The 481,495-nt window shown below is 41.7% G+C and overlaps 1 protein-coding gene across 3 annotated transcripts; it reads right to left on the reverse strand.

The window, feature by feature from the left end:
- Positions 1 to 188,133: 188,133 nt before the first annotated feature.
- Positions 188,134 to 464,083, reverse strand: plcl1 (phospholipase C like 1). 3 transcript variants are annotated; one of them, XM_048535295.2, is made up of 6 exons: positions 463,485 to 464,083; positions 247,119 to 249,587; positions 243,177 to 243,380; positions 208,733 to 208,808; positions 199,542 to 199,651; positions 188,134 to 190,964 (listed from the first exon to the last, which is right to left on the reverse strand). In XM_048535295.2, exons 1-6 carry the CDS (start codon positions 463,773 to 463,775, stop codon positions 190,836 to 190,838), a joined length of 3,279 nt encoding a protein of 1,092 aa, XP_048391252.1. In that variant the 5' UTR covers positions 463,776 to 464,083; the 3' UTR covers positions 188,134 to 190,835. The 3 variants fall into 3 exon arrangements, with proteins under 3 accessions (XP_048391252.1, XP_048391254.1, XP_048391253.1); XM_048535297.2 differs by lacking the exon at positions 463,485 to 464,083 and adding an exon at positions 266,718 to 266,748; XM_048535296.1 differs by lacking the exons at positions 188,134 to 190,964; positions 199,542 to 199,651; positions 208,733 to 208,808 and adding an exon at positions 226,167 to 226,235.
- Between the last annotated feature and the right edge of the window lie 17,412 nt (positions 464,084 to 481,495).

A 481,495-nucleotide genomic window follows, 5' to 3' on the forward strand; every position in this document is an offset into this window, starting at 1 on the left:
GCTGATAGGAACAAGCAAATTAAGAACTAAAATGAAAAAGCTACACCAAAACAGCACAAGCACTAGTTTCAAGTTATACATTCAGTTTCCTTAGGTGACATCTTGATATTCTCAATCCAAATGAATAAGTTTTCTACTCATTTTGTAGCACAGCAGCCTTTACAACATCATACTAGAGTTACTTTGCACATTGTTCACATAGTCCAGATCTACATTCACCCAGTTTGAAATGAATTAGTGTTTATATTAGAAACTCTGTTTAATAAATTAGGCCTGTTCTCTACACTGTCAGTGTTCTGATGAGTTGTGAGTCACATATAACAGATGCCTTTCCCATGTTTGCTTGCCAGAAGAAGACTGATGTGATTACTTCCTCTTTGCTACGACAAAGTTCTTTAGTTTTAGCTTTCTACTGTCTACTGAGAATTAAAAACAATTTAGCAGGCATCTGGTGTAAAGAACTGTTTGGACTACAAACTTTCAATTAACAATAACTTTCTGTTTGGATCAGAAAGTTAGACAATAATTGACTCTTGTTTGAAACGACATCATTCAAGAATATTTCTGCTGTCAAGAATACACTTGAGAAACAAAGACATATCTGAAGCAGCAATGCACATATCTTTAACTTACTTGTGTATCTAGACTTTGAAGTATTCTTTCTTCGTAAGCTTGGAAAGAGTTATAGCTACAATCTTTTGCTTCTTTACCAACTCAGTCATGCAACTTTCAGTCAGAATTGAAAGATTCTTGAAGAGTGGTTAAAATTTTCCTTTATAAACCAGCCATTTCATTGCGTTCATGTTGACAGGATGCAAACTTATTCACGTGCCTGCACCACAAGCCAAGCACCTCAGGTTCAACAGTTTGATAAATGTATTTTTCCAAGTAAATCCAGGGGAAGCAATTTAACTGGATGGGGATTATTATCAGGAGAATGTTCAATTTTGACAAATATAAAATGTGTAATAAGAAAAGAAACAAATTTGACCTGCAATTCTATAGGGTTTTTACACAACCTCAGTTCCAAACTACTCAACAGCTAGTGAAGTGTTTTAAGTGTCATCACTGTTGTGGGGTAGAAAACAAAGGATCCCATATATGGAAAGAAATGATTTGTTGAAAATTCACCCACTTAATGGGGCAAAATGCATATGTGGGTTCTGAAGAAATTTCATTGCAAGAATGACAAAGGGACATGAGAGACAGCAAAATGATAAATGCATAGGAACATTAGAATCAGAGAAGGCCATTCAACTCCTGGACATTTAGTGAGGTTTTGGCTAATGTTGTGACAGAGGGATGGAAGGCCAATCCAAAATCAGCCTCACTGTTACTGGGTTCGCAATATAGTGAAATTAAAACAATGGCTGTCAAATTGCTCGATTTATCCTTAGCAGACTTTACAAATAACAGAGCTGGAACTCCAAATTTATAACAGATTAACAACGTATTAAGAATGTAACTCTCGCAGAACACAATTAAACTTCAAGGCACTCTAATTAATATCTATGATCAAAGCCCAATCTTCTTTGATCATAAACCCCAACTCTCACACCATCAGACAGGGTTAAAGGATTTTTTTTTTGCAAATTGCTTGTCCAATAACCATTTTAACAATAAATACCAGCCCCTGGTGGGTGGTATTGCGTGGACATAAAACTGAATATCTTATTTGAATTCTGAAGTCACTGCTTAATGCAAACCACTAAAGCAGTGCTCTGAAGACTTCCTTTTGTTTTATTTATGGACTGAGATTGTTTTCTGTGAAAATTCAACTGAAACTGAGCGAGAATTTAGAGAGAGCAAAACCAAAAAACAACATTCTGGAAACTTCTAGAACAAAACTGCCTCCAGCCAAAATCTCAGTCAACATCAGTTCAATCTGTTTTCTTTCTGTGTCAACATCCTGAGGTTGGTTGGCCAGTGCCAGTGCTCCTTTGATTGGCCAATTCAACATCCAATTAACTACCAGTCCTGAGCATAACTTCATCTTGGCTAGTGTCCTCACAGCAGTAATTTACCTGCAGTATCTTTCCAGGCCAGTTTCCAACAACAACCATCTATATTTTGCTCTCCTCTTTTGAAAACAAACTGTGGTTTGATTCTCAACTTCAACTCACAATGCCAAATCAAAAATGAGAAAATTAAAATAAAAATATTGATGGTCTCAAAACTAAGCCATAACCTGACCCCACATCACCACAAAAATAACAGGAAAGTACTGAAGATGCCAAAGAATTGAAATTTTAAAAATGGAAAATGCTAGACAAATTCAGCTGATATGGTAGCATCTGTGGAGAAAGAAACAGAGTTAATGTTTTGAGTCAAGTATAATTCTTCATTTGGCAGGAAACTGCCAGACCCACTGAGTTTCTCCCAAACTTGCTGTTTTCATCCCACAACATTACCTTTGATTTCTGTCATCCAATCAATCTTGGGTTTAAAACCTACCAGTCAAGCACCATTTGCTATTTCTGATAATCTGATATTTGGTCATAATATTCCACCACTGACCTTGAATGACATGTCATCCAATCCCATCACATCCACCTGAATAGCATGAGGCCCGATGTTTGAAAATGTTGTTGCATTTACCTCGTTTCAGAGATAGTAGGAACTGCAGATGCTGGAGAATCTGAGATAACAAGGTGTACAGCTGGATGAACACAGCAGGCCAAACAGCGTCAGAGGAGCAAGAAGGCTGCCATTTCGGACCTAGACCCTTTCTCTGATGAAGGGTCTAGGCCCGAAATATCAGCCTTCCTGCTCCTCTGATGCTGCTTGGCCTGCTGTGTTCATCCAGCTGTACACCTTGTTATCTTGCATGTACTTTAGCTGCTGTTCACAACACCCTAGTAGTTTTAAGGAAGTTATAGATCAATACACAGGGATATTCATTAGGATTTGATGGCTAAATTCAAAAGTTAGAAAACAATTACAATTTTATTGTGTAGACGTGTGGGGTGGGGTTCCCTCCTCCCTACAATGTTGAGAACAACACAAAGGTTGATGGTTTCAGCAGTCATGAATCCAAACATCAGATTCTCACCATCCAGTTAAACATTCACAGTTAAGTTCTCCTTCCTTAGGTGGTCATTTGAAGCTTTTGCCGTCAGGCATTGAGAAGCCCAGATGTATGCCCTTGTGTCTCATTAACTATCCTACTTCCCTTTCCCAATCAAACTGCAGCCACCTGAGATACACAGTACTGCAAAAATCTGACTGCGTAGACCAAGCAGGTACCTGTCAGATTGGCTCCTCTGCCTCCAGTCTGGGTGAGGATAGCTATTCTTTGATGACTCCACTACAAATGCAATAGGCAGCTCCATGTTGGCTTGGAGGTGGTGGCTCTCTGGACTGTTGCTCCCCCAACTAGGCAATGGGAACACATTAGCATCAAGCTCCTCGGGGTCAGGCAGCAGCTTTTCTCTCCCAGCTCAGACATTTGGAGCTGTAGAAAAGGCAGGACCATGTGGCTTCAGCATACAGTGACGAGAGGTGGGTAGGCTGTGGGGGTTGACCACGTTAAGGGGGACAGGGGCTGGTGCCAATTCAACATCAGATGTGGTGTGTAGGTCCTTTGGAATCACACTACACTCCAGTCTATCAGTCAAATCCAGGGACTGGAACATGTCTAGTCTCAGGGGTTGGCCTCAGTCAGTCAGGTCATTGCCCATTTCAAGTTTGGGAATTTAACCACAGTGAGCCCTGGAAACCATGGAAAAGCAGTGCAAGCCTTGCTGGTCGGTCAGTCAGAGGTCATCTTGCAAGTTCATTCTGGAAGGTGACCCCTCCATGCCTTGATGATGACAATTCTCAGAAATCCTCAGACTGACGCCAAGAGAACAATTCTGCCCATGCTTCAACTAGAAAATAGGGCTCCTGAAAATGGGATTCCAAAGCCTGGACAGTGCGATATGGTATATCCCAGACAGGGTGCCCCACATTACAATGGCACACTGGACTCTTCATAATCTTTATCAGTGAAGTGGCTTTGTTAGCCAAGGAGGATTTGCAGCAGTGAGGAATGAGAGGATAAAGATGAGGGTCAGGATCCTGAGGAAAGCAAGCAGACCATCAAAGACAGGCAATGGTCTGTCAAACCTAAGAGAACAGAGAGGACCCTCCCACCTCCAGGATGACTGAACTGGCTGGACTTGATGGACAAGTTATTATTTCATTTGCACAGTTGGCTATCAGTCTGTTGATGTCACATTCCTTAACAGTTGACTCCTTTTTCATTTTGGTTGATCCATACAATAAGATGAATTTTACTTTCAACCATGACTCTGATATCATCATCTCTGAAAAAATTTCAGTCCATGTGCAAATCAGCCCTGGGCCAATGTTAACACTAAAGCCACTGTGAAACAGTAAGCACTTTCAACACCTCAAAGTTTTGGATGTTTGCACCAAATCGGTCCTCGAGTCAATACATAGGTCACACCAGAGAGTTCACTCCCTGGTGGGACCCCCCTGGCATGTTCCAAGAGAAACCCACCTGCCTGTCACTCCTCCTCCTTCCCACAGCGGCTACCTGTTGGCACCATGCTGCCTCCTTGGTAAGATGGGGGACCTGGAGTGAGGTCATGGTCCTTTTCACCTCGTGGTTGATGGAGAGGACACATGCCAACAGAGTACAGGTCTGAGCATATGTTCTGTGGCTACTGGCCCTTCTGCTGGAACCAAATTTCAAAAGGAGGCCACCCATCTTTTCCATGGAGGCTGCAGGTACTCTCAGAATGGAGTCACCATAGTGAAAATATGGACAGATTCCTCCATCTTTTGCTTCAGCCCACCAAAGGTGCCTGTATGACAGTGCCATGCCTCTCCCTAAAGGTTGAGGATGTCCCTAACAGCTGACTAACTTCTGTTCAGGGCTGAGCAGGGGCCTGATTTCTAGCAGCCCCGAAGCATCAGAGATCTCTGGTCTTTTCTCCTCCTATCAACAATGGATATAGGCCAGTAATGTGCTCACCAGATGGTGTCCCTTAGTCTCCTCACAGTAATGCTCCCAACAAGTCTCTGGAGGATGTAGGGAAACACCTTGACAGTGCATCCTTAGGGGTTTTACAGACTTCCTGCTTAGGTGGTGGTGCTGGTGCAGAGATGGGCACAGGCTATGGCCTGCTTCACTGTGTGGAGTCCTGGGTGGGCTATAAGCCTGCAGCTGGGAAAACTGATAGAAGTCTGAGTTTGTGCTCTGCAAACCTGAGGAGGGCACAGCACAATGTTCTCAGGTGTGCAGAGCACAATGTTATTAATTGTTATTTATTGATGCTTCCCTGTCCCCACAGGAATGGCCCTGGTATTCCCAGCAAGGTGTATCCCCCTTTCTTCAAGGACAATGAACAGCTTGATAGCTGATGAATCTTGGCCCTTTCGGTGGAAGTGGATGCATGAGAAAATGTTGGGAGGTAAGCTGAGCGAGGGAGTGAGCAAGAAGTGCAGTGTCTAGAAAGGTTCATGCATTGAGAGGATGGAGTAGGAGGTGAGCATGACAGAACACATTATATATGTTATGCTGCGGCTTGCAGTGCCAACTTGTGTCCAATGCATGTACATGGACTGAGTGACAGCCTTGTGAACATGAGGTGGCAGAGAGAAGTTGGTGCCACCTTTCCGGCAGAGCACAGGACATCATTGGCTCCTTTTTGCCCCTGCACTGCTTGCCATCTATATTGTAGGGCCCACTGCCACTGGCAGGCACTTCGATCCCAGCCCAAGCTGGATGGGGTCTGATGAGATGGTAGTGCAATGCTTCCTGCTGATCACCTCACGACGCACCAGTGGGAGCTTCTTAGCCAGCATTTCTGGGTTCCTGAGGGTGACCACCACAGGCTGAGGGGAAGTTCTGGTTTGCAGCACCTAAAGTGGCGCCACCCCCCGCCCCGGTCTTACAGTGCCATAGTCATCAACCCCAGGAGGACTCCACAAGTCAGGGCTGGGAAGGTTGAGGTCAGATTTTTTTCATCAAGATTCTACAGCCTGGTGAAAAAAAGTTAAGAAATCATTGTCAAATTTATGTTGAATTTATGATAGGGCAATTTGAAAGAAATATAGACAGAATGTCAACATTGCTGGCAAAGTTGACTTTACTGCCCATCCCTAATTGCCCTACGCAATGAGAAGACTACTTGTTGAACCACTACAATCCTTCTGTTTTGTAACAGTTTTAACAACTGAGTGATGTGCCAAGCCACTCCTGAGTCAACAATTTGGTGTGGGCTTGGAGTCATATATTAATATGATGCTTTAATTGTGTTACAACCAGCTCCTGTCAGCATACCTCCGTTTATTCTGGTGCCAGGCTGGATGTTCCAACCATCAAGTCCCAAATATCCACTATCCTGCCTTGCTGTTTACCGAATAACTCATGCTCGCATCGATAATGAGCTAAAAAGCACCTTACTCACAGAAGGTGACTCACCCAGAACAGCAGCGGATATGACAGCATCCAAAACCATACTTTAACAGCAACATGGTTAATTAGTTATGGTTATTAGTAATGGTGCAGCCAAGGATTGAATCCTTGGTAAGTAACTAATATACATGTACACATTTGCATGGAATATAGTTAGCTCCGTTGTTGCAAGTGACTGGCTTGCAATCATGTTCATGTACTGAATATAAACAGTTTCAGAATACGAAAAATGGAAGAGGAAGGATAAATTTCAATTTAATTGAAATATTATGTTTTCCTCTCCTTGCTTGCATTAGTTAAAGTTGAACCTTGTTCTGAAGTTGGTTGACTTAATTCATTTTCTGGTGAATTTCTCCTGTGGTTTCGTATTATCCACTCTCTGCAACAGCACTCATGCTTCTGCTGCTGGCTGGAAAGATGTCAAGAGCAACTGCACATCTGCTGAGGGCAGTATTGGTGCTTATCCACAATCATTCCTGAGGTCATTTCAATCAGCTGCAGGAGAGCTACCGTGGATCATTAAAATGAGCAGCACAGAGTCTGAACAAGAAAGTGTGAGTTGGAATATGTAATGCACTAACAGAACAAACCCTAACTGTTTCTGGACTGCTTAATGTACATATGCCAGGTAGTTATGGTAACTTCACATGTTCTATATTTGCTTGTTTCACTGCCTTTATATGAATGCGAGAATCTGATGTCAGATTTCTGACTTTAATCAGCGAGGGCTGTAGCACGCCATTTCTTTTGCAGAATCTTACCAATATTTTAATGATGTTCAGAAAGCCTGCCATTTATGTTGAACATTCCGAGAAAATATAACAGTATTTTTGCAACATTGTTAAGCCTTGAGTAAAACAGTTGAGTCGGCAAGTTACACATTTTTATCAAAAACTCGTCTCAATTTCCTGTAGTCTAAGATAATACACAAATATTTTTCAAGTCGCCAGTACAAGATAGGTTTACATGTAAACCGCTCTGAAAAGCTTCCCAGCGAATTAAGCATTCAAAAGGTCAAAATCATGTCAGCCTATCTGCTTATCTAATGAAAATACTTACATTCACAATTCATGTCTGATACTCTCTGTAACCCGTGGATTATGCATGTGATCAGGAAACAACAAATAAACTTTAATTTTAATTCAGTCAAAGCAAGTGCAGATCACAAACAAATCTATAATGCATGAACTTCAAGCAACAAAATATAACAAACTTTCTCAATATTAGACAGGAAGCAGTTGACTGAAGCCACAATGACTTTTTACAACAGCTGCAATACAATAAATTCACCGTCACCATTTAGGAATAAATCTAGTAACAGAGAAATTACTGATCAACAAAAGGTGCAAACAGTGGTGCATAAATGAAAAAAAAGTTAAAGGAACAAAAGATATTAAGGATGTGCTTCCAAGAGAATCAATTTACACTTTCTATATCAAGCTTTAAAGTAAAAACAATGCAGGAATTCTGAGACAACAAGGTGTAGAGCTGGATGAACACAGCAGGCCAAGCAGCATCAGAGGAGCAGGAAGGCTGGTGTTTCAGGTCTACACTCTTCTTCAGAAATGGGGGAGGAGAAAGTGGTTCTGAAATAAATAGGGAGAGAGGGGGAGGCGGATAGAATATGGATAAAGGAGAAGATAGGTGGAGAGGAGACAGACATGTCAAGGAGGTTGAGTTGGAGCCAGTAAAGGAGTATGTAGGTGGGGAGTTAGGGAGCGGATAGGTCGGCCCAGGGAGGATGAACAAGTCAAAGGGGTGGGATGAGCTTAGTGGGTAGGGGATCGGGGTGGGGCTTGAGTTGGAAAGAGTGGATGGGTGGGTCGGAAAACAGGTTAGGGAGGTGGGTAGAAGCTGGGCTGGTTTTGGGACCTGGTTGAGTTGCTGTTTTGCAACCTTCAGGTGGCATCGTTGTGGCACTGCAAGAGGCCCAGGATGGACATGTCATCTGAGGAACGGGAAGAAACATTGAAATGGTTCACGACTGGGAGGTGCAGTTGTTTAGTGCGAACCAAGCATAGGTGTTCTGCAAAGTGGTCCCCAAGCCTTTGCTTGGTTTTCCTGATGTAGAGGAGGCCACAATGGGAACAGTGGATACAGTATACCACATTAACAGATGTGCAGGTGAACAACTTTTTGTTGTGGAAGGTCTTCTTGGGGCCTGGGATGGGGGTGAGGGAGGAGGTGTGAGGCTGGGTGTAGCACTTCCTGCGGTTGCAGGGAAAAGTGCCAGGTGTGGTGGGGCTGGAGGGCAGTGTGGAGTGGACAAGGGAGTCACGGAGAGAGTGGTCCCTCTGGAAAATGAGCAAATTCAATGTGAGCAAATGTGAGGTTTTGCACTTTGGAGAAAAGACTACAGGCATGGACTATTTTCTAAATGGTGAGAAAATTCATAAAGCAGAAATACAAAGGAATCTGGGAGTGTTGGTCCAGGATTCTCTAAAGGTTAACTTACAGGTAGAGTCAGTGATTAAGAAAGCGAGTGTAATGTTGTCGTTTATCTCAAGAGGGTTGGAATATAAAAGCAGCGATGTGCTTCTGAGGCTTTATAAAGCTCTAGTTAGGCCCCATTTAGAATACTGTGTCCAATTTTGGGCCCCACACCTCAGGAAGGACGTACTAGCCCTGGAGCGTGTCCAGCGGAGATTCACACGGATGATCCCTGGAATGGTAGGTTTAACGTATGATGAACGGCTAAGGATCCTGGGATTGTACTCATTAGGGTTTAGAAGGTTGAGGGGAGATCTATTAGAAATTTACAAGATAATGTATGGTTTAGAAGGGGTGGACACTGGGAAATTGTTTCCGTTAGGCTGGGAGACTGGGCACAGCCTTAGAATTAGAGAGGGTAAATTTAAAATGGAAATGAGGAGACATTTCTTCAGCCAGAGAGTGGTGGGCCTGTGAAATTCATTGCCAGGGAATGCAGTGGAGGCCGGGACGTTAAATGCCTTCAAGGCAGAGATCGATGAACTCTTGATCTCACAAGGAATCAAGGGCTACGGGGAGAATGCTGGGAAGTGGAGTTGAAATGCCCATCAGCCATGATTTAAATGGCGGAGTAGACTCGATGGGCTGAATGACCTTACTTCCACTCCCATGTCTTAAGGTCTTATGGTCCAAAGCAGATAAGGGTGGGGAGAGAAAAATGTCTTTAGTATTGGGGTAAGATTGCAGATGACGGAAGTGTTGGAGGATGATGCATTGGATCCGGTGGTTGGTGGGGTGGTACATGAGGACAAGGAGTATTCTGTCTTGGTTGTTATTGCAGGAGGGGGTGTGAAGGATGAGTTGCGGGAAATGCGGAAAACACGGTTGAGGGTGTTCTCAAACACTGAGTGGGGGAAGTTGCTGTCCTTGAAAAATGAGGACATCTGAGATGTTCAGGAGTGGAATGCCTCAACCAGGAACAGCAGCTCATATTCTGCTTGGGAACCCAGCAACCCACTGGTATCAACGTGGACTTCACAAGCTTCAAAATCTCCCCTCCCACTACCGCATCCCAAAACCAGCCCAGCTCGTCCCCACCTCCCTAACCTGTCCTTCCTCCCACCTATCCCCTCCTCCCAACTCAAGGCCCACCCCCATCCCCTACCTTGACCTGTCAGTCCTCTCTGGATTGACCTATCCCCTCCCTAACTCCCCACCTACACTCACCTTCACTGGCTCCATCCCCGCTTCTTTGGCCAGTCTGTCTCCTCTCCACCTATCTTCTCCTGTATCCATCGTCTATCGGCTTCCCCGTCTCTCCCTATTTATTTCAGAGACCCCTTCCCCTCCCCCATTTCTGAAGAAGGTTCTAGGCCCGAAACATCAGCCTTCCTGCTCCTCTGATGCTGCTTGGCCTGCTGTGTTCATCTAGCTCTACACCTTGTTATCTCAGATTCTCCAGCATCTGCAGTTCCTACTATCTCATTACTTCAATTGCTGTTTCTTAGGGGTAGAATGCTTTAATTCTGACCCTTACATTCAGAACTGATTCTTCAACAGTCAGTGATAATGAAATGTGAGGCTGGATGAACACAGCAGGCCCAGCAGCAACTCAGGAGGCAGGAATAGCTGGGGCCCATGCAGGTGCCCATGGCCACCCCCTTAGGCTGTAGTCCAACCTGTCTCTGCCTCCCTAACCGGTTCTTCCTCTCACCCATCCCTTCCTCCCACCTCAAGCCGCACCTCCATTTCCTACCTACTAACCTCATCCCACCTCCTTGACCTGTCCATCTTCCCTGGACTGACCTATCCCCTCCCTACCTCCCCACCTATACTCTCCTCTCCACCTATCTTCTTTTCTCTCCATCTTCGGTCCGCCTCCCCCTCTCTCCCTATTTATTCCAGAACCCTCACCCCATCCCCCTCTCTGATGAAGGGTCAAGGCCCGAAACGTCAGCTTTTGTGCTCCTGAGTTGCTGCTGGGCCTGCTGTGTCCATCCAGCCTCACATTTCATTATCTTGGATTCTCCAGCATCTGCAGTTCCCATTATCACTTCAACAGTCAGTTGCAGGTTTTGATTATACCATTTGCTTCAACTGCTTGGGAAACCCAAAGGCTGGAGGCTTATGCCATGTATGGGTTGTGTTTCATATTTTAAACTAAATAAGGGTGACTATGTGAGTATGAAAGCTGAGCTGGTTGGAGTGAACAAGAGTATTAGGCTTAGACATAGATCAGGAGAGATCCAGTGGCAAAGAACTTTTAGATTACTCAGAATAAGTGCATTTTCACTTTAACAAAAAACTCCAGTAGGAGAACTTGCCATCTGTGATTAATGAAAGAATCTAAGAAAAACTCACACTTAGAAGAAAAAGCATGTATTTGTATAAAAACAAAAAAAGTGGCGGGTCAGATGATTGGCTGAAAAACAAAGACTAGTAGAGAACGAGTGAAAAGTTAATCAGCACCAAAAATTAGAGTATGAGAGGAAGCTAGCTAGAAGTATTAAAAAAATCAAGAGTCTGTATCTAAATTGGAATAAAGGAAGTGTCAGTCTTCTGGAGGGTGAGAACGTAAATTTAATAGATTAAAAAAATGGCGGATGCAATGAGCTTTTTTTTGGTACTGTCTTCACTTGAGAGGATACAAAGAAATATCTCAGTAATACGTGTAAACCAGGTGGAAAGAAATGGGTAACACGGTGAAATTATTGGTCACTTGAGCATGAGTACTGAATAAACTAATGGACCTGCATGTGAATAAGGGTCTGAACAGAGGATGCTCATGAGGTAGTAGATGTGTTGGTGTTGATTTTCCAAAATGTGTTACTTTCTGGAAAGTTTCCATCAGACTGGAAAATAACAAATACAAACCCTCTGTTCAAGACAGGAGAGAGGCAGGAAACAGGGAATGACAGGCCAGTTAACCTAATGACTGTCGCATGCAAGGTGTTAGAATTAGTCATTAAAGGATGTTATAACTCGGAATTTGGGAACTGTTAAGGTGAAATAGGAAGATTACAATTCTGTGAAGGTGCAATATGCATTTTGGGAAAAGGAGTATCTGTTAATACATTTTACTTGGAAGGCGTTTAACTAAATTTCCATGTGAAAAGGCAACTGCACAAAGTAGGATTTCATGATACAAGGGGTAATATACTAGCATGGATGGAACATTGACTGGCTAGCAGAAACTAGGCTGCATAAACGGTTTTTCCTCTGGATTGGCAAGATATGATGAAAGTAGTTCCACAGAGCTCTGTGCTGAGGGATCAAATGCATGATGGTCAAATTTGCAGATGATGCAAACACAGGTAGGAAAACATGTTGTGAAGATGACTTAATAACGCTGTAAACAGATGTAGATAAACAAGTGATCGGCAAAAAAACTGACAGATGAAGTGTAAACGTGGAAAATAAATGAAGTGGTTGGCTTTGACAAGAGAAATAAAAAACAGAGATTCTTTAAATAGAGAACAAAATATAAATTCCGAGATGCAGAATCATCTAGGTGCTCTAGATCATGAGTCACAAAAAGTTATCATGCATCGACAGCAAGTCATTCAGAAGGCCAATGGAATGTTATCCCTTATTAGAAGATTGTAAAGGGTAGTAAGGATGTTATGCCTCTGTTGCACAGGCCACTGGAAAACCCACATCACAAATATTACGTGCAGTTTTGGTCACCTTATTTAAGGAAGGCTGTAAGTACATTGGAGGCAATTCAGAGGAGGTTTACAAGATACATAGTGGGATGAGCAAATGGTTTTATGAGGAGAGATTGTATTCACTGGAACTTAGAAGAACAAGGGGCAATTTAATTAAAGTAGAAAAGACCCTAAATGGTCTTGACAAGGTGGACATAGAAAGGATATTTCTGTTTTGGGTGAAACCAGACTGGGACTACAGTTATAAGATTAGAAATCCTTTTAGGACAGAGGTGAGGTAAAATATTTCCTCTCAGAGGGCTGTGAAACTTCAGAACACTCTGCCTCAAAAGGTAATAAAAGCAGCATTATTGAACATTTTCAGGGTAGAGGTGGATATGTTCTTGTTAGCCAAGATGATCAAAGGTTCAGGGGAAAATGGAAATCTGAAATTTAGAACATAAACAGATCAGCCATGATCATATTGAATAGTAGAGATGACTTAAAGAGTTGAATGTCCTCCTGTCGTCCTAATTCAGATATTTGTATGTACATATCCATACAATCAAGGTGTACACCTAGGAGAGATACAAATAAGAACCACAAATGCTGAAACCCTGACGTAATGACAGTGGCACAGAGGAGAATGCAGCAGAAAAAGATGCGAACATGACAAAAGGATAACACCGTGTATAAAAAGTTCTAAGAGGAAATGATAAAACAAATAAGGAAAACAAAGGAGATAGTAAGAACTACCGATGCTGGAGTCTGAGATAACAAGATGTAGAGCTGGATGAACACAACAAGCCAGACAGCATCAGAGGAGCAAGAAAGCTGACGTTTTGGGTCTGGCTGTTCTTCAGAATTTTTTTAAGGCAAATATTAGTATGAAGGAAAACAAAGGATGTCATATTTGAAGAGACTGGCAGCTAACATAGAACATTTATTATTAGTGTGTACACATAAATAGTAAATGGCTGGCAAAAGGAAGAGCAAAATGAATTAGGGACTAAATAGGAGATTAATACATGGAGGTGGGGACAGTGCTGAGATACTAAATTAATAATTGTATGTGTCTATACCAATGAAGATGTTATCCAATTCATAGTGAAGGGGATATAATCGACATACCAAGTAGAGATTTTTCAAGAAAGGGCATTGGAAAGGATGTCTGGAATTAAAATGCACAAGTCACCAAACCTGGGATGAGATAGTTCCCTGGATGCAAGGGAAATAAGAATGAAAACAGTGAAGGCATTGACCATAATCTTCCAAACTATCTTTTATACCAGTGTGGCTCCAGAGGACTGAAGAATTTCCTGAAATTTCATGTCAGCTTGACTTAGAATCGTAGAATCCCCACAATGTGAAAGCAGGCCATTAAGTCCAAACCACCCTTTCAAACAGCATCCCACCCATGTCCCCCACCCCCCATTCCTGTAATGCTGCATTCCCTATGGCTAGTTCACTTAGCCTGCACATCCCTTGACACTACAGGTGATTTAGCATGGCCAATACACCTGACCTGCACATCTTTGGACTGTGGGAGGAAACTGGAACACCCAGAGGAAATCCACGCAGACACAAGGAGAATTGGCAAACTCCACACAGAGAGTTGTCTGTGCTTGGAAAGGAACCAGGGTCCTGGCACTGTGAGGGAGCAGTGCTCACCAGAGGCACCTTGCCACCCTTAACTTGGTGATCTGAAAGCTTTTAGAAATGACCAGTCAGAGCAAAATGAAGGAAGGTCAACATGGATTTTTTGAGGGCAAATCATGTTTAACTGATTTGTTTTGGCTTTTTGTTAAAGGTAACAAAAAGGGTTGCTGAGGTACGTTCGGGTGTATGAGGTGAACATGGAATTCCAACATGTACCTGATAAAAGTGCCACATAACAGAAATGTTGATGCCCATGGAATTAAAAGAGAGAGATGGTGACAACATGGATATTAAGCTGATTTTCAGGAAGTACAAAAAACTGTTGAGCAGACTGGAAGAAGGTATATCAGAAATAATAGGAACTGCAGATGCTGGAGAATCCAAGATAGATGCTGCTTGGCCTGCTGTGTTCATCCAGCTTCACACTGTTATCTTGGAAGAAGATATATAGTGGGTTTTGAGGAGTCGGTGTTAGTACAACTGCCTTTCTTAATCTACAGCAACAACCTAGAATGTTGTTTCAAAAATTTGCAGCTCTCTTAAAATATGGAAGTATTATGAACTGTGAAGAAGATAGCAAATTTAAAGTGAATTTAGATTGGCTGGTGGAATGCATACATAAAAGTGGCAGGTGAAATTTAATGCAGAAAAATGGTCAGTAGCAAGAATGAGGAGTGGCAATATAAAATGTAATTCTAAAGGAGCAGAGGGAGCCAGAGATATATCTGTGTTAAAATTGTTGAAGATCAGGTTGACCATGAAGTATTTGGATCCTGAATATTATAATTAGAGTCATAAGGTATAAAAGAGAGCAAGTTATGCTGGACATAAATAAAACACTGGTTCAGCATCAAGTGGTTGAATCAGTTTCAATAAGTTCTGGGAACCGTATTTTGAAACAATGTGAAGGTATTTGAGAATGTGAAGGATAGATTCATAAGAATAGTTGCAGGGATGAGAACTTTCAGCTGGGTGGATACAATGGAAAAGCTAAGACTCTCCAATTTGAAGGAGAGGGGAATAAGTGGAGGGTTGATGGACATCTTTGAAGCCATGAATGGTTTGGACAGATTAGACACTGAAGATAGGAAGGTCAAAACAAAAAAAGGATGCTAATTGAAGCTGAATGATGTTATGAAACAAAAGTTCGCCCCCATCTGAATAACTAAAACTGAAACACCTAGACAAGCTCACATCTCCTCATAATCTGTTAAAGGAAGTGTGAAAAGTGGTATAACCAACCTGTCACCTTGGAATCAGTTATAAAGGGGAGGGTGAATGAAATGTACCCCTGACAGTCATTCTACAACCAACAAATTACAATTTATTTACCTAATTCTAATTGAACAAATTAACAGAACTACTAACAAACTGAACAATTTCTCCCCTAACTACTAACAATCCCGAAATAAGACAAAATTCTAATGCTATGCCATTCCATTCCAATAAATATAAACCCCAATTATATAAATCAAATGAATAAAAAATACTTAAAGTTCAGTCTCTCAAAATTACAGCCTGAATCCGTCTTCCGGAATGTTTGGTGCCTTCTCCACTTTTCATCAGTTAGGAATATCTTTCTTCATCAAATTCTTGTGACAGGAATATTAGCTGAGAGCACCACTGTGCCATTTTACAAGATGAATTTTTTTGGAGATCTTAGAGAATTCTGTGAAAGCGAGTGTTTTTCTCTTTTGAGCTGCTAGTTGTTAACTCTCAGAGATTGCATTGCTCTCACACCAATTTTCGAATGCCCTCTTCATTTATATCTTTGATGGCCTATCAATTTCTTCCAATAGAATTGGTCTTAGGTTATCAAAGCCAAAAGATTTAAATGTAACTTTTTTTTAAGTTTCTAAATGTCTGGTTGATTGGCTGATTTTGAATAAGGGTGCCTTAATAACAAAATAAACTACTGCCTAGGTTATTAACCATACCAGCTTTTTGATACAGTATTTCATTTTCAGGAGCTGCCTGTGCACCTGCTCATTTTTTTTTAAACCTTCAATCCAGAAAAAACTCACCATCGTTTAAAAGGGACTACGCCATCTTCCATCCTCTCATTTTACAAACATCAACTACTCTATCTAACTTCGCAACAATGATCAATGCAAAATCAGGACCAAAGTGTGTTTTGTTTTTAAAACAACAACCTGAACAGGATTTTAGCAGCTCAGTGGTTGATCTAAATCACATGCAGAAAATCATTAATTGAGGGAAACAAATCAGGAGAGACAAAATCCAAAAACTAAACTGAAGGGATGTAAGAAAGAATTTCACCATACTCCACAATGATAGTGGCAGCTTGCATGACTGCATAATGGAAACTTGCAACAACATTTTGCTGTATTGATTCTTTATGTACACCAATGATTTTATTTCATAAAGGGTTATGATGATGGATTAGAATTCCAAAGTGCTTATAGCCACTTTTTACTTTTAATTCCAATCTGTGTTGTGCCTAAAAGGAGAACTGCGACAAAAAAAAACAACAGATTTAAATTCAATCTCTCTCTGGTAAGGGTGTATGTGAAGTTAATAAAATTTTGCACGTACAAATTGCTCGGGAGAGACTTAACAAGAAGAGATAACGAAGGCTTGCATTTCTCTGGCCCTTGGCACAATGTCACCTCTTCCAGATATAACTATTTTGCCTTTAAGGAATACACAAGGTCAGGAGTTTTAAAAAAAGCCCTGTTTCAACTCCACTGAAGTGAACTAGTGGGACAAAAACTTGCTTATGTACTACTATGCATTTCTACGTTAGTGTGCTACACAGGTCACAGTCAAACAATTGTTCTCTAGATACCCCTCTGTAGCAGGACAAAAACAGAGAGCTTCTGTCATTCTAAGTGTTGCTAACAAGTTCAAAAAAGGAAATAGGGCAACAAAAGGATCATGAAGCTGACTGTTAACTTACCAATGCAAGGTTCATCCATATCATCTTCAAAAAACAGTTCAGAGACTGTTTTAAATTTTTAGCTTTTTCCTCAATCATTTGCAAATATTCTGCTTTCTTCGTTAACATTCATTTCCCTACATGTCTCTAAAGACCTGAGAGCAGTCGAATATAGAATCCATGTTTCATGATTTTTGAGCCATTAAATATTTGTTACATTTACAACGAGGAAGTGGAAAAGAAAGGTGTGAAGTTTGTTCAGCTACCCAATCACCTATCACACAGCAAAGAAATATTGATTGCAAAATAAAAATTAAACTTAAAAAGTTTCACTCTGATCATATTTGTTGAAAACCAGTCTGAGGAATGCTTGAGTTAACAATTTATATGATTATAAAGCAATAGTGGTTGCCACCAAAGCACAATTTATTATTTCTAGAAGGCAAAAAAAATAAGGCTATAACACAGGTTGTGTAAAATATTGTTTTATCCATGATACTGCTGAAACCAAAGACCACTTTTTATTCCAAATAACTGAAGACAAAACAGCATGGGAATTTTTCTGTTTTTCAAAATTTGCCCACCAAGGCAACTTTGCTGTAAAGTTTAAAGCATTCATTTGCACTGATTGCAGCATTTAGTGCTTTAATAACAGCTTAACAGCTCTTTTGGGTAATTGTGCTGGAAGTTGTACTTGGAAGGTGGCAATGTCAGCATTATTCATACTGTTAAACAGCCAAGCCAACAAAGCTGAATTATTGATCGAGTCCAATCAGATTTTATATAAACATTAATTCTCAATAAACAGAGGCACTTAATCCAATGGTTCTGTTATTAAGTATGTACCATACAGATGGTTTCGCTACACATGAAGTGCGACAAATGATATTACTGAGGAATGATCAGCTGTGATATAGCTCTGCTAAATTAATAAGATGATAATGATGGAACTGATGCTTTTAAGATAGGTTTTCCTAAATGATTTTTTTGCATAAATAAACTGATAAATTTGACTGTCAATTAGATTGTTGTTAAAAATTCAAGTAAAACTGGCTCCGTGTGTATTTAGAAGACTGTTTACATTCAAATTTTGTAACACAATTCTGTTACATGCAATTACCATTCTCAACAAGCAACAAGCAAGATTAAATCTTTGGGTGAATAAATTGCTTCTGGCTAATCAAATATAAATGTCCCACATGCTCAGTCATAAATTAACTTTATTCTTTCCATTCTATTAAAAGATTATTGCTTGAAGGATGAGGTAGTATTTTTCCCCTACGAAAATTCTCTTAACTAACATGGTATATGCTATTACAGGAATTGTCAGCATCCTTGCACTTTAAGTGCAGTTGCAAAAGTTTCTGCATTTTGATTTTAAGCGAGAATTTCAAAGTTTGTCACTGAACCAGTAGGGTCTTATTATCCAACATTGAAAGTAAACTTGGATTGAAGGTGGTCACAAACAGGCAAGTGCATATTTACTCAAAGGCATTCTCACAGTCTTGCTTAAGCTACTTGCTCATTGAATAACATGGTTTTCAAACTGGTCTTTCTTTAATATGTCACTCATAACAAGACAGAAATTATCAACCAGATTACTACAATAATACCGGACTTCTGATAATATAGAATGCTCCAAGTCAGTACACGCGAGTGCTTACCACGTGCAAAAGACTCAAGGCGAGAGTTCATTAAGTTTCTAAGATATCCTATCTACCACCTTGAACACTGATTGAAGCCAATCTCATGTTGAATTGAAGTTCTATTTGCACTCAATGAGAGAAATACAAAACATAGTGTACAAGAAAGTCTCCAGCATTGTGATCTCCAATTCCTGGAGAGAATTTAATTTTGGGTGATAATATAAAATGGGTGACGTTTAAATGACTGCCCATTGTATGTAATACCATTAGAAACATAATGCATTGTTGTAAAACCCCAAGGATGCTAGACTTTGTTCAGGGGTCCTGGCACAGTAAATCAAGGGGAGGCTCCAACACCAGTCCAGGGGCTTGGAGCTGGTCAGCCAGAGAGCCAGAGTGATGGACAGAAATGGAAACAGACCCTTTGATCCAACTCAACCGTGCCAATCAGATATCCCAAATGAATCTAGTTACCATTTGCCACCATTTGACACATATCCCTCTAAACCCTTCCTATTCATATACCCATACAGATGCCTTTTAAAATGCTGTAATTGTACCAGCCTCCGCCACTTTCTGGCAGCTCATTCCAAACGTACACCATTCTGCTTGAAAAGATTTGCCCTATAGATCCCTTTAAAGCCTTTCCCCTCACATTAAACCTATGCCTTCAAGTTTTAGTCTCACCCACCCTGGGGCAAAGACCTTGTCTATTTACCCTACACATGCCCCTCATGATTTTATAAACCTCTGAGGTCAGCCCTCAGCCTCTAACATTCCAGGGAAAATAGTCCCAGCCTACTCAGCCTCTCCAAACCCTCAGGCCCTGACAACATCCTTGTAAATCTTTTCTGAACACTTTCAAGTTTTACGATATCCTTCCTATAGCAGGGAGACCAGAATTGCACTCAGTATTACAAAGGTAGCCTAACCAATGCTCTGTATAGCCTCAACATGACCTCCCAATTCCTAAGCTCCATGCACTGACTAATAAAGGCAGGCATACCAAATACCTTCTTCATTATCCTATCTACCTGTGACTCCACTATCAAGGACCTATGACCCTTCATTCCAAGGTCTCCTTGTTCAGCAACACTCCCCAGGTCCTTACCATTAAGTGCATAAGTCCTGCCCCGATTTGCGCTTTTTCAAAATGCAGCACCTCATATTTAACTAAATTAAATTCCATCTGCTACTTCTGGGGCCATTGGCCCATCTGATCAAGATCCTGTTGCACTCTGAGGTAACCTTCTTCGCTGTACACTACACATCCAAGTTTGGTGTCATCTGCAAAGTGACTAACCATACCTCCTATGTTCACATCCAAATCATTTACATAAATGAGCAAAAGCAGTGTACATAGAACAAATCCTTGTGACACATCACTGGTCACAGGCCTCCAGTCTGAAAAACAACCCTCTACCACAGTTCTGTGTCCAAATGGCTAGCTCTCCCTGTATTCCATGTGACCTAACCTTGCTAACCAGTGTCCCATGAAGAGCCTTGGTCGAACACCTTACTGAAGTCCATATAGATCATGTTCACCATTCTGCCCTCATCAAACCTCTTCATTACTTCTTGCAAAAGCACAATCAAGTTAATGAGACACAATTCCCCATTCACAAAGCCATGTTGTCTATCCCTAATTAGTCCTTGCCATTCAAAATGCATGTATATCCTGTCCCTCAGGATTCACTCCAACAACTTGCTCACCTCGCTCACCAGTAAATAGTGGTACACATTAGCCAACCTCTAATCTTCAAGCATCTCAGCCATGGCTATCAATAATACAAATATCTCAGCAAGGGGCCCAGCAATCACTTCCCTAGCTTCTCACAGAGTTTGAGGGTAACACTTGATCAGGTTCTGGGGATTTATCCATCTTTATGCGTTTTAAGACATCCTGCACTTCCTCCTCTGTAATATGGACATTTCTCTAGATGTCAATAATTATTTCCGCACATTCTCTTTCTTCCATATCCTTCTCCACAGTAAACACTGATGCAAAATATTCATTTAGCATCTCCCTATCTCCTGCAGTTCCACACGTAGGTGGCCTTGCTGATCTTTAAGGGGCCCTATTCTCTCCCTAGTTCCTGTTTTGTCCTTAATGCATTTGTAGAAACCCTTTGGATTCTCCTTAATCCTATTTGCCAAAGCTATTTCATGTCCCCATATGCTCTCCTGATTTCCCTCTTAAGTATATTCCTACTGCTTTTATACTCTTCTAGGGATTCACTTTGATGTTTCGTGCAAACACAGTCGGGGTGCACTTCCTTTAAGGTGTGAGGAGCTCAATGTCAAGCAGCACACCTCAGAGTTTGACTTTTCCCGTCCTTGTCGGGACCAGTTTCCTCCTAGAATGACAGAGAGAGGTAGATACTAAGAGAGATGAAACTGGGTGGCACAGCAAGTGAGTTTGCAGCAGAGAGGGCACAGAATTGGTTGTGTTTGGGTTCAGGGTGGGTGACAGTGAGTGACAGAAGAGGTTACACGTAATACTGAGAGTGGTAGACCATAGGGCTTGCTGGAACGTGGGTACAGTAGCAGACAGAGTGAGTGTGAGCAATCAGAGAGAAGATAGCAGCACCTATGCTGGCAGAATAGAGAAGGTGCATTGACCTTCTTATACTTCATTGTCCATTCCACCTGGTGTCTGAGACTGCTTAACACAGGTCACACCCTCAAACCAAGCTGGTGTGATCTCCTTTTGTGGCCTCCAATGCTGATGCTGGGGGTGGGGCGATGGGACGGGTGGGACGTGGAGGGAGGGGATTGTGTGGGTGGATTGGAAGAGCAAGTTCCCACCTCTGCACTGCTCCACCCAGCAGGAGCTCCAGGTCCCTGCACAGAAAGTAGGGTGATGATTTCTCCCTGTCTGCCAAGTCTTGGACAAATCCCAGCAACTGTACAGGGTAGATCTGAACTGATCGTATAGGTCCACATGCACAAAGGACTGCAAAAAGATCCACAGTAAAGATACATCAGGCACTGCTTGTAATCAGCAGCTGCGAGACTTTCCACCTCATGTCTTCTAGGTGCATCCAGGGTCGGAAGTACAATCAGCAGAGAGCAGCCAGCTTTTCCCAGAGGACAGATCCTCAGCCAATGGACAATGGTGCTCAGGCCCTGGAGGAAGCTACAAGGCTCTATACAGCAGCCTACCACCAATTCTGCTACTGACACCTCAGTGGAGTCGCTAGGCAAATAGCGTGTGGGATTGGAGGCATCTCACATTTACTGTTGCCCGGGAGGATGAGAGAGAAATGTCCAAGCCACTGCACTCAGTGGGCTGCTGGAGACCAGAAGCCTGCTCAGGTCCAGGCAGGAGAGGGCACTAATTTGAGTAATAAGCGAGGAGCTGTGCTGGAAAACAGCCGTACAGGACTCACTGGTCCTCATCACAGAGAAACTGGAACAATGCAGCTTACAGATGCAGTCTTACAAATGCATGTCTGCCTCAATGGATACATTGAAGGTCACTATGGAGCGACGAGCCCAGCCCACCATGGTGGCACTGTGGTTAGCACTGCTGTCTCTCAGCGCCAGGAACCTAGGCTCAGATTCCACCCTCAGGTGACTGTCTGTATGGAGTTTGCACATTCGCCGTGTGTCTGCGTGGGTTTCCTCTGGGTGCTCTGGTTTCCTCCTACAGTCCAAAGATGTGGAGGTTGGGTGGATTGGTCATGCTAAATTGCCCGTAGGGTTCAGGGATGCAGAGCTTAGGTGGGCTATAGGGGAATGAGTCAGTGTTGACTTGTTGTGCTAAAGGGCCTGTTTCCACACAGTAGGGATTTTACAATGATGCTTAGGGGATGCTGTAGATTTGCATAAACCTGCTCTCCATTGGTTCCAGAACTGAAGGCAGGGTAAGAGTAGGGTGGGGAGCATTGGCCCCTGTCCTGTTGCCCTGTCCTCAAAAGGAGGTAGTATGGTGCTAGAAGGCACCTAGCCAGAGGAGGAATCACATACAAATTCAGTCTCATTTGGACATTCAAACTGCAGGTAATGTTTGTAGCGGTCAACGCATCATCATCCAACATTCCCGTCATCTGCAATCTGAGCCCACTACCTTTTTCCCTCCCCACCCTTACATGCTTTCCGGAGGGACCACTCTCTCCGTGACTCCCTTGCCCGCTCCATACTCCCCTCCAGCCCCACCACCCCCGGCACTTTTCCCTGCAACCACAGCAAGTGCTATACCTGCCCCTATACCTCCCCCCTCACCCCCATCCCAGGCCCCAAGAAGGCTTTTCACTGTTCACCTGCACATCTGTTAATGTGATATACTGCATCCATTGTAATAAAATGTGAGGCTGGATGAACACAGCAGGCCAAGCAGCATCTCAGGAGCACAAAAGCTGACGTTTCGGGCCTAGACCGATGAAGGGTCTAGGCCCGAAACGTCAGCTTTTGTGCTCCTGAGATGCTGCTTGGCCTGCTGTGTTCATCCAGCCTCATTTTATTATCTTGGATTCTCCAGCATCTGCAGTTCCCATTATCTCAGATACTATTTTAACCTCTCTACTGCATCCGTTGTTCCTGTTGTGGCCTCCTTTATATTGGGGAAACCAAATGGAGGCTTGGGGACCGCTTTGCGGAACACCTACTCTCAGTTCGCAACAAACAACTACACCTCCAAGTCATGAACCATTTCAACTCACCCCTCCCATTCCTCAGACGGCATGTCCATACTGGGCCTCCTGCAGTGCCACAATGACGCTACCCGAAAGATGCAGGAACAGCATCTCATATTTCACTTCGGAACCCTGCAGCCCAAGGATATCAGTGTGGATTTCACAAGCTTCAAAATCTCCCCTCCCCCCACCGCATCCCAAAACCAGCCCAGATAGTCCCCACCTCCCTAACCATTTCTCCCACGTCAAGCCCCACTCCCATCTCCTACCCACTAACCTCATCCCACTCTGACCTGTCAGTCCTCCCTGGACTGACCTATCCCCTCCCTAACTCCCCACCTACATTCACCTTCACTGGCTCTAACCCCGCCTCTTTGACCTGTCTGTCTTCTCTCACCCTATCTTCTCCTTTATCCATCTTCTATCCACCTCCTACGACTCCCTATTTATTTCAGAATCCCCTTCTTCTCCCCGATTTCTGAAGAAGGGTCCTGACCCGAAACGTCAAATTTTCCTGCTCCTCTGATGGTGCTTAGCCTGGTGTTCTCATCCAGCTTCACACCGTGTTATCCGCAGGTAATGTTTAACTTGCAACCTAAGATAAACAGCTTTACACAGTTGGATCTGGACAATCCAGTTGACCACCGATCCTCATTATACTTCATACCTTGTGCTGACACTGATGTTGGTTTGTGAATGTACCTTAGAACCACACTTTGTGTCAATAGACTTGAGATGATGCAATCTCAGAAAAGAACAAATCAAAAATTTTAAGTCAGTGTCAATTAAATATGAGGCAAAAAGCTAAAAAATAATAGTTTCCAGGAGCAAAAGATCCTATTGGTTTCCTACTCGACAAGAAGATAGCAGGGATAAATGAGCTTTTGTTGAAACTTGCTCAAAGCCAAAGAGAGGGAAATAAATGAGAAAGGAAAAATTTGGAAGGGGAGAGAATCTGATTGAGGTCATTTTGTAAAGAGATTTGTACTTTGAAAGCAGCATCTTTTAAAGAAAATCAGTCCCCAGGGAGTCTCAAGGAATTACTCCTTACAATTCAGACTGTAGGAGTTGGAATATTTAATTATCTAACATAATTACCTTAACATTGATTTATTTAATCTGATCATAGTGATGTATTTCCTCAACTATTCACCACAGAATTATATAGTCAGAATTGACTATTCATTTAATCATGGTAACAGGACCATTTTGAAAATCAAAGACAGGTGATCATTTATTTTTTGTAGGAACTTTAAATAATGTATTTATAAGACCATAAGACCACAAGACATTGGACCAGAAATTAGGCCATTCAGCCCATCGGGTCTGATCCGCCATTCAATCAATTCCTCAACCCCATTCTCCCTCAATATGAAAGCAACCCTCAATAATCAAGAACCTAGTTCATTCTTAAATGTACTCAAAGACCTGGTCTCCTCAGCCTTCTGTGGCAGTGAATTTCACAGATTCACCACTCTCTGGCTCAAGAAGTTTCTCCTTATCTCCGTTCAAAAAGGTCTTCTCTTTATTCTAAGGCTGTGCCTTCGGGTCCTACTCTCTCCTACCAATGGAAGCATCTTCCCAACATCCACTCTTACAGGCTATTCGGTATTCTGTAAGTTTCAATTAGATCCCCCTTCATCCTACTAAACTCCATCACGTATAGACTCAGTGTCCTCAAACGTTCCTCATATGTTAAGCTTTTCATTCCTGGGGCCATTCTCATGAACCTCCTCTGAACCAGCTACAGGGCGAGTGCATCTCTCCTGAGATATGGGACCCAAAACTGCGCACATTTCTCCCAGTGTGGTCTGATCAGAGCCTTATAGACTCTCAGAAGTACGTCCTTGCTTTCATATTCAAGTCCTCTCAAAATAAATGCCAAAATTGCATTTGCCTTCATAACAACTGACTCAACCTGCAAGTTTAACTCGAGAGAATCCTGGACTAGAACTCCCAAGTCTCTTTGCACTTCAGGTTTCTGAATTTTCTCCCCATAGGCATTACTGGCTGGGCCATCATTTATCGCCTGACCCCAGCTGCCCCTGAGAAGATGGTGGTGAGCTGCCTTCTTGAATTACTATGATTTGAGGCTGTGATCAGATCAGAGATGCTATTATATATAGGACGGAAGTCAAGGGATCAGATGCCAGATTAAGAGAACATTTGTATAGAAGCTGTCCCAACATTTAAGAATGGAAGTCCTGAGAATGATATGACTACTAACATATGAAGGAAACATCCCACCAGCATAAATTCAAGTGGGAAGCAATTAAGTGTCTCAGGAATTGGAAGTGGAATCAAATGTCTCATTGAATGCAGTGTCCTGGTCCTGTTCTTCAGCAATGCACATCCTTTGTTTCAAAGCCCAAAGCCCAATCATTGAGAAAGTTACATCACACTCCAAAAGCAGCCAATGAGATTAATCTATGTCCCATCAATTTCTTCCCATAAACCCTAGAGTAATTTTCTCTTTTAAGTTGACATCTACTTATTTCAGCTGCTCCTCCAGCAGATGTAAACTATAGGAGAAGGCTGAATAGGCTGAGGTTTTTTCTCCCCTGCAGCGTCGGACGACGAGGGGGTGACCTTACACAGGTTTATAAAGGCACAAGGGGCATGGATTGGGTGAATAGCCAAGGTCTTTTTCATAGGGCAGGGTGTCCAAAATTAGAGGCCATAGGTTTAAGGTGAGAGGGGAAAGATTTAAAAGGGACCTGAGGGGCAACTTTTTCACATAGAGGGTGGTGCATGTATGGAATGAGTTGCCAGAGGAAGTGGGGGAGGCTGGCATTATACAACATTTAAAAGGCATCTAGATGGTTATATGAATAAGAAGGGTTAAGGGATGTGGGCCAAATGCTGGCAAAGAGTAACTAGATTAATTTAAGACATCAATCAGCACGGACAAGTTGGACCGAAGGGTCTATTTGCATGCTATATAACTCTATGACTATGTTTTTTTTATCTGCTCTACTTCTGTAATATAGGAAATATATTATCAGGATCATGAAGGAAACAACACACTGAATAATGCAAGAGCAAAACCACATTCATTCCAGATTGCAGATGCCGATATTTCCACAAATAACGTACAGCACAAAAATAAAACAAACCTGGATCCAAAGGAAACTAAAATTCCAGATTTGTCCAGCAAAATTACGTCTTGAATTGCTTTCATCACCTCAGCAATACCAACAGCTCATATCTCAACAGAATTCAAGGTGCACTTATTGCTTAAACCCGAGATTCAAACTTCACCTAGACAAACAGTCCAGCAGTATGGTTCATTTCAACAAATTATTGCAGATGGAAAAACACATTTGGTCCCTCCTAATTCGTCCATCCATGAGGTTGTGGGATGAACTTAACTTTTACTGGCCTGTCAGGAAATGGGTGCCAATGGAGTCACAACTCATTTTATAGCCCAGGCCTTTTATATTTTGAATTGAAGAATAGGAATTAAAGAGTGGGGGTGGGGAGGTGCGAATGCATTAGGCACACAGCCAGCCCAAGGCAATTTACCCTCCTGGCAGGAACTGTGAGAATCATACCCCTCAAACTCTCTTCAGTTATTTGTGACATTATTCTAATCTTTGTTACTGTACTTGACAACCAGTCAGGGTGATGCATCAGCAATGGCCGAATGAATGAATGAATTGTATCTGATAGTTTATTCTGTTCTTTGACTTTCTCTCTATGTTGCAGAATTTCCTGATGTCTGCTCTAGAATTCCCTTTCTCCTGTTTGAATCCACATTCCCGAGTGCCACTTCTACAGTTGAAACTAATTTCTGAATTTAAAACGTTGCTGTAGTCTTAACAATTTTCTACATGATTATCTCTCAGCACTTCCAGTTTTGGGATGTAGAAGTTACATTTCTTTGATTTCAAATTCAAATCACGAAAGAAAGAGTCCGTCTCATGGCTGTTTATATCAACTTGAAAATCTTCACTTGTTTTGAGTAACCAGAATTCGATTCAATATTCAAGTTAAACTAAAACAGTAAAAACTTTAATCACTACTTCCTTGGGCTTATTATTTAAGTTATTGATTGTTGCTAACATTATTTGGACTTTTCTTGCAGATACGTTTTATTTATAATTTTGTGAACAATGGAAAAAACTCTGTCTAGCTTACGGAACAGAAAGGGTCAGAAGCAACATGGATACAAGTTTGTTTCCTATCGCTCAGCCAGAGTAATGGTCAATCGATAGCTTTTGGCTAAAGGCTTGTCGTGAAGCTCCTCCAGAGTTGGAACTAGGACCCTCAGTGTGCAAGGGGTAATTTCAAAATGTACAGACAACACAAAACTTGGGAGAATTGTAACCAGTGAGGAGTACAGTGTAGAACTTCAGAAAGACCGGGAGAAGTTGGTGGAGTGAGTATTTGTGGCAGATAAGTTCAATACAAAGAAAATAATATCTAAGAAAGTGCAAGAGTAGACTTCCATGTATATATCACTGACCATTGTAGGTTATGGACAGGTGGGAGAGAGCAGTTAATAAAGCATACAGTAATCTTGGCTTTATAAACGGGAGCGTAGAATACAAAAATAAGGAGGTTGCGCTGAACGTATACAAGACTTCTCTTAGACCTCATCCAGGGCACTGTGTACAGTTCTGAATGCCACACAACAGAAAGAACATGAATTAATTGGAGAGAATTCGGAAGAGATTTACAGTAATTTGAGGAATGAGAATCTTCAGTAATGAGGATAATTTGGAGTTGTTGGGACTCTTCTTCTTGGAGGGAAAAAGCCTAAAGGGAGATAGAGGCTTTCAAGATGTGAGGGGGCGGGATGGTACAGTTTGGGAGAAACTACTCCTACTCATGAAAGGATCAAGAATGAGTGGGCAAAAATTCAAGTGATTTGCAAAGGTAATGTGAGAAAAACAAACTTTCACACAAGGAGTGGGTCAGAGCTAGAATGTACTGCCAAGAATTGTGGTGGAAGCAAGTTCAAGAGGGCATTCAATAATTACTTGAATAGGAATAATAACAAAGTGCAGAGGGAAAAGGCAGGGAATGGCAGAAATTCACAATGGTCATATGGAAAACCACGCAGACATGGTGGGTTGAATCATCACCTTCTGCATCACAAGACTTTGTGTTTCTGTGAATCAGATAAGAAGCTTTTAGAAATTCATTTGAAATTGCTGATCTCCTCTCTAACTAATTCATCCGTCCAAACGCTGATATCTAGATTCTGTCAATGGTCAGATATCATCAGCCCACTCTACATCTTCCTCCAGAAAATACATTCACTTATGAACAAGGACCTTGCAATTAATGACCTTATTGTGAATGACTGCATCATCATGGCCTTGATGGAAATCTAGCTAAGGAACAATGACACTAGCCCTAATTAAAGGCTTCGCCTCAACTATGCATTTCACGACTGACCTCAGGTATACTATCAGAGAAGTGTTGCGGTTTTAGAACCTTGGTCTTTATAAACTTTTGACTTGATAGAGGTGTACAGAATGATCAGAGGTATAGATAGAGTCGAGAGCCAGTGACTTTTTCCTCAGGTGGAGGTAGCTATTATGTGGGGACATAGTTTTAAAGTGAGTGGAGGTAGATATAGGGAAGACATCAGAGATAGGTTCTTTACTCAGGGAGCGGTCAGGGCGTGGAATGCATTACCAGAGAGGGTAGTGGGTCAGCCTCATTAGGAGCATTTACTCAGCTATTAGATGGGCATATGGATGATAGCATAAGGTAGGGATGGAGGTTAGGTAGACCTTAGGATTAGGGTAAGAATTTGGCACAACATCGTGGGCCAAAGGGCATATACTGTGCTGTACTGTTCTACGTTCTATGTTCTATATGGTCAGTTTCTTTATTGTTATGTATTTTTCTCTTACAATGAGCTTTGCAGCTTGTTCCACACCTAAACTTCTGTCTGCTACCACGCAACTATGCTAATTTTGTCACCGTGGTAACTTCACTGCTTTCCTCTATCTTGGCTGTGAGCATCCTCTAATTCATATGATATTAGCATTCATCTTAATTAATCACATTTTCTGTCCTCTAAATGCAGTGTATCCTGTCCTCTCACAATCTCATGCTTCATTGCAATTTCTCAATCCAAATCTACATTCACGCCCTTAACTTTCTTCATTTCATATGACCTCACTTCCAAAATTGCTTCAATCACAGCTGAAGTCCGATCTCTAACCGCATCCTCACTTTGCTCTCCCTGAAAGCCCCACTTTGCTTCAAACCATGCATCTTCCTTTATTCACCCCGGAAAAGAAAACCCTTTCTCCACTCCCAACTCACATCGTACAATACACTATGGGTTCACAGCAAGATGATTTGTGTATAGGAGGAGGAATGTCCTGCTGCAGTTATACAAGGCCTCAATGAGGCCACAACTTGAGTATTGTTTGCAGTTTTGGTCTCCTAGTGTGAAGAAGGATATTCTTGCTATTGAGGGAGTACGGAAAAAGTTCACCAATCTGATTCCCAGGATAGCAAGACTGACATAAGAAGAAAGACTGGATCGACTGGGCTTGTATTCACTGGAATTTAGAAGAATGATGGGGGATCCCATAGAAACATAAAACCCTGATGGGACTGGACAGGCTAGATGCAGGAAGAATGTCCTGATGTTGGGACAGTCCAGAACAAGGGGTCACGGACTAAGAATAAGGGGTAAACCATTCAGGACTGAGATGAGGAAGAATTTCTTCACTCAGAGTTGTAAAGCTGTGGAATTCCCTACCACAGAAAGCTGTTAGGGCCAGATGGTTAGACATATTCAAGAGGGAACTACACATAGCCCTTGGGATCAAAGGGCATGGAGAGAAAGTGGGAGTGGTGTACAGAGATTGTATGATCAGCCATGATCATATTGAATGGTGGTGTAGGCTTGAAGGACTGAATGGCCTATTCCTGCACCTAATTTCTATGTTTATTTACCCTCAAAATCCAAACTTTCAAGCCTTTGGCCCATTAACCATGACATCCTGACCATTCCCCTTTCGTACAGCTGTCATCTCCACTGTCAAGTTCAGGAACACAGACTTAAGAACATAAGGACTCAGGGCAGGAGTAAGCAATTCAGGTCCTTCAGCAGTAAGAGCAGGCAAGTTTAACTATCTATTTCTAGAACTGATTTTAAAAACATCTTATCCAATCCTATCCTTGTCTGCAAAACATTCCTCGGAGACTAGGATTGTTTTTGAAAGTAAAGATTAGTTTTGTAAGGCTCTTTCAGCCCAGAATTCCACTTGCATCACTGAACAATTTGATTGAAAAATATTTACACTTAGCTTCTTTTCTCTGCTGTAACCATTCTTCTTAACACCTTTCCCTGATCGCTCCACACACATCTCCAAAGGTGAGGAGCTCATGGCCTTCCTTGTCACCAAATTTGAGGTCATCTAGATTAGTTGATCTCCCTCTTCCATGAGCTCACTAGGCCTGCACCACAGCTCTGAATCTGTTTCCACCCCTAGTTTCGCTCCTATCTCCCTGATACTCAGGAGGTCATTCTGCCCACAAAATTCACTCCTTCCTTGATTCCATTTCCAATAAACTACTAATCACCAACTGCCATTCCTGGTCCGACAATCTAACATAGTTGATAATAGTTTTATTTCTTTCTTCATAGTAGTTTTTTTTCTGAGGGAGGTGAAGAAGACATCTCTTAATCCCTCTGTCCTTGCAAACTACTAACTCCTCTCCCAGCTCCCTTTCCACTCCAAAGTCCTTGAACAGGAAGTGAACTCACAAGGTCAGTCCCACCTTTCCTGGAACTCCTTGTCCAAATCCCTCTAATCACCATAGTAACAAAACAGCCCCTACCAAAGTTAGTAATGCCATTTTATGGAACAGTGACAAAGGTAAACTTTCACTCCTTGTCTTTCATAACCAGTTCCTAAACTTTAACACAGACAACCGCATCATCCTCATCCAACACCCCTCCATTGTTATAGAGATGGTTTCGCAGCGGGGTTAAAATTGTTACAGAGATGATTTTGCAGCGGGGTTAAAAACGTTTTCCTGCTCCTCTGATGCTGCTTGGCCTGCTGTGTTCGTCCAGCTTCACACCGTGTTAACCCCTCCATTGTTGTCTGGTTGAATGGAATTGAACTTGTCGGGTTCTATTCATGTCTTAGTGAACACAGCCACAGAATCACCAACGTGGCTTTTCTTCCCAATCCCACACTTCTGGTGTTCCCATAAGGAGCTATACTTGGAACCCTGCTATTTTTCATCTGAAGTAGAGCTGCATTTATCCAAAAGCAAAATGTCAATTTCTATTCATACAGTGGCAACATCCTACCCAATCTTTTTATCATCTCTCTCAACTCCTTGGCTATTTCTAAATGATCAGATTCCTTATCTAACATCCAGCCATAGAAAAGCAGAAACCTCCTCCAATTAAATACTTTGTTGACAGAAGCAACTGTCCTCACACCACCAACTCCATCCCTCTCTTTGGCAACAGTCTGAATCTTAACCAGATTTTTCGCAATCTTGGTGTCATATTTCAACCAGAGACAGGATTGCAAGCATAGATCCTGCTGTCATTTAGACCACCTTGTAACATCACTCATCTCTGTCTCTGGCTCTGATCTTCTGCTGCTGATATTCCATTTTTACCTTTGTTAGATCTGGATTTTACCATTCTAATGCAGACCTAGCCAGCCTCTTCCATTCTACCCTCCCTAAATTGAATGTCATCCAAATCTCCCATGGCTATGATCTTGCACCAAATCCTGTTCAACATCATCCCATGTGCTCACAGACCCGCCCTGGTTCCAAATTAAACATTTCTTCAATTTTGAAATTCTCATATCTGTTTTCAAAATCTTCCGTCAATCTCCTTCACCTCTATTTCTCTTCTGCAGAAATTTAATTGATCCAACACTTGTGGTCATACTTTCAGTTACCAAATGATCCAAAGCTCTTGAATTCTCTTGCTCAAGCTCTCTGCCTCTCTTCTTCATTTCTTCCTTGAAGAGCTACTTAAAACTTAGTTCTTAGACTAGGCTTTAGTTTCTGCCCTAACGCACATCTTTACATGGCTCAATATCATTATTTATTTTATAACAACTCTGCAAACCACCTTACGACCTCTTTTTTTCATTAGAAGTATGAATTCAATTAAAGTTGTTGCAGTTGATTTGCAGTAGTAACATGTAACATCAAACAAAGGCCTCTAATTCTGAAGCATAGAACAGTGAACTTAATCTAAAATATCTTTTCAATCTCACTTCAAAAACACTGGAAAAGCATTTTGGACATCCCAAAATCATGAAAGATATTACATTGATTAACCAATTTAATTATCACTTATTTATTTATTAATTGTTCTTCTTGTACAACGAGCTACGACATCAGGTTCTTGTTGAAAGATAAAGTGGTTTTATGCAATTTATAATTTCCAGTAAGTAGATATATTAAAACAAATTTTGTGTAATACATTTTACACTATTCCACATGGCAACTTAAAATTTATTAGTCATCGTTTTTGACCAGAGGAAGTACAGATTGTCAAAGAGTTGACAATTTCAGCCACAATGAATCCACAGTTTAAGAAGTTCCCTTCAGTCACTGCAGAAATTTTTCAAAATGAAAGGGAAATGAATAGAAGACATGTGCAAAGCCCACCTGGGGTGCATTTACTATGGAAATTAAGTGGCTTTAATTCTGTGTGAGCAGGAGGCAATTTTGTACTGCACCATTAAAAACTAATGACACCCTTGATAAGAGGAAGAAGTCAGGTTGCCAGTGTATGAATAATATTTCATTTCTGAAGTAGCATGGTAAATTCAAACTATGTGTACATTTTTAATGCATTAGTCTAAAGAAAGATACAGTGATCCTCCTTTTGCAGGGAAATTGAATGTAAGTAAATAAATTAACACAAAGAAAATAATTCACTAAATCCTAATATATTGGACTATATCCTACAAATAGTCAATCATTCACAGACTTGTCGGCCAATAATTTCACCATGTGATTGGTAAGGATTCCAAGAGTTGTGACATTTAGTACAATTATGTGGCAAACCATGTTCAAAATCTGCATTTTTTTTGGAATAGAAGCAAAAATAGAAGTTTAAGTACCTTGAGAAAAGTAAAGTAATTTAGTGTATCTTGTGATTTAATTGCACAGCATTTTTTAAAGTTCCATTCTAATTAGCTAAATGTTCATGAAGGTTGCACTCTCTGCATCAGATTTATACCATCGTATTAGGTATGTTCTCTAGCAATGTTAATGCAGTGATTGAGGTTCTAGTGGGTCTCACAAGAGGGAATAATTATGACTGAAAAATTTGGGTAATTAGCAGCATGCATCTAGCAAAATAGAAAAGTTATTTTGTTTTTCAGGTACTTAACTCTGCTGTAAAATGCTGGAATGCCTTGAAAAAGTGAAAAAGTTTCCTCTAATCGGGACAATGCATGAACCCTAGCAAGACACAGAGCAGCTGGTGACTCCAGTCTTCTTTCGGCCACAGTGCACTAACTTTCATTTGATTTCCATTTAGTTAAGATTCAGTATGTGAAAGCAATGGATGCTAATCAGATCAAAGAAAGAATTTCTGATATATTCCACCAAAATACCCAATAATAGTGAAATCCCTTCAACAAAATCATAAAAATAAATGACACAACACAAATAAAATATAAATCTTGCCCAGTTAAAACAATAAAATAGGTCATTAAAATCTCATAAATCTCAAAGAGTAATGCCATATTCTGTTACAATTCACTGAGCTGGGAACTTGACCAACTTTCACCGTCAAATAACAGCACCAAACTAGGCTCAACTGGGAACAATCTATTTTAAAAATTAAAATGTCTTACCATGAAAGAGATGTGAGATGTAACAATGGACCATAGGACCAAGAGTTTAAATTGAGTTACCCAATTTCAGACATCCCAGCAGATGTGAGTATTTCAAGCACCCTCATTTTGTGCTCCTAAAATGCTGCTTGGTCTGCTGTGTTCATCCAGCTCCATACTTTGTTATCTTGGATTCTCCAGCATCTGCAGTTCCTATTATCTCTGATACAATTTTAACCTCACTGCGAACCCTCTTCCAGGGATGCCTAACCTGAAGAAGTTACCCTCCTCCCTCCAGACAAACCTCAGGGGATCTCTCTCCCACTGCAACTCTCCTCTCCACCTAGATTCTCCTCTATCTATCTTTGATCCGCCTACCCCTCTCTCCTATTTATTTCAGAACCCTCTCCACATCCCCCTTTTCTGATGAAGGGTCTTGACCAGAAACGTCAGCTTTTGTGCTCCTAAGAAGCTGCTTTGCCTGCTGTGTTCATTCAGCTTCACACTTTGTTATCTCCTGCCCTCAGTATCTAGACTAGGGGGAGGGAAGGATCACAAGACCATACGACATATGAAAGAGTAATGAGGCCATTCACCCCATCGGGTCAACTCCACCATTCAATCATGGCTGAGAAGTTTCTCAACCCCATTCTCCCGCTTTCTCCCCTTAACACTGGATCTCCTTGACAATCAAGAACCTATCTATCTCCATCTCAATTGTACTCCATGAACCAGCCTCCACAGCCTTCTGTGGCAACAAATTCCATAGATTCATCACTCTCTGAAGAAGTTTCTCCTTACCTCCATTCTAGAAAGGTCTTCCTTTTACTCTCAGGCTGTGTCCTCAGATCCTGCTCCTGCTCATCTCTCCTGCTAATGGACACGTCTTCCCAACATCCACTCTGTCCTGGCCAATAAGTAAGTTTCAATATAACCCCAGACATCCTTCCAAACTCCATCGCGTATCGACCCAGAGTTCTCAAACGTTCCTCATATGTTAAGCTTTTCATTCATGGGACCATTATCGTGAACCTCCTCTAAACCCACTGCAGGGTCGGTACATCTTTCCTGAGATATGGGGTCCAAAACTGAGCGTAATACTCCAAATGTAGTCTGACCAGAGCCTTATAGAACCTCAGAAGTGCATCCCTGCCTTTATATTCAAGTCCTCTCAAAATAAATGCTAACATTGCATTTGCCTTCGTAACTACCGACTCTACCTGCAAGCTTACATTGCAAGAATCCTGAATTAGAACTCCCAAGTCTCTTTGCACCTCAGACTTCTGGAGGAACAGACAGAGAAAAATTGCCAGGTTTTCTATTTCTGATCACTGACAGCCCTACGCTGGAAAGAGCAAATAAGAATGGGTAGATTTGATAACAACCCTGGTAGCATTATTCAATAAGGATTGTAGAAACAAACCAGGAAATTACAGGCCAGTGAGTCTAACGTCATTCAACATCAACAGTCATAGAGGAACTATTGTAAAAGTTCTGAAGAACAGAATTAATCTCCCCTGGGAAAGGCATACATCAATCAAGGATAGAGAGTATGGCTTTGTCAGGGGTGATCATATCTAATAAATTTGATGAATTGGAGGTGGTGATTGGGTGTGTAATGAAGGTAGTGCAGTTAATGTAGCCTCAATGGATTTCTGTGTGGCTTTTAACAAGGTATCACACGATGGATTGCTAAGATGATCCAGGGCAATTTGACAAATTAGACCTAAAATTGGCTTAGTGGCAGGAAGCAGGGGATGATGGTCAAAGGGTGTTTTGATGACTGGAAGCCTACTGTCCAGCGGCACACTGCAGGGTTTGATGCTGGGTCCATTGCTGTTTGTTGTATATATTAATCATCCAGACATGAATGTAGGAAGCATGATCAATAAATTCACAGACAACATGAAAATTGGTGGTGTGGTCAATCTGAGGGGTAAAGCCTACAGGTTGATTTGAACAGGTTGGTCAAATGAGCTAAACAGCAACAAGTGGAATTTATTCCTCAAAAAGTGAGAGATGATGCATTATGGGAAGAATAACAAGGCAACAGTATACGATGAATGGTAGAACTCTGGAAAGTACAGATACTCGAAGGGACCTTGGTGTGCATCTTCATGAAGGCAACAGGACAGGTAGATAAAAAGTGGTTAAGACAGCATATGGAATACTTGCATTTATTAGTCAAGGCATTGAATACAAGATCAAGAAGGTAATGTTGGAGTTGTATATATTGATAGTTACACAACTAGAGTACCGAGTGCAGCAGTGGTCACCCAACTATTGTAAAGGTATGATTGCGCTAGAGAGGCTGCAGGGGACATTCACCAGGATGTTGCCTGGCCTGGGATGATTTAGCTACCGAAGAAAGATTCAACTGGCTGGAGTTGTTTTCCTGAAAGTAGAAAATGCTTGGAGGGATGGGCATCTGACTGAGGTGTATAAAAGTTATTGGGGACTTTGATAGGGTGGATACGAATAAACTTTTCCCCTTAGTAAAGGGGTCAGTAAAGAGAGGGTTTAAGGGAGATTTAACGATAACATTTTTTTCAGCCAGATGGTGGTAATTGTCTGGAATTCACTGCCTAATGGGTTAGTAGAGGCAAAAAGATGAGCACTTTAAAATGCCATAGTGTACAAGGCTTGAGGCCAAGTGCTGGGAAATTGGAGTTTAACAGACAAGTGTTTGATGACCAGTGCATACCAACGGGGAAAAAAAGAGTGGGATTAGGAAAGGAATCAATTCACACTTCCAAACTCGGTCATTCCTCTTCAATATGCAGGTAAGGCAGTTTAGAAAAACTACCCCTATTAAAGATTTTCCCGAAATAATCTGGAGTTGTGTTATAGAGAGAGAGCGAGAGCGAGAGCTCCTGTCAAATACAGGAAAGGTTGCACGGCCTCAGAGGGAGGGTTGAGAATTAGGTGATCTGAGCACACAAAGACTGCAAAAAGTGGGGTTAATTGCAATGCCAGTGCCTCTGGGTCAGCACAGGACAGGGAGATGGAGCAAAGGCTGGGAAAAAGGCAAGCGCTGCCATGTTAGAGCTGGATACCCCTTTTTGGAGAAATGCATTTGTACATTATACAATTAAGACCTAACATAGTAATGTGATTTCTGTTATAACTTCCTTTCACTTTAAAACAGGAGCCATTAAAACATGTTACATGAAACAAAAATTCAGCTTCAGATTTCTGACGTCATATGCATTTTCAAAACTGATGGAACTATAGCAGAAGTTATTCTAGCACATTAACTGCACATCTTGCGACTACTTACACAGAAACATTAGAACAGCTTGCAATCTTGAATGACTGGCCAAGTCAGGACGGTTATGACTTTTCCAATCCCTCAGGCTGTAGAAATTACAGCTCAGCAGAGAGGGAGAATATTGATTATAATGTGATGACACTGATAAATCTTGTTGGTACCTGTGATTTTAACAACTAAAAGATAATCTCAGAGATAGGACATCCCACTGGGATGTCAGTTGATGGAGTAGAAATTTATTCAAGTGAACTACAGAGATATGGAATCGATCAGGGGTTATCAACCATCAGCTACAAAATACTAAAGGAAGAACAGACAAGCCTTTACTACAACTACAACTACAACATGCAATAAGCAGAGAGATTCAAGGATAAACAAGAACAACATTTCAGGAAAAAGAATTGCAGAAAGGCCTGCACAAGGATCAAGGACAGAGTACAGGATGTAAATACCGTGGGGGGCATTGCACGAAAGAAAAGGAAGCATGTCAACATGTGGGAAATGTATATTTCAACTGCAAAATGCTAAGTCACTTTCAGCATAATTGTTCAGCTGGAAAATTGCAATAAAATCCGATAAAGGTGGCTGCCAGAGAGAGATCGACAATGATGAGTCATTCTACATCATGCAACAGGTTGACATTGACAATCTAAAAAATCAACAATATGAAGATTAATAGAACATAGAACATTACAGCACAGTACAGGCCCTTCGGCCCTCGATTTTGTGCCGACCTGTCAGACCGATCTGAAGCCCATCTAACCTACACTATTCCATGTACGTCCATATGCTTGTCCAATGATGACTTAAATGTACTTAAAGTTGATGAATCTACTACCGTTGAGGCAAAACGATCCATTCCCTTACTACTCTCTGAGTAAAGAAACTACCTCTGACATCTGTCCTGTATCTTTCACCCCTCAATAAGCTATGCCCCCTCGTGCTCACTGTCATCATCCTAGGAAAAAGGCTCTCACTATCCACCCTATCTAACCATCTGATTATTTTATATGTCTCAATTAAGTCACCTCTCAACCGTGTTCTCTCTAACGAAAACAGCCTCAAGTCCCTCAGCCTTTCCTTGTAAGACCTTCCCTCCATACCAGGCAACATCCTAGTAAATCTCCTCTGCACCCTTTCCAAAGCTTCCACATCCTTCTTATAATGCGGTGACCAGAACTGTACACAATACTCCAAGTGCGGCCGCACCAGAGTTTTGTACAGCTTCACCATAACCTCTTGGTTCCGGAACTCGACCCCTCTATCAATAAAAGCTAAAACACTATATGCCTTCTTAACATCCCTGTCAACCTGGGTGGCAACTTTCAAGGATCTGTGCCCATGGACACCGAGATCTCTCTGCTCATCTACACTACCAAGAATCTTACCATTAACCTGGTACTTTGCATTCTGGTTACTCCTACCAAAGTGCATCACCTCACACTTGTCTGCATTAAACTCCATTTGCCACCTCTCAGCCCAGCTCTGCAGCTTATCTATGTCTCTCTTGCAACCTACAGCATCCTTCATCATTATCCACAACTCCACCGACCTTCGTGTCGTCTGCAAATTTACTAACCCATCCTTCTACGCCCTCATCCAGGTCATTTATAAAAATGACAAACAGTGGACCCAACACTGACCCTTGCGGTACACCACTAGTAACTGGTCTCCAGGATGAACATTTCCCATCAACTATCACCCTCTGTCTTCTTTCAGCGAGCCAATTTCTGATCCAAACTGCTATATCTCCCACAATCCCATTCCTCCGCACTTTGCACAATAGCCTACTGTGGGGAACCCTATTGACTGCCTCTCTGAAATCCATATACACCACATCAACCGGTTTACTCTCATCTACCTGTATGGTCACCTTCTCAAAGAACTCAATAAGGTTTGTGAGGCACGACCTACCCTTCACAAAACCTTGCTGACTGTCCCTAATCAATTTATTCTTTCTTATAACCCTTTCCAACACTTTACCAACAACTGAGGTAAGGCTCACTGATCTATAATTACCAGGGTTGTCTCTACTCCCCTTCTTGAACAGGGGAACTACATTTGCTATCCTCCAGTCATCTGGCACTATTCCTGTAGACAATGATGAGTTAAAGATCAATGCCAAAGGCTCGGCAATCTCCTCCCTGGCTTCCCAGAGGATCCTAGGATAAATCCCATCCAGCCCAGGGGACTTATCTATCTTCACACTCTGTAGGATTTCTAATACCTCTTCCTTGTCAACCTCAATCCCACCTAGTCTAGTAGCCTGTATCTCAGTATTCTCCTCGAGAACATTGTCATTTTCTAGAGTGAATACTGTCGAAAAATATTCATTTAGTGCTTCCCCTATGTCCTCTGACTCCACACACAACTTCCCACTACTATCCTTGATTGGCCCTAATCTTACTTTCGTCATTCTTTTATTCCTTAAATACCCATAGAAAGCCTTAGGGTTTACCCTGATCCTATCTGCCAACAACTTCTCATGTCTCCTCCTGGCTCTTCTGAGCTCTCTCTTTAGGTCTTTCCTGGCTATCTTGTAGCTCTCAAACGCCCTAACTGAGCCTTCACATCTCATCCTAACATTAACCTTCTTCTTCCTCTTGACCAGAGATTCCACTTCCTTCGTAAACCACGGCTCCCGCGCCCTGCCTGACAGGTACCTACTTATCTCGGACACACAGGAGGTTTTCCGTGAATAGGCCCCACATTTCTAACGTGCCCATCCCCTGCAGTTTCCTTCCCCATCCTATGCTGCCTAAATCTTGCCTAATCTCATTGTAATTGCCTTTCCCCCAGCTATAACTCTTGCCCAGTGGTATACACCTATCCCTTTCCATCACTAAAGTAAACATAACAGAATTGTGATCGCTATCACCAAAGTGCTCACCTACTTCCAAATCTAACACCTGGCCAGGCTCATTACCCAGTACCAAATCTAATGTGGCTTCACCCCTTGTTGGCCTATCTACATACTATGTCAGGATGCCCTCCTGCACACACTGACAAAAACTGACCCATCTATAGTACTCAAACTATAGTGTTCCCAGTCAATATTTGGAAAGTTGAAGTCCCCCATGACAACTACCCTGTCTCTCTCACTCCTGTCGAGCATCATCTTTGCTATCCTTTCCTCTACATATCTGGAACTATTCGGAGGCCTATAGAAAACTCCCAACAGGGTGACCTCTCCTTTCCAGTTTCTAACCTCAGCCCATACTACCTACATCCTTTCTGCAACTGTAATACTGTCCTTGACCAACAATGCCACACCTCCTCCCCTTTTACCATCTTCTCTGTTCTTACTGAAACATCTAAATCCCAGAACTTGCAACAATCATTCCTGTCCCTGCTCTATCCATTAATGTTAGAATAGTGACTGCAGAAGAAAAGTAATAAGTGAATGTGAAGAGTCAGAGAGATTTTGTTGCTTCACATGGCATCGTGAGTTTTGCAGGCCTGTGTAAAATTAGCTCAAGGTAGTGACCCAAAAATAAATCTCTCAAAAAAAACAAGTTGAGGCTATATGATGAAATGATACTCAACTCAAGAGGATAAATGAAGCAGAAAGCCCAACGTAATAGAAAGAACAAAGGCCTTTAATTCCAGACAAATTTTAGATAAAGCAGGCCGAAATCCCAGACTAATATACACCATACATGCGATAGGAGGTTTAAGGCTTCACAGGCCGTTAAGTCATTGATCATAAGACCATACAACTCAAGAACAGAAGTAGATATTCAGCCCATCGAGTCCTCTCTGCCATTCAACAAGATGTATTTGATAATCTTCAACTCCACTTGCCTGCCTTTTCTCCCTAACCCTCGATTCCCTTACGGATTAAAAATCTGTCCATCCCAGCTTCAAATATATTTAACAATCCAGTCTTTACACCCATCTGTGATAGGAAATTCCACAGATGCACTCTCCTCAGGCGAAATTCGTCTCTGTCTTAATAGGGTGGCTCTTTATTCTGAGATTATGCCCTTAAGTCCTCAACTCTCCTGCAGTGGGAGACGTTCTTTCCAAGCAAGCCCCCTCTTACGTTTCAATAAGGTGGCCTCTCATTCTTCTATGATGCAGTGAGTACAAGCCCAACCTACTCAACCTCTCCTCATAAAACAATTTCTCCACACCCAGGATCAACCTATTGAACCTTCTCTAGACTACCTCTGATGCCAGTTTATCTTCCTTTAGATTAGGGGGCCAAAACTGTTCACAGTATTACAGCGGTGTTCCTACAAATGTCCAGTATTGTTTCAGCAAGACCTCCTTACTTTAATACTCCATTCTCTTTGAAATAAAGGCCAACATTCCATTTGCCTTCCCTATTATGCACTGAACGTGGATGCTAGTTTTTGCGATCTATGCATAAGGACTCCCATATTCCTCTGTGCTGTAGCTTTCTGCAGTCTTTTTCTATTTAAATTGATCCTCTACTCTTCCTGCCAGAACATGTAACCTCAGTTTCCCACAATGCATTCCATCCGCCCCGTTTTTGTCTGTTTGCATAACCTGTATACATTCCATCCACTGAATGTGTCATCCTCACCATTTATCTTCCCATCTTCCATGAACTTGGCAACTGGACAATCACATTCCTCCTCCAAGTCATTAATACAATTCCAGAAGATTACAAAGGTGTCTTTGTAATCACTTGAATGTCTTCCAGGTGAATAGCTTCTCAAAAGTAGATGAGCATTTGAGACGGAGCATCTGCTGAAGACAATTCCAGCTTTCTCAAGTCCGGCCTGAAAGGCAAAATAGGAGATTTAGAAATGACGGCAGTAACCAAGTGATGACTCCTACTGATTGGATTAGCAGCATTGCAGAAGTGAAGAAAACCTGGAAAACAGATCATGTATGGATTCATACGATCTTAGTAAAGAGTTTGAGGAGACTGCACTACCCCATGCAGATGATCAAAGACAATTTTCTGCAGCTTGCCAAGGCAAAAAAGGTTTTTACTACTCTCAACGCAAAGGATGGTAAGTGAAACTGGATGAAAGCAAAACTGGATGAAAGCAGCAGTGCTGTAAAGTATATTCAGGAGACTGGGAGACACAGACAGTTGTGCACACTGTTTGACTCTTCCACTGCTCCAGAACAGTGTCAATGCAGATAGCATGAGCTTGTCAGGCAGTGATCATTCCAGATTGGAAGCAAGTGTGGATTATCCACTTGTTTATGATATGAAGGCATAATTGAAGAAGCCAACACACATTATTGAATCTAGTGTGACTGCTAGAGAGACAAATTTGTCAGATGAACATGAAAATGACACAATTGAAGATGTCTGAAGTGAAGTACATAAGTTATCTAGAGATGGTAGGAAACGCAGATGCTGGAGTCTGAGATAACAAGGTGTGGAGCTGGATGAACACAGCAGGCCAGGCAGCATCAGAGGAGCAGGAAAGCTGACATTTCAGATCTGGATCCTTCTTCAGAAATGAAGAAATTATCTACTTGCTTCAAATCATGCCAAGGTGAGGGATGTAGCAGAGATGCCTTGACCAACAGTCGTGAAAGAGTTGCAACCATTTGTTGCTGTCCTTAACTATCCAAAGACTTGCCTCATTTGCATGAGTGAGGATTTCTACATGAGCTTAGAGCAAACACGCAGGGACTCAGAACAAGAAGTAGATTACACTAGAATCAAACAACTAGTGATGGTGACAGTAGTGTGGGGGCTCTCCAATGACAATGAAACCTCCTTGTAGTTGATGCCAGGGAAACAGCCTTCAACATGTCTCAAGCAGCAAGGACAAGCAGCTGCATTAGTGTAAACAGTGTGTCATTGTGCAGATTGAGAAAGAGTACCTGATTATTGTTTTTGCTGTGAGCATTTTATTTAAAAACTGTTAGGAACAAACAAAGTGACGTGGCAGTCCCACAACAAAATACTTCAAAACATTCTTCCCAAGCCACCATTTTGCTCCAAAGCCTCTACAAAGAATGTTAAGATAACAAAGTGCGGAGCTGGATGAACACAGCAGGCCAAGCAGCATCTCGGGAGCACAAAAGCTGACGTTTCGGGCCCAGACCCTTCATCAGAGAGGGGGATGGGGAGAGGGTTCTGGAATAAATAGGGAGAGAGGGGGAGGCGGACCGAAGATGGAGAGGAAAGAAGATAGGTGGAGAGGAGAGTATAGGTGGGGAGGTAGGGAGGGGATAGGTCAGTCCAGGGAAGACGGACAGGTCAAGGAGGTGGGATGAGGTTAGTAGGTAGGAGATGGAGGTGCGGCTTGGGGTGGGAGGAAGGGATGGGTGAGAGGAGTAGGTGCAGAAGAGGGACTGTTCCACGTGACCTACAAAGAGGCAGGCATAGCTGGGGCCCATGTGGGTGCCCATGGCCACGCCCTTTGTCTGTAGGAAGTGGGAGGAATCGAAAGAGAAGTTGTTGAGGGTGACACCTCCTCCCTCACCCCCATTCCAGGCCCAAGATGACTTTCCATATTAAGCAGAGGTTCATCTGCACATCTGCCAATGTGGTATACTGTATCCATTGTACCCAGTGTGGCTTCTTCTACACTGGGGAAACCAAGCGGAGGCTTGGGGACCGCTTTGCAGAACACCTCCGCTCAGTTCGCAATAAACAACTGCACCTCCCAGTCGCGAACCATTTCAACTCCCCCTCCCATTCTTTAGATGACATGTCCATCATGGGCCTCCTGCAGTGCCACAATGATGCCACCCGAAGGTTGCAGGAACAGCAACTCATATTCCGCCTGGGAACCCTGCAGCCCAATGGTATCAACGTGGACTTCACCAGTTTCAAAATCTCCCCTTCCCCCACTGCATCCCAAAACCAGCCCAGTTCGTCCCCTCTCCCCACTGCAACACACAACCAGCCCAGCTCATCCCCTCCCCCGAGTGCATCCCAAAATTAGCCCAGCCTGTCTATGCCTCCCTAACCTGTTCTTCGTCTCACCCATCCCTTCCTCCCACCCCAAGCCGCACCTCCATTTCCTACCTACTAACCTCATCCCACCTCCTTGACCTGTCCGTCTTCCCTGGACTGACCTATCCCCTCCCTACCTCCCCACCTATACTCTCCTCTCCACCTATCTTCTTTTCTCTCCATCTTCGGTTCGCCTCCCCCTCTCTCCCTATTTATTCCAGAACCCTCACCCCATCTCCCTCTCTGATGAAGGGTCTAGGCCCAAAACATCAGCTTTTGTGCTCCTGAGATGCTGCTTGGCCTGCTGTGTTCATCCAGCTTCACCCTTTATTATCTTGGATTCTCCAGCATCTGCAGTTCCCATTATCTCTGATACAAAGAATGTTAATTTGTTTTCCAAAATATAATGTGGAATTGACACATAAGCATGCTGTTGAGTGGAGCACACACTCATCAAAACACAAATCTCACATTGAGAGAACTGACAAATCATTCCCAGAGCTAAGGATTGGGAGAGCTTCGACAGCGAGCAAACTTTCATCTCAATCAACTCAAGTCAGCCACATGGCAGCTTAGGCTCTAAACAGAGCAGTTATCTCTTTAAGTTGTACAAAGTAAATAAGAATGACCAGTGATAATCATTATAACTGCAGAGATATACTGACAAAAGAAGCCATTCCTTTATAGTAGACCATTGATGAGGAAGATAGGATATAGTCAACTACACGGAGTATGCAATAACCATCCTTCCTGGATGTCCACTATTCCCCAATGGCAATGGGTCAGCAACAGTTGCCACAGGAACAACACTTCCCAGAGATAGAACATCATTCGAAGGACAGCCAACAATAACACACATATATCTACTAACAGGCGACATGCAAGACTTAAAGACTAAATATGCAATTCATGTGCAGAGACTGATGATAAAGTGGACCAGGCCAGAATTACAAACAGTTTTTGTTCAGGAATGATAATTTCCCTCATGAATAAATTGGGTAAAGAGAGTTTTGTAGAAATGCATTTTAAATTTGGCTTGCCATAGCCACGTAACTTTGCTTCAATTTTAGTAGTAGCCATTAAAACATATTATCTGAATCAACATTCAGGCTCTTTCACTCTTACAGGAAGCTATCTGGCAGAACAGCTAATGCACCAGAGAACTTGGTGTGCATGTCCACCAACAGTCTCCTGTATGTTGCAGTATCAAGATACTCATTAGAGTCCCCCACAACAGAATTCATCTGCAACATTGTACTCCTATGACCATGCACTACTCTGGACTTTCAACCTTGCTCCAGCCTGCTTATGCTTGCTCACTGACTACCCGCAACCAAAGAATAAGCAACGTCAATACTTGAGCCAGTGCATGAGGTTTGATCTTTTCTATTGTGTGCTGCCTGGTGTCACAAGGAAGAGGGCAGAATGTCAATGATTCTGCTGCACTGTGTTTGGGCAATGCGCCTGCCATAGAAGAATAGCTGGCAGAATGTGAAAGCAAAGAGAGTTGTTTAAGAGGTCGATGATATTGGAATGTGTGGGAAAGTAAAGTGGAGTATTTGGATGTTAGGAGCTGATGTCATTAGACATACTGTGGTACGCTGATTGGTCCTTGAACACAGATTCTGCAAATTGACCCCTCATCCAAGATGGCCTTTAGGGACCTTCCCTCTGCCCTAGGGTTTTGTTCAGCATTGCAGTAATGGCTTGCAACAGGAGTCTCAATGAAATGGAACTCCTTTATTAAAAGGCACAGACTGCATTTAAAAGGCATTTCCTCAGGCAAAGAGTTGTAGAAGTTTAGAATTCCCTTCCACAAATGATGTTTAATAACGATCAAATGTTAAGAAAAACCCATTCATCCCAATTTTAAAAGATAACTAAACCATATGATGTAATTATGATGAATGACAGTGATATTGAGTTAAATCATAAATCAGCCGCAATCACATTAAATGATGGAATGAACTTGAGGGGCTAAGTGATGTTCTCCAGTTTCTATCAGTTTGACTCTGGAAATCAGGGATCTTTGGTACTTCTTCCCAAGGAGTGGGCCTCATCCCATTAAATGTCAGGGTTTGGGGAAGGTGGGATGCACGGTGGCAAGTGTGGGAGCTATTGAATTGGTTTTGATTTGATTTTGTTTCTTTTAATTATAACTTGCTGTGTATTGTGGACAAATGTCATTTGATGAAGCATCAACTGAGTTATTTGCATTTTTGAGTGGCATGTGGTCAAATCTCCAGAGCTAACAAACATACCCCAAGTATATGCAGAGATAGTGGGAACAGCCGATGCTGGAGAATCTGAGATAACAAGGTGTAGAGCTGGGTGAACACAGCAAGCCAAGCAGCATCAGAGGAGCAGGAAAGCTGACGTTTCGGGTCTGGACCCTTCTTCAGAAGCTGATGCTGCTCAGCCTGCTGTGTTCATCCAGCTCTATACCTTGTTATCCCAAGTATATGTATCCTGTTTATCTCAATATATACCAAATGTTGGTGAGGGTCCACATTCTAATTATTGCCTGAATACAGAGGTTTTTATTAAAACTTCTGTATGGGGCATATTCAGTACAATGTTTTTTAAAAATATATATTCTCTAGGTTTGGTCTCCACCTTAAGTGCAAACACCTTCCCCAGGTATACTCTGGTCAAACTTTGCATCATCTTAAAAACCTTTATCAGGTTAGCCCCTCGGCCTTCTCGAAACAGCGTGGGGCTCTCCTCTGGCAGATTTTCCTAATAGATGTAATTTCTCTTTCTGACGTCACCATACGTTACGATCCCCAAAGAGACTGTTAATTTTTTTTAATTCAAATTTCACAGCGCTCATCAGAAAGAATCACACCAGATTTTACATTGAGACTTTACCATAAACCCAAATTAATACCAATGATTGAAAAGTGGAATATGAGTTACTTACTAAGTAAACAACTTAGTCAAGATGTACTGCTTCAGTAACTAACTAAATCAATCAAACATAACTTTACCACAAGTTTGTACATTGTGTTACACTCTCAATCATCAAGGATCTGCTAAGTCCCAATCCAACGGTCCTCTTCCTATTTTCAGCAGTCTCCCAACACCCCCCACCCATCCTTCAGTTTGTGTCCTTCTGGGGATCCTGGAGTTGACTTCCAGCAGCATGCTCCAGTCTGGCACTTGCATGCTCCCGCAGTGCTGAAGTCTGGAGGTGGGGACACATGTCATTGGGCAGCAGGGGAGACAGAGTGCCTGGATGCAGTGGCACCATCTTTCTGCCTCTGCATGATTAAGTCCATGAAAAATGGTTTGTGGGCCGTCTTCCCACCCAGGCACTAATCAAGTCCCTCAAGTGGGCAATTAATGCCCACTCAAAAGATTCATATGCTTCTGGGTTTGCTCCCAGAGGAGGGGAAGATTCTTCCTTCATAGAAAGGGGCTCTGATTAAATCACTCAGTGGGAAATGGAAACCGCCAAAAAAAATTGCACCTTCCTTGCCTCCTACTCCGTTGACCCTCCCCATCCTGCCCCCTCACCTTCAATGCTAAACCTATATGGCTGCATGCCATTAGCTGCAACCTACCGTCTGCAATAGAGACTTCTGAGTGGCTAGAAAAATCTGAGAGAACGGGATTTACAACCACTTTACACTTAATCTCAGAGAAGGACCAAACTGTGACAAACTCAAGTGCTTAATAGACATTAAATACTGTGGGCTTTCTCCAGTTGAAGTGGTATGAGCACAAACTCCATACACCCAGATTAAATTCCTTTGTTTCTTTAATCTTCAAAAATCCTGCCTGCTCAGCCTTCTAAAAAGAAGGGCAAACTCTTACAAGTATCCTGCTTTTATACCAGGGACTTCTCCGCTAAATCTGCCAGCATCATTTCTGCCAGGGTCTCAGAGTATCGGTGTTTATGTCTAAAATGTTATACTCTGTTTTGTGTTAAAGTGTGAAACTGGCATGTTATTTTCAACATAATTGCAGCTTTGCCCCCTTTACCATGGCATCCAAATCACATGGACCTGCAAAGATTATGGGCAAATGTCAGGATTTTCTTCTTTACTTATGCTTTAATCAGCCTCCTGTTAAACATCATTTCATAAAGTCTCACAGTTGTAACATTGTCACTTTTAAATTTAGAACAAGTTTGCCAGTGGTTTTTCTATGACACTACCAAAATATAAACATTCTAACATCGAACTCAAGAAGCACAATATAGGTTAGATTCTTTCTGCTCGTCATATCTCAGTACTAAATACCTTAGAGTGGCACATTACAAAGTTTAATTCATAAATTTTAATTGTCACATTGAAGTCTAGCTTGCACAAAATTTTAGCATCACATTCTCTTACAAATGAGATTTTTTAATTATATATAATTTCAATCTGCACAAAAGATCTCCACTTTCATTTTGCATAGACCCTGCAAGATGTTTGTAGGCCCCAGTTAAAAGACTGTGCAGTGGTTGGCATCCCTCACTTTGCAACTTAAAATTTATATCAGATTTTGCACAGTGTGTATTTTAAGATGATAAAACTTTTATTCCAGTTGCAAATACAATTTGTTTGGCAGGAACAACTTTGTTGATTGCTGACAAATCCACACAGCTTCTGCGTTCCAGCAACTCTGAATTGTCATCTGAGAAACCCCAATCATTGCACTTTTTAATCCCAGATGCAGCAATTTCTGTTGATTTCCTTTAAAGTCAGTCATTAAAATGTCACCAGAGTTTCTGCTTTATAAAAACAGATTGTGCAGGTTTTCAGCTCCATTTTTAACACCTTTCACCAGCTTCATGCTGTTTAATGTCCAAATTAGTGAAGGTCTCAACAAGCCACGCATTTGAATTTTCATGCATAACAATGCAATTCACTTCACCTTTTTATATTCAGGATCACCTGTAAGTCAATGTCTTACAGTGTCCTATTTCAGGAATACAATTCCAGGAATATTGCCTCCTCTGATGCAAACAGTTCATTTTTCTCTCGAGTAATATAATCCACTTATCTGCTTTAAAGAACTTTATTACGGTTATGGCGATAATGTTACTTTGCCAAAATAAAACTAAAGCTTCTTTCTAACAAATTCACAAATATTTCCATTAAGTTCGAAATTTGTTTAGATCTTTTCAGCAAAAGAAACTGCTTCCTAATTTCTGACTTTTAAATTTTCATTCAAGAACACAAATTCTTCCTTTCAGCTGCATAATATCAGCATTGGTTATAGCTGGACAATTCTGCTTCAAAGCAGTTCTTTCTTTTGCTTTGTCATTAGCTTGGAGTAGTTTTATTATCTGCTCCGTCATACTTTGTTCATGTTTGGCTTGCACATTTAATTCAGACGGTTTTACTTCATTTCCAACTGCTGTCAACTCCAGTTGAAACAGTAACTTTTGTAAGTGTTACAAAATCTATTGATTCTGTCACTCAATCTTTCCTGTATATTTGCACTTTCAACGTCAATCATTTCTCTGGAATTGCTGGAGACAGCAATACTTCTATCATCAGCCAAGTTGTTTTCTACGCCAGCAATGGATAAATCAGAGACAATCCCCACAATTATTAGATTATTAATGAAACCACATTTTAAATTCACTCTATACCAAGTGTAACAACCTGATGAGAGGTGCCTCCCTGTCTTTTCCTCATTATTTGATTGTTACAGGCAGATTTAAAATTGAAAATATGGATTTACCAATTCAGTATATTTTCTTTGCTGTTGATGTACAAGCTGTGGAGGATTACAAAAGTAGAGACGCAGGTAGTTAGGATAACGAAGAAAGTGTGTCATTTGCTTGCCTTTATTGGTCAGTGCATTGAGTATAGGAGTTGGGAAGTCATAGCCAACTGTACAGGGCATTGATTAGTCTGCTATTGGAATACTGCCAGCAATTTTGGTCTCCCTGCTATGGGAAGGATGATGTGAAACTTGAAAGGGTTCAGAAAAGATTTACAAGGATGTTACCAGCATTGGAGTGTTTGAGTTATAGAAAGGGGCTGAATAGGCTGGTGCTTTTTTCCCTAGGGCTCAGAGATTGAGGGGAGACCTTATTAACATTTATAAAATCATGGGGAGCATGGATAGGATAAATAGACATGGTGTTTTCCCCGGGCTAGGGGAGTCCAAAACTAGAGACCATAGGTTTAAAGGTGAGCGGGGAAAGATGTAAACGGGATCTAAGGGGCAACTTTCTCATGCAGAAGGTGTTGTGTGTGTGTGTGTGTGTGTGTGTGTGTGTGTGTGTGTGTGTGTGTGTGTGTGTGTGTGTGTGTGTGTGTGTGTGTGTATGGAATAAGGTGCCAGGAAGTAGAGAAGACTGGTACAATTACAAAATTTAAAAGACATCGAGGTGGGTATATGCGTACAAAAGGCTTAGAGGGATATGGGCCAAATTCTGGCAAATGAGACTAGATTTAGTTGAGATAACTAGGCAGCAAGGACAATTTGGACCGAAGGGTCTGTTTCGGACTGTACTTCTCTATGACTCGAACAAGACCAGTTTCCTTGAGCTTTTAAACAAAGTAAGAAGAAAAGTCAATTATTCTGAAATCAATTTGGGTTTAAGCATTAAAAGATTAATATAAATCCTCTAAACACATTACATCCACTTGAAATTGATGCACAATTACATATCCAAAAGTAGAAGTAGTTTATTTTCATGGTTTACTATTTGGCCAAATTGAGAGTTGGCTCACAGCACATGGTTGGTAGTTCTATCTGATTTTAGATTTTTCAGGCTTCTGGTTCACAACTTAAAATGTGGGTGAAGATTGAGCTGGCATGTCTGTTCTTCCCTTTGGAAACATTGCTGCAGAAGTTTAGAAACCTTTCCTGCAGAATTCCCTGCCTGCTTGTAAGGGTGTGAAGACCGCTCTGTACTCAGTAAACAGTCGAGTTGTATTGTTCCAAACAGATTCAGATCTGACGATGATCACAAGAAGTTGCATCACATGACCTCTCAATCATGTCAATTGTGAATTCTCACAGACAATGGATTCGATTATATGCACAAAGTGTTGCCGCCTCTCGTTTCTCCAGCATTTTCAGCTCTTATTTCAGATTTCCAGCACCTGCAGCATTTTGCTTTATTTAGGTGGATTAGGTTCTGTCTGATTTCTCTTAAGCATAATGAAAATAACAGAAGTTGCTGGAAAAAGCTCAGCACGTCTGGCAGCATCTGTGGAGAGAGAGCAGAGTTAATGTTTCGGATCCAGCGACCCTTCCTCAGAACTAGTTAACTTTGCCTTCACTCCACACATGCTGCCATACCCACTGAGTTTCTCCAGCGATTTCTGTTTTTGGGTCTGTTTGACTGCCAGCATCTGCAGTTCTCCCCATTTTCTCTTTAGGCATTATTGTGCGTCTAAGGTGATGAATTTTTAAAGGCAACTAATTCTTCCGTATTACCTGTAAGCAATGTTGACAATGGTGAGAAATTTGGGAAAATACAGTGAAAGCTAGAATGAGATTCTCAATGTTGAGAAAGAAAAGTTCAATTTTCCCCTCAGGATTTCAACAGTTAGATGAGATTCTCACTATCGCTCGCATCTCGTGATTAGCTAACTTTGTTTCATTTATTTGCAGTCTTCCAGGTACAGGCAAGTCAGTAGATGATGCCAATTCCCTACTTGAAAGTCTGAGCAGCTACCTGGCAGATGAAGCTCCCAGGTTTTTTCTCTGGCTTTTCATTTCCCAGGATCTCATACTAAAATCTACTGACAGCGGCTGCCTCCATTCTCCATGGATGTCATCAGCTTCGCCACAGCATCATGGCCAATGTCAAGTGAACGCAGAAGCCGCTTTAGTACTTCACTGCTGCACTTTAGAAATCAGGGATACCTTACATTGCAAGCAGGAACACGCAGCCATATCATGCATCTGCACAGGATGCAGGTCATAGTTTTAGGGTTACAAACTCAATGCCCGCTTGAATGCTTATAGCATCTGTGCTTTATCTTTTAGTGCAGGCAGAAAGCCAGGTGGATTGGAATGCTTGTCAGTGAACAGGATAGACACATCAGTATCACACCTAAGACATGTGCCAGCAGTTTTAGTAGTAAACACACTGAACTCTGAGGAAGGGTCACCAGACACGAAACGTTAACTCTGTTTTCTCCTCCACAGATGCTGCCAAACCTGCTGAGCTTTTCCAGCAACTTTGTTTTTGTAAAAGAACCTATAGTTGGTTAGGGGATCCAGCCACATTCAGATAGTGGCATCATTCAATCGCAGTCCAGGGTGTTCAGCATTCAGTAATCTCTGTGTGCTTCCAGTCCTCAGGAATTGGGCATCGGTCAATCCTGCCGCTCAAGTCCACCTAGTGCAGGTATTACAGGTAAAGCATCAGGAAGATGAGCCATCCTCAGCAAGGGCTATCGTCACAAATCAGTCTGGAGATGGGCAACGATCAGTCCTGGGAGTCTAGGCAGTAGATTCAAAAAGGAGCAGGCCATGCTCTGCTGGAGAAAGTGGAAAAGCCAAGTGCATGCTTTGGACCCAGTATGCTAGGACACAGAGGGGTGGGGAATGAATGTGAAGAGGGTAACTTCAAACAGAGCGCTGGAAGCCGATAGGGCATGTAGGTCATTTGGTCCTGTGGCTAGAGAGGGAGGGTGGGTGTTTAAAAGTCACAACCACTAATGCTACAGTGGGATGGAGGCGGTGTGGGAATGGAAATAGTGGATAGCAATAATAGGCATGACAACATGGAGTCAAAGTAGGAATTGATACTTAAAGACAACTTTGCTAATACAGTCAGAAAGTCCCATTTACCTGTGTTTGGCCCATATCCCAGAATGTCAAACAGGAACAGGGAAATTTTAAAAATTTCAAAGTTATCAGTCAGAGAAATTAATCTAAAATTTAAAACAATCAGAGCAGCAAATGCAAGATACACTTCCAGTTCCATAGCCAAAGATGTATGTGCCAGGAAAGAGGTTTCTTTCAAAAGAAGGCTGAAAAAACAGGTGCACAATTGACCTGTAGACATTATTTTCAACTCAAGCAGCATGTAAAATATATCCAATCAGCACCATTTAAGTAATTTTAGCATATACTGCAGTGCCAAAGCACTAAGGATTGGCCTGATCAGGGAACCCAAGTTAATACAAGACCAACACCAGCCTGCAGCTTTTAAATAGGTGGGGAGTCAGGGTGGGGAGCAGTCGACCTTACAAGAACCAAGTCACTTTGGTGAAGGTACTTGCAGACTTGCATGGGCAATGGTAAATTAGGAGCGAAAAAGGAAAAATGAGAATCAGTTTGTTACCGAAAAGTGGATAAGGATATAGTATTGATTGCCAGCAAATAGGTCACAGATACAGTGCAGCAAGAAACTCACTCAATGACCTCACACGTTAAATCAACATTAAATCTTCAAGTATCATATCATTACAACTAGAGCACAAACCTCACACTGCACATACCCCTCTACCCCATTACTCACTTCAATCTCCACCTCTTATGACTAACATCTAATGTTCAAAACTTCACCTTTTTTTGTGCATTAAACATTAACATTAGGAAAGGAGAGTTACTCCCTGAGTGTACTGGGTGCTTAATGCCTTCTAAGATCAACTTACTTCCTTCTCCTATAACAATTCTTTTATCAAGTTCTGCCCACAAATAATTCTACTGGTGAATATATGTTACTTAAAAATGTATCAATCTGTGACTCAATGGAGATAAATCCCAAGTCATGTTTGAATATTAGTGACTTCACAGTTTTACTCAACTTCACCATAGACTTGTGGTTGAAGTAGAGAATGTGAAATTGACTCTGGCTTCTCTCTCTTCAATTTTCATTCATGAATATTAGATCATTGTTTATTTCAGACAATCTCATCTGGAAGTCCATCAAGATTTAATTCCCTGCAACGCTTCAGTTATTAATTCAATGGTGACTGTACGAAGTTTAGAAACTTCTACCTATCTTGATTAATAAAGGTACCAATATCAAGTTTGCTTTCTCTTGAAAATCGAATAAATCCAATCACAAACTTTGCTCAAACTTATCTGAGAACCATATAGATATTAAGTTTCTTTTGGGGTCTGAGCATTGATTGTTCATCTATGCCAAAACAGTATGAAATTCTCAAATTCTTTCAATTATCTGTCCACTAAATAGACAACACTCCACACGTTCTACACTTAGGAATTCAAAAATGCCATTGTCAAATTCTTGTTAAAATTTCTTCTCATGGGTTTGTATTACTATCTTGTGATCAAATATTAGCAGATCAACAACAATGGTCAAGTGCTGCTCCTGGTGATTATTTTCCGAGAAAGCGAATCTGTTATCTCTACTTTAGTCAACTGTCAGGTTTTGGTGCATTATTCATCTACTTCGAGTTTCTTGAGTTAAGTATGAAGTCAGTTCGACACCAGGCATGAAGATTTGCACCCCTGGACCTTGCAGTCTGATGTTCACATGTTGGAGATCAGTTGATGTAAGCCTGACCAGTGCAGCGCTTCCAGCGTAAACTCTGTCTTGAGGCCTTTCACTTGAAGTGCGACTGCCTAGAACCTCTCCTGGCTTTCTATGATTTCACTGAAAATTCCTTACTGACCTCTATTGTCAAACTCCTAGATTTTCTCTTTGTCAAGCAATCTTTCACATTTTAAAAGAACTGTCTCCTTATTGGTATCTTGAGATAATGTTATATTTTTAAGCCTGCATTAGCATTTGAAGCATCCATTCTTTCACGTTATTAGCACTCATCCTCTTCCACTCCCTGAGAACTTCTGGCACATGTGGTTTTGCCTTACTCTATGACATGAACGCTGTAATACAGGTGCAGCCCTTGTTTCTCACAAGCTTTTGGGAGGCTATCTTGGGGCCTACCAAATGGACTCATTCAGATGAAGTCTTGACGTTTCCTCAGATAATTGGCCAGCTCTAAGCCCTGGCCTGGGCCCGTGTTACATAGGAAATTGCTTCCTACAAAGACAAGCCATCTTTTCATTGCAATTAAATCAATAAATTTCATTAAGGTGGCCTACAATGGCCCATTTTGCAGTTAATTTGTCTTTCAGTGCTCAGTAAAAGATTGGTAGGAGATAAACAATTTTCTTATTCATTCACAGGATGTGGGGGTCGTTGGCCTGGCCAACACCTATAGCCCACCACTAATTGTCCTGGAGAAGATGATAATAAGCTGCCTTCTTGCACCAGTCTACACCTGGTGGTGTGTAAACACCATAGTGCTGTTGGGATATTGACCCAATGACAATTAAGGAATGATGAGAAGGATCCAAATGAAAATGGCACATGGCTAGAGGGAGAGTTGTAGGTGGTGTTCCCATGTGTCTGCTGCCCTTGTCATTCTGGTTGGCAGAGGTTATGGGTTTGGAAAATGCTTTCAGAGGAGCCTTGGTAAGTTACTGCAGTGCATTTTGTCGATGACACACACTGCAAAGTATGTGTCAATGGTGAGGAAAATGGTACCACACCAACCATCTTCAACATTCAATGAAGTAGGTTATTTTGTCCTGGATAGTGTCAAACTGAACAAAAAACCCTGCTTGACTGGCAACCCATCTCATTTAACAGATTCCCCTTGGAGCTATTAATTAAATCTCACTTGCTCTATTTTAAGATTCTGGAGCAAAAACCTCAGGAAGTGACTCCAAATAGGTCGTAGTTTCTTCTGCATCCCACCAATGACATTGTAAGTTCAACTGCAAACAGTAGTGTACGAAGATTGTGCTTCCACTCTTTAGCAAATAAAGCTGCTGCAGTTAATATTACTGGAACTGTCATTTCCACAGTTCCCATCCTTGATCTCTGTGGGCCTTTTCCCTTCTCAAACAGCTGCAGTAGTATCAGAACCTGTACTGATACTGCCATCCCTTCATGTTCCTGTCCACCCAATCGCTTAAGCAAATCTTTTGATTATTTTTCCACCAGGTCTGTAGTCTTCTAATTGCTTCCTTCTCTGTGAGACTCTTCTGTTTTTTTTCTAAAAAAAGCTCTCTCCTCAATCTTTAACTTTAATTCACGGCAGTTTTGAAGTCTCTCTAGCTGCCTCCATAGTTTCAGATGCCTCCATGGATTCAATCCGATGCTGTTCTAACCTCGTGGATTCTGCTGACCGTGAAATCTGGTGTTTCTGCTGCATTCCTGAGGCCCTTCTACCCTGCTAGAATTTCCTACCAAGTCTGTTGTATCATTCTGCCTTAACTTTTAGCTAAAGCTGATTATCGTCGAACACTCTCGGGTGTCCCCACAGAGGAGAAGGCTGGTCACTAGCCTGTTAGTTATTTCCAGTGAATCTTACTTTGTACACATTCCCTGGTCCAGCTCATCTGCAACTATACCTTCTCCAACTGCATGAACAAGCAAACAGCAGTGTAAACAACACCTACGGTATGTAACAGTAACCTGCTTTTTACATAACGCAGCAGTCGCTTCCACAAACCTTGCTTTTTTTTTAAAATACTGCCCTTTGCCCAGTCTACAATGAAAAGTACAAAAAAATTCTTAACATATTTATAATCAGGCATCAAGTACAATAACTACAATTCTCCTTACTTTTGAAGAGAGAAACTTGTACGAAAATCTGTCCATGTGTCTTTTACAGCCACAGCACTAAAACACTCGTTGAATTGACATGGAGGCTTCTCTTAAAATCGGTGTGAAGTGTGGAAAGACAGGGGAAATCATTCTACCCCTTTCCACCTGGGATGTAACACAATGAAAAAGCACCTGAAATGGAAGAGTTGTGACTCTGTTCGCTCACTGTCTTGAGACTTACAATCAAAAATAGATATTGTATGTCATTTCAAACTCCTTACTACAACCCACCTCCTCTTATAAGCTGGAAAGGAGCAGGTTTGCAAATTGCAATCTCCCACAACTAGTAATAAAATAAATTGGATCATTTGTTTTCAATAGCAACAGACAGACAAATTAACCATCCCCTAGACCTCCCCCTGACTGAGGATGAATGGTCAGTCCTCAGCAAGGGGCTCACCTTTGTTCCCCTCCACTCACACATCAATGAATACCAGTCACGGCTGGACATCGAGCAGTTTTTCCGCCACCTCCACCTCCACGCTCACCTCTCTAACCGTGTGCCTAACCCTCCCCCCACTGACACCTTCACCCACCTCCAACACAAGTCCTCCTCCTGGACACCACCCCCAGGCCTCCTACCCGTCCTTGACCTCTTCATCTCCAACTGCCGTCAAGACATCAATCGCCTCAACCTCTCCTTCCCTCTCACCCACTCCAACCTCTCCCCTGCAGAACATGCAGCCCTCTGCTCCAATCCCATCCTCACCATCAAATCCACAGACAAGGGAGACACAGTTGTAGTATGGCGCACTGACCTCTACATCGCCGAGGCCAGACACCAACTCTCCAACTCCTCCTCCTACCTCCCCAAACCCCTCCAACCCCTCCCCAGTAGTCAAGAACGCCCTCAACTGAGTCTCCTGCGTTTCGCGCACCTCATCCCTCATATACCATCCCCGCAATAACCGCCAAAGAGAATCCCCCAGTCCTCAACCCCACCAACCTCCGCATACAACGCATCATCCTCCAAAACTTCCGCCATCTACAATCCGACCCAACCACTAAAGACATTTTTCCATCCCCACCCTTGTCTGCCTTTTGTGCTCCTAAGATGCTGCTTGGTCTGCTGTGTTCATCCAGCTCCACACTTTGTTATCCCAGTTAGGACACTGCTTTTCTTCAAAACAAAATCCTTTAAATCCACTTGAGACAGCAAACTATTGTCTTATTTGAAAGATTTTACCCCAGTAGCACAGCAGTCCCTCAGTACTGCAGAGATTTGTGACCCAATAACTTCAATTCTAGAAGGGTTGGTACAGGCCAGGAGGTCTCTGAAGAAATTCCCTGGCAAGTATTGCAGAATGCACAGATTGTAAAACATTGGTCCACTGGGGGGCACCAACTGTGAACATTACTTACAGCAGAGGCTTTCCTGCCAGTGTGATACAAATTCTACAATCAGGATCTGGCAACATGCCAGCGGACATAAGGCTAATATCTGAGTTAAGCCACAATAATCTTCCATAGAACAGAATCAAGATGACAAGTTAAAAACTCTAAAACAGTACTGTTCTATTACACAGAGCAACAGGAGAAACACAAATTCAATCCGCCCCAGTAACAGAGAGTGAAAAAAATTAACTTGGCTGGGAAGGTTTTAGAGGATAACAACTACTGGACAGCCCAAAAAGGTGCAAGTTACTTCATACTGCTGACAGTGAAATCTTATCCTCATTTTTTTTATGGGATCCTGAAGAATAATTTAATATAAATACATTAGAATTAATTGCTGCTGATATCAAGCAGTTTGAATACATTTAGTGTGTTTTGAAAAATAAAACTGTATTTTAGATTAATAATATTTTTAAAAAAGGATCTTATTGGATTTTGGCTAAGCAAACCAGACCTTCTGAAGTTCAAATGAAGGATTTAAGTTGTCGACAAATTGATGAAGTTCTATGCAGATCCCCCTTTTGCAGATATATTATTCATATTCATGATTCTACAAATGTGAAAAATCAACACTATTTTATCTTTTCTTCTGTACAATTATACACACCAATACTACCTTACAGAACAGAAGCAGTTAGAAGTAATTCACTTTTAACCAGTATAAAATATGTATGGTCCTTTTCCCAAATTACACGTGGAACTTAAATGGACTAATTCTCCTTCACTGCTCACACAATAAAGTCCTCTCTGTGATGACCCTGAACTACTGTACTACTGCTTCCTGCTAGATAATTGTTTGCAACACTATTGTTTTTCCCATGCTCTTTCTTTTATTGCACATTCAGGGAGATGGATCCTGGTTTTTAGCCAGATAGTTCTTCATTTACTTAAGCATTTACAGATGAAGATTGCTGTAATTACCAGAATACCTGCTTATTTTCTAAGTATTATCTTGGCAACCAGCTGGCATTTACAACCAATTAACAAGCTTTACCATTAGTTGCATAAGGAGTATCTTGTAGTCTGCCCATTGTGTGCTAATTTTCCCTTGCAGATAATCAGCATAAGCCTCTAAAAAGGAATAAAAGTGAAAAGAAAGGTCTAAAAACACAACAGCAGATGTGGAAATTACCATGTGTCTTTTGCAGACAAAGCTATCTTGTGACTCACTGATTGCATTAGATGTCGTCACTGCTGGTTCTTAAGTATTCCCTTTGTCTCATCTTTTAAAAATGTGGCTTTGATAAAGTACCATGTTTTTACCATAAGCTACAACCAGCACTTGCTTGTCTGCAATTTAGTGAAATTGAGCAATTGTGGGGCTGAACACTTGGAACAATCTGACCAAAACAGCTTGAGGAAAAAAAAATGAAAATGTGCATGCTCCAATTAATGAAGATAACCACTAAATGATTCCCTAATTATTTCCCAATTGCACTTAGTGGAAGTGATCCATATAAAAATTAGCTTCAGAAAATTATGGACTAACTTTTACTATATTGCTTTTAATCAGCAGGGATCTGCCAGAGAATTAAATAGGCTGCTTCGTACAAAATACCCTATTTTGAAAATACTTTTTCAAAAGAAGTTTGTGGAAAGTCACTATTTGCAAATATTTCAGCCATTTGCATTAATTAATTCCTCTTACTTTTTCACATAGAGCTCTAGGAAAACAATTTTAAAATTGGACATGTAATATTTTTATGCATGGTGTTTAATTTGTTATCTCATCATTTGTTTGTACATAAACAAATATATCAAAATCAACTTCATTTTTGCTCCCAGGAAAAATATTGATCAACCCCTTAGAAGATGCAGACACTACAAACATCTGCAGCTTACCTCCAAATGTAAATGCTAAATTCAGAATATCAAGATTAAAGCAATATTTGATGCAGTGTCTCAATGAACCTATTCCCTGACCAAGAAAACAAAAAGTCATACAACATACCTTCAAGCCTTTGCAATAACACAGGGACCAGACATTAGATGCCTCAAAGTACAACCAATTAACACACACCACAAGCTTTTCTCCCTTCACCCAATTTAGCACTTCCTAAAACCACAGCTGAGATCAAGAGAGCATAGCAATTCTTTCTACAATAGTACGACTACCCCGTTGCACTGGGTCAATGAACCATCGAAGGTTCGAAGCTTCAAACACGATTGACATGAGACAAAAAATTGCCCAGATTCTGTACTTTCCCATTCTCACATCACACAAAAAAATTACCTTGTTAATCAGGATATGAGCACTGACCTGCAACAAGACTTCTCAGTGAATGTTGATGAACTGCCATGCTGTAAAGAAAAGAGAATTAATTTTTGTTTTCTATCAGTGTATACAAGCTGGTGTGAGGGCTTTTATTGATACTAAGTCAATGTCCTTGCCTCTTGATCAAAAATTCTGGGTTTGAGTTCCACCCATGTACCCTAGAAAGTGTTATAATGTCCCTGAACCTTAGTCAAAATACTTATCTGTTACAAGATGGTGCAATTATTTACAGAGATCTTGAAAGCAGTTAAAGTTCAAATATGTTGATAGTCTTTGCTCTCAATTAGCTTCTCTCAACTGGTCTTCATCTCTGAAATTAACCTGGTTAGTGGGTAGTGGATAGTAGTTTTAAAAATGCCAAACAAAAATTGTCACAGGGATTTTTGTAGTGAATAGGTTGCTCAGTTTTGTGTAATAGCACTTCAGAATACAAAAAGAAAAAAGCCTATCTGGGTGGGAGCTTCTGAGGCACAAGGGCAATGTCTAAATCTCTGAGCCTCCTGGGTTCAAGTCCCACCTGCTCCAGAGGTGTGTAATAACATTCCTGAAAATGTCACTTAGGAATAGTAAGAACATAATTGGGAACCTACGGGCTTTATCTAATTCTTTAATCCAGACTGTCCAGTGGTTACATGGCCCAGTGGATAAGGTATCTGACTTTGACGTGAATCAAGATGTTAGTACTTGACTTCAGGCTCAAGTCTTGCTGTCATCAGTTTCGATAGAAGGAGTGTTGTGAACCATGGTAACATCTCTATCTCTGAGCCAGGAGACCTGGATTCAACAGTCCTACCTGCTCCAAATATGTGTAGTAACATCTGTCAACCGGTTGATTAGAAAGTGCCTGCCCCATCAGTTCCACTTAATCTCTTGGGAAAGATATTATCAGGAAAAGCACTTCTGGTGCACTGGTAGTGTCCCTACCTCTGAGTCAGGAAGCCTGGGTTCCAATTCAACCCACTCCAGCCATGTGTCTTAACCAGTCTGAATAGGTTGAACAAAAATATCTAATCCAGGCGCGGGTTAGACTTTAGAGAAATTAGTTCAGTCATTTAAAATGACATCAAACATATTTTCTGTCAATGCAGGGAGGTGTCTTTATTTTCCAGTTAAAAGATAGAAGACAGGCTTGCATTTATTTCACATGTTTTTGACCTCAGGACATTAGTAAGGTACCTCAAACACTTAAAAGTCAGGGCTTTAAGAAGGTAATTGGTTATTGTAATGTAGGAACAACAGCGGTCAATGTGCGCACAGAATGATCCTACAACAAAACCAGGCAGTAGTGACCAAACAACCTGCTGTCATCAGGATTTTGAAGAGTAAGTGTTTTCAGGGTGAGTTCCCTTTCACTTCTACAAAGTAGTACAATGAGATCTTGCACATCCACTGGAGAGAACAGAAGGGGCCTCAGTTTAACAGTTCATTTAACAGTTCAGGCTGGGAACACTGTGTTGAGTATCAGAGATAATGGGATGACATTCCACATTCAGCAGAGGTTCACCTGCACATCTGCCAATGTGGTATACTGCATCCACTGTACCCGGTGCGGCTTCCTCTACATTGGGGAAACCAAGCGGAGGCTTGGGGACCGCTTTGCAGAACACCTCCGCTCAGTTCGCAACAAACAACTGCACCTCCCAGTCGCAAACCATTTCCACTCCCCCTCCCATTCTCTTGATGACATGTCCATCATGGGCCTCCTGCACTGCCACAATGATGCCACCCGAAGGTTGCAGGAACAGCAACTCATATTCCGCCTGGGAACCCTGCAGCCATATGGTATCAATGTGGACTTCACCAGTTTCAAAATCTCCCCTTCCCCTACTGCATCCCTAAACCAGCCCAGTTCATCCCCTCCCCCCACTGCACCACACAACCAGCCCAGCTCTTCCCCCCCCACCCACTGCATCCCAAAACCAGTCCAACCTGTCTCTGCCTCCCTAACCGGTTCTTCCTCTCACCCATCCCTTCCTCCCACCCCAAGCCGCAACCCCAGCTACCTACTAACCTCATCCCTCCTCCTTGACCTGTCCGTCTTCCCCGGACTGACCTATCCCCTCCCTACCTCCCCACCTACACCCTCTCCACCTATCTTCTTTACTCTCCATCTTCGGTCCGCCTCCCCCTCTCTCCCTATTTATTCCAGTTCCCTCCCCCCATCCCCCTCTCTGATGAAGGGTCTAGGCCCGAAACGTCAGCTTTTGTGCTCCTGAGATGCTGCTTGGCCTGCTGTGTTCATCCAGCCTCACATTTTATTACACTGTGTTGAGTAACTCACTCCCTGGCACAAGTCAGGAGTGGGATGTAATACTTCCCACATGCCTGGTGAGTGCAGCTCCAACAACACTCAAGAAGCCTGACACCATTCAGGGCAAAGCAGCCCGCTTGATTGGCACTACATCCACAAATATTCAGTCGCTCCACTATCGACACTGAGTAGCAATAGTACATACCATCTTTTAGATGCACTGCAGGAATTCATCAAGGCTCCTTAGGCAGCACCTTCTGAAGCCAGGACCACTTCCATCTAGAAGGACAAGGGCAGCACATTGCATGGGAACAGCACCAGCAGCAAGTTCCCCCCCAAGTCATTCAGCATTCTGATTTGTAAACATATTGCCACTCTTTCAGTGTCACTGGATCAAAACCCTGAAATTCCCTTCCTGATGACACTGTGCATGTACCTACACCAAATGCACTCTAGCAGTTCAAGAATACAGCTCATTACAACTTTCTCCAGAGCAACTACGGATGGGTATTAAAAGCTGGACCAGCCAGTTATGCTGACTTCAAAAGAGGGAGGCAATGGTCCAGTGGTATTATCACTGAACTGTTAATCCAGAGGCCCAGACAATGTTCTGGGGACCTGGGTTCAAATCCTGCCATGGCAGATGGTGGAATTTGAACTCAATAAATATCTGGAATTAAGAGTCTAATGATGACCATGAATCGAGTGTCAATTGTCAGGGAAAATCCAACCTGGTTCACAAATGTCCTTTAAGGGAGGAAACTGCTATCCTTACTTGGTCTGGCTTCCATGTAACGCCAGACTCACAGCAATGTGGTTGACACTCAATTGCCCTCTGGGCAATTAGGGATGGGCAATAAATGCAGCCTGGCCAGCGACACCCTCATCCCGTGAGCAAATTAAGAAAAAAAGAGAGAGTGAACAAAAAGTCATTTCTAGGAGCTTCAGAACACCCTACTTAGTGTCGTGAATGATGCAAATGACAAAAGGAATTTTTGTCGCCCTTTAACATAATTAAATAATGCAAGGTGCAAGAGAATGTGTTCTCTGTAAATACGTCAGTGTTCAGGCCATATATGTTACGGCCCTCCTTTTCACTGAGCCGCAGTCAGGCTGGTCAACTGAATCAAACATTGCCCTGAGTAGATTGGGAACCCCATTCTGGCATGGCAGGCATTACACATTTGCTGCAGAGGAGTGACAAGGTGCATGATTAACTGGTCTCTGATGCCTTGAGGCTTTCTGCTAAGACAGCTTTTTGCTTCCACTTGCCTCTTCCAATGCCCATCCAAGGAGTCAGCCTCCAGAAGTCGACATTTTCAGCAACTATCTCCCAGCTGTCATGCCAATATCCACGCATTTCAAATTTCACTTGTGAGTGTCCTTGCAGTAACAATATAGGCACCCAGGAGATTGTGACCCATTGGCCAGTACATCTTACAGAATGCAATGTTAGTGCAGGACCATAAGCACAGAGCAAAACACTGATGAAGGTTTGGCACAACTTTGATCTCGGGCAAGCAAAGCTGAAATGTTCTCTGTCAATTTGGGAATGTAAGCGAGTAGTCTTAGTAGATGCTGTGAAGAGATATGACAGCAGCAAAGAGAGATTATACCAAAGGATGTCAAAACCAGAACACAACCCTGTTTGAGCTTTCTGCAGATCTCAAGGGTTCAATATTGCCCAATCAGAGCTGACCTTAGTCATCCTATTGTCAGGGAAACAGGAGTTCATCTTAAGCAGCTTTGGCTGGCAGTAGTACAAAGAACAAAGAAAATTACAGCACAGGAACAGTCCCTTTGGCCCTCCAAGCCTGCGCCGATCAAGATCCTCTGTCTAACCTGTCATCTATTTTCTAACAGTCTGTGCCCATTTGTTCCTCGCCCATCCATGTACCTGTCCAAATATATCTTAAAAGACGCTAACGTGTCTGTGTCTACCATCCACCATCACAGGCAACGCGTTCCAGGCGCCCACCACCCTCTGTATAAAGAACTTTCCACGCATATCTCCCTCAAATTTTCCCCCTCTCACTTTGAACTCATGACCCCGAGTAATTGAGTCCCCCACTCTGGGAAAAACCTTCTTGCTATCCACCCTGTCCATACCCCTCATGATTTTGTAGACCTCAATCAGGTCCCTCCTCAATCTCCGTCTTTCTAATGAAAATAATCCTAATCTACTCAACCTTTCTTCATAGCTAGCACCCTCCATACCAGGCAACATCCTGGTGAACCTCCTCTGCACCCTCTCCAAAGCATCCACATCCTTTTGGTAATATGGTGATGTTGAATGCTTTGTATCTGTAAGTTAGTGAAGTCTGTCCTCTCCTTGTCTCTGACAGACAGGTATGAAATTCCGCAGATCTCAATGCCTCCTTCTCTATACGTGTTAGCTGCGAGCTGTCTGAAGGGTCAGATCCCAGTTCTATGTCTCTCCTTTGGGCTTACTGTTCTCTTTTTCCTGCAATGGGAGGAAGAGACTGCAATTGAGAGTAATGGATGGAGAACATTTGCTCAGGATGGTGAATAGGGACAGGCACAGCATTTCATAAAGATGAAAATAAAGGTTAAGAAGTAGATTGTCAAATATGAGTACATTTACAGGACAAGGGTGAACCTGCTGAGTAAATTGGTTTGAGGAGTGATATATTGGAGTAAAAACTGAATGAGGGGTATGGGTGATATGTATGTTGATGTAGAGCTATGAGCCATTTCCTGGATAATATGCCTTTGTGTCATCAGCAGGTGCAGCCTTTTTCCATCTCAACTCAGTTAATACAGGGCTTTGTATGTCTAAGGCAACTCCACCTTCTTCAGTCACGCATGCTGGGAATGTCTTAAAATTACAGAGCTTCTGAGGTGACTGAGTTAAATGGCAGTAGCGAGCTTTGAGAAGATTTGTAGCTGAGGTTGAGGTTCTGGATGTGAGTTTGCTCGCTGAGCTGGAAGGTTAGTTTTCAGACGTTTCGTCACCATTCTAGGTAACATCATCAGTGAGCCTCCGACGAAGCGCTGGTGTTATGTCCCGCTTTCTATTTATCTGGTTAGGTTTCCTTGGGTTGGTGATGTCATTTCCTGCGTTAAATGGCAGTATTAGATATACTACTCTTAACTCTTACGTTTTTCCTGATCTAGGCATGTCTGTGAATTAGAATCCTATGCTAGTGATGTTGGTTTGGGATAGACATTAATCAAGGTGTCACAGTGGTTAGCACTGCTGCCTTACAGCACCAGGGACCTGGGTTGGGTTCCAGCCTTGGGCAACTATCTGCGTGCAGCTTGTAAGTGCAGAAGGTGGGTTTCCTCTGTATGCTCAGCTTTCCTCCTGGAGCCAAAGATGTGCAGGTTAGGTGGATTGGCCACACTAAATTGCTCCATCATTCCAGGGGTGTGCAGCTTTAGTGGATTAGTCATGGTAAATGCAGAGTTCCAGCAATGGCATGGATCTAGCTGGGATGCTCTTAGAAGGGACAGTGCGGACTTGATGGGCTGAATGGCCTTTATCTGCACTGTAGGGATTGTATTCTATGATTCTAAGATACAGGGCAGAACTCACTTGTTCTTCAAATAGTGCAGTAGGGTCCTTCCTATTCCCCTAAGAGGGAAGACAGAGTCCTGATTTAGGACCTCAACCCCCACCTCCAGTATTCATCTCAATAATGTACTAAATGTAAGTCTGAATTATGCATTCAGTGGGGTAGAATAACCTGCTTTTCAGTCTCTCCACCACCGGCAACTCGCCAAGCATCCTTTGAAAGCACCTTCCAAACTCATGACCTCTACCACCTAGAAAGAAAAGGGCATCAGGCACCAGGGGAATGCCACTATCAACAAATTCCCCTTTAGTTCTAGTGCTATTCAAAATTGGAAATATATCACCCATTCTTCACCATTTCTGGGTCCCAGAAAATGTGGAACTTCCTCCTTTCTCCTTCTACTTCCATACACGAAGTGAAGGGATTTCACAGTGTGCCTCACCAGCATCACCTCAGGTACAATTAGAAATGGGCTAATCATGACCTTGCTATGACGCCTACATTCCAAGAATTAATTTAAAAAAATCAAAGGGAGAAACGCTACCACTCAACAAAGGCTGACACTGAAGTTAGAAGGCAGTGGGAAAATAAAGGGAATAGATAATAAAGCAAAAGTAACATCCTGCATTAATGTTTGTGGCAGTCATAGAATCCCTACAGCCTAAGTGGTGCTCCAGCTGGAGTCTTCAGATTATGCTGCATGAAGACATAAATTGAAGAATACGCTTCACCAGATGAGCCCCCTGTGGTTGAGGTAAACCATCAGTGTCTACTTTCTTGACTCACCTCGAATGTTGATTAAAATGAAGAGCTAAACACAGCACTGAGCTGCAAGAGGTGCATTTTCTCCTGGCTTTATTCAGGCAAGTTGCACACTGGGCTATGGTTATAAAATTAACGTTGAAATCCCAGAAGAATGGTGTCGTCAATGATACAACAATTAAGGCTGAATGAAAGACATCCTTATGTAAGGTTCATCCGGTAAAAATATCATACTATCTCTGCTGATAAGTCAAAGGTTAATAGAAATTAAGTTACTACATAATGAGCAAAGTATCAGCTTTCACAGTATGAAAACTATAAAGTCAAGTACATGAAAGAACAGAATGGTAAATCCTTCCCTCTGCTCCTGTTCAAGACTCCTGCATAACCCAGGTAAAACAGCACAAGATTTTATCCATATGTGGAATATTACTCACTCCTGAACTGTGGGAAAGAGACCTTTAAAGTACAACAGGAATCTGTGAAATTACAGCCTGGAATCATTTCTTTCTTCCACATTGCTCCTGCTATAATTGCATTACCGTACAAATTCTTTTGATTCCTCAAAGGTCCCCTTCTCGAAGTGTAGAAGTGAGTAGCTTTCCTTTTATAACTATGGTTAAATCTCTTCAACCACCACCAACTTGGTCATAAAACATCTCTAGAGAAAAGCATCAGTCTGAAGGGAAGTCCATTGGTAATACAGGTAATAAGAGAAATGAATAAAGAACCTGAGGGATCTATAAGACTCAAGATGCAAAGGGATTTGTACATTCTTGTAATCAGCAAATTTAAAGGCAGCCCTGTAGAACTGTTGACTTAATGACATCAAAGAATTACATGTAATAATGTGCCTAACTTATAAATTTGTTTGACTTCGAAAGGTTTCAGGTAATTTTAAAATCTTGACTGCAGTTGAAACCACCAAATGTCCTACTTGCTTTGAGTAACTGAGTCTATTGCTGCAAAGGCTCAATTTTTTTGAATATTCTCAGTGTATTATTCCCCTACTTAGAGCAATCTTACAGCACAAAAACAGACAATCCACGCCGACTCACTCTTTGCTCATCTTCATGGGCCATGCAAGTTAGATTTGCTTCTCGGTTTAATAGACCAGTGGAGAGTGGTAAATAAGGCTGGAGACATGCAAGCACATAGGAGACTATGGTATAATGGTAACGTAGATGTGGCTCAAAGAACAGCAGTAAATCATAATAAATATTCCTGGGTTCAAGGTGTTCAGAAAAGGTAGGGAAGGAAGGAAAAGTGTAACAGTATTGATTTAAGAACATTACAATCCTAGAAAGAGAGGATGTCAGAGTGGTCTAGCCAAACAATTCAGAACTGAAGTTCTGAAGAAGAGTCACTGGACTCGAAATGCTAACACTGCTTTCTCCCCCAAATCCTGCTGGATCTGCTGAGTTTTTTCCAACAATTTGTGTTTGTATTTCAGATTTCCAGCATCTGCAGTTCTTTGTATTACTTTAATGTTTTCTTTGACTAACTGTTGGTTCTCTGTCACTGCTCCTCATGTAAGCTTTGTGTTATGATTATCTTGGCTATTAAGACTTAATAGCTGTTTGCTTTCACCATCCCCAACATCTCCATCCCACCCAGGGGCTAAGTGAGCAGTAGGCGATGAGGAAGCTGAGAAAAATGAACAACTACATCTTTGATAAGACGCAAGGTCTGAACAAGAAGCCGCGTTCCACAGGAAAATAGTAACTAATGTACTAATCTGTGTTCTCTATTTGTATCATGACTTAAATTCTTGTTTTACAATTGTGTTTACCAATGAATGTTTGAAGTTCAGCTTTATGTATCCTTCAGTTTCTCCTGAGTTGTTCAAGCATGAGGGCAATAATTCTAGGCATGAATATTCCCCTTGCTGCAAATTGACCAGACCCAATATATGAAGCTTAAAATCATAATTTGGTAGCAATTAAATTAAGTCTCTTAGGGGCACCAGCCTGGTGACCTAGCGCTATCTCCTCATAAGCTCAATGGGAGCAATAGCCAATAAGCAGGGATAACCATTTCCAACTGATAATAGTGAACCACAAAGTTACCAGTCCCTATTGCTCCCAACCAGCACAGATGTCTCTTTATATATTTTTTCTTATTTCTGTTTCTTTTACATGGGCTCAGCCAGCTCAGAGCCAGTCCCTAGAATGAGGAGATTATCTGAATCTCCTGTTGGATAGATGTCTCTTCATATTAACCACTGTCACATGGTCTCAATAATTAGTTGGCAACTTTTGTCGATCATTCCAGTTTGAGATGTTTTTCACTTCTGGGAGAATAGAATCCCTTTGAATGGAGCCAAGAAACAATAAAGATACCTTTTCTGATTCAATCAAGAAGGATTTGGTAATAGGAAATGAAGTGGGTCAAGTCTATATGGGAATATTTACGAAACAGTGATCGTTGTTACATGCGTTTTGAGGTAGAAATGGTACGGTACGACAATCGCTGAAGGGACCAAAAGCTTTTCAAACACAAATTTGAACTTTCAGTGATAAAAGAGTTCATATTTTAAGAATTTTGCTGTAACAAGCAAACTGAAATTAACCTCTTTTTACAACCCTTTCATGGAACATGGGCATCACTGGCAGAGCCATCATTTGTTGCCTGACCCTAACTGCCCTTGATAACAAAGTGTGAAGCTGGATGAACACAGCAGGCCAAGCAGCATCTCAGGAGCATAAAAGCTTTTGTGCTCCTGAGATGCTGCTTGGCCTGCTGTGTTCATCCAGCTTCACACTTTGTTATCTTGGATTCTCCAGCATCTGCAGTTCCCATTATCTCTGATCACAATTCTAACTGCCCTTGAATTGAATGGCTTGCTCAGCCATTTCAGAAGGTTGGATAAGAGTCAACCACATTTTTGTGGGTCTGGATTCACATGTGAGTTCGACCCAATAAGATAGCAAATTTCTTTCTTTTTAAGGTACTAACAGATCGGATGGGCATTTGCAACAAATACTAATAGTTTTATGGTCACCACTGCTGAGACTAGCTTTCAATTCCAGATTTATGAAATAAATTTAAATTTCACCAGCTGCAGTGATGGGATTTGAGCTCCTACTTCCCATACTGTCAGCCTGGATCTCTGGATTACTGCTATGCTATCAGTTCACACATTCACACTGACTAATCACTAACTCAATTAGCAACGTTTACTTTAAAGTACATAACAGAGCTATCTCCTTTCACGCTAATAGAACCAAAAATCCCACTTCACAGATATAGAGATATACAGTCCCGTCCATTAACATTCAATGTTCCTAGAAACAATCCAAAGCAATTCTTAGCTCCCAAGGGCATACTTCCATTCTTTTCCTTTCCCAGCTGGGTAACTTCTAACACCAGAATAGTTTTTCACAGTGAGAGATTCTCCTGGCAGCATCTCCTCTAGTTCGAGCGAGATGTCATTCTAAATCCTGACAAAGTTCGTACTTTCAGTCTGAATGCACACTCCCGCCTGCCTTCCTGAGCTGAGAACCATGGAAACTGGCTGCCTCAAACAACTGTCTCGCTCAGATCCTGGTAGGGTGATCTATCTGTGAGATTCAGGGATATCTTTTGGAAAGCCTGTAATCCAATCCTGCTCATGCCTTTCTGCACACCTTTGTATTTATAGCAATGGAAAAGGACAAACAGCAATTTGGAGTAAAAATTGATAACTGAGGGAAGATCAATTTTGATGGTGTAAGTATATATCTAGTCAAGAGAAATTGGAATCAAAGATTGTCAAGCAAAAGAGCTAAATTTAACAAAGAGCAAATTACTGCAGTTGCTGGAATCCGTACTGACAACTAAAAATGCTAGAGCTCACAGTGGGCAGCATCCACGAAGACAGAGCGAGCTAGTGTTTTGAGTCTAGATGACTCTTCATCAGACTCTTCTGAGGAAGGATCACCAGACCTGAAATGTTAACTCTGATTTCTCTCCACAGATGTTGCCAGACTTGCTGAGCTTTTCCAGCAATTTCGGTTTCTATTTCTGATTTACAGCATATGCAGCTCTTTCAGTTTTTAGAAAGAAGAGATAGTTTGGTGATTATTAAAGGACATGTCAATGAGGGATCATAATGAAAGAGGCAGCAATTGATTTTTTTCTGGGTGGGCTACGTATTGATAAAGAAAAGGTACCGATAGGCTGGCTGCATTTAAACTTAATAGAACAGCAGGACTTGAGTAGATGCTTCCAAGGAAATTGACAGATATAAGAGTAGATACTATGCAGGCACTAATATAATTTTCTAATTCTTCTGAAATAGAGGAGTTGGCCAGAGGATTGAAAGGATATTAGATCCTTGCTCAAAAGAGGGTGTAAGGATAAACCCACCAAAAGCAGGCCCTTCTGTTTAACTTCAGTGATGGGGATTTATAATATGTAGCGCAAATGGTTAACAAGGCATGCAGGATCCTAGACATTAGCAACAGAGGAGTAGCATATACTGTAAAGGACTTATGTTGAGCCTGTGCTAAACATTAGTTTGTCTTCAATTGGAGTATTTTATCCATTTCTGTGCAGTGCACTTTCAGAAGGGTGTGAAGGTTTTGGGAGAAGGTGCAGAGAAAGTTTATGAGTACACCTCCTGGAGTGAGGGCGACGTGGAGAGATTGTAGAAGTTAATGTTGTTCTTCTTGGAAAAAAGAACGTTGAGAGACAATTTGATAGAAGTGTTCAAAACCATGAGTCAAAAACAATATGATAAACAGACTAGATAGGAAGGAACTTTCTAATGGCAGGTAGTTCGATAACCATAGGACAGCAGCTTAAGGTATTTGACAAAAAAAACATTTGAGGCATAATGAGATGTATTTAAACATTATGTGTGGTTATGATCTGGAATGTGTGGCCTGACTGTGTGATGAAGGCTGATTCATCAGGGAATGATTCACTATATGAATACAGAAAAGTGAGGCCATGAGGAAAAGATGGGGGAATGGGATTAGCTGTGTTGTTCTTTCAAAGAGTTGGCACATAGGTTAAATAGCTTATGGGTTAAAAAGAGGTTAAATAGCCTCCTTCTGTTCAATAATCATTTAATGATTCATAGTTCATGATTTTGTTTGTGATTATCTGGTATGTATGTCCCTGGTTTTGGTCTTCCAGCTAAGTGGAAATATTTTCTCTATGTCGAACCGTTCAACACTGTCACAATTTTAAAGGCCTCTATTAGGTCATCTTTAGCCTTCTCTTGTCATGACCAGTTTTGACAGATTATTCCAAATGTTAAAACTCTAAGTAAAGCTGTTCTCTCTGAAGATTTGATTTCCATTAACAAAATATTTTTGCTATCCATGTCCAAGGTCAATGGGAGACAACTTATGCAGCCATCCACCTGTAAAAAATAGAAGCGTCAGATGCCCCATTCCATATATTTAAGAAAGCAGGAATTGGTAGACCAAATCTGCCAACCCTTTACAATATCATGGGCAAACAGGAGTGTATTCTATTAATAGTGAATGGGATAAGATTCACAGAGACATATTGTCCACCGTACCATAGAGGTGTGTTTACAATAGTAACATTGATTCCTAAAAAGCGGAACATTATGACTGCCAGAGAAGGGACAATTACCTCCAATTTTCCCAAATAGAATGTTCTTGTTATTTTGAAATAATCAGTTGAATAGGTCTCCTGCATTCTGTTCCAAAGCCAAAACCTGTTGGACACGCATAATATGGATATGGCTAATGACCATGGTCAACAAATGGCACTGGCTAATTCTGTTGGAAAACCAGTGAGTGTGTAACTGAGAGGCGGGGGGGCGGTCATCAAAAAGCAAAAATACAGTTAATTAAGTATGATGACAGGGATATGGTGGATCCATTGGGATGGTGGCCAGTTTATATTTTCTGTTTGTATTTTCTGTTTGGTTGGTTGGTGCTTTCACATATGAGGCAGTCTCGTCTCATGGAAACCGTTATTATTTGAGATCAGCAGTGCCTTAGTAATAAAGAAAAGTTATAAATTGAACAAAATTTGATTGGAAAGCAAATTATCAAAAAGCAAGTGTCAACAATGGGACTATCTTCTTGCTCTTCGTGATGCAGTTTTATGCTTTTATGTTGTGATTAAAGTGGGTAAAATTTACTTATACATCCACCATATATTATCTATTTAATGAAGGAAATTCCTTGCAGATTTGCTTAACTTTCCATATTACAATATGATTTGGATGAGTAAATATCAAACCCGCTAGCCTGATGGCTGAATGAAGCAAAAGACAGTAAAAGTTCTGTTACATGTAGATTTACCGTCTGCTGTTTCCAAATTAAACCTCTCCAAACAGCTAGACGCCACTAGCAAGCTTAATTTCCACTCACAATTGGACGCTGTTATTGACATTCGCTTATTAAACCATAATAATACAAATTTGCTTTTCGGCTGTACTGTTAGAATGGGTTTTGTATACAGCACGCACGTCTCTGGAAGGAAACAATATACAAAAGGTTATTAGAGTTGCACTTTAATTATGTGGTAACTACAATATTTTGGTTGAAAATAAGTTAAGCCATTTTAAGCCTTCCCTCGGCAACAGAGTTCAAAGATGAGCTGGCATCAAACGCTAACATTCCTCACTCAACAGCTTCAAAAAAAAAGTGAACAATCCCTTTAAACTCAATGCAGCAGATTTCAGAATACCATTATTTTCCTGAATCTTGTTTAGGTGCTATGGACCAATGAAACAAATCTTTGCAGGGAAAAATAAAAACTCACATTAGATTAACCCGCAGTTTTAAATATAGTACTTTATTTGGGACTTCAATGCTGGTATAGCAGGAGTCACCACAAAGAAGGAAGGGTCACTGAAATGAATGGCAATGAACTGGCATCATGGGCTTCATTGAAGTCTAACCCTTGAAAAGGCTAAGAACTTGCATTTTTACTACTAGCTGGGGGAAATAGGCTGCACCATCGCTGTTATTTAGCCAAGGACTATGGGTGGCCTTGACCAGCAGTGGCAATTCCTGTGCTTTCACCAAAGCTGGTGTACACCAGTTTAGTTGACTGCAGTTTTGGGCTGGGGTTGAGTTAGGGGCAGCGAGATTGGAGTGAAGGTGGGAGAAGGATACTCTAAGCCTCAATCATAGAGATTGCAAGCACCCCATGCCATATGCAAGACCCTGCCCCAAATTGTCAGCAGCAGTGTGATCAAAACAAGAAAGTGACAAGGCTTCATTGTTTAATGCAGATACATGAAAGGTTTGCATAGTAGGTACAAGTTGAAAAATAGCCACAATTTAAATGTCCCAGTGATTCAGTGTGGATATGTCATGTCCTATTTGATATGGTTGTCAACCAGAACACTGCGTTTTAATTTATTTATGATCTAGGAGATAACTTAGTCAAAATTCCAATCTGTAATCTGTAATTTCTGAGGAGAGCCCATTGTTCAGGTACCAGGATTGAGGGAAGAACAGCTACAATGAACGTCAAACATAAAATCTGGGAACACCCATCACCCAGGTTTTTACAGGGAAGAGCAGTGACTTGACTGAAATACTGAAGATAGTGAGCACTCCCCATGAAATCCTGCTTCAACACAAGCCGTCGTGTTCAGGAGACGAGAGGATTGAGAAATCACACCATGGCAGGAAAATAGGGGCAGTATTCAAGTCAAAACAAAACAATGTTAAACTCGAGAGACAATGCTGAGCTGCTTCTTCTGTTGCAAGGAGAATCAAAGCAATGTTCAGCTGCGATCATCTTAGAATGATCACTGAAAAATGGAGGTTTGCTTGCTTGCTTCATGGTTCTAAGCTCAGTGATTTTATGGCCACTCACTTTAATGATTGAGATATTGGGAGATGCAAAACTCAAGCCAGCTGACAACAAAGCCTGACAAGCCAATCCCAATATCCAGGCCATGAAATGAGTGTCAGAAGATTAACCCCACCATATTTCCTTTGAATTCCATCTTAATCACACTTTCAATCACTGCAACAGATCTGGTTTTCCTCCCTCCAATCCTCTATTGGATTTCTTTAACTGCTACACCAACAGCAACACAGTTTTGTTTAGATACTTCAACATCATTGAAACATAGGGTCAGTAAAAGCATAATTTTCTATTAAGAAAATATGAACTCTGCTTATTGGTATAAGTCAGGTTGCTTCACCTCCATTTGCTAAAGTGGTGATTTTAAGTCAGTTTAGTTCACTTGCCACTCGACTGGTTCACTCTCCATCAGCAGGTAAATAAACACAGCGGTAGTTATAAAAGCGTGTGTTTCCAGTTCACTGCTAATGGAGCAGGGCTATTGCCCAAGTACCTCAATGCTTTCAATAAGAAGAAAATATCCACTGGGGATTTTCCATTTTCAATCTCACCGACAGGGTAGTTACATAGCTGAGATCATGTGCCATACCACAGGAAAGCAGTAATGGGTTATCCATGGCTGAACACTCAGCAGTTCACTAGTGAGTGACATTAGCAGTTGCCAAAAAGAAAATTGCCAGTCCACTCACCTTGGTCAGGCACAGGGACTATGATACAGGTTAACCTTCATGAAGCAAAGTGAGGGTGAATTGAATAAATCGAAATAAAGACATCCATCACTGAGTTAGCACATAGTTTTCATCATTGACCAACAGAATAAGTGAGGAATAAGTCTGAATATCCAGAGAAGGAGCTAAAAGTTATTAAAAAGTACCAGCAGCCCAGTTAAGTTTTATTTATGGTGCTTTCTTTTCAGAGTTTCTTTTTATACACATTACAGTGCATCATTTGAAAGATTTTCTTTCCAATTTGACATTCCAATTTATTTTCATATAATGGCTCCGTGCAATTTGCTATTGTCTGCTTTGCAAAGGAACCATTTCCAGGACTGCTCAAAGATTGAGCTATGTCAATTACGGAAAAATGATTGCAGTAGGAAGGCTGTAATTAAATGGCATCACTTGTTATTACGTGCAACAAAATCTGTCTTCTTCTTCAAAATTCCTGAAGCCATACTGTTTTCAGCAGTCAGACAAGTAACCTTTGCCTCATCTTCTGCAACACCTATTTGCTATTTTTTTTACAATGTGATTAGTAAGATTAAAGCCGAGGTGGGCTCAGAATGGTATAAGGAGAGTTGAGATGAAGTGGTCTCAACTACTGTACTGTTGTCATTTTACATTTGTTCAGAATTTACAGCTGTTCCAAATCAAAAGGCACCATCTAACTGCCGGAATTAACTTAATTTTCAAGAGAAGTTCCTGTCTTCCATACTGCATGACTCCAGTGCTCCCAATCCTTGTCATGCAGCTGTGAAGAGAAGCCAAGAATATCAGCAGAACAAGAAAATCTTTCATTCCTATTTCTGTCAGAAAAGCAGCCATCACACGGCTTAAGAGACAACTTGAGTGAAACTTGAGGCAGAGGAGAAAGATCAAAATCACAAGCATAAAAACTGTCTCAAGAATAAAGCCTATGAACGCCATTGAAATAAATGATATGATACACTCTGAGGCCTAGATAAAACCTGATGACATTCATCATAATAAGCCTATATTCTGATTTCAGTTAAAAAATAATGCTACCTATACAAGCTTCTTTATAAATTCATCAGAAGAGACTTGGGAATATTTCTGTTAGGCATTTTAAAACAATTTTGTAATCTAACAATTTCCAAAGAACAAGTAATTTTCCATCGTGCCACTGTGCCAAAAAAATAGCCTTGATTAATAATGTTAATTTGGCCAATATAAGAGACAGTTCGGTGAATAAAGATATTTCACACAATTTAGTAAAACTGTTAAATAGAGGATTTGTGAGCCTGTTTCAGACTCCAGAGCTCTGGGAGCATGTCCTGTAGGAATTTGACAGCAAAGAAAAGTGTGTTCATGATGCAGTTAAACAGGTTGGGTGTCCACTTGTAAATCTTCCAAACAACATTAATGGTAAGAAGTAAGATCAGGAGAGATTCCTGATCAGCAATGTGCGGAAAAAGAATTGGAGTTTCTACTTTTAATGTCCGCTGAACTAAAACATGCATGAAGTAGTAATGTTGCCACAATAACATGTCTCTATACAGGCTAGTTGGGGCAGTTGGCTGAATGGTAGTCTAGGTTAAGTCAAAAGCACAAAGTTCAAATCCCCTCTTAGCCAGGATGGGTTGGGAAGTGCCTTCTTGTCTTACTTGTAGTGGGTTAGACCTGCCGTTCAGCAGACAATGAAGAATAAGTTAATTTAATCAAAGCATGGAGTTTCAATAGTCCCTCAGACAGTCACCTTGACATCCATTTGTTGCTTAGAGCCAAATGGTTATTCTTGGCATTTATTCTACTTTTGCACAATTAGAGTGAGCTAATATTTTCTACAGTTACTTAATCATGATTGTAATGCATTATCATCCAAGCAATAAATCACAATCATCCTTTTTTCGATGATTAACATATGTGGTGTAAAATATACTTGAAATAGAATTAAATACCTTCCTCGGCAGAGAAATGTTTAATCACAAGTAGGCCATATATCAAGTGTGGTGGGAGAGCTGTGATTTATAGAACTCTTAGAGTTCATTATCACTGAAACAATCACTGAAGACTGAGAATTAATGTGTGGTTTATTTAAACAAACAACAATGACTATATTGTGTAGTTCATTTATGAGAGTGGTTGCAAATATGGGTGGAAACTGCACTCTATTCAAAAGAAAAGACACAACACTGAATATGGTGCTTTAGAATTTGAAAGTGCAATACTCAGGATTTCTGGCATTGTCTCCATGTTAGTAAACTGAAAGATGTCAACTTCTTGACATGAAAGAATAATGGGTCAAATGAGGTATGATTAACAATATTTAGTAAGAATGTATAGAAATATTTACACTGAAGACAACTTTAGTAAATTCAAGATTGAGCATATTGATTTATGTTAGGTAAAATATCGTGGGATATAGAGCAAATAAGAGTAAATAATGTTAATATATAGATCAGTCATGATCAATGGAATAATGGAACAGTTGATAGGTTGAGTGGCGAAGTTCTAGTCATAGAATCACAGGGTCATACAACGCGGGAACAGAGTCTTAGGTTCCACTCATCCACACTGACCAGGCACCCCAAACTGACCTAGTCCTGTTTCTCAGCATTTGGCCCATATTCCTCTAAACCCTTCCTATTCGTATACCCATCCAGGTGCCTTAATGTTTTAATTATACTCGCCTCCACAATTTCCTCTGGCAGCTCGTTCCATGTACATACCACCTTCTGCATGAAAAAGGTTACCCCACAGGTCCTTTTTAAATCTTTCCCTCTCACCTTAAATCTATGTTCTCTATTTTTAGACTCCTCTACTCTAGGAAAAAGTCCTTAGCTATTCACCTATCCAATCCCTTCATGATTTTACAAACTTCTACAAGGTCACCCCTCAGACTTCGATGCTCCAAGGAAAATGGCCCCACCTTATTCAGCCTCTTCTTATTGATCTCAAGCCTTCCAGTCCCAGCAACATCCTTGTAGATATTTTCTGCACCCTCTCCAATTTAACAACATTCTTTCTGTAGAAGGGTCACCAGAATTGTATGCAGTATTCCAAAAGTGCCCTCATCAATGTCCTGTACAGCCACAATTGACATCCCAACTCCTATATTGAGTGTAATGACCAATAAGAGCAAGAATGCCAAATGACTCCTCCATCACCCTGTCTACCTATAACACTTTCAAGGAACTATGCACCTGTACACCTAGGTCTTTGTTCGGCAACATTATCAGGGCTATATCATTAACTGTATAAGTCCTCAGAGATAATGGGAACTGCAGATGCTGGAGAATCCGAGATAACAAAGTGTGGAGTTGGATGAACACAGCAGGCCGAGCAGCATCTTAGGAGCACAAAAGCTGATGTTTCGGGCCTAGACCCTTCATCAGAAAAGGGGGAGTGGGAGAGGGTTCTGAAATAAATAGGGAGTGGGAGGGGGCGGATCAAGATGAATAGAGGAGAAGATAGGTGGAGAGTTCTGGAGGGAGGAGGATAACTTCTTCAGGTTAGGCATCCCTGGAAGAGGCTTCGCAGTAAATCCTGCCCTGATCCACCCTACCAAAATGCAATGTTTAACTAAATTAAACTCCATCTGCCACTCCTTGGCCCATTGGTCCATCTGATCAAGGTCCCATTGTATTCTGAAATAACCTTCTTCACTGTCTACTACACCACCTATTTTGGTGTCATCTGCAAACTTACTAACCACACCTCCTACATTCACATTTAAATCATTTATATAAATGACAATAAGCAGTGGATCCAGCACCAATCCTTGTGGCACTCTGCTGGTCACAGGCCTCCAGTCTGAGAAACAAACCTCCACCACCATCCTCTGTTTCCAGCATCAAGCCAATTTAATGTCTAATTGACTAGCTCCCCACATTCCATGTGATCTAACCTCACTAACCAGTCTAATATGTGGAAACTTATCAAACTCTTTGCTGAAGTCCATAGAGGCTATGTCTACCATTCTGCCTTCATCAATTTTCTTTGTCACCTCTACAAAGAACCTTAATCAAGTTAGTGAGACACAATTTTCCATGCACAAAGCAATGTTGACTATTGCTAATCAGTCCTACATTTCCAAATGCATTGAAATCCTGTCCCTCAGAATTCTCTGCAACAACTTACCCACCAATGATATAAGGTTTTCCAGGTTAAAGTTCCCTGGCTTTTCCTTACACCTTTCTTATATAATGGCACCACATTAGCCAACCTCCAGTCTTCTGGCACCACCCCATCGCTATTAATGATATGAATATCTCAGCAAGGAGCCCAGCATTCTCTTCCCAAACTTCCCACAAGCTTCCTAGGGAATTTAGCTAACTACTTATTTTAAGACATCCAGCACCTCCTCTTCAGTAATACAAACTCTTTTCAAGACATCATTCTTTATTTCCCCAAGTTCCCTAGGTTCCCAATCCTCCTTCACAGTACTGACACAAAATATTTGATAAGTATCTCACCCATCTCCTGTGGTTCCACACATAAATAGACACACTGATCTTTAAGGGGCCCTATTCTCTCAATAATTATTCTTTTGCCCTTAATGTATTTATAGAATCTCTATGCATTCTCCTTAACCCTATTTGCCAAAGTTATCCCAGTCTCTTTTTTGCCCTCCTGATTTCCCTTGAGGATACTCCTACTGCCCTTGTACTCTTCTAGGGATTCACTCAATCCTGGTTGTCTATACCTGAAGAAATGCCTCCTTTTTCTTGACCAGAGCCTCAATTTCTCTCACCTTCCAGCATTCCCTACACCCACCGGCCTTGCCTTCACACTAACAGGAACATACTCTCTCTGAATGCTCATTATCTCATTCTTAAGGCCTCCTACTTCCCAAGCATCCCGTTACCTGCAAATAGCCTCCCCCAATCAACTTTAGAAAGTTCCTGGCTGATGACAGCAAAATTGGCCTTCTTCCACTTTAGAACTTTAACTTTTAAATCAGTTCTATCCTTTTCCATAGCTATTTTAAAGCTAATAGAATTACGATCTCTTGCCCCAAAGTGACTCCCCACTGACACTTCAGTCACTTGTCCTGCCTTATTTCCCAACAGAAGGTCAAGTATTGTTCCTTCTCTAATAGGTATATTGACATATTAATTAAAATGTTTCTTTTGTACTTAATAAATTCCTCCCCATCCAAGCCCTTAACCCTATGACAGTCCCTGTCTAGATTTGGAAAGTTAAAGTCCCTGACCATTACAGATAACTGAGATGTCCTTACATAATTGCCTCTCAATTTCCCATTGACTATTGGGGGCCTATCATAGAATCCCAACAAAGTTGTCATCCCTTTCTTATTTTTAAGTTCCACCCATATAAATTCAATGGACCGTCTCCCAGGAATATCCTCCTTAAATATAGCCATAATGTTCTCCCTAACCAAAAACGCCACTGCCCCTCCTCTCTTGCCTCCTTTTCTGTCCTTCCTATGGCATCTATATCCTAGAATATTAAGCTACCAGTCCTGTCCATCTCTGAGCCATATTTCTGTAACTGCTATGATATCCCAGTCCCACATTCCCAACTATACCCTAAGTTCATCTGCCTTATACATCAGACCTCTTGCATTGAAGTAAATGCAGCTTAATTTATCCATCCTATCTCATTTTCTGCTGAGTTTTTATCTGCTTTGACTATTAGACTTTTTCTCCTCATTTACTGTTCCACTCCCCCCCTTGCTAGTTTAAAACTCCCAAGCAGCACGAGCAAATTTCCCCATAAAGGTAATCTTTGAACCCAAAACTTTTAAATGCACATCAACTACTAGTATTTCTTAGTCTCTAAGTATACCTGAATTTATGTGGAAATAAAAACTGGAAACAATTGTAGAATGGAAGCTTCATGTGGCAAATGAGGTATAATGGGGAAAATGTGAGGTTGTTCATTTTGGAAGGGAGAACAAAAGAATAGCATATTATTTAGTTGAAAAAAAACTGCAGAAAGCTGCAACACAGTGGAATTTGGGGATACTTGTGCATGAAACATAGAAAGTTAGCATACAGATGCAGCAAGTAATTGGGAAGGCTAACGGAACATTTTTTGAAAGGGGTTAGAATATAAACGTAGGGAAGTCTTACTGCAACTGTAAAGGTTCTGGTGAGATGACATCTGGAGTACTGTGGGCAGTTTTGGTCCCCCTATTTCAGGAACAATATCATTTCATTGGAGGCAGTTCAAGAAGCTTCACCGGGATAAGGAGCATTGTCTTAGGAGCAAAAACTAAACAGGTAGGGACTCTACGCACTGGGAGTTCAGAGAATGAGAGGTGATCTCATTGAGACATACAGGTTTCTTAAGGAGCTTGACAGGGTAAAAAGGATGTTCCCTTCATACCAGAGTCTAGGAACAGAGGGCTTAGACTTAGAATTAACGAGTACCAATTTAAAAATGAGATAAGGAGGAATTTCCTCTCTCATTAGGGTTGTGAGTCTTTCGAACTCCTTGCTATAGAGAGGTGTGAGGGTAAAGTACTAGTGTAAATTTAAGGCTGGGGTACATAAATTCTCCATCAGTAGGTACGTCAAGAATTATGGGAAAATCACAGGAAAGTCAATACAGGGAATGCCGAGTCAGTCATGATCGTATTGAATAGTGGAGCAGGCTCAAAGGGCCAAATGATCCTTTCCTGCTCCTATTTCTTATAATCTTATGATGGTCTTTACCTACAAATGCACTTATTTGGCCAATCGCCCAGACACCTTTAAAACATCTCCAGTGTTTCAACACGACCTGGATGTCCTTCCCCAATCTGGTCCTCTTACTGTCTCTTAATCGGATAGGACACTTAAATGCTCATTGTACTCCCTGAAACTTAAATGTTGGAATGAGAGAACACTTTTGTCTCTGACTACATATATAAAAAAAGTGTCACAGACTAAGGGAGACTTTAAATTATTATTGTTTTTCCTCTCTTAAACCTGAGACAGCAAGATATCATTTCCTTTATTCCATTCCTTTTTCACAACATCCCTTTTAAAGGCAGGCTGAAAGATATTCCCAAACCCTCATTCTTAGACTCCAATTTTAGAGAAAGTTCCAGGGAAAAAGTCCTTTAAGATGAAACCATAGTGAAGGTTCATTCGCAAAACCTTCAGAATGTGGGGGAGTTTCTTCATTACTCCATACAAGTGCAATCACTCAAAAGTTTAATGAAGACAGGATAATGAGAGGAGATAGGTTATAGTTGACAAGCTTTGGTAAATCCAGAGATGTTAAAATAAATCAATTGGCATAAATTACAACTTCTCAGAGATCAGTGCGTTCCAACTGAGCTGGGCCCAATGATCTTCCTTCTTGCTGGGAAGGGTAAGCTTGGAGCCTGGAGACAGAATGGACAGCCCAAAGCAGCATGCCAGCTCAGCCTGGAATCCTGGGCTCCCCCTCTAGAAATTAAGCAATAACTAGTTTAGAATTTCAAAACTGTATATTTAAGTGATTCAACCAATCACGTTTCAGTTCTGTGACAAGAAATGGAATTTCACTTTGATGGCCCTTTTCAGTGGGTTAATTGAGAGGTCAGTAAACTAACAGTTTAGCTTCAACTCTCACTTTGAAATTTCTACTGTGAGGTAACAAGGTAACTGTAATAGCGCAAACTCTGATTAGTTCCTGGACCACCTCTGAAGCAGCAGTGTTGGCTGGAAGGAGACAGGTCATCTCTAGGTCCTTTGTGTCAGGTTTAGCTGGAAAGTCAGTTCATTGCAGGGAGTTCAAAAACGTCTGTGAATACAATTACACAATCCTTAGCTACTTTATGAGTCCAGCAGGGCTGTCCATTTTATGAAAGAAATCGAATTTACACTGAAAAATATTCCAGTTTTTGGGGGATTTCTCTACATGTCCGCTGGTCATGACAATAGCAATTGCTGGATTTCTTTTAAGTTTGGTTCTGACAGCAAAATATAATTTTTTTAAAAAAAGCTCCAAGCCATTTCTGAATAGTGATCATCATTAGAAGCAGCTGGTTGGTACTGGCACAGAGGTTTGGAGCAGCTGCACATCTGGTCTTGCCCATATTCATCCAACAGGCATACAAGAGCAAATCACATACAAAATACAAATAGTTTGATAGAGTATGTGACTGGAGCCTCATGAATAAAAATCAGTCTAAGCTGCTTAAGTCATATTTTAAAAGAAAGAAAGGTCAACACGGCTTAAGTCAATATTTCAAAAATACAAAATCGCTGAAGCAGTTCAGGCATGATTATTTCTATTCTCTGAACTATACTTCTGTAATCACAAGGCATGCTTTCTGTATCTGGTTGACATATTCACTGAGAATTCGAAGAAATGCCATAATATCATTTCCTTTGAGGGGTGATGTAACATAAAAATCGGAAAGCCTAATTTGGCATCAATTCACTACAACAGTTCTAGTATCATTTAACTCGTCATTTAACACAGCATAGTCAGCAGGAATTGGCAGACTGATGGACTGCTGGAACCAGGTTGTGCAAGTATGAGTTTCTAATGGAAATTCCATATATTGGCAATTTACCTAAGATAGTGGTTGAAGTTGTGGAATTCTCGCATTAGTTCCTTGAAACATTGTTAACATACTACAGCTTTAATTGCTAAGACTTTCCTGTTAACATAACAATAAGAGTAATGACAGTCACTGTTCTATATGTGCAAATGTACAGCAAAATTAGTTATAGAACCATAAAGTCATACAGCATGGGTACAGATCCTTCGGTCCAACTCATCCATGCCAACCAGACATCTCAACTGACCTAGTCCCATTTGCCAGCATTTGGCCCATTTCCCTCTAAACCCTTCCTATTCATATACCTATCCAGATGCCTTTTAAATGTTGAAATTGTACCAGCCTCCACCACTTTCTCTGGCAGCTCATTTTCAAACAAGCACCACCTTTTGCGTGAAGAAGTTACCCCTCAGGTACTTTTTATATCTTTCCCCTCCCACCTTAAACCTATGCCCTCTAGTTTTGGATTCCCCTACCATAGGAAAAAGATCTTGGCTATTTTGCTCAATCCATGCCCCTCATGATTTTATAAGCCTCTATTAGGTCACCCCTCAGCTTCCGATGCTACAGTAGACGCATGGTTGACTTATTTATATTTTAGCCGCAGATTTGAAAACTTTTGATTAAGTACATGGGACTCTCAGAGTGAAAGGACAGACTACTGTTTCTTTAATTTCTTCATGGAATGTGGATGTGCTGATTGAGCTAATCCATCCACAATGGCCATCAAGACGCTGGTGGTGAGATACAGCCTGTTAGGTGTCAGTGCACCCACAATGCTGTTAGGAAGGAAGTTCCAATATTTTTAACCAGCAACACTGAAGGAACAATGACATGATTCCAAATCAGGACTGTCTGTGACTAAGAGAAGAACCAGATTTCCCACGCACCTGGTGCCTTTATTCTTCAGTGTGGTAGATGTTATGAGTTTGGAAGTCACTGTCAAAGAAGTCTCTTCTGACTAGGCCTCTCCACAGGCTTTATCAATGTTTGTAAAGCATGAAGAAAACAAGTAAGTCCTTCGAACATAAGAAATAGCAGGAACTGCCGATGCTGGAGTCTGGATAACACAATGTGGAGTTGGACGAACATAGCAGGCCAAGCAGCATCAGAGAAATAGGAAATCTGTTCAATATGGCACAGTGAACAATGAATTAAAGTGGTGATTCCTCTGGCACGTTTTTTGTGTTAACCAACCAGCCAGAGACTTGTAGTATCTTACACATATTAACAAATCTGGACCTCACCCTCCAGCACAAATTGTCAACAAAAGCAAGAATTCAAACTCAGTTTTTGCAGTTTACAGAACAATGCATTAAACATTGCAATTCCTTGCTGCCTCTCCAGGATGTGTCTTATTTTAAATAACTCCTTTGACAAGAACTGATAAAATATTTTACATAAGAATGCCGCTTGTCATTAAAAGAATTTTGTAAGATTGTTCATCAACGAACTGGGGAGTCTCTCTCGGTACTGAAGTGGTTTCTTGAAAGGCAGAAATGCATTCTCATCTTCAATAGGAAGAAACAAATCAGAAAATAACATAGCAAATTAATAAGATACCAAGCTAAAATCTGAAATTCATGCTTAACAAACTAATACAACTTCACACTGCGAATTTAAGAACTCTGACTATTTGCATTTAAATATCCTTATGCTATAAATCACTCTATCTCTTCAAAAGATTGTTGAAATACTTGTATTTTGCAGGTCTGCAACAATCAGCACATATCTCTGAGGGAGGCCTCTTGCAGTGCAGTGATAATTTCCCTATTTCTGGGCCCGAAGGCTTGGATTTAAGTTCCTCATGCTCCACAGTTGTGTTATAAGCCATCTGAGCAGGTGGATTTAAAGGCATCTGTAAGCGTGAGGAAACTATTAGAATGACAGCTTAATTACAGTGCTTTATTGCTGCACTTTGCTAGAATTAGGAAATCATACAACACAGATCATTTGGCTTATCATGTCAATGGCATCTTTTTGGTAATGTTGTTCAAACATTATAAATCATGGCTTATGAGACAATCCAAAATATAAGATGACCCCAAGTGGATCCTGTAATGGTCAACCATGACACGATTCATAATAGTCAGCATCAAGTTTTCACCCTAGAAATGCATGAGTTTTAATTATCAGTACCTTATAAATCAGCACAAAGGATAAAGCATGTGATATGAGCTGTGTAGTGAAATTGCACAGGAGTTCAAGACAAACCCACACTTTGTAGAAGACAGAAGCAGAGTTTTAATTTATTACGGCAAACACGCTCTCCATTTCCACAGGATCTCCTTTCATTGCCCAGTTGGAGCCATGCCTACCATTTAAATGTTTATAAAAGGCTTTCAGGTTCCCTTTTATGTTAGCAACTAATTGATCCCCAATGTCTTCTGTGGACCACTTTATCTCTTTTTCCTTGGATCTCTCTATTTTCTATATTCAGTTTTGTTCTCTAGGGTAAAAGCATGTTACAATTGTCACACCCTGAATTCCTTCTGTCTCATTTTAACCTGTATATCTTTAGCCATCCAAGGAGCTCCAGCTTTGATGTCCTTCCATTACTCCTCATTGGAATGTGCCTACTCTGAACTCAAACCATCACCTGCTTGAAGTGCACAGGTTGTTCAGTCACTGTTTTGTCTGCTAATGTGCTTATTAATACATTATTTTACTGTATCTTATTACTATATCTTATGACCCCATTTATCACTTTATCTTAGTGCTGTATCTTACATTCTTATATGCACAATGTACTACATTCAAGATATATTCAATATATACAAGAAGCTTTGGCATAGCAAGTAGGAGGGCAAAGGAAATGGTTCTAGGACATCCTCAGTGCCTTCCTAAAAAGAAATGCAACCACTCCACCAACTCATGAGAAAGAAGTGCATAGATTGGTGAAGAAACATCTGCAAAGAAGCCAAGCATCTGGAACATCTCCAGATGGAGGGCAGACGCAAACATCAAGAAGACTGTGTGAAAGCCCAAGCCTCCCAATCACCTACCTCAGCAAACATCTCTGTGCCCATCCTGTGGGAGGGATTGCAGGCCCAGTATTGGGCTATAGAGTTATCTCAGAGATAATAAACCCGAAGTGGAGAAATACTTAGTGAATTTTTTCTATTCATTTGTGGGATGTGGGCGTCGCTCGCTGGCCAGTATTTCTTGCCCATCCCTAGTTGCCCTTAAGAAGATGATGGTGCCCTGCCTTCTTGAACAGCTTCAGTCCACCTGCTTAACTCACAATGCAATTAGGGAGGGAATTCCAAGATTATGACCCAGAGACAGTGAAGGAACGACACTATATTTCCAAGTCAGGATGGTGAGTGACTTGGAGGGGAACTTGAAGATGTGGTGTTTCCATGCATCTGCTGCCCTTGTCCTTCTAGATGGAAGTGGTCGTGGGTTTGGAAGGTGCTGTCTGAGGATCTTTAGTGAATTTCTGCAGTGCATCTTGTAGATAGTACACCCTGCAGCTACTGAACGTCGGTGGTGGAGGGAATGGATACTTGTGGATGTAGTGCCAATCAAGTGGGCTGCTTTGTCCTGGATGGTGTCAAGCTTCTTGACTTTTGTGGGGCTGCACTCATCCAGGCGAGTGGGGAGGATTCTATCACACTCCTAACTTGTGTCTTGTAGATGACTGACAGGCTTTGAGGAGTCAGGAGGGCAGTTACTCGTGCAGTATTGCCAGCTACTGGCCTGTTCTTGTAGCCATTGTGTTAATGTGGTGTGTCTAGTTGAACTTCTGGTCAATGATAACCCCCAGGATGTTGATGGTGGGGGATTCAGTAATGGTAAAACCACTGAATGCCAAGGAACAGTGGTTAGATTGTCTCTTATTAGTGATGGCCATAGCCTGGCATTTGTGTGATGCAAATGTCGCTTTCACTTGTCAACCCAAGCCTGGATATTGTCCAGATCTTGTTGCATGTTGGACTCTTGGACTTGGACTGCTTCAGTATCTGAGGAGTCAGGAATGGTGCTGAACATTGTGCAATGATCGGAAAACATCCCCATTTCTGACCTTATGATGGAGGGAAGGTCGTTGATGAAACAGCTGAAGATGGTTGGGCCTCGAACACGACCCTGAGGAACTCCTGTAGAGATGTTCTGGAACTGAGATGATTGACCACCAGCAACCACGGGGCATCTTCCGATGTATGAAGTCTGACTCCAACCACAGGACAGTTTGCCCCCGATACCCATTGATTCTAGTTTTCCTAGGTCTCCTTGATGCCACACTCAGTCGAATGTAGCCTTGATATAAAGGGCTGTCTCTGTCACCTCACTCCTGAAACTCAGCTCTTTTGTTCATGTTTGAACCAAGGCTGTAATGAGGTGAGGAGCTGAGCCACCCTGGCGGAACCCAAATTGCGCATCACTGAGCAGGTTATTGCTGAGCAAGTGCTGCTTGATAGCGCTGTAGATGACACCTTCCGCCACTTTGCTGATGATCGAGAGTAAACTGATGGGGCAGTAATTGGTCGTGTTAGATTTGTCCTGCATTTTATGCACAGGATATACTTGTGCAATTTTCCACATAGTCAGGTAGATGCCAGTGTTGTAACTCTGCTGGAACAGCTCGGCTAGGGATCGGCAAGTTCTGGAGCATAAGTCTTCAGTGCTATTGCCGGAATGTTGTCATGGCCCGTAAGCTTTGCAGTATCCAGTGTCTCCAACTGGTTCTTGACATCATGTGGAGTGAATCGAATTGGCTGAAGACTGGTCTCTGTAGTACTAGGGGCCACTGGAGGAGGACATGATGGGTCATCCACCCGGCACTTCTGGTTGAAGATTGCTGCGAATGCTTCAGCCTTATCTTTTGCACCGATGTTTTGGGTTCTTCCGTCATTGAAGATGGAGATATTTGTGGAGACTCCTCCTCCAATGAGTTGTTTAATTGCCCACTACTATTCATGACTGGATGTGGCACGACTGCAGAACTTATACCTCATCCATTGGTTGTGGTATAGCTCTGTCTATCGCTTACTGCTTTCGCGGTTTGGTGTGGCAGCAGTCCTGTTTGGTGGCTTCACCAGGTTGAGACCTCATATTCAGGTATGCCCACTGCTGCTGCTGGCCTGCCCTCCTGCACTCTTCATTGAACCAGGGTTGATCCTCTTCCTTGACGGTAATGGTTGAGTGGGAGATATGCCAGGTCATGAGTTTACCGGTTGTGCTGGAGAACAGTCCTGCTGCTGTTGGTGGCCCACAGCGCCTCATGGATGCCCAGTCTTGAGTTGCTAGATCTGTGAGAAGTCTGTCCCATTTCGCACAGTGATAGTGCCACACAACACGATGGAGGTTGTTCTCAATGTGAAGGCAGGACTTTGTCTCCACAAGGATTGCATGATGGTGACTCTTACTGATACTGTCATGGATAGATGCTCCTGCAGCTGGCAGATTAGTAAGGAAGAGGTCAAGTATGTTTTTCCCTCTTGTTGGTTCACTCACCACCTGCCGCATACCCAGTCTAGCAGTTATGTCCTTTAGGACCTGACCAGCTCGATCAGTAGTACTGCTGCTGAGCCATTCTTGGTGTTGGACATTGAAACCCCCCACCCAGAGTATAGTTTGTGCCCTTGCCATCTTCAGTGCTTCCTCCAAGAGTTGCTCAACATGGAGGAATACCGATTCATCAGCGGAGGGAGCACAGTATGTGGTAATCAGCAGCAAGTTTCCTTGCCGTGTTTGACCTGAAACTTCATGGGGTCCAGAGTCAGTGTTGAGGACTCCCAGAGCAACTCGATCTGTCCGTATACCACTGTGCCAGCCTCTCAGCTGCGTCTGTTCTGTCGGTGAGACAGGGCATTTCCTGTCTATCCTGAGGGACTTCGTAGGAAAACATATGATCGATAGATAAATGTCTGCCAAAGCTATATTTTAACATGTAATTGTGGGTTTCCTGCTTCTATAGATATTTTAGCTTTGAACAGAGGTAAACAGCAACATTGAAGGAAGTGCTAAAGAAATACCAAAGGCAATCAAAGTTACCTTTGCATCTGCTGCCATGATGTGTTACTTTTATACTTCACCCATAAAGGCAATGAGACAAGGTGGAAGGAAGAAGAATGTCAACCAGTGAACCTGCCACCACACCAAATACACAGAAAATTCATCCCAAGCCTCTATGGCTGCCATATTTTGTAACAGATGGGGAAAATACCTAAAAAGTGAGGGTATGGAGTTTTCAGAAAAAGAACAAAGGCTTGTGGGTCTGGTAACTTGGATTTCCAGAAGGCATTTGACAAGTTGTCACATCAACATTCACTACACAAAACCAGATGTAAGGGGTAATCTATGAGTATGGACAGAAGGCAGATGAACTAACACAAAACAGGGGTTATGTAGAAATGGATCACTTTGGGTTGGCAAGTTGGAACAAGTGGAGTGAGACAGGGATCAGCGCTGGGGCTGTGACTATTTATAATCTACGTCAGTGAATTCAAAAAAGGGGCCAAGCATACGTTTGCTAAATTTACTGATGACACAAAGGTTAGGAGGAAAGTATGTTTTGGAGGAGTCTGTAAAGTCCATGGATGGCTTAAGGCAGTGAACAAGACAAACTAAGATGAAGAGTTATCATGAGAAAATGCAAACTTGTTGACTTTAGCAGGAAAAATAGAAGAGGAACAAGTTACTTAAAAGAAGACAGATTGCAGAACATTGAGGTCATAGAGTTGTACAGCATGGAAATAGACCCTTCAGTCCAACTCATCCATGCTCGTGCTGGAGGATCTGGGTGCTTTGGCACACAAATTACAAAAAGCTGGGATGAAGAATTAGCTAGCGATCAGGAAGGCAAATGGAATGTTGTTGCTCATTTTAAGGGGCAATGTAGCAAAGAGGGTGGAGAAGGTTTGCTACCGTTGAGCATGGCAGTGGTGAGATCACACCTATCGATGTAGAGTTTTGGTATGCATATATAAGAAAGGGCATAACTGCATTAGAGGCAATTCAGAAGTTATCCTTTAACTCATTTCTGAGGAGAAGGGGTTATCTTATGAGGAAAGGTTGAATAGGTTGCGTCTGTACCCACTGGGGTTTAGAAGAATGACAGGTCTTTGTTTGCATTATATAAAATCCTGAGGGAACGCAACAGAGTTGATGCAGAGAGGATTTTTCCCCTTTAGCAAGAGACTAGAACAGGGGGACACTGTTTAAAAAGGCATAATTTCTCATCTATGATGAAGGTTGGAAGGCTTTGTTTCCTCTGTGAAGTGGCACGGTGGCTCAGTGGTTAGCACTGATGCCTCACAGCACCAGGGACCTGGGGTTGATTCCATGCTTGGGTGCCTGCCTGTGTGGAGTTTGCATATTCTCCTGTATCTGTGTCAGTTTCCTCTGGGTGCTCCAGTTTCCACCCAGATCTCAAAGATGTGCAGGTTAGGTGGATTAACCACAGAAAATGCAGGGATAGGGTAGGAAGGTGGGTTTGAGTGGGTGCTCTTCAGGGGGTCAGTGTGGACTTGATGGGCTATATGGCCTGCTTCCACACTATAGAGATTCAATAGTTCAGTGGGTCATGGGTCTGTGGAAATCTCTTCCTCAGACAGCAGGGAAGAAAGGATCACAAGAGAGAGGAAGATAGTCTTGACCAACAAGGGAGCCAAAGGGTGACAGAAAAAATTGGAATAGCGGCCTCAATCAGATCAGCATGATGTTTGAAAAAAACCAACAGGCTCGAGGGACTGAATGGCTGTTATTTATATTTTCATACATATGCTGATAAATATTGAATTCCCTGTGTTATTAGCCAAGGAAAGATTTAACTTTTTTTTTATCAGGCAGTGGACACCAACCAATACCAAAATGGGTCCTGCAAAGTACTAATGTTCAATAGTTAATTAAAAATGACCGTCTAGATTCATATAGTCATAAATCTTTAAATTAAGCTTTTCCAAGGCCTATTGGTTCATATCACTAGACAAATCCGATTCCATTTTTATTACTAGAGACTCTGTCATCGGTCCTTGATCATTGGGCATCGTATCATGCATATTTCCAGAAAGATAGCAAAGTAATGACCTTGATCATTACTGGCGATGCAGTTTGTTCCTGTATAAAGAGGGCTGCCTGCACAGTCTAGACAAGGTACATGCTATTTCCTTCATATGATCACTGTCATTGGGAAAAGATCACACACAGGACGCTGCATGAAAATATCCAAGACGACTGGCATCTTCAGTGTTGGCTTTTACTTTAATTATTCACTCATGGGACATGGGCATGATTGGCTCAGCCAGTATTTATTGCCCATCCCAGTTGTCCTCGAGAAGGTGGTGTGGAGCTGCCTTCCTGAACTGCTCCAGTCCGTGTCCTGTAGGTAGTCCCACAAGGCATTTAGGGAGGGAATTCCTGGATTTTAACCCAGTGACTGCGAAGGAACAGTGATATATTTCCAAATCAGAATGGTGAGTGGCTTGGAGGAGAACTTGTGGGTAGTGGTGTTCCTATGTATCTTCTGCCCTTTTCTTTCGATTTGGAAGTAGTGGGGGTCCGGAAGAGCTACTTAAAGGATCTTTGGTGAATTTCTGCGGTGCATTTTGTAGATAGCACACACTGTTGCTACTGAGCATTGGAGGTGGAGGGAGTGGCTATTTGGAGATGTGTACCAGGCTTGGCATATTCCAACAATCATTAATATGACATCAAAGGCTTGACTTATTGATTGATTGATTTATTGTCACGTGTACCAAAGTACAGTGAAAAGCTTTGTTTACGAACAGTATAGACAGATCATAGTAAGCAAGGATGCACTAGTCAAAAAGACTTAGACAGAGGTTACATTGCACAGGGTGTGCACTAGGTGAGATCAACGTCAGCAAGATCAGCATAATGTGAGGCTAAATAGTCCATTCACTCTAATAACAGCCAGGAGGAAGCTGCACCTGAACCTGCTCATGCGTGTGTTCAGGTTTCTGTATTTTCTGCCTGACAGGAGAGGCTGCAGGAGATCATTACCGGCGTGTGATGGGTGTTTGATGATGTTGGCAGCAGCGAGCCGTGTAAATAGAGTGCATGGATGGAAGATTGGCTTCCGTGATGGTCTGAGCTGTATACACCACCTTCTGTAGTTTCCTACAGTCCTGGGCTGAGCAGTTGCCATTTCAGGCCGTTATGTGCCCGGAGAGAATGCTTTTGATGGTGCATCTGTTGAAGTTGGTGAGGGACCTTATGGGCATGCCACATTTCCTAAGCCACCTAAGAAAGAAGAGAAGCTGTTGTTCCTTCCTGATCGCCTCATCTACATGGGAAGTCCAGGGCAGGTTGATCGTTATTGTCACTCTGAGGAACCTCTCAACCTCAGTTCTGCTGATGTGGATGGGGCCGTGTTCTCCTCATTTCTTTCTGAAGTTAGTGATCTGTCCTTTAGTTTTGCCAAAGTTGAGAGGGAGGTTGTTCTCATTGCACCATATCACCAAGCCCTCTACCTCTTTGGCTCGTCACTGTTAGATATCTGTCCCACTACACAGTGGTGTCGTCAGCAAACTTATAGATGGCAGATTTGTATAGAATTTGGTAACACAGTCATAGGTGCACAGGGAGTACAGCAGGGGAATAAGAACATATCTTTGGGAGGCTCCAGTGTTGAGAGTTATTGCGGAGGAGGTGCAGTAATTGTGCTTCACCGATTGCGGTCTGTGGGTCAGAAAGTGGAGGATCCAGCTGCAGAGGGCAGAGCCAAGAGCAAGATCACAAAGTTTGAGATCAGTCTGGAGGGGATAATGGTGTTGAAGGCAGAGCTGTAGTCAATGAGCAGGAGTCTGACATAGGTGTCCTTGTTGTCCAGATGTTCCAGGGATGAGTGCTAAGTTAGGGAAATGGCATCCTCTGTGGAGTAGGGAAATATTAGGGGATCGAGGCAGATTGGAACACTAGAGTTGATGTGGGCCATGACCAGCCTCACCAAGAACTTCATGATTACGGAGGTCAGAGCCACTGGGCGGTAGTCATTCAGACACATTGTATGTGCTTTCTTGGATGTGGGGATGATGGTGGTCTTCTTGAAGCAGGTGGGGACTTTGTCTTGTAGGAGGGAAAGGCTGAAGATGTTGATGAATACCTCCACCAGTTGGTCCACGCAGGCTCAAGAGGGAAAACTGTCCAGGCCCGTCACTTTCCTCGGGTTGACTCCCAGGAAGAACAATCTGACATCTGCAGCAGTGACAGAGGGAGCAGGTGTGTCTGGGGCTATCGGGACCGGTGACATCGTGTCACTGGCATTCTGCTCAAACCAAGCATAGAGAGCATTGAGTATATCAGGGAGGGATAGGTCTTTGTCCTCTATCTAGCTCTGCTTCATTTTGTATCCCATAATATTGTTTAGGCTTTGTCATAGGTGGCAGGAGTCTGTTCGGTAGGTTTGGAGCTCTAACATGGTCAGTACTGCCTCGTGGCATCCCTGATGGCTTTGCGAAGATCATATCTAGATTTTCTGTATAGGTCTGGGTCATCCAACTTGAATGTTGCACGTCTGGTCTTCAGTAGGGAGTGAATTTCTTGGTTCATCGGTACGCAGTCCTCCACACCATTGGCTAATGAAGTCCATGACGATGGTGATGTACTCAGAATCACTACAGTGTGGAAACAGGTCCTTCGGCCCAACAAGTCCACATCAACCCTGACAGCATCCCACATCCCCCTATAACCCACCTAATCTACACATCCCTGGACACTATGGGCAATTTAGCATGGCCAATCCACCTAGCCGGCACATCTTTGGACTGTGGGAGGAAACCAGAGCACCCGGACGAAACCCACGCAGACACGGGGAGAATGTACAAATGCCACACAGACAGCCATCTGAGGGCAGAATCGAACCCGGTGCCCTGGCACTGTGAAGCAGCAGTGCTAATCACTGAGCCACCGTGCACCCACTCATCTAGGTTTTCCACTAAGTACTTGAATATGGCCCAGTCCACTGATTCCACGCAGTCCTAGAGACGGTCTTCCACAGCCTCACACCAACATTGTACTTCCCTTTGTGAAGAGTCCTTCCATTTCATCTTCTGCTTGGAAACTGGAAGGAGGAACACAGCACTGTGATTCGATTTACCGAAGTGTGGGCAAGGGAAGGAGCAGTAAGCTTCTGTGATAGTTGTGGAGGAGTGGTCCAGAATGTTTGGGCCTCTGGCGGGGAAGGAGACGTGGTCGTACTTTGGCAGCACCCTCTTGAGGTTGGCTGGATCCCTGAATGATGTCATCCATACCACTTTATATAGGTTTTGTTGCCCAAGTGTTAGCCATCTCTGGCCAATGGATTTTATTACAACCACCCCCATCTCCAGCCATATTTTCTTGGTAGCCCACTGGCTTTGCTACCAGCAGACCATTCCCCTTTTTCCACGCCTAACATTTACAACTATTCTACATTTCTAATCTCTCCCTTGCCAACATTAGCTCTCACTTTGTCTTTTGCTCTGGGCATCCTGAACATCTGTTCAATTCACTTCTCATCCCAGTCTGTCAATATCTTTAAATAAAAACAACCATTTTCCAGTTTCTTTCAGTTCTAGAGAAGAATTGTATCAGGCTCAAACAGTTTACCCTGTTTCTCTCTCCACAGATACTGTCAGATACGCTGGGTTTTTCTCGCATTTCCTCCATTCATTTCCGATTTCCAGCATCCACGGAATTTTGCTTTTATTTCATTATCAGTGGAGTTGTAAATGCTGCTGAACTGCAGCAACCGATGCTGCAACTATCACTGAACATCTCCACTTCTGACCTTATGATGGAGAGTAGGTCATTGGTTAAACAGATGAAGACGGTTGGGCCTAGGACACTAACCTGAGGAACTCCTGCAGCGATGCCCTGGAACTGATATGACTGGCTTCCAACAACTACAACCATTTTGCTTTGCACCAGGTTTGACTTCAGTGTTGATCCTGCCTTCCACTGACTCTTATTTCACTAGGGCACCAGATTTGATCACATGTGGCCTTCATGTCACACTCACTTCACTTTAGAATTCAGCTCTTTTGCCCATGTTTGTACAGAAGCTGCATTGAGGCCAGGAGCTGGGTGGAACCCAAACTGACCTTCAGTCAGCAGGTAATTACCAAACAACTGCTGCTTGCTAGCACTTTTGATGTCACCTTCCATCACTTTACCAATGATCGAGAATAAACTGATGGAGCAGTAATTGACCAGGATTGATTGATCCTGCTGCTTGTGTGCAGACAATGTCCAACAATGTTCCACTTTGGCAATGTTGCTGTACTTGAACAGTTCGAGTAAGTATGCAGCAAGTTCTGGAGCACATGTTTTTCAGTGCTATTGCTGGAATGTTGTCAGGACCCAGAGCCTTTGCAATATCTGGTGCCTACAGCTGTTTCTTGATATCACATGCAGTGAATTGAATTGGCTGGAGACTGGAATCTGCGAAGCTATGAACCACTAAAGGAGGCCGAGATGGATCATCCACTCAGCACTCTGGCTGAAGATTGTTGCGAAAGCTTAAGCCTTATCTTTTGCACTGATGCCATGAAGCTTCCTCCCCCAGTCAGGTATGCAATTGTCCACTACCATCTACAACTGGATGTGGGAACACTGCAGAGCTTAGATCTCATCCACTGGTTATGGGATCACTTAACTCTCTCCATCACTTGCTGCTTATGCTGGTTAGAATGCAAGCAGTTCTTTGCTGTAGCTTCACTGGACTGATACCTAATTTTTAGATATGGCTGGTATTGCTCCTGGCATGCCCTCCTGCTTTCGTCATTGAGCCAGTGTTGATCATTGGCTTGACAGTAATGGTACTATGATTTTGTGGATTGTGTTGGAATACAATTCTGCTGCTAGTGATGGCCCATGATTGACTCATGGATGTTCAGGTTTGAGTTACTAGAGTTGTTCAAAGTCTATCCCATTTAGCAGTGACTGTGCCAAACACCTTGTTGGAAGTTATCATCAATGTGAAGATAGGACTTCATCCCCACAAGGATTGCATGCAGGTCACTCCTATCATCGTTGTCATGGACGGATGCATCTGTGGTATGCACATTGGTACGGATAAGGCCAAGTATGTTTTTCCCTCTTGTTGGTTCCCTCACCACCTGCCGCAGACCCAGTTCCAGCAGTTAGGAATCAACCAGCTCGATCAGTACTGCTGCTGCCAGAACACCTTGGTAATGAACATTGAAGTCTCTCAACCCAGACTACATCAGTGCCCTTGCCACCCTCAGTGCTTCCTCCAAATGTTGCTCAACATGGACTCGACACTGAGCGGGTCAGTGCCTGTCAAACCGCAGGAGGTTTCTCTGCCCTTGTTTGACCTGATGTCATGAGACCTCACATAAACCTACATCAATGTTGAGGACTCCCTTGGCAACTTCGTCCAGACTTTACTCCAGTGTGCTGCCACCTCTGCTGGATTTGTCCTGCTGGTGGGACAAGACATATCCAAGGATGGTGATGGTGGTGTCTGGAGCATAGTCATGTTCATGGAATCATGCCTTGCAGACAATGTCAGGCTGTTGTGTAACTAATTCATGAGACAGGCCTCCCAATTTTGGCCCTAGACCCCAAAGGTTGGTAGGGAGAACTTTACAGAGGCAATAGGGGTGAGTTTGGCATTACGATTTCTAATGCCTAGGTCAATGCCAGGTGGCCTGTCTAGTTGCAGTAAATGTTTCCATTTGGTGACAATTCCTCAATGAAAAGCTGCATCAGTATTTTTGCTTCATCAGGGAAGTACATACAGTGTACGTCAATATGCATTGAGGAGAAAACATTTGAAGAATTTTAGGAGAAGAGTGGGACCTGAGACAAATTAGACAGATCTCTTGAGCAGGAACCAAAAGAACTGTGGATGCTGTAAATTTCAGGGACTAAAACAAAGTTGCTGGAAAAGCTCAGCAGATCTGGCAGCATCTGTGGAGGAGAAAACAGAGTTGACGTTTCGGGTCCAGTGATCCTTCCACAGAACTGGACCCGAAACGTCAACTCTGTTTTCTCCTCCACAGATGCTGCCAGACCTGCTGAGCTTTTCCAGCAACTTTGTTTTTGTTCCTGAGGTCTCTTGAACACCCTGGCCTCAACACAATGGACTGACTGGCCTCCTCCTACAGTTCTACATGATGTCACAATTGATTTGAAGAGGATGGAAATTAGGTGACACGTGATGATTGCTAATTCAGAAACTGCTTTCACTCATTTACAATGTCTATAAAATTTTAAAAGGGGAACAATACAGTCAAATATGAAATATCATTGGAAAATAGATTCTCAAGTATGATGACTATTATCAACAGAATGGGAAAAGCTGGAAAACGTAACTGTGGTCCAGGCAGGATGAGGCTCTTAAGTGGTCTTTAGTTGACAGCAATATGTTTAATTGGCAGAGGTGGACAGATTGAGAATGGATCTCCATTGATGGATGAAAGGCAGCAGATATCTCATTGATATCAGCCCGGCCAATTATTTTCCCTACCACTTCTCAGAAGAAGCAGATCCCACCCAATAATAAAACTGTTCATGAGAATCATGCACAGTTTTCAATTCTCCGCAGAAAGCATAGCCATAGAGGGCACCACCATATATTTACACAGGTGATATGCGAAATGGAACACAATACTTTTGTGCCCTGAGATACTTGGGCTGTTTCTACTGGAGAAAATAAGTCTGAGAAGAAGCTAAAAAGAAACACACAAGAAGTTTTTGATATCATGGTTGTGAAAAGATGTGATGTATTCAGAGCAAGACCAGGGAGCCAACACACACCAGAGCCTAAAGTAAACTTTTAAAGATAATCTCATTCTTTCCACGAAGGTATGCATTATTAACACCAACACCTGGTAACAGACGCCCAATCATGATCAGATTGGGGACCTATTAATCAAAGCAGCCACTGTGTGTGATGCGAGAGCGAGAGCGAGAGCGAGAGCGAGAGCGAGAGAGAGAGAGAGAGAGAGAGAGAGAGAGAGAGAGAGAGAGAGAGAGAGAGAGAGAGAGAGCGAGAGAGAGAGAGAGAGAGAGAGAGAGAGAGAGAGAGCGAGAGAGAGAGAGAGAGAGAGAGAGAGAGAGAGAGCGAGCAAGCAAGCAAGCAAGCAGCTGGAGTTAGAAGTGGTCTCAAGGACTTTATTTCCACCACCTTTACAACACAAGTGTTCCAAAGACTCAAGCCATCTGCAGACAGAGAGACAACCTCTCACTTCCCTACAGCTACCCACAAGGAAGACTCATCTTGATACGATGGATTACTCACGATTGTGATGTAGAAAATTTTGGCTAGAGTCATTGATTTAAAATTCTCACTTGGAAACTGAGGAGAGAAGTTAGAAGTAATATATTCATTCAGCCATACAGTACAAATAGTTTTGCTGCTGGAAACAGCCTGGGTATCTTTATGGGAAAAGATGGCACAAACTTTGAGTGAATGGAAAGCTCAAGGCTCTGAAGACAACATTGAGATTACTTAAGATCATCTCTGGCAAAATGTCAGTAGAGACATAATGGGCTGAATGACCTCCTTCTGTGCTGCAAATCTTTGTGGTTTATGGTTGCCAAGCTTCTTACAGTGCTGGCTGGAAAAGATCGCATAACTTTAAGTCAAACCACTTCAGAGAGCCGAGCATGAGCATATTTTCCTCAACACTTAGCCATCCACCCACAGAACATGGAGTTTAATCAATGAAGAATTAATCAACAGATTTGATTTATTTCTTGTGGCTGGCCTATTACCTTTGCTAACACATGATATTGTGAATAGAGTAATTCATGTTTTCAAGACTAGCACATCTAATTATTTTTGCACTTCAAAAAATGATAAAACAGGAATTCTTCCTCTTAGCAGCACACAGATCTACAACAGTGAGATGTTTCCATTAAAATTGATCGTGCACCCTATGTGGATAAAAGAGCAACAGCAAAAGCTCCTCGTTCAGCGTGGAATATACAGTCTGAGCCTTCAGCTCTAATGAGAGATTAGCCTCTGCTAGAATCAACTGGAAGCAATGTTGAGACCAGGAGCTTTCAAAGTATATCAGTGTGCAAAGATCTAAAAAATGTGATTTCATTTAACATTTTTCCCTTTTCTCACCTGCACATCAATACCGAGAAGAAGGAAAGCTGTCTTAGAAAGCTGAAGCAATTTTGACATTTCTTGCAAAGTGGACCATGGATCCAAAGATTCTGGAGTCAGCATGCAGTGTGTTAACAGTGACCAAGTTGCTAGCTGGACAATTATAGCGACCACTGTAATTTTTCATTAATTCAGTGCAAAGTAACAACTGGTAGCACGTTCTTCATGCATTATTTTCACTCCCCCCGAAGAATAAGTATTTAAATTTCACAAAATGCTTTTTGTAAAAGCTGTTCTGAAACGAAAAACACGTTGGCATGCTGCGAGCATGACAATAACTTCAGCAGTAGGCTGTTCTACAGTTAACCCATGATTATATCCCAAAAACTGTTCTTAAAGTTACAACCACATAATCTTGCCTAAGCTGAGAACATTTCTCGAAATTGGTTTACTGCTGGCATCAGCTTAGGCAGGGTAAAGCTATAATCATCCTGAACATTTATAACTTTCCCTTTTCATAAATAATATGCCATTTTTCCAGTGATGTTGTAAATGTTATAATCCTATTGAAGACGATCTTGTTGGTCTATATTTTGTAAGATTTTGTATTAACTCCTGGTGCTGATCCAATTGCAAATTTTACCAAGTATTAATTGGTGCTTTTGTTGCTGTATTGATCAAACAAAATTATATTAAATGGTCATTTTTAAAACCAAACCCAAATACCTTGAAGGCATTTAATACCATGTTATGTGACACTACCATCCTTGCACCATGGAGAATGACAGGTACTATCATTAAAGTAATCCCACAGAACGTGGACAGTTATTACCAGCATTTTTCTTGCAAAAGAAAAACACACATGAAATCATTTGAAAATAGCAATGTATATTTTATAGTACCACGAATTGAAGTGTTTTAGCTTTTGAAGCTTGCATGTGCTTATGAACAGGATAATTTCAGTAATTCCAGTTTCAAAAGCAGCAAGAGTTATAATGAAACCCCCTCAGAAAATTTATGAGATGGTCAGACATGCCGATAGCATCATAATTTTTAGATCAGTAACAGCCTTTAAACCCAAGTCCAAGATCATCCCATTTTAATAACACTCCAGCCTGCTTGTCCAATTTTTAATTATGTATCAGAATTGTTTCTTTCCAGAGTACATCCAGGATCTGCTTTTGCAAATTTGCTTTTGACAAATTTATTAAGTCCACTAACTGCAATTGCTTAAACAAGTCGTTTTATTTTCCTACATGTTCTTCCTAAATGGTGTTGCATATTACAACATCATCCAAATAAACTACATATTTATGTATTTTGGCTGTGACTCAATTCATAAGACTTTGGGAAGTGGCTGAGCATCTTTTCATCCAAATGCCATGACTTGACATTAATATAACCTATTTGCATGACAAGAGCAGAAGTTCTTCAGCCCTAAGAGTATAGTCTTGCTGTCAACCCTAACACTTGTCAGTATCCATTCAACATACCAGTCTGAGAAAGAAACAAAACACTGCCAATGCTCTCAGTAACATCTGTTTTTGTGACATGTACTTTTCTGCAGTCCGTGCAGAATCTAGTTGATACACCTGGTTTAGGAGTTCAGTCAAGTACTTTTCCGACATGTAACAAATCTCTTCCTCCCCCTTGGGCTTTCTACATCCACATCATGTTGGTATATCCAGGTGTATCTCTGCAGATGTTTTTGTGCTTCCTAAGTAATTTTACTTGGCACTCCCATTCTCCTTACTCTAAATATGAAAACACAGTGAAAATACAGAAAGTTGTTTGCACAGTCAGACCGTCATGGAATCAAACCACTCATCCATGGACTGCATTTACATGTCTCATTGCTACAGAAAGGCTGCCATCATCAACAACCTATCCCAACCCAATATTTCTCTCCTACAACCTCTTCTGTCAGGCAGAAAATACAGAAACTTGAACACACGCACAAGCAGGCTCAAGAACAGTTTCTTCCCAGCCGTTATTAGACTGATGAACGGAACTCTTTAATTTCAAATTACACTGATCTTGTTGATGTTGATCTTGCCTAGTGCAGTCTAACCTGTATGCCTTACTCTGTCGAAGCGTTTTATCACCCTAAGTTCTGCATGCCCTTACTCACCATGATCTGCTGTATTGCTCACAAACAAAGCTTTTCACTGTACTGAGGTACACATGACAATAAATCAAATCAAATCGAATGTCCTAGTATTCCTGTGTTGGCTGGCCAATTCATGAGAGGTTTGCCTTAGGAACTGTCTACTCTCCTTTTGCCTTACTCATTTTGTCTCTGTCATCCTCCATTGCTCTTACCACCTAAAACACTTGCTCCTCCTTATCCTCATCCCAGCAATGATACTATTTCAATGCATAATCATTTTTTCCCCTATGATCAGGTTATTATGCAAGTCCATTTACTAACTTTCCTAACTCTATGGACCACTGAATTTCACTTTTAATCCTTCACCTTGGCAAAGGTAATAATGTAAATATATTGTCTCCTGCTTGAAACATTCTGGTTGTATCCATCTTTCATTTTTGCCTGTGAAATTTTTAAACGCTCTTACACTCCTCTAAGTCTTTTCAGAAACACGGACACATCATCCAGTGGGCCTTGTGACGTTTTCCTTTTAATGGAGCTGTTACTGAATTCAAATTGACTAAATCCAATAGATTCATTTGAAGAATTTCTGCTAGCCAATAGTAAGAAGTCTAACATAAATCAGGAACAGACGCTGCCAGGCCTGCTGAGCTTCCAGCAACTTCTGTTTTTGTTTCTGATTTACAGCATCTGCATTTCTTTCAGTTTTTAGTAAGAAATCTAAGCCTTTCTCCCAAGTCCACAGGTATTCACAACAACATGCCTTAATCATGATTTTGCAATTCTCCAAAACTCCCTGTTTTTGTGGTTGATTCTTCAGCCACTGACTGAAGGCAGCAGCTTATAGACAAACGGCGAATGAGAATAGCTAGCTACCTTTCAATTTCTTGTTACTACTCTGTGAGGAGACAGAAGATGCCATTTTGTTTTGAAGGCTAAAGGCTTCCAGCCACAATATTTTTTACATTACTTTGTTGTCAGACTGAATACTCCTGGTCCACACAACAGATCTGATTGGAAAACTAATCAGCAGCCTGTCTCTGAAAAAAATTGCCCTGAATTCACACTCACAGTCCTGATGAGTCTCCAGCATATTCCCCCATTGCTTGCACAAGGCAACAGTGTCAATACAACTCACAAAAAGTTTGAGTATTTTGTTAAGAATCCTCTCCTTCCACAGTTTCCTTGCTAGAAATAAATAACATTTTCCCATTTTGGTTCGCAGTCCAAAAACAACAGGAAATGATTAACTAGAATCTATTGTTGTTAATGGAGTTAAACCCCACTGTTTTCTTTCACATGCTCCAATGGGAAACAGCCATACTTGACAATGCTGTTTGTGGCCTATGATCCTGCAGCAAAATTTCATGTTCCAACAAAATTTTAAAAAGGGAAATTTGGAGCATTCATTCAACTGCAGAAATTTTAGTTTGTAATAGAAAATAAAGGCAAATCTCATTTCATGAAATGCAAAAGGTGTAACTACTCACATTGACAAAATATTCAAAAATTGGTCTCATAAATTGAACGTTAAATACCAGTAAGAGTGAGGCTCATTCTACCCATGGGTAGGGGAATAACCCAAGTTTGCAACAGACCTAGGCAAAGGTTGAATAACCATAATTACAGTCTCTGAGGAACAGGCAATTAAGGAGGTGAGTAGATCTGGTTTCGTTAGCATGAATAGAGGAATTAAGAGCTAATGTTCATATGAGCCAATGCTAAGCATTATAAACAAGTTTGGAATGCAAAATTTCCCAATATCAATGTAAAAGTAAATATCCACCTGTCAAAATGGCAGGTTCACTTAAGTTTGCACAGCACCGATTTCCTACCACTCATTCAATGCCATTAACAGACTTAGGAAATTCCATGAAATAGGATATTAGCCACCAGTGAAACTAACAGTATTAGAAGGAACCATAAAATCATATTTTGAAAAGCACAATGAATATGTGGATTTTCATGTCCATGCAATCAGTGTTAATCAGTTCCAAGAGTAATATTTCAATGGAGGTTTGTGTCAAGCAGCAATTAAAAAGCCGCTGTGGTATTGGGGGAATGCCAGGGAATGAGACCACTGAAATACTCTGCACTGAAATAATGAAGTGAAATTCAGCAGCAAAAAAATTACATGTGAAAACTTAGTATGGACAGGTTGGCGGTAGATTCAGAATCTCAGCACATCACTTCTTTTCGATTTTCATCAGGCTATCTGGAACATGGGATAAAAGAAGCAAAGTGGTTAGCACTGCTGTTTCAAAGTGCCAGGAACCTGAGTTTGACTCCAGCCCTGGGTGGCTGTCAGTGCGTAGTTTGCATGTTCTCCCCATGTCTGTGTGGGTTTCCTGTGGGTGGTCCAGTTTCCTCTCACAGTCTAAAGATGTGCAGGTTAGGTGGGTTGGCCATGTTAAATTGCCCCATGATGTCTTGTAATGTGCAGGTTAGGTACATTAGCCACAGGAAATGCTGAATTACGGGGATAGGTTGGGGGGGGGTTGAGTCTGGGATGATGTTCAAAGGGTCAGAATGGACAGAACAGCCTGCTTCCACACGGTGGGGATTCTACCATAATGATAAATTCAACCAAAATTGAATAAATAGCATTGTAATCCGGACTGCTGGTATGCATATTTGTGTTGGTTTGTCGGCATGTTAGCTACATGTTCTTTCTGAGAGAATGGCCTGTAGTTTGAAAGGCTGGTGTAATTGTCCAAAAAAAACGGAATTCGAAATTTGTTTTCAAAGTTAAGCTCTTTTGTGCAAAGTAGTTCATTTCCATTTCTTAGTCCAAGATTCAACCTGTTTTGGGGCTCAAATGCCAGCACTATACCAACAGCATTCACCCAATCAGAGCAGCCACATGTTCTGAGAAAGATGCCAACATCTCTCGAGACTCTATGGGTTAGTGACCCAGCATGAAAGATGTATTTCAGACCATTGGCAAGACACTTCAGCAGGCCAACCAGCAGCTGTGGAGAGAAAGCAAAGTTAACGTTTTGGGTCCGACAAACCTTCTTCAGGCCACTCAAGAACTGAATAAAGATCACTGGACTCCAGCCATGAATTCTGGTTTCTCTCCACAGATGCTGCTAGACCTGCTGAGTTTCTCCAGCAATTCCCGTTTTGGTTCAGGAAATGTTTTATTTCATCCCAATCAATGTTTGTAAACAGCGGGTTAAACATAAAGTAAAACAGTAGCACAGAGAATAAAGTAATAATAGTAATAACTTGTGAAGTATGTTGGAGAAAAGATGGCCAGTCTACAGGCAAAGTTGCTTCCTGCCAACTATTTGGTACAACCTACTGGGTGGCATTGAAATGATACTTGTTTAAAGTATTTGTATAAAGCTTGGGGTGGCACAGTGGCTCAGTGGTTAACACTGCTGCCTCACAGCACCAGGAACCCAGGTTTGCTTCTACCCTCAAGTGACTGTCTGTGTGGAGTTTGCACATTCTCCCCATGTCTGCAAGGGTTTTCGCCGGGTGCTCCAATTTCCTCCCACAGTCCAACAATGTGCAGACTACATGGATTGGCTGTGCTAAATTGCCGATAGTGTTCAGGGATGTGTAGATTAGGTGGGTTTAGGGGGATGGGTCTGGGTGGGATGCTCTGAGGGTCAGTGTGGACTTGTTGGATGAAGGGCCCGTTTCCACATTGTAGGGATTCTATGATCTATGAAGAAGAGCAATGAGAATTCAGAACGGTCTGATGAATAATGACCCTTAGCTGCCTAAATTTGTATGAATGTCTTGGAAGATGAAAAGATTAAAAACAAAAGGACAAATGTTCACATTTTTCTGTTTCTTTATTGTGCTTCAAAGAACCCTGTCACTTTCTTTAATCAATGGAGATAGCAGTTATCAAGCTTCACGTTCTGCTAGGACGACTCTTTTCTTTAAAGACCTCCACAAACTCATATTTTAGAAACTCCATGTTTCTGTGCAATCAGCACTTGAATCCTCGATCCCTCCACACCATAAATAATACCAAGTCATTTGTGCAGCAACAAACCACAAAGCTTTTCCTCTTGTCAAGTTACATTGGAAGAAGGCTTATATTTGTGTAGCATCTTTCATGATCCCAAGTTATCCCAAAATGCTTCACAGACAATGAATGACTTATTGAACTGGAGTTATTTCTGTAAATAAGTTTGTCTGACAGCAGGTTCCCACAAATGTCAATGTATTAATAGCCAAATCAAAGTAATACTATTTCCACATGACATGAACAGCAATTATGGATAACAAGGATACCACCTCCTATTGGCTTGCAGTTGCTTTGACCTACAAAGCTGAGCAGGTTGAAAAATGAAAGCATCCAATTTCAAGATAAGCGAAAAGCCGTGCTAAAGGCAGATTATTGCACACTGCACTCACAAAGATACAGAATTTGCAACGAATGAAATGGCGATAAAAGGAACTTTGAACAATAGGACGTGTCGATGGAAAAGTGGGGTGACAGAAGTGGTCGCGTTCAAACAGAATTTGCAAGTTAGTAAGTTGCAAATCAACAGACATGACGGTGTTTTTGTTCAGAGCAGCCTTCCTTTACAGAGAAGAAAATATGAAAGATCACCATGCATTTCTGTGATTTTTTTTGACAAAATGGAATTTTCTTTAGGTCATGGCAACCCAAGGCCAAGGGCTCAGAGGCCATTTTAAAGGTCCTCATTCAAGTGGACAATCAAAGCAGCTCTAGGATCTGATATTACCAGATGAGACAAGGTTGCTGAAGGAACTCCACAGTGGGGAGAAATTCCACTTCTTTTAAATAAAGGAAAGTATGTAATAGGTCTTAGTTTTCCCATAATTGAAATGTCCTCCATTAGATATTGTACAGGAGAGGCATTGCTTCTTGAATAAATTTCAGGCAAAGGCATGATTTGTGTGGGGCATTTTTTTGTGTTTAAATCTTATTAGCAAAAAACTGTAGTTTAAATCATGAATTACTGCTCGGAGATATCAACTTTTATTGAGGTTGCCTACCATCGTAGTCATGCCATTTACAGCGGAGTAATTACAAATAGATTAGAAAGAGTGATAATTCACATTCCATAGACCTAACAAAAGCATTGTAAAATGTAACACTCTCCAGTCCACAAGCACCTCGTTGAACTCTGAATAAACAATCTCTTCTTAGGAAATTTTTGATGTTTTAATGAAAAGCCTGGAAAGACTGCCATCTGCTGTAGGAAACTATGTACTCACTCTATCTGAAAAAGGAACCAGGCAAAAAGGGAGGGAAGCCAACTCGCCACCTGGAAGCCTGCCCTGTGTGAGTAACATGGACTTGCTGCCAATTAAAGCATTTGGTGTCTTTCTTAATTCTTAATTCCAACCCCTTTTCAAAATGTTTAGCTGGAATCCAATTGATTATTTATTCCCTCAGCCCAATTAAAGTGAGGGAGAATAGCAGATAGAGTACAGTTTTATTGTTTCTGCCATCTAATGTCAGAAAGGCAAACAAACCTTGAACCCTTTTCCACTGAGGATCTAAACCAAACCACACTGAAAGCTTATTTCTCCAAAAGGAGAAGGACATTGTACATCCCAAAAAAAAGGTGATGGAAGGATGATCTCTATGAAACAGAACACATTCCAAGCAGAAGCAGAGAATGATGGCAAGCAAGAACCTGCTACTGGTTGGATTTCTATTCTCAAGGAGAGGAATTTAAGTTCAGGGAAATCCACCCAGACATAACAGTAACATTAACTTAGGTCCAGCCTGAAACTAAGGTGAAGTACTGTTATAATCATCTGGCATGTCTGGCATGTCACAAATGTGTGTCATTCAACACCATTTGTAGCTGCACTATGGACACCGTACACTACCTTTTCAGCATGGACTACAGCACCGCCTCTTGCTGTGTGGCCTGTGCAGCATTAGTATTGAATCAGGATATAATCAGGTACATACCCGAGATGAACTGGAACACTGAGAATCTACGCTAGCCTGACTCCACACAGCCTAATTGTCCAATGCAACACCAGGATTGTAATCTTGCCTGCAGTATTTAACTCTTCAGTGCTCGAGAATATGCTGACACATCACTGTGCAGCATTTTGTTAGTAAATTAGGTGTGGTTATAGAAAAACAGAAGCAAAAAAAAAATGCAGAATGATGAGACAGCAGCCATATTGGAAGCAGTTGTGAGTAAAGTGCCTGTACGCATCGAAAGTGGTGGCCATTTTTGCATATCTACAAGGCATTAAACACAACAACAGCGATGAGAATGATGGATAAAGTTCAGACTTACCAACTCTAGGTCCTGTGTTTCAGTGGGTGACATTCCTGTCTCTTAGGTAAGAAAACACAGGTTAAAGTCCACTCCAGGACTTGTGGCTGCTGTAGGGGCACTTATGATGCAGCAAAACAAGTAAATAACCAGCTCATAAAATGTGAGGCTGGATGAACACAGCAGGTCAAGCAGCATCTCAGGAGCACAAAAGCTGACGTTTCGGGCCTAGACCCTTCATCAGAGAAGGGGATGGGGTGAGGGTTCTGGAATAAATAGGGAGAGAGGGGGAGGCGGACCGAAGATGGAGAGTAAAGAAGATAGGTGGAGAGAGTATAGGTGGGGAGGTAGGGAGGGGATAGGTCAGTCCAGGGAAGACGGACAGGTCAAGGAGGTGGGATGAGGTTAGTAGGTAGCTGGGGGTGCGGCTTGGGGTGGGAGGAAGGGATGGGTGAGAGGAAGAACCGGTTAGGGAGGCAGAGACAGGTTGGACTGGTTTTGGGATGCAGTGGGTGGGGGGGAAGAGCTGGGCTGGTTGTGTGGTGCAGTGGGGGGAGGGGATGAACTGGGCTGGTTTAGGGATGCAGTAGGGGAAGGGGAGATTTTGAAACTGGTGAAGTCCACATTGATACCATTAGGCTGCAGGGTTCCCAGGCGGAATGTGAGTTGCTGTTCCTGCAACCTTCGGGTGGCATCATTGTGGCAGTGCAGGAGGCCCATGATGGACATGTCATCTAGAGAATGGGAGGGGGAGTGGAAATGGTTTGTGACTGGGAGGTGCAGTTGTTTGTTGCGAACTGAGCGGAGGTGTTCTGCAAAGCGGTCCCCAAGCCTCCGCTTGGTTTCCCCAATGTAGAGGAAGCCGCACCGGGTACAGTGGATGCAGTATACCACATTGGCAGATGTGCAGGTGAACCTCTGCTTAATGTGGAATGTCATCTTGGGGCCTGGGATAGGGGTGAGGGAGGAGGTGTGGGGACAAGTGTAGCATTTCCTGCGGTTGCAGGGGAAGGTGCCGGGTGTGGTGGGGTTGGAGGGCAGTGTGGAGCGAACAAGGGAGTCACGGAGAGAGTGGTCTCTCCGGAAAGCAGACAGGGGAGGGGATGGAAAAATGTCTTGGGTGGTGGGGTCGGATTGTAAATGGCGGAAGTGTCGGAGGATGATGCGTTGTATCCGGAGGTTGGTAGGGTGGTGTGTGAGAACGAGGGGGATCCTCTTGGGGCGGTTGTGGCGGGGGCGGGGTGTGAGGGATGTGTTGCGGGAAATACGGGAGACGCGGTCAAGGGCGTTCTCGATCACTGTGGGGGGAAAGTTGCGGTCCTCAAAGAACTTGGACATCTGGGATGTGCGGGAGTGGAATGTCTTATCGTGGGAGCAGATGCGGCGGAGGCGGAGGAATTGGGAATAGGGGATGGAATTTTTGCAGGAGGGTGGGTGGGAGGAGGTGTATTCTAGGTAGCCGTGGGAGTCGGTGGGCTTGAAATGGACATCAGTTACAAGCTGGTTGCCTGAGATGGAGACTGAGAGGTCCAGGAAGGTGAGGGATGTGCTGGAGATGGCCCAGGTGAACTGAAGGTTGGGGTGGAAGGTGTTGGTGAAGTGGATGAACTGTTCGAGCTCCTCTGGGGAGCAAGAGGCGGCGCCGATACAGCCATCAATGTACCGGAGGAAGAGGTGGGGTTTGCGGCCTGTGTAGGTGCGGAAGAGGGACTGTTCCACGTAACCTACAAAGAGGCAGGCATAGCTGGGGCCCATGCGGGTGCCCATGGCCACCCCCTTAGTCTGTAGGAAGTGGGAGGAGTCAAAAGAGAAGTTGTTGAGTGTGAGGACGAGTTCAGCTAGGCGGATGAGAGTGTCGGTGGAGGGGGACTGGTCGGGCCTGCGGGACAGGAAGAAGCGGAGGGCCTTGAGGCCATCTCCATGCGGAATGCAGGTGTACAGGGACTGGACGTCCATGGTGAATATGAGGTGTTGGGGGCCAGGGAATTGGAAGTCCTGGAGGAGGTGGAGGGCGTGGGTGGTGTCACGGACGTAGGTGGGGAGTTCCTGGACCAAAGGGGAGAAAATGGAGTCCAGATAGGTGGAGATGAGTTCGGTGGGGCAGGAGCAGGCTGAGACGATGGGTCGACCAGGGCAGGCAGGTTTGTGGATTTTGGGAAGGAGATAGAAACGGGCCGTGCGGGGTTGGGGAACAATGTGGTTGGCCGCAGGCCCGACCATTCCCCCTCCACCGACACTCTCATCCGCCTAGCTGAACTCGTCCTCACACTCAACAACTTCTCTTTTGACTCCTCCCACTTCCTACAGACTAAGGGGGTGGCCACAGGCACCCGCATGGGCCCCAGCTATGCCTGCCTCTTTGTAGGTTACGTGGAACAGTCCCTCTTCCGCACCTACAAACCCCACCTCTTCCTCCGGTACATTGATGGCTGTATCGGCGCCGCCTCTTGCTCCCCAGAGGAGCTCGAACAGTTCATCCACTTCACCAACACCTTCCACCCCAACCTTCAGTTCACCTGGGCCATCTCCAGCACATCCCTCACCTTCCTGGACCTCTCAGTCTCCATCTCAGGCAACCAGCTTGCAACTGATGTTCATTTCAAGCCCACCGACTCCCACAGCTACCTAGAATACACCTCCTCCCACCCACCCTCCTGCAAAAATTCCATCCCCTATTCCCAATTCCTCCGCCTCCGCCGCATCTGCTCCCACGATAAGACATTCCACTCCTGCACATCCCAGATGTCCAAGGTCTTTAAGGACCGCAACTTTCCCCCCACAGTGATCGAGAACGCCCTTGACCGCGTCTCCCGTATTTCCCGCAACACATCCCTCACACCCCGCCCCCGCCACAACCGCCCCAAGAGGATCCCCCTCGTTCTCACACACCACCCTACCAACCTCCGGATACAACGCATCATCCTCCGACACTTCCGCCATTTACAATCCGACCCCACCACCCAAGACATTTTTCCATCCCCTCCCCTGACTGCTTTCCAGAGAGACCACTCTCTCCGTGACTCTCTTGTTCGCTCCACACTGCCCTCCAACCCCACCACACCCGGCACCTTCCCCTGCAACCGCAGGAAATGCTACACTTGTCCCCACACCTCCTCCCTCACCCCTATCCCAGGCCCCAAGATGACATTCCACATTAAGCAGAGGTTCACCTGCACATCTGCCAATGTGGTATACTGCATCCACTGTACCCGGTGCGGCTTCCTCTACATTGGGGAAACCAAGCGGAGGCTTGGGGACCGCTTTGCAGAACACCTCCGCTCAGTTCGCAACAAACAACTGCACCTCCCAGTCGCAAACCATTTCCACTCCCCCTCCCATTCTCTAGATGACATGTCCATCATGGGCCTCCTGCACTGCCACAATGATGCCACCCGAAGGTTGCAGGAACAGCAACTCATATTCCGCCTGGGAACCCTGCAGCCATATGGTATCAATGTGGACTTCACCAGTTTCAAAATCTCCCCTTCCCCTACTGCATCCCTAAACCAGCCTAGTTCGTCCCCTCCCCCCACTGCACCACACAACCAGCCCAGCTCTTCCCCCCCACCCACTGCATCCCAAAACCAGTCCAACCTGTCTCTGCCTCCCTAACCGGTTCTTCCTCTCACCCATCCCTTTCTCCCACCCCAAGCCGCACCCCCAGCTACCTACTAACCTCATCCCACCTCCTTGACCTGTCCGTCTTCCCTGGACTGACCTATCCCCTCCCTACCTCCCCACCTATACTCTCTCCACCTATCTTCTTTACTCTCCATCTTCGGTCCGCCTCCCCCTCTCTCCCTATTTATTCCAGTTCCCTCTCCCCATCCCCCTCTCTGATGAAGGGTCTAGGCCCGAAACGTCAGCTTTTGTGCTCCTGAGATGCTGCTTGACCTGCTGTGTTCATCCAGCCTCACATTTTATTATCTTGGAATTCTCCAGCATCTGCAGTTCCCAAATTCTCTAAATAACCAGCTCACTCATTCTCCCAACATGCCCGTGGTAGGCCACAAGAGTAGAAGACATTCTTATCAGCCATCATTGATGCAGAGTTTTTTTTTCTATTCATTTGTGGGATGTGGGCGTTACTGGCTAGCCAGCAATTCTTGCCCTGTAGCTGTGGGTTTGGAAAGTGCTGTCTGAGAATCTTTGGTGAATTTCTGCAGTGCATTGTGTCAATAGTACACACTGCTGTTACTGAACATTGGTGGTGGAGGGACAGAATGCCTGTAGATGCAGTGCCAATCAAGCAGGCTGCTTTCTCCTGGATAGTGTCAATTTTCTTGAATGTTGTTGCGGCTGCACTCATCCAGGCGAGTGGGGAGTATTCCATCACACTCCTGGCTTGTGCCTTGTAGATGGTGGACAGGAGGAGGAGGCCTTGAGGACTGAGGAGGTGAGTTATTCGTGCAGTACTCCTAGCTTCTGGCCTGCTCTTGTAGCCACTGTGATAATGTGGTGAGTCCAGTTGAGTTTCTGGTCAATGGTAACACCCAGGATGTTGATAGTGGGGTTTCAGTGATGATGACACTGTCAAGGGACAGTGGTTAGATTGTCTCTTATTGGTGATCATCAAAGCCTGGCATTTGTGTGGTGTGAATGTCACTTGCCACTTGTTAGCTCATTCCTGGATATTGCCCAGATCTTGTTGCATATCAACACAGTCTGCTTCAGTATCTGAGGAGTCATGAATGATGTGGAACATTGTGCAATCATCAGTGAACATCCCCATTTCTGACCTTATAATGGAGGGAAGGTCATTGATGAACCAGCTGAAGATGGTTTTAGCCTAGGACACGACCCTGAGGAACTCCTGTAGAGATGTCCTGGAACTGAGATGATTGACCTCCATCAACCGCAACCATCTTCCTACATATGAGGTCTGACTCCAACCACAGGAGAGTTTGCCCCCGATACCCATTGATTCCAGTTTAGCTAGGGCTCCTTGATGCCACACTCAGTCAAATGCAGCCTTGATATAAAGGGCTATCTCTGTCACCTCACATCTGGAATTCAGCTCTTTTGTCCATGTTTGAACCAAGGCTGTAATGAGGTCAGGAGCTGAATGGCCATGGTGGAACCCAAACTGGGCATCACTGAACAGGTTATTGCTGAGCAGGTGCTGCTTGATAGCACTGTTGATAACACCTTTCATCACTTTGCTGATGATTGAGAGTACACTGATGGTGGAGGGGAGGGGTGGCAGGGGTAATTGGATACAGAGTTGTAACTCTGCTGGAACAGCTTGGCTATGGAGCAGCAAATTCTAGAGCAGCCAAGTCTTCAGTAATATTACTGGAATATTGTCAGGGACCGTAGACTTTGCAGTATCCAGTGCCTCCAACCACTTCTTGGTATCATGTGGAGTGAATCGAATTGGCCGAAGACTGGTATCTGTAATACTGGGGACCACTGCAGGAGGCCGAGATGGATCATCTGCTTGGCACTTCTGGCTGAAGACTGCTGCGAATGCTTCAGCCTTATCTCTTGCACCGATGTTCTGGGCTCTTCCATCATTGAAGATGGAGATATTTATGGAGTCTCCTCCTCCAATGAGTTGTTTAATTGCCCACTACTATTCATGACTGGATGTGGCACGACTGCAGAACTTATATCTCATCCATTGGTTGTGGTATAGCTCTGTCTATCGCTTACTGCTTTCGCGGTTTGGTGTGGCAGCAGTCCTGTTTGGTGGCTTCACCAGGTTGATACCTCATATTCAAGTATGCCCACTGCTGCTGCTGGCCTGCCCTCGTGCACTCTCCATTGAACCAGGGTTGATCCTCTGCCTTGATAGTAATGGTTGAGTGGGAGATATGCCGGGTCATGAGGATACATATTGTGCTGGAGTACAATCCTGCTGCTGTTGGTGGCCCACAGCGCCTCATGGATGCCCAGTCTTGAGTTGCTAGATCTGTGTGAAGTCTGTCCCGTTTCGCATGGTGATAGTGCCACACAACACGATGGAGGTTGTTCTCAATGTGAAGGCAGGACTTTGTCTCCACAAGGATTGCATGATGGTGACTCTTACTGATACTGTCATGGATAGATGCTCCTGCAGCTGGCAGACTAGTAAGGAAGAGGTCAAGTATGTTTTTCCCTCTAGTTGGTTGACTCACCACCTGCCGCATACCCAGTCTAGCAGTTATGTCCTTTAGGACCTGACCAGCTCGATCGGTAGAACTGCTGCTGAGCCATTCTTCGTGCTGGGCATTGAAACCCCCCACCCAGAGTACAGTTTGTGCCCTTGCCATCCTGAGTGCTCCCTCCAAGTGTTGTTCAACACGGAGGAATGCCGATTCATCAGCGGAGGGAGGACAGTATGTGGTAATCAGCAGGAGTTTTGCTTGCCCATGTTTAACCTGAAGCCATGAGAACTTCATGGGGTCTGGAGTCAATGTTGAGGACTCTGAGAGCAACTCCCTCCCCACTGTATCCCACTGTGCCACCACCTCTGCTGGGTCTGTCCTGCTGGCGAGACAGGAAATATCCGGGGATGGTGATGGTGGTGTCGGGGACAGTGTCTGTTAGGTCTGATTCTGTGAGTCAGACTATGTCAGGCTGATACTTCACCAGTCTGTGAGACAGCTCTCCCAGTTTTGGCACTAGCCCCCAGATGTTAGTGAGGAGGACTCTGCATGGTCAACAGGGCTGTTTCTGCCGCTATATTTTCTGGTGCCTAGGTTGATGCCAGGTGATCCATCCAGTTTCATTTCTTTGAGACTTTGTAATGATTGGCACAACAGAGTGGCTTGCCAGGCAATTTCAGACAGCAGTTGAGAGTCAGCCACATTGCTGTGGGTCTGGGGTCACGTGTAAGCCAGACCAGGTGAGGGTAGCAGACTTCCTCCTCTGAAGGGTATTAGTCAACCTGATGGGCTTTTCCAACAATCGGCAATGATTTCATGGTGATCAGTAGATTCTTAATTCCAGACTTTTTGCTTTGAATTCAAATTCCACTATCTGCCGTGATGGGATTCAAGCACAGGTCCCCAGAACATCGGCTGGGTTTCTGAATTAATAGTCTAGCGATAATACCACCAGGCCGTTGCCTACCCTCTCAAGTGACCTCTCTCAAGCAATATCTACTTGTCATTGTCTGAAAGAAGGGAATATCAATGGTCACTAGGGACTAATACAGATGGGATAACAAGGTGTGGAGCTGGATGAACTCAGCAGGCCAAGCAGCATCAGAGAAGCAGAAAAGCTGACATTTTGGGCCTGGACCATCCTTTAGAAGAAGGGTCTAGGCCCAAACATCAGCCTTCCTGCTCCTCTGCTGCTTGGCCTGCTGTGTTCATCCAGCTCCACACCTTGATATCTCAGATTCTCCAGCATCTGCAGTTCCTAATAAAGATGGAACAGGCTTGGGAAGCCACATAAAGTCCTCCATCTTGTGTCACAACAAATTTGAACAGAAACTAATGCAATGTTGGAAAAATGGTGATATTGATGATATTGGTCTATTATTCAGAGACCTAGGTCAATGACCCAGAGAAAAGCGAGGTAAAATCTTATGCCCTTCCCAACGGCAGGCTGGTGAAAAGGCAACATTTAATTAAGCAGGACTCTGGCGTGTGGAGGTCATGCCAATTTTCTACGACTGCCTGGTTAAGGCCAAATCAAATCATAACAAGGAATAGTGAGAATAAAATCAGACATACTGTCCAGTGTCAAACTAGGCTCTAAACAGGACAAAGGCATTGGCTACCCAATCAGCCCTGCAAAGTCTTCCTTAAGACTTCCTTCCAAAAGTAATGCCAAAAGCTGGAGAACGGATCTGCAGTTTGTCAAGCAATCCTGAAACATTTGCACTTGCATAATCATCCTTTTCATCCATGATCCCTGACTCATCCATCAACATCACTGATGAATAATGTCCAGGTTGATCCACTAGATGTGGCAGCACAGCTGGGAGAAAGTGACCCTGAAAGTTCTCAACATTGGCTCCTGACACCAGGCTATGAACAGAGAAATCTCCTGCCCATTTCCATCTGCCACGACCCTGCAGTCCCTATTTGATTAACATTTGGTAACAAATCCAAAGATTCAAAGGTATGGCGAAAGGAGAAACAGTCTTATAATCACCTAAGAAATCTGCCAGAAAAACGTTCATTCATGTCTACTTAGGCTAGATTTTTAAAATCCAGCCTCTTTCGCTATTTAGCTTAAATACCAATTTTATAGCTAATACTAGGTTTGAACTGTTCTGAAAATTATTATTTATCTGTCAAAGAAACATAACAGGACATGTTTTCGAGCTGTTCTGTAATAGCTAGATTATTATTAGGAATTAATAAAACTTTAATATTATTGTTAATAATCATTGTAATTTCTGGAAGCGCTGGGTTCTTTTTTTCCCATTGCCAATAACCTATTGTTGCAATATTATCGCAATAAACCTGGTTAGTTAACAAACAGTAATAACACATCGTTTGTATTTATATCACTTAAACCTCACTCTTTGGAATGAAAGCCAAGAAGTACTTTCGTGGATTATTCCCTTTGAGCGAATTCTCAGACACAAGGTTTGAACAATCCAAACAAAAGTGCTGCAAACGCCATAAGTCAAATATTTGCTTTGTCCAAAAAATAAATAAACTATGAAGTAAAAAGCCCAAAGGAAAACAAATTTAGAAATAGGGTGGAACTGCTGCACAGCGAGGATTACATCCAAACAGCAAAATGAATGGAAATACACTGAAACAGTTAAGGCCCATTCACAGATTCAAAATTATTGTTATTGACAACATTATGAAATACCAACATCTTTCCTATTTAGTCCCATCTGTGTTTCATTAGTTTTATGATATTAGTCGAGGAATTAATAACATCCAGGAATTAGATTAGATAAGACAGCAGCCTTTGAAGAATGGCAAAGTCAACATTTCAAAAATCAATATGGCCTTTTGCTGCTAGATATTGGTTTCTCGCGAGGTGTAGGTACCGGCAAAGTCAGAGGAAAATGTTGTTAATATTCTTCTCACATTCTCTGTTACCTATTAATTGTAGTCGTACGGTCTGAAGTTAAATTACCTGGTACCTCTCACTCACTCTCTCTGCTTCCACTTCCCACCAAAGCTCATGCTCCACCACTCTCATTATTGTATGCAACATCCCCCTTGACTCACTCTAACCCATGCACTCCCTCAGGACTACTAACCCTGCACAGTTTCTGCACCTCCTTCTCAACACAGAGAACACCTTGCCACATTTCACCCCACATGCACCAGCTGTGCCAGTCACTTTCATCTGACTCATTCCCTCCCTGTGTCTCATTCCAGGAGATAAAGGCCCACAATGGATAGAAAGAGTGACGACAGAGAGTGGGGTGTCTGCCTTTCAGCTCTTCACTCCCTAGAAGGAGAGCATCCAGTTCCTGAGCGGCAGGCTGATCGCGCCCAAGCCCCTAGATTAATACCTGAACATAGAAACTTACAAATAAAGAACCAGATTAGGCCACTTATGTCTTTGAGCCTGCTCCACTGTTCAAGAAGATCATGACTGCTCTGATTTTAACCTCATGCCTACATTCCTACATATGCCCAATAATCTTTCATCCTCCTGTTGTTTCACTCAGATCATTAATCAAAAATGCAAATAGTTGTGGTGCCAACACAGACCCCTGAGGAACTCCACTAGTCACCAGCTGTTATTTTGAAAAAGACCCCTTTATGCTCACTCTGTGTCTCCTGCCAGTTAGCCAATCCTTTATCCAAAGATGTGCACGTTAGGTGGATGGGCCATGCTAAATTGCCTGCAGTGTGCAGGGACGTGTACTTTTGGTGGAATAATAGGGGGATGGGTCTGGGTGGGATGCTCTGAGGTTCGGTGTGGACTTGTCGGGCTAAAGGGCTTGTTTCCATACTGTAGGGAAGAATTCTATCGATGAACTATGGAATTCTGGGGCAGGACCTGCAGCCTGCAGGAGTGTGTGGAAATCCTAGCGGCCATTAAGGTGATAGGTGCAGTAAACTGTTATGCAACCAGCTACATCCAAGGATCCACTGTGGATCTGTCTGGGTTCTTACAGCCCTCAACCTGCACATCTTTGAAAGCTGTTACTACTGCAGCTGAGCCCGTCGACATGAGAGCAACTCCCTCCCTCACAACATTGTGAGTGCACCTACATCAAATGGACTGCTGCAGTTCAAGGAAATAGCTCACCATCACTTTCTCAAAGAAGCGTCAGCTGTGCCGCCTCTGTGACCTCAGAAAGTTTTCTTTTCTTATCCCGTATATGCATGATCAAGGACAGCTCTGGCTGGCAGTGAGTGCACAACTGGACATTAAAAATGGCACCAGTGGTGGGAATGCTGGAAGGCATAGCTAATGAGACAAAGTTGCAGAGAATAGAGTGAAAAATACACTCGTGCTGACAGAGGGAAACCCTCCCTGAAACTCCCCAAAATTGACACAACCAATTTCTGCTAAAATCCAGACCCACGTCTCTGGCAGTGCAGCATTCCCTCGGTAATGCATTTGGGTTTTGGCCTTAATCTTCACAATGAGTTCTTGAAATGCTACTTAAACCTCCAGTATTTTGCATCAGGGAGACAAGCATTCCCAAATGATAGTTCACACTCAAAAACTTGCTTTCACATAGCACATCATCACTCAGATTCTCACCATATTCAAATTTTCTGTTCTCCTTTCCTTTATTCATACACAGAACAGTATTGTTTTAGTTGTCAGCTGGAGGTTTTTTCACATTGTTATAGATTTTAAATATTTTGATTAAAAGCTGATGATAATAAATAAGGCGTCTGTCTTAATTTACTTCGGAGGTCGACAAAATTTCAGAACCAGTACCGAAAATGTATTTCCAATGTGTACGTGTCTACCTTTTCAACAGAGCTTTCTAAAAAGCTGATTAAAGCGTTTTAAGCTACTCATGTTGCATACTGTTTACCCAGTTGGGGGTCAGTTAGCTCAGTTGGTTGGATAGTTAATTTGTAATGCAGAGTTACATTAACAGCACGGGTTCACTTCCCATACTTGCAGAGGTTAACCCTACCTCTCACTTGAGCAGCCGTGACCCTCAGGATAAACTCACCACCAGATGTCTCCCTCTCTCTGTGATGGGGAAGTGGGACTATGGTTACTCGACTCTCCAATTACATTGGAGTTGCAACGCATCCTGTGTGCAATAAAGGAGATAATCGCTAGGTGGCGATCTTACACCAGCTGTTTCGAAGAATAATTTTCATGCAATTGAAGCAAAAGTACAGGAGACAGAAAGGACTGTAGGTGCTGGAAGTCAGGGTCAATAAAATGTGGAGCTGTAGGAATACGGCAGGTCAGACAGCATCTGAGCAGCAGGAAAGTCGACGATTCCACTCAGAAATAAATAGAGGGGTGTTGGGTCTGGGGTAAGTAAGTAAGTAGGGAGGGAGGGAGGTAGATGGGTGGGATGGTGTTAGGTGGATGTGGGTAGGGGGTTGTAGAGAATGGTCAGTGGGAGGGGTGGGGTGGATAGGTGGGGAAGAAGATGGACAGGTTGATAAGTCAAGGAGGTGGGGACAAGAGGGAAGTTAGGACTTGGGGTGAGGCCGGGGCTGGGGAGATTTTGAAACTGGTGAATTCTGCATTTGGGGCTGTGGGTTCCCAAGGCAGAATATGAGGTGTTGTTCCTCCAGTTTGCATGCAGCTTCATTTTGACAGTGGAGGACGCCCAAGAGGGACGTGTCACTAAGCGAGGGGGAGTTGAAATGGCTGGCAACCAGAAGGTGTTGCTGATTGGTGAGTACAGAGTGCAGACGCTCCGCTAAATGGTCACCAAGTCTGCACTTGGTGTCTCTGATGCAGAGGAGACCACATCGGGAGCAACAGATGTGCAAGGTGTTAGAAGTTGTACCGAAGTTGAATCGCTGCCGGATTTGGAATGATTGTTTGGAGCAATGGACAGAGGTGAGGGGGGAGGTGTAAGGGCAGGTGCAGCACTTCCTGCAGTTGTAGGGAATGGTGATAGCGGTGGTGGGGCTAGTGGGGACGTGGAGCTGACGAAAGAGTCGCAGAGAGAGCGGTCCCTACAGAAAGCAGGTAGGAGTGATGGAGGAAATATCTCTTTTGTGGTGAGGTCTGATTGCCAGCAGCAAAGATGGCGGAGGATGATGGGTTGGACTTGGAGGTTGGTGGGGCGTTATTGTCAGGATTGCTGTTAGGAGGAATGGGTTTGAGGGCAGAAGTGCTGGAAATGCAGGAGACGCGGTTGAGGGCATTAAGAACAACTGGAGAGGGCAAACTACAGTCCTTGAAGTAAGAGGACATCTGGGATGTTCGGGGCGTGGAATGCTCCATCCCGGGAGCAGATGCGGTGGAGGTGGAGGAATTGCGAGTAGGGGATCACATTTTTGCAAAAGGGCTGGTGAGAGGAGGTGTAGTCGAGGCAGCTGTGGGAGTCGGTGGGTTGTCGGTTCTAACTCAGTTGCCAGAGATGGAGACAGAGAGGTCCCGGAAGGGGAGGGAGGTGTTGGGGATGATCCAAGTGAATTTTAGGTTGGGGTGAAAGGCGTTGGTGAAGTGGATGAACTGTCGGAGCTCCTGGTGGAAGCACATGGCAGCACCAAAACAGTCATCAATATTGCAGAGAAAGAGCTGGGGGATGGTGCCAGTGTAGTTGCGGAAGAGGGACTGTCCCACATATCCCCGGGAGAGGCAGGTATAGCTCAGACCCATGCAGGTGCCCATGGCCACCCCTTTGGTTTGCAAGAAGTGGGAGGAGTTAAAGGAAAAATTGTTGAAGGTGTGGACTGCTTCCAGCAAGCGAATGAGAGTGCCAGTTGAGGGGAGCTAGTTGGGCCTAGTATGGGGGATACAGGTTAGAGAGACTGAATGTCCACGGTGTCAATGAGGCTTTGGGGACCAGGAAATTGAAAGTCCTGGAGAAGGTGGAGGGCGTGCGTTGTGTCCGAAATGTAGGTGGGCAGTTCCTGGACCAGAGGGGAAAGAACAGATTCAAGGCAGGAGGAGATGAGTTCAGTGGGACTGGGGCAGGTAGAGACAATGAGTCGACCGGGAAAGTCAGGTTTATGGATTTTTGGGCAGGAGATAGCAACAGGCAATGTGGGGTCGGGGAGCTATTGAGTTGTACAGCAAAATACAGGACAAGATTGGAATTTCCTGGGGAAATGCATCTCTTAGTTTTATTTACAGTTTAACTCAGGAGTAAATAGGTCCCAAACAAGAGTTGCGATACTCCCCAAGTGTGCACTGTGAGGTACCTAAGCAGCAGCCAATTACTGAACAGCTACCAACTTATTTTTATAAATAGTCTCTCCTTCCCTTCAGGACTGGAAGTGATGTCTTTAGTTAGGAAAGCTCCTAGACATAAATTGAAGAAATTAAAACTTTTGTTGGAATGTTTAGCAAAACCTAAATGTATATACAGTTTGTGAAACGTGAAGAAAAATAATAAAGAGGATAAGGTAGTAATCAGGAGGCTGTGGGGATGGGTTAATGCAGGGTGACAATTTCTGCTTAGGTTCCCTTCTTCAGTTTGAACTGCTAAAGTCAATTTGCTGTAGGTAGGCCCAGAATGCTGTTATAGGGAGAGAGTTATTTGGAGGAAGCAATGGCCTAGTGATATTATTGCTGGACTATTAATCCAGAGACCCAGATAATGTTCTGGGGACCTGGGTTCAAATCCTGCCATGGCAGAAGGTGGAATTTGAATTCAATGAAACAACTGGTATTAAGAATCTAACGATGATTATGAATCCATCATTGTTTGCCAGGAAAACAACATCTGGTTCACTGATATCCTTTAGGGAAGGAAACTGCCATCCTTACCTGGTCTAGTGTACATGTGACTCCAGTCCCACAGCAATGTGATTGATGCTCAACTACACTCTGTGCAATTAGGGATGAGCAATAAATGCTGCCTGGCCAGTGATGCCTTCATCCCATGAACGAATTTTTAAAAAGTTCCAGAATTTTGACCCAGCAACACTGAAGAAACAACAATATTTTACGAGTCGGGCTTGGGAAGAAACTTGCTCCCGGTGATGTTCCCATGTTCTAGATGGTGGCAGTCTTGGGCTCCTGTCTAGGGAACCTTAGTGAAATTCTACAGTGAATCTTGTAGAAAGTATACAATGCTTCTACTGAGTACTGGTGGCAGAGGCTGTGAATGTTTGTGGGTGTGGTGCCTGTCAGATGGGCTGCTTTGTTCTGGATGGTGTCAAGCTACTTGAGTATTGTTGGGGCTGCACTCATCCAGGCAAGTGGGGACTGTTCCATTACACTGCTGACTTGTGCCTTCTAGATGGTGAACAGGTTTTGGGGAGTCCAGAGGTGAGTTAGTGCAGTTTTCCTAGCCCCTGACCTGCTATTGCAACCGTTGTATTTATATTGGTGAGTCAAGTCAGTTTCTGGTCAGTTGTCACTCCCAGGAAACTGCCTTTAAGATACACCACTCACTCAGTTCTACCTGTGATGTCAAGGGGCTAAGTCACCAACTGGCAATGTATCTGCTATAACGTGTGTTTCATTAATATGAATTAGCAGTAATGCAGTTGATGAATAGTGGGGATAGGAAGAACTGCAGATGCTGGAGTCAGAGACTCTGATGAATGACTCTGATCATATCTGATGAATAGCGGACGCTGTTTGGATAACATGAAAATTCTGCTGTACATGTATAGCCATTTCCCTATAACGCAATTTTCCGTAGTGATTTTCTCACACAAAAACGCAACTATTGTGTTTTTGGAGAACTACCTGTATTCTAATACTGTTCAACAAAATCATGCTATAATGATCAGTCACTGGCAGCATTGCCTAACCAAACAGGAATAATGGAGTCCAAAACTAAGGGGCATAGAGTTAGGGTGAGAGGGGGAAGATTTAAAAGAGACCTAAGGGGCAACTTTTTCATACAGGGGGTGATGTGATTGTGGAATGAGCTGCCAGAGGAGGTGGTGGAGGTTGGGACAATTACAACTTTTAAAACGCATCTGGATGGGTATATGAAGAGGAAGTGTTTAGAGGGATATGGGCCGAATGCTAGCAAATGGGACTAGATTAATTTAGGATACTTGGTCGGCATGGATGAGCTGGACCGAAGGGCCTGTTTCCATGCGGTACAGCTCTATGACCCTACAACTAAATAGAATTACAAAAGGACCAGTAAGGCATGGTAAATAGCCAAAGTTCACAAAGGGGACAATAAGCATCTCACTCATTAGAAAGAGAATCAAGTGGTTGCATAGTTTGAGAAGTCTCATTCTACATCAAGCGCAGGGTAAGTTGAAGGGGAAAGTGTCCACGAACTGGGTGCTTTTAGATGTTGTGATGTTGGTATTGGCCAAGCCATCCAGCCAACTGAGCTAATCAACTCTTGTACCATCAGACTTAACCTGGTCACACAATATTAAATTTCTAAACACACAGATGTCCTATATTGCTGGCTCCCAATATTTGATTCCTACTTGTTCAGAGAATTGTGTGACAAATTATACTCCAAGCTGACTCAATGTCGACTACAGTACTAACAGGGGGTCATTAACAGCCATAAATGAAAAAAATGACTGGTGAATGTAAAGTTGATATAAATAACTAAATGGAAAGGCAATAAATTAGACCATAAAAAAGCTTCAGTCTTATGTCTGATAGAGTTAAACCAGCCCACATGGCTATGTTAACAAGGATGTAGTCTGCACTGGAGCAACAAACACAGAGATAGCAGGACTTTAGAGAAACACCCGAGGTTTTCCTTTATAAATATATAGATTATGATCAATGTTGTTCAGCCTATCTCAAAGAATATAAACTAAATGATAAAAGACAGGAACCTTCTGGTAGTATTAGATAACGTTCTTCAAATTGGCTAAGATTTCTCATAAATATCTTGGTTATCAAAAAGAGCCAATGAATGTTGAGTTTGGGTCGCTAAAATGCTTAAATGTCATTTCATATGTAAACCTATCAAGTTTGATCTTAACCAAATCCTGACAACAGCTTTTTACCAAGTCAACTTGTTTACATAAAGTTCCAGCATATTAACTTTTATATAAAATCACATGATAAAAGCATAAAATAGATTTTCTCTTTAGACCATAATTTAATTAGGAAATGTAGTCATCCTGAAAGCAATGCTCCCTGGACTTAGAAAACAACATCCCAAGAGCATCAAAACAGCAAAGCAATTTTCAATTTTAAACAAAAATAGGAATCTAGCTACATTTTAAATTTTGAATGATCTTGGTAGCGGTTAGAGACTAGAGTAAGATATATAAACGTGGTTTTTACATTATTTACTTGATAGTAAACTTAAACTTCTGATCTCTTTATTAAAAGATAAAAAAAAATTGCTTTATAGAGCTTTCCACGATAACCAGACATCCCAAAACTCTTTGCAGCCAATGAATTACTTTTCAAAGTTAAATTAACTTATGATATTTAAGAGAGGCAAAGGTGATGGTTAGTCAAACATGAAACTGGAGTTGAGGATTACAACATCAGGGATAATCTCTTGAATGTTAGAGTGGGATGGATGGACTGAGTGGCCTACCTTAGGTCCTATGTCTTACGATCTTATGGTATTGTGTTAATTAAATCTTTTAAAACCAAATGAAATGAAATCAGAGACCCTCCTGTGTTCTTGTACAGTAATTTGCAATGCATAATAAATAATGGACATCCCAAATCTTACATCAATGTATCACAATTATAAGCATTTAAAAAGCAAAACAAAAGTATTCTTAAAATTCCAAAGGTTAATTTCTTTTCTTCCAAAGGACCTGAATTTTGTCCAGGAATTTTGTTGCACTGGATCACTGCTTCCAATTATTTTGGTTCTTAAGAAGGAAAGCAGTTTTTTTTCCACTGATTTCAATTTCATCAAAGTAGGAATACATCTCCTCCCATGAGACTATATTTGTGACATATAATCCAAGGTATTTTAAGTAGGACTATAGAAACCTGTGCACCAGCTGTGTTATAGTTAAATAAGTAACAATTACACACAGAGAGGAGGATCCTTTACAAAAATCACAATATGCCACAAACATATTGAATATTTCTCTTTAGAGAATTTGAAAGTCAAAAGCATACAATGCAGAACTTTATAAGAACAAATTTATACTTGACAACATTTAAAAGAATACCTATCTCCCTCCAGTCAGTCTTTGAATTGGCTGAACGCTATTGGTTTCTGAACTACAGCAAACAGATGGCAGACACAAGCCCTCCCACCCAATGAAATGCAATGCTGATGTTCAGATCCCAATCTAAGTGTCAATTAAAGAGATCTGATTGAAAGGTGGATCAGGCATGAGGAGTTGATTAGCATGTCCCTGGTTCCTAAAATATTGTGCGGTTATTTATCAAAAGTAGTTTTCTACATATGTTACAAAGTTCCTTGGACCTTACATGAAGTGATCTGCTTTGTGAACTGCATAAAATATTTGATGTACTTAGCACTCATCCAAATAATTATTTTAAAAGAATGTGAAGACTTAGTAAGTGTGCGTGAAAGTTGAACTGGTATGAAAGCTCAAACGAAATGCAATTTACACACTCAAAAACATTTGAATCTTACTGGTAATTCTAAACTCAAATGTCAGTGGGTTACAAGCAGATGGGGGGAGACTTTTAAATGCTGGCACAAAACTACAACTCAGACCCAACTTCTGGTTTGGACAGAGGTTGTTTGAATGCCAACCAAAAACCTACTGATCAAATTTGAAGATTTCCTAATTGGATTTGTGAATGTATCATTAGCACAAATGTGGCCTTCGGGCAACCCTTAATGAGGAGTTATAAAATTGTTTTTGGGTACAGACATAAACTCATCCTCAGCATTAGTTTCTCAGGTTTGGAAAATTGAGCAAGGCAGCTGAGTGGAGTTTGAGCAGTGAGTAAGATCAGTGTAACCTCAAAGATGGCAAATGCAACTCAATTTCATGCGGCTAAAGATTGGCAGGCAGTGCCTGTGCCAACGTGCTGTTGGGAAAGCATCCTCGTCTGGAAGGTTGAGAAAATAAGTCAGTATGCACGCAGGCTTGGAAATTACAAAGATCAGAAAATGCTGGTGACAGTCATCTGTAGGATCCCCAAAATAGTTATACCTTTGGACACAGAGTTAAGCAAGGAATAATTGGAGCTTGTAACAAAGGCAATGTAAACATTGTAGAGGAATTAATCTCATGGACATTGAAGAAATCAGATTGATGAAGGTGATCAGGAAGATGTTTGTAGAATGCTTTCAAGCCAGTTTCCTGTACATACACATTCCTGTACATTGTGGAGCCGACTGGGGATAAAGTTAGGTCAGACCTACTGTCATGCAATATGGTAAAAGTCAGACAGAAAAGAAAGAGTTGCCTAGAGCAGGCTGGGAAAATAGACCAAAGGCAAGTTCAGCAGATGAGCAGCAGCAGATATTTCAGTAGATATTTCTAAGCTCAAAAATTTATTCAGGTAAAACAAAAGGACACATTATGAAGGATAACGAGGTGAGGAGCTGGATGAACACAGCAGGCCAAGCAGCATCAGAGGAGCAGGAAGGCTGACGTTTCGGGCCTAGAAAAGGGTCTGGGCCCGAAACGTCAGCCTTCCTGCTCCTCTGATGTTGCTTGGCCTGCTGTGTTCATCCAGCTCTACACCCTGTTATCTCAGATTCTCCAGCATCTGCAGTGCCTACTATCTCTGAAACAATATGAAGGATGAAGCATCCATGATTAACAAAGATGGTGAAGGAGATTACATAATTGAAAACACAGGCACACAAAGCAGTGAAAGCTAATGATAGAACAAAGGATTGTGAACCATCAACAAATAACTGAAAAGCTAATAAAAAGGGAGAAAATTGATCATGAGAATAAATGAACAAGAAGTATAAAAACAAACAGTAAGAGAGTCTTCGGTTAAATAAAAAGAAAATGAGCTTGGGACCCCTGAATGATCTGACTGGAGAATTTATAAAGGTGAACAAGGAGATGGCAGATAATTTAAACCTACACTTTGCATCATTCTTCATTCTTCATCGTGAGGGACATTATAAACATCCAAAGATAGCAGATGGAGAACAAAAGATGTTGTTAGAAGTCTTTATTACAAGGAACAAAGTATTTATCAAAATAATGGAACTAAAGGCAGAAAAGCCACCAGATGGTGTGGATTCAAGTGATTTAAAGAAGTGGCTGCAGACAGAGTGGAGGCACTGGTTGAAAGATTTCAGAATACTCACTGGATTCCAGGACAGCTTCAGTGGATTGGAGAAGTGCTAATGTTCAAGAAGGGAGGGAGACACAAAGCAGGAATCTAGCAGGCCAGGTGGGCTAGCATGTCATTGTGTAAAAATTACAGTACATTGTTAAGGAGGAAATAACAGGACACTTAGAAAAGATTAATGCAATCAAACAGAGTCAGCATGGCTTTGTGAAAGGTAAATCATGTTTGAAATTTTTTCTAGATTTCTTCAGGGATATAGCAAGCGGTGTTGCTAAAGCAGTTGATGGAATGTATTTTGGATTTCCAGAAGGCACATGAAAAGTTGTCTTATAAAAGGTTATTGTACATGATAGGAGCTTATAATGGTTAGGCCTGATGTCACATAGAAGACAGCGTCGGATTAATAAGTCTTCTTCCAGTTGGAAGGATGTAACCAGTGGAATGCCACAGTGATCAGTCCCAGACCCTCAATTACTTACTCTGCACATTAATGATTTGGAGGAGGATGCAGAGTGTAATGTATTCAAATTTGGTGATGATACACAAGTAGGCAAGAGGGCATGTTGAGATGAGCACATAAGGAATCTACAGGGGAGTATAGATTGATTGAAGAGGCAAAAACTTGGCAATTGGAGTTTAGTATATGAACATGTGACATCATGTGCTTTGGTAGGAAGAATCAAAAAGCAGACTATTGCATAAATGGAAATAGATTCCACAAAAAGTGCATCACAGAGGCATCATACAAGCGCAGCATTTAATTAAGAAGACAAGTGAAATCTTGGCCTAGATTACTAGAGGTTTTGAGTTGCAAAAATGACATAGGCACAAGGTGCTGGAAAGGCCACAGCTGAAGTAATTTGTACAATTCTGGTCCCTGTATTTAAGAAAGGATGTACTGGCATTGGAGGCAGTTTGAAAGAGATTCACGAGGCTGATTCCTGGGATGAAGTAGTTGTCTTATCAAGAATGGTGAAACAGATTGGGCCTTTCATCTTTACAGTCCAAAAGAAATGAGGTGCAATGTTCTTGAAACACGCAAAATCCTAAGCAGGTTTGACAAGGTAGATATTGAGAAGATATTTCCACTAATGGGGGAGTCTTGATCCAGGAGACAGACTTACAGAAGTAATGGAAATAATTTCAAACTGAGATGCAAAGGAATTTCTTCTCTTGGATGACAGTGAATGTCTGGAATTCTTTAACGAGAAAGTCATGGTTAAATCAGTGAGAATATTTAAAGAGGCCGATAGATTATTGAAATGTCAAGTTGAGGGATATGGGAAGCTGGCAGAGTTGAGGCCTACTTACGATTACATAATCATATAGAATGATGGCTCAGGCTTGATGGGTTGAATGGCCTACTCCTGCTCCTACTTCTTATATTCTTAAGAATGGAAACAAACGATGTATTCAGAGCCTTTGCAATCACAACCAATAACTTCTTCTCATTGCAGAAGACTTCACCGAATATAACCAACTCCTCAAAACACTAAACACCTTGACAAAGTCATTCAGGGCCGACAGGAAGTAATTAGCACCGAACCTTGCAATGGTGTTGGCAATATTGCGGCAATATTCACACTGCTGGATGCATATTCTCCTGTGCATGTTCTGGAGACGGTGTGAGCTAGAGAGACTAGAAGCTGCAAGACTAAAAATTCTAACAATGAAAAGTAGTCAGTTATATACTTCCATGGTTTCTTCTTTGAATACTTCCTGCACATGCACAGAATGCCACAGCATCATTACCAAGATGGCATTTGTCATGGTCAGTACCGAAAAGGAGCCCAAGGTGCACGGATATGATTTTGGTATCAAACAGACAATTACCATTTCAAAACTATGTGTGGCAGGTTTGGTAATTCCCTGAAGACAACTCCATGTATGCTGGTATTTGCTACCATTAAAAGAGGGATCAGACCAGGGTCTTTTGATATAATTCATGACTGTCAATCATATCCTTTGGCTTTAGTGCTTACTGATAAGGAATACCATACCAGCGAGTATCTACAGAAGTGGTACGGCTCGTAAATAACAGTAAGGTTTATTGCCTGATAGCAATATTATAACCACACTTGGTGAGGCATTATTATTAGGCCTTCATGCAATGGTATAATTGCATCTGCTCTTCCTGAAAGCTGGAGTAGAATTACTTGTTTCCAGTCGTAGCCTGGCTGTGACATCAAGAAAGTAGGTGGGAACAACATGTAACATGAACACTGACTCCTGCAGCACTTTAAGGGCAACTTAGCGGCTGAGTGGTTAGCAGTGTTACGTCACAGACCCAGGGACCTGGGTTCGATTCCAGGCTTGGGTAGCTGACTGTGTGGATTTTGCACATTCTTCTGTGTCTGTGAGTTTCCACTGGGTGCTCCAGTTTCCTCTCACAGTCCAAAGATGCGCAGGTTCAGAGGATTGCCACGCTAAACGCCCCATAGTGTGCAAGCTAGATGGATTAGCCATGGGAAATGCAGAAATGGTGGCTGGCTGGGGGTTGGGAGGGTATCTGCTTGATCTTGGAGGGATGCTCTTCAAGGGGTCAGTGCAGACTCAATGGGTCAAATCACCTATTTCTGCACTGTAGGGATTCTATAATTCTATAACTGTCGTGTAAGGATTCTAAGCCGCTGGATCAAACTCGTGATGATGTAATAGAACTATGCATCCTTTGAATCTCAATAGCACAGTATGGGTGGGGTTAGAGACACTACTAAACCAGACCACAACATAAGGATGAATACACAACGATGATAGATCAGTTCTTAACAATGTGACCATAAGACACAAACTGGTATCTCCACAACTACTGTGTGCAGTGGTATTAATGTATAATAATAGTGTTTCTTCGAAATCCTAAATTTGGTGATAGTTCTTGAAGTTGTCTTCTCCTTGACCAGTCTGTCTTGAACACAAACTCATGGTGTGCCATCAAATCAAGTGATAGAAGAACTCTTAGATTATACATTACTAAGGAGTAAAATTTTGGGGCCATTAATTCTGCTGTGTAAATTATTAGATACTACCAGCCAAGGTCTGGACAGGCTGTTATGCGAAACTGAGTCCAATCACTCTGTCACAGAGCATAATTGTAAGCTTATTTCTAATCTCCTTTCCCATTACACAACCAGCTGGGTCCCCAGGAAAATAAATCACCACACAAGCAATCCAGTCTCTGAAATGACCGAAGCTAAGGACTACATGTTCACAGAATGCGTCACTCAGACATTTACGGGCAGCTTCTAGTTTTCTGTGAATTGATGTTGCAATATCATTGAAACCTGAAGCAATCACCTTGGCAACTTCTCTTGTAGCAGTTAGAAAGGATACTTCTGCACCTTATTTTTGAGAGGTATTAATGCAGCCGACAGACAAACATATGCCTTCAGAGAAATTTCAGGTGTATTTACTCCCTTAAGCAAAAAGGTAAATACTCCAACTTTTTTGAAAACAATTTATGATACAATTGCTTTGCCGTTACTTTCTTTAACAGAAAAACCCATTTGGATTCATTTGTGATCATCAGCTAAACATATTAGAAATGCAACAGTGGCTTCATGTCCAATAATGGATTTCTGTAATGGCAAACTACACATAACCTTACAGTTATTAGATGTTACTGTGATAGTCGAGCAACTGATGATCACCTTCCAGTGATACTGGCTTTTCATCAACAGCTGCTACCTATCGTCGATTTGTTGTTGTCCTGGAAAAGAAGAGATTACAATTGACACCCCTCTCTGTTACTGAATTAAGCTTCCCCATATGTCATGTTTCCCTGCAGTGATCTAGCTCCAGTCACAAAATTGGACAGTAAGAGTTCACACATTTTCATACAGTTTCATACATAGAATGAATACACTGAAAAACCAATTAAAGCCATAGAGATATACAACACGGAAACAGACCCTTCAGACCAACTCATCCATGCCAACCAAATATCCCAAATTAATCTAGTCCCATTTGCCGATATCCTTCTAAACCATTCCTGCTCATGTACCCATCCAGGGGTACTTTTAAATGTTGTAATTGTACCAGCCTCCACCACTTCTTTTCCATGCAAGCACCACCTCATTCCATACAAGCAGGACCCTCTGCATGAAAATGTCGCCCCTTAGGTCCCTTTTATGTCTTTCCCCCTTACCTTAAATCTATGCCCTCTAGTTTGGGCACCCCATTCTGGGGAAAAGACCTTGCCTATTTACCCTATCCATGTCCCTCATGATTTTATTAACCTCTATGAGGTCAGCCCTCAGTCTCTGCCACTCCAGGGCAAAATAGCCCCAGCCTATTCAGCCTCTCCCTATAGCTCAAACCCTCCAACCTGGCAACATCCTCATAAATCTTTTCTGATCTCTTTCTAGTTCCTCAACCTCCTTCCTATAGCAGGGAGACCAAAGTTGCACAGATTACTCCAGAAGTGGCCAAACCAATGCTCTGTACAGCTGCAACATGACTTCCCAACTCTTATACTCAATGTAGGGGCCAAAAAAGGCAAGCGTACCAAATGCCTTCTTCACTATCCTTTCTACCTGCGACTCCACTTTCAAGGAACAAGAACCTGCACTCCAAGGTCTCTTTGTTCGGCATCAGTCCCCAGGACCTTATGATTAAGTGTATAAGTCCTGCCCTGGTATGCCTTTCCAAAATGCAGCACCTCATATTTATCTAAATTAAACTCCATCTGCCACTCCTCAGCCCATTGGCCCATCTGATCAAGATCCTGTTATACTTTGAAGTAACCCTCTTTGCTGCTCACTACACCTCCAAGTTCGGTGCTACCTGCAGACTTACTAACCGTACCCTCTTTGTTCACATCCAAATCATTTATGTAAATGATGAAAAGCAGTGGACCCAGTACCGATCCTAATGGCACACCACTGGTCACAGGTCTCCAGTCTGAAAAGCAACACTGCACTACCACCCTCTGTCTTCTACCTTTGAACCAGTTATTATCCATTGAAAGGCCCCGTTAAATCAACGAGAGGCCATTTCGCAGATTATCCTTGTTTTAGATATTGAGCAAAGTATTGGTTGCATATATGTGATATCTATCACCTTTGGACACATAGCTTGTAAATGAATGCTGAGGTAAAACTGTATTGAGCTCAGTTGTGGTCAATGAAATTTTTAATATAATATTCATTTTGCCTAGCTGTTAGCAACTTATTTTGCATTATAACATTTCAAAGTTTAAACTGACAGTCTATTTTCATTCATTTTTGTGATTATTAGTTACCTGTAATAATTCAGGCCCAGATTTTAACTTTGATCCTTTGCTGTCAATTTCCAATTTACAAATCTTTTGAGACTTTAACAGGCTGAAGGTGAAATTTCAATGAATCCCTTAGATATTTGTCTTTTCCCCAAATAAAAATGATTAATACATGTTCTTGATGATTCTTTCATGTGATTTTATTGATTTTTATAAGTCTTTCCCATTTTCTAATGTCACATTATGTCTGTACATTCATCTAGTCTTTACATTGATGATTTTTTTGTTCCTGCTTACACTGCAGAATTTTGCCCATCAATGTGAAACATTTATTTGCAGCAATCTAGAATACTCTGTGGAGCAATTTATTGCAACTGTGCTACTTATATTGAAGGCACAACATGGAGCAGAGACCATCAGAGTCTGCTTTGATAGACTGCCTACAGAATGGAAGCAGGCCATTCAACCCATCCAGACCACACCGACCCTCTGACGAGCATCCTACCCAGACCCACCTCCTTACCTTATCCCTGTAACCCTGCATTTACCATGGCTAACACACCTAGCCTGCACATCCCTGGACACGATGGGCAATTTAGCACGGCCAGTCCACCTAACCTGCAAATCTTTGGACTGTGGGTGGAAACCAGAGCACGCAGAGGAAACCCACGTAGACACGGGGAGAATGTGTCTGGTATAGTGACTGGATGGATATCCATTATCAGCCAGTAGCCGCAGACAGTCACCCGAGGGTAGAATCAAACCTGAGTTCCTGGTGCCGTGAAGCAGCAGTTCCAACCACTGAGTTGCCACCTCCCCCCTGCCACCCTAGCCCCCACCCAATCACAGCCCCTCCACCCAGCTTTCTGAGCAACAAAATCAGTCATCCACATCAGAGAGAGTGTCTCGGCAGAAGATGGCCTGTGAAATTATGTTGGTGACATGGTCTGTCAGGAGACCCGTCAGAGAGACAGCAGTGGGACACGTCTGTGAAATCTTGATCTATGGCCTGAATTCAACCCCAGAATTCTCCACAGCCAATAATAGTGATCACAGCCCTGAATTTCTCTGCTCATGGGTCATTTCAGTCTGAACTGGTGACATGTGTAACACTACCTAAAGTACTGTGTGGGCTCATTAAACCTAAAATGATCCCTATGAGGATGAAAGCGACGTTCCTCATATTGGGTGCAAGAAAGAAATCGGGGCTGTTGATGGAATAGACAAATAGATTGACCTGTTTTCTTCATCCATGTCAAGAAATCTATTTGTCAAACATGATGATGATATGAGATGCCTAAATGAAGTTACTGAATGTAAATGTGGTGGGACAAGAGGAGGTGCACATGACTCGTTCATCATGGCAAAACCAAGGTTGCACCAACCAAAAGTACATCCAGAGGAATCTCGGAATGGCTACTGGCTGATAAGGAATACCCATTCAGATATGGCCCCTGACAGTATAGCAGAGCAGCAGCAATGAAGACTGGGACTATTGCGACCGTGAAAACATGTAGCAACACATCAGCTTACTTGAAGAGACATATTAAAGGTGAAAGGGTATTAAAGTAATATTTCCACTGTTCAGATAGGTCAGGGGACACTTTGCAATCCTCACCTGTGAGATTTTCCATGATAGTTGTAGCATTGTGTGCGTTGCAAAACTTTGCACTCCAGGAAGTTATCGGGCCTTTATACTGAGGGTGATTTATAAGGGCTGAAAGAGCCATCATCAGGGCAGCTCGAAATCACCTGATTGCTACTCCTTTTGAACATTGAGGTTTACAACTTTCCTGTCTGTCTCACATTCCCTCCTCCCTGAAATATGACAAGAGAACTGTTGTTTCAAAGGTAAACTAAAGACTTGATTTGTGTTTAACATTCGAAGTAGTTAGCGCTGAAGATTTTTCAAGTTCAGCTGTTCAAATAAAAAGATGATTGTGTTCTCAAATGTTTAGTATTTTGCATCTCTTTTGCATTATTTGAGTGCTAAAGTGTTAATGAAACTTTACACGACTAGCACCTTATGCTGTACAAACAATAGAAATAGTTATTTTGAATAATTTAAGACTACTATCTTATCGAATGACAAACTCATACAACAAATCTGAAGTGTAACAATATACATTAAAACAAAGGCATAAACCTGAGTATAAACAACACGAACAAAGACGTAAATATCAAGTCAAATGTAACAGTGCAGTGCATAGTGAAGTAATAGGATTAATATAACAATAAATAGCGAACACAATGAAATGTAATGATAAGATGGGAACATATCCCTCACAGTAAGAAGTGGAAGTGAATAATGAGATAGAGGAGGCATGGTGGAGGGAGAGATCCCAATTCCTTATATCGCACATGTTCCCATGACATGATTTCTTGTGTGCTAAAGGTATGCCAGCAGCAGATGTCTGTATTGGATTGTGGCTGGCGAGAGGTGTAAACTCAACAATTTTCACCAGAATCTGACAAAAAGTCTCATTGACTCTGTGCAGATGCTGATCTAAAACTTCATTCCGTTGCTAAAGATTCTACAGTTACTGCCTACAAATATCATTTTGTGGGTTGAGAACATTGCTGTGCCTTGTAGGTTCTGACTAACACTCATCTTTTAACTCAACCACAGTTTGCTGAGTCAAACTGGAATCAACCTGCTAACTCTCAACACCTTGTAAATGTTCCAGAAATAAATGCTTAAGGAGCATCAGATTGTCGCCATCACCACCAGCACAGACCCTACATTGCCTGTGTGCTTGTGGAAGTGGCACACTCTCTAACCCCCAAACCTCCCAAAGGTTCTGCACGCTCATCTTTCATCTCAGCGATCAGAGCATCATAGACCTTCCTCTCCTCAAGAATCAATACCTTTAAAATTAGCACTGAATTGTCAGCAACACCACACATCAAACTGGATATCCCCCTCTTCTTTTCTCTCTCTTCTCCACTGCTGTTCCCAGGCCACGTTGGTGCAATACACCCTCCTCTGTCTCTTTCTTGCCGCTCTTTCAGGTATCTCAGAAGCAGGAGCTAACTCACCTCCATTGCCATGTGACATGTCCGATAACGCACTGGAATCTGTAAGATGGAAACAATCACATTTACTTTTGGAACAAATTAATTCTCCTCTGGTGGTGTAGGCCCTCAACATTTTTCAACTACCAGCATTATCTGTCCCGAGATCCTACCTGCTGCTTTTAACCATGGAGTTGGAAATGCAAAGGAGCAGCCTGCCGAATTTTTCCTGTGTTTAAGCCCCTAATGCACGGCCCTCATGTTGCATTAAACATGTGTCTGCAGGCATTTGGTGCCAGCTACGCTTAAAGGAAGTAACTAAAAGTTTTAAAGATCTCACTGTCTTGCTTTGCAACACATTTTACAACAACTGGAGACAGCTAAATACCTATACCATGGGGAACCATCTACAAAGCTATACAAACCTGAGTTATACAATTCAGACAATGGTGCAGACATTTCAATTAATTTACCTTTTTCTTTAAATGCCAGTGCTTGCTGCCTTGAGGGACCTTCCCATGTGTGTGTCATACCACCGTTTTTGCCCCATGTCGAGCATACCCAGTTTTCCCTGATAGAAATTACAGAGAGAAGCTGGCCTTGGAGGTCTAGCATTGGAAATCACTGGCAGATAAATGGACAGGTTTTGCTGTGACTTGCAGCTAATGGGAAGATTTAGAAATTTCTTTTGTAAAACTTCCATGTTTTACCTGAGAAAGTGTCTTGAATTATTCATCCATTTAGCTGCTCAGTTCAATTGCCCCGATCTCTCCAAGCCTGGTTTCAGCATCTCTTTGTAGAGTGTGTGACTAACGAGGACAACTCGAGTGGGAAAATCGAACCCACTCTATGCGAAGGCACCCAATTTCTATTGCAGTATTTTAAAAATAAATAAATGATTCCTGTCTCAGAAAGTTAGATTCTGCAGTCTAAAAAAGTTATTACCTTCACCCTCGTCACTAAAGGCTTTCTTCTGCTCATTTTATCAGTCAAGAACTTTTCAGTAAATGGTTAGCCATTCAAGAACTTGGCACTGTCGAGATGCACAAACAGTGCTACATTGATTTGTACTCAACAATTAGCAATGAAAATAAATGATAAAGCAAGGTGCTAACTCGTTTGACACAAGACTGCTATTCTAGAGGTCCCAGCAAAAGTGAAGCAGATATTCAGTTAGGACGGTCTTCCTTGAGAGTAGACATCCAATGTCAAGACCCCAAGAATCAATAAATAAGTAGTGTTTGGCATTTAATAGTCAATGAAGTGGAATTGAATACAATGATGCATGATATTAAGCACTACCTAGACATTGAAAAGACACTGCAGCAGTTCTGCTCATCTGCTCTTTTGCGTCTTCAAGAGTCAACAGAAGGCCACCTAGTTTTGAATTACAGCCGGCTGGAATTATAAACAAGGTTGCTACCAAATTGCAAACTATTTTCAAACACTACTGGGACGATGATATACCCCTGTCTCCCATATGCACTCTCACATATTTCTCAAAAAACAAAGGTCTGCAGATGTTGGAAATCGAAAACAAAAACAGAAATTGCTGGAGAAACCCAGCAAGTTTGGCAGCACCTGTGGAGAGAAAGCAGAGTCAGCATCTTGGATCCAATGACTCTTCTTCAGAACTTCAGTTCTTAAATATTTCTCCTGCTCCTGCACGTGTTTTACTGATAGTTTACAGCCATCCTCCATGATGTAGATGAGCGCAGGACTGGCTTATACCCTCTGATCTACTTTTCATCCTTTGGAAGAAACAACAGACGCCTGTGAACCCAATAATTCACTGGGATGAGCAGGAGGAACTTGTATTCCACTCAATCTCTTGATGGTCACTGATGCAGAAAATACTCTTTCTACCAGTAACATTTCTGGTAGGACCCCCTTTAATGACCAGAGGTGTTGGTTCACTCTGCTTATACCATCACTGGTAATTTCTATGTTTTTTGAAAACTAGACTCTCATGGTGCTTGCTACCTAATTAGATAACCTTGCTGTCATTCCACTTGGTTTTAAATGAATACAATTTGTATAAAAAGAACGTGTTGCTAATCATCTAGTATTTCCCTTGGCTCATATGAACCATTAACAATAAGTAACCTGTTAAAACAAAAGCAAAATTAGCAGATGTTCGAGGTCTAAAATAAAACCAGAATTTTCTGGAAAGAGCAGGTCAGACAACTTCTGGGGAGCGAATAACTGAAGTTCACGTTTCGTGCTGGTGACTTTTCACCAAAGCTGGAAGATGTCAGAAGTGACATTGCTCCTAGTGATGACAGCTTTATAAGCTGCGAAAGGGCCGGGAGTTATACCTTAAAGTGTCAATTTGCTGTGGACCAGCCACGAGGATCATGACTAGGACCCTTCACCCCAACTCTGCCACCCTCCAATGTATCAACTGAGGTGCGAAGCTATCCACAGCCTGTTAAACAGAGCCTACAAATTGGCTTCATTGGAAGCCAAAGTGTAAAATCCGATGGGTGAACAGATGCTGTTAATGAAAAGTTTCTTAAAGACCGATTATAGGTGATTTTGGGGGGGCATCGAATGGAAAAACATTTGGGAGTGTTTATTGCTAGGTATGAGGAGGTGGCACAATGGGAAAATTGGCCAGCCAATGGGATCATGGCTCCATGTAGCAGCGAAGCCCCCTGGTGAGGGTGGCAGCGTTTCTATCTTATTTGACTTTGACTTATTTACTGTTTGCCACCTGCCCTAGGAAACAAAGAGAAACCTCAAACCTTCCGGCTCCTCTGATGCTGCTTGGCCAGCTGTGTACATCCAGCTTCACACTGTGTTATCTCAGATTCTCTAGCATCGGCAGTTCCTAGTATCTCAGAAATTAGGAAGGTATGGGGCATTGAAGTTGAGGGTCATGATTGATTCCCTATTCATGACATAATCCCTCTCCTGCCACATTGAGATGAATCATGATTTTATTAAATGGTGAAGCAGCGCCAGGAGCCAAATGACCTGCTCTGCTCCAATTTCTTTAAAGCATTTGGTTCCTATGTCCTGCCATATGCTGTGGATTTTTGGATACTCTGCCACATGATTTCATTCTAACCCAGAGGGAAAGCAGTTAGCACTGGACCAGTGAATGACCAATGTGCTATGTGAATTTAGGCCAGTAGATAATACTGGTCTTGTCAACTGTAATACTGGCCACTGCACCAGTATGATTGGTCTTAGAGTCCGTCATACTGGTCACTGTGCCTATTGTGATGCAGCACACAGGAAATGTGCAACATGGCACATACGCGATAAGTCTGTAACTGCCCGCGGTGCTATATGCTAGTGGAGCCATGACAGATTCTCTGTGATTTCTCGGGTCTAATAAATGTATGTATAGGTGGATGGGTGGGAGCTTGTGCTGCTGAAGGTGTAAATGGCAACGTCAATTGTGGCACTCATTTGAGAAATTGCAAGATATTTTCTTGAGAATGTAAATGAAAGTGCACAGCCAATACCAAGGTAAAACAATTCCCAATATGAAAAATACCTAAAGGAACTAAATCCCCTGGACCAAAAATAAACATGGCTTGCTTGTTTGCCTTCTCAGGCTCTGTTCCACTCTTCAGCCAGAGAGTGGTGGGCCTGTGGAATTCATTGCCACGGAGCGCAGTGGAGGCTGCGACGTTAAATGTCTTCAAGGTAGAGATCGATAAATTCTTGATCTCACAAGGAATCAAGGGCTACGGGGAGAGTATGGCTAAGTGGAGCTGAAATGCCCATCAGGCATGATTTAAATGGTGGAGTGGATTCAATGGGTCGAATGGCCTTACTTCCACTCCTACATCTTATGGTCTTATGGCCTTATGGTCTTATGGTCTATTATCTGAGATATAACTGCGGACATGGGCTTGTTCCTGGCAAATCTCTTCACTTATCATCCTCTTGGAGTAGAGGTGACAGCCAAAAAAAGCCTCAGATGGGAAAAGTGAGAGAAATAATTAATGACTACAAACATGAAAAGTCAAGATTGGGAGATTAAGAGCTGAGACATTGTTGAATTGATATTGGTCAACCTATCTAATAATAGACAAAGACTCACTCACAATGGTTTCTTTACTCGCAACAACAACATGACCAAGGATTGATCCGTGGTTGCTGTTAGGTCCTCTGGTTCCCAGCCACACAAAATAATTACAAATTTAGCCACAAATTCCTGGAACTGCCTTCAAAACAAATTCCCAGATTGCACCAAATGCTGCTGACTGACACAGAAGCCTGGATTTTCAAACCTGCCCTTTCCAATTCTGATCAGACACCAAAATAAACAGTCATCTTGAAATGGGCTCTCTGTGAGAATTACCTGGGCAGGAGCCTTCTCTTCCGTACTATCCTAGAGGAATCCACAGATATCCACAAAGGCAGGAGTGAAGAAGGTTCAGTCAGAACGGCAGGACAGCACATCAATAACACAAAAAGCAGAACTAATCATCGGTGGTCTTCCTTCAGATCTAATCTGTTGTTTAATGCATGCTCCTCTGCAGTGCTTCCTCAGTGGCCACAGAAAGGCTGGTGTAAGGTTGTTATCTTTCTGTGCAGTAGTCTTGCACAGGGGTGGGGAGCCTGTGGCCTTTTGGGGTACTAGTTACAGCCTTCTGCCTATTTGGCTGCATGTACTAATTCCACCTTTTTACATCTATGTACCACTTCTAACATTTTTTTAACTAGTGTTAGAGAATTTCTTCAAATATGCGAATAACCGGACTGCAGCTGGCAGACTTTGAGGTAAAGAGAACTTTTTATTTGTTGTATCACGGAGAGTCCACGCTAACAAAGGTTAGATACTGAAGACCCTGCAGCAATGCAGAGTTACAGGATATTTATAGAGAGAGACAAACAAGTCAACTCAACAGATAACAGTGGGGGATCTCATAATCCAAATCGCAACATTCTCCACAAATCTCATCATCTTCTGGAGCTGCAGGCTCTGTTCTTCTGTTAACATTTTGCTAACATGCACTTATTTCACTGACTAAGACAAAGATGTGATTAGGATTTACTAAGACAGCAGTTACTAAGAACTGGATGGCTTGAACACTTTGAGTGGCGCTTCCTTTTAATGTTCTTTCTGTCACATGGTTTATTTGCCTTTTCGATACTGACTTTTCTCGAACCTTCTACAACGTGCTAATTTCTTCCACAACTAGTCACCCAGTCATGTCAAAAATAAGAGAAGAACATTAAAGGAAGAGAACAAGAACATTAAAGGAAGAGAACATAGTATTCAATGAAGAATGAGAATTGCAGTATTACATTGTGGCAGTGAAAGATAAGATGATGCATTTGCTCTGTGATGCCATAATTGCAACAGTGAAGAACTACAATGCATATCAACATTTTGCAACTCATATGGACCACAAATATGCTAAACTGGAAGGAGAACCCCGAAAGTCTGCACTTAAGAAAGTGAAAGATCAAAAGTTGCTGCAGCAGCCCAAGCATTTAAATTGACGTCAGGACAAGGGACTGACATCACTGAAGCAACTTACTTGGAAGAAGGAGTAAGCCATTTAGTGATGTGGAGATCATAAAAGAATGCATTATTGAAGTTGTAGGATGTTTAGATTCAGATAAAAGATAATAAGTACAGACAACCTCCTCTTTCAAGAAGGACCATAACTGATTGGCAACATGAATTAGCCCTCAATGTAACAGAACAACTTCATACAATATGCCAAAGCAAAGACATTTATTATGCAATTACCTTGGATGAATCCACTGACATTGTAGACCCAGCAAAGGTGTTATGTTGCATTCATGTTATAACTGCAGATTTTCATTGCTATGAGGAGTAACTGGCTTCGTGTACCCTGGCAACAGGGAAATGTTGAATTAACATTTTCATTATCTTCAAAGAAAAATGCCATGAAGCAAAACTGAATTTATGTAATGTGGATAGCACAAGCACAAACAGTACACCTTCCATGAGAGGAAAATTTGAAGGATTTGGTGCGTTACTACAAAAAGAATTGCCAGATCCAGATACGTTGATTTCCTTTCATTGTCTTTTGCATTAACAGAATCTTTGCACCAAATCTACTGTGTGATACATTAAATAAAGTTATAAGTATTGTTAACAACTTTCATACAAATGCATCACAGCATCGCCAATTTCGCAACATGCTTCAGCTCGATGATGGAACATTCAGTGTGGATCTACCATACTATTCGAAAGTGCATTGGTTGCCACAAGGACAAACACTTGTAAAACTTTTATCTTTGCAAAACAAATCACAAAATTTTTTGAGGAACTGAATGAAGGCTGTGAATTGCCAAAAGATGATTTCTGCACAAATGCTGCATTTTGGTGCGATGTAATGTCAAAGCAAAATTATTCGAATATGTTTTTGCAAGGCATGACGTGTGGCTAAAAATCCAGGCATTTCAGAAGAAGCTGACTCTTTTTCAAAACCCCCCTTACCCAATTGAAACTCTCAGCTGAGCATTTCTTGAACTGACAAAGGTAACAACTGAATAGGATACAAGCAAATCATTAAGAAAATATGACATGAAAAGACACAGTTGTTCTAGACTTCCTGTGTGAAGAATACAATGAAAGGTTTGCAGATTTTGAGAAACATGATCCCACTCTGAAACTAGTTTTGCAACCACACCTACTTGATGTCTCCAAAGCACCTGATGACTTACGGATGGAATTGACGGAGCTCTCAGAAGATAACATTCTGAAGTCTCTATTTGACACTAAGAAGGATCCCTCTGAAATATGGAAAAATGCTGTTGAATATCCACATCAACGTCGACATGCTCATCAAATGTAGTCTTATTTTGGCATGGTCTACTGTCGTGAATCAACATACTCATATGTGACACAAATTAAAACGGGCTTGAGATTTCAGGAGACAGATATTCACCTGGAGGACCAATTAGAGCTATGGTCAACGATGTCAGAACCAAATATCCAATTCCTGTCTCACAGCAAGCGATTGTAAAAAAGCCATTAAGTGGTCTGTTGTCTAAGTTTTTCATTTATTATTAGTTCTACTGTCAACTTTGCCAAACAAATAAGTGTTTCTTTGCTGAATTTTTATTTTGTTTAAAGTCCTCATTCAATAGCAGGCTTTAATTAAAATTAGTAAATACATCAACAAAAATATGACATTTTGTTGTACATGTAAAATTCTCAGCTTGCGGCCTAATGGAATCACGGTTAATAAGATGTGACCTTACAATGCGAAAAGGTTCCCCACCACTGGCCTTGTACATAATCCCCAAACAGCCCTGGCCCTTGAGGGCCCAATTGCAGGGAGCAGCACCTTGGCATGAGCTGCAGCAGTCTGAGCTGGTTGAAAGGGAACAGAAAGGGTGCTGGGGGTGCACAAAGCTGTCATTCAGAGAGTGGACAGCCTGCTGTTGGAAGCTGAATATCAATGTTGGGTGAGTGATGGGGGTGTGCCACATTGGGTAGTGGAATGGATTGAGGGTATGATGCAAAAATGCATTCATTCACCGTGACTAACCAAATGGGGTCATGAAATTCCTACCGTCTCTTCTGCCACATTCTGACCACACTCTGGATCTTGAACACCTTCACCATTTGCTCCCATTGCCTACAGGGGCTCAGTGCCATGGTTTTGCAGGAGATCAAGAGGATTGCAAGGACCAGACGCAAAAAGCGTTGCCCACAGGAAGCCTTATGTCTGGACATGGTTGTTCAAGTGACACCTCATTTCCTGACAATACCATATTTACACTGTTCAACATACCCACCACTCACTCAGCTGTACTCCCAGACACTTCAGACTCAGATACAACTTTTCAGATACTCCTTCACCACATTGTCACCTAATTACTATTGCTGCCAACCTCCCATTCACTTCCCTTTCCTTTCACATACCTCCGGCTATACAGGTAGGGCAAGCACATCACCCATATGCAGTTCAAACTATCACTGCCCTCTTCCTTAAGGACAGTGTGGAACACATAGACAGGGGCAGAGCAGAGCCAGCTCTACTGTACTGTATGGAGGAGATTGTGCTCCACATCACAGGATCCAGTGCAACAGAGTCTGTGGAATCCACTATCAGTGGGACACTTGAGGATAACAGTGTGTTCGTGCCCAAAGCCCTTCCTCAACAGTCAGCTCCCCAGCGATGCTGCTACATAGCTGATGCACCTTTTGTTTCCCATTACTCGCCATTTCCTTACCCTAAACCTTCCCCTTCATGTTTTCTGCTTTCAGAAACCCAAGAACTGCAAATCAAAGGAAATGAGGAATAACTTAATGAGGAGACCCCATTACTTAACCTGACACACACAAACACTAGGTAAAATATTCAGCAGGAGAATGTTGATGAGGATACATACTGAGATGACCATTACAGTCAAAGAGTCTCATGGAGTCTGGCACAACAATGACAGCAGGAATGGCACAGAACATACTCTCTCTGCTGCTCCTGTTTTACCTACCTGCCATGCTGCTGTAGAGCAGCAGAGTGCTACTTCAATCTCAAACTTGCTTCGAGATCTTACAGCAGACACCAGTAAGTACATCGAGGAAGCAGCCAGGTACCCAACCTTAAAGGGAGTAGCCTTCACTAAAGTCCAAAGAGGAAGAAGGGAGTTGTCAAGGGAGTAGGTCTGCAGTGGAACATCTGGGAGTTTGGGGGGTGTGGACTGAGGGTCGTGGTGGGACTTATACAGGGCTATATACAACATCAGGAAGCCAACACAGACAATGACCAAGGAAATGGCCGCGGTCACACTCGGAGAGGGTGTGGTAGGTGGGTCCCTCTGTGAGGCAGGGGGCTGTCACATTCACTGAGAAACAACATTGGCCCCAGGCGATATATAGTAATGGGTAAGCAGGCTGCTTCCTCCCTGGCCATCGCACAGCATCGAGCCTCTCTGAATTTCACCTCCGTCACAGCCACCACAGGACAACACATTGACACCTACATCTTTGTGCACAGAGGGAACAGAACAACAGGATGGTAAATAAGGAGGGTGAAAAATGTCAGCGTGAGCCGGTGCCGTGTAAACACCTCATACCTTTTGCTTCCAGATGGTGCTGTGGGTTTTCAGTGTGTCCTCCGTACACTGACCCTGGTCTGTGGCCATAAAGAGCTGCTGGACGATGTGAAAATGTGTTTAGCACCAGCACAGAGAGGCTCACGAACACGTGCAAGTTAAAATCAGCAACATTGATGCATAAACCAGTTTTACCTCTTCCACAAAAGTGTCTTCAATAGGTTTTCTTCTGCCTCTCCCTCCCACTATGTCTTAGTGGACGTCCTGGGTTGGAGGGAGCCTGTTTAGGTATGGAGATAGTGGGAAATGCAGATGCTGGAGAATCCAGGATAACAAAGTGTGAAGCTGGATGAACACAGCAGGCCAACAGCATGTTAGGAGCACAAAAGCTGACGTGATGAAGGGTCTAGGCCCGAAACATCAGCTTTTGTGCTCCTGAGATGCTGCTTGGCCTGCTGTGTTCATCCAGCTCCACACTTTGTTATCTTGTTCGGATATGGAGTCTGTTGGCCCTGGAGAATTGGTGGGGAGAGTGGCAGTGGGACGAAGAAAGGTACTGATTCGTTTGGCAGGACACAGATGTTTCAGCATTCCCTGCAGGACACATCCCACGTTTTCCCCGCAAGAGTTGGGATTCTGTCACTGCAGGAGGAGAGGACCTGGAGGTCGAGAACCCTTCCAATGTTATGAGTTCCCTCTGGCCTTTGGATGAAGTGTTGGGAACCTCTGAGCATGATTGTAATCAGAGGAAGGGCTCAATGACCTCCTGTGCTCGAACAAAGTGAATTCGATATCCAGATACAATGCAAAATCTCTCGCTTGTTCCATCCTGAAGGATTTGTGAAAGTATATTGAACATCCAGGATAGCCAAGCTGAGAATAAGACAGCAAGTTCCCAAATTAAAGACTGAACCAGGAAAGATTTGACCCTGTTCGGAAGATAGCTCACTGGACCCAAAACATTAACTCTGATTTCTCTCCACACCCGCTGTCAGAACTGCTCAGCTTTTCCAGCGATTTCTGTTTCTGATTCTGATTTCGAGCATTCGCAGTTCTTTCAGTTTTTATTGAAGATCTGACTCAAGTGGCTACATTTAAGATGCTAGTGACATCTGTTGAACTGGGAGTCTACAGTTCGAGGGGGTTTGAAGGAACAATCTTGCTACAAGTAAGCAGGAGCTTTAAGAAATTTCATCCCTCATGTGAATCTCTAACAGAACATTGAGACCAAATATCAAGAGACCCTCGGCTGCTCTGCATGTTGCAGGTCATAAACCAAAAAAAGGAGCACTGAATAACTCCAATGGCCTGAAAAATGTCTGAATTAAATTATTGGGGCATAACCTAAAAAGCAAGGAATGAAATTCGAAGTAAGATGTTTAGTTTAAATTCTAAGTTCCTTGTGTTTTGAATGCCTTTCAAGTGAATATAGTGTAGTCATTATTCTTCATATCCTTTCATCTTAATTTAAAATTCTTTCGACTTAAGCCATGACTGTTGTGGCTGCCAGATACCTAGGGTTTTGTATTTTAGAACTAGACAGGTTTCTAGTCTCAATTGAATTCATGACAGCTTCCCCATTTGCCTCCGTCCCCATTGCCAATTTAATCTCATGCCAGTGTGGAATGTGGCAGGCCGAACTCCAGCCTGCCCCTTCCCCCCCTCCCACAATACAAATCCTGCCAGCTGCCAATGCTGGGTCAGAAGAGGGAACCACAACCTTGGGAAATTTCCTCACTCCCATTTCATGATGCAGACATGAAAATCCAGCCTCAAATCTTCAAAGTGCATAGGATTTAACTACCATGAAAATTAGCAAGGACCCAGATGCACAGCAGGCTGTTCTGGAACTTCATGCTGCATGCAATAAAAGGCGGAAAAAATCCTTGTCATTACTTTAAATCCAAATATCTCTCTTCAGCTCCTGTGCATTCAGACAAATGTCACTAGAGTTAGCATCACAAATTTGCACTTTTTTTTTAGACTACACACTTCTACTGAAAATCTCTTTGCACCATTACTCGGTTATGGTGCAATCAGGAGTTAATGGCAGGTTTGTTTAGGAGAAAGTGTCATGTGGGATCTTCAAGAATGGCAAGAGCAATGGTATAGATCTTTAAGCAATCCGTTTAAAGAGTTGAGAAAGACACAGAGGGAGGGAGAATTGAAGTTAAACCAAAAACAGAAAGAGCAATAGGAAGAATTCTAGACCAGGTTAGAAGAGCAAGAAAAGAAATGTTAAATTTGATATTTTTTGAATTTATAATACATGGTTGGGAATAAGCAGCGCAATTTGTTTAAGTTCTGTGGAAGTTAAGTTGCTAAACGTTGTATTAGAATCGATCTTATCTTTAAAAGATGTTTGCAATGTAAAGTTCCAGTCATTATGTTCAATGACAAGATTAATGAACAATTAATGTAAAAATCAAGCAGGTTCTGAAAAGTCAACAAATTGAACAATCCTCATTCTGTCCAAAATTGCATTGGCATTACTTTACCTTAAGTTGATCTCTGCTTCCTCTTCCATCTGGAGGATTGAGAAATGAGTCAAATCTTGCTGCTGCATTAATTGAAATGATAATCTCATAGGGACGATTGAATTAGGAATTACAGTTTAAATTAAGGGTTTTATATGGCACTAGGCTTGGATTCATTCTGCGCAAACCTATTGAACAAGATTAGAAAATATTGAGAAGGTGTCACAGCCAATGTTTAATTGGCATGGAGTGGATTATTGCAAAGATTTGCTTTAATTCTAACCAGATAAGAAAGCATTAAGGAAATTTTATAAGAATGATTATAACAAGCACTGCACTTAATGACATCTATAAACACAATAACAACACAAGAAGGTTTAGTCATAAAATTATGTAAGTGAAGAGTTTTGCATGTGTCAAATAGTTGCCCAATAATTTCAGCTGAAACTAAATGATGCTTAATCTGATTGGCAGAATTTGAACAACACAATATCAGAGCTTTCGCTGTGGTGAACTCAATAGTAGTAGGTGATAATGGGAACTGCAGATGCTGAAGAATCCAAGATAATAAAATGTGAGGCTGGATGAACACAGCAGGCCCAGCAGCATCCTGAGATGCTGCTGGGCCTGCTGTGTTCATCCAGCCTCACATTTTATTATCAATAGTAGTAGGTATACACTTTGTTCAGCTTTTTCACACGTACTTTGGAGAGTAAATCAATGGCAGGAAGAGACAGTTAGTGCTGGGCTTTGTAGTCGATGTTTTCAATTTCTCCTTTGTTTAATTCAAGAAAATTTCAATACATCCAAGACAGGATACTGGATAAAGATTCCAACAATGTTGTTTAATTGAGAGAGGTGGTGTAGAGGTAAATCTCCTGGCTGCAGACAATATAGCCAAAGGATAACACGATCAATAACATTGAGGAGACAGGAAAAGAAGCCATTTTTGAATACAATCAGGCTATGATTGGATAGACACATTAATATTGTTTGAACTATGATTCCAATATTATTTGTATTAATTTGACAAAAAAAATCAGTCCTCTAATACAACTTACGTGTCATGACATATTGGTTGGTGTATTGGCATCAAGCCCTGGAATCATCACAAAAGTGAAAATTTAACTGAGCCGTCAAGTTGCTCAATGTTACTGTTTAATTCAGTTTAAAAGGATATGCACACCGAGTTTTTATTTATTGTTAGCTAGAAAATCACTATTTATTGCAATCAAACTGTTTTTAACCTAACATCAAGTGATTCTTCTTCAGAACTTGAAACATCGACTCTGCTTTCTCTCCACAGATACTGCCAGATCTGCTGAGTTTCTCCAGAAATTTCTGTTTTGTTTCAGATTTGGTTTCATCCCGTTTTTTGTTTTTTTAAAAATGTTTTTAACCCATGGCAAGAAAGAAACATGAATTGTAACAGAAGTCCCAGCAGACACAAGAATAAAGACAGTCGAATCACTGAGATGTTATATATTTGTCAAACAGAAGAGGAATATAACAACTACACTTAACGATTTGTGAAACAATAATGAGGACTCTTTGATTAAAGATAAAGATAGTTCCCTGGGAACTAAGTATGGTACATTTGACATCTGCCTCTGTTGCTCAAAGACTGTGTTCAAGCCATGGGACAGATAAATTATTTCCTGTCACTGCATGGAATGATTGACAATAGTTTAAGATACACATGGTCAATAGTATATGGCACAGGGCGGCACGGTGGCTTGGGGCAGCACGGTGGTTGGGGTGGCATTAACTCAAAGTCTACCCCTATTAAAAATTCCCACATGTTAATAGACGCAAAGAGTCAGCACAGGACACAAACATTACTAATGGGAAAAGAACAAAGATAACAGTGAAGCTCAATTCAAGCACTAGTCCCGATTACAGGTATCAATGAAATGTTTTCCTTCAGTTCTTTTTGACTTTTTGATGACACAAAGTAATGAATATATTGATTTATAATCTTTCAGTCACTGGGTGAAGGTGAGCGCTTTCATCCCGCCAAAGGTTTCCTTTTAACCCTTTCCCCTTCAATGAGGAAAATTGCAGAGAGAATTATTCACAGGAAAATGATAAATGAGAGCAGCTACCAGATTTTCTGTGACTTCTGCAAACAGTGGATAATGATAGATTTAGGCACTTTCTCTTTGCAGACAGGATGTTTCATTGTGTTGTTGAAACACAAAACTGGAGTCGCTTGTCCAGGAACCAATCAAGAAACAGTCACTGTGCTGAGTATTCCTGAATGCAAACAACTGGTCCTGATTGAGAAACCAATCAAAAGTTGTTAGGTAAAATTGCCCTGAACACATACCATGGAGCTGTTGGGTCGAGCATTGTCCCCCTACTGATCGAATAAGGGAACATTGTAAATACAACTGACAAGAAGTTCCAGCAATGTGCTTTAAAAATGACAACATCTACTTCCAGTTTCGTTGGTTTAAAGCGATATCTTTTCTTATTAATTTTAGTCCACAGTCCAAAACATAGTCTTTATGCGCCATTGGGCAGCACGGTGGCTCAGTGGTGAGCACTGCTGCCTCACAGCGCCAGGAACCTGTGTTCGATTCCACCCACGGGCAGCTGTCTGTGTGGAGTTTGCACATTCTCCCTGTGCCTGTGTGGGTTTCCTCGCACAGTCCAAAGATGTGCAGATTAGGTGGATTGGCCATGCTAAATTGCCCGTAGTGTTCAGGGATGTGTAGATTAGATGGGTTATAGGGGAATGGGTCTGGGTGGGCTGCAGTGTGGACTTGTTGGGCTGAAGGGCCTGCTTCCACACTGTAGGGATTCTATGAAAATAATTATATCTGATTACAAAATGTAAAAACAGAAGATTGTAATCAAAGTTTATAACAAAATGTATCAGTTGCAGATTCAAAATGGGCAAGAAATGACCTCTAATGTCAAGAGGAGTACAGAAGAAAAATGCAAGTTTTTACTTTATGCCTGACTTTAAAATTTATGTGACAGAATTTTTAAGACTATTTGAAAATTGTGATCAAAATGTAACATGCATTAAATTATCGTCTCATATCTGAAGAGAATTTAATGTCTCAAATTTAATGTTGTAACGTTTACCAAAACTCTGTTGTAAGCAAAATGTAAAATTTTTTATTTATTATCATGCCTTGTGGCTTTTGCAGACATGGGTTTATGTCACGCCAACATATTTTCATAAAGTCACACCACAGTTTTTAATAATTACATTTTGGAACTTTTTTGTTACACTTAATAGTGTTTTAAGGATCCTGCCTCTTGGCACTGAATCCAAAGCATCATAATTCAAATACAAGATGTAGCAAATGTTTAACCTGCCTCTAGCTGCCAAACATTATGAAGTAGATTGTAGGCCTATTCATCACCTCTGGCCCCTCTGCAACCTCATCAGGAACATTAGCAACATCTTTGATGGCTTTGACAAGTCAATTTCTTGCAGGACTTACTTAAATCAGCCTAAATGCAATCTCCAAGGACAAGTTCACAAATAACTGGGGAGAGACCATCTTCCTCCATATGCCCAACCTCTATCATGAAACCGCGAAGCAAGATCTTGGACATTTAGATGCCTGCTACATTGTCACCAGCATAAGGTATTATCTGTAGTATCAGCTCTGGAGAACAGAACATTATCTTTCTTATTGTCATTCTTCCAGCTAGATCACTGAGCAATATCATTCCTTTAAGACAGCAATAATGTACCTGATATAGAGATATTTTGTTGAGTCACGGGTGACAAAGTACATTTTTTAAATGCATTACAAAGTGCTTGAAGTAAGTTTTTGAATTCACTGATATGCAAAATGAAAATATAACATTTTGCTCTTTCTATGCAGTTGCGTACATTTCCTATAATTCCTATCAAGTGGAAGCAGTGGATAAATGATCATGTCACTGGCCTGGCAAAACCCGGGCCTCAGGTTAATGTTCTGAGGACCTCCATTTCAACCATCTCCACCATGGCAGGTGGTGAAATTTGAACTTGATTTCAAAAAGCTGGCAACCATGAATCCATCATCGATTGTTCTAAAAACAAATCAGGGCTGTGTCCTTAAGGGAATCAAAATGATCATCCTTACGTGGTCTGGCATGTGTGTGACTCCAGACCCAAAGCAATATGGTTCATTCTTAATAGCCCCTCAGGAAAACAGGGTTGGGCAATAAATGCTGGCCTAGCTAGTAATGACTATCTCCCGTGAACAAATAAAAAAATTAATCACAAATTATTTATACCCTAAATTCATGTTTCAGGCCAGCGTAAATTCAAGCATTAGAAAATAACTAAAATCTGAGAGCATTAATAAAAACTAACAGTATGGGGTCTAATTCCATTCAAAACAAATCTAATTTCTCCTGTCTGGAAAATTTGATTTTGCAATATTTAAAGCATTTTGTTGCCTATGTTAAAATTGGACATGCCCTTCATTTGTAATTTACAAATAAAATACAATCTTTGGCAGTTATATGCACAAAATCCAATAAAGGGAATTATTATAACATTCACATTAGAATTTTTAAATTGGTCAACAAACAAATTGTAACTCTATTATAATTTTTATTATTGCATGCCCATAATTAATTTTGTTCATATTTGCTTTAATACAAAATTTAATTTTGAGCTATGAGTTCCAATTTATGACAGTGTAATAACTTTTCTACATCATCTCTACATGAGTTTGAAATTTTGGGTGGACGGACAGCCAGCATACATTACTAGCAGTTAAACAAGACCCAAGATCAGCATGATGAAGAGAGTTATATCATCCCTTACCATTGAATTCTGTTCCAAAGACCTCTGCCGTTTTGTAAATGGGGTAAAGGAGCAAAAGGATTCACAAATCATTTTAAGTAGCACTGAACATTAATAAGGCCGTAAAAATGCAAACCAAACAAAATGGCTCATTTCTAGAGGAATATAATTGACAAGTCATGTCTAACTTATATAGAACTTGGTTACTGTGCAGAGATAATGGAAACTGCAGATGCTGGAGAATCCGAGACAACAAAGTGTGGAGCTGGATGAACACAGCAGGCCAAGCAGCATCTCAGGAGCACAAAAGCTGACGTTTTGGGCCTAGACCCTTCATCAGAGAGGGGGATGGGGAGAGGGTTCTGGAATAAATAAGGAGAGAGGGGGAGGCGGACCGAAGATGGAGAGAAAAGAAGATAGGTGGAGAGGACAGTATAGGTGGGGAGGTAGGGAGGGGATAGGTCAGTCCCAGGAGGACTCCATGACTCCCTTGTCCACTCCACACTCCTCTCCAACCCCACCACACTCGGCACCTTCCCCTGCAACCGCAGGAAGTGCTATACTTGCCCCCACACCTCCTCCCTCATCCCCATCCCAGGCCCCAAGATGACTTTCCACATCCAGCAGATGTTCACCTGCACATCTGCCAATGTAGTATACCGAATCCGTTGTCCCCATTGTGGCATCCTCTACATTGGGGAAACCAAGCGGAGGCTTGGGGACCTCTTTGCAGAACACCTACGCTCGGTTCGCAATAAACAACTGCACCTCTCGGTTGCGAACCATTTCAACTCCCCCTCCCATTCCTCAGACGACATGTCCATCCTGGACCTCCTGCAGTGCCATAATGATGCCATCAGAAAGTTGCAGGAACAGGAACTCATATTCCGCTTGGGAGCCCTGCAGCCCAATGTTATCAATGTGGATTTCACAAGCTTCAAATTCTCCCCTCCCCCTACTACATCCCAAAACCAGCCCAGCTCATCCCCGCCTCCCTAACCTGTTCTTCCTCTCACCTATCCCCTCCTCCCACCTCAAGCCACTCCTCCATTTCCTACCTACTAACATCATCCCGTCCCCTTGATCTGTCCATCCTCCCCGGACTGACCTATCCCCTCCCTACTTCCCCACCTATACTCTCCTCTCCACCTATCTTCTTTTCTCTCCATCTTTGGTCCGCCTCCCCCTCTCTCCCTATTTATTCCAGAATCCTCTCCCCATCCCCCTTTTCTAATGAAGGGTCTAGGCCCGAAACGTCAGCTTTTGTGCTCCTGAGATGCTGCTTGTCCTGCTTTGTTCGTCCAGGCTCACATTTTATCTGTATTATTCACTGTTGCATCATATCAGCTCAGCCCGGTGCCAGCAGTGACCACTATTCCTGGTGGCACTGCTGAAACAGCCAAGCTGCCAGCGCTCCAATTGACTGGCAGTTCTTGAAGATGTGTTCCCATATATAAAACCGATCGGGGTCCTGGTGCTGAATCAACCTAAAATGCAGGGTAGGGGTCCCCCAAGTGACTGAGGCTTTTTGCCCCTGATTTTCCACCCCATTGTCAAAGCCCCCGTCACCCAAACAAAATGTGGTTTTACTCCCATTGTGTGTTGGTCTTAGGACTCATTTATCTTGCTCTCTGTTTTCTTTTACTGAATCTCAAACCGACATTTTAACTTCCTGTAGAACAGAGGGGCCAATGTCCAAGTTAACAGGTTATTAAACATTTATATCACTCATCTTTCCATCCCTTCAGTGAAACAGCTGTCACATTCTGGTTTGAGAAGCTCATCAATCCTCCCTTCTCTATACTGAATCTAGGGGCTGTCTAATTATCAGGATAAACTGGTGAGGCTAAACAGAAATCACAAATTTTCTGACATAACAAAGTAGTTTATTGCATGATAACAACAGGTACAGTTTACATTAACTTGCCAAGGTGTACAATTTTGCTGTATCAGAACATTATATGATAATAGAATGCGATGATTTAATTTCAGACGTCTTTCAACTTTACTCACGTAAACATGTACTAGACTGAATCAGATTTACACCCTGTTACCATATGCTCCAATGATTAAACTAAGAGGGTGACCATACATTGAGAATCCTGAAACAAATCCCTTTCTCTGTGGAATAATATTAATAAACCAATACACGAAAACTTCACTTTCTATCTGGCAGAAGTAACAGACATGTTACATTTTGCAGCATTCTATTTCAGAGTTCCATGCGACCAGCTCTCATCTTTCTCCTGCCCCAGGTTCCTTCATTATCCTGTGAATCATAAATCAAGGACAAATTTACTGCTGTCTGTTTTGGCACCGTCAGCATATAGGGTACATGGTGACAGGGGAATGTTTGATTCATACAAGAGATATGTGTATGAACAAAGGTAAGGCTGGGCTAAATAGACATTCTTGTGCATTCTACAAGTCAAAAGCTAGCTGGGTACAGCTTTTAATCAACAATTTAGTCAGATTTTAGGCACAAATTTGAACGAAACATGTTCTGTCCAGCAGTCAGCAAAAGCAAAACTTTCTTCTGAGAATGCCTGTGCAGAAAGAGATTTAATGCAGTGGCTTGACCTGCCATTGAACTAAACTAATAAACAGAGAAGATATCAGATTTTTATCATGTCCTTTTAAATATGTTCATTGGAAAATGGCCCACAATACTATTTACTAGCTTTTAGGTCCAACTGACAGAGGTCTCACTTATTTTTTAACAGTGAGTACTTTGTAGTTGATTTTCTTATCTCTGAACTACTGACAAATAAATTACAAAGACAAGGATAGAGAAAGAAACTGATTATTTTTGATTATATACAATATTATTCTATGAATTCAATAACTGGAATGTAAACAGTGGAATATTAAAAATGATTACCATCAGCCCAAGTTTCGAGTAAATTTTATTGGAAACAACTTTTCTACTTTTATAATGTTTAATGAGGCCTCAGGTATCAATTCATATCGACATTCAAACTTTAAAGAAGATAGGTTCATAATGGGATTATAATTCATAACTTATTACTCAATTTAAAGTTTAAGGATCACCAAAATCGCAATAGTGGGTGTTTGACAGTTAACTATCTACCCAAATATTAGATTAAAATCTGGTAAGACAGCAAACAATTTTGTTGGAAATGTTGTGGCAGCAAATGGAATAGGTGAGCTCTTTCTCAGTGACAGCACAGAGTTATTGCAGGTTATTTTCATAAAATAGATGTGAACTGCCGTGCCTGTTTGAAAGCTTGCTTTTAGCACATTGCATTTGGTTCAACTGCTGTAACCCTGATTTGAAGCCTAATTTCCAGGATCCACAGTACTTTCAGATTTTGTTTAACCATGATTTGAACTTGACTGGAGGAGCTAATGAGAGGCATCTGCAGGTTTACCCTCTCTTTCCTCTAAACCAAACCCTCAGGATCAAGGATGATTTGCCTCCAGTCCCGTTCAATGGGTTCTGAGTTAGCTGTTATATCCAGTGTGCAATCTGCAGATTCTCTCACAGGCAGGTGTTGCTTGCTGATTTGCCTCCTCCCTGTGACACCTTAACTTGCCCCCACACACATTCCCAACGGAGTTTCTCTGTCCCATCATGAATAAAACTTCTTCATTTTGCTCAGCCACATCTTCAACTCCATTCCTCAATACTCCCTTCCTGCTTGGCTTCACAGCAGCCCTGTCTAGACCCAAGTTGCAAAAGACATTCAATAGTTGTTAAACAACAAAAAGCCTAGAGCAGATGGAATCTGTTCTTAAATTCTGAAACACAGCAGAGATGCACTCCCAGCATGGTTGCACAGGCTCATACTTTGCCGAGGGATCTCAGGGATGCTATGATTGCAAACATATATAAGAAGGGAGAAATGCCTGGTTGCAGTGACTACAGAGAGATCTCCTTGTTGATTGCTGCAGGGAAGATCATTGCAGGGATCCTCCTTAATCACCTCCTCCCAGAAACCAGGGAGCTTCTTCCTCGAGGCACAGCGTAGATTCCCCTCATTGAAATGTAGTAAAGAGATGATTTTCACTGTGCAGCAGATTCGATGAAAGAATGAGAACCAGCACCAAAAACTGTATGTGACCTTTTCAAAATCACGAAAATCTTTGTCAGCTATGAAGGCTTATGGAATACCCTTCTTGAATGCCCTCAGAAATTTGTCACCCTTCTCCACTTACTCCAGAGTGACATCCAAGCCATGTTCCTCAGAAATGAAACCATTACAAACCCCACCTCAGTAATAACGGGGACCAGTCAAAGCTGTGTCATTTGCAACAAGTGTCTTCCTCATTTTAAGTGAAAGCAGAAAGTGGTGGGGAATCTCAGTATATCTAGCAGGATCTGTGGAGAGAGAGAAACAAAGTTAAGGATTTGAGTCCAAAGCCTCTTCCCTAGAACTGAATGGGTCTGGAATCGTGATGAATTCTGTGCTGTTGTAAGGAGGGGTTGGGGAGACCGGGTTCATGGAACAAATGGGAACAGTACCCCAGATCAAAAGGATAAGGGGAGCATTCGTAGTAATGGAGAAAAATAGAGTTGATAAGTAGATGTTAATAGCTGTGAGCAAACCATGTACGTAAGATACTGTGGAAGTGAGGAATATGTCCCACAAGATACCAGAGCAGTGTGTGGGTGACAGTAATCAAAAAGGATAGAGTTTGTGACCTGATGTAAACTGTCTCCAGCTTGCTGGAATGCTTGCTGCATACTCCCCCTCACCTTCAACAAACCTCTCACAGGTGCGGAGATAATTTACTGTACCCTTCGCCTTGGAGCTGCTGAATGCAGATGTCTTGGGCTCACTCAGAAACTAAGTATCATTGCTGAATACTTCTATAAAGCGTGTGAGAAAATTACCCTATTGACAAAGTTCTCTTGCAAACAGATCCCACAGTAAAACACATGTCTTTTATCAACTAAGATCAATGGCAAGATCCCAGTAAATGTGGACTTCTAAGTGTCTTCTAAATTCTTCCCAATGAAGGCAAAAACGGGCAACAAAATTTACTGCATGTCCAATGTACTAGCGCAGCCTTCAATTAACTGAGGAAATGAGTATTTGAGGAACTCAAATCTATGAAGCAGAAGGAATCTATCTGGAAACTAATAAGCTTTGACTCAAAGCTCCAACTTGGACTGTGTCACAGAAGGACTATAGAAATTGTTGCACAGTATAAATTTTACTCTATGGAGTGCTCCTGATTACTAAAGAGACCTGAGGGCGAGCCAGTATTTGTAAATAGTAGCTAATTTTCAATTTATGTACAGGTTATTTGTACATAGTACTGTTAAGTTTATTGATGCGCAAAAGGAAGATGTGTATTGGGTATTAGATATAATACAGTGTGGAGTGGAGGAACACAGCAGGCCAGGCAGCATCAGAGAAACAGGAAAGTTAACATTTCGAGTCAGGACCCTTCTTCAGGAATGGGGGAGGGTGGAAGGGAGATCAGATATAAATAGACAGAGGAGGGGTAGGGCTGGGGAAGGTAGGTGGAATGGTGATAGGTGAATGCAGTTGGAGAGTGGTGAGGATTGGTCAGTGAGGTGGGAGCAGTGAATAGGTGGGAGATAAGATGGACAGTTGTGTCAGGTCCAGGAGGCGGGGATGAGAGGGAGGATTGTTCATTGGATGATGCTGGGACTGGGAAATTTTGAAACTGGTAAAATCCACATTTAAGCCAGCAGGCTATAGGCTCCCAAGCCGGAACATGAGGTGTTGCTCCATCATTTTGCAGGTGGCATCGTTGTGGCACTGGAGGAGGCCCAGGATTCTCTCTGAGTCTCCGCTTAGTCTCATTGATCCAGAGGAGAATACATCAGGAGCAGCAGATGCAGTAGACCACATTGATGGATGTGAATGTGAACCCCTGTCTCAGGGTTTGAAGACCATTTTGCAGAGCATCTATGCTCTGTTTACAACAAATGACAACACCTTCCAGCCACGAACCATTTGAACTTCCCACTCCCACTCCCTGGTTGACATGTCCATCCTGAGCCTCCTCCAGTGTCACAGTGATGCCACCCACAAACTGGAGGAGCAGCACCTCATATTCCGCCTCAGGACCCTAAAGCCCAACAGCTTAAATGTGGATTTTATCAGTTTCAAAATCTTCCCACCCCTGGCCTCATCCCATGGCCAACCTTCCCTCTCATCCCCGCCTCCTTAACTTGAGACAACCTGTCCATCTTCTCTCCCACCTATCTGCTCCTTCCACTTCATTGACCAATCCCCATCATTCCCTACCTGCACTCACCTATCACCATCCCACCTCCCTTCCCCAGCCTCTCCCCTCTCTCTATTAATTTCTGAATTCCCTTCCCCCTCCCCCATTTCTGTAGAAGGGTCCCTACCCGAAAAGTCAACTTTACCGCTCCTCTGATGCTGCCTGGCCTGCTGTGTTCATCCAGCTCCACACTGTGTTATCTCTAACTTCAGCATCTGCAGTTCTTACTGTCTTGGTATATTGGGTATTGTTGTCAATGTACTTTGGGATCCAAGATAGAGTTAGACGGTCTGCATTGAGACGGGATACGTGCCTGCATGAGAGTACATTCAGAGCCTGTGTTCCCTTTTTTGATAGATGCTTTAAGGGATCAACATCTTTGTGGAAGAGAGCCAGCCCTATGTCAGAGAGGAAGGAGATTCCAACAACTTAGTTCTAACTCATGGATGTTTGTGGGAAATAACCTTTGTCAGATGGATAGAGCTAGATAGAGAGTAAGTATTGTGGGAATTTGGATAATGGTGTTTTTAATAAGGAATATTTTATTAATAAATCAAGTTTAACTGCAAATCATATTGTGTGTCCCATTGTCTGCCTCACTGACAAACTATGATCTTTCTATGAAGATGGTGTCTTGATTGATTAAATTGACTGGCTGATTAAATCACCATTTCTGTTTAAGGCTCCCCCTTGGCCACGTCAGAGGCTCTTCAGTTAATATTCTGGGAGAATCCTTGTCTCCGTCTTTTTATATGGGAGAGAAACTAAGGAAATATTAGTCCAGACTTCCCAAGAAATGGTGGTCATACTCAGATTGCCACTTCACTCCTTAAAGTCAGAACGAGGTCCATGTTTTGGACAGGAGATTGCGATCAGGACGCGTACTGAAATGTGGATTGTATTTAAATCTGCCAGGCCTCTCCTACTGCAAAATAGTATGGGATGTTAAACTACGCCCAGTTTTTCACAGCAGTAGTCACTGCTTTCTGTGATTTTAATGTCCAGCAGCAGAAACAGCCACTTTGATCGCTCCAATGAAATGTTACGTATAGAAAGTAGACATAAGGTTATGTTGCCAGGTGGATTGGGTACATAGAGTGTCAGGTGGTTAGGGGTTAGGGTACCAGGTAAGTAGGATGCCAGACGGGTAAAATGTCAAGGCACAAGGTGGAAATGGGAGTAGATAACTGATGGATTGCTGAGGATAGGTGTAGGTGGGCAGGGAATCTTGGGTCTTATGAGGTGAGATATTAGATCCCAGGGAGAGAGGGGCTGTTGTGTCCCACGGGAGAGGCAGGCAGTGTTGAATCTGGTACAGAAAATTCTACATTAGGATTTTGAATTGAACACTGAACAGTATTACTTCAATATTCCTGCAAACAATTCAATAGTTCAGAGAAATCTTGAAGGATCTTGATAATACATTGGATTATTACCATAACACAGCATCTTCAATTTATCTCAGTCTGTTAGTTACAGTTATCCCTCATTAAAATCATTGCTGGAGGTTTGTTCTCATGATAATAACATGCAAGGAATGTAGAGAATAGGTTGACATTCCACTGGTCTCATTAAGGTAGCCCAGCAGTATGTAATAATTTTGTAGACTGAGCCAGTTTCTAGGCCCCTCATTCCCATTAGCCCTCCCCACACTTTACTGCATAATCATGTTTGTTGAACATTTTTTCTACTGTGTGACATAGAGCACAGGATACAGCCTGATGTTCCAAAATGGTAACACTGGCATCCAGTCAATGGTACTTGCTGTTTGATGTCATGATCTGTCTACGCTCCATCGATATGGGAAACATTCAGTACCAGTAACCCTTTCACCAAAATAACTTCTGAATCAGTTTGCATTGGAAGCATGTGTATGTGCCACAAATTCATTTTGGAACTTAAAAGGGACTTTTTGCACCAAAAATCCAGTATCACCCTGGTCCTTTTCTGTTTGTGCATCTTGCCAAGTGAAGGCTGGGTTTCAGAATTCGTTGCAAAACAGCATTGCCAACCAAAGTACTTCAGTCATGGGAAAGCACAGAAGTCGCGAGAGGCCACTCTACAAATGCAAGTGTTCAAATTTTTTTCAAAACACCTTGAACACAAAAGTAAGCGAAGTGCCTGACGAATGATGTTAATACAGCACCATCTTCAAATCCAGTTGCAACCATTAAGAAACTCAGTTAAACAGTTGTATTACATCTGGGAAAAAATAATCTGAAAACTGTCTACATTTAGGATATGGTTAGGAAAAGACTGTCACAGTGCCGCTGAACTTTTATTTATAATTTTTAAGATTAGCTACACCACCACCAATGAATGAAGTCTGTACTATTGCCAAAAATTGTTTTAACCCATTCTCATGACCTTCCTCACCTTGTCATGGCTGTCAGATTTTGTCATATTTGCTTTTGTCAAGCATCTTCACTTGGCCCTGCTGTTCATTAGTGAATTGCCACTTTGGCAGAGCCAAAGGCAGGCCACATCTCCCAGAATGCATCATGGCCACACAGATGTGGTTTCTCACACCAAAGCAAGTGAACTCTGAGGGCGATAGTATCAGAGATAATGGGAACTGCAGATGCTGGAGAATTCCAAGATAATAAAATGTGAGGCTGGATGAACACAGCAGGCCAACCAGCATCTCAGGAGCACAAAAGCTGACGTTTCGGGCCTAGACCCTTCATCAGAGAGGGGGATGGGGAAAGGGAACTGGAATAAATAGGGAGAGAGGGGGAGGCGGACCGAAGGTGGAGAGTAAAGAAGATAGGTGGAGAGAGTGTAGGTGGAGAGGTAGGGAGGGGATAGGTCAGTCCAGGGAAGACGGACAGGTCAAGGAGGTGGGATGAGGTTAGTAGGTAGCTGGGGGTGCGGCTTGGGGTGGGAGGAAGGGATGGGTGAGAGGAAGAACCGGTTAGGGAGGCAGAGACAGGTTGGACTGGTTTTGGGATGCAGTGGGTGGGGGGGAAGAGCTGGGCTGGTTGTGTGGTGCAGTGGGGGGAGGGGATGAACTGGGCTGGTTTAGGGATGCAGTAGGGGAAGGGGAGATTTTGAAACTGGTGAAGTCCACATTGATACCATATGGCTGCAGGGTTCCCAGGCGGAATATGAGTTGCTGTTCCTGCAACCTTCGGGTGGCATCATTGTGGCAGTGCAGGAGGCCCATGATGGACATGTCATCTAGAGAATGGGAGGGGGAGTGGAAATGGTTTGTGACTGGGAGGTGCAGTGTGCTCCTGAGATGCTGCTTGGCCTGCTGTGTTCATCCAGCCTCACATTTTATTATCTTTGAACTCGGAGGGCTGCAACTTTACCCTGGAGCAGGAGGACATCACGGATGTTCCAGACTCAAAGGAACTAATGTAACCATATTGCTTGCACAAGAAAAGTGAGGTGACCTTTGAGGTGAAGTGCGTTGGTGTTGCCAGCAAAGTTAAAGGCAAAAGCTGCAAGTTGAGGCCTAGGACATAGTCCCTGATATTTTGCATCTTATGTACCCCCTCTCCTGGCCCCTGCATTGAACAATATCTGCCATTAACGAGACTTGGTGTGCAGCCTTCAGCTAAAAATAACTTTGCTGTATTAGTTGTTGGCAGCATAAATTGGGAAATGGTGCAGTCAGGGAAACAGGCTATGAGAGACCTAAGTAGACAGGGAAAATCGGCAGGACTGCGAGGAGCATGCAGCAAATCAGCATCACTGTGAAATAGACTAAAACAGAAATTGCTGGAGAAACTCAGCAGGCCTGGCAGCATCTATGGAGAGAAAGCAGAGTTAATATTTAGAGACCAGTCCACTCAGTTTTCACTGCAGAAACTATTCTCTGGCCATCGGAATAGGTGGGCCATTGAGTAACTAAGAAAGCGCCATGGATTCAAGCAGCATAACTCTGGGATTAAACAACATTAGATCCAGACCACAGTAAAGGGGAATGAAAAACAGCGTTCATGTCAAATCGAATACAGAAAAAGGAGAAAACTGGGAGTGGGGAGGGGTGTTCATGAGGATGAGGTGAGATGGAGAAAGATTGGATCCTGAGAGGCAAAAAGAAGACAAAAGAATTTAAAAGAAATCTAACATCGGCAATAATTAAAATCTGAAGGACTTAAAGTGAACGTTATTTTAGCTAAGTGCTAAAGAGACTGATTGATAGTAGTTACACTTTTTTCAGGTCAGGTGTAGCTGTATGTTAGCCATACAGAGGCCTGTGCTAATTCAACTCAAGTTTAAAATTGACGATGGCACCTAATGAATTCATATTCAGACAATTTATTCAATATATTTGAAATAAAAGCTAGCATCTGTAATGCTGAAAACTACCAATAATAACCACGACATGATCAGATTGCTGTAAAACCTCATCTTGGTCATTAATATCCATTAGGGAAAGAAGTGTGATGTCATTACTTAGTTTGCCCTACATGCCACTACAGACTCAGTGATTAGGTTGGGATGGATTTAACTTTAGAGTCTAGTTTAAGTCATAGTTTGTCCCTGGTTGATGGTCCCACTTGCTCCATAAAACCAGTAAATCAGACATAGGCTTGCTGAAGTACTTCTATCTCTTTACTAACACTATATACATTTTCGGTCTAATAGAAAATGCTGCTAACATTGTAATATCATCAATTACATTTATTTATTAAACCCCAGAAATATCATTGACTCTAAACTTCTGAGAATGCCCAGCAAGGCCCTCAGTTATGTCAAAACTACTACCAAGTGGTTCATCGCTGTCTTCTCAAATGCATTGCCCACGAGCCTTGCCAGGGAAGCTTGTGAATGACCTAACTCAAAGTGACAAGACATAATTTTCTGCACCAGATTTAGTTCATATTTACCACGTACACAGATACAGTAAATTTGCAATGGTCAATGTATTTTAGATTTAGATTTAGATTTTATTGTCATGTATAGTCAAGTAGTGCATAATATTGTCACACACAGCACGAACTTAGGTACAAAGGTACCTGGGTACGAAAACTTAGGTACAAAGTAGTAAGAAAACGGAGTTAAAATGTTACGCATTGCCTTCAGAGAATAAGTAGGAAAATAAAAAATTAAGGTACTAGTTAACACTAAAGTCCTTCTTAATTTAAACCAGAAAAATAAATGGTTTAAGTTAAAACTTTTAGCACTCTGTAATGAGCCCTCCTCTTATCTCCCTCTCTGGGAGCCCTCAGCTGCCGGCTCTTGATGCCACTGCCACAGATACCGGGATCTCTCTCACAGCTCACTCTTCCCGCGTTGGGCCGCTATGCCAGCCCTGCTGCTGCTGCTGCTGCTGACGGCTGCCTTCCCCAGTCTCGCCCTAGTGCCTCCGGAACGTGCCGGGCAGGACCCACTCACACTCCAAGGTACAACCTCGCCGAGCCGAGAGAGCGTGCCTTATCGAATCGGTGCTGAGGCCAGAAATAAATCATGAGAGGAACGGGGGCAAAAAAAGAGAGGGGAAAAAGAAAGAAACAGACGGAGCGGACGTGCTGCAGCTGAAGCATTCTACTCTCGAACCATCTTAGACAAATTTGTTTCAATGGTGAGACGGATTTTGTGGTAGCCTTTCTACGAACCTAACTGCAGCGTGGTAAAACCCAAGCAAACAGCCGCTGTATTCTGGCCTTTAACCAGAAAAAGAACATTCACTTGAAGTTCCTGTATCATTTACACTTAAAGGACGGTGACTGCCAAAACTTCACCGCTATCTTGAGACGAAAATCTCGGCCAAAATTATGTTTTTGATGATGATGGGAGAACATTCCCGTCATCGTAAAACAGTAGATCTTTCAGCAGCAAAGCAGATTCCCCACTATCTCGGATCATCTGTTCCTGCAAGAATACAATCTTTAAGAAGCGTGGGAAAACTCTGTGGGATTGTTGTCTCTCTCGATAATTTAGCCTCTCTGCTATAACGAAAGAAAGGACAGAGATAAAGGAGTAAGATATCAGCTCATCTCAAGAATTGAACGGAAAAGAAGTTGCTTCAGTGATGAATAAAACAAAAGATTGTGTTTGTATTGCAATGCTCAGAGTGTGGGAAATAAACTAAAGAATTAGAAGCAATTATGTCACTAGAAGATATAGATTTAACAACACAAACAGAAACTTGGCTGAAAATCAGAGAGTGTTGGAAAATAAACAAACCAAGTTCTGTGATAATGGGAACTGCAGATGCTGGAGATTCCAAGATAATAAAATGTGAGGCTGGATGAACACAGCAGGCCAAGCAGCATCTCAGGAGCACAAAAGCTGACGTTTCGGGCCTAGACCCTTAGCTTTTGTGCTCCTGAGATGCTGCTTGGCCTGCTGTGTTCATCCAGCCTCACATTTTATAAACCAAGTTCTGTAGGAGGTACAGTGTTATGAGAATGGCGAGGAAATGCATTTGGAAAGAAATCTGATGCATTAAGGAAAGCTATAGATGGAATAAATGCGCTTAAAGGCAAAAAAACTGAATACCCTCAGTGGTGGTATCCTATAAGCCCCCAACTATTGGGAGAGGATTAGATAAATCAGGGACGAGTTGGAATTCTTTTTATTAATTCATTCATAGAATGCAGGCATTATTCCCAAAGGCAACATTTATAACCTACAATCTACAATTGCCTTTGTGAAGGGAATGGTAAGCTACCCTTTTTTAATACAACAGAGTGGCTTGTTGGGTGTTTTCAAAGAACAAAATTCAAGCAGATTATTGTCTTTCTGTGGCCACATGTAGGCCAGATCAGGAAAAGCAATAAATGTCCTCCTCAAGTGGACACCAGTAAACCACATGGTTTGATCAGTTAGTTTCATGGCCACCATTCTGATTGCAGATTTTCATCATAGATTTTTATTTAATTTACTCACTTTGTAGCTAGTTATGAGACTGCCTCTGTTTATTGCAAAGATCATTGCTTCAATTTTCAGAAATAAAATAAGTGGCATTCAGGCTGCAGATTGATGTGGGTTTTGGTATGATTTCCTGGTGCAGCAATGCTCATGTTATCCCTCGTAGCATGGTATGGATAACGTGGTCTTGAACGACACAATGGATGTTTATTAAAAAAAGCGTATGTATGCAGAAATTACTTTCACAGGGCTCACAACATTCCACCCTTTCTCAAAACTAAAATATTACCCTAAAAAGATATACATGGTCACATGTTGTCAATTTCAAAACTATACAAACAGGTAAAACTGAGCTTACAGGCTTAAAATGTCAAGCTTCAGTGTAATACATTGCAGGTTTGACAATTTGTCCTGATTTGGTGACTATTTACCTCTCTGGACAGATACATACTGTTCTTCGCTGCACTTGTTTGATAATTCAGCAATCTTGCTGCTGGTTGCTGTCATCAACATTACCACACAGCCATCATCACTAGAGTGTTGCTCCCTTTGTGTCTGATTGCTGGGACATTCATTGTCTGTGTTGGCTTCTGTTCTCCACATTGCATGATCTGAGTTGGTTGCATATTTTAGAAACTTTGCTGATGCCCAAGCATTTGGATTTGGATTTCTAGCTTGCGCTCTCTCTCCAGCGCACAGTTTTAATAGTTTCCTACTTGCCCACTCCTCATGTATCTATTTCATTTTCTTCTGTTTTTGAAGAAGAATGTTGTGTGTCTTGAGATGATTTATCAAATGTTTGCTGGGTAAAATCATTTGCACTTGCTTTATGAACATAAGTTGCTCCTGCGATACTCATCCATTCTCCACTGATATTGCATGAAAATGCAGCAATGCAATGCGAAAAAGTCATGTTTTGTTACTCGACAATTAATGATCATTGATTCGATAATATGTACCATCCATTCTGCTGGACAATTGGAGTGTGGGTAGTGGGGTGATAACATGATATGGGTCACTGCTCTAATAATGTTCTTGTCTTTAACTGGTTTACCAGAAACTGAAGTGCATTGTCAGATACTGACTGTTGCAGGATAACAACTAAACTGAAAATAGCCGTCATCATGCAACAACAGTCACACTTATTGTATGGTTAGATTACTGGACAATGAAAAATTAAACCAGTAATCTGCCACAAGGATGTAGTTGACACTATTCACTGTGACTAGGTATGTGGCTACTTTCATCAGTAGAGTGAACAGCACATTGTGTGGATGCCTCAATACTAAAACCTCAGGAAAGACATGATTCTCATCAGAAAAAGGCCCAGCTGTGTGAGTTTTGGAAGGCAAAATAAAACCCTATTGCTTTTAGTTCAAAGCTCGGCTAACATTGGGGTTGATATACGTGATGTGCCCAACTTGCATTTAAGAGCAACATTTCCTCTAAGCCATGCAGCCACTGGGAGGTTCAAGCTGAAGTATTGGCTTTCACTCGCAGAAATCACTGCTGGCCATGGACCTCAGAGCTCCCCATTGGGGAAAGAAATTAGTGGGAATGTTGCTCACAAGTTATTCAATGTCTGATTCATTCTTGGCCGATTTGCAGATTTACGCGCTGGCTGAATGGTGTATTCAATACTCGTGTGTCCCTGCTGTAACGTGGATGTGGCATCTTGGTGCAACACTTTTAGTCTTAGAAATGACTTGTCAGGATACCATATTCATGGCTGTATGGCTAAAATGAATGAACTTCTTTAGTACTGTGAGGCCAGCCCTGGGGATCGATCTATAGGAACCCTTGCTGATGCTCATCTTTAGTAGTAGCCAATTGAAACCTGGGTCTTGTCCAAGTGTAGATGGTGGTCAGTCTTTGGGCAGTCAGGATGTGAACTACTTGCTGTAGAATTCATAACCTCTGATGACTCAAGTAGCATGTAGCAAGGCCTGGCCTACATTCAGACTTGGGCTGATAAGTGACAAATAATATTAATGCCATCCAAGAACCAATGAATATCTCCCAACAAGTGAAGCTTGGAGGCATGAATGATAAGAAGAGTTCAGTAAAAATATTTATGTTAACCCCTCTGTAAAACAAAGTAATGTCAGCACATGTAACTGATGAGGGATATTTTTCAGATCTTAGTTTATTCGCTTAATTTAGTCAATGGGCTAATAAAATAAAGGCATGGCAGAGCTGTTGTTGGAGTGCATGTCCTGTGTCATGTAAGAATTCTAGGATACTTGCCATGTCGAGGATGACCAACATGTGCCAGGATTGTTATTGGTTGCAATAGCACAAACCTCTGGCTTCAGACCTTGATCAGCAGTTGGTGTCACCTCTGTCTCTGTGAGGTTGAGAGTTACTTGGACAGCAGCTTCTTATAGCCCACAGTTTTGGGATGGTAGGCAGTGAAGAATGGCCAGCCTGTGGTGTAGGATGGTTGGTACTGACCAGATATTGCCTGACACTGATGATACCATCTGAAGAAATAGCTGAAAACCTGTGAATTGGAATTGCCTCGGTGAATATACATATGATGGCTCAGAGCTTGTTTATTGCTGTTCCTTAAATTTAATATGCTATGTGCTCATCCATTTAAACAACATGACTACATAGATTTAACATCTATCACTGTCCTCATCGCAGTTCACAAACACTTCCAAGAAATTGTGCCTATGTTGAGGTCACTAATAAAATGAGGGAATGGACTGATTGATTGATTATTTATTGTCACATGTACTGAAATACAGTGAAAAGCTCTATTTACAACCGGCACAGGCAGATCATAGTGAGTAAAGGATGTGCAGATCAAAAAGACTTAGACAGAGGCACATAGGAATTAGCCCTCGTACTGATTCCAGAAAACTCCATTCCTCTAGCCCAATAAATAAATGCTCACCACTGTTGTAATATAAAAACAAAGAACTACAGATGATGAAATCTGAAACACAAGCAAAAGAGTTGAAGAATCTCAGTGGGTCCGGCAGCATCTGTGAAAAGAGATGCAAAGTTTATGTTTCGAGTTAGTGACCATTAGCCAGATGAAGACTCATATTGCGTTGCTGCTAGATCAGCTGAGTTTTCTTGAGTATTTTCTGTGTGATTAACCACTGCCGTGTCTCCTGCCAACTTTGTATGCAATGCTGCCACTATTTCTTTTACTCAACGGACTGTAACTTTGTTGACTAACCCTTTCTATGGCACTTTACTAAATGCACTTTGGAATTCTATGCACATCATACCAGTTAAATTGTTAACTTATCCTGTTAATACCTCAAAAAATACAATTAAGTTATTTAAATAGGATTCCCCTTTAAGAAATTTATGCTGCATTTCTGTAATTAATGCACACTTGTCCAAATGGCTGTTAATTTTGTCCCAAATAATCCTTTCAGAAAGCTTTCCCAGCATTGAGGTTAAACAGACTAGCCAGCAGTTGCTGTGTTTAAACTTAGATTATTTTTGAACAAAGATGAAACATTTGTAATTCCCCAGCTCTGTCTCTCCCCATGGCTGTACTTAAGGAGATTGGAAGATTACAGCCAGTTCTTCTGCAACTTGCACCCTTACTCTCCTTTAATCCTCAGAAGTATCTTATCCAGCCCCAGTGACCTATCCACCCTTAAAACAACCAACCTTCCCAATACTCTTGTTACTAATTTTTAAACTAGCCTTCCTCTTTAGCTATGACCTCAACAGTATTAACTTCTCTGGTTAAGGAAGGTGTAAAGTATTCATTTAGTATGTCAGCCAGGCCCTCTATAGCCATTCCTTTCTGTTAGTTCCTTAATCTCTCCCCCATTACCATTTTTCTATTCATTTAGCCACATAAGATTTTTGCTTTCTCGTTCTTCGAGAATGCTTCTTATACTCCCTCTTTTCTTATACTCCCTCTCACTTGTTACTCTTTCACATTAACCCTTTGAACTTTTATATTCATTCAGGTTTACACTTGTGTTATCAACTTGACATCTGTTCTATGCATTCTTTATCATCCGAGAGTCTGAGCCAGATTTTTCATGGAGCTAGGAAGACTCCAAGGCTATTTGAAATTGTTGGGTGGGACCCAAAAGTGGAAGTCCTTCCCTTAGTTCAGACAGATCCAGATTTTGCCACAAGTGAGGGAGGCAGGGCTTGGCTAAACAAGCAGAATATAGATAGACTGGAGAGTTGGGCAGATAAATGGCAGATGGAGTTCAATCCGGGCAAATGCGAGGTGATGCATTTTGGAAGATCAAATTCAAGGGTGAACTGTACAGTAAATGGAAAAGTCCCAGGGAAAGTTGATGAACAGAGAGATCTGGGTGTTCAGGTCCATTGCTCCCTGAAGGTGACAACGCAGGTCAATAGGGTGGTCAAGAAGGCATATGGCATGCTTTCCTTCATTGGTCAGGGTATTGAGTACAAGAGTTGGCAGGTCATGTTGCAGATGCATAGGAATTTGGTTCGGCCACATTTGGAGTACTGTGTACAGTTCTGGTCGCCACATTGCCATCAGGATGTGGATGCTTTGGAGACGGTGCAGACAAGGTTCACCAGGGTGTTGCCAGGTATGGACGGTGCTAGCTATGAAGAGAGGTTGAGTAGATTCGGATTATTTTCATTAGAAAGACGGAGATTGAGGGGGGACCTGATTGAGGTCTACAAAATCATGAGGGGTATAGACAGGGTGGATAGCAAGAAGCTTTTTCCCAGAGTGGGGGACTCAATTACTAGGGGTCATGAGTTCAAAGTGAGAGGAGGAAAGTTTAAGGGAGATATGCGTGGAAAGTTCTTTATACAGAGAGTGGTGGGTGCCTGGAACGCATTGCCAGCGGAGGTGGTAGACACAGACACGTTAGCGTCTTTTAAGATATATTTGGACAGGTACATGGATGGGCAGGGAGCAGATGGGCACAGGCCCTTAGAAAACAGATGACAGGTTAGACAGAGGATCTCGATCGGCACAGGCTTGGAGGGCCGAAGGGCCTGTTCCTGTGCTGTAATTTTCTTTGTTCTTTGTTCTTTAAACAAGTAGGAAACTCAGACTCAGTCAGGATCATTTGAACTTGGTCCTGAATTACAGTTTAATTCCATTTTGGTTGGTCCGAATGCCTTAACCCAAACTGATGAAATCACAAATTGAGGGAGCAGATCTAAGTGCTCTTGAAGGGAAGGCAAACTCTCTTTAAGTGTCATAATGTTCAATTTTCTTCAACCCTTTGCTCCTTAAACATGAAAAAAAAACAGAATGAAGATGTTACTGAAAGTTAAAAAATAATCCTCTGCTGTAATTCATTCTTTGATGAGCTATCTGATACGAATTAGAAAAATGTTAGGATATGTTTGTGCCATTTCATTAGTGGCCTTTGTTAACGTTTCCCTATGATTATTAGAAGATCACAATGAATGTACCGCTGAGTTTCAAAAGTTATGATTTTCTCAGCAAGCACGTTCTGAGTTCATAGTTTAATTGGCAAAATAAAGGGACTTTTAAAGGATCATCAATCTTTTTGGGAACTAAATAGGGGTGTGTTTGTTTTTATAAGTGATTAATCACTTAAGGAGATTTAAAAGCTTTGAATAAGTCTCATGAATAGGATTTTTTTCATTTTCAAGTGTTAGCAGATTTTTTTTTCATTTTTATCCTCATGGTGGATGAGTAACAGGCACGAGTGGCGTTACAGGGTGGATGGTGGGGCATGAGGAATAAAGAGTCGGATGAGTTAAGGCTATTATGCTTAACAGCATCAATCACCATAAATCAAAGGATCAACATCCCAGGGAACTGACATAGACTTTCTGATTAGTGCTGTTTGGAAGTTGCATCTGAACAACCTCATCTTGTTTCATTGTTGACCATTGTTTCATTAGTTTTGTTTGTCAGTCTTTGATTCCAAGTTATCTGGGCCAGAACTGTTCTCACATCATCAAGATCCATCCTCTAATTAAATATTTTTTTCTGAATTATTCTTTGCCCTTTCACACAGCCAATCTAAATGTTATGATGCTAATTTCACAGCATTCTAAAAGTCCCCTACTGACCCATCTTATTACACAGTACTAGATTAAGTAATTATTCCTTCCTCATTGAATTAGAAACATAATGATTTTGAAAATTCTCTTAGAGAGACTTCAGAAGATCTTCACCCCCTCTGCTTTTTGTATTATTACTGTCCTAGCCAACATTCAGATAGTCTCCCAGTACCAGAGCAGGCATAAGGCCTAAAAAGATGGCCTCACATTCTTGTCACTCAGCAAAATGACTTACGTTAATTTGTTGGTTTCCAACTTTAAAAAACGTTCTTGAGTTCTGCAATTAAATGGACAGCCGTTGAATAGAATTGATTCTCTCACCTCTTAGCAAAGGATCATGGGCAGCATTTTATCCATCTAGTTGAGGGGCCACTTCTGGAGCGCACCTCACCTGAGGTTTGGCAGGACCATAGTTTTGTCAGGACTGCACTGACAGTGTAACGACAGCATCATTGTTAAACACATCATTCTTGGGCTGTTTTGAAGTGCCAAGAAAGCATTTCATAAATTGTTCCCTATTTGTTTGCAAATGCACAGCACAACAACCTGAATAGCAAATCTTGATTCCTGCAATACAGCAGTGACCACATATCTTAAGGCTTTCATTATATGCTAAGCACTTTTGGATGCCTTGAAATTGATGGTTGCTATATAAATGCACGCTCTTCCTTTCTATGATCACTTTATGTGTTCAAGCAGCATCATGGAACAGTTGCTCAAAAATCTTCGCTTTTCTCTCAAAATTGAGGTTTGCAACACACGACATGAACATAATAGTTCCCCCTTAAGGATCATTGTCAAAGAGGACTTTTATTATTTGGCAATTCTGTGGCTCTGTTTTTTTGTTATCTTAACTGTTTTTGTTCAGGGCTTCTTCTGGCGCAGTGGTAGTGTCCCTACTTCTGAGCTGGGACACCTATGTTCAAGTTCCATCTGCTCCAGCAGTGTGTAATTATATCACTGAACAGGTTGATTTACAAACTATAATTGCAATTATGCGCACAATCACTTCCCAAAGCAGTCAAGAAACAGGGACTCTGGAGTTGTCTGTTACCACAGGCATTGCAGGACAAATTTTCCATTGGGTGGCATAGCCTTTGCTCATGTGACAATGGTCAATTGGGACCTGATTCTTCTTCGCCTCTGCCAAAAGTACATTCCATGCATATTTCTGTTAGGGCTATCATCCCATGTCAGTCATTCTCACTTCTTTGTGTTTTATTATGTACATAATGAAAGGCTTCAACACTCTTGTCTCATTACTCTACATGTAAATATATTACATTTAGAAGAAAAGTTCCAGTTTAATGGGATGGAAGGAAAATATGTAATTTTTGCAATTTATCATTTTAGAGGTTCTTTTTGCAATCTAATGTGCTTTATATTTTTCAACTTATGAAGTATTCCGTTGTTTTCCAGATGTGGTTATGCAATAAATGTTTAAATGATGAAAGCCAGCTGATTCTCTGTGTCAAATATCAAAGAGAAACTGATTGCCCAGAAGCTTGTTGATAAAAATTCTGCCCAATGGGGAAATCATGGAAGGATGTGGGATCAGTAAAATGTTTTGCATAGAATAAACATGCAAACCACTTAATGAAGCACGATTGTGTCAAGTCAAAAGTTGGTTGAGCACATCCCTGTCTTCAGACTGAAAAGCTTAACGTCTGTCATAGACAAAATGTTAGAAGCTACTTTTGAAGACATTATTGCAGGACAATGTTCAAAGTAATCAACATAGCTTTGTGCAAGGAAAGTCATGCTTAACCTACTTATTGAAGTTCTTTGAAGAGGCAGCTGTGCTGTAGGTATTCCAACAAATGCACTGTACTAGGATTTCCAGAATGCATTTGACAAGGTATTCAATCAAAGGTTGCAGTGGAAAATGAAAATTAATAGTTTATGGAGTAACATATTGGCATGGATAGAAGATAGACTAGCTAACAGTAATCAGGGAGCTGGTAAAAATGGGTCATTTTCTGGTTGGCAAGACAAAATGAGTGATATACCAAGGGAATCAGTGCCGGGACTTCAACCTTTACAAGATATAATATAAATATGTAAGTAACTTGGATGAAGGGACCAAAGGATGATTGATACATTTGTTGATGTTATGAAGATAGGTAGGAGAGTAATCTGTGAAGAGTACAGAAGGAAACTTAATTGAGATATATTGCAACAGGTTAAGTAAGTGGGCAAAAATCAGGCAAATTGAGCATAATGTGGGAAAATGTGAAATTGTCCTAATTTATACAATCTTATTCATTCCACCTGTGATGATGCTGTCACTTTAGAAGGTTATTTTGTCCTGGCTTTTCTGAAGAGAGATTATAGGCAAAGGCACTGAACTGGCTACTCTAGATGACTTAAGTAAACAATTTGTGAGATCTTAGTTTTTTGAAAGTTGGAACAATATAGGCAGCCTGAATGGGTGTGGCCAGCTCTGACAGGCCCGTATTTCTGGGTTTTGGGTTTTCTCAGTAGCATCAGAAGCCATTAGGGTCTCAAATGAGTTGGAAGCTTCAGTGAACAATTCCTACCCTCACTGCAAAGCTTCTTCCAGGGATGCCTAACCTGAAGAAGTTACCCTCCTCCCTCCAGACCCACCTCAGGGGATCTCTCTCGCACTGCAACTCTCTCGCCTCTATCCACCTTCGATCCACCTCCCCCTCTCTCCCTATTTATTTCAGAACCCTCTCCCCATCCCCTTTTCTGATGAAGGGTCTAGGCCTGAAACGTCAGCTTTTGCACTCCTAAGATGCTGCTTGGCCTGCTGTGTTCATCCAGCTCCACACTTTGTTATCTTGGATTCTCCAGCATCTGCAGTTCCCATTATCTCTGATTCCTAGCTGCTATTGTCTCTGAACCTTCTGTTGATTTTTTTTTCTCCCGGATTGGATAACTGCATATAAGAATCTGTGACTGAATTTGCCTTTTTGCCAAAGATTGTGTTTATGGGATATTGCTGTACTGGAATAGCTAATTAGTAATACGTACTGTATCTATTATTCAGTTAAGTTTTCTAATAGTTGTTACTCTAAATTTGCCTTTCTTTTGTCAGTGTTCCAACTACAGTGTTTAAATAAATTGGGTTTTGCTTAACATCAAATTGTTTGACCAATCGCATTGCATCTGGAACACACACATCACATTTACCTTTAAAATAAGAGAAGTTTAGGGTCTGGGCTACCCTGTTAAAATATTTTGAGGGGATATTTCTGGTCCATAACACACTATCAGTGGAAACTGCCAAACCCAGTAAAGTCATCTCTGATATTATTAATTTAAAATATGAGCTGTTTAAATTTCAAATACACGTACAGATCCCATATTTTCATTCCCATTGAATGATTTTCCACCCACTAAAAGGGACAGGAAGGGCAAATAGTGGGATACTTATCCCCTCCTGCCATCTCAGCATTTATGTTTTGGGCATGGATGTCCCTGGATGCTCCCCACGACCCACCATGTAAGACATGTAAGTGTTAAAATAATGCCTCATAAAGGGTCTCAGCTGAGCTGCTGGCTGATTATTTGACTACTCAGCAAGAGATGTCAATTTCCCATTACTATTCTTCAAATAGTTCACATTTATACAACTGCCAATCAGCACAAACACAAATCACTGGTTAAAATTGTTTGCAGTAGCACAATAATATCTTGCCAATTATAAGTGAATTCTAAGATTCGAAATAAAATGACCTGCAAGCTTTGCATCAAGATAAATCATTCACCAATGTCTGTCTCTCTATGTTGGTACATTATTATTTCACAACTTGTGAGTAGAACATTGAAGCGGTAACCTAAAACATAATGGTTTTCAGACTATTCCACTCAATTTATTATTAAACAGGTTTTAACTGTTTTGGTATTTCATGGCTATATCAGAAATGTTTGTAGTTTGAAAAACTTTATTAAAAGTATTACAAAACTATGGGCGAGAAATTGGGCTCATTAGTGCTCCATTTTTGGGGGCCCCACAAGTGCTTGTGGAACTTCAAAATGGAACCTGTCATATATACATACATTTGTGTGGTAAACCTCGCTAGATCGGTTCTGACATTGGTGGATATGCAGTAAATGTCCACCACAAGCAGGTACACAGGCAGATAGTAATGACAGTCAGCATGCAATGTCAATGTGACTCTAGCAATGTCATTATATAGCTCGAAGCTCCAACTATTCTTTCCCTCAACCACTCACATCTGAACAAGAATTCAGTGACAGGAAGGATTACCCATTGGTATCATTTAAAGATATAAAAAGAGAAAATTCTGCAAATATTAAAAATCTGGCATTAGCTGTGTGGAGAAAGAAACAGGTTTAAATTGACAGGAAGGATGTGCAGAGGTCTCCCAGAGAAGGATGAATAGTAGTAACCTCGCATATGATGATGTCTCCATCCTTTTACAGTGTCCTGTGCCAGCTGCATTCGAGCCAAAGACAGGTTAAAGGTTGGCTGCAGGGTGACAAGAGCTCTCCGCTGCCCACCTGCTCACTAGCATTGCATGCCCACAACGAAAACAATGATCAGACCATATGACATAGCAGCAAAAACAGGACATTTGGCCCATCAAATCTACTCTACCATGCCATTAGATCATGGCTGATTTGATACTCATCAGCTCCACTTTCCTGCCTTATTCCCAGAACCCTTGATTGCCTTACTGATTAAAACCGATCTCACTCTTGAATATACTTGAAGACCCAACCTCTACAGCCCTCTGCAGTAAAGAATTCCACAGCTTCATTATCCTCTGAAAGAAAAATATCCTTTTCATCTCTGTTTTAAGTGGGTGAGCCTATATTCTGAGATTCGACCCTCTGGCCCAAGAGTCTCCCACAAGGGGAAACAATCTCTCTACGTCTCCCCTGCCAAGCCCCCCTAAGGATCCTAAATGTTACATAGAACATAGAACATTACAGCACAGTACAGGCCCTTCGGCCCTCGATGTTGTGCCGACCTGTCATACCGATCTCAAGCCCATCTAACCTACACTATTCCATGTTCGAAAAAGGTGACCTCTCATTCATAGTCAGATGGAAAAAGAAGGAAGAGGAACGCAGACAGCCCTTTCCTGGCTGGGCAGTCTAATGAGGAACTTACCTGAATGTGACCTCCACGTTGTCCATTACCACACCTTGCCCTCCCTTTGCAGCATCTGCTTGATCACAATGCAAAGATAACAGCCAAGACAAAACAAACATTTCAAGCCAGAATTTTATTTGAAATGCTATGTTGCATACAAAAGTCAACTTTCCACTTCTGTGCATTGCCTTAGTATGTGCTTCCATGTGCCTTCTTGCCTCAGTGTGCTAATACAGTGCTACCTCAGCGGTTGCAGCCTAGTAACATTATGGCATTGTTACAGATCATTCAGCTCTTAATGTCTGTCCAACTGAAGAAGCGCTATCCAGCCTAATCCCAACCTCTTGTTTCAAAGTCTTGTAGAATACACTTCAAGTAGAGATACATGTATTCTTCTAATACAGTGAGGGTTTCAATGTTCACCACACTTTTAGACAATGCATTCTAGACATCTAGCATCCTCCAATTAATAAATGTTCCTGACATCCCTCCAATTCTTCTTCCGATCATTTCACATTTACATCCTCTGGTTACTGACCTCCCTATTAAGGGAAACAAACCAATTCTACGTAGGCTTTTCATAATTTTGTACACTTTGACAAAATCTCCCTTCAGTTCTAAAACAATTACCTTCAGCCTATCTAATCTATCCTTATAACAAATAAATCTCTAGTCTTGGAGCTAGTAGGAACCACCAATGCTGGAGTTAGAGATAACACAGTGTGGAGCTGGATGAACACAGCAGGCCAGGCAGTGTCAGAGGAGCAGTTAGGTTGATGTTTCAGGTCAAGACACTTCTTCAGAAATGAGGAAGAGGAAGGAACCTAGGAAATAAATAGAGAGGAAGGGTGAGGCTGGGGTAGGTAGGTGGGATGGTGATAGGTGAGTGCAGGTAGGGAGTGGTGGGGATTGGTGGGGGTCAGTGAGGTGGGAGGAGCAAATCCTGTCCATCTTATATCCATCTTCTCTCCCATCTATCCATTTCTCTCACCTCACTGACCAATCCCCACCACTCCCTACCTGCACTCACCTATCACCATCCCACCTGCCTTCCCCAGCCCCACCCATCCTCTCTCTATTTATTTTCCAGCCTCCTTGCCCTCCCCATTTCTGAAGAAGGACCTTGACCTGAAATGTCAACCTAATTGCTCCTCTGACACAGCCTGGCCTACTGTGTTCGTCCAGCTCCACACTGTGTTATTCCAGTCTTGGAACTATCTTTATAATTTCACTTTCTGTAAGGTGATCATATTCCTTCTGTAAAAAAGTGACCATGCTCTGTTCTAACCAGTATTTTGTACAGTTGTAGCATAACTTCTCTGTAGTTGTGTCTCATGCCTAGACCAATACAATAAAGTTTTCTATACACCCTCTTAACTATCTTATTGATCTGTCCTGCTGCCTTTAGTGATCTCTATTCCACTACAATTCTAAGTATCTTAATTATTTTTTTATTGTGTATTGTCTTGTCTTGTTTATTGCTTCACACTTCTCGAAATTAAATTCCATTTTACCACCCATTAATGAGTCATTTGATAGCTCCATGCAGTCTGCATCTTTCTTCCTCTCTATCAACCCCAGGACCAATTTGTGTACATCTTCAAACTTGGTAATAATGTCCCTAAATTTTATGACTAAACCATGGATAAAAGTGCAAAAATCAGGGAATGCCACTAAAACAATACCATAATTGCTGTGACAGGTGCCCTCTTCACTGACTGTGAGCTAGTTGTAGCCTGTCCACTGCTTCTTTTGCAGATTTTGATAATCTCACCAGTCAGAAACATCACTTGTTACAATGTTCTGTCATCTCCTCTGTACACGTCATGCTCTTCTATTTTTGACCATGGATGTGGCAGATTTTTATCCCTGTGATCCAACAGCGAAATCCTCACAACAGATACCGTGAGAGCATCATCAGAGTAGGATCATGATCTACATGTTAGATAGTTCACCCCTTCCTTGGTGTCCAACTGTTTGTTGGATTATATTCACACACTGCTCTCTAAAGTTGTATGCAGTATGACATTTCATGTAAAATTCTGGCTAGAAATGTTTGTTTTGCGGCGGCTATTACCTCTGCATTTGTAGTTAAGCAGACGCTGCAAAGGGAGGGCACGGTGTGGGAATGGACAACGTGGATAGTGGTTACAGGTAAGTTCCTCATTTGACTGCCCAGCCAGGAAAGGGCTTTCCAGGCTCCTCTTCCTCCTTTTTCCATCCCACCAGTAGCAAGGGCTGTGACACTCCTCACCAAATTCTCCACCACACCCGGTTCCTTTCCCTGGTGCAACATCTGCCCCTCCACCTCCCCTCTCGCCAAACAATCCTTCTAGATTTGGCCGAGATTCACCTGCACTTCATCCAACCTGATCTACTGCATTGGTTGCTTCCGATGCGCTCTCCTCTCTATCAGGGAGACCAAACGCAGACTCGGGGGCCAGTCCACAGAGCATTTGCACTCTGTAAACATCAACCAACCTGATCTTCCAGTCGCCATCCATTTTAATTCCCCCTCCCACTCCCCTAACAACATGTCCATCTTTGGCCTCCTCCACTGTCAGACTGAGGCCAAACGTAACTGGAGGAACAACACCTCATATTTTTGCCTTGGGAGCTTACAGCTCAATGGCCTCTCAATATTGACTTCACCGGCTTCAACACCCCTCCACCCCCAGCCTTATCCCATGTCCAGCTCTACCCTTCCTCTCACCTCCCTGGCCTGACCTAACCTGTCCATCTTCCTCCTCACCTGTCCACTACACCCTTCCCGTTGACTAATTGGAATAACCTCCTACCTGCACCCATCACCATCTCTCCTACCCTTGCCCCAGCCTCCAGCCCCCTCCCTCTATTTATTTCTGGGCCCCCCCTTCCTCTCCCCAGTCCTGACGAAGGGTTTTGGCCCAAAACGTTGACGTTCCCGCTCCTCTGATGCTGTCTGGTCTGCTGCGCATTTCCAGCCTCACACCCATAGACTCTGGCTTTCAGCATCAGCAGTTCTTACTGTCTCCAAGGCAATAATAATTATCATCTTCATTTGAGAAGTAACCCAGACTCAGAAAAGCAGGCTTCAGTATAGCTGGACAAGAAAAGCTAATAAATTAAATAAGTTTTGGGTTTTTTTAATGTTATTTTGACAGGAAGTTATGTTCAAGTTGCACTCAAGCACATTAAAGCCTGTAATAAAGCAGTCAGTTTTATTCGAGTATGATTGCAAGGTTCATTTTGCATCAGTAGGAATCATTTTACAGCATTTCTTTTCCTTCTATTGAGAACACTGTGATTACAATCCTCTCTTCAGGTCATGGCAATACAATGAAGCCTAATACTCCAATGCCTGAAGGTGGCAAACAGAGCACTAGGACAACATTGGAGTGATTGAGCAAAAGGTCAATGTTATGTCAAGGAAGTCTAATAGGAAGAATTGGCAGGGCCAGGTTAACGAACATGGTGAGACTGACAGTTGGACGTATATTTATTTTAATACAAGGGCTTTAACAGTTAAGGCAGATGAGCTTAAAGGCTGGATTAGTACATGGGACTACGAAGCGGTAACCATTACAGAAATTTGGATGAGAGAATGGCAAGGCTGGCATCTCAATGTTCCAGTGTTTAAATGTTTCAGACATGATAGAGAGGGATGTAAGGGGAGTGGGGGAGCTGCCCTACTGATTAAGAAGAGAGTCACAGCTGCACTAAGAGAGGACATCTTGGAAGGTTCATTGGAAACCACGTGGGTCGAACTCAGGAATAAGAAAGGTGCAATTAGTATGACGGGCTGATGCGGTAAGCATGCCAATAGCCAGAAGAAGATAGAGAAACAGATCATGTAAAGGTATAAAATTTCAACAGGGTTGTTTATAGTGGGGGATTTTAACTTCCCCAGTATTGATTGTGACTCCCTTAGTGTCAGGGACTTAGATGGGGCAGAATTTGTTAGGTGCATCCAGGAGAGTTTTTTGAAACAGTATGTGGACAGTTCAACTGGGAGAGAGGCTGTACTAGACCTTGTATTGGGGAATGAGTCTGGCCAGGAAATTGCAGTTTTAGTGGGGAAGCATTTTGGGAACAATGATCATAATTTTTTAAGTTCTAAGGTAGTTATGGATAACGATAAAAAAGTCCTCGGGTGAAAGTGTTAAACTTGGGGAAGGCTAATTAGAATAGTATCAGGCAGGAACATAGATTGGGAGATGGCTATTTGAAGGTAAATCCAAATCTGACATGTGGGAATCTTTTAAAGGTCTATTATTCGGAATTCAGGAGCAGCATGTTCCTGTGAGGATGAAGGATAAAGATGGCAAGATTAGGGAAACTTGGGTGACAAGAGATTTTGGAAATTTAGTCAAAAAGGAGGCATACAGGTATATAAGGTTTGGGAAACTAAATCAAGCAGGACTCTTGAAAAGTACAAAAGAAGCTGAACTTAAATAAGAATTTAGAAGGGTCAGAATAGGCCATGAAACGCTCTTAGGAGCATTGATATACAGAGGGATTTGTGGGTCAAAGTTCATTGCTCCTTCTAAGAGGCAACTCGAGTGGATAAGCTGGTAAAGAAGGCAGCGGGGATGCTTGCTTCATCGGTTGGGGCATTTTGGTATCAAAGTTGGTAAGTCATGTTTCAGCTATGTAAGGCTTTAATTCAGCCACATATGGAGTATTATGTATAGTTTTGGTCACCACACTACAGGAAAGATGTGAAGGCTTTGGAGAAGTGCAAAAAAAAATTACCAGGATGCTGCCTGAATTATAGTGTTTTAGCCATAAGGACAGGTCAGACAAACTTGGATTGTTTTCATTAGAGTGTCGGAGGCTGAGGGGGTGGCAGGGGACCTGATAGTAGATAAAATTATGGCAATCATGAATAGGATATATAATCAGGGTCCTTTTACCAGGGTGGAAATGTCAAATATTATGGGACTTAGATTTAAGGTAAGCAGGGAAAAGTTTAAAGGAAATATAAGAGGAAGGTTTTTTCATGCAGAGGGTGACAGGTGCCTGGAATGTGCTGCCAGAGAAGGTAGTAGAAGCAGATAGAATGCAAAGTTTAAGAGGCATTTAGACAAACACATGAACAGGCAGGTAATAAAAATCCACAGGACATGTGCAGGCAGATGGGAATTAGAATGGCATCATGATTGACACAGACATGTTGGGCCAAAGGGTCTGTTTTTGAGCTGGGAGATAGTAGGAACTGCTGATGCTGGAGTCTGAGATGATAAGGTGTGGAGCTGGATGAACACAGCAGGCCAAGCAGTATCTCAGGAGCAGGAAAGCTGATGTTTCGGGCCTAGACACTTCTTCAGAAATGGAGGAGGCAAAGCGGGCTCTGAAATAAATAGGGAGAGAGGGAGGCAATGACGGAAGGTGGATAGAGGAGCAGATAGGTGGGAGAGAATACGGATAGGTCAAGGAAGCAGGGATGAAGCTAGTAAAGGTGAGTGTAAGTAGGAAGTGGGGTGGGGATTGGTCAGTGAGATGGGAGGACCGGATAAGAGGGAGAGAAGATGGACAGGTAAAGGAGGTGGGAATGGGGGGGGGGTGGGGTGCTGGTCTTGGGATGAGGTTGAGGATGGGGGGATTTTGAAAGTTGTAAAGTCCACATTGAGGCCATTTGGTTGTAGGGTTCCAAGGTGGAACTTACCTACACTCACCTTTCCTTTCTTCATCCCCACCTTGTTGACCTGTCCATCTTCTCTCCCACCTACCTACTTCACTATCCACCTTCTACTACCGCCCCCCACCTCTCTATTTATTTCAGAGCCCCCTTCCCCTCCCCCATTTCTGAAGAAGGGTCCAGATCAGAAACATCAACTTTCCTGCTCCTCTGATGCTGCCTGGCCTGCTGTGTTCCTCTGGCTCCACACTCTGTTTCTGTGCTGTACTGTGGTATTATACAGGAAGGCTGGAGGCTGCATTCATTGAATGAAAAGTTAAGGCTATTCAGGAGGATTTAAAAGATCTTTAATACTGCATGAGGAAGTGTAAGGATTTCTTGCAATATTCTGACTAAAAGTACACCTGAACGACTATCAAAAACAGGTTTGTTTTGAATGTAACAGGGATTGAAAGTATAGTTAGTGGCAAAGCAGAGGTTCAGTCAGGAAATGCACCACACTGTACTTCCCTGCATGTTGATCTTCTAATTCTACAATATGCTTATTTTGTTTTTTTCTTGGCCAGGTCCTGATCTAAACGTCAGCCTAAATAATGCACCTAGTTTGGAGTTGTGTGTAAACCACCATGGATTCAGCTGTGCTCCCAGATTGTATGGCTCTAATGCAAAACAAGAAGTTCAGGATGCTGAATTTCCTGACAATGTGGGAAACTGGCTCAAAGTTAAAATTGGAAGGTGAATTAAATTGAAGGTAACATTGTTTGGAGCTGGAGAAATACAGCAGGCCAGGCAGCATCAGGGGAGCAGGAAAGCTGATGTTTCAGGTCGGGACCGCCCCCCATTTCTGAAGAAGGGTCCCAACCTGGAATGATTTTATCTCAGATTAAATTGGAGTTTTCTTTCCAGTCTCAGTACGATATTGTAAAGCCTAAACCTACTCTGTTAGAATGAAGATAATAAAATGTGAGGCTGGATGAACACAGCAGGCCCAGCAGCATCTCAGGAGCACAAAAGCTGACGTTTCGGGCGGTTTAGGCCCGAAACGTCAGCTTTTGTGCTCCTGAGATGCTGCTGGGCCTGCTGTGTTCATCCAGCCTCACATTTTATTATCTTGGATTCTCCAGCATCTGCAGTTCCCATTATCACTGTTAGAATGAAGTTGCCTTCCATTTGCCCGGCCTTCAGTGGACACAGAAATGGGTGAGTGGGAGGCAGGATGGGGGGTGGGGCATTAATGTGGAGGAGGGAAAAGGGGGTTCTGAATGTGTGGGGGGACTCATCCTTTCCTATATATCCAATCTCACTTCCCTGCTTTCTCACTCACTCCTCCATCCTCACTCCCCTCCTATATCTTCACTAAACCTCTGTAATGTTACTTCCCTTCTTTATCTTCACTATCTCTTTCTAACCTCGCTCCCCACCTGCATCCTCACTCTCCTAACCTCATTCCCTCTCCATCCTCACTCTCCTCCTACATCTTCACTGCCCACGCTATTCCGTCCCCCTGCTGAACCCCTCCTCAACAGTGTGTTTCTGCGCATTCACAGTGCAGTTTTTGTGCATGATGTCATCGGAATTTTAAGTGACAATATAGTGGGTCTGGAATTGCGTCTGATGCATTTCCAAATTAATATGTACAGTTGCCTGCAGTTACAGGTGTCAGCAGACACTTATATAGAAATGAGATCATGGGTTCATTCTCAAAATTTAAATCTGGTATTTATTTAATAAATGTAGATTTTGATAACAGAAAAACATGACAATTTCAGTGTGAGTCTGTAAACACCAATGTCATTGCAAACCATAATTTACAAGTCACATACTCTCTTTCACAATTTATTCATTTGTGTAACTGCAAATTAGTACAATAACAATGTAACAACTGAGGACATTCTTTACCTGGCTATTTCTTTAGACAAAACATAACAGCAGCTGGGTTGGGCTCAAGAAACAATTCACACCAGTAGCTCTGATGAAGGGTCTAGGCCCGAAACGTCAGCTTTTGTGCTCCTGAGATGCTGCTTGGCCTGCTGTGTTCATCCAGCCTCACATTTTATTATCTTGGATTCTCCAGCATCTGCAGTTCCCATTATCTCTCTCACACCAGTAAATTTGTCTATTGTAATATATGCAAATTGAAATAAACAGCCTGAAACTTCTGCAGGTGGCACATCACACTAGCCGTCATTTACTGCCGCTAGTTCTGTCCATTACTGTTCAACAGTGACAAGTAGACTTCATTGTGTTATATTAGATATCCTAAATTGTTCAGAACAACACTACTTTCACATTTCTTCCCATTTTGATGAAATTGTGGCCAATTACTCGTAGTCAAAGTTGTCAGAAAATTGCATATGTTATGCAGGTTACATTTTAAGAACTACTCAACATCTAAATATACAACAGCTTGCAAGTGGAACATAAAGTATATTTCTGATTAAGTGCTTGTTTAAGTTTACTCACCTTAGGAATTACTGTATTTAATGTAACAAGCATTTAGTAGAAGCTTCTGCCTCTGGAAGAAGTGCTCATGTTTGCACGTTTTATTCTGCTTTGATCAAGAATACATGAAATAATGACTTTCCCTGGAGAAAAATAAATTGTTAAACGCATCCACGTAGGTGTAGGTTTGTGCTATCCCATTCATGGTATTCAAAGAGGAATAGAAAATATGTAAACATGCTATGTAGCTATGCTGTATCTTGGTAGCAGAAAATTCCTGAAAAAGTGATTGTTGCTGCACCGTCCGATGGGTTACTGAAAAAGATTTGAATTGAATTTTCATGGGTCAATGACTTTAAATAATGCAATAACACAAGTATACTGGTCGATCCCAAGTAAAACTGCTGAAGAAGTAGACATATTAGTACTGTCCAGCAACTATTAATTAATCCTGCAGATAGACATAACTATCAATAATTAATATAGTTGTAGGCAGATTTTGAATGAATTGCGTAGTGTCACAGGTATCTCTCCCCAGCTGAATTATATATGGCAATTAGATGAAAGTTCTCATTGTTATTGTTTGAAAGACAGTGACAATGATGGGATTAAATCGTAAATAATATTGTCGGAAACTTCAAATTTCCCAATTTATTTACAAGTAATAGCCACAGCTTTTTGTTTTTAGTAAATTGTATCCACTCTGTCCTTCACTCTGTAGAGTCTCTCAATTACACCATTTGCTTGGCTGAGGCTGAATTTATGTTCTGAAGTCAAGGCCTGATGCTGGACACATTTCCCTGTAATGGCTCCTCATGCAATCCTTGATGAGCAGTGCTAGTCAAAATGCAGACTCCTAAGGTTTGACAGCAAATTGAGAAATGACAAATCAGTGGCCCTCCATGCGAAATGGAAGCTCCCGATCCAGATAACACAGATAGAGAAAGAGGGTGCCTCCCAAGCACTGCTTTTCTCTGACCTGCAAGCTCCATCCTCAAGCTACATTTCAGCATCAGGAAGCTACAAGCCCATTGGAAATTTTCTATTTGGCTTTTGCTGACTGACCTTAGTGGACGATTGATTGTAATGGGCTATCCACCACAGGGGGCTGACACACCTCTACAGCCACAAAGGAGAACAGCCCAGAGGCAGGACCATGGCTGGAGACTGGCATGTCACCCAAGAAAATTGTGGGCACATCTGTCACCAGTTGCATTTCTGTGATCCCTTTTTTTTGCCTACACCAGAAGTAAGCCCACAGGAGGTGCATGAGGGCAGGCTAAAGTTATTGATCTTCTGATTTGAAAGGCACTTTTCTTGAGGAGTCATTATGGTACTCCAGGTGAGATACAATTTTACAGTTGGGGAGTATCATTGTCTTAAGTCTTTACCTTCAACACATGTTACTTTAGCAACTTGTTCTTCACACTTAAAGTATGAATATCATTGCAGTTGATCAAATATTTATTTCAACTGCATTTTGTTAAACATATGACGGAATAGAAATTCAAATTTAGGAAACCTATGTAAAACCTTTTTGACAAGAAGTTGGTTAACATTTATGGCTGTGTGACTGATGGATTTGAAATGTAGCATGCTGAGACTAGAAGTTAACACTGAATGTCTGTAAGTATCACTGGCTTAAAATTATATATTGAACTCTTCAAACATACATATTTCACATATATAAGATCATCATTTTATGGCGTACTGCTGCTATTTCTTATGCTTTTATTTCTAAGTTTAACTACTGTACACATCATTCAAATATTGTCAAAACAAAATCATTTTAAGAAGAAAAAGTAACGTTCACAGTACAGTACTTTATGCTCATTCATAAATGCATGAGAAGCTATTTAAATGGGCTTCAAACAAGACAACTCAACTTATCCAAAATGCTTTCACTAGAGATATATTAAGTAACCATTAACAAAGACTGCAGTAAACTGTGTCAAATCTTTTGATAAATTAATAATCTGGCATCTATTGCCCTTCTGCCTAAAAACTTAAATTATGTTTTCTTCACAAGAACCGCTCATTTACATATATTTTTCTTCCTCTCACTTAACTTCTCCCGAAGCCTGTTACCGTCATCAAATATGGGCACTAGCATCCCTCTGGTACCTCTCTAGACCTGAGACTATATGACATCTGTTGGTGCACCATGATCAATGTAACTTCAAGTAGAGGGACAAATATCAGAAATACCAAGACTAGGGATACTGAGACAAAACAACCACATCACTCATTGCTGGCATAAAGAGATGAACAAAATGCAGGAACTGAACATGAATATTTGCTGTCCTGAATAAGTCAATTTCGCAGCACACAGTGCATTCACCAAATGAGTTAGTTTCTTTTACGAAAAACAGGAGTTACTTGTTTATTCGTAAAAGTTAAAAATCAGTTCAAAACATTTACTTCTATTGAGTATTGGTGAAAAAAGTATTCATTTTGCTGAAGCTTTTCATCTTGCACTCACCAGGACAACTCACACTATCAGACTAGAGGGGAAATGACATTTATGCTGAATGAGAGAAGATTGTTGATTGCTTGGCAAGTGGTCTCTAATCGAAAAGAGCGTTGTTGTGAAGAATGCACCAATTAATGATAACTGACAGTTAATTGCCGTGCTTTGTGCATTCGCCATAGCAACACCTCTAGCAATCAGAGTCCACTTGCCAACCAAATGACACTTTCCTCTCATTTATTATAAATGTTACCTCCCCATTGCTTTGGTATTCTTTCAAATTGTCCTGAACAGTGCAGAGCAAAAAGCTTTGACAAAGGGTTGTTTTGCAACAATATTCAAGTTTTGTTGATCATTACTTCTGTGCAAAACGAATTATGTTCTAAACTGTATTACAAAAGCACTATCTGCAAACAAAAATCTTAACAGCCATCTCAAATTCTAACTTCCCTGTGAGAAGCAACATTTCTAAATTGATATTTAAGGAAATTGCAAAACACCGATTAGCAGCTCCTGTATGCTTGATACAAAGGTACGACATGGAGTCATTCAGATATTACTAAGTGATAACAATTATGATAAAGTACCAGAAATATTAGGCCATCTTCTGTTGCAATTAAAACAGAAAGCGCTGGACAAATTGAGTGGGTCTGGCAACATCTGTGGAGACAGAAACAGTTAACATTTTGAGTCTGAATTTGTTCCAAAGAACAGTCAAATTGGACTTGAAATGCTAACTCTTTCTATTTCCACAGATGTGCCATACCTGCTGCCCAGCACTTTTGGTTTGTATTTTAGATTTCCAGAATCCTCAGTATATTGCTTCAATCTTTTATTGCAACTGCAGTTAGGACGTTTTTAAGGTACGATAGGGTTAAGTAGTGAAAGATTATTTCCACTAGTCACCAAGATGGTTAGGAATGACAAAAATCAAAGATGGTCATTAAACAATTTATTAGTGGTGGTTTGAAAGAAAGTTGTCAGAATATGGCACTCTCTGTCACAAACTATTATTATTGTTGGTTCCACAAATTCTTCCATAGTGTAATCAGTTGTTTGAGAAAGAAAAATATTAAGTGAATAGACAAAGAACAGTTTGGATTTGATGGAATGGCCTGTGGCACAGATTTTATGTTCCAAAATAGCAGCTCTGTGGTAATGCATCCTTGAATTTTACCTATGAAGTTGTATATTTCACAGGACGCTGCACATCTTGCATTAATCCTTTGAGTAGCATTTGCTTGGCTAACCAAAGAAAAAAAAATCAGGATTTACAATATTTTAATTTATTCAGAAACAGAATGAATGGAGACACAAATCTTATAACTGCATATTTGACTTTGTCAATAACAATAATTAAATTTACAAAATGGATGTTGATAGAATATATACATAATTTTGGAATATAGTCAGTATACAAAGGATCAACCTAGACTGCAATATGTAAGCCCGACACTGTAACAAGAATAATGAACTTTTACATGGATATTGATGAAAAACACGAGGTGTATCATATTGAAGAAACAAAAGTTATATTATCAAATAGGTGCAAAAGTCCAACATATTTGTAATAGTGACTGGACAGTGATTCTTGAATGTCGTTTACTCAAAGACAGCACCTTAATAAACTTAATGAAGATTTTCAGCCCAGATCAAAGATGTTTATTTGAATATGGGCTAGATTTAGGGTCATAAGAACTAGGAGGAGTAAGATACAATGTTTCTCAAGTCTGCTCCATCTTTCAGTAAGATCTTGCCTAATGCTCAACCTCGATGTCACTTACACACTCTCCCTCCATAATCACTCGATTTCTTCAATCGTCAAAAATCAATTGATCTCATTTTTGACTATACCAAAACACTGCACCTGTCCTCTGAAGAACAGAAATCCAAAGACGGCTGTTTTGTAAAAAAAAGAGTGAAATATACCATGGAAATGACCAAATAAGAATCTTTCAAAAATTTCTTTGTTAACTGTCTACTAACTGCTTGAGTTTTCTTCACCTCTCACAATGAAATCCAGAAAACAGCTTTAAAGAGAAAAAATACTAGATTCTTTTACCCAACGCAAATAGTGGCCCCCTGGAGCAGTCTGTCATTGCTTCATGGAACTCCTTTAACCAAGGGCTGTTTCTGGCTGGGGTGGAAGTCGTCCCATGTAGAAGGTAGGCACTGCACGATATTGTCGGGAGCAGAGAAATACCCTGAATTAGTTTAAATGCCAAAGCAGCTAAGGAGGTGGGAATAGGGCGGATGAACGTACATTTGTTAGAAATAAACTTCCCCGACCTTTTCCTTCAAGTTTGCCTGGTCTTATCTGTTTTAATTTATTTCTTTTAGGTGATCACATATTGGACAGAATCTATACATGAAGCACAAGGCATCGCATTGTGTGAGACTGGCTGGATGCACCGGAACACTTTTTCCAGTATGACATCATTTGGTTGTCCCATTTACTCCCATTCCACAAATTGTCTGCCTTGTATGTTCAGCTTGACTCCAGCATTGCTACTTATTTAAGGAAGAAATGAAGATTAGCCCCATAAGACCATCACAAATGGCAATAACAACAATGTGAAGGTTATTGTTGCTGTTGGATAGCACAGGGAAGCCACTTTCCCCGATTCTACCAGGCAACATAACCAAAATTGGAACACACTGTTCCAAAGAAGCACAACTGGAAAGCTCTGATTATCAAGCCTAGAGCTCAATTAGTACGGCATCTGTGGGAAAGCCTTTCTGACGTGTATTCATCTCACTTGGAACCTACAGATTTTAGTTCAGCCATTCCCTAACTTTATCCTGTTTTGACTGAATAGACACTCACTCTTCCAAGGAAAAAGATTACTTTGAAATTTCACATGCAAGTGCAAGGTTGACTTTTGCACATATCCATTTTGTATCGGACATTTGCAAAAAACAGCTTGTGCAATTTATTTTCCATGTTGAATTTCATTCTTTCCTCTCTATCCTTGAAGACATTTATGGAAATTTCTTTCTGCCTCAGCCAATTCCCACAAATAGACCTCACCTATTTCTAGAAAGAGTAACTGGACAGTGGAAATACTTTTACCAATCCAAGACATTGCATGACAATGAGTAATCCAGTACCAATCAAAGATCATTTTGGTTCCTGTCTCATTCAGTAGTCACTGAAAAAATTGGTAAGACACTGATGGATATGCAAATTTTGCAGCGTGGCTAAGCAGCTGAAAACTGAGAGGACGCACAGCAATGTAGAATATTGGTTTTCTCTTCAATTTCAGCAAAACGACTGAAAATTTTAATCTAGTTACAATTTGTGTTTGTCACAAAGTGGTAATCTATATTCCTCAGGAGTTAATCTATAAACAATGCTTTTGGCTCTACTTTGGTAAACTTTTCTTTCATGTTTGATGTTTTATGATTACAGGATCCAGGCTTGACTATGTTCCTCAACTGTGTACAGAGTGAGTGAGTAGGACACTTCAGAATATAATTTTGAAATAAGTCCTCAATACATGTACGAACAGATGTTTTAAATAAAAGCAGTGTTTACATACAATAACCACACAACAGGAAAATACTGCAATGCATAACCAAAATGTACAGTGGAATACTTTTTTTCATATTAAAATGTATTTAAAAAACTAGTACACGCATAACTAACAATGAAAAGTGTGAAGAAAAGAGCATGCCAATTGTGATTTTGTCAGTTCCTGTTCTCATCCTTTCTTGTAAATGAGCTATAAATTCAAGTTCAAAGGTGGTTACAAGAATGTCAGAAATATCACTTTAATATATTTTTCCTTGAATTATTTTATTGTGGTATATGCCATAAAATTTGTCGTTTTAAATAGTAAGTCTTGTTCTTTCTAAAGGCTTTGTTAGTATCTTCAATATCATCCATGGAAATAAATTGATGGTTAACTACAAGCAGTAATTTTGACTCCATTATCAAGCTACTGGGGCTGGTCTTGGAATTATCAGAGTTTCATTCAATTTTCCATTTTCATTTTCCTGTATTTCCTGAAGACTATTTGGATTTCAACCGTGCCCTTTCACTTGTTGACTTGCTCAGTCCACATGATATACATGCAGTTTGGATTTGCTTCATGTTTTCCATGGCCTCATTCTTAGCATTTTTCAGTAAGTCCCCTTGGCCCTGCATATGTCAAAGGTCTATGGTTACATTAATTCAATTATATTTTAACATATTTACAAAAATGTTTATCTACCATATTCACTTTAAACAGTCACCATTAATGTATTTAAATCCCAACAAATTACAAGAAGAAAATTATTGGCCAGAATTTATAGAAAGTAAGACACTTAAGGAAAAATGTAAGATTATAATTGTAGCATTCTGTCAACTGTACCTACTTATTATTGTCTTATAACAAACATTGACATATAAATATTTGAGAATGAAAATTCCACACTGAGCCAGAAACCACAAATTTATATTAGGTCAAATATCTTAACTTAGTGCAAAATAACATGAGTGTAAAAGTACTGTGAACATTTCTTAGTTTCAAGAGCGAGAGCTGATGATCATATATGTGCTATTTTGGTCATTTCAGTTAAATGCTTGCATCAATTTCTTGTGTGACTTTAGAAAAACATAACTAATTCACTTAAATAAGTTAACAGCTTAGTTAAAGTAGCATCGATGGAAATTTGACACAAATATAAATAATAGAAATAGTACATACAGGATTTCAGTGCCCAATGACACAGTGTAGGTTGCTGCTGAATTATGAGCTTGTTATTACATTTATAACCTAATGGCATCATTGAGCATTCAGTTTGTCACTGTCAGCCAATAGTGAAGAAAATTTGGTTGAGAATAGAAGTCTTGCATTGCCCTCAAGAACATGTTTTGTTAGACAAGCAACAAGGCGTCTTTCGTTTGCCAAGATGGGCACCAGAATGAATTTCCAGAGTTGGAAGTTGTCTGTTACATCCAACTCCTTGCAAGCAACATACAATGCTGACCACCATTTAGACCTGATATACACAAATACACAAAAATAAACGCTTCATTGAATAAAATAAGCAGCTTGAATGGATAAGCTTATGGATTTTTCTCAGTAATTCTTTTTGTCACTCTATAAAGCCAGGAATGTTTCATGCTAGGCAACAGAACAATTTCTGCTTTCTTATTAATGTTAACAACAAGAACCCCAGTTCATGTGAACCACAAACAGATGCTGAGTTAAACTCCTTTCTCTCTGCCACTCCTCAAATCAGCAATGCGTCCTGCACCAATCAGAAATAATACCACATCGACCAAGTTATGACCTTTGATCAAAATTTATGGCTGAACGTTCCCATTCTTAAATGTGTTTTTTTCTCAGCTGTGACACGGCACTCAAGCTGCAATGGAACATGGTGGCTTTTCCCAAGTAATAGTTCAGGTCAGCTCTTCTTTTTATTATTAATGTTTTTTGGAAACTGTCAGATAGAATTGCACGGATGTAAGGTGGAAGTGCACACTGCTAGTACCATATTTAAAAGCCAGTTTTTCACCCCTTTAGATATTGAAAACCTTGTACTTTCCATCACATTATGTTCCTGAATTATTGACACAAAGGAAAAACAGGCTAACTCCTTGCTTCAGCAACATTGACCTGTAGGTTTTGATTGACGGCATCGTAGAAAGGAGGGTAGTGCTCTTCCTGCCAACCAGTAAAGGAGGCCACACCACCAGACTCAGCCAGCTTGACTGAGATAGTGGCCTGGGCCAGTGCAGTGTCCCAAGCAAAGCACAACATTCAGGTGAGCATGAAGAAAGTTAATGATATTCTGTGCTCTGCAAGGGCAAGTATCACCATGTTTTCTCAGCTATTACACATTCATGGGGCCATCGCACTTTCTAACTTACAGGTCTCTCAGCAAGACTCATGGACTATAACTATTGCAAGCATCATTTCCACTCAACAGGCCTCACCTAACCACTTATCAGAGGAAAGAGTCTTCCCGACTTACTCCGTGAAAACTGTAATTCTAAATATCTTTATTAGGTTTTCCTTTAGACTGCTATGCTCTAAGAAGAACAATCCTAACTTCCTGAATCTATCCACATAATTGCTCTTCCCTATACCCAAGTATCATTCTGTCAAACGTCTCCTGTATCCTCGCCAGAGCATTGATCTAGACTTTCAAAAATGTGATTATCCCAAATGCACACAATACACAAGTTGAGGACTCGCCAAATGCTTGAAAAGACTAAACGTAACTTCCCTTGTTTGGTATTGAATGTCCCTATTTAGTAAACCAAGTATCCCAGATGCTTTCTAATCCATTTTAACATTTTTTTCAGCTATCTTCAAGTAGTTGGTAATATTCATCCCAGATTTCCATGCACTTCCACTTCTCACAATTGTACTATTAAACACCAGTACACAAACTCTCGATGTTGTTTATTCTAAAATTCATCACTTCACATTTAACTGCAATTAACTGTATTTGTCACCAGATTATGTCCTGAAGTCTGCTACAATCATGCTCACTACTTACTGTGTTGTTAAGTTTTTCCAGGGTAGCAGGGTCATTTGATTCCTCAGGGAGTGGCCATCTTTAGTGAGTCACCCTATCCCAGGGTTATGAGCCATGGCCAACTTTGGAACCAATGAATTTTCAGTGGTGATGGCAGAAGAGTTACAACCCCAAGGGACCACAGCTGCTTGGGAAGAAGATTTCTGTTTCTTTTAAATATACATAAGGAAAACAACAGGAAACCACCACATGTATTTTTTTCTAGTTACATTGTTCATTACTTATTGATGTTGAAAATGAGAGTTCTTACAAGCAAATGGAAAGGAAAGTGCAAGAATTAACAGGGGCAGAGGGACTGAGCAGAAAACCTGTTCTCGGACAGAGCTACACATTTTGTAGTGACCCTACTACATGCCAAGCTACCAATGTCCCTTAAACACCTTGTGTTTTTATTTTATGAATAAGTCTGTTATGAGACATGTTACAATGTGCTTCAATTTCATATGTACATTTCTTGCATTATCACGTTATTGCCATTCAAATTACTTGGATGCTGGAAATCTGAAATATAAACAGAAAATGCTGGAAATACTCAGCAAGGAAGGCAGTTTTTGTAGAGAGAAAACAGACTTAGCATTTTAGATCAATGATCTTCCATTAGCACCTCTCTGATACTTCATCAAATGATCTTTGAAATGAATTTTCCACTGTAGCATTTCTCAATATCTCTCCATTATCTCATATTCTGCTCTTAGGTTCCCAATACGCTTTGTATGCCATTATATATAAGACATACAGTTCAAATATGTTTTGCATAAATCCTTTTAGAACTTCCCTATCATATTTCACTTCCTTGGTCTATGCCGAAATATCATTAAGTTCACTTTTATCCCCCAGTAACCTCCTTAAACTTTTATGATCTGGCTCTGGGGAACTGGTAGGCAAAAGTGTTAGTAGGGGAACCTTTAAGAGACAGTGATCGTTCGTTTCATAGTTAATCTAAATGTTATGATGCAAACAGTAATCAAGAGTAAAATACATAGTTGGAGGAGGGCCAGTTCAGTGGGATGTGAAGTGGTCTGTGCCATATAAATTGAAATTAAAGATTGACAGGCAAATTTTTTTGGAATAATGGTTTGTCTTTCAAGAGGAGGTGGCTTGCATATGGTTAAAATATATTTCCAAGACCGGAAAAGATAAGCCAAATAAAGCCAGATGAAAGGGATGATGAGATGACAAAGCCTGGAGGGCAAAAGAGATAGAGACTGAGGGGAACAGAAAGTAAGTGTATATTACAGATTTCAGATTATTTGTGCAGATGAGAAACAGGCTAAACATAGAATTTTCAGAGGGAAAGAGAAAAAAGAAAATGAGAAAGGCACAGAGAATAGGAAGAGAATGCTAACATAAAGGGAAATTTTAAAAAGAACAAGGTTAATAAAAGAAGAAATTTGATCAATTAGGTACGAAATGGAGGAAGAGGGCACAGCTGAGATGCTAAATGAACACTTTGCATCTCTCTTCACCAAGGAACAAAATGCTTTTGGAGTCATATTGAAAGAAGAGGTTGCTGTAACGCTGGGTGGGCGATAAATTGAGGAAGACTTGATTTTACAAAGATTGGCTGTCCTTAAAGTTGGTAAATTACCAGGCCTGGATGGCTATGTTCCAGGTAAGTAAGAGTAAATACTGTAGATGAACTGGCATATGACCACATAAAGTAGGAGTAGAGGTAAGCCAATTAGTTCTATGACAGCATTCACAATTTAAAGTATAAACCCAAAAACTACGGACTAATTAATTTAACCTTGCTGGTGGGAAAACACTTAGAAAGGATAATCCAGGATAAAATTAACAGTCACTTTGACAAATTAACAAATTTCCCAGCATAAAGATAAAAAAGAGAAATTGTGCTGAACTTTGCGACGCTTCACTGGGGTAGTACACTGAAAGTCCAGTCCCATTATTCCTAGAATCATCACAAAAGTTAAACATTTTAAAAAGCATGCAAAGATCTCCAATTTACCTGATTTTTAGACCTAGGTTGACAGAAGATATACACTAGGTCTCTTAACTTAACAAAAATTATTATTTATTATACGTAATTAGACTCTAGCTATCGGTGAACAATCATGAACTGCCGACACATGACACCCCTAATTAAAACCCTAATCAGCTTATAAACTCCCTATTTGACATGTTATGGATAGGGAAAAGATTGGGAAGGCCGTTCAGCAGTTCTTGTTAACAGGGTTGCTGGGATTCTTGTGCTGGTCAGAACACTGCTTCTCAAACGTCCTTCTCAAAGGCTTTCACTGGTTTATAAGAAGCAAAAGATAGTTGATACACTTGTGAAAGTCTCTGTCTTATTAATTAAAGTCACAGCATACAGAAAGATTAACTTGTTTCCTTCAAGCTTAATATGACTTCCATTGCAGAGAACAGAAACAACTTTTGAGCTGGAGAGATAATGGGAACTGCAGATGCTGGAGAATCCAAGATAACAAAGTGTGGGGCTGGATGAACACAGCTGGCCAAGCAGCATCTTAGGAGCACAAAAGCTGACGTTTCGGGCCTAGACCCTGCATCAGAAAAGGGGGATGGGGAGAGGATTCTGAAATAAATAGGGAGAGAGGGGGAGGCGCCCTGAAGATAGACAGAGGAGAAGATAGGTGCAGAGGAGAGTATGGGTGGGTAGGTAGGGAGGGGATAGGTCAGTCTGGGGTGGATGGACATGTCAAGGGGGTGGGATGAGTTTAGTAGGTAGGAAATGGAGGTGCGGCTTGAGGTGGGAGGAGGGGATAGATGAGAGGAAGAACAGGCTAGGCAGGCGGGGATGTGCTGGGTTTTTCAAGCCCACCGACTCCCACAGCTACCTGGAATACACCACCTCCCACCCACCTTCCTGCAAAAATTCCATCGCCTATTCCCAATTCCTTCACCTGTGCTGCATCTGCTCCCAGGATGAGGCATTTCACTCCCACTCATCCCTGGTGTCCTCGTTCTTCAAGGGCTGCAACTTCCCCCTAGCAGTAGTCGAGCACGCCCTCAACTGTGTCTCCCGCATTTCCCACAACACATCCCTCACACCCCATCCACGCAATAACTGGCAAAAGACCTCGTCCTCACAAAACACCCCACCAACCTCCGGATACAACGCATCATCCTCCTACACTTCTGCCATCTACAATCCAATCCCACCACCGAAGACATTTTTCCCTCCCCACCCTTGTCTGCTTTCCGGAGAGACCACTGTCTCTGCGACTCCCTTGTCCGCTCCACACTCCCCTCCAACCCCACCACACCTGGCACTTTCCACTGCAACCGCAGGAAGTGCTACACCTGCCCCCACACCTCCTCCCTCACCCCTATCCCTGGCCCCAAGATGACTTTCCACATCAAGCAGATGTTCACCTGCACATCTGCCAATGTGGTATACTGTATCCGCTGTACACAGTGTGGCTTCCTTTACATTGGGAAAACCAAGCAGAGGCTTGGGGACTGCTTTGCAGAACACCTACACTCAGTTCGCAGCAAACAACTGCACCTCCCAGTCGCGAACCATTTCAACTCCCCCTCCCTTTCCTTAGATGACATGTCCATCCTGGGCCTCCTGCAGTGCCATAATGATGCCATCTATAGGTTGCAGGAACAGCAACTCATATTCCACTTGGGAACCCTGCAGCCCAATGGTATCAATGTTGATTTCACAAGCTTCAAAATCTCCCTTCCCCCCACTGCATCCCAAAACCAGCCCAGCTCGTCCCCGCCTCCCTAACCTGTTCTTCCTCTCACCTATCCCCTCCTCCCACCTCAAGCCCCACCTCCATTTCCTACCTACTAAACTCATCCTGCCCCTTGACCTGTCCGTCTTCCCTGGACTGACCTATCCCCTCCCTACCTCCCCACCTATACTCTCCTCTCCACCTATCTTTTCCTCTATCTATCTTCAGGAAGCCTCTCCCTCTCTATTTCAGAGCCCTCTTCCCATCCCCCTTTTCTGATGAAGGGTCTAGGCCCGAAACGTCAGCTTTTGTGCTCCTGAGATGCTGCTTGGCCTGCTGTGTTCATCCAGCCCCACACTTTGTTATCTTGAGCTGGCGATCTTTGTTTTGTCTCTCTTCATTTACAGGATGAGGGTGGCACTGGCCAGGCAACATTTATTGCCCATCCCTAATTACCCAGAGGGCAGTTGACAGTCAACCACATTGCTGAGGGTCTGGACTCACATGTAGGCCAGGCTGGGTAAGGATGGCAGTTTCCTACCCTAAAGAACATGAATGAACCAAATGGGTTTTTCTGACAATCAACAATGGATTCATGGTCATCATTAGACTCTTAATTTCAAATGTTTATTGAATTCAAATTCCACCATCTGCCATGGCAGAATTCAAACCCTGGTGCCCAGAATGTTATCTGGGTCTTGGGATTAATAGTCTAGCGATAATACTACTAGGCTGTTGCCTCCCCTCTGAGGTGTATCTGCATCTTGTTCCCAGTTTCAAGCTGTTCAACTACCTATGAGCCAATCACATTGTTCCTGGTAAAGAAAAAATCTTTGTCATCGATAGCAGGTGACTAGTTCACTGACAATCAGTTACTTGCACCAACCAAAGCTCCATTGGTATACAACCCCTCAGCTCCAGTTAGTCTGCAACCACACTTCACACTGCTCAAACAAGCAGAAATCCTTCAGCATTCCAACACTTTTGAAACAGTTCTTTTGTCATTTCAGTCCACAATTTGAAATACAGGAAAAACAGAAGACACGATTTCTACAAACTAATCTGAGTTTTTGTGATGAGGTACCAGACAGAGTTGGTAAGAATGATGTGGTTGCTGTAGTCCATGGGGACTTCTAAAAACTATTTGATGAAGTCTCACAAAAGGGGCTTGCCTTAAAGGTTGAAGCCCATGGAATTAAAGAGACAGTGGCAATCACCAATGAATTTGGCAAAGTGACAGGAAATAACAGTAGTGATAAACAAATATTCTTTGGAATAAATTGAAATTCCCCTGGCAATAGTAACTGAATCATTGCTTTTCTTAATAAAAATCAGTCATCTAGATCTTTTTGTGCAGGGCACAAAACGTGTAACCATTGTGAACTGTGAGGATAATAGGAGATTTCAAAAGGACACGGATACACCATTGGGATGTGTGCACAAGTGGCATGCAGAAAAGTGTGGTGATACTTAGTGGTAGAAAGATCAAGGAAAGACAACGCAAACCAAAATTGTGGAGAGACCTGAGAGTACTTGTGCATATATCATTGAAGGTGGCAAGGTAGATTGAAAAAGTTAAAAAGATTACAAGTACCTGAATTTTAGAACTAGTTGCATGGAGTGCATAAGCATGAAAGTTATGGGGAGCCTTACTAAAATACTGGTTTGGCCTCAACTCAATAGGGTACTGCGTTCAGTTCAGGGCTCCACACTTTAGCAAGGATGTGAAAGTTTTAAAGAAGGTGCAGGAAGATTTATTAGAATGGTTCTAGGAATCGTGGACATCAGTGACTAGAATAGAATGTTGAAATTGGGGCTATTCTCCTTTCAGCAGAGAAGGTTGAGTGATGTTCAAAATCATGAAGTTCTCAACCAATGTTTCTTCTAAAATTTCCTGCCTCTGCATGGACTTTGGAGGTCCTTGCATGATAGCAACTTCCAGAACCATAAATCAATGCATCCACCCGCCAAATGGCATGCCTGAATGCTCTAAGTGAAGTAGCTTATAGGGAACATTGGTCTCAAGAATACAGAGAGAGAAATTATTTCCACTGGAGCTTGAGAAATATTAACATGAGCTATGGTGGACAGTCTGTCATGGACCTCAATGAAGAAAGCACTACGTCAGAAAATTGGACACTTCAGTCCAGGAGTTTTGCATGTTTAAAGTACAACTTTATAAAAGTGATTTTATTAAAAACAGATCCAAAATGGATTATTTAATCTAACAAGACACCATCAACCATTTATTTTGCAACCTGACCCATTTTAATCTCACACATTAACGCAAAACAAACTGGCCTCCGTTCTGCTGTAACATTATTTCTACTTCATCCATCTGGGTGATCTAGTTATTTAATAGAATACATCTATATGCAAAATTCAGAATTACAATTGGTCCTACTGTTTGTGAACCCCTCAAATTTTCTCACTGAAAAGGTCCAATTTTCACTTTCCTCATTTTAATCATGACTTTTGATGATATTCACACAAGAGTCTACCTATTATTACTGTACCTTCAATACGGTGATATTCCATGCAAAATTTTCCAGTGCTTTACTTATCTTGGCTCCCTTCAAACCCTCCTTTTTCGCTAACTGGTGTACTCCTCTATGAAATTCAAGTCCTGTTCAAGAGATTCAATCATACAAACACACATTAGTGGTACAGGTGTTTTACTTCTTTACAACATAAACATTAATTACTTTTATGTAACTGACAGAGATACCAGCAAAAGAACTAAAAGCTTTTAATTAGAATTTCATATCATTATTATATAATAATGCATCACTAAATAATTATGGAAGGATATTTTTCTCTGTCACACATTCAAAATAAATCATTACAGTGTACATTGAATGGATAGTGTAACAAAGTGCTGAATCACAATATTGGACGAACACCATCCCACAATCCTCACCACATCCCCTCCCCTCCCCTCTCCATGACTTCTATTTACCCCACTAGCTATTCCTTTCTATTCTCAATGTTCGACTAGAAAATTAAAAAGAAAACTAAGGCATGGACAATTTTGGCAAGTGCAATGGTATAAGAAAAGACCTGGGAGAAATAAATTAAGAGGGAGAAATGGCAGCTGAACAATGGGCTACCTTCAAAGAAGAAAAGATTTGGGCACAGTCAAGGTATATTCTCTCAAAATGGAAAATCTGCAGCAAACAAAGCCATGGCTCCCTGGATGACAAAAGAGACAGAAGGTAAGACAACAACGAAAAAATGTGCTTATGACAGATGTCAAGTAGAAAATACAAATGAAAACCCGGTTGAATAAAGAAGTTTCAGAGGGGTGTGATAAAAACAAATAAGAGAATCAAAAGAGAAGTGAGTATAAGAAGAGACTAGCAGTCAACATAATAGGTAATCCCAAAGTTTAACACAGGCATATATCAGTTTGGTAAAATGTGTAGGGCCAATTAGGAACTAAAAGGTGGATTTATGCATGGAGTCAGAGGGCAGAGTTGAGGTGTTTAATGAGTACTTTACATCTATCTTCATGAAGGAAGAAGGTGCTAGTCTACAGACTAAGAGGAGGTAATTCAGACATTAGACAGGTTTCAAACAGATAAAGAGGACATTTTAAAAGCATGATAGAAAAGAAAGCAGAAATTGTGAAGGCCAAACCTTTAGTCTTCCTTCGATTAGGAGGTACTGCCAGAGGACTACAGAATTGCAAACATTACCCTTATTTAAACCTTGTTTAAACCTTGTGTACAGAAATATAGAAAGTTGGAGCAAGAGTACGTCTTTTGACCCTTCAAGGTTGCTACACCATTCAATATGATCATGACTGATCATCCAACTCAGTATACTCTTCTTGCTTACTCTGCATACCTCTTGATGACTTTAGCCCGAACAACTGCATCCAACTCCTTCTTGTAAACATTCAATGTTTTGGCCTGAATCACTTTCTGTGGCAGAGGATTCCACAGGTTCACCATTCTCTGGGTGAAGAAATTTTTCTTCATCCCTCCTGCATTTACCTTGTCTAGTCATGTTAAAATTTGACAGGTTTTTGTGAGATCTCAAAACTCTAGCCTAATTGATCCTGTCTCTCTTTGTACGTCAGTCCTACCAACCCAGGAAACAATCTGGCAAATCTCTGTTGCACTCCCTCCATTGCCAGAAGTTCTTTCTCACATTAGAAGACCAAAATAGCATACAATGCTCCAAGATATTGTACAATTGCAACAAGACATCCCTGCTCCTGTACTCAAATCCACTCACTATGAAAGCCAACATACCACTTGTGTTCTTCACCTGCCTGCTGTACCTGCATGCTTACTTTCAATGTGCTACTACGACTTGTTTTGTTGCACCTCCCCCTTTCCTAACCTAACCTCATATTTATCCAAATATCACTTCATCTGCCATGCATTTCCCAACTCACTCAACTCATCCAAATTACATTTAATTATCTCTGCCTCCTCTTCACAGCTCACCCTCCTATCCAGCTTTGTGTTGTCTGCAAAAGTGGAGATATTACATTTAGTTCCTTCATCTAAATCACTAATATATATTGTAAATAGCTGGTGTCCTAGCACTAATCCCTGCAGGATCCCAATTGTCATTGCCTGCTGCACAGAAAAAGATTTGTTTATTCCCATACCATGTTTCCTAACTGCCAACCAATTCTCTATTCACATCAATACAGTACCCCGAATCCTACACACTTTGATTTTACACACTGATCTCCGAAGTGGGAATTTATTGAAAGCCTGCTGAAAGTCAAACTGAACCATATCCACAGGCTCCGCTTATCAACTTTACCTGCTACATCCTTGAAGACTTCTAGTAGATTTGTCAAGCATGATTTTCCTTTCATTAATCCCTTTTGACTCTTCCAATGCTGCATGTAGGATGCAACAGCTCTGACTTCCCAGAGCTGCAGCATTACAGCAACTGTATAAGGAGTTGGTTAGCTCAGTTGGTTGGACAGTTGGTTAGTTTGGGTTGAATTCCAGCTCCTGCTTTTCAATCTCTCCCCTCACATGACACGTGGTGACCCTCAGGTTAAACCACTACCAGCAATCTCTCTAAAGAAAGAGTAGGATAATGGTGACTATTATCTTAATTATGCCAAACACCAGAAGACACAAGTTTGGCCAGTCCAACCTGTCCTCGTAAGACAAATTGCCGATTCCAGAAATTAATTGAGTAAATCCTCTTAAAATTGTTTCCAATTCATGTACATACTTCCTTAAATAAGGAAACTGATATTATATGCTGGCAAATCAATATACAGTTTTCCAAATGGTCTCACCAGCACCTGATATAACTGAGGTCAGAAATCACATGACACCGGGTTATAGTCCAACAGGTTTATTTGAAAACACAAGCTTTCAGAGACCCAATCCAGGTTCACACCATTGATGAGGATGTACTAAACAAACCAAAGGGGCTGTTGAATCTTTAATTAGTTAGAAGGTTTTAATTTGATTAATATGTATATGTAAATCTCCAAATTCCTTTCAAGTCACGGTCCTGAGAGAACTAAAGGTTTTATCAGTGTAAAGAAGAGGTGACATTTTGGGTCAGTCAATGCATGCTAGGTGTGAGAACTTGTTTAGATCTGTTTGTTTTAGTTTGAGTCAGACTGATTTTATTTCTAAAATAGGAATTTATAAAATGCCCATTAACTATCTATAAATTGTATGCTTTTTGAACAAAATAACATATCTGCAAATAAAAATTCACCCCACAGATTTTTGTGTGTGTGTGTGTGTGTGGGTGGGTGTGTGTGGGTGTGTGTGGGTGTGTGTGAGAGAGAGAGAGAGAGACTCTGTCTAAGTGCAGGGGTGTGAGCAGGATGTATGTGTGCGTGTGTGTGTGTGTGAGGGAAGAGAGGAGTGTGTGTGTGTGAGGGAAGAGAGGAGTGTGTGTGTGTGAGGGTGTGTGTGTGTGCATGTGCGTGTGTGAGAGAGAGACTGTCTAAGTGCGGGAGTGTAAGCAGGATGTATGTGTGCATGTGTGTGTGTGTGAGGGAAGAGAGGAGTGTGTGTGTGTGTGTGTGTGTGTGTGTGTGTGTGTGTGTGTGTGTGTGTGTGTGTGTGTGTGTGTGTTGTGTGTGTGTGTGTGTGTGTACATGAATTAAAAGCACACAATTTATAGACAGTCAGTCAATATGGTGGTTTATAAATTCCTTTTTTAGAAATAAAACCAGTCTGACTCCAACCTAAAACACAAACAGATCTAAGTTCTCACACGTAACTTGTGCATTGTCTGACCTCAGATGTCACCTCTTCTTTACACTGATAAAACCTTTAGTTCTCTCAGGAACTTGAAAGGAACTTGGGGATTTACATTTACACATTGATCAATTTAAACCTTCTAACTGATTAAAGTTTTAACAGCATCTTAGGTTTGTTTAGTACATCTTCATCAATAGTCTTAAAAACTTTGATCCTCTTCGTGTAAATTCTGTGTCTGATACTACCTCTCATTAACACCTGAAGAAAGACTGAGGCTCCGAAAGCTTGTATTTTCAAATAAACCTGTTGGACTATCACAGAACACAGTGGAAGGTATCCTCAATGTCAAGATGGAACTTTATTTCTGCTATGGTTGTGCAGTGGTCACTCTCACTAATAGCATCATGGAAAGATGCTTGGTATCGTGTGATTTCTCACCTTGTCTACATCAGTCCATCACCGGCACCTCCACATCATGGCTATATAAAAAAGCATAGCTTCTCTATTTTTGTATTCAATCACCCTTGCAATAGATTATAACATTCAGTTAGCTTTCCCGCAACACATCCCTCACACCCCGCCCCCGCCACAGCCGCCCTAAGAGGATCCCCCTCGTTCTCACACACCACCCTACCAACCTCCGGATACAACACATCATCCTCCGACACTTCCGCCATTTACAATCCGACCCCACCACCCAAGACATTTTTCCATCCCCTCCCCTGTCAGCTTTCCGGAGAGACCACTCTCTCCGCGACTCCCTTGTTCGCTCCACACTGCCCTCCAACCCCACCACACCCGGCACCTTCCCCTGCAACCGCAGGAAATGCTACACTTGTCCCCACACCTCCTCCCTCACCCCTATCCCAGGCCCCAAGATGACATTCCACATTAAGCAGAGGTTCACCTGCACATCTGCCAATGTGGTATACTGCATCCACTGTACCCGGTGCAGCTTCCTCTACATTGGGGAAACCAAGCGGAGACTTGGGGACCGCTTTGCAGAACACCTCCGCTCAGTTCGCAACAAACAACTGCACCTCCCAGTCGCAAACCATTTCCACTCCCCCTCTCATTCTCTAGATGACATGTCCATCATGGGCCTCCTGCACTGCCACAATGATGCCACCCAAAGGTTGCAGGAACAGCAACTCATATTCCGCCTGGGAACCCTGCAGCCATATGGTATCAATGTGGACTTCACCAGTTTCAAAATCTCCCCTTCCCCTACTGCATCCCTAAACCAGCCTAGTTCGTCCCCTCCCCCCACTGCACCACACAACCAGCCCAGCTCTTCCCCCCACCCACTGCATCCCAAAACCAGTCCAACCTGTCTCTGCCTCCCTAACCGGTTCTTCCTCTCACCCATCCCTTCCTCCCACACCAAGCCGCACCCCCAGCTACCTACTAACCTCATCCCACCTCCTTGACCTGTCCGTCTTCCCTGGACTGACCTATCCCCTCCCTACCTCCCCACCTATACTCTCTCCACCTATCTTCTTTACTCTCCATCTTCGGTCCGCCTCCCCCCTCTCCCTATTTATTCCAGCTCCCTCTCCCCATCCCCTTCTCTGATGAAGGGTCTAGGCCCGAAACGTCAGCTTTTGTGCTCCTGAGATGCTTCTTGGCCTGCTGTGTTCATCCAGCCTCACATTTTATTATCAACTCAGAATGTCTGGCTGAAGATGAAAGCAAATATTTCCACCTTTTCTTTTGAACTAATGTGCCATCGTTGAGGATGGGAACATTTGTAGACCTTCCACTTTTAACTGTTCATCACTTTTCACAATCAGATGCGCCAGGGCTACAGAACTCAGATCTGGTCAGTTGGCAATAGGACTGCTTAGCCTTGTCTACTGCATGCTCTTCTGCTTTTTGGCATGCAAGCAGTCCTGTGCTGTACCTTCACCAGGTTAACACCTCATTATTAAACATGCATAGCACTATTCCTGGATGTACTCCCAAACAGTTCATGAACCAGTGGTAGTCTCCTGTCTTGATGGGAATGGTAGAGTGGGAATATATTCTAGGCGATGAGGTTACAGTTTGTGGCGAAATACAAGTCTGCTACAGCTGATAGACCACAGTATCTCATGCAAGACCAGGTTTTAGCTGCTAGATCTGTTCAAACTCCATCAATCTAGCATCACGCAACATAATGGAAGGTATCCTCAATGTGACGATGGGACTTTGTCTCTGCTATGGTTGTGCAGTGGTCACTCTCCCAGTAATAGCATCATAGAAAGATGAACTTTCAACAGGTAAGGATGAGGTCAAGTAGATTTTCCTCCTCTGTGGGCTCCCTCTCTACCTGCTGCTGACCCATTCTAACAGCTGTGGCCTTTGGTACTTGTCCAACCCAATCAGTAGTGGTGCTATTGGTGAAAAAAAATGTAGTCCCCTACCCAGATTATACTCCGTGCTCTTGCCACTCTTTGTATTTCCTCAAAGTGGCAGCAAACATGCAGAAGTACTGATTCAGCAACTGAGGGAAGGCAGGGCAGAAGGTGCTAATGGGAAGGAGATTTCCTTCCTAGGTTTGACCAGATGTGATGAGATTCCATGGTATCCTGAATCAATTTTGAAGCCTCTGAGCGCAATTCTCTCCTGATTGTACAGCATGCTGCCACCTCCACTGGATCTGTCTTGACAGTAGGCAGGGCATGCATAGGGATAGCAAAGGTGGTATCTGGGACATTGTCATACTCGTCTGATCATACCTTTCGGACAATGTTAGGCTGTTGTTTGATTAGTCTGTGGAACAGCTTGCTCACTTTGACACAACCTCCAGATGCTGGTAAGGGAGACCTTGCAAGATCATGAGACTCTGTTTGGCATTGTTGTTTCTGGAGCCTTTGTCTTGGACTGTCTGGAAGTCACTCATTCCCATCTGTCTCTATGCTCCTTGCCTGGCATGTGGTAACATTTCGGAACATTCTCTTTATGTATCTATCACTCATCCTCATGGATGCACCTCAGTAAGGAGTCACTCCAGCCACCACTCAAAATCAGAAACTTGGAGCTCAAATTTTTGAGGCTGGTGATACTTCCCAGACATGTGGTTATCTGTGTCATCAGTAATGTCTACAACTTCCGACAAACTACAGAACGTGCAGTCCACATGACTGAGCTGCCTCACCTTGCCTTAATTATATTTCACTTCTGTTATATTTATTTTGTTTTGGTTTGCTTATATTAGTTTTGTTTTACTTGGCCTTAACTTAATTAACTTTAGAAACACACTGTTGATAAATCTTACCAGTGCTGATAAATTCAACCAATATTTTACACATGTTGCGCATGTTCCTAGTTGAATTAAACTTAATTAAAACAGTTCTTTCCCTCATGTACTGAATTCTGAAATGAATCTAAATAGCTACTCATTTGGTGTACATCTCACTGAGGCATGGTTTTCTGACCATGCACCCTTTACTCATACCGTATCCTACGATTTATTAACAGACTATAGAATCACCACGTTGAACCTGCACAAGACACCGGTTTGGATTCCATTAATGTTTTGCATCTAGTTCTGCATGCTACACTTTAAAACAAGAATATGAAAATATTAGAGAGATACAGAAAAGATTCACCAGAATAGTTCGAGGGAATGAAGAACATAATTCACAGAGTGAGGTTGGAAAATTTAGGACAATTTTCAATGGTGAATGGAATATTGAGAGGAGATTTAACAGAGATATTCAAAGTCATGATGGTCTGCAAAGACTACAAAGGGAGAAAATGTTCACAATCCAGAATGAGGACAGGGACGTGAATTTTAAGCAATTGTTGAAAGAAACGAAAGCGAAATGAAGGAAATCTTTTGCATACAGCAAGTGGTTATGGTCTGAATGTACTGCTTGAGGCTCTGCTGGATGCAGGTTCAACTGGAAAATTCATAAAGGAATTAGACGGCTCACTGAAAGGAAGAAGGTGCAGGAGTATGAAGGAGGTGTGAAAATAGGACGAAGCGGATTGCTCAGTTGGAAAGCGGAATGAGTCAAATGGCTATCTTCTGCAACAATTCTTTCATGCTGTTATCATTTCTAAGTAACTCAATGAATATTGCTCAAACACAATTCTTTTAGGGACAGTGGACTTCCATTATCTGGCATTCAGGATATCCCCTTGTACCTGGAGAAGTGGGAAGAATATATTTATTGTGGTTCAGGTGGGAACCAATGGCACAGGCAGAACTAAGGGAGAATGAGCAGATTGCTTCAAGATAACAAGAACAATAACTTCAAAGGAGGATTTGCACCCACTGAGCCCCAGACTGGAAAGGACTCTGCAGGAATGGTAATTAGGGCCTATACCCACATGCACAAGCAGGAACCGGAGTGAAAGACAAGTATGTGAGATGCAATGACCCTCAGTGTCCAAAAGCTGCAGCACTGCATTGAATTATGTGGAGATTGGTTAGGTCAGTTGGCTGGATAGTCGGTTTGCGATGCAGAGTGATGCCAGTGAGGATTTAATTCTTGCACTAGCTGGGGTTACCATGGAAGTCTCTCCTTCTGAACATCTTCCCTCATCTGACATCACCCTCAAGTTAAACCATTGCCAGTAATCTCTCCCTCTCTCATGAGAGAGCAGCCCTGTGGTTCAGTAGGACAATGATAGCTAGAAGCCAGAGTGCTCTGATTGAGGATGAACACCCCTTCCACATGACCTACTTCCCGTTCATGTTTTGACATGTCACTTCTCCCCACTTCTTCCACGTATTGTTGCCTCCTTCCAACCAGCCTGCAGGTTCCAGTCTTGAAAACTAATTTGCTTAGTCTCATTCCCACATCAACAGCCTTCCTTACCCACTGCTTAACACTCTCCTTCCCTTTCATTTCTGTGGATGGAACTGATAGATTGACCACAGCCCACACTCTTGACAAAGCCAACCGGACAACTCCAATGTGATTTGTCCAGACCCCTGAATAGTGATTGGATATTTCTTAATTAAAGGGTCAGCCCTAATCCCTGACTGGCCACTATGAAGCCACAGGACTGACTGTGATACACTCATGGGCTCCCCTGAATGGATGCCTGACCGTGGCTGATCCCCTGGATCAGTATGAGAGTGCGCCTACTTTCTGATTCCTATCTCCAACTTGAAATTCTGGCCCTAGGACTGGACAGCTGATAACAAAGCTCTAGCACTGGGGATGAGCTGGAAACATGAATCGAAGTGGAGTAGATTTCTCAGCGAGTTGTAACCTTGGTGGGCATTAGAGAGTGAGGAAGGATTTTGAAACATGGATCAGTATTTTAAAACTGAAACACCTCCAATGTAGGTAAATGAGCAGAGGTGAATGGTGAACAGGATTTGGTGTGAATTGTGTTATGGGCAGCAGAGTTTTGAATGAGTTTAAGTTTACAGAGAGTCCAAGGAAGGTTTATATTAAAAATAGACAGTATCTTGAAAAACGTACATTTATAAATATGTTCAATAGGGTGAAATTGCAAGTTACATTTTGGAATGTGTGACTCTCAAAACATTCATCTACCTGACTTCCAACACTGCATGATCTTGTCATATAAAGTATCAGCAACATCAATCAGGTACCTTGCTTCATGTATTACCTGTGAATAAAATATAAATGAATGAAAAACACAAATGGAGAGCAATGCAGTTCATTCCTAACAGCAGTAGTTTGTTATTAAATGAAATTGTTCAAGTACTTGCAACTTAAGAAATGCCCCTCAGTGAGAAACAGAAATTTACCATTTTGAGCTGCATTGTTTACTTGAAAAAGTTTGTTAACGCTTGATATTGTATTCAGAAATCTCTCATCCCACCCATCTTTCATTGTCGAAGGAACTAACTGAGTTTAAAACATACAGCTCAATCTGCTGAAGGAATCTTAAAAGAACATATTTTCAACAAAATGCTTATAAAAGCAGGAATAAACAACTGACTTCATACCAACATCCACATTTGCAATACAATACACAATTCAAATCACATCTGCATTAGTTATTACTGTTGGGAGAAACTTTGGACTGAGCTTTTATGAAGGACTTAAGAGCTCTCACCTGAACCAATATATAGTGTTGAAACGCTGAATCCAAGAGTTTTGGATCTGAGCCCAGTATCATTATTTCCAAGGAATGGAAAGGGAAGGTGGGAGGTATTTCACATCGTCAGTTCATGGCACCAGCCACGATTCCTTTAGTCAAAAGCAACTTGATCACCCAATTTTTTGAAATATGACCTGTCAGCTTAAAAATTTAAGGTAAGGCTCTTTGGAGAAATAAGATACACCCCTTGAGAATCACTTCCCATTGTGAGAGATCAGGTACCCTTTAGGAAAAAAATCAGTTACCATTTGGGGTGTTAAGAATAGACATAAATGTGCATAAAATTGTAGATCATTAGAACTGTCGAGCTGTCAAGTCATTTGACAGTTCAAGTCCTTGTGGGGAATGTTGCCGGGTCCTAAAAATTTTGAGAAGGCAACAGGCAGCCATTTGCCTGCTTTCATAACCTGACCTCATTACAGGATGACAGCAAGAGACAATATACTGTAGAATTGGAGGAACACAGCAGGCCAGGCAGCATCAGAAGAGCAGGAAAGTTGGCATTTCGGGTTGGGACCTTTCACCATTACTGAGCTTGCGTCTGTGTGTGTGTCTTGGAAGGGGTGGAGGTGGTGGTGGCCGGGGATCATTTAAGTTTACAGCTTGACTGAGAAGACAAAAGGATTCTAAAGGGATTAGCTGTGGGATGTGGGATCTTATTTGATGTGGTACTACAAATACAATGTTTGTTTTACAAGAAAATAAGATAATAAGTACTTCAGTGAAGTCTTTGCTTTTATAATAAATTAGTACTTACAAGGAATTAAATGTCCTGAATAATCTCATCAGTAAGAAAATTGTTTAATATACTGAGATCTGTAGAAAATATACTTGGAACTTCATTTTTTTTATCTCAATGTAATGCCTGAGGTATGCCTTTGGTACATGCTGGATAAGTTAGTATGTAAGATAAAATAGCAAAGGGTGGTAGATGGGATGTCATGGATTGGTATCTGTTGGCAATAAGTTGATATATGGCTATAAATGAAAATTAGGGTTGAGGAGGGAGCATGGGTACAAGGTGGCACTAAGTTAGCGTAGAGACTATAAAGGGCGACAGGGATGTGCAGGTGCCATAGGTTGGCCTGAGTTGGCACAAAGTTGGCATGATGGGTATGTGAACCCACAAGGTGAGTAGAGGGGCATTAGGGTAGCATGGAAAGATAAGGAGGTGGGGGTAGATAGGCCAAAGGGGTCGAAGTATTTGTTTTCCAAGGCCTTTCTGTTGTGGTTTTCTCAAAATCTACTTGTTAGATTTTTCAGCACTATTTTTGATTTTCAGGGGCCCATTTTCCATTCTCATCAATTCTTTTATTAGGTGATGCAGTTACATAGTGACAATGCCCTTTGTATCGGCGATAATGAATGGTGCATTTGGACTGAGCACAGCACCAGAATTCATCAAAGTCATCCATAATCATCAACCCTCCTTTAAATGCATTACTTGAATGCATGAAGAAAGTGTTAATTTCCTTCCCACCCACTAATACTGCTCTTTGCAATAACAAAAGCCATCAGCTTCAACGTACTGATAGTGGGTTTCCAAATCATACATGCAAAGCTAGAACATTTACCAATGTAACTTCTAACCTTTTTACTGCATCTAATATCTCAATCTCCAATTTAATTTGAAGAGCTAACGCAATGTTAATTACAGTAACAACTATTATACGTTTCCCCATATAATACACCCTGAACCTATGCAGGCTTAAACTAGAGATGCTACCAATGTTTAAAAGGGCTTCATTATTTCCGAACTTTCGAGTCTTCCTGGTGCACAGTGTATGGCATTATTGATGGATTTAAAACTGTTCACTCCACTCTGCCTTCTTCAACACCACTAATTTACAGCTTTCCTCTCCTCTCTCCTTTCATAACCTTCCTCTTCACCCTTCCTTTGCAGCTTGCAATCCCTCCTTTACAGCCTCTTTCTCCCTTCCTTTTCACGTTCTTCTCCATCCGACTTGGCAGCAACTTCTCTCCTTGCCATTTGTAGCATCCTTTGCTCTCTTCTCTTTGCAGTCTCCATTCCTGATCTGAGTGTACCATCTGGCAACAGCAGTTCCCTATCCTCTGGGGAAAGGCCCTGGCAATGGCACTGATCTGCCTTCTCCTGTAGCCCTTGCAATAACATCACACTTCTCCATCTCTGGCCTTGACTGAATCTCCATTGCCACACACCTTGCAGTTCTTCAAATCAGAAGGCGTTTCTCTCCTATGCTTGACAGAAGAAGCTTATGATTGGTAGAACTGCTCCTCACAGATTCTGTGAGGTCCATGTAACAGGGCAGCTTTTGTCTGAATTTTTGCTCCCAGAACTGAGATTTCACAGACATTTTGTGGACTTTTAGGGGCAATCTTGTTCTCAAATGTATTCTGAGTGCTGACAGAAATGAATAGATTGGCATGGAAGGTAAAAGGGGAGGTGACAGCCATGGAGTGGCATGCGTTTACACGAATGAGACAGTGAAAGCATGTGAGGGTAAGTGGGTGTGAAGGATGAGATCAGAGGTTTTTTTTGTTTAACTGCTTTTATTGTAACTTGGTCAAAGTTTGAGAACTTTGAGGTGGGGCTTTTAAACAGTCTGCCTCTGCTTCTGGGGATGATGGGACCATCTCAAATTAGTACCCTCACCACTGGAAGAAATATCTGAAGAAACATTTGGAATTCTTTCTCCTCAGTCATGAGTCCCTTAGTCTGAAGCAAACATTTAGCCGTTTGTTGTAAATTACCTGAACTGGGACATTTTCTGAAATCAAAGCCGGGCACGGTAGATACATCAACAAGTAACAGATTGTACATTCCCAACACAGGCAGCCATTTAAAATGGCCAGAGACAGCCATCTATGTGGTTTCACGCACGTTTGCAAATGACCCTTCAAAATAACATGAGTCTTATTTGTGTCAGTATGCTTTGTGCATGCATGTCAATGTAGCACTGGTTCAGGGATTTTAGTGCTCCCAGCGTAGAGGGAAATCCTAAAAACAACAAAAAAAAGCAAACCAAAGTCTCAGAACTATTATATCATTCTTAAATTCAGACGCCAGCTGGATAGCTCTGAATATACAGGCACACCAACTTTACGACAGGTAGCTATAGTTTGGTTGCTTGGCATTGACTTAACACTGCAACACACCAGTATTTCCACAAGCACTCATGGCTCCACCCAGCATTGCCATAAAAATTTCTGGGTGAAAACCTATAATTGGCAGCGGAGTAGCACGGTGGCTCAGTGGTTAGCACTGCTGCCTCACAGCACGAGGGACCCAGGTTCAATTCCACTCTCAGGCAACTGTCTGTGTGGAGTTTGCACATTCTCTCCATGTCTGCATGGGTTTCCTCCAGGTGCTCCAGTTTCCTCCCACAGTCCAAACATGTGCAGGCGAGATGGATTGGCCATGCTAAATTGCCCACAGTGTTCAGGGATGTATAGATTAGGGGAATGGTCTGGGTGGGATGCTGAGGGTCAGTGTGGACTTGCTGCCCCACAGGGCCTGTTGCCACACTATAGGGATTCAATTCTACGGCATCTGCATAGATATTTTAATGCTGACAGTCACAAATGCATCTTATTATGATGAAGTGCATTTACAACTTCTATTGAAACACTATAAAAGTGAGAAACTGGCCCACATTTTTATTATGCTAATCAAGGTTAGAACTTCTTAATGCAATATTTAATTTGGGGAAAATAGTGTTTTTATTCATAAAATGTGGATAGCAAATTGCTGCTTAAAGTGTGTGGGAATGTTGCTCACAGAATGAAATTCAGAGAAAATAAAGCTTAGTTCTCAGAATTCCAACACATGCATAATTCCACATGCATAAATACTTGAAAAAAGATACTTAATCCTTTTCATGCTCAGTGAAAAAGAAAATCCTTTGAAGTCCTCATTTTAGTCTGTGAAATATAACTGAACTGTTCTGACCTGTGCAACATCCTTGCATTGTCTTGGCCTGGCACAGTTTACATTCAAGGGAGCAAACACGTAATAACGACATAAGACTATACTACCATGAGATACAGGAACAAAATTAGGCCATTTTGCCCATCAAGTCTGCTCCGCCATTCGATCATGGCTGTTTTGTTTCTCATCTGCATTCTCTTGCCCTTTCTCCCTAGCCCTCGATCCCCTTACCAATCAAGAACCTATGTATTTCTACATTAAATACACTCAATAACTTGGGCTCCACAGCTCTCTGTGGCAATGAGTTCCACAGATTCACCACCCTTGCCTGAAAAATCTCCCCATCATCTCAGTTCTAAAGGATCTCAATTTCAGTCTGAGGTCTAAGCCCCAGGGTCCTCATCTTTCCTACTAGTGGAAACATCTTGACCATGTCCACTCTATCCAGGCTACTCAATGTTCTCCCTCAACCTTCTCAAGTCTATCAAGTGCAGACCCAGAGTCATCAACTGTTCCTCATATGACAGGGCTTTCATCCCCAGGATTGGTCTTGTAAAACTCCTCTGAATCCCCTCCAAAGCTAGCACATCCTTCCATAGACACGTGGCCCAAAACTGCCCACAGTATGTAGTCTGACCAGAATCTTAAACAGCCTCAGCAGTACATTTCTGATCTTGTATTCTAGCCTCTCAAGATGAATGCTATCATTACATTTGCCTTCCAAACTGCCAACTGAACCAGCATGTTAACCTGTAGAAAATTTTGAACCAGAACTCTTATGTCTCTTTCTGCTTCAGCTTTCCTGAAATGTTCCCCATTTAGAAAATAGTATTTGCTTGTATTATTTCGACCAAACTGCATAACCTTATATTTTCACACATTATATTCCATCTAAGCTAATTCTTTTCCCAATTTCATAGCTTGTCCAAGTCCTTCTGCAGCCTACCCATTTCCTCAACGTGACCAATTTCTTCACCTATCTTTGATATCTGCAAACTTGGCAACAAAGCCCTCAGTTCCTTCATCCAGCTCATTCATGTATAATTGAATAGTTGTGGTCCCAACAATGCACACCTGTGGGACTTGAATAGTCACTGGTTACCATTCTGAAAAAGACTCCTTTAGCCCTACTCTTTACCTTCCACAAGTCAGTCAGTCATCTATTTATGCCAGTACCTTGCCCCTAAGAGTGTGGACTCTTATTTCACAACCTCCTCTTTGGCACCTTGTTAAAGGCCTTCTGGAAATCCAAATAGATCACATCCATTGGCTCACCATTGGCTAACATTCTCATTACCTCCTCATAGAATTCCAATCGATTTCTCAGGCAAGATCTCCCCTTGATGAAGTCATGCTGACACAGCTCTATTTTACCATGCACTTCCAAGTACTCCACAATCTCATCCTTAATAATGGATTCTAAAATCTTACCAATGATTGAGGTCAGGCTAATCGGACTATAATTTCCCATCTTCTGCCTCCCTCCCTTCCTAAACAGGGTGTTAAGATTACATATTTTCAACTCCTCTGGGACCGTCCCTGACTCCAGTGCTGCCTCAAAGATCACCACAGTGCTTTATAATCTCTTCAGCTATTTCCTTCAGAAGTCAGGGATGTAGACTATGCTGTCTGAGTGATCCACCTTCAGATCTTTCAGCTTCTCCAGCACCTTTCAGTGATGGCCCCCTGACTCTCTTGAAGTTCTGGTACATTACTGATGTCTTCCTCTGTGAAGACTAATACAAAGCATCTAGTCAGTTACTCTGCTATTCCTTTGTTCCCCATTGACATTAGAAACTCCTGCCATCGTTGCTTCACTATCTTCCCTGGAGGTGGACTCGGAAAATCATGTCGGTAGCTGATTGTAAGAAAAGGAATTTACGGAATGTCTATGAGATGGTATTTTACAGCAGCTTGTGGTACAGCCTGCAGGGAACAGGCAATTCTGGATTTGGTGATGTTTAATGAGTCAGACTTGATTTAGGGAGCTTAAGATAAAGGAATCTCTCAGAAGCAGTCACCATAATAAGATTGAATTCACCCTGCAGTTTGAAAGGGAGAAGCTTGGATCAGATGAAATGTTATTACAGTTGAGTAAAGGTAACTACAAAGACATGAGAGAGGTGCTAGCCAGAGTTGGTTGGAAGGGGACCCAAGTAGGGAAGACAGTGCAGTAACAATACCAGGTGTTTTGGGGATAATTTGGGAAGTACAGCAGAAATTCATCTCAAAGAAGAACCACCATACTAAGGTGAGGATGAGGCAACTGTGGGCTGACCACGGGAATCAGGAACAGCATATAGGCAAAAGAAAATCCACAATTATTATAATAGTACCTTTCTTATATGCAGTTTTTACTTCCTGATTAAATTTCTTCCCTACATCCTGACTACTGCTATGAGGCATGTAGGTAAATGTCATCAGGGACTTTTTACCTTTGCGGTTCCTCAACACAGCCTTCTATATCATTTCTTGTAATCAATTTAACCTCATTTTTAACTAACAAACAACCTGCCCTCTCTGCCCATCTGCCTGTCGTTTTGATAGGATGTGTTTCCTTGGATATATAGTTCCCAACACCAAATCCCTTGCAGCTACTTCTCTGAGATGCCCACAACATCACACCCATCCATTCAAGTTTGCGCTACCAGCTCATTTACCTCATTTCGTTTATTGCCTGACCCTTTCCATTCTCTCTGTCCTATTACTTGTTCTGGAAACTTTAATGACCATACATGAGATCACTGCACCCCCCTACGCCCCAACCAACTTTAAATAGTTGAAAGTCCTTGTGACCTCAATTTAGCTCAATTGGCAATGTCAATTCATTTACCTTATATAGAATACTTTGTGCATTAAGATACAATGCCTTTATGTTTGTTCCATTATCAAGATTCCCTCCACTTTCATGTTTCATTGGTACAAAATGACATTCACACATTCTGTTCCTTCCTTTGATTTTCTGGTGACAATCAAGCCCATCACTAAGCAGCAATCCTACCCTCTGCTAGTTTATAGCCCTATCCACAGACCTAGTGATGTGATTCACCCGAATTCTGGTTCCAGCACAATTCAAGTGGAACCCCTCCCACTGGAACAGCTTCCTCCTTCCCAGTAACTGGGCCAATGTCTCATCAATGCAAGATAAAGTGTGAAGCTGGATGAACACAGCAGGCCAAGCAGCATCTCAGGAGCACAAAAGCTGACGTTTCAGGCCTAGGCCCTTCATCAGAGAGGGGGATGGGGCGAGGGTTCTGGAATAAATAGGGAGAGGGGGAGGCGGATCGAAGATGGAAGGAAAAGAAGATAGGTGGATAGGAGAGTATAGGTGGGGAGGTAGGGAGGGATAGGTCAATCCAGGGAAGATGGACAGGTCAATGAGGTGGGATGAGGCCAGTAGGTAGGAAATGGAGAAGCGGCTAGAGAAACTGATGTCCATTTCAAGCCCACTGACTCCCACAGCTACCTAGAATACACCTCCTCCCACCCACCCTCCTGCAAAAATTCCATCCCCCATTCCCAATTCCTCCGCCACATCTGCTCCCAGGATGAGGCATTCCACTCCCGCACATCCCAGATGTTCAAGTTCTTCAAGGACCACAACATGCCCCCCGCAGTGGTCGAGAACGCCCTTGACTGCGTCTCCCGCAATTCCCGCAACACATCCCTCACACCCCGACCCCGCTACAACCGCCCCGAGGATCCCCCTCGTTCTCACACACCACCCCACCAACGTCCAGATACAACGCATCATTCTCCGACACTTCCGCCATCTACAATCCGACCCCACCACCCAAGACATTTTTCCATCCCCACTCTTGTCTGCGTTCCGGAGAGACCACTCTCTGTGTGACTCCCTTGTTCGCTCCACACTCCCCTCCAACCCCACCACACCCGGCACCTTCCCCTGCAACCGCAGGAAGTGCTACACTTGCCCCCCACACCTCCTCCCTCACCCCCATCCCAGGCCCCAAGATGACTTTCCATATTAAGCAGAGGTTCACCTGCACATCTGCCAGTGTGGTACACTGTATCCACTGTACCCGGTGTGGCTTCCTCTACATTGGGGAAACCAAGCACAGGCTTGGGGACTGCTTTGCAGAACACCTCCACTCGGTTCGCAATAAACAACTGCACCTCCCAATCGCGAACCATTTTAACTCCCCCTCCCATTCTTTAGATGACATATCCATCATTGGCCTCCTGCAGCGCCACAGTGATGCCACCCGAAGGTTGCAGGAACAGCAACTCATGTTCCGCTTGGAAACCCTGAAGCCCAATGGTATCAATGTGGACTTCACCAGCTTCAAAATCTCCCCTTCCCCCACCGCATCCCAAAACCAGCCCAGTTCGTCCCCTCCCCCCACGGCATCACACAACCAGCCCAGCACGTCCCCTCCCCCCACTGCATCCCAAAACCAGCCCAGCCTGTTTCCGCCTCCCTTACCTGTTCTTCCTCTCATCCATCCCTCCTCCCACCTCAAGGCGCACCTCCATTTCCGACCTACTAACCTCATCCCACCTTGTTGACCTGTCCGTCTTACCTGGACTGACCTATCCCCTCCCTACTATACTCTCCTATCCACCTATCTTCTTTTCTCTCCATCTTCGGTCCGCCTCCCCCTCTCTCCCTATTTATTCCAGAACTCCCTCCCCATCCCCCTCTCTGATGAAGGGTCTCGGCCCGAAACATCAGCTTTTGTGCTCCTGAGATGCTGCTTGGCCTGCTGTGTTCATCCAGCTTCACACTTTGTTATCTTGGATTCTCCAGCATCTGCAGTTCCCATTATCTCTCATCAACGCAAACCCACTTTTCCCACATCAATCTTTCACCAATTTACCTATTTAATCTTGTTGACTCTGTGCCAATTAGCTCATGGCTCAGTTAGTAATTCAGAGATTATTACCTTTTCGGTCTGTTTTGTAATTTAGCCCCTAGGGTCTAACCTTGCCTCAGCAGAACCTCTTTCTTCTTTTTGCCTATACTTCAGTACCCATGTGGACCACGACACCTTGATCTTTCCCTTCCCGCTCCAAGTTCTCCTACAGGCCAGATGAGATATCCAATGCTGAAACTGCAACGACCACTTAAATGCCCTCTAAAAGATAAGGGATAACAGATCACAAGAAACATTTACTGTTCATATATTTGCTTTATGTATTAAATAATAATTACAATACTTAAAATTAACACAAGAACATGTAGATTATTCCACTTGTTAATTTACTTAGCACGAAATATTTTACATGGTAAAGAAATTAAATGTTGACGTTTTTAGGGACAATAAAATTAATGTTTTGGGTAGTAAGAACAATTTTGTTTGTCAGTAAATGTAATTCAAAACAAAATCTTCTGGCAACATTTCATCCTCAGACTTCACATTTGTCTGACACTTTGTACAACATGTATCCATGTGATTAAATAAGCCCAAATTGCTAGAAAGGATGATAAGAACACCATGTTTCGCTACAATCAGAATTCTTCCAAAAGCAAAATTAAGCCACGTGCAGCTTTTTCAAAACAAAAGTTAAAGTAGTTGCTGTGATGTATTTTTTCACTTCCTACGGTTATAGAGTCATACAGCTTAGAAATAGACCTTTTGTCCGACTTGTCCATGCTAACCAGTTTCCCAATCTAAACTAGTCCCATTTGCCTCCATTTGGCCTACATCCTTCTAAATCTTTCCCATTCATGTACCCGCACCTACCTCTTTCTCCGACAGTTCATTTCATGTATGCATCACTGTCTGCATGACAAGGTTGCCCCTTAGGTCCCTTTTAAATTTTTCTCCTCTCACTTTAAAATTATGCCCTCTAGTTTTGAACTCCCCTGCCTTGGGAAAAGACCTTTGCTTTGCAACTTTGATTATTTACCTTACCTATGTCCCTCATGATTTTATGAACCTCTATAAAGTCATCCCTCAACTTTCCACGCTCCAATGAAAAATGTCCCAGCTTATCCAGCCTCCACTTATAAATCAAATCGTCTACTTACAACTCAAACCTTCTAGTCTCAGTAACATTCTTGTAATTATTTTCTGCATCCTCCCAATTTAATAATATCCTTCCTACAGCAGGGTAACCAGAACCGTACATAGTATTCTAAAAGTGGCCTCACCATCATCCTGTACAACCACAACACAATGTCCCAACTCCTAAACCCAGTAGTCTAAGCAATGAAGACAAGTGTGCCAAATGCCTTTTTTACCACTCTGTCCACCTGTGATGCGACTTTTAATGAACTATGTATCGGAACCGCTAGGTCTCTCTGTTCTACAACACTTGCCAGGGTCCTACTAGTTACTGTGTCAGTCCTGCCCTTATTTGTCTTACCAAAATGCAACACCTTGCATTTATCTAAATTAATCTCCATCCACCAAGCTTGGCCCTTTGGCCCAATTGATCATGATCCCTTTGTAGTCTTAGATAACTTTCCAAATTATCTACTATATCACCAATTTTGGTGACATCTGCAAACTTACTAACCATGGTTCCTATATTCTCATCCAAATTATTGACAGAAATCCATTACCAGAGGGGTAGCAGCCTTTACTGAACATTCCTCAACCATTCTTTGTCCATAGCCTGGAGGGCATAAATTTCCAGGGATAAAGGGGTAAACACAGTCATACTCATACAGCATGGAAACAGACATTTCAATCTACTAATCCATGGTGACCATAATTCCAATCTAAACTAGACCCACCTGCCTTCACTGGGCCCATATCCCTCCCTTTGACCCTTCTTGTGTCATGGGTGAGATGGGGACCTGAAATTTTGCAGAACCCAGCCCTGGCTCAGTTTTAATCCCATTCACATCACATCCAACATTTTACGTAACGGGACAACTTCAGAATCAGGAAGAAATACTTAAACTAATTTAAGACCATACATGCTTGTGATCAATTTAGAACTGGATGCAGCACCTGTCTGAGACTCCACAATGCTGCATCAGTTCCACATTCCTAATAAGCATTTGTATTGAACAGAAATGAGTACAAGGTTTAGGTGATAACTACCAATTTAAGCAAACAGGTTTTTGGTAATAATGAGGGCACTTTTTTGTAATTTTAGTTCTCTGCTCATCTGAAACTGTCAACTTTACACTTCAGTTCTCATTCTGTCAACCTGGGGAATTTCAGTTAACATGTCTTAAAGTTCCAGTTCCATGTTCTGAATGAGGATTATATTATGGTAATTTATCTCTTCAAACAGATATCCTAGCTCACAAAGCATTCAACCAGTATCTGAATGGAAGCATGGGGATGAAAGATGGGGCAAACAAACATGGCAAGAGAATGGGAAGGTGCTATCAATGCAAAACCTAAGTCTAGTTTCCCAGATGCTGTGTAACCTGCTGAATTTTTCAAATATTTTTCAGTTCGCAAATGTTCTTTGTGATGATACAACATCCCGATCATCTGGAACTGCTCGCCAATAGCACCATGGAGGCGGCTGTGGTTGTTGCCAACACAGCACCTCTTGGAGCCTGTGAACAATCCAGGGAAAAGGTAAGTGTTGAAGGACAGGTCTTGTAGGTTGGACGTCACGTGAATGCTGGGGGGTGGGGGGGAATGGGAAAGAGGAGATTCTGCTTGGTATCACCGATGATTTTGCTACCACATCAAAGTTTACTGCAGTCCAGAATTCTCACTCAAACTGAGCCTTCATAGATCATGGCCTGAACCTCAAATCCATGTGTATCATTTTTACAGCTCAGCTACCTATCTGATATAATCAAAGACACTTCTGAAAATGAGGGTTGTATTTGTTTAATCAAAATGACCAAGCGTGCCATTAGCAGGAGTACTGACTGTTTTCCCAATGGATTATTATGCAATAGCTTTCATACAAAACATTTTTTTTCTCTTCTATCTTTTTGGAATTCATTCATTCTATTACTTAAATCCCACAGTATTATGCATCACAAGAAGATCTAGAGCAATAAGCAAGAATGAAATTCACTCACTTTAATTTTCAATCAGTTCTCTTTGCCATTGGACTGAAATAGTTGACAAATTCTGGATCATCTTACACCAATAGATCTAAATCCTCAATTTCTAATTATAAAGTTGAAGGATTAACAAAGATAAAACAAGTAACTAAATGAAAATTTACCTGGTGGAAATTAAGTTCAAGGAGTATTGAAAAATTTATAGCAAAGTTATTTATTTATTCAAAGTAACCTTTATGAAACATTCTTATCAATAATGCTGGAGTTGAAATATAATCTGTTTCTGAATAATGGCCAAGATATTAAGCATTTAAGAAAAAAAATCATTCATGGGGTTTGTTGGGGTTCTGTTTTGCAATCAGTAATCTGCTGATGTTTAGGTGGTTCAACTCAGTCCCAGATCCCTGGTTCTGGCACTGGACTTATTTAAGGAATATGAAATGAAGAAGGCAGCAGACAGGTGTTTCAGGGCAGAAGGATATTTGCATTTATTAAATCTAAATATTCCAAGAAATAAAGGCAAATAACAAAAGTGAATTTGACAATGTCAATTATACAGAGGACAGTATTTAAAATATGCTGTGAGATTAAACACAGATTAAACACTATTGAAAGCTAAACAGTAACTTAAATCACAGAAACTTTAATCAGGCTTACCACCCTTGGGGTTCCCTGCACTGTCACCACCTACATTCCCCTCCCTGGTAGCTTGGTTGGATACTTTGGGTCTCCAGCATAAAGGGTTACCACAGGGGATAAATGCGATTTTGAAATACAGCTGGCCATTCTCGTCTGCCATAACTGGCGCCCAGATGAAGGCTTCGGATGGTGTTGGCCATCAGTCTGGGTTGAGTCTACTAATGCAATAGGATATGATTTGGATTTATTAGATTAGATTAGGTTCCCTACAGTGTGGAAACAAGCCCTTCGGCCCAACAAGTCCACATCGCCCCTTGCAGCAACCCACCCAGACCCATCCTCCTATAACCCACACAGCCCTCAACACTACGGCCAATTTACCTAGCCTGCACATCTTTGGACTGTGGGAGGAAACTGGAGCACCCGGAGGAAACCCACGCAGACACAGGGAGAATGTGCAAACTCCGCCCAGACAGTTACAAAAGGCTGGAATCGAACCTGGGTCCCGGGCGCAGTGAGGCTCTCATAAAATACTCATACCAGTAAAAGCCCATACATGCTTGTGATCAATTTAGAACTGGACGCAGCACCTGTCTGAGACTCCACAATGCTGCATCAGTTCCACATTCCTAATAAGCATGTGTATTGAACAGAAATGAGTACAAGGTTTAGGTGATAACTACCAATTTAAGCAAACAGGTTTTTGGTAATAATGAGGGCACTTTTTTGTAATTTTAGTTCTCTGCTCATCTGAAACTGTCAACTTTACACTTCAGTTCTCATTCTGTCAACCTGGGGAATTTCAGTTAACATATCTTAAAGTTCCAGTTCCACGTTCTGAATGAGGATTATATTATGGTAATTTATCTCTTCAAACAGATACCCTGGCTCACAAAGCATTCAACTAGTATCTGAATGGAAGCACAGGCATGAACGATGGGGCAAACAAACATGACAAGAGAATGGAGCATTATGTGAGTAGAGATAATGGGAACTGCAGATGCTGGAGAATCCAAGAAAACAAAGTGTGAAGCTGGATGAACACAGCAGGCCAAGCAGCATCTCAGGAGCACAAAAGCTGACATTTCGGGCCTAGACCCTTCATCAGAGAGGGGGATGGGAAGTGGGTTCTGAAATAGGGAGAGAGGGGGAGGCGGACCGAAGATGAAGAGAAAAGAAGATAGGTGGATAGGAGAGTATAGGTGGGGAGGTAGGGAGAGGATAGGTCAGGACGGACAGGTCAAGGAGGCGGGATGAGGTTAGTAGGCAGGAAATGGAGGTGCGGCTTGTGGTGGGAGGAGGGGATAGGTGAGAGGAAGAACAGGTTAGGGAGGTGGGGACAAGCTGGGCTGGTTTTGGGATGCAGTGGGGGAAGGGGAGATTTTGAAGCTTGTGAAGTCCACATTGATCCACTGGGCTGCAGGTTCCCAAACGGAATATGAGTTGCTGTTCCTGCAACCTTCAGGTGGCATCAGTGTGGCACATTATGTGAGTACTTGGTTTTCCTTCCTTTGTAGTGGTTCTTGTGAGCTGGTTTTCACTTCAGGATATGTCTGAGACCTTGTCAGTCGGGTGGGGGGTTTTTGGAGGTTGGTAGTTGTCAAGTCTGCTGGTTGTGGTTGGTTGCCAATGGTTCCCCTATTAAGAGACAGGCCTGAGTCAGTAGGTTTCAGGATTGTCGTTGGGATCCCTCTTCGAGAGATGGCTGTGGGGATCACTCTCTGGGCAGCAGCTCTTTCAGATCCTTCTGATAAATAGGGATAGATCCCGGGGTGAATCACTCCTTCAGGTGAGGTCAAATCCTGCAATTGAACTATTGCGGGTCTCTTACGTTTATGCCAAATCTGTGGTTGCCACTGTGTTGCTGGTGTTCCCTTTGAGGTCAAATGATTTCCTGATAGTTAAGAGTAGGTGTGAATGTAGTTTGATTAAATGGAATGTCTGGTATTGCTTTGCATAAAAATTGATTGAAGTTGAATGTCTTGGTATCTGTATAGGCCCTATAATGTCTGGGTCTGGGTAGCAGGGAGGGCAGAAGTCAGTTTCAGTCTAGATGTTAGGTCTGGTTAATTGTTCTCTTAGAGTTGAGGTGTGAAATTGGATTTTTGGGCTGAACAATGGTTCCAAGTAGCCATCTCTGTGTGTGCATTTTTTTCCCAGAGCCCTCAGCCCAGCTGCTTTTTTTAACGTTTAAAAGTTTTTGAAAAGTCCAGGGTTTTGATCCAGTATTTTAAATAATAGGGATTTTTGCTCAATGCTACAAATTGGGCATTGCTGGCTGGGCCAGCATTTACTGTCTGTCTCTAGTTGCCCTTAAGAAGGTGGTGTTGAGCTCCTTTCTTGAACTACTGCAGTCTGTCTCGTGCTGGGGCACTTTGGTGTCTGGGGGGGTTATTATTACTGAATCAGTTTTATAGCTTTACCAGTTAAACTACTTAATATAAGTAGATGTTATTGTAGAATGCCATTTCTAAACTTGAAGCCTTAGTTAGTTATACAAAATATAAGACAGAAGGAAAATGTAAGAGCTGGTGGTAGCCCAAGTGATTCACAGCAACCTAAGCCTCAGTAAGAATCTGCAGCTCAGTTCAGCTCAGAGCTGATGAGCTCCAGTCTGAGCTTTGGTCATTGTGAGGCATCAGGGAGAAAGTTACCTGTAAATTTTGCTCCAGAAGGCAGTCAAATTATTTAAGTTTGGTACATCAGATTTACAGAAAGGTTTAACAATGAGTAAATCAGGTAGGGGGATCCAGCAGGAAGCCCTTGAACATATCCAATGGGTTGGGATGCTTGCAACTTGTGTGGACCTGAGCAGGAACTATATGAAGGGAGAGCATAATGACCACAGAATATGGGAACTGCAGATGCTGGGGAATCCGAGATAACAAAGTGTAGAGCTGGATGAACACAGCAGGCAAGCAGCATCTTAGAAGCACAAATGTTTCGGGGCTAGACCCTTCAGGAATTCAACAGAAAAAGGAGGATGTCAGTAAAGAGGATTGTGGTAGCACCAAGGGACAGTACAGCTGGAAGAGATACTGTTTTCAGCAGCTGAGAATATGACTCCTTACAATCATGTTGCTTGCCTGCTTTCCATGGTTAAGGATATCACTTTTTGGTTGAAGAGGTTGAGTGGAAAGAGAAAGATCCAGTTGATGTGGTCAACATAGATACCAATATTTTAGGCAGAATTTAGAAAAAAAAGAGTCCACTGAGTATGAACAGCTAGGGGCTATTTAAAACAGACTCATAAAGGTAATAATTACTAGATTAGCACATGTGCTGTGACTAAATTCTCTTAGGGCAAATAAAATCAGAGTTAAATGAGTAGGTCAATGGACTTCAAGTCAGTATGTTCAATACCGGAGAAAAGAGAGAGCTACACTACTGGGATGGTTTTCATTTGAACTGTCTGGGATCAGGATCCAGGCAAATCAAATAACTAAGGCCATAGAGAAGGATTCATATGAAAAAGGAATAAAACAATTAATGGAAAAGCACAAGGAGATAGTGCTGCATGATAATATGGGTAATGATATCTTGTACATGATAGGAAGAGTAACAATGAGCCAACAGATAGGATCAGAATAGGCAAAAATGTTAAAAAGACAGGATTCATCTGAATGCATACAACATCACAAGGTGGATAAATTGAAAGCACAAATAAAAATAAATGAGTACGACATCAGTGCATGTGAGATATGGTTGCAAAGAGTCCAAAGCTGGGAGCTGAATAAACAAGAATATGTGACATTTTCGAAGGTTAGGAAGATATGAAGAGAGGTCAGTGTGGCATTGTCAAGAAAGAATGATTATTACAGTAATAAAAAATGACTTTGGCTCAGATGATCAAGATGATGAATTAGTTTGGTTACAGTCCCCATGGATAACAGAAGTTTAAGAAAACAGCTCCTCATCTTCTTCTCAAGGGAAATTATGGATGCTGGCTTAGCCAGCAATGCCAACATTCTGATAATGATTCTTTTAGAAACATAACAACAAATAGGGCTGGACTGTAAATCACCATCTAGCCAGGAATGCGAACATTCTGTAAAAGATATTTAAAAATTCCAAGCGTGGCACTACAGGCAGGTAGTCTCCTCCACTGGTTGTCCACAAAAAGCAACCATGGCACACTGGTCTTGATTTCATTCTTTTAATCTATGGTTGGAAAATTCTGGGAACATGTCTGTGATTTTCCAGTATGTGTGTTCAAAAGACAACAACACCAGCCAACAGCTCAAACTCGGAATGTCACTCAAAAAGTGTAATCATCAACATACTTTGAGTGTTCTTGCAGTTTTCTTCATTCTGGCATGTTGTGAAACTGTGATCATTTTCAATGGAATATAAACTGTACAGGTTATAAACGAGGCAGGCAATTGTCAAAGTGCAGCCCAGCATTCACAAACACATTTTCTGTCAACTGTGAACAGAAGTTTCTGATCAGAAATGTTGTGGATAATGGTAACATCATATGATCACTGAATACACAATAACTTCCATCTAAGTTGTACCCTTAAATGGTAATGCAGCTTGAGGTACTTCACAGGAACATCAACAAACAAAATTTGACACTGAGCCACATAAAAAGATTCTAGAATTTGTGCTTAAAATCTTGGTCAAGAAGTAGATTTTGATAGCGATATCTTATAAGCGAAGACAACAGTATATAGGTTTACAGGCAAAATTCCAGTGCTTAACCCTCGACAAATAAGGCCTTTTTTAATCAGCTTATTTTGCTCTGAAAATTTGATGGCCACGTGCTTCCTGTCTTCTCTGAAACAAAAACACATTACCTGACTAAAATACTTGGGCTGAAATAGATATTAGTCTTTTAAGATTTCTAATTTTTCAGACAAATAGGAATGCAAAACAATTCTCATTTAATTTGTATACTTTTTAAGGCACCACAAAATCCTGAATTTTCAGAGCCATCTTCAGAACCATTTTAACATGTTTTTAGAGTTTATAACAACTGCACTTGACAGTCACTTCTTACAGCTCTAGTGTGACAAACAAGAGCTTAAAAAATGGGAACTATTGAATAGGATCAATCAGGTTCATTGCAAAATTTCTCCTTGCAGAATTCTGACGGTTCAATTAAAATTTCTGTATTTATCAAGATATTCAGTTTTCAGCCAAAGAAGGTGAAGTGCTGACTTCTGGCTTTTGGAATGGTCTTGTTACCTTCTAACATCTCATCTGGAACTCAAATAGCTTGATCTGGAAATCAATCCTCAGTGACCTTAAGAACTTAAAAAAAAAGTGCAGGTGGAAACCATTCAATGCCTTGAGCCAGCTCTGCCGTTCAGTACAGTCTTGGCTGATTTTGACTCAACTACATTTCCTGCTGCTCCTAAGGAGTCTCTTGATTCTGTGAGAAACCAAAAATCTATCACTCTCAGTCTTGAGTATAGTTAATGATGGAACAACCACACCACTCTTGGATGCAAAATTAAAAGGATTATAAACATCAAAATTTCTTCTCATCTCAACTCTAATGATCAACCCTTTGTCCTAAAGCTCTATCCTCCAGTGTCCTATATAGCCCTGCCAGGGGAAACAAACTGTCTGCTCTTTCACGATCTTAAAGCATCTGCGTGGGCTGGACTGTATAATCTTACAAACACCATTTTTGATTTTCAAGGCAGTGGGGGTGTCCTGGTGGAGCAGGTGAATGTGGGTGTTGGTGTTTACTTTTAAAATAAATTGGGTGACCTACCCATTACTTGTCTCGCACATTACAACAGACCAGGAAGGCATCAAGTAGTCTGCCCAACCTGAGGCCTATTTATGCCCTTAACTGATCAGGTAATAGTCACTACTGACTCTGTTTCTGCCCCAATTATTATTTCACATGCATCACTGAAAGGTGGATGTACGGCAGTGTGGGGTGATGTTAGACAGGGAGGGAATATACCTGTTTAGGTGGGTTGAAGCTGTGCCCGTTACAGACACATACCCAAGATCATATTAAATTTTTAACACACCCTCTCCCCCACTTATCTCAATGCACACCCCTTTCCCTAGGGTCTGCCAGCCAGGCCCAGCCGATACCCTCGGCCAACTTTGTAGTCTGGGCTCCATCACGTTTCGCCTTGAGAACTGTTTGGAGTCCCAGCAACAGCCATCACTTGTTCCTGATACTGCTTCAACTACAAACCTGCCAGTCAGTCAGACTAGTCCGCAGCTCTCAAGGTCATGATCTCCTTGCAGATGGGGCGCAAGTTCCATCTGAAACCCAAGACTGCCCCACAGTGTAATACTGGCTTTTCGGTGAGTAGTTCAGGGGATACACTGCATTGTAAAATCTATCCTCACGTTTCTATAGCTGCATGCAATCAGAATTACAGATCTGAAGTGATTTCCTGATATCTCAGAGATTGGCTGTTTTGATAGTATTCACACAAACATGTGCATGCTGACAGAGTCAACGAAATATACAGCATGGAAACAAACCCTTCAGTTGAACATTTCCATACCAACCAGATATCCTAAACTAATCTAGTCCCATTTGCCCACATTTCACCCATATCCCTCTAACCCTTGACAACAAAATGTGAGGCTGGATGAACACAGCAGGCCAAGCAGCATCTCAGGAGCACTAAAGCTGACGTTTCGGGCCTAGACCCTTCATCCCTCTAAACCTTCCCTGGTCATATACCCATTCAGGTGCCTTGTAAAAGTTGCTATTGTACCACCGTCCACCACTTACTCAGGCAGCTCATTCCATACACACACCACCTTCTGTATGAAAGATTTGCCCCTTAGGTCCCTTTTAAACCTTTACCCTCTCACCTTTAACCTATACCCAGATAATAAAATGCGAGGCTGGATGAACACAGCAGGCCAAGCAGCATCTCAGGAGCACAAAAGCTGACGTTTCGGGCCTAGACCCTTCATCAGAGAGCATCTTTAACCTATACCCTTCTGGTTTTGGACTCCCCACCTCAAGGAAAAATCCTTTGGCTGTTTGTCCTATCAAAGCCTCTCATGATATTATAAAATTCTGTAAGCTTACCCTTTAGCCTCCAACACTGAGAGAAAATAGCCCCAACCTATTCAGGCTCTACCTATAGCTTAAACTCTCCAACCCAAGCAACATTCCTTTTATAAGCAAGGAGGCCAGAATTGAATGCAGTATTCCAAAAGTGACCTAACCAATCATAATCTCCCAACTCAAACACTCAATGCAGTGACCAATAAAGGCAAGCATACCAACATCATCTTTACTGTCCTGTTGACCTGCAACTCTACTTTCAAGGAACAATGAACCTGCACTCTAAGGTCTCTTTGTTCACTAACACTTCCCAGGGCCTTACGATTAAGTATATATATCCTGCTCTGATTTGCCTTTTCAAAATGCAGTACCTCACATTTATGTAAATTAACCTCCCATCTGCCAATCCTCAGCCACTGGCCTATCTAATCAAGGTCCTGTTGTGTTTTGGGTTAACCTTCTTGGCTGTCCATTACACCTCCAATTTTGATGTCATCTGCTAATTTACTAATCTTACCTCTCACATTCACTTACATAAATGTCAATAAACAAATGTAGTTGAGCTCACAGCACCCCTCCCACCTTCTCATGTGCAAATTCATGGATCATCACATTTCTTTTCAGAAAGCAGCTAACAGATTAATTTTAAATTAACAATAGACTAGTTCATCTAAAATTCTGTGTAGGAGACAGAGAATTCAAAGATTCTGTGGTCTATTACTTTAATCAGAAACCTAATAAACTGTGATAGGAAATATACCTGTATCAGTGATAATGGGAACTGCAGATGCTGGAGAATCCAAGATAACAAAGTGTGAAGCTGGATGAACACAGCAGGCCAAGCAGCATCTCAGGAGCACAAAAGCTCAGCTTCGCAGTGAGGTTAAAATTGCATTAGTGATAATGGCTTCGCTGATTGGCCTGCTGTGTTCATCCAGCTTCACACTTTGTTATCTAGGAAATAACCCTGTTAGGGCCAGGGAATGTTTAGCGAGAGATATCAAAATAACTCAGGTTGAAACTAATAAACCTACTCCAAAAGCTATTCATTTTGATGTCAAGCAAGAACTCAGGCAAAACAATGTGCACAAATAATCAAGCCAAAATCTCTGTTCTGCTAAATTAAGTGTACTGAAAGCTGTGGAATCAGATACAACTTATATTAACTGACATCATAACTTGCCTTTACTTGTAATGCTGAGAAACTAATTCTACAAGATGCCATTTTAAAAATATCATTTTCAGATATATTTAAACAACCTGCTGAAATATATTACATACACTTCTCAAGTAGGTGGGGCAATCTGACTCAGAGGTAGGCACACTACCACTACACCACATGTGCCTCAAAATAGGGCTTGTTAAAAATCAGAGATAATAAGGTATATAGCTGGATGAACACAGCAGGCTAAGCAGCATCACAGGAGCTGGAAGGCCGACGTTTCGGACCTAGACCCTTCTTCAGAAATCCCAGCTCTATACCTTGTTATCTCGGATTCTCCAGCATCTGCAGTTCCTAATATCTCTGATACTTGTTAAAAATCAACCTGTTCAATCATGTTATGACACAAATCTGAAGGAGCTGAAACTTGAACTCAGGCCTTTGGCTCAATGGCTGGGACTCTGTCACCACACAAGAGCCCCCAGATAAATTCCGATTCCACAACTTGCCCAGATAGGATTTGAATTCATGTCTCCAGCATATTAGCCTGGAATTTCTGCTTAATAGGTCAGTCACATGACCACAATATCAGCATTCAGTTCAGTTTCACGTAAACTCCGAATTTAATTCACTAAGTAACAATTTTTAAGTCAACAGTATATGCGATTGATTATCTTTTATATAGATGTACACGGCAGACGCTAATACCATAATTTGAGTGAAGAATTAATCTATGAGGAAAACTGCATTGGGTTTTGATAGGGCTGTGTAAAACTATCAATGTAACATCTTGGTCACTTGAGATGAAGAGCCTCTCTTCTGAAAACAGTCTGCAAAAAGGCCTCAAGTGCTCACTAAGATCTTTTTGGAGCTCTTTTTCTGTTCTCTTATATCAAATGCAATCTTCTTGCCAATCATACACTTTCCCTAAGCCACTGCTGCAGCTTTATTTTATGCTTTAATGACACATGAGCATCATTGGAGCAGCCAGCATTTATTGACCAACCCTAGCTGCCCTGGTGAAGGTAAATGTGAGGTGCCTTCTTTATATTCTGCAGTGTTTGTGGTGTTTCCATTGTCCTCGTTATTCTAGGTGGTAGAGATTGTGGGTTTGGAAGGTACAGTCGAAGGAGCCTTGGTGAATTACTGTGGTGCATCTTGCAGATAGTGTACACTGCTAATAATATGTCAGTGGTGAAGGGTGCGAATGTTGAAAGTAGGACTGAAGTGCTAATCAAACAGCCTGTATTGTCCTGGGTGGTGTCAGGTTTCTTGAGGGTTGTTGGACCTACGTTTGTCTATGCGAATGTGAGTATATGAGGAGTCTCAAATGGTGTTGAACATCATGCCGACATGAGTGAAAATCTCCACTTTTGACCTTATGAATGAGGGCATGTCATTGATAAAGCAGCTGAAAATGTTTGGATCTAGGCCACTAACTTGAGGAACTCCTGTAGTGATGCTCTGGGGCTGAAATGATTGACCTCTAACATCCTGCAACCATCTTTATGGTAGATAGAACTCCAACCAATGGACAGCTTTTCCCTTGATTCTCATTGACTCCGGTTTTGGTCAGGCTCCTTGATGCCATTCTCCATTAAATGCTGCTTTAATGTCAAGAGCAATCACCCTCACCTGACATCTGGAATTCAGCTTTTGCCTGTGTTTGGGCCAAGACTGTAATAAGGTCAGGGGCTGATGGCCCTGACGGAACCCTAACTTAGGGTCAGTGAGCAAGTTATTCTTTTGCAAATGACATCTGATAGTTCTGTTCAGAACTTCTTCCATTACTTTGCTGATGACTGAAAGTGTAATAATAGGGTAGTAATTCGCCAGGTTACATTTTTCCTGTTTCTTGTAAACAGGACATACCTGGGCAATTATCCACAACTTTAGGAACAGCAAATATTGTAGTTGTTCAGCATGGTTTGAATGCATGCTCCTTTGAGAGGCACTGACTGGCTTTTAAATATTAACTAATTTGAGTGTAGTCATTCAGCAGCCTAATTTTTGCTGACTGCATTTAAATTAGCAAACATGTACAGTCTGCATTTCAACAAACAGATGGAAATTAATGACACTCTGTGATTCCTGCACTATTTTTGGGGCTGATATGGCCTTTCCCTAGAAGTATTTACATATTGAGGTTGTAAGAATAATGCTAAACAAACTTAATATTATTTGTTGCATACTGTTTAGAATTTGTAGACTTGACGAGGTTGTTTATTAAAAATACTGATTATGAAAGGAAGTGCATTTTTTGCATTAAGTATTTTCTCCCGTTCTCAGGCTAGTTGGTAACCACCCATTGAGGGTGTTGTCAAAATCATTCTGCAGCTGGCCCCAGTGGATAGACCAGAACAGCCTGGGAGAATCACATCCCTGTTGTCCTTCCATGGAACTCAGTTTGTCAAATAGCTGGTTTGCAATGCAGAGTGACACCAACAGTGAGAGTTCAATTCTGACACTGGCTGAGGTCACTGAGAAAGAATGTCCCTTTCAACCTCTCTTCTTGCCTCAGGTGTTGTGAACCTCAGGTTAATCCAGCACCAATCATCTATCTCTAATGAGTGCTCTATGGTCTGGTAAGACAACAGAGACTGTGCCATATACTTAACACAGAATTCAACAATTTCAGACCATAACCACTGCTCTCATCTTCAGAACAGCAACTGTTGATAATGATTCGGCTACTGTTATTTCCAACATTTCCAGATACATATTAATACCATTTATTTTAGAGTTTAGATCTTGAACTCATAGCATAGAAGTTTTAGTCGATGTGTATGAAGAGGTTTAATAATTCATTTGTCACCCTTTCTGGAGCCATGACTTTAAACCAGCATGTGTCAGAGAGTAGGTGACAGGGGCCTCCTGGAGGGATAAGATTAGTGTTTTTGTATCATGAGAGCTTTATGATCAGATAGACTAAACATTGAAAGGCATTAACTACTGTCTAATTTAGAAGAATTGAGAATTGATTTTTTTGGGTTGGGAGAAAACCACAGATTGTAAAGTTTTTGTGAGCAGATTGCAGAGATTTGGGACCAGATGTAAGGACAGTTTCAAGACAAACATCATGATTTATTCCATCACATCTGATTCCTGAAGTCATCCGTTGAATTCTTCTGTTAACTTCCTCAGATGTTCTTAGAGGTTTCCAGATGGAATCATTTTTCTTTGTCTTTGATTTTTTTTCAACTCTTTCCTCCAGAATCCAGGAAGTGCTGCAGTATTTTACCTTTAATTGGGAGGGCCACGGACCCAGTTTCAATTTGAATGCATTCACAGCACTGATCATATGCACTAAGTCTCCGTCATTTCCCTTCCCTGTTCAGCTCTTTATATCTGTAAGGAACCTAAAGATGAGCAACCATGCATTGTCTGACAGCTTACTGCACACTTCAGTCCTTGATCTGAGAAAAATCACAATTTCAGGTATCAGGCCTTCCCTTGACTTACCCATCTCATATCAGCATGGAGGATTAATTCATCATAGGCAGTTTTGAGTTCGTAGACTAAGAATTCAAACAAGCAGAGCTGAAGGGCTCTTGCTCAAATTACGTTTACACTCTTAATAACAACTTTCATAACATGAGAAAGGTCCACAAACTTACTCACGAATGCTTATTGGTGCATTACATCATGAAAATTGACAAAGAGGGAATATCAGGATCATTTCTGCAAGATGTAAGAAAGTCCACATTTGTGTCAATTTATGACTGATGCACCATCAGGTGTTTTGGAAACCAGTTTCTTGGTTGGAATATTTTTCTCAAGCATATATATTTGAACTTGGTAGAGACATATTTACCGCTTGTTCTTTCTTCAGGAGGAAATGGTTGTGAGGATTGTCTTTGGTTGTTATGCCTGTAAAAACTATGCGCATGGGAACAACCAATTGGGCTGTAATGGTTATATCGATGGACTCACTGAACTGCACTTTCTAAATGGCCTTTAGCTTGTCAACGTCTTTTGTCCAAAGGATGCTGTTAAAGGGAAAACAACCATTGAATTTACTGTGCAACACTGTCTGGGGTTGAACCAAATTCCCCTTTTTACTTATTAATTACTTTTATGATAGATAAGGTAAACCCTCTGATCTTTTTCAGTTGTGAACAAAAATTAATTTTCCAATTCTGCAGGGAAGCTGTACACTTTTGCCTTCTTTTTATAAGGCCCAGATTCATCACTTCGTACCATTGCTTCACCTGGTAGTTTATGACATCTCAATGCCACTGGTCACTCTGTAAGTGGATCTCTGGATCCATGAATCTGGAACATCCAAAATGTTGCTGGCTGCTTTCAAGGCATGGAAAGTTACTACTATGGTCATGACTTATATTTGTGGCCCCTGGTGGGCTTGCAATGCTTGGATACTGGGTATGGCTGCATTCCCTGTAATTTTTCTTCATTGTGCACAGACATATTAGTTAAGCAGCTGAAGCGAAAAAACACTCTAGGTCTACAGAGAATGGGCAGAGCAATTCATATGGACATGATGGGTCAAATAGCTTCAATTATTTCTAGTATTGCAACACGCTGGCTTTACACATATATTATAGCATACTTATTATTCATTTGTTTGCATTGCTATTACCAAAACTTATTTTTCTCTGCAATAATAGTCCATCTGGACATAATTGAAACATAATGCACAAGCTGACAAGGCTGCTAAGAAAAACTGAAAGAACTGCAGATGCTGTGGATCAGGAACAAAAACAAAGTTGCTGGAGAAGTTCAGCAAGTCTGGCAGCATCTGTGAAAAGAAAACAGAGTTAACGTTTTGGGTCCAGTGATCCTTGGCTGTTAAGAACACATGCTTTTCTCCACATATATGTTTCTGGAAGCAGAAGTCGTGCAGAAGTATGGTGACTGATGTGTGGTGAGAGAATGCAGGCTGGCAGTGTAATCAACTGTCAGAGACTGTGCAATTAATCAGTTGATTGAGATCTGCACATCGAGACTACAAGGTTATGAGGACAGGTTGCACTGACTAGAATTATATGTGTTTAGTATGCAAGTTTAAGGATAATTAAATTTAAGTGTTCAAGATCAACTTAAAGATGGTTGGTCCTCTGGTTAGAGACAGCCAGAACAAAGGGCATAAAATTAAGATCAGAGCCAGAAATGTAGATAGTACACTTTCAAAGTTCCTGAATTACTGTGTAGCTTTGTAATATCGTTGGGCCTCCTTATCAGCTATAAATTCCTTGGCTCACAAGTGCATTCTATCCCGTAAAATGTGAAAGTTACATGATATATTTTCATTCATTTCATAAATAATTTAATAGGTTGTGAAAAGTTAGGAATTGTGGCATTGAAGTGCAGAGGCATCCCGTATGTGAACTGGAGATGTTCCGTGTCAAAAGCTAGCACATATCAAATGCCAGTATCCATGGCTATGGGTTGCACACAGGTGGTGCACATGGAGCATGCTCTGAGACACAACAAGGAGCTCCTTTGGAGCAAGTCACAGGCTGGATTTGTCAGGCACTTTCATGTCAAGATTTGTCAAGCTTGTTTGGCAAGGCAGGAAGCTGACTGTTAATGAGGCGAGTTAAGTCATCAATAAGCAACAATCCTCCTTAATTTGTATCATACCACTACCTAGCAAGAAAATCGCCAAGCCGCTTGTGTACAGCTTACGAGGTATGCCCGATGTTGAGACTGGCCTTGGCCAATACTGCGCAAATCTTACCATAGCCCATTTCACTCAGACCCCTGTAAGAATTGCCCTCAGTCTTTCCAAATCTGTCAAAATCTGAATGCGCCGCATAAGCAGTCAATAAGTCATCTTTTTAATGAATTTTGTCCACTCTTCACCTTGCTCCCTTTCACAACGACACACCCCACCCTGTCTGCTTTCTGGAGGGAACACTCTCTCCGTGACTTCCTTGTCCACTCCACACTCCCCTCCAACCCCACCACACCTGGCACTTTGCCCTACAACTGCAGGAAGTGCTACACCTGCCCCACACCTCCTCCCTCACCCCCATCCCAGTCCCCAAGAAGACTTTCCACATCAAGCAGAGGTTCACCTGCACATCTGCTAATGTTGTATACTGTATCCGCTGTACCTGTTGCGGCCTCCTCTGCATTGGGGGAAACCAAGCAGAGGTTTGGAGATGGCTTTGCAGAACACCTGCGCTCGGTTTGCAATAAACAATGCACCTTCCAGTCGCGAACCATTTCAACTCCCCCTCCCATTCCGCAGACGACATGTCCATCGTGGGCCTCCTGAAGCGCCACAACGCTGCCTCCCAAAGGTTGCAGAAACAGCAACTCATATTCCACTTGGGAACCCTGCAGCCCAAGGGTATCAATGTGGATTTCACACGCTTTAAAATCTCCCCTCCCATGCTGCATCCGAAAACCAGCCCAGCTCATCCCCGCCTCCCTAACCCATTCCTCCTCTCACTTATCCCCTCCTCCCACCTCAAGCCACAGCCCCATTTCCTATCTGCTAACCTTGTTCCGCCCCCTTGACCTGTCCGTCCTACCTGGACAGATCTATCCCCTCCCTACCTCCCCATCTACACTCACCTTTACAGGCTCCATCCCCAACTCTTTAACTTATCTGTGTCCTCCCCACCTACCTTCTCTACTCGTCTTTGATCTGCTTCCCCCTCTCTCCCTATTTATTTCAGAATCCTCTCCCTTTTTTGATAAAGGGTCTAGGCCCGAAACGTCAGCTTTTGTGCTCCTAAAATGTTGCTTGGCCTGCTGTGTTCATCCAGTCCCACAACTTGTTATCTCAGACAGTCTTCACCTTGTTCCATTTTACAGACCATTCTTCACTTTGCTCCCTCTCACAGACACACCTTGCCCCCTTTTACAGAGATATTTTATTCCTCTCTTCCCTTTCACAGAGACATCTTTCTCCTCTATCCCCTTCCAAAGGGACACTTCTTCCTTTGGTCCATCTTTGCAGATACATTCTTCATCTCTCTCCCCTTTTATCTTGTCACAATTTTGGAAAGGAAACTTATTGCTGATTGCCACCTACTAACATCCTAAAGCTGATGAATCATGTTGAACAACAGTGCTTGTGGACATAAAGTCTCATCTTCACGTTAATGATACACTAAATTTCAATTTATAGTAAACATTTCAATAAATAGATTTCAAATATATCTCACATTTCGAAACTATGTAACAGTGATCCCCAACTTATATAAATTCGAATTAACAAATGCTTGTACTTACAGAGGAGATCCCATATTACTCTTACATATAATGATGTGACATGTGAATCAATGATTATATTTATGAACAGATATTTTACACACACTGTTTATCATCCAACTAATGAGAAATCAACTTAGTGACATACTCAGGAACAGAACCCATTCATAACCCGAGGACTGCTTATATCCATGAGGCACTTTGCTCCAGCAGCAGAATTGTTTTCAACCACAATTGGTAACCGATGGCCTGGTATAACGCCACTGTACAATTACTGTGAATCCAGTGGACTAATCTTGTTTCATTGAGAGTACAGGAAAGCATGCAGAATCATTACCAGACTTACCTAAAAATAAGATTTCAACATGATGAAACTAAAACATAGGTGTATGTGCATGCTAGGCAGTGGAAGCAGTATAGGACACATAGGGCTAAACAATCCCACAACTAATGGTAATAAAGTGTGAAGCTGGATGAACACAGCAGGCCAAGCAGCATCTCAGGAGCACAAAAGCTGACGTTTCGGGCCTAGACCCTTCATCACAACCAATGGTTTCGGTACACGTTCAGCAATCCTGCCATAACTAGTCATGAATGGTGGTGGATAATTAAATGACTAACAATAGAAAGAGGCTCCACAAATATCCCCATCTTTAACAATCATGGACCTCCATCAGCACACCACTGCAAAAGACAAGGTGGAAGCGTAAACATTCACCTTCTTCTGCAATACAATCACAGATACCAATTTTCTGTCAATGTGATTCACTCAACACGATTTCAAGAAAGGGCTGAAGGTGCTGGATATGGCAAAGGCTATGGGCCCTGGTAACATTCCAGCAATAGCACTGAATACATTGCTTTAGAACTAGTCATGCCTCTAACCAAGTTGTTCTAGTATGGCCAAAATATTGACAATGTGAAAAATCACAAAAATGTGACCTGTCCTTAAAACGCAAGGCAAATCAAACCCTGCCAGTTGCCATCCTACTGATCTACACACAATTATCAGCAAAAGGTGATAGGAGCTGCTGATAGTGCTATCAAGTGGCACCTGCTCGGCAATAATTTTCTCAACAACGCTCAGTTTGGGCTGCTCAGCTCCCAACTTCATTACAGTCTTGGTCCACAACCGGTTGAAATAGCTGAACTCCACACATGAGGTGAGATGAGACTGACAGCACTTGACATCGAGGCAATATGTGACCAAGTGTGGCATCAAAGAACCAGAGCAGAAGTTGAGTCAGTGGGAATTGGGGGATGGGAATCTCCACTGGTTGGAGTCATACACAAGCAAAAAGGATGATGGTTGTGGTTGCTGAAGGTCAGACTCTCAGCTCCAGGGCATCTCTGCAGGAGTTCCTTGGGAGTAATTTTTTTACATAATCACGCATAGTTTTCTTTCATCTATCAATCACTGTAAATCACCCATGTTTCCAACTGAATGACTTATGTGCGAAGCCAGTTTAGGGCAATTTAAATCGTCAAAGGTGAGGGAGAGTTAGGGAGAACAGGAAGGCAAAATCAACATCGAGTTGGAAGGGGAGATAAAACATTCTATCCCTTGCAGTGCTTCTTCAGCCGTTTCATCAATGACTTTTCTTCCATTACAAGGTCTTAAGTGAGAATGCTCATAGATGATTGTATGATGTTCAGCATCATTTGCAACTCTTCAGAAACGGAAGCACTCCGAGTCCACTTGCAGGAAAGCCTGGAGAACATTCGGGCTTTGGCTGGTGTGTAGCAAGTAAATTCACCCCATTTCAATACCTTTCAATGACCATTTCCTACAACAGTTCGCATTCAATTTGCAGACATGAAGCCTCCTACATACAGCAATGTTGATGACTGCCTGATAAATCTGTTTTATTGGTGTTCATTATGGGAAAAATATTGACCGGGACATGATAATAATTTCCCTACTCTTTTACAAATAATACCACAGGATTTTTATGTCCAACTGAGTGTCCATATGGTTGGTCTAATGGTCTTTACTTCGAATTTTTTTGAAAATTTCACCTTCAACAATGCAACACTCATTCAGTAATGTCCTGGAATGTCAGCTTTGATTTCTCTGCTAAAGTCCTGATTTAGAGAGGTGCGTTCAACTAACTAAGGCACAGCAGATAAGATTTTTACACAATCGTCAACCAAAAGATCGTACCTAGAAAACTGTAGGAGAAAACCACCAGTGTTATTCACACTCTTTTGTCCTAAAGAAGGGTATCTGGAACTGGAATGTTAACTTTGATTTGTCTTCCCAGATGCTACCAGACCTGCTGACCCTTTTCCAGCAGTTTCTGTTTTTGCTTCTGATTTCCAGCACGCGTAGTTCTTTTGGTTTTTCATTTGTATTGGCTTTGCTGTCATCTATCTCACTTTCTAACTCTGCTCGTTCCCAAGTGTTTCACCGTCGATGAAAATGAAATAAAATAGAGAAATCTTATTTTCTGCAAAAATCTTCTTCCCCAACTGCTAGCTATGATGCATCATAATTGTAAACAGAGTGTATGTTAAAGCAAGATAAATGCTGAAACACCACTTTTCAGTTATTTTTCTTTTCCATAATATCATTAGGCATAGGAGCAGAAGTATGCTATTCAGCTCATCCATTCTACTCTGCCATTCAATGAGATTATGGCTGATCTGATAATCCTCACCTCCACTTTCCTGCCTTTTCCCCAGAACCCTTAATTCCTCTACTGATTACAAAAGAACTGTATATCGCAGCTTTGAAAATTCTTAATTACCTAGACTCAATAGCTCTTTTCTTATCACCATAGAGTTGGCCTGGATTTAACACATACTATTGGTTAAAATAGAACATAGAACATAGAACAGTACAGCACAGAACAGGCCCTTCAGCCCACAATGTTGTGCCGACCATTGATCCTCATGTATGCACCCTCAAATTTCTGTGACCATATACATGTCCAGCAGTCTCTTAAATGACCCCAATGACCTTGCTTCCACAACTGCTGCTGGCAACGCATTCCATGCTCTCACAACTCTCTGCGTAAAGAACCTGCCTCTGACATCCCCTCTATACTTTCCACCAACCAGTTTAAAACTATGACCCCTCGTGCTAGCCATTTCTGCCCTGGGAAATAGTCTCTGGCTATCAACTCTATCTATGCCTCTCATTATCTTGTATACCTCAATTAGGTCCCCTCTCCTCCTCCTTTTCTCCAATGAAAAGAGACCGAGCTCAGTCAACCTCTCTTCATAAGATAAGCCCTCCAGTCCAGGCAGCATCCTGGTAAACCTCCTCTGAACCCTCTCCAAAGCATCCACATCTTTCCTATAATAGGGCGCCCACAACTGGACGCAGTATTCCAAGTGCGGTCTAACCAAAGTTTTATAGAGCTGCAACAAGATCTCACGACTCTTAAACTCAATCCCCCTGTTAATGAAAGCCAAAACACCATATGCTTTCTTAACAACCCTGTCCACTTGGGTGGCCATTTTAAGGGATCTATGTATCTGCACACCAAGATCCCTCTGTTCCTCCACGCTGCCAAGAATCCTATCCTTAATCCTGTACTCAGCTTTCAAATTCGACCTTCCAAAATGCATCACCTCGCATTTATCCAGGTTGAACTCCATCTGCCACCTCTCAGCCCATCTCTGCATCCTGTCAATGTCCCGCTGCAGCCTACAACAGCCCTCTACACTGTCAACGACACCTCCGACCTTTGTGTCATCTGCAAACTTGCTGACCCATCCTTCAATTCCCTCGTCCAAGTCATTAATAAAAATTACAAACAGTAGAGGCCCAAGGACAGAGCCCTGTGGAACTCCACTCACCACTGACTTCCAGGCAGAATATTTTCCTTCTACTACCACTCGCTGTCTTCTGTTGGCCAGCCAATTCTGTATCCAAGCAGCTAAGTTCCCCTGTATCCCATTCCTCCTGACCTTCTGAATGAGCCTACCATGGGGAACCTTATCAAATGCCTTACTGAAGTCCATATACACCACATCCACAGCTTGACCCTCATCAACTTTTCTAGTCACATCCTCAAAAAACTCGATAAGGTTTGTAAGGCATGACCTACCCCTCACAAAGCCGTGTTGACTGTATTTGATCAAGCCATGCTCTTCCAGATGGTCATAAATCTTATCCCTCAGAATCCTTTCTAACACCTTGCAGACGACAGACGTGAGACTTACCGGTCTATAATTGCCGGGGATTTCCCTATTTCCTTTCTTGAAGAGAGGAATTACATTTGCCTCTCTCCAGTCCTCAGGTACGACTCCAGTGGAGAGCGAGGATGCAAAGATCTTCGCAAGTGGCGAAGCAATTGCATTTCTCACTTCCCAAAGCAGCCGAGGACAAATCTGATCCGGGCCTGGCGACTTGTCAATCTTATGAAATGAAGTAGCATAGTTTTGTTTGCACAAACAAATGAATTATATTCCTTAGCCAAGAATCAATTTTAAATCAAAGGAATAAAAAAGAGACAGTCAAGGATTGAGAACCAGGAACATACTACTGGTTCACAGGAACTTCCCTAGTAACTAACCAAGACAATAACAGCAGCAGCTGGTAGAATCATGTTTCAAATTTTAAAAAAAACAAATATTTTTCTGACTATGTCAGCAACTAGCACTGAAAGTTCGCTTGAATGAAAATACTGCAGAGTAAACATGAGGTTGCTGACTTGCTCCCCAAGCTGGCTTGTTCCCGTTAAGACATTTCAAAACCATGCCAGGTGACATTATCAATGGACCCTCTGATGAAGCAATGTTATTCTACTCCGCTTGGGAATTTATACTGTCTGGTCTGTTATGATGAGTAGTGTCATTTCCAGTTTTGATCTGTATGGGTTTGTACATGAGATCCAATTCTATGTGTTTGTTGATTGCATTACGGGTCAAGAGCCAACTTCCATGGCAACCACTCCAATGGCTACAAACAAAGCTGCATTAGGACACTATTTAAATGGACCAGGTCACACTGCAACACCCCAAACCTACGCAGGAAAGAGGAAGAGCACTTATACAAAATCCTTGCTCTCAACTTCTTCAGCAGATGCCTACTAAACAGACAACAAGAGGACACAGCATGCCCTAACACATTGGCTACACTGCCTACATCAAGAACATATTGGAACTTACAAGAAGACTTCTAAGCCACTCGGAATCACAGTGGCCCACAAGCCCACAGCCACTCTACGACAAACACTTACAAGGATTACAGATCCCATTCCCACAACATGCAGAACCACTGTGGTTTAGAAAATGCCATGCAATGACCGCCACAAACAACACAGCAGAGAGACAGGAAGGAAACTAGCCATCAGAGTACGTGAACATCATCTAGCAGCAAAACGACACAATGAACCCTTCTTAATATTGGTATAATCAGACAATGAAGGCCATCAGTTTACTGGGACAAAGTAACCATAGTAGCCCAAGCCAAACATAGACAGGCAGGGGCATTCCTAGGGGCTCGGTTCTCCACCCGTAATGCAATCAGCAATCATATAGAATTGGACCCCATATACAAACCCATACAAATCAAAACCTGAAATGACTCACTGTTACGGACTGGACAATATAAATTTGAAGGGGAATAGAATGGCATGGCTTCATCAGAGGGTCCACTGATGATGTCACCTAGTCCAGTGACGCAACGTCTTAACGAGAACAAAGCAGCTCGGTGAGCAAGTCAACAACCTCACCCACGACCCAAACTCCAGATTTTTGCCAAAACCATAAAAATGGCACAGTTTATAAACAGACAATGAAGAAATTGACGAAGGTTTTCTATCTCGTCCTGGAATGAGCAATAACTTGTGAAGTAAGCTCCTTCATTTTGAATTGTCCATTGTTATTTACAGCTATACATCTCCCATAAATCCTACTATTCAAGAGACAGTTTATGAATGATTTTGGTTGTAAATACATTTTCAATTTGTTGCTATCTTAAGGCAGAAATCAATAGTTCACATTACTGAATGTACAAGACATGTGAATTTTCTTTGTTACAAATGTAAAAACATTCCTACCAGGTCATACGATGACAGAACCTTCTTTTGTGCATCTGATAGCGTTTCCATTGGTTCCAAATAGGGATAGTGGTCCTGCATGCTGAGTGTTACTGCAGAAGTGTTGACATTGTTCAGTAATCTTGATGACATAGTCAGTATGCATTGAGTCAGATTGGCAGTAGGAGCTAAGGCACATATTTCCTTAAAGGATACTATGGCATTCTGTACAGAAGGAGGAAGTAGAAAATAACAGTAATTAAGTGAGCAGAAAAGACTTTTCTGTCATTTTATGGATTAACTGTCATTAATACACATTTTCCTAAACTGCAAACTTTGCGTGCTGGGAAAAGGAGAAAAAATTGCTGAAAATAATTGAAATTAATAACTGCAATTGCAAACTAAGAAGAAAGGATGACCAAACTCCTAAAAACTCAACTGTTTACCTTCGTTTGTATTTATGTAACAAATGCATTGACTGAGTTCTTCTTTTATTTCTGATTTTGTTTTTCTTATTGCACTGGGTCCATGCGGCATGGATTAATGAAAGATGGCTGCTAAAAGCACTACATTTATTGAGATCAATTATCAGCTCCCACTCAAAGATCACTGAGAAAAATTTTGAAAATAAGTTTCAAACAATAGGTACCCCATTTGGAATGATGTCAATTTGCTAGTGCCCTGGTTTTTGGCACCTCGACAATGAAATATAAAATTAATTCGACACAAATGATGCTAAATGCAATAACCATTCACTAGATGTATAATGATGCACTCTATATTAATAAATTAAAATCAGTTAAATCTATTACTATAAAGATATGGATCAAAGTCATTACCTGTGTGAAAATATTAGAACTATTTCTAGATTACCGCATTGCCTTAGTTGTACATTAACTGTGTTTAACTGTAGATGAGTTGGTGGCATTATTTGGGAATTCACTCGTGTTCCTAAAGCTGGTCACAGACTTCCAAAGGAGTTGGTGGGTTAGAAGGTGCTAGCTTGTATTTCACACTATTTAAATAAATGCTCTAAGGCAACTCACTGGCACCTTCTCAAGGGCAATTAAAGATGGTCAATAAATTGGCCTGGTCAAAAAGTCTGTGGTTCAGGAATGAAAACAAAAGACTGGCTTTCTGAACTCTCATACATTTAATCTTAACTAAAAATCAGTTAAATCAAGCTGTTCAATTTACATGCAGATGCATTAGCTTCTTGGTTCTTTCTCATCCTCGAAAGAACAAAGGGCAGTAAATTTACTTGATTAAATCATATCATACTATACCAAAATTTAGTCATTTCAGTAAAGATTTGTACTATTCTTGAGTCTTTAGTCTAATTAAATGTCCCAAAGACCTTTACAAGAGTATTTTCCTTGGAGCATCAGAGTTTGAGGGGTTATTGAGATCGTGGAGGTTTATAAAGTCATGAGGGGCAATATGGATAAAGTGAATAGTCAAGGTCTTTTCCCCAGGGTATGAATGTCCAAAACTAGAAAGCACAGGTTTAAGATGAGAGAGGAAAGATACAAAAAGTACCTAAGGGACAACTTCTTTTATGCAGAGGGTGGTGCTTGTAAGGAATAAACTGTCACAAGAAGTGCTGGAGGCTGATACAATTACAAATTTAAAAGGCATCTGGACAGACACATGAATAGGAAGGTGAAATAACTGCATAAAGGCCGGTATCCGATCACCAAGCCATTGACATGTGCACGGTACACACGCTCTGATCAGCCAGCTCACAGCCAGTCCCTAGAATGAAGGGACTCTCTGAATCTCCTGTTAATACCTGTCAGCCGGGGCTCCCTGACAGGCCCAGGTTAACAACCCCAATCAAGGATCTCATAGTCAATGAGATCCACCTGACCCTGGTTCCAATCACTGAAGAAGGGTTTAGAGAGATATGGGCCGAGAGCTGGCAAATGAGACTAGATTAATGTAGGATATCTGGCTAGCACGGACAAGTTGGACTGAAGGGTCTACTTCCATGCTGTATGACTCTATGACCCTGTTACAAAGTAAATTTACACTGAATCACATAAGGGGATATTAATACAGATAATCAAATGTTTGATCAAAGAAACAAACTTAAAGGAGTTTTCTGAAATAAGAAACAAAGTACAGGGGCAAGAAAGTTACAGGAAAGAATTTCAGAGATTAGAGACTTGGCAGCTGCAAGCACAATTAGCAATGGTGAAACAGATAAAATCAGAAATGTTCAAGAAGCCAGAATTAAATCAGCACAGACTTCTTACAGGAATGTAACACTGGAGGAAATTACTGAGATAAGACCTTTAAGAAATCTAAAAATAAGGATAAGAATTTGAGAATGTAAATGCTGCTGAATTAGGATCGATCTGCATAAATAAGCACAGGGGAAGAGGACATTGTGCAATTTAGAATGTACGCAGCAGAGCTTAAATACCTCAAGTTTACAAAGAGTAACATGTAAGAAACTAGCTAGGAGTGCACAGAGATAATCAGGTCTGGAGGTAACAAGGACATGGATAACAATTTCAATAGCGAATGAATTGAGGCGGGGGGATTTGCTGATATCACGGAGTTGAAAATAGATGCTCTTTAGCAATAGAACAGATACATGCTTAGAAGTTAATCTCATAGTTTTATATGATTCCAAGGTTACAAACTGTCTAGTTCAGTCTTGGACCATTATCAGGAAGAAGAATGAAGAAAGTGGCTATGGAATGGACTTTGTTGCAAGGAATCTAAAAACAACAGCTTTAGCTTTTCCAATATTTCAGCTCAAGGAAATAGGGTTAAAACATGCAAACATGCAGGTATGGTAACCAAACATTAGCAATGTAGTTACACACGTGGTTTCTGAAACTCTCCTTATCACACCTCATTACAAATAAGCATCAATGCATAAGGACAAGAAATGTAGTTCCTTGACATCTTCTGCTACAAGATAATTCACACAAAATCTGCATTCAAAAATTTCACTATGGTAGGAAAAATAGAGGGACAGTTGATTGGTTAAAAAAAATTACCTAGCCCTTTTCACAAGTTCAGGTTGTCTAAAATGGTAATGTAGCAAATTAAATTTTTTAAAGTGTTATCACAGTTAAAATGTGAAACACATGGCAGCCAGATTGCATGCAGTAAGCGCTTCCATAAACAGCAATAAAGCACTTACAGTTATACGGTGCATTCATAGAATCCCTACAGTGCGGCAGTAGGCTATTCAGCCTACCAAGTCCCTACCGACCCTCTGAAGAGCATCCCATCCGATCCCATCCTATCCTTGTAACGCTGCATTCCCCATGGCTAATCCACTTAGCCTGCACATCCCTGGATACTAAGGGCAATTTGTCATGGCAAATCCACCAAATCTGCACATCTTTGGAATTTGGGACGAAACTGGAGCACCTGGAGGAAATCCACGCAGACATGGGGAGAATGTGCAAACTCCTACGCCGAAGGGTGGGTTCAATCCTCCAGCCCTGGCTCTGTTAAGCAGCAGTGCTATCCACTGAGCCACCATGCCGCCTATGCAATGTAGTAAAACATCTCCAAATGATACACATCAGCATTATTAAACAAAATGTGATATCATATAAAGTAATATGATGAAGAGTTATGTTATTTGAGCATCTTTGTTGCATGGCGGTAGCTGAAGGATTGGAGGAATGCAGCAATTTCAGATGGCCATAGGGTTAGAGAAAATTACAGATACAGACTGAAATAGGGAGTGGCAGTGGAGGGTTGCCACAGGATACTTATTCATACAACAGTGTTTACAAAAATTTCAAAGATCAAGGTATTTGAAAAAACAGGGCAATGAATGCTTTGGTGCTATTTTGTACCTTTCAAGTTTAGCAAATCCAGTTAGGTACTTGTTTTAAACATTTGTGTTGAACAGGACAGTTGTTTAGTGCAACCTAATATGATTACAATTCTAAACATTATATTATATTTTATTTCCAATTATTTCATTACCTGCACATTTTCTCTGATATCTGCAGCTTCTCGTAATGGTTGGCCTGCAATTTTGAACGTATCATCAATAACCTTGATCCCAGTATTCCTTAGCATTGTGTATTTTATTGTGTTCTTCCCCTTTCTGACAGAATATCCACGCCTGTGAGCCTTTCCACCACCTCTTCGGTCTGTTATTGCAATGTGAATAAAAAGCGTAGCGAGTTCAATTTCTTCCCCAGTGAATGAATGTAAAGGAATATGTCGATAACCAGACTGTAAGCACTCATATGGGATAGTGTACTGGCCAATAAATTCATCCCCAATGTAGTCGTCATCTAAAACAACAAATCGAACTGTTACAAGCTCAGGCAGGTTGATTTCAAATTCAAAACTTTCATCAAAAATAGGATTCTCTCCATTCAGGTGAACAGTCTTTGTCCTCACTTCTGCACAATCTGCAGGAATGCCACGAATTTCTACATACACATATGGATCGATGACATCTCCTTTTGTACCAGAACCTCTAGGCTTTGGAAACATCTGACCACTAATAACTTTGATATGTAGAACCTGAGGTAAGGATCCTGGAACTATTCCTTTAAGGTACGCATTGAAATAGGACACCTCATCACGCATAACTGCAGGCCGTAGGACATATCCACAACACCCATTCTGTCGAAACCAACCGATATTAAGATCCAACATTGGACCAGGAGTCTGATAGTTGATGGTTACAAGTTGGCAGCCACAATTCCAGAATTCCTGTGGATTCAAGTTGCTTGACTCTAAACCCAAATGGCTAGGATACACTCGTGACAGAAATCTCTTATTGTAGTTCACAAAGTCATCTGGATATTCATTTGCCAATGTACGTGCTTCAGGTTCACTGAAATTGCACATTTCCCAGTATTTCTGCTTCTCCATTGAATTATGAAAACTGCTGAATTGTACAGTTTTACATAGAGTAACCAAATCAGACAACTCCCTACAAAGATGAATGGTTCGCTTACTAACAAAAAATGTATCTGTTAAACTTCGGGAACCTTCTGTTTCTTCATCTTCATCTGTCACATCACCTTCGGACAAGTCAAAGTTTTGTGGCAACTTCTTTCCCTTCAAGATAATTTTCCCCTTCAACTTCTCAGGTGATGGGAGGTAGCTTTGTGTTGAATTTGGTGGTTCTGTAAATATTTTATTTCCAAGGATCATTTTCAGTTTTTGTGCCATGATTTTTTGTTGCCCTACTGAGCAGTGATTTCGCAAACACATAATCAAAGGGTACTCTGAAGCTACAAAGGCATACTGATTAATTACTTTAATGACATTACTGAAGCTGATTGGTGAGGTCACATTGTTGCGTTTACTGACAACTGGCTCATTTGGACCATCGTATACATCAAGTTCAATGCATCTGCAGCCCAACTTTAAAGCCCTAACATACCCAAGCAGATCAGAAGGGCTTCTACTGGTGTTTTCTGCAACATAGGTGTTGTGAGATGCATTGATATAGTAATGGGACAGAGGCTGTGTCATATCTTGACAGACTTTATTGTGCTCTGGATCAAATATATTGCATTCTGGTGATATCAGGTACCGAGTAAAGCCATCAATACTGAGATTACCATTCAGCTGGCCTTGCTTTGAAGGCTCATACCTCCGTATAAGATCAAGGCACATTTCTTCAGTTGCATTTATCATTCCTTGTTCAGTTTCTAAAAAAAACATCAAGTCTTTGGCATCCAGAAACTCTTTATTCCGAGAAATTTGCACAAGCAAGAAATATACCTCAGGCCTAGTGCAAAGATCATAGTAAATGTCAGTAAACTCCTCCTTGGTTACCCAACTGGCTAGTTTCCCTTTATCATTTTGGAGCTCTCTAAACTTAATTCTGACTTTCGATTCTTTCAGACCTTGACTGAGTTGCATTATCAACTTCACAGCTTCATCTTCCAACATAATTCCATTACGACCCAGAATATTTTGATCGAACACTGAATGAAGCCATGTGGTTCTTAGTGTATTTTGGTTCCCGTCTATCAAATTCAAAATTTGCTTATTATGTGAAGTGACGTAACGGAGGCCTGTAACCCAGATATTGGCAACATCTGCAGAACTGGCTACTAAATCCAAAGACTCATAGTTTTCTCCATATATTAAGGAGAAGGAACAGTCTTCACAAATCTGATCCACAACTGCACAACTTCTGAAAGTTTCTGTGTTTTTTCCAACTCTGATCTCTTTAAGAGAAGAAATTTCAAGTTTAGCCTTTTCCGGATCTTTCTTGGAAGGTTCCCAATGCAAAGCGTGAAGGTCAAGGTCTAAAGTAAAAAAGCGACTATAGATTCGAGTATTTGAACGTATTTTCTTCAGCTCACAGCCAGCTTGCATGAAACTGATACAGTCACTGGCATTGTTAATTTTTCTTTCTGAAGGTATGCTACTGAATGATACAGTTTTCTTTTGTTCCTGCTTCTGTTTTGTAGAATCCTGTGGGACAAATGCAAAACAAGGATGATTAGCAAATTTAGATATTATCGAGTTACAATCCATCAATTTTCAGTCTCTTTCAGTTTTTACATCTTCTTCACCAGACATCATACCATACACCATCACAGAATGAAAAAATAAATGTGCTCTCCTAAGAATGGTATTAGGAATGTGTAACAGCTCTAACCATAAAACAGTATAGCCCAAAAGAAGTCTATGCTGGGTGTTGTGAAGAGCAACCCAGTCATTCCTTTTTTCCCCACATCCTCGTACCATCCTTCTTTCAGGTGTTTATCTACTTCAGTTTTGAATCAGTACCCACCATACTATCTGGCACTATGTATAAAATTAGTGATTAAATTCAACAGAAGGGCTTATTCCCATGTCACCCTGTGAAGATGCTAACCAAAGGTCCCAAGGAATGAAACCAGATGAATAACGCTGTGTCGACATTAAGTGCTGACTCAGCCCTGTTGACCAATAAAGTCCTTCTTACAAACCTCTTGAGACTGATGCCAAAATCGAGAGACCTGTCTAACAGATTAGCCAGGCAACAGTAAGACATATTCATGAAATCATACCTTACAATGTCCCAGAAGCCGCCCCTGGGTATGTCCTGTTGCATCGTCATGATTGACTGAACAGAGATATAAAATCAGAACAGAATTAGCCTGGGAGTCCCCAACATTGACTCCAGATACCATGAGGTCTTATAACCTGAGGTCAAAAATGGACAATCCCATTGATTAACACAAACTGGGCTAACCAGCTGATGACACAGTATTTCTTCATGTTGCACACCGCTTGGAGGAAGTCAGAAGTCACATGTCACCAGGTTAAAGTCCAACAGGTTTATTTAACATCACAAGTTTTCAGAGTGCTGTTCCTTCATCAGGTGAAGTAAAGAAAATACTGAGGGTGGCATGTACTCTGAGTGGGGGAGCTTGCGGTCTATCTTTCACATCTGGCGAAAACATCGAGAACCACGCAGGGCAGCGTCACAGTGACAGAGCTTCTCTGGGTAAATGGCAGATTTTTAAAGATGGAGCAAACACCAGTGATGCCAGCCAATTCCTGGGTATCTGGTGAGTGGCAAGTGTTCTGGGAATACGGTGTGTCAAGATAGATTTGGAATTGGACAAGAGGGACCCCATTGGGGTAGGGTATGCAGTTACTGTGAAGAGTTTGATAAGATGTGGCAAGAGAACTCACTAGGCCTCACTGTAAAAACCCTGCAAAAAAAGACTTGATGAAGCTTGCACTTAAGTCAAAAAAGTAAGATTCAGCCCTAAGTTTTGATCTGTAATAAACGACTACAGGTATATGACGATGCAAGATCTGGATGGAAATATAGGCAATGGGATTTCTTTTATGAAGAAAACAAATTAGAAACTACCAGTACTCGGGGCCGGAGGTTGTAGGAACTGCAGATGCTGGAGAATCTGAGATAACAAGGTGTTGACCTGGATAAACACAGCAGGCCAAGCAGCAGAGGAGCAGGAAAGCTGACGTTTCAGGTCTAGGCCCTTCATCAGAGAGGGGGATGGGGAGAGGGTTCTCAAAAAGGGAGAGAGGGGGAGATGGACTGAAGATGGGGAGAAAAGAAGATAGGGGGAGAGGAGAGTATAGGTGGGGAGGTAGGGAGGGAATAGGTCAGTCCAGGGAGGATGGACAGGTCAAGGGGGTGGGATGAGGCTAGAAGGCAGGAGATGAGGGTGGGGCTTGAGGTGGGAGGAGGGGATAGGTGGGAGGAAGGGCAGGTTAGGGAGGCGGGGACTAGCTGGGCTGGTTTTGGGAAGCGGTAGGGGACGGGGGAGATTTTGAAGCTCGTGAAGTCCACACTGATACCATTGGGCTGCAGGGTTCCTAAGGGGAATATGAGGTGCTGTCCATGCAACCTTCATGTGGCATCGTTGAGACACTGCAGGAGGCCCAGGATGGACAGGTGTAGCATTTCCTGTGATTGCAAAGAAAAGTGCCAGATGTGGTGGGGCTGGAGGGGAGTGTAGAGCGGACAAGGGAGTCACAGACAGAGTGGTCTCTCCAGAAAGCAGATAAGGGTGGGGAGGGAAAAATGTCTTTGGTAGTGAGGTTGGATTGCAGACGGCGTAAGTGTCAGAGGAAGATGCGTTGGATCCGGAGGTTGGTGGGGTTGTACATGAGGACGAGGGAGATTCTGTTTTGATTGTTATTGCGGAGACGGGGTGTGAGGAATGAGTTGTGGGAAAAGCGGGAGACACTGTCAAGGGTGTTCTCGACCACTGCGGGGGGGATGTTGCGGCCCTTGAAAAATGAGCACGTCTGAGATATACGGGAGTGGAATGCCGCATCCTGGGAGCAGATATGGCAGAGGCGAAGGAATTGGGAATAGGGGATGGCATTTTTGCAGGAAGGTGGGTAGGAGGAAGTGTATTCTAGATAGTTGACCTTCACAAGCTTCAAAATCTCCCCTCACCCGACCACATCCCAAAATCAGTCAAGCTTGTCCTCGCCTCCCTAACCTGTCCTTCCTCCCATCCATCCCCTCCTTCCACCTCAAGCCCCACCCCCATCTCCTACCTACTAGCCTCATCCCGCCCCCTTGACCTGTCCATCCTCCCTGGAATGACCTATCTCCTGCTACCTCCCCATCTACACTCACCTTTACTGATCCCATCCCTGTTTTTTTGACCTGTCTCCTCTCACCTAACTTCTCCTCTATCCATCTTCTATCTGCCACCCCCTCTCTCCCGATTTATTTCAGAACCCCCTTCCCCTCTCCCATTTCTGAAGAAGGGTCTCGGCAACCGAAGGTGTTGATTATAGAGTACAGAGTGCAGGTGCTCTCCAAATCACCAGATCTACATTTGGTCTCACCAATGTACAGGAGGCAACATTAGGAGCAAGAGATACAGTAGACCAAGTTGATAGATGTGCAGGTGCACTCCTGTTGGATATGGAAAGTTTATCTTTGGCCTCAGATGGAGATGATGGTGGGGAGGTGTAGGGGCAGGCGTAGCGGTTGCAGGGAAAGGTGCCGGGTGTGGTAGGGTTAGTGGGGAATGTGAAATGTACGAGGGAGTCAGAGTGAGTGGTCCCTATGAAAGGCAGTTAGGGGTGGGGAGGGAAGTATCTCTTAGGTGGTGTGGTCAGATTGTAGGCAATGGAAATGGCAGAGGATGATGCACAGAGTGCAGACATTGGTCGTATATCACCCCACTCCACACCAACCCCGCCACACCCGGCACCTTTCCCTGCAACTGCAGGAAGTGCTACACCTGCCAGTACACCTTCCCTCTCAAGTCCATCCGAGGCCCAAGACAAACTTTCCATATCGGACATCTGTACATCCTCCAACCTGATCTACTGTATCCGTTGCTCCCAATGTGGCCACCCCCATATCGGTGAGACCAAACATAGACTAAGTAACAGATTTGCAGAGCACCTGCCCTCCATACTCGATAATCAACAACACCTAATTGCTAGCCACTTTAACTCCCCCCTCCCACTCCCTTGGTGACATGTTCATCCTAGACCTCCTCCAGTTGCACAATGATGCCACGTGCAAACTGGAAGGACGACACCTCATGTTCCACCACGTGAGCCTACAGCCCAATGGCCTAAACACAGAATTCACCAGTTTGAAAATCTCCCCACTCCCAGCCTCATCCCAAGTCCAACCCTCCTTCTCAACCCCGCTTCCTTAACCTGACACTACCTGTCCATCTCCTTCCCCACCTATCTGCCCACCCTTCTCACTGACCAATATCCACTATCCCTTCCTGCATCCACCAATCACTATCCCACCCACCTTCCTCCAGCTCCACCCCTCTTCCCTCTATTTATTTCCAAGCTCCCTTCCTCCTCCCCAGTCCTGATGAAGGGTCTATGCCTGAAACATCGACTCTCCTACTCCTCTGATGATGCCTGGCCTGCTGTGTTTCTCCAGCTCCAAACTATGTTGACATTTCCAACATATGTCTTGGTATTTACATTTCAAAGGCCATTATTTTCTTCCACAGATCTTTATTTATTGTCTAGGTTACTGAGTCATACAGAAAAATAGATAGAATGCAGATATTGGTGTTTTCCCCCGTTATTAACTTGAGTTTTCTTGTCCTTGATGCACCCTTCACACAATTACTTTTGGATACTTCTGTCCTTTTTTTCTGAACTTGACATTGCATCTGTCATTTTCTAGTATCATTTGCCTTAAAAGCACAAACATTTTTCAGTGTGAGACCATCCAGTCTACACTTCTGTTTCTTCTAATGGGCTGCTGAAATGGGATATTTGCAGTTAAAATGAGAGATTGTAATAGGAACAAATAGCAAGCATCAACTGGAAGATATTTCAAGTAAAGCCAGAAGCAACACAGAAGTCTGTGTTTTTATTGCCAGAATTATTCGATCTATACAGAGAACAAATGTTCAGTCAATTATACTTCCAAGGGTAAAAACTGGGAGCTGTAACGCAACAAGCTTGTGATATGCTGCCAAAGTTATCACGTATGCAGTACCCTACAAAATAACCAGTAGAATACTGGATTGAGTGCAACCATAAAAAACACAAATGTGATCCAAAAAGAAAACACTGGAAGGAAACAGACTGAAGTCCATTCTAATGATTATTTCACCCCAAAGATGGAGAAATCCAATATGTACAGAAATATGCCAATATTAATCTCAGAACAATCCCCAACTACATTGGAAAAAATAATTCATAAGTTAATTCTAATTGCTAAGGACTCAGGAATCTTTTGAAAGGTCTGGTATTGTTTTAGATAATCATAGTACAGGTTGCTAATGACAATTATTTCAGAGATAGTAGGAACTGGAGATGCTGGAGAATCTGAGGTAACAAGGTGTAGAGTGGAGGAACACAGCAGGCCAAGCAGCATCAGAGGAGCAGGAAGGCTGATGTTTCGGGCCTAGGCACTTCTTCAGAAATGGGGGAGGGAAAGGGGGTTCTGAAATAAATAAGGAGGGGGGGAGGCGGATAGAAGATAGATTGAGGAGAAGATAGGTGGAGAGGAGACAGACAAGTTAAAGAGGCAGGGATGGAGGTATTGGAGGTGAGTGTAGGTGGGGAGGTAGGGAGGGGATGGGTCAGGCAAGGGAGGACGCACAAGTCAAGGGGGCAGGATAAGGTTAGTAGGTCGGATTTGGGGGTGGGGCTTAAAGTAGGGGGAGGGGATATGTGGGAGGAAGGACAGGTTAGGGAGGCGGGGACAAGCCGGGCTGGTTTTGGGATGTGGCGGGGTTAGGTGAGATTTTGAAGCTTGGTACCCGAATGGGTCCAAGCTATGCCTGCCTCTTTGTAGGTTACGTGGATCAATCCCTCTTCCGTACCCACACTGGCCTTAAACCCCACCTCTTCTTCCATTACATTGATGACTGTATCGGCACCGCCTCGTGCTCCTACAAAGGTGCTCAAACAGTTCATCCACTTCACCAACACCTTCCACCCCTGGTCCATCTCTGATACCTCTCTCTCCTTCCTGGACATCTCTGTCTCCATCTCTGGCAACTACCTAGAAACCAATATCCATTTCAAGCCCACTGACTCCCACAGCTACCTAGAATATACCTCCTCCCACCCACCTTCCTGCAAAAATTCCATCCCCTGTTCCCAATTCCTTTGCCTCCACCGCATCCGCTCCCAGGATGAGGTATTCCACTCCCAAACTCTCAGATGTCCTTGTTTTTCAAGGGCCGCAACTCCCCCCAACCATTGGTCGAGAACGGCCTTGACTGTGTCTCCCGCATTTCCCGCAACTAATCCCTCACACCCCCTCTCCACAATAACAATCAAAACAGAATTCCCCTCGTCCTCACGTACCACCCCACCAACCTCTGGATCCGACGCATCATCCTCTGACACTTCCGCCATCTGTAATCTGACCCCACCACCCAAGACACTTTTCCCTCCCCAGCCATATCTGCTTTCTGGAGGGACCACTCTCTCCATGATTCCCTTGTCTGCTCCATACTCCCCTCCAGCCCCACCACACCCGGAACTTTTCCCTGCCACTGCAGGAAGTGCTACGCCTGCCCCTACACCTCCGCCCTTATCCCCATCCCAGGCCCCAAAAAGACTTTCCACATCAAGCAGAGGTTCACCTGCACATCTGCCAATGTGGCATACTGCATCCGCTGTACCCGTTGTGGCCTCTTCTACATTGGGGAAATCAAGCAGAGGCTTAGGGGCCGCTTTGCAGAACATCTACGCTCGGTTCACAATAAACAACTGCACTTCCCAGTCGTGAACCATTTCAACTCCCCCTCCCATTCCACAGACGACATGTCCATCCTGGGCCTCCTGCAGTGCCACAACGATGCCACCTGAAGGTTGCAGGAACAGCAACTCATATTTCGCTTAGAAACTCTGCAGCCCAATGGTATCAATGTGGATTTCACAAGCTTCAAAATCACCCCTCCCCCCACCGCATCCCAAAAACCAGCCCAGCTTGTCCCCTAACCTGTCCTTCCTCCCACCTATCCCCTCCTCCCACTTAAAGCCCCACCCCAATCTCCTACCTACTAACCTTATCCCGCCCCCTTGGTCTATCCATCCTCCCTGGACTGATCTATCTCCTCCCTAATTCCCCACCTACACTCACATTTACTGGCTCCTTCCCCACCTCTTCGCCTTGTCTGTCTCCTCTCCACCTATTTTCTCCTCTATCCATCTTCTATCTGCCTCCCCCTCTCTCCCTATTTATTTCAGAACCCCTTCCTCTCCCCCATTTCTGAAGAAGTGTCTGGGCCTGAAACATCGCCTTCCTGCTCCTCTGAAGCTGCTTGGCCTGCTGTGTTCATCCAGCTCTACTCCTTGTTATCTCTAATGACAATTAGTTTGTTTTACTATGTTGTCCCATGGGATTTCAGCATTACTGGCAAGACCAGCATTTGTTGCAGATGCCTAATTGTCTTTAAACAGTGTGACTCGCTAGAAAGACCAGATAAAGTCACCTACATTACTGTGGATTCGGAGTCATGTATAGGCTATGTTGTATAAAAGTCTGAAAGGATTAGTACTGAGGACTGTCTGAAATATCATCCACTATGATGATGTCATATGGCATATGATGGGAGAACAGCTTAGAACCTTAAGAATTGCTGAAGCAAGATTAGAAACTTAAGCTTTTCACCATGTACTTATCAGGACTATCAGGTAAGAAACAGACCTGAAAAGAGATACCTTTTTTATACAGAAAGAGAAGAGGGTGCCGACTGGTTGGATCATATTTGGCACAGTGATTCAGTAAGAACAGTTAATTGTCAATCTTAATTCTCAGGCCAAGCAGTATATTCTGGCTGGTCAGAGCATAGCTGTGGTGATGCAGCAGAACCTGGCTGTCTACATGACTCCCTTTTATTGAAAAGGGTGCAATGAACGTACAAACATTTTTTGCCCATTTAAAATGATGTCTTGAGTAACAAATACTTAAAGGTGCACAGCCATGTAGTCACTCCAAGAGTATGCACAGGCCAATCTCAAATTGGTTTCTGGGGTAAATCTTAGTCTGGACTTTTTAATAAATGATTTCCGGTAGTGGAATCACATCTAATTGAGGATTTGGCTTGCACTTTTCTGAGGCTTGCAATTATGAATACAGTAAGATACAGCCAGCAGGATTGACAATTAACTGTCTTTTCTGCATCTCCATGCCAATTATGGCCCAACTAATTAGAATAGAACACTTGTGTGTGTAAAGTGGTGTTTATTTTTTACAAGTCTGATCCTTACACTCTAGTTTTGAAAAGAACAAATGAAAAGTTTCAATTTCTAGTTTCATTTTAGCAATGTCTAAGTTCTGTACAACCAATTATACGATCACCAAGGAGTAAGACCTGTTATCCACGCCCTCCTTTATACTCTCTATAATGTCTATCTAATCAGGTATAAATTGTATTTTGTATCAGACATACAATGAACTCTCTTGTTTGAGATAAGGCCCTCTTCCCATGAGAGTAGCACATGCCCTTGTTCATCTTACCAAAATGGAACACCTCACATTCATCTAAATTAAGCTCCATACGCCACTCCTCGCCCCATTGGCCCAATTGATTAAGATCTCTTTGTAACCTGAGATAATCATCCTCACTGTCTACTGTACAACCAATTTTAGTATAATCCACAAATTTACTGACCATGCTTGCAGTATTCTCATCCAAATTATTGACTGAAATCCATCTTCAGAGGAATAGCAGCCTTTACCGACATTCCTCAATCATTTTTCATTCATAAGCCTGATAATATTAAATTTCTAAGAATAAAGAGGATAAATTGTGCAGGACCCAGATCTGCCTTAGTTTTAACCCCATTCACATCATACACAAAATTTTCTATAAAGTGAGAACTTGAGGATCAAGAAGAAATACCCACACTATTAAAAGCCTACACATGCTTGTGATCAATTTAGAATTGGATGCAGCACCTATCTGAGGCTGTTCAATGCTGCATCAGCTCCACCATCCTAATAAGCATATATTTTTAACAGAAATTCTTGCAAGGATCAGGTGATAAAGATGAAACTGCTGATTTAAAGATTTTTGGTAATAATGGTGGCACTTTCTTGTAACTCTGTTTCTCTGTTCATCTGAAACTATCAAATTTCAGTCCTAATTCTGTCAACCTGGGGAATTTCAGTTAACGTATCTTAAGGTTCCAATTGCATGTTCTGAATGAGCATTATGTTATGATATTGTTATCTCTTCAAACTGGCTCGCAAAGCCTTCAAATCCTGAAGAGAAATATTAGTATCTGGATAGGAGCAGGAGCATGAAAGATGGGGCAAACAAACATAACAAGAGGATAAGAAAGTGTCATCAATGCAAAACACAAGTTTGATTTCTTGTTTCCCAGATGCTACGTAGACTGCTGAAAAATTTGCAAAGATTTATCTGTTCTTAAATACAATCAGTGATGATACAATGTCCTAATCATCTAGAACTGCTCACGAATAGCATCATAGGAGGCTGTTTATGCTGCCAAAACGGCACCATCTGGAGATTGCGGACAACTCAGAGAAAAGGTAAGTGTTGACTGACAGGTCTGTGATTTGAGAGTCACCTGAATGTTACAGGGAGGGTACGTGTGGTAGGAGGAGAGGGTGATGGAGTTGGAACCATGGGGGAAGGGTGATTCTCAATAGACAGCCCATAGCCTAATGTCTAGCCTCCAGGTATACACAAATTCACATAGGTCGAGGGCCACCTAACTAGCTGATAAGCTACCTGCACAGTTTAATTAGTCCTTTTTCACATGCCCTTCCACTTCATGGGAGTCAAAGGATTCAGTTTGGTATCCTTTTGATGATTTTGTTACCTTATCCGGGTCCGTTGAAATCGATGTTTTGCACTCAAACTGAGCCTTTACAGACCAGAACCTCAAATGCATCTGTATCATTTGTACAGCTCAGCTACTTATCTGATATAATCAAAGAAACTTCTGAAAATGAGGGTTGTTTTAATCAAAATGACGAAGTGTGCCATTAGCAGGAGTACTGACTGCATTCTCAATGGATTATTCTGCAATAGCTTTCACACAAAACAATTTTTCTCTCTTCTTTTTAAATTCATTCATTCTATTAAGTCCCAGTAGTACAGTGTATCACGAGAAGCTCGACAGCAATAAGAATGAAATTCACTGACAATTTAATTTTCTAACAGTTTCATGTTTTAACTCTATTCGCCATTGGTCTGAAACAATACAAATTCTGGCTCATCTTACACCAACAGATCTAAATTCTTAATTTTAAATTCTAAGATTGAAGGATTAACAAGGATAAAACAATGGGGCAGCACAGTGGCTCAGTGGTTAGCACTGGTGCCCCACAGCACCAGGGACCAGGGTTTGATTCCAGCCTTGGGTGACTGTCTGTGTGGAGTTTGCACATTCTCCTCATGCCTTTGTGGGTTTCCTCCGGGTGCTCCAGTTTCCTCCCACAATCCAAACATGTGCAGGCTAGGTGGAATGGCCACGTTAAATTGCTCATAGTGTTCAGGGATGTGTAGACTAGGGGATTGGGTCTCGGTGGGGTGCTCCAAGGGTCGGTGTGGACTTGTTGTGCCGAAGGGCCTGTTTTCACACTGTAGGGATTCTATAATTCTAATTCTATGAACATTTCATCAGGATATTGCCGAGAATGTAGGGTTTGAGTTTAAAATAGGCTGAGACATTTTTCACTGGAGTGCAGGAGATTGAGGCTTACATTATAGAAGTTTATAAAATCATGGCGAGTACAGATAAAGTGAACGACAAGTGTCTTTTCCCTAGGGTTAGGGAATTCAAGACTACGTATATATTTTTAAGGTGAGAAGAGAAAGATTTTAAAAAGGACATGAGGGGCAACCTTTTTATCACAGAGAGTACTTCATGTCTGGAAGGAAATTCTACAGGGAGTGGTCGATGCAGCTACCATTACAATTTTTAAAAAAAATTGGGATAAGTATATGAATGAGAAACGTTTGGAGGAAGTGGGCCAACTGTAGGCAGGTAGAACTAGTTTAGTTTGGGATTATGGTTGGCGTAGACTGGTTGGACCAAAGGGTCAGTTTCCGTGTTGAACGACTATATGATCTCTATATTAAGCATCTAAAAAACACATTCATGGGATATGGACTCTGTTGGCTGGGGCAGCATTTATTGTGTCTCTAGTTGCCCTTAAGGTAGTGGTGAGCACGCTTCTTGAACCACTGCAGGTCTTTTGATGGCGGGGTACTTTAGCTTCTGACAGCAAACCCGGAAGTTTGGGAAGTTATTATTGCTAAATCAGAATTAAAGCCTCACCAGTTAGACTACTTAGTATAATAGAATAGGTGAGGTGCTGGAGACTGGAGGTAGGCTAACACGGTGTCATTATTTAAAAAAGGTGGTAGGGAAAAGACAGGGAACTAATGACTCGTGAGCCTGACATCAGTGGTGGGCAAGTTGTTGGAGGAAATCCTGACGGACTGGATTCACATGTATTTGGAAAGGCAAGTACCAATTGGGGATAATCAATATGGCTTTGTGTGTAGAAAATCCTGTCTCACTAAACTGATTGAGTTTTTTGAAGAAGTAACAAAGAGGACTGATGGGAGCAGAGTGGTGAATATGATCTATATGGACTTCAGTATGGTGCTCGACAAACTTTCTCAGGGTAGATTGGTTAGCAAGGTTAGGTCACATGGAATACAGAAGAACTAGCAATTTAAATGAAGAACTGGCTCAAAGACAGAAGACAGATGTTGAGGGCGGAGGGTTGATTTTCAGACTGGAGGCCCGTGATCAATGGTATGCCACAAGGATCAGTGCTGGATCCATTGCTTTTTGTCAATTGTATAAACGATGTGGATGTGAACATAGGAGGTATGATTACTAAGTTTGCAGATAACACCAAAATTGGAGGTGTATTGGACAGCGAAGAAAGCTACCTCAAGAGTACAATGGGACCTTGATCAGATGGGTCAATGGATCAAGGAGTGACTGATGCAGTTTAATTTAGATAAATGTGAAGTGCAGCATTTTGGAAAGGCAAATCAGGGCAGGACCTCTACACTTAATGGTAAGGTCCTGGGAGTTTTGCTGAACAAAGAGACCTTGGAGTGCAGGTTCATAGTTCCTTGAAAGTGGAGTTGAGGGTCAACAGGATAGCAAAGAAGGTGTTTGGTATGCTTGCCTTTATTGGTCACTGCAGTCAGTGTTGGAGTTGCGAGGTCATGTTGCGACTGCACAGAACATTGTTTCAGACACTTTTGGAATACTGCATGCAATTCTGGTCTCCCTGATATAGGAAGGATGTTGTGAAACTTGAAAAGGTTCAGAAAAGATTTATGAGAATGTTGCCAGGGCTGGAGGGCTTGAGTTATAGGGAGAGATTGAATAGGCTGGAGCTATTTTCCCTGGAGCATCGGAGGCTGAGGACTGGCCTTACAGAGGTTTACAAAATCATGAAGGACATGGATAGGGTGAATAGACAAGGACTTTTCCTCAAGGTGGGGGAGTCGAAAACTATAGGGCAAAGGTTTAAGATGGGACGGGAAAAATTTCAAAAAAGGGCCTAAGGGGCAACTTTTTCAAGCAGAGGATGGTATGTTTATGGAATGAGCTGCCAGAGGATATGTGAAGAATGGTACAGTTACAACATTTAAAAGGCATCTGGATGGATATATAAATAGGAAATGTTTAGAGGGATAGGGGCGAAATGCTGGTAAATGGGACTAGATTAATTTAGGATATCTGGTTGGCATGGACGAACTCAACTGAAGGGTCTGTTACCATACTGTACAGCTTTATAATTGTGAGCTTATAAATGTTAGCCATCAGTGCTCCATGCCTAGGGATGCTTGCAACATGGGTTCCAATTACAAAATGCAGTCAACGTTTAAATTCTTCCCAGGGAATAGTTTCTCTGAGAGCTTCATATGTGGTATTTCTTCCAAAAGCCCATTTCTAACTGTGAAAATAACTTTGCTTTACCTAGTGTATTCAATATAGGTTTTCCCAGGCTGTTTCCTCAAATTTTGAAACTTTTGCCTAATTCACACACACTTTAAATAATCATTTTTATAGACTTATAAGACATAAATACTTGCCTGGCCAGTGAAGCATAAATTTCATGTGCTCTACCTGTCATCTCGCTTTGCATGGGCAAATGTGCAGTTTCCTTTTGACAACTTCATTTTTGATATGTTGCTATTTTCTCAAATGACAAGAAGAATTCCTCCACATCCTTTCCTCAAATTTTTGTAGAACTTGGACAAACTTAACTATTTCCTTGGTGGACTTAAGATTGTGACTAGGATTTTCCCCATCAGTGACTTTACTGGCATCTAACATTTTTTTAAATTGCAATCTTTTGACCCAATATTCCTCATCTCTCTCTTTTTTCCCCTTTTCTTCATTCTTTTCCCTTTGCTGAATCTCCAATTCCACCTCTGAAATATTCTCTTTACATTTCTCCTCTCTCTGAGGTTCTCTTTCCCTTTCTTTCAATTCAAGCTCACGTCTTTTAAACTGTTTCTCTTTCATATTTAAACTGTTATAACAGTAATTGAATCCTTGCTAGCTCAAGTGAGTCACCACTCTGTGTACCAAATTACTCCTGCATTTCTACCAACCTCAGATGCCTTGCCAATATTTCAATTTTCTCTGTCTTCATAGCTCTGGCAGGTATTTTCATCCCTAATTTATTTGCCAATTCTAACAATCTGTCACTCTTACTTCCTGTAAATCCATTAGGGATACCTATTCCAAGTACAGGATGATGTTAACTATTTCCAACTTAATTTTGTTTTGGTATAGGTAAATAGGACTGAGTTGTGAATACTACATAAGGAGCACACAAATGAATATATATTGATTTAGTGAGTGGGCAAAAATCTGGCAGATGAAGTACAATGTCCATTTTGGCAGAAACAAAATAGAAAAGAAGTTTATTATCTAAAGTTTGCAGACCTTTGAAGTGCAGGGGGACCAGTGTGACCTCATGCATGAATTGCAGAAGATTAATATGCAGGAACAGCGAGTAATCAGGTAAGACTGCATTCAGTACTGGTTACTGACACTACAAAATGTTTCCAAAAATTGTTTTGTCCCCCCCGTTTCCTTGCAGCATTATCTCAACGTTAAAACCTAATGCGAAGAAGTGCACACACTCTTGAATTTGAATGTGTTCATGCACTGGAAGCAGTTCAGAGAAGGTTTACTTAGCTAATACCTGAAACAAGCAGATTGCCTTATGAGGACAGGCTAAACAGGGAAGGTCTGTATCTTCTGGAGTTTAGAAGAGTCTGACATGGCTTCAATGAAAAATATATGGCCCTCAGAGAATTTAACAGGGTGAATTTCAAAAGGATGTTTCCTCTTATAACAGACTGTAGAACTGCAGGGCATGGTTTAAAAATAAAGGGTTACCCATCTAAGATAGAGATGAAGAAACTTCGTTTTTCTCTCAGGGGGTTACAAATTTTTCAAACTGCCTTCCTCAAAAGCAGCAGATGCAGAATCTTCATATATTTTTAAAGGCATTGGTAGATAGATTCTTGATTACCAAGAGGATGGAAAATTATTGGAGATCTGCAGGAAAAGAACAGTACAGCACAGGAACAGGCCTTTTGGCCCATGATGAGGAAGTAGAATTGAGGTTAAAATGTAGAGTTGAAGTTAAAATCAAATCAGTCATGGTCTTATTGAGCAGCGAAGCAGGCTTACAGAGCTGAGTTTCCTCCTCTTGTATCTTTTTCATATGTTCATTTGGGAAATCTGATATTTGTCCTCTCATCCTTTGCTTCTTACCCTAAATCCACATCCAATTGCATGTTATCCTTATTCCAAACATCCCTGACAAACCTCTAAACATTTCTTGTGACTCGACTAGAAAGAATGCACTGATAATTGTACATCAACATTCCACAAGCTATTCCACAATGTATAAATGTGTAAAATCCCAAACAGACTACCAAAATGAGCAATTTGCCTAACTGACTGCTACGTAGGCGAAAAGCAAAAATATCAGTTTTCATCAGTAACTGTAACCGTTTTTATTGTAACACACTTAACATGAATGGAAAATCAGAGAAAATAAATGATTTCTCATTAATTACTACACAATTTAAACTCTACCCTTCAAAATTGCAAAACACACAGTGGCTGAATCATGATTAAAACCTATAAAGGTGAAATGATTTCACATATCCAGTATAGGGTGGAAAATTAATATAGACGGCATGAACAAATTCCAAAGATTGATGCTTCACAATCTACAAGGCAGCAGAGACGCGGGGGCTGTGGCCAGTGGTATTATTGCTGGTCTGTTATTCCAAGGCCCCATGTAACGTCCTGGGAATTTGTGTTTGAATCCTCCAATGGCAAATATACTGCAGAGAAAGATACTGCCATCCTTACCTGATCTGGCCTACATGTGACTCCAGACACATGGCAATGTGGTTGACTCTCAATTGCCCTCAGGACAATTATGGATGGGCAATAAATACTGGCCCAGCCAGTAACACCATGATCCCATGAATGAACATGAACGAATTAAAAAAGAATCAACGGCCTATCCATCAGTCTAAATACATTCAATGACTTGGCCTCCACAGCCTTCTGTGGCAATGGGTTCCATAGATTAACCACGCTCTGTTTGAAGAAGTTCTTCTTCATCTCAGTTTTAAAGGGTTGCCTCTTCACGCTGTGGCTGTGCCTTCAGGTCTTAGTCTCTCCTATTAGTGGAAGCATCTTCTCCACATATATTCAATCTAGGACTGTCAGTATTTTGGAAGTCTCAATCAGATACACCATCAGGAGTACAGACACAGAGACTTAAGCCATTCTTCATATAACAAGCCCTTTATTCCTGGGATCATACTTGTAAACCTCCTCTGGACACACTCCAGTGCAAGCACATCCATCCTTAGACATAGGGCCCGTAATATTCCACAATATACTCAACAATATTCCAAATGCAGTCTGATCACAACTTTATTTAGCATGGGCAGTAAATCTCTGCACTTGGATTCTAGCCCTGTTGAAATACTAATATTGAATTTGCCTTCCAAACTGCTAAATGAAATTGCACGTTACCTTCAAGAGAATCTTGAACTAGGACTCTGAAGTCCCTTTGTGCTTTAGATTTCTGAAGCCTTTTTCTATTTAGAAAATAGTTTATGCCTTTATTCTAACAAAACTCCACCTTTCCCACATTGTATTCCATCTGGCACTTCTTTGGCCTCAGCTACTCGCTCAGCTTTTCAAGTCTGCAGCCTCCCCCTCTTTCTAAACATTATTGGTCCCTCCACCTATCTTTGTCTCATCTGCAAATTAAGCAACAATGCACTCAGTTCCTTCATTAATATATAACATGAATAGTTGTGGTCATAACACAGACCACTGCAGAACTCCACTAATAACTGGCTGCCAGCTTGAAAAAGACCCCTTTATCCATACTGTGTCCTCCTGATAGTCAGCCAAACCTCTGTTCACCCCAATTCATAATAAATGCTGCCAAGAGTGATGTTGCAAAAGTGAGGCTAACTTACCTACAACATATCTTACATGAAGAACAAGAGTTACAGTGAATAGCATAGGTCCGTCAAACAAATTGTCATTTTGGTGTTCTCATTGGAATTTATCTGATGTGTTCATTTTATGAAAGCTTGTGAAGTAGTGGCCATGATTATTGACACAGTGATCCCAGTTAAGTCAAGGCACTGAAGAAAATGGGAATCCTCCATCCTGATTGCGAAAAGTGTGGGAAAACCCTGTATCAGCACAGCGTAGCGATTTGCTATTTATTGTACAATTAAAAGCCTTTCAATCAAGGAAGGTAAATAATCACAGTAGGAAGGCATGGCATCAGAAACAATATTACCAGGAAGATTAAATTTCAGAAATGATGTAAGATACCGAATAGCTTGCAAATCAGATGCTAGATCAGATGATGAACATTCTAATGAACTTCTACATACATACAATTGATGCAGAATTGCTTACCTTGCTCGGTTGTAAACTCTCAAAATGTACGCAGATAACAACTAGTTCTGATAACTACCTCTCTATCAAGTTGTTATAAAAGAAATCACCATGGCTACAGAAATACTTACAAGTTAATCACTAAGCCCTTCAGACACAGGTTAAAGCCCATCTGTCATATGCAAAATTCAAACACCCAAACTCAAAAATAAATATATTAATTTATATATAAAAATGTGATACCCTATATCACAACCTACTGAATCAAAAACAATACAAATTGTTCTCTAAAAGTACATCTTGTTGCTATTCAGCAATCTAGCTGCCAGTATATTACAGAAGCTTTTCAAAGCAGTTTGATTTTTGTTTTGAAAGGACATAATACATGTGCATCGAACCTGTTAATCATTTTCAGTGTCAGTGAGTCATTCCTTTTCCAAGAAAGGTTAGGACCTTTGCACAATTAAAGTTGCCAAAGCACATCAAGTCTAGTAGCTAAGAATGGAGGTGAAACATTCATGTGATTTACCTATGCAGACATGATTAAAAACCAGAAGCTGCACAAATTCATTCTAACTCTATGTACAGTGTAATAATTTGCTAAACCAACAGTCTGCAATCTCAAATTTTTTTTATAAGAAAATAACTACATTTTGAACTGAAAGCATTATATGTGCAATTAATATTTACCATTCCATTTCCTATAATGAATATCGTTGGGAGTAATTTTCCAGCTTTGCGCTATTAGCAGGAAGTGTTGCCAGCTGGAAGCAAAATTTATTCATCTAAATTTAGGCTGACAGCAGGTGAGGATCCTCATCAGGAATACAAAGCTGAAAATTAACCTTGTTAAATTACCATTATCAGTTGGAGAAATTAAAAAGATTAATATGTATTACCTATTCAGTTAGCCATATTAGAAAGGACTTAGAAATGAGGAAAAAGGAAATGATTGTGTGATCATACCCAAATCATAAAAAAAATCAACATATCTAATAAGTTATTTCGCATTAATGTCTCTGATGTTTGCTTGAGCACTGAGCAGTGACTCACAGCATATGGCATATAGGGCTTCAGCTTTCAGGTTAAAAATAATGAAACTTTTTTTAGGGAAGTGATTGGTGGCTGGCGCATCACAGGTGGGCATTTACACAGACCTCAGAGCCCTGAAGTTAAGATCAAATGCAAATCCTGAGTCCACACTAGCCTGGAACCTGACCAGTGGTTATTTACCTAGAGATGTCCATATAATTGGCTATGCTGCATTCACTGCCCTTAATGACAATCTCACAAAGCTGCTAGGCAAATTATAAGAGTTTTGATACCCCAAGCAAGAGTGGTGGATTCTACTAAGGAGGTCTAAAAATGTGGAGGCACTTTAAATGGAAATGTAAGAATACAAAAGAAGGCACAAAGCAGTAAGCCTATCCAAACTGAAGAGAACATTCCTCCTGTTGGATCATTGGAACTATAAGGGAAATCTTTCTTGTTCACGGCCCCCTCTTTGGGGTGGGTGTGGTGGGGGACCTTTTGGGTCTTAGGACATCCAAGACAATCATGGAATGTCACCTTTGTCCCTAATTGAGGCTCTAACTATTTAAATTGCCTGCCCACCTCTATGTGGTGAACAGGCAATGTGGTTCTCAAATCCTGCAGGCAAACTTCCCCAGTGGCAGAAATGCATGTTAAATCCACCCCAGTGAGGCCTCTCCCTTTTCCCAGCATCCCCATCTCCAAGCTCACCAGTACAGGATGAGGAAAATCCAACAAATGCAATGGTACTTCTATACATCCAATTTGGAATATCCTTGGCTCCTTTAGAAATCCCTGGGTCAGGACAGTCATTTTAGGTTGGAATTCAAGGCATTTCTAAAACACATAGGGTGCATACCTAACAACATGCGACCAAAAGAAAGACTGAACTGCTGAGCTTTTCCAGCAACTTTTGTTTCTTTTTCTATCAACTGAAAGAATTTACTGTTAGAACCATCTTATGAGGGGTGGGCTGATTCCTTTCCTCATCCCATTCATCAAGTGACCTAAACAGGGGTTGAATTTGTTGATGAGGTCGTCGGCTGACGCCGACGGAACCCCGTCCACGGCCGACGACCTCATCGCTCCGCCCACAACCTCCACAGCCAGCAACCCCAGAGGAGACAGCCACACTGAGCCCTGCCGCATCTTCACCATCCCCCCAGACCTCCCACTAACTGAGGACGCACGGTCAGTTCTCAGTAAGGGGCTCACCTTTGTTCCCCTACAACCACACATCAACGAATACCAGTCACGATTGGACATAGAGCAGTTTTTCCACCGTCTTCGCCTCCATGCCTACTTCTTCAACCGGGAGTCTAACCCTCCCTCCACTGACCCCTTCACCCGCTTCCAACACAAGTCCTCCTCCTGGACACCACCCCCAGGCCTCCAACCCTCCCTCGATCTCTTCATCTCCAACTGCCGTCGAGACTGTAACCGCCTCAACCTCTCCACCCCTCTCACCCACTCCAACCTCTCCCCTGCAGAACGGGCAGCCCTCCGATCCCTCCGCTCCAACCCCAACCTCACCATCAAACCCGCAGACAAGGGTGGCACAGTGGTAGTATGGCGCACTGACCTCTACATCGCCGAGGCCAGACGCCAACTCTCCGACACCACCCCCTCGATCATGACCCCACACCCCAGCACCAAACCATCATCTCCAACACCATTCATGACCTCATCACCTCAGGGGACCTCCCACCCACAGCCTCCAACCTCATTGTTCCCCAACCCCGCACAGCCCGTTTCTATCTCCTTCCCAAAATCCACAAACCTGCCTGCCCTGGTCGACCCATCGTCTCAGCCTGCTCCTGCCCCACCGAACTCATCTCCACCTATCTGGACTCCATTTTCTCCGCTTTGGTCCAGGAACTCCCTACCTACGTCCGTGACACCACCCACGCCCTCCACCTCCTCCAGGACTTCCAATTCCCTGGCCCCCAACACCTCATATTCACCATGGACGTCCAGTCCCTATACACCTGCATTCCGCATGCAGATGGCCTCAAGGCCCTCCGCTTCTTCCTGTCCCGCAGGCCTGACCAGTCCCCCTCCACCGACACCCTTATCCGCCTAGCCGAACTCAACCTCACCCTCAACAACTTGCTTTTGACTCCTCCCACTTCCTACAGACTAAGGGGGTGGCCATAGGCACCCGCATGGGCCCCAGCTATGCCTGCCTCTTTGTAGGTTACGTAGAACAGTCCCTCTTCCGCACTTACACAGGCCCCAAACCCCACCTCTTCCTCCGGTACATTGATGACTGTATCGGCGCCGCCTCTTGCTCCCCAGAGGAGCTCAAACAGTTCATCCACTTCACCAACACCTTCCACCCCAACCTTCAGTTCACCTGGGCCATCGCCAGCACATCCCTCACCTTCCTGGACCTCTCAGTCTCCATCTCAGGCAACCAGCTTGTAACTGATGTCCATTTCAAGCCCTCCGACTCCCACAGCTACCTAGAATACACCTCCTCCCACCCACCCTCCTGCAAAAATTCCATCCCCTATTCCCAATTCCTCCGCCTCCGCCGCATCTGCTCCCACGATAAGACATTCCACTCCCGCACATCCCAAATGTCCAAGTTCTTCAAGGACCGCAACTTTCCCCCCACAGTGATCGAGAACGCCCTTGACCGCGTCTCCCGTATTTCCCGCAACACATCCCTCACACCCCGACCCCGCCACAACCGCCCTAAGAGGATCCCCCTCGTTCTCACACACCACCCCACCAACCTCCGGATACTACACATCATCCTCCGACACTTCCGCCATTTACAATCCGACCCCACCACCCAAGACATTTTTCCATCCCCACCCCTGTCTGCTTTCCGGAGAGACCACTTTCTCCGTGACTCCCTTGTTCGGTCCACACTGCCCTCCAACCCCACCACACCCGGCACCTTCCCCTGCAACCGCAGGAAATGCTACACTTGCCCCTACACCTCCTCCCTCACCCCTATCCCAGGCCCCAAGATGACATTCCGCATTAAGCAGAGGTTCACCTGCACATCTGCCAATGTGGTATACTGCATCCACTGTACCCGGTGCGGCTTCCTCTACATTGGGGAAACCTAGCGGAGGCTTGGGGACCGCTTTGCAGAACACCTCCGCTCAGTTCACAACAAACAACTGCACCTCCCAGTCGCAAACCATTTCCACGCCCCCTCCCATTCTTTAGATGACATGTCCATCATGGGCCTCCTGCAGTGCCACAATGATGCCACCCGAAGGTTGCAGGAACAGCAACTCATATTCCGCCTGGGAACCCTGCAGCCTAATGGTATTAATGTTGACTTCACCAGTTTCAAAATCTCCCCTTCCCCCACCGCATCCCTAAACCAGCCCAGTTCGTCCCCTCCCCCCACAGCACCACACAACCAGCCCAGCTCTTCCCCCCTACCCACTGCATCCCAAAACCAGTCCAACCTGTCTCTGCCTCCCTAACCTGTTCTTCCTCCCACCCATCCCTTCCTCCCACCCCAAGCCACACCCCCATCTACCTACTAACCCCATCCCACCTCTTTGACCTGTCCGTCTTCCCTGGACTGACCTATCCCCTCCCTACCTCCCCACCTATACTCTCTCCACCTATCTTCTTTTCTCTCCATCTTTGGTCCGCCTCCCCGTCTCTCCCTATTTATTCCAGAACCCTCACCCCAACCCCCTCTCTGATGAAGGGTCTAGGCCCGAAACGTCAGCTTTTGTGCTCCTGAGATGCTGCTTGGCCTGCTGTGTTCCTCCAGCCTCACGTTTTATTATCTTGGATTCTCCAGCATCTGCAGTTCCCATTATCTTTGAATTTGTTGTATAATGGTCTAAAGTAAAAGTGTTAATCTGAAGACCGCCTTATGAACCACTCTCTACGATGATGTCATGCATTGACTTTGGTACACAACAAGTTAGGTTTAATAAGGAGTATAACCAACCTCTGGGTCTTTCTCATAGTCACTGTAACAATGTTCATCACGTCAGTATATGGTTACTATCATGCAACAACCTACATCTTGCTTAAGTTAAGAAACACTTCTCATTGAGCTGCCAAGTGGTTTTCTTCTAACACACTAGACCAAGCATGTCATATAGAGGTCTGTGGCAGTAAAACCACCAGATAGCTCACACAAACATGGTGAGCATATGTGATAATCTACCTCACAATGTGGCGGCAAGCAGTGCAGACTCCACTTAACTACTTTCTACATGCTGACAGCAGTGCAGATCTGAAGATTTCTTCAGGCGCAGCTATAAGGCTGCTCGTGCAGACAGTGTGCAGTTGGAGAGGCTGAACAATCAACACTCCCATTGAAGAGAACCTTTTGGCAAGATTTAATATGGTGGATTCTACAGGCTATGGCAAAAAGAATTTCAGACCTGATAAGGAACATACAGCAGCAAGAGTGGGCTAGGAACTACATGGAGCTGCCGCACTTGCAATACCAAGGCGGTTATATGCTGCACTGGGTGTAGATGATCTATATGACCTGCCCCAAATCAAGGTTAAACTGAAGAATCAACAGACATTATAGAGTCCAAGGGAAACTTCAAAAAGCTGCTCAATTTATAGGCTGAGACAGTTAGAATTAAGCCAAGTTGAATATTCGTGTCTTAGTCCCTAGGCACCAGAAAACACAGCTTCATTCAGGGAAATCAAGGTCCACAGAAGCATTTCAAAATAAGGTTCCAAACAAAGTCATGAAGCCAGAATGAAAGCAATGAAGGGGCAATTTAGAAGCCTAAACAACCAAATTCTACTGGAAAAGAAAGTTAGGAGCTCATTCAGCATGACAAAAAGATGGGTGATCCATGATGTAAACCATAGTGACGGCAGAAAGAATTTAAACATCACATGGCGGGATTCATCAAGGAAAAATCATTAAAGGAACAGGATAATCTTATACACTAGCAGAAAGCAAGATTCGTTTCACAAGGCCATATAGAGAATAAGATTGTTTACTTATTTATTCGCTCCTGGCACATGGACATCATTTTTTGCCCATCTTTGGTTGTCTTGGAGAAGGTGGTGGTGAGCTGCCCTCTCGAATCACTGCAGTCCATTTGTTGTAGCTACACCACAATGTCAGGAAGGCAGTTCCAGAATGGTGACCCAGCAACCCCAAAGGAACAGCAATATATTTCCAAGTCAGGATGGTGAGGCTTGGAAGGGAACTTGTAGGGGATAATGCTTACATATATCTGCTGACTTTATCCTTCTAAGTGATAGCGGTAGTAGGTTTGTTAGGCGCTGTCTAATGTGCCTTGAGTTTCTGCAGCGCATTTTGTAAATGGTACATACTGCTGCTACTCAGCAGTGGTGGAGTGTTGGTGGTTACTGATGCCACAATTAGTGGATTTGACCAGAAAAGCTGCAAAAATGGTGGGTTACCCATTTTACATAAAAAGGGCAGAAATTTTCCTTTCTACCTAGATAAGATGGAAATCTTCCATTTATTTTCAAAAAGTGGAAATCCTTCAGTTAGATAACAGAAACATGGTAAAAACTCCAATTCAGTAGTATACAGCAACAGCAATGTTATACTGCAGAAAAGCATTTAAAGCAATGTTATGATCCAGCTGATGGTTGTACCAACCAAGTCAGCTTCCAGAGTGAAGCCTGACCTAACAGATCATACATTTAATTTTCATTGTAATTTTTATTGGTTACTGTAGTGGTTAACCATTGGATATATTTACACGATGCTTTTAATGTTGTTTAATAAAGAAACACAAATTTATGACTCCGAAAGAAAACATGATTACATATATAAAAGAGAGTTTGGAAGTATCTTATGATCAGAAAGAAGAATAATTCAACCTTTTTATCAGCACTACCTTTTCCAGATACTTAATCGCAAGAAAATACCACATCTATTCATCAAATACATTAATTTCTTGCTTAACTCACTCTTTCAATTTTTGATATTCGAGATTCTTCTCTAATTCTGATGCCTGGATTCTTCTTCTGTTCTGGTGACCTAAGCTAATTATTTTTAGTCCTAATAGCTTGAAAAATTCTGCACAAACTCCCACTGCTTGAACATTTAGTATACTCTTACAACCTAGAAATTGTATAAACTAAATTCTCCCAGAATGGAGATTTTTTACACAATTAATAGACTATCATTCTGCTATATTTAAGCCTTCGCATTTGAATTGAACTCAAAGTGCTAATATCCCTAGGTTGGTTTTCTCTGTATGACATACAACTTCCACTTCATAAACACATCATCAATTAATATCAGAGATATTTTGCAAAGCTCTTAACTGAAGTTACATATTTTCTTAGAACAATGTCACTGCTCCAAACAACTTTCTGACATCTCAAAACAAATCATTGACCTTCATAAAACCAAAACCAAAATCTACTGTACTTGGTGTTTGAAAACTTGTTCGTTCTTTGAGGTTTTCTCAACCATCGAAGAGCTTTGTAACCTAAAACCAAAGCTGTTTGTATTCTCTGAAGCCTCTTGAATTAATCAAACTTAGTTTGAGGATAAAGTAGCCCAATATATGAAAATAATTACATATTATTACAAATAAAAATCCTTGATGGGGAATCTCCTAACACAGCATAGTGTGTAACTGCATTGTTGTTATGGAAACATGCGGTAGAAAGGTACACAGTTCAAAATTTGGTCAAAGCTGAGACAACAGATTTCAAAGTAAGAATTTCAACATTGTAATTGCCCAGCATCAGCGAAGCAAATGAGCATTAGTCAGACTTCTTCCTCTACCATTGTCCAATGATCACACGTAAAATCTTCATCATGTGATCGAAGAATCAGCCATAATTCTTGCAATTCATCACATGAACAGCATGTCAGCATAGGCATATAATGAGCACTTTAATCTTGGAGGACCTATGTCTTTATTAACCATTTTGCACTTGAGCTAAAAGAAACCCTCTCCTGTTGATACTTATCTTCTTATTAACTACTCTTATAGAATTGTGCAGCAAAGAAGCAAGCCATTCAGTCCATCACACTTATGCATATTGTTTTACGTAGCTGTCCAGATTAACAACTCATCAAATGTCTGCTTGAATACTGCTGAAAAGAGACAACCTATTGAAATAATTGGTCCTGCGCTCATCAGAACACATGCAAGAATGCCAAAATTCAAATGATGTCAACAGCTGCTTTTACAGGAGAAAAGGTTGTTGGTTTGTTAACAAATTTAGTTGGCTCATTTATGGTCACTAGGATTTGATTTGATATATTGTAGTCACACGTATCTACGTACAGTCAAAGGCTTTGTTTGTGAGCAGTACAGGCAGATCACAGCAAGCAAAGACATGCAGATCATAGGTAGAGACTTAGAATTCAGGTTAAAAGTGCGCAACAGTTATAAGAAATGTTAGAATGAGATATGCTGTAGAGAGCTCACAAGGAGTCGTCTGATGTTGGTGCCATCTCGAATCTGAGAGACATACATCAATCTGCAAAGACTCATTCTCTGCAAAATAAATTAATAGGTTCAACTTTTGAGCCCTTTGCCAGCTACTTGGAGGCTTAGGGGGCATATAGTTTCCAATTGCTTTCTCCATAGCAACACCTCAGTCAATCATAGATGATTTGCCAACAAATCAGAAGACTTTTCTTCTACACTACACATTGCTGTGATGATTTGACATTTGGGTTTCTTGTATTTGTCTTCATGAATGCAGGATGAAAAGCCTCAGCAACATGTCTCTCTTTTTAACACTCTTTTAATGGTCTGATTCCACCTTCTTCAGCTTTGCCTGTTAGTTTGTATTTTTCATTTGTTCAAGTTTTTATCAAATGCTCTTTTGAAAATTATTCTTGAAACAACCTTTCTATCCTTTTAAGCAGTGCATTCCAAAGAAATCACTGCACCAAAAAAAATTATTCCCCTCATCTCACTTCTGATTGTTTAAAACCACATTCTCTATTTATTTCAGTTAGCTTCAACTAGCATTTGTTAAATTTTTGGCCTTTACCATTAGTGACTATTCACATCTAAAAATAATTTTTAGCTTTTTCATTTTGTCTTATAAATTAAAGAAAATTTCTGAGTGAAGCATGTAGTATGTATTTGGCTCTGTTTCTGAAGGGTCATGTTTCATCAAATGAATGAGACCATAGCCTATCAAACTACACTATCCAGGACCATGACACGAATAATCATGAGGCTACTGCATTTATGCTTGAGCAATACTACAGAAATCAAGGCAGATTGAGAAAGGATAGACATCCCTCATTCACAGCTCTGATATGTTAAATCTGATGATTGATGAAATGCAGGCAGTTAGTTTATTGTCTTTTCAAACGACAATGGTTTGTTTGTATGTCATCAGTGGGCTATGACCCAACTGGCTGTAGGAAATCAGCCCTAAATTTGAAAAAAACCTGCAAAACTAATTAATAAGTAATTAACTAACCAGGGATGAACTATCTAAAAAATTAATTAACAGAGTAGAGATGGCTGGGTAGGTAATGTGCTGTAGCTGTACGATGTGGGAGCTGGCTGATCCCTTTGCGAACTGCAGTGGCCACATCTGCAGCAAGCATTGGTTGCTGGAGGATCTTCAGCTCAGAATTGATGAGCTGGAGTCTGAGTTTCAGACTCTGCGGCACATCCGGGAGGGGGACTGGTACCTGGGCACTGATTCAGACGGCAGTCACACCAGGTAGATTAAGTATCAGAAATTTGGTCAGTGGCCAGGGACAGCAGGATGTGACTGCAAGTGAGGCAGGTAGAAGGATCCTGCAATCAGGAAATGTGTGGATGAGGAACAGGGCTGCAGGGAGGATGAACCAGCTGGCTACGACATTGTGGCACAGAAGACCACTCAAGGGGGGAGCAAAAAGACAAGTGGTGTTTGTAGGGGATCAATAATAAGCAGAAATAGATAGCATCCTTTATAAACAGGTTAGACAGTTTTGCATGGTATGCTGCCAGCCCAGTGCCAGGGTGAGGGACATCTCTGACCAGCTTGCAAGGATACTGGAGACGGAGTGGGAGGAACCAGTTGTTGTGGTCCACGATGGGAGAAACAACGTAGGTGAGACTAGGAAAGAGGACCTTTTTAGAGATTATCAGGAACTAGAAACTAAATTTAACAACAGGTCCTCAAGGGCTACAACCTCTGAGTTACTGCCTGAGCCACGTACAAATTGGCATAGGAACATGAGAATAAGGGAAGTGGCTAAAGAATGGTGTGGACAAGAGAGGTTCCTTTTCATGGAGCACTCGCAGCAGTATGGGAACAGGAGGGATCTGTACCGCTGGGTCAGTCTCCACCTGAACCGAGCTGGGATCAATGTTCTAGCAAAAAGGGTAAATAGGCTGGTAACAGGACTTTAAACTAGAAAGTGGGAGGAAGGGAAGAGTAAAACTGCAAGTAGTACAATGGCCAATGGGAAACAAAGCAGTAGGTGAACATCTGTGAGGGTGGATTCAACTGCATGGAAAATTATGAAAAAGATGAAAAGAAAGGAAAACTCAGGAAAGGTTATTAAAGTCTCCAGCACACAAAATAGGACAGAGTCTTTGGAAAGCATATATAATCAAGCTTCAAACACACTGGATAAATGAATAACAAAGAGAAGAGGAATGGTCAATACAGGACTGAAGGTGTTGTATCTGAATACATGCAGTATACGAAATAAGGTAAATGAGCTTGTGGTGTAGATCAAAATTGGCAGCTATGATGTGGTGGGCATCAAGGAGACGTGGCTGCAAGGGAATCAGAACTGAGAGCTAAATACCCCAGGATATACATCCTATCAAAAAGACATGCAGGTGGGCAGAGGGGGTGGTTCTGAAATTAAGAAATTAAATCAATAGCAAGAAATGAAATAGGGCCAGAAGATGTAGAATCTGTGTCGGTAGAGTTGAGGAACCACAAAGGTAAAATGATCATAAATGGGGTTATGTACAGGCCTCCAAACAGTAGTCAGGATTTGGGGCTCATGACATACCAGAAGATAGAAAAGGCCAATAAGAAAGGCAAGATTACACTGATCATTATGCAGGTGGACTGGGAAAATCAGGTTGGTAGTGGATTGCAAGAAAAGGAATTTGTGAAATGTCTACAAAATGACTCTTTGGAGCAGCTTGTGTGGAGCCCACCAGGGAACAAGCAATTCCGAATTTAATATTGTACAATGAGGCAGACTGGATAAGGGACCTTAAGGTGAAGGAGCCCATAGGAGGCAGTGACCAAAATATGATAGAATTTAGTCTACAATATGAGAAAGAAGGTGGAATCAAATGAAATGTCATTACAATTGAGGAAGGGTAACTACAAGGACATGAGAGAGGAGCCAACCAGGAGTGATTGGAAGGGGAGCCTACAAGGAAAGACAGTGGAACAGCAATGGCAGAGGTTTTTGGGAGTAATACAGGAGACACAGCAAAAGTTCATCCCTAAGAGAAAGAAGCATACTAGATGAGGTGACCATGGCTATCAAGGGAAGTCTGCAACAGCACAAAAGCAAAGAGAAAGCATATAATACAGTGAAGGGTAGTGGGAACCCAGAGGATTGGGAAGCCCACAAAGACCAACAGAGGACAAAGGAAAAAGAAATAAGGAGGGAGAAGATTAAATAGAAGGGTAAGCTAGCCAGTAGTACAAAAGAAGATTGCAAGATTTTCTTCAGATACTAAAAGGGCAAAAGAGAGACAAAAGTGGACAGTGGCCCACTGGAAGATGATGCTGGAGAAGTAGAAATGGGGAACAAAGAAACGGCTGAGGAACTGAATAAGTACTTTGCATCAATCTTCACGGTGGAACACGAGTAATATTCCAAGAATTCCAGACAGTCAGTTGGGGAGCAGAGATCAGCATGGTGGCCATCACCAAGGAGAAGGTGCGAGAAAAACTGAAATATCTGAAGATGGATAAATCCCCTGGACCATATGGACTAAACCCCAGAGTTCTGAAGGAGAGTGTTGAAGAGATAGTGGAGGCATTAGTGGTGATCTTTCAGGAATATTGTGTCGGAGAATGGTCCCAGAGGACTGAAAAATCGTTAATATGACATCCCCATTTAAGAAGGAAGTAAGGAAAAAGACAGGAAATTACAGGCCGATTAGTCTGACCTCGGCCATTGTTAAGATTTTGGAGTCCATTGTGAAGGATGAGATTTCTGAATATTTGGAAGTACATGGTAAAACAGGGCAAAGTCAGCATGGCTTCATTAAGGGGAGCTCATGCCTAACCAATCTGTTAGAATTCTTTGAAGAGGGAACAAGCAGGGTAGACCAAGGACAGCCAATGGATGTTATCTACCTGGACTTGAAGAAGATCTTTGACAAGGTGCCATACAGGGGACTGCTAAGTAAGATAAGGGCCCATGGCGTTAAAAGCAAGGTACTAGCATGGATAGAAGATTGGCTGTCTGGCAGAAAGCAGAGAGTGGGGATAAAAAAGTATTTCTCAGGATGTAGCCTGTGGCTAGTGGTGTTCCACAACAGTCAGTGCTGGGGCCACAACTTTTTACACAATGTCCTAGGGCTGCTTTTGCTAATGCTGTTGGGAAGGGTTTAAACGAATGTGGCAGGGGGATGGGACCCAAATGAGGTGGTGAGTGGACAGTAAGGAGGTAGTAACTAAAGCCTGTAAGGTACTAGATAATGAAGTCAGTTTATCTAAGGGGAAGAGTAGACAGAGACCAGACGATGAATGCAAAAGGACAGGTTGTCTGAGGTGCATTTGTTTCAATGCGAGAAGTGTAGTAGGTAAGGTAGGTAAACTTCGGGCTTGGATTAGTACCTGGGAGTGTGATGTTATTGCTATCCCTTGGTTGAGGGAAGGGCAAGATTGGTGACTAAATAGTCCTGCCATCATACGAGTCAGTCTACTAAACTTTCCTTGCACTCCCTCCTTAGCCAGAAAATCTTTCAGCAAATTACAGGATCAAAACTACACATCATACTCCAGATGTGGTCTTACCAAGACCCTATATAAGTGCAGGAAGACATCTCTGGTTCTGTACTTGAATTCTCTGGCTATGAAGGTCAAAGTATCATCTACCTTCTTCATCGCCTGCTGCATCTGCACACTTAATTTCAGCAACTGGTGTACAAGGATGCCCATGTCTCATTGCACCTCCCCTTTCCCAAGCAATCATCTTCCTGTTTATTTGTCACCACAGAGGATAACCTCATATTTATCTCCATTATACAGCTTAGTACTTTCATTAAAAGAAATTATGTATGAATATCAACTAATCTGAAAACTGTCTGGATGGTAGATGTTTTAAATTATTTTTTAAATTGTAATGTTATGACGTGCTTCCAAAGAAGGACTTCTAGCACAAAGATACAGACACTACTGCAGCATCACAGGGGTCCTACAGAAGGTATATTGAAACTGCTCTGCTCGTTAGAAATTAGTCTGTTAACATTTTTTAATGGTTATCATAATTAGAAGTAATCAGGTTGCTTTAGTTGTCAGCACACATCACTCAGTTAATTCAGGGGCTCTTGCGGCACTGTGGTAGTACCTCTGGAACCAAAGACCCAGTTTCAAGTCTCACCTATTCCAGAGGTGTGTCATAACCGATTTGAAAAATGGGTTAAGTTTTTTTAAAAATCTATTTATTACATCCTTAAAGAGAAAAGCATGTACCTTCAGGTTTGCAGGGAATTACAAAATTTACGACAATAACTCAGAAGAACAATGTCACTTTGGCTCAGTTTCTTAGAACATTTAATGTGTGTCTTTAAATATGGCCCATGAAAGATAATTCAATTTTAAATCTTCACAAGTTTTAAATACATATCTGGAAAACTGAAATAAATATTTCATTACACAAAATCAAGTGGAAATTGAGTCCCTTTCACCAAAGAGTTGGCAAAAGGTCTTTTATCCAAACAAAGTAGATCATTGTTATGGTTTCCATATCAAAGGAATTCACATTGTTTTGTTCAAGAAGCTCCAATGTTTATTCAGTATTAGAATTGGCTCCCAGTCATAACACAATTGCCTTAGAAAGAACCACTGTGTGAAAATAAATATTTTTAGTATAAAATTCCTGTCATACAAAATGCTGCGTTTTAGTGATACTCTAATAGATCATCTGATGTTTATAAAAAAATCATAAAATAAATATCAAGCTGCGTTATTTCATAAAACTAGACCTTGTTATTTGGTGAATAATGCCAGTGGAAACTTATAAGGGTCTGAAGAACATGGGCTATGAAGCAGAATCACGTCAGAAGTCCAGAGAGACCCATCTCAATGTTGGGAGTGACTCGGTGCATTTTTTTATGCAACTGCCAAACAGCAGGTTTCTCACTCATTTCTCTAGATTTCCTAATTAGGGGGATGATAGTTTGTTAAATGCCTTAGTAACATTCAGCTTCCTGTCTTATCAAACATGCCAACTGAGCTAGACTTTGAGACATGAAGTCAGGGCCAATTCCTGGCAATTTCAGCCTGTTGCTGGCTGCAAGGAAACTCCACGTTGATCACCACGCAACAGAATCTCAGAATATGATCCATGGGCTCCAGCCAGAAGCACCCCTCAGCCACACTTATTTGACATTTGCCAACCTCTCAGAATCCTCATGGCACCTCTCTATTCCACTTGCAGAATGCACTGAAAGCTTAGTCTAGCATGGCAGGGCACACCACCGATTAGCATTGACAAACTGCCACAAGGACTATCTGGCCACAGAGCCAGGTACCTAGGCTACATCTGAGGGCTGCTTGCGCTTGCTTATATTGTTCCTGCCTGCCTGCTTGTATGATCCATACTTTGCCTTGTCAGTTCAACTGTAAAAACACACATCCAGGCAGCTTTGATGCATCAAACGGTTCAGAGGTAACACCAGGGGTGTGTGGACATCAAAATTAAACGACAGAACTGTCAGAAGTAGATGAGTGGTAATGACGGCTCAGGATGCTGCTTCAAATATCTAGAAAGTCTCAAGCCCTGTCACTTTAAATCCTGGTTTAAGTAGGGAACAAAGAACACATTTAGACAAGTATTGAGAAATTGATGGGAATCTGTGCTTTTTCTGAAATATGGGCCCAAATGTTCCAACCTTCCATGTGAGGTAGGAAGAGGGATCCTGAATTTAGCACTGGAGGAGTGTCAGCACTTGAACTTTGTCCAACAGATATGAGGTACTTGTACCCTGTGTGGATGAGAAAAAAAGACCGAAGGGACATTGGGCAAACTGACCACTGCACTATGGTACAGGAGACCATTCAAAAATGGCAGGAAAAATAAAAGTGGTAGGGGGCAGGAAATTCTATATGCAGGGGTACTGATAACATAGTTTATAAGCAGGATCTAGAGTCTGGCATGATGTGTTGCCTGCCTATTGCCAAGACGAGGGACATCTTGATCTGGCTTGAAAGGATACTTGAGTAGGAAGGGAAGGATCCAGTCGTTGTGCTTCATGTTGGGACCAATCAAATAAGCAGGAGTGGGCAGAAAGTCCTGTTTGGGAAATACCAGGAATTAGGAACAAAATTAAAGAACAGGACCTTGAAGGTTATAATCTCTGGGTTATTACCTCAGCCATGGCTAAAGGAACAATGCAGGAAAGAGGGGTTCCATTTTGTGGGACACAGGCACCAGTACTAGGGCAGGAAGGAGCTGTACCATTCGGATGTTTTTCACCTGAACTGATCTAGGACGAGGATCCTAGTGGAACGGCTAAATGAGGTGGTTACAAACTTTAAACAAGTTAAAGGTGGGGGACGTATCAGGAGAGATTATTCAAGTTTCCAGAAGTAATAGGACAGAGTATGAAGAGAGTCAGGAATCTAACTTCAGGCACAAGAAATAGGTGTAGGTGGACAACGATGAGAAGAGGTGCATTCAATGCAGAACTGAGGGACTGTACCTTAAACATAAAATAGGTAAATCAGCTTGTAGCACAGATTGAAATTGGCAGGTATGATGCTGTGTACATCACAGAGATGTGGTTGAAGGATATCAGGGCTGGGAACTAAATATCAAAGGGTATGCGTTCTATCAAAGGACAGGCAGATGGGCAGAGAGAGTGGGGTGGGGGAGGGTGGAGCTGTGATTTGCCATGTTAGTAATAAATGAAATTAACTGATGGCAGAAGTGATATAGATTTGGAAGGCATAAAATCTGTGTAGGTAGAATTGAGGAACTGCAAAGGGAAGAACTTCCCGATGGGAAGTTATTCACAGACCTCCTAACTGAAGTCTGCATGTGGGGAGGAGAATAAATCGGTGATAAAAAAGACATGAAAGAAAGGTACCATAACAACAATCATGTGGGGCTTCAATAGGTAGATGGACTAGAAAAATTAGATTGGTAGTGGATTTTAGGAAAAGGAATTTGTGAAATGTCTACGAGGTGGTTTTTATGTAGCAGCTTATGGTACAGCCTATTAGGGAACAAATTTCCACAAGGCCTTTGATGAGATGCAACACAGAAGGCTGCTAAATATGAATCTATAGTATGAGGGGCATGGACAGAGAATTGGCTGAATGGCAGAAGGCAAAGTCAAAAATTACACGACACCAGGTTATACGTAGAACAATACAGCACAGTACAGGCCCTTCGGCCCTCGATGTTGTGCTGACCTGTCATACCAATTTGAAGCCCATCTAACCTACACTATTCCATGTATGTCCATATGCTTGCCCAATGACGACTTATGAATAGTGCAAAGATCCTGCACTTGGATGGCAGCTTCAAATTAAACCACAGAAGTTTAGGGTTTGACTATTTCAATAAAGTTTTTCTTTTGGCATGGTATTATAAGTCTTAATTACTGCCAAACAATCTCACAGCACTGAAAATCAACTTTTACAAATGTGGAATTTCATTTCTTCAGCGACAATTGTTATTCTAACTTTTTTAAACTTTAACTTTTCTCTTTCTCACTCTTAATCCAATATTTATTTTTCTCTCTTTAGTTTGCATTCTTGATCTGATTTGATTCACTGTACTAATTTATACTTCCTGACTTAAATGCTGTGTTGTTCGTGAATGATTCTTTACGATCAATTAGGAGTATTTAAAGATGTTTTTCTCTGTTCATACAGCTTATAGTTATCATCGACGGTCTTACACCATTTCAGTATCCCATTAGCCTATAGTCCAACAAGTTTGTTTGAAAAGCAAGATTTCATAGTTAGTTCCTTCCTCAGGCATAGTGTGAGACAGAGGGTCTTACACATGAGCTACAAAAGCTTGCATTTTCAAATAAACCTGTTGGACTATAACCTTGTGCCATGTGATCTTTAACTTTGTCCACTCCAGTCCAACACCGGCATCTCCACATGGCAGAGAGTGGTGATAAAAGGGTATTTTTCAGGGTGGCATTTGGTGACTAGCGGAATCCCACAGGGGTCAGTGTGGGGCTGCAACTATTCACATTGTACATTAAGGATCAGGATGAGGAGAATGATGGCATTGTTGCTAAGTTTGCAGATGACACAAAGATAGGCAGAGGAACTGGTGGTATTGAGGAAGTGGGAGGCGACAGAAGGAATCAGATAAGCTCAGAGAATGGGCAAAGAAGTGGCAGATGCATTACAATGTGGGAAATTATGAGGTTATGTACTTTGGGAGGAATAATAGAAGCATAATCTATATTCTAAACAGGGATAGACTTTGGAAATCTGAAGCACAAAAGAACTTTGGAGTCGACTTTCAGGATTCTCTTAAGGTTAACTTTCAGGTTCATTTGGCAATTGGGAAAGCAAATGCAATGTTAGCATTCACTTCAAGAAGAGCTAGAATACAAGAGCAAAGATGTACTGCTGACACAGCAGAAGGCTCTGGTCAGATTGCATTTGGAATATTATGAGCAGCTTTGGGCCTTATATCTAAGGAGTGATGTGTTGGTATTGGAAGAAGCCCAGTGCAGGCTCACAAGAATGATCTTAGGAATGAAAGCCTTATCAAGTGAGGAGCAGTTGAGAACTCTGTGTCTATATTTGAGGATGTGGAGTGTGTTTCATTGAAAATTACAGAATACTGAGAGGCCTGGATAGAGTTGACATGGAGAAGGTATTTCCATTCATAGGAGAGACTAGGACTCAGGTAGTTCTTCAGCCAAAGGGTGGTTAATCTGTGGGACACATTGCTGCAGAATGCCGTGTGGGAGCCAAGTCATTGAGTGTCCTTAGGACAGAGATAGGTTCTTGATTAGTGAGCAGATCAAGGGGGATGTGAAGAAGGCAGAAGAGTTAGTTAAGGAATATATCAGAGATAGCAGGAACTGCAGATGCTGGAGAATCTGAGATAACAACGTGTATAGCTGAATGAACATAGCAGGCCAAGCAGCAACAGAGGGGCAGGAAGGCTTACGTTTCGGGCCTATGAAGAAGGGTCTAGGCCCAAAACGTAAGCCTTTCCACTCCTCTGATGCTGCTTGACCTGCTGTCTTCATCCAGCTCTACACCTTGTTATCTAAGAAATATGTCAGCCTGACTGAATGGCAGAAAGGACTCAATGGGCTGAATGGCCTAAGTCTGCTCTGAAATCTTATGGTATAATGGGACGAGGCATTTAACTCAATTTACATTACTAAATGTGCCTAGGAATCTTGAGGAATTCCACACATAAGGACATCTGCAGTAATTATGTATGAAATTTAAACTTCCAACTGGCAGTTTAATTCTGCCTGGATAGTTCCATGATTGGCCAGAACCATGAGATTTTGGTTTTGTCCCATACGTCTCTGCTTTTTTAAATGTATTTACTTATGAGATTTTCATAGCAAGTCTATAACAGGCTCTTTATCACAATATTGAGCAAACCAGTCAAAATTATGATGATGCTATCACTTTAACACGTTATTCTGTCTTTTTTTTAAAAGAGAGGTCATAAAAGAGAGATGATGAACTGGATACCTGAAGACAACTTAAGTCAACAACTTGTGAGGCATTCAGGTGTTTTATTTTTAAAAATTGGAGCAATGGAAGTAGCCTGTGTGTGGCCAGCTCTCTTAGACCAGGCTTTCTGGTATTTTGTAATGCTTTAGCAGCAAAAGCTGTTTAGGGTCTCAAAAGAGTTGGAAGCTTCAGTGAATGTCACTTGGCTGCTATACTTTTTGAACTTTCTCTTGATGTTTGTTCCTCCTAAATTGGTGAGCTGCATGTAAGAATCTGTGTGTGAATGTGCCTTTGTGCCAAGGGGTGTGTTTATGGGACGTTACTATATTGGAACAGTCAATTAGTAACAAGTACTGTATCTATTATTCGGTTAAAATTTCCAGTAGTTAAGTTATTCTAAATTCCTTACTACTTTTGTTTGTATTTGAACTACAGTGTTTAAATAAACTGCTTTTTCCTCAACATCAAGCGGTTTAACCAGTTGCATCGCACCCGGAACACTGCACTTTACGTCTACATTTAAAATAAAAAAAATTAGGGTCTGAAATATTTTGAGGGGGTCTGGTCTAGTTTATAACATAGTGTCAAAGGATTCTCGCGCCCACAGCAACGTTGAGCCTGCATGCCTTGTATATTCACCCCCTGTGAAGAAATCCTCTATTAATAGTTATCTCAAACAACCTGTTGGCGCAACATCGAGGGCCGAAGAGCCTGTTCTCCGCTGTATTGTTCTATGTTCTATGTTCTATTATAACCTCAGGTAATCCTCTAGCTGTACACTTTTTTTAAAAAACTGAGCAAGCCATCCACTGGCAACGTGCATGGAAAAGGCAGTTCCAAAAATTTCGAGGCAACAACACTCAAGACTATCTATCAATAGAGGTCAGGCTTATTGCAAGGCTTATAATAGATCATTGGAGATAGGTGTATTGCTGGAGAGGCAGCTAAACTAAAAAGCTCTGTGTAAAGGACACCGTGTGGAGTCAAGAGTAGCTGCGTGGCTCTGTACTTTAGGACTCAGGCCAAGTTCCATGAGTTATTAGGCAGCTTGGTGTTGCAGGCAGAGCTTAGGAGAAGTCCTGAAACTTAGAGGATCAACAGAAGCCAGGATTCACCGATAAGTTAGTACAACTGAGAATAGGGGCTGAAAAGCCACATGTGGTATTTGCCTGATGAGCCCCTGCTCAGAGATGAGCCAGGAACAGTTCCAGCTTGGTAAGGCTGGCTGTCAGTGAAAAGCTGAAGCTGTGTCTGTGAATAAGGTATGGGAGGGCAATTTTAAAAAGTGGTGCATGGACCAAGAGAAAAGGTTGTTGGAGCAGAACATGAGCAGTCATTCAGGCAGTTTCTTAACAGGGAGTTTCAAGGCCAAATTGGTAAAGCGAAGAATTCTAGTTATTTAAGAGGTTTATTGAGATTTGATGACCCACTCTGTCATTAACATCTGGGAAGATCTGCTGAGAAATCTGTGGAATCTATCTTAATTGCATTTAACCACTTTTTGTGAGCACTGTAGCATGTTCAATAATGGTCTCTTACTCAAGTCTACACAATAATTCTGGGTGCTAGAAATAAGTTGTACACATTGTGAATTGTATTATTGTTCTAACTTGTAAAATCTCATTGTTTGTTCAAAACCATGGAGTCTTGTGGCTTTATTCTTTTACTAAAGCTCCTGGATCTCACCATTTGTCTGCTTCAAAAATAAAAAGCTGCTGTTCCTTAAACAGATCATACATAACTTCGTGATCTCATCAGATGCCTGGTCTGGGAATAACACATCTACCTGGCAATATTTGCTTTCCAGACCTATATTCTACAGCAACCCTCACAACCCCAGAGTCCTTCCCAACTGATTGATAACGCCCACGATCTTTGCTAACCCCAATCCATGGGCAGTGGTCTCCTGAATAACACAACATGAGCACTGCCCATGCCAGCCATCAATTAAATCATGGATAATGCACATATCCACTCACCCAACTCACCTTTTGGAACACCTGGTTCCTGTCTGTCCAATGCCAAAAGAGTTGGCATTGTCGAGTGCGGAGCAGGTTGAGCATTTTCAGTAGGTGAGGGAATGAGAAGGACAATGTTGTGAGGGAGGAAGGAGAACAATGTCAGCAGGCGAGGAAGGGGAAAACTGTTGGGATTGAGGCAGGGTGTGAGTACTGTCCACGGTTGGTGGTGACCAAGTGGTTTGAATGTTGTCAGAGGTTGAGAGTAGGAGGAGAACAATGTTTGGGGTAAGGGGGTATTAACTCTAAACAAAGAAAATCAGGCTGCAGAATAATTAATCATTTTAGATGCTTTTTTTTCAAATATTATCTATTGTAAAACAGCTGGAAAAAGCACAATGAACATGCTTTGGGACATTTGAACTTGAAACAGAATACAACTACTGTAATAAAAAAAGGACAACAGTTTGGTTTCTCCTGACTATGAGGGAACAGTTGAACTTCAGGTATGTTCTGCATTTCTGAAAAGCTGAGCATGGTCCTAACACAGAGCATCACGAGCAGCATGGCAACCTGACAGGACTATCATTCCACAGAAGGAAATAGGTGCAACAATAAACCACGTGTCACATTGAGCCTACTGTGCATTCAATATGATCAAAGCTGATCATCAGCTTGAACTCCTCTCTCCTTCCTCCTCCTCACGCCCATTGATTCTTGGAGAGAATAAAAATTTGCCAATGATCGTTAAATACATTCCACAATGGTAAAAATTCTCAGTAGTCAGGGGTAGACATTTCCAAAGATTCACAAACTTCATCTCAATCTGAAATGATCAGTCTTTTATCCTCTGTGACCCTATGTTCTAGATATCCCAGCCAGGAGAACCAACTTTCTAATGCCTACACCATCATGCATCTTCAGAATCTTGCATGTTTCAATGAGACAATGTCTGATAACTGATAACTTTTAAACTCTAGAGAGTATACAGCTAACTTAGTTTCTCAACCTGGAGATCTATCTGGTGAAACTTTGAGTTGCTTCCAATGCAAGTATATCCAAATTATATATGAAGACAAAGACTATACTCAAGATGGTACTCGAGGTGTGGTCTCAAAGCCCTGCTTATTCTTGTACTTCAATCCTCTTTCAATAAAGGCCAACATTCTGTTCATCCTCCTTGTTGTTTGCTGTACCTTACAAACACACAAACAAGGAGCAGGATTAGGACATCCACTCTGTCAGTCTGTTCTACCTTTCATTAAGATTATTGCTTATTTGATTGCAATCTCTAATCCACATTCCTACTGACATCTAATAACCTTTCATCCTTCTGCTTACCAAGAATGTGTTCACCACTGCCTTAAAAATATTCCTAAGATTCTGCTTCCACGGCCCCTTAAGGAAGGGAATTTGAAAGTCTTATGACACCATGAAAAATGTTTTTGCCTAATCTCTGGTTTAAATGAGGGTCAAATATTTTTCAACAGTGATCCCCCAATTCTTGGTTCTGCTATAAAGGGAAACACCCTCTTCACATCTACCCTGTCAAGACCCCTCAGAATCTTACATGCTTCAATCAAATCAATTCTTCATCTTCTAAACTCCAACAACGCCAGCTAGCCTTTAACCTTTAACATAACCCACCAATTTCAGGTATTATAAGGTAAACATTTTCAGAACTGCTTCAAACACAGTTATACCAAAGAAGAATCTTATTATTGGATTGTTAGCAGTGCCAAACCTGCTGAGGTTCTCCAGCACGTTTTGTTTCTATTTCTGATCTCCAGCTTTCATAGTATTTTGCTTTTGTCCTTCTGAACATAAATACAAGTCTGACACCTTTTTTAAAAAGTAACCTCTTTTTCTATTCTTAGGAACCTTCTAATATTTATTCAATTCTAACATAACCTCCCTGCCATAGATCTCAACTATGACAGGAAAAGTAGACAACTTGCCTCCTTAACCACTTTGACTATCTGTCTTATTACCTTCAGGATGCTACAGACATAAATCAAAAGATCTGTTTGTTCCTCTAGATTTTTCCAAATGCTACTACTTGTTATGTACGTTTTGGTTCTGTCATCCCTAAATACATAACCACATACTTCTTTAGATTAAATTTCATTTGACAGTTTTCAGTCCTAACCAGTATTTAATCCAAAACGTAAGACTCTGTCATGCATGTTTAATTCCAGACTGGGATCAGTCTGCCGTACTCCATACACAACAGCACTAGCGTCGTGATAAAGTGTGAAGCTGGATGAACACAGCAGGCCAAGCAGCATCTCAGGAGCACAAAAGCTGACGTTTCGGGCCTAGACCCTTCATCAGAGAGGGGGATGGGGAGAGCGTTCTGGAATAAATGGGGAGGAAGGGGGAGGCGGATCGAAGATGGAGAGAAAAGAAGATACGTGGAGAGGAGAGTATAGGTGGGGAGGCAGGGAGGGGATAGGTCAATCCAGGGAAGACGGACAGGTCAAGGAGGTGGGATGAGGTTAGTAGGTAGGCATATTGGCTGGGGGACTCGGGTTAAGAGCTTCCGCCGCCGGACGATGCATCAAGGTGCCTCCGCCCAACATCTTGCTGCCCTCCAGCAATGGAAGCTCCAACAAACGGACACCCGGTGTGGGGTGTCCATTTGGTGGAGCTTCCATTGCTGGAGGACAGCAAGATGCTGGGCGGAGGCACCTTGATGCATCGTCCGGCGGCGGAAGCTCTTAACCCGAGTCCCCCAGCCAATATGCCTACCTACTAACCTCATCCCACCTCCTTGACCTGTCCGTCTTCCCTGGACTGACCTATCCCCTCCCTGCCTCCCCACCTATACTCTCCTCTCCACCTATCTTCTTTTCTCTCCATCTTCGATCCGCCTCCCCCTCTCTCCCTATTTATTCCAGAACGCTCTCCCCATCCCCCTCTCTGATGAAGGGTCTAGGCCCGAAACGTCAGCTTTTGTGATGCTGCTTGGTTGCTGTGTTCATCCAGCTTCACACTTTATTATCTTGGATTCTCCAGCATCTGCAGTTCCCATTAGCACTAGCGTCGAAATGCACCCAGAATAGCATAGTCAAAAATCAAGAGGTATACAAGAACTCCCAGGTTCACTGAAAATTCCATCAAAACAAAAAATAATGAACAGGTTTTTAAAACAGATCTCAGCAACTTTAATTTACTTTTAAGAAAAAAGATGCACAGGCAGTTAATTGTCCATATGCACAAAAATCACAGGTAGACAATTAAGAACGGTTTATATTTGACAGTAAGATTAGACAAAAATTAAGAAGGTGTTCCACTAACGTGGGAAAGAAAATCTAAATATGACACACACTTTATTTTTAAAAATGTTCAATGTCAGCCTCAGCATTTTCTTTTCTCTCTGTGATCACCACTGTCACTTCTGTTGGCAGCTCAGGAGAAGCTGCACATCTTGCTGGAAGGCAAAATGGCAATCTGCTGCCAGCAACAATACAGTGATTAACACAGCCTTTCTCTCTGCCTCAGGCCCCACCTCAAGGAAAATAACTTCCCCCTGAAGTCAGTTGCCAGCACTTTGTGACCACCTACTACCTATGTGTGTGCAGAATATTCCAAATTGAGAGTGCTGCTCCAACAATACTCAAAGTTCAACACCATCCGGAAAACACAAGCCTCCTGACTGGCATCACAACTCCACCTATACATTTACTTCCACCACCAGTGATGTGCAGTGGAGTAGCAATGTATACTATTTACAAGGTGCACTGCAACAACTCACCAAGGCTCCTTTGACCCTACTTTCCAAACCTGTGATACTAACTACCTGGAAGGACAAGATCAGATGATGCATTGGGTCAGCAGCACCTGCAAATTTCCTTCAAAGTCACAAGTCATCCTGACTGGAATTATATCGCCATTCCTTCACTGATACTTGGTCCGAATTCGAAAATTACATTCCTGTAAAAGTTTGCCAGTGGTGAAAATCTTGCCAGTTAAGAAGGTAGCTCATGACCACCTTCTCATAGTTAATCAGCGATGGGCACTAAATGTTGTCCTATTCACACATTCACCTTTCCCATGAATTAAAGAACGGGAAATGCAGCTGTTGCTGTGAACTATGAGCAGCTTTTTGAAGCTATACTTGCTGTTAAATATTATTCCTTCATGGGAATATGGGCAGGCTGGCAAGGCATGAATTTGTTTCCCATCCCTACCTTGAAAATGAGTGACTTTCTAGGGCTTTTTCAGAGAGCAGTTACAAGTCAACAGCATGCTGGGCCTGGAGTCAAATATAGGCCTGATCTGGGAAGGGCAGTAGCTTTATTTTCCAGGTTTATTGAGTTCAAATTCATTCAGCTGCCATTGTGGGATGTGAAATGAACCAATGTTCATTACCAGCCCAGGGACATCAACGTCACACCACCATCACCCTCTGTGGATGGGCAAGCTCAGTGTCCACAATGACTCTGATGATAACCCAGAGCAGTCACAGGAGAAGGAGCCACTTTCTGGCAGTCATCTGAGCACCTAGTGAAGCGAGTTGAGCTGCAGACACAGACATCAACTGGGTCTTGGCTGCTAAAAGGCTGAGTGGCAGTGGCTGGGTTTGGCTTGAGTGGGTATGCACTTGAGTGGCAGCTCAAGAGTCAGTCCAAGTGCAAGACTGAGTGGCAGGTTTCTCAGGTCTGCTCTAGCCTCGCTGCTGGCTAGATTGTCCAGTCCTCCTCAACCAGGCCTTGGTTGAACTGGAATTGGCAAATGGGAATAGGAGAAAATGGTCACCAAAAAATCAAATCATGGGATTTCTTGACCTAGAAATTGGAATTCCACCAATCGGGAGAAATATTTCCTTCCAATATGTAACCAGCATCATTGTCGAAGTGACTTTCTCGTTCTAGAGTTCATTTATAGCTAATATAAATGAGGTTCGTAAAGAAAATTCATGTAAGGCCAATATGATCCAGAATAGACATGTTCAAGAGATGATGCAGGAAATGCCAATTTGCTTTACTCAGGTCTGTCTTCTAATAAAATAATTGATAATTTAGGTAGTAAGTATCAATATTATAGTTAGGTTAAACAGGACATGGAAAAGCTCTAAAATGGTGAATTGTTGCCAAAGGCACTGACTAGAGCTATACGTCTGTAGTAACATTAATACATGATATCTGATTCTGGCGAATATCATTATACCTGCCACTGACGGTAGGGGAAGGTCATGTTTTTGAACCTATTTGTTCATTTATAAAAATTATGGGCTGTATTTTGGCTACCCAGCTGTTCAAATCGGGAAATATTATAATACGCCAGACTTGCCACCATACAGTGTCTACACCAGGAGAGAGGGTGGGAGAGTCACTCAGGCCCACAAACCACAGAAGAAATAACAGGTGTCTACATGGGTGGATGAATGCTGAAGTTAGGTACTTAGAAGACCTGCCAATGTTGTCTGGGGCTTTGTCACAGTTGTTTGAGAAGTTGTTCAACTCCTTAGCCCTCAACCCTCAACATCTGCCCCTACATCCCCATCTCTTTGTACCCCTCTTGCCACATAATGCTACCTCACAAATCCCACACATCCCCTTGTCTCTTCATACACTCCACACCAATTCAATGCCACGTCATGCCACCACCCACTGCCATACCACCTCATATCCTTCATTCCAGTCCAACTTCTGGTTCCAACCACTTGTAATGTCTCCTCAAATTCTCCTGCCAACTCATCTCTCCCCTCCACACAGCTCTTAACAGTAACCTTCATAGCTACACTTCCAGTCTCCATGATAAGAACTGAGAAGTCACGTGCAGATGAAACAAATAAAATGCAAGCATTCTTATAGAACTCTCACTCTGAATACCTGATGGTAAAAGAAAAATTAAAGTTCATAAAACTATTTCAAAGCTTTTGAATCACTAGTGGCTAAACCCTTATACATATAAGCATTCTTCTATTCAAGCTCCACCTTGAAGATAGCTAATTATATAATAGAATCTTTGAACAGTCAATTAAGGCATGAATTCAGAACCTCATGCTGAGCTAACTGTAACTCTTGAACCAAGGCAAAGCACCTATAATGACATCATGGTTATTCTTGAGGTATTCTCAACAATGAGCTCTAGTAACATTGAAATTGCTTTTTCTTCTGACCTATGCCTGCCAATTAAAACAGTAGGACAAAGGGGTTTTCTTAACTCTCACTAGCAGTTGCAGCCTACTCCTTTGCAAGTTTAAAGAATGGTGGACATTACCCACCATTCAAGTGTATTTTCAGGCACCTAAACAATTTTTGCCTCCTACAATATGAATTAAAGCCCCTGCAATAGTCAAAATTGGGTCTTTTTAAAGTTAGCACTAAATTTAAATAGGCTTGCTAAGTTTAGATTTCTCAGGAGTGAGTCACAACCTGATCCATTTCCTTTATCGGCAAAAACTGCATGTGATAGAAATGGATTTGAGAATTCCACATCCAGATCCCACCCACCATCTGTAAAGATGATGGTGTGGAGAGGCCAGTGTTGGACTGGGATGGACAAGATCAAAAGTCACATGACAACCAGTTCCATACCCATGAGGATGGTCTCAATCCAGATCTCGGGCTTATTTCGCACTACAGGTGGCCCCATCACACTGCACTCTCTCTCTCTCTCTCTCTCTCTCTCTCTCTCTCTCTCTCTCTCACACACACACACACACACACACACACACACACACACACACAAACCCTCTCCTCTCTCTCTCATTCTCTCACACACACACATACAAACTACTTCATCCAAGATGTTTGTGTGGTTGCAGATACATTCCGTTTGCTGAAGAAAAGAAAATCTGACCCAGTATAAAACAGGCAGATTCTAAGCAAGACTTCACACCTAAAATGCACTGTCTGGCCTAATATGTCACCTCTTGGTTTACACTGATGAAACCTTTAATTATCAGTGTCCTCCTTCCTAACAATTAAAGATTCAACAAGATGCAGCTGGTTTTAGGGTTTTACCTTTCTGCTCCTAAATTCTGTGTCTTATACCCTCTCTCTCACACTACGCCTGAGTAAGGAGCTGAGCTCCAAAACCTTGCATTTTCAAATAAACCTGTTGGACTGTAACCTGGTGACGTATGATTGTTTGACATTTCTAAAAATCCATAGAATCATAATGATTCCACATTGTGGGTTATTTTATTTAGAATGATGTCAATTATTTTAGAATCCTTTTTTAGTGGTTGTAGTGGAATTTGTCACAAATGGAAAAATTAGTTAATTTTTCCGAAGAAGTTGTTGGTTACATACTGTCCTCAGTCTGCTCAGTGATGTTCAAACTCTTAATGAAAAAAAACTCAGCTTTGTTATTGCAAAGCATCAACTAGGCAAGGAAATGTCTCAAGAAAGAGGGTTATGTAATTGTAATCATGTTGATTTAGCACAATGTGGTGGAGCCACACACTTTGCTGTGAGACCTCTCCACTTGTCAGTTTTGTCTTCACTTGTAACACCTCCAACAAAGAGCACTGGCTCACATCACAGTAGGTGTTTCAAATGAAAACATTTCACTGCAAAACAAGGAAAGGACAGAGGGACAAGGAATGTTAGAAATGATGTCACATAAATGTGGCTTTAAAATTTAAACAGATTTTAACTAACTAAATGAGTAGACTTGCATAAAATATCATACTTTGGTGACTTAAAAATGCCATATTAACAAATAAAATGCTCTAGCACCAATAATCTAAGCTCTCTTATAATAATCAATGAGGATAGTCTAAATTTAAAATCTGTTTGCCAAAAATAAAATGTACTGTGATTCAAACATACATTCGGCTGAACGAATCTTCAGCACATGAGGGTTGCATTGCTAATTAAACCCATGTTTAATCGTAGCAAATAATAGTCATACTGGACACAAAACATCAACTCTGGGCTGAAAATTACAACTTTTTGGCTAATTTTGAGTTAATAAGAGGTTTTTGGAGGGATTTCCTCTGCAAGGCCTGCATGTTTTCTCACCGTATGTTACCAAACTTGTCACTATAACTTTTGATTTGTCACAACCAATTCTGGCTACATGTTACAGGCACCATTTCCATAACACTCTCCACTCATCTAATGTAAACCAGAATACAGGCACCCATTTTAACCATGCCATCTTTAAAAGGCTGCTGTAGGTTCAGATTAGCATTGGCATTCTGAAGCTGCCTGCTCGATCAATAACAGATTGTGGTCATGTTGAAAAAGGAGCTGATGGCACCAAAATTCTTTGACAGGAATGTGCAGGATCTTGTGGAGGGGGTCCAGGTCGAGGCAGTGATGCAACTCATCCCTCACACCCCATCCCCGCAATAACAACCAACAAAGAATTCCCCCTCATCCTCACATACCACCCCACCAACCTCTGGATCCAACGCATCATCCTCCGACACTTCCACCATCTGCAATCCAACCCCACTACCAAAGGCATTTTTCCATCCCCACTCTTATCTGCTTTCAGGAAGGACCACTCTCCCTGTGACTCCCTTGTCCGCTCCACACTCCCCTCCAGCCCCAGCACACCTGGCACTTCTCCCTGCACCTGCCCCCACACCTCCTCCCTCACCCCCATCCCAGACCCCAATGTTCACCTGCACATCTGCTAATGTGGTATACTGCATCCACTGTACCCGTTGTGGCCTCCTCTACATCGGGGAAACCAAGCAGTGGCTTGGGGACCGCTTTGCAGAACACCTACGTTCGGTTCGCAATAAACAATTGCACCTCCCAGTCGCGAGCCATTTCACCCCCATTCCCATTCCACAGATGACATGTCCATCCCGGGCCTCCTGCAGTGCGATAACGATGCCACCTAACGGTTACAGGAATAGCAACTCATATTCCGCTTGGTAACCCTGCAGCCAAATGGTATCAATGTGGATTTCACAAGCTTTAAAATCTCCCCTCCTCCTACTACATCCCAAAACCGGCCCAGCTCATCCCCCTCTCCCTATCCTGTTCTTCCTCTCACCTATCCCCTCTTCCCACCTCAAGATACACCCCAATTTCCTACCTAGTAACCTCATCCCGCCCCCTTGACCTGTCCATCCTCCCTGGGCTGACCTATCTCCTCCCTACCATCCCTCCTACACTCACCTCTACTGGCTCCATCCCCGCCACTTTAACTTGTCTGTCTCCTTTCCACCTATCTTCTCCTCTATCCATCTTCGATCCGCCTCCCCTTCTCTCCCTGTTTATTTCAGAACCCTCTTCCCCTCCCCCTTTACTGATGAAGGGTCTAGGCCTGAAACATCAGCTTTCCTGCTCCTAAGACGCTGCTTGGCCTGCTATGTTCATCCAGCTCCACACCTTGTTATCATGCAACAGAGGGCTGTTCTCTTTCCAGAGTACAGGCAGAAGAGGGCACGCCACTAGATTCTGGTAGCCTAGTTCAAGGTTGCTAACCGGGTCAGTGCTGTCTCCATGGTGAGGAGAAATGGCAGTGGTGCTGTAAAAATATCAATGACTGTGATGTTAGCCAGTGCTTGTTGGAAGTGTTACAAGTGGAAACAAAACAGATAATTGGAGAGGGCTCTCAGCAAAGTGTATAGATCCACTACCTTATGTAAAATCAACATGCTTACAACTACACGCCGTGCCAGGGTAAATAAACCACTCTTCATCCTTATCACAATAACTCTGGCTCTGCCTCTGTGGCCAACAAATTAATGCTGTACCACTCTCAATGATGCCTGCTACATCTTCTCTCACCCACCCCAATGTCCTACAATTAGCCCAACATGGCCCTCTGAGCTGTTTCCAAACTACTAACTACCTTAGAACACCTCAGCAATTTTTGACCACGTGCACCAGCGCTAACAGCCATGCTACCCACTTCCATCACACTCTGACCCTCCCCTTGTCTCTTTCCAAGAGTAGACAGCCATAACAAGGTAGGGCAAGTTCACACGAGTGAAGGGGTGCCCGATATTAGGTACCCTACCCCTACATGGAGAAAATCATGACCCTCACAGGATAAGACCGAGACCGCCCTTGTAGAGATGCTGAATCATCCATGTTCTTTCAACCAAGTATCTTTTTTCATCGCATTGCAACTCTCACGTTAACCTGCCATCAGTCTCATTCATTGCATGCTACTTCAGAACACTGACCATAATGTCTCTCGAGTCTTGCAGATAGAGACAGCATCAACTCTACGTTGAACCACCCAGCTCTGCCAGAAGCCACCTCCTCCACCTCTGAGGATGAAAGAACCAAGGCTTCTGAGGGATGCATCAGCAAGGCTACCTCCTCTAGTCCCCACCAGCCTAGGAACTGACGCCTCCATAACAATGTTATGCTTTGAGATTTTGGGAACACGATCTGGTGAACACCTCACTGTGACAGCTCCTCGGCTAGCCATTGAAGAAATGTCCCAGGCCACTGGCATTTGGCCCCAAGCAATTGAGGACCATGTGGTGTTGACAATCAGGGACTTCCTCCACAATCAGAGGGAGGAACAGGAGAGACAGAAAGGTATATAACCTCAGAAGCTGCACCAGTGTAGCAATTCATGCAGTTGTCTGGCTGCCTCCATGTACAAGTTGGCATCTGCATTATGAGTTAAGTTTAGCATTCTCACGGTATGCAGGAGACACACACACATTTACCCAGATACCACCCCCCAGTCACTGGTCCCCAGGACTGAAAGCAGGCTGGCAAGGGCATGGGGAAACGGACAGAAGACTTACTAAGGGCACACTGGTGACACAGCTAACAATGGATTGTAATTTGAGTTTGCACTTTTCTATGAATATCACGGATTTCATCACATATCTGACTACCACTCTAACAGCATCAGGGAGAGCTTCATGGGCACAGATGAAGATCTGTGGATGGATGTCTGAGCTGAAAGCCTGCTGCATATTCTGGAAGCAAGAAGGACAATGTATATACCTTTGGCCCTCGTCATACAACATCTTTATTGTTTTGGAGCATCTGTATCCAAAATGTAGCAGTCAATTAGTTGTTCAGCAGTGTTTGTGGCAGCAAGATGCAACACACAAGGTGGGGCAAAAGATTACGATGTTGAGGTCAGCATGTTTGTGCCATGTACAGTATGTAGGTCTGTGTGCCAAGTTCCTTCCCTTTAAAAGTCATAGACTTAGCTAGATTTGCAGCCTCCACCCTCACAATTCAAGTCACATACACTTCCCACTCTGAGTATGGGTGCAGCCATTTTCTTCCTTATCGCATACTTTCAGTTCGTATCAATGCTGTAAGGCAATAAAGAGCACTCTTCGGCCTCAAGGTGTCTGAGTACCGAGACATCCAAATCCTGTTTGTGGCAGCCCTTTTTTATAAGACTGATAGACTTTGAACCTCTCCAGGTCCCTACCCAACCTATCTATATATGTGCCTGTACCTGCCCATCTTTCCCACCCAGTTCCTGCCATATTGAGCTGACCGTGTTCAGGGTGGTCATTCACCATCATCTATCCCTACTTAAAGCCATGGTGCTTCTGACATTGGGCAAATCCCTTTCCATCCATGCTTTGCATAACCAAACACCTTAGAGATACTGTTGCCATCACCCCCTCCAACTGCCCCTAAAACTAACTTGTCTCCTCTCATTCCTACGGTATGTCAATGTCCATTCCTGCCACTTGAACCCCATACACCCCACCTCAAAATTCCCTGCTTTCCCTTAATTCCTGCAGACAGAGTTAATGGACTGAATGCGGGCCACCAACTGGATTGTCACCCAACTAGATAGCCACAGACAGGAATTTGTTCAGATCGCTGAATGATATCTGTACGTTTTTCCATTAGCTCTATTCCCCAGACTGTCTGCTATGGAGTCATAAGACTGACAATAACTCTGTCACTCAGATTAAATCAGAATCTTCAGTGCTGCTAGTGTATGTGAACAGATCTAATAGAATCAGTCCATCTCAGACTACCTTCTGGCATGTGCTTCAGGTTTGTATAAACTGGAATTCCACTGGATTATACCATGATCAAAAGATAAAAGCAACTGGCAATTTTCTGTCCATGGACATTTTCTGCAGTTTAGCAACTTCTGCCTTATAAGTAGGAGAGAAATAGATAATGAGATACATCAGTGAAGTGATTCAAAACTCATCTTCAAGTTATTATGACTGTGGCATCAAGGAGCCCTAGCAAATCTAGAATCAATAAGTATCAGGGCCAAACTCTCTGCTGGGTTGAATCGTATCTGCCACATTGTTTCCAACAACTACAACCATCTTCCAATCACTTCAGCTCTGATCTAGGCCCAACCATCTTCAGCTGCTTCATCAATAACCTTCCTTCCATTTTAAGGTCAGAAGTGGGAATGTTCATTAAGGATTACACCATGTTCAGCACCATTTGCAACTCCTCTGATACCAAAGCTGTCATGTTAAAATGCAACAAGATTTGGACAATATCCAGATTTGGACTGACAAATGTCAGGCAACGGCCATCTCCAATAAGAGATAATCACTGCCCCTTGACAATGGTGTTAACATCACAGAATCCCAAGGATGTTGGTAGTGAGGGATTCACAGATGCTAACACCATTGTCATCAACATCCTTGGGTTACCACTGACCGGAAACTCAATTGGACTCATCACATAAACAGAGTGGCTATAAAAGTAAGTCATTGGCTGGGAATACTGCGGCGAATAACTCACCTCCTGACTCCCCAAAAGCCTGTCCAGTGTCTACAAGGCACAAGTCAGGAGTATTGGAATATTCCCCACTTGCCTGGATGAATGCAGCTCACCAACATGCAAGAAGCTCGACATCATCCAGGACAAAGCAGCCCACTTCACTGACCCCACATCCATAAGTATCCAATCTCTCCACCACTGATGCTCTGCAGCATCAATGTGGTAACAGTGTGTACTTTCTCCAAAATGCATTGCAGAAATTCATCGAAGATTCTCAGATAGCACCTTCCAAACCCACAACCATTTACTTGTAGGAGGAGAAGGGCAGTAGCTTCATGGGAACATGACCACCGTCTAGTTTCCCGCTAAACCAATCATCATCCTGACTTGGAAATATATTGTCATTGCTTCACTGTCATTAGGTCAAAATCCCGGAATTCCCACCCTCAGGGCATTGTGGGTCAACCTACACATGTGGACCGCAGCAGTTCAAGAAGGAAGCCCACCAACACCTTCTCAAGGGTAACTATGGATAGCCATTAAAATCCTAGCCAACCAGCAAAATAAAAAAAACGAAGAAAAGCTGCTGAGTCCACTGCATTTTGTCACTTATATAAATGATTTGGATGTGAATATAGGAGGTATGGTTAGTAAGCTTAGAAATGGCATTAAAATTGGAAGTGTAGTGAAGAGCAAAGAAGGTTACATCAGAGTACAATGGGGTCTTGGTTAGATGGGTCAATGTGCTGAGGAGTGGCAGAAGGAGTTTATTTTGATAAATAAGAGATGCTGCATTCTGGAAAGGCAAATCAGGGCAGGACTTATACACTTCATGGTAAGGTCCTGGGGAGTTTTGCTGAACAGAGAGACCTTGGAGTGCAAGTTCAGAGTTTCTTGAAAGTGGAGTTGCTCTTAGATAGGATAGTGAAGAAGGCATTTGGTATGCATGCCTTTATTGGTCATTGCATTGCGTATAGGTTGGGAGGTCATGTTGCTGCTGTACAGGACATTGGTTATTGATTCTACGAATCTCTGTCCACCACTGAAAAGGCACAAGTCAAGAGTGTGATGAAGTACTCTATAGTGGCATGGATGGATGCAGTTCTAACAACATTCAGGAATCTTGATACTATCTAGGGAAAAGCTCCTGTCCATCTCTTCCACATTCACTTCCTCACCATCAAAACTCATTGGCAGCAGTATGTACCATCTGCAAGACACACTACACTCCTTTGAGAGCCTCCTTTGACAGCATCTCCCAAAACTGAAAGGGCAGCAGATGCATAAAATCACCACTGTCTGCAAGTTCTCTTCCAAGCTACACACCATTCTGTCATTTCCTTCACTGTTACTAGTCAAAATCCTAGAACTCCCTTCCTAACAGCACTGTGGGTGTTCCTACTGCCCAAGGCTGTGGTTCAAAAGGCAGCTCTCCACTGCCTTTCCCAGGACAATTAGCGATTGTCAATAAACGTTGCCTAGCCAGCAACCACCGCATCCTATACATGGATAAAAATATTCTGGTACCAAGAATATAGTTTTTGAGACTTCCATGTTGACAGCAAAAGCCTAGTTGCCAATGCATGGTAGCATTCATACTACAGGAATGGGTACAGTAAATGCATTACTACATTACAATGTTCATAACCCAGAGAAAATCAACACTTAGTTTATACACCCTATAAAAGGAGAGTCAATACTCCACTTTTTCATTTTCAAGGTCAAGGCTCAAGATGAGTAAACCCAAAACACCAGCACAGACCATTTTGATGAATGGCACATTTCTGGACTGAAGATTCTAAGTCCATCTACATCCTACTTCACCAACAATGTAAGCTACAGTGTGAACTCACAAAGTAAGCTTCAAAAATCTGAATCGCACCAGCCTGCAACCAACAATTATTTATTTACTATATTGAATTTAAAAATCTTTCAATTTTTTTTGTCTCCTGACATACTGCAGTAGATGCAAGTTATTACTGCCAGCACAATTATTATCCAACCACATCATTCACAAAAGGGACTAATCTTTTGGATCATTAATAGTAACCACTAGCACCAAAGCAAGATTAGAAATGAAAAGAAAAAATACATGTAAATTCCTGGAAACAACATACAATCAGATTTGGTTCATCAAGCCTTTTAAAAAGTCTAAATAAATCATCAAAGTTTTGCAAAGCTCAGCTTTTGAACAATTTAATGAATCTTAATGCATCATATCCAGACAACTGGAAGGTGAACAGGAGCAACAGCCAGTTATCTGCTTTTTAGTTTACATGGAACAGGAATAGGCTACTCGGCTCCACAGCCTCTTCCAAGGCTTCATCAGATCATCACTGATCAGTATGTAAGCATACTAAGACTTTAAGAGGTGTATTTTGTCCTTGTTCTTATAAAGAGAGGTCGAGATGGCGGTACAAGCAGTTTTTCCAAACCAAATGAAGGAAACAGCTTGTGAGGCCTTGGGGTCATTTTTTCTAAGTTGGAGCAATAGAAGCAGCATGAAGGGGTAGATTCAAGCTCCCAAAGGTCTAGGGTTTTACTTTAGCTTTCAGGGTCTTGAAACTGGATGTGGAAGCTGTTATTCCTCTCTCTGTTACAGCTAAAAGCTTGGGTTCTCTTCCTGCTGCTAGAATTGCATGTGAGACAATCTACTTTACTGAATTTGCCTTTGCCAAGTGTGTTAAGGGATGTTACTATATTGGAACAGTTCCTGTTTGTTAGTTTAAAAATATATTGTCATGTTTTCTAATAGAGTTAAGTTTTCCAATTATTCTTTCTTTTGTTTGAATTTACTCTGTTGTATAAGAATAAAGTGTGTTTTGCTTGAAGCCTAGTAGTTTGACCAATCAAATTGCATCTGAAACATCTTAAATTTATCTTTAAAAATAAGAAAAAGTTGCAGTTTAGGCTATCTTTTTAACATATTTTGAGGGGGTTTGGTCTGGTTCATAACAAATACTTCAAATCTACGTGCTAGCCTTTGATCCTTGCTCCTTGACACCCAAGAAGAAACAAAAAATCTTAATCATCTTATTCTCAGGGTAGGATCTTCCCAGGTCCTTAACAATGGCCATGAGAGAAGTCAAACAAAGTCCTTTTTGATGTTGGAAGCAACAAGTCACATTTTCCATCTCAGTTTCAGGCATCACAACCAAATTGTCATGAAAGGGTAGCAAGGAGCCTATTAATGGAGATTATCAATCATTATCAGTCTCATTATTACTCAATCCTGCCTCATCAATACATACTCTTCTATTCTTTCATGCGCTGGATAGAAACTAGATGCCAAGAATTGCTGACAACAAAGTGTGAAGCTGGATGAACACAGCAGGCCAAGCAGCATCTTCAGAGCACAAAAGCTGAAGTTTCGGGCCTTGACCCTTCATCAGAGAGGGGGATGGGGAGAGGGTTCTGGAATAAATAGGGAGAGAGGGGGAGGCGGATTGAAGATGGATACGGGAGAAGATAGGTGGAAAGGAGAGTATAGGTGGGGAGGTAGGGTGCAGATAGGTAGGTCCAGGGAGGACGGACAGGTCAAGGAGGCGGGATGAGGTTAGTAGGTAGGAAATGGAGGTGCAGCTTGAGGTGGGAGGAGGGGATAGGTGAGAGGAAGAACAGGTTAGGGAGGCAGGAACAAGCTGGGCTGGTTTTGGGGTGCAGCGGGGGAAGGGGAGATTTTGAAGCTTGTGAAGTCCACATTGATACCATTGGGCTGCAGGGTTCCCAAGCGGAATACGAGTTGTTGTTCCTGCAACCTTTGGGTGGCATCATTATGGCACTGCAGGAGACCCGTGATGGACATGTCGTCTAAGGAATGGGAGGGGGAGTTAAAACGGTTCGCGACAGGGAGATGCAGTTGTTTATTGCAAACCGAGCGGAGGTGTTCTGCAAAGCGGTCCCCAAGCCTGTGCTTGGTTTCCCCAATGTAGGGGAAGCCACAACGGGTACAGCGGATGCAGTATATCACATTGGCAGATGTGCAGGCGAACATCTGCTTGACATGGAAAGTCATCTTGGGGCCTGGGATGGGGGTGAGGGAGGAGGTGTGGGGACAAGTGTTGCAGGGGAAGGTGCCGGGTGTGGTGGGGTTGGAGGGGAGTGTGGAGTGGACAAGGTGTAGATGGTGGAAGTGTCGGAGGATGATGCTTTGTATCCGGAGGTTGGTGGGGTGGTACGTGAGGACGAGGGGATTCTCTTTGTGCGGTTATTGCCGGCGCGGGGTGTGAGGGGTGTGTTGTGGGAAATGTGGAAGACACGGTTGAGGGCGTTCTCGGCCACTGCGGGGGGTGGGGGGGGTGGTGGCGGGAAATGCGGTCCTTGACGAACTCGAATGTCTGGGATGTGTGGGAGTGGAATGCCTCATCCTGGGAGCAGATGCGGCGGAGGCAAAGGAATTGGGAACAGGGGATCAAACCTTTGCAGGAGGGTGGGTGGGAGGAGGTATATTCTAGGTAGCTGTGGGAGTCGGTGGGCTTGAAATGGACATCAGTTTCTAGCTGGTTACCTGAGATGGAGACAGAGAGGTCCAGGAAGGTGACGGACATGTTGGAGATGGCCCAGGTGAACTTGAGGTTGGGGTGGAAGGTGTTGGTGAAGTGGATGAACTGTTCAAGCTCCTCTTGGGAGCAAGAGGCGGTGCCGATACAGTCATCAATGTAACAGAGGAAGAGGTGGGGTTTGGGACCAGTGTAGGTGCAGAAGAGGGACTGTTCCACGTAACCTACAAAGAGGCAGGCATAGCTTGGGCCCATGCGGGTACCCATGGCCACCCACTTTGTCTGTAGGAAGTTGGAGGAATCGAAACAGAAGTTGTTCAGGGTGAGGATGAGTTCAGCTAGACAGATGAGGGTGTTGGTGGAGGGGGACTGGTCGGGCCTGCAGGACAGGAAGAAGCGAAGGGCGTTTAGGCCATCTGCATCGGGAATGCAGGTGTGTAGGGACTAAAGGTCCATGGTGAAAATGAGGTGTTGGGGACCAGGGAATTGGACGTTCTGGAGGAGGTGGAGGGTGTGGGTGGTGTCACAGACATGGGTGGGGAGTTCCTGGACCAAGGGGGAGAAAATGGAGTCCAGATAGGTGGAAATGAGTTCGGTGGGGCAGGAGCAGGCGGAGACAATGGGTCAACCAGGGCAGGCAGGTTTGTGGATTTTGGGAAGGAGATAGAAGCAGGCAGCGCGGGGTTGGGGAACAATAAGGTTGGAGGCCGTAGGTGGGAGGTGATGAGGGTGTGAATGATTTGGGAGATGATGATTTGGTGCTCAGGGGTGGGGTCGTGATTCAGGGGGTGGTAGGAGGAGGTATCGGAGAGTTGGCGTTTGGCCTCGGCGATGTAGAGGTCAATGCGCCATACTACAACTGTGTCTCCCTTGTCTGCGGGTTTTATGGCGAGGTTGGGGTTGGAGCAGACAGAGCGGAGGACTGCTCATTCTGTGGGGGAGAGGTTGAAGTGGGTGAGAAGGGTGGAGAGGTTGAAGCCGTTAATGTCTGTCTCCATCTCAGGCAACCAGCTAGAAACTGATGTCCATTTCAAGCCCACTGACTCCCACAGCTACCTAGAATACACCTCCTCCCACCCACCTTCCTGCCAAAATTCCCACCCCTATTCCCAATGCCTTCGCCTCCGCCACATCTGCTCTCAGGATGAGGCATTCCACTCCCGCACATACCAGATGTCCGCATTCTTCAAGGACCGCAACATCCCCCCCCACCGCCCGCAGTGGTCAAGAACACCCTCGACCGTGTCTCCCGCTTTTCCCCAACACATCCCTCACATCCTGCCCCCGCAATAACTGCCCAAAGAGAATCCCCCTAGACCTCACATACACCAGGTGCCAAGAATTGCTGACTTCAAAGTCCCTGTGGGTCCAGCTTCCCACTCCTCCAGCTTGGACACCAAGCAATAGCACCTCAAGGGCATGCTCAATGGACAGCAGCTATACATAGGCTGACAACAGTGGAATGCTGCAGCAAAACTATCTTGTGCACAGGTATAGAGGGCCCAGCACACAGATTGGACCAGGCTGCATCTCGTGGCTGCTCGCTTGCTCTTTTAGCACTCACTCACTTTGCTTTAGTCATAACATCCCTGTCATACCTTGCCTTTAGTTTTAGCACTTTGGCTCTTCATCTAAGCTTTAAAGGCTCATAGTACATCTGTCTTGTCTTGCAGTTTAGTGCAGAAACAAAGGCAAGCAGCTTGTCATGCTGGTCAGCAATCATCAATCAAGGGGTAGACATTTTGCTAGATGGCACTGTGGCACAACAATCTCACACCTGTACCATATGCCAACTGCATGAGCAGCAAACTGACTGTGTGTTCTGCAAGCAAACATCATGCCTCAAACTATATAGTGAGGGATGCATGTCAAGGGGTGCACACTTTAGGCTGCAGGTTCCACACACTAAGTCAAAGGTAGCCTCTGATAATAGTTCAAGAACTTAGGCATAGTCAGTTAGCCAGGTGGGGTGGTCACAGTCAGAGGGTTTGTACCTCTGTAGTTTGGAGTCTAGGGCCTGTTCTGTGCTGTACTGTTCTATGTTCTATTCACAGAAATTTGAGGGTGCATACATGAGGATCAATGGTCGGCACAACATTGTGGGCTGAAGGGCCTGTTCTGTGCTGTACTGTTCTATGTTCTATGTTCTATAATCACAAGCAACCTGGGAGTTGAGTGCAGCCAGTCAGGGAGTCAATGGAAGATGGTTGGTGAGCTTACAATGCCAGTCAGGGATCTGGTCACTCATCATTCATTAAGTCATGCAAGTGGGCGGCCATGGGCAGTCCCAGGGCCCAACTCACTGTAAATTAAGGAAGGGCCATCAGAGGTCACTCTTGCGGGAGGCAGGCTCGGGAACTTGGAGCCTGAATTCCATGATGCAGAGGGGATTAAAATGCTTAAGAGTAGGTAATTCAATATACAAGAAGGGCAGAGGGAAAAGGATCATGTGGAAGGGGTACCCTGGCTTCTAAGGGGGAACAACACACTACCAGGCCTGGCATAATTACTTAATATGTAAAGTGAGCGGATGGACATATAGGGGGACAGGACTTGGCAAGTGAAACACCTACAAGGTTGACGGGGGTGGGAGGGTGGGGTAGGGTGTTGCCCAGGAGGAATGTTTACATTTGGGGATTCACCAAGACAGGTAGGCTGAGCCCGATGTTGACTGTTCAAGCAGCAACCACAGTTGCCTTCCATCATAATGTAAATACGAAGAACACAATGGAGATTAAAATGGCTGCGACCACATCCAGAGTGGGCTGTGGACGAATTTCATCCTTAGGGGATTTCAAGATGAAGTGATATGAGACCCATCAAAATCAAAAGAAGTTTGGGTGAGATTAGATTATCAGCCCACACCTAGCTAAAATATGACATGTGACATACGGAAAACAAACTTGACTATTTACGACATTAACAAATGCTTCTTTCAGAAGTTTTCCCGTTACTTCAAGTCAATTCAACATATTACAAGTGTCTCTTTCTCAACTATTATCAACATAGATTACATTTTGGCAGCATTTTTACAAGAGAAGATTAGAGAATAATAAACTTTACCCCAATATAGGCCAAGAATGATTTGGCAATGCATGTCAAAATGCTCTGCCACTGACTAAGATCTCAAATTCACATTCCTTCCTACCTCTGATACTCTTTCATCCCCGTAGTTAACAAAAACATATTAATCTCTGCTTCCACCAGCTTTTCAGGGAGGAAGTTCCAAACTCATAACCCACTGAACGGAAAAAAGTCACCTCATCCCCTTTTATACATGCAAACCTTTATACTTAAACAGTGACTATTAGTTCTTGACTCTCCCATCACAGAAAACATCCTCTCCACATCTACGCTCTCAAGACCCCTCGGGGTCCTAAATATTTTAATCAACTCACCTCTTATTTTTCTAAACTCCCCAATACAAACCTCGTCTGTCTAACCTTTTCTCATAAAACAGTGTGCTCATTTGGGTATTAGTCTGGCAAACTTTCTCTAAACGGTTCCCCATGATTTTACATTGTTCTTTAACTAAGGAGACTAATACCACTGCTGTATTCCAGATGTTGTATCACCATGCCTTGTGTAACTGAAACATAAACTGCCGAGCTTTCTATTTAATTCCTCTTGCAACAATTATAACTTTCTATTAGCTTTTCTAATTACTTACTGCACCTGCATAATAACCTTCTGTGATTCATGCAGCAAACCTCTCTGCATCTCAGAGTTCTGAAATGTCCCATATAGATAATTTATTTTATTTTTCCTTCCAAGATAGATAATTTCACTTTTTTTCCACATTATACTCCATTTACCAGAACTTTGCCCACTAACTTAACCCATTCATGTCTTTTTGCAGCCGCCTCATGTCCTCATTTTTTTTTTAACCTATCTTTTGACATCAGCAAATTTGGTGACCATACCTTCTGTCCCTTCATCCAATCCCATTCTCAGTGTAATACTGAATCTCAGATAGTTTAAATATTGACATTATTTAGAAAACTACTAAACATAAATTCCCACAATACATCCCAAGTTTCTCCAGCCACTCAACAGGCAACATTTCAAATATTCAATTTACCAGGAAAACACACACTTTGATCAGTTCATTTCCCAGTCATGTCCTTCTTCAATTCATTTTCCCAAATCATACCCAAAGCCAAATCTAGTCCCTAGTTTAACCATGCACAGATTCCTCAAACTGTATTCATTGCCATGTAATTATGAAAAAAAGGATGTGCCGGACGAAGAAAACTACAGCAGGTTAAGCAGCATCTGTGTTGAGGTTACACTGTGTTATTCCATAATTGACTATTAAGATTTCAACTCCATCATCTTTCAACCAGAACTGCAAAACGTTAAAAGGAAAGTATAACAGATTTTGAGCAGGGGTTGGGTGGGACAAGAGTCAAATGATGATTGTGATAGGGTGGAAGACAGAAGAAATTCAGCGATAGAAAATTCACAGTCAAAGAAATCGAGATGGGAAAAGAAACAAAGAAGCAAAAGATGTACCTCGAGCAGGTGTGCTGCTTGTTGCAAGATAACAAAAATGAAACAAGCAAAGGAAACAAAATGAAACATCGAATTTACTGAGATGCAGCTGTAGGAACTCAACATTGAATTCAACAAAGTATCCAAACGGAAGATAAGGTGTTATTCCTCAAACTTAAATGGAGTCCCACTGGAAGTACAGTCAGTCCAGGTTAAAAATGTCAGTGTGACAGCAAAGCTGGAAATTAAACTGGCAGGTCATCAGAGCATTGGGATCATGCTTGCAGACAAAAAAGGAGGGAATCCACAAAGTCAGCGCCAATCTATGTTTAGTCTCCCCAGCGTAGACAACACGAAATTGTCAGCAGGGAGTAATTGTGAGTAGAAAGTAAGTTTGAAAGAAGTACCTATAAATTGTTACACTTCGAAGGAGAGAGCGTGCACTTTATATATGACTATTTTAAAAAAAAACTAAAGCTAAAACTGCATGTACTGCTGTATGTAGTTGCTTGGTTACCAGAATGGTTTCCATCGCAACAAGTCTCACTATTTACACATAAATCATCTGAATTGCTCTTATCAAATCACTTCATGATATTCATATAAAGCCATTATAGCTCTCAATTTTTACAGAGATAATTGTAAAGCACAAGAAATGTTATTAGCCATGGTCATGCTTAAACTCTGGTACAAAAATACCAGTGTTAAGCCATGAAATGACTTCTCCCAATCTTGCTGTATTTTACAGATTCCACAGAATCCCTACAGTGCAGATAAAGACTATTCAACTCATCCAGTCTACACCAACCCTCCAAAGAGCATCCTACCCTATCACCATAATCCCACATTTGCCATAGTTAACCTACCTTGCCATACCATGCCAAAATGGTGGGCAATTCAACATATCCAATCAACCTAAACTGCATATCTTTGGACTGAGGCAGATCTGACATTTTCATCATCCAATAGAGTATATAAAATTACTGTATGCAGGATGCAAGGCATTGCTTTTTTGGAACACTATTACAATTGCAAAAAGTAAAACATGCAGGAATTACACTGTAACAGCTACAAAAAATTAACAGGCATTCTGCAAGGGAGCTAAAATAGGATTTAAAATTATTATACTTATAACATTTACAGCACGTATTAGGTAAACTATGACAGTATATTCTCTTGGATACCTGCAAACCGTAAACCCTAATAACCCTCATGTGCAGGAACTGTAATTTGTGAGCATGCTCTTGATTACAGTACTTTATGGCACTCATATCATTTTGCAAGAAATTTTTTAACATTTCTCCTCGACAAGTTGGCCCTACAGCATTATGAAATGATTAGCAAAGGCTTCATGAAGCAGATGTCATTTACTGCCTGTCATTATAAATTGTGGGATTGAATTTGATGAATTTAGTCATGTATACACAATATACATCACCTTTAAAATGCACTTTTGCAGAGTGGTCACCGGTTAGATGTATACAACCATGTCAGCATAAAATACAATGTGTGTGTGACTTTGAACAACAAATACAAATGACAGAGATTAGCTAAAAAAAAAGAGGCATGTGGCTGAAGCTTTTCATTATGCATTCATCAGGACAAATGCAAGAATGCCAAATTTCAAACTGCTGATTTGTTGATGAGTAGGCTGTCATTTGGACAGGCAGTAACATGGGAATTGCGATAAGGAACTACAGGCTCTCTACTTTCTCCAACAATTCATAATAGGTCCAAGGCTTTAAGATACTCATTTAGTTTGCATGGTAACAGCTACTAGTGCACGTATAATTGAATGGTAACTGCTGTCCAATTATAGAATCACATCCATCAACAGACATTTTGGGATAGCAAAAACTGCAGATGCAGGAGTCAGAGATAACAGTGTGGAGCTGGAGGAACACAGCAGGCCAGGCAGCATCAGAGGAACAGGAAAGTTGACGTTTCGGGTCTGGACCCTTCTTTGGAAATGGGGAGGGGGAAGGGAACTCAAAAATAAATAGAGAGAAGGGGTGGGGCTGGGGAAGGTGGGCGAGATAGTGATAGGGGAGACAGTGATAGGTGAGTGCATGTAGGGAATGGTGGGGATTGGTCCGTGAGGTGGGAGGGTGGATAGGTGGGAGAGAAGATGGACAGGTTGTGTCAGGTTAAAGATTGGCGGGGATAAGAGGGAGGGTTGGGCTTGGGATGAGGCTGGGAGTGGGGAGATCTGAAAACTGGTGAAATCCATGTTTAGGCCATCAGGTTGTAGGCACCCAAGACCTCACGGAATATGAGGTGCTGGTCCTCCAGTTTAATTTCTCCATTCAGTGGGAGATGAACCATTCAAACTAGAAGGATGGTGGAATGGCTTGTCTTAGCACTCTAGCATTGGAATTTATTCTAATAAATGCACTATTATGAACCATGTGACAAATATTTCTACCAGGTATTCCTGCAGAGTATCCATTTTCAAAGGATGAGCTTCTTATATTGGAGTCAATAATGCACTGTCCCTGGATTTGGTACGACAGGGGGACAACACAGATTAAGTAATGGCAGAGTGAACACTTCCTGTTACCACATCTGGCACAGCTTGCAGTGATAATCATTATCACAGTTGTCAAGTGGTGCCCCACAAGAAGGTAAAGTGCTACTTGTGGCTACTTTGATCATCAACGTGCCATTCTGGACCTCATAGTGTCTCAAAACACCCTCTGTTATAATATGTCAAAAACAGTTGAATGCATTTGTTCCCGGAGGGCATCCCAACAAGCATTATTTAAAGGTATCGCTGTCCAATTTCAATTGGTCAATTCAGCAATTTTAATGCCGTTGCCCGCCAAAGGGCAATGTTTAGACTCTCTCTCGTTGGAGATGATCATTACATGTCCCTTGCGTGGTGCAAGTGTTATTTGGCTATTATCAGTTCACAGCTGAATACTGCCCACAAGATGGAATGCTTCACTAATTGAGGTGTCACGAATGACACCAAACATTGTGTAATTATCAGCCATCTTTCCCACTTCTGATCTTATGACGGAGAAAACCTTATTCATAAAACAACTGAAGACAGGTTGGTTGGAAACTACCAGATCAAATCTGGCAGTGATGCCCTTGGCCTGAGGTGATTGACAGACAATCACAATCATCTTCCTTTGTACTAGGTACGACTCCAACCATTGAAGACTTTTTCCTTACTTGCCATTTTCTCCATTGTTTATCAAATTCTTTGATGCTGCATTTGGTCAAATGTTGCCATGCTACCTAGAGCAGTCACTGTCCCATTGCCTCTGGAGTTCAGCTCTTTAGTCTGTGTTTGGACCAATGTTGTAATGAGGTCAGGAGCTGAGTGACGTTGGCTGGAGTCAAACTGAATATCACTGACCAGATTATAACCAAGAAAATGGCACTTGACAGTGCTACAGGTGAAGCAGTTTTGACAATCTACAGGCTACCGCAAAGATATCGGAAGTACAGTTTTGTTGGAAGAGTACTGAGCAGTTATTTAAAGCAAGGAAGATGTTCACCTAGATCAGAAAGGGTGATGTTGCCAGTAAATCACAATTCACTGTTTGTCATTGCACAGACTGCTGACTTTCTCTAACAAAGACTGTAGGTGGCCCTGCACGATGTCCTGAGCAGTTGACGACTTCGACAGTCAGGCTTCAGTCTGTGACACTCAGTGTTGGTGGCAGGAGTCTGAGCTAGCTGGTTACCAAGCAACCATTAAGACACTCATGGAGCAGCAGTGGTGGGAGCATGAAGACACTGCCTTTCCTTGGAATGATGTCTCAGCAATCCTATCTGGTAAAGGAAAGAATTTGGAACTTTGTGGTATTGCCAGTTCCTACCACTAAAGTGTCCATTCCTAACCCCTGCAAGAGATGAAGGGGAGATGTGAGGGATATCATTTTTATGCAATGAAATACTCTGATTAGAAGCATGAAATGGAGCTGATCAAAGATGGTGAAACAAAAGTAGATGGACACCTGGGGTAAATAAACTTGCAGAACTAAAAGGATACAGTGGTAGAAAGGGGCTTCCTGGGTTTCTGTACAAAAAAACTAGCATTAACTTGATTAACTAAATGGTCTTTTTTGTGTGGTAATGATTCTTTGGATCAAAGATGCAGTTTGCTTGCGATTGCTCACTCATCAGCTGCAGATCTTGTCTCTGTAATACACTGTAATGTACATGCAGTAAACTGATGGCAATAAGCTTGATACGAAGTGATTGTAATTCTTCCCCAGCTAATAAATTCCACGTGTGGGCTAATAGTCTTGTTGTAAAATCCCTTGAAAAATGTAACCATGAAGGATAAGCAGTGTAATTTACATCTTGGTTTGCTATCTGTGAGACTTTTCAATGTCATTCACTTTAATCTGCTTGATGAAATCATTAACGCAAGTCACATGACAAGAGGCAATGTGTACCAATATCACTAGGTCATCACAGGGTCAACATCACTGCATTGAGACAACAAGGTGCAGAGCTGGATGAACACAGCAGGCCAAGCAGCATCAGAGGAGCAGGAAGGCTAGGCTTCGCAGTGGGGTTAAAATGCTGCTTGGTCTGCTGTGTCCATCCAGCTCCACACCTTGTTGTCTCAGATTCACCAGCAGCTGCAGTTCCCACTATCTCTCACCGTCTGCATTGCTAGCCGCAAGATTAGGATAGTTACTGAAGGTAAGACAGTTAGGAGAATAAACAGGAGAAATGGTCAGAAATAGTTGCAAGGCTATGAATACACAATTAGCAATAGAAAAGAGACCATGTCGATATATAAATAGATAATTTGAGTCAAGGTAAATATTGGAAAAATGTGGGCACCTGCAGGTAGAACTACCCCTTGTGTAGAGGATTAACATGGGAATAGACTTGTTAGACCAAATGGCCTACTTCTATGTTGCAGTTTCAGCGTAATGCTCTGGCTGCTAACAAAGATTACGATAACAAATGCTCAGCTCCTTCGCTCTTTGTGTTTCAATGAAAGTTTCCAATCCAAAATGGTCAATTAAATTTTAAGTTATGAGGGCATATGAAATGGGAAAATGCCCATTCTTCCACAAATAAATTCAGCAGCTTTCCAGACACTTTCCAACAACTGCTCCAAAATGAAAGATAGGGGTTTGTTTAAATATTCTGCATTTCCCAAGAACTGCCTCTGATGTAATTGTTTATCTGAAAGTGTAAAATATGAAACTTACTTCTGACACTTAATAAAAGTACTGAAATAATTTAATGAATTATGCAAAGTAAATTGATTATATTGTTCTAGAGCATTGCAAGGTTTCTATTAATTTGTTTACAAATGTGAATTGAACGTTAAGTAATTAAGGATCAAAACACTGATTCTATTCCGTCCCTAATTCAGCTTATCTGGGTATGTGGATTTAATCACTTGGAAGACTGCTAAATCTACTAGTACCTCCGCTCATTGCTAATTTCTTCTAATATTTCTCTCCACCCTGATGTTTGTACCTGTGTTGTCCTTCACCACTGTGAAGATGGGCTCAGAGTATTCATTGAGGACGGTGGTCACAACTTTCAGGTCCACACATGGATTACTTCTCTGGCCCTACCCTTTCCCTAGTTATTTTAATGCCCTTTATTTCTTTGAATTTGGATTTTCCTTTATTTCCATCTACCAATGCTTTCCAATGTACTTCTTAGCTTTTCTGATTTCCTTTAAGCTCTCCTCAACCCCAAATTTTTACTACTCTTCGAGGAACTCTGTTATATTTGAATCCTCGGTATCTGCCAAATCTCTTTCTTTTTTAATGCTACACCTTATATCTCTTCTCCACTCTTGGACCCATCCTTTATCCTTATGGGAACATATTTGCCCTGAACTCTGGCTAATACTTCCTTAAGCCTTCCACTGCATTAACACAGTTTTAGCTGCAAGTTAACTGCTTCCACTCCAGTTCTCCTAATTCCAGAGAAGAGTTACTAGACTTGAAACATTAACTCTGCTTTCTCTCCACAGATGCTGCCAGATCTGCTGAGTTTCTCTAGCAATTTCTGTTTCTGTTTCAGATTTCCAGCATCTGCAGCCTTTTTATGAATTGCAATTTTAGGAAATGAGGAGACGTTTCTTCAGCCAGAGAGTGGTGGGCCTGTGGAATTCATTGCCATGGAGCGCAGTGGAGGCTGGGACATTAAATGTCTTCAAGGCAGATATTGATCATTTCTTGATCTCACAAGGAATTAAGGGCTACGGGAAGAGTGCGGGTAAGTGGAGTTGAAATGTCCATCAGCCATGATTAAATAGTGGAGTGGACTCGATGGGCCGAATGGCCTTACTTCCACTCCTATGTCTTATGGTCTTTATTTTAGCATCTAAATCTAATTGAGTGATGATCACAATTTCTAAGATGCTGTTCTACTGACATGACTTCCACATGCCCAGGCTCAATTACAAATATTAGACCCAGAACTACATCTTACCGATTGGTTAAATATCTTTTCCCAGATACGGTCTACGAACTTTGCTCCCTTCCTATTTTGCAGAACAGAACTATTCCAATTAAAATTTGAGTAATAAAATAAGTGACAATTACTGCTTTATTGTTCTTAGACTTCTTTGAAATGTCATTATACATCTGATCCTTTGTCTTCCCCAATTATTCGGATGCCCATAATACTCAACGAACTGTGTGTTTGCCCCTTTTGGGTTTATTACTTCTTATCAATATAGTCTCATTTGACAATCCTTCCAAGATATCGTTCATCATTGCTAAATCATTGCTGCAATTGGTTCCTTGAACAATATCGTAACATCCTCTCCTCTCCTCTCCTATCTCTTTCTCTCTATCATGTCTCATTACTCTATAACCAGGAATGTTGAACTGCCGGTCCTGTCCATCTTACCACCAAGTCTTGGTTATAACTATGATATCATACTCCCTACTCTGTCTGTACCCTTAGCTCACCTGTCTTATTCCTCAGGTTCTTTGCATTAAACATATTCCATTTAGCCTTGCTAATCTCAATCTTTCATCTAGTCTAGGTTTCTTCTGCCTTCCAGACTCACCTACTCATGTTTAACTTCTAATTCTATCTCAGCTTCTCTCTCCTCTAAACTACTTGTCAGGATGCCATCCCTCTGAAAATCTAGTTTAAATTGCTCCAACATTATTAACAAACCTCCTCACAGGACTTTCAGGCCCACTTCTGTTCAAATGTAACCCATCCAACTTATACAGGCCCCATCTCCCTCAGAAACAGTTCCAATGCCCCAAAATCTAAGGGTCTCCATCCTGTCACAATGTCTCCCACACATTCAACTTTTATTTCTTTTACTTCTTTTACTACTGCTTAGCACTGGGAGTAATCTTTACTACTATTAACATTCAGCTTTTCAATTTCTTATCTAACTCCCAAATGCCTGCTTTTGGGACCTAGTTTCTCTTTCTTCGTATGCCTCCTCCTTCCTCAATGTATCGGCATTCAGACAATGAGGAGGCCTAGCAAAGCTGGAATCAACAGGTTCCAGGGGTAAACTCTCCACTGGCTGGAGCTGTACCCATCTTCGAGGAAGACATTTGTGGTTGTTGGAGGTCAGTGATCTCTGCTCCAGGACATCCCTGCAGGAGTTCCTCAGGTTAGTGTCCTAGGCCCAATCGTCTTTAGCTGCTCCATCAATAACCTTTTCCCTGTCATAAAGTCAGAAGCGGGGATGCTTGCCAATAATTGTATAAAGTCAAGCACTATTCACTACTCCTCTGATACTGAAGCAATCCTTGCTCAAATACAACTAGACCAGGACAATATCCAGGCCTGGGCGGACAAGCAGCAAATAACATTCACGTCACACAAATGGGCAATGACCATCTCCAATAAGAGACAATCTAATCACTGTCCCTTGACATTCAATGGTGTTACCATCGCTGAATCCTCCATTATCAATATCCTGGGGGTTAACATTGACCAGAACCATAACTGGACTTGTCACATAAACACCACAACTACAAGAGCAGGTTAGAGGCTAGAAATGCTGCAATGCATAACTCGCCTCCTAACTCCCCAAAGCCTGTCCACTACTATCAGGTACAAGTCAGGAGTGTAATGGAATGGTGTCCATTTACCTGGATGACTGCAGCTCCAATAGTGCTCAAGAAACATGACATCATCCAGGACAAAGCAGCCCACTTCATTGGCATCATATCCACAAGAATCCATTCCCTCCAACACCAATGCTCAGTAGCAGCAGTGTGCACTTTCTACCAAATGCACGCAGTAATTCACCAAAAACCCTTAGACAGCACCTTGCAAACTTACAACCACTTCTATGTAGAAGGACAAGGACAGCAGCTACATGGGAATTCCAAAACCTATGAAGTTCCCCTTCAATCTGCTCACCATCCTGATTTGGAAGTACATCGTTCCCTCGCTGCTGCTGGGTCAAAATCCTGGAATTCCCTCCTAAGGACATTATGGGTCAACTTACAACCTGTGGACCTCAACAGTTCAAGAAGGGAGTTACTACCACCTTCTCAAGGGAGTTGGAATTGGGCAATAAATGCTAGCCAGCCAATGACACTCATGTCCCACAAATGAATTTTAAAAATTCAATCTAGGATGGTCTGTTCTTTGGTTGGTTCCTCAATGTATTGATGCAGAAAACCATTCCATACACACTCCAGGAATTCCTTCTCCATAACATTACTAGTTTGATATGTACAATCTAAATGCAGATTGAAGTCAACCATACTCATCATGTATTCTTGTCTTGGCCTTGTACAAGTAAACATTGATCATCATCTTTACCCTCATAGTCTCCGCTCCTGAATCTGCTTACACTTTATAAGTCGGCAAAAGATTTTTGAATTTCTTTTTATACTAACTGTTATTCCATCTTGCAGTTATATTTTCCTCTTCACTTCCCCTCACAACTTGGTGAATTTCACTCAGCTGTTACTCAAAGAATTCATCTAACATGCATCATATGCTTTATTGGGGGTCTTAGTTATACTAGCTCCCTTGTCATCATATATTTAAGATGTTTGCATTTCCATCTTGAAGGAATGTATTGCTATACCCAAAACACCTCTTTAACATCATAATTCATTTCATTACATTTGATCCATTTTATTCTACATAGATCCCCTTCCATCACATTAAGTTGCCCATCTTCCAACTTAAAGTTCTACCTTCAGAATTTAGCATTTGGCTTGCTTACCTTCGTCGCTCAAAGCAGGGAGTATAGGAGTTGGGATGCCATTAAGGCTGTACAAGACATTAGTGAGGCCACATTTGGATGACAACATACAATTCTGGTCACCCAGCTATAGGAAGGATCCCAATAAACTGGAAACTATGCAAAAAAGATTTAAGATGTTATCTAAGATGTTACTGAGACTGGAAGGTTTGAGTTAGAAGAAGAAGCTGGACAGGCTGGGAGATTTTTCCCTGGAGGGCAGGAGGCTAAGGAGTGAGTTTATGAAATCATGAGTGACATAGATAAAGTAAACAGCCAAGATCTTTTCCTTAGGATATGCACAGGTTTAAGACGAGAGGGTAAAGACTTAAAAGGGACCTGAGGGGAAAATGGTGCTTATATGGAATGAACTGTACAGGAAGTGATAAAGGCAGGTACAATTACAATATTTAAAAGACGGGTGGATAGCAATGGTTGAGGGATATGGGCCACACAGGCAAATGGGACCAGCTCAGTTTAGGAAACCTGGTTGGTATGGATGATTTGGGCTGAATGGCCTGTTTCTGTGCTGTATGACTCTATGACACTGACGTTCACTCAGCCAGCATGGCCCCTTCACCAAATTGGTGCACACGCTTTGACTAGAGGTTTGGTGGAGCAGATGATATGGCAACTGAAATCGGGGTTCTGTAACAGAGCAGTTTTTGGAGCAGGGTGCTCGAGAGTAAAGTCTGAACAGAGTCTGTTACCAAATCTTGGCTTGCTGTGCATTGCACAATTGAAGCTGGCAATGAGGCAATATAAAGATACTGAATGACTAGGAGAACAGTAGCAGACATTCAATGAGAAGAATGAGTCCTTTGAGCTAGGGAAAGGTCTCTTTGTGTATGACAGAACTCAACTGCATTGGTGCTGCAATCCAGACAGAACCTGATTGCCAGGCAGTTCCAGAAGATGTGAGGCACTGATTTTTAAACAGCAACTAGAGATACAGAATGGGGTTTTACATGTGAGGGATTACCTTCATTCAAACTTTGACAGATGCAGGCTGCCATCACATCTACATTCTGTACTTTGTCAGGAAATGCAGGAATTGGTTGCAAATTCAACGGCTAAGTTGTAGAGCCATAGCAAAGTCTGTTTCTTTGATAGCTGTGTTCCCAACCTATTACTGAGACCTTTTGTAAAATCCTGCCAAGATTTCTCAAAAATTTGTTGCTGAATTTGCTTTCACTATTTAATTAAGTATAGTGTTTAATTACATAATTTTGGATGTGTAATGCAATCCACAGGATTAATAAATAATGTTATGGTTACCTTCCTAGGCTTTTGAATAAGCAACTAAAACTTAACTAGCCATCATTAAAGCACTTATTAGTCACCAGAAGGTAATTTAATATATAATTATAATCAAGGCCCTGATAAGGGGTCTAATGGTGTAGTGGTAGTGTCCCTACCTCTGAACCAGCAGGCCTGCATTCATGTCCCACCTGTTCCTGAGCTGTGTGACATCTCTGGACAGGTTGATAAGAATAATAGGTTAAATAAAATTCATTCAACATCCTGTAATACCATGCCTTCTACAAACAATACACTGTAAAAAGATTAGCTACTTCATTAAACATAAAGTTACAGTAGGAAAGTAACAAGAAACATTCAGTCCCCACACCCAGCATTTGAAAAGAATATAGGTCAGAGATAATGCTACAGTGTGGCATTGACTGTCTACTCTGAACTTAGATAAGTGCTTGCATAAACAACTGAAATTTCCTTTGTTTCAAGCATATGTTTGGAAATACATGGATTTTTACAAAATCAAGCCAGGTTGAGATGTCTTATGAGTCCTATTTCTAGCTACTTTTACCATTATATGGTAACGGCGTAGATGGTCCACCTATGCACAGTGATATTTCCATTCTGTATTGAGCAAGCCACCCACCTCCATCCACACCCCTGCAAATCTGTGTATGTGGTCAGGACCTTATGTAAGAATGTAAGTATCACATTACGTCAAAAAATTCGAGAGCTGCAGGAGAACTCCAGTCCCAAGAGGGGAATCAAAAAAATTCACCTGTTCCTGGATTTCTTCCATTCACAAGTTTTGAAATATAAAATAAAAAGTTCTTTCAATTTCAATAGTTAGATGCTATATATTAAGTTAGACATGATTGATTACAGGGTTTTCTGTCCTGCAAAGGTTAAGTTGATCATCGCTTTATGAATGTTGAGATAAAATCTTTTCTAACTTGGAAAAATGCTATTATGCATTCAAACCTGAAAAAAAGCTCCTGGAATTTCTAATTGTCATGATCTCAAAGTAATCTGACAGCTTTCCTTAAAAAATATCTAGATCTGTTTCTGGAGAACAGTGATTGACAGACTATCAGATATAACTTGGTAAAAACCATTGTAATTTTTTTCTACAATTTCAATCTGCATCATTATTTGTAAGCTATAATGATTTACTTTGAATGCTTGGATAAGTTTCATAAACTACAGAAACAATTATCTCAGAGGAACCTTACAGATAGTTTTAATTTTTTTTAAGATGTTATTAAAGGATTATTTATCTTTGACATGGTAAGCAAATATCTGATTGTTTTCACAGCAGACTGACCATGAGAGGATTTTAATAGGTTTATTTAACGATGGGCTTTTTTCAATATAAAGTATATTGTTAGAATCCTCACTGATTTTTTCATTTTCTTAAAATCATTTTTGGTTTCAAGCTGAGAGCTAAAGGTAACTTTTGGACTCTGTTCTCTCTTTTTTTAAATGATGCTGCTGCTCAAACTGTTACGTACTTATGAGGCTAAGCCTGAAAGTTAACTGCAGGTTGATTCTTGGTTCAAAGAATGCTCCAGCTATTTCAGTTCAGAAGATGAACTATACTCAAACAGATGGTAGATGTTGAATGTTAACTGGGGCCTCAGAGGGAGACAATCAGTCTAATAAGCAGAGGCCAAAGTTTGAATTCATTTTGAACTGCATTTAAGTCAGAAGGACCGTGTCTCCAAAAGCTACATGATGGAGGTTTGATTGCTCCCTGTTTATTAGACCTATTGAAAAGTATTAAGTAAATATTCCTTGGAGCCTCCCGAAAGCTTTTTGCATGCATCGGTGTCTTCATAAACCTAGAAAGATACGAACCCATGTGACATTGATGTTACATATCATGGTATCTGCTAAAATGAACTGGCTAGTTACATCTGTTAACTTCTCTTTCTTTTGATTCATCCCTTAACTATGTATGTTTATGCATCTGTGTTTGAGGCAGTGGGAGTCAGAAAACAAAGAAGATTGGATTTATACAACAGACATTAATTAGATTATCTTGTTGCTTAATTTTGCTCTGCTCAAGCAATTGCGTTATTTATAAATTGTTAAATCTTTTGTTTAAATGATAAAACTGGTGTCAGACAGACATAGGTTATTCACAAAGTCTAATATTGGTCATTCAAAAAAAATCTGGTTAGAAACTGCGGGGGTCAATTTTGAGGGTATTTGAGTATTTTAACTTTACTTTTGCCAACATAAGAATAGGGAGGCTAACTTGTTTTGGTTGTCTCAGATTTGTCACAGCTTCAGAATGAGAACTCTGTTGGAATATTAGTTTATTTTACATGTTCAATTCAAAGACATAGCTCTTAAGGACTGTCTGGGCTGGACACTGAACAAAGAACTACAGAGAGTGCTTGGGGGAGATGATAGGTCATGTGAGTGTAAAGGCAATAGAAATTATTAAGGGGTATGAAAGTAAGGAAACATGAGGATGAATGGGAGAGGTATCCGTGTATCAGTGGGAACTGAAAGGTCATGTGGGTATCAGGAACCACTGGGTACAGAAAGATACGAGGGGCAATGGGACTGGGTGGGCAAGTGATGGGGTGAGGAATGCCCATGCATCACCACAACTGGGCTGGAGCCTCAGCAAAGACACCAGTGCTTGAGTCTACTTACATCACTAGCAGCAAACAGATGCTGAGGACATGGCATGGGGAGGCACGGTGGCTCAGTGGTTAGCACTGCTGCCTCACAGTGCCAGGGATCTGGGTTTTATTCCAGCCTCGGATGACTGTCTGTGTGGAGTTTGCACATTCTCCCCGTCTGTGTGGGTTTCTTCTGGGTGCTCCGGTTTCCTCCCACAGTCCAAAGATGTACAGGTTAGGTGGATTGGCCATGCTAAATTGCCTGTAGTGTTCAGGGAGGTGTCGATTAGGTGGGTTCTGGGGGGCTGGCTCTCGGTGGGATGTTCTGAGGTTTGGTGTGGACTTGTTGGGCCGAAGGGCCTTTTTCCACACTGTAGAGATTCTATGATTCTATGACAAACTGTGGCCCACCCATTTGGCCAACTTGTAAGGGGGTTAAAATTGTTTCAGTGATAGTAGGAACTGCAGATGCTGGAGAATCTGAGACAAGGTGTAGAGCTGGATGAACACAGCAGGCCACGGAGCAGGAAAGCTAACGTTTTGGGCCTAGACCCCTCTTCATTTTTTCTGCAGAAGGACAGACTGTGGCCCAGTCTATCAACTGCACTGACGCAACCATACTCATTTCAAGTGGTTGAATTACCATGTCCAAGCCACTGGACTGTAATTTGATGGTGCCCTTGACTGACTACGATAGGATCCCCTGACTAATGACAATCCCACTTGACTGACTGAGGACTACTCCTGTTCGACTTTGAATCATGGACATTTGGCTGAAGCATTTTCAGTGTGTTTGTTGCATAAACAGCTGGCATACGCCATAGGCGTGACACTGACATATCATAGTGCCATGACAAACTAGGTCTGTACTACAAGGCAATACAAAACAAAATTACTGTAAAACTGTAAATTCTAAATGAGGTGTAAAACACAAAAAGATAAGGCAAAGTAAAGCAAGAGTGTGACGCTGTAAGCTTCCAAGTCAGTGAGCACCAAGAAAACAAGCAAACAACACTGAAATGCATCCTGCTCTAATGTATGAGAAGGGTGCTTGTCCCGCACACAGAGTGACCAGGCAGTGACAATGCAAGGTATTGAGGTGCTCTAAAATGCAGCATCAAAGTGGAAACTGCGACATCAGCTGCTTCAGTATTGTGCTTGGATTTGAAACCTGTTTGGGCAGATTCAAACATGAAATCACAGGAATGATGGGCAAATACTTGGAAAGCAACAATACATTTTAGGACTTTAGTGAAGAAAAAGAGCTTAGAGAGGGGGAGGTAGTTTGTGAGGTTGGAGGAGTAAAAAAGAGAATATTTTGAAGACAGGAACGATGACAGCACATAAGAGGGACTGGGAGTTCATACCTGAAGAGAGAACCATTAATAAGATCAAGCAATTTGGGGTCCAGATAGAAACTGAACAGTGTGGTCAGAGTGGGGCTTGGTGGAGCACAATGTGAGTCTCATAAACAAAATGAAATCAGACACAGCACTGCAGACAATAAGAATAGAATCTAGAGAAATACAGGGTATTAAGGGTATGATTATTAAATCGGTACGTGCAGAAATATTGTGGTGAACTGTAAAACAAAGGCTACCTAGTTAAAAATTTTTTGAGTACCGTAACAAGTGATGAAAGAAAGAATGTTTTCCATATGTAGACACAGAAAGGTGTGAAAGATGGTCTGCAGTCAGTGGAATAAGGGCTGCAGTGATGCAGTCTGCTTCACTGCCATGCCGACCGTAAAGAATGGTCTGCAGTCAGCATGGCAGTAAAGTAATCTGTACTTCAGAAGCACTTGTATGAAGAGAGGGAGAATCCAGTTGTTGTGGACCACGTAGGCACCAATGACATAAACAGAATTGGAAAAGAGGCTCTGCATAGCCAGTTTGAGGAGCTAGACACCAACTTCAGAAGCAGAGCCTTAAAATGATAATTACCTGATTCATATGCAAATTAGCATAGGGTAACTAAGGTTAGAGAAATGAATACATGGCTGAAAAACTGATTTGGGAGAATTGAATTCCAGTTTGTGGGCACTGGTGCCAGTACTGGGGAAAGTGGAATCTTTGGGACTGTCGACACCTGAACCATTCTAGGACTAGCGATCTTGCGAATCACATAATTAGGCAGTTAGGGAGGGTTTTAAACTAAATTACAGAGCAGGGGCCTAAATTGGAAAGTTGTGATGAATCAAAGAGTGAAGAAAATACAACAGATGGGAGAATTAATGGGGCAAAGATAAGCAGCCAGTGACAGGTCAATGACAACAAAATGTGAGGCTGGATGAACACAGCAGGCCAAGCAGCAATCTCAGGAGCACAAAATGTTCTCTGTCACTTCCAAAGAGCAATTTAGCAGATAGGACAATATATTTTTTTTATTTGAGATAATGGGAACTGCAGATGCTGGAGAATCCGAGAATAACAAAGTGTGGAGCTGGATGAACACAGCAGGCCAAGCAGCATCTCAGGAGCACAAAAGCTGACATTTCGGGCCAAGACCCTTCACCGAAACGTCAGCTTTTGTGCTCCTTTGATGCTGCTTGGCCTGCTGTGTTCATTCAGCTCCACGCTTTGTTATTACTTTATTTGAATGCATGTAGAATTGGAAACAAAACTGATGAACTAGTTGTACAAATTGAGACAAATAAATGCTATCTAGAGGCTATTACTGAGACGTGACTGCAGCGTGACTTAGATCAGGGCCTGAATACTTAAGGGTAGGTAATATTTAGAAAGGACAGGGAGCTAGGAAAGGATGGAGAAATGGCTATGGATTAATAGTCTAGCGATAATACTACTAGGCTGTTGCCTCCCCTCTGAGGTGTATCTGCATCTTGTTCCCAGTTTCAAGCTGTTCAACTACCTATGAGCCAATCACATTGTTCCTGGTAAAGAAAAAATCTTTGTCATCGATAGCAGGTGACTAGTTCACTGACAATCAGTTACTTGCACCAACCAAAGCTCCATTGGTATACAACCCCTCAGCTCCAGTTAGTCTGCAACCACACTTCACACTGCTCAAACAAGCAGAAATCCTTCAGCATTCCAACACTTTTGAAACAGTTCTTTTGTCATTTCAGTCCACAATTAGAAATACAGGAAAAACAGAAGACACGATTTCTACAAACTAATCCGAGTTTTTGTGATGAGGTACCAGACAGAGTTGGTAAGAATGATGTGGTTGCTGTAGTCCATGGGGACTTCTAAAAACTATTTGATGAAGTCTCACAAAAGGGGCTTGCCTTAAAGGTTGAAGCCCATGGAATTAAAGAGACAGTGGCAATCACCAATGAATTTGGCAAAGTGACAGGAAATAACAGTAGTGATAAACAAATATTCTTTGGAATAAATTGAAATTCCCCTGGCAATAGTAACTGAATCATTGCTTTTCTTAATAAAAATCAGTCATCTAGATCTTTTTGTGCAGGGCACAAAACGTGTAACCATTGTGAACTGTGAGGATAATAGGAGATTTCAAAAGGACACGGATACACCATTGGGATGTGTGCACAAGTGGCATGCAGAAAAGTGTGGTGATACTTAGTGGTAGAAAGAACAAGGAAAGACAATGTAAACCAAAAGTGTGGAGAGACCTGAGAGTACATGTGCATATATCATTGAAAGTGGCAAAGTAGATTGAAAAAGTTAAAAAGATTACAAGTACCTGAATCTTAGAACTAGTTGTGATTTACGGGTATGGTATACTGAATGGAAGAAAGTAACGACACATGACAGTGGGGGAAGGGTAAACAGACGAGAAGAAAATGGGAGAGAAAAAAGGAAAAGTAAAAAAGTGATTATTTGGGTCCAGAGGCAAAGTCAAAATGCGTACTTAGCTATCCATCAGGAAAGTAAGTTACACAGGCAGCATAGTTACATGTCAGGCTAAGGCAGACATGTTTTTAAACATTCAGTAGCAGGGACATAATTCATGCGAGACATTAGTTTTAAAGCAGAAGCCATAAGATTGATGTGTGTTGGGTGAATTCAGCTTCAAATTGATGTCCAGATGCTGAGATAAGTGACTGAAATCAGAAAATTTTCAATTTAAATTGACAAAAAGATCTTTAATGTTAAAATAAATAATCACAGAAAAGCTTTTATATGTCATCAACTGTAAATGTTAAACAGCGTCTTCTCTGCAAATTACTACCTACTTCCTACCATGTTCTATTTTTTCAACTGGTCAGGATTCATCACTGCCAAAGTTACCATAGTAACAAGACAGTTAGTTCACAGCTTTTATCATAATTACATTGCCACCTGGTTGGTTAGCAAAAACCCTTTCGTGATGAATACAATATATACACAGAAAACAAATTCTTTATCATGTTTATTAACATAGTGTGCAAAATTCATATGCTCCTGCTGTTGGACTTAGGGCTACAATTTGCAGCATGCAGCAATCTATTGGAAGTGGAGTGCGTAAAACACAAAACTAGTCCCTCTCGTTTTTGCATTACAATTGTAGCTTGGCCATTAGTGTCCTGGTATAGTTCCAGCATCCTTCTTAGTGCAAGATAACAAAGTGTGGGGCTGGATGAACACAGCAGGCCAAGCAGCATCTCAGGAGCACAAAAGCTGACGTTTCGGGCTGAGACCCTTCATCTCTGATCTTCTGCTGCTTGGCCTGCTGTGTTCATCCAGTTCCACACTTTGTTATCTTGGATTCTCCAGCATCTGCAGTTCCCATTATCACTCACACATCCTTCTTAGTGCAGGTGTTTTCTGCACATTCCAGTGGATCGAATAGCATTGAGAAGAAACCAAGTACTCCAAACAGATTCCCATTAAGCATGCAGCTCATATGAAAGGAAAGTTGCAGCAACACACTGCAGGCTGTTGGATATTTGCATTTTTGCTATTCAGGCACAAACTGGCAGTCCACCAAAAGAAAGCTCCCAGTTTTAGTGGAGCTGCTGCAGATGTACTGTGCTGAGGTGATAAAGGAAGGAGGCCATGTTTCTAGCAAAGAGCTACACATCAGGAGACTAACCCCCCATTGAAAATAAAGAGATAGTGAAGGTGGTCAATAACTACAGTGCAGCTCTGTGAGCCTGCAGCAGAGCGGCAAAATATTTAATAACCTCTTCTTTCAGACAATCAAGGTTAACAAATGCACATGCACAGCATATCTCTCACAATACTCATTTGCACTGCACTCTATCACTCATTGTTCATTCCATTGTGACACTCAGGACTTAGCCCTAACATCGTTACAATACACAACATCCTTGCATATCTACCAATGCTGAAAACATCACACATGTTCAGGTATGACATACATCACTTCAGCCCATTTTATTGATGACCTCTTCTCTCCTTCACTCTGTCTTGCAAAGGAGGTTGCTTAAATGGATACTGGCCAGTACAAAGAGATACAACAACATTTTATTCTGCAAAATTGTCAGAGGCAAATTCACAGTCCAATTTTGCTACAGGGTACTCAGGTAAAGACCTCATGGGGGTGAACTATATAAAAAAAAACTGTAAGAAAAATACATACCGAGTTGCCTGTCAGATTACTTCCTGTCATTGACCAGAAGCATCAGCAGTCTGGAACCAGTCTGGCACAGGGTGCCCAGCAATTCTTTGATGTTTTCCGCCATGGTGATATCCATGGGAATACTGGCAAATTAAAGTGACAGTTAGCCTCTGTCTTAGCTTGCAGTGCAGGTATCCGCAGCATCGTTCAGTGATAGCAGCCTTCCACAAGTCTTGTGTTGCAACAAGGGCAGAACTGCATAACAGCATGAGGCCAGACAAAGACAGCTGCAATACAGACACTATGGGATGATCAATTTTGGTTGTTTTTTTCTATTATTGATATGTGAAGACTTTCTATTATTTATGTCTACTGAGTAATCTTTGTTGCTATGATCTCAGTCAAGGGTACTACTGGAAAAGTCAGATTCCAGCATGAAACCTGGCCTGATAGACCTTTTTTCAAGTTGGTAGGTAGAGCGACTGAGGTATTTGCATCACTACCAGGGGAGGCATCTGGGTTGTACGATGAGGTGATAAAAGCTGTCCTAAGTGCATAGGAGCTAGTAATCTAAGGAGGAAACTTGATCAAATGTGCGCAGTCTAAAGGGTCAAACGAAGTAATTTTGATCAGTCAATGAGGGCATTGAAAATAGATCAAACATATGACACTCTTAGGGAGATGATTATTTTGCAGGAGTTCAAAAATTCACTTCCTGACGTAGTGAGAATTCATGTGGAAGAGCAGAGAGTTAAGATTGCACGATTAACAGCGAAAATGCCAGATGATTATGCGTTGGTTCACAAATCAAATTTGGCATCAATTTTAATCTGCGAGGGATAGAGATTGGAGGAAACAAAAATTTTCAGGTGTTAAAGTGTCTCAGTGAAGATAGTAAAGGCTGTTTACCATAGTGTAAAAAGGAAACCCATAAGGAGGAAAGAGAAGTGAAAATGTTCAGATGTTTTCACTGTAATAAAGTAGGCCACATGAAGTCACAGTGCTGCTCATTTAGAAAAAGCACTCAGAAGACGGACACGGGGAAACAGGACAAGCCAGTCAGTTTTGAAGAAGAGGTCAAGGAAAGCACAGTGGAAGCTAAAAAAAAACTGCGGAAGAATGTACAACCTGGTCAGGGGTTGCTTGAGAAGAAAGTGCCAGATCTTGAAACAGCAAATAGCCGCATGTGACAGTGACCATCACCTGCCTGAATGTAAATGCTTTTGCAGATACAGAAGCATTTGTCAAATGTCAGGAGTGACAAGACATTCAACAAACATCAGGATTACCTCCCCATTCTTTGTAATCATGGAATATGAAAACTTTCCCCTACATCAGTGCTAAACTACTGAAAATTCTCAGGGATTTAGCAATAACAAAGTCACCAGAAAACAGGCTGTACTCTATGTCATATCTGAAGAATGTGACACACACATCTATCATTTTCCATGCTACAACAGATCTGCACATGATTGCAGTCACATATGCCATTCCTACACACAGCAACGAGGTCTTGAATTGTATGCTGTTAACTTCACTGGTATTGGCAAGATGAAAGGTTTTTGTGCAAGCTGCAAGTACGCCCTAATGTGCCCCAAGTTGCAGATCGATGGCAATAATTATCATTTCATGTCAGGAAGCAGACACAGAAGGAACCTCAGCATTTACGTGACCCTGACATTACTGAGAAACTTTATGATAAGCCAACGTCTTGGATCTTACATATTCAAAATTACCAAGAAGCCCATGAATGAGAACCAGGTTAAAATTTAAATTGATATATGGTCACCAAATAAAGCCATACAAGATACTTGACACTGAAAGCATTCACACCACAGAGAGTGAACGGCACTGTATACTTTGATAAACTTAACCTCAAAGCAGGTTACCATCAAATTAAGCATGCAGAAGAGATATCAGCGTATTCTCCACCCACATCAAACTTCCTCAATACAAAAGGATCATCTTTGGAGTCAGCTGAGCTGCTGAACTATTTCAGCACATGATTCAATCAGCACTTAGGATCTGATGGCACAATGAACACAAGTGATGGCATACGATCTATTATTCTGAAGTCAAAGCAGCATGGTAGCTCAGTGGATTGCGCTGTTGCGCTGTTGCCTCATAGTGCTAGGGGACCCAGGTTCAATTCCATCTCAGATGACTGTCAATAGGGAATTTGCATGTCTATGTGGTTTTCCTCTGGGTGCTCCAGTTTCCTCTTGCAGTCCAAAGATGAGCTGGTGACACGGACTGGCAATGCTAAATTGTGCAGGCCAGTTGGAGTAGCCATGGGAAATGCAGGGCTATAGGGCAGGGAGGGGAAAGTGTCTGGGTGAGATGCTATTCAAAGGATCAGTGTGGACTTGATGGGCTGAATTTCCTGCTTCCACGCTGTAGGAATACTATGATTTCTCATTCCAAGAAAGTAACTCCACACATCAAAGACAACGTAATTTCAGCTTGAACAAAAAAGTAATCGCTTGTTCAACAAAAGCAGAATCAAACATTTTGGTTATATGATCAAAGGTGAAGGAGCAGTATCTGATTTATGAAAAGTTGAAGCTGCAGTAAAGATTGTGGATCCTATAACATTGTAGGAAGTCTGGAATCTGCGAGAAATCATCATATGTTATAGTCACTCCATTCTGGGCCTCATTAATATCTGTCCACCTATGCAATATGACAAAAGATCATTGAAAGAGTATACCACTTCACAAATAAGCAGTATAGTGGATCGAACAACAGCCGTCAATAAGTTCTACAAACAGCCTCTTTTCATCATGAGAAACAGTCCAGCTATTCATGGACTGAAGTCTTGTTGGCTTAGATGTAGCTCTCATGCAAAAAGGAAAGGCAGGAAACCCATCAAAAATTGTGAAGCAGATCATTAATGCTCATAGGGGGACACTTTTTGCAATTACAGAAAGAAGGACTATCAATGATAGGAGCAGAACACTGATCACTAGTAAGCTTGTTCAACAAATTCACAAACTATTGCCTCAGATACAGCAACAGATACTCTTAACAACTCTGTGCTGAATACCAGACAGGCAAGCTGAACTCAACAAGCTACCATTCATGACACGTGTTGTCAAAAGTCAACCTTACTAATCATGAGGAAAAGGTTGCTGAAGAATATCTTAACTATGGGAACCCAAATTCAGTGCCAAAATCACTAAAACTAGATGGCATCCTACTGACAATATCATAACGTGAGGCCTTACAACTATGTGTGAGGGCTATGGAATTACAAAATTGTAAATACATGATCCAGAGAATGTCTATAAATAAAACTACTAACAGGTTACAAAACCTCCACAATGTTCTAAATTATAACTGAAGGACTGATCTCATGCTATTCAACAACTGCAATGTCATTCCAAGCACATTAAGGGAATGTGCATAGCATTTAGGATCTGATGGCACAATGAACTTAAGTGATGACAACCTATCTGCGATTCTGAAATCTGGGCAGCATAGTGGCTCAGTGGATAGCACATGAAAATCACCAGGAAGTTGTCAAAGCCAAAACAACTTCTTAGGGAAGAGAAGTTCAAAATTGATCATTGCTTGCTATGCCAAGCAACTGCAAAGTCAAATCTTTGTGATCCCCTCAAAATGTCTGAATTAGATCCAGGGCCACAAACTGAAGTTCAGTATGAGTTTTGCAGATTTGTCCAATTGTGAATACCCAACACTAATCTAGTGTTCCTCAGATGCCAAAGCATCATTCTCTCCAGTGTATGGTCAACAATGGGGATGATACTTCAGCTCTTCAAATAGTAATGTGTCGATGCCTGCATGCAACAAGACCTTAGAGGGAAAGCAAGGACCTGATGGTATTATCACTGGACCCTTTATCCAGAAACCCAAGGAATGTTCTGGGACCCAGTCTGAATCCTGCCATAGCAGATGATGGAATTTGAATTCAGTAAAAATCTGGAAATAAGAACAATGCTGACAATGAAACCACTGTAGATTCTCAGGAAAAACTCATCTGGTTCACTAATGCCCTTTAGGGTCAGAAATCTGCCATACTTATCTGGTTTGGCCTTCCACTGACCACAGATCCACAGCAATGTGGTTGACACCAAATGATGGACTTCGTTGCAGGCTTTTTCTGGTAGGTGGGGATGTCAAAATTTAAAAGAATAATTGTTATAGGACACTCTTCTGTCATGGGCACACACAGGAGATTCTGTTGCATTGAGCATGAATCTAGCACAGTATGTTGCTTTCCTGGTGCCAGAGTTAAAGACATCTCAAAATTCTTGAAGCATACTTACAAGGCGAGAGTGAGATGCTAAAAGTTGTTGTACATATTGGTAGGAACAACATAGTTAGAGAAGGGTTAAGTCTTTGCAGAATGAATTTAAGAGATTAAGTAAAAGGTTAAAAAACCTTGAAAGTATTAATTTCTCATACACTCCCAGTCCGAGTTCTAATTAGGGAAGGAATAAAAAGGATATGGTAGATAAATCAATGGCTGGTGGTGCTATGCACACAAATCCGGATTCTTGAATCATTGGGATTCCTTCTGGGGTAGAAGAAAGCTGTTCAAAAGGGATGGGCTTCACATGATCTGGAAAGGGAACAATATCCTGGCGGGGACATTTGCTAGTTCAATTTCAGGAGTCTGTAAACTACTAGAGAGAGGAGATGGGGGGTTCCTAAGTAGCAGTGAAAATAGAAAGATAGATGAGCTTAGTTCTGAATCAGAAAAGAGCAAATTAATCAGAAAAGATAGACAAGAGCAAGCCACAGAACTAGGTAACTAAAGAAATAATCTATACTTATTTCAATGCAAAGGATCTTACAGATTAGGCTGATGAACTTGGTATGTTTCAGAACATGGCACTGGGATGTCATAGCTTTTAAGAAACTTGACTGAGGGGGGGACAGGGCTGGCAGCTCAGTGTTCCAAATTTTAGATGCTATAGGAAGGATAGAATGGGAGGCTAGAGAGAAGGGTGCATGGTGCTTTTCATTAAGGAAAACACTACTATTGTAATCAGAAAGTATACTTTTTAAAGGGATCATCCAGTGAAAATATATAGGTTGAAATTAAAAATAAGAAAGGGATGATCAGCTTGATGAGATGTGCGGTGGGGCGCCCAATAGTCAGAGGGAAATTGAGGAGCAAATACGTAGAGAGATCTCAGGTAAACATAAGAATAATTGGGTTGTAATAGTGGGGGATTTTAATTTTCCAAATGCTGACTGGGACTTACATAAAGTTAAAGGTTTGGACGGTTAGGAAATTATTAAATGTATTCAAGAAAATTTCCTTTATCAATATGCAAGCGGCTGGCATTGTGGCTCAGTGGCTAGACTGGTGCCTCACAGCACTAGGGACCCTGCTTTGATTCCACCCTCAGGCAATTGTCTGTGTGGAGTTTGCACATTATCCCTGCATCGGCATGGGTTTTATCCAGGTGCTCCAGTTTCCTCCCACAGTCTAGGGGTGTGCAAGTTATGTGGATTAGCTGTTTGAAATGCAGGATTACAGGAGTCCTTAGCAGGATGCTCTCCAGAGAGTCAGTGTGAATTTGATGGGCCAAATAGCCTGCTTCCACACTGTAGGAATTCAATTATTCTAAATGTTCCTATTGGAGAAGGAGCTAAACTTGACCTTATCATGGCAAATAAGGCAGGGCAAGTGATTGAAATGTTAGTAGGGGAATACTTTGGGACTAGTGACCATAAATCTATTAATTTTAACATAGTTATGGATAACTTCCATAAAAGTTAAAGTTCTTCATTACAGTAAGGCAGATTTTAATAGTATGAGACGAGAATGTTCAAAAATTGATTGGAGTAGACTGTTCACAGGTAAAGGGATGGCTAACAAAAAGGAGACTTTCAGAAGTGTGATAACAAGAGTTCGGGGCATTATGTTCCTGCTAGAGTGAAAGGTAAGGCCACTAAGATTAGTGAATAATGAATGAATAAAGATATTGAGGTTCTAGTCATGAATAAAAGAAAATAATCATATTAGATATAGACAACTGGAATCACATTAATCTCTAGAAGGTGCAGGAGCATTCTTAAGAGGAAAATCAGGAAGGCGATGAGGAGAGAATGTTAAGGATAATCCAAAGAGATTCTACAAATACATTAAGAGCAAAAGAGCAACAAAAGAGAGTAGGGCCCCATAAAGATCAATGAAATTGTCTTTGTGTTGAACCTCAGGAAAAGGGAGAGACATTAAATGAATATTTCACATCAGTTTTTACTGTGCAGAAAAATAGAGGGTAGAAAGTAAAACTTAATACTGATGTTTTGAAAACAGTTCAAATTACAGAAGAGGCGCTTGAGGTCTTAGAAAACATAAGGGTGGATAACTGTCTGGATCTGATCAAGTGTACCCGAGAGCACTGTGGGAAGTGAGGGAGGAAATTGCGGAGACCCAGCAGAAATATTTGTGTCATCTCTAAACATAGGTGAGGTCCGAACGACAGGAGAGTGACTAATAGAGTCATACAGCACAGAAACAGAACCGTCAGTCCAACCAGTCCATGCCGAACATAATCCCAAACTAAACTAGTCCCACTTGCCTGCTCCTAACCCATATCCTTTCAAACCTTCCCCATTCATGTACTAATTCAAATATCTTTTAAACATTGTAATTGTGCCCACATCCACCACTTCCTCAGGAAATTCATTCCACATGCGATATTGTGTCTTTGTTTAAGAAAGGCTGCAAGGAGAAGGCCTGAGATCTTGACATCAGCGATGAGCAAGTTCTTAGAGGTGATTCTGAGAGATAGGACATATATGTATTTGGTGAAGTCAGAAATGATTAGGGCTAGTCAGCATGGTTTTGTGCAAGGGAAATCGTGTTTTACAAGCTTGATTGGAGTTTTTTTGAGGAAGCAACCAAAAAGCTTGATGACGGCAGAGTGATAGATGTTGTTTACTTGGTAATGCTTTTGACAAGGTTCCTCACAGTAGACTAATTAGCAATGTTAGATCGCATGGGATTCAGGGTGAGCTTACCAATTACATACAAAATTGGCTTTACAGTAGGAGGCTGAGGGTGGTGATCGAGAGTTGTTTCTCAGACTGGAAGCCTATTACCAGCGGTGTTCCGTCAGGGTCGGTACTGGTTCCACTGTTGTTTGTCATTTATATACATGATCTGGATGAGAACACAGGAGACCTGGTCAATAAGTTTGCAGATGACACCAAAATTGATGGTACACTGGACAGTGAAGAAGGTGATCTAAGATTAAAGAGATCTTGATCAATTGCATCATTGGGTTGACAAGTGACAGATGAAATTCAATTTGGATAAACGTGAGGTCGTGCATATTTTGATTAAAAAACAGGCAGGATTTATACAATAACTTGTTTTACCAGCCACACTTTATTCCCAAGAAAGAATAATAAAAGAAAATTCGGCATGAGTTGTCATGTTTCAGTAGCAGTTATCTAACCCAATCAGCAGACCCACAGGATTTCTCTGCATTCCTATTACCAGGACCTATGGAAGTGACATCCTACAGATTTCTTGTTCCTCCGTAGCAAAATAGCTATCACTGCATGCCCATCCCCAGTTTCCTGCTTCTCCCTAGAGTTCTGCAGCTTCTTCTCAAACTGAAAGAAAGTAGTGAACTGAGAACAGGGCAAGTGTGGGTCTTATGTAATGATAGTATTTACAAACAGTGTCTGTGAGAAATGGAACACTTTGGCAATTGTCATGACTTGGAACATCAAATGGTGCAACATGTGCATATCGGCAGCAGATTCTATACATTTGCTTTTTTCAAAAGGTAAAAACGTACAAGTGACACCTTGTTAGAGAGTCTTACTTGGACTCATAAATAGGGCTCTCTTGTGTTGCAGTGATAACGTCCCTAACCCAGAATTGAGAGGCCTGGGTTCAAGTCCCACCTGTTCCAGAGGTACATAGTAACACCTCTGAACAGGTTGATTAGAAAAACAAGTTAATTTTTTTAAAAATTAAAGAACTTATTATAAAAATAGCTCATATTTAACACATTGATGTAATTTAACCTTTCCACTGTTCACACAGAATTTACTGCAAAGCAATTTTCCTACTAATTTGCAGTCCTCAACCTCTCCTCGAGTATGATCATTAGGCAGGATTTTTCATCTAAGCGGTTCTCATTCACTTGTAATCAGTAATTCATGTTTTCTCAGAATTAACCAATGTTCTCCGGAAGAAAACTTGTATATTCAGGACCAAGGGCGTGATCTTCCCGACCTTAGAGTAATGAAACTGTTGGCGAGAAAGTTGAGAAAATCCGGCAAGATGCACAGCTTGGTGATTCTCGATGTCAACGGCAAAAGTTCTATTTTCCAGCTATGTGTTGAATAGTGAGAAAGGATTCTTGCAATTTGGCTTCTTGCCACACACTTGCATGTATTAATATATATTGACATCTTATTGTTACATCATCTCACCTCATTTAATCTGTAGTTTCCCACTTTCTAATCTGCCAGAGAGAAATTAGGTACCAGGAATACTCGACATGAAAGTCACAGCAGTCACCTGGAAAATCCAGCTTGTTACTTGTTCCTTGCCTTTTGGTGATTTGGTCCCTCAGCCGTACTTTAAAGACTCTCAGTTTTTCTGTCTTGTCATGCTGCTTAGCACAGGCACAAAGCCAGGTAGTGTGTCATAGTTGTCAGCAATCATCAATCAAGGAAGTGGACATATTATTGTATCCATCTCATATCCACAGCATGTGCTGCAGTGTATGTGACGAAGAGGGAACCTAAAAAATGATTAGAAGAGCTAAAAGGGACATGAAAGGATACTGAGAGGTAAAATAAAGGAAAATCCTAAATTGTTTTGTGTGCACATTAAGGGAAAAAAAAACGAGGTAAAGAGTAAGGTCAATTTAAAAAGCCACAGTGGTAATTTCTACTTGGAGCTAGACGATGTAGGTAGGATTCTAAATGAATACTTTGTGTCAGTGTTCGTTAATGAGAGAGAACAATAGAAGTTTAGAATATCAGGGAAAAGGTCTGTGATAGAAATAAAAAATTAGCATAGACGGATAAGAGGTTCTGAGTAGTCTTGCAAACTCAAAAGTAGATAAATCTCCAGGGCTGAATGAAGTGTATCCCAGCTTGTTGAGGCAAAGGAGAAAACAGCAGAGGCACCTGCTAAAATTTTCAATTCTTTTCTAGCCATATGACAGGTGCCAGAGGATTGGAGGACAGTTAACATGGTACCATTATTTCAAGAAGGGAACAAGGGATAAACCAGGAAACTACCAGTCAGTCTGTCTAAGCTTGATGGTGAGGAAACTATTAGAAGCAACTGAGGGACAGATTAATCTGCATTTGGAAAGTCAGGGATTAATCAAGAACAGTCAGCATGGTTTTATTACAGGGAGGTAATGTCTGACCAAAATGACTTAAATTTTTGAAGAGGTTACCAGGTATATTGATGAGGCAATGCTTTTGATGTAATCTATTTGGACTTCAGCAAGGCTTTTGGTAAGGTCCAGCATAGCAGTCCGATAGCAAAGCTTTGAGTCCATGGCACCCAAGAAAATTTGGCAAACTGGATCCGAAATTGTGAAGCAGAGGTGATATTGGAGCCGTGTTTCTGCAACTGGAAATCTGTGTCCAGTGGATCCCACAAGCGTCAGTGTTGGGGCTTTGTTGATGATGGTGAATACGAGGACCCTGGGAAGCATTAAGGATCAGAGTGTTCTTGAGGTGAAAGTAGTTAATAATTTACAAGCTATACTTGCCTTTATTAGTGAGGTACTGAGGTTAAGAATACAGAGATTATGCTAGAATGTTATAAAACATTTGTTAGGCCGAAGCTGTAATATTGTCTGCAGTCCTGGAACCCATGTTATAAGAGGGATGCATTAGCACTTGAGAGGATGTGGAGGAGACTTATTAAGATGCAGAGAGATTGACCCTTTTGAAGAAGGGTCTAGGCCCGAAATGCCCACCTTCCTGCTCCTCTGGTGCTGCTTGGCCTGATGTGTTCATCCAGCTCTACACCTTGTTATCTCAGATTCTGCAGCATCTGCAGTTCCTACAATCTCTGCAGAGAGACTGGACAGACTGGAGCTGTTTTCTTTAAAATAAAGCAGATTGAGAATTGAGATGTATAAAATTATGAGGGGAATAGATAGTGTGGACAGGAAGAAACATTTCTTCTTGATGGAAGGATATTTAACCAAGGACACAGATTTAAGGTAGAGGCAGAAGGTTTAGAGGAGATGTAAGGAAAAAAAAACTTTTCACCACAGGATGGTGAGAATCTGGAGCACATTGCCTGTAAAGTTGGTCGAGACAAAAACTCTCATAGCGTTTAACAAGTATTTAGGTATGTACTTGCAATGCCAAGGCATATAAGGCCATAGGCCAAGTGCTGGAAAATGGGATTAGAATAGTTAGGTGGCTGTTTTTGACTGGTGGGGATGATGGTCCAGAGGGCCTTTGACTATGCTGTAGATCTCAATGATTAAACACATGTCATTTGGTGGATGCACACGCATATGTCTCAAAGTAGGAGTGATCTTCAGTCAAGCTGAGTTGAGTCAAGTGGGGTTCGGTTAGGAGCTTCACCTCACTACAGTCTGGTCTGTGGGCCATGGTCCTTCCTATAGGTCCAGTAAAAAAGACAGTCTGGAAATTCACAGAACGTCAGTTGGGAAGCTAGAGGGAGTCAACTGTCAGCGCTCTATGTCCAAGTTGCTCAGGTAGGTGGGTCATGCTCTACCCTGGAGCGAACAGAATGAAAGTCAAGGTGGAGAATTATCAAGTGATATAGCTATGCTAGGGAAGTGGGGAATTTCAATGATTGGGATTGGAGGCAGCAACCTGAGTTACAGAAGGGACAAGAAGGGTGAAGGAGGTGGAATTTAGTATATAACTAGGGAGAGATGGTGCTTTGGAGTACAACTGCATACTGCAGGAAAGGGCATTATTGGCAGTCACCACCATTGTAGATCCAACCTACATGTCATGTTAGCTGAGTTAATCTGCAAGGATAGAGTTCAGGGTACACGATGAGAGCTGCAGTCATAATTCCAGGTGGTGTATGTAGGAACATGTGGGTATCAGTAGTGATGAGTTTGTTTGAGAAATACCAGGTAGAAACGGGTATGGAAGAGGCCTTGATTACCAGGTTTGGTGAGCAACTCACTATGTTAAATACAACCTGCGTTTCCTGACAAATGCAATCAATTCATAAATTCGAATTGCAAATGACTGCAATCAAACCCAGTGCAGAGTCCGAATTTTTTCCAAACTGTGAACTCCACTTGTGAGCAACAGAAGGCCATTAATGGGGTAAATGCATCAATCATGCACATGCATAGTACAAACTAAATTCACTGGAATCGTGGCACCATGCATGCAAAGGACAAACAGTGTACAAATGTGTAGGGTGCAAATGCTGGTAACAAGTAGTCTTGAGCACATCACTGGTCATTACAGATTGAAGACAGTCACCTCTGTGAAACAGAATTAATCACAGGTGACTTTGAAAGTGGCACCTGCGGAAACAAAACCAATACAAGATATCAAGGTGTAGAGCTGGATGAACACAGCAGACCTCAGAAGAAGGGTCTAGGCCTGAAACATCAGGTTCCTGTTCCTCTGATGCTACTTGGTCTGCTGTGTTCATCCAGCTCTACACCTTGTTATCTCAGATTCTCCAGCATCTGCAGTTCCTATTATCTCTAATACGATATATCATTGGCTGTACAGGGGCAGCTGAATCAAAGTCAATGGCTTCAGGCAATTGAAGACTTTCCTGCACACGATGTCCGATACTGATATCGTGCTGGGCTGCAGTGGGCACTATAGAAAGAATAGGAGGGGCTTAGACAGGGGCTGTAAATTGGGATGAGGCTACGGACAGGTAAGCTGTGTGGACTGGTGCTTAGAGAATGGAAGATAAACAATTATATGGTTGTAGGTGCAATTAAGTGTCAGCTATGCCACCTATGTGCCCTGAGAAGCATTGGTTTGTGGTTGCTGCCCTAATATACATGATGAACTGCAACTCCAGACCGCCAATGCTTGACCAGATGTGAGGTTGGTGTTCAAAGATGGCACTAACGCCAGTGATCCCAGGATGCGGGTTCCTCAGGGGTCTGTCCTGGGCTCAACCATCTTTAACTGCGTCAATGACTTTCCCTCCATCACAAGGCCAGAAGTGGAATGTTTGCTGATAATTACACATGTTCAGCACCATTCACAAACTCCTCAGAACTGAAGCAGTCCATTTCTAAATGCAGCAAGACACATTCAACATCCAGGTTTGGATTTACAAATTGCAAGTAACTTACACATTACACAAATGCTATAAATGATCATCTCCAACAAAAAAGAATCTAACCATCAGCCCTTGACATTGAATAGCATTACCATCACTAAATTGCCCACTATCATCATCCTGGGGATCGCCATTGACCAGAAACTGAAATGGGGACCAGCCATATTTATAATATGGCAACAACAGTAGGTTAGAGACGAAGAATCCTGCAGCAAGTCGCTCACCTCCTGTTTCCCCAGAACCTGTCCACTACCTACAAGGCACAAATCAAAAGTGTGATGCAAGAGTCCTCTTTTGCCTGAGCCACTTCAGCTCCAACAACACCCAAGAACAAACTCTAATACAAAGCAGCTGGCTTGATTGGCACCACATCCATAAGCATTCAATCTTTCTACCACCAACACTCAGTAGCAGCAATGTCTACCATTTATAAGATATTCTATTACCAGAAATTGGCTAACTGTCATTCTGCTGAGTTTCATGCAGGGCTTCTCTATGCAGGCCCTAGTGCATTTTCTTGAGTTATCTTCTTAAACCTGTTTCATTACCTGTGCACCATGTCCTATGGTAGCCCACCTTCTTATCCCCTCACTAACCACAGGTGGAAATACTGGCTACGGCCAGGGCCTACCAGGATTCCCGGCACTGATGTGATTTTTAAAAACCAGCTTTGTACTTTGTCAAGCACTGGCCATACACAGCTGCCCTGCATTGTTCCTGTCAATTGCATCAGACATGTCAGACAGTGGAAAATTGGCACCCTGTTTTACCAACAAGGATCTGGTGGTCCTGGGTGGATGGGAAAGCAAACAGCTGCTGTGAATGGAGCTTGCCCTGAGATGTTAGTGACTGAAAGAGAACTGGTGGAGCAAGTAGCGAGATGGAGTTGCCAGGTTACATTTGAATGTGTGTGGCAGAAAAATGGGGAAGTGCATTTCAATGAGATGAGATGATGTTATAATGAAGATGTTAATGCGTGCTAACCTTTTTTAATCTTCTTGCTAACAATGATTTTGCTGTGGGCCTTCATTCCAGGACCAGTTACCCAATCTTCTTCAAATCTGATGGTGTTGCAGTGCTGCTGCTGAAGTAGTTCGGGAATTTTCTGGTTATTGTCATGGAACTCATTTCTTGTATACGAATATAAATGTCCATGCAAATAGGCCTTACCAGAGAGACTTTTGTCTTAACATTCAATCTTTGGGGACATTTTGCTCTCAACACAGGGAATTTCCTTACTGGTCATCTCATGAGATTCTTCCAACTTTCTTGCTATTGCCTACGTTGTTCAGGGGCTCGGAAGATTCAGCCCAAGGACACAGAAATACACAAAACAGCCAACTGCCAACAGTAATACAGTCACTATATGGCCAGGTATATTCTATAGGATTTTAGACCCTTCAGATGATTTTCCAGAAGTTGACTAAAAGTGCAAATCTGACAACAAGCTCCACCACAGGAAACGATAAACTGCTTTTCGGAGAAACAAATTTGTTTGAAAGCAAACCAGAGAGATGCACTGGTCTGTGGGCCCCAACAATATTTTACACCATTCAAATTTTCCTTCATACAACTCCCATTCTTTTCAAAAATATTTTAGCCTTTTTTACGACACATTGTAGTTATGCTTAAAGTAGGTAACCAACGCCAATGTCATTTTATGCCAGCAACAAAACATTGCCATAATCAATAACTTAAATACTTTAAGTGTAAGGTGTTTGATTTTTAAAAATCAAGTCATTTTTGTCTTGGACAACAAAATGTGAGGCTGGATGAACACAGCAGGCCAAGCAGCATCCCAGGAGCACAAAAGCTGACGCCTCGGGCCTAGACCCTTCATCAGAGAGCTTTTTTGTCTTGGCTTTATTTAGTCTCTTCTGTGCAACCTACCGACCTTGTCCAGGCTGCTTTAAAATCAACAACATAAACGGTACAGGAGAGTGGTCCAAATTTCTTTTTCGCTCACCAGAAAGCAGCTCACTTTCATATAACACTTTCTTTTGAGCTATATGTGGAATCTCAGCTCATGATGATTCAAAATAGGTCTACCATTCCCTTCACAAAAAATCAAAACAATGGAAATTTTATAATATGGATGTTTACATTTCTGCAAAAGAAATGGGTTTTACGTCAATAACGAGAAAGTTCCCTGATTCCACAGTCTGTAATGCTGCAAATCTATACAGGATTTGAAGAAGCTTTGGTCTTTGTCACGGAGTGGAAGTCTAAGCAAAAACATTCTTTTCTCAAGAAGGTCAATACAGCAAATCAGAATTCAAGAGGCATAAAAGAAGTCAAGGAAAATTGTGACTAAAACACTAGGGAATCAAAGAAGAAGCATGGAAACCAGCAAAAGAAAACAATGTAGATCAAGCAAAGTCAAAGGAATGTAAATTTGTCTCCAACAGGATAACTAAATGAGAATTATCAAATCATTAACTTGTTTTACATTTTCTATTCAACTTAAATGAAAATAAAATCATAAGGATTGTAAAACAGGCTGCTGACTTACTATCACCCATGTTATGCCTGTTATTGTTCAATAACATACTAACAAAAGTGGGGAAAATGGGGGAAACAGTCAGAGGCAGCTGGATTGAACTTAATTTTTAGGGCTAGGACTATTTTAATCTGCACACTGGTGTCTTCTCTTGTGTGTGGTTACTTGCCAGTTTTATGACAGATACAACCAAACAGGCAACAGTAAGGTAAATTTTAAATAAATTTTGCAAGGTCAGGAAGAGGATTAGCATTTGCCAGAAATTCAGAAAAGCAATGCACAAAGCAAATCAATCAAATAACTATCTGACAGGATGCTTTCTTTTAAAGACAACCACTTCAGTTTTCATGATGTCATGGATATTTCTCTCTTCAGCCAACATTACTGAATACAAATGGATTGATCGTTCATCTTGTTCATACAACTTTATTTATGCACACTGGCTTAGAACATAGAACATAGAACAATACAGCGCAGAACAGGCCCTTTGGACCTCGATGTTGCGCCGACCTGTGAACTAATCTAAGCCCATCCCCCTACACTATCCCATCATCATCCATATGCTTATCCAAGGACTGTTTAAATGCCCCTAACGTGGCTGAGTTACCTACATTGGCAGGCAGGGCGTTCCATGCTCTTACCACTCTCTGAGTAAAGAACCTGCCTCTGACATCTGTCTTAAATCTATCATCCCTCAATTTGTAGCTATGCCCCCTTGTACAAGCTGACATCATCATCCTCAGAAAAAGGCTTTCACTGTCCACCCTATCTAGTCCTCTGATCATCTTACCATCACCATTGCTAGCCTACTTGCTGTGTCTCTTACGTTTATTTTGTTGTGCAAAATTATTTTACTCCTTCCCTCCATATTACCTGCTTAAGGTCTTGGAATAGAAAAACAGCAGGAGCCCAAAAGTGAAGATAAGTATCAGCTGTGGATCAAAACGTTTTGTCAACAGAATGTTTGTTATGCTTTTCTACAAAATGATAACGATCACACTAAAATTAATTCATTGATTGAGATATTTTGGGGTACCTTAAAGGCTTGAAACCCACAAAGCATAAATGGAAAACTTTCCTTGCCTAGATAATTAACTAAGTCAAATTTTAAAAAGCAAAATCTTTCATTTCAAGTAGTCAGTGAAATGTTTTTCACCCTAAAAGAAAGAAAATACAATTGACTGAAATGGCACTATGCATCACACATCATGCAGATTCATGCTATGCATGCGCATGTGTGGCAAATGTTAAGGAAAGACAATGGTTCATACAACTGTACTCAAAAATTTAAACCTAGTCACCAACAAGAATTTAGCTGAGGCAACAGCAAATCTGTGGCAATTGATTTCATTTCACCACATTCAGGAATTTTCAATAAAAAGCTATAGTGAGAAGTTTAATGATTTTATTTTAAGTGTCTTAAAATCTAACCTTCCATTGTGTCAAAACCAAACTGGCTACAAAAATCATACCAAAATCTTTTCTAGAGGCTTTGATTTTATTAGATTTAACAGAGTCATTGAGACATGAATAATAATGAACTCGTTATTTTGTGGCAGTTTGTTGTGACTGAAACTTTTCCTGTGGCCCCATTGGGTAGAATCGTTCAGTTCTGAGGATGGGAACAAAACTAAATTAGGTGGGCTGGTGGCATTTGAGAATCCTGTCGTTTTGTCTCCTCCGATGGAATTATGTTTTAGTCAGGAAGTCCCAAGTTCAACCTTCCTGCCCCACCTAAGGGCAGAACGGCAGTTAAGTGCTTAGCACAGCTGCCTCACAGCACCAGGGACTTGGATTTGATTCCACCCTCTGGCAACTGTGTGAAGTTTGCAAGCTGTCCACGTGTCTGCAAGGGTTTCCTCCAGGTACTTCAGTTCCCTTCTACAGTCCAAAGATGCGCAGGTTAGGTAGACTGGCTATACTAAATTGCCACATGATGTCCAGGGATGTGGCGACTAGCTGAATTAGCTATGGGAAATCCAGAGTTATACAGACAGCGTAGAGGATGGGTCAGAGTGGAATGTTCTTTGGAGGGTGAGTGTAGATTTGATGGGATGAATGGCCTGTTCCACAATTCAGGGACTATTCCTGCCTGGGCTGTAATTCTTTTAGTGCCAGGCAGGATGAAAAAGAGTCAGCCTATTCAAAGGTAAAATAGATCAACCAGGTTGTCAGTTGGGGAGGGGGATCCTCCTGCATTAATATATGCACAATCAAGGAACTGAACACAGGGCAAGGGGCAACTTTCTGAGGGTCTGCATGCACCAATTGGTGTGCTGGCACATTCATTAATGTTTCATCACCTGTTATTGTGTATAGAGCTCGGGTGATGAGTAGGACACAAACAATAATGTAGTTTCTGTATTCTCCACCTTAAACAATTTTCAAATACCTGAAACAGCTATTCAGAAATAATTAATACTAAAATGGAAAACTTTTTTGTCTGAGAAGATGAAGATTATCTTTGATTGTATTTCAAACAAAAGTAGGACAGCAAATGACATGCAAGGCGTCTGAGATATTGAGAGACTGGAGCACTGTAAAACTCCAGAAAAGAAAACAACTATAAGTCGGTGTGAATCATGAAAGAGGCAACAAACCAGTCTCCTTTAGAGAACTAATTTTTGAAGAAGAGAAAATGAATATGGTGTGGATACTGAAATTTTGCAGTAAAGATCACTTTATTTCCAATTCACTGAGCAAAGCACAGGATGCCAAATAATGTTTTGAGTAGCATTTTGTGGTGCTATGAGATGGAATAAACAGAGCATTCCTACGATACCATGTCTCAGCTTGTCAGATGGTTGTTCTGCATTCAAGATAACAGTGTGAAATTCAACACCAAGCAACAGATTCATCAGTTAGACTTGGATGACAAGTGCAGAGGGAATTGTTTGTCAGAGAAGGACCCATTTTCTTTCTTGAACTACTTCATCATAACAGGGGAGAGTAGTATTCTGGTAATGTTACTGAACTAAAAATCCAGAGGCCCAGGTATTTGTTCCAAAGATAGGAGTCTAATCCAATCATAGCTGCAGTCAGAATTTGAATTCAATTAGTTAATAAATCCCAAATAAAATAATAATCTTGTAAGCTGTAGCTCAGTTGGAAGCATTTCACCTTTGATATCACTAAATTTCATGTTCAAGTCCCATTGCAGGGCTTGAGCATAAACATCAACGCTAACATTCCAGTACAGCACTGAGGGGGCACTGCACCTGCCTGCTTCCTACATTACAATTGTTAATATAGTTCAAAAAGTACTTAATTGGTTGCAAGAACACTGTAAGTGCAAGTCCTTTATTTCTTTAATTTTAAGGATTAAAAGACTACTAACAAGTTTTAAAACCCAATCTGGTTCACTAATGCTCTTCAGGGAGGAACGCTACTGTCCTTACTGAGCTTAGCCTGCAATATGACGCAAAATAACACGGTGAGTCTTAACTGCCTTATGAAATAACATAGTAAGTCAATCATCAGTTACATCTACTGCAAACAAATCAAACAAGAATAAAGCTGGACAGAGAAGTCAGCACTTGCATGAGCACTGGCAATAACTAAATGTAGAAACACTAACAAAACACACATTATCCTGCCTCGAAATGATGCACTATATTAGAGTTCCCGAGACAAGCAGCTTAAGGCAGGAAATATCCTAGCTCAGCATGCCCACTTCCAGAAAAATGTGCCTCAAATAAAATGATTTTCACTGAGGAGTGGTGGAAGGAGTCAGACCTGGTGACCCAGATGCAACAGAGTTGTTTTTGTTAAATATTAAGATCTCCAGTACTCACCCCTCATATTCTGCCTATTGTCTATGACCCTCAATATCTCCATACCAACACATTGCATATCAATTTAGACCCAAGCCAGTCAGTGAAACAGAAACCAAAACATCTTTCTTTGTGGGTAGGGTTTATTAAGTACTCAATCTTAGCTATTTTACAACCCATTCAGACAGGTTAGTACACACTTCTAGAGCAGGCTGGATTTGACCCTAGGCCTTTTAGCTCACTTAAAGCTCCTTCCACACTAATCCTACCTATCTGTTTCTTTCCCCTTTTTAAAAATATCTAAAAGTGCTGAAATTTTTGTCCCCCCCCCTTCACCAAATCCACCACTAAATTACCTGTGTTTGCCAACTGATTAACTTACATGCAAAGTTTGTTAAGGTTGGAGGGGGAGGGGGGGTAGGCTAAATTAAAATGGAGTAGAAACATCCTTTAATCCCTTCAATTAATTAATCAATCAACTCCAATCATCAACATAACTGCTGTATTAACATCTTGTGGCTCAGTGGCAGTGTCTTTACTCTTGGACCACGAGGTCAGGGTTCAAACCCCACCATCTCCAGAGGTGTGGAAAAATATCTTTGAACAGGTTGATTAGAAAAATAGAGATTTTTTTTAAAGTCAGAGATAACAGGAACTGCAGATGCTGGAGAATCTGAGATAACAAAGTGTAGAGCTGGATGAACACAGCAGGCCAAACAGCATCGTAGGAGCAGAAAAGCTGACGTTTCGGGCCTAAACCCCTCATCAGAAATGGGGGAGGGGAACAGAGTTCTGAAATAAATAGGGAGAGTTGGAGAGGTGGATTGAAGATGGATAGAGGAGAAGATAGGTGGAGAGGAGTCAGACAAGTTAAAGAGGCGGGGATGGAGCCAGGAAAGGTGAATGTGGTGGGGACGTAGGGAAGGGATGGTCAGTCTGGGGAGGACGGACAGGTCAAGGGGGCAGGATGAGGTTAGTAGGTAGGAAATGGGGGTGTGGCTTGAGGTGGGAGGAGGGGATATGTGAGAGGAAGAACAGGTTAGGGAGGTGGGTTGAGCTGGGCTGGTTTTGGGATGCAGTCAGAGGAGGGGAGATTTTGAAGCTTGTGAAATCCACATTGATACCATTGCGCTGCAGGGTTCCCAAGTGGAATATGAGTTGCTGTTCCTGCAACCTTAGGGTAGCAAGTTGTGGCACTGCAGGAGGCCCAGGAAGGACATGTCATCTAAGGAATGGGAGGGCGAGTTGAAATGGTTCACAACTGGGAGGAGGTGCAGTTGTTTATTGTGAACCAAGCGTAGGTGTTCTGCGAAGTGGTCCCCTTTTAAGTGCTCCCTTATAGCCTCTACTGCTAATCTAATGCAACTCATGTTCTCCTATGCAGCGCTCATTCCCCTTACAACTTCCATGGAAACTCATTCAGCATATCAGCATGAGCAGTTTTCAGGAAACATCTAAGCAGGTTATTGCTGTGCAGGTTTCACTTATCACTGTCATCAACACCTTCCATCACTTTGCTGATGATCAAACACAGATTAGGCAATATTGATTGAATTGGGTCTGTCCTGCATTTTCTATCAATAGGACATACCTGGGCAGTGTTCCACATTTGTTGGATAGATGCCACTATTGCAGTTGACATAATAAATAAATTGCGGATCCACTAGAAAATATGTTCCCTTTTTACAAAACCTACTGCGAGACTACAATGGCTACAGTGTAGACAGTGTAATTTTCCAAATGTTACTGGAATTATCAATAAGAATATTAGTTTTTTTAATACATAAAATATTAATTCTCTGAATGTACAAGTTACTGACAAGAATACAGAACATATACCAGTATAGCACAAGAACAGAGCTTCGGCCAGCCATAATGCTAATTGCTTAGATTTTGATAAAACTAAAGTGGCATGCCGGACTATTTAGCAGTTAAGGATCAACTAAGTCATATCTAATGCAGATCAGGGGTATGTGTTTCCATAAAGGACAAGAGTCTTCCACTGATTCATTTTATAGTGAAAATCTATATTCAGATTACTGCAAAACTATATCCTCATGATCAGAAATTCTTTACTGTTACTATTAAAAACATGTAAATTTTAAATTTAAATCATATTTTATCTTTTCTGTTAAAAAGGGGGGGGGCAAGATGTGGTTAGTGATTTTTCAAGATTCATTTGTGAGTTTGTGCTGTAGTGTTGAGAAGTCTGGAGATCTGCATTGTTTACACACAGGTTTTAAATACTTGGGGTGAACAGATCAATCCATTAAAAAAAGTAAAAGAAAACTGCTGTTGCTGAGCATTAGAGATCCATTAACATACAAAGAAAGGCAGAACAAGCCATTATTTTGTGTGCTACAGAATGAAGAACACTTGAGTTTGAGGAACTCATGGGTTTGCTCTGAAGTTAAAGTTGAAGTTAGTTTGCTGTTTGTTTGCAGTGTCTCAGGGAAAGATACCAGCTGAGGCAAACTTGCATCTGGTGAATGCACAGAAATTCAGGCTATGCCAGCCTGAGCAGGAAACCTTGATGTGGAGAATGTGGTATCAGAGATAATGGGAACTGCAGATGCTGGAGAATCCAAGATAATAAAATGTGAGGCTGGATGAACACAGCAGGCCAACCAGCATCTCAGGAGCACAAAAGCTGACGTTTCGGGCCTAGACCCTTCATCAGAGAGGGGGATGGGGAGAGGGAACTGGAATAAATAGGGAGAGAGGGGGAGGCGGACCGAAGATGGAGAGAAAAGAAGATAGGTGGAGAGAGTATGGGTGGGGAGGTAGGGAGGGGATAGGTCAGTCCAGGGAAGACGGACAGGTCAAGGAGGTGGGATGAGGTTCGTAGGCAGATGGGGGTGCGGCTTGGGGTGAGAGGAAGGGATGGGTGAGAGGAAGAACAGGTTAGGGAGGCAGAGACAGGTTGGACTGGTTTTGGGATGCAGTGGGTGGAGGGGAAGAGCTGGGCTGGTTGTGTGGTGCAGTGGGGGGAGGGGACGAACTGGGATGGTTTAGGGATGCAGTAGGGGAAGGGGAGATTTTGAAACTGGTGAAGTCCACATTGATACCATTAGGCTGCAGGGTTCCCAGGCGGAATATGAGTTGCTGTTCCTGCAACCTTCGGGTGGCATCACTGCGGCACTGTAGGAGGCCCATGATGGACATGTCATCTAAAGAATGGGAGGGGGAGTGGAAATGGTTTGCGACTGGGAGGTGCAGTTGTTTGTTGCGAACTGAGCGGAGGTGTTCTGCAAAGCGGTCCCCAAGCCTCCGCTTGGTTTCCCCAATGTAGAGGATGCCACACCGGGTACAGTGGATGCAGTATACCACATTGGCAGATGTGCAGGTGAACATCTGCTTAATGTGGAATGTCATCTTGGGGCCTGGGATAGGGGTGAGGGAGGAGGTGTGGGGGCAAGTGTAGCATTTTCTGCGGTTGCAGGGAAGGTGCCAGGTGTGGTGGGGTTGGAGGGCAGTGTGGAGCGAACAAGGGAGTCACGGAGAGAGTGGTCTCTCCGGAAAGCAGACAGGGGTGGGGATGGAAAAATGTCTTGGGTGGTGGGGTCAGATTGTAGATGGCGGAAGTGTCGGAGGATGATGCGTTGTATCCGGAGGTTGGTGGGGTGGTGTGTGAGAACGAGGGGGATCCTCTTGGGGCGGTTGTGGCCAGGGTGGGGTGTGAGGGATGTGTTGCGGGAAATACGGGAGACGCGGTCAAGGGCGTTCTCGATCACTGTGGGGGGAAAGTTGCGGTCCTTGAAGAACTTGGACATTTGGGATGTGCGGGAGTGGAATGTCTTATCGTGGGAGCAGATGCGGCGGAGGCGGAGGAATTGGGAATAGGGGATGGAATTTTTGCAGGAGGGTGGGTGGGAGGAGGTGTATTCTAGGTAGCTGTGGGAGTCGGTGGGCTTGAAATGAACATCAGTTGCAAGCTGGTTGCCTGAGATGGAGACTGAGAGGTCCAGGAAGGTGAGGGATGTGCTGGCGATGGCCCAGGTGAACTGAAGGTTGGGGTGGAAGGTGTTGGTGAAGTGGATGAACTGTTCGAGCTCCTCTGGGGAGCAAGAGGCAGCTCCGATACAGTCATCAATGTACCGGAAGAAGAGGTGGGTTTTGGGGCCTGTGTAGGTGCGGAAGAGGGACTGTTCCAACTAACCTACAAAGAGGCAGGCATAGCTGGGGCCCATGCGGGTGCCCATGGCCACCCCCTAGTCTGTAGGAAGTGGGAGGAGTCAAAAGAGAAGTTGTTGAGGGTGAGGACGAGTTCGGCTAGGCGGATGAGGGTGTCGGTGGAGGGGGACTGGTCGGGCCTGCGGGACAGGAAGAAGCGGAGGGCCTTGAGGCCATCTGCATGCGGAATGCAGGTGTATAGGGACTGGACGTCCATGGTGAAGATGAGGTGTTGGGGGCCAGGGAATTGGAAGTCCTGGAGGAGGTGGAGGGCGTGGGTGGTGTCACGGACGTAGGTAGGGAGTTCCTGGACCAAAGGGGAGAAAATGGAGTCCAGATAGGTGGAGATGAGTTCGGTGGGGCAGAAGCAGGCTGAGACGATGGGTCGACCAGGGCAGGCAGGTTTGTGGATTTTGGGAAGGAGATAGAAACAGGCCGTGCGGGGTTGGGGAACAATGAGGTTGGAGGCTGTGGGTGGGAGGTGCCCTGAGGTGATGAGGTCATGAATGGTGTTGGAGATGATGGTTTGGTGCTCGAGTGTGGGGTCATGATCGAGGGGGCGGTAGGAGGTGGTGTCGGAGAGTTGGCGTCTGGCCTCGGCGATGTAGAGGTCAGTGCGCCATACTACCACTGTGGAGAATGAGGTGACTGAATTCTCTGAGGCTTAGGTGTTTGTAAGGATATTCCTAGGATAAAAGCAATCGTGAATATTTGAATTTTTTTCTGATATTTGTCATGAAATCTTTATAACTTTTTAATCAAGTGTAATACAGTTCATTTCATTTTTTTACCTTGTTTAAAATTTCTTTATTCTTTATATTAAAAATACATTCAGAGTCTCTTATGACTGTATTCAATGACTGACCACCATGGTTAAAAATATATTGTTAGAATCTAATAAGGCAGATTTCACTCTAGGGTCTAACTGGTCTCGTGTTAAAATTAGTTGGGATCATATGATAGACCTAAAATGGATAGTTTTTTTACACTATCCTTCCTACCTACATTTTTTTTCTGAAGCCTGTAGTTTCTTATTTGGACATTTTCCTTTGTAGTAACTAGTCAACATACAGTGCCTTGCCTCAATGCTCACAATTCAGTAATGAGCTTAAACAAGAGATATAAATTTGGCATGATTATACTTGATTTACAGGGGCATGGAGGTCTAATTTCTGGTATTAACATGTTTTGTTCCAAGGACACCTGAAATACACCTTGACTGACAGTGGGTCAAGCACTTTTCAGATATCTGGAGCAGCTGCATATAATGGTCATTAATCTTTTTGTGTGCATTAGTAAAGAGTATAATGCCTGCTTTAAATCACTTTGGAAGATGGGGCTGTTAGATTGGATTAAGTGCCAGACCTCTTCTGAATAGCATTTTACAGACTAGCAAGTGACCACGGCCAAAAGAAGTTAAAGTTTTACTTCCTTTGTCTAAATTTCAGGCCTCTGTTACCTCTGGACTTAAATGTTCCAATGCACTCCTGGCCACCAGCTCCTAAACCCTGTAAACTTAAAGTCAGACAAAACTTAACTGGCATGTACCAACTTGCACTAATTCTTATTCAGCATTGTGGTCACTGATCTACATTGGTTTCTGGTTAACCAATGCCTCAGTTTTAAAATGCTGATCATATTTTTTTCAAATAACTCAATATCCTTGCTCCTCCCAATAGCTCCTCAATTGTTTAATGATGTCCTCTTGAACATCTCAATTTTAATTATTATAGTCCTGAACTTTATAAGATCATTATGATTTGTGGGTGTATCTTTCATATTATAAGAAGCGTTAGAGTTTGGGACTGTGTATCTTTAAATTTGGGGTAAATGAAAGGAATCACGTGACCTGAACTGCAGTCTGCCTGACACTGGTCTTGGTGGTTTAATTGCTAAAGATAAGAGGGCGATTCAAATTGTTTAATTTAAAAGCACGAAGTCTTAAAAGTTAGCAACAGTGACAAATGTCAGTCAACAATAAGGAAATCCTAAGTCTCTCAAGGACCAGAAAGGAGTTCTCAATATAAATGATAAACAATTGGGCCGGAGCTTGAGCCTTTATTTTTAAGATGAAAGGCAGCAATGATCAGACGTAACTGATTAACATGTCTATTTAGAATCAAAGCTAATGTGTACCCGTTGCCAAGGAGAGGTAACTATTTTAAGATAAAGCTACAGGATTTCATATAAAGTCAGAAATATTGGAAAAAAGCAGTTACAGTTTAGACATGAAAGGACTTGCTGATCCTCAAACAGTCAGATTGCCATGATGTTACTAAGCTATTTTCTTTGTCAAGCAAAAGATATGTTGGCCTTTATTACTAGAGGATTCAAGTTTAAGAATAAAATTGTCCCACTGCAATTACATAGTCTTGGTGAGATTACATTTGAACTATTGACAGTAGTTTTGGTCTCCTTACCTACAGAAGGATATAGTTTATTCATTACAAATATTATCTGCATTTATAAGTAACTATCTGCCAGGATATATACAGTACTGTTGAAAATTTCAACCAATCTTGTAGATGGTCTTCACTATAATTGAAAAAAACTTGTAACTGGCCTGGTCTGGTTGTAAAAATGGAACTATCTAGTTTTGGAGCAGAATGCAACATGTATTGTTTTAATGGAGACGTCCTTGAATAAAACATGACTGATATCAATAGTTTTCACCAAGACTTCAGGCTATCTTTTACACTTTATGCACTTTATAAAGGTATGTCACAACATTTTAACCTGCAGTTTATAATTTTTACAAATGAAACAATTACACATAATTACAAAGGTATAATTCAATCATTAAAATTTTGAAAAAAATCACATTTCCAAAATAAATCTTGTTAAAAATAAAAAGCTCTATGAACAGCAAGAGTTCAGAAAACGCTTAAAAAATGCATTTACAAGCAACAATGCTTAAACAAAGTGCACACATTTATCCCAAAGAATTAGGATAAAAGGTAAAGAATATACCAGACGTCAAGAACTGAAATATTTAAAAATGGAAAATAAATTGATTCTGCTCCTTGCAACATTCCACGTAGATAGTACACGATCACAGATTTTGCTCAACTACTCAATCACCTTAAGTGGTGAGTAACTACAGTTAACATTTCTGGGACAACTTTAATAAAGCTTTCTCCAAAGCCTCAATACAATAAACTGTTACAAGGATGAAAAAGTATAAGTATTTTATCCCAAGACTATGCCTCCAATGTGTTAAAAATGTTGCTTTTGTGGGATTATGAACCTTTAAACTAAAGATTCTAAAAAGAGCAATGAGAAGTTGTTTTGTTGCTGGAAAAGATCTTTTCAAGTATGCTAGTAATTAATTTTAATGGACACCTTCATCACACTGAAGTTTTTAATATAGTTTTATTGTACCATGGTTATGAATCTACCAGGAATATTTAGACTAAATGAAAAAAAAATCTCCTATATTCCATAATACAAGATGAAAATATGTCCAATTTTTGCATTAATTGTTACAGTGAAACATTTTCAGAAACTTGTGCATAACTAAATGAAGAAAACAGGACAATATTGTTCATAATACCCTGCTCTTCCAGAGGAGAATAGTGTATAAACAGATTGAATGATGGGCAGTTTCTGTACTTTATAAATCAGAAGTAAACTCTCCATTCCAGCATAGGTATCCTTTTAAGGGTGTGATATATCTTCATTATTACGTAATAACCACTCAAGTATTTTTTTAAATTGTTTCATGGGAGGTAAGCATTGCCGACTAGGCCAGCATTTATTGCCCATTCTTAATTGTCATTCAGAACATGGTGATGAGCCAACTTATTGAATAGACTACTCTGTAGGGGGCTGTCCTTTAATGTGTGTTCCGGCAACTGACGCATGGGGGAATGGTATATATAAAACATGAACTTTGTGTTGGCTAGAATGTGATTCTAACATCGAGATCAAGCGGGCTTCATCCTGAGCGTGCAAGGATCCTCACACTGTGAGAGAGAGGTACTGTACAATTCTGCCGTGCTACCCACAAAATCCGAGGACAAAGTGGCAAGAATGATAACAAGAAGTGTTCTGGTGATAAAATTGCAGATGATGTATGCAAAAGAAAGGCTATATCATGGACAAAGGAGCTTGAAGAGATGGAGTGCCTTCTAAGTGTACGGATAGAAGAACAAACAAAGAAGGAATATTGGATCACCCTTCTCATCATAAAAGAGGAAGCCTTATCAATTTATGAAGATACAAAACATGCCAAAAACCCTGCAGATGTGCCTGCCTTAATGCTAGCAGTGCCTGGCTTGCCAGTTTTAAGAACCACTTTGCTTTTCATAATGTAACGTTATATAGCGAACCTGCCAGCACAAATGAGGAGCATGCGATGGTATGTCTTCCCATAGTAAAAAAAATTAATTGACAAAGGCAGCGACAGTTTAAGAGCAAATTTTCAATTTGGATATGGCAGGTTTATACTGGAAGCAAATGCTATCAAGAACCTACATTTCTATGACTAAAGCACACACTTCAGGCTTTAAGGTTGCAAAGGATTGTATGACTGTGCTGCTGGATGCCTTTGCCAGTGGAGACTTAAAGCTTAAGCCTGTGGTCTAGTACATTCTGCCAACCCACAAGCCTTGAAAGGTTACCTTAAATTTACTCTAGGCATCTACTTTAGGTCAAATGAAAGACGTTGATGACTCGGCAAATTTTTATCTGACCTTACTGTTGATGTTTTGGAAGATGTTTTTAGAAAGTATTGCAGGGAAAAAAACTGTGGATTTCAACACTCTCCTCATCCTGGATAATGTGCCAAGCCATCCTCAGACCTTTGGTGAGCTTTCTGAAGACAGAATATTATTTCTACCCCCAAACACAGCCTACTTCCTTCAACCCATGGACCTGAGTACAATAGCTGCTTTCAAAGCCTATTATTTAATACATACATTTAAGTGGCTGATTACAGCCACTGATGGGAGAGGGACAGTGTTCTTCAATTTTGGAAGAGTCTTAATGCCAAGAATGCAACTGACATTGTCATAGAGGCCTTGGGGGATGACAGTATGGACTGCTTGCATGCAGTTTGGCGGAAGCTTCTCCCAGATTTTTTTCAAGATTTAAAAAGCTTTGATCCATCAGATGAGCTCCCAAGAATCAAAGAATATTGTGTTGATCTTGCAAAGCAAGTTGGATTTGAAGAAGTGTAGCATAAGGACCTGCTTGAGTCCTACTGTGAAGACCTCTCTACAACTGATCTACAACAACTTGTGGCTAAGGGGAAAGTAGAAGCTGAAAATGAATTCTAGGATGCAGCATCACAAGCGCTTTGCACTTCTGTTTTGTCTTCTACCTTGTGGGAAATTGAGAAGCAGTTGCAACAATTAGAGGATAATGATTATAATGCAGAACGCAGCAGGGTAGCAGTTTGTGAAGTAAAATCTTCGTTGGCACCTTATGAATTGTTTCTTCATGAGCGAGGTAAAAGGGCAAAGCAGCAAAAACTAGATGTCTTTTTTAAGCCAACCTCCAAGAAATATTAAGAAGACAATGAAACACAGACATCCCTTTCTGGATTAACTAACCCTGCAATCACAACTGCACTTGAAGGTGATGATGATTCTGATGACAACCCTCAGCCCCTGCATTAACAACAGAGGTATCTCAGAACCTCCTCCCCTATCAAGTCATCTTGGCATTTTTTCAAGACAAAGTGTTACATTTAATGTTATTTTGTTAATACATGTGAATTAAACATTTGTTCAAACTGTGCTACCTTTGTGTTAAGCTTTTTAGTGTTTTTTAGTTGGTCTGCCCCAACCCCTCCTTTTCCCATAGGTCCCGTTATTTCCATAGCATGATTTTCTATAATGCGTCATTTAACATGAGCACATCTATCACGTTATTGCAGAACCACCTGTCTGTGGTCCGGATACAGTGCCACTGTGAAAGAGTATTTCCAAGGCAGGATGGTGTTTGTCTGGAAAGGAACTTAGGGGTGGTGATGTTAACATGCAACTGCTGCCCTTGTCTTTGTGAATAGAACAGGTCGCAGGTTCGTATGGCTTGGTTGAAGGAGACTTGGTAAGTTGCTGCAGTGCATGTTGCAGCACATTAGTGCACTGTGCGACAGTGGAGGAGACAGTAAATGTTTAAGTTGGTGGATAGAGAGCCAGTCAAGCAGGATGGTGGAGATGGGATGGCATCAAGTTTCATGAATACCTTTGCAGCTGCATTCATCCAAGCAAATGTACAGTAATCCTTTACACTGCTGCTTTATGGGTGGTGAACAGGATTTGAGGAGTTAGGTGGTGTGTTTCTCACTGCAGAATTCCCATCACCTGTCCTGCCATAACATTTACATGCCCGATCCAGTTCAGTTTTGGGTCAGTAGTAAAACCCAAGATGTTGATAGGAGAGGATTCTGTGGCGCTAATGCCATTGAATACGGAGAAGAGATGGCTAAAACATCTTGTGTTGGAGGTGGTTATTGTCTGGTACTTGTGTGTCATGAATGTTACTTTCCACATCAAAATGAATGAAGCAGAAATAAGTATGGAGTTGCAATCCTTCAGATTTTAAATACCGCTAGAGATTTTAAAACAATGAGACATATAATTTTTAAAAACTTTTTCTTTCATTTTTACCTCCCTTTCCTTAATCCCATCTTTCTTCTTCCTTTGTTTTAAATAGAGATTTGATATTAATTCAATAGTCGAACTGATATTACTTGGTTCACTCGGCTACTCATTATGATTCTTCAGTCTAATTGATTAGGGAGATATAACCTGTCCTGTTCATCCACAAGCTCTGTTTATCGTGCTGCATGTTTAGCACATTAGCTCTATGGGTTACATGCACGTATACCACCCAATGACTACAAGATTCATGCCATTATGTTGAGGCTTTTAAATATCAATCTAAATTTGCACTTCTTTTTGTTTTGATCATAAAATGCTTAGCTCCAAAACCCTGGTTATCTTTAAATTTTATCATTTATAAAATTTATCTGATTTTATGACAATTCTGTTCAGTTTTTCCAGAAGATAACAATTAACATATTTTAGTACAAGTAATTTGATCAGTGGTTTTGCCTACCTATGGTTGTTAAAAAGTTTATAATAAATTTAACATTCAATTGTTATTCATTAGCTTAACTTTTGTCTAGATTTGATTTAAAGCATGCAAAGTCTGTTTGACGTACTTTCCCTTTGGAAAGTGCTAACTGCATTTCTGTTCAATTAACATCATTAACTACCTATAAATGAATGAGATCTTTAGAATGAGCACATGGTATGAATCTTGAAAAATGTGAAAGTACTTTTAAAAGCAAAAAAGAAACATAGTGAAAAGTCAAATAAAAAAAGTCTCAAATATCATTGTGAAAAAACTGTAGCTAGATAAATCCTGATCTACCACCATACCATCCATTTATCATCAGTTGCCAAAGGTCTTCCACACGACAACCTAATTTACAATTGTTTGTCGTTCTAAATATGAACACAAACATTTTAATATCTATATGACAATAAAATTAAACATAAGGGAAATAAATGAAGCTTAAGTGCCACCTAATTGCCTCAATATTAATTTAGTTTCCTTAATTAATAATTATAAGTGAACAGGCAATTAAGCAGGGCTTTAACTTAAATATTATCAATTATTCTGTCACAATTTACATAACTTTAAAGAAAAACAGAGGGATAGTCCAAAAGCAATATATTACAGATTCTGGAAATCTGAAATACGAATAGAAAACACTGAGAATACTCAGCAAAATCGGCAATATAGGAGACAGCATCAGAGTTAACATTGAGGCTAATGACCTTTTGTCACTGTTTGACAAAAAGTCATCAGCCTGACAAATCAATAATTTCCCTTTCTCCATACAGCTATCTGATCCAATGAGAGTTTTCCATGTTTCCTGCAGGACAGTCCTAGTATTTACAAAAGGCATAATTCAAATAATGGCCAATTAGGAAGATTAACAATTACAGAATCCATGTCATCAGCAAATTATGACTGAGGCTGGAGCTGTGCATTGTTTCCTTCACTGACTCCATTTCTCCACTGGTCACAATAAATTTTAAACTTAAATGGGTTGATGATATGGCCCATTATATAGATCTCAGACTGTGTCAGTTCCAATTTTAACAACAAGTTAGCCAGTTTTCTTTAGACTATAAATAATTGGCTTTTTACCAAAAATAAACTTAAACAAAGATTAAGCTTATTGACAAATAGTTATGCAAATGTACATCTACCCTTTTGAAGAAACTAACACACTTCTGAGCAGAAATTTTTAAAAAATGAAAACTCTGCACAGTTTTAACTTTGGCCAAGTAATAGAGAATCTCACAAAAAAAGTCATAGATTCTTCCAAATGGTATTCTGATGTAAAGGCTATTCTGTGCACACAAGTTGCTGGTCTTGGGAGCATCTTCTTGAAGGAGGTCAACTTAGCTGAACTCCTTTTACTTCAGGTGGTAGGTTAGATTCCAAGAAAACATGTTCAGGAATGTTTCACAAGTGATATAGTGGTGACTTTCAGTGGGTGTTCAGCTCACAAATACCTCTATGGTGACTTACAAAGAAGGCTGGAGCAATGGGTTGTTGCCTCTCAGGCATGTCTCAAATTCTCTCTTTTTGGAGTCAAAAATGCAATATGACTTATTCCACCCACAAACTGGACTCCGTAACCTCTTATGTAAGTCTTCAGGCTATATGACTTTTATCTGAACACCTGCGCCTTGCAGATGCATCATTGTTGCTGTTGTACCTAGTGCCTTTTCCTTAGCAAAGTGTCCCTTGTTTCAAGGTTCAAAATATATTTAAATCTGTCCACGTAATAATTTCAAGTGATATTTGGATCACATCTTTTTGTAAGAGCAAGAGCAAAACGCATTTGTCTTGAAACTCAGCACTATTCACATAAATAAGAGGTTCATGCAGATTAATTATACAACTAACTACAGCATAATGCCATCAGTTGCTGACCAAACAATAGGATAAAATAGCTGTAACTGTGCAAATATGTCACACAATCACACAATGCAATCTGTAATTTTAAATATGTAGAATTGCACAGTCTAGTATCACTCAGCAACAAAGGTTATGGGCAGTCCTCAACTTAAGAAAATTGCAAAAAAAAAAGCACAACAATTAGAAACATGAAATTCCTAATACATGTCCAAACAGGTTGACTTAAAAATATGTATAAAGTGAGAAAATTGTTAAGACTTAAAGGTCAGAAGAATAAACTACTCAAATAATTGGGGCAAGTAGTTACAAGTATTACAATCCAGAAATCTAGAAAAGCCAAACATAGCTTTGAAAAAATAGTAATTTAAGTTCTCAAATGTTGGCCCTTGTGATATATTTTCACAGAAATGGCAAGGAGGTGTGTATTCATTTTAAACTTACAAATCACGTAGGTTCAACACTGTAACACAGTGAAAACATTGTGACAAGAATTAGACAGGCCTGGATTTTACTGTCCATTAATTAAGACAAACCACTTTCCACTTAGTCAGTGCCCATGATAATTGACTTTCATTTCACTTTTCCTGGCATTAATTTAATTCTGATGACAATTAAAGGGTTAGACAGTTTTCAGGATCAGTGGCAGTATCATTAGGCTAAACAAAAAATCATTTTGGAGAACTCTCAAAGAATGCAAAGACATAATAAGCAGTTTTTATCATTTACTCTTTTAAACAAAGTTCAATAAAGATTGAGATATATGTATGAGATTGAGATACACATGTGTCATAATATGTTATCAGAAGTGTCTTGAAGGAGAAAAAATTCTGAAGCTTAGAGCTTACACAGCTGAAGATACAGTCATCAGAACTGTGGTGGACTTAAGGATTTTCAAGAGGCGAGATATTAAGCTATAGATAACAAGGTGTGGAGCTGGATGAATACAGCAGGCCAAGCAGAATCAGAGGAGCAGGAAAGCTGACATTTCAGGTCTGGACCTTTCTTCAGAAATAGTCGGGAGATAAGGCTCTGAAATAAATACTGCGAGGGGGAGGTGGTGATGGAAGGTGGACAGTGGGTTAGATAGGTGGAGAGAAGATTGACAAGTCAGGGAGGCAGGGATGAAGCTAGTAAAGGTAAGTGTAGGTAGGGAGTTTGGATGGAGGTTGGTCAGTGAGGAGGGTAGGTGAGAGGCAAGATGGACAGGTCAAGGAGGTGGGGATGAAGCTAGTAGAGGTGAGTATAGGTTGGAAGTGGGGGTTGATCAGTGAGGTGGGAGGAGCAGATAGGTGGGAGAGAAGACAGACAAGTCAAGGGGGTAGGGACGAGGTGGGGCCTGGTCTTGGGTGGGAGGATTTTGAAGCTCGTAAAGTCCACATTGAGACCATTGGGTTGTAGGGTTCCAAGGCAGAATATGAGGTGCTGTTCCTCCAGCTTTTGGGTGGCATCACTGTGACACTGGAGGAGGGCCAGGATGGACATGGTATCCAGAGATGGGGAGGGGGAGTTAAAGTGGTTCACGCCCAGGAAGTGTTATTATTTGTCGTGAACGAGCGTAGGCGCTCCACAAAGTAGTCTCCAAGCCTCTGCCTGGTCTCACCGAAGTAGAGGCCACATCGGAAACAGCAGATACAATAGACCACATAAACAAATGTTCACCTGCACGTTTACTAAATGTGGAAGATTTTCTTGGGGCCTGGGATCGAGGCGAGTGGGGCGGTGTAGCACCTCCTGCAGTTGCAGGGAAAGGTGCCAGGGTTGGTGGTGCTAGTGGTGAGTGTGGAGTGGACGAGGGAGTTGCAGAGAGCGTGGTCCCTCAGGAACGCAGATAAGGGTGGGGAGGGAAATATATCTTTCGTAGTGGGGTCAGATTGCAGGTGGCGGAAGTGGAGGAGAATAATGTGTTGAATCCAGAGGTTAATGAGGTGTTACGTGAGGACAAGGGGAGTTCTGTCTTTGTTTTTATTGGGGAGAGGGGGATGTGAGGGCTGAGGTGCTGGCAACACAAGAGATGTGGTCGAGGGTGTTTTCGACCACTGTGGAGGGATATTGCGGACCTTGAAAAATGAGGACATTTGGGGTGTCCAGGAGTGGAATGCCCCATCTCGGGAGCAGATGCAACAGAGGCGGAGGAATTGGGAATAGGGGATAGCATTTTTTGCAGGAAGGTGGGTGAGAGGAGGTGTAATCTAAGTAGCTGTGGTATTAGGTGGGCTTGAAATGGATATCGGTTTCTAAGTGGTTACCAGAGATGAAGACAGAAGTTGAGGAAGGAGAGAAAGGCATCAGAGATGGTCCAGGTGAACTTAAGATTGGTGTGGAAGGTGTTAGTAAAGTGGATGAACTGTTCGAGTTCCTCTTGGGAGCACGAGGTGGTGTCGTTACAGTCAGTCATCGATGTAACGGAGGAAGAGGTGGGAATGGGGCCAGTGTAGCTCTGGAAGAGGGATTGTTCCACGTACCCTACTAAGAGGCAGGCATAGCTTCGGCCCATGTGGGTACCCATGGCCGCCCCTTTCGTCTGTAGGAAGTGGAAGGAGTTGAAGGAGAAATTGTTAAGGGTAAGAACGAGTTCAGTTAGGCAGATAAGGGTGTTGGTGGAGGGAGACTGGTCAAGCCTGTGGGAGAGGAAGAAGTGGAGGGCTTTTAGGCCATCTGTATGGGGGATGCAAATTTACAGCAACTGGACGTCCATGATGAAGATGAGGCATTGGGGACCAGGAAATCGGAAATTTTGGAGGAGGTGGAGGGCGTGAGCGGTGTCCCGGATGTAGGTGGGGAGTTCCTGGACCAGAGTGGAGAAAATGGAATCGAAATAAATGGAGATAAGTTTAGTTGGGCAGGAGCTGGCAAACACAATGGGTCAACCTGGGCAGTTGGGTTAATGGATTTTGGGAAGGAGATAGAAATGGGCAGTGTGGTTGGGAAATTATGAGGTTGGAGGCTGTGGGTGGGAGGTTATGGACGGTCTGAGATGTTTTCATGGTCAGGGGTGGGGTCATGATCAAGGGGGCGGTAGGTAGTGGTGTCAGAGAGTTGGTGCCTGGCCTCAGTGATGTAAAGGCCAGTGCACCATACCACAACGGCACCTTCCTTAAAAATGGGTTTGATAGTGAGGGATCCTCTGATGCTGCCTGGCCTGCTGCGTTCATCCAGTTCCACACTTTGTTGTCTCAGACTCTAGCATCAGCAGTTCTTACTATCTGAGTGAGAATTAAGGTATATTGTGAAATTGCTGGGTTTTACAACTGGAGGAGATTAGAGATTGGGAAAGGCTAGAACATGTTCTATACTCTTCTATGGAGGGATTTGAAACCACAGATTTTAAAATCAAGGTCCTTTTGATCTGATTCCAGGGGTGATGCATAAACAAGATTTGGTGCAAGATAGGATACAGGAGGCAGAGTTTTGAATGAATTCAAGCTTGAGAAATATTTTAGAAATGTTTCCTCCAGGCCTATCAAGTTACCCAATAAAACATTCCCTCACTCATGTGGCTAACTGTCTACTTCTCACAACGCTTGGCTCCTCTGCACTTGGAATGGCAAAATGCCATCGCTCCACCTAAACAATGTGTTTACCAAGCCCCATCCCAAAAAGTAAAACAAGCCAAGATTGTATAGAAGGAAAATTGAACATATGGCAGTAGTTTACAGAGACAGAGGAGTGAGGGTTAGTCTTTTGAAAATGTATGTTCATCAAAAATCATGTCAGTTAGCATGTGATCAACATAACATGTGTTTTGAGATTAGCAGTTTAATTGGAATAGGAAGAAGAGAACAGAAAGTTGGTCTCACGGACAAAGAAATTCAAAGAGGGAATCTGGGATAACAGGAGAGAAAGCACAGAAAGGTACAAAATCAAGGATAGAATACGTAAGCCTGAGGAGGAAGTTCAGCTCAGTTGGGTAGGAAAATAGTGGAAATTGGTAGGGCTAGGTGATTGTATGCTCTCTGTCTTGATGACAAAGAAATCTGTGAGCTCTGCATATCTGTTGCTGGAGATAAGGGTTGAGAAGAGAGGGGAGATTGGATTAAGAAGATAGGTTTCATGGAGGATAGAAGCCAAGGGCAACCTCCATGGTGAATCTAGTATAATGAGTAGTTATCACAATCAGATCCAACTGGAATAACTAAACCAATTGTCCATCAAATTTGTTCAAGCCTGTGCCTTTGTAAATAAGGGCAGAAGAGACTAGGGCTGAGAGACGGGTGGAGATAGGGGAGAACTATGCAGAGTTGGGACTCATCATTGTTGGAGTGTGTAAGGTAAATGTTAATTGGGAGTTCCAAAAGCAAATGAGATTGGGGATTTTGAGGAACATATGGAATACCTGATATGGGTTTGCTATGTTTATAATTTGAAAGAAATTGGTTGCAGGAGTTTCAATAACCCACTGCGTGGCATAACCCTAAGTGTCATCATTGTAACATACGTCATGATCCAAATCAAGCAATCTCTTGAGTGGCATGAGAACTGTTAATTTATTCAACTTGTTTGTCTTATCGTTAGTTTTTTGAGCGTTTCAATTTAAAAATAACCAACAGCAAAGCTTTATTGTTAAACAAGATGGAGGTTAATTTTTGTGGAATTATTGTTGAATGTCATGAAGTAAAAAAATACAATTATTACTTTCACTACAGATACAAAGGCTTTGAGAGACAGAGCAAGACAAATGTTTCCTACTCCTTATTAGTTCTGCAGTTACAGCACTTAGACATTGATTGGACCACTACAGCAAAACTACTATGATTTCTGAACCTTCGTTGAGGATTTTTTTGGACAACAACTCTTTCTCAGGACATCCAACAGATTCTTTCTTTCTTTTTATAGCTGTTCTTTTACTTAATCTGAATAACATTCCTTATTTAATATGAAGAATCGTTCACATACACTAATTTGATTAAAATAATTCAGTAGTTTTAAAAAAAGCAAGGTGATGTTTCAGTTCTATGATAAATAAGAATCACAGTTAACAAAAGAACTGGAAAAAATCATAGTAATAGAAACAAGGAGATCATATCGAATTTGGAATACACCTTCATTCTGTTTTCCATAAATGGTGATCCTCCATAACTGTGAAGAGTGCCAACAATTTCAGAATCTTGCTGGCCAGCAAGCTGTGTTTAAGTTAAAATCTTCCAATCCGTCCCTTGGTCTCCATTCAATTCATCTTTTTGTATACAATTATTGTGTTATGAGGCATTACATTTTGGCTGAAGTACATGATGAAGTCATCAATGGGTATGAATAATGCTAACAGCATTTTAAACAAATAAAGAAGTTCCCTAAATCGGCCTAAGGCTTTTTTCTCTGCTGTTTTGGCCCCTCCCTGGGGATGATGTGACTGCAAGACAGAGGAGTGTGGCTGATTTTGCACCTAGAATAACACCATGTCAGGATAAGACAGGTTTTTTTTAGGCTAGCTGTACTTTTCCTGCCTTTTTTCACTTGTTCAAAATTCAGGATTGTGGCAGTTAAGTTGCTGAGAGGTTTGTGATTTAACTGCAAGCTATGATTTTCATTCTCGTATTTTCTGAACCAAAGTAGTAGCAGCAGTAATCAGACAGTAAAGTCTGAAATAACCATAGTATTGATCTCTCATGAAATGACTGGTAGTGAATTTAACCTGAGGGTCACCATGCCTCAGATGAGGGGTGAGGCCAAGAAGGCAGGACCTTTACAATGACCTCAACCAGTGTGGAAATTGAACCCTGCACCACAGACCACTGTCCAGTCAAATGAGCTAACCAACTCGCAAACCAAAGTACAGACAATACAAAGAACATAGTCAGCAGACTGTAATTCAGTGATGGGACTCTGTGTGGCAATTTACTATAAAATTATGACAGCTGAAATTCAGAAACTTTTTAGTGCTTTCAAATTATAATTTAGGATATCACAAAATAGTACTGAGGTACAAGACCATTTGTTTTTGGCATAAAGAATGGTTGGCTGTTCAGTACAAGGGCATTACATTGAAAACCAAGTCACAGTTTGACCATGAGCAGATGCATCACTTTAGCACACAGAATTACTGAACTTACACAAATATTAGCACAAGAGGTAATAATTTAGCCAGTTGTACCTGTGCCGGTGACAGGTTTATGTAGTAGCAACTAATCTCATTAATTTTCCAGTTTTTTTACCTCATATTTTGTCAGAAGAATTCTAATTCTCTTTTGGATGTGGTAATACACTCGACACCCTCACCGCCACTGAGATTTTTTCTCCTTACCTTCCCTTTATGCCTCAATACCCGGTTCCAAAGTTACCACCTGCTTTTTTGACCATTATTAATCTTTGAACCATTTCCAAAGCATGTGGAGAATTTTATTAGCTTTTCCTTAACCTGCATACATACCACGCTGAAAGACATGAATGGGATAAATGAGTTGCTGTATGTGCATGCCAGATACTTAACAGGCATATTTCACAATCCCAACTTTACTTCAAACTTTTTACAGCAAATTATGCTGCAATTATGGTCTGCTAATGATGAAACTGCAGAGATGTCAATTTCACTTCTTGGGATAAATTCTCATTCCAAATGATCACTCTCAAAAGAAGCTCAAGTCAGATCTGGGAATGCAGCAATCAAATGCAGGTACAGAGACTTGGAATGGGATGTGGGAGTAAATGGTGAGACTAAACAAAAACTGAATCGCAACATAACACATTCTCTGAAAGTAGAGTAATTTTTTTTACCTGTGGGGCTGGGGTGCAGTGGTGATATCTGTGATGAGATCTTGCTATGGTAAACGTGTAAATCAGGAATCCATAAATTCAGTAACACAACACAACCGCCATTGTGCTGCACTTCATGTGTAACGCACATATTGACCATCAATACACATCACAAATCTTAAACTCAAGCAATTATTGTCATTTAATTACTTACAACAATTGAATCCTTAGTACCTCTGTGAAGCTGATATAATCACAAGCGAGGTTAGAAATATCACCAGTTCGCAAATCCACAACCATGTTCTACAGGTATCATTGCTGCATAACACCTCGAAGCTGCTATCATCACAAACTGAATTTTTTTTAAGTAAGAACATGATCTGTTACATTCAATGGTCATTCTTAAATGTATTGGGAATGGCAATGAGGATGTAGTCTGTTAGACATTAATTCCTAATGTTATTTGGCAACACAGCTTGTGCCACATTCACGCGGTTGTACAAGGGCTCTTGGATGCCATAATCAGTTGAATGCTGTCTTGATGTCAGAAGCAGTCATTATCAGTTCACAATACTTTACATCACTGGTAAATTTAGATATAAGTCTATCTCATTATCCAAATTATTGATCAATATAGTGAATAGCTGACCCCTCACCATGCTTACAAACAGAAATTGTTTTCATGAAGACGGCAGGGTAGGGGGAGGGATTAAGAAGTAAATGATGGATCGAGATAGAATCCAAAAGAGAAATAAGAACAAAGGATTGGGTAATGGTCAGCCTAGAAGAATGGATTGCTGCTAATGGGGAATATTTATGGCTAATAATGGGTTGTATGCAATAGCAAACCATGTGACAACAAAGCCTGGTTTGTGAGGCTTGGAGTAAGGAGATGGGAGAAGGTGCCTCAAGCCCTAAAATTGCTTAACTCAATATTGAGTCCAGAAGGCTGTAGATACTTCGCAAGCAGGATTTTGCTCAAATTTCGCACAGCAGAGAAAGAAGGCAGAGGCTTTCCAGGAGACTGGAAAGGTTTTACTCACTACCATCTGGCAACTTCATCTCGGTGTAGGGAGGAAAAAAAAGAGACTAGGTGACAGCAAATCTTCTTGTTGCTAATTTTATCTGATTTGTTCACTGTTGGCCCATTGAAGCCATTCCTCTGTTGACCCCAAATTTCAGCACTGTGGAATGGAACATTTGGGGAAGACTGTTCTGTGAAATTCAGGACAAATATTATCAGAGGCTATGGAAGATCGTGGCCCAGCTAGAGAACCACAGGAAGTACTAAAGTAGTTGTGATATTGTTCAAGAAAGCTGGGAACGATTCGGGCGAAATAATTTACAAACTGGGAATTTTGTCAGGATTTGGAATGGGAGAGGTGAAAATTGAGCAGCTGGAGATGAAGATGAGATCAAGAAAGGTAAAGCATGACTCCACTTGATGAGAAAGGAGAATTAGATTGGTATCCATTTCAGGAAAGATTTGCCATCAAAAGAAAAACAAACTTTGTAATCTCATCGTCAGATCTGTGAGGCTATATTGACACGCTAGCTTAGTTGCGCCACAATCCCCACTGTTATCCTCAATCACAAAGGTAATACTATATTTACTGGCACTCTGTCTTTAGAAACTACAAATAAGTATATTTAAATGAAATATTTTTAACATTTAAAAGCATTTTCCTCAAAATAGCTGTAAAACGGAAATGGGGGGGAGTAACTCAATAAAAGTACAATTAAAATTAACTCAATTACAATTAATTAAATTAAAATTACAATCACCAAGGAGGTCATACTGAACAAATTATTGGAGCTATGATCTGACAAGTCCAGGTCCTGATGGTCCCATGGTTTTAAAAAGTGTAGCTAATAAGATAGTTGAAACATTGGTTTTAATTTTCCAATATTCCCTGATTTGAGGAAGATTCCATCATATTGGAAAATACTAAATAAAATTCCTACATTCAAAAGGAGAGGGATTCAAAATGTAGGGAACTACAGGTCAATTAGCTTACCATCTGTTACAAGGAAATGTTAGAAGCAATTATTAAAGATCAAAGCATTTACAAAACTCCAATGTGATCAGTCAGAAACAAAATAGCTTTGTGAAGGAGAAATCATGTTCACCAATCTCTTCCATCTAACATACACTGTAGAGTACTGGTTTCCTTGCTGAAGAAAGAATGTAAGTGCACTGACACAGTTCAAAAAACGTTTTACTTAAGTAGTGATCCTCAACCTTTTGCTTCTTGCATATCACCAACAATCTATCCAGATCCAACACCCACCTGCAGGTCCCCTATCTTTCCCAATAATGCCACTTTGCAAACCATCCTCTTGTTCGAAATATTGCTGCCTTCCCTGCTGGAACCAAGGTAGCGCAAATACATATGTACACAGTTAATACCTTAATTCTAATCTCAATGCCATTTTTAATAATTATTTATCAAACTGTGTGTCTCACCGAGACAACCTTCATGTTTCACCACTGGAATTTGTCTTACTGGTTCAGAATCACTTAGAGAAGTACCTGAAATGTGTCTATGAGAATACATTGGACAGGCTAGACTTGCTCATGCTGGAGTTGAGAGAGTAAGAGGTAACTTGGTTGAAACATATAGTTCAGTGCAGGCATATAAACAGGGTGGCTATGGAAAGGATTTTTCGTCCTGTGGGGGAAAAGCGAACAAGGGTCAATGTATAAAAATAAGGGGTTATCCATTTAAGTCGGAGATGAGAAGTGTTTTCTCACAAAGGATTGAAATTTTGGATCTCTCTTCCTCAAAAGGCAGTGGATGCAGAATCTTTGGATACTTTTATGGCAGAGGTAGATAGACTCTTGATACATAAATGGGTGAAAAGTTATCAGGAGTAGGCAGGAATGTAATCAGATCAGCCACGGTCTTGTTGAATAGCAGAGAGGGTTGAAGGGCCAAGTGACCTGCTCTCACTCCTAATTCATATGTTGGTATGTATGCATGAGAACATTCACATCTGATTTTTACATTTGAATGCAGACTAATCTGGAAATGCACTTTTAATTATTTTTGAGGTTGCAGCCATGAGGATCAGGAACAGACAGACCATAAAAGAAGCAGTAGATATAGCTGTCTGTATATAGAACTTTGACTGTTTTTCTTGTCAGTTCACCTAATCACTAACTTTCATCCACATCACAAATTAAGATTCCCTTTCTATAGGTCTACATCATTCAATAGAATGGGTGTTGCCTTTTACTTTAAAGTGTGCACTATTTCTCATTCTAATAATTTTTCGGAGCCTTTGGCCTTGGTCTTTGAGTCCTCATTGTCTACAGGATTAGTACCAGAGGGCTGGGGCATTGCAAATGTTGTGCCCTTGTTCAAGAAGGGCAGTAGAGATGACCCAGGTAATTATAGACCTGTGAGCCTTACGTCTGTTGTCGGAAAAGTTCTGGAAAGGATTATAAGAGATAGGATTTATAATAATCTAGCAAACAACAATTTGATTGGAGTTAGTCAGCATGGATTCGTCAAGGGAAGGTCGTGTCTCACAAACCTCATTGAGTTTTTTGAGTAGGTGATGAAGCACGTGGATGAAGGTAGGGCAGTTGACATGGTGTACATGGACTTCAGTAAAGCCTTTGATAAGGTTCCATATGGTAGGCTATTGGAGAAAATTTTGAGGCATGGGATTGACGGAGATTTAGCAGTTTGGATTAGAAACTGGCTTTCTGTAAGTCAACGAGCAGTGGTTGATGGAAAATATTCAGCCTAGAGTCCGGTTACTAGTGGTGTGCCTCAAGGATCTGTTTTGGGACCACTGCTGTTTGTCATTTTTATAAATGACTTGGACGCAGGCATTGGTGGATGGGTTAGTAAGTTTGCAGATAACGTTAAAGTCGGTGGAGTGGTGGACAGTGTGGAAGAATGTTGCAGGTTGCAGGGAGACTTGGATAAACTGCAGAAGTGAGCTGAAAGGTGGCAAATGGAGTTCAGTGCAGATAAATGTGAGGTGATTCAGTTTGGGAAGAATAATAGGAAGGCAGAATACCGGGTCAATGGAAAGATTCTTGGTAGTGTGGATGTGCTGAGGGATCTTGGTGTCCATGTACATAGACCCCTAAAAGTTGCCACCCAGGTTGACAGTGCTGTTAGGAAGGCATATGGGGTGTTAGGTTTCACTGGTAGACGGATTGCGTTCTGGAGCCGTGATGTCATGCTGCAACTGTACAAAACACTAGTGCGGCCTCACTTGGAATACTGCGTGCAGTTCTGGTTGTCCCATTACAGGAAGGATGTGGAAGTATTGGAAAAGGTGCCGAGGAGATTTACCAGGATGTTGCCTGGTCTGGAGCAAAGGCCTTATGAAGAAAGGCTGAGAGACTTGGTTCTGTTCTCATTGGACAGAAGAAGGCTAAGAGGGGATTTAATAGAGACATCCAAGATGATCAGAGGATTAGCAAGGGTGGACAGTGAGAGTCTTTTTTCGAGAATGATGACGTCAGCTTGTACAAGGGGGCATAGCTACAAATTGAGGGGTGATAGATTTAAGACAGATGTCAGAGGCAGGTTCTTTACTCAGAGTGTAAGGGTGTGGAACGCCCTGCCTGCCAATGTAGTTAACTCAGCCACATTAGGGGCATTTAAACAGTCCTTGGATATACACATGGATGATGATAGGGCGATGGGCTTAGATTAGTTCACAGGTCGACGCAACATCAAGGGTTGAAGGGCCTGTTCTGTGCTGTATTGTTCTATGTTCTAACTGTGAGGCGTACTGACATAGGTCTACCCTGACTCCAAACCACACTTATGGCTTTTGAAGAGTAGATTTGAAAAAAGCTATGACGTGGATTACAATGGATATAGGATTTCCCTGACAAATATAAGACAGAGATTTGGGATAAGGGAAGCATTTTCAGGATGACAACCTTTAACTCATGGTGTGCTACAGGGATCAGTGCTGCTGTCACAATTATTCACAATATATATTAATGTCCTGAATCTGGAAAATGACTGTACTACAGACCACTCTGTGCATGACACAAAAATAGGCTGGAAGGCAAGTCGTGAGGATGATACAAAGAGTCTGTGTTGTGATATAGACATGAAATGGACAAAAGCTTCACAAATGGAATATAATGTGGGGAAACATGAGGCTGTACACTTTGGCAGGAAGGAAAAAAAGAAGCTCAATATTATTTAAATGGAGAAAGAGTGCAGAAATTTACAACACTGAGGGATTTGGGAGTCCTTGTTCATGAATCATGAAAAGCTGGCATCTAAGTTCGGTTGGTAATAAGGTAGGTAAATGGAATGTGGACCTTTTTCTTTAAAGGGAATAGAATATAAAAGTAAGGATGTTTTGCTAAAACTATACAAGGCACCAGTCAAATCACAGCCCAGATGCTATGAATAGTTGTGGTCCCTTATCTAAGGAAAGATATGCTGGCTTTGGAAACAGTGCAAGAAAAGTTCATTTGGCTGATAATCAAGCACAGTGAGATTGACTTATGAGAACAGGTTAAGTAGATTGGGCCTTTACTCGTTGAAATATAGAAGAACGAGAGGCAACTTTATTGAAACATTCAAGGTTCTTAGATGACTTGACAGGGTAGATACAAAGATTATATCTATTTATGCAAGAAGATTTAAGACACACACTTAAGACAGAGATGAGGATGAATTTATTTCATATAATCGCAGAGTGTGGAAACAGGCTTTTTGGCTCAACATGTCCACACTGACTCTCTGAAGAGGATCCCACACAGACTTCCCCGATGCTCCCAACCTTATCCTCTAACCCTACACTTCCCAAGGCCAATTCACCTAACCTACATATCCCTAGACACTATAAACAATTTAGCACGGTTGCTCCACTTAACCTGCACGTCTTTGGACCGTGGGAGGAAACTGCAGCACCTGGAGGAAACCCACGTATACACAGGGAGAATGTGTACACTCCACACAGTCACCCTAGGCTGGAATTGAACCCAGGTCACTAGTGCAATGAGAAAGCAAGGCTAACCACTGGGCCAACATGCTGCTGAAGATTTTCTCAGAAGGTGGTGAATCTAGAATTCTTTACCATAGAGGGATGGTGAGGTTGAAATGGAATTTTAATCCCCAAGAGAATCAAGGGTTATGATGAAAAGGCAGGAAAATGGAGTTGAAGATTATCAGAATAGTCATGATTTCATTGACTAGCAGAGCAAACTTGAAGGGCCGAATGGCGTACTTCTGCTCCTTTGCCTTGTAATCTTAATCACAAAAGCATCATTGAGCAGGTGTCAGTGAATGAGCACACTGAAGAATGTATTCCAAGTAGAACTAACTTTAGTCTCTCCTCAGCTCATGAGGATATGGATTGAGGATACAGGGAACTTTTTAAAAGAATTTTGAAACACTGTTGCACTGCGTCCACTGTTGTTTGTCATTTAATTAAATGATTCTGATGAGAATTTAGGTAGCATGGTTAATAAGTTTGCAGATGACACTAAGATTACGAAGAGATTTTGATCAATTTGATCAATGGCTGAGGAGTGACAGATGGCATGTCATTTGGATAAATGTGAGGGACTGCATTTTGGTAAAACAAACAGGGAAGCACCTTTACAGTTAATAGTAGGGCACTGGATGGTGTTGTTGAACAGAGAGACCGAGGGGATTCAGGTACGTAGTCCTTTGAAATCTGCATCACAGTAGACAGGGTCATTTTGAAGGCATTTTGCCTTCATTACTCAGACCACTGGAGTATAGGACTTAGGACATCATGTTAAAGCTGTATCACACATAGGTGAGACCACTTTTGGAGTACTGTGTACAGTTCTGGTCATCATGCTATAGGAAGAACATTATGAAATTGGAGAAGGTTCAAAAAACATGCATCAGGATGTTGCCAGGACTGGAGGGTTGAGTTATTAGCAGCAGCTGGGTAAGCTAGGATTTTTCTCACTGCAGCGTAGGAAGTTGACAGATGATCTTATAGCGGTTTATAAAATTGTGAGGGGCATAGATAAGATAAATAGCAAAGGTATTTTCCCTAGCTTGGGGGAAGCTCAAAACCAGGGGGCATACTTTTAAGGTGAGAAGAGAAAAATTTAAAAGGGATCCTAGTGGCAACTTTTTCACACAATGGGTGGGTCATGTGTGGATTAATCTGCCAGAGGAAGTGGTAGATACAGATATAGTTATTACATTTGAAAGACATTTGGATAGGTACATGAATAGGAAAGGTTCAAAGGGATTTGGGACAAACACAGGCAAGTGGAACCAGTTTAATTTGGGAAACTTGGTCGGCGTGGACGAGTTGGACCAAATGGTCTGTTTCTGGGCTGTATGACTCTAAGATTTGACTGTTAAACACTTCCCACATATGATAGTGGACCTGTCTGCCTGCCACAGGCCATTATCACAGTTCAGTAGATAGAGCTCAAGACTAACAGCTTGTTTATTGTGCTATCCCTTTTGATTTACACCCCCATATGTAGAAATAATGTAACATAAGATGAGGTTTTGCACTAGATCAGTCACAAATATGAACAAGGAGAAGCACAAGATGGTAAACAGCCATAATGCTTACAGTTCAAATAAAAGGTAGTATAATTTTGTTTAATGGAAGTGGTACTTTGTCCTTGAAATACATTTTTGTTGCAGTGTGGATACTATACAAATTCAGAATAATCTTTGGCTAATCAGGGGTGATGAGGATGTTGAAAGCACATTGATGTTGAATGGAGGACTTTTCCTGTAACAGGTGATTAGAACAAGGCTTTATCCATGAGGCTGGGAAACGTTATGTTGATGCAACTGAAGCCTCTCCCAACTTATTCATTACTCTCATACTTGAAGCTTTCCATCGAGATGTCTTGTTCTGCTGTGAAGTTACATTGCATGTAATATATCAAATATAAGTAAGTGACTGTGATGTACTGAGCATATATCGTGATCTGAACCAACAGCTGAGTTTGATTGCAAAGTTAGTGTAGAAGAGTCAGAACCTCTGGTTTAATATATCAACCTTGTAATTCATTAATGCAAAGTTTGCATTAATTGCAAGCATAGACTTGTGTAACTACATCAGCATAATCAACACCTCCTTGGACATGGAAGAACTAGGGATCACGCCTAAGGATAACAGGTCGGCCTTTTAGTATAGAAGTGAGGAGAAATCTCTTGACCCACGAGAGAAGTGAGCCTGTGGAATTCTTTGCCACAGAAAGTGGTTGAGGCCAAGATATGGAATTTCTTCTTAAAAAGTTAAATATAGTTTATCAACTAAAAAGTCAAAGGGTACGAGGACAGAGCAGGGATATGGTACCAAGTGGGATGAACAGCTATATTAAATGGTGGGGCAGATGCAAAGGGCTGAATGGTGCACTCCTATTCCTATATTCAATGTTCCTATGTTAAACCTTATTTGCAAAAAAAAAGTATTATGATATATCTCATGCTGTTTTTGCTTACACAAAACAATGTAATTATCCACTTAATACACAAACTGAGAATGAAAATAAAAGTTTCATTCTTGACTTTTGCATTAGCAAATTAATGATCTTTCCTTCTACCCACTATACGGTGCTTCTTGATGCATCTGAGAAATTTAAGGAGAGTAAGAGTAGAAATTGTGGACCATAATTTTCCAATCCTCCACAGATAAGGGGACGTGCCAGTGGACTGAGAAGATTTCAAGGAAGTTATGAAGTACCTTTATAAACACTGATTTGGAGACAAGTGGAGCATTGTGCTCATTTCTGCTTACAATATTATAGGAAGAATCTAAAAACTTTAGAGGGCGTGGAGAAAAGAAAGTTAAGAATAGGTTTCACTGATGACTCAATTCAGTTCCCTGAACAGATGGAGAAGCTGGGGTTGGTCTTCTTAGAAAAGGTTATCAGGAGATTTATATTCAAAGTCAAGAGATATAAACAGAACAGGAAGAAACTATTGCCATTAGTGTGAGAATCAAGAACCAGATACATCAATTTAAGCTTATTGACAAAGAACAAATGATGACATGAGTAAAGAAGCTTACTCCCTCAATTAGCAGTTGGGATCTGGAAAACACTGCTGAGAGAACGGTGAAAGCAATTTTAGTCGTGGCTTTTAAGAATAAACTTGTTAAATGCCCAAAGAATTGAAATAAAGCAAGGCAACAAGGTATGGGAGTGAGATGAGCTCATTTGCTCTTGCAGAGAGCCAGCACAAACGTAATAAGCTGAATGGTGTCCATTTGTACAATGACCATTCAAAAGATTCTATAATTTTAATCCTAATTACTTTATTGCAGTGATCTTTGTGATTCTACACCAGCAGACAAACTGTGATCCTGTCACTTCCCAGGTTAATTTTCAAATTTGAAAACGTTTACTCACTATGCATTCAAAGTGGTAGAACAGCCTGAGTGCCCGAGATAAGCAGAAATATCTTCACTCAAATAACTGTGAATCTGTGATCATTTCCACCTCAAGAAGTGAATCTCTGACTACATTCCAGAAAATGGTTTGCAATGTTTGTGATCCTAAGGGGATCAAAACATGTTGCAAAAACTGGATGAGTGCTGAGCAGTCAACAGTGATGTGACTCACATGAAGTGTGGATGCTGGCAAATTGAAACAAAACAGAAAATGCTGCAGAAACCTTGCCAATCTGGCAGCACATGTGGAGAGAGAAACAGAGTTCAGGTTTCAGGTCTGATGTGATTCTCCTTTGGAACAAACAATGTTAAACTGCAAGATGGTAGGGTGTGGGGCTGGATGGGCACAGCGGGCCCGGCGGCATATCGGGAGCGCGGGGGCTGGCGTTTCGGGCCTAGACCCTCTCTGATGAGGGGTCTGGGCCCGAGTCGTCGGCTTTTGTGCTCCTGGGGTGCTGCTGGGCCTGCTGTGTTCATCCAGCCTCACATTTTATTATCTTGGAACTGCAGATTTGGAGAATCCCATTATCAATGTTAAACTGCAAGTCAGGCTCCAGGTGTGAAATAATGTAAATCTGACTCAGTCTCTGAAGAAGGGTCTAGGTCCGAACCGTCAGCCTTCCTGCTCCTCTGATGCTGCTTGGCCTGCTGTGTTCATCCAGCTCTACACCTTGTTATCTCTATCTCTGAAGTTCTTTTTCAGAGAAACAATCTTCCCATTTGTTTGATCGTGGCACTGAGAGTGCACTACTGAAACAGAAAAGACGCTTTCTGTGTCTCGGTGATGTCTGGGTATAGTGTCTGTTGTTCATCGCTGAGACTGGAGGGGAGTTCTGATACACTGGAATCTTCAATTGAAAATTCTGTTTTTTTTGTTGAAGATCAGGAAGGCTTTCTCCTACGCAGGGAATCAGGGCACGATCACTGATCTTCGCTGACCATGACAGGACTCAAACCTAGAGGCTATTTTTTGTGATTAACACAGTCAGATGTGCTCGACTGTACTCAAACAGTCCTGTCTTTCCCCACACCCCAGCTTCATGATTCTGAGTAAGACGATCTCAATGTAGACACATTCCCTATATATGGGACAAACCAGCATAGACCCACTATCCACATTTTCCCTCAGAACACATTCCTGACAAAATATTTAGTTATCTTGGTGTGCAGATACATGGATCTTGGTGTGCAGATACATGGATCCCTTAGGATGGCCACCCAGGTGGACGGGGTTGTTAAGAAAGCATATGGTGTTTTGGCTTTCATTAACAGGGGGATTGAGTTTAAGAGTCGTGAGATCTTGTTGCAGCTCTATGGGACTTTGGTTGGACCGCACTTGGAGTGCTGCGTCCAGTTCTGGGCGCCCTCTTGTAGGAAGGATGTGGATGCTTTGGGGGGGGTTCGGGGGGGGGGTTTGCCGGGGTGCTGCCTGGACTGGAGGGCTTATCTTAGGAAGAGAGGTTGACTGAGCTCGGTCTCTTTTCATTGGAGAAAGGGAGGAGGAGAGGGGACCTGGTTGAGGTATACGGGATAGTGAGAGGCGTGGATAGAGTTGATAGCCAGAGACTATTTCCCAGGGCAGAAATGGCTAGCACAAGGGGTCATAGTTTTAAGCTGGTTGGTGGAAAGTATCGAGGGGATGTCAGAGGCGGGTTCTTTGCGCAGAGAGTTGTGGGAGCATGGAATGCGTTGCCAGCAGCAGTTGTGGAAGCAAGGTAATTGGGGTCATTTAAGAGACTGCTGGACATGTATGTGGTCACAGAAATTTGAGGGTGCATACATGAGGATCAATGGTCGGCACAACATTGTGGGCTGAAGGGCCTGTTCTGTGCTGTACTGTTCTATGTTCTATGTTCTAAATTAATGTGCAAAGCAATTATAATTTTAAATAGTTAGATGTTATTTTGAAAGCGGTTACTTTCAAACCTCAAATCCAAATTATCTTCCTGTTCATTATTTGCCATAGAAACACAGAAAATAGATGCAGGAGGAGGCTTATTAGACCCTTCAAAGCCTGCGCTACCATTAAATATGATCATGGCCAATTATCCAATTCAGGACAGTTTTCCCAGCTTCTCTCCATACTCTCTAGCCCCTTAGCCCCATAACTAACTCAGTCTTGTAAACAATCAATGTTTGGGCCCCAATTGTTCTCCTTGGCATAAAATTCCATACGGTCATCACTCTGAGTATAGAAATTTCTCCTTATTTCAATAAATTCCAGAAAGATGGCATGGAATAGGACTTCTGAGCCCGGGGCTCATCCATTTTGTATGCTTTTCTTTTCGATTTTTTTTCTTTGTCCCCTCTCTTCTCTCATTTTTTCTCTTCCATTTTACCTTACATGCCTCTTGGCAAAGAGCTTGGTTGTGGCAACAGCATCAGCAGCAGTGTGGTCTTGTACAAGGGTGGAAGCAAACTTGGGTTCCTGGTGGCACCTGCTTCCAGGGCAGATTCATAGAGGTGGCAGAGGAAGCGAATTTGGGCTCAGTACGAGACTCAGCAGCTTCAGCAGTAGCTACGTCTGTGAGATGGGCCCAAAGTGGACACTTGGTGGCAGTGGAGTTGAGTTTGGGCCAGTGTGGTACCTGGCAGCACTGACAGCATCTGCATTGGTGAGGTTCAGTGAGGACTCAGTGGCGAGGGCATTGGTAGAAACAGGATGGCGCCAAAGAGTGGCGATTTTCATTCCAGCAGTGGCAGAGCAGCGAAAGAGGCTCATGCCCAGCCACCAGGCCCATGATAGACTATACAGTTGGACACATTCTTTATTTCTTTATTTTTCTGCCTTTATATTCTGTATTTTGGTTTATTTTTCTGTGTTTTAAGATGGTGCTGGAGAGTGGCAACACTGCACAACACTTAACTGTATTTTGTAACAAGATACATGTGATGATACATAAATCAAATAAATTTTCCTCGACGTAATTTGAACTAAGTAATGTTACAAAGAAGCTTTACACTTAATATTGCTTGGAGGACTTAGCTTTTGAAGGAATGTGGAAAAAGGAATTTATTTCAAGCTTTGTGAACATACCTGGAGCAGTTCATTTGAAAGAGTTCATTGAAAATTCACCATGAACACTGGATTCTTTTTAACATGGATTCCTAGAAATCATAGACTGGTGATAACTACTTACTTTATTATAGATTCTGCTGGGGCTGTTTTGAAAGGTGACTAGCTTGCAGAGATTCTTGTTTTATTTGATCGGATTGCAGGAAAATCTACCAAGAGCTAGCGGAGTTGAAGGGAAGCCTGATATAAAAACCAATGCAGAGGGGAAGCTGTACATGATGACAAGTCATCTAGACCTGAAATATTAGCTTGCTCTTTCTCCATGGATGCTGTGTGACTTGCTGCGATCGTCAGCATTTCTTGTTTCAGTACATAATCGAGTTGCCCATTTCTGGAAAAAACGTTTTCAATTGGTCAGGGTGGAACTCATTTGCTCTTTTAAAGAATGATCGAAAGAATGACTTACGCAGATCTTTTGTTTTACTACTGGCATATTTGTTTCAAAATTATGGACAGAAAGAAATGAACTGTTTAAAACCAGAGACTGCAAGGATTGCTGCATGGTTTGATACTCATTGCAATCTCTGTTTATACAACTGTAAGTTACAGCACTGGTTACAAATGAACTGGAGACAAAAGGGTTTTGTACAAAGTGAAACTTTGCTTGGCAACAAGGATCAGACTGAGGTTTGTCAACTAGTAACTAGTTGCCAATGAGGAAGGTTTTCTGCCTGATATTAGTTACGTGATTGGTTTTCAGGTAGCTGACCAGCTTTAGGCTATGAACAAGATACAGAGATGCCTTCAGATCACCAGCAGCCCAGGAGCTCTTTGTTCTCTGCATTAAGCCACTTTAAGCTTGAAAAAAAAATTTATCTTTTCTTCAGCAGTTGCTGTAAACTCTGAGTTGTAAGTAATAATTCAGAAACCTTTTTCGACTGAACCAACCACCCTATGCCTCTTGAAGCCAGCAGAAATATCTGGGGAAGAATGGCTAAGCAACAGCATTCTGAAAGAATAAAAATGATCTCAGCAGGCCTTACAAACAGGAATCACCGATCTGCTTTCCCAGATTTTACCTCCGTGCAAGTGTGTAAGGTGGAGGTGGTAAGAGTTTTACTTAGTACATTTATATATGGTTCATTCCTGTTTACCTGTAGTAAGAATCAAATTACCTGTAATAAATAGAAATTTTTGTTAAATAGAAAAATCTGGCCAGTGCTGTCAACCTGAGTCTAGAAGACTGATAAAGAACAAAGAACAAACCTACAGCACAGGAACAGGCCCTTTGGCCCTCCAAGCCTGCGCCGATCAAGATCCTCTGTCTAACCTATCATCTATTTTCTAACGGTCTGTGTCCATTTGTTCCCTGCCCATCCATGTACCTGTCCAAATATATCTTAAAAGACGCTAACGTGTCTGCATCTACCACCTCTGCTGGCAACGCGTTCCAGGCGCCCACCACCCTCTGCGTAAAGAACTTTCCACGCATATCTCCCTTAAACGTTCCTCTCTCACTTTGAACTCATGACCCCTAGTAATTGAGTCCCCCACTCTGGGAAAAGGCTTCTTGCTATCCACCCTGCCTATACCCTTCATGATTTTGTTGACCTCAATCAGGTCCCCCTTCAATCTCCATCTTTCTAATGAAAATAATCCGAATCTACTCAATCTCTCTTCATAGCCAGCACCCTCCATACCAGGCAACATCCTGGTGAACCTCCTCTGCACCCTCTCCAAAGCATCCACAACCTTCTGGTAATGTGGCGATCAGAACGGCGCACAGTACTCCAAATGTGGCCGAAACCAAAGTCCTATACAACTGCAACATGACCTGCCAACTCTTGTACTCAATGCTCTGCCCAATGAAGGAAAGCATGCCATATGCCTCCTTGACCACCCTATTGACCTGCGTTGTCACCTTCAGGGAACAATGGACCTGAACACCCAGATCTCGCTGTTCATCAATTTTCCCTAGGACTTTTCCATTTACTGTATAGTTCACCCTTGGATTTGATCTTCCAAAATGCATCACCTCGCATTTGCCCAGATTGAACTCCATCTGCCATTTATCTGCCCAACCCTCCAGTCTATCTATATTCTGCTGTAATCTCTGACAGTCCCCTTCACTATCTGCTACTCCACCAATCTTAGTGTCATCTGCAAACTTGCTGATCAGACCACCTATACCTTCCTCCAAATCATTTACATATATCACAAACAACAGAGATCCCAGCACAGATCCCTGTGGAACACCACTGGTCACAGGTCGCCAATTTGAGGAACTCCCTTCTACTACCACTCTCTGTCTCCTGTTGCCTAGACAGTTTTTTATCCATCTAGCTAGCACACCCTGGACCCCATGTGACTTCAGTTTCTCCATCAGCCTGCCATGGGGAACTTTATCAAACGCCTTACTGAAGTCCATATATATGACATCTACAGCCTTTCCCTCTTCAATCAACTTTGTCACGTCCTCAAAGAATTCTATCAAGTTGGTAAGACATGACCTTCCCTGCAAAAAACCATGTTGCCTATCACTGATAAGCCCATTTTCTTCCAAATGCAAATAGATCCTATCCCTCAGTATCTTCTCCAGTAGCTTCCGTACCGCTGACGTCAGGCTCATCGGTCGATAATTACCTGGATTATCCTTGCTGCCCTTCTTAAACAAGGGGACAACATTAGCAAGTCTCTAGTCCTCTGGGGCCTCACCCGTGTCTAAGGACGCTGCAAAGATATCTGTTAAGGCCCCGGCTATTTCCTCTCTCGCTCCCCTCAGTAACCTGGGATAGATGCCATCCAGACCTGGGGACTTGTCCATCTTACTGTCTTATAGGATACCTAACACTTCCTCCTTCCTTATGTCAATTTGACCTAGAGTAAGCAAACATCTATCCCTAATCTCAATATCCATCATGTCCCTCTCCTTGGTGAATACCGATGTTAAGAATGTCACCCATTTTCTCTGAATCAGCGCATAACTTTCCTTCTTTGTCCTTAAGTGGGCCAATCCTTTCTCTAGTTACCCTCTTGCTCTTTATATATGAATAAAAGGCTTTGGGATTTTCCTTAACTATGTTTGCCAGCAATATCTCACGTCCTCTCTTCGCCCTCTTAATCCCTCGTTTCAGATTCGCTCTACATTCCCGGTATTCTTGCAAAGCTTCGTTTGTCTTCAGTTTCCTAGACCTCATGTATGCTTCCTTTTTTCTCTTGGCTAGTCTCACAATTTCACCTGTCATCCATGGTTCCCTAATCTTGCCTTTTCGATTCCTCATTTTCACAGGAACATGTCTCTCGTGCACGCTAATCAAACTCTCCTTAAAAGCCTCCCACATATCAAATATGGATTTACCTTCAAATAGTTTCTCCCAATCTACATTACCAAGATTCGGCAGGATCTGAGGATAGTCAGCCTTCCCCCAGGTTAGTACTCTTCCTTTAGGACCACTCCCAACCTTGTCCATGAGTATTGTAAAACTTATGGAATTGTAGTCGCTATTTCCAAAGTAGTCCCCTACTGTAATATCAACCACCTGGCCGGGTTCATTCCCCAGCACCAGGTCCAGTATGGCCCCTTCCCAAGTTGGACTACATACATACATACTGCTCTAGAAAACCCTCCTGGACACAGCCTACAAATTCTGCTCCGTCTTGACCCCTAACACTGAGTGAATCCCAGTCAATGTTGGGAAAATTAAAATCTCCCATCACCACCACCCTGTTTCTCCTACACCTTTCCATTATCTGTTTACATATTTGTACCTCTATCTCACGCTCGCTGTTGGGAGGCCTCTAGTACAGCCCCAACATTGTTACTGCATCCTTCCTATTTCTGAGTTCTACCCATATTGCCTCACTGCTTGAGTCCTCCATGGGGCCCTCCTTCAGTACGGCTGTGATATCGTCTTTGACCAGTGTTGCAACTACTCCACCTCTTTTACCTCCCTCTCTATCCCGCCTGAAGCATCAAAATCCTGGGCCAACTAGATGCTAATTATGCCCTTCCCTCAGCCAAGTCTCAGTAATAGCAATAACATCATACCTCTAGGTACCAATCCAAGCCCTAAAGTAGGGAATTTTTCAAACTTTTAAAAGTGTTCAATTTTTGTGACTACTCTGGGAATAGCAAGGCTGGTTTTCCTTTGTGCTATCCCAGTGAGTTGTACCAACCTTCAAGACTGTATTTCTGAGCTACTACGTCTGCAAGGCTGCATAAACAACAATTCATGACCGGTGTCATGATCACATGCACCGGAACATCACAGCAACAGATTTTATCCTTTGGCCTATAAGAATGGACCATTTACCAAAATGAATTTATTTTTCAGCAAGCAAATCTCTTTTTCTTTTCTGAAGAGCATGTTTGTATGTGTATATGCAATGTGTGTGTCTTTCCATGTGTACTCTGGGGGTATTTAGAGGGATAAGCATTTTGTTAACCAATTATTGCATTTTTATTTAATAAGGTTTGATTTTATAACAAACCCATAATTGTGTTGAATTAAGAAACCTATTTGATAAGATTGTTTTGTTTAAAACTTGATATAGACAAGGTATGAATTAGGCATCTAGGCAACTGGAAGATTGACAACTAAACCATTCTGACGATTTTCAACAATCGATTCAAATACATATTTCTCAAGATGAGGCCAATGCTTAGTCTCCTATTCACATGGCATATTTGATCTTGGGCTTCTTATCTTCCTTTCCTCACCCATTATTGCACGCATTTTTCACGAATACAGAGTTCACTTTCTGCAGTTTCTGTTTCTATTTCTTGCTTCATCTGGTGGAAGACTCATTTCTTTTCATTGTTTGCCACCTGGGTCTGCTCTGTGGGGGTATCTCTTCAAATCTTGCACATCTGCACAATTCAGTTTGTAACACCTACTAACTACAGATTTAAGTATAGCATACCATGGCAGAATGTGGGGGGGATCTACTTACATGCTGAGAATATGCAAAAAAAGTCTTGTGTCTTAAATGCTGGTTCAATTTAAATAACACAATCTAATTTTAATTCCCTCACACTGAAAGCTGTTTTACATTTCTTGTATTTTCAAAGCAAAAGAGGGCAAATCAGATGCTGGAAGTCACAAGCTTATCAGCTTGACATTCAATACTGGGGAAATGTTAGAAGGAATTATCAAAGATGCCCTTTATGATTACTGGGAAAGAAAAAGGCTATTATAAATTCATAACAATTCCTGAAAATAAAAAGTGTTGCACTTAATGAATTTGGTGAGTTTTTTGAGGAAGAAATTAGCACTGTGGACGAAGGAAATCCATTGGAGACTGACTACCTAGTCTTTCAGAAAGTACCTGTGGGTATTTTGTGTTGGCTTTTATTTTATCACTGTGGCCACGAAGATGCTATATGGAGACACTATGGCAAGCCTCATCAAAAGTGAACGAGTATTTTTCATTGTACCATAAGTGAGATTAGGGTAATGTTGTGGTTCTAAATTGCAATGGAAAAGTCAAGATTGGATGTAGCAGAGTACAGGCAATGAACAAATTCAAGTACACTGCCTCTATGATGAACACCAAAGTGATATCCAAGAATAAAATTCAGATTAGATTAACTATACCGAGAGGCATGGTCAGTTACTTATGTAGTAGCTACAAGCTCAGAAGTTTACTGTATGCATGATGTCAAACTCTGTGCCCATAAAATGGCAAGGTAGTGCAAGATACAGCAATGGACCATGGTGAATTGTGGCAAAGGCTGTAGCAAGTTCTGCAGAATTCATCCATAATGGTCCTGCAACAGAAACGTTGCTTGTGTACCGTAATAGTCTGTTCACTGATATTTTGTGTGCCTACCTCATTTTGTTTTTATACATGCTGCCGGATGTGTTTGAATTTGAATAGTATGCAGGAGTCATGAGTCAGGTGGTCATCAGATAGTCATTATTGTCTAACTTAGCGGTCTCTTGTTTGACATGGTCAAACAAATATTTTTAAGGACTGAATCAAATACATATTTCTCAAGATCAGGTTAACGCTCGGTCTCTATTTACATGGCATGTTTGATCTTGGGCTTCTTCTCTTCAAATCTTCTTCCATTCTTGCACCAGTTTTTCATTAACACAGACCTCCCTCTGTTGTTTCTGTTTCTATTTCATACTTCATCTAGTGTGAGTATAGCAGACGGCAGAAAAGAAAAGGATCATGACTGCTACCAGAAGATACCATAAATCTAAAATGGCATAGATTCAGAACAGACCTAGCAGTTCAAGATTGAACATTCATGAGGCACTAGGAATCATCAGAATTGTATTCCACCACAATCTGTAATCCTAAGACTCAACGCATCTCTTATTCTCCTCTGACCATCAATTTAAGGGACCAACTGTATTCAAACAGGAAAATAGCAGAATAAGACAGGAACTACAATATATATTACTAAAAATGAGGTACCAACCAGCTGAAAATAGAAGATTGGAATGAGCACATGATAAACAGCAAAAAAAACAAGCTATAGATAGAACAAAACAATGTCACAATCAATGTGTCACCAACAGTTTACTGCAATAAGCTGTGAATGGTGGTGGACAGTTAAATCAATCAAAGCAAACAGGAGGCTCCATGAATTGTCCTGTCCCAAGGACGGTTGCCCTTAGCGCATCAGCACAAAAGACCAAGTTGAAGGGTTTGCAACCATCTTCAGTTAAAAGTGAAAGTTGGAATATCCATCTCAACCTCCTCCTGAGATCCAATTACAGATGTCAGCATCATCAAATCCAATTCACTCCAGTGTGTTTTCACAAAATCACATACCAGAAACAGCAAATGCCGTGGAACTCAACATCCTAATTGCAACACTGAATACTTGTCCTCCAACACTAGGCACAGCTTAGCTAATGTGTTCCAATGCAGGTATAACACTGACATCTTCGCAACAAAGCGCAGTCCTATCCACAAAAGCAGGAGAAATCCAATTGGCCAATTACCATCATTGCAGCCTTGTCTCAATGATCAAAGTGGGGAAGGTATCCTGAATACTGCTGTCAGGTATCACTTATTCACTAAAAACCTATGCACCAAAAACCTATTCACCAAAGCTTCATTGTGCTAAGAGCTCTTAGCTCTCCAGGCCTCATTATAGCTTTGGTCCAAAAATGGACCAAAAAGTCAACTTACAGCGATTAAGTAAGGGTGGTTTTTCTTGGCGCAGACAAGTCTTTGACGAAATATGACTGCAAAGTTGAAGTCAAATGGGACTCAGAAGAACTCCCAACTAACTACTGTCATATATAGTTCAAAGGAAAGTTCTCATTGACAAATGACATCTCAGTCACAGGACATTGCGGCAGGAGATTCAGAAGGTAGCCTAATTATAATGAAAGGTTTGGAAAAATAGGCTTACGTTTCCTGGAATAATATAATTTATATAACAAGATGAAGAGCTAGATTAACACAGCAGGCCATGGAGCATCAGAGGAGCAGGAAAGCTGATGTTTCGGGTCTGGACCCTTCTTCAGAAAAAAGATTTTTCTAAAGAAGGGTCCAGACCCAAAACGTCAGCTTTCCTGCTCCTCTGATGCTGCTCGGCCTGCTGTGGTCATCCAGCTCTACACCTTGTTATATCAGATTCTGCAGCATCGGCAGTTCCTACTATCTCTGTTACATTTCCTGGAGTTTAGATTAAGCAGATTAATTGAAACCTATATAGCTCTTAAGGGAATTTATGGTAGGAAATCTAGAAATAGGAGTTACAGTCTCAGAAAAAGATGGGATTTGGGACAGATGAGAAAAAGAATTATTAACCTCAAGAGTTTGATCCTTTGGAATTTTCTATTCCAGAGAGCTGTGGTTATTAATTTATCGAGTTTTAAAGTCAGAAATCGATGGGTTTTCAGATAAAAATGGAAGAGTGGCAATCAAAATAATGTGAGAAGGCACGACAAAAGTAGAAAGTCCTACTAAATGATGTAGCAGACCATAGTTTCAAAATGACTTTCTTTTGCTTCTATATCATATGATCTTATAGTAGTCTACACTTATATATTCCTTTGAGTAATGATGTTTAAAGGACGATTATTTTTCATTTGGTCATGGGATTTGGTATATTTTGAAGTGAAAGAATATATTTTGCTAAAATTGAGGAAAAGCAATATAAAATTGATCGAGCAGGAATAGGGAGAGGGAGAGAGATCTCAGTAATTTACTCACGAATCACTGAAGGTGTCAACAGCAGTTTGAGAAGGTGGTTAAAAGAGCATACAGAATTCTGGGCTTCATAAAGATACATTTGTAATAGAAGAGAAGAGAAACAAAGTTTGACTGCAACGGAAGTGCTTTAGGAAAGATGTCAAAACTTTAAAGCAGATGGTAGAAGATTTCCAAAAATGATTCCAGGAATGAGGAATTTCAGGTGAATGAATGGAAGCTATTAATGTTCTCCTTAAAAGAGAGGGTTGTCAGGAGATCTGATAGACATGCTCAAAATCACAAGGGTTCCAGACAGCACAGAAATTGATAGTGGTACAAGCTGCAGAAGGATAGGTAATGAGAGAGCACAAGTTTAAAGTGATTGGGAAAAAGAGTTAAAAGCAACATGGGGAAAAACATGTTCATGCAGAGTATGTTCATAAGCTAAAGCAGCCTGCTGCAGAGGATACTGGAAGCAGATTCAATCATGGCTTTCAAAAGGAAATTAGAAAAGTCCTGAAAAGAAAACTTTTCAGGGCTACAGGAAAGAACACAGGATTGAGGCAAGTTAAATTAGTCTTGTAGTGAGGTATCATAGATTTGATCGGCAAATGGCCTCCTTCAGTGCTGTGATCATGGCAATCATATTAACTTTTGTTCTACAGGAACAAACTGCAGGCTGATCATTTCTGACTATCTGAATAAATGCAAAGAAGATTAATGCATCCATCATACTAATGAGAACAGCAGACACAATCCTTGAAATTGACAGTACATGGCTTTGCCACTTCTTTTGCAGTTGAAAGACATGTGGCAAAGACAGTTTTTCACTGATGAAAACATGTTCAATGATCTGTGAAAATTACTTCTTCGGTATTTACAGAAGCTGACACACGATTGTAAGCGGAATTCTCTCCAAACATTGTGCCTTCACAGATTATTTCTCCAATTCAATTTGGATAGAACAATGGAACCTGTAATCCTCCAACACACTGCAACCCCATGGCACCTTCCTCTGCTCCCGCCAAAGATGCAACACTAGCCCATTTAACTCCTCTCCCCCCAGTATCCAAGGACCCAAACATACCCTCCAGCTGAAGCAGCACTTTACCTGCACTTCCCACAATGTGGTCTACTGCGTTCACTGCTCACAATGTGGTCTCCTCTGCGTTGGGGAAATGAAGCATAGACTGGGTGACCACTTTGCAGAACATCTACGTTCTCCTTGCACAAAAAAAGTGAGCTTCCAGCTGCCTGCCACTTTCACATACTATCCTGCTCTCTAACCAACATCTCTGGCTCAGGCTTGCAGCAGTGTTCCTGTGGCACTCAGCGCAAGCTTGGGACCCTGCAGCCCTCTGGAATCAATATTGAGTTCAATAAATTTTAGGGCCTCAACTCTGCCATGTCCTAGCCCCCTACCCCATACACCAGGCCTTATTATCACATAGTGACCAACAACAGATTATTTGTCTGCCACACAAAGTCTCCATTAACAGCTATTCACCCTCCTAGCCAGATCATAATCAACGCTTTTGTCTGTCCAAATGTTCTTCTCTCTTTGGGCTCTATCTCCACCTATCATTTAGTCCTTACCCTCTCCACCACCCTATCTTCTGCACATAAACTGACATTTTCCTAGCTGACATCAATTCTGAGGAAGGGTCACTAGACCCAAAACGTTAATTCTGATTTTTCTTCAGAGATGCTGCCAAACTTGCTAAGCAGTTCCAGTAACTTCGGTTTTCATTCCTGATTTACAGCATATGCAGTTCTTTCAGTTTTTTTCTCTGCCATCCTTCAAGCTTTATTGGAATTTACAATAAAGTAACAATACAGTAATTGTACCCTACAAAACTGAAGACTGTACAGAGAAAATGTTGCAAGATATCTCATGTTCACTACCGAACAAAACTAAACTTCAACATGTAACTGAGCAACAACAGTCTTGCTATATGAAATCCTGCAAAGCAGACCATGGATATGTTAATGTTTGTGATATGCAGGCTAGAGTTGAAGCTCAATTTAACCATGAAATGTGTTTTCCCAATCAGTGAAGACAACTTTTCAACTTAGCCAACATCTAATTGAATGGTGAACCATGCTAGAGGCACTTAATGGTCTGCTCCACTTTTCAGTGGTTTGAAAATTGCATCTTAGCAAGATTGCATAAAATGATTGCAAAGAGCAACGCTGATGTTAAAATCCATGAGCAAAACAAAGTCATTGCCAGAATCTCCCAATTTACTCTCATATCTACATTTGTGGGAACTGCATTCAAAAAAAGGGACATTAACAGTTTTATACTGTATTACATTGTTTAATTATATTAAACACTGTAGATTTGAAAGGCCAGTTGACCTTTCAACAAAATGTTCAGTTCATCTATTTGTTTTGTAATCTGAGATTGCACATCCTTCCAGCTCCAAAATTAACATTACAACCATTAACTTCCCAAGCTTTACATTTCTGAAGCACAGAAGGAACGTTCTTCTAAATGAAGTTTTGATATACTTGCACATTTAGGTTACCTTGAAAATGATTGCTGCATTGTTTTGGAATAAACTGCTAAGCTTGGAAAACATATTGTACGCCCAGTTCAATCATAACACTGAAAGAGAACAGAAAATGCCCTGTTTAAAATATTCCAAGTAAATGCAAGCATTAGTAAACAGCACGTACTCAGTTGCAATTCACAAGACAGGAAGTTACTTACTTCTGCTGTTCTGTAAGCAGTGGGACTTACTTTATGTAAATATTAAACAAGCTGAAATACCAGATTTCAATGCTGGCAGTTTATTTAAACAGGTTTTCTATCTTAATATTACAAGTCTTTCAATTAAATCCCTAAACCAGGTTTACGCACACACAGGAATTCCTTCTTTGATGGTCCAATAAGTTCTAATAGCTCTCCTTCCAAAGGAACACAGTTCCAAAAATTTCATCCTATCTTTTTACTCTAGGGTCTAGGTGTGTAACAGTACAGCTGAGTTTGACCCTGTTCTGATCTTACACCCACTCAAAAACATCTTTTCTTCTTGTTAATGCAGGGATGCAGAAGCCTAGTTTAGCAGCCAACCAATGCCTTAATTGAAATCACACACAAGAGGTTTCTGGGACCTTCTCGATATACATTCCTCACAATTGGTGTACAAATCACTGATGGTTGCAAAAATTCTTTTAATAGGGAAAATTTCAGTGCAAGGTTTGTAAAGGTCTTGACGGGAAGAGACTACACATGAGAATAGGGCGTCACAATATTAGATAAATAGGTCAGCTATTTATAAAAGATGAAGAGGAATATTCTCACTCAAAGGGTTATGGGTTGTCAACGATTGAGTACATTCAAGGTCAAAATTGACAGTTATAGAATCAGAGTCAGAAATAGACTCTTTGGTCAAACTTGTCCATGCTGATCAAGTCTCCCAAACTAAACCAGTTCCACTGCCTGCGTTTGGTCCATATCCCTCTAAACCTTCCTCATTCATATACTTGTCCAAATATATTTTAAATGGTGTAACTGCACCTGCATCTATCACTTTCTCCGGTAGTTCCACATACGAACCACTTTGTGAAAAAGTTGCCTCTCAGGTCCCTTTTAAATCTTTCTCCTCTCACCTTGATAATATGTCCCCTAGTTTTGAACTCCCCCACCCTGGGGAAAAAAGTCTTTGCTATTCATTTTCTCTATGCCCCTCAGAATTTTTTAAAAAGTAAACAAATTCCTAATTTCAATTAGGAAGGAAATGTTATGCTAGCATTTCTTGCAAGTGGGTTGGAATACAAGAATAAGGAAGCTTTGTTGCAATTAACATAAATCTTTGTTGAGAATATATTCAAAACACTAAGGGGACTAAACGATATGGAGACAGTGCAGGAAGGTGGAGCTGATGTTGGAGACTAGCTATGGACATATGAATGCTAGAGCAGGCTCAAGGGACCAAATGGTCTACTTTCACCTTATTTCTTATTAAACATTAAAAAGACTATAGAAAATTGGATTGCATTGTCGAATTTGGCTTTGTATGAAAATTTACATGTAGTAGCAAATCCAATTTAACAGAATACAGCTAAAATTCCATTCAATTAATGCTGATGAATTTTGAAAAAGACTGCTTTGTTTGTTTTGGAACACTAGGGCAATAACTAAGTACCAAGAAAATGTTTCAAAGAAATTCATTTGCCTTCATTGTCACAACACTGGAGTATGATAACACTGGAATTTGGAACACAGTAAGGCCATTGAGCCTCTGTCAATCGACTTCATCCTGGCTGATATACAGCTTAACTTCATTAACACCTACCTATGGTCCATATTACTTGATACTCTTACCTGAAAAAAAGGGCCATTTATTTGAATAGACACATCATAGGTTAATAAATAAACTAAAAAGAGTTACTTAAGTGATTTTTGTTTTGGATTACGTTTTACTTTCACATATAAAAGACACAGCAGTATTTCAATGATTCATAAGGGAAACAGTAAAATATAGAAATGAGCAAAACCAAGACAAGCTAGATTAATTGATTAAACAATCAAGATGATAAATAACAAGAATGTGTTTATACAGCGCTTGTATGTTGTAAAATGTACCAAGGTGCTTCACAGAAACAATATTAAACAAACTAACTGAGTCAGCCATACGACAAAAAGTTGGGGGGAATGGCACAAAATTGACCAGAGGTGGCTTTTAACAAGTGCCTTAAAACAGGTAAGAAAGGGAAGTAGTGTGAAGAACCAAAGATGGAAGACGGGAGAAAACTGCCTGTAAAAGCTGCTCATTTTTTGAGTTATTTTAGTGTTGGAGCTGATCTCTGATTTCTTGGAGTACTAATTACTGTTTTAAGATGTTGCATTGTTCTGGGACTTTGGAAAATGGAGATCAAAACAAGATACTTTAAAACAAGAGGGAGAACAAGTACCACATAGGAGGTGACAAAAAAGGAGTATTGAACCTGCACAACTGACTGACCGGATGGTGAACTTGCACAGCTGACTGCCTATGCAGAGGGTGGCGTGTGAATGGAACGAGCTACGAGATGAGGTGGTGAAGACTGGTACAATTACAACATTTAAAAGGTATCTGGATGGGTATATGTACAGGAAGGGTTCAGAGGGATATGGGCCAAATGCTGGCAAATGGGATGAGACCAAGGTAGGTTATCTGGTTGGCACGAATGAGTTGGACTGAAGGGTTTGTTTCCTTACTGTAAATCTCTATGGCTCTGTGTTTAGGAAGGAAATTTCAAATGCTAAACCCTTAGCACAGAAAGAACAGTTGCCAATGGAAGAGAGGATAGAGGTGGGGAGGAATAAAACTGAGAATGGAACTGCTCAACTGAGAGTCAATGTAAGTCACCAAGCACATGGGTAATGGATGAGAAGGACTTGAGTATAGTAACATTGAGTACTGGAGTTGAAAAGTTACATTGTGGCTGTACAGAATATTGGTTAGGCCACATTTGGAATACTTTGTACAATTCTGGTCACCCTTCTATAGGAATTGTGTTCCTATAGAAGTGTGTTGTTAAACTTGGAAGGGTACAGAAAAGATTTACAAGGAAGGCCGGGACAGGAGGGTTTGAGCTATTGGGACAGGCTGAATGGACTGGGCTTTTTTCCCCTACAGCGCTGGAGACAGAGGGGTGACAGGTTTATAAAATCATGAGGGGCATGGATAGAGGAATAGCCAAGGTCATTGACCTTGCGGGGAGCCAGAATCCAAAATTTTAAGACATAGTTTTAAGGTGAGAGGGGAAAGATCTAAAAAAGGGGTGGCTTTTTCATGCAGAGGATGATGCTTGTCTGGAACAAGCTGCTAGAGGAAGTGAAGGAAGTGTGTACAGTTACGACATTTAAAAGGCATATGATTAATAAGTGTTTACAGGGATATGCTCTAAATGCTGGCAAATAAGATCAGGTCAGATTGGGATGTATTGTCGGCACTGATGAGTTGGACCCAAAGGTCTGTTTCTGCGCTGTATTACTCAATGATTTGGTGAGAGTTAGGACAGAGAGAGAGGGGGATTTAGAAGACCTCAAGTTTACAGATAGTAGAAAATAGAAGGCCAACAGCAGTGGGCTGGAATAGTCAAGATTAGAAGTAATAAAAAAGGATAAAGGGGTTCAATTCCAGATGAACGGAGTGGGGGTGGGGAGTTGGCCAAAGTTACAGTGGTGACAAATGGCCATCTTAGTGATGGCACAGAAAAATCAATGAAGGCTGAGGAAGAAGTCCGGAAAACTCAGTTACAAGTTAATGGAGAAATCTGAAAAAAAATGTGATCAGCTGATTCACCAACGTGAATTTACAGAAGTGTAATAGAGGATAGTTTTGAGTCCACAATGCTACAGACAGCTTGTTCACAATTTTTCAATCATGTTAAATGGTCAGAAATGAACCGTTAATACCGTACTTTCTTACTTGTATTGGATGCTGATAAGGCTTTCCTCCTGCAGTGTGGACTCCCGAATCAATGTGATAATGGGAACTGCAGGTGCTGGAGAATCCAAGATAACAAAGTGTGGAGCTGGACGAACACAGCAGGCCAAGCAGCATCTCAGGAGCACAAAAGCTGACATCAACTTTTGTGCTTCTGAGATGCTGCTTGACCTGCTGTGTTCATCCAGCTCCACACTGTTATCCCGAATCGATGTTTTGTTTTACTTATTCACAGAATGTCAGCTCTGCAAGACCAGAACTCTCTGCCTATTTCATTTATCCTGGAGTGGTTAGTCATGAGTTCTCTTAAGGCAACACAATCCATGTGGTTTAAATATGCCAGAGTATTGTCAGGCAAGGAATTCTGAGATTACATTCCAGGAACAATGGGAGAACAGAAATCATCAATATAAAACCAAGTCATCATACTGTGCAATTTGGTGATGATGGCGATTCCATTTGCCTACTGCCCTTGCCATTCCTAAGTTGCTGAGGTTTTGAGGTAAGAAATAAAAATAAATTGCTAGAGAAACTCAGCAGGTCTAGCAGTATCTGAGGAGAGAAAGCACAGACAATCTTTTGGGTCCAGTGACCCTTTTGGGTGGTAAATGCTATTGAAAGAAGATTGGAAAATTTCTGCAACGCATCTTGCAGAAGGTTCAGGCAGCTGCCATTATGTGACAATAAATGCAGGGTGGGTGAATGTTTCGGGTAGTGAACGCAATGTCAAATCAAATGGGCTGCTTCATCCTGGACAGTGTCCAGCTTGCTCAGCAATGTTGGATCAGCTCTCATTCATGAAAAATGGGCAGCGTTCTAATCACGCTCATAACTTCTGCTTTGTACTTTTTTTTCCTTTATTCATTCACAGGATGAGGGCGTTGTGGCAAGGCAGCAGATATTGCCCATCCTTAATAGCCCAGAAGGCAGTTAAGAGTCAACAACTTTGCTGTAGGTCTGGAGTCAAATGTAGGCCAGGCCAGATAAGGATGGCAGTTTCCTTCCCCTAAAGGGCAGGCACTAGTGAACCTAGTGGATTTTTCTGACAATCAAGAATGGATTCATGGTTCCAGATTATTTTATTCCAGAATATCTTAAATTCAAATTCCACCATCTGCTATGGTAGGATTTGAATTTGGATCCCCAGAACATTATCTGGGCGTCTGAATTAACAGTCCAGTGATAATACCACTAGGCCTTTGCCTCCCCTCCCCTTGCGGAAAGACCTCAATGAGTCTGGAGTTGAGCTAAACACCCAGTCTCTGACCAGTTTTTCTAGGCACACTATTTATAAGGCTCACTTAATTATGTTTCTGATAAATGATGATTTCATCAGGATGTTAATACCAGTGGATTCAACAATGGGAATGCCCATTGATTGTCAGGGTCAAATGGTTAAATTTACTTGCTGAAAAAAGATTATTGGCAAGGACATTACATTGTGTAACTTTAGAACTAATGCAAACCCTAACCCTATAAAACGAACCCTAACCCTATCGGGAGGTGATGGCCTGGTGGTATTAAAACCAGACTAATAATTCAGAGACTCAGGTAATGCAGCAGATGGTGGAATTTGAAGTCAATAAATATCTGGAATTAAAAATCCAAAAACAACCATGAAACCACTGTCAATAATCGGAAAACCCAAATTTGTTACTCAATGTCCTTCAAGGAGGAAATCTGCCATCCTTACCTGGTATGGGCTACATGGGACTCCAGATCCACAGTAATGTGGTTAACCCTTAACTGCCCTCTGAAGGAGATTAGCAAGTCAATACAGTTGTAACAATCAATACAAAGTCTTAAAAATAAGGTGAAACTAGATAGATTAATGTGGCTCAGGAAAAATCAATGGCAAAAAAGACTCTGTTGACCCTGCATGGTCCCTCCTAACAACACCTGTGAGCTAGTGTCAAAACAGAGAGCTGTCTCATAGAAATGGCAAGCTGCAGCTTGATATAGGCATACTCACAGAACCATATCTTACATACACCATCATTACCATCCCTGGTTATGTCCTGTCCCACTGCAGAACAGGCCCAGAGATGCTGGCAAATTGGAATACAGTCAGAAAGGAATTGGCCTTGGATTTCTCAATGTTGACTCAGAAAGTCAGACTGAGCAGTCGTAAGGCACTGTGGGCCATTAACAGCAGCAGAATTGTATTCCAACAAGTCCACAAACTCATGGTTTGACATATCCCACATTCTACCAATAACATCAAGCCAAGGGTTCAACCTGGTTCAAAGAGTTCAGGGAGGCATGCCTGAGTAGCACCAGGTATAGCTGAAAAAGAAGTATTAACCTAGTGAAGCTACAATGCAGAACTACTTGTGAGCCAAACAGCATAAACAGCAAGTAACAGACAGGGCTAAGTGATTCCATAACCAACAGATCAAATCTAAGCTCTGCAGTCCTGCTACATCCAGTTATGAATGTTGCGGGGCAATCAAACATCTCACGACAACAAGGCTCAATAAATACCTCCAACTGCAATGATAAGACAGCTCAGCACATCAGTACAAAAGATAAGGCTGAAACATTCGCAACAATCCTCAGCCAGAAGTGCTAAGTAGGTGGAACCATCTCAGCCTCTTCCAGAGGACCTGAGCATCACAGATATCAGTCATCAGCCAATGCAATTCAGTCCACATTATCAAGAACTTGTTGGAGGCACTGGATACTGCAAAGGCTATGAGCCCTGGCAACATTCTGACAACTACACTGAAGACTTGTGCTATAGAACTAGCCATGCCCTAACCAACCTGTTCGAGTACAGCTGAACTCTGGAGTCTACCCAACAATGAGGACAGTTGCTCCAAGGAGCCAGCCAAAAAACATGAAAATTGCCAATTACCACTCCAGTCTACTTTCCATCATCAATAAGGTGATGAGGTGTTATCAACAGTGAGATCAAACAGCAGCAGCTCAGCAATAACCTGCTCACCGATGCCCATTTTGGATTCTGCCAGTGCCACTCTATGCCCAACCTCAAACATGGACCAAAGACAGTTGAGTCGGAGTAATGGCCTTTGACATCAAGGCCACGTTTGACTGCGTGTGGGCTCTAGCAAAACTGGATTAATGGGAATCAGACATGAAACTTTCCAATGGTTGGAGTCATACCTGAGACATGGGAGGATGGTTGAGTTTGTTAAGCGTCAGTATTCTCACCTCCAGGACCAGGATAACGTCCAAGTATCCTCAGGACAGTGTCCTAGGTCGAGCCATCAGTCATTTCATGATTTAATTTCCCTAAAGCATAAAGGTAGGCATGTTCGTTGACGATTGCACAATGTTCAGCACTATTTGCAACTCCTCAGATACTGAAGCAGTCCTTATCCAAATTCAAAAAGCCTGGAATATCCAGGCTTGTTTTGACAAGTGGAAAGTAACATCTGCACCACACAAATACCAAACAATGATCATCTCAAATAACAAGCAATCTCATCACTGCTCCTTGACATTCAATGATGTTACCAATCAGTGAATTCCTCACTAACAACATTCTGGGTGTTACCATTCACCATAAACTCAATTGAACCTTACAAATATAGTGGCTACAATAGCTGATCGCAGGCTAGGAATACTGCAGCAAGTAGCTCACCTCCTGACTCCCCAGACTGCCCCCATTTACAAGATACAAATCAAGAGTACAGTAAAATACTGAGATAGTAGGAACTGCCGATGCTGGAGAATCTGAGATAACAAGGTGTAGAGCTGAATGAACATAGCAGGCAAAACAGCAGCAGGGGAGCAGAAAAGCTGATATTTTGGGTCGAGACCCTTCTTCAAAATTGGGGGAGGGGAAAGGATTCTGAACTAAATAGGGAGACAAAGGAAGGTGGATAAAAGATCGATAAAGGAGAAGATAGATGGAGAGGAGACAGGCAGGTCAAAGAGGTGGAGTTGGAGCCAGTAAAGGAGAATGTAGGTGGGGAGTTAGGGATGGGGATAGGTCAGTCCAGGGAGGACGGGCAAGTCAAGGAGGAGTGATGAGGCTAGTGAGTAGGAGATTGGGGTGGGGCTTGAGGTGGGAGGGATGGTTAGGGAGGCAGGGACGAGCTGGGCTGGTTTTGGGATGCGGTTGAGGGAGGGGAGATTTTGAAGCTTATGAAGTCCATATTGATACCCTTGGGCTGCAGGGTTCCCAAGCGAAATACGAGATGCTGTTCCTGCAGCCATCAGGTGGCATTGTTGTGGCAATGCAGGAGGCCCAGGATGGACATGGCATCCAAGGAGTGGTAGGGGGAATTGAAATGGTTCGTGACTGGGAGGTGCAGTTGTTTGTTGCGAACTGGAGTGTTGGTGTTCCACAAAGCTTCACAAGCTTCAAAATCTCCCCTCCCCCAACCTAATCAAAAAGCCAGCCCAGCTAGTCCTCACCTCCCTAACTATTCCTCCAAACTCAAGCCCCACCCCCATCTCCCACCCACTAGTCTCAACCCACCTCCTTGACCTGTCCATCCTCCCTGGACCAACCTATCCCCTCCCTAACTCCCCACCTGCTTTCACCTTTCCTGGCTCCAACCCTGTCTCTTTGACCTGTCTGTCTCCTCTCCACCTATCTTCTCCTTTATCCATCTTCTATCTGCCTCCCCATCTCTCCCTATTTATTTCGGAATCCCCTTCCCATCCCCCATTTCTGAAAAAGGGTCTCAACACAAAACATCAGCTCTCCTGGTCCTCTGATGCTGCTTGGCCTGCTGTGTTCATCCAGCTCTACAGCAGAATACTGTCCACGTGCCTGGATAAGTGCAATTTTAACAACACCGAAGAAGCTCAACACTATCCAGGACAGTTCGAATTTAGAATCAGATTTATGGTTACATGAAGTCTGCTTGACTTGCACCACATTCACAAACTTTCAGACACTCCACGATCAATGCTCAGTAGCAACATTCGTGCTATGTAGAAGATGCACTGTAGAAACCCAAAGATCCTTAGACAGCACCTTCCAAATCTATGACAATATCCATGTCATAGGACAAGGGCAGAAGATACATGGGAATACCAGTATGTGCATGTTCCCCTCCAAGCTACTCACTATCCTGATTTGGAAGTATATTGCTGTTCTTTCACCGTTATTGTGTCAAAATCATGGAATTCCATCCTTACCTGCATTGCAGGTCTATCTATGGCACGTGGACTGCAGTGGCTCAAAAACACAGCTCATCACCAGCAATAACCATGTTCCAGAAATAATAAAAGATACAGCATTTGAGAGATAAGACAGAAGAAACAGAGCATTTGTGATGAAGCAGGACCAAATAGTAATTGTGGTGAACTCACTGAAAGGATAAGTTAGGTGCCAACACCAGGCATTATGGGAAGAAACTGATTTTAACCCAGACAGTATTCAACTTTGAATCAACAACCTTAATCAGCTCTGGAACAGAGAGATTGTAAATTATTTTAAGAACCTTAGATTTAAACAGAGAATAGAAAATATTGCTGCTTATTATGTTGCAAATCAAAACTGCAAAATATTCTGACACCAAAATTCCTTGCATTGAAGCAGTGGATAAAACTGAGATTCTAAGAACCAGTGCTGTTCAGCTTGTGAGATCAGTCAAAAAGCAACTAATTTTCGCAGGTTACATAGATTCAAGGATCATGATGCCAGTGTCCACTTTCCGAAGGTCAGATTTTTCCAGGCCCTCATCCTAACATTGCCAATAATTTAATCGGTCTTTTGAGAAAATGGGGTGGGCTAAGATTTTGGTTTTAAATGATGACTTTGGACTCCATACGTGTGTACATAATTTGCTGTATTGCAACACAGTTCAGATATAAAGACACAAATCAAGACATGTAATCCATAGCATTTTAACTCCTGAAGAAAACAATGGAAAGCTAGGCTTTGCATAAATCTGTTTAAGTGCCAATGCATTGCCCCAATATTATATTTTTCCTTTATTTAAATTAGGCATTAGATAAAAATAACATTACTGCCAGTTGACAAAATGGACTATTCTGTAACAAAAGCTGATGAAATGGAATAGGCTTTCATGATTGTCCAAATCCAATGAAATTAGAGATCATCATGCATATGTGATCCAAAGTTTTAACTGTTTAAAAATCAGAAAATTCTGAAGAAACTCAGAAAGCCTGGCAGCATCTTCATAGACAAACAGAATTAACATTTCAAATCCAATGGCTCTTCTTCAGAACTGGAGTGCTGTCCAAAGAACAACTATTAGGTCTCAAAGTATTAACTATTTCTATCTCTTATAAACGCTGCCAGTCCTGCAGCTTCTCCAGCACTGCCTGTTTTTATTTCAGATCCCTAGCATTAACAGTACATTGCTTTTAGTGTGATCTGTTATGCTTTAAGTTGAACAAATGTAACAAACAGTTCTCATCTAATATGTTAAGTTATATTTCAACTTTTCAGAACAACCTTTTGATGAAAAATGAAATTCAACTTGTTAGCAAACTGAAACTTGCTAGGATTTACAATTGTGGGTCAATATGAAACAAACCTTTTGGTAATTTTGCATTTACTACAACTTTTATTTATACAACGTTTTTAACGAAGAAAACATCCTGGGCTGAAGTTTATTCACATCAGAAAACACAAATCAGGATTGCCCTTAGATCCTGAACCTCTCTACTGACCTGAGATTTTGACTAGGATATCCCTTAAATGGTTTGAAGATAGGCTCCTTGTGCAGTTACAAGGAGAAACTGATTCTCCAACTTCAAGATCCTGTCAGAAGCCTGCCAACTTGAAGACAGCAGCAGGCTGCAGTAAAGGTTAAGTAAATAAGGGCTCGCTTCCATGTGAGTTGTTTTTTAAAAATTCAAACAGAAGATAGAAAAACGGCCTGGCTACCACTACGGCATCGTGGGAAGTGTAAGATTGGGCCAACGTTCACTGCACGCGCTTCTAGGAAGGCAAGTTGGTTCATTACCTACTCCTAGATACCTGTCTTGATATAGTCAAACTACAGCCGCTCGCATTAGGATATTGGAAAATTCTGACTTGTCTCCTAACTGCCCTTAACAGGGCACTTCAAAAGCCTAACTTGTTAACTGCCTGGTAGGGTCAGGTCTGACTGCATATCTGCTAAAATGATAAGTGCTCAGACCGTATCTGCCTTTGTTTCTGAAATATCTTGACAGAAACACCAAGTTACTCTTTATTTACATGTGGATAGTACTTGACACTGTTCCGGCTTCCTGAGAGCCAGCTGTCAGAGTGGACAAGATGCCTGATACTCCTGTTTATATCTGTTAGTCAGGGGTCCCTGTCTGGGGCTGTTAATCTGGTCGAATCAGGGAACTGATGACTCAGATTCACCTGGCTGGCCTTATTACAGTCACTACAACGCCCAGACTTGATGTGGCTGAAAAATTATGACCAAGGTCTTTTCACAAAGACATAACTGGGCATAAATGCAATAACAATTGTCATCTTGAAACTTCATCATCAAGGTCAATGTATCCAGTATTACAACTGGTACAACTACAATTGCAACTGGCTTTAAAGGGAGGTAGTTGCCTAGTGGTAATGTCACTGGACTTGTAGATAACAAGGTGTGGGGCTGGATGAACACAGCGGGCCAAGCAGCATCTTAGGAACAGGAAAGCTGATGTTTCGGGCCGAGAGCCTTCATCAGAAATGGGTGAGGGGAAGAGGGTTCTGAAATAAATAGGGAGAGAGGGAGCGGCGGATCGAAGACAGATAGAGGAGAAGATAGGTGGAGAGGAGACAGACAAGTTAAAGGAGGGGGGACGGAGCCAGTAGAGGTGAGTGTAGGTGGGGAGGAGATAGCCCAGTGAGGATGGGCAGATCAAGGGGGCAGGGTGAGGTGAGGAGGGAGGAAATGGGCATGCAATTTGAGGAGGGAGGAAGGGATAGGTGAGAGGAACAGGTTGGCGGTGGGGAACAAGCTGTGCTGATTTTGGGATGCAGTAGGGAGAGGGGAGATTTTGAAGCTTGTGAAGTCCACATTGATACTATTGGGCTGCAGGGTTCCCAAGCAGAATGAGTTGTTGTTCTTGCAACCTTCGGGTGGCCTCGTTGTGGCACTGCAGGAGACTCAGGATGGGCATGTCGTCTGAGGAATGGGAGGGGGGAGTTGAAACGGTTTGCGACTGGCAGATGCAGTTGTTTATTGCGAACAGAGTGTAGGTGTTCTGCCAAGCACAGGTGAACATCTGCTTGATGTGGAAAGTCTTCTTGGGGCCTGGGATGGGGTGAGGGAGGTGGTGTGGGGGCAGGTGTAGCACTTCCTGTGGTTGCGGAAAAGTGCCAGGTGTGCTGGGGCTGGAGGGGAGTGTGAAATGGACAAGGGAGTCATGGAGAGAGTGGTCCCTCCAGAAAGCAGACAAGGGTGGGGCAGGAAAAATGTCTTTGGTGGTGGGGTCGGATTGCAGATGGCAGAAGGGTCAGAGGATGATGTATTGGATCCGGAGGTTGGCAGGGTGGTATGTGAGGACGAGGGAGATTCATTTTTGGTTGTTATTGCAGGGACGGGGTGTGAGGGATGAGTTGCGGGAATTGCAGGATACAAGGTCGAGGGCATTCTCAACACACCTGGCACATTTCCCTGCAACCATAGGAAGTGCTACACCTACCCCCATACCTCCTCCCTCAACCCCATCCCAGGCCCCAAGAAAACTCTCCACATCAAGCAGAGGTTCACCTGCACATCTGCCAATGTGGTATACGACATCCATTGTATGCGTTGTGGCCTCCTCTACTTCGGGGAAACCAAGAGGAAGCCTGGGGACCACTCTGCAGAACACCTACGCCCGGTTCGCAATAAACAACTGCACATCCCAGTTGCGAACCGTTTCAACTCCCCCTCCCATTCTGCAGACGACATGTCCATCCTGGGCCTACTGCAGTGCCACAACAATGCCACCTGAAGGTTGCAGGAACACACCTCATATTCCGCTTGAGAACTCTCCTGCCCAATGGTATCAATATGGATTTCATAAGCTTCAAAATCTCCCCTCCGCCTACCACATTCCAAAACCAGCCCAGCTCGTCCCCGCCTCCCTAACCTGTTCTTCCTCTCACTTATCACCTCCTTCCATCTCAAGCCACAACCCCAATTCCTATCTACTAACTTCATCCCGCCCCCTTGACCTGTCCATCCTCCCTGGACTGACCTATTTCCTCCCTACCTTCCCACCCACACTCACCTTTACTGGCTCCACTCCGCCCCTTTAACCTGTCTGTCTCCTCTCCACCTATTTTCTCCTCTATCCATCTTCGATCTGCCTCCCCGTCTCTCCCTATTTATTTCAGAACTCTCTTCCCCTTGCCCATTTCTGATGAAGGGTCTAAGGCCCAAAACGTCAGCTTTCCTGCTCCTAAGATGTTGCTTGCCCTGCTGTATTCATCCAGTCCCACACTTTGATATCCCAGATTCTCCAGCATCTGCAGTTCCTATTATCACTGGACTTGTAATTCGGAGGTCCAAATTAATTATCAGAGGATATGGATTCAAATCTCTCGATGGCAGCTATGAAATTTAAATCCACATAATAAATTTGGAAATGAAAAATAGTCTCAGTAGCAGTGAGACTCTGAAATTATCATTGATTGATTGTCACAAAATCCATCTGAATCACTAATGCCTTTAGGGTAGGAACTACAATCCTTACCAGATGTGGCTTTTGTGATAAACCTAAATGTGTTTGACTCTGATCTGCCTCTGGCATAGTCTAGCAATTAGGGATGAACAACAAATTGGGTAATTCACACATTCCATAAAGAAAAAAGAAATTAAAGGCATTCAGATAAATAAGCTTTAAAGTAAATAAACAGTCCAAGATACCATTACAACAGCGTAATGGGAAAAACTAAATTACAGATTGGAAAGGAAACATTCGAAAGGACAACATGAATGAATTGGATTCTGAGTTATTTAGAGGAGACAGGAGATGAGAGGAAAATGATTTTCCAGAGGAAATTTCAAAGGATGTAGCACTGGCAACTCAAGGATTGGTTACTAATAATGAAGTCAAGGATTATTGTCAAAGAAATGCAGTGCTTTGGCAGTGGGGGACTGATGTTGTAACATGGGAGTTAGGGAGGGGTTAGTTATGAGGAAAATTAAAACATAAATTTTAAATCTTTTTAACTTGAAGGCACTGAGAAACTGAGAGACAATATTAGACAGCAAGGATAGAGGTGACAGTGTTATCAGTGAAAAAGTCAGAAGAGAATGGCACAACCCAAAACTTCTGGAATATATCATTCTCAGAACTAACTCAGGCTTAAAAGATATCATGGATTCAACTTCCATCATTTTACAGGTCACTGGCAAGCAGGAAAACTGGCAACTGGGCCAATAAATTAGGAAATCACACGACCAGTCACACCTGCCCGTGGCCTAGCCATAATTCTACAGGCAAAAGATAGATTTTGGGGGTTATTGAGACTTTCATTATTTTATTTTTATTTGTATTGTTCCCATTTTTGGTTTGGAACTGCGAGTTGAAGTTGAGAAGTGAAGTGAAATGAAATTTGGACTTTGAGCAATAGCTTGTTTTAAAAAAAACAGATTTATTTGTACCAGGTGACTGGCTTGGATGGTTATTGTTAGTTATTGTTCTAAGAACACAGCAGACGTTTTGACACAAACATGTATCAAGTTTATGGAATGGCAGCTGGTTAGGTGCTCAATGGGAGAATCAAGGGCAGTGCAGTGCTAGCAAACCATAGAGATTAAAAACCAAAAGAACTGCTGCTGCTGAAAACCAAGATCAATCATAGACAATGTTGAGAAAGAAAGAGAAACCATAATTTGAACAGGTTTTATCTAGGCTTGGGCATAACGCAGTGTGGCTGCGAAAGCCGCAGAGTTTTCTGGTTGCTTCCTAGTTATCCTACAGTTAAAGAATTATTGAATGTTTTGAGAAAAGAACTCCAATTATAGCAAAAAAAAGTGAATAATCCTTGCAGCCTGATGGAAACTGTTTACATTGACTGGTAACTCTGGAATTCAAGTAAAATACAATCCCATTTGCCTGTACATCAATGCAACATTCAAGAAATTTTGTAATTGCATTGTACTCATTGTTGAAGTGGTCATCAAATTGGTCAATTATAACTTTTATTAATCTTCCAATTTATCCTATAACTGTGCCTGTCTGTGTGTGAGAGAGTGGGGTTAAGATCAAAGAAGATTGGGTTTAAATCATAGACCTTGCTTAAATGAGTTTATTCTTTCGTCTTGCTTTGCTAAAGTTACAGTATTAATAATAAATTGTTAATTTTTGTTTGAGCTGTTAACCTGGTGTCTGATATCGATTATTCTTAAAGAACAGTTAGGTACAGTTGGACAATTTTGAAGCTCATTGAATACTTTTAATTTCACTGCATTGTGATATTCAGTGACAGCGAGTCTGATTTGATGTGGCTTGCTATTCCTGTATTCGAACAGTGTGCTTGTCAGTAGACCAATTAAAGCCCTTGAATGGGTAATTAACACAATTAAGGACCTCAACCTATCACAATACCAATAGGGTTTTTGTGGTGCAGTGTTCGTGTCCTGGCTTCTGGGACGGGGGGCCTGGCTTTGTCCCACCTGCTTCAGAGGTGTGTCATAAAATCTCTAAACAGGTAGATTAGGGGAAGCACCTTGATTGGGATTGAAAATGTGAACGGAATCAGATGGATCTAATTAGGAGATGCCATGGTCTAGTGGCATTATCAAAAGACTATTAATCCAGCAACTCAGTCAATATTCTCGGGACCCTGGTTTCTACAGATGGTGGAATTTTAATTCAATAAAAAAAATCTGGAATTAAGAGTCTATAAATCCACTGTCGACTGTTTAAAAAAAAACCCAACTGCCACCCTTACCTGTTCTGGCTTAAATGTGATGCCAGACCCACAGCAATGTGATTCACTCTTAGATAGCCCTCTGGGTAACTGGGGATGGACAAAAATGTTGGCCTAGCGAGGGACACCCTCATCCTGTCAATGAATAAGTAAAACAAAAAGGGCCTAGTTTAAGGGCCCTCTTATGGCACAGCAGTAGTGTCACTATCCCTGGACTGAGATGGTCAGGTTCAAGTCCCACCTACTCAACAGGTGCATAATAACAGGTTGATTAGGAAAATTAGCTTAAAATAAAATCCCCACACCAATGGGCATATTGGAGGACCTGCTCCTGGGCTTGGCCAGGCTGGCTATAAACAGTTGCGGGCTGTGGGGGTGGAGGTCATATCTGCTAACTGTGTGCCCGTCTTCTGCATTTATGTTCATGTTTAGTTGTCCTTGGAGAAGGAGATTGCCAGGGTGTCCATCAATACTCCCAATGCCTTGAAAGAGAGGTGGGCACTGTAGGGGATACAGCGCTTTAATTCCTCCTCAAACTTCAGTTTCATTCAGTCCCTTCGCACTCTCCCCTACCCTATCTTTGATGGTTTGCTTTACCCATAATGGCCTTTGCTTGTAAATATTCAATTCAAATTGGCAGGGTGTTTTATTGGTGGGAAGGTTGCTCAGTTGTGCATAAAAGCATTTCAGGGTAGAAATTTTAAAAAGTCAACACTTCAATTTATCAGGCAGCTGGACAGGATTGCAAAAATGAGAGGATTGATGTAATCCAGTCAGTTTAACTTTGTGGACTGTTGGTCTGTGAGGGCAGGAGGGATTGGGGGTTGCCTCCTTGCTGGGTCCCTTGTGTCAATTAGAAGTACCCCTTGACAGACTATTGCTGATCCATAACAATCATTTCCTGCCCTCACCCTGTCCAACATGCCTTAACCTCCTCATTCAGCCTTCTGAGATCTGGACTTACTCAGGTTGGGGGATTTCATAGTTTCTCTTCCTTGTGGAGTTCCTGCAACACCAGCAATGGTCACCAATTCTGGTGTGGCAGAGGGCTGCTGATCTCAGATTGGAAGTAGCTCCATGGGACGGGTAACCTCCTTGAGGTGGTTGGATGTCTCTTCTCATTTATAACAGGGCTGCTGCCTGACAAGTTGAAGTGGGGTGAGCCAGCCAGGTGAGATTGGGTCATGCCTATATTTACACTGGAATGGAGGAGCCTATCCTCAGCAATGTAATCCAGCCCATAGTTTCTGGAACACAAACTGCAATATAAATAACAAAGTATAAATTTGACCTTATTACTCATCGATATGAGCATTACTTGGCTAGTAGGGACATGTAAATGTAACAAACAGTTCAGATGAAAGGTCATCTACCTGAAGCATTAACTCTGGAGAGGATTTGGAAGTACAGAGGCGGGAACTGCAGGGATGCTTTGCATTTTCATCAACTACCGATCGCAGGGGTCCAGACCTCATGATACTTGCAAGTAAGATGCTGTTATCTGAGAACAATCAATCAATCTACATCAGCTACTGTACACATAATCCTTCAAGATTCAGCATCAACTGTAACTACATTCATAGATCAGAATTAGTGTGCAGGAACGATGGGAATAAATGAAAAAACTTTGCACATGTTATGTCACAACCTCAAAACCCTGCCAAGCATTTACAATTGAAAGTACATTTGAAATGCAGCCATTGGTTGAATTGAAGGAAACATTGCAGCCAATTTGAATACAGAAATATTACAGGAATTATATCATAATGACCAAGATAATAGGGAGAACTACTTTACTTTTTCTTCAAAATAGTGCCAGTGGATCTTTGCACTGCCCTGAAAGAGTAATGAAATCTTGTTTTTATGTTCATCCAAAAGAGGGCAGTACTTTTCCTGAGTATTACACAGAATTGCCAGCCAAGATTTTGTTCCTAGGATTGAAATTCAGTACCTTCTCTCAGGCTAAGTTTGAAATCAGAAGGACGTTTAAATAGGGAGGAGGGTGATAGGTACACCGCTGCCTTACTGCTATATCCCAATTGTGTCTATAGTAGGGAGGTCCATGTATGACTTTTCCACCTTGCTGCCAGTTTAGACCCTCAAGTGCTTCACCCTGCTGCAACCAGTATTAAACCCTGTGGGATGCTTGCAGCCTTCCAGGTAGGATCCCTCCTTCAAAAACACTCAGTACCTGATCAAGGCATCTGGCATTGGGAAGTGGGGGGAATGTGCTGGGGAGGGGCGGGCGTTGTGGAAGAGGATTCACTTCCTGTACGACTATAAGCCACAGCTTCAGTCTCAATGCACTTTTCCTATCAGGGTGCAAGTCAGCTTGAAGCAGAGCAAGCTACCTTCGAGTTGTACAAGATGGTTATAACTAAAATATGCATTATGCATGTAACCAATGAATAACATGGTTAGCACTGCATGAATGCAGAAATTATTAAAAAGTGAGGAGGCAATACAAAATTGGAACATTACCTGCACTTTACCACGTAGAATGGCTTAATCTGAAAGCATGTCCAGAATATTTAATATCATTGCAGACTTTTCCATTTAGGGTACCATTGGTGGTGTATCTACTAACGGGAGGTGGCTTAACGCATCCACATTCACTACTCGGCCTCCTGGATGGTGTTCTAACTTATAATTATAAGCACTCAGTATTACAGCCCGTTGCTGAAAGAGATCCAAAGCGATGGGCAACACTGCTTTGTCCTCTTTAACAGACCAAGTATGAGTTTGTGGTCTGTGCTTACTACAAATAAAAGGCAATTGTGAAACTGCCTGACTCTAAATATGACTACCAGTCCTTCTTTCCATCTGGGCATATTTACATCCGCATATGACAAAATCCTGGATGGCTATTCCTCTCCATTTGGCCACCTATGAGCTAACACTACCCTGATACCATACAAGGAGGCACAGCACTACAATAATAGATCTTTCTTGGGATTATAGTGTGACAACACCTTCAAGGACGATACATGTTTCTTTACTTCATTGAAAGCTAGTGCTTGTCTATGTGACCATTTCCAAGATTGATCCTTTTTGGAGATGATGCAAAAATGCCAGGAGGTATGACACGTTATGTATGAACTTTCCATAATCATTTACCAGCCTAAGAAATGGCCTCATCTTGTAGACAGACATGGTATCCGAAGCATCTGTGATCACCCTCACTTTATCCTTCAACAGGTGTTACCCAGTCTTGTTGACTCTGTAGTCCAAGTAGGTCACTTTCCCTTCATTGACATACATTTACCTTGGAAAGGCCTATATCCATGTTTTCTAAGTAATACTTATTAGTTTTTCCTGTTGCCAGGACATCACCTAAGTAAACTGCAACCTGTGGCAGGCCTTGCAAAATGCTCTCCATCATCTGCTGAAAAATTGAACAGGCTGACAATAACTCAAATGGCACTCTTGTATGTTGGTACAAGATCTTATGGGTATTAATTGTACCATACATCTAGGAATCCTGATATAAAAGTAATTGCAAGTAAATGTGGTGCATGCTCAGTTTTGTGAAGGACAGACCTCTTGCCAGCTTTGTGTATAAATCTTCTATTTGAAGGAATGTGTATCTATCCAGCTGCAAAAAAAAATGGTTTACCCTTTGTTTAAAATCCCCACAGACGCAAACTGGCCCATCAGGCTTCAAAGTTGTTAAGACAAATGCCACATGCTCTACAAATTGGACTGTTTTATTGCTCGTAAGGCATATGACTAAAGCATTGGATAGTCCTAACAAAATCGTGGGAATTGCATCCTGGTCAACATGCAAACTGGCCTTAACTCCTTTGAGAGTCCCTAAGCCTTCCTAAAAAACTTCCAGGTACATAATTAGGATTTCACTCAGGCAGCTATTTTCTAATTGAAAAATGCTGAGCCAATCTAGGTGGTTCTCTCATAACCAATTAGTTTGGGTCTGAGGCTTTTACTACAATCACTAGTAACCGAACTAGCTGCCTTTCACAAGAGACTGAAACCAAAGGCATACCCTTTAACTATAAAGGTTTCCAGGTATAGGTTCTCAAAATTAGAGGGGGCTTGGGGTTGTAATGTTCCTTAACTGTCAGTCAATTCCTGAAAGATTTTAGTATCCAGTGTCTCAGGGAAAGTTAGGCTCCTAGTAACAGAAAATGCTGCAGCTCCACAGACTATCATGAAAATTACTTATTGTAGCAGTTGAGAAAAAAAAAGTGGTGTGCCTGAAAAAAAAAGCACTTTTCCCCCACATATTGGGCCCAGTCCTCTACAGCAGTGTCAAACTTCCCAAACAAATGTATGACATGAAAAAATGCTTGCCCCATTTCAAAATGTCACCAGCAGTTTCTTCAGGATCCGGTTTTACTCTCATCACCACTGAAATAAACCCTACAGAGACTGTATCCCTTCACCAAGTTACCTTGTACTTGCACATGAACAGCCCTTGACTGTAGTACTGCCTCATACAGAGTAGGGCACTAGAATGACTGTATTTCTGACATTCAACTTTTTTATGTCAGCCAGGTCTCCCTGATTGGGCCAGATTAATAGCCCCAATCAGGCAACTCATAATCAATGAGGTCCAGCTGGCTAATCTCATTACAATCGTTACAGTAAGCATCAAGTTTCTTTCAGGTAAAGAAAATGTCCAAAGTATTTATTTAAATTAGTTAATGTTTGGGATCCACTGGTTCCACACTGAGTCAAAAGTAAACCAGATTTATGGACGTTACAACATACAGGAAGATAGCCTTCATTGCCCCTCAAAATAAGGTGGGGCCCATTGAAAGGAAAATGAACTAAGAAGGCTAAGTTACATGTGCTATTGTATATGCATAGGTTTCAAACAAAGTACTACTTACATTCTTGGGATTGCAGGAGTTTAAAAGGAAAGTGGAGGTATCTTCCTGATACAACTTGGAGTCCACCTGATTGCAAGGAAGGGAGCATTTGACAATGGGAGCAGAATTCTCAGATATTTGCTATATGGAAATGAGGTGCAATATTCTCCACTGGTAAGGCAGATCCAGGCCTGATTGATTCAGTCAGCGGGAATGGATGCGGAAATGCTGGAGGCCATACCTCCAGCGTAGCATTGAGATACTCAAGGACCAGTTCCATAGGAGAATGCAATGATCAAAGCAGATGGTCAGAAACTTTTATCCTTGTCACAAAGACCTCATCTTGTCACATTTCTCACCAGGCCCTTATGCCATGTCAGTAGCAATGAAAGTCAATATGACTTTGAATGATTTTGTGTTTGGATCCTTCCAATGATCAACAGTAGGTCTCGGTGGTGTGTTGCAATTGACTGCACACTATTGCATTTCACAAGTTACTAATGCCCTTTTTGCAAAACCTCAACAGTACATTCATTTCCACACAACTGAGATCTTGCAAGTACACAGAGCAGTGGGTTTCGTCTTGAATGCTGAAATTCTCATGGTGCAACGTATCATCAATTGCACCCAGTCACCATCAAGGCACGAACAGAGATACATCAACATAAAAGCTTTCACTTTCTGAACATTCATTCAGCTGGGCTGTAACCAGAATTCTCATGAGTACTCACTTGTCTGGCAGCTACCAAGATTCCTTCCTCGTCTGGTAGTTCAGGACGTCACAGGTGTTCATTTCACCTCCAAACTATGTTGTTAATTCTACTGAACAAGTGATATCCTTGAAGAGAAAGCTATTTTACCCTTTACGTGATTCCAAGGCAGAGCCAAAGAGGCACTATAACCAAAGTCATCTGCTCACAAGGACCACCTCTGAGCAGACCATTGTGACACTAAAGATGTACTGGTTCAGAAGCTGCTTGCATCAAACTCCTGCATGGGCCTCATACATAATGGTTGTTTGCCGCAGCCTGAAGAGAATATGGACCTTCATAAGAGTGAGATCCTGAAACATCATAGCCCATGGGAGCAGCTGGATGGAGGAGAAGGAGGGGAATAATAAGAGGAGGAAGTTGCAGTAACAAATGATGCCCTGGGAACACAAGATAGCGGCAAGGGTCATCCAGTGCTTGAAAGTTTCATAATAATGTCATCGATGGCAGTGATCATCTGATCCAGGCATATTATACCTATCGTCATCTGGGATTCATTTTCAGCTGCCAGTGAGAAGTCCTCAACTCAAGACAAAGCCGAAAAAGATATGTCCTTACCAATGAAAGATACATATCTGTCTACCAGGTCAGAAAGTATCTGGAGGAGCAGGTAAGTCAGTATTTTGTGCTGAAACCATTTGTCAGTCCTGACAAAGTGTTTCAGCCCAAAATGCTGACTTACCTGCTCCTCTGATGCTGTCTGACCTGCTGTGCTTTTCTAGCCTCACACCTATAGACTCTGGCTTTCAGCATCTGAAGTCCTTACTGTCTCTGCACATCTGTCCCCTGGTTTCACTGTACCCACGCAGGTCCCTTGGTCTCCTTCACAGGTGTGGAAAAACAGAACAAATGCACATTTACAGTTGAGACAAGTGCTAATGAATTACATGAATTACACTGATCTGTCCGAACACAGGACATCGCATTCCTCCACTTCTACAGAATGCCTTTAGTGGCCTTGGATGAGGTACGGGCAGCCTGTTTGCTCTACCTATTGTAGGTAAAATGCAAGTGACAGTCTTCCTTTTGTGAAAATGGCACAGAACACAGGTCCAGATCTGTTGCGCCAGTGTCATTCCACTGGCAGCCTCCATCATCTCAGAGCATCCCACCCAGACTCATCCCCTTGTCACCCACCTAACCTACACATCCTGAACACAATGAGCAATTTAACATGGACAAATGATCTAACCTGCATATCTTTGGACTGTGGGAGGAAACTGGAGCACCCACAGGAAACCCCTGCAGACACAGAGTCAATGTGCAAACTCCACACAGTCATCCAAGGGTGGAATCGAATCTAAGTTGCTGGCGTTGTGCTAACCACCGAGCAACCGTGCCGCCCTGTGGATGGCTGGAGAGGTCCGCCCTTTGGGGTACAAATCCTAACACGTCTATGCCATCAGTGCTAGCTACTAGTCCTTACTGCAATATGTGAAATGCATTTTGTGAATGTAAGCAGCTACTATTGTACACAAGTGCTACAGCAAATGACTCCACAGGAAACTCTGCTCATGTGCTGAAAACCCAGATGGCACAAATGAGCTGAACTAACACCTCCATTCTCACCCAATGGCCCACAATATCTCAGGAGCCTCTGACATGTAATTGCTAATGTAGGCCCTCCTTGCATATTCCCGACTGCCCTCAACGAAACTATCCATTTGCACCTAACAGAACTAGGTTGTGTTTATCCTCTGCTTTCTGAAGGTTGTCCTACACTGCTTCCATCATTGCCTCTCTTCTTTTGCTAACAAGTAACATATTTATTAACCTACATAATCCCATTGAGATGACTGTATCTAAGCAGGTGCAGGATGCATTTGTAAGTTGTATCAATGCTTTCAACTCTGCTAGTGGTGCTTATCCCAGTGCTTTAGGAGGTGTATTTTGTCTTTTTTTTGAAAAGGGAGGTTTTAAGGCAGAGACACAAAGCTGCCTATGAAAGCGAATAAAAGTTAAAAGATAATTATAGACCAGTAAGTCTCACGTCTGTCGTCTGCAAGGTGTTAGAAAGGATTCTGAGGGATAAGATTTATGACCATCTGGAAGAGCATGGCTTGATCAAATACAGCCAACACGGCTTTGTGAGGGGTAGGTCATGCCTTACAAACCTTATCGAGTTTTTTGAGGATGTGACTAGAAAAGTTGATGAGGGTCGAGCTGTGGATGTGGTGTATATGGATTTCAGTAAGGCATTTGATAAGGTTCCCCATGGTAGGCTCATTCAGAAGGTCAGGAGGAATGGGATACAGGGGAACATAGCTGCTTGGATACAGAATTGGCTGGCCAACAGAAGACAGCGAGTGGTAGTAGAAGGAAAATATTCTGTCTGGAAGTCAGTGGTGAGTGGGGTTCCACAGGGCTCTGTCCTTGGGCCTCTACTGTTTGTAATTTTTATTAATGACTTGGATGAGGGGATTGAAGGATGGGTCAGCAAGTTTGCAGACGACACAAAGGTCGGAGGTGTCGTTGACAGTGTAGAGGGCTGTTGTAGGCTGCAGCGGGACATTGACAGGATGCAGAGATGGGCTGAGAGGTGGCAGATGGAGTTAAACCTGGATAAATGCGAGGTGATGCATTTTGGAAGGTCGAATTTGAAAGCTGAGTACAGGATTAAGGATAGGATTCTTGGCAGCGTGGAGGAACAGAGGGATCTTGGTGTGCAGATACATAGATCCCTTAAAATGGCCACCCAAGTGGACAGGGTTGTTAAGAAAGCATATGGTGTTTTGGCTTTCATTAACAGGGGGATTGAGTTTAAGAGTCGTGAGATCTTGTTGCAGCTCTATAAAACTTTGGTTAGACCGCACTTGGAATACTGCGTCCAGTTCTGGGCGCCCTATTATAGGAAAGATATGGATGCTTTGGAGAGGGTTCAGAGGAGGTTTACCAGGATGCTGCCTGGACTGGAGGGCTTATCTTATGAAGAGAGGTTGACTGAGCTCGGTCTCTTTTCATTGGAGAAAAGGAGGAGGAGAGGGACCTAATTGAGGTATACAAGATAATGAGAGGCATAGATAGAGTTGATAGCCAGAGACTATTTCCCAGGGCAGAAATGGCTAGCACGAGGGGTCATAGTTTTAAGCTGGTTGGTGGAAAGTATAGAGGGGATGTCAGAGGCAGGTTCTTTACGCAGAGAGTTGTGAGAGCATGGAATGCGTTGCCAGCAGCAGTTGTGGAAGCAAGGTCATTGGGGTCATTTAAGAGACTGCTGGACATGTATATGGTCACAGAAATTTGAGGGTGCATACATGAGGATCAATGGTCGGCACAACATTGTGGGCTGAAGGGCCTGTTCTGTGCTGTACTGTTCTATGTTCTATGTTCTATGTTCTATGTTCTAAAAGTAAACAGCTTGTGAAGCCTTGGGCTTCTTTTAAAGTTTGAACAATAGCAGCAGCCTGAATGGGTGGGGTAAGCTCGTACAGAAGCAGAATTTTAGTTTTAATAGCAGTTGTTGCTGGGTCTTTAAACTGGGTGAAAGCCGCAGTACATCTCTCCCTGCTACTCTCTCTCTCTCTCTCTCTATCTGGGTTTTCTCTTGGTGTTTTTCCTCCTTGACTGGGTTATTACCTGTGGGACAGTCTATTTTTCTGAACTTCCCTTTTGCCAAAAAGGTATGTTTACGGTATGTTACTATATTGGAACAGTTACTATTTAATAGTTAAATAATCTATTATTCTATGAAGTGTTCCAATTGAGTAAAGTTATTCCATTTTTTTCTTTCCTTTGTTGTATTTTAACTCTAGCGTTTTTGAATTCTATCCGGAATGCAAAGCCTGGCACTTGCCTTTAAAATAGTAAAAAATTAGGGTCTGGGATATCTCCTTAGCATGATTTGAGGAGATTTGGTCTGGTCCATAACAAGACAGAGTAAACAGTCTTCCCCCACCTGCCCCACATTGGCACAGAACCTTTGGGAGACACAAAAAAAAGAGATCATGAGAGCCAGAGAGGATAAGCATTTGCAATGCCAAAGTTTCTCAATGCAGCAAAGCTTTTTGCTTACTGTTATTCTGGGTTGGGATACTCTGCATCTCTTTTACAAATGCAGTATCTATTCAACCTCTCCAACAAATATTCCATCTTGCCTTCCTGTCTTTTGCATGGCCAGCTGCTTTGATGATCTCCAGTATGGCCTCCTCCGTTATTAGGACTAGCAATAGGTTGGGCACTCCTTCAGTATGTACACTTGCCTGGGCATTTTGTGCTCTTTTTTAACTCCAACCTGTGCCCTTTCCTAGGCATTGTGTGCTTTCTTTCCTGCAAGGAGAAAGAGAGAGATAGATAATAGAACATGCTGGAGAAACTCAGCAGGTCTGGTAACCTCTGTGGACAAAGAAGCAGAGTTAACGTTTCAAGTTCAATTTGCCTTCTCTTTTGGAAAGATTAACTGTTTCTCTCTCCACAGATGCGGTTGGACGTGCCAAGTTTATCCAACAGTCTTGGCTTTTATTTCAGATCTCCAGCATCCACAATACTTCGCTTTAATTAAAAGGAGATACATTGCTGGCCTCAATGGCTAACAATATTAGCTCATTATCACAACAAGCTTCAAACATCAAAGACGGCAGGTCCCCAGTGCCTTGGCTTTGAGTTTTGCTGATAGTAGGTAAGTATCCTGGAGGCATATTCACCCATAATCAGCAGCACCATTCATCCTCAGGTTCCTAAGCTAACACATCTGCCGGAGGCTAAATATCTTGAAGTCTGTCACTGGGGTCTGGCATGCATTCAGCTCACTCAAGAGAAGGAGATCAATGAACCCATTCAGGTGACGGACCTTGCTCTGCCTGAATGTACTTCAAGTGGTGACAATTACTGGAAACTCTATTCATACCTATTTGGTCTGCAAAGATGATTATTTTTTCAATAAAGAGGATCTCCCAACTCTCCTCATATTTTAACTCTGACTAAACAAATAGGTTTTACGTAAGTTGAAATCAGGCCTCCACCAGTGTCCTAAAGCATTACATTAAAAAAAACTAAAGACTACTAAATGGAATATAATTAAAGACAATGGAGTTCTCTTGGTGTCCCAGCCAATGCCATCACTCACATAACATCACTGAAAACATTCTGCTCATTTATTCATTCAAATACTTTTTTATCCATTTCTGGTTGCAGCAGCAGCAGCGCGAGCGGGAGCTTGGACCAGGGGCCTGTCAGGAAGCCAGTGAGTCAGAGATTTTTTAAACTTTAAAAGCTTATCTCAAGCGTCGGAGCCTTCCATTTCTGGTTGCAGCAGCAGCACCTTGGAGCAGAAGTTTCTGGGAAGGGAGGGACCTTTTTTTCATCTCTGTGATATAAGTGATCGTTGTTTAAACCCGAGACCCTACCCTTGTAGGGCCTCCCACCCATCCACCTCCTCTAACCTTAAAACACCAGGGACAAATCAGGTAAGCTTCTCTTTTTTTAAAAAACTTTCTGATAAGGGGACTAGCAGGGATGGTAGTGCAGGTAGAGAAATGTTCCTCCTGCATGATGTAGGGAGTGAGGGATGCCGTTAGTGTCCCATTAAAACACGTCTGCAGGAAGTGCACCCAACTCTTGCTCCTCCAAGATCGCGTTAGGGAACTGGAGCAGGAACTGGATAAACTTCGGATCATTCGGGAGGCAGAGTCAGTGATAGACAAGAGTTGCAGGAAAGTAGTTATTACTAAGTGTGAAGAAAGCTGGGTAACTGTTAGAAGGGGGAAAAAGCAATCAGTGCAGGGATCCCCTGTGGTCGATCCCCTGAAAAACAAGTGTACCGTTTTGGATACTGTTGGGGGAGGGGGGGGGGGGGGGGAATCTTACTTCGGCATGCACTAGGGTGCAGATCTCTGGCACACAGTCTGTACCTCTTGCACAGAAGGGGGGGGGGGATAGGAAGTGGGTGATAGTCATTGGGGACTCAATAGTTAGAGGGACTGATAGGAGATTTGCTGGGAACAAAAGAGACCCACAGTTGGCGTGTTGCCTCCCTGGTGCCAGGGTCCGTGATGTCTCGGATCATGTCTTTAGGGTCCTGAAGGGAGAGGGTGACCAGCCCCAAGTCTCCAATTGAACCACAGGGGCACTAATATCCTGGGTGGGAAATTTGCTAGTGCTATTCGGGTGGATTTAAGCTAGCTCAAAAGGGGGATGGAAAACTGAGGTGTATTTCTAGTACACAGGAGGATGATCGTAAGGAGGACGTGGACAGGACCTCACTGCCACAGGAGTGTCCTGGCAGAGAGCAAGCTGGGTTGAAGTGTGTCTACTTCAATGTCAGGAGTACCCGGAATAAGGTAGGTGAGCTTGCAGTTTGGATAGGTACCTGGGACTTCAATGTTGTGACCATTTCGGAGACATGATAGAGCAGGGTTTAGATCTTTCATTAAGGTCAGGGAAGGTGGTAAAAGAGGGGAAGGTGTGGCTTTGTTACTCAAGGACAGTATAACGGTGGCTGGAAGAACTTTTGATGAGGACTCATCTACTGAGGTGGTATGGGCTGAGGTTAGAAACAGGAGTTTTGTATAGGCCCCCGCAAAGTTCCAGGGACGTGGAGGAGAGGATCTGCAAAACTATTCTGGGCAGGGGTGAAAAGAACAGGGTGGTCATTATGGGAGACTTTAACTTCCCTAGCATTGACTGGAAAGTCTATAACTCTAGTGGGGTCGGATGGATCAGTTTTTGTCCAATGTGTGCAGGAGGGTTTCCTGACTCAGTATGTCGAAGGGCCGACAAGAGGGGAGGCCACCCCAGATCTGGTACTTAGTAATGAACCAGGCCAGGGGTTTGATTTAGTGGTAGGTGTGCACTTTGGAGAGAGGGACCACAATTCAGTTATGTTTACTTCAGCAATGGAAAGGGATAGGAACATGCCACAGGGCAAGAGTTATAGATGGGGGAAGGGCAATTATAATGCAATTAGGCAAGAGTTAGGAGGCATAGATTGGGTTAGCAAAATGCAGGGGATGGGGACAATCGAAATGTGGAGCTGGTTTAAGGAACAGAGATTGCGTGTCCTTGATAGGTATGTCCCTGTCAGGCAGGGAGGAAGCAATAAGGTAAGGGAACCGTGGTTTACTAAACAAATTGTATCTTGTTAAGCAGAAGAGGGAGGCTTATGTGACGATGAGACGAGATGGTTCAGATGAGGCGATGGAGAGTTACAGATTAGCTAGGAAGGATTTAAAGAGAGAGAGTTAAGAGCAAGGAGGGGACATGAGCAGACACTGGCAGGTAGAATAAAGGAGAACCCTAAAGCTTTCTAAGGGTATGTGCGAAATAAGAGGATGACAAGGGTAGGAATAGGGCCAGTCAAAGACAGAAGTGGGAAGTTGTGTGTGGACCCTGTGGAGATTGGAGAAGTGCTAAATGATTATTTCTCATCTGTTTTCACTGAGGAACAGGAGAATATTGGAGAGGAGATGACTGAGTTACAGGCTACTAGAATTGAAAGGATTAAGGTTAGTAAAGAGGAAGTGTTATCAATTCTAGAAGGTGTGAAGGTAGACAAATCCCCTGGGCCAGATGGGATTTTTCCAAGGATTGTCTGGGAAGCTAAGGAGGAGGTGGCGGAGCCTTTGGCCTTGATCTTTGAGTCCTCATTGTCTACAGGTTTAGTACCAGAGGACTGGAGGATTGCAAATGTTGTGCCCTTGTTCAAGGAGGGCAGTAGGGATGACCAGGTAATTACAGAACTGTGAGCCTTACGTCTGTTGTCGGAAAAATTTTGGAAAGGATTATAAGAGATAGGATTTATAATCATCTAGCAAGCAACAATTTGATTGGAGACAGTCAGCATGGATTTGTCAAAGGCAGGTCGTGTCTTACAAACCTCTGAGTTTTTTGAGAAGGTGACCAAGCATGTGGATGAGGGAGGGGCAGTTGACGTGGTGTACATGGACTTCAGTAAAGCCTTTGATAAGATTCCACATGGTAGGCTATTGGAGAAAATACAGAAGCATGGGATTGAAGGAGATTTAGCAGTTTGGATTAGAAATTGGCTTTCTGTAAGAAGGCAACGAGTGGTGGTTGATGGAAAATATTCAGCCTGGAGTCCGGTTACTACTGGTGTGCCTCTAGGATCTGTTTTGGGACCACTGCTGTTTGTCATTTTTATAAATGACTTGGATGCAGGCATAGGTGGATGGGTTAGTAAGTTTGCAGATGACACTAAAGTCGGTGGAGTGGTGGACAGTGTGCAAGAATGTTGCAGGTTGCAGGGAGACTTGGATAAACTGCAGAATTGGGCCGAAAGGTGGCAAGTGGAGTTTAATATGGATAAACGTGAGGTGATTCACTTTGGGGGGAATAACAGGAAGGCAGAATACTGGGTCAATCGAAAGATTCTTGGTAGTGTGGATGTGCAGAGGGATCTTGGTGTCCATGTACATGTGATTGTACATGTTATTGACAACTGGATCTTCTATGGGATTCAAATTTTCTGCAGCTCATCTCCCACATGAACCTGGATCTATGCCAACATTACCATTTTGAACTTTTCCTCATACCGATGAACAAACAGTCCATTCGTCCTCAAAGTCAAAGACACATGATAATGATCTTCAACCAAAATAAGTTAACAATCGTTTCCCAAACCAGGAAATTTCTACAGTCTACTTTGGATTATAGGATTAAAGGCAGGATTCTCGGCAGTGTGGAGGAACAGCGGGATCTTGGTGTTCAAGTGCATAGCTCCCTCAAAGTTGCCACCAAGGTGGATAAGGTTGTTAAGAAAGCATATGGTGTTTTGGCTTTCATTAACAGGGGGATCGAGTTTAAGAGCAGCAAGGTTATGTTGCAGCTCTACAAAACCCTGATGAGACCACACTTGGAATATTGTGTCCAGTTCTGGTCGCCCTATTATGGGAAAGATGTGGAGGCTTTGGAGAGGGTGCAAAGGAGGTTTACCAGGATGCTGCCTGGACTGGAGGGCTTGTCTTACGAAGAGAGGTTGACTGAGCTCGGACTTTTCTCTCTGGAGAGAAGGAGGAAGAGAGGTGATCTGATCGAGGTGTACAAGGTAATGAGAAGCATGGATAGAGTCGATAGCCAGAGACTTTTCCCCAGGGCAGGATTGACTGCCACGAGGGGTCATAGTTTTAAGGTGTTAGGAGGAAGGTATAGAGGAGACGTCAGAGGGAGGTTTTTCACCCAGAGAGTTGTGAGCGCATGGAATAGTTTACTAGTGGTAGTCGTGGAAGCGGGGTCATTAGTGACATTTAAGCGACTGCAGGACATGCACATGGACAGCAGTGAATTGAGGGGAATGTAGGTTAGGTTATTTTATTTTTGGACTAGGATTATTCCACGGCACAACATCGTGGGCTAAAGGACCTGTACTGTGCTGTACTTTTCTATGTTCTACTTCAGTTGGAACGTAGCCATTGTATAAGGAGTAATAGAACACCAACAGGGGTGCGCAGAAATGCTGATGTCAGAAAAAGTGCCCAGAATAAAAATGCAAAATAAAGCAGTTGCAAAATGTGTAGAGAAACATCTGCCCATATTACTCCTTCCCATCGACAACTTTCTCTTCGTTCATATTCCTCTCATTTGCCTTGTGAAGAGCAACATACTTATCATTGAAAGAATGCTTCCGAAAGTTCAAAAGTGGTTCCTTGATTCACATTGTTACTTTAAATTTAACATCCATTGGTGGAAGGTTTTGGTCATTAGAATGTTAATTATTATTAACACAGTAGCGAGGGATGACCGAAGTTCATAAAAGGATATTGAAGCGATTTGAGTAGAAATGAGAAATGAAAAGGCAAAAAGTCACTTGTCACAGTGCTGTACAGTCTAACAATAACCACCCAGCAGGATGGATTACAAAGGAAGAAATAATGGGAGCTCATCAGAAAAGTGTAGTAATAATCACAGAGCATTTCAATCAACAAATAGACTAAGATATTCAGAGGAGTTGCTCAAAGAATGTTTTCAGGATGATTTCTTAATAGCTTGTTCTGGCGTTTACCTGAGAGGAGGCCATATTATGCCTGATATTGTTCAACAAAACAGAAGTAATTAATAACCTTATGATGAAATCACATTGAATCATATAAAATCCTGAAGGACATTGACTGGCACAAATGGACAGAATCTTACTTTTTTTGGCCAAGTATGAGATGCATTCAGTTTGTTGGAAGGTTTTCCACCGTGTGGCTAAGTGAGATTTCTAAACCTTACAAAGTTTACCTCATTAATGGCCTACACCTGCCCTATGGTGTCCTCCACATCTGATTCATTGGTCTTAGCACACACCATTCCAAGAGCAACTTGCCTGTCTGCAAATATGGGCTGAAAAACCACCATGCGCCTAGGAATCTGAAGCCGCCATACTTGGTGATGGTTACAAGTGTGAAGATATCAGAGAAGGGAAAGATGGTGTCATAATTTTGCAAAAGAGTTCTGAAAGTCCTGGTGGATGGGATGATTTAGTGGAATGGTGCCCTTTCCTGGAGGACCAGCAGAAGAAACTACGCCACTGGACCCTGGCTGCCTTATTCTGCATTCATCACCCAGGGCAGTATAGGTTCCACAATGCAGAGGAATAACCAGCGCTACAAGAAACTCCATTTCATCTGGGTAAGTGCTACTCTCTTTCTCTATCACCCCAACCATTTGACCTAAGATTCAAAGGCCTAAGTGAAAGAGGGACAGGGAATCTGGCATTCCCTTCTGACAAAGAGACAGAGTATGCCATGAGACATTCAGCTGAATGAGGAACCAGACACAGGCTTCCCAGGACACTTCACTTCCACTCAGCCTGCCAAATAGTTTGCAGAGCAGTCATGATGATCATGAAGGTTTGTCAAATGTTAGATGCCAATGCCTATGGACAGAGAGTGCATGTGCCTGATGCCCATGGGTCATGTCTAGAGATGCTGTTTGGTGTTGAGCGACAACAACTCTGACATTATGTTGAGAAATCTTGATATCTAGCTTGTTCGGCCAGTTTGGTTAAGATAGGGGTAGGTGGATATTAATGACGCAAGTTGTAAAACAATCTATAATTACCCTTAACTGGAAATGTGCTTTACTTTTCGCAAATGCATAAACGATGCAGTGTCGGGAGTTGTTCCCCATGTCAGGATATACCTGCCAGCCTTCTCACATAAGGCTACCACAAATCTCACCATCATGTCATTCAGTCCCTAAAACATGTTTACCTTCATGAGAGATTCTAGAACTAGGGATCATTCTTTCAAAATAGCAGGTCACCTAATTAAGACAGAGACGACAAAGTTCTTTTTTTCTTACAAAAGGTTGAGAGTCTTTGGAATTTGCTTTCTTGAAAAGTAGTATCTTTAAAGGTGAAAGTTGACAAATTCTTAATAAAGAAGAAAGTGAAATGTTGCCATGGTGGAAATGTGGACTAATCAAGTCAGTCATGATTTTACTAAATGGCAGAACAGGGCCAAATGGCCTACTCCTACTCCCAGCTTTGACTGGTGTCAAGATGCCAATTTTAATTTCAACGTTGAACTATACTGTAGTGCATTGGAGAGACAGCTGAATTTGTGGACCTAAAAGAGCTTCCACATGGTGCTGGACTTTGGGCACAAAGCCAATGTGACAACTCAGTTGGCAAGAGTTTCCTACACATTTGCTTAAATACACAATATTTATTTCTGAACCAGTTCTGCTTTTCCTGGCCTTTAAGAACTACTCCCACATTTAGTTATTTCCTGACAGTTCTCAAGTGTATTCAGTCCCTGAGATCTTATCCATTTCTCTTTTTGGGGGCTATCTTGAGATTGTCTGAGGCTGAGTCAGACTCGTCACAGTTTTGATGTTATACTTGACCAAGAGATGAATTTCCAACAGCATCTACACACCATTACCAGGACCACCTACTTAAATGTTTATAATGTTTCAGACTGGCTTTCAGTTCATCTGGTGCTGAAATTCTTTTCCGCACCTTTTGTTACCTCCAGATTTGGTTAATCCAGAAAAGGCATTATAATATTTTTTCAATGATTCTAAGTCATTCCCAGTTGGATTCCCACCTTCACCATCCAAGAACAAAATCAATCCAAAATTCTGCTAAGCCTACGCTAATTTATTCAGTTATGTTCACCCATCTTGATGAATGAAATTATCTGATATTTAAAATTTCATCCTCTCAATGGCCTCATTCCTCATTGTCTCTGTAAGTTCTTCCAGCCAAACAGCCCTCCAAAATATCTACATTCCTCTAGTTTTGGTCACTCCCTCCACCATTGGCAGTTGTGTCTTCAACCTTAACCAACAAGGAAACAAGATCTGGAATTGACCACGTAAACTTGTTTTTCTACTACTCTTTCCTCTTCTGAGAAAGTCACCAGCATGAAGACAGCTGCTTATCACAAGTGAACATGTAAAGTTACATGTAAAGTGTGAATTTAGGAATTGATAAGGGAATTTTACTTGTATTTTATCTAAAATATTTGTTTTAGCTTTTAACTCAAATTTACTATTCAGGTCAAATTTATTTAACTCTCAGTTAGGGATAGATTTTTTAAAAATCAAACGGTTCAGAGATATTGGAGACAGCAACAGACAGTTAATTAGGTTGATCGTTTGAACCAGTTTATCTAGCCATTAATGTTGTTTTATCTATGTGCAATTTCAAGTACAAATGCAAGTGATTTTACAAAGTTTTACCAAAGGTGGCAACACAAAGTCTCGTCAGTGAATGCTGTTTGACAGAATGTATGCTTGGAAATTTGGTGAGTGAGGGAACTTGGTGTAGTGTTTCAGGAGATCCAGTCTAAATAACTGGTAGATTAAAAAAAAACAAAATCATGGTAAGAAACAACACTGATAGAACCACCCAATATTCAGACTGGTCAGAAAACCCCAGCAATTTATTAATAACTGCAAAGAAGAGTGAAAAAAGCAAAATTGCAGAAGTCTCAAACTGATTCATTAACAGTGAAGTATACATTAGAAGGCTGTGTGCGTAACTAGCTAGACTAATTCATTACTTTTAAGAAAGGCATGTGAGTAACTTGATCATAGAAAAACAAAAGTTTTACAGAACTCTTGAGTACCTACCCTATAGACACAGGAGGAGGAGTTGGGGGGAAATAATTAAACTTTGATTTCCAGTGTACAGTTAATAATACATAGGTAAATTGACACATGGCAGGGCATATGACCCTGTTAAATGCCTACACTGTGGCATCTGGGGATTTGCAGATACCTCACATGGCTTAGATGAGCACATATGCAAGAAATGTCACCAGCTGCAGAAATTTAAGAGTTGAGTTTCAGAATTCAAGTTATGGCTACAGTCACTGTGTTGTATCTCTACACCTGAGAGCTCCATGATTAGTTCTTAAGTAGATGGACATGCCACGAGTTAGAAGCATTCAGATAGAGAAAGAACAGATGACCATCAGGCAGACTAGGAGTGCCAGGTAATTGGTTCAGCAATCCTGAGTTTCTCTCATTGACCAATCAGTTTTTAATTTTGGTGAAAGCAATAGTTCCTCAGAGGCCTTCCCACGAGAGGATTGAGTGTAGGAGCAGGGATGTCTTGCTGCAATTGTACAGGATCTTGGTGAGACCATATCTAGAATACTGTGCACAGTTTTGGTCTCCATATCTGAGGAAGGATGTTCTGGCTATGGAACCAATGAGACAAAATGTTACCAGACTAATAAGTGGGATGGCAGGACTGACCTTTAAAGAGAGACTGGATCAGTTGGGCCCATATTAACTGTGGTGTAGAAGAACAAGGTGGGGGGGGGGGGGATCTCATAGAAACCTATAAAATTCCTACAGGAATAGAAATTAAGAGCAAGAAAAACGTTCCCAATTAACCGGGAATTCAGAAACAGAAACCACAGTGTAAGATGCGTGGCAGGCCATTTAGGTTTGAGGTGAGAAGAAGTGTCTTCACCCAGAGCGCGATGAGCCTCTAGAATTCTCAACGATAGAAAGTAGTTGATGCCAAAACAATAAACATTTTCAAGCATGAGTTAGATATAGTTCTTAGGGATAAAGGATCAAAGGGTATGGGGAGGAATTGGGAACAGAGAGTTGGATGACCAACTTGGGGACTTCCTCCCCAAGTTCCAATCACACCCAATGGCTCAAGTATAAAAATTATGGGTGATACTCCCATGAAGTTGTATCTTTTAAATGATATGTTAACGCAGGATCAAACATGCTTGCTTGATTAGATTTAAAAAGATCCCGTGGCACCCTTTTGAAGAATGTCAAGGGGTTATTCTTAGTGTTCTGATCAGTATTTATCATTCAATCAACATTACAAAACAAATAGAGTCATGGAGTGATAGAGATTTACAGCACGGAAACAGGCCCTTCAGCCCAACTCGTCCAGATACCCTAAATTAGTCTAAAATTTGCTATCATTTGGTCTATACACCTCTCATGAGATTTTTCATGTCACTTAAACAAGTAGATGGGTCTTATGGAAATAATTCAAGTATATATGGTTAAGGTGTATTATGATCACATCAGATTTGAGCGCATGAAAAATGTTTCCAAATTGCTGCAATAGTCAATGTTCCCAAGCTTCTGGGCCACCAGAATTGATTTTCTTGCATTTCTTCCTTTTGTGTAGAACTATCTAATGAGTCAGCAATTGCTTAGAAAAGATTAGTGGATTCATACTAGCCTGATTCAATACATGGGTTTGCATTTTACAGGTGAACCACGTATGATTCAGTGTGCTGCTGTATCCATTCTCATTTTGCTGAGGCTAAAACTCCATTTTTTAGTTCCCTTTCTCTTCTGGTATCTTTTTCACAAGTATCTTTTTCACGGTGACTCAGTGGTTAGCACTGCAGCCTCACAGCGCCAGGGACCCGGGTTCGATTCCCGCATCGGGCGACTGTCTGTGTGGAGTTTGCACATTCTCCCCGTGTCCGCGTTGGTTTCCTCCGGGTACTCCAGTTTCCTCCCACAGTCCAAAGATGTGCAGGTTAGGTGGATTCGCCATAGTGTTCAAGGGAATGTGGGTTATAGGGGGATGGGTCTGGGTGGGATGCTTCAAGGGGCGGTGTGGACTTGTTGGGCCGAAGGGCCTGTTTCCACACTGTAGGGAGTCTAATCTAAAACACTTCTATTCAAATATCCATCCAGATGTCTTTTAAATGTTGCAATCATATCAACCTCCAGCACTTCCTCTAGCAATTCATTCCACTTTCTGCATGAAGAAGTTGCCCCTTAGGTCCCTTTTAAATCTTTCCCTTCTCGTCTTAAACCTCTAGTTTTAAGCTCCCCTACCTTGGGTAAAAGACCTTGACTATTCACCCTATCCACTCCCCTCATGATTTAAAAAACTTCTATAAGGCCACCCTCTGACGCTCCAGAGAAAATAGCCCCAGCTTATTCAGGATCTTAGTATCTTGTCTTTATTACAACGCTGAATGTAAGGGATTCCTGCACACATAACTGGCTGCCAGCATGTTTCCTACGTTACAACATTGACTATATTACAAAATGTATTTAATTGGTTATAATTAAATGGTCATGGAAAGCACAATACAAATGCAAATGTTTCTTTTTATCATTTCATCCATGCAACATATTTGTCCAGTTCGTTCTCCCTTGAGAATTTATTTAGCTTTCCCTTAATAAATGTATCCTAATCACGTCATCTATTTAAAGCAGTAATTAATTCTAAATTCTCATGACTAAGCAAAATCAACCGAACATAGTGATGTAAAGTGGTAGTCAGCTTATGCTTAATTGTGAACTATTGCCATACAAAGATGAAAGGTAATTTGTAAGCACCATGTGACTTAGTCACCTCATGGATAGAAAAAAATTGTTAAAAATTATGGTTATCATTAAATAATTTAACTTTGAAAAGTTATTGTTGAAAACTTATACATCAGTTTCAAGAATTGTTATAGAGCTTAGAAAAGTGAAACTACTTATGACATCGTGTCATGTTGATCGATATTCTTTTTGATTTTTACTGATGTTTCAAAACAAAGGAGTTGCATTTTTAGGAACTACTAGTTCTTCCCATTAAAAGTTGGTATGTTTGGCCTTTTATGACTTCCATTTTACTTTCTCATGATAACAACTGAAACTAATTATTGTACCATAAAATGTTGGCTCATGGAGGGAACAGAGTGGGAGAAAGTTTGTCTATATGACCTTAGGTACTAGTTCCCAAATGAGTACCACAATTATGAGTAAACAAATGAATGGCAACCAGAGGTGAACTGGTGCAACCTGACAGGTGGAAGCTGCGATTGGCCACTATAAGTGCAGAACAGAATGGGCAGGCTGTTGCTTCTAGAGTTTGCACATTCAGGAGGGCTGACAGCAGCTTGATGGTAACCAATCAAGAATGGCAAATTAAGCAAGGAATTCAAGGGCTCTTGGCAACCATGGCTGTACTGGATCAAAATCTCAGAAATCCCTCTGAATGGTATTGTGGGACTACCTACAATACAGGGACTACAGTGATTCAAGGCGGCAGCCCACCATCATATGTTCAAGGACTACTAAAGATGGGGAATAAACCTTGACCTAGTAAGAAATGCCCAGGTCCTATAAGTGAATTAAAAAAACTATAAAATTCATTTGGAACCAACTATTTCACAGGAAAAGGAGAGAGGGAAATTTAAGAAAAACAAAAATCATAGGAAGTCCACCAGCTGCCCAATGGGTAACAAATGCACAGACCAGAAAGGTTTCAAGCTCAACCTCTAGTCTGTGCCGTTATTTTGCCCTGGGACTGAATGAAGACATGCAAATAGTTTCAAGTGATCTTATTGGACACTGTTTTGTATTGTTAATACATGATCACTGTCCAGCACACTCAGCTTACAAGTGAGCACTAGGGGAGAGGATTTGGCTTAGCAAATTGGTTAGTACTGCACCATTATCAAAAAGCCTCCTGACTGACAAGTTGAGATGCTGAGGTAAAATTGAACCATACCCAGAAAAGATCTATTAGCACAAATGAAAAGAAAAGTCAGGTAAACAAAGGGTGGTTGCTAAAACTATAAGAGTCTATTTCACTCACCTAAATAGGACATAATCCTAAGAAATCGCTTTGACATCACACAAAAGTAAACACAAGATAGTTTGTACTACAGGCCGGCAACACAAGGTTTTGGTTCTGATGTAGAATACACGCTGTGTTACAGTCTTACATATACTCTAAACATATTAGCCGATGACTGAAAGAGCTTTAACTGCTGACATCACAATCAGTAATGCTTCAGTGTGTACATCATCACCTATCACTGAGACACAGCACAAAGGGGGCAGTAGTATCCACCATGGCAACCACTGTGCGGCAGCTGGTAAGCCCACATTAAAATTAGAGTATCCTTCTTTTCGAAACAAAACTCCACCCATGGTTCAACTATTAGAATGTATACATGTACAGAAAGTGCAACAGAATCTGTGATCTTGGGCTTGCATTAAAGAGAAAGAAAGCAATATTTTCTTGTTGGACATGGTGATCACACAGCATAATTCCCTTCCTTAAAGCCACCTGTCATGAGAATCAGAGTTCCACCCACACTGTCACAGCTCCTCACTCCATCCATCAAGCAATCCTGAGACAGAAGCAATATGCCTTAAGAGCAATATGCCTTAATCAGCCACGATATGAGCCCCACAGGACAGCACCGAGGCACTGCAACCAGAAATAACTGCACTAAAACAACAATTGGTCATCAAGCTCAGGATTCCATAGTCTAAATCAGTCAGACAAAGTCATGTAATACACAAGAATCTCAGTCAATGTTGTGCTTTTCTGCACTGTCAACAACAGGACCCCCCAAGAGAAGTGAGGATCTGGAGAACAGCAAGACTCTGGAACCAGAGAGCACAGCCAAAGAGGACGGGGACAGGAAATGGGAAAGTATGAAGAAGATGGAGAGGGAGCCAGATGCAGAACACCAAAGTGGTCTATCTGCATATGGAACTTTGCAAGTCTCAAGGTTTCATCAGGATGATCAGAGGATTAGATAGGGTGGACAGCGAGAATCTTTTTCCGAGATGATGACTTCAGCTTGTACGAGGGGGCATAGCTACAAATTGAGGGGTGATAGATTTAAGACAGAGGTGTCAGAGGCAGGTTCTTTACTCAGAGTGGTCGGGGCGTGGAACGCCCTGCCTGCCAATGTAGTTAACTCAGCCACATTAGGGGCATTTAAACAGTCCTTGGATAAGCATATGGATAATGATGGGATAGTGTAGGGGGAGGGGCTTAGATTAGTTCACAGGTCGGCGCAACATCGAGGGCCGAAGGGCCTGTTCTGCGCTGTATCGTTCTATGTTGAATAAATGTGAAAGACCACTTTTTCAGGAATTTTTCAACCATGCCTCCTCTGGCCTAATATGAAAAACAGGGAGTGCAAGCTACTCAGGTACCAATGCTGATAAATCTATGGAAGACACAATCTAAAGTATCTAAATTCTTACTGTCAATGAAGAAACCTTATGTCCAGAAAGTATTTTTTTAAACTCCACACCCTGTGTTTCAAATATGGTTGTTCTCTCTATCTTGTGAAAGGGGCATGGCTGAGGAAAACATTGCTGCTGCTCCACATGTTTCTTATTAGAAGTCTAAAACTGAGTTTCTCCCATCCTGATCTGAAGATCCGCAGTTAGGAGCAGGAGGTCAATGGGAAAAATCAACAACGAAGAAGAGCTTCCAAGCCATTGGATGTCAGCTGCAAAGGACTGAAAGCACATTCTTAGTATAAGTCCTGTTAAAAAAGCCTTTCATTTAGTCAAGGCATCTGGTGCCAGATCTCAGCAAGAGATGCTCTGGTTAATGACATAACAGACCTTTCAGCGTTCTGTCTGGACAGCAGTTTCAACTCTTTTCACTTGCTGCATAGAAATCCATGCACCTTGACAATAAAATCGCCCTGGCATGTGGGCTGAGATGGTTCGAAGAGGATGACTAACATTTGGAGACTGGAACAAAATTGACTGTGGTAAACTTGCAGTATTCACCCTATAATGCACTTCAAACCTGCACTGTCTTTCAATATCTGCTCTATTTTCCCACCTTATCCACCAAACCTCAATTTCCTTAGAGCCCAAAAATCATAGACTTGAAAATAAAAATTAACTCAGCAACCAGAGCACCCAGAAAAAAATTTCCAACCTGACTGATATTACATTTCATTTGTACCAATTCTGTTTTGGGTCATAATTCACACGGAATTGCTTGCTGTGGGCCACAGATCATCAACCCCTAATTGACTTTGTAGTCACAAGAGATCAGAGCCCAGTCTATATTGACATGCCTCTTTCCTTTTTGGAAGACTGTAGTTTGACATTCTCTTGTACCTTCAGATGTGACATTTCATGGGTTTCTCTATCCCTCTCTCTCTCTCTCTCTCTCTCAAGACAGCTACTCAAATTACATGGGCCTCAATTTTCAGTTGTATCAGCCTTCCTTTAAAAACTGTTTTTGGAAGTACTAATTTAAAATGTCCAGAGCACTTCAGGGTTAAGGTGACAAAATCCATAAACTAAATACATTATGCTGTAGAAGGGTAAATGAAACTAACATTTCTCTGACTGGAATCAACATAGCATCCCATGCTAAAACAGCAAGCACCAATTTCCTTAAGTTTCACCCTGAGGAAGAGAAAAAACTATTAAGAAGGGACAGCAGAGTTAAAACAGGGAATGGGAGTTTCAGTAATAATAAAGCAGAAGGAACCAATTCACACAGTGGCAGAACCAAAAGTTGCCAGATAGTACATTTAGAAAACATGCTTTCAGCATTGTACTTCTGATATTCCGGAGAATCTAAGTTCATTTGAAAACGCCTTTATAACACTCATCCATGATCACTCTGCAGTAATAGACATTGCATCTTTAACAAAACTCCACGCAATCCATAAAAGGAATCCAAGCAAACTGAACTATCAAATCCACATGGGTAGCTACATGCCTCAAGAGCCTATATCACCAGATAATAAAATGTGAGGCTGGATGAACACAGCAGGCCAAGCAGCATCTCAGGAGCACAAAAGCTGACGTTTCGGGCCTAGACCCTTCATCAGAGAGGGGGATGGGGAGAGGGAACTGGAATAAATAGGGAGAGAGGGGGAGGCGGACCGAAGATGGAGAGTAAAGAAGATAGGTGGAGAGAGTGTAGGTGGGGAGGTAGGGAGGGGATAGGTCAGTCCAGGGAAGACGGACAGGTCAAAGAGGTGGGATGAGGTTAGTAGGTAGATGGGGGTGCGGCTTGGGGTGGGAGGAAGGGATGGGTGAGAGGAAGAACCGGTTAGGGAGGCAGAGACAGGTTGGACTGGTTTTGGGATGCAGTGGGTGGGGGGGGGAAGAGCTGGGCTGGTTGTGTGGTGCAGTGGGGGGAGGGGACGAACTGGGCTGGTTTAGGGATGCAGTAGGAGAAGGGGAGATTTTGAAACTGGTGAAGTCCACATTGATACCATATGGCTGCAGGGTTCCCAGGCGGAATATGAGTTGCTGTTCCTGCAACCTTTGGGTGGCATCATTGTGGCACTGCAGGAGGCCCATGATGGACATGTCATCTAGAGAATGGGAGGGGGAGTGGAAATGGTTTGCGACTGGGAGGTGCAGTTGTTTGTTGCGGACTGAGCGGAGGTGTTCTGCAAAGCGGTCCCCAAGCCTCCGCTTGGTTTTCCCAATGTAGAGGAAGCCGCACCGGGTACAGTGGATGCAGTATACCACATTGGCAGATGTGCAGGTGAACCTCTGCTTAATGTGGAATGTCATCTTGGGGCCTGGGATGGGGGTGAGGGAGGAGGTGTGGGGACAAGTGTAGCATTTCCTGCGGTTGCAGGGGAAGGTGCCGGGTGTGGTGGGGTTGGAGGGCAGTGTGGAGCGAACAAGGGAGTCACGGAGAGAGTGGTCTCTCCGGAAAGCTGACAGGGGAGGGGATGGAAAAACGTCTTGGGTGGTGGGGTCGGATTGTAAATGGCGGAAGTGTCGGAGGATAATGCGTTGTATCCGGAGGTTGGTAGGGTGGTGTGTGAGAACGAGGGGGATCCTCTTGGGGCGGTTGTGGCGGGGGCGGGGTGTGAGGGATGTGTTGCGGGAAATATGGGAGACGCGGTCAAGGGCGTTCTCGATCACTGTGGGGGGAAAGTTGCGGTCCTTGAAGAACTTGGACATCTGGGATGTGCGGGAGTGGAGCCTATATCACACCCCACTTAGCTAAACATAGCATGAAAACTTTTTCTTAATCAACCTACGCAATCTGGACTTCAACATCAGATCAACCACTGAAGTAACAAGCCTATTTCCATTCAATAATTACTGTTATGTCAACTCACACTTACCAGCATGCATTTTCCTCACAGAATCCCTACAGTGTGGAAACAGGCCCTTCGGCCCAACAAGTCCACAACAAACCTCAGAGCATTCCACCCAAACCCATCCCCCTAATCTACTCCTCCCTGAACACTACAGGCAATTTAGCATGGCCAATCCATCTAACCTGCACTTCTTTGGACTGTGGGAGGAAACCGGAGCACCTGGAGGAAACCTCAGCTAACACAGGGAGAATGTGCAAACTCCACACAGCCAGTTGCCCGAAGCTGGAATTGAACCCGAGTCCCTGGTGCTGTGAGGCAGCAGCGCTAACCACTGTGCCACCATGCCGCCTTTTATTCCAGCTGATCAAGTGATTTCCTTTTGTTTTGAAAATAATTGATTACATCTACTATTTTTGTACTCTCATCAAATGTCAACACCACTCCCTCCAAAGGGCACCAATCACTCCATATATTCACTCAGTTTCTCAATAAATTGCATATAAGTGGTTCAAGAATTAAACCCTGACGGGCAATGTTACCACCACAAATACAGAAGGAGGTGGGAAGTTTTGAAGTGGAATAGTAGGCACCTAGCTCAAGAGAGAGCAGGCTGGGTATTAAATATTCCTGGGAAGGAAGATGTTCATGAAAGATAAAAGTGGAGGATGACTGATGCTTTTGGTTAATGTGCTCAAGAAACAGGATGTCTCAAAGGGTTTGAGGATAGAAACAATTTGACTAGAGCTAACAAAAAGGGTCCAATTACATTGCTTGGTGTCATCAACAGGCCATCAACTACTGGGAGGATGTAAGTGAACAAATCTGCGGGAACATTTCAGAGACATGCCATCGTTATAGAGTAGTTACATTGAAGGACTTTGGTTAAAATGTTTGTTGGGCTACTAGCAGTGCAAGGAACAGTGAAGGGCAAGATCTCCTGGGCTGTGTTCAGAGGAATGTTCCATATCAGTATATGTCCTGTTCAACAAGAAAGAATGCACTGTTGGAACCAGTTCTTGGAAATTAGATGGGCCAAGTAGATCAAGTATCAGCAGGGGAATCATTAGAAGACAGTAAGTATTAGGGTGGTACTAGAAAATGACAATGATCAATCCAGAATAAGTCGAGTGGCAGAGAACCAATTTCAGCGGGATGAGGTCATTGCTAGGTCACACAAATTGAAACAAAAGGTTGGTGCATTACCTTCAAAGCGACAAAAGTGCAAGCAGACAAAGTATATTCCTCAAAAAGGGAAAAGGTCACAGCTTCCTGAAATAGATAGAAATTAAATCTAAAGAAAAAACAGTGTTTATGGCAGGTGTCAGGTAGAATATACAATTGATAACCAAGTAGAATACAGAATGTTGAGGAGAAAGGAGAAAGCATATTACAGATGCAAAGAGGAACTATAAGAAAAGACTGATAGTCATTTTAAAGTGATTCCCCAACTTCTTCTATGGATACACCAATGGTAAAAAGTGGTAAAAGGAGGATCAGAGTTATTAGGGTCCAAAAAGAGGATTTATACAAGATGGGAGGCATAATTATAGTAATAAATGAATACTTTTCATCTGTCTTGACCAAGGTGGTAGTTGATACTTAGAGAATGGTTCAATATTGATAATGAGGTACTGTTGTACAGGCCATTGGTATTTAGAGTCGACAAGGCACTTGAATTGCTAAGACGCATCCAAAGATATTGAAGTAACATAAAGTGGAAATTGCAGGGACATTGATCATAATCTTTCAGTCTTCTCTCGACATCAATGGAGGTGCTGGAAGACTGGAGGATTTCAAACATAAGAACCATTTTTCAACAATGACAAGCTGAGTAATTACAGACCAGTCAGTTTAACTTCAGTGGTGGGAAATCTTCAAAAAACAACTGTTCCGGATAGAATTAGAAACAGTAGGTTGACTGAGAAGATCCAGTGTGAATTTCTAAAGGAGAAATTGTGTTTAACTAAGTTGCTAGAGTTTTTTTTTAAAAAATGGATAGCAGGAAGGATTGGGGACAATGTTGTAGATGCAGTCCACACGAACTTCTGATTGGCATTTAGTACAGTGCTAGGTAACATTCTTGCGAGAAATGTTATAGTTTGTGGAACAAAGGGATAGTAGCAAAATGGATGCAAGTTGGCTGAGCCACTGGAGACAGGGAAACCAATGATGTTTTTCAGATTGGAGGAACACTTGTAGTGGAGAGCCCCAGGGACTGGTTTTGAATCCCCTGCTCTTCCTGATATATTTATGAAAATTACAGCACAGGAACAGACCCTTCGGCCCTCTTTATTTTGGGGCTCAAGGCACCATTTCAAATTTGAGATGACATGAATCTTGGAAGCATTCTGAACCGTAAGAAGGACAGTATAGAACTTCAAAAGAATACAGACCTGCCGGTGGAGTGGGCAGATAGATGGCAAATGAAGTTCAATGCAGAGAAACGTGAGGTGATGTATTTTGGTAAGAAAAGCATAGACAGACAATATAAAATAATAGGTAATATTCTAAAAGTGAGTTTTAGAGAAGAAGGACTTAGATGTGTGTATGCACAGATGACTGAATGCAGAAAGACAGGTGAAAAGAATGTTAATAAAGCATTCAGTAACCTGGCCTTTATTAATAGGGACGTAGGAAGTGACACTGAAATTGATTAAGACATTTATCTGACCTCAGCTGGAAAACTGTGTATATTTCTGGATATTCTGTTATAGAAATGATGTGAATGTATTGGAGAAACTGCAGAAGAAATTTACATGAATGGTTCCAGGAATGAGACATAGATTGGAAATGTTAAGGCTTTTCTACTTCGAGAGAAGATCGCGTAGAGGAGATCTGATACATGTTTCCGAAATCATAACGGGGTTGGATACAGTAGATAAAGAGAAACCCTATCTGCTTGTAAAAGTATCTAGCATGAGATAGCATAGATTTTGACAGGTTTGCAAAAAAAAAGCAAATGTAATATGAGGAAAAACATTTTCATGCAACAACTGGTTCAGATTTGAAATTGGCCGTCGTCTCGAAGAATGGTGGAGGCTGGTTCAATTCACTGAAGGGCACTAGTGGATTATTCAAATAGAAGCTATGTGCAAGTTTACAGGGACAAGGAACGATGCTAAGTCACATTGTTCATTTGGTCAGTGCATGCAGATATAATGGGCCAACCAGCTTCTTTCTGCACTGTAACACTTTTGTGATTCTATTCTCTCACATTAAATTTATTTTTAAATCGAAAGTTACTGTGGCCTTAATTTAATCTTCTGCAGGAAACTCACATATAGCACTTCTTAAAAGACTTGCCTAAACTCCACACAGTCTGCATCCTCCCCCACCAACTTTGTCTATTACCTTCTCAAAACAGCCTGTGAGCCAATGTCTTCCCTGCCAAACCCCTACAGAATCTTGTATGTTTCTGATGTGCAGGGATCTGTACACATTCCAAGAATCCTATTCTCCTTTCTCCATTTACACAATTCTGATCCAATGAACAGATGAAGTTTAAAATTTCCCAGACTTATCCCTTGAAGTTGAGCAGATTTTCTCTTTTATTTCCTTCCCAGTATTTGAAGGTCTGGGCAACACTTCTAGTACTACTGTAGCTTTTTTTAATCTTTGAGCTCCAACCATATTGACTGTATCCCTTCCTAATTTTTTCCAAATACTCTACTGTACATATTTCTTCTGCAAACAATATCAACACTGTAATTGTTTATTTTTCAATCCTATCACCTTATTACATCTGGATTGTGTTGATCTTGCTATAAATTCTAAATATACTTGTAAAATTCCAATTATTCATGTTATTTTTCACATTATATATACAATCTATGGTGAGCATCGAGAGTCCCAAAGCAAAACTTCCCTACTCAGTGCCAGGATTCAGGAAATCTTTTCTGGACTGCACAGAAACTTGGAGTGGGAGGGGAAAGATCCAATTGTCACAGTCCACATAAATACCAAAGGTATCAGTGTAATGAAGAATGAGCTTCTGTTCAGGTATTTTGAGCAGCTAGAGGGTAAATTAAAAACAGATCCAAAGAGGTTGTAATCTCTTGGATTACTGTCTGAATCACAAGCTAACTGGCACAGGAAGATGAAAGAGGTAAATGTACGGCTCTGAGCCTGATGTGGAAGAATTAAATGTGAACTCGTGGGACATTGGCGCCATACTGGGGGAGGGAGCTGTTCCAATAAGATGGGCTCCACCTGAATCATGCTGGGATCAGATTCCTGGTGAATAACATAACTAGAGTTGTAGGTATGGCTTTAAAATAAATAGTAAGGATGAGGGTTCACTTGCATGAAAAATTGGAAAATCAAAGTTAAAGGCAAAGGGTGGAATGCAGGGGTTAGTGATGAGGCTGATTGTTATCAGAAAATAAAAGGAAAGAAGGGAATATGTGGATATCATGTTGCATCAACAAATTGTACAAGGGTAGGCAAGTTTGATAAAAGAACAAATGTAAAGGCTTTGTATCTGAATGCAAGAAGCATTTGGTATAAAATTAATGAGTTAACGGCACAAATAAGAGACCAATGGGTATGATTTGGTGGCAATTACTGATGTGTGGTGGCAGAGAGACCAGGTTTAGGAACTGACTAACGAAGGGTACTCAGTGTTTTGGAAGGATAGGCAGGAAGGAAAGGGAGGTGCTGTAGCTTTATTGATAATGGATGTCTGTTGCAGCTTGCACATTTCCCCTGTGACAGCGTGGATCTCCTCTGAATGCTCTGGTCTCCTCCCATGGTCCAAAGATGTGCAGGCTAGATGGATTAGCCATGGGAAATGAAGGGTTATAGGGATAGGGTAGACAAGTGGATCTGGGTGGGATGCTCTTCAGGAGGCAGTGTGAACTCAATGGGCCAAACGGCTTGCTTCAACACTGTGGGGATTCCATCATGCTACGAGAGAGGAGTTGGCCAGAGTTGATTGGAAAGGGATCCGAACCGGGACGATGGTGAAGCAGCAGTGGCAGAAACATCTGGGGTAACTTGGGAGGCACAGCAGAAATTCATTCCAAATAAGAAGAAATACTCGAAAGGGCAGGACAGGGCAACAATAGGATAAAGATTAGTTGGAAGCCAGAGGATTGGAAAGCTTTTAAAAATTAGCAGAAGACAACTAAAAAAAAAGCAATATAGTGGGGAGAAAGTAAAATTAAGATAAGCTAGCTGGTAATATAAAAGAAGACTGTAAAGAGATTTTTTAGATATAAAAAAGGCATGAGAGATGGAAGGGAGCATTGGACTGCTGCAGAATAAGGCTGGAGAGGTACTAATGGAGAACAGAAAAATGGTGGCAGAACTGAATTGGTACTTTGCACCTGTCTTCATGGTAGAAGACACAATTAGCATACCAGAACTTAAAACAGGTCAGAGGGCAAAGGTGATTGTCGAGACCATCACTAAAGAGAAAGACCAGTTGTCTGGCTTCCCACTAATCTTCACCACATCGTATGTTTTTCCTTTTGCTTTTATGCTGTTCCTGGCTGCTCTTGGCAGCCATGGTTGTCTTTTCCAGTCCTTAGGATGTTTCTTCTTCCTTGGAATGAATTTCGGCTGGGGAAGTTGAGAGATCTGAAGGTGGGTAAATCACCTGAAAATGGATGGACTACACCCCATGTTCTGAAGGAGACAGCTGAGGAGATTGTGAAGGTATTGATTGTGAGCCTTCAAGAATCCCTGGAATTACAGAGGGTCCCAGAGGACTGAAAAATGGTTAATATAACTCACCTACTGAATAAGGGAGGAGGCAGAGGAAGGGAAATTACAGGCTGATTAGCCTGACCTTGATTGTTGCTAAGATATTAAGAGTCCATTAAGAATGAGCTTGCAGAATATCTGGCAGTGGATAGTAAAATAGAGCAGAGTCGGCATGCCTTCAACAAGGGGAGATAATGCCTGACAAATCTATTAAAAGGTCTCTGAGAAGGTAACGACCAAGTTAGACAAAGCCAGTGGACATGGTCTATTTTGATTTCCGAAAGGCATCTGACAATCCTGCTGAATAAGTTAGGAGCTCATTGTGTAGGGGCAAGATACTGGCACATATAGAGGATTGGCTGATTGGTAGAAGGTTGAGAGTGAGATAAAGGGGTCTTTTTCAGGATGGCAGTTGGTGACTCATGAAATTCAGTCTTGGAATCACAACTATTCATGTTACATATTAACAATCTAGATGAAGGAATCAAAGATATGGTTGCTAAGTTTGCAGATGACACAAAAACAGAAATTGCTGGAAAAATTCAGCAGGTCTGACAGCATCTGTGGAGGGAAAGCAGAATTAACATTTTAGGTCGGATGACCCTTCTTCAGAATTGATTATAGCTGGGAAAAGGTTAGTATATATACTAAAGGTAGGGTAGGGGGAGGGGGAAGGTGTAAACAATAGGTGGAGATAAAGCCCAAACAGAGGGAAACACAGTTGGGTACACAAAGAAATGAGTAAAGTTCAGCCTGGGAGAATCAAATAGCTGCTAATGCTGACAAGGCCTAGTGTATGAGGGTTTGGGTAAGAAGACAGAGGAATGTGATCAAGCCCTAAAATTGCTGAACTTGATTTTGACTCCAGAAGACTGCAGCATTCCCAAGCAGAAAATGAGGTGTTGTTCTTTGCAGTGGTGGTACAGTGGCTCAGGTGGTTAGGACTGTTGTCTCACATGGCTAGGTACCGAGTTCAATTCCACCCTCGGGTGACTGTCTGTGTGAAGTTTGCACACTGCACAACAAGCAGTTGTCCAGTCTGCACTTCATTCTCCCAATGTAGAGAAAAGCACATTAGAGAGCAAATAAAGTAGATTAGACAAAGTAAAGTACATCTATATCACTGCTTCACCAGGTAGGTGTGTCTGGGTCTTTCGATTGTGAGGAGGGAGATGTTACTTGTTCTGTAACACCGCCACAGTCCAAAGACGCGCAGACTAGGTGGATTCGCCATTCTAAATTGCCTGTAGTGTTCAGGGAGGTGTAGATTAGATGGGGTATAGGGCGATGGGTCTGGGTGGTATGCTCTGAGGGTCAGTGTGGATTTGTTGGACCACAGGGCCTGTTTCCACACTATAGGGATTCTATGATCTAAAACCAAGTATTGCAATGACATTAAATAACAACATTCATAACAGGGAATTTAATTGTTGAAAGTCACCAAGTGTTAAGCTACACCAGTTCAAAGTTCGCTGGCATATATAAATAAGTATAGCCTCAAAGCCTCTCTGGTTGTTTTCTCAATTTCAGGAGCATTTTGAAGACTTGGCAATGGCTCAATGCTCTTGTGCACTGTGGATACTGGAAGAATAAGATTGATAGGTAGCTCAAAAAGGCATGGGAATTAGTGGGCGCATGAAGGGTATGTGATGGGACATGGTAAAGGTTTTTAAAAACCTACCTGTCAATAGGTTTGACTCCTCAGCAAAGTTTTCAATGTTCACAAGGTGACTTAATGGGCAGAGATCCCACAGCCTTCAAGAACTCACCTGCCCATATAAAAATACCAGAATTTGAATTTCCAACAGAGATTTAGATTACAAACCCATATCAATTTAAATTAGTGCCAGTTCATGACCTGCCATGATTTCTAATTCAACTAAAATAACAGGCAGAGGTAAATTCAAAATCCTGGCCCCTCACAATGCCATTCTGGTCTTGCTAAAGTATGTTTTGAAATAGCTCCACAGAGGCCGGTATCCCATCACCAAGTCACCTTTTATTTACACGTGCATAATACTTGATACTGATCCGACTTCCTCAGAGTTGGCTCCTAGGGTGAGCAGAACCACAAACATTCTTGTCTATATCTGTCAGCCAAGGCTCCCTGACTGGGCCAGGTTAAAGCCCACAGTCAGGGGACTCTTATTCTATGATGTCCATCTGCTGACCTCATCACAATCACAACAGGTTTGTTCTGATTTAGCAGGCAAAAATTCAATCCATTGTTAAATTGAAAGTTTAAAGTCTACTTGATGTGACAGAGGGTCACAAAGTAAAGATTTTCTATATCTGTGAGTTGCCTGAAACAGCTGAACAGTACTGCAAATCTAAATAAAGTTAAAATGTATAGGAGTTATTTTGCTCAAAAAGTAAGTGTCAGTTGTGAACTGAAATTGAGTATTAAATTATGGAGCTTCTTAATCAAAGAGTCTGCTATCCCCACACAAGTATGTAGTAATTCCTATTATTTACACTTCTTTAAGACAGAACATTTAAAAATAATTGTGTTCTACGATGTGAAATACAACCCTATCTTAAATTAAATTAGCATGAAGTGCATAAAAGTATTGATATTTTAGTAAATTTCATTGTGGTAGAAAGTAGATGATACAAATATTTACTAAATTATTCTTCAAAATTTACCATTATGAATGGGAAAACAAAAGATAAGAGGTTTCTGAACTGTAATCTACAGGCCAAATAGGGAGACAAATCTGGCCATATCAGCTTCCAAAGCCAAGGCAAGTCAATTTGTTACTATTATTTCTTAGCTTGTCATGCTTTAAAATTACATGTGAGCTAAAGCCTGTTGTTGTATATTGGATAATTAAACAAGTGTTCGCACTTAAAATTAAATAGTCTCCACCATTTCTAATTGATATACATCACAAAAACAGGCCATTCGGTGCTTTATGGTGTTTATGCTGTAATCTAACCTCTTGCTATCCTTTAGCATTTGAAACTACCATTATTGCTTTATCTTCCTTGTCTATTTTCTCCTTAAATACATCTATACTATTTCATCCACTCCCCGTGGCTGCAATTTCTTTGGTTAAAGAGGTTTCTTAATTCACATTTGGATTTCTTGGTGATCATCTTGTATTCATTGCCTTTAGTTACTTTCTTCCCTTTGACAAAAAACATGCATTCAAACTTTTCATTAATGTCGATGTTCAATTTGAGACGTGTTGATGATCGATTGATTGATTTATTGTCACTTGTACCAAAGTGCAGTGAAAAGCTTTGTTTACAAGCAGCACGGGCAGATCATAATAAGCAGGGATTTACAAATCAAAAATACTTAGACAGGCATACAGGTTACATTACACAGGGCATGCACTAGGCAAGATCAACACAAAGATTAGAGAGTCCATTCATCAATCTGATAATGGCTGGGAAGGAGCTATTCCTGAACCTGCTAATGCATGTGTTCAACCTTCTGTATCTTCTGCCTGATGGAAGATCATTACCAGGGTGCAATGGGTCTTTGATGATGTTGGCAGCCTTTCTAAGACAACGAGCCATGTAAATGGAATCCATGGATGGAAGGTTGGCTTCTGTGATGGTTTGGACTGTGCACACAACCTTCTGTAGTTTCTTATGGTCCAGGCTGTTATGCACTCGGACAGTATGCCTTCAATGGCTCATCTGTAGAAGTCGGTGAGGATCTTTACGGATATGACAAATCTCCTGAGCTACCAGAGCAAGAAGACATGTTGTTGTGCCTTCTTAATCATCACATATACATGGGAAGTCCAGGATAGGTTGCTGGTTATCGTCACTCCACGGAACTTGATGCTGTTCACCTTCTCAACCTCAGTTCTACTGATGTAGATAGAGGTGTGTTCTCCACCTTTCTTTTTGAGTTAATGATCAGTTCTTTAGTTTTGCAGATATTGAGAGGGAGTTGTTCATATGCACCACATCACCAAGCCCTCGATCACTCTTCTGTATTTTGACTCATCATTGTCTGATATCCATCTTACTATGGTGGTGTTGTCAGCGAACCTGTAGATGGCATTCATGTGGAATTTGGTAACACAGTCGTGGGTGTACAGGGAGTATAGAAGGGGCTGAGGACACATCCTTGGGACGCTCCACTGTTGAGTGGAGGAGGTGCAGTTAATTATCTTCACCGATTGCGGTTTGTGTGTCAGAAAGCTGAGGATCCAGTTGCAGCTTGAGAAGACAAGCTGTCCATAGTGCATTTTATAGATGATGTACATTACAGAACAGAGCTAACTAATATTTAGGCTCTCGAGTGCTGTTATTTGAACAAGCAGTAATTGATGCTTGAGTTGCAGATAATTTGGAGTCAAGGTGGTGTTCTGATTCAGTTTTTGCTGGCAACAAGAAGTTCGTTGGTGTATTGACTAGCGTCCAGTTATCGATGACACAGGCCATTTTGCTGCCAACAACTGTGCGACTGTTTCTTGGGTAACTGCACAGCTTGAAGCTAGGAGAGCGAGCAAGAGCGAGAGTGAGACAGAGACACACAGAGGGAGAGCAATGGCAAGCAAAGGTGGCAAGGAGAAAGACAGAGATAGGAAGAAGTGTATAGTGCTTCTAAACTAGTGAAGCAGTCTCTGTTCTCTGCAGTCAAAGTTCACAGTAAACCAGAACAAAACCATTTTCTCTTCCGTGCTCATGGTAAACCAGAACAAAAACCAACTTATCTTCCTTACAACAATTGTTGCAAGCTGTAACTTTTAAGGAAGTCAGATTTTTAAAGTGTACCAGCCACTGAGTGTTCCTTACCAACGAGTGGAAGCATCCAGAGAAAGACAACTGAAGCAATGTGCTAGCTCGCAGAAGAATCATAAGTATTATCTCAACCACAAAACATGGACCAAACATTGAACTGTCTTTCCAATGTTTCCTCTCAGCCCATAATTTATTTTAGACTGCTGGTTCACTTGCCTCTCTGCATGTTATGGGGAGTTTATTTGGGATTACTGTTTTAATTATTTGTGTTATAATGAAGGTCTATAACTGTTTATAACTGCAGCTAGAGTTTAATTACTTACAATGAACAATAATTCTTGACCAGTACAGAAATCTATGTTTTCCATCAACCTGGTCTAAAGTTTTAGAAAATTTGGGAACGTTTCATATTTTATAAAATCTGTAATTTCTGTGACAACTCTCGGAATAGTAGGACTAGACTTCCATGTACTGTTCCAATGAATCATAACATTCTGATGTGCCTGTTAGATGGTGGGCAGGTTTTTTAGAAGGCAGGTAGTGAAATACTCACCACAGGTTAACAAGCCACTTTTCTTTTATTGAAGTCATTGTATTCATGTTGCTCATCCAGTAGAAATCCCCATCTCAGGATGTTTATTGTGAGGGATTTGACAATGTTACTGTCGATGGAAATTGGTTAGTCTCTTTCTTGTTGAAGACAGTCTTGTCTGGCACTTGTGTGGCAGAAATGTCACTTACCCTTCATTATTCTAAGTTTGAATGATGTCCAGGTATTGCTATATCGCGTCCATTAGCTACTTCACTACCTGAGAGATCGCAAATGGAACTTACCACAGTGCATTCAGAAACAAGCAGTTCCACTTTTGACCTTATGATATAGAGAAGGTATTTAATGATGCAGCTGAGCATTGCTGTCCAAGGACACTGCTCTCATGAACTCTTACCACAAGCCAGTGGGCAGAAATAGTTGGCTTCAAACACCAGTCACAGTATTCCTCTGAACTAGTTATGACTCTAGCCAATGGAGAGAAACTTTCCACCAATTTCTACTGCTTATGATTTTACTAGGAGTCCTTGATGCCACACAAGTTCAAATAATGCTTTCACTTCAAGAACAATTACACTCTTGGCTAGACAGCTGGGTTGTGATGCAGAGTGATGTCAACACAGTAGGCTCAATTCCCACACCAGCCAAAGTTACCATGAATGACTCTCCTTCTCAGCCTTTCCACTCACCTGAGGCGGGGTGACTCTCAGGTTAAACCACCACCAGCCATCACTCTCTCTTTGAGAGAGCAGTCCTATGGTCTGGTAATACTATGGGTACTTTATTTAGGAATTCAACTCTTTTCTGTGTATTGACCAACACTGAAATGAGGTTTACGGTTGAATGATCTCAACAGAATCTAAAATCAGCACTGGTGGACAAATTATTGAGGAATAAATACTGACTAACAGAACTGTCGGTGACACCTTCTATCACCTCACTGATGGTTAAGGGGAAGTTAATGAAGTGACAACTGGCCAGGCTGGATTTGTTCTTCATGTTGTGGACAGTTTATAACCTGGCCAAGAGGGTCTGTGTTGCAGCGATAATGTTGATATCTATGGGCCAAACAGTCTGGGTTCTAGTTCCAACTTCCCTGGAGGTGTGTCATGACATTTCTAATTAGGTTTTTTAAAAATAACAATAACCTGGACAAATCTTCACTTTGTAGTCGACAAAACTGAAAGAATGGAAAGGATAGAAACAATAATGTAAAATTTGCCATCATCGTAGCAGCTCTGGAACAGCCTGAATGGTGATGCAAGCGAGTCTGTAACTCGTCTTCAAAACCCAATTAGAATGTTTTCAGAGCTCACAAACTTTGCAGTATCTAGCATCAGTCATTTCTTGATATCACTTGGAAGTTAGAATACTGAGAATCAGTCCTGTAACAGACGATTTGGATCTTAAGGTCTTAAAAGAATTAACTGCAGAGATATTTGATGCATGACTTGGGATTTTCCAAACTTCCCAAGATTAAGGCAAGGTCTCAACAGATTGTTGAAATTCAAAAAGGAGGGAGACAGAAGGCAGAAACTAAAGGCCAGTTAGTCTAACATCTGACATAGAGAAGATACTAGAATCTATAATTATGGAGTATCAGCTAGATTTGTACAAAATCATAATACAATCAGATCGAGTCAATTTTATGAGGTAGCAGGAACTGCCGATGCTGTAGAGTCTGCGATAACAAGGCGTAGAGCTGGATGAACGCGGCAGGTCAAGCAACATCAGAGGAGCAGGAAAGCTGACATTTCGGGTCTGGACCCTTCTTTCAGAAACGGGGGAAGGGAAGGAGATTCTGAAATAAAGAGAGAATTGGGGGGAGGCAGATGGAAGATGAATAAAGGAGCAGATAGGTGGAGAGGAGATGGGCAGGTCAAGGAGGCGTGGATGGAGCCAATAAAGGTGAGCGTAGGTGAGGAGTTATGATGGAGGTTGGTCAGCCAAGGGAAGATGGACAGGTCAAGGAGGCAGTAATGAGGCTGGTAGGTAGGAGGTGGGGGGTGGGGGTTGACGGAGCAGTGGAGAGGTGGGAGAAAGGACAGACAGGTTAGGGTGGCAGGAATGAGCTGGGTTGGTTTTGGGATGCAGTCAGGGGTGGGGAGATTTTGAAACTAGTCAAGTTCACATTGATACCATTGGGCTGTAACGTTCCCAAGTGAAAGATGAGGTGCTGTTCTTGCAAACATGGGGTGGCATCATTGTGGCACTGGAAGAAGCCCAGGATGGACATGTCATCCAAGGAGTGGGAGGGGGAGTTGAAGTGGTTTGTAACTGGGAGGTGCAGTCGTTTGTCGCGAGCCAAGCGTACGTGTTCCACAAAGCGGTCTCCAAGCCTCTGCCTGGTTTCCCTGATGTAGCCTCCTCTACATCAGGAACAGTGGCTACAGTATACCACATTAGCCAATGTGCAGGTGTGCATCTGTTTGATGCGGAATGTTTTCTTAGGGCCTGGGATGGGGGTGAGGTGTAGGGGCAGGTGTAGCACTTCCTGCGGTTGAAGGGAAAAGTGCCGGGTGTCTTGTGGCCGGTGGGGAGTGTGGAACGGATGAGAGAGTCACAGAGTGGTCCCTCTGGAAAGCAGATATGGGTGGGAACGGAAAAAAGTCTTTGGTAGTGGGGTTGGATTGCAGGTGGCAGAAGTGCCGGAGGATGATGCATGGATCCAGAGGTTGGTGGGGTGATGGGGTGTTGGTGGGGTATTCTGTTTTTGCTGTTATTGTGGGGAGGGGTGTGAGGGATGAGTTACAGGAAACGCGAGAGACGCAATCAAGGGCATTTTCCACCACTGTGGAGGGGAAGTTGCAGTTCAAAATCTCCGTAACCGTGACTGCAGCCCAAAACAAGCCTAGCTCGTCCCTGCCTCCCTAAACTGTCCGTCCTTTCTCCCACCTATCCACTGCTTCCAACTCAACCCCAACTCTTACCTACCAGCCTCATCCCTGCCTCCTTAACCTGTCCATCTTCTGTTGACTGACCAACCCCCACCCTAACTCCCCACTTACACTCACCTTTACTGGCTCCATCCCCGCATCCTTGACCTGTCCATCTCCTCTCCACCTATCTGCTCCTTTAAATCATCTTCCATCCACCTTCCCCCTCTCTATTTATTTCAGAATCCCCTTCCCCTCCCCCATTTCTGAAGAAGGGTCCAAATCCGAAATGTCAGCTTTCCTGCTCCTCTGATGCTGCTTGGCCTGCTGTGTTCATCCAGCTCTGCACCTTGTTATCTCAGTCAATGTTGTTCTGCGCAAGCGAAATCATGCTGGAATATTTAATTAGTGTGTTTGTGGGCAGTTGGCAATCAAGATGTAGAAGGGAAATCTGTGGATGTGGTGTATTTAGAATATCAAAAGACATTTGAGAAGATCCTACACCAAATGGACACCACATAAATTAATAGTTTATGGTATGGGGCAACAAAAAAGGTTAGTAAAAGATTAGTTAGCGAACAAGAAGCAAAAGGTAGAGCAATCATTTGCTTTTGGTTAACAAGATCTAACTAATGCAGTTCCACAGGGATCAGTGCTGCATCCTCAATTATTTACAATCTATGGTTTGGATGAAGGAGCTGAAGTAGTCCTTAGTGTTGTAAGAATTACACCGACCACTAATCTAAGATCATCCATTAGGCACACAATGTAGCACAACAGGGCATTATTTTTGCAGACAGAAAGAATATGAGCACACATTGCATCTTTTTCAGTGTTTAAAGAAGGTGAAAGCCATTCTCTGATCCCAATTACCCCAAACAATCAGGATCAGCCTGTGTGATTTAACATTTAGACAAAGTTTGGCAAATACCCAGTCATCATCTCACTGGTGAATAGGTGAGTAGAGACACAGTGGCAGATATTTAAGTAAATATTTTGGAATACTCAAAATGTACATTCCATTGAGAAAGAAAGACTCTAAGGTTAAGTATAGTGGGAAAATCGAAAAAATGTGCATAATTCTGCAAAGATAAGCAGTACATCAGAGATAGGATAATATACAGAAGTGTGTAAATTCTGTGTCCTTTTGAAATAACTCCAAGGAGGCAGGCATCCTGGCACTGAGTCAGCCTTTATTTAGCACGTACACAGTACATGGACTCTGACAAGCTTGCTGAGAGCTAGTCCCTAGAATGAGGGGCCCTTCTGAATCTCCCGTTTATATCTGTTAGCCAGGGCTTCCTGACTGGCCCAGGTTAGCAACCCCAATCAAGGATCCCATACTGAATGAAATCTATCTGGCCCTCATTCCAATCACTGCATCACTTCCCTTGTTTGTCCGGGAATATCGGTCTGTTCTTTTTCTTACAGCTTCTCCTTAGACATTCTTGTCCCAGGTCCAGTTCCTCTTTTTTGGAATCAGACACGGGCGACGTGCACCAAACTGTAGCTCATCTCTTATACCCAGAGCACCTCAGGAGAGTTTCCTTCTGGTTTCCAGGTCTTTATAGTATTGAGGCTGTGTCTGTGTCTGTTTCTGCGTCGGACTTTTAGGTTTCTTCAACACTATACAGAGGGGACAAAGCCACAGTTTCTGACAGCCTTTCTGGCTGTTCCGAGGGGCCAGGCATGTTTTGCTTGCCCCATTTGAAGACAGCTGCTTTCATGAGATCCACGTGATTGTTCAGGGCCACCTCATCTACCCAAACTTTGTGTCACGGAAACTGACCTTGCACCAACCTTGACTAGAGACCATGCAGGGCCATGTTCATGGTTCGGACACCAAACCTTGTCCACTGAAGTAAACTCTCTCTCACTTAAAATTTTGGCGGTCCTGTTGCCATTGTACTGTTCACCACCACCAAGCAACACCCCCCCTTCCTCCCCACCAAGTCCAAGAATATCAAGTTTAGCCTCATGTGGAGTCTTCTCCCCATCAACAACTCTTCTTGATATACCCCTACGGATGGTCCTGTAGTAAAACAGGAACTGGGACAGTTTGGTATTGAGTGAAGCTGTAGGCTGTTTCTTTAAGCCTGCCTTCAACGTTTGGACTGCATTTTTCTGCCAGACCACTAATCAATGGATGGTATGGAGTTGTCCAAACATGCCAATTGCCACTCAACTTTAGGAAATACTTGAAATCCCTCCAAATGATGTTCCATTTATGTGACCAATACTTCCGGGAGTCCTTATATTACAAACAATGTTGGCAGCTCTTCCATCATCATCCTTGAGTTTGTCAAATGAACACTAACCTTTCTGAAGGTTCTAGGCGCAAACCGTCAGCTTTTGTGCTCCTAAGATGCTGCTTGGCCTGCTGTGTTCATCGAGCTCCACACTTTGTTATCTAGATTTCAATTCTGGTTGTGATAGCTGTTTTGTTTCCCTCATTGCCATCAGCTATTTTAGTTGCCAGGGTGGTATCTTTTTGTGCCCACAGCCAGATGTTGTCAATGGTGACTGGAAGGGTGTCCAGAAAGCTTGAAACCAGAATGGTTTCTTCGAGGGGAGGCACCACTTACATCTGCCAGTGAGAGGCAGCTCAAGGCATGTGCATTTGCCACTTGGCCTCCTGGTGGTGTTCAAACTTGTAACTTATGCAATAAGAATAAGGGCCCACTGCTGATTTTGACCAGAAGCTATGGCAGCATGGCCTTGTCCTCCAAGCAGCCCTAGCAGCATCTGTACTCCATTACTATGACAAATTTACATACATTAAGGTAGCAGCGGAACTTTCACAGATGACTGCGAGATCTTTCTTCTTCATTTGGGAATTTTTTTTGACATCAGCCAAAAGCCCAGGAGCATACGCTATTGGGCGCTTCTCTCTGTTGGGCCACCGGTGAGCCAACACTACCCCAATACCGTAGGGGAAAGCATCGCATGTCAGCAACACCTCTCACTTGGCATCATAGTGAGCCAACACCCTTAAATGATGATACCTGCTGTTTCACTTTCCGAAAGGTTACTTCTTGGCCACACGACCATTTCCAAGGCTGGTCCGTTTTCAACAGCAGGTATAAGGGTGCCAAGATGGAGGCCAGGCTACGTATGAATTTCTCATAATAATTCACCAATCCAAAGAAAGACTTAAGCTCTGATACATGGGAGCTGGGGTAGCTTTGATCACCCTCTTATTTTCCAGTGAGGATATCCCACTTTCATCACTACTTAAATAACTGCAAGGAGGTAGGTATTTCATCACCAGGTCACCTTTTATTTACACATGCACAGTATATGGACTCTGACTGGCTTGCTCAGAGCTAGTTCCCAGAAAGAGGAGACTCTCTGAATCTCCTGTTTACATCTGTCAACATGAGCTCTGATTGGGATTGCTAACCTGGGCCAATTAAGGATTTCAATCGATGAGATCCACCCGGCCCTCATTCCAATCACTACACTTTTATTTTTCTGTATTTTGGACAGTAGATTGAAATGAGAAAGGGACTGTTTTTTTAAAAAAACAAGAACAACTGAACTTTTTGAAAGCAAGTTACCCTGCCCTGATTTGAAGTGCTGTCATCGATATTGCTTGTTCAGGCTTCGGAGAAGGTTATTACAGACGATATGGAGGTAGGGAGTCTGTATAAATGGAGATTCAGCTGGGAAAATGTAGTAGATTAATTTGTAGAATGATGACCAGTTATGTTAAAGGTCTTCTGCCTGACAACTGCTGTGTGATTGGCTCCCAGGTAGCGGAACAGCTTGTGCTGTGAACGTTTGGCCAGAAGGAAGTTTTCCTTTTGCTTGCAGTAAAAACCACCTCAAGCTTTAAGAAAACCAATTTATTTCCCCATAACAGTTGCTATAAGCTGTGGCTTTTAACCAGGAAGTCTTAAGGTTTATAACTGTGAACAGTTACACATTGCGCCTACAAGCAAATGAAACTACGTGGAGAGAGAAGATTGAAGACTACCATGTTCTGACAAGCCAAGAGGATCACCTGAGGGAAGCCTGTGGAAGGGAACCATTGAACTGCCTTCCTAGTTTTTCCTTCTGCCCATAACACCTTCGGTTTTCTTTCTTTCTGTGAGAACACGTGTACAGGGGGAGTTTTAGAAGGTTGTTAGAATTTTTGTAGATCTATATGTCAACAGTTCTGTAATAAACACTATTCTTTGTTAAGTACAGAAATCAGATTCATGGATTTATCAACCTGGGTGTGAAAGACTGGTAAACTGGGGAATTTTGCAATATAAAATCTTTAACTTTTGCAACAACTCTGGGAATATTAGGCTTGATTTCCAGAGGTCAGGTGAGGCATAACAACCGCAAAAAATAATTTAAATATTAATACAGAATAAGAAATTGGATATGAGAGAAAGCTGTCTTAAAATATGACAGCAGCTATCAAGAGATCCTGAAGGAATTTAAAGAGCAGAAAAGTACATTAATTGAGTACTAGCTCTCCAGAGAACGTGTTTGCCAGAATTAATAATGGAAAATAAGAAAATGGTGGATATGTTTAACGAATATTGTGTGTCTGTCTTCACTGTACAGGATGCAAGAAATAACCATAAATCAGGTAAAAGTCAGTGGGGGGGGGGGGGGGGAGAACTTAAAACAATTGCATTCACCAGGAAACTAATACTGAGCAATTTAATAAAACAAAATATGACAAGTCCCCATGCCCTGATGGACTCCATTCTAACATCCTAAAATAAGTGGTTGCTGGAATTGTGGATGCATTGATAGTAATTTTCCAAAATTCCCTCGATTCCGGAATCCCTTTAGATTGAAGAATAGTGGATGTTACTCCTCCACACTCAAGAAAAGACACACCAGTTAATGGAAAATCTGTCATTCACTGGGGCATTGCAGATTAATGATTTGCTGTATTATGCAAAGGTAAATGTCACCATTTTCTCTAATGCAATGTCACACTCACTCTGCCATCATTACACACTAACTCTGCCACTGCATGTGCTCCTCATCAAGGCTCATGGATGGAAAATCTCCTAATTGCATCAGCATGCCTAGTCAACAGCTCTCACTCAACTTATCTTGCCAATCTACAAACCTTCCTCTCCTCTACGTTACCTATTCACTTACTACAGACACCTCACTATCTCTTCTGCCTCCAAATCACTACCTGCACCTTTGCCATCCACTTCCATCACACTCCTTCCCTCCGTTTGTGTCACTGCAGGAAAACATTGCTCATAAGTTGGCATACAAGGAAGAGTGCCAGGATGGCAGACATTAGGTTCCCCATCCTCAATGAAGAGAGTCCTTGAGGGATATACAGCATTTACTTGAAAGAGAAAGGGAAGCTTACGACTGATAACGGGCACAAAACAGTGGAAGCCTAAGAGGAACATAAAATGTGTAAGACTGAACTGGTAGGTAAAATAAAGGAAAATCCTAAGCTGTTTTGCAGTAACATCAAGGATAAAAAGGATAGTGAGGAAAACCGAGTAGGGCCCGTTAAGGGCCACAGTCAAAATCTGGAGGCAGAGGATGTGGCTTGGGTTCCAAATGCATTATGTTGGCGTTCATTAGTAAGAGGGATGATATGGGTACAGGAATCCAGGAAAAGATTTGTAGTATAATTAAAGAAACTAGCATTGATAGGAGGCAGACTTAAAAATTGGGTAAGTCTTCAGGCTGGGTGAAATATATTGTCGAGAGAGATAGGGAGAAAATAGCAGGAGTGCTTGCAAAAAATTTCAGTTCCTCTCTAGCCACAGGACAGGTGTTAGAGGACTGTTGGACAGTCAATGTGGTGCCATTATTCAAGAAAGATACAGGGATAAACCAGGAAACTTCAGCCTAGTCGGTCTAACCTCAGTGGTGGGGAAACTATCAGAAAGAATTCTGATGCAGAAATAGCAAAGACAGAGGAGACTTTTAAGTTTGAATTGGCAAAAGTTTGCGTAAGTTTTCATTGTCTGACATGGTGACATCATAGGCCCCAACTGATGCAGAGTACATTCATGATTGTTGAAGTCATAAATTTCTGATGTTGCCAAAAGAATGATCTTTCAACAGAGTCCAATTTGATTAATACAACTGCTCCTATTAGGACCATAAATGCAAATAATTATAATCTGCCATGAAGAAAAAACATAATTCACTTTAATGTCTTTCAGCATCTCTCCACCCTGATTTCCATTCAGCCCTTTGTGTTATGGTTCACTTTGGAAAAGAAAACCATTCATGCAATATGGCTGTTGCTGGCTAGGACCCAAATTTATTACTCATCCCTAAATGTCCAGCTGGTGGTTAAGAGTCAACTGCATTGCTGTGGATATGGAGTCACATGTAAGCCAGATCAGGTAAGAATGACAGACTTCCTTCCCTAAAGGGCATTGGTGAACCAGATTTTTTTTAAGACAATCAACAGTCATTAGGCTAGTTTTTAAGTCAAGATTTTACTGAATTCAAACTTCACCATCAGCCATGGTGGTATTCAAACCCATGTCTCTAGGGTTATGGATTACTAGTCCAGTGACATCACCACCACACTACTATGTCCTGTTAATGTTCCCTATTCACCTGCTTAGCTCATGGCTTTGTGAATTGTCAATCCCTTATTGACTACACAGACTCCTCATACTGGATAGGGTAAATATGACTTTTGACAAACCCACACTCCCACAGTTTCCTCTCCCCTCCTATGCTGTATGAAATCCTACCCTTTTATTCTGAACTGCCTCCTTTTATTGTTATCATTCCCTTATTAACATAGTCCAATAAAGCCCAACTTCAGGATTGAGATTCCTACTTTCTGTAGTACTGCATGGACTGCCCCAAAGAGCCCCTGACTATTAATACCCAAATCCCCAAAACTAATTGTGGACCACCACCGCAAACTGACATGGGAGGAAAGCTATGACTAAACGCAGCCTACTTCCTAGACTGGTATTTCCACCAGCCCCTACTGATGAGCTTGTGATCTGTAGACTGGTTGCACTAATGTGCAGTACTGAAAAAGACTCAGTTCCTGGGCTGCAATGACACTGATCCTGAGACTCTTGTTGGTCCAAGTGTCTGATTAACAGTGGTCAACCTCTTAGACTGAGATTGGACCAGACACACATTGAGTGGTGGCATCCCCTGCGTGACTACAGTTCCCCATTACTCCACTAGCTGATCCCCTTTGACTTTCAGACACGGCCACATGGCTGAAGCACATGCAATGTGTTTGCCATGCAAAAAGAAATAATTCATAAAATGTGCCTTTAATGGGTAGGACTCAAATTCATTGCCTATTCCTAAATGCCCAGAGGGTTAAAAGTCAACTGCACTGCTCTGGGTATGGAGTCACGTGTAAACCAGACCAATTAAGAATGGCAGATTTCCTTTCCAAGAGGGTAATAGTGAACCGGACTTTTTTAAGACAATTACAGCCCTGTGCTGTACAGCAATTGACCAACCCCAGCTATTCAGCACTCCAACAGCAACGACTGCCTGTCTCTCCCTTTGTGTTAAACAGAAATTTAAGTACAGAAGTTGGCAGTCTACAAGTTATGAATGAAAAATCGTCCTGAAAAAAATCAATGGAAGCAACTGAGGCTAGCTGCCTGTAATTTGGTACTAAGCCCTATGCAATAAAAAGCAATGCAAGCCAGAAAGGCTAGCAGCCTCTACTTTAGCACAAAGTGAGTGAGTGCTCAGCAAGTAAACTAAGAGAATAAGGTTCATGTTCTTTGTAGATGCGTGAGATATGTTCCTGCAGAGAAAGCAGCCTGCAGAAGCATGCAAATCATAAGTGCTGATGGAATATACAGTGAAATCCAGAAGAGCTGAAGTGTGTGTGTGTGAGTTAGTCCAAAAGCAGCCATGATGATGTGGTGAGGCTTGTGGTTTAGCTATGCCCACTTGAATAAACAAAGTGTAGAAGAGGGTGGTGTCCATGGGACATGCAGGGAAGTGATGAAGCATCAGGGAAGCAAGCAACAAATTTTGTCACCAGGAGCCATTATGACTTTTATGTCAGGTGTTGGTGCTGTCTAGTTTCCCACAGAAGGCAAGAAGAATGGAGCGCTGTACTAAAATGAGAAGAATAAACAATTCATGAGATGCAAATGCATGGAAATAAGATTGTTGCCATTCATTATTGAAATTCAGAACTTACTGTTTAAACCTTAAGGAGAAAATCAGGTCATTTTTTTCAACATTAGGAATCTGACATTTTAGGTCGCTGTGATATCCCAGCTTTCTCACGATTACCACACCATTTAATCTTGGCCAAGCAGTCTGCAAAGAGACACACATTAGTTGAGCGAGAGGGCAAAAATCTGATAGATGGAAGTATCATGGGAGAAAATGTGAACTTGTCAACTTTGGCAGGAAGAATATTAAATTGAATATAATTTAAATACAGAAATTGCAGAAATCTGAGGTACAGGGCGATCTGCCTGCCCTGCCTGATGAGTCACAAAATGTCAGTATGCAGGTAAAGCAAGTGATAAGGAAGACAAACAGAAGGTTTTGTTTATTGCGAGGAAAATGGAATGTAAAAGTATGTAAGCATTGCTGCAGTTGAACAGGGAATTGGTAAGATCACATCTGGAGTATTGTGTACAGTTTTTTGTCACTTTAGTTGTTTAAATAAAGAATATAAATGCGTTGGAAGCAGTTAACCAAAGGTCTACTCAACTGACATATAGAATGAATGGCATTATCTTACGAGAAAAGCCTGGATAATTTGGTTCGTATCCTTTGGAGTTTAGTAGAATAAGAGGTAGAATTGTAAAAACAGATAAAGTCTTGAGGAGACTTGACAGAATGGATGCTGAAATGATGTTTCTTCTTGTGTGAGAGAAGAAGACCGAGCTCACTGTTTAAAAATAAGTGGCCTCCCATTTGACACTGAGATGAGGTGAACTTCCTTCTTGTCTCAGAGAGTCAAAAGTCTTTGGAGCTCTCGCCCATACAGTAGTGGAGATGGGGTAATTGGATATTTTAAAGTAAGAGGTAGCTAGTTTCTTGACTAACAAGGGAGTCAAGGTTTATTGGAGTAGGTGGGATTGGAGATTTAAAGCCACAATTAGATCAGCCATGAAATTATTCAATGGCAGAGCTGACCAAAGAGGCTAAATAAACTACTCCTGCTCCTGGATCGTATGTTCATGTGTTTGTATTATTGTTCGATTTACAGCTTTGTTTCTCTCCCTGCTGAATTTACACTCAAGTTCCTTCCTTCCATCAAGCTGCATTAAACCCTGCCCAAAAGCACTAGCAAACCTCCTACCACAATACTGGTCTCAATGCTGTTGAGGTTCGATCGAAATTGTAGAAGTGTCTTGTCTTCCATAGCCCATTCCAAAATCACAGGAATCTAAAGCTCTCTCTTCTGCAACATATTCATCTGTAATATCCTCCTATTTCTACAATCCGCAGAATGTTCCACAGAAAAGTAATCCAGAGATTGCTGTCATTGAGGACCTTTTGCAAAATTTATTTCCAACATTACAAATCATGGCTACCCTTCAATAAAATACTTCATTAGCTGCAAAACACTTTAAGATACCTGGTAATTGTAAGAAGTGCTATAAGAAATCTGTCTTTCTTTCTACTTTATACCACAGGACTTCATTCCTCTTCCTACCTTGTGACTGATGTCAATATGGACCACAGACTCTAGCTATTCACCTCCTGCCCCAGTAAGTTCTACAAATGTTTAATCACTTCCTTGACCATCATACTAAGGAAACAGAATATCATCCTGAAATGATCTTAATGAAATAGCCTGGTGTTTCCTTTCAGATCACAGTTTCAAGGTAGTCCTCTGACAGGCATCATTTAATAAACAATACATTTAACTCCATAATACCAAGGTTTGTGTTGTTTTTCCCCAAAGATATCTAATTTTGATCTTTACCAAATAGAGGGTTACATCAATTTTAATGGTAACTAGGTCAATTAAACGATTGATAATCAAAATTAGATTACATTTGAAAAGTCTGATCTTCATTGTAGCCTTTAAGAATGTTTTTAATATTTTATGGAAGTTCATGCTGTTAAAGCTTTTAAGCTTCCACAGAGAATACACTTATCATTTATTAAACTTTTTAAAATTTAGAAATAACTACAGCTCGTTAAAAATAGCTTCAAATAGCTTTCTGAATACTGACCTTCATACATATTTCAAGTGTAAAATATTATGGCTAATCACAATGTACTCTACAAACAACAAAATGGTTAAACCAACAGGTTTGATTGAAATTTGTGTCTACAGCGGAGTTTTCAAAATGCTGCATCATGCTGTTAATTCTCATGCAGTGGCTCGCAGCAGTGTCATCAGCGTGGCTATCACTAATTTTCCACGAATATTGAAAAGTAAAAAACATCCTAAGACAGTTCTTGGCAGGCTGAATTTGCAAGAAAAATCAGTAAGTGGCCAGCTACTACATTTGGAATGTAGAAACACATATAATGTTGTATAGACTACCATGTAATACAGAAAGACATACAAACAGAAAATTCTGTAAATATTCAGGTTAGGCAACATCTGAGAGAAGAGAAAAACTGAGTTATTGTTCAGTTTAAAGTAGTGCTTTGCTTTTACACATTTGTAAACTGGTTTTAGACATGCTCAACTCAAATCACCTGATAGATTTTACCTCTGCCCATAGCTTAAGACACAAACTGAGAAGGAACAAGTTTCACGAAACTGACAGGGATAAAGAACAAAAGAAAAATGAAAAAAAAATGGAAACTAGAAGCAGTATTTCTACAAGATTGAAATATGGTTAATAGGTTAACCAACAAGTTAAAAAAGCCATTTCCTGCCAGCAGAAAGGACAAGGAAGATTATGGAAAGTAGTGTCATATCTAATAACTACTGTGGAAATCACATTATATGCCAGGAGCTACAACATGAGGGAGAATACAAATGGGGAAATATAAAGAATTGTCTTTTGATTTGTTCCTAGCAGAATAAACAAAATTTCTAATATTTTAATTGCTTCATGCAATCAATGGTTGTATGAGGCATCAAAAATATGAATGAACATGCTGCAAATGCCAATTGGGTATTTTTGTGCTTGCTTCCATTGTCACATTATTATTTCAGACATTATCATCCACATTGAAGTAGCAAGTTGTTTGGGTCATTGAATTTTGAATATAAAAATGAGAATACAGTTCTTTCTGTATGATAGGAAATTAACTTAGGGCTGATATGTGATCAATATTAACAAAATCAGATGAGCATTAATAGTTTAACATACAAATTATTCACAGGCTTCTTGATTTAATGCCAAAATTGCAAAAGACATGTTGAGGAGCATGAAGAATGAGATTATACTATTTAATGGAGGCAATAGGAATCTTACCCAGCAAATGCCCCATTACCTTTTTAGGGAATTAAAAGCCACTCATATTTAACTGGATAGAAATGGGCCTCTCCTGGCTTACTTCTTATGCATACTCCAAGACACGTCCTCCACCAACTAATGCCAACAGAGGAGAGATGAGTCCCTTAAGTAAACATCAATTGTCCACTTTAGGGTCCTAATTTTCAGTTGGTGCAGAGTTTTTAAATCATTCATGGGATGAGGGCATTGCTGGCTAGACCAGAATTTATTGCCCATCCCCAATTGCCCAGAGAGCAGTTAAGAGTCAACCACATTGTTGTAGGTCTGGAGTCACATGTATGCCAGGCCAGGTAAGGGTGGCAGATTTCCTTCCCTAAAAGGACATTAGTGAACCAGATGGGTTTTTCCTGACAATTGACAAATGGATTCATGGTCATCATTAGACTCCTATTTCCATATTATTAATGAATTCAAATTCCACCATCTGCCATGGCCGGATTCGAACCCAAAACGTTACCCGAGTGCCTGGATTAACAATCTCACGATAATACCACCAGGCCATCACCTAGCCTTCGCCTTTGTGGGGAAGGCCATCCACATGCCTTCCACCGGACATTTTACCAAGGTGAAGCACAGTCCCCAGCCAACCCCTGCTGATTGACTGAATGTCTCCAGCATTGGGGTGGGTTTCAAGATCTATTGAGAATTATTTGGGGAAAATTGTTAGCATAGACTTGATGAACAAGAGAGCATGGATAAAGTAAAAGCATAACAACATTTAATAACTGCTGCAATGCATACTTTTAAGCCGAAAGGTAAAAGGGGTGTAATATATGATTGTAAGTAATCTTCTGTTATTAGCTCTCCTTCCCAAACATATGTTTATTGAAACTTTTAAAATTTATTGTTAAATTAGTAATTGTTTCTTTCATATTTTTGCTACCATTCCTAAACAATAATTCCAATGCACCTCTTTGAATGAAAGAGATCATCCCTAATCAACTAACTGATCTAAAACACAAGGTTTGCAGACAATAGAATCAACTAACACCATCAATATTATATATATATATTTTTAAAATGTTGCTGAATAGAAATCAGTAGTGTGCATACCTCTGCCATGCAAGTCAAATGCAGAACTGAACACAATATTCCACGTGTGGTCTAACCAGGGTTTTATAGAGCTGCAGCATAACCTTGTGGCTCTTAAAATCAATCCCCCCACCAAAGAAAGCTGACACACTGTACACCTTCTTAACAACCCTATCAACTTGGGTAGCAACTTTGAGGGATCTATGGACGTGGACTCCAGGATCCCTCTATTCCACTACAATGCCCAGAATCCTGCCATTAACCCTGTACTCAGTATTCAAATTTGACCTTCCAAAATGAATTACTTCACACTTTTCTGGGTTGAATTCCATCTGCCACTTCTTTGCCCAGCACTGCATCTTGTCAATGTCCCTTTACAACCTATAACAGTCCTCCACACTATCCACAGCTCCCCCAACCTTTGTCACCAGCAAGCTTATTAACCCACCCTTCCACTTCCTCATCCAAGTCATTTGAGTTTAGAAGAGTAAGATGTGATTTGAGTGAAACTTAAGAAGGCTCTTGATGGGTCGAATGTAGACAGGATGTTTCCTTTTATGGGAGAATCAAGAATTTGGTATCACTGTTTGAAAATAACCCATTTAAAATACAGGTGAGGCATTTTTTTTCCTCTCAACGGGTTCAGAGTCTTTGGAACTCTTCCTGAAAAGGTGGTGGAATATTTTTAAAGCAAATATGGACAGATTCCTGTAAAGCAAAATAATAAAAGATTACTCGGGTTGGTGCGAATGTGGATGTGAGTTTCAATTAGATTAACCAGAATCTTATTAAAATTGTGGACCAGGCCAAAGAAGTCAAGAAGTAAAACTGCCTACTCTTTCTCCGAGTTCATATGTAAAATATTTGTGTATGAAAAAAAAAGTTTTGCTGAGAATTTCCATCTGATTCAAGAAGCTACAAGCTAAACAACTTCCAACAAGTTGCTCTGAAAACCCGACTCACAGCTGGGACAATCCACAACATTCTAAATAACACAGGCCCAAAAAGTCAGCTTTTGTGTTCCTAAGATGTTGCTTGGCCTGCTGTGTTTATCCAGCTCTACATTTGGTTATCTAAATTTTTTTAAGAATGTCAGTTCATCCTATGTAAATGTACTCTGTGGGACTATATGCTATCTATGTATCAAGTTTTATTGAAATTTGTCTTTTTTTTAAAATTAGATTTATGGCTGGATTTTTACCAGCAAGGTGAGTACATGAAGTTGGGAAATTTCCCAACATTGTTTATCCACTTTAGTTTAATGGTGTCCATTAAACTCGTTTTCGCTTGAGGGAGGTAGGTACAGGATGAAGTCACACAAGTATGTCCTATATGGTTCTAGAACTAGGTAAATCCTAGAACAGGTTGGTTAGAAGACCCACTTTAGTTCCCTGAAACTTAATTCAAATTATTTTAAAAGCTGTTAGGACCGCTAGTCACAACATTCCCATCCACCTTCAGCTACAGCTAAGGACCCCTGTTGCTCCACACTCCCTCCATGCCAACTCATACTTCCAGCCACCCCCATGCCAAGTCAAACACCCACCTAAACCATGCCAAATCTTGTTCACCCGTGACTCATACCCCCTCATACCACTCATGTGAATTTACACTCCCAACTAATTTCCCTCATAACCCCATGCACCTCAGCAAAAATAAAGCAGCATATGTTAATTAGAGACAGTCAAATAAACTAACTGGCTAACTAACTGGATCAAGACTATCCCTTTGCCCACTTTAAGTGACAGAGGTTATAAAAACAGAAAATGCCAGAAAAGTTCAACAGTTCTGGCAACGTCTGTGGAGAGACAAACGGTTCATGTTTCACAGAATGGATTTTTCTTATGTTAATCTGTTAAGATTGACTGGAGTGAATAATTCAAAGGTAAAGGTTTATTTGAGCCATACACGAGTGTGATGTCTAATCAGGGAATTCATATTCACAGAATCCCTACATTGTGGAAACAGGCCCTTCGACCCAACAGGTCCAGACCCATCCCCGCTTTAATACATCTAATCAACACATCCCTGAACACTATGGGCAAGTTAGCTTGGCCAATCCACCTAGCATGCATATCTTTGGACCATGGGAGGAAACTGGAGCACCCAGGGGAAGCCCATGTTGACATGAGAAGAAAGTGCAAACTCCACACAGACAGTCGCCCGAGTGGAAATGAACCTGGGTCACTGGTGCTGTAAGGCAGCAGTGCTAACCACTGAGTCACCATGTCACCCAATTATTTTATGATATCCAGTTGGCTGATCTTGTTACTATCACTACATCAGGGTGCCAAGTAAATAGGGTACCAGGTGGATGAGGTACCATGTAAATAACAAAGTGGTTGGGGTAAATCAAGGATGGTTGGGGTGTTCAGGCTACAAACAGGGCAGTATCGGCTATTAGAAGATGGGACGGGGAGACAAAGTGGGGCAGGTGGTTTGGCAGTATTGTGTCCATACAGGGGTAGACTGCCAGGGGAGAAAGTGCCCAGGATAGTGAGGCTGTAGCTGTCGATCTTAGGAGAGCTTGTCCTGTCAACTCCTGGTAAGTTTAGGATGGTCAAGCTATAGCTGTCGAATTTTGAGCAGCTTGTACTCTCAAGTTCTGGAAAGTTTAACATGCATTCCTGCTGGAGAAGAAATCAGGCTGGCAGTTCTCAAATTGGGTTGAGGCATGGAGCGAGGTGTGGAGAGGTGGTGGGGGGGGGTAGAATCTTGGAGTCTGTTTAGAGGTGTAAGGAGCCAGGAGACGTGTCATCTGGAAAAGGGCATTGATTAGTGAAGGGTCAGTTTAATAGTTACCCAAGAGTTGGACTACAGTTTTTTTTAATCATCTAATATTTCCGGGGTAACTACTAGTTTAAGTGAGGTGGAACCGTACGAATTCTCTGAATTTAATTGATTATTTTGGAGGATTCCAGACACAGGGAATTGCCCATCATAAAATTAAACCTCCTGGGCAGTTCCCATGAAGTTAGCAGTGTCAGGGATTCCACATGGGTCCAAGGTTCAACTCCAGTTGTTGGAGCTGCAGCGACTATCTGGTCATCAGGATATCTGGGCAAATGCTGTGAATGTTAAATAATATAGAAACAGAATTGCAAAAGAGGGATAATGAAAATCAAATTGGAAGTCTGATGAAAGTTTTAGTTTTGTAAACTATTACAATATTAGTTGTTCTTGAAACAAACTGTTATTGTTTGTTTCAAAGTCATGCACCAATTGGAGTCTCAATGGAAATAAAAGATAGAAAACACAAAATTCTCTGGAGACCACAGCAATCAACATTCTCTTCTTATACTGGATTTGCTGTGACATTAATTAGGTAATGAAAAACTTGACTAATGTAGTGGTATCTGCTATGATAGATCAGTTCTCTTGTATGGCCAGAAGGTATTAATTTCACTTTATCCTAAGTTCTAGTAGTTTAAAACCTATTACATCTCTGTTTCCTGAATATGATGAGAGTTGAATATATAAATGGTAACTGTTTAAGTTGGTTTTTCAGCTTATTTGTAGCATTTTCTGCTTTTAGTTCAGCTTTTCAGCATCCAGTATTTTACTATTAAAGTTTTACTCTTATTCTGGTGGAACATCCGTATTCTGATTTTTCTGTGTTCTGCCTTTGACTTGGAAATGGTAAAATAAATATTTAAGGATATTTACAAATCTTTGGCTACATTCAACAGACAGATGCAATCTTTACTAATTTAAGATTTAAACTGGCATATCTTTTGTATAACACATCAGTAGTCTCAGTTTCAAGTGAATTTGGAGCACATGTAAAGCAGGAATTCATAATTATGGCTCTTCTAGCTTACTTCTCAAATAGTTAGCTAATTACTAACCATTTTCACAGAATGAAAAGTTCTCAGAGTTATCAGAATGCACGAGGCCAATTCAGCCCATCACACCTGCACTGGCTCGATTATTTAGTGCCAATTTCCTGCCTTTTTCCACATATCCCACCACACCATTATCATCATAAAGAACCATCCAATGCTCTCGATTGCCTCAACTGAACCTGCCTCCACGACATTGAGGCACTGCATTCTATAGCTAACAATTCGCTGTATTAAAAAGATTTATTTTAATCACCCTTGCTTAGTTTGCACATCTCTTTAAATCTTTGTCCTCTCATTCTTGTTTCTTTTACAAGTGGCTTCTTTTTCAACTTGCCCAGCCACTCGATTCTGAAATCTTCAGTCAATCTTCTCTCAGCCTCTCTCCAGGGAAAGCAGTTCAAAATTTTTAATCTAGCCTTACAGCTAAAGTTTTCATATCTGGAACCATTCTGATAAACCTTTATAAATTATTTTTTGTTCCTCCAATATACCAATGAACAAAACTAGAGACAAGCTGTAAATTTAACCACTTAGTTAAAAGGTCCAAAACAGTGGGGTTAAAGAATTAAAGATCAGTCAAAATTCTCATCCTCAGAACAAATCAACTTTCTTAATTGGAAGAACACAACTAGACATCACAGGAGGACAAATATGTGCTCAACTGTGATCACTCTTCTAGTTGAACAGCAAATGTGGTGATGCTCACCATCAAGATTTGTGCTTAAACAGTTATTATTTAGGTGAGATAATGAAGGCTTTAGCCAGTCACAAAAATCATACCCAAGCAATGAGTTAAAACCTTCCAGAGAGAAGCACAGATGAAAAGGAAAAATTGCATCAGATTGTGAATTTTTTCACTTTCTGCAAATCAAATGTAACGATTAACTAATTTCAATTAGCAATAGTTAAACCATGAAGTTACCTGCCATAAATCTAAATCTGCAATTTTACAGATTCAGTACAACATCGAAGTACAAATGCAAAGAACAACTTTAAACAGCAACAATGCTAATCGATACATATCAAACAAGAAAATAGTGTTTTATAAATCTTGTTGGTGCAAAACCCTTAAGACAAATCATTGTTAGTCCACCAAGTGTATGTTACAATATGGCTAGAGACCAATATTTTTTAAAAATGTAGTCAGTGAGCAATCCCAGGTACTTGCGAAAAGATTAAAACCTAATGTTCCATGGTTTTGAACAAATTATATCAAATTTTAATAACACAAAGACAAAACAGTAATACAATATAGAATATATACACAATTTATGTTCTAACATCCAATTAGAATTAACTGGAGGTGAGCATGGGTAATAGGTACACTTTGTGATCTATCTCCAAGGGAGGAGACCTGGGTTCAAGTCCCATCTGCTCCAGAGGTGTACAACAACATCTCTGACCAGGTTGATTAAAAAATAATGATCCCACAGAACACATCCAGGATCGGCAATTCCTACTATCTCTGCAGTCAAGACAAGCCTGCTGTCAAATGTAACAACCTCTTGGATCTGCCTGTTCCCTGCACATAATAATATTCAGACTGCTGTTTTGCACAGTATGTGTACAAAAAGATATTTTACCACAAAACTAAGTTTCAACTTTATATTAACCAATGTATACACCATAGTTCCAAAAAGAAGTTATTAAATTAAATGATCTCAAATCACTTTAAGAAATCTGAGCAGTAAAGCTACAGAGCAAATTGTATTAATTGTCCAAAAGATATCCGCATAATCTTGTTAAATGTTAAGTGTAGAGAAAACAAAACTGTTTCTTCTAAAGGGAGTAAACACACTTCTGTTACAGGAGAGATGCCAAGTAAAAGTAAACATAAATACCTTAATTATATGATGCTTTGTTCACATTTAAATCAGAGACTCCCCTACTATATAATAAATAAGCAGAGCAGTACAGTATCAACGCACCAGCTTTCCATGTTAGGGCATATTACCTCATATGGCCCCAGCAGCAAGTTTGAATTCCGTGTCAGGGGTATCGTCAAGTAACATTTAATTATGACCAAAGACTTTGTTGTCCGATAGGAAAGTGCATCTTATTCACCTTCACTAATCAATTCACAACAATATTTACTAAAAGTATCCAAAACGAGACACTTTGATAGCGATTTGCATAGCAATCAATTTGAGTTTTTAAAAAAAATTTCAACAGATTCCTTAAAAATTCCATGTAGAGAAAAACTGTTAATCTGCACTGCTTTATTAGGTGTTGGACATAGCTCAAAATATTTCATCCAGTCAGTCCCCTTTTGGCGAGCAAGAATTATTATCAGGTTGGTGGATGCATACTCATAACGTCGCGGGTGACCAAATGACATACCTTAATGATGCTACTCCTACGGGGTGTCGCTTTGGCAGCCTCAATGAGACAAGCTTCTACATCTCCTGTAGCTCCCAAAGACGTAGATCCCCCGGGACTGAAACGATCTCCAGCCGCTGAAACGGCGCTTCGCCTCCTCCTGCCCTTTCCGCTGGCCACCGCTGCTGCAACAGTTTCCAAGTCTTCCTCCGTTGCGTCCCAAGCTTTGTGGGAATCACCAAGTGGCTCAGGCTCAAGTAACTCAGATCCATCAAGTCCACTCTCCTTCCAACCTTCCGCCATTTTGTGCATAAATTATAATAAACAATACTCCAAGTAATGTTTGTATTCTTAACAAAGTCTACCAGAGACAACGTTGCTAGACGAGACTCTTAGCTGTCAGATTACAACAGACGCACAACACACTTCGGAGAACTCAGCGCTTGAAAAAGAGGCGCGGTTTCACGTGCCAGTGTAAAGCCAAATTAAATCTGCAACAATTTAGATATAAGCCGTTTCAATTCAGATGATAAAACAGAACGTTTGCGGATTACCCACTCTCGTGCATAGGATTGCCTCACACACTTTCTCTTATTTCCCACAGCAAACTGACACACAGACAGCTTTTGGCTACTCATATAATTGACGTAAGCTTCCACCAGTCAGCAGAGCAGAACCTCTCTCCTAACCAACCAGGAGCGAGTAGGAGTGGGCGGTCCAAACAGTCTCAGGCAAGGAGGGGGATTATATATTAATAAAATATTACGAATAGTTTTAGGCTTAAATGGCAAAAAAATTCTTGAAAATATATTTCTTCAGTCTGTTAATTCGGGTGGCATGTTCCTTAGTTTTGAAACTTTGCATACCTTTATTCATTCTAAACTATACGCAATAAGATCAGTTCTGTTTCATTCAGAGGGTGAGACCGACAGCAGCCTTTTTTTAAAAAAAGTACGTTCTTTATTTTACGCACCGACATCGACAATGTGTATTTTGCGATAAATTGATAGTTTGCGGAGCCCGGGGTTTTACAATTATTCAACCAAAAAAGTAATGCCGCAAATTTCATCAATCATAATCTTCGATCTACAAATTGCTCATCCTTATTTTATTTGTCTGATGTATTAATTCTACATAAAATGTACATACATATGTTAGCCATGCATCTAAGAAAACGCTGTTCGGACCAATACTCCAATTAAATGCGCTTTTAGTAATAAATGTGACTTTATCAGGTGCACGATCGCCCTCTAGCATAAACACTGTTATGCAGAAATGTTGAAGTTCCTAATATCTGAGAAATGAGCTCAATAGGTTTGTTAAGCTGTGCACATCAACTATTTGCAAAATGGGAGCATTATTACTTTTGGCTTTTGTATAGCATCTATTTAAAAAACTTGACAGAAAGCTGTTAATTTTTGTAAAAGCTCGCACCTCAAAACAAGCTACAATATTTATATATTCGACGAGTCGAGATCAAAATTAAGTGCGCCAAATATATTTCCAAAGTAAGAATAAAGGTCATTTAGATGTTTTGACAGTGTATACATTGAATCCCGATTAAATAACCCAGCGTGAATGTTTTCTACGTGTAATTTACAATGCTGCAGTGAATGCACTATTGGATTGTTTAATTACAAATACAAGTTCGTGTCCAGAAACTGAAAATGATTCGTATTTTTGTAATGTACTTAATTACGCTCTGTCATTAGGTTGGAATTTTCAGTTTGGTTTGGTTCTGCTTCGCAATCCGAAAATTTCAGAAATTCAGGAAAATTAAAATACAACCTACTGCTTTCAAGATGTTACCTTAAATGGACAGGTTGCCACGACTTAACGACTTAGCTGTATATTGTCAAAAGTTAAATCATTGCGCCCTGCCTTGAGAAGGTTCACTGGCTTGTTACTGAAGCGGTGGGTTTATCCGTGTGTAATTCGGACAGGAAGAAATGACGAAAACTAGATCTGTTCACACGGAATCTCCACAATTTCAAGGTCTGCTTTCATAGTTATGTTTTGTAGCAATTTCAAACAAGATCAGATATGGTGAAGAGGTTTATTTCAACACAACTTGTGGTATATAAACAGCATATCAAACGAAAGACAAAAAGTCACTTCCTACAGCTAAGTGGTCAAGCAAGGTCTTGATTCTGAATGCACAGTACGTTTAAAGTTTAATAATCCTATTGCTGCCAATTTTAAACTGCATTGTGGAACACTATAGTGATGGTATTTTCAATAACGCAAATTACCTGAAAAATTCAGTAGGTGTAGCAGCATTTGTGGAGAGAAAGCAGAGTTAATATAAGTGTTCTGCAACCTGTCCTGTCTAGCTGACGTACAGCAGGCTATCTAACTCCTTTTTCTGAAGAAGGGTTCAGACCCTAAACCTGAGCTTTCCTGCTCCTCTGATGCTGCTTGGCCTGCTGTGTTCATCCAGCTCTACACCTTGTTATCTCCTCCAACATTTACATTTTGTCTGGAAAATGACCCAGAGGTGTCCGTCCCCTGGCCAACATATCTGTCTCAGATTTGATGTTCCAGCAAAGCTCAATGCCAGCTGGAAGAAGAAGATTTCATTTTCGAGTTCAAAAATTTTAGATCCTGAGCAAGTTTCCCATGTCCTCACCCCAACCCCAATATACCAGACCTTGTATATCACATGAACTGCTACCACAAACAACTCATTGTCAACAACTAATGGTCCCCATCAGCAGGTATTGAATTTCCCAGGCTGACCTTTACCCATTTCTTTGAGTCTGCTGAATTTTTCCAGGAATTTCAGTTTTTGTTTCTGATTTCCAGCACCTCCAGTTCTTTGGGATTTTTCGTTTAGTGATGATATTCATGTACCCATATGTTTAAAATGTCAAAAAAGCTGAATTGTTAAATTTTGCATATGATCCAAAGTAGTAAATTGTGCAATTTCTCATGTATTACATATGTACATTTGTTCACCAACCTCAACTGCTAAAAGTTGACTGAATAATTCATAGACAGCTGGAACTGCAGATGCTGGAGAATCTGAGATGACAAGGTGTAGAGCTGAATGAATACAGCAGGCCAAGCAGCATCAGAGGAGCAGGAAGGCTGACGTTTCAGGCCTAGACTCTCCTTCAGAAAGAAATATTTGAATAATTCATATATTTATTTTCAGTGATGTTAACCAATAGGATTTCGATGCTTACCAAACTTTTGGATCAGGTGACCATATTTGCTAAATGATACTAAATACAAGCAACCTTATAAAACACACATCAACTTGGCATTTAAACTTGCAGTAATCAAGACTAATACACTTGATGCCAGATGGGATTAAAACAATTTCAATATCATTTACTGTAAGTGCAGATTTGGTTTTTGATCTATTTACCTGCAGAACTTCTGTGTGAAGTTAATAATTGGATTGTAAGTATTTCTGTAGTCATTAGATTTATTTTAAAAATACTTTATGATGCCTGTATTTATGGTGAATAGGTTTGTGTGCACATTTTTTTCTTATAGATTGTTTTGCAATCCAGTGTGTAAATAATGGGCCACAATGTTTGTTAGAGCCTTCTGAAAATCATTGATGTTTAAGTCAAACACCCATAGCTTACAAAGGGAGACTTTTGGTTTGAGTTATTAGTGTTTGAACAGTCCTGTGAAGTTCTTAGAATAGGATGACTGCATAGACTAGTGCTTCTGATGAGGGAAGGATATACAGTGAACTAGCAACGACAAATGCTGGAGATCACAGTGGGTCAGATAGCATCCATGGAGACAGCAAGCTAACATTTTGAGTCTGGATGACTCTTCATCAGAGCTGAAGTGAAGTGTGGTGGAGATAGCATTTAAGCTGTAGCTGGGGGTGGTGAGGTGTGGGGGTAGTGGATGTAGGGTGCTGGTGCAGAAATGATGTTGGTAGTTCAGATTAAGTGATCGGAATGTCAAAATGGCAGAACGATGGTATGTCTAACTGCCAGACTTGAAAGGACAGGCAGTCACATTGGGATGGGGGAAGGGAGAGACAACATGATAGGAGAATGTAACAATCTAAAAGAAAGGGAAGAAATAGCAGTGCTCCAGTGAATCACAGTGCAAACTGGAGGAACAGCATCTCATCTTCAGACCAGGCACTTTATTGCTTTCTGGACTTAATATCGAGTTCAGCGTCTTCAGATTTGTGAGCTAACTCCTATTTCTTCCCTTTATCTTAGATTGCTGTTATCATGTCCTTTCTCCCGTTTTGCCATCCCAGTTGGACTGTCTGTCCTTTCAAGTATAGCAGTTAGACACACCATTGTTCTGACATTCTCACATTCCGATCACATAATCTGAACTCTCAACACCTTTTCTCTACCAGCACCCAACAACCACTACCCCTACAGCCCCCCAGCTCTAGCATAAATGCTGTCCCTCCACACTTCAGTTTTGATGAAGAGTCGTCTAGACTTGAAATGTTAGCTTGCTGTCTCTCCATGGATGCTGACTTACCTGCTGTGATCTCCAGGATTTTTTATTTTCAGTAAAGATTCCAACATCTGCAGTATTTTGCTCCTTTGCAGCGAGTTAGGTTACCTTTAGATTGAAGACATAGTGCTGGGCCCAGACCAGCAGTGGTGGGATAAAACTCCAAAGAGGTCACTTAAAACTCAGTGCCTTTAAACTCATGTGTATGATAGCTCCACCAAGAAGCAATCTGCAGTTTCAATTCAACCTAAAAATTAAAGTCACAAGTGTTAGATATGGGCACTCCAGTGAAAATATTGTATAAGTGGTGTTTTTGGTACAACACTTGGGTGAGTTTATGGTAATATGCAAAAGTTGTTTTTTTTGTCTTTTCAATTTAATAAGGTGTGCTTTGGGATTAAATTTATTGTGTGTTTAAAAATTTTTGAGTGAGTATTATGAGTAAATAATTTGGCTTATTCAATTTTTTTTAATAAACTTCTGTTTTATTGTTAAAGGTAAATCTGCAGCATTGTGTGCTTATATTTCAGCATGAGACCACGTTGTTCAAACCAAAATAAACCCAAATATGATCTATCAAGTTTCTGTCTGAGATCTGACTTGTCCAGTACTGTATTAGCATCAGTGGAATCGCAACAAGACCAGAAGAACAGGTTCAAAAGATTTTAACACTGCAACTGTATCACCAGGCCCTGCGTACAGTGGCAAAGTGTTATGATCATCTGTGTACTGAATAATTTGGTTTCCGACGATACACGCCAGCAAGTTAAAAATTAAACAAATTTCTTCAAGAGAAAATTGTCTTTATTTTATCAGAATTGATATATTAGAAGTAGAGGGAAAAATAATCAAAGTATCTAGAAATTTACTTTTGCATTCTGACTCCCGCTCTGCTTACGTTTGTCGCTTGCCATTTCTGAACACAGCTTCTAGACTTTTAATCAACCTACAGGTCATGGCAACTCCTGTAATCTCTCTGTGTGCCAAAACACCCAATTCCTTTCAGTCAATCATTTCAAAAGATCCATTAAAATGAAGGCAGATTATGCTACCTCACCCAAGCTTGTCAGTGTTTATGATTATTTTTAATGAAAATATCAAACACCAGTGAACTGAAATCAAGTTCTTCAGTTAGCATTCCCTATGTTACGAGTATCTCCAAGAAAATGTCAACAATGATTTTACTGCTGTCCCTTTAAAGGCAGGCCTTCTTTTTCATGCAGTTCCTATCACGCTCAACATACTATCACTCCGGTTATTTTTCATTTTCTCTTTGACTAACTGACCCTTCAGTTTCCATGTGGTTGGACACCTGACAACTGAACTATAGGGGCATGAGAGAGGAATTGACAAAAATCGACTGGAAGCAGAGCCTAGCAGGGAAAACAGGAGACCAACAATAGGAGGACAGGAGTTTCTGGGTGTAATTGAGGACACAGTACAGAGGTTCATCCCAAAGAAAAGAAAGATTATCCGGGGTGGGATTAGACAGCCATGGCTGACAAAGGAAGTCAGGAAATGTATCAAAGAAAAAGAGACAGCCTATAAAGTGGCCAAGAGCACTGGGAAATCAGAAGATTGGGAAGGCTACAAAAACAGACAGAGGATAACAAAGAGAGCAATAAGGAAGGAGAAGATCAAATATGAAGGTAGGCTAGCTAGTAATATTAGAAATGATAGTAAAAGCTTCTTTCAATACATAAGAAACAAACGAGAAGCAAAAGTAGATATTGGGCCGCTCCGAATTGATGCCGGAAGGCTAGTGATGGGAGATAAGGAAATAGCTGAAGAACTTAATAAATACTTTGCGTCAGTCTTCACAGTGGAAGACATGAGTAGTATGCCAACAATTAGGGAGAGCCAGGGGGCAGAGTTGAGTACGGTAGGCATTACAAAAGAGAAAGTGCTGGAAAATTAAAGGGTCTAAAAATTGATAAATCTCCTGGCCCCAATGGGCTACATCCTAGAGTTTGAGGGAGGTGGCTGAAGAAATAGCGGAGGCTTTGGTCGTGATCTTTCAAAAGTCACTGGAGTCAGGGAAAGTCCCACATGATTGGAAAATTGCTGTTGTAACTCCCTTGTTTAAGAGAGGATCAAGGCAAAAGATGGAAAATTATAGGCTGATTAGCCTAACCTTGGTAGTTGGTAAAATTCTGGAATCCATTGTCAAGGATGAGATTTCTAAATTCCTGGAAGTGCAGGGTCAGATTAGAACAAGTCAGCATTGTTTTAGTAAGGGGAGGTTGTGCTTGACAAACCTGTTAGAATTCTTTGAAGAGGTAACAAGGATGTTAGACCAGGGAAACCCAGTAGATGTTATCTGTCTAGACTTCCAAAAGGCCTTTGATACAGTCCCTCATGGGAGGCTGCTGAGCAAGGTGAGAGCCGATGGTGTTTGAGGTGAGCTACTGGCATGGATTGAGGATTGGCTGTCTGACAGAAGGCAGCGAGTTGGGATAAAAGGCTCTTTTTCAGAATGGCAACCGGTGACGAGTGGTGTCCCGCAGGGTTCAGTGTTGGGGCCGCAGCTGTTCATCTTATATATTAATGATCTGGATGAAGGGACTGGGGGCATTCTGGCGAAGTTTGCCGATGATACAAAGTTAGGTGGACGGACAGGTAGTACTGAGGAGATGGAGAAGCTGCAGAAAGATTTAGACAGTTTAGGAGAGTGGTCCAGGAAATGGCTGATGAGATTCAATGTGAGTAAATGTGAGGTTTTGCACTTTGGAAAAATGAATACAGGCATGGACTATTTTCTAAACGGTGAGAAAATTCACAAAGCAGAAGTACAAAGGGATCTGGGAGTGTTGGTCCAGGATTCTCTAAAGGTTAACTTGCAGGTAGAGTCCGTAATTAAGAAAGCGAATGTAATGTTGTCGTTTACCTCAAGAGGGTTGGAATATAAAAGCAGCAATGTGTTTCTGAGGCTTTATAAGGCTCTAGTTAGGCCCCATTTAGAATACTGTGTCCAATTTTGGGCCCCACACCTCAGGAAGGACACACTAGCCCTGGAGCGTGTCCAGCAGAGATTCACATGGATGATCCCTGGAATGGTAGGTTTAACGTATGATGAATGGCTAAGGATCCTGGGATTGTATTCATTAGAGTTTAGAAGGTTGAGGGGAGATCTAATAGAAACTTACAAGATAATGTATGGTTTAGAAGGGGTGGACGCTAGGAAGTTGTTTCCGTTAGGTGGGGAGACTAGGACCCATGAGCACAGCCTTAAAATTAGAGGGGGTAAATTTAAAACTGATATGAGACGACATTTCTTCAGCCAGAGAGTGGTGGGCTTGTGGAATTCATTGCCACAGAGTGCAGTGGAGGCCGTGACATTGGATGCCTTCAAGGCAGAGATCGACAAATTCTTGATCTCAGAAGGAATCAAAGGCTACAGGGAGAGTGCAGGGAAGTGGTGCTGAAATGCCCATCAGCCATGATTTAAATGGCAGAGTGGACTTGATGGGCCAAATGGCCTTACTTCCACTCCTATGTCTTATGGTCTTGTATATCTGGCACAAACACTCATGATCTCACCAATATGTGACTCCAATCTGATGGCAACATGATTGATTTCTCCCTGCTCAATTGCAACAGACACCAAATAGGACTCTGTGGAGTAACACACATATTTATACCCATCACTACAACGTGGTATTGTTTGGTCCAAAAAAGGAAAGGATCAATTTTTTCTTTCTTCATTCATGAGACATGGGTGTCATTGGCTGGACAGTATTTTTTTACACACCCTAGTTACACTTGAGAAAGTGGTGGTGAGCTGTCTTCATGAACTGCTACAGTCCAAATGCTGTAGGTTGAGCCACAATGCCCTTAAGGAACCAATTCCAGGATTTTGACCCAATAACAGTCAAGGAACAGTGAAATATTTCCAAGTTAGGATGGGAGTGGCTTGGAGATGGTGGTGTTTCCATATAGCTGCTGCCATTGTCCTTCTAGTTGGAAGTGCTCCTGAGTTTGGAAAGTGTTGTCTCAGGATCTTTGGTGAATTTCTGCAGTGGATCTTGTAGCAAGTACACTTTGCTGCTGCTAAGGGTCAGTGATCGGAGAGATGGATGCTTGTGCTTGTGGTGTGAATCAAGCAAGCTGCTTTGTCCTGGATGTTCAAGCTTCTTAAGCGGTGTTAGAACTGCACTTATCCAGGCAAGTGGAGAGTATTCCATCACATTCCTGACTTGTGCTTTGCGGATGATGGATAGGCTGTGGGAAGTCAGGTGAATGACTCACCCAAGTATTCCAAGCCTCTGATCTGCTCTCGTAGCCACTGTGTTTTTGTGACAAGTTTCTGGATTAGATTCGCTACAGTGTGGAAACCGGCCCTTCGGCCCAACAAGTCCCTACTGCCCCTTGAAGTTCAGTTGAGTTTCTAGTCAATGGTAACCTGAAGGATGTTGATAGCAGGAGATTCAGTGATGATAACTGCATTAAATGCCAAAGGGCAGTGGTCAGATTGTCTCTTTTTGGAGATGGTCACTGCTGGGCATTTGTGTAGAATATCACTTGCCACTTATCACCTCAAGCTTGTGACAAATTGTTCTGATGTGGTGAATGGAGCACGTATTGGACAATTCTCATCTATGATATGCTTGGTACATCCAAGTCCACATATGGCAAACTTCGAACAAGTCTGGAGCAGGGATAAATATTCATTAGAAAGACGTCATTCAGCAATCGATGATTGTTTGATGGTGTATTCATCATTATTCAAATTCCCAAATGTTTGTTGTGTTCTCATCCCTCTCAAACATTGATATCACTCATCTTGAATTTTTTAAAATTTGCACCATGACCTAAATGCAATAGCTTATATTTTATCTTTCCTTTAATTTAATAAATTATCCAGAGGCACTACACAAGAGCAAAAAAACTATGATTTGAACCATAAAGTGATAAGGTAATATTGGGATAAATGACATGAATAATGGTCAAGAAGGTAAGATTTTAAGGGCCATTTTAAAAGTGTAACGTCAGGTAGAGATGCAGCGCAGATAATAGAGAGAACTCCGAAGTGTTGGTCTTGGCAGTTAAAGATAAAGCTACCAGTGATGGAGCAAATAAAATTAGAAATATTCAAGAAGAGGCCAAAATTAGTTGGGCACATATACCATAAAAGGTTCTGGAGCCAGGGAATTACAGAGAAGGAATTGTAGAGCTAGGGAGGGAGTGGCCATGGAGTGATTGAAAACTATGAGAATACTAAAACCAATGCATTGCTTGGCCTGGGGCCAATGTCACTTGGCAAGCAAAAGGAAAAATCCTGAAAAGATTCTTCCATATAATTAGATGACATGTTGGTCAATATAAAGAATAAGAAAACATTTGTAAACTAGGAAACATGTCAGGTAATTTATCTACTTTTCATAGGTATCCACTGACCCCTGCTGGAAAATATAAGCTTACAGTCAAGTACAAACAAGATGATTCCCTCTCTTGGATAGTAAAGTTGTTAACTGTCACAATGAAGATTGCCAATAACTGTGCAAATGTATCCTCATGTAAGTTACTCCTTTCAGTACAGGAAAGAGAAAATTGGAAGGAAAATATGTTGATATTTCACAATTAATTTGCACAGCTGACCTCAAATCCTTCACCATACTTCTGTTATGATCCAAGCAGTTTTAAAAATATCTGGCAATATGTGCAACACATTTGAACTTTATTTTTAATTACATGTGCTAACTGTACTGAGTTAGCTAATCTTAATGGCAATAGCATTATTCCAGCCTTTGAAGGAAAAATGTTGACCATTGTGCCGAAGTCAAATACTTGTTAGAAGTGGATGGCCATTTAATATAGGATTGCTTTTGAAAACTTTAGAACCAATCTCTTTTAAAAGAATATTAGCAAGAAAGAAATGTAGGGATAGTGAAGAAAACAATATGCAAGACTAACAAAATGTGTCTTGAAATTATGTTATAACATAACAAATCTGATTCGTCATTGGGTGCGCCTGGTAAGAAATGGTGTTTGGAGAAGCACTCATCCAAATATTGTGTGATTTTTCTTTCATTAATTTAAATATATTAAAAATTAGAAGATACTGGTATATAAGATATCAACTTACTGATTCTGCAAGAGCCATTCCTTGCCAGAAATGCTTGACTGGTGAACCAGCCTTTACAGGTTTGACACCTAAAGTAATAACAACAGAAGGTGCTGGAAATACACAGACGGTCTGACAGCTTTTGTGTGAAAGAGAAACAGAATTAATGCTTTGAGTAAAATGTGAAGAGGTATTTAATGAGTTTTCTGACAATTGACAATGGATTCATGGTCATCATTACACTCTTAATTCTGAAGATCAGACAGAGTAAGAGTTTCTAAAATTATACTGTTTTAATGTGTTTTTCATCATATTGTCATCACCTGAGGATATGGCCTGTCAAGCACCACAGCTAAAGTTGCCCAGAATAATAAAGTGTGCCAACACCTAACTGTCAGTCACGTATGATTTCATGCAGAGCACAATGTTTTCCAATTATTTAAACAGAGAGTATTCTCCATCAGCATGAACAACAAAGAATTCTCTCTTGACCAGCTGCAGAAACAGGACAGTGCAGTGCTCATCAGCCGGTGTTCCCACCTCTAATCTAAATAAAATACTCAATGTCTGACAGTTTCCTGAGTTGGTGGAAGGTGCAGGAGTTGGCCATGCTGGTGTAGCCTGAGGCTTCTGTGCTCTCTTCCTCAAAGTTGAAGGAGGAAATGTTTTGCACAAATGTCTTCCTCTTATGCCCAGAGACCAAGCAACTGCTGCTCATATGTACAGGAGACAAAAGATGGAAAGTGTTGTGGCCAAGGAGTGAAGATTTTGAGAAAGCCTTTGGTAATGGGAGAGTAGCACTATGCGCAATATTTCATTCCAATTTGCTGAATTGTGGATTTTGGAATCTTCACGAGAGCAGTCCCAGTATTGGTGTGTCAGAACCAAGATCCTCTTCGCATTGACAGTGAACAGATGAATATCCAACACCTCACTAGTTATTATAGCAGAGAGGGAAAAGGGATGAGGTATCCTCAGCAAGTGAGTAGGCTGCACAGACAGCAGGCAAAGTTAGTAGTGTCGGGAATTTGGGGAGAGAGTGTGATTGAGGAAAGATGTTGAATGCCACAATGAGAGTGGTACATCATCAGCATTGATGGAAACAGTGTGTATTGGCAGAGATAGAGCGATTGAAAGGTAACAAAGAGAAGATGGTGGCACTTACCCAGATGGAGCACAGAATGTCACTGACCTTCTTCAAGCACTGCTGGGGTGCACTGCCAGACTGTGGAAACTCTACTAACACAGGTAGTAACCTCAGATCAAGCTGGGACGACCTGATATTGAGGCCTCCTCTGCTGGTCCTCGAAATAAAGACATGTCTCCTCTATACCATCCTATCCACCGGTACCTCTACGTCCTTGTCCAAAAAGCAATTATCCTTTGTGTGCCATACCCAGAGTTAATGTCACTAATCATGCAGGTCAGTTTCAGAATGTCAGCACTTGACTGGGTGTGAAATGGCTTTTTACATGTCGCAATGGTGCCATGGATGCTGGAATACTCAACCAGTGGCAAGTGCTTCCACAATGGCAAGTGAGGGAATCAGGCTAGCAACACATAAAAAGGCTGCCATAGGAGCTTGGTACGTGGTTAATTAAATGAGTTTAGAATGATTGTGCAAGAAAACTTGCCAGACTTCACGGCAAGAAACGCTCCACGAAATGCAACAAGGAAGACTCTTAACCAATTACTAGTGAGATTTAGCCCATTGGTTGATATTGTGACTCTCAACAAAATATAATGAAGAAATTATACTAAGCTAATAAAGTGAGAAAACAACTAATATTAAAACATACCTGAACAATAATAGGGTTTACATAAATTGGAAAGTTAAAATTATGCACGATCAAAGTTGTAAGTTTTAAGGAAATTCCTAAATAAAAAGTAAAAGAAGAGAAAGCCACAGTGTTTGAAAGTTTGGACACCAATGGTGACATCTCATATCATCAAATGAAGCTTAACTATTCTCACTACATCTGTTCGCAGGCTATTTCATTGTTTGTAACAGACATTTAACCAAATCTAAGTTGATTACCAAATCTGTTTCCACCTTTTCACAATTATTTCTTTCATTTTTAGTTGTTTTTGGGTTAATTTCCAGAATATTCTAGCTTCCACTCATAAAGGAACACATGGGCAAGGGCTCAAACCTTTACCTGCTGACACTGAATGCTATCACTAAGCTGAAAACACGCTCTGATAGAAATTAACTAAATGTCTAACAATGAAAAATATAAATGGATTTTGAGAAAAGAAGGACTAGATATTTTCTAAAAAAGTCAGCAGCATGTAAGAAATTAGCTGAACGGTCTTCCTGAGTTATACGGTTCCATGATTTTCATCAGGATTTATTAGTATATGAACATAATTGCCAAGTGTGTTATCAGAAAGTCATGTTCTACAGTGCTAATTACAAAAATGGTGGATCCTTTGGTTATGATTTTCCAAATTACCGTGATTCTGAAATGGTTCTAATGCATTGGAGATTAAGAAATTTAACATCCCACATAAAAGAAGGAGAGAAAGATAATTGAGAACTACAAGCCAGTCAGCTTTATGACAGTCATTTGGAAAATATTGGGGTCTTTTATTAAAGAAGTCTTAATAATGCGTTTAGAAAATTTAATGTGATCAGACAAAGTTAACATAGGGCACAAAATAATAAAGAGTGAGGTAGTTCGACAATCCCATGGGAAAAGTCAGTGGTCAGCGAAAAGGCCCAGGACTTCTGGTGGAAATGTTGGCTACCCGACAGCTATAAAATGCTCTGGGCGAGTTAAATTGAAGCAGAGTGGATCTTCCACCCTTCAGTGGGAGAAACTTGTGCCCTCTGGTTCTGCTCACAATCTGATTGGTGAGGAGCACTTGTGGCCCCAGCAGTCCCTTAGCTCTGGGGTTTGGGCAAAGTTATTTTGGCACCCCACGAAGGTGAGGCAAGATAGTGAGGAAGACAAAGGGGTTGGGCTTTATAGTATTGGAAAGAAGGGGGCTACTGTTTTTGGGGTATTCCCTTGATGGGAACCTCAAAGATGGGATACCCATCCTTCTGCCATTTGAAACACTTTCAAAAAAGAATATCCAGTCCTGTTTGCATGCCCAAACGAACTGTTTTATGGCATGGGTAGTTTAATGTTGGAATAACAGCGACTAGGGGAATGCTGAAAATTTCAGTGCTGAGACACAGCCAGTTACACTGTATTAAAATGACTTAATGAGCCAGAGAGTTAGTTTGTTGATGAAAGAAAATTAGATGGAAATGTATGCTATCAAAAGGCACAAAGAGCTACAAAGAGTTATTGAAAGGCTGCATGAGTAGAAAACAAGATAGCAGAAGAAATATAAAGTGGGAAACATGAGGTTATTCACTTTGGTTTTTTAAAAAAAACTTGAAATTTGTAAATGTTGATATTCAAGGAACATAAAACGATAGCATGTGTGAGTGAGAATGGGAACTGCAGATGCTGAAGAATCCAAGATAACAAAGTGTGGAGCTGGATGGACACAGCTGGCCAAGCAGCATCTCAGGAGCACAAAAGCTGACATTTCGGGCATAGACCCTTCATCAGAGAGGGGGATGGGGAGAGGGAACTGGAATAAATAGGGAGAGAGGGGGAGGCGGACCAAAGATGGAGAGAAAACAAGATAGGTAGAGAGGAGAGTATAGGTGAGGAGGTAGGGAGGGGATAGGTCAGTCTAGGGAAGATGGACAGGTCAAGGTGGCGGGATGAGGTGGTAGATAGGAAATGGAGGTGCGGCTTGAGGTGGGAGGAAGGGATGGGTGAGAGGAAAAACAGGTTAGGGAAGCAGAGACAGGCTGGACCGGTTTTGGGATGCAGTGGGGGGAGAGGATGAGCTGGGCTGGTTTTTGTGATGCAGTGGGAGGAGGGGAAGGACAGGGCTGGTTTTGGGATGCAGTGGGGGAAGGGGAGATTTTAAAGCTTGTGAAGTCCACATTGATACCATTGGGCTGCTTTGCAGAACACCTCCGCTCGGTTTGCAACAAACAACTCCCCCTCCCATTCCTTAGACATGTCCATCATGGGCCTCCTGCAGTGCCACAATGATGCCACCCGAAGGTTGCAGGAACAGCAACTCATATTCCGCTTGGGAACCCTGCAGCCCAATGCTATCAATGTGGACTTCACAAGCTTCAAAATCTCCCCCTCCCCAATGCATCCCAAAACCAGCCCAGCTCGTACCCGCCTGCGTAACCTGGTCTTCCTCTCACCTATCCCCTCCTCCCACCTCAAGCCGCACCTCCATTTCCCACCTACTAATTTCATCCCGCCTCCTTGACCTGTCCGTCCTCCCCGGACTGACCTATCCCCTCCCCACCTCTACTCTCCTCTCCGCCTATCTTCTCCTCTATCCATCTTCGGTCCGCCTCCCCCTCTCTCCCTTTTTATTTCAGAACAGTCTCCCCATCCCCCTCTCTGATGAAGGGTCTAGGCCCGAAACGTCAGCTTTTGTGCTCCTGAGATGCTGCTTGGCCTGCGGTGTTCATCCAGCTTCACGCTTTGTTGCCTTGGATTCTTCAGCATCTGCAGTTCCCATTATTTCAGCTAGCCTGGATGGTTTGATTGATAGAGATTAAATGGGACCATGTGCTTCACTGTATAAGGTAAAAGAAGCTACAAGGTATTTATATGCAGAAACAATGACAATGGCCTGTGTGCTAACAGTTGATAGACTGTGTGTCTCCAACTTCTTAACAAAGTGTTGAGAATGCTGGGTTGTACTTAATTCCAAGGTGCAAAACAGCGGGACTCACAAGGGTAGCTAAACAGCATTTCTACCTGTTATAAAAGGCTCATGTGATTTACATTGCCATGGAAATATGCTTTGTGAGTGAAAGGGACTAAGATATCCATGATAAGCCACAGACAGTTCGTCTGCCAAGATTCAGAACAGGCTAAAAGTCTATATGGTTTAATACACTGCATTGCTGGTGAAAAATTACAATCGGATTGGAATTGCAAAATTCCCAAGGAGTTAAAATGAAACTGGAAGATTTTATCTAGCATACATTCACAAATGAATCTCCAGTAATATTATGACTATGAAGGAGAATCCTGGGGTTAGATGTTACCAGGCTGCGAAAGGGAGATGATAGAAGTAAACCCCAAGGAGCTAAAAATTATTTTGGACTAATGATTAGAATATTGAATCCCTGGAAATGAATGCCTTGAAAGGACAGCGCAATAAATGTCTGTGTTATTAGACAGAATAAACAGAGATAAACTGAAATCATTATGTTTGTAATGTGTGTGGATAAGTCTTGAAAAAGAAAAGTTGCCAGCTGGAGTGAGTTTAAACCAAGAGAATTATTTATTTACACATTTCCCTTGATAAATCCAAATGTTGATAGGCACTAGTGATTCTTGTCTCAGGAGGTCAAATTTCTTTACAAATAATCTTAGAGCTTTTGTAATCAGGAAGGAGGGGCGGGTACTTATTAAACAAATCTTAGTCTTGTGGTTCTTGAAAAGCAACTGTGGTGCAGCATTTTGCTACAGCTGACGTATTGTTGGTGTTCTTCTGCAGACTGCCAGGTTTGCTCTGACTCTTGTGATAAAGAATTTCAGCATTTGAGGACCGGTTCAGTTGTATAATTATTGGCTGTTGAAATTTAACAGCAAGTAATGGTGACCTTTCGTCTTTGTTTATAAATCATCTCGTTACCTTTTCTCTGTTACATTGCAAACTTGGAGACATTTAATTTAGAAGTGCCTTGTTTCATGTTTTGGAATAAACTTTGATAACAGCAAGTGTGTAATTCCACAAGTATTGTTTAAGCATACTCTTTCAAAGAACTGCACCCTACCATGTAATTCACTTGCAATTTTCCAGAAGCTTGATAAACTGTGTGAAAGTTGCGAAGGTCACCTCATCCTTTTGGCAGCCATCTTAATAATGCATCAATTTAAAAAGTTTTAAAATTTCTAATATCTCTTTGCCTGTATTGGCATGCCACCAGATAGCAGATTACTTTGGTTGAGCTAAAAATACGGGGCTGTGTTGTTCTGAAATCTGGAGTACTGTGAACAGTTTTGGTTTTTATTTTTTGAGAAGGAGATAGGACACTAAAAATTCACCAGATTAGTTCTAAGATGGGATGGCTTTCCTACAGCGAGCGAAGCAAGTTGAAACACCTTTTATCTCCATTCTCCCTTATTCTCTAATCTTTCCCTGATATTCCCTTCTGTTCCACTTGTCTTTGTCAATACCATAAAACCCAACACATTTCCATCCATTTTCTGTTCTGAAGAAGAGTTATATTGGGCCTGAATCATTAAAATTCTGAAGAGACTTGATAGCGTAACCTATGCAAGGTTATTTCTCTCTGGCTGCAGAGTCTGGAACACCAGGCACCATCTGTGGAAACGGGATTGATAATTTAGGACAGATGAGGAAAACTTTATGCAAAGGGTTCCAAATCTTTGAAACTCTCTACAATAACTGTATGCGAATACTATACTATTAATGTATTTAAAGCTGATATAGAAGGGCTTCTGGTCTCCCAGGGAAATTAAAAGATATGGGGAGCATTGGAAAAGTGGTGTTGGGTTCAGATATCAATTAAATAGCATGGGTGGCTCAATGCCCATATGAGCTATTTCTGTTCTTATTCCTTATGTTCACCTAAAAGAACAGGAATAGCAGGTGAATGGGAACATTTCACCTGAAAGTTTATCTCCAAGCCACACACTGTCCTGACTTGGAAATAATTGCTAGATCAAAAATCCTGGAATTCCTGTCAACAGTACTGTTCCTGCACCACATGATCAGCAGCACGTTTTGTTTTAAAGTGACTCATCACCTCCACATCCCATGAGTGAGTCAAATAATTTTCTCCTAATCAGCACATTATAGGGTACATAATAACTTAATTATTAGGACTACAGTTTCCTTAAATAAATAATTATGCATGGCCATTCAAAAGTCCATTCAAAATTTGTTTCAAGTTATTAGACATTTCTGAAATGTTTACTTAATCATTGCTTGCTTGAAAATGTTCAAAAATAGGATTGATAACGTTGATAAGGGATTGAGAGATGTTTATCCTTTATCTGATTCCCTCCAAAGCAGACAAAGTATTTTGAGTGCCTATGTGTATTTTGACCCATAGGGTGCAAATTCACAATTCCTAACGAAAGAATAGTTACAATCATTTAGTTTGAACTGATAAAATTGAATGAAATATATTTTACATCTCCACATTCACTTGTTTTTTCGGTCTACGAAATGATCTTGAATTTGCTTAGCTATTGGTTATTCATGTATGCGTAGGTGGCAGTACGATATAATATTGCACTTTGCGTTTAGAAACACACATTAAATAGGCAGACAAGTACGGTTTGGGCCAGTCGGATGCATGCTACCGTTCAATAATTTAAAAAAGCAAGATGTATTATAAAAGTGCTTTCAAACAGCTTGACACGTTAGAAGAAAGACATCGTTTCAATTTTCTACTGAAGCGATCATCCGTCAACTGATACTTCAGAGGAATGCT

This window comes from Stegostoma tigrinum, chromosome 7 (assembly GCF_030684315.1).
Source record: "Stegostoma tigrinum isolate sSteTig4 chromosome 7, sSteTig4.hap1, whole genome shotgun sequence".
Taxonomy (NCBI): Eukaryota; Metazoa; Chordata; class Chondrichthyes; order Orectolobiformes; family Stegostomatidae; genus Stegostoma; species Stegostoma tigrinum.

Bases quoted from the DNA above. Each gene is read 5' to 3' on its own strand.
- plcl1 (XM_048535295.2), bottom strand. From the start codon at position 463,775: ATGCACAAAATGGCGGAAGGTTGGAAGGAGAGTGGACTTGATGGATCT. The intron at 249,588-463,484 runs GTATGTCATTTG...TTTGTCCCACAG, and splicing joins GTAGGAGTAGCATCATTAAG to GATTCTACAAAACAGAAGCA. The intron at 208,809-243,176 runs GTAGGAATGTTT...TTTTATTCACAG, and splicing joins TTCTGTCATCGTATGACCTG to GTAATACATGAAGCAAGGTA.